Source organism: Littorina saxatilis, linkage group LG17 (assembly GCF_037325665.1).
Source record: "Littorina saxatilis isolate snail1 linkage group LG17, US_GU_Lsax_2.0, whole genome shotgun sequence".
Classification (NCBI taxonomy): domain Eukaryota; kingdom Metazoa; phylum Mollusca; class Gastropoda; order Littorinimorpha; family Littorinidae; genus Littorina; species Littorina saxatilis.
The window spans coordinates 17,553,178-18,117,351 of NC_090261.1; the positions used below are offsets into that span (position 1 = coordinate 17,553,178).

A 564,174-nucleotide genomic window follows, 5' to 3' on the forward strand; every position below is an offset into this window, starting at 1 on the left:
AGCCCAGACGGGGAGGATCCTCGATAGCTCACAGGGTATATAATGTTTTCCGCCGTTTTTTGAAGAATCCTTTCAAATTTGCTATTCCAAAAGTACCATATGACACGACTCGAGTGGCAAAGAACATTCTCTGCAATTCCTGTCTCAGTCCGTGCAGCCGTTTCGGGTCCTATCGTCATCATACAAACATACACACAGACACACAAGAACCAGCTTTAAAAGTTAGATTATGTAGGAACCATGTGAACCAGTGATTTTTTCTTATGTACAACATATACTACAGTATTTCTGCTTTATGAAAAGCAATATTTCAAAAACAAAACTAGAGATTTGAATTTTGACCACTTTTCCCCCTTTCTGTCACCAGTACTGAAGAACAACTCATATACGTAGACATTACCAAACAGACAATGTCGGGCGCTCTGGGGGAATACCTCCAGTAAGCACAGGAAGAGACAGGCTTCCTTTTCGCCCTGATAACTCCCAGGATTGTTGCGACAGCTTATGACAGACCCTCCAGCTGTCAGGCTAGACGTCCACTGGGCGTAACATGAGTAGAATCTCCCTGAGGTAGCTACAGCCTCGTCTGCAACCTCTCTCTTGAGGTGACCCCGAAACACGGCTGTTGACAGGACTGGGCCCCTCCCACCACTTTCTTTGCCAGGGTTCCCCATCATGATGGTGGCTTCATGCATTTTGACTACCAGTATTCAGTGCTGCAAACTGCCTGTAGCGATGCTTCAGCACCGGAAGGACAGCTCCCGCCCCCCATTGCCTGTCTACCACCTCCTGACGGACTGAGGAAGACCTAATGTTTAACGCTCTTGGAACTAGACCAACACTTCACGCCTGACCATATTCAGCAGTGCCCGGCTACACAGAAGTCTGGGAGTGTGAGGAGAATGCCTAGAGCCTCCTAGTTATCTTCATCACCTGGAATGGAGAGCTAATGGTTAGAGGCTACAACCTTCACACCGGGGAGCCGCCCTACCAGTAACAAGATGGCACCTGCAATCTGCATACAGATCACCAGTCAAACAGCGGTGGACAACTGAACAGGGTATAGTAGTCACATCAGTTTCCATGCATACTGCAAGCTCTTGAGGTCTCTAGATGTCTCCTTCGGATACACAGCTACAAGACAGACACTGCGTACCAAGATAAGAGGAATCAAAGTGTCTCAAGACATTTGCCTGAGGAAACGACTCTGAAGATCACTCACACTTGGAGTGGAGCTTGTTCAACAGGGTAACAGGCCCAAGAATCTTGCCATACAAGCGTCGGGCAACACGGGTGAGCATGTTCAGGCTACATCACAAGGCGGGGAGCTGTTGGAGATAACGCAGAGACGGGGGAAGAAGTGCTCTGAGATCGTCAAGTACAGAATGCTTTCATGACCTGGGGACGGACTCAGCGTAACAACTTGTAAGAGTTGCCCTTTCTTCCTGAATGTCATCTGACACCCGCATCAGCCAGGGGATGATGATAGAAATGTCAGATTGTACAGTCGACACTCAACAGAGGATGTCCGACACCTGTAACAGGTCACATCTCGACTGATAATGGTAACAACTCTGGCAGAAGCATCAACAGGAGAGACGACAGTAGACGTCCTAGAGAAGGGATGGGCCGTTTAAGATCACTGGGCAGGTGCCCCTGAGATGATCAGCAGCTTTTGGAAGACAACCTACCCCAGGGTCAGGCAGTCCTTAGGCTACAAAACCTCATGGTTATCATCCTTGGAACAAGTCAAGAACCGCCCTGAGATGGCGCTTCGTGGTCGGCTGGGCGTTAAGCAAACAAACAAACCAAGTCAAGGCAAAACCCTTCAACAGGGACAGCACTCAACCTACGTCATGCTTCAGAGACGGACAGACTTGACTAAAGAGGGAATGTCTCCCGAGGTGACTCCGCCCGTTTTTCCATGGACTTTCCAGGAAGGACACTGAGAGATAGTCTGAGGTCTGGCCAGCCATCCGCACTATGAGATCCATGGGCCAGATTTCATAGATCAAGGAGGACCTCTCAGCCCATGCGGATTGATTAGTGCTGCCAGACATCTTGGACTGGGTAAACCATACGTCCCTCCATCATTGAGTCAAATTTTCCTGGAACAAGAAGAGCTTCCTCTACCTTTAGGGGTATTGGGTACGGCCACAGACACACTTGGATTTGGGAAGGCTCAGCCACCCCTTCCAACCGAACCTTGAATTGGACAAGCTTCGTTTGCCTCTTACAACTGGCGCTCTAAGATCCCTGGACCACAGAGATAAGACCTAGAGGTATTCCTCCCCCGAAAGGCATAATGAGTGCGGCAATACCTTTGACAGTGGGTGAATGTGTCCATCCCATCCATATGTAGACTCTCAGATGCCTGGACTCAAAAGCTAAAGGAGCTGGAGAAAGAGACACAGTGAGATCCTAGCAGGAGCTAGGAATACCACACAAGGCTATCTCCCTCGCTCCCAGTCTACGGTGACACAAGGTTATTGGGTGAGTATAAGTTGTGTCACTCTAAGAGCTTGAGGTAGAGACACAGTGAGATCCTAGCTGGAGCCAGGAATACCACACCAGCCTTTTCTCCCTCGCTCGAAGAGCCTGAGGTAGAGACACAGTGAGATCCTAGCTGGAGCCAGGAATACCACACCAGCCTATCTCACTCACTCCCAGTCTACGGCTACGCGTCGTTTTTGGGCGAGAAACGTGGCAACTCGGGTGCTGACTAAGACCTTTGTCAAGTCAGAACTATGCATCAGACCAAGAGAGTACACCTCCTGCCTCAGGCAGGGGCCTGAAAACAACTCTGCATAGTCACCCTAGAGCTCAGCTCCACAAACAGCTGAAGTGCCCCAGAGCTCACAAAGCTATGCTGGTCAGACAATGCAACACTTGCCGCCCACAGCCTCGCCTACTGAAAATCCAGATATGGACTTGGGTGATCTAGGCAGAAGTACTACTGAGATCACAACATAAGACATCTTTGTGAGTTCAACTACCAGGGGGCAGAACTTTGCATCAGCCCAAGATAGTGCACCTTCGGCCATAGGCCGGAGAACATCACTGCATAGTCATCTAAGAACTTGTGAGCTCTACAGAAATCTGGAGTGTCCCAGAACCCACAAAACCTATGCTGGGCAGACAACCCAGCAGATGCCGCCTACAACCATGTTTACAGAAAACCTAGATCAAGGACCTGGCTGATCAAGCCAGAAAACGGTCCTGCTGAAATCACAAATGGAACCTCTCAGTGAGTTGCATGCCAGGCATGGCACCCTCTTGAGTAAGACAAGAGCGGTCATTCAGCCAATAAGGGCTCAGAGATGCCCATGGTCACTGGGGACCCCCTCACGCTATAAGTGTGGAATTTCTAAGTAAGAAGCAGGTTTTCCCCTTGGGTAAAGGCAATACAGCTGGCTGTCTTTCACTGGCTATTCTAGCACAAATGGTACCTATAACCATTAAGGGTAGGCTTATAGCCCCCACATGCGTTGAGACAGGCACAGGTAAGGTGCAGACAATGACCGTACTGCTGAGCGCACTTGCGCTTACTTCCTGTCACGCAGGAGGAACAGCTAAGTCAGCCTGAATTTACACTGGTATCTGTGCCTACCATCCTCATTAGAGAGGTAAATTCAGAGAGGATATATATATTCATTCATGCGACTGGCACATTTGTTTGCCATGGAAAGTGGTGCCTCAGACCAGAATTCTACAGGATCTCTGGAAACTCTGTCAATCTCCCTTAAATGGAGGATCAGTCGCAGAGACGCACCTTGGTGATAAGTTCAAGGTATTAGAGGAATTGTTATCTCTGACCATTCCTCATCTTTTAGGTCGTTCACCTGATCCGCCTGCAGAACTTTACGTTGCTGGGGAGTTGGGTCGCTCAAGGCGCATAATGGCAAGTCATAACCATAACCCAACATTGATAAAGACAAGTGATCAGAGGAATAGTAACGACCATCGAGTAGAAACCAGCTCTACATTGACAGGTGGGACTTTCTTTCGATTGTCCCTTTCTGGAGCAAGTTGACACAGTGGCAACAATGCAACTTGCCACTCGCCCGACTCAGGATTTCTTGCTTCTCAGTCCGATGATCTATCCTTTTCTTCCCCCGATTTTACAGGGGGGATTCCGGACAAATGGGCTCAGTCGGGTGAGGTGACACTAGATTACCGATCGAAAGTCAACCCTCCAGCCTGTTATCTATTCTCCTATTAGTTAAATTGAGGTGATGTATTCGAAAGAAATATGTATTTTTTACAAGTAAAATGACTATTTCTAAGAATACTCACCTCAATTTAACCAGAGACCCTCCCACCAACCCCGCTATTGACTTAATAGCTTCGAATTGAAACTGGGGATTATGGGCATTGGCACATGCGCAGAGAGGTACTACCGACAAAGGGAGACTACTCCCCTAAATGGTATACCGACGGAAATCTAGAGTTAGCGACCTTGTTTACAGTCTAGTACTGGTAACATAGGACGCTTCTCAGTCTAGCACTCGTAAGTAAGGTAACTCCTATTAGTTAAATTGAGGTGAGTATTCTTAGAAATAGTCATTTTACTTGTAAAAAATACATTTTATTGCTTTTTTCCTTTAGTTCTGTGCAGCAACTTTGTATTCTGTCTTTGCTTGGTTATATCTTGTAAGTTATGTTGAACATTTTATGTGGCTTGATCTGACTTGTAAATCCTAACCCCCACCACACTCTCCAGTCGCTTTTGCAATTTGAAATGTGCTGGTACACTGGCAGCTAGGTTTGTGAGGGTTGTTTGAATGAGGGTTTGAGACTGCACAGAAGGTACAGAATCAAAACGGGCAGGTGCAGAGCTCGACTTACTGAATTCCTGCCAAAACAAAACAAGTTGTTTTACCGTTGTGGTTTGTGTTGCAATGGTTTTGCTTGCCCTTTGATAGAGAAAAATGATGATTGCTTTTCTCTGGAAAATGTTGAGAATGGTTAGTTTTTAAGTTGGACAGCTGTGAATTGAATTTGTGGTGCTTGAAAAGGTGGTTCTAAGGTTGTAAACATGTGTTTTTCTGTTTTAAGTAAAAGTTAACATGCATGTGCTCATTTGGTCACCCATCCTCATGACTGTTTTTGCTCATGGTTACGTTAGAAAAGTGAAGAAGTCTTTAAAATGAATTGACGTCTCACAGGAAAAGCTGCAGAATACTTTTTGTCTTAACTGAACTTATGTTTCAATGAGTAGAAAATGTTGAAAGATGTTTTTCTCAAGCCAATTCTGAGGAAGAGTTCAAGCGATGTGTTTGTGTATTTTGCTAACCTTTGTTTTCTCTTCACTCCTGTCGTAGCAGGTAAAACACTGGTATGAGAGGGAGTGTGTGTGTGTGTGTGGCTGTGGCCATGTGTGTATGTGTGGAAGAGCATGTACATTATCTTTGGTGTCTGTGATTCTTATTACCTTGTGGTAGTTTTTCTGTATGTACTCGTAATACAGAATTTTATTCATCATCTTGGTCATGTATTCTTGCATTATGTGCAGCGATAAGGGCATAGCCAATTTGTGCAGATGTACCTGTTGTTTCCCTATATATTTAAATCTGATGCCAGTATAATTGTTACAACAAGGAGGGCTGAGCTTGTGGCTCCCAACTATTTCAACTTGATGTTTTTTTCCACTGCATTTCTTGATCTGATTATTTTTTAGATTGGTGATAGATTGAGTTCATTGCATGATATTTTGTGTACACTTGTTGGGCATGACTGTTGTCATGTCAAGTTCTCTGTCAACACTAATCTTGTTTGTACAGGATGTTGATTGTAGTGACAGTGAGTCTGTGTTTTATGTAAACTTCCCTTGGATGTGTGGATGTATCATAGTGGAGTATATTGTGACTGTGTAAAGGATTGAGTGGTGATTCTCAATGGTCCAGTGAGTTTATTGTGCAGTTTTACGTTGACCCCAAAACATTGTCAGCAATGCAATAGGTGATATTGTCTGTGATCATGATACACAAGCATCATTTGCATATTTCTTGCTACAAAAAATAATAGTCACCTTATTTTCTTGATTCTTTGGCAAATGTTGTTTCTCTCTGTGATGTGTCAGGCGTTGTGAAGTTTACTGTTGGAGTGGGATCATAATCAAATTTATAGGACTGTTTTTAAAAGCTTTGTTCATGTTGTATTGACTTGTAAAATGTGTCTTGGATATATCTGTTCTTCTTTTTGTACTTTATTGTTCAGCTGTTCATTACTTTTTCTTGAACTGTGCTACCAGATAACTAGAAAACCACTGTGAATATTTTTTGTTAGGCCTTTTACTCCCTAAATCCCAGTACATGAATGATTATGAGAGGAAGCTTTGATTCTTATCAGGAAAAAAAGGTTGCTGCTGATTTCATTTAAAGATGCAGTGCCCAAGTCACAGCATGTAGATCAGCAAAGATTTGTCTTTTTGTCGCAGATTATGATATAAACAGCCAAGAGCTTCCCACAACTATCTCACAGATGCCTACGTAATTCCTTTAGTGTTGCCAGCCAAACAAAACTTTATGTGGATTGTCAATTCGCATCGCCCGCCAAATAGTAATTAAATTACATATACTCTACCAACTCACATATAGCAATTTACCTCAGTTTAGTGCTAGGACGCTTGTACGCATCACCTTGGTAACAAGGGAAGCAACCCTAAAAAAAAACGGCCTTGACCCTTGACCGGGGTCACTTCCCGTGTGCGTACGCATAAAGCGACGCCATGTTATCATTCCTTTCCAAGCGTTTACATGCGGTGGACGTGTGCTGAATACGCTCGAGCTTTTTAGCTCACGGTTCTGCTGTTTACTTAGCAGAGACTGTTCACCTTGGTTCCCGACCACTCTCTCTACCTACGGCTGTTTTGGGTGAGATAATTCCAAATTTTACTGTTGTAATTTGTTCGGTCTGTGCGTCTTTGCCTGAGTTTGTCGTCTTTGTTTTTGTTTTGATAAACAAGTTGACTTACTGGCTGTCATGTCTGACAGCGGCAAGAAGAAGAGCTTGACGAAGCAGGCAGCTGCTGAGCACTCACCTAAGAAAAGTTCTAGAAAGCCTAAATCATCTAGCGTTAAGCTTTTTGATCCTACTTCTTCGAAATCGTTCGACGTACAGATTAATGCACCCCCCTCCTCTTTGCTTCCCCCCGCCACCATGCCTACTCTGTTGGCGGAGAGGGTCTCGGATGTTGCTAGTAGTAACCCCATTGTTTTCTCCTGAGGTTTCTTCTATTTTGTTGACTCTGAGCGCGCAAATCAACGCGCTGTCTGCGGATCTCAAGTCCACGCGGGAGGAGTTTCTCTCTTTACCGCAGGGGGTGGGAGATTCTTCTCTCGCCAGGGTTAAGGTTCCCCCCTCGGCGACTGTGACAAAGGCTGACGTTCACGCTTGTCAGTCTCCCGGCGATGGAGGGGTTCCCTCGCGTGCTGCTTCTTCTGGCCACTCCGGTCAAAAAAGTATTTATGCTTCACCAGTAGCGGGGTTCTCCCGCCAACGTGAAGCGCGTTTACCGGAGAAAGTATCCCCCCCTGGAGAACGGGCAAGGGGAGAAAGTTCCGACCCCCTGCCTATTACCTTCCGTTCTCGCGGTCGGGTAGAGCAGGGAAGGGACCCGGAAACGCGAAGGGATCTGTTGTTGTTGTCCCCTTCCGCATACGAGTTGGCGGCGACACAACAATCTCAGCTTCCGGCCTTCGGGCAGGAAGCCGTCCGTAGGGAGTCACGTCACGGGTATAGCATCCCGCATGTGGCTTCCTTTCCGGTCGATGTTCCGGTTGACGACTGTAGTCAATACGGTGACATTCTTCCGGGTAACACGGATGTGATGGATGGGCAGTCGGATTTTGGTACTTCTCTGCAAGAGGAAGATAGCAATTTCCGGTTACCATCCAAGCTGCCTCACGCTCTTGCGTCTGCGGCTGAAGTGGCTTTTCGCTACTTCGAGGAAGGGGTGGTGTCTACGGCAGGTGTGTCCGTTCCGCCACCTTCGGCTTTGGGAGATTTCCGTTCTCCGGAAGATGATTCTCACTTCTTTCGTTTTCGGGAATCTCCATCTGTTGCTTACGAGATGTCACCGGATGTTTTCAAGCCTTGGCTTTTCTTCCTCTCAGCAACTGACTTCCGCTGTTCAAGCTGGCCGGAAGTTTATGCTTAACAGTCAGTCAGTCAACCTTTTCGACTCGTTTGCACTTCCGCGGGCTACACTTCCGTTACTCTGGAATTAGCTTCGCTCCGGGAAGATGGTTACAATAGGGAAAGAGCTTTTTCCGTGTTCGGAATCTACTCTTTTGTCCTTAGAAGAAACGGGCAGGTATTTGCTACAGCAGGGGAGTGGCCATGGTTACCATCAGCTCCTCCCTCAGTTTTCAGATGTCTGGGGGTACACTTCCTACTCCATTGGAGAGGAAGAGAACTGCGAGGCGGTTAAACGCTCAATTTTGGTTCACATCTGCAGTCGAGATAGGTTGATCGTCCGCGGTAGGCGTCTTTTCTTACGTCACTTTTTCCGCCCTCTGGGACGGAAGCTGTTTTAGCTCACTACCCTCTTCCTGCCATGTGGCAAGGAAGAGACGGAGCTACTGCGGACTCAACTACTTTCTGTTTTCAGCAGGGGGTCGTTTTGCACGTCTACGCTACGTTGCAAACCTCCCCATTTACCGGCACGAGACCTAAAACTGCTGCAGTTTTCCTCCCACTGCCTCCAACGAGGCAAGATACCGGGAAAGCTAGGCAAGCACACATAGGGTCAAGCACCCTCTGGCTTAGGCTACATTGAGAGTATGTACTTCCCAACGACATCTTTAGATGTCGTTGGTACTTCCACTTATGATGTTGCATACCTCTCCATTTCCGCTTTCTCGGATGAAGCTGCGCTGAGTTCCACCAGTATTCGTCAAAGCTGCGCTGAGTTCCACCAGTGTTCGTCAAAGCTGCGCTGAGTTCCACCAGTGTTCGTCAAAGCTGCGCTGAGTTCCACCAGTGTTCGTCAAAGCTGCGCTGAGTTCCACCAGTGTTCATCAAAGCTGCGCTGAGTTCCACCAGTGTTCGTCAAAGCTGCGCTGAGTTCCACCAGTGTTCGTCAAAGCTGCGAAAAACAAGTCAAGCGGTAAACGCAGAACACGTTTTCGGTTTACGGATTCGCGGGCTTTCTTATAGGGTTTTTAACTGTGGTTTTCCATTAGCTCCCCAGAGCATGGCCGACTAACGGACCGGGCACATTCTGCCTCAAAAACCTTTGGTTTACCGAGCCATTGTCCTTTACCTATCAGACGGAACTTTTTTATGCGAAGACTACCCCTTCAGGTAGCACCTTCCGCCTAAAGCGTTCGCTACTCCTTTTCTTGCAACTGGGCCCCTACGTCAGACAGCTTATGGCTAGCCTCAGACGTACAAGCCTCTTTGTTTAAAGATAAACAGCTTCACAGTCGCACATCAGTAACTTTTGCCGGACAACATGAAGGAATCTCAATTCTTCTGAAGTTTCAGCGATTCACAGTTAGTGTTTGGAACAGAACTTAGAACACCACTATGTGGCTATGTTTTTTTCATTTTTTTAATAAATGTCTTCGATGATGCTATTTTGAGCTTTTTATAAAAGTTGAGTCAGCACTGTTACGACCTAATTTTTCAATCAAATTGATTGAAATTTTTGCCATGGTATTGAATTTTAGATCAGAAGCTTAAAAATTAATTAATTGTTTGTTCATTAAAATTGGGATTAAAAGTAAATTTTCGCTAACAGATTTAAAAATTATTAGATTGGATTCGTTATCATCTCTTGAATCCAAAATTATGTACATATCTTGTGTTTAAATTGAAAACAAGCTCTAAATGAAGAAAATGTGTTGTATGCTAGATAGGTTCATTGGGCTTGTGTTACCGAGACAATGTGTCAGCGCTTTCTTGGCCGAGGGGTTTCGGCCAAACTATGGTCTTGGTGACAAAAAATGCAGTGCATCCTGTTTCATTCTTTGAGTTTCACAGATAGACTAAATGTATTAATTTCGCTTTATGTGGTACATTTGTATTTTTTTTATTTTATAAGGTAAACCTTGACTTTCAGGCTATCTGTTTTGTTGCATGGCTTGCTGTTCTTACATTTTGTTCAGTTTTATTTAGGTTCACCGTCTCCTATTGTATGATTTGTATTAATTATCTTCACTGTTGACTTAAATGTTCAGGTTTAAAGCTCTGTCTCTGCTCTTTTACTTACACATTTTTAGTGCATTGGTTGATGGTACATGTAATGAAGTATACCTCTTTTGGTCCCTCAAAACTCTTTGAACGTTCCATCTTGTCTTCATTTGATTATCTGTGCTTTTGATATGACGGAAAAATCAAAACATTTTTAGACTGGGTAGGAATTATGGTGGATTTTTGTTTTAATGGTATGGTTATCTCTTGTATGTGTTATATACCTAAGACTTATAATACTGATTGGACAAGGTTTATGCTGGAAAACTATGATCAAACACAAATGTCTTGATGCAACTAATAGACAATGATTTCACATGTGATCCATGCTTTTGTGAAACCTTCTCTACCTGAAACCAGTTCAGCATTGTTCAGCTCTCCTGGAGAAGAAGCTTTGTGACGACTTTGTACTGAGTGGGTATACCTTATAATAATGGAATCTAAAGCAGTTATCATGAATCTGTTAAATTTGGTTCATACACAATGCACTCCAAACTATTTTTTGATAGTCTCAATCTGAGACGAGTTGCCCAGAGCGGTCTGCCTCGGGTCGCCCGCAAGTGCGCATGACAGAAAGCCGTTTCTTGGGGCAGTGCAGGAAAGCGCTTGCGAAGCACTCAGCGAGCGGCTTTGGGATATGCTCGCCCACCGCGCGCTTCGTATTCCAAGATGGTGGCGGTGTTTACACTGCGATGCCGTGTAGCGTGTTGCGGTCTTCTCGGCGTGGTTTTCGACGTGACCCGAGGGATCCACCGCTTTTCAAGGTTCAGGGACTACCCCAGCTAAATTTCCCATCATAACTACGTTCTGTCTGACAATTTCACTGACCGAATCGTCTGCTAGTTTAAGAAGTACAACTTTTTTTTTATATCTCGCAGCATTCGTGCCTTCTTTGTCGCCATCTTGAAGCGATTTGCCTCCCCGTACGAAACGTTCTTATAAGAAATTGGACCCAATTTCATATAAGATTCTTATAAGAGTCTTGTATGACAATTTCATATATGTGGCTTATAGGTATTTTAAATGCAAATGAGGTAAATTCTTATAAGAAACTTATATGAATCATATATGAACCTATAACCTGAGCTCATATAGGTCTCTTATATGAATCTTATATTCTCTTATAAGAAAGCTATAGGTCTCTTATATGAAATGTTCATATATGAGACTTATAAGAATCTTATATGAAACCTACATCTCCCTTATAGGATTCTTATATGTCTCATATATGATATTTATATGTCTCATACTAGACACACGACCTTGACCTACATTTGTGTTTACAAGGGAAATAACACCTGCTTAACCCAATTTAACTGTCTTGACTTTGAATTATAATGAATCCAACTGCAAAATACCTTTTGGTTCAGTATATATACATATCTTTACTGAAGTTGTGTTTATTTTGAGGGCAAAAACAAACAGATCTCTAAATCACTGGTCACAAGAAGAGGAGTAAGACATGCATTGTCCTCTTCAAATCCAATACTTTGAAACTTGAAATTATGAACAAGAAACAACAAACAAGTTACAGCCACAAATAATTTTCTTGAATATGCACAGCTGTCACAGTTTCTTGTTGCTTGAACCAAAGTAGTGCTGGTAAACATGATTTGATCACCTGATGCAGAACCAGAACTGTAAAGTAAAACAAATAATGGAGGGAAATTCTGGATTTTGAATAAAAACACAAACCTGTCAGTGTCAAGCTGTTGGGTTGGTTGGGCTGCCAGCCACCCACAAACATCAGCATGACATAAACATTCTCTTCACATATTCATACATCAAGTCCAATTATTTCTGTAAGAACTTTGCATTTTAGTCCTGCTCTTTCACTGATTTTCTGCTAAACATCCTCACAGAGCTGTTGTCACAAAGATGGCCGTTCAGTCAGGGGGAGATAATGCTCAAGGCAAACCATCCACTTCCTGTTCATATATGAAACATATATGAAAGCCAGTATTGCCAGTAATTCAGCATTGTCCAATATTTTTTCTAAGTCCTGAATTCTCCTATGCAGAAACTAAGTGATGATTCATATAAGAGTCATATAAGATTCATATAAGAAACATATAAGAGAACTATAGGTTTCTGGAAGTGCAGGTTCTCATATATGATTCATATATGATTCTTATATGAATTGGGGTCTTTTTCATATAAGAGACTTATAAGAAACCTATTCCTACAACTGACATACATAGCTTTTTACTTGTCATATATGAAACTTATATGTTTCTTATAAGAAACTTATAGGTTTCTTATATGTCTCTTATATGTTCATATATGTTCATTTCGTACGGGCCGTTATGAGCCCGTTGCATAGACCAATCCAGAGCGACTTTGCTCTGAGCGGGCCACTGTGATTCTGAGCAACGCATGGCTGAGCTTGGAGAAGAAAGACAGAGCAAGTTTAAAATGGTTTAGTTTCCTACCAGTAGTGTGAACCATGCAAGACCCTGATGAACTGGGGAAGTGGTAGACTGGTGCTGGGTAGGAGAAGGGGGGGGGGGGTGGTGTTGAGGAGTAAAGGGTTTGTTTGTTTGTTTGTTTGCTTAACGCCCAGGAGTAAAGGGAGGGATGGGTGGAATGTGTAAGAAGTGGAGACCAAAGTTTGGATAGGGGTAGGTGATAAGGTAATTAAAAATTAAGAAAGTTATAAACATTTAAATTCCAATCTAAAAAAAACCAAGTCGCTTAAGGCGAAAATACAACATTTAGTCAAGCTGTCGAACTCACAGAATGAAACTGAACGCAATGCAATTTTTCAGCAAGACCGTATACTCGTAGCATCGTCAGTCCACCGCTCGTGGCAAAGGCAATGAAATTGACAAGAAGAGCGGGGTAGTAGTTGCGCTGAGAAGGATAGCACGCTTTTCTGTACCTCTCTTCGTTTTACCTTTTTGAGCGTGTTTTTAATCCAAACATATCATATCTATATGAGTTGTTCTTCAGTACTGGTGACAGAAAGGGGGAAAAGTGGTCAAAATTCAAATCTCTAGTTTTGTTTTTGAAATATAGCTTTTCATCAAGCAGAAATACTGTAGTATCTGATGTACATAAGAAAAAATCACTGGTTCACATGGTTCTTACATAATCTAACTTTTAAAGCTGGTTTTTGTGTGTCTGTGTGTATGTTTGTATGATGACGATAGGACCCGAAACGGCTGCACGGACTGAGACAGGAATTGCAGAGAATGTTCTTTGCCACTCGAGTCGTGTCATAGGGTACTTTTGGAATAGTAAATTTGAAAGGATTCTTTAAAAAACGGCGGAAAACATTATATACCCTGTGAGCTATCGAGGATCCTCCCCATCTGGGCTGTCGAAACACAGTCTTGTTAAAAGACGTTTTCAAAGGATACACTCGAAGCACTTGTGGCGAAGTTATGTTGCCAAATCATCAAAGATCAACATTTCACTACACGGATCGATGCACACAGTCGAAATAGATGTGACTTTCACACGACCGAAGACTACTTACTAGCAGACTAGCAGACAAGATCTAAATATCTAGATCAGTGTAAGAGCAATCCGTTGAAGAACAGTTACTCCGCTTATTCGTCTTCAGTTAAGCTTATTTCCCCTGCCATAAGTTTCCTTGCAGATCTGCAGTCGCGTAGTGAAATGAACTAGTGTCATCGGAAGATTCTTCTCAGTCAATGATCAAAGCACAGTAAGTTCTAAGGAAAACACGACCATTGACTTCATTTATGAGCCCAAAGGTAACAATATCGACAAGAATGTACGCATTTGACATTAAATGAAACATTCATAGACAGTTTCCAACTCACCAGATCTGCCAAAGAGCCGTCATTCGTGAAAAAAACGATGATTTTAATCAGACAGGTATCGGAAACAATCTCTTGGTCACCTGCGTTATTCCTTCCGAGGCGACGGGACGGCGCCACGTTTGTTTGTTTATGGCTGTTTATCGCGAAACAACACAGTTGAAATTTGTGTGTAAAATACCACAAATGTGTGGTGAATCAGTTCGTCATCTGCGTTTCGATGGTAATTCAGTCAGATTGGAGTTACTTTGAATCGAAGGCGAGGGTAACCTGCGTTATTTGTGTGACGGCGTGAACAAATTTGATTGCAATATTTTATACAGAAAGTAAATTTCAATGATTCTGGCTCAGACTTGTAGATCTGTTATGCAGTGTTTTGGTAGTGTATTTGCTTTTCTGCTATGAAGCTCATTTGGAGTGATACGCTGATCGAAGTGGGGTACCCTATGTGGGACACCAGCCGTATGCAGATTACGCCTCAGAACACTCTCGCACTTCACAAAGACAACAATAATTTGCAACATTTCAAGAACTGCATCAGTTTTATTAGATACTATTTAAAAAAAAAACCAGCACAAACACAACTATTATCAACATTGAATGATTTTGTTATTTTCTTTGATTGTGCCGATTCTCCTATCTCTCTGGCATGTACGGGGTGCTTTGTGACCAGTTTCTCCCCAAGACTGTATTGAAAAATGCGTCCGTGTGAGCTGACCCCCACTTGTGACCGGTGGCAAAGAACAACTCATGTATATTTCAATGTTCTATCATGCATCATGTATTCGTATAGGTAATGTTGTAATTAGTAATACTGTATGATTGCGATTGACAATTGTCCTTTTATTGTCTTTATTTTTATGTCTTAGTTTAGCAGGGACAGATTGTAAGACTAGGCGCTGATCGAAGTGGGGTACCCTATGTCAGTATGTGTGACATCAGCCGTATGCACCCCGCAGTGGGGCACTGCGGTTATGAAATTAAAGGCCCCTCCTGTTTTTGGAACCGCAGGAGCTTTCTAGTTTGCTGTTAGGTAGATTTTTGGTTCCTCTTTCCTGTCATGCTCTCTTTTTCTTCATGAATTCTTTTCTTTTTTCTGCCTTCTTGCTCATTCACCTGTATTTTTTCCAAAAATCTCTTCTCTTGCCGCTTGTCTCGCGATTCATGTATAGTTTAATCTGTTAGTGTTCTGATGTAAGTCCAGCAGTAGATAGGTTAAGCCTATTTTAACATACTGGTAATCTTCCAGTAGGTATTAATTTAGTTTTACTAAAGCCTGCTGGGACACAAGTAATGGGTTAGTGCATTTGTAAACAGGAATCGCTTGACAAGTGGCCCCCTTCATCCCCCCCTTCCTCGTCCTGATATGGCTCTGCGTAGTCGGCTGGACGTTAAGCAACAAATAAACAAACAAACAAAAGCCGTATGCAGATTACGCCTCAGAACAATCTCGCATTTCACAAAGACAACAATAATTTGCAACATTTCAAGAACTGCATCAGTTTTATTAGATACTATTTCAACAAAAACAGCACAAACATGACTATTATCAACAACACAGAACGGGAGGTAAGTCTTCAAAGACGCACCAAGTGTGCGTTCCCGTTTTTGGACGCCATTTTTGCTAGCATTTTCACAGTACATGTACATCTTAATATTTCCAGATCTATTGAATGATTTTGGTATTTTCTTTGATTGTGCCGATTCTCCTATCTCTCTGGCGTGTACTGGGTGCTTTGTGACCAGTTTCTCCCCTAGACTGTATTGAACAATGCGTCCGTGTGAGCTGACCCCCACTTGTGACCAGTAGCAAAGAACAACTCATATGTTTTTGGAATCAGGAACCGACAAGGAATAAGATGAAAGTGTTTTTAAATTGATTTCGAAAATTTAATTTTGATCATAATTTTTATATTTTCAGAGCTTGTTTTTAATCCAAATATAACATATTTATATGTTTTTGGAATCAGAAAATGATGAAGAATAAGATGAACGTAAATTTGTATCGTTTTATAATAAAAAGTGTTTTTTTACAATTTTCAGATTTTTAATGACCAAAGTCATTAATTAATTTTTAAGCCACCAAGCTGAAATGCAATACCGAAGTCCGGCCTTCGTCGAAGATTGCTTGGCCAAAATTTCAATCAATTTGATTGAAAAATGAGGGTGTGACAGTGCCGCCTCAACTTTTACAAAAAGCCGGATATGACGTCATCAAAGGTATTTATCGAAAAAAAAGAAAAAAACGTCCGGGGATATCATTCCCAGGAACTCTCATGTAAAATTTCATAAAGATCGGTCTAGTAGTTTGGTCTGAATCGCTCTACACACACACGCACAGACAGACAGACACACACACACATACACCACGACCCTCATCTCGATTCCCCCTCTATGTTAAAACATTTAGTCAAAACTTGACTAAATGTAAAAAGATAAATATTATTGAACATAGAAAAATGATTTTAAGTGGAATTTTTTTTTCTACAAATCTGGATTTTCTTATTATTCATGTGATGAGATTGCTTTAAATTCAATGTTTCTTTTTCTTTGTTTGTGTCTGCATCAGCAATTAAGAGATACAAATTTTGGGAAATGCATAATCATATGTTTTTAGCATAAATGCAGAGCACTACACCATAATCTGAATTACTCTAATAATTGCCATGGTCTTGTTTCTTGTTATTTCTGATTTTCAATTGAATTATGCAAAGGTATCTGCTTTTTGTGGTTATCCTTCAATAACCAGCCAGCAGTACTTTTCTAATGCATTACATGTACATATTTTTAGTGAAAATGTGCAATATTCTGTGCTGATAATGTGTGTCTGTGGGAATTTAAGCAGGCAAAATCTGAGAGAAACACGAATGAGCAATATGGCTAATGAATGATTTTTGTTTGTTCGTTTCTTATGAAATTTTATTTTATCCATGGCTTTTGGAAATGTGAGTGAACGTGAATGAGGGATCTGTTGTGGTGCAAGATATTCCTTATATTGTGATAAAATGAGATGTGTGCAAAAAGTTTTTAAATTGAACATTACATGATCTGTAAATAGCTCATGAAATGTACATAGTGAACAGTAATTATGACAGCTGTTATCTGTCTTAATCATTAAATCATTGGTTATTGAGCGTATGGTTTGTGTTTGAGTCTGTTCTAATCTTTTTTGTGATTGTGGCTTTTAATAATTGTTCAATGTAATAGGTATTAAGAGAAACAACTTTTTTCACACAAACACATTCCCGCAGTGGGGCACTGCGGTTATGAAATTAAAGGCCCCTCCTGTTTTTGGAACCGCAGGAGCTTTCTAGTTTGCTGTTAGGTAGATTTTTGGTTCCTCTTTCCTGTCATGCTCTCTTTTTCTTCATGAATTCTTTTCTTTTTTCTGCCTTCTTGCTCATTCACCTGTATTTTTTTCCAAAAATCTCTTCTCTTGCCGCTTGTCTCGCGATTCATGTATAGTTTAATCTGTTAGTGTTCTGATGTAAGTCCAGCAGTAGATAGGTTAAGCCTATTTTAACATACTGGAAACTGGTAATCTTCCAGTAGGTATTAATTTAGTTTTACTAAAGCCTGCTGGGACACAAGTAATGGGTTAGTGCATTTGTAAACAGGAATCGCTTGACAAGTGGCCCCCTTCATCCCCCCCTTCCTCGTCCTGATATGGCTCTGCGTAGTCGGCTGGACGTTAAGCAACAAATAAACAAACAAACAAACAAACACAAACACATGCACAGGATGCACTCATCGCTAAAGCTACGGTATTTAAAAAAAATAGCTTAATTTATTCAAACAAAAGCAGCAATAAATTAAAATGAAATCATACAGTGAAACATGAGAATGACTTCACTTGGAACTTCATAATATTACATCACATACTGTCTGCATTTACACTAAAATGAGGTTATAGCATGCAGTGAAACTCATTATGAAGCAATTTGCTTCAAAACTTTATTTTGTACTTTAATTAATGAATGCACTGCATTACTGGCATTCATCAAATCAATGGACAAATGTACTTGTATCTATGAAAATATTAGGCTGCAACTGTGAGCAAGATGAACAGTATTGCACAGTTGTTACTGTTAGCCCTGCCGCTGACAAGTGCGTCATGAAACAAAATGCTGTGGAGTGGCAAGTCTACACCAAAAATGACAATAAAATAAGGCCATTCGTCATGTAGTTTGACATCAGAAGGAAGACAGTCTGTTGTTTTTGAGTGCACAGTAGAGAGAAATTGAAAGAAAGCCCACAGCATCAATGTGTGGATTTATAGTGATGGATTTATCTGTAAAAGTTTGAACATTTTAGCTCAGATTTTGCCTTCGGAAAGAAACACAGATACACTTAGTTATTAAAGAAACAAGGGATCAAAATCTACACTAATTGCATAAAAAACTAAACACATACATTTAGCTGTAGAACTTTGTGATGCGGCCAGTTATAATAATACCAAATATATTGCCAGAAAGGTAATTCATTCCCCTACCGTTTGAAACAAAGAGTTATTTTTTGTCAATTAGTTTTTATGCAGTGTTCCGGAGACCTAGGACACCCCCCAAAATCAAATTTGCAAACACTAAAATACACACAAAAATCAAAATGAGCAAGTGACCCCGTTTTTGATCTCAAATTGAAGAACAACTAATTTTCTACCCATACAAATTGATTTGGTTCAGCTGTTGTGCCTAGCGGTGTTGTTTTGTCATTTTGAAGAAGACAGGTGTCAGCCTCGTCAGAAGCCGTAAAAGGCCTGTTTTGGTGTCATTTCTTGTGGGCAATGTGGGTAAAAAGACCGTAGTTTGGTACTGGCTAGTTGTATTGCTTTATTTGACATGAATATTGTCAATTCAATTGTAAAAGAGTGTGTAAAATATCATGGCGTTTTGATGAGTTTTTTTGGACGAACTGTAACTTTTCAGAAAAGTTTGATTCAACTGTAATAACTCTTTTCAGCATAGTTGCAAAAATTCAGCATGTTGCACACTTTACACACAAATGAATATTACAATTAGATTTTTTGTGTATTTTAGTGTCTGCAAATTTGCTTTTGGGAATTTGATTTTGGGGGGTGTCCTAGGTCTCCGGTACACTGCATAAGCACTAATTGATGAAAATAAAACTCTTTGTTTCAAACGGTAGGGGAATAAATAACCTTTCTGGCAATATACTTGGTTTTACTATAACTGGCCGCATCACAAAGTCCTACAGCTAAATGTATGTGCTTAGTTTTTTATGACGATTAGTGTAGAACAAGTGAACAGTAAACGCATAGTTTATCACAGAAAAAGTAATGTTCAACTAAATATACACAGCAATAAAAGTTCAAGTAACAAAAGAAATATTTTAAAATTAGAAGTAGAACTGAAAAACTAAAACCTACCCACTAAACGTTAGAAGATATAAAATGTTACCCCCTCCCCTCTCTCCCCACATGCACACACCCTTCCTCTTTTCATCCAAAGACCATCAGATACTGAATCTATACTTGAAATAGTATGATTCAGGGAATGCAACGATGCAGACACGGCTGTTCCATTATTATTTAGAATCCAGGCTCCTGGCAATATGGCGTTATATACAAAATCATGCCGTCAAATAATAGACTACTTGACACAAAAAATGAAGATCCAGAGTTATGTCGTTTTCATATGGTTGACTCGGGAAGTTACTCACCGCGCAATGTATGAAATTGTGTCATGAAGCTCAAATTCGCGATTTCAGACCGATACAATAACTACAAACCAAGGGTTAAAAGAGGCCGATTTGCATGAAAGTGTGATGAAATGTTTTAGGATGAACGCTCTTTGTAGAGCCATGGTGTAAAACCGGTACAGCAATTTCAAACCGGGTAGACGGAGCCTCAAAAATGATACCCACCCTGGTCTACTCATTTCATCCGTTATCCTCGAAAACATTGGCGCTGTTGAACAGATAATAAAAGAAGATCACTTAATTATATTCATCGCATTAAGTGCTTTGCATTAAAAGCTCTGCATTTGAAAAGATCTTACACAAATATTTAATGGCCCCAAAGCGATTTGCCAGTTGGGTACCACATGTACCTTGTGACGGGAAAAAGAGGGGTAAGGCAGAGTGTTGCCTGACAATACTTGAAAAAATCAGCAATGGCTTGTCCATGGAATATCGTCAGTGGTGACGAAACCTGGGTTAATTAGTTCCAATCTGAAACCAAACAACTGTCGTCTGTTCGGGTGTTTAACCAGGTGACCCAACCCCTACCAAGTTCAAATAACAAGAAGCCCTAAAAAATGTTGTGCATCTTTCGTCGCTAGATCAAGGTATTTAAACACTGTGACCCTTAAGGACAGGCATACAGTCATGTGTGACTGCTGTGTCCACCGCTAATGGTCGGAAATATTCGAGGCTTGGCACAAACACCGTCCAAACACGGGTATTCGAGGGCTTATACTGTAACATGGCAACGCACCTGTGTATACTGCCTTTGCGACTACAGATGTCTTGGCACCAAAGGGAGCACTGCTGCTGGTTGCATCCACCCTATTTTCTTGACATCTCCCCATGCTAGTTCAGCCTGTTCTCGGATTTTAAGAAATAGCCGCGGAAACACGGTTAGAGACCCCTGAAGACTCTGTCCGAGCCTTCACGAGGTATAGCTGATGTCAAGTGGTCCCAGGCCTGAATGAGAACATTTGAGAGGATGGCCAGTTGGGTGTCGGCTGGGGAAGGATTGATATAGAAAATGGCTTGGTTAGATATGTGTTTCCGTTTCTGAGATTCTAAATAATTATGGAACAGCCAACGTACATGCATAAAGAATGGGAGAACGCAACACTGAAACAATACAGTAAGTGTGATTGGAAGTGTGTTAAAGGCACAGTAAGCCTCCCGTAAACCATCACAGATACGGTCAGGCTTTTACACACAGTACAAACACCCTTTCATTTAAACACTCACCGATTGAGAACATCCTAGGTGCCCTCCGTAAAGAGCGAACAATTTTCAAAGAATTTATTTTTGCGTGGTTTATCTTACCCCTGAGCCATCGTGAACCCGTGTGATCCAGTTTCCCTTTTTCACAATGTAGTCGTCAGTTAGTCATTTGAATGCGACTCGATGTCAGCTTATCTACAATAGCACGTTTTTATGGACGAAACAAACGGCTGTGGTTCACAAGAACTCTAGCGATGGCTTTTGACTGTTGAGAGGAACGGCAATATGCCGCATAAACCGTCGTCTGCTACGACTCTTGCGTGACCCTACTTCCGGGCTTTTCTTTTTTCAAACTTTCACAACTTCGAATTGCACTGATCTTGTCTTGATGAAAACACGCTGTCAATTTATTATTTAGATTTTAAAAGTTAGGTCTAGCGCAAAAACGCACCACGGTCCAAAAACTTTCTGATTATACGGATCCAGGGAAGCAACTCATTTTTGACCAGAGTTCAGGATGGGTCCAAAAAGTGTTCGAGACAATCTGCAAAATTAATTCTTTAAAAATTGCTCGCTCTTTACGTAGGGCACCTAGGATGTTCCTGTTTGGTGAGCGTTCAAATGGAAGGGTGTTTGTACTGTGTGTAAAAGCCTGACAGTATCTGTGATGGTTTACGGGAGGCTTACCTGTCCGGGCGTGATTTCCGGGATATTCATAACAGCCATCCAGCACCAAAACGAGGCGCCATTGTTGTAAAGGGCCAAGTCCACGAAAATAAATTCTTTGAAAATTTCTCACGCTCGACAGAAAGCAGCCAGGATGTTCCCGTTCGGTGAGCGTTTAAATGGAAGTATGCTTGTACTGTATGTAGACGCTCGGGGAGCTATGTGATGGTTTACGGGAGGCTTACTGTGCCTTTAAGAAGAGGCCCAAGAAAATGGCATTTCTTATACTGTTAAAAAAAAGAGACCATTATAACCGAACAACATTTTAATTCAAAAATGAATTGTTTTGTTGAAAAGAAACCATTGAACTAAATAGCTGATGGTGTCATGCATCAGCACATCTTGTGCACTTAATGCGCTTAAATACTATAAAAACAAATTGAAGCTGCTGTGGACCCCACCACTGTATCAACGCTATGGTGCCCCTGAACACTGACTGATTAAATTGTTCTCTGTAATGGCAGTGTTCACAATAAGGTGAATAACTGAGGAGAAAAAAAATATAACAAAAACACAAAACATGAGCAGAGGTGGGACGGCCACAGAAGCATGACATGATCAGTTCATAAAACTTTACTTTAGAACAAAACTTGTACTTCCTATTGCACAATATTTCTGCAGCATACCTTTGCAGACTGTCTGAACATGTTTCAGATGATGAACAAAAAGTATAAAATAAGAGCATCTTTCTGGTGAATGACACAAACTGTTCACAATTTATAATGAAGGGCAGTGGAAAATATTCATGTGCAAAAAGCTATCAAAACGCTCATGAAAAATGCCCAACAGGAAGAAAGGTGTGGTTTGGCGGCCATACAATGATGGGGTCACAATGTAAAACTTGATTAGCCTGAAGGTGCATGTAACAAAACAAAACATCAAAGAAAAGGATCAATTAATAAATGATATGAATAATGTTGGTTAACTCTACAATGCAGACTTAATACGTTTAATTTCCTGTCAGCCGACAAGCACAGTGAAAGTGTGGACGGCTTTCTGAATCACACAGTATATGTCATGCCCAGCAGGCGAATTCTATACCCGCTGCCAAGGATGCCACAAAGAAAACATTTTCTTGTAACATGGCCTCTCAAAAGTTGTGAACTTTTGCAACATCTCTCAGGCAGCATCTTGGGAAAGTCTTTCACGTGTCCAGTGTTTGTTCTTGTGGCCAGCTGTACTATCTTGTAATTGCTGTTAAGTTGTAGGTAGTCTTCTGAATGGAGATCACAGCTTGGCATTGACAGTCACAGTCTTTGTGTTCAGGTTGATGCTGACAGCCGGTAGTGGTGGAACTGCTGTGTACGTTCCTGTTACATGGACAACAAAATCACGTCAAGTATTTGTGCAGGTTTCCATGACAAGAGTTTTGATGAGTCTTACTCCTCACTATGTAGCATGTACAACAATGTACAGGATGAAACAAACAAATCCTCATATACACATACAAAAATCTCTATTCTTCCTCACCATCACTAAACACACACACTCTCTCTCTCGTTTATGTGTAAGAGCACTTACCAAGCTGTTCTGTGATAGTTGACAGTTTGGCAACATTGGGATACATGTATGTCACACCATCTCTGAAAACAAGAAGAGCAAACGCTCGATCGAGTCACTTTCGCAGTTCTGAATATTATATGAGGCATCAGATGGACAGGAAGAAATTGCTATTCACAACACAATGAGTCACGTTCACATAAAATTTGAGCCCGGTCACTTTTATAGTTTCCGAGAAAAGCCCAACGTTAAGTTGTGTGTTGCCGAACAGAAAAGGCTAGTTATCTCCCTTGTTTTTCTGATAACGTTCGTAAAAGGCTACAGATGTAAATACTTTGATGTAAAGAATAATCCTACAAAGTTTCAATCACATCCGATGAACTTTGTCAAAGATATAAAATGTCTAATTTTTCCTTTGACGCTGACCTGTGACCTTGAAAAAGGTCAAAGGTCAACGAAACCATCGTTAAAGTGTAGAGGTCATTGGAGGTCACGACTAAACAAAATATGAGCCCGATCGCTTTGATAGTTTCCGAGAAAAGTCCAACGTTAAGGTGGTGTCTACGGACGGCCGGCCGGACAGACTAACACTGACCGATTACATAGAGTCACTTTTTCTCAAGTGACTCAATTAAAGCAACGGTTTAGATGTTAGTTCATGTCAGGGATTTCTCTTATGTTTATGGCAGTAGGGCTTGTAAAATGCACACACACACACACACACACACACACACACACATACACACACACACACACACACACACACACTCCAAGGCAGCTGCCTGTTTACTTTCAGGCGTTTCACCTCCAAGCCGATACCCACCTTTTCTCTTTGCTGATGCCCCCCATGTGGAAGAGGGCATGCAAACAGTTGTTGGCCATATCAAGGGACAGAATCTCAAAATGTCGAATTGTCTCCTCTTGGATCAAGCGTGCAGCTAGCACCTGCATTTCACGGGTCAGGGTTTTCTGGGTACGGGCCAAGGGCTTGGCTGCCACCTGCATGCGGCTAGACAGAAGGAACTGACACATCAGCTGCAAAAGAAAAAATCTGCATCAGTCGCGTGTTTTACTTGTATGTGTGACATAATGTAACAAGAGCTGACAGGACAGAGAAAGATGTAACATTTTAACTTTGCACATCAGCATGGAAGCAGAAGAAAGCTTTTTATCTTAAAGACGCTCTGTTACCAGTGTTTTCATCAGATACCATCCAGAGAGGTTGTACCATTAATGTAAAGCATTACCAAACAAACATATTGTCTGTTTCTTTCAAGACCTATGCTAATGAACTTTCCACTAGGAAAATATAAACAGCATATAATGAAAAGTCATGATGCTATCGGTATTAGGTATTTGACATTTTTTGTGTCTTGGAGGAATCTTTAGAAAGCAAACAGCAACTGCAGTATTCCTGTTATTCCCTTATTCCTGTATTGCTGAGACTTTGATAACAGAAACCACCATCACCTCTTACCACCACACGTACACCTGCTGGTACTCTTCATGCATTCTCCCGCAGTAGCCCTGTGGAAGTGACATTATGTACTGAGTTTGTTTGTTTGTTTGTTTGTTTGTTTGCTTAACGCCCAGCCGACCACGAAGGGCCATATCAGGGCGGTGCTGCTTTTACATATAACGTGCGCCACACACAAGACAGAAGTCGCAGCACAGGCTTCATGTCTCACCCAGTCACATTATTCTGACACCGGACCAACCAGTCCTAGCACTAACCCCATAATGCCAGACGCCAGGCGGAGCAGCCACTAGATTGCCAATTTTAAAGTCTTAGGTATGACCCGGCCGGGGTTCGAACCCACGACCTCCCGATCACGGGGCGGACGCCTTACCACTAGGCCAACCGTGCCGGTCTATTACATACTGAGTAAAGATTCCGAGATTCATACAGAGTTACAACAAACTTTCCATGGGGCTAAATGTGAACACTCACCCAGTAGCCCAGGAGGAAAGGTTCAAACATGTGGCTGAGGAAGGCAGTGGTCTTGTTGGTGGATTTCTTGACCACCACGGCCCCCGCCTCCACCACCACAACCCCGATATGGGCCAGCGTGGCCAGTGTGTGCTCAAAGTCCTGCAATGTCACACTACAGTCATCACACATTTCTTATCTCAATGTCCTGCAACGTCACACTACAGTCATCACACATTTCTTATCTCAATGTCCTGCAATGTCACACTACAGTCATCACGCAATTCTTATCTCAATGTCCTGCAATGTCACACTACAGTCATCACGCAATTCTTATCTCAATAATAATAATAAATAAAGTGTATTTATATTGCGCCTATCCCTTACAAAAAAACAAAAATATTTGGCTCTAAGCGCATTACAACATGTGTAGGGACTTGGTACAATCAAGTCTGACAAATACAATAACACAATATACAGTCGGTCTCTTAGGTAAAACTGGGAAAAGCAGCTTCGACATTTGAACACTGCTACTAGAAGATCCTCTAACAATGCATACTGCTTTACAATATGCATTTATGTATAAATATAGTTAAAGAACATCGAGTTAATAGGAATTAGAAAAGGTTCTTATAATAACACTATCTAGCGAACGACGACGAAGAAGAAGAAGAATAAAACTATCAATGTCGATGTGTAACAAGTCATTCAACGTAAATGGCCAAAGAACAACAACAAAGCAATGATGATAAAACAGTTATACTCAATGGCTAATAACGAGGCAGAACTAAATAGTATCAACACAAGATTAAAACAAAACATATTCCTGGAGACACATTTATACATGTATCAAATAATCAATATACAAAATACAGCCCTCGCACACTCGCACACACATGCCAAGGCACGTGTAGTCGCACTCATACACCGCGACAGCTATCGCGCGCACATACAAGGGAAAAACAGACCCGCACGCCGATTTCAAACACGGAAATAAACAAAGAAACAGGCACATGAAACAGCAACCCGCCCCCAGCCGGCCCAATGTCCTGCAATGTCACACTAGAGTCATCACGCAATTCTTATCTCAATGTCCTGCAACGTCACTGTACAGTCATCACACAATTCTTATCTCAATGTCCTGCAATGTCACACTACAGTCATCACGCAATTCTTATCTCAATGTCCTGCAACGTCACACTACAGTCATCACGCAATTCTTATCTCAATGTCCTGCAATGTCACACTACAGTCATCACGCAATTCTTATCTCAATGTCCTGCAACGTCACACAACAGTCATCACACAATTCTTATCTCAATGTCCTGCAACATCACTGTACAGTCATCACACAATTCTTATCTCAATGTCCTGCAACGTCACTGTACAGTCATCACGCAATTCTTATCTCAAAGTCCTGCAACGTCACACTAGTCATCACACAATTCTTATCTCAATGTCCTGCAACGTCACTGTACAGTCATCACGCAATTCTTATCTCAAAGTCCTGCAACGTCACACTAGTCATCACACAATTCTTATCTCAATGTCCTGCAACGTCACTGGACAGTCATCACACAATTCTTATCTCAATGTCCCGCAATGTGACACTACAGTCATCACAAAATTCTTATCACAAAGTCCTGCAATGGACACTACAGTCATCAGGCAATTCTTATCACAAAGTCCTGCAATGTCACACTACAGTCATCACACAATTCTTATCACAAAGTCCTGCAATGTGACACTACAGTCATCAGGCAATTCTTATCACAAAGTCCTGCAATGTCACACTACAGTCATCACGCAATTCTTATCTCAATGTCCTGCAATGTCACACTACAGTCATCACGCAATTCTTATCTCAATGTCCTGCAATGTCACACTACACTCATCACGCAATTCTTATCTCAATGTCCTGCAACTTCACACTACAGTCATCACGCAATTCTTATCTCAATGTCCTGCAATGTCACCCTACAGTCATCACGCAATTCTTATCTCAATGTCCAGCAATGTCTTTCTTTCTTTCTTTCTTTATTTGGTGTTTAACGTCGTTTTCAACCACGAAGGTTATATCGCGACGACCAGCAATGTCACACTACAGTCATCACACAATTCTTATCTCAATGTCCTGCATTGTCACACTGCAGTCATCACGCAATTCTTATCTCAATGTCCTGCAATGTCACACTACAGTCATCACGCAATTCTTATCTCAATGTCCTGCAATGTCACACTACAGTCATCACGCAATTCTTATCTCAATGTCCTGCAATGTCACACTACAGTCATCACGCAATTCTTATCTCAATGTCCTGCAATGTCACACCACAGTCATCACGCAATTCTTATCTCAATGTCCTGCAATGTCACACTACAGTCATCACGCAATTCTTATCTCAATGTCCTGCAATGTCACACTACAGTCATCACTCAATTCTCATCTCAATGTCCTGCAATGTCACACTACAGTCAACACGCAATTCTTATCTCAATGTCCTGCAATGTCACACTACAGTCATCACGCAATTCTTATCTCAATGTCCTGCAATGTCACACTACAGTCATCACCCAATTCTTATCTCAATGTCCTGCAATGTCACACTACAGTCATCACGCAATTCTTATCTCAATGTCCTGCAATGTCACACTACAGTCATCACGCAATTCTTATCTCAATGTCCTGCAATGTCACACGACAGTCATCACCCAATTCTTATCTCAATGTCCTGCAATGTCACACTACAGTCATCACCCAATTCTTATCTCAATGTCCTGCAATGTCACACTACAGTCATCACCCAATTCTTATCTCAATGTCCTGCAATGTCACACTACAGTCATCACGCAATTCTTATCTCAATGTCCTGCAATGTCACACTACAGTCATCACGCAATTGTTATCTCAATGTCCTACAACGTGACACTTCAGTCATCATGCAATTCTTATCTCAATGTCCTACAACGTGACACTTCAGTCGTCATGCAATTCTTAAGTCCAGTACAGTCCATGTTCGGAAATATTTCTGTCGGGTTTGTATGGGTTGTGAATGAGTAAACAGGGAAACTTTCCCAATGTGACATTATAGGCCAGTCACTACTAAGGGGTGTGTCTAAAACTTGTGGACAAGGAGCACATGTGGAAAGTTTGCCTCAATTAAAGCAAGAGTATTCACTCTGTCACAACCTATACAAACTAGACAGAGTTGGAGTTTGTCTATTCTTATTTAATCCTGACATAGCATATCTATCAGCACCTTACACAAACACTGCACAAGCATACATTTTAAGGCAGTTGAAGGTGCATTAGAAAAGGTACATCATGCAAATCGATGTTTAGCAAGAACACTTGACCTTTTGCAAAATCTCATCATGTTCATTACATTTAGTCAAGTTTTGACTAAAATGTTTTAACATAGACGGGGAATCGAGACGAGGGTGGTGGTGGTGGTGGTGGTGGTGGTGTGTGTGTGTGTGTGTGTGTGTGCGTGTGTGTAGAGCGATTCAGAGAAAACTACTCGACTGATCTTCATGAAATTTCACATGTTAGTTCGTGGATATGATATCCCCGGAATGTTTTTTTTTTTTAAATTTTCGATAAATGTCTTTGATTATGTCATATCCGGCTTTTTGTGAATCAATCAATCAATCAATGAGTCTTATATCGCGCATATTCCGTGGGTACAGTTCTAGGCGCTCTGCAGTGATGCCGTGTGAGATGAAATTTTATACGGCCAGTAGATTGCAGCCATTTCGGCGCATATTTACCTTTCACGGCCTATTATTCCAAGTCACACGGGTATAGGTAGACAATTATTAACTGTGCCTAAGCAATTTTGCCAGGAAAGACCCTTTTGTCAATCGTGGGATCTTTAACGTGCACACCCAATGTAGTGTACACGGGGGGAGGTTCGGACACCGAAGAGAATCTGCACACAAAGTTGACTCTGTGAAATAAATTTCCGCCGAACCTGGGATCGAACTCACGCTGACAGCGGCCAACTGAATACAAATCCAGCGCGCTACCAACTGAGCTATATCCCCGTGAAAGTTGAGGCAGCACTGTCACGCCCTCATTTTTCAATCAAATTGGTTGAAATTTTGGTCAAGTAATCTTCGACGAAGCCCGGACTTTGGTATTGCATTTCGGCTTGGAGGCTTAAAAACTAGTTAATTAGTTTCCTAATTAAAGTTGTCATTAAAATCAACTTTTCACTGACAGATTAAATTAAAAATGATTGCATCGTATTCCTCACTTTCTTCTAAATTCAAAAATATATACATGTCATGTTTACTCTAAAACTGTGCTCAGAATTACAGAAAATAGGTTAAGTAGGCCTAAGTACTGCGTTTGCAAGCTACGCGGAGACGAGCGAGACCTGTCTTGGTCTTTGGCTGTGTTTAGTCGAGACTATCTTAAATATAGTCTTGGCGATGACTGTTTGTTGGTGTTAATCTGTTACTTGACTAAATGTTTTTATATCGCTTCACACGACTATTTTCTTTTAGCCTTGGCTGCATACAGCCAATTTCTCCAAGCACATCAACCTTTGAATGATTCACAGCTGGAAGAAAATAACACAATGTCAGTTGCAAACCTTGCGTGTGTTCCCAGGAATGAAGACGAAATCTCTGCACAGGACATTTTCGAGGAACACATACTTCTGGTATAACAAATCTGCAACAGAATGAAAAACATAATAGGAATGATTTTATATCATGTCATCAGTCATGAACATACCACTCAAGTTGGCACGATTCAACAATGAACAAGAGATCAAACTGATTGAATTATCCTCAAAATGACAATCATTAAGACTTTTCTCAGAATAAAGATAACTGAATGACAATTTTTGTAATATGAATGTGTAAATAATGCCAGAGTACTGCAACCCTTACCCAAGGACAACTCCTCCTCTTTGCAAGAGTTGATAGCCAGGGAGACCATGGCTGGGCGCAGGAAGACATGAATGGCCTGGTTCCTGTACAGCGACAGCATGATGTGCTGTGCAGCGTTCTGCATCACTGCAAACTGCTGTATCTGCTGCTGCTGTGCTGAGCGCCCATGTGCGACGGGAGGAGAAACCTGGAGAAGCGTGACCACATCGTCGCTGCCAACACTGACAATGTTGGGGTGCAGGGCAAGGCTGTGGCGGATAATGGCTTCTGCCGACTCGTTCACTGAAACCGTTTGAAGCCGTTGTGTGAGAAACTGTGAGAAAGCGTAAAGAAAGCTTCTTCTTTATATAGTTTTTAAGAAAGGTTGGTGCATCTGTTAACAAAGCAAAACACATTCACACACACACACACACACACAGTATCTTATCAGGACCTCAGAAGTTTTACACTACCTTTTCAGAAACAAGAAGAGCAAACGCTCGATCGAGTCACTTTCGCAGTTCTGAATATTATATGAGGCATCAGATGGACAGGAAGAAATTGCTATTCACAACACAATGAGTCACGTTCACATAAAATTTGAGCCCGGTCACTTTTATAGTTTCCGAGAAAAGCCCAACGTTAAGTTGTGTGTTGCCGAACAGAAAAGGCTAGTTATCTCCCTTGTTTTTCTGATAACGTTCGTAAAAGGCTACAGATGTAAATACTTTGATGTAAAGAATAATCCTACAAAGTTTCAATCACATCCGATGAACTTTGTCAAAGATATAAAATGTCTAATTTTTCCTTTGACGCTGACCTGTGACCTTGAAAAAGGTCAAAGGTCAACGAAACCATCGTTAAAGTGTAGAGGTCATTGGAGGTCACGACTAAACAAAATATGAGCCCGATCGCTTTGATAGTTTCCGAGAAAAGTCCAACGTTAAGGTGGTGTCTACGGACGGCCGGCCGGACGGCCGGCCGGACAGACTAACACTGACCGATTACATAGAGTCACTTTTTCTCAAGTGACTCAAAAACGGTGAAGTTTTGAAACTTTGATCTTACATGTTATTGTCGGTGTAGTTTGCAAAACACTCAGCAACGTTTCTGTAGATTATAATTTGAAAGTTCTTCCACATCATAAACACTAACAGCTGCTCAGATTCATTATTATTTTCTTAGCTTAAAATAAACTGTGGTTGTGATAAATATAAAATTTCAAAAATAAATTTTGATTTAATTAATATGCTTACCAACTCCCATAGATAGCAATAACTTCGTTTGGTTGCTAAGACATTGAAGCACTCTTACATGGTAACATGGGGAAATAACTCTAAAACAAAAACCGCTTGCCATATAAGGCATGGTCCGTGGTGGTTATCTCCCCTGCCGGTGTACTGCGCATGAGCAGGATGTATACCGGTGACAATCATTCCGTCCTGATCCCCCGAAATCGGCGTATGCTGCCTGAATGGCGGGGTAAAAACGGTCATACACGTACAAATCCACTCGTGCTAAAAACATGAGGGAACGTGGGAGTCTAAGCCCATGAACAAAGAAGAAGAAGAAGAATTCCGTCCTGAAACATATACCCCTTTATACAATTTGCGGGGCAGGCTGGGAGGGAATTCAATATGTGAGTTGGTAAGTATATTAATTAAATCAAAATTTATTTTTGAAATTTTATATTAAATTACATATTCTTACCCAACTCACATAGATAGCAGATTGCTAATTTAGGTGGTGGGAAAATGTACTCACAGTTAACATCTTGCGAGAATCTGACCTGCAGCTACCATAGCTGGCAGGCCAAAAGTTCCATTCTGTCGGGCACTTGATACGTCCCGCAGGTAGAAATTTAAAAAGACATCTTCTGATGTTCAGTAGGCTGCATTCAAAACTTCGTTAAGTCTTCCAGACTTTAAGACAGCCAAGGAAGAGGCCCATGCCCTGACTTCGTGAGTCCGAGCTGACCGTAGAGGAAGGACTGACTGCCCCCCCCCCCCCCCCCTTTCTCTTGCCACCACTTGTAAGCCTGTCTTACCAGAGTGGAAACCCATCTAGCCAAGGTAGACTTCATAACATCTTTTTCTCTCTTTGTATTAATGGAGATAAAAAGTAGTTTTTGTTTTGGTGACCTGATCGGGTTAGTGCGAGACAGGTAAGCTCTCAAGGCTCGCACAGGGCAATTAGCTACATCCGGATCTGATGGAGCTAGTATGTTGCTCAGCGGTTTGATCTGAACTAATGGTGATGGTTTATTTGGCTTCTGGTTTTTCGCTAAGAAATTAGGACAAAATCTTAGGACTACCGAACCATCTTTCTTGAACGAGATGTCTCGAGATGAACCAGACAAAGCATGTATTTCGCTACCCCGTCTCGCGGAAGCCAGCATAGTAAGCATGACTGCTTTCCGAGTGAGATTATCAAGACTAGCTGTATGCAATGGCTCAAAGGCTTGTGATCTTAAAGGGCAGCTGTCGGGTTGTGGCTCTCAAAATCTGTTCCTTAGAATGAGTTATCATGTAACTGAAACTATACTTAAAAGTTACTTGGTGATTTTGACAGCTTGATAACACAAGTCCGAAGACTTTAGACATGCTACAATGTCTTTAATCGAAGAAAGTTTGCATTCTTGGCCGAGTCAATGCAGCCCGCTCGAAAATTACTTCCCTTGGACGCGTGACGTCAGCCGCGGAATCGGCCGGGTTGAACGGTGCTCTCTTTATGCCGTGTAATGGGCGCAATCGGGTTGTCTAGTCAAGCCCTCAAGCATACTTCACGGGTAGGTGAAGAGAAACTTAGGATGGGGTGACTTCTCCCAGGCCAAAATTTCGCAGTAAAAAACGGAGTTCATAACATGTCGTCCGTCCCCCTCCTGCTTTTGTTCCACTTGAACCCTGTTTTTGTTCAACTTATTGGCAGATATTGTCACGCGTCGAGGAACACAAACACACACACACAAACACACTCACACACAGACACACACACACACGTGTTATCACACATATACACAGACACACACACACATACGTGTTATCACACACACACACACACACACACACACACACACACACACACACACACACACACACACACACACACACACACACACACACACACACACACACACACACACACACACACACACGATAACCATCACAAACACAGTTTGACAAATTCATCTTTGATTTTTTGCGGCCGAACCCCCCTCCCCCATTTTTCACACTAGATCCACTGTTTCATCTTTGTCTCCGTCTCTCTTCCCTTTATCTTATCTCGTCTATCTACTTGAGTGAGTAACTGAAGATGTATTATCATCATCTCTTTCCTAGATTTTCCCACCGACAGAGTTGGCTTTTGTCTTGAATTCAGTACCTCACACGTACACGGTAATTGGTGTGACACCTCAAGCGGACCTTCTTCATAAGTGTACAGTGTCTGCTGACAAGGGACACGAGGGTCTGTGGTTGAGCAACTTTATGGTTTAACCGGGTGGACTGGAGGAGTAGCAACAGCATGTGAACCACTTTAGAAATGACTTGTAAAGGTTGCAGTCGGTCAGATCAAAGAAGAGAAAATGTGAACGTGGGTCTTGAGAAGATATTACCATCCTAATACTTTACTTTGTGCAAGAATCAATCACGCGTACAGCATTACAGATGTCCAGCTGTAGTCTATATTGTACTGTAAACTTCACAGCGGCCTTATCGGCTTCCTTGAGTGACGTCACAGCAAGGCTAACGCTGCGGCGTCTTTCTTGTGCTGACAGAGTTGTCGGTCGCGGATTTTGAGTCGTTTCGGCCTGCCAACTGCTTCGTTTTTTTGCGGATTGTGAGAACTAGCAGAAAGTTTCACGCATTTTAATGGTTTCAAACTAATGATGAAAGTGTCTTCTTCTGGACCAAATCAACAGTCTTTAGTTGAATCAACTCGGAAAACTCTTAAACGCGTTTTTGCACGCGACTCCGCGCATTTTTGAGACCAGGCAACCCGACAGCTGCCCTTTAAGTATTCCAAAACAAGAGGCAAATCCCAGGCCGGGACAGAAGATTTGGATTTAGCAAATCGAAGGGATGCTCCTTTAATCACACTGGAAATAACACCCCCAAGTGAAATAGAGTGACCTAGCTGTTTCAGCGTAACTGAAATTGCTGATCGACGAACCTTCAGTGAAGCCGGAGAAAGACCCTGGTCAGCAAGCCAGGATAAGTGGTTTGCCACCTGCATTGAACGGGGAGATGTAGCATTCACTCCGTTAATTTGACACCACTTAGTCCATGCCAACCAATGCGAGGTGTAGACTGAAGAAGTTGAACCTCTATGCGATCCCTGGATCAAATCCAGCGTAGCGGCCGAAGCCCCTGAGCGTCTCAGTGATTCCCGCATAGTTGCCAACCGTGAAGGGAAAGCCACTGTGGGTTTTCATGAGGGATGCCTGATCGAGGTTGGATTAGATCTCCTCTTCTGAGTTCGAGAGGAAACGGGGGCTTGCTTGCCAGCCGTAGGAGATCCGGAAACCAAGGCTGGCTTGGCCAGTTTGGAGCAATCAGTACCAGTGACGGTCTTTCGAGGTCTGCTTTCCTCAACACCCTTCCGAGGAGGGGAATTGGAGGAAAAGCATAGGCGTGTAGACCGCTCCAAGATATCTCGAGAGCATTGATCCTCCATGCTTCGGGATCCGGGAATGGAGAGACAAAGATCGGCAGACGGCGAGAATACCGAGTGGCGAACAGGTCTATCATCGGCTTCTCCACTTGAGCCCAGAGGCGGAGAAGCGCATAATGCATGGACGATCTTGGTAGACCGACTCAACGAGTCCGCCAAGACGTTCAGCTTCCCTGGAAGATACTTTGCTGACAGGATGATCTCGTGGTGGTGACACCACATCAAAATCTCGCATGCTCGATGAGACAAAGCTAGAGAGCGAGATCCCCCCTGCTTGTTCAGGTAAGACACCACTGTGGTGTTGTCTGAGTGTATCAGTACATGTTCTCTCCGTAGGAAGGGAAGAAATTCCATCAAAGCCAGAAAAACTGCTTCTAACTCCAGCAGGTTTATATGCCATGCTGCTTGCACCTGTGTCCACAGACCGAATGTCGTGTGTTCGTCCAGGTGAGCACCCCACCCCTTGAGAGAAGCGTCTGTGAATAGGAGCTTCGAAGGAGGGGAACGAACGATGGGAACGCCCTGTGTGAGCCAAGTTGTGATCAACCATTGCTTGGTCGTGTCGGCAAACCAGTCGTGAAGTGAGACTAACGTCTCCCAGTTCTGTGACTCCGGTTCCCATCTGGCGTTCAGAGCTTCCTGAAAGGGCCGTTTGTGCAGCCTGCCCAAATGTGTCAGAGAGACCATTGACTCCATCTGACCTAAGATGGATGTCAGAGATCTGACTGAGGCCATAGAAAGATCCGCTGTGTCCCTGATCTGACCCTGGATCTTGTCTACTCTCCTTTGCGTGGGTTGAACCGTCCAATTCACTGTGTTGAACACCATTCCCAGATATGTGAAGTTCTGTGAAGGTTTCAACTCCGACTTCTTGTCGTTGATTCTGAACCCTAGTTCCGCTGCCTCCTGCAGTACTAGCTGCGTGTGGCCGAGACAAAGGGATTCGGCCTGATTCAAAATCAGCCAATCGTCCAAGTACGTCCTGAGACGTATACCTTGACCTCTGATCAAAGCGCAAAATTGGCGCACTATCATCGTAAAGATCCAAGGAGCCAAAGAAAGGCCGAAAGGCAGAGCTCTGAACTGAAAGATCCTGTTGCCCCAAACAAACCGAAGCCATTTCCGGTCTGTTTGGTGCATCAGAATGTGGAAGTACGCGTCCGATAGATCTATGGATGTCACCCAATCGGCAGGCCTGAGCGCCTCCCTCACTGAAGTAGGTGTCTCCATGGTAAACCTGATCTTCCTTAGAAAAAGGTTTAACTGAGAAAGATCTAGCACTGGACGCCATCCTTCCGAGGCTTTTGGGACGACAAAAAGACGCCCGTAAAAGCCTGGGGAGGCATGATCTTGAACTTCTTCCACCGCTTGTTTCTGAATAAGCAGTTCGACCTCGGCCTGAATAGCCTCTCTGGCTTCTGTTCTGGCCGGAAATCGAAAAGGAGGAGGGGTTCTGGACAAAGGAGCCCTGTGAGTGCTCCAAAGGAGCCGGAACCCCGATCGGAGCACCCCCGCAATCCAGTGGTTGTTCGTTTTTCTCAACCAAGCTGGTAAGGCCCGAAAGAGGCCTCCCGCCACCGAAAGAGTGGGGGGTGCAGGGGCGCTCGGACCGGGGGAGCATCATTGGGGGTTAGGCTTTCGACCTGACCCCCTCTTCCCGAAAGAAGGAGGTCTGGATTTTGTGTAAGGACGAGAACGATTCTTTCCCCTTGAAGCCGAGCCCGTCTTTGAGTTCTGACCAGCATTGGATGACCCAGAGAAAGATTGAGCGGGAGGTCCACTGCGTTTGGTCCGATGTTTTGCGAAAGCCAACTCTGAGAGTTTGACGAACTGCAAATCCTTGGATTGCTGTGACTGCTTTTGCAGTGCGTTCAGCGCGTCCTGTCAGAGTAGGGAGCCCTCGAGAAAAGGGGAGACCCTAAGAGAGTCCTGAATGCTCTTATCTCTAGACGAGAGCCCATCAAAAGAGCTTCCCGTCGCCAGAGAACAGTCTGCGCGTACAATTTCGCAGACATTGCCATTTGTTCTGAAGAGACCCTCGCTAAGGTTGCAAAGAGCAAAGCCACGTCCTTCGGATCTGCGTCCTGTCTGAACACGAAAGGATCCAATGAGGACGTAACCGCACGCGAGAGAGAGCGAATCAGCGTCTCAGTCAAAGACGCTAATTCCAAGGAAGAGCGGCCGCATTCTTCAACAGCAATGAGATCCTTTTCCTTACAAACGGAAAGTCTCTCTTTGTTGTAACCGTCTTGCCTAATGGTTGCCAAGTCCGACAAAACCGGAAGTGGAGCTGTCGGCAGAGCAAAGGAATTGATCAAATTCCTGCCAGTGTTAGCAAGACGAATCCTCCTGTCGGTTGTCACAGTGTGATGAGCCACTCGTCCAGGAGACGCCAACCAAGGCAAAGCCGAGGCAGGAGCTTCCCCATGTGCTGACAACAAAGGCAGAGGTGGGGCAGAACCATCGTTTGAGAAAACTTTTGCAAGTTGGAAGGCCACCGAAGGAGACTCTAAAAACTTGAAGTTCGCAGATTGTTCATGGGAAGGAGCAAAATCAGCAAAAGCTGATGGTGGAGGAACCGCAGATGAAGATGCTACCGCTACTCCTTCAGGGAAATAGTGCGTAGTAACCTCTGCTGCTAGTGCCAACAAAGATGGCAGCTTAGCCGGAAGTCGAACAGGGGCATCCCCATCTGCTTCAGAAGCTTCTTCTTCCATCTCCTCTTCATCCTGTTCAGTAGCATCCCAATGATCATCTGAAGGATGAGAACCGGAAACCAATGCCGTTGAATCGACATGTGCCGAAACCGGAAAAGGTTGGGAAAAATTCCCTGAAGCCGGAAGTCTGTGAACAGATCCCCCATCCACTTGCCTCATGCCAGCTGAAACACTGGGAGAGGAAGTGGATGCAGCCTGTGTAAGGCCAGCGGAAACCGCCGAAACGGAAGCGGAAGCCGAAGGCTGATGAGTGCCAACTACCAACACCGAAGTGTTAGCGGCAGAAGGCAATACCATCATGCCACCGGAAGCCACAGCCGCAGAAGCGGAAGCGGAACCGGCAGTGGATTGGTAAGCATCAGTATCAACCGGGGTCATAGAATGGCGACCGAAAGATCCTGTTGTCCTTCTACCAGAAGTAGCGGACATATGCTCTTCCCACCCGAACCCGAACCCCGGAAGGGAATAAGGCTGACGTGAGGAATGAACCTTATGGCTGGTATGCAATTCCGCCAGAGCGGAAACCGTTGCCGCAGGTTTGCGTACTTCGCCAAGAACACCTCCTGCCGACGCGGAAGCGCCGAGAGGACCAGGAGGTGCTGTTGTCTGAGAACCAGACAAAAATTTGTCGAAAGGAGAACCTGACGACGATTCCAACACCACTGTTGGTTCTGCGACTACGTCAGTGGACGTAACCGTCGCAGATGGTTCTGAACGAACCCGCGCAAGAGACTTAGGGTTTCCAACTAGTGACGGAAGGGGCAGTGAAGCAGACAAAGCTATCTGCCGTTCCGTCGCTAACATGTCATGCACCTCTGTCTTGAAAGAAGACAAAATAGCCAGTAAATCAGCTTTACTCAAAGCCTGAGGAGCCTGAACTTTCTCCGAAAATGCTTTGTCAGAAGAGGTAGGTTTGGCATCAATGGAAACAAAAAAGGATTCTTGAGTCTCTGGGTTGAGAACGCTAACAACGGACAAGTTCTCACCATGAGAATTTTTCTGAGAACTACGAGTAGTTGTGGCCGTAGCCGCCTTAGCTTTAGTTTTGCCCGCTTTGCCTGATTGAGAACCTGGAGAGCTAACCTGCTTGGCAGAACTCCGAACCTTCTCTTTATCTTTCAGCTTGTCAGCCATTTTGAATGAAAAATGAACTCACAACAACAAGATGCAAAACGCTCAAATACGCTAAGAAAAATTCTCTCAATAAGAAAAATGAAATCTCTCACCAATTCTTGAAGAAGGGAAGAAAGATGAAACAACGTTACCGAGATTCGATGGTCTCCACACAAGTAAAGACCAATGGCTAAAGAAAAGCCAGAGCACTTCAAACACGTCCAGCGCCGTGCGTTGAAGGAAAAGGAATGATTGTCACCGGTATACATCCTGCGGATGCGCAGTACACCGGCAGGGGAGATAACCACCACGGACCATGCCTTATATGGCATGCGGTTTTTGTTTTAGAGTTATCTCCCCATGTTACCATGTAAGAGTGCTTCAATGTCTTAGCAACCAAATGAAGTTATTGCTATCTATGTGAGTTGGGTAAGAATATGTAATTTAATCAACGGTGACAGACTCCTTGGTGGCCTTTTCTATCTTACCATGGAGACACCTGTCTCCCCACCTTCACAACTCGTGTCTCTCTGCCTCTCTTTCCCTAACGCCGTTCCTGTACATCTTCTCACCAGGCCAGTCAATGTAAGCACCCAAGTTGGACGCCAGACGCTTGACCCAGTCCACTTCGTGCACCAGTGATCGCACCGTCACACCCTGCTGACTCTGCATGAGCACTGCTGCCACCATGGACCAGGGGGAGATAACCATGTTGTGTTGATGCACCAGCACCATGTGGTAGCCAAGTGTTCGAATCAGCGACTGCTCTTCTTGTGTCAGACTGACGATGTATCTTAAAAAATGACAGGACATGACCAAACTGTTGATTATATGACTTTAGGACATGGAGTCAAACTTGTTACGATTCAAGCTGTCTGTCAGTTCCAAAATACCTATCGATAAAGTGAAGAGTGAAGGAATCAGAGACAAAATCATGTTGTGCTGACTTACAATGATTGTTCTGCTGTTTAGATACACATCACTATCTGATCCGAAGACTAAGTGTAAATCAAACCATCACTTCTAACGTTCTAACCGCTTTCTGCTCTATATCCTCGGTTTATAAAAGTTTTAAGTATTTTATCAGAAGATCAATACCAATTTTTAAAGAAAAAAGTCTTTTTCTTTTGTTTATGTTTACTCATTCGTGTTGTATCGGACTTCCTAATCCGACAGCTGTGTTTTGCGTTGCCGGCACCTCGGATGTTACGATCCGACGTATGTAACGAATTTTTAGTGGTGTGAACGGCCCCGCTAACCAAGGGAAACAACCCCCGCAGTAAACTTCTGCCTGTCTACAGTGGTACCATTCACTGTAAACAGTTCCTTTCCTTCAATTGTTGGGAAGAATTTTTGATTTTTTTTACGGTGTGCGACCCACGTGTTTTGACTTTTCCAAGATGGCGGATCGTTCTGCTACAAGGCGTATTAACTTGAAAAGAGTGCTAGAACTTGTTATTCAGGACGGTTCTGATCTTGACCTTAGTGATGATGATAGTGGAGATGATATTTTAGATTCTGGTGATGAGTTTGTGCCAATGGACGATGATTTGGGTGATAATTCGGACAATGAAAGTGTCGATCATGACATTGTGTATGATGAACCCATGACATAAAAATTCTTTTTGTTTTTTTTGCTTCAAAGAGGTAGTTTGACTGGATGTGAAGACAACAAAAGGTATGTTCTTTCAAATGTTTCATATATTTTCTAAAAGAGCAAGTTTGAAACTTTGCAAAAATGTAAGGTACGTAGGTAAGGTTATCTTGTGTTGTTGATTTTTATTTTATTTTTTCAAATGGGTCAAAATCGTGCGCCGGGAGGGAACACGAGGGACAATTTAGACGCGCCCTGAATGAGTTAAACATAGCCTAGTGCATGCAAAAGAAGAAGATACCAGAAATATGAATTCATTTGTGATCCCCCTCAGCTCTGAATACTGAGGTTCATGAAGTAAATATGTGTTTAATTACCTCACAATGCATGCTCTCACATTGGAGGCCCAAGGAATCTGAACACAATCAAAAGAAAACATTGTGCAATGCTCAAGAACGTTGTTACCTTGGAGCTAAACTGTGCATACTCCTGTCAACCTTGCCATCAGAAAACTTGCGGATGGACACTGGCTCTCCGAAGGTGATGTGGATGTTGCCAAAATCTTCCTCCAGGATCTTTCGGGCCTTCAGTAAACCCTGCACACACAGGTTTCTACCCTTTATAAATATACTGCTTGCGGAAGACAGAAAATAGTCAATGTCTGAGAAGAAAGAAAGACAATAGCAAAGGATGAATGTAAGTAATTCTGGATGGGTTCTGAAATAGTTTTTGATGCAATTGTGTAACTTAGCGCCACATTCAAAATTAACCAGCTAAAAGTTCACATCTCTTTGATCATTTAATAACTGTTCAAATTAAGATGCAGTGTCACTTTTGCGGAACTACCACTGCATACATTTTCTCAGTCAGCCTTGCACTCAGCAACTCAGTGTCCAATACACAAAAAAGTCTGAACAAAGCTAGTACCCTTTTTACATTTAGTCAAGTTTTGTTCTTCTTTCACTGCAAAGTGCAAAAACTAGTGATCAAAAGAAAACGGCTCCACGTACGGATGTGGATTCCTTGGGTTTGGGGACCCCTAGCAGCTCGTAGGCGTAGAGCGACTCCTCCAGTACACGGTCATAGCTGATGCTGACAGGTATCACCATGATGTCAGACACCTGCGACTTGAAGTACGGTTCCAGAGCTGCAGACAGCATGCCTGGGAGAAAAGAAAATAAAGTGTCCAAGTGTGTTAAGGCCTAAAAAAAAAATAGGTGTGGTTACGGTAACCCGACCTACCCTATTTTTAGGGGCCGATCCTATAACTTTTTATTACATTTGTCAACAAAAAAAAAAAAAAAAAAAAAAACGAGTGCAAAAAACGCAAAGAAAGCGAAAGCGCCCGTGTCGCACACTTATTTCCCTGTCAAGTAGGTTTAATTTGTACACATTAGAAAAAAAAGTAAAAAAAAAAAAAAAAGGGATTGCCTACCTACCTACCCTATTTTTGTTGGCTATGTTACCGTAACCACACCTATTATTTTTTTTGGCCTAATTAAAAAACAACTATCGTTGCTATTCCTGCGTAGGCAATATATACTGTTCACGTAATATAAACGTCCGCTTGAGTTTGCAATCTTGTTGTTTTTCCGTTTATTATTGTATCATATTTTAATTGAATAAAATCTTGTTTAAACCAACTATATAGTAAACTGTGCCATGAAAATGTCTGTAAATTTTTACAAAGTTGTTCACTATTGCTGTCTGTTTACTTTGCTTGGCATTTACATATCAACATAAGATTCTGAGACAATTATATTATTTAGCAAAGCTTGATCATCTTACTACCAAACTCTGGTGTTCTTTCTTCTTCAGGATATAATGCAAAACTGTACTCACAAATGAATGCACTGATTCATGAATTAAAAAAGTTAGCTATCTTTAAAAATTCAAACACACAGATGGACTAAATATTTTGAAATCCCTTTTGCGATTTGTTTGTCTATTTTTATTTATTTTCACATAGACTCCTAATGAAGACTTCTGGCCTCATTTGTTTTTCTGTCACCCCCATCAACAATTGACATTGTTCCTCTCACAATTTTGTGCCTGTACACAGCCTTATCAGCTGGCCTTAGATCTCACACAAGTTCTTAAATACAGTTAAACCTGTCTAAATGACCACCCAAGTGTTCTAGACAGGTTGATAATACAAAGAATAAATATGTTGGGGTGGTCGTTATTAAGATATGGTTGCAGGTCAGGTTCGCTTGTATACATTATAATACAATAAGCGATTTCTTACCAAATTTTGGTGTGTAGGATTTGCTGGTTCTGGACCTGGTGCCTTCAACGTAGAATTCAATAGGTGTGTCTCCATTACAGATTTGTGTCTGTACGTACTCAGTGAACACAGCCCAGTACAGTGAGTCCTCACCAAAACTTCGTCGAATGTAGAACGCACCGCAATTCCTAAGCAGCCAGCCAAAGAATTTCATGCCCATAAAATCTGTAAAACAAAAGGCATTTGCCAATACCAGTTCAGTATTTTCAATAGATCATATTTCAGTAAGAGGGTCATTCTCAGAGTACTGTCCCAGGTGTACAACCATCATTTTCCATCAAATCAACTACATGCTGTATCTGTATTGTGTCTCAAGGAATAGATTTATATGTTTTCAACCCAAATTTGACTACTTTTTCATTGCAAATTTGTTTGACATTTTAGTTTGCTAAAAATCGGCTGATTGAAAGCCGCCATTATGTGACATTCCTCTCTTGACGTAAAACAGACGTTTATCTCCAGTAAACTAAGAGTGAAGAGTGCAAACAAAGTGTACAGGTGCAACGAGATTATGTGCTTGTTTATGACCACAACATCTGTTTAAAAAATGTTTCCGTTGTTTACGCAGTAATTTGACAGGGCCCAAAATGCTGTTCGGTCGAGGCATCGTGTCACGAATTATCCGGCACAGATAACCACTCATGGGCACACAATAACAATGTGTTGGATCTACCTTGCAGGGACACTTTATTTGTAAACATTACTGCTACACATCGACGGGCGCAGTGACGTGGTGGTAAGACGTCGGCCTCCTAATCGGGAGGCCGTGAGTTCGAATCCCGGTTGCTGCCGCCTGGTGGGTTAAGAGTGGAGATTTTTCCGATCTCCCAGGTCAACTTATGTGCAGACCTGCCAGTGACTTAACCCCCTTCGTGTGTACACGCAAGCACAAGACCAAGTGCGCACGAAAAATATCCTGTGATCCATGTCAGAGTTCAGTGGGTTATGGAAACACGAAAATACCCAGCATGCCTACTCAACGAAAGCGGAGTGAAGCTGACTATGCTCTCAGAGTATAGTTTGGGGAACCCAAATGGACAAACGAGCTCACACGTAACCAATTCTGGAACGCTGAAGAATAAGCACAGCTACACAAACACAATTTTTGTTACTAAATATATAGTTTTGTTTGCCGGTAATTGCAACATGAATTTCAGAGGTGGTCTTGGTGTCACACATTTTGGCCTCGACCGAACAAGGCGTTTTTGCATTTAATTAAATAATGAACAATACTTTTAAAAAACTACTTGAACACAATTTCAACCTGTCATGAGCCTGGAACCAGAAATGCTCTTAACAGTAGAAATGGTTGGTTATTGAGCGCGAGACTTCCGTGTCTGTCAAATTGTCAATGCCTCGACCGAACATGGTTTTGGACGGTTACGTACTTTGCCGCTCCATATAAGGGAAACCAACAAGTTTCTATGAGGTTTTTGTCCACTTATAGTTTTATCACACCCTATTATATTGCACATGAAGTTTTCAACGATTTTCTTTGAACTTTATTTTTTAATGACTATGTGGGAATGTCACGCTTTTGGACCATGACTCTGAGAATGACCCAAGACACAAGTTTCCAATTTGAGATATTGAGTAATCTTGTTTTTGTTATACCTAAGTATAAATATACTCTAAGAACATAAACAGTAGTACAGTGGAATTTATTTATCAGACGCCCGGTTATGGTAGCGTTTCAGTTACAATGAGCCAAATGCAATACCTGAGCTTCCACTAATCTGTAACTTTAAGCTTGCTTATTGTGTAACATCTTTCCTGAGCTCCTTCAGCACTAAAAATAAACCCACAAAGCACCCTGGGCACTCTTAAATTCTCCAAAACCTGTCTGAGAAATTGCACAAAACCTCATTCAAAGTAATCTTACCCATGGCAGCAGCTATAACAGGCAGAGGCAGGTCATAGTGATAGAAGACATAGGACATAAGCAGGAAATCCATGTAACTGCGGTGTGTAGGCATGATGAGGACCGGGTAGTCTTGAATCAGCGACCGTACCTGCACAAAAAGCGACTGATGAGTCAACTAGGATCACTAAAAGTGAAAGATCACAAGATGGGATTAACCCCTTCACTGCCCACCTCGTACTGGGTATGTGGTCCATTTTCAGTTTGTCATACGCCCATAAACGTATTAGGTACATGGCATTTACATCAGCGAAATTTGTAAAAACTAAATGGGAGGTAATATTGAAAACTGGTCCAACTACTTGTAGGGTTACTAAGCACAGTTCTTTCCCTTTGTCCATTCGGATAAGTTAGTACCACGTGGAGAAAACTTTCTGAGAAGTGTCGAACCATTTCTAGTATTCAAAATGGCGGCCGAAAGTCGGAGGTCAACTCGTAGACCTGTTTTCAAGCAATAGTGTTCTGGAAGCTCTACAAGAAGTGATTTATGGATTTACCACACAGAAGAACACTTTTATGGGCTGTAATGTGAGTACCTGATGTTTGACACCAGGTTTAGCAGTGTTTTGTGTGGTTTTACATGGTGCAATGTGTGAGTTTAACTTTTTCGCGACGCGCCGCCCGAATACAAGCGTTCACTGATCATGCCGTTGTCAGCACGCCGCCAGAATCCGTGCGTAAGGTGCGTGAGTCGCTTCGCCTCACACCGCCTTAATAGTAGCGTTGGAAGTGGAAAATACCACGCTGGGGATTTTCCATACGAAAACCCACGTCATAGGTTCAGAGGTCGGCTGCATTACCATACGCGACAAATAACTCCCAGAACAGTTGATTTCATTGGTTAGTTTGGATACTACAGGTCATTGACGGGACCAACCCATGCCTTAGTTTCATATTTAGGATTCCAAAATGTCGCGAGTTGTCAGTGTTGTTGCGAAGCGAAGCGGCGTGCAGAAGGAAGGTAGTGACTGTGTGTGCATGAAACAGTGGTGTTGTGATAGATGGATAAGTGAGTGATGAGGGTGAATGAGCTATTAGCCAAATCAAGAGCTCGAGGTGTCAATGCTACTTTGGCCAAAACCCAATGCAAGCGGACGGACGCGATTCTGGTGCCGGGAATGTTCCGGCTGTGGCCACATGGCTGTGGCGCTTTGTGTTGATCCGTGCTTCGAAGTGTGGCACACAAAGAAGGATGTTCTCCGTGCATAAACCGAGTTCTAAACAAGTCATTTATACAAAAACTGTAAATACTGTGACAGCAAGTGTTTCTTTTCTTCTATGGATAAAACCCAACGCAATGGGACTCGATTCTGGTGCCTGGAATGTGGTGTGGCGTTTTGCGTTGAGCTGTGCTCTGTGGCACTGTAAATACTGTGACAGCAAGTGTTTCTTTTCTTCTACATGGATATATTCATCATAGTCATCACCCAGTCATCTCATTGTATCATTCAGGTTAGTAAATTCTTTTTTGAGTATTCACTAACAACATTTTGTGCATATTTTCAAACATGTCTGTAGTATTTATGTGGTGCCTCTGGACTTTTTTTTATTTAAATTGTTGACATTTTCAATAGCATACCACACAAACACAACAAGCCTTTTGACAAATACAAAGTACATTTCTGAAACAATGAAAGATCTTTCTTTAATTGTGTGCAAAAAGTAAGTCTCCACATGTACTAGTTTTTTTACAATATTTTTTTCAAAATACAATATTTTTTTCAAAATTTTCAAATTTTGGTTGTCAGCAGGCTATTTATTGACATTTTCAATAGCATACCACACAAACACAACAAGCCTTTTGACAAATACAAAGTACATTTCTGAAACAATGAAAAATCTTTCTTTAATTGTGTGCAAAAAGTAAATCCCCACATGTACTAGTTTTTTTACAATATTTTTTTCAAAATACAATATTTTTTTCAAAATGTCCCAATTTTGGTTGTCAGCAGGCTATTTATATGCTTTGGCGCATGCGTTCTGAGTGTATAGTCATGTCATAGGGTGGACGTGTTGAAAGAGTTAAGTCCGGAAACTGTCATTTTTTGACAAAAATGGTCATTATATCCATTTTTACTATAACAATCACAAACAAAGTCAAATGATCCTGTTATCACATAATAGCCAAGGGTAAAAGCAAAACACATGCCAAAGATCTAGGAGATATGTATCTTAATAAATGATCGAGCAGTGAACAGATTAGTGAACCTACCGAAGAAAGCAAAACTTTCCCCTGGCGCACAGCAATACCAAAATGCTGTTATACTGTGGCAGTGAAGGGGTTAAAATCAAGTGATATTCACAGTGCAAATGCCGAAAAAGACAGAATTCTGCTTGAGGCATGGCACTCTTATTATTACAACTCAGGTGAATAGTTATGGGCTTACTTTAATGAACATCACCACAAAAATATACAAATAACAAATCAACGTTGCAATCATTAAATAAAATGTCATGGAAAAGCTGACACAGTGACAGGGCTGGTGAAGACAACGAGAACTCCTCTGACCTTCTCGACGCCCTCCTCGTTGACGTAGATACGCTGGTAAAGCTGCTTGAGGACCTTCATGAGGAAATAGGCAAAGCCACGGACGGCCCCCAGTCGCAGGTTGTGAGCCATCTCGTCCACAATGGAAGCTGCCTGAGTAAGCACTTCTGTCCTGGGGAGCTGTGTCTCCACACATACCTGACATCAAACAACACAACTTATTTATTTAAACTTTAAGGAGAAGATTTTTATTGTATAGCACTAGGAGAGAGAGAGAGAGAGAGAGAGAGAGAGAGAGAGAGAGAGAGAGAGAGAGAGAGAGAGAGAGAGAGAGAGAGAGAGAGAGAGAGAGAGAGAGAGAGACAATGACAATGACAAATCTTTATTTTTCGAGGGTGACAAGAATAAGCATAGATATGCTTTTTTTCATCTGGCCCTCACCCTAAAGAGGGACTAAACTATTTTACTATAACTATGACTAGGGGAGAGAAAAAAAAAATTTAAAAAAAATTAAAATTAATGGTAGAACATATAAGTTTATGTACATGAAGCGCATTATGTAGAAGCATTGTAGATCATAAGGTAGTGATCAAAATTGGGTGTAAAGCAATGAAGATAAACGGAAAGTAACCCAACATTAGCTCGGCAAAACAATGTATTACAGAGCCAAATCTTCGTGATTTTGTCACAATAAACCATAATAGGGCCTTTTACACCAAGGCTATTCTAGGCGACCTTGACCTTGGCCCGCTGTGCCTCGGGCAAAGTCAGCCACTTTTGCGCGTTGTTTGAATGGTGGAGCTGTACGATGGTGCACAAACATTGCTGTTATGGCATGTGTGGAAGTGATTTAAGACACCGTGAGAGATCACACATGGTCGGTGTTGGATGGGTACCGTTTTCCAAACCCTCTAGAGATTTAGAAAAGTGCCGAAAATGGATTAAACTATGTGGAAGAACGATCGAGAGGTTCAACATCGAAAAAGTCAACAAAGACACCTACATTTGCACAAAACACTTCGTCGGGGGGCACTTGAAAATGACATGCTGTTTTTCTTCATAAGTATAAATGGAACAAAAAAGATTGTACCATGCTTTGACTTTATGTGCTGAGAGAGGAAGAAATGGTTTTAATGTAGCTTTTTCATATCCCCATAAACCAAAGTGTGATACTGCAGCTAGTTAGCAAAACAATTTCATTGAAAAACTAGACAGCAAGTGACACATAGTCTACAAACCAATGAACACGAAGGCATTTAAGAAACAGGATCATTCTTTTAATCTTGTCTAAAATTTTGAACATGAATCTCACTGCAAAAACACAATCTAACAGAAGTGGCAGAAAAACAAAACTACTTCAGCATACAAATGGCCCAAAGAATATGGTCTGAAATCAGACAAAAAGCATGACAGCTCGGTGCTTGCAGTTGCATACAACAAGAACACAAAAATGAAAAAAAATGGTCAAACTGAACTATGTGTCGTTCAAAGGAAAAATGGTTTGCCTCAAGGAAAAAGACTTGAGAGACATCACATAACTGTACAAGCTCACAAGAACTATTGGTTGTAATCATGAGTACGACTAGACTGAAATGATAAATAATGTGCATCACAGTACTATTCAAGCACTAAAAAGTGCCTCCCACTAGCTTGTCACCAAATAAACAAAGTAGGTTGTAACAAAATTGCAGATTAATAAAAAAAAATAGTTCAATCAATAGTATATGTGACTTGTCACACCTGACATTAAACTAGTGATTTCCATCACTATCCTTTTCAGGCATTAAAAATAGTTCAAAGCACCTAGCCCCACATAGAAGTAAGAGGCTCATTCACAAGCTAGTTAAAAGCTTTTCATTCTTTTGTTTTTCTCAAAAGAAAATTCCTAGTATGACAACAGTATTCACAGCAGGCAGTTTTAAATCACGCAAGGGCATTCTCCAGGTGTGTTCACGAAATACATTGTAATTTTAAACAGAGACAATTTTCAGTTCACGCGTGAAGATGATTTTACTGACCAAGTTTCTCCCCATATATTTCATAACCCTGCAGGTGAAAATGGGAATACCAGCACAGAATGATTGTCAGTGAAAATTTAATACCAACACTTCAAACTACATCACTCATCATAAAACAGAAACTGTGACTCCAGAGTGGATTTAAATGAAAATCAAAAAGTGGAAAAACTCATACTCTGATAATTGACATTGTTGTCCAAGTGTTTCAAACTACATCACTCATCATAACTTGAACAGAAGCTGTGACTTGGATTTAAATGAAAATCAAAACGCGGAAAAACTCATACTCTGATAATTGTTGTCCAAGTATTTCAAACTACATCACTCATCATAAAACAGAAGCTGTGACTTGGATTTAAATGAAAATCAAAACGCGGAAAAACTCATACTCTGATGATTGTTGTCCAAGTGTTTCAAACTACATCACTCATCATAAAACAGAAGCTGTGACTTGGATTTAAATGAAAATCAAAACGCGGAAAAACTCATACTCTAATAATTGTTGTCTAAGTGTTTGTGTGGTTAAAAAAAACCAAATGTACCTGATCATGAATGAAATCAGAGCAACCCATATGTTCATTAACCATTCACTGCCACTGGTCCATACGTATACTCTTCAGTTTCAAAAAGGAGATGGGTATTGAAGAGGCAGTGCTACTGTTAGTGATTCAAAGTGCCATACATCCCATCCTAGTGCTGTGAAATGGGGATATATTCAATATTTCATGGAAGCTAACTAATATTTGCATGTATGCATGCAAACATACTGTGACAGTACTAATACAGTAAAAGCATTATTGAGGGTGAACAGCCAGCTTTGCTTGGTTTCAGTGAGGAGTAACAATACTAACAATAACAATATGAATAATAACATGCCTATGTTGTGAAATGTAAGTACTTGCCACCCCCCCCCCCCCCCCGGACACTGGCAAAATCCCAGCAGAATGTCCCCATCTTCGCTGACGATTATGCACAGTTTATATATATATGAGGAAGTGTGCAGGTAGGTTGTCTGCCTCTGTGTCGGTTTTACCTCCGCGGTGTAGACGAAAAACTTTTCCACTTCTGCACATGTATGTATCTCAAGTTGAGCACATGGCCATAAAAAAGGCGATATATCTTCAAAGGATTTGTAAGCTTTCGCCTTCTTCTGGTCGAAATCGTTCTTTTTCTCAATCAGATAGTTCAGGATGTCAACAACACCGATCCTGGGTGCGTTTGATGGGTCACTTTTTTCTTCGGATGTAAAAGGATCGCGTGGTGGAAATCCGATCTGTCGAAGTTTTTCGGAAAGTTTTTCTTGCACGTCCTGTCTTGTAAAATCCGGATCGATCGGTAGTTCCAACTGCTGTGCAGTTTTCACAAGTTGCAGCAGACCATCTCGTCTGTATCCAGTAACAGTATCGACAGCGAGTTTGCCCGTATCCAAGGGGAGTAACTCGAAATGACTCAGCGCGCGGTCAGCTGTAAAAGGCCCTATTCCGATAATGAACAACTGTATACAAAGAGAACATACCAATCAAGTGTATTTGTTCATAGAGTTCATTAAATGGAGAGAATATTTGGTTCTAAAAGAATCCGTATTGGTGGATTGCCGCAGGGCGTCCGGAAGAGCGTTCCAGAGGCTGCTTCCTGAATAAACAAGACTTGATTTAAATAGGTCTAACCTAGGAAGAGGAGTGTTTAGTTTTATAAAGTGGTGCGAATTCTTCAAAGAGAACTTTGAACAAATGGTTTCGGGTGCATTTTCTGTCATAATTTTATGCATCATTATTCTTTTGTTATAATTCATTCTTGACTTTAGAGGTAGGACCCCTATGTTGATGTAGTCTGAGTCGGACCCCTATGTTGATGTAGTCTGAGTCGGTGAGAGTAGTCTGTTTGAGTAATACTACTTTTAGCGCTCTTTTGTGAGAGAGAGAGAGAGAGAGAGAGAGAGAGAGAGAGAGAGAGAGAGAGAGAGAGAGAGAGAAAGTGAATAAATTCAATAATCATCATGCTAGATGCTACTATAAATACTACTACTGGACTAATTAATTTAAAGGATTAGAGCACATAAAACAAAAAAATGAAGCCATTTTGGAAAATGCAAGAACGTACACTGATTAATTATAAATCCTAAGTGTGCTTTTGTTTTATCAGAACTAGTCCCGAACTGACCTGCTCAACAGCATACTGCACTCTGTCACTTTTCAGAACGTGTTCTTTGACTTGTTGTGGTGTGCGCTTCTTGTTCAGCCTGAAACTGGGAACATCGCGTGTGCGACTACAGTACCTCAGGTCACTGTTATGCCGTCTGTCTTCCAGAATGTCCTCAAAATTATCCTTGTGCTTGGACGATACAAGTTTTGGATCATCTGAAGAAAGAATCACATAATTATGTTATTGTTACAATACAAAGCTTTAAAAGAGTGTGGTACTATAATGTTGATCTCATGGATGTATTATATCATGAGTTGCCTTTTAACTCTCAGACACTGGACACTGTGTGTGAATGAGTGATCAAGACATTTTTTTGCAGTAGAGTTGCACTTGCAGTAACTTGAGTAAAGGTACAAAGCACAATAATAGTCAAAGCTAAGCATGGGGCGGGGATGTAGCTCAGTCGGTAGCGCGCTGGATTTGTATCCAGTTGGCCGCTGTCAGCGTGAGTTCGTCCCCACGTTCGGCGAGAGATTTATTTCTCAGAGTCAACTTTGTGTGCAGACTCTCCTCGGTGTCCGAACACCCCCGTGTGTACACGCAAGCACAAGACCCTGTAATCCATTCGGTGGGTTATAGAAACACGAAAATACCCAGCATGCTTCCTCCGAAAACGGCGTATGGCGGGGTAAAAAACGGTCATACACGTAAAATTCCACTCGTGCAAAAAAAAACCCCACGAGTGTACGTGGGAGTTTCAGCCCACGAACGCAGAAGAAGAAGAGCTAAGCATACATGAACACTTTAAAATCTGTAAGAGTAATGTACTGATTGATATCATGTTGATCTAATCTTCTTGTGCATGAACCTTTGTAAAACCATGATCACTGATGATTGAAGGATCGAACTCAGCCTTAGGCCATTCATACGCATAGGAGTAGATCTATATCATTATGAGTATCACAAATAAAGTTATTACCCTTCGTGATCCAAGCATTTCTTGACTGTTCAGACATTCTCTTGAGTCCAGCTCTTTGTCCCCAAGAAACGACACAGACTTCAAATTGTCATCAACGTGTTTACGTGTGATAACAAACACAAACAGCCTTGGAGTTTGATGCAGAGTTTCATTGGTCAGCCGGCATCACCAGTCGAAGAGCTCTTTTGACAATGAAAAGGGGTTTAGTATGCTGAAAGACCTTCCCTAACTTTATTTACAAAGAACGATATAAAACCTATGAATTTTACATCTTCATTTTCTCTGTATTACATCCCATAGTTAAAAAAAAAACCACAGAAAGCACAAAGTGTAGAGAATGTTCCTTTACTTACTGTACGTGTCTTTACTTTTGCAACATTAAAACTGTTAACATTTTGTTATGACGTCATCGTTATATGTGCAGATGGGTTTAGTTTCGTTTTCTTCCTGTCAAAGAGCGAGTTTTAGCGTCAACTAAGGTGACTCGAGTCGAACCGGAGGTCGCAAAAACTCGGTCCGTTACGACTGGAGTGACGTCACCGGTTAACCAACTTTCAACCTTGCTTCCTGCGTAGGGTCTCTCCAGTTCCAAGATGGCTGCCAAGGCGAGGTGAGAAACTTCTGCAAATATTTTTTGACAAAGTTACGGATTGTGAGAAGACATTTGTTGTAAATCACTTAGCCTTTCAAAAATTAAGGATACTGGGTTGGATACTGTCTTGGTTTTAATGCATTTTATTTTAGCAGTGATGTTTATTTTGGGAAGAAATGAGGTCAACAGGAGTTTGGGTGCGATTTCGGCTCAAATGTACTTTAGCGCCCTGAACTTTTACCCGGCTGTTTTGCGCTCGATTTTCACGCTCACTTCTTCATTGACGTTCGAATCAATAGTTCGATGTTTTGGCATTACATTCACATCAACAATAAAACAGTACTGCTTGTTCATCATCGTCGTCCATCAACTCTCCACAACAGTAAATCCGTAACGCGCTTGTCGCCATCTTGTTGCAAGGGACGCGACTGGACACAACCCAACAGCGTTTCCGCGAAGAAAAAAACCAGACATGCGCAGTGACCCTACTGTAGCTCAACCCTGTCCCTCGCGAAAACTCGCTCAAGGATTACACGATGGTTGCGGTAGCGCGGCGTATGACAAGCTCAGTGTTGATACTGCTGGTGCTTGCAGTGCTGGCAAAGAAAGATGTAACTGAGCATACTGCACTATGTGGGGTTTAATCTGCCTGAGTTTTATTGCCAAGGTTATATGTTCTCAGTTCCTTGGCTGAAAGAAAACTTGTTTTTGCGGCCCCAAATTTCAACTTTGGGACAAGTTTAGCAATAGATATAGGCAACCATGTTTTACTTTCAGAGATGCTGTGCCCACAACAGTCCCCTCATTCCCACCCCTAACCCCCACTTCAACTGCAGATTGCAGTTGTAGCTCAAAGTTATATACTGAAAGTTTCAGAATGCTTAGATTCAAGAAAACAGCTAATGTGATATGCACGAAAAAGGTGTTCATTAATTAGTAGATAAAAATTTAAAAAAGACCTACAAAGTTCCGCCTGACAGTGCAGTATGAAATTTGTTACAATTAAGATATGTATAGCCTCTTGCATTGTGTATTTGAGCAGCAGTTTCTCCCTCAAAATAGTTCAGAAGATTTATGAACATTTCTTGTTTGAATTGTTTGCAATGGAAACAAGAAAATTGGTTGATTAAAATCAACATGGCCGAAGCAATGTTTTCATAAAAGAAGCGGACCTATTGTACGGGCACATGTTGAATTTGGGTTACATGTGTTGCAGAGTATTTGAAAATCCGTAGGCATAAAAACATGCAAAGAAGAGTGATAGGTTCCTGTTGGGAATATAGTCAAGTGGATAAATTGATTACTTATGTTTCACACTAGTTTTGCTGTTTCAGCAGTCCCTCTCATGAACGGACACCCTTGGGCCAGTGCAAACCTGTCCGTACATTGCAGGTGGCCGGTCACGGGAGAGCCCCCCCCCCCCCCCCCATTACACACACTCAGGCACACTGACGGACTCGAGTGAGTCTTTGCTACTGGTGAACAAGCTCTACTTGTCCTAAAACAATAAGGTCAAACTACTACAACTTAAAACTGAAAGGAAAAAAACTGTCCTGTAAAAATGACGTTAAATCAACGGTGTCAGAAAAAGAGAGATAAAAGAAATCCTCAAATTCCTGAGGATACAGGCACCCCATGAAAGCAGCCACGAACATACTCACAGAGGCACACATGCTTGTGCAGATACTTTGCAAAAATATGAATTGAAAACCTGCATATGTGGTAATTTCTTTTTTTGTGTGTGGCTTTATTGAATACTTCAGGCAGTGACTTTTCCCTGTCCAGTTTTCTCTTTTGTCTCTCTTACCCCTGCAAGGCAGAGTACACATTTTCTAAAAGGAAGACTACTCCTCTTCAATTATATCCAGAGATCTTCCAGCTGTCTCCACCATAAGCCAAGTGGTCGAGTTTTATACCCCCTTTCCACACAACCGTTCTAGGTCCCGTTCCCGTACCGACCAAGGAACGGTGCGGGCACAGGAGGGATCGGGACAGAACCGCAATGAACGTAACTGATCGTTAACGGAACTGCTTTGAATGGTAGCGTCGGTAGGGACGGCTGAGTTTGGGCTGCATGTTCAAATTTTTAGCCGTTCCCCTCCCGATCAGAATGAATGGTAATGGAACCTCAACCCATCGGTAACGGAACGCTTGGATCGCTAAAGGAACTTAAAACAACGGTAACGCAACGACCAAGGACGGCTGCCACTATGGTCAGACGCTGCTGACAGATGCAAAAAAACGGCCGTTTGCGCAGCGTTCCATTGTTGTGGCAGCAGTCCTTGGTTGGTACGGGAACAGGACAAAGAACGGTTGTGTGGAATGGGGGTATAACTTTTGACACCGACAAACTGAAGAATGAACAGATCTATGAGGTAACTGTCTCAATGGTCCAGGCTCAGGAAACAAAGAGTATATGGCCTGGGGCGATTGTAGCTTCCCTTCTTCGTGTCCGATAGACAAGGACAATAAATAGTAGAGCATATAGTGCAATTTCATGTTGGCATCTTCTCCACTGAAAGCTATAACCCAAAGACTGAAGACCGAAGTGCTTACCCCACTTCTGACCCGAATCACCCCCCTCCTGCTGGGTACACCGTGCACTCAAGTTAACCTCTGCATTGACCTGTGTGCCAGGAGTCGGATGAGAGAGAGAGAGAGAGAGAGAGAGAGACACACACACCCTTAGACAGGGACAGACATAGAAAGACAGAAGCAGAGAGACTCGGAGGGAGAAAAAGACAAAGCCATACATACAGAGAGAGAGAGAGAGAGAGAAAAAAAAACTGTAACTGATCTCGTGAGAACGATAACAAACGAGACATGTCACCTCTCCGAATGCATTCCAATAGATGACCGCTCCTGCGGCCATCAATCATTTGAATCGGATGGGGAAGTGCTGATCAGCATTTAATTTGGTGAGTCTGTATTTATGTTTCAGTCAAAACCTGATGATGTTCTGGCTGCAGAAAAGGAGCGTCTGGAGAAGAGTGGATTGCAGTGTTCCCAGAAACAACTGAAGAATGTCCATGCCCTGAGATTAAAGAAGCCAAGTGTATGGTGCTTTGATGCAAAGAAATAACAAATTAATGTGACAGAGTGGTTATATAATGCCTTTTGTAATTATTGTGATGTCAAATGAAATGTTATTATTGAAGATTGATTGTTTTGCAGTATTACAATTCACACACACACACACACAAACACACACACACACACACACACACACACACACTCACTCACTCACAGATTGTTAGTCAAGTTAAGTAACTCTTGTAGTTTTGATAGTCCTAGCTCTCGGGCAAGAAAGTATTTTTAGGTTTTTGATATATATTTACTTGTTTGACTGGTTTGCTGCACAAACCAGGCATATAGCTGTGAACCTTTTTGTGTAACCCATGAATCTGGTGTTGCATGCTTTTTCGTTATTTTATTAAGTTTGAGCTGTTCTCTGAACCAAGTTTTACCTGTCTGAGTTAGAATCTTCACTTTCTAGACACGGGACTCCAAGCAGAGCAGTTTGGTTAAAACAGAACGTACGTTGGATTTGTGAACATTTAATTAATGTATCAGATGCACCTTTATCACATTGACAAGGGTTTCGCTTCCACATCCATGCCGGTATACGCTGAATAAACCTAAGAAATTAGCTCCTGTGTCTGCGACTCTTTATTTTCAACTGAACCAATGAACGATAAATACCCTAAAGTTCAGTAAGGTTACATTAACATTATAAAAGACACCTGGGTGCTAAATACAATCTAGGCCTTACTACATGTATCAGTATCAGGGCCAGTGTTGGTAGAGCACTGGACTTGTGATCGAAAGGTCGCTGCATGGTTCGAATCCGGGCCGGGACGGACACGGGTCAACTTTATGTGCAGACCCAGAGACGGTATCCATCTCCCACCCCCGTGTCACCACAATGGCACGTTAAAGATCTTGGTCATTCTACCATAAGTGCAGATGGCTGATACCACCTAAACACGCATACATCAAAAGCCGTGAGGGCGTAAAAACTCGAATCGTATAAACCAATTCATGTCCAATATAGGCAATTAAGACCTGACGGACAATAAGCCCCTTAAAATTTTCGTCAGTGTTGCATGAAACACGTGTAGTCATTCTTGTCATTGATTTATGGGTTGTTAAGCTAACACAAAGAATGGTATGAGAAGTCATATATTGGAGAGATGGGAGCAGAATGAATAATAAATGAATGCATACATGTGGGATTTTTTAACATCAAGTGGCCTATTGTAACATTCTCAAACTGTTGAAGCTTTTGCAAGCTTTTAAGCTCTTCGTCACTGTATAAATCATCAGCATCATTGTTTAAAAATGTCACCAGTTTCATTATGTTTCTGAAATATTCTTCTTACCATTTTATGTTTTCAATGATTTCAGGATGATACTACAATAATCTGCCTCATCAAATATTTACAAGACAATGCAAAAGATGCATTCATGTGGTCAGCCCTTGGTTCAGCATTTGACAAGAGAGGGAAGAAGTTTTCCAGCCAAGCAAGCGCCTGCTTCAAGCAAGCAGCAAAAATCTCTGGAAAATTTCCAGCTTTCATCAAAGACTGGCAGTACATGGGACCATTTGTCATTGGCAAGACAGAATTTGATGGTGACCCATTGGAAGCCTTTGGTGGTATTGTTAATATTTCTCAGTATCGCCTGGATGACTTGATAACCTACCCTTCAGAACTTGTGCCCAATGGCAAGGTCAAGTGGACCAAGGTCAAACAGGGGTCAGAGAACAAGGCGGTGAGGGTGGCACCAAATATCAACTGGAATGATCTGGTCAGCTCGCTTGGCTCTCTGGGAATCACAGAGTGGCAAGGATGGGTGGTGGGGGAGATGGCAGTTAACCAGGATGACATGACACTTCTAGTTCAGTGCCTGGGTGTCTCCACAGTTTTCATGGATGAAAAACCTATCACAGGAGACTTCTACCATCGAGAGCAGTTCCAGTTTTCTGTTTGCTTGACAAGAGGCGTTCATCAAGTGAGGATCAAGCTGCGAGCTAAAGTGCAGGCGGTATTTCAGTGTTCATTTAAAGCGCCCCCGAAGGAAGGTTTCCAGATTCTGGAACCAAGCTTCAAACCAGATTTGTATGATGGATATATTTTCAGCCAATACCTGAGTATCCCCATAGCTAATTACAAGTCAGACAAGTGGCTGAAAGTAAGTAAGGTCTTCCTCTCTGGTCAGTCGTCTGGTAAGACCATAGAGACGGAAATCATCAAAAATGATTATTCTGTAGCCCCTGGGCAAACACGAACTGTCATTGTCAAAGTGTCAAGCTCCAATCCTCAAGTCAGTGAGCAATGTGAAGACATTGATATAACTCTTAACTTTAAGACATCAGAGGGCCAAGCCAGCTTACCCCTAACACTGAGGTGTCGCAAAAAGAGGGAGTCGTTTTTATTCACCTTCATGGACCATGATGGCTCAGTTCAACATGCTGCAGCTATTGAACCTATTGGGACATGTTCAGGAAAGACGTGTCCTACCCTGTTGACACTTCATGGTACCACTGTGCCACCACAGAACCAGGCTGACAGCTACAAGCGTATGGTGGGGGGAGAGTTCCAGTTTGGCGTTCAGGGCATGTGGCTTGTGGCACCGACAAGGTATGAAGTGGTACACTTACTTTTCTGTCTCTGTGTAGTTCTTCTTAAATTGACGCTGCCAAAAGCTGAGTTTGAACCTGCAGATGTACCTATGGAGAGGGTCTGTTTATAATGAACTTTGAACGTTTTCACTAGAAAATCAAAGCAAGTAGGTTCCATTGAGATGATAGACTGTATGGATGGGAAAATCTTTTAAGATTACATATCTTATTCCAACTCACATATAGCATTAACTTCAGTTTAAGTGCTAAGACGCTGAACTACGCTTCACCCTAACTAACCCTAACCCCCTGGTAGGGAGAAGTAACCCTAAAAAAAAGAAGACGCCCTGACTAGGGTCATGACCTCTCCTATCCGTCAGGGTCAGCTCCACTTGTAGGCACTGCGCATGCGTAGCGCGGCCATCTTTGAATATCATTCCTCACTTCAGTGACGCAAGTAGCGGACGTGTTTCTCTTAAGCTACGCTTGGGCTTCTTTTAGCCCACTGCCTGGTCACCCAACACGTGTCTCTGCTCTTAGCCTGCGTTTTTGGTGAGACCGTTCAAATATTTCTATTGAATTCGTTTTTTGCAAGTCACAGGTTAGTCTTGATGCACTCAGTGTAAAACCTCAGACTTTTGTTTGTTTGTTTGTTTGCTTAACGCCCAGCCGACCACGAAGGGCCATATCAGGGCGGTGCTGCGTTGACATATAACGTGCGCCACACACAAGACAGAAGTCGCAGCACAGGCTTCATGTCTCACCCAGTCACATTATTCTGACACCGGACCAACCAGTCCTAGCACTAACCCCATAATGCCAGACGCCAGGCGGAGCAGCCACTAGATTGCCAATTTTAAAGTCTTAGGTATGACCCGGCCGGGGTTCGAACCCACGACCTCCCGATCACGGGGCGGACGCCTTACCACTAGGCCAACCGTGCCGGTAACCTCAGACTAACTCAGCCATGGCTGATAGTGACAAGAAGAAGACCGGCGTCAAACAGACAGCTGCTGAGTCTCCCTCAAAGAAAACGCAAAAGAAAACCAAAGCTTCCAAAACTGTTGTTAAAGATTTCAATACATCTACCCAAACTGCGTTCGATGTTGAGATCGCAAACTCTAAGAGTCCAGACATGCCTTTGCTAAAAGAAGATAAGAACAAGCCCACACCTATCAAACCTAGCAAACCTAGCGATAAGGAGGAATTACCTGCTTTGTTTGCCTCGTTTAGTTTGCAAATGAGATGCATGTTTGCAGCGGAATTGCAGGCAGCATGTGCCGATTTGCTCTCCCTCCCATCGGAAGTTGGGGACGTCCATTCCCGCTCGAGGTTTAAGGTTCCTTTTTCCGCCACTATCACGTCCGCCGACGTGCACGCAGGGGAAGCGGCTTCCAGTGACGACGGATGTCACTATTCGTAAGCTACGGCCACTTCCGGCTCGGGGAGCCTTCTCAAAGGTACCGTAACCAAATCACATAGACCGGAGCGAGTACCTCTCACTGGGTTTCCCGGGACCGAGCGAAAGTTTGATGCATCTGAGTACCGAGCTCCGTCAGATCGTTGACACGGGAATGTGTTTGATTGTTGATTGAAAGGGCGACACGCATGTGCACTCCGGGTCAATTCAGCTTCCGGTGAATGCACAGTAGTCCCCACTTCCGCCCTTGAGGCAGGAAGACGTCATAAGTAGCAAGGTTCTCTGGCGAACGTGAATCACATAGACCGGAGCGAGTACCTCTCACCGGAATGCCTGGTCGAGAGCGAAAGTTTGAGGCATCTGAGTACCACGCACCGCTTAGACGGACGGGCACGTCGGATCGTTGACATGGGAATGTGTTTCATCGTTGATTGAAAGGGCGACACGCATGTGCACTCCGGGTCAATTCAGCTTCCGGTGAATGCACAGTAGTCCCCACTTCCGCCCTTGAGGCAGGAAGACGTCATAAGTAGCAAGGTTCTCTGGCGAACGTGAATCACATAGACCGGAGCGAGTACCTCTCACCGGAATGCCTGGTCGAGAGCGAAAGTTTGAGGCATCTGAGTACCACGCACCGCTTAGACGGACGGGCACGTCGGATCGTTGACATGGGAATGTGTTTCATCGTTGATCGAAAGGGACACACGCATGTGCACTCCGGGTCAATTCAGTTTCTGGTGAATGCACAGCAGTCCCCACTTCTGCCCTTGAGGCAGGAAGACGTCATAGGATAGGCATCTCACGGAAGTTCAACTTCCGGTTCGCAGATGCCTGGTCTTCTGGTTGACACTGTCCTTGACTCAGCGAGTTACTGCAACAGTGCGCTTCCGGTCGACACTTATGTGCATGACGTAGAATCGGAATACGGAGATGCTCATTCCGCCACGGATGACGACTCCAGTTTCCCGTTACCATGCAGCCAAGCTGACTCACGCTATAGCAGCGGCTGCTGATGTGACGTCAAGGTATTTCGCAGAAGGGGTGGTTTTTGCAGCAAGTTTTACTGCGCCACCCCCTTCAGCGGTTGACGACTTCCGGCCAACACAAGCGGAAACACAAACTTTTAAGTTTCGTGAATTACCGTCAGTGGCCTACGAGATGTTAAAATTTTGTTTGGCTAAAAGCTCCACTCAGGGAAGCAGCATGCCTACTACCGGCACGGTTGGCCAAGTGGTAAGGCGTCCGCCCCGTGATCGGGAGGTAGTGGGTTCAAACCCCGGCCGGGTCATACCTAAGACTTTAAAATTGGCAATCTAGTGGCTGCTCCGCCTGGCGTCTGGCATTATGGGGTTAGTGCTAGGACTGGTTGTTCCGGTGTCAGAATAATGTGACTGGGTGAGACATGAAGCCTGTGCTGCGACTTCTGTCTTGTGTGTGGCGCACGTTATATGTCAAAGCAGCACCGCCCTGATATGCCTCTTCGTGGTCGGCTGGGCGTTAAACAAACAAACAACAACAAAAAAAGCATGCCTACTAGAACAGTGCCGCTACTTCTAGCGCACGGTCAGGTCCCTGACTCAGCGAAGCTGTGGCTGGCCTCAGACCAGCAAGCTTCGACTTTCAGCCATACTGCACATCGTAAGCTCATCATGAGCTCTACGCCTCGCAATCTTATCGTAAATCACTGTCAGCGGCCTACAAAAGGCCAAAAGTTTGGACTAAAACTCCCTCAAGGAAAACAGGACGCCGAATCCGCATACAGTGATATTCTCTCCGTTACAGATGACGGCTCCAACTTTGGGTTGCCATACAAACTAAATCAGTCTGTAGCTTCAACCGATCTCACTGCCGCAGAGTTGGACACCGGTTCATTTCCAGAGGACAACCACGCCGAGCAATTAGAAGCAGCCAAGCTAAAGGTGGTATGCCACAGAAGGGGACTCTTCGAACTGGAAGAAGGAATCCTCCTCCTCCGCTGAACGGAAATCCGACATCGCCGAAGCGGCAACCAAAGAGGAAGCCGAAACCGCCGATGCACCTTCCGGAAAATAAAGGGAAAACTTTCGCCACAGCGTCAAGAACAACCTGAGCTATACCGGAAATCCCGAAAAAGTCTCTTCACTAGCCACCGACTGAAGACAGAGTGGACGAGCGAAAGACAATGCCGAAGTCACATCCACCAGAGGCAGAAACAATGCACGGGATAACCGGAAACCGGAAACCCGCGTACCAGGACATCATCCTAACTTATATCCTGACTGGTGAGAGTCAGGCAAAGCCAAATGAACGTCCAAAGACAACGGAACTGAATGGACAGAAGCCATCCCACCCGAAGGGTGACGAGACGACTGCCCCGGCCGAGGAGACCAGACCGCCCGAAGGCCGACCTCTGTTCCTTCCTCACAGACAACCGTCTGAAAGAAAAGGAACAGAATATCCGGACGAAGCCGGAAATGCAACCGACGAAGTCGCACCATGCGAAAACGAGGGCTGCTTAGACTGAGGCCGGAAGCCAAAAAGCCCGGAGGCCCGTCTCCGGTCAACCCCAGCACTGACACAAAGTGACCATGTGGTGAGGGACCTATGATTCCTGTAAGGAAAGTAACGGGATGTAACCTCCGCCGCAGCTTCAAGAAAAGACTTGAGCCTTGACGGAAATCCCGACCGTGTCTCTTCGCTGACCACCGACTGAACTTCAGAGTGGACCATTGAAGGACAAAGACCAAAGTCATAAACACCAGCGGTGGGAGGAAGCACGGAATAACCGGAAACCGGAAACCCGTAACACCGGAAAACGACCTCACTCATCCCTTGACCAAGAGGAAAAGGGTAAGCAGACCAACCATCCGACCACCGGACCTGGATAAGCGGACGTCACAACACCCTCCGGGTGAAGCAATGACTGCCCCGGCTGAGGCGCAGAGTGCCGAAAGCCGACTGCTATTGCTCCCTCTCTGACATCCATACAGAAGTGACAGTAAGAGAAACAGCATATCCGGCCGAAGCCGGAAAACGCAGCCGCCGAAACCCCAGAATGCGGAAACAACGACTGCGTAGACTGAGGCCGGAAGCCATAAAGCCAGGAGGCCAGTCTGCGGTCCATCCCATCACCAACGTCGGAGCGTACAAGTGTAGGAGGACCTATTGCCAGACACTGTTGCTTCCTCCTTGATATTCAAACGGAATTGCCAGGAAGAAGAACGGCGAATCCGGCCGAAGCCGGATAGCAGCCGCCGAAACCGTTACAACGGAAACGAAGACTGCATAGACTGAGGCCGGAAGCCATAAAGCCCGGAGGCCAGTCTGCGGTCCATTCATACACTAGCGCCAAAGCGAACGTGTGTAGGTGGACCTATGCTTCCAGTCGAAACCGAAAACGCAGCCGCCGAAACCGCCACAGCGGAAACGAAGACTGCATAGACTGAGGCCGGAAGCTTGGAGATTCTCCCTCTATGACATGGGAAAACTCCAACTTCCGGATACCAACCAAATTTCGTGCACATTTGGCTGTGGCAGTGGAAGTCACTTCCAGATGTTTTGAAGGAGAGGTGGCCGCTTCCGGCTTTGCCGTGCCCCACCTACCCCTCCGCAGTTGATGATTTCAAACCAACTCAAGCTGACGCGCCGAACTTCCGGTTTCGGGAGTAACCGTCAGTGACGTACGAGACGTCGCGGGTGCTGACTAAGCCTACACCCTCCAGCGACAATCCTCATAAACCAGTTCCTCTCCTTATTGCTCATGATCAGGCACCTTCTTCCGCGAAGACTGGGATGGCTTCTGACCAGCAAGCTTCCATTTTCGTTCACTCAGTACATTGTAGAGCTCAATTGAACTCCACTCCGAGGAACATCATCGACACTTGTGCTTTGCTGAGTGCCTCTCTTCCGGTTACACCGGAACTGGCCACACCACACTGTGCACAGATGGCACAAGAGAGAGCCGCACCCTGCTCTGAGGCGACACTCTTATTCTCAGAGAAAGCAGGTAGTTACTCACTTAACCTACGCTAAGAAACCCAAGAGTAGAAAGACTTAGAGTTCGCCAAGTTTACCCAACGAGCTTTTAAGAAGCTACGGGGTAAACATTACGGCCCTTCCGCTCCCCCCATGTACATCAGGGAGATAAATTCAGAATGGAAACACCAGCAACAGTCAGGGATGCACTCAGACTAGTGGACTGGCCCGGGTAACATCCATAGATCTGACAGATGCGTATTTCCACGGCCTGATCCATTCTTCAGACAAGAGATGGCTATACGTTCTTTGGGGAGACGATTATCAGTCAGAGTCTTTCTATTCGGCCTTTCGTTAGCACCATGGATTGTAACATGGTAGTTCGCCAGCTGCACTCACTGGTCAGGCAACAAGGCATATACCCCGGAGCTTACTTGGATGATTGGCTAATCCTCCAACAGTAAAAAGAGCTCTGCCGTCTCCATACCCAGATCGTACTTCAATCGAACGATCTAGGTTTCTACTGACTTCAACATGCAAAATCGGAACTCATACCGTTCCAGGCTTTCACTTACTTGGGGATCAGGTTCAATACTCTATCTTAGACAGAGGAGGCCACGTTGAAAACACCGTTCTCGCCCGTTCACCAAGGTTTAGCAACATCGGACCCGGTTAGTACTTGGAGGGGTGACCTCCTGAGAACACCGGGCACGGTTGGTGAAACAGAGCATAACAAGCAACCAAGGTTCAATCCTCCTGGTTTTCACCTTTTGCCTACGCAGCTAGGCGGAGCATACGCTATTCCTCTACCGACTACGGCGTATACTTGCCATTTTATCATCCTCAGCCTGTTAGGCTTCAGCTTTTCACCCACTACTGTCCACGGGGGCAGAAATAGGTGAAACTCGACAGACACATATAGCGTACCGATTTTCAATACCCTTACGAGCTAATACTTAACGGTCAAGTCTTACGCTTTCTCGAGTAAATTTTACGGATGCTCGATTGATAAAGCCTTGCGGCTTAAACCGAAGTTTTTTATAAATCGATTAGGTTCGTCTCAGAACACAGCAAATCTCGTGGTAACTAGTCACCGGAGGTGAGTCACGTGGTCGGTCTAATGGCGGCCCGAATACGTTGTACACGGGAAGATCAGACTTAAAGCCATATGTGCTCGATGACTATACACGCTAATTGCTTTACCAACAGGTGGAGACATGCTAAATTAAGTTCCCTGCAAAATATTGTGGTCTAGGACCCCTTCAATGTTGAGATATGTTAATTTTCATTTTGATCTGGATCGTCCTATTTATAGATTTGCCAACAGAGGTAGCGTTGACGCAAGGGAAATAACTCCGCGTCTTTGTTTACATCCAAAGTTTGTGAGACTCTAAAACAAGCTGTAATGCATGTATATGGTCCGCGCATGGCGATATAATTATCGTCATTACATGGTCTTATGGTGCGTTTGACATCGATTATGGGCAAACTACACTTTGTAAACACGGGAGCGCGTACATATGCCTTTAAGCATTAAATGTAATGTTTTAGTCGCGCTAGTATACTGGTCACGTTGTGCGACGGATTAAGAACAAACAAGCCTCTGCATACGGCTTCATCCTAAGAACAAACAATGATTCTTCGAAGCAAGGTATGACAATAACTTGACTCTGACACAACTAACAGATACTACACACATCTGCAATCAAAGTTCAGTTTATCAATAGACCTATCAGTCGTCATTGTTTCAGAAAAAAGTTTGTCTCAGTGTCCTTTTACAGCTGAACTCACAACATCATTCAATACGTCAAAAAAACGACGTATATTTTTCAGGTAGAGAACGGCCGAAATTATCTTGCACATCATCTTGGCATTGAGAAAAGCACACACAAAGCCCGGAGAACTCACCAAGTTCAACATCGTTTCAGGGCCGGCCCCAGGGGGGGGTTCCAGGGGTTCCGGAACCCCACCCCTGGAAAAAGCATGTACCTTGCTTTGAGTGTGTTTTTTTTTTTTTACTAGTTTTAGCACCAAAACAATGCTGCTCTTAACCCTCAAAACAAGGCCCAGAATGCACCAGATTGCACAGATTTTAACCGTTTTTCAAAAATTTTCCGGGGGAGCATGCCCCCGGACCCCCCATAGTTCGCGCGCCTGCTTTCGCCACTTCGCTGATTTGCCCCCCCCAAAAAGGAGGAACCCCCCCCCCTTACAACTCATTTGGTCCGGCCCTGCGTTTTAATGCATGATATAAATGTGAATCAGCTTTAATTACTTCTCTTGTGTGTAAAATGGGTATACAAAAAACCAATGCCACAAACTCTTGAAAAACTCTGACACAGCACATACAAGTAATCGAAAACAGCACAAAATGACACACTGCACTAGTAGAAACAAAGAGCAATTAATTTTCGCGGGCTGTCAGCGGGAAGCTGGAATGACAGCGGGGGGGGGGGGGGGGGGGGGGGGGTTGGTAGGTGAGGTCAAAGTGGCTCTTATAATTGGGTCAGAGGTTGTCAGTGGGGGGGTTGGTAGGTGAGGTCAAAGTGGCTCTTATAATTGGGTCAGAGGTTGTCAGCGCTCCATTGCTAGCCCAAACTAAAAGTGCGTTTTTGTAGAGAGGCTTGGCTGCCGTGCAGGGGGGGGGGGGGGGTGGGGTTGGTAGGTGAGGTCAAAGTGGCTCTTATAATTGGGTCAGAGGTTGTCAGTGGGGGGGTTGGTAGGTGAGGTCAAAGTGGCTCTTATAATTGGGTCAGAGGTTGTCAGCGCTCCATTGCTAGCCTAAACTAAAAGTGCGTTTTTGTAGAGAGGCTTGGCTGCCGTGCAGTGCCTACAAGGGCAGGTGACCCTGACGGATAGGAGAGGTAATGACTCTAGTCAGGGTGTCTTCTTTTTTTAAGGGTTACTTCCCCCTACCAGCACTTAGCACTTAAACTGAAGTCAATGCTATATATGTGAGTTAGGTAAGTATATTAATCAAATGAAAATGTATTACTAAAATTTTTGATTAAATTACATATTCTTACGTCAACTCACATATATAGCAATAAACTTCCGTTAAATTACATATTAAATTACATATTCTTACGCAACTCACATAGATAGCAATAACTTCGTTTGGTTGCTAAGACATTGAAGCACTCTTACATGGTAACATGGGGAGATAACTCTAAAACAAAAACCACCTGCCATATAAGGCATGATCCGTGGTAGTTATCTCCCCTACCGGTGCCCGCGCATGCGCAGGCCGTATACCGGTAATACTCATTCCTTTTTCTTCAACGCACGGAGCAAGACGTGCTGTAGTACTCTGGCTTTGATCTAAAGCTATTGGTCTTCACGGCGGTGACTGACCATCGAATCTTGGTAACGCTGTTGTTGTTTCATCTCTACTTCAAGTATTGGGTGAGAGCTTTCATTTTTATTACCGAGACGCGTTTGTTTTAACTTTTGGGGCGTGTTGCAACTTGTATTTTGGTTCAGTTTTGTCATACAAAATGGCGGACGAACCTTAAGATAAAGAGAGTGAGTGAAAACTCGGAGTTCGACCAGTCAGGCTTGCTCTCCCAGTTCTCAGTCAGGCAATGCGACCAATATAAAGTTAAGGTAGCTACTACCACTGCGTCTCGTACTCAGAAAATTTTCACTGAGCGATAACGTTTCTGTTTACGTTTTCAACCTGGCGAATGATGAATTGTGTTACGGTTTCGTTTGACAAACCTACCTCGTCTGTTGCGGCTTCTTTCAAGAAAGTTCAAGCGCCTAGCGCTGTTTTAGCTTTGACTAAAGCCGATTTGCTGGCGATATTTTCGTCTTTTTAGACAGAGGTGCATGTTTTGATCTCGTCGGATAGGGCAAATAGCCTCGCGTGCTGCTCTGCCCCTTCCTTCGGGTGTTGTAAATGTTCATTCGCTTGTGCGGGTTCGTTTCGAACCGACTGCGACGGTCACGTCCGCTGGCGTGGTCGCAGATCCAACGACGGTGTTGGATATGTCGGACTCATTTTTTAGACAAGTTTTTGTCTGAGTCTGGGACATCAGCACCTTTGGGTGTTCTTGGCGAAGTACGCAAACCTTTGACGTCAGTTTCCGTTTCGGCGGAATTGCACACTGACCGTAAGGGTTTTTCCACAAACCAACCTGGCTCCGTTTTCACGGTCCTGGGCATGGGATGTGAAGGGCATGTGTCTGCTGGTTCCGCCCCCGCAATTCCAGTCGGGGCGGCTGCTGGCAGACAGGTTACAGGATCTTCCGGTTCCAATTTATTGGGGCTGGTCGATGCTCATGCTATACAGTCCTCCGCTGGTTCCGCTCCCTCCGTTGGCGTCGGGGCGGCTTCCGGTGGCAGGAGAGGTTTGACTTCCGCTGTTAGCAGCTTCGCTGTTGGCGGAAGTCATTCAGTCCTCTGCTGGTTCCGCTCCCTCCGTTGGCGTCGGGGCGGCTTCCGGTGGCAGGAGAGGTTTGACTTCCGCCGTTAGCAGCTTCGCTGTTGGCGGAAGTCATTCATCAGCCTGTGTCTGCTGGTTCCGCTCCCTCCGTTAAAGTCGGGGCGGCTTCCGGTGGCAGGAGAGGTTTGACTTCCGCTGTTAGCAGCTTCGCTGTTGGCGGAAGTCATTCATCAGCCTGTGGCTTCCGGTTCCGCTGTTGCGGCTCCCGCTAGCCTTTCTCAGGCTACATCCGCTTCCTTTCCCAGCCTTTCAGCTGGCATTGGGCAGCGGATGGTGGTCACATCCACGGATTTCCGGTTTCCGGAAATTTTTTTCCACAACCGTTTCCGGTTTCGGCGCAAGTTGCCTTACCGGATGCCGGTTCCGCTGGACATCCCTCAGATGATCGTTATGATGCTTCTGTTGGGGATGAACAGCATATGGAGGAAGAAGCATCAGATGCAGATGAGGAAGCTTCTCCCCGACTTCCGGCAAAGCTACATCATTTGTTGGCTTTGGCAGCAGATGTTACTGCACACTGCTTCACGGAAGGGGTGTTTGCGGCAACCACTTCCGCTGCTCCTCCTCCATCAGCTTTTGCTGATTTCGTTTCTTATCAGAAACGGTCTGAGAACTTCAAGTTTTTAGAGTCACCTGATGTGGCTTATCAACTTGCTAAAGTTTGTCTGAGCGATGTTCCTCTTTTCGGCGGCTATCGCTTCCGGTAGCAGGATGGTTTTGCCTTCCGCCGTTAACACTTTGGTGTTGGCAGTCGGCAATTATCAGTCTTTGGCTTTCGGTTCCGCTTTTGCGGCTTCCTCTGCCTTTCCACGGGCTGCATCCACTTCCTCTCCCAGCTTTGTGGCTGGCACATGGCAGGTGGATGGTACATCCGTTCGCGGAGTTCTGGCTTCCGGAAATTTGTTTTCCCCAACCTTTCCGGTTTCGGCAGATGTTGCCTTGCTGGGATTGGTTTCCGGTTCTCATCCTTTCAACGTTCGTTGGGATATTACTGAACAGGAAGCTGCCATCGTTTTGGCACTAGCAGCAGAGGTTAATATGCACTGTTTCCCTGAGGGGTTAGCAGTAGCATAGTCATCTGCGTTACTTCACCATCAGCTTTGGCTGATTTTGCTCCTTCTCAGGAACAATCTGTGAACTTTAAGTTTTAGAGTCTTTCGTGGCTTTTCAACTTATAAAAGTTTTCTCACACGATGTTTTGCCCCACTTCTGCCTTTTACGGCATCATATGGGGAAGGCTCCTGCTTCAGGTTTGCTGTGGCTTGCGTCACATTCAGCTGATTTGAGCCTTATTTCAGGAAATTTTCGAACTTTAAGTTCTTAGATCCTCCCTCGGGGGCATTTGAACTTGTGGAAGTTTTTTCAAATGATTCTCCTTTGCCTCCACTTCCTTGTGGGCAGCGAGGCGGCGTTGTTTTCGCTTGCGTCACCCGCGCAAGTAACGCATCACTCGCTGAGCGCTATCTGTAGGCCTCGGTTACACCAAGCCTAAGAACTTAGCGTATTCTTTTCCTCTTAATACGGAACCGCTCCCGGCTACACCGGGCTTGACGGTCATTCATCTTTATGTTCATAGCAAGGAGAAACTGTCTTTTTTCAAGATCATGATCTCCTGGCTGTGAAAGATTGTGGCCACACTTCTTTCTATTATCGTCTTTGAACAAGTCTTTGATTTGTTCTTTCCCTTGTGCGGTTACGTACTCACGGGATGCCTTTGTGTCTGTTGGGACACATTTACAAAGGATTTAACTTTGCTGTTTACCGGAAAGAAGTCCTCGGCCGACAGTATTGTTCTGTCGGTGAGACGTTATTCTCTTCCTTGCTTGAGGGTTCTCTTCGAATCCTCTTCTGTGCACGCAGACTCTTCTCTAACAAAGAGAACTCACAGCAAAATAAAAGCCCACGGCAGGCCTGGCTTTTCTTATCTATAAGAGCACTAATCTGGCTGTTCTCAGCTTTGCCCTTTACCTTCTCAGCATGGCGTTTTGCCAAATACCCATCACTTTATCCCCTCGGGGCGATTCAGAGGTCGGGTTTGTTTATCTTCTTCCCGGCATGGCGCTTTGCCAAATACCCACCGCAATTTAGCGTCGGGTTCAGTGGGCAAACAATAGCATGTTGTTATTCTTACTATTGACAGTTCTGTCAACTGGAGTCTTAGTGCTTGTCATCGCTCTGCTTTCAGCCTTTGTGTTCTACCACAGCAGCTGGAAGGGGATTAGGTCCTTTCTTGGGTCACTTGCAAAGATCGTGCCGATGTTTTCTCCCTCCTTTGGTACACAAAATAGATCGTAAGTGGCTACTTTTTATGTTGATTCTAAGCAATCAAACAAAGAGCTGGATCGTGTTAGTGTCTTTTCTCGACTGGTTCTCAGACACAACCAATCTTTGGATTCTCACACCATTGCTCATGCAAGGCTTTTCCATTGATTCCCTCTCCATCAGCGAAGCAGTTCTTCTGTTTCTTGTGGAATTGTTTCCCCTTGTCAGGGGAGAACATGCGTTAATTCAATCAGGCAACACCTCAGTGGCCTTTTTTATCTTAATAAGCAAAAGGGGGGAGGGACATCTCGCTTCCCATCGCTGCCACATCGAGCATGCGAGATTTTGATGTGGTGTTACCACCACGAGATCTTATTAGCAGCGAAGTACCTTTCTGAGAGGTTTTTGTCTTGGCAGACTCTCAAAGTCAGTCGAACAAGTATGTCCACACGGACTGGGCTCTTTTTCTTTACGCGCTTCTACTCCTTCTGGTGAATTTGTAGACGCCGCTGATAGAAGTTTTTTGCCTCTCGGTACTATCTCCTTCTGCTAAATGTTCGTCTCACCGTTCCCGGATATACTCTCGATTTTACTCGGAGCGGCCTGTCGGTCGCACATTATGGGCCCATTTTTCATTGGTTGCCAGCCCTTAAGGCCCTTAAAGCTGGCAAGAGGGCGCTGTTTTTTACACTCGATCCACACGGGTGTCTACCGTACGGGAATCATGGAGACGCTCAGGGGCTTCTGCCTCAACTCTGGATTTGGTCTAGAGATCCCATTAGGGTTCAGCGGCTTAGTTTCCATGTCACTTTGACTGGCTTGGAACAAATGGCGTATTATTAACGGAAAGAACTCCATTTCTCTCCGTTCATTGCAGGTGGCGAACCACTTATTCTGGTTTTCTGAATTTTCCCCACGTCTCTGTTTTAAGACGTTACGCGATATCAGTTGCACTGAAACAGCTAGGTCGCAAAGAGTTTTCACTTGGGCTCGTTTTAGCCATCGTGACTAAAGGAGCCTCCCTTTGGTTGGCTGAAAACAAATCTCCAGTCCCGACTTGGGATTTGCTCCTAGTTTCGAGCTTTTGAGATCGGATTGTTTAATCCTTGACAAAATTAGCCTTATTAATCTAAACACGAGAAGCGGTCATTCTTACTCTACTAGCTTCTGAGAGAAGCGGGAGTATAGGTGCATTTTCTATCTGGTTTTGCTATAGTCATCTCTTTGGAGAAAGACTGATCTATAGCGCTTAGGTTTGATTCAAATTTCTGGCAAATAATCAGAAACCTGAGGAACCAGCTCTGATAATACAATTCAATCCACGTGCAATAGTTTGGCTCTGTTAGAGCCATATTAGCCTATTGAACATTTCGAGTTTTAAATATATTTCTAACTCGCACTGATCGGTTTAGTTCATCAGAACAAAGGCTTTTGTTTATTTCCATCAACTCTTGTAGAGGCAATGACTTAGTGAAGTCAACCTTAGCTAGATGGTCTGCCACATTGATTAGGCATGCCTACAGTGGTGGCAAGAAAAGGGGGGGGGGCAGTCAGTCCTCCCTCTTCAGGCAGCTCGGACTCTAGAAGTCAGAGTGTGAGCCTCTTCTTTACCTGTTCTCAAGGCTTAGAGACTTACATAAGTCTTGAATGCAGCTCATTGAACGTGCAAGAACGTAGTCATGAGTTTCTATCTGCGGGATATTTTAAGTACCCGCTATTTTAGTACACATCTACTAGACATCAGAAGATGCCTTTGTTTATGTTTTCCTACGGGACGTTTCTGGTTCCTGGAAGTACAGAACTTTCGGTCTGCTAGCTATTTTAGCGGCAGACCAGATACTGGCAAGATGTTAATTGTGAGTAAATTTACCCACCACCTAGATTAGCAATCTGCTATCTATGTGAGTTGCGTAAGAATATGTAATTTAATATAAAATTTCAAAAGTAAATTTTCATTTAATTAATATACTTACCAACTCACATATCGAATTCCCTCCCAGCCATCCCCGCAATTTGTATAAAGGGATATGGGTTTCAGAACGGAATGAGTATTACCGGTATACGGCCTGCGCATGCGCGGGCACCGGTAGGGGAGATAACTACCACGGATCATGCCTTATATGGCAGGTGGTTTTTGTTTTAGAGTTATCTCCCCATGTTACCATGTAAGAGTGCTTCAATGTCTTAGCAACCAAACGAAGTTATTGCTATCTATGTGAGTTGGTAAGTATATTAATTAAATGAAAATTTACTTTTGAAATTTTATATTCTTACTCCGAGTCACATATTTAGCATTGACGCAGTCGAGATGCTAGGTTGACTGAAAAAACGCTATCCCGTCTATAGTATAAGGGAAGCAACCCAAGCAAAAAAGTAGCAAGCTTGCTACCCTGGGTTGCCTCCCGTAGCGTGCATCACGCCACAGATCTCGTACCCAATACGAGACACCCTCATTCGACTCCTTTCAGCCAGAGAGACAGGTCGTGCTTTGATTTCGCTCCTAGGCCGGTTTGCTGTCTGCCTGACACCCACCGTCCTCGGCTCCCCGTCTGCTCCTAGCTGTTTCTAGCTGGTGAGATTGTTCCTTGCATTGTTGTTGTTTGCATTGTTCATTCTGCTGAGAATTTTTCGTCCGCCGGACTTATGAATTTTGCTCAGTAGTTTGTTGTTGTGGCCGCCATTTTGGTCGCCATTTTTCGCTAGCACGTGGTGTTTTTTGCTGGTTAGTTTAGGTCCGTGCTACGGACTTTGAGCGTTTTACCAGTAGCATTTGTTAGCTACGTTAGTGGCTTGTACGTTAGTGCTAGTTTATTCTGCTGAAGTTTTGCGTCCTAGAGACTTGTTTACGTTCAGTAGTTTGTTTTTCTCGCATGACAGCATGTCGGATAGTGAGAAAAGTGGGCGGTGAAGGCCGAGGGTATGGGCAAGGGCCCTGGTTAACCTCAGTCCTCGGCTTCCACCTCTTCTTCTAAGAACCCCTTGGTTCATGTTTCTGATCCGAGGACTACTCTGTCTTTTCTGTGCCTTTTTCGGCGCCGGAGGAGACTTCGTCTGGCTCTCGGGCGGCGGGTTCGGCCGCTACCGCGTCCGTTTCTTACCCTATACCTGCGCGGGAGGCTGGCGCTTTTGTTGCTAGCCTTTTGTCTTCTTTGATTCCAGAGATTCGGACTATTGTCCGTGCAGAAATGTCGCGTGGGGAGCCTGTGACCAGCTCTGCCTCCCTCCCGGGGGTGTGCGACCCTCGGTCGCTGGTCTTGTTCCTGGCGTTTCCAGATCGCCTGCCCAGCCTGCTGGCTCCCGTGATGTCTCTGGATTCCTTTCACCGGGAGGCGTTTCTCTTCTTGGCCGGCACTCGGTGGCTTCCGCTTGCGGGAGTGCACCTGAGCAGGTCCCTTCGGGGATGCGGTCAATGCAAGGTATGTGCTCGCAGCAGCCGTCTTCGGCAGCTGCACTTCCGGTTCCCGGAAGTAGTGGTTCACTGGTTGCGGACAGACCATGGTCCCCTCCGGTTCGAGCTGCGCTTTACGTAAGCAGTCGTTCGCGGCAGCTTCTCTTCCGGCTCCGGCCGGAAGTGGTGGTTCACTGGTTGCGGACAGACCATGGTCCCCTCCGGTTCGAGCTGCGCTTTACGTAAGCAGTCGTTCGCGGCAGCTTCTCTTCCGGCTCCGGCCGGAAGTGGTGGTTCACTGGTTGCGGACAGACCATGGTCCCTTCCGGTTCGAGCCTTGCCCTGCTACAGCAGCCGTTTCCGGCAGCTGCGCTTCCTGCCTGGGCGGGAAATGTAGGTCAAACGGGTCGTGCACAGTCATCTGTCACTTCCGGTTCCGGCCTAGGGCTTCCGGGTTGTAGCTTGCAGACTCCTCAGCACCAGCTATGGCATAGTTCTGCTGTTGCGTCTGCACTTCCGGCTTTTCCGGTTCGGTTCCCGCTGCTTCCGTTGTGTCGCCGGTGAATTTCGAATACGGTGGTTCTCCTGGGCATTCAGGCTTTTTGCCTCTGTTGGGACAGCAGCAGCCACCCACTTCGGTGGTGGCCGCCAGCGCCTCTCTTCAGCTGCCTTCGGTTGTTGGTGACTCTCATCTTCCTCTCAGTCAGGGGGCGAGTTTCATTGATGGCCAACAGGATGGGCGTTCGGCTTACGGCCTTCCCTCGCAGCGTCATTTGTCGGGTTCCTTTGGCTATGAGCCGTCCCCTTCAGGTGGTGTTTCGGACTTCGGGTCCGTGGACGAGGAGCAGCTGCCTTCGGCGGCTCCGGCCAGCTTCCGAATTTACGTCAGCAGTCGTTCGCGGCAGCCGCTTCCAGCTTAGGCCGGAAGTAGAGGTTCACCGGCTAGTGCACAGACTACTGTCACTTCTGGTTCGAGTCTTGTCCTATGACAGCAGTCGCCCGCGACAGCTGTTCTTCCGGTTCCGGCCGGAAGTGTAGGTTCACTGGTTAGTGCACAGGCTACTGTCACGTCCGGTTCGAGCCTTGCCTTACGTCGGCAGTCGTACGCGACAGCTGCACTTCCGGTTCACGGAAGTAGTGCCTCGTTGGAAAGTGGACAAATAATGATCCCATCCGGCTTGAGCTGCGCTATACGTAAGCAGTCGTCCGCGACAGCTTCTCTTCCGGCTCCGGCTGGAAATGTTAGTTCATCGGTGTGTGGGCAGCCCATGGCCCTTTCCGGTTTGAGCTTTGCCCTTTGCACGGCAGCCATTTCCGGCAGCTTCGCTTCCGGCCTTGGCAGGAAAGCAGGTCAAGCGGGTAGTGCACAGGTTACTGTCACTTCCGGTTCTGGCCTACGGCCTACCCTTGGGTTCCGAGCTTCAGCTCGTAGGTGGCTCAGCACCAGCTTTGGCATAGCGCTGCTGTTGCTGCCGCACTTCCGGCTCCTCCCGGATTTTCCGGTTCAGTTCCCGCTGCTTCCGTTTGGTCGCCGGTGAATTTCGAACAAGGCTTGCCCTATGGGCATACAGGCTTCTTGCCTCTGTTGGGACAGCAGCATCCACACACTCCGGTGGTGGCCGCTAGCTCCTCTCTCCCACTTTCCTTGGTTTTTGATTCCTCTCATCCTCCTCTCAGTTAGGGAATGAGCACAATCGATTGCCAACAGGAAGGACTTCAGGTTGGCAAAGAGGAAGCAGCTACTTCTGGTTTGAAGAATCGCCCTTAGTAGCTTTTCTCCTTTTTGCCTTTTCGCCAAGCCCCCCTCTTCGACAGGGGGTTGCCTCCGGCGTCGGTTTCGTTGCTGGTTCCTCAGGGTTCAGCTTCGGAGCTGGCATCGGAATACCTTGCCGCTCCTGCGCAGGCTTCCTCCTTCGTGCCCTTAGCGGATCAGAGGAAGTTGCCTTGGCCAAGGTCGTCTCGAAGCCTCCTGTTGGCCTTTCCCCGTCCGCGTGCACCGTTTCCGGTCACGCCGGAACTTCTTTCGCTTCTTACGAAGCCGTTGAGGAAGGATTCGGTTCTGCCGTTCTATGGGCAGAATCTCCTATTCTCTGAGGAAGGGGGCTGACAACTTTTGGAACTCAGTTCCATTTCCGAGACTCTCCTGCGGGCGCTTTCTCGCGCTCTGGCAGATTCCTTGGCGCCCTTTACCCTTAGTAAAGAGCAGGACGCGGAGGAAGTGTCTCACTCCTCTCCACACTTACAAGGGTGAACGAGGCACAGATGAGGCTGTCCTCTCTGCACTATTTCCATGCGGTCTCGTGCAGAAGGGACTTGTTTCTTGCCCACTCCCGGTTTTCTGAGGAGTCGACAAGGAACATTCTCAGATCGTCATCCTTGGTGGACGGTCTCTCTCCGGCAGCCTGGCCTCTCATGCCAGAAGCAGGGGATTGAGACCAACAGAGAACAGCGGTTCCCTTCTTTTGAGCTTCAATCTGAAAGCAGCAAAAGCAGGCCGCTCCTAAGCAGGCTATACCTAAGCGGACTCAGCCTAAGCGGCCTAAGTCCTCAGCTCAGGTGAGATTGTTTCTTTCACAGCCGTCATAGGTACGCTGGGTTTTTGAAACAACAGCTGGCCTTAGGGCTTCGGGGTTTTAGCCTCGGCTGGAGCAACAGCCATTTCATCCGTTGGCGGTGGTGGTTGTTGCTTTCCTTGTGCTTGTGGCTTCGGGCTCCGACATTCTTTCTCTTTCCCAGCGTATGGGTGCTGAGAGGTCGATTTCCGTTTAAAGGGGGGTTTCTGCCTTTGGGCTTCCCCGTTTTCTCTTTGCCACGAGCTTCTGGACTTGGTCCAGGTTTGTCTTTTGCCGAGTCTGACTTTGTCTTTCTCTAGCGATCAGATGCGTTCTGGTGTTTCGTCCAAACTTAAGGTTCACTTGAGTTGGCCTCGGAAGTAACATTCAGATTTTCCTGAGGGTGCATTGTCTGGGCAATGCATGTTTGAGAAGTCATTCTTGGCTTGTCACTTTTTCTCAGGTTTTTTGGCTACTCCTCCCCTTTTTGGGCAGAGGTCTAGCTAATGTTCCAGTTTTCTCGGTGCTGGCCTCTAGGCCAGCATCTTTTTCGGCGGCCGAAACTTTTGGTTTCTTACTGTGCCTGTGTACTTTGGGTACTTTGGTGCAATGGCCGGCCTACGGGCAGCAAGGCTCTCGTCCTTAGCCTGTGTTATAGTCTCCTGCCTGTCGTGTTGCGACTTTGGCAATTTGGTTCTTGTGACTGCGGATTTCGTCTCTTCCTCTTCTCCATCATGCTTGCATGATGTGAGTTGGGACGATTTCTGCTGGGTTGGGCTTCCGGCCTGGTCACCCCTTTTTCACTTGCAACTATGACTATTACTTTTTTCTCCTGAGAACTCTGGTCTCGGGAGTCTGACGGCTGGTTCGCTTCACGGTTTTCCGTCTTTCTTACCAGCCTCGTTCTTTCTGTTTCGGGTTTTTTGATTCATTTTCAATTACCTACAAGCAGTCTGCTCTGCGAACACGCTGGCTTTTGTCATTTTGTTTCCGGTCTCCGGTCACATTATGATTTGGCCACTGCGGGTCCGCATTTCCGGTGCTTACGCACTACCTTAGGTCGCTTCGTCCTCTTTTTTACCCCTCTCTCTGCTTTCGCAGGGATGGGCAGGGGACGACTGGTGACCGTCTCCCTTGAGTTTTGCTCATTGAGTTGGACTCTGGTACTTGGTACTCAGGCGTCTCTCTCTTTTCGGTTTGGAGTTTGGTCACTCTTCTGGAGCTGACTGTTCTCTCAAGGGCCTTTTGGGCCTCACTCCATCCCAAAGTTTTCTTACTTTGGCATGTTTGCCTTATGGTCTCCGTGAGGGTCGGTCCTTTTCAGGGCTTAGCCGGCAACCTTACGCACGGATCTTTTCCAGGCCATTAGCATTTCCTTCCAATTTAAGGGGGGGGGGGGGGGGGGCAGCTTGTCCTTCCCTCTACTTGGTCGGGTTTATCCAAGACTGGGGTCCTTTTCCGGACTGTTTTACGGTTCAGAAGATTGGAAGAAGTGCTGGGCACAGCTTACTGGCTCTCTGATGTTGTCTTTCGCATTTCTTGCCTGAGAGACATCTCGGCTGTCAATCAGGGTGGTTCTCGGTCCGTTTCTGTCCTTTGGCAGTGGGCCAGTTCCTGGCAAGGGTTTAGAGTGAGTCAGTGGTTTCTTTCTCACGGGATCCTTTCCTGACTTTTGGCAGTGGGCCAGTTTCTTGGCAAGGGATTTTCTTTCCCTCCGCCTTGTCATAGCTTTATGCTATCTTTCCCTCGGCTCGGCCCGAGCTCATTTCCAGGGCCTGGGCCTCCTCCTTGGCCTTTTTGGCCTATGAGGTTTGGATGATGTCCTGCGCACAGCTTCTGGCGCTAGGATTTTGTCTTATCAGGTTCTGCAGACATTGCTGCCCTCTGTCAGGATGGGTCTCGGCCCATTCCTTCCTTGGCGGCAGCTGGCTTTTGTCTCTCCAGAACTTTAGAGTGAGTTTGAACTTTTTGATCTTACCCACCACCTTGTTGGAGTTATCTGCTAAATATGTGACTCGGAGTAAGAATATGTAATTTAATCGAAAATTTTTAATTAAATTTTCATTTGATTAATATACTTACCCGAGTCACATAGGTAATTCCCTCCCACCTTCCCCGCTTTTAGTTTCTTTGTATTCTAGAAGTCGAATGAGGGTGTCTCGTATTGGGTACGAGATCTGTGGCGTGATGCACGCTACGGGAGGCAACCCAGGGTAGCAAGCTTGCTACTTTTTTGCTTGGGTTGCTTCCCTTATACTATAGACGGGATAGCGTTTTTTCAGTCAACCTAGCATCTCGACTGCGTCAATGCTAAATATGTGACTCGGGTAAGTATATTAATCAAATGAAAATTTAATTAAAAATTTTCGATTTGTTGATTAGACATTGAAACAGTACTGAACCTAGTAACAGGGAAGGTAACCCACCAAACAAAACAATTGCCCAAGGGCATAGTATGTGGCTAGTTACCTCCCCTACCGGTACCTCAGCCAATCACAGGCTTGTACCGAATGACCTTCATTCTCTTCTTTCAACACATTGAGTGAGGACGTCTCTGACAGTACTCCAGTTTTTTCAAGTGTTTGGTCTTCGTGGAAGGCCAGTGAACCTGCCTCGCGGCATTCTCTACTGCTTATGGGTGAGAGCGTTCTGTTTTTTACCTTTCAGTATAAATTTTAGCGTTTCTCTCTTGTCCAAATTTTTTTTCTACAGCCGTGGTCGTCTACTTTCGTTTTCGTTCACCATGGCTGATAAAGAGAAAGATAAGGTAAAACCGCGTAGCTCTACCAAGGTGGTGGACAGCGTAGCTCTACCAAGGTGGTGGACAGCGCGGTATCACCGGACAAGAAGGCAAAAGCGCAGTCCAAGAAGGGCAGTTCGCATTCACAGAGTGATAAAACTAGAGCTGTTACCGTTTTGTCAGAGAAGCCTAAGATTGTTAGCATTGTCAATCCAGATACCAATCAGACTTTGCTCGTTCCCATTGAACAACCGGGCACTTCGTGTGCCGATCCTCCTGTGAGTAGTATCGCATCGCAAGCTGACCAGACTTTGTCTAGAGATGAATTGATTTCCATTTTGTCTTCTTTTAAGTCGGAAGTCCATGAGTTTTTAGCTTTTGAACGTGTAACGGCAAGTGCTAAAACTGTATTCCCGCCTGGGGTGGGAGATGTTTCGTCTTTGGCGAGTGTTCATGTTTTGCCTTCTGCTACAGTCACGTCCGCTGACGTGGTAGCAGAAAATGTGACCATAGGAGATTCGTCTTCCCGCATGTCGGTTGACGATTTCCTGTCAGGTTCTCGGACAACTGCCACCTCGTCCGGTCCTTACGACACTCAGGTGTCTGTGGATGGGGTTGGTACGGGTTTATCGGGTGTGCGGGCTCCGGCCTATCTCGATAATATCCGCCAGCCTACGGTTTTGGCTTCCGCTTCGGCGGAACTGCACGCCAACCGTACAGTTTTTTCCCCGATTACTCGTTCGTCTGTGGCACCGACCACAACGGGGGGTAGTTGGGAAGAGCGTACGTTCGTTACTCCCGGTTCCGCCTCGGCAGTTCCGGGACATAGTAACAGAACAGCAGGGCATTCTGATCGCCACCTAGATGGTGTCCATCCTTTTGTCCCTGTCGCTTTCCGCTCTGCCGCCAAAGCTCCTTCCGCCTCGGGGCGTGGGGTTGTCGGTGACCAGAGCACAGCGTCTTCCGTTTTACACGCTTCGGCGAGTATGGGGGACGCTGGCCAGCATTCAACCTTCCGTTCCACATCAGTTGCTTCCGTTAGTAGCGGTTCAGCTAGCCACACGACTGCTAGTCGATTTCCTGTGGCTGGTTCTGTGAACCAAGCGTTTCCGGCTTCGACTGATTTTGCTTCAGCGGACGGTTATGCTGGTTCTGTACCGGATGCCTTTTCGGCAGAACAAGTTTCTGATGATGACATGGCAGACTCTGATCCCGGGGAGGACGATGAGTTTCCGCATTCCGACTAAGTTGACAGATCTTCTGTACTTAGCCGCGGAAGTCACATCCCGGTATTTCGAGGAAGGGGTGTCAGAGGTTTCTACTTCTAATGCTCCTCCCTCTTCAGCGTTTGTTGATTTCACGCCGGTGCGTGAGCGATCTTCAAGATTTCGGTTTCGAGAATTGCCTTCAATCTCTTTTGAGATGGCAAGGGTCTTTGGCACAGAGGCTGCTGCCTCACTGCCTTTACTCTCTGCTTACGGTCCTGCCCCGGTCTCAGCTCAACCTTGGTTAGCTACTCCGGGCAGGGTTCTCAACGCATCTGGCATGTCTTTGCACAAAGTTTGTTTGCCGCAAAAACCTCGGAATCTGATTGATTCGTTTGCTTTGCCAAAGACTACCCTTCCGGTGACTCCGGATTTGGCTGGTCTGCGGCAAGATGGTTATTCTAAAGAAAGACCGTCTGTGTGCACTGAGAAGCATATTTTGATGATCGAGGAGTGTGGTCGACAGTCTTTAGAGCTGTCTTCGCTCTCTGAGACCCTGATTCGGTCTCTTTCTCGATCGGTGACCTCCTCTTTTGAGCCCTTCACATTCAGGGACGATGCAGATAAGAAGGACGTGGCTTGTCTTTTCGCTGCACTCGCTAAGGTGTCTTCCGAACAAATGGCCTTGTCGGCCAGGCTGTACGCTCAAACCGTCTCTTGGCGACGGGAGGCGTTGCTGTCGGATTCGAGACTTAAGGACAGATCGTTGATCGATTCCCTTCGAGTTTCACCGTTCACAGAGGATGCCCTTTTGGGGCAAGAGTCTTTGGAGGCTCTGCGCAAGCAAGACCAACAGACGAAGGACTTGCATTTTGTCCAGTTGTCTGAGATGGCGTTCAAACAGCATTCAAAACGTGGCGGTAGTTCCGCACCTACGTTTGCTGCATCGAACAGGGGCAAGCAGAACTCGAAACCCGGACAGCGGTCTCGGGGTGGTGGCAAGTCTCGCCCATACCCCAAGTCAAAGCCTTCCTTTGGCAAGAAGGGGTCCGGCAACAAGCCTAACCCCCAATGAGACGCCCCCGACTTGATCATCCCTGCGGCTCCCATCCTTTCGATGGCGGGCGGGCCTCTCCAGGGCCCTTCCAGAATGGTTGTCTCGGACGAACAACCAATGGATTGCTGGGGTGATCCAGTCGGGGTTTCGGCTCCCCTGGCAAGGGGACAAAGCTCCTTTGACTCGGAAACCGGCCGGTTTCCAATTTCCGGCAAGACCGGAGGCCGAGGCTGCTATTCAAGCAGAAGTGCTTCTTCTTTTAAAGAAGGAAGCGATCGTAGAGGTTCGAGACTCCACTTCTCCGGGAGACTCTTTGTAGTCCCAAAGACGTCGGGGGGGTGGCGTCTGTTCTTAGACCTCTCTCCTCTCAATTTGTATTTGAGGAAGATTCGGTTCTCTATGGAAACGCCAATGTCGGTCAGGGAGTCCCTACGTCCTTCAGACTGGGTGACTTCCATAGATCTCACAGACGCGTATTTCCATATTTTAATCCACCAAGCAGACCAGAAGTGGCTACGGTTTGTTTGGGGGGACAGGGTGTTTTAGTTCCGGGCTCTGCCGTTCGGTCTCTCCTTGGCACCCTGGATATTCACCATGATCATTCGTCAGTTTTGCGGGATAGTCAGAGGACAGGGTGTCCGTTTACGGACCTATCTCGACGATTGGTTAATTCTAAACCAATCTGGGGAAGTTTGTCTTCTCCATTCTCAGCTCGTTCTCCGTCAGGCGGTTCAGCTGGGGTTTTTGATCAATCACGCAAAATCAGAACTGGTCCCCTCGCAGACTTTCCTTTATCTTGGGATGTTCTTCGACACCCAGGAATGGACTGTACGCCCCTCTCTGCGGAGGATAAACAAGCTGCAGGAGCTTCTGCTCTCTCTGATTGACAGACGGTCCGTCCCTGTCAGGGTCTTGGCTTCAGTCTTAGGGCAAATGGAATCGATGGCCACGCTCATCCCGTTGGGACGCGTTCACAAACGCTCATTCCAAGCCGCACTGAAAGAGTCATGGGACCCAGCGGTTCAGGGCTGGCAGGTGTCGGTTCCAATCTCGGATTGGTTTCGGTCCACCACTCAGCAGTGGCTGCAAACACCCTGGCTGACTCAGGGTGTGCCGATTGTTTTTCAGATGCTTTTCAGACGCTTCCCTCGAGGGATGGGGGGCGCATCTGTCCAGTCACACGGCCTCAGGCCAGTGGTCCCCGGACCAAGCTCTCTGGCATATCAACTTGCTGGAGCTGGAGGCGGTTTTTCACGGTCTCTCGACCTTACTACCCCTTCTCAGCGGCAAACAGGTTCTGATACATACCGACAACACTACTGTGGCGGCATATATCAAGAAGCAGGGCGGGTCTCGTTCCCCCTCGCTGTCAACCAGAACGTGTCAAATCCTGATTTGGTGTTCGGAACACAACATCAACATTTCAGCGATTTATCTGCCAGGGAGATTGAATGTTCTAGCGGATTCTCTAAGCAGGGCGAAGAAAGTTCTCCATTCAGAATGGACGATCTCTCATCACGCTCTTCTGCGCGTTTGGGCACAGACGGAGAAGCCGCTCATAGATCTCTTCGCTACTCGCTTCTCGAGGAGACTGCCGATATTTGTGTCGCCCTTCCCAGACCCAGAAGCCTGGAAGGTGGATGCGTTGTCAGTGTCCTGGATAGGACTCAACGCGTACGCATTTCCTCCGATCCCTCTGATCAGCAAGGTGCTGAGAAAAGCGGAGCTAGAGAGGCCCTCTCTCATTCTAGTGGCCCCTCTGTGGCCATCCCAACATTGGTTCCCGGATCTCTTGCGGTTAGCCAGCGGTCCGCCCATTCCGCTCAATCTCGTTCACGGCGAGCTTCTGCAACCAAGGACAGGCGTTCCTCACGACAACCCTCAGTGGCTCTCCCTACACGGGTGGCTACTGTCAGGCAGTCTTTGAAGCGTTCTGGTGCGTCTGATGCAACACTGAGTCTCGTTCAGAAAGCGCACAGGAAGTCCACTTCTTCGGTGTATGCCTCACACTGGTTGGCATGGGTCAAATGGTGCGAGTCCAACAGGGTGAACCCCGTTGCGCCAAGATCGATGCACGTGGCAAACCATCTTTCGTGGCTCTCTGCACAGGGCCGTTCCCCTTCTTCTCTGAAGGTCAGGCGATCTGCTATTTCAGCGACGTTGAAGCAACTTGGTCACACGATCTCCCTCGGAGGGGTCATTTCTACTGTGATTAAGGGTGCCACGCTGGATGCTATTAAGTCTAAAACAGTTATTCCATCTTGGGATCTCTTGTTGGTTTTAGAATTTTTGAGATCACCAATCTTTGAGCCTCTGTCGGAGGCCAGCTTGCCGAACTTGACACGTAAGGCAGTTATGTTAACACTACTGGCGTCTGGCAGACGCGGAAGTGAAGTACATGCACTCTCCGGGTTATCTAGAGATATTTCGTTCGAACAGGATGATTCCGTCTCTCTCCGGTTCGCGCCGAGTTTCTTAGCTAAGAATCAGAAACCGGATCAGCCGTCTCCGATTATACATATTATGTCTCTGAGTCAAATCTTGGCCCCAGGAGACCCTGATTTTGCCAATTGTCCGGTTCGAGTTTTACACGCTTATCTTGAGCGCACAGCTCGCATTAGAGCTCCGGAACAAAAATTACTTTTCATTTCCATTAACACCATGAGAAGTAAAGATATTGCTCGTTCGACGTTGGCTTGTTGGTCTTCCACACTGATCACACAAGCGTACCAGTGGTGGGAGAGAGAAAGGGGGGGGGGCAGTCAGTCCTTCCCTTAGCTTTGGCAAGGACTCACGAGGCGCGCGCCTGGGCGGCTTCTATGGCGGTCCTGCGCTCTGGCAGGATCTCAGAAGTCCTGCGTGCAGCCTATTGGGCGTCTGAGGACGTCTTTTTAAATTTTTACCTGAGGGACATTGCGGCAGTCCGTCTGGACGGCAGCCGTGCCCTTCCAGCTATGGTGGCTGCTGGTCAAATACTGGCTCATTCTTAGAGTGAGTATCCCACCTCCTTTATAAGCAATCTGCTATATATGTGAGTTGACGTAAGAATATGTAATTTAATTGAAAATTTTAAGAGTAAATTTTCATTTAATAAATATACTTACTCAACTCACATACCAAATACCCTCCCAGCCGTCCCCGCAAACTTTTATGTTTATAAGGGTATGTTTCAAGGGAGAATGAAGGTCATTTGGTACAAGCCTGTGATTGGCTGAGGTACCGGTAGGGGAGGTAACTAGCCACATACAATGCCCTTGGGCAATTGTTTTGTTTGGTGGGTTACCTTCCAGTGTTACTAGGTTCGGTACTGTTTCAATGTCTAATCAACAAACAGAAGTTTATTGCTATATATGTGAGTTGAGTAAGTATATTTATTAAATGAAAATTTACTCTTCGATTTTTGTTGTTAAGAGCAGCTGTAATAGAACTGATATTAAGATTTTTAAGGACATGAATTTTCATGAGCATTCCTGATTGTGATTATGAAAGCAAATGCTGACTCTGTTCTTGCAGACACGGAGCACACAACTGGGAAGGTCCTGGTGCCCTGACAGCAATGACAGCTCTAGACGCCTTGGTCAGCCTGACACATGACCATCAGTGGATTGCACATGCAACTGACTCCCAGCATGTTTTGTTTGAAGGTACAGATGGCATAAGTGAGAGAGAAAAAGAGTGTGAGAGGGAGAGTTTGTATGTACGTGTGCGAGCATGTGCATGCGTGTTTGTTTGTCTGTGTTTACTGTTATGACCAACCAGAAAAAATAACGACCAAAAATAACAACAAAATAGAAACAAAACAGAAAAAAAAACTTGCTAACAACATACAGTATATATCAATCCATCGATCAGTTGTTTTTGTTTTTTTGTTTTTTTCTCTTTTCTTTTTTGACCTCAGTTGCATGCAAGGCTGCTTCAACCCATCTTTTTTGCCTCTTTCGTTTTTTTTTTTTTTTTTTTTTCTTTCTTTCTTTTTGGGCGGTGAGCCCTTCATTGGGTTTTTTTTTATTTTTTTTCAATGAAATTTTACTTTTGTTTTCTTTTACATTACAGGTTACATTTCCATTACATTACTTTTTAATTCAACAACAATCTAACTAAGGACAATGGGGATAAACCTTTCGTAGCGCAAGTTCTTTTTTATTTTTTATTTTTTTTTTTAACATTAATGCTCACCTTCTTCGACACAGACAGTGGGAGTTAAAACCAGCCTGACACGTCCTTGGCTTGGGTGGCTTTGAGTTGAATAACAAGCCACAGTGGTCGTTTTGTGGCGCAGTTAGACACATTCGAATGACGCCGTAGACCAAAACTCAAGTTGACGTGCATTTTTTTTTAATTTTTGTTTTACATTTTTTTTTTTTCTTTCTTTTTTTTTTTTTCTTAATTAGATTTTATTCAATTAATAAAACACAAGATAACAAACATGGTAACTGTATTTTCTGTTTGCACACATACTCTCTCATTTACATGCGGTTCAGAAAAACTTTTACATTATACAAAAGGACTAAAAATAGTCATTATTATGTGAAAAAAATATACGTGTCAACATGTGTAGCATCAAAATGATCATATGTCATCATATATTGATCTTTTTAAAAACAATATTCGCATCATAATGTATGGCTGTCTTTACCTTATATCAAAGAAAATAAAAAATAATTTGTTATTAATTAATAAAACTTCAGACTAACGAAATCTCAAAACAACATGATTTCCAAAAATAATTTCCTGTGTTAATCGTGAATCGGTTTTTTAAAAAATGCTTACGCACATCTTTGCGATTAAAATAATGTGATTAATCTTCTTCATATTTTTGCTGTTACTTTTTATACCAAAAAGCACATCTGTAACATTCAACCTAATTCTTTCGCCAATGTTTACTAAAATGTACATTTCAATATATTTCCAAAACCTGAGCACTGTTGGGCATTCAAAGAAAAAATGCTCTAATACATCAAGTTCATCCTTACAATATGTACAGTTTTTATCAGCCTTCACTTTCATTTTACACAATAAAATATTAGTTGGATAAATGTTTTGCAATATTTTCCAATGCAGTACACGTAATCGAATTTCACTTGTGACAGTGGCTGCTAAGTTCCAATTCTTTTCGTCAATTTCAAATCCTAATTTTCTTCTCCAAAATCCTTCTGAACAGGCTGTATTGTTTTCCTTCCAGAATCTTTCGAATTTCTTTTACTGATTTAACTTTTTTTCCACAAAAGGTCGGAATGTCACAGACTGAACAATGTACATCGTTTATATCGACATTTCTTAAAAGGAGATGAACAGCTTTTTGAACAACATTGTACTCAAGCAATCTATTTGCAGTGTAGCCAGTTCTTTCACACACTTCTTCATAGGAAGCAAAACGTCCATTCTCACACACATCGCTCACATACATTATACCACTTTTAATCCAATCCGCAAAAAAGAGTGGGTTTCCTTGACAAATTATATCTTTGTTGTTCCACAACAAACCCGAAACAGAATTACCATTATTATCGATCAGTTAAAAAGAGAGCGAGCATAAGGTGAGAGTGTACCTCAATAAATGGGTGAAATGCTTAGCTGTAGAGTGACAACCCCCTCTCCCCTTCCCATCTTTTAATCTTCTGTTTTTCTGAAATTTTACACATTCTGACCTCTGCTGTCTGTCAACATTCAGTTAATCTACACCTTTTTCAAATGCAGTCGTCTTTTAAAGTTGTTTCACTTCACTGATACCATTCTTGAATAATCTATATAAGATTTTTGCTTCACTTTCAGCCTTGGTGAAGTCCTACTCATTTGTACCCCTCTAACTGTGCAGGTCACTCCATGGGAGGTCACGGAGCGTGGCACCTGGCAACCCATTTTCCTGACCGAGCTATTGGTCTGGGTGCCCTGGCTGGCTGGATCAAGAAGGAGGAATATGGGGACAGCAACCTCTTCTTTGTGTCAGTTTCCTGAAACCATGCACTTTTTTATGGAATGAGATCCTACCTTAGTGTGAAAGTGAAACCCTCCTTTTGAGCCCTCCAAATGTATGTAAAAATGTATTTTTTACAAGTAAAATGACTATTTCTAAGAATACTCACCTCAATTTAACTAATAGGAGTTACCTTACTTACGAGTGCTAGACTGAGAAGCGTCCTATGTTACCAGTACTAGACTGTAAACAAGGTCGCTAACTCTAGATTTCCGTCGGTATACCATTTAGGGGAGTAGTCTCCCCTTGTCGGTAGTACCTCTCTGCGCATGTGCCAATGCCCATAATCCCCAGTTTCAATTCGAAGCTATTGAGTCAATAGCGGGGTTGGTGGGAGGGTCTCTGGTTAAATTGAGGTGAGTATTCTCAGAAATAGTCATTTTACTTGTAAAAAATACATATTTCTTTCGAATACATCACCTCAATTTAACTAATAGGAGAATAGATAACAGGCTGGAGGGTTGACTTTCGATCGGTAAATCTAGTGTCACCTCACCCGACTCAGCCCATTTGTCCGGAATCCCCCCTGTAAAAACGGGGGAAGAAAAGGATAGATCATCGGACTGAGAAGCAAGAAATCCTGAGTCGGGCGAGTGGCAAGTTGCATTGTTGCCACTGTGTCAACTTGCTCCAGAAAGGGACAATCGAAAGAAAGTCCCACCTGTCAATGTAGAGCTGGTTTCTACTCGATGGTCGTTACTATTCCTCTGATCACTTTGTCTTTATCAATGTTGGGTTATGGTTATGACTTGCCATTATGCGCCTTGAGCGACCCAACTCCCCAGCAACGTAAAGTTCTGCAGGCGGATCAGGTGAACGACCTAAAAGATGAGGAATGGTCAGAGATAACAATTCCTCTAATACCTTGAACTTATCACCAAGGTGCGTCTCTGCGACTTAACCTCCATTTAAGGGAGATTGACAGAGTTTCCAGAGATCCTGTAGAATTCTGGTCTGAGGCACCACTTTCCATGGCAAACAATTGTGCCAGTCGCATGAATGAATATATATATCCTCTCTGAATTTACCTCTCTAATGAGGATGGTAGGCACAGATACCAGTGTAAATTCAGGCTGACTTAGCTGTCCCTCCTGCGTGACAGGAAGTAAGCGCAAGTGCGCTCAGCAGTACGGTCACTGTCTGCACCTTTCCTGTGCCTGTCTCAACGCATGTGGGGGCTATAAGTCTACCCTTAATGGTTATAGGTACCATTTGTCCTAGAATAGCCAGTGAAAGACAGCCAGCTGTATTGCCTTTACCCAAGGGGAAAACCTGCTTCTTACTTTGAAATTTCACACTTATGGCGTGAGGGGGTCCCCAGTGACCATGGGCATCTCTGAGCCCTTATTGGCTGAATGACCGCTCTCCTCTTACTCAAGAGGGTGCCATGCCTAGCATGCAACTCACTGAGAGGTCCCATTTGTGATTTCAGCAGGACCGTCTTCTGGCTTGATCAGCCAGGTCCTTGATCTAGGTTTTCTGTAAAACATGGTTGTAGGTGTCAACTGCTGGGTTGTCTGCCCAGTATAGGTTTTGTGGGTTCTGGGACACTCCAGATTTCTGTAGAGCTCACAAGTTCTTGGACGACTATGCAGTGATGTTCTCAGGCCTATGGCCGGAGGTGCACTATCTTGGGCTGATGCATAGTTCTACCCCCTGGTAGTTGAACTCGCAAAGAGGTCTATGTTGTGATCTCAGTAGTACTTCTGCCTAGATCACCCAAGTCTATATCTGGATTTTTAGTAGGCGTGGCTGTGGGCGGCAAGTGTTGCGTTGTCTGACCAGCATAGCTTTGTGAGCTCTGGGGCACTTCAGCTGTTTGTGGAGTTGAGCTCTAGGGTGACTATGCAGAGTTGTTCTCAGGCCCCTGCCTGAGGCAGGAGGTGTACTCTCTTGGTCTGATGCATAGTTCTGACTTGACAAAGGTCTTAGTCAGCACCCGAGTTGCCATGTTTCTCACCCAAAAACAACACATAGCCGTAGACTGCATGAGAGCGAGTGAGATAAGCTGGTGTGGTATTCCTGGCTCCAGGTATGATCTCACTGTGTCTCTACCTCAAGCTCTCAGAGCGAGGGAGAAAAAGGCTGGTGTGGTATTCCTGGCTCCAGCTAGGATCTCACTGTGTCTCTACCTCAAGCTCTTATAGTGACACAACTTATACTCACCCAATAACCTTGTGTCACCGTAGACTGGGAGCGAGGGAGATAGCCTTGTGTGGTATTCCTGGCTCCTGCTAGGATCTCACTGTGTCTCTACCTCCAGCTCCTTTTGCTCTTGAGTCCAGGCATCTGAGAGTCTACATATGGATGGGATGGACACTTTCACCCACTGTCAAAGGTATTGCCTCACTCATTATGCCTTTAGGTGGAGGAATACCTCTAGGTCTTATCTCTGTGGTCCAGGGATCTTAGAGCGCCAGTTGTGAGAGGCAAACGGAGCTTGTCCAATCCAAGGGTCGAGTGGAAGGGGTGGCTGAGCCTTCCCAATCCCAGAGTGTCTGTGGCCGTACCCAATACCCATATAGGCAGAGGAAGCTCTTCTTGTTCCAGGAAACTTAGACTCAATGATGGAGGGACGTATGGTTTTACCCAGTCCATGATGTCTGGCAGCACTAATTAATCCGCATCTTTCTTTCTTTCTTTAGTGTTTAACGTCGTTTTCAACCACGAAGGTTATATCGCGACGGATTAATCCGCATGGGCTGAGAGGTCCTCCTTGATCTTTGAAATATGGCCCATGGATCTCATAGTGCGGAAGGCTGGCCAAATCTCAGACAATCTCCCAGTGTCCTTCCTGGATAGTCCGTAGAAAACGGGCGGAGTCACCTCGGGAGACCTTCCCTCTTTAGTCAAGTCTGTCCGTCTCTGAAGCATGACGTAGGTTGAGTGCTGTCCCTGTTGAAGGGTTTAGCCATGACTTGGTCCAAGGATGATCTCCATGAGGTTTTGTAGCCTAAGGACTGCCTGACCCTGGGGTAGGTCGTCATTCAAAAGCTGCTGATCATCTCAGGGGCACCTGCCCAATGATCTTAAACGGGTGCCGGACATCTTCTGTGGAGTGTGGACTGTACAATCTGGCATTTCTATCATCATCCCCTGGCTGAGGCGGGTGTCAGATGGCATTCGGGAAGAAGGGGCCCCTCTTACAAGTTGTTACGCTGGGTCCGTCCATAGGTCATGAAAGCATTCTGCACTTGACGTTCTCAGAGCACTTCTTCCCCCGTCCCTGCGTTATCTCCAACAGCTCCCCGCCTTGTGATGTAGCCAGACCATGCTCACTCGTGTTGCCCGACGCTGGCATGGCAAGATTTTTGGGGCCTGTTACCCTGTTGAACAAGCTCCACTCCAAGTGTGAGTGATCTTCAGAGTAGTTTCCTCAGGCAAATGTCTCGTGACACTTTGATTCCTCTTATCTTGGTCCGCCGTGTCCGTCTTGTGGCTGTGTATCCGAAGGAGACATCTAGAGACCCGGAGAGCTTGCAGTATGCATGGAAACTGATGTGACTACCATACCTGTCCACCGCTGTTTAACTGGTGATCTGTATGCAGATTGCAGGTGCCATCTTGTTACTGGTAGGGCGGCTCCCCGCTGTGAAGGTTGTAGCCTCTAACCATTGGCTCTCCATTCCAGTTGATGAAGATAACTAGGAGGCTCTATGCATTCTCCTCACACTCCCAGACTTCTGTGTAGCCGGGCACTGCTGAATATGGTCAGGCGTGAAGTGTTGGTCTAGTTCCAAGAGCGTTAAGCATTATGTCTTCCTCAGTCCGTCAGGAGGTGGTAGACAGGCCAAAGGGGGCGGGAGCTTCTGGTGCTGATGCATCGCTATAGGGAGTTTGTAGCACTGAACACTGGTAGTCAATATGTTTGAAGCCACCATCATGATGGGGATCCCTGGCAAAGATAGTGGTGGGAGGGGCCCAGTCCTGTCAACAGCCGTGTTGTCAACAGTCGTGTTTTGGGGTCACCTCAAGGGAGAGGTTGCAGACGAGGCTGTAGCCCCTTCAGGGAGATTCTACTCATGTTTCGCCCAGTGGACGTCTTGCCTGACAGCTGGAGGGTCTGTCATAAGCTGTCGCAATGATCCTGGGAGTTATCAGGGCAAAAAGGAAGTCTGTCCTGTGCCTTCTGGAGGAAATCCCCCAGAGCGCCCGACATTGTCTGTTTGGTAATGTCTACGTATATATAAATACATGTCAAAATGACTTAACTCCCCCTCATACCGATAACGGCATGGTTGTGCCAAGAGTTTATCCAGTACCTTTCTCATGAGAGTAGCCGCTCCGCCTAGGAGGCAGAGTTAATTGTGTGTTGTAACAACATCCGTTTAGCAAATATGGTATATTTTCCATAATATGGAATGATAAACATTGTATCCCTTGTATGAACCTGACTAGAGCCAGTGTTATTTATGGGCGGCCTCTTATTGTCAGGTCCTGTTGTCTACTTCTGAGAACCTAGTCGTAGGATTAGGTGATAACAGTAGAGATGTGGCCTTGTTAAAGGTCAAAGGCTTAGGTTTTGCCTACGAACCAGGAATAAGTAGAGGCAAGAAAACATTATAGGAAGCTCACCTGTCAGTATTATTCAGAGCCTTGCTCGATCTTGCATGTTGTGAAAACTCAGCTGAGTGTAATACTCATGTGTTAACAACCAAGTTTATTCATGCCCCTAAGGCATGGTTTCAACTGTATATTATTCATAACATGCCCTTCAAAGTGTAATGTACATTAATTGTTGTGCACTGGAACAGAACAGAAGTATATATGTGCAGTCTGTTCTATTTGAATTTGAAGAATTGTCTCCTGGCACTGTGGTATCAACAGATTTTAGCTGAGTGTAAATCTCAAAGTGTAAACACTTGAGTTTATCCATACGTTTAATCAAGCTTTTACCACTCAGATAGCTGATTTAAACACTCTCCATGAAAATGGAATTTGTAAGATCATAATGTGTATGTATGCACGTATACAAGTTAATCAAGTTAAAGTTGGTAAGAAAGAATTCTTTATCCAATTTGAAGAAGTACCACCACGTGGTCTCTGCTGAGTCCACCATGATCATGTGATAAAAATACCAAAACCATAGTCTGCCAACCGCAGAAAAACATCGTTTCCCAGAAACATAGGAGAGAGAATTACTTGCCTTTCTCTGAGAGTAAAGGCAGAAACATAGGAGAGAGAATTACTTGCCTTTCTCTGAGAGTAAAGGAAGTTCCCTCCGTAATACTCCCGGAGGCGCATATCTCAATCTCAGTGTTTGCTTTTCTTTCCAAGCGGGCGAGGTTTGTTGTTGTTATTCTTCGATACAACCTCTTTCAGTTCTATCAGCGTTCAAGCGTACTGCGTTCCGTAGCTACGCTGCCCGCGAAAGTCATAGCAGTTTGTAATGACCGAGGTATTCATACGCTGTATGTAACCTTCGCGGGCACTCGGTACTTTGTACGCGGTATCCCATAAGCTTAAACATTCGGATCGGAAATGCTCGCGCTTCCGGTTGGGATAACGCACATGGCAAACCTCGCTGTTGTCGATATAAATGCCGTTAAAACGCAAAAAACGTCCGGGTAATTGCAAAGTTGAAGGTCTTGTTCGTATTCCTACATTGATATGTAGGATGACCTGCCGTTGCTTTCTATTGAAAGCCGCAAGGTGAGTTATTGTTCACGGAGTTCTATTGTGCCAGTGGAACCGGCCAACCGCTGTAAATATCTGTTCGACATTCGTAACGTCTGAGTGAAGAATAATTGTCGCTCAATTGCATGTTCACTAGTTTTAAAAGACTAGTAACGGAGCCTGTTAGGCTCTGTGTCTCAACAAGGTATCATAGAAGTACCTTCTACTTATGACTAACTCAGTAACTTTGTTACATTCGTTTCACTTTCATTTTTACGGTTCGTTACGTTGTTCAATGTGATGAATGTATACGGGCGTAGTAATCACCCTTAAAAAAGGAAAGCCCAAACCGTGATTGAAGGTGAATGTTGAAGTTCCTGTGAAGAAAGTCTTCTTAGACGGGAAAGGTCTAAATACACGTCTAGCTCCCCGTAGCAAGAAATTGAAACTGGGGATTATGGGCATTGGCACATGCGCAGAGAGGTACTACCGACAAGGGGAGACTACTCCCCTAAATGGTATACCGACGGAAATCTAGAGTTAGCGACCTTGTTTACAGTCTAGTACTGGTAACATAGGACGCTTCTCAGTCTAGCACTCGTAAGTAAGGTAACTCCTATTAGTTAAATTGAGGTGATGTATTCGAAAGAAATATCAAGCCTTAGAATTTGGGATCAGTCTTAAAATGGAGTTAAGTTTACAGAGGTTATTACAGCAGTCCCTGCAATGTACGGCCCCCGGCGTGAGCGGCCACCTGACATGTACGGACACATTTGCTCGGCACGGAGTGTTTTCCTTCTATATTTGCCCCCCCTTAAACAGCCACCTGCAAAACGTGGACGCGGACACAAATTTTTGGTCCCAACAGCAGGTCATACCTGCAATGTACGGACAGACCATCGTCAGATTTCACCACACCAAAATCGATAACAGAGCAGTCCGGCTCTTGGTACAAAGGTCACAGCTGCAAAGGCGTGATGACAGTCTCTGTTAACTTGGGTGCATGTGTAGGAGGGTGGTAGTTTTGGTCAGGAGTGGAGTACACGCACTTTCTTGCTTTCAAATGCGAAGATGCCAACATGAAACTGCACTAAGCTTATGCTCTTTATTCTTGTCTGTTGGATGTAAACAACAGAAGCCACAGTCGATAAAGGCCCTCCGAGAAAAAAAGTGAAAAATCGGCCACAGTTCTCAGCATCGCGTGTCTGTGTGTAACCTCTTTCATTGACACGATACTCTTGTTTCCCCTCAGCCTTGACCAGTGAGTCGGTTACCTAATCTGTGAACCCTTCAGTTGTCTTGCTTTGCCAAAAGTTAGACACAGTCAACTAGTGGTTTTGCTCTGAGTGAACAGTGCAGCTGGCCTCAATTAGCTGACACCTCTCGACTCGCACACACACGCGCGCCGCATGCCTGCAATCACGTTCGCACTCAATACAACACACACACTCACACACACACACACACACACACACACACACACACACACACACATATGCGCACACACACACAGACATACGCACGCACACACACATACACATGCAGACACATGCACACACACACACACACACACACACACACACACACACACACACACACACACACACACACACAACAACAACCTCATCATCATCATCATCATCATCGTCGACATCATTATCATCAACAAAATATATAGAGGTTAGTGATAGCAATGCATTGTTGCTAGAAACAGCTTCAGAATGTAACTGTTCGTGACATCAGATATTTGCGAAGCTGCGCTTTGAAGTGTTTAATAGTGCTGGACCCCTTGAGACCCGGGGGGGGGGGGGGGGGGGGGGGGGGGAGGGGTAGCTGGCTAAACTCGGTGGGGTGTCTAGTGTCACTGCATGTCAGCAGGAAGAGCAATGGAGAGAAATAGAGAGGTGTACACAATTTCCAAGCATCAGTTGTCACGACTTTGGGTAGGCAGTGAGGGAGAGTGAGAGCGGTGTTGTGTACAGTGCATGTATTTCCAACTGAAAAGTGAAAAGTCACTGCCACAAGATCGGCATGCAGTCAATAAAGCCAGACAAGAAGAATGATTATGACATGCGGCTCTATATGCTGGTTGTTATTCAAACTGGTTTTCAACGCTTATTCTCGCAAAGCATCTGCACACGTGCCTCTGTGCTGTGTTTGTGTGGCTGCTTTCGTATGATGTCACCGCATGGTGAGTGCGTTCACTGCCTTGAGGATTTATTTTATCTCTTTTCAACACCATTCATACAAATCATTTTTTACAAAACGTTTAAAAAATATTAGGAGTTGGATGTTATCGTTTAGTAGCCACAAGAAGTGGTTAGCATAGACTCAATCATGTTGTTTATGTGTGTCTCTGTGCGAGTATGGGGGAGGGGGTGGTGTGGTCACCCCTCCTGTGACCGGCCACCTGCAATGTACGGACAGGTTTGCTATGGCCCAAGGGTGTTCGTTCATGAGAGGGACTGCTGTAACACCAAATCTGGGAAACTAGGTGTGTTAAAAATGTAGGGGGTGGAGGTAGGGATTGGGAAGGGAGGGGCGGTCTAAAAAGGGGGTTCCTTTGTATTGCAACAAAGCCATATTTGGATGAATGTGACAGTACAAATGATGTACCAAATAATGGATATTTGCACTTTGTTTGATACGCAAGAGAACGAGCAAGTACCAGTGGAATCCATGTTTTTTAGTGAATAAATATAACGCATAGAGAGGGAGATATGATTATCAAAAATGTTTTGTATCCTACAGACATGACGTAGCGACAAGTCACACGGATGCTTCAGTTAAGGCTGTGATGGAGGCATGTATTGGTGAAAATGATGCAGATAGACACGTCTCAAATCTCTGGGTAAGCCTACCAGTGTGTTGTTTGCCATTTTACAACTAGGTTCAAATATGTGTTTACAGTTTTGTGCACAATATGAATCGGTCTTCTGATGCATAGCCCATGGACAACTTTTATCTCCTTGTGGTGCAGGGTTCACACTTAGATGTGCAGTTGAACTGGATTGGCTGAAATTGAGGTTTGTTTGTGATTTCAACCAGTCCGACCTCAGCTGGCTCGCACCTGGTGAGTAACTTTTCTCAAACACATCTGCCCAGGTATATATGAGAAACAAAGGATGTCACTTTTGCCGGGGCGACATTAAAAAACCCCACAGTATTGGCTTTGCCGGTGTCATGAACTGAAACCTCTGCTGAACAATCCTTCTCATTGCGGTCAATGCGCATGCGCCAATCTTGGACTTAAAAAATGCGATCCTTTGACCGAACGAACCATGGGTTAGGGTAAGGGTTTGGGTTAGGTTGTTCACGACCTGATTAATCTCCCCATGTTAGCGCATGCGCATTAACCGCAATGAGAAGGATTGTTCAGGTAGAGTTTTCAGTTCGTGACACCGGGGCGACTTGAAACATAGTCATGGTTTTGCCCGTCGGCTTTGCCGGGGCGACTTGAAACATAGTCATGGTTTTGCCCGTTGGCTTTGCCGGTGCGACTTGAAACATAGTCATGGTTTTGCTTGTCGGCTTTGCCGGGGCGACTTGAAACATAGTCATGGTTTTACCCGTCGGCTTTGCCGGGGCGACTTGAAACATAGTCAAGGTTTTGCTTGTCGACTTTGCCGGGGCGACTTGAAATATAATCATGGTTTTGCTTGTCGGCTTTGCCGGGGCGACTTGAAACATAGTCATGGTTTTGCCCGTCGGCTTTGCCGGGGCGACTTGAAACATAGTCATGATTTGCCCGTCGGCTTTGCCGGGGCGACTTGAAACATAGTCATGATTTTGCTTGTCGGCTTTGCCGGGGCGACTTGAAACATAGTCATGGTTTTGCTTGTCGGCTTTGCCGGGGCGACTTGAAACATAGTCATGGTTTTGCTTGTCGGCTTTGCCGGGGCGACTTGAAACATAGTCATGGTTTTGCTTGTCGGCTTTGCCGGGGCGACTTGAAACATAGTCATGGTTTTGCTTGTCGGCTTTGCCGGGGCGACTTAAAACATAGTCATGGTTTTGCCCGTCGGCTTTGCCGGGGCGACTTAAAACATAGTCATGGTTTTGCTTGTCGGCTTTGCCGGGGTGACTTGAAACATAGTCATGGTTTTGCTTGTCGGCTTTGCTGGGGCGACTTGAAACATAGTCATGGTTTTGCTTGTCGGCTTTGCCGGGGCGACTTGAAACATAGTCATGGTTTTGCCCGTCGGCTTTGCTGGGGCGACTTGAAACATAGTCATGGTTTTGCCCGTCGGCTTTGCCGGGGCGACTTGAAACATAGTCATGATTTTTCCCGTCGGCTTTGCCGGGGCAACTTGAAACATAGTCATGGTTTTGCCCGTCGGCTTTGCCGGGGCGATTTGAAACATAGTCATGGTTTTGCCCGTCGGCTTTGCCGGGGCGACTTGAAACATAGTCATGGTTTTGCCCGTCGGCTTTGCCGGGGCGACTTGAAACATAGTCATGGTTTTGCTTGTCGGCTTTGCCGGGGCGACTTGAAACATAGTCATGGTTTTGCCCGTCGGCTTTGCCGGGGCAACTTGAAACATAGTCATGGTTTTGCTTGTCGGCTTTGCCGGGGCGACCTGAAACATAGTCATTGTTTTGCTTGTCGGCTTTGCCGGGGCGACTTGAAACATAGTCAAGGTTTTGCTAGTCGGCTTTGCCGGGGCAACTTGAAACATAGTCATGGTTTTGCTTGTCGGCTTTGCCGGGGCGACTTGAAACACAGTCATGGTTTTGCCCGTCGGGTATACGCACACCTTTTGTGTTGAGATATTTTATTGACTAAATCCATGCAGTGTCGGCAATCACCTTTTGTCACATCGTCTTCACTATCAGTCAGTGTTTTATATGAATGGCTGGCTGAATGCCAGCATATCAGACCGATTGACTAAGTGATTCGCTGTTGACTTGTAACTGGACATTGAACATTTAGCAACCGACTAATCACAGTTTCTTTAGCTGATTTTAATGTGTGTTTTGTGATTCATTGATTGATTATTATGAACTTTAAGGAATCTGAAAGGTTCTTGAAAACAAATGATTGGTTCCAACGCATGTATTATGAACTAGAATGAATACCCGCTTCGCCGGGTACCTGGCTTCACCGGAAAGAAGTAGAGTCGAATGATACCCGGCTTCGCCGGGAAGAAGTAGAGCCGAATACCCGCCGGGTACCCGGCTTCGCCGGGAAGAAGTAGAGGAATACCCAGCTTCGCCGGGATGAAAGCGTTGTGGACAGTGACCTTCTAAAAATAGTAACAGGAATATCCGGCTTCGCCGGGATGAAAGCGTTGTGGACAGTGACCTTCTAAAAATAGTAACGGGAATATGGATTGACGCCACACGAAGGAAGGGAGATAAACGCAAAACACTGAAGAAGATAAGGAAGAGTTACTGGGAATGGATCTGGGAAGATGAACAGAAAAACCAAAATCCGTTCAGCGAGCACGTGTTGAAAATTCTCATCGACCAGGTTGTGTCCGGGGTCTACCTGAATATGCCCACCAAATTTGAAGCAGATCCATCGAGAACTTTAGCCGTGCATCGCGAACACACACACACACACACACACACACACACACACACACACACACACACACACACACACAGACACAAGCCGTATATCTATATATATATATACGACTTATGTCTGTGTGTGTGTGTGTGTGTCCGCGATGCACGCCCAAGGTTCTCGATGGATCTGTTTCAAATTTGGTGCCCATATTCAGGTACACCCCGGACACAACCTGCTCGATGAGATATTTCAACACGTGCTCTCAGTGCGCAGCGCTGAACCGATTTTGGTTTTTCTCTGGATCCATTCCCAGTAACTCTTCCTTATCTTCTCCAGTGTTTTCAGCGTTTATCTCCCTTCCTTCGTGTGGCGTCAATCCATATTCCCGTTTCTATTTTTAGAAGGTCACTGTCGACAACGCTCAATCCATATTCCCGTTATACTATTTTTACTCTTCTCCAGTGTTTTGCGCGTTTATCTCCCTTCCTTCGTGCGGTGCGCCGGCAAAGCCGGTGTACACCCGGCAAAGCCGGGTCCCCGGCGCAGCCGGGTATTCGGCTCGACTTCTTCCCGGCGAAACCGTACCCAGCGAAGCGGGTATTCATCTAGTATATGGCCAAGAATCTGTCAAGGAGTCCAAAAAGTGTTACAATTTTTAGACTTTTTTAAACCTCCTTAAATTTACATGAATAAACATCTCGGTATTCCTGTCCTTCAATTGCAGCATTTTATTTTCCAGTCAAGTGTTCGGTTTATCAAATATTTGCAGATAAAGCACAAATGACTGTATGTTACATTTACACCATAACATAATTTCAAGGTGCTGTCATTTTCTTAGGTTCAGCTTTAGGCAACTGTTTAACTATCCAATGGCTTGATGGCTGAATATAGAGTTGATCTGTACTAAAGCAACACTTGAAAAAAGTTTCTGCTGTCTCGATATAAGCAAAATCATTTATCGGTTAGTTACTTTACACCAAAGCCCAGAATCAAAGTTACAATTCAACATTTACCTATTTACACTGTTTTTAAAACAATGAAATTCTCTATGGAAGTGCAGAAAAGGTTCCAGTAAATTTTCATGTCATTTGTTTTGCAAACCTTAACCTCAATCATCAGGTTATTATTTAATTTGAAAAAAGCACGGTCAGCGGTGTAGAAATTATTATCAAATCACCCTCTTTAAATATTTTTACACTATTTTGGTCTGCAGTTTTTGAGTCACTTGAGAAAAAGTGACTCTATGTAATCGGTCAGTGTTAGTCTGTCCGGCCGGCCGTCCGGCCGGCCGTCCGTAGACACCACCTTAACGTTGGACTTTTCTCGGAAACTATCAAAGCGATCGGGCTCATATTTTGTTTAGTCGTGACCTCCAATGACCTCTACACTTTAACGATGGTTTCGTTGACCTTTGACCTTTTTCAAGGTCACAGGTCAGCGTCAAAGGAAAAATTAGACATTTTATATCTTTGACAAAGTTCATCGGATGTGATTGAAACTTTGTAGGATTATTCTTTACATCAAAGTATTTACATCTGTAGCCTTTTACGAACGTTATCAGAAAAACAAGGGAGATAACTAGCCTTTTCTGTTCGGCAACACACAACTTAACGTTGGGCTTTTCTCGGAAACTATAAAAGTGACCGGGCTCAAATTTTATGTGAACGTGACTCATTGTGTTGTGAATAGCAATTTCTTCCTGTCCATCTGATGCCTCATATAATATTCAGAACTGCGAAAGTGACTCGATCGAGCGTTTGCTCTTCTTGTTTTAGTTACAAACAAGAAATCATAACAAATCCTTTTCACGATAGAATAGTCAGGTTGGTACTCCACTACGGTACCAAATGTTAATTTTACCCATGATCTGTACGTTACTTTACACCAAACAGCAAGTACAAGGTACTGAATTTACATTTAATGGGCTATGCTCACATCAGTTAAACAGTATTTCTAACTTGTTTGTTCTAAGCTACCTGTCTCAAGTCAAAATAAAGGGTTAAATTAATGGTTGTGCCTTTTTGGTTGTGTGTATCTTTACACAAAAGGATGGTGTAAAGTAACATACAGAAGGCTCCGAAGATCTGCAGGTCCATTTGAAGGGTAATTTATCTTTTATTTAGCTCATAAACCCTCAACAGACTGTTATGTGCTGTTTTTAGCATTATTATGTGCTGCATATGGTCTCAGTAAAAAAACAAGGTGATGTATGTTACATTTGCACCAAAATGTCCCAACAGTGGTCCTTCTGAGGTAAATTTTGTCATTCAGTGTGCTTGTTTTCATGTTGAAACAAAGGTTTGGTCTTGCTGGTTGTTCTTAAGCACTGATAAGTTATCTTCTGTCTCTAAAACAAATTCATTGTCATTTTCAAGTATTCTCAGTATGTACGTTACATTTACACCCTTGTCAGAAGGCCTCACTTAAGTCTCTCTACAAGCCAACAGGTGCAAGCACTAGGAATCCTGTGACCATAGTTTAACTACCAGGTGTCTGAGGTATAAGAAAACACACACTTTTGTGTATTATGGCATTATTTAGACTGTGACAAAACTTGTTTGGGCAAGTAGATACAATTTCATTTACACCAAACGCATATTTTTAACTTAGAAGTACAATTAAATTACATCAAACACAACTTTTTCGCTCAATTTAAAAAAAAATACAATCATCCTACCTAATGACTTTCCTCTGCAATGATTTTTAAGTAAGTTTGACCAGAAACATTTTTTTAAGATAGTTTCCCTTTTTTCATGATTATTTACACCAAATGTAACGTACTGACCAGCTAAAAAAGAACGTTCAAAATCCAAAACCTATGTTCAGATCAAACTTTCATTAATCTAACATATGTTTCTCCATCCATTTCTGGACCTATTAAAAATTAGATTGAGATGATACCCTTATCAGTAACTTGGTTATTCAATGCCCAATGTACCATGCGTTTCGCGTAACGCCTTGTGTGCCCAAAAAAGTGCTTTTTTTCTTGAACAAAGTCAATTTTCTCAGCATCCAGACGACTGACAGACATAAATTTGGTATGGATAGAATCTGCATGAGGAATACTTCATAACTGTATTGTTTATATTGTAGTCATTTAAAAACAGAATAAAATACAAAGTAATAAAAGTATCCAGAACAGGATTTTTGCATTTGGACACCTTGACAGATTCCTGACCATATATATATATATATATAGAAGAAGCAAATAGCCGATGAACTCCTGTTTAGTACAGACTAGAAGGGTCATCTCAGTTTGAATCCTTGAAGATCATTACCTGTAAAATAAGTTAATATGAAATTAACCAGAGATGACCATCTAGTAGAAGTTTTCCCTTTTTTGTTGCCCTCAGAAAATTCCCGTGCTGTGTCGTATTGGAGGAAGTGATCGTACCGTCCACCCATACTTCACACGTCGCATGTACCGTTTGTTGAAAGAGGAGGGGAATCAGGTGACCTTGACGGAGCTGGAGGGCAGAGAGCACTGGTGGTGGGACACGTGGTAAGGCTGCGACAAGATGTATAGGGACTGACGAGTTTAGGCTTTACCAACCTAACATTCTAATAACAGAAAACAGAGATATAAAGAAATAAATGTCAAAATATTGAGGAATAGGGAGAGGAAAACATTCCGTGTCAACTTTTTTAAATGATACGTGGATACGTGGTTGCATAAATCTCCTTACTCCAGAATCATATCACAAGGATATGGTTTCATATTTGGTAGCTTAAGGTGTTACGTGTGTGTTCAAGTTGCGGTTCTTGCAAATGTTTATACTCACTGAGTTACTTGCCTTGATTGCGACGGCGTATACGCACGGTCCAGTGTGCATTCGACAGGGGGTGCCGAATATGTACTGCTAGAACTAAGATACTTCTTGATTTCAGTAAATAGTTTCATTACATGTCAACTAGTTTGTTTTTTAAATGATTTTTTTTAAGCGAACGACGAAGAAGAAGAAGAAGAAATGATTTTTTAGAGATCGCCAAATGGTATTGTGTGAATAACATCATTCGGTTGATTGTACGCACGGCGCCGTGCTTCTAGTAGCTCTCAGTCCATTCCTTCTTTCCAGTGTGGAAACAGACGTGTTTCTGGCAAAAGAATCGGCGTTTTCAACTCGCCATATCTTCATATTCATTCGGACTAGAACAACGAAAGTATGACTTTCTTGTAAAAAAAATCCCGAGCCTTGCGACTGTGGTAGTCATTTTGTTACGCGAAGCGGCCTTTGGCAGGTACGACAGTTTTAGTCATCCAAGTAAACGCACGTGGACGATTTTTTCAATGGCGTTTTGAAGTCTGTGAATGTTGTGATTACAAATCATTTCGGGGCACCCCTCAGTCTATACGTACAGACAAACAAATTGCATGGAACGAAAGTTGAGAGGCTGGACTGTAAGTTGTTGTTTTGACTTCTACAAATCTCGCAGGTCTTTTATGCAAAACAGACTCAAAATTGCATTTTTCACACAAGTGTAGATGACGAGACTATCGAAGGAATAGAATACACTTACCCAAAGATATAATAGACAGCTACTGTCTATTTATATCTATGTCTTACCCTAGCCCACATGTTAGAATAAAGAACATGCTTTGCTCTTTTGAATGATGTATGATTTGGCACTGTACACAGGATTTTAGACCTGCCCCCGAAGTGATTTTTTTCCATAAACCCGTCAAAAAGGTCACTCTGTTTTGGCCGTAAAAAGCGCCCAAATGCAGTCAATTTATAACCTGTGTCGTGTGTTCGAAGGAGTACATCTCAGCGATGCCATTGCCTTGCAACCTCAAAGAAATATATTTTAATAATCCGCTAAATGAACGATGTTTTAGTGTGAAATAAAAGCCGGAGATTTGCTTCGTTTCTTTGCTGCGACACAAAACCAAAACCAACAAGTCTGCGGTGACATTATGACGGTTCGTTTTCGACATTGCAGTGAAGTTGCGCGGATCTTCGACGATTCCCGTTCGGTTTAATGTGGATGGAGCTTTGATTGAATGTAACTGCTTTGAAAAGATAGAACATGAGTTCTTGGGATCGATGTTTTTCAGTAAACTTCTTCGTATCCTTGACTTTACTTTTGACTTGAATAGATCCAGATCGGCTGGGGCTGTTGATCGCCTACACAGATCTATATGAAGTTGACTCGACACGGCAAACCGCCGAATCCGTGCCCTCTCGTCGGTCCTACCCCCAAATCCCTTACCAGCCTCAGACCCCATCTCACCGTGGCCAATCTAACCTCACTGGCGCACAATGTGTGATTATCCCTTCCTCATGTGTGTGTGTGTGTGTGTGTGTGTGTGTGTGTGTGTGTGTGTGTGTGTGTGTGTGTGTTGTTAAAAAATGTTGTGTGAGTGCGTTGCCGGGTCAGGTCGTCATTAATGAAGATTCCGCCAGCTGGCCCTGACACAGCCTCTGCCGCCGAACGGGGACGTGAAGGGGAGAATCCAAGGCTCGTTGCGGTCTTCTTCTTTAACAGCCTGCGTGCTGCCATCAGCGATCTCTTATGACGATAAGACGTAAACTTGACCAGAATCGCTCGCTCTTGCTGGTCGGGCCTACCGACCCGATGGGACCGGTCGATCATCACGGATGCCCTTCAGGGGCGGATCAGTTCATTTTATGGGGGGGGGTTTCCAAAAGTATATTGTAAAGATATGGGTGTGAAGGCGCAAAGCGCCGAGCCGACGGCGCAAAGCGCCGAGCCGACGGCGCAAAGCGCCTAGCTTGCTAGGGGGGTCGGGGGGCATGCCCCCCCGGAACATTTTGAAAAAAAGGAAGCAAAATGGTGCAATCTGGTGCATTCTGAGGATGATCATTACCAGTTTCAGGCAGCAGATTTTGTCACTGATTAATACCCCAAAAATTTAAACTCAACCCAAAAAAACACACAAAAATATTTTTATTTTTTGGCTGGGGGGGGGGGGGGGGGGTTTCCGGAAACCCCTGAAACACCCCCCTCGTCCGCCCCTGCCCTTTGATCAGTCTTGGTCTCGGACACTTCGCGACCTCGATTAACACTTGAATTCAAAATTCACCCCCCTTACAAACTAACTGATCCGCCCTTGTGTGTGTGTGTGTGTGTGTGTGTGTGTGTGTGGGTGTGCGTGTGTGGGTGTGTCTTGTGTGTGTGTGTCTTGTGTGTGTCTCCGTGTGTGTGTGTCTTGTATGTATGTGTGTCTTGTGTGTGTATGTGTCTGTGTGTCTTGTGTGTCTTGTGTGTGTCTGGGTGTGTGTTGTGCAATTCAGAAACATCTACTGGACAGATCTTCATGAAACTTTGCACACAAATGTTCCGACCTCCAACACTCTTCAAAGCCATATATGGAACACAAGTCCAGTGCTCTACCAACTGACCTACTGTGTGTGTGTGTGTGTGTGTGTGTGTGCGTGCGTGCGTGCGTGTGTGTGTGTGTGTGTCTGTATCTGTCTCTGTCTCTGTCTGTGTGTGTGTCCGTGTGCGTGTGTTTCTGTGTCTGTGTGTGCGTGTGTTTGTGTGCGTGTGTGTGGTGTGCGATTCAGAGAAATTTACTGAACAGATCTTCATGAAACTTTGCACACAAATGCTCGGATTCAAACCTATGGATCAAAAGTCCAGTGCTCTACAACATGACCTACTGGGCTCCAAAATGAATTTGTACAGGGTGACACGAAAAAAACAGATCCCACCAAAAGTTTAATATTTTCTGAAATAATCAGCCGATTCTTTTATTTTTTCAGGTGAGCCAAGCTGAAATGATGTTCTAACAGCCCACCAAGTTTGAGCTTCAAGATGTCATGGACAACGGAGCATAAGACATTTATAGTCGAGGCCTATTTTCGGTCGAATTCTATCCACGCTGCTCAACTGGAATTCAAAAGACAGTTTGGACGTAGAGACTTTCCTGTTAAATCAGTTATCTATGGATGGAGGGATAAGTTCAGAGACCATGGGACTGTCAATAACCTCAATAGTAAAAACCCTAACAGGGGATCCCACTCTGGTCGACCTAAATCAGCAAGGACACCGAGGAATATTGATTCAGTCAGAGAGTCTGTTGTGCGCAGCCCGAGCAAATCTGTTCGCCGGCGAAAATAGGCCTCGACTATAAATGTCTTATGCTCCGTTGTCCATGACATCTTGAAGCTCAAACTTGGTGGGCTGTTAGAACATCATTTCAGCTTGGCTCACCTGAAAAAATAAAAGAATCGGCTGATTATTTCAGAAAATATTAAACTTTTGGTGGGATCTGTTTTTTTCGTGTCACCCTGTATATCATTTTTGTCAGTCAAGATGTGGGGTGGTGCGGGGATATTTGTGGAGTAAGCAATAAGGAAACACCTTATGGTTTTCTTAGGTATTGTAACGGTGTAAAGTGAAGTTAGCTGTGTTCAAATTTGAATATGATCTGTCGAGCAAAGTTTGTGTTTTTACGTTTTTACCACTAAATGAGTGATAATTGTATGTGTACGCCCTCGCCAATCCTCGATAATTTTCGGCATGCACATTGATAAGTACCGTATTATAATAAAGTGATACTCTCCACTCTTTTATCTACACAAAGTAATGTTTTACTTATCTTTTCTAAAGATAAAAATGTCAGTTAGGATAACGTTACGAATTACAGTGTTTTCTGTAAGGTCATATTTGTCCACCCGGTACCCCCCAAAACAAAATTCTTATGAGAAAATGAATAAGAAAACAACGTTTTTGTTTGTCTGCAGTTGTGGACATATAGCTTAGAGAAACATGTGCTCAAAATGTGTAATGGATTTCACGAGCGATTTGTTTTCTTGGGTTGAGGAGGGGGGGGGGGGTATGCCCCTTGATCAGTCTCTGGCGCTCTGCGACCTCGATATACACTCTTGAATTCCAAAAACACCCCCCTTACAAACTAACTGATCTACCCTGGTGTATATATATATATATATGTGTGTGTGTGTGGTGTGCGATTCATAGACATTTACTGGACAGATCTTCATGAAACTTTGCACACAAATGTTCCGACCCCCAACCCTTCACCCTGATTCAAACTCATGTATCAGAAGTCCAGTGCTCTACCAACTGATCTACAGCGCTCCCAAATTATTTCTTTTTATCATTTTTGTCAGTCAAGATATGGGGGTGGGGTTGGTGCGGGAATAATTGTGAAGCAGACAATAAGGCAACAACTTATTTTGTTTACAGGTATTGTATCTGTATACAGTGAACTTAGCTGTGTTCAAGTTTAGTTATGTTCTGTCGAGCGAATTTTTTTAAAATACGTTTTTACTACTAAAGGAGTGATAATTTTATATGTACGCCCTCGAGAAACCTCGATCCTTTTCTGAAAATGCACGTTGATAAGTACCGTTTTATGATAAAGTTATACTCTCCATTCATTTATCTACACAAACTCATGTTTCATTTATCATTTGTAGAGCTAAATATGTCAGTTAGGATCATGTTAAGAATTGCAGTGTTTTTCGCAAAATCGTACTTGACAACCCCCAGTAAAAAAATTCTAAAAAAAAGGTTAATAAGGCAACCACCTTTTTTCTTTGCACAGATGTGTCCATATTGCATTGAGGAACATGTGCAAAAAATGTGTAATGTTTCTGTCGAGCGATTTGAACACACAAGTAACCCCTTAAGGCAATGAGCAACACTAGAATGATCAAAATGAAACATGGAAAATACATGGAGTAACTTAGTTTTCTGGGTAGTTATTGAAGTGATTTACATAAAGAAATGAAAAAATTGCGAAAACTAAAGGACATAGATTGCCGTCGCTATGGAAACTGGCATACACAGCGCCATATTGGATTTCTAGGAAACGGTTTTACAGCAACATCATACATCAGAAATGCTTAATATTTGGCACAAAGATACACAAGACTTTTATCTACAATCATATAGAATGATATTTTGACAAAAGACTACAGTTGAATTTAAATTAATTTTTGAAATAAAGATGAATGAATATACAGTTAGAAATTCATTAATCCTTATTTGAAAAATTAATTTAAATTCAACTGTAGTCTTTAGTCAAAATATCGTTCTATATGATTGCAGATACAAGCCATGTGTATCCTTGTGCCAAATATTATGCATGTCTGATGTATGATGTTGCTGTAAAACCGTTTCCTAGAAATCCAATATGGCGGCTGTTTCCATAGCAACGGCAGTCTGTATCCATTAGTATTTACATTTTTTCCATTTATTTGTATAAGTCTCTTCAATAACTACCCAGAAAACAAGGTTATTCCATGTATTCTCCAAGTTTAATTTTACTGCCGCTCATTATATGCCTTAAAACTGAACTGCCAATCTACTTATTTTCAACGTACCAAACTGTGCAGTCTCTGTCAGTTTCTCTTGTAAGGAACTCAAGTGATTACGTCTCTGTTCATTGCAGATTTGTTTGTTTTTGTGACACAGGGAAACAAACGATGGAGGAGTAGTGAATGACAAACAGATGCGTGGTTTTGCAGCAGACTGCCTTGCTGCACACAATTCGAGAAAGTCTACAGGCACTTGCTCTACAGAAGGTTGTCAAGACGACGATGAGGCTGAGAGTGATGTTTGGAAAGGGCAGGTAGCGGATGAAACAGGGGTAGCAGAGCTTGTGACGGTCAACCCAGCGTTTGGTGAAGGACTGAGAGGAGTTCAGATACTTCAGCAAACTGTCCCCTTCAGAACCAGTAAAATTAAGGTGTGTTGCCAACAGTACAGTAGCACATGTCATTAGAGGACAAAGCAAAGATTCCCTTTGTTGCAGATGTTCTTTTAGCCGAGGCATCATTTGTTTAACCTTCACCGTGCTTCCACGACCCAGAGCCTCACAAAGGTGTCTGCATGCATCTTTAAAACTACAGTAGTCGCCGCTTATAAAAAACACCTTGGGACCGAACAAAAGTGTTTTTAATAAGCGGCGTTTTTAATAAACGGCTGCGTATTGAACATGTGTTGAACATGTCCATCAGTAACGAAAGGTAAGATGACCGACGCACGCATACAAGCTAAACTGATTACATCGTACAACCGTTTTGAAATTTACCAAAAGCATTTTAATGACAAATAAAAACGATTCAGAATATGTACATGTATCGCACATCACAGTTTGCCGAGGCATTGTTCTATGGTCATCTGATCCATGGGCTGTTTGCGCAAAAAGTCACGGATCTCCCCTCCCATAGTGTCAGGGATCTCCCCTCCCGTAGTGTCAGGGATCTCCCCTCCCATAGTGTCAAATTTGGCAGCGTGTTCAAACCCCCTCCTCTCAAGTCCCATTGTGAGGACTTGCAGCGCTCGTCTCATCTGAGAATTGGTAGGGGTGGGGACTTCTTCTTCTTCATCGTCGTCCTCTTCCTCGTTGGGGCCATCGCCGTCGTCAGCAGCAGCACCCACAGCTTTGATGACGGAGATGATCTCCTGGAGAGCAGCTTCACTCTGCCGACACACCCAAAATTTCAGCGCCCTCCCTCATACTTCTTGCATTCAGCTTTCGGTAGCGATCAAGCAAGTCAACTTTGTCTTTGGATGTCAGATCCATTCTTTTTCTTTTCTTTGAAGCTAAAGCTGAAGTTGAAGCCATTTTCAGTTTCACTGCTTATCCAGTGAGAAGAAAGACCAGACAGTGTTGAATTGTCATCTGACGGTTTACTGACAAGGGTGTGAGTTGTCATCTGACGGTTTACAAGGGTGTGATCACTGTTCACACAAACGCTGAAGTGTCTTGAGTTGTCATCTAACGGTTTACTGACAAGAATTCATGACTAGAAGGCGACTACTAACTCTCTGAGCAGAGAGAAAATGAACAAAAAGTGTTTTTATTAAACAGCCCCTGTTTTTAATAACCGGCCCCTGTTTTTAATAACCGGCGGAATTTTACATAGGTTATAAGTGGTAAATCCGGACCGGACCAGACTGTATTTAAAAAAACGGCTGTTTTTATTGAGTCACTTGAGAAAAAGTGACTCTATGTAATCGGTCAGTGTTAGTCTGTCCGTCCGGCCGGCCGTCCGGCCGGCCGTCCGGCCGGCCGTCCGTAGACACCACCTTAACGTTGGACTTTTCTCGGAAACTATCAAAGCGATCGGGCTCATATTTTGTTTAGTCGTGACCTCCAATGACCTCTACACTTTAACGATGGTTTCGTTGACCTTTGACCTTTTTCAAGGTCACAGGTCAGCGTCAAAGGAAAAATTAGACATTTTATATCTTTTCTCGGAAACTATCAAAGCGATCGGGCTCATATTTTGTTTAGTCGTGACCTCCAATGACCTCTACACTTTAACGATGGTTTCGTTGACCTTTGACCTTTTTCAAGGTCACAGGTCAGCGTCAAAGGAAAAATTAGACATTTTATATCTTTGACAAAGTTCATCGGATGTGATTGAAACTTTGTAGGATTATTCTTTACATCAAAGTATTTACATCTGTAGCCTTTTACGAACGTTATCAGAAAAACAAGGGAGATAACTAGCCTTTTCTGTTCGGCAACACACAACTTAACGTTGGGCTTTTCTCGGAAACTATAAAAGTGACCGGGCTCAAATTTTATGTGAACGTGACTCATTGTGTTGTGAATAGCAATTTCTTCCTGTCCATCTGATGCCTCATATAATATTCAGAACTGCGAAAGTGACTCGATCGAGCGTTTGCTCTTCTTGTTAACCGCGTTTTTTATAAGCGGCAACCACTGTATTACCAGTTTTGGATTGAGACTTCATGTAATCCTCAAACACCATAGCACCTTCCTATCCACCAATTTTTAAAGGATTATCTCTGTAAACAAACAAATAAACAATGACGTCATTTCAACTGCACAGTCCGGATGTTGTGGGTCGTAGACGACCCATATGGAATTACAGAAGGTACTTTACAGTGTTTATAACTATTCGGATGATGTGGGTTGTGTACAACCCATACTCTTCAAAGAGGCGGTAAAGAATATATCCCTATTCGGATGGCGTGGGTTGTGTACGACCCATACTTTTTACGTTGAATCCTTCTTTAGAAAGTATGGGTCGTACACGACCCACATCATCCGGACTGTGTAGTCGAGAAGGTTAAAAGAAGAAAGAGACAGAAAAATATATTTTTTATTTGGAGATGTCCTCTTGTGGAGTAGTTCCTTGTACAACGGGCATGACTATATTTCAAAATACATGTGTATAGTTGCACATTTGCTGCTGTAATGACTCGGTTATTGTTCAGGAAATTTTTCTGTCTTTATAATGCTTACAAACGTGTATTAAATTACATATTCTTACTCCAATTCTCATAAATGCATTGACTTCAATCTCACATGCTAGATGTCGAAAAACTACTCAAATTACCTGCCCTTGCAAGGGTGGTAACCAAGCTAAAAACAGATGCCATAGCCGTTGCTATGCCCTGTCCCACCTGGTTACCCATAACCCACTGCGCACCACGTGAGCGCCGGCATCCGGAATAATCATTCTCGATTTTCGACGACACACGTCAGACGTGCGGAATTCGTCTGCTCACTTGGCTTTCCCTAGTCTTTGTGACTTTATGGGCTTGGGGGGGCCTTTACCTGTTCGCCTTTCTTTTGGTGAGACCTGCCCTTTTTATTGAATTGAATTGTTGTTTGTTAGCTGCTTGTTTACAGCCGCTTCAGAAATTTACTTTTCTGGTGGACTTCGATTTCGGCCATTTACAAGATGGCCGATAGCAAGCAGTAACTTAGGGCTAGGCAGGAAGTGAATAAGGCTGTTAGCCCTTTTTTTTAGAAACCTCTGTGCGGGTCGTCGACCCTTCGAGTAGTACTGCTTTTGTAGTAGCTGTTCGTGCGGATAAGGTTTTGTTTTTTCTTCCCAGCCCTCCTCTCCTCTTAAGAAGAACCAGTCAGTGTCTTCCACTTTCGGGGGACTTAACGATGAAATATGTGTTTATTTCTCAGCTGTTTCAGGCACGATCGGCCCGCCCACTGTGGCGGCGTACTCCTTGGCAGCTTCGCATCGTGGTCTGGTGCAAATGGCCAGTTCGGTTCAGCCCTTTTTTGCCTCTGGTGGCTCTGGGTTGTTCGCGAGCACCCTCTCCTTTCTCAGCACTGGGATGCTCCCACCTGCCTCTGACCACTCTGATTACCTCCGGTATTTCTCAGTGTGTTGGGGGGGGGGGGGGGGGGGGGGGGTGGGGGGGTGTTCCTGCTTCGCACCGTGGTCTGGTGCAAATGGCCAGTTCGGTTCAACCCTTTCTGCCTCTGGTAGTACTGGGTTGTTCACGAGCACTCTCTCCGTTGGGAGAGGGGGCCTGCTCCCCACCTGTCTTTGCCCGCTCTCCTTGCTTTTAGCACAGCTGAGTCGGGCATGCAGCCCCCTTACCGTTTGGAAGGGGGAGTGGGGGGGCACGGTAAGTCACAGCCTGGGCTGGTTCCCACTCTGCCTCAATGGGGGCAGGGGGATGTGTCAGTGGCCCACCCTTTCCCACCCTCAGGGCAGGATCGGGTGGGGGCTGTGACGGCGGCCCACCCTTTCCCGCCCCCTGGGCGGGATCGGGTGGGCGCTGTTGGACTGTCTTCTCAGTCTATGCCTCTATTGTCCTTGCCCGGCAACCGCGGTGGGGCTACTGTACGTCAGCAGGGGGACGGGTGGGGGTCGGTCGTTAACGGTTGCGTCTCTCCCCCCGTCTCTCCCCCCTCAAGGGGGTTTACTGCTGTGACGAGCCACCCCCCTCCCCATCTGGGGTGTGGCGTGGCTCAAGCCAGTCAGCACAGTGGGGGTGCCACGTACGGCCTTTCCACGCTACGTTACATACTCCTCCTCTGCCCCATTTGGGGCAGGTGGCTGTGTTAGCTGCCCGCACTCGTTGTCGCGGGTTGGTTCAAACTGGTCAGACCGGTTTTGGCGGCTGGGGCCAGTCTCTCGCACAGAGGTCGGGGAACAATGAGCTTGGCTCTCCTTTGTTCTCGGCAGGGTATCTCGCACAGCGGTCGGGGAACAATGAGCTTTGCTCTGCTTTGTTCTCGGCAGGGTGCTGTGCCGGCTGCCTACCCCTCTACCCCCTCTTACTCTCCAGTCTCCCATTCTTTGTGTTCTGACACAATGGATTGTGGGGACTCGGACTACAGTATCTCCTTGCCAGTGGTCATTGTCCTCAGCCAGCATCCGTCACCCCCCCCCCCCCCCTCCTCGGGGTGGGTGAGCGATGGGGCTACAGGACGTCAGCAGGTGGACGAGTGGGGGACGGCCATTTACGGTTGCGTCTCACATTCAGTCTTTCCCCCCTCCAGGGGTTACTGCTGTGACGAACCACCCCCCTCCCCACTCGGGGAGCGGCGTGGCTCAAACCAGGCAGACTGGTTCTCAGCACTGGGACGCTTCTCTCGCACAGCGGGTTTCGCCTTGCCAGTGGTCATTGTCCTCAGCCAGCATCCGTCACCCCCCCCCCCCCCCCCCCATCCCCCCACCCCCCCATCCCCCTCGGGGTGGGTGAGCGGTGAGGCTACAGGACGTCAGAAGGTGGACGAGTGGGGTTCGGCCGTTTAAGGTTGCGTCTCTCATTCAGTCTTCCCCCCCCTTCCAGGGGTTACTGCTGTGTCGAACCACCCCACTCGGAGCGTGGCGTGGCTCAAACCAGGCAAACTGGTTCTCAGCACTGGGATGCTTCTCTCGCACAGCGGGTGGGGTACTGCTGGCCGGGCTTGGCTTTGTCTCGTACCCCCACTCTCCCTCCTTCTCGGCAGGGCGCTGTGCCAACTACCAACCCCTCTCCCCCCTGACGTCAGGTGGGCGGTTTGGGTTGGCAGGCAGAGACTGATCGCGCTTTTCACTCTCACTCTTGGCGGTGTTATCAGCAGGAGTTTTAGTGCGCTGCCTCCCCCGTCTCCCCTCCTTTTGTGTTTTGGCACAACGGCTGGTTGGGATTCGGACTCCTTGGTTGAGGAGGAAGAGTGTGTAGCGCTGCCTACTGCTTTTAGGCTTGCTATGCAAAAAGCGGCTGCTGTGGCAGCTTACTTTTTCCCGGATGGGGTGGCGGATTCAGAGCAGGGTGTCTCTCTTCCTTCCTCTTCCGCGGATGACTTTGGGTTTACGCGGGCTTACTCGCAATCGTTTCGATTTGCCGAGTCTCCGGTGATTGCCTACCACATGTCGCAGCTCTTGGCTTGACCCGCACCTCAGGGTAGTGGTCTTCAGCCTACATCTTTCCCGCTGCTTCATGCGCATGGTCCTGCTCCTCCTGCTAGCCAGTGGCTGGTTTCTGGGTTTCAGGCTGCTTCGTTCTCACTTTTAGTGTGGAAGAAGATAGGTTGGAGTGTCAAGTCTCAGGATCTGATCCAGACATTTTCGTTGCCAAGGGCTGGTTTTCCCGCGCCGCCGGAACTAGTCTCCTGGCTTCACAAATAGACCACAGGGAACGTGGGGTTTCGTGATGTTACTCCTCCCTCTCCTCTCTGGAAGAGGTGGGACGGCATGGTCTAGAGTTATCTGCTTTTGCTGAGACTCTCCTCTGTGCTCTCATACGAGCCATCTTATCCTCCCTGGACTCTTTTTGGTTTAGGGGGGATGCCTCGGATAGGGCCGTAGCCATGCTGCTGGCAGCTCCGGCTAGGGTCTTCACCGAGCAGATGAGTTCGTCAGTGATGTTCTATGCCCACACTGTCTTCACCAGGTGTGATCTCCTTCTTTTACAAGGGGTTTGATTTCACACCGGTTACAGGAAGCAAGGGTCAGGCTTTTTTCGGGGTTTTGTTAAAACCTACTCAGAAGCCTCAGTCTTGCCCTTCCTTCATGGACAAGTAGCAACGCATTGATGCGCTCCCGGTCACAAAGTGGGTGTTTCGTTCAGTGTCTCCTCCCTCTCCGGAGGAGGTGGGACGGCATGGTCTAGAGGTATCAGCTTTGGCTGAGATTTTCCTCTGTGCTCTCACACGAGCCTTCCTTATGCGTTCCTGCAGACAGGAAGTGGCTCCGTTTCTGGAGAGTTATTCGTCTCTGGACGACCTCGGGGACTGGTTGATCTTTTATCAGAGTCAATCAGCTTGCCAGCTGCACTTTCAGCACTGCCAGACTGGCACAAGAGCAGACCTCTGCGAGGTCCTTAGCCTTGATCTTCGGTCAGACGGAATCGATGGCTATGCTGGCCCTCTAGTCTTTCCTCAAGTCTCTTTGGGACTCAGCCTCCCAGGTCTGGGACAAGAGGGACCTCCTCCAGGGTGGCCGGTTCCTCCACGCGAGTAGGTGGCTGGAATCCAATTGGATCGCTCAGGGCGTTTTTCCTAGCTTTGTTCCCCCCCGGACTTAGACTGCTTCATGGATGCGTCTCTGTCTGGATGGGAGCCTACATTGGCATTTACAGTCTTGAGGCTGTGGATGTAGACTCAACTCCTTGGGCATCTCAATTGCCTGGAGTTAGGAGCAGTAGCTCTCAGTCTACTAGCCTTTCTTTTTGGCTATATACAAGCATGTCCGGTTGCATACGGACAATACTTCTGTTGCTTCCTAGGTGAACTAGCAGGGAGGAGCAAGTTCTCACTCCCTGTCAGACAGAGTTTACGGGATTCTGATTTGGTTTCTTTCACACTAAATCAATTTCTCAGGGGAATATCTCCCCGGCCGGCTCTATAATCTGGCCGACTCGCTCAGCAGGACCTCTCAGGGCTTGCACATGGGTTGGGCCATCTGCATACAGGGCTGGAGGTTGTGCTGTTTGTGTTACAGATCGTGGGTTTTGACTCTGGTCTTGGTGCATGAAGCACATAGGTCCTCCACTTTCTCTGTGTATGCCCCTCATTGGCCTCCTTGGCCAATTGGCGTATAGAGCGGGGATGCAACTCCTTAGCGCCCCTCTCTCAATCCAGGTGGTTAATCACCTCTGTTTCTTTTTGGCTTTGGGCAGCTTGGCCTCTTCTTGGAGGTTCCGGCGTCTCGGCTATCTCAGCTACTTTGGAACAAATAGGCCTCTCTTCTGATGTTCATGGCGCTTTTGTGGGCATGATCAAAGGACCTTGTTTTAAGAGGTTTAGAGGCGTCCCCTTGTTTAACGCGTAGGACTTTGTTCTTCTTACTCTGGGCCTCAGCCCCGAAGGGCAGTGAGGCACATGCGTTGTTGGGGTTTACTGGAGGAGGTAGCCTTGGAGCTTATAGTTCCGTTTTTTCACGGGTTTTTCGGCCAGATTTCCTTGAATCAGAAACCTGGTCAATCTCCTCTGGTGTTTAATTCCCTCCTCTCGGGAGGATTCTTGCTCCGGGCGTTTTGGATTTTCTAACTGTCTGGTTAGAGTTATAAAATCCTTTTTTGTTTTGCACTCAGTCAATTGGAACTAAGAGCCAAAAGCTCATGTTCTTATCTCTTTACACTATAGGTGAAAGAGGCTTCTCTTAATTGACTCTCACAAGAGGTGTTGCTACTTTCATAGGACAGTCCTATGAGTGGTGGCTTATTGAACACAAAGGGGGGGGGGCGTTTCAGTCCTCCCTCTGTTCCTTTACAGGTGTTCAGGAGTTCAGAGCCTGGGGTTCTTCTCTCGCTGGTGGTGTTCCTCTCGCCTATGCGAAGTTTTGCCAACAGCTCTTTGGAGGTCTGATGACGTGTTCATTAATTTTTTACCTCCTGGACATCTCCTGCTCTTAACTTGATGGGGCCATTGCCTTGCCCTCGTTAGTTTCTGCAGTACAGGTTCTCTCAGGGACATAAGTAAGTTCCCTCCGCCTTTAGGAGCAATCTGCATTTATGAGAATTGGAGTAAGAATATGTAATTTAATGGAAAATTTCAATAGTAAATTTTCATTTGATTAATATACTTACCCAATTCTCATAGTTAATACCCTCCCATCCATCCCTGCTACTTAATTTCCTAAGGGTTTTTGAGAAGTCTCGAATGATTATTCCGGATGCCGGCGCTCACGTGGTGCGCGGTGGGTTATGGGTAACCAGGTGGGACAGGGCATAGCAACGGCTATGGCGTCTGTTTTTAGCTTGGTTACCACCCTTGCAAGGGCAGGTAATTTGAGTAGTTTTTCGACATCTAGCATGTGAGATTGAAGTCAATGCATTTATGAGAATTGGGTAAGTATATTAATCAAATGAAAATTTACTATTGAAATTTTCCATTTATTAATGCCTCATTGCTTGAAAAATGTAATTTGGAAACGTCACAATGAATACACCTAGAAATCTTCACGTGAGTCAGTTGTGTATATATGGTAAATCTAATACCAGTGCCTCATGGTTTCAACAGATCAATGTGACAGCTGAATCAACTACCCTGACCACAAGCAATGTCCAGAGGTTCAGGGCGACTGAGTCGTCAAACAGACCGATCCACTGGCCACACAAGATCATCACTGTAAGCAGATTTTTTCCCATGATTTTATTAACTAGTCATGTGTATTTCACTGATAAGTGACCTCATGTAATATCATATTGATGATCATTGTTTGTGATTTTGCCTGAATTATGCCTGATTTGTTTAATTTAGACAGGTTGATAATGAACATACTGTCTTATTTTAGCATGGTTTTGTTCTTCAGATTGACAGGAAATACAGTCTAACAGAGGAAGATTCTGAATCTATTTTCAAGTCAAATACAGCTGACTTCTGTAAGAAAGCCGGTATGTATGTGTGTGTGTGTTTGTCTGTCCGTGTGTGTAATAAGATGACCTTGACTCTGTCTGTCCTGCCTAATTGCTCATATACAAAAGTTAGCAGTTATCGTCAATTTTCTACTATTGAAACTGAAGCTGTCTTCTCCTATTTTATCAGGCAAGTGGGGAGTTTGCACTGATGATGTTCACCAGGAAACACAGCGTGGTCCTCATACCCTGGGACCAGCACGGCGTGTTGCTGAAAAACACTTTCTTATTGTTGTAGGTGAGTGACCTTCACCCGCTATCGTATCGTTAACTATTAGTTATTAACCTTATGCAGAGGAAAGATAGAAATCCTTGATACTGCACGTCCTATGCCACAACATTTGAGGAACTAAGATATTATCAACAAGAAACGATCCGAACCCCATGTACACACTTCTAAAATTCTGTGTTTTGCTGAGGACTTTTTCTTAATACCAGGATACGATTTTTGATGGGTGGTGATGTGTGACTGTTAATAACTGTAAATGTCAGTAGTCATGGTGCGTAGTTCTCTGGTGAGATTGTCAGTACTGAAATCCCGCTACCATCACATTTGAGGGTACCATGACAGTAAACAGTGTTGGTCTAGTCTCTTGATAAATATTCTTTTGTTTCAGGGTTCAATTTTGTTTTTAGTCACAAACTCTCATTCTATCTTCAGTTTTGTGTTTTTCTACCTTGAAGTGGGTTTTCTGAGTGCAACCTTTGGGTCCTCATGCAGTTCTCAGACATCTGCTTCCAGGGTTGGAGATGCTGTCTCTCAAAGTGATATTCTTTTCTTTTCAATTTATTTTCTTTCGTCAGGCACACGAGGCGAACAACATGCAACAGAAAGAATGCTGTCCTATGCAGTCTATATTGCAAACCTGTTCTTCTTGACATCAGACACACTGGCTACTGTCGTGAAAGACGTTGATATCTCAGCACAGCAAATTGGTCAGTAAGAGGTGTTTATGGTTGAGTTTATAACTCATATGTAGGAGATATGCATTGAAAAGTATGGACTAGAAGGGGGAGGGGGGATACAGGGAGTATCTGTTGTGTCCAGTGTTCAGCTAACCTGTTACTATAAAGGGGCATTACTGAACTGACAAGTGTTGGTATTTTTTGTTTGTAAGAAAAAAGCAACAAGGAAAATTAGAACACAACCATTTTTCTTTTGTTGAGTAGAAGCAGATGTGGTGTCCTGAATGTCACGGTGTTTCTGAAGCATCTAGACTGTGTCTGTGGTATGTGTAGTTTTGCGGATACATGAGACAGTTTATTGTGGGACTGCAAGTATCTGCTAGCTATAGTAGTTAATTCTTTTTCCCCCAAAGAAAATATGATTAAAAATATAGGTTAATGAAAGGAACATGCAGTAAAATACAATACATGTACACAACAATCACATTTATTGCTGGTAAATCTCCCACAGCTGCAAATCTAAACTCTGCAAAATAAATGTGAATGTTTTGTGTTGTGTTTTATTGTGAATGTTTTGTATCCTATTTTATTAAACATTCCTTTCATTAACCCATCTACTTTTGTTTTTTGTTTGTTTTAATTTTGATACCTTGGCAGTTTCGCTTTTTTCTCTCTCCAGAAAACATGAACTTGATACTGGTGGGAGGATCTGGCTTCAACAAACACACGCATGCTTTTCTGTCCTATTTACCAGTCGAGGTGGATGGTAAGAGCATATTATCCTCTGTGTGTGTGTATGTATGTGTGTGTGTGTGTGTGTGTGCGGGGATATAGCTCAGTTGGTAGCGCGCTGGATTTGTATTCAGTTGGCCGCTGTCAGCGTGAGTTCGATCCCAGGTTCGGCGGAAATTTATTTCACAGAGTCAACTTTGTGTGCAGACTCTCTTCGGTGTCCGAACCCTCCCCCCGTGTACACTACATTGGGTGTGCACGTTAAAGATCCCACGATTGACAAAAGGGTCTTTCCTGGCAAAATTGCTTAGGCACAGTTAATAATTGTCTACCTATACCCGTGTGACTTGGAATAATAGGCCGTGAAAGGTAAATATGCGCCGAAATGGCTGCAATCTACTGGCCGTATAAAATTTCATCTCACACGGCATCACTGCAGAGCGCCTAGAACTGTACCCACGGAATATGCGCGATATAAGCCTCATTGATTGATTGTGTGTGTGTGTGTAAATATTCCTGCTTTTAGGATGTAAATAAACTCTTTTAAGATATCATTCATGTTTTGCTATATCTCTTTGGAACCTTTGACATATTTATACATTTGCTACTTTTCTTCAATTTGTGCTTTTTCAGACAGCGCAGTGAGATTAGGTGATTGCAGCTTTGGTGACACAAGGATGGGTCTAATGACTTTAGCGCCAAATGGTGCGAGTCATCTAGCCCTGATTTTGATGGGAACAACTCTTGATGGCTTGGCAGACATTGTCTCTCTTGCCACTCCTACCATTCCACCCATGGCACGATCACCAGTAAGTTGATAGACAGCTAAATGTTTTTCATCCTCACAATGAGTTTGTGTGTTATATCTTACATTGGTCACTTTGGGATATTGTTTACCTGTTGTTGTTGTTTTACAAAGGAAGCAAAGACATACTGTTTACAAACTTTCACATGCTGAGTAAAAAATGCAAGAACAAGTTTGTGCATCCTTGTTTGCGTACTTACCAATAAAACAAATCAACCAGCCAACCGATGAGTCAACTAACCAATTGACAACAAAAAAGCTCTTGTGATTAAGAGCTACACCTTGATAATATATGAAGGCATAAAAGTATACACCAGCACCCGTATGCATAAGTAAGAAGTGAGAAATCCTGGAGGTGTAATCCTTGAGAGTGGGAACTTCTGAAGCTCAGTTACAAGCTACTCGCTATGCACGGGCTAAATTTAATGCTGTAGTAGTGGCTTCGAGAGTTAACTGAGGTCAAGGTCGAGGTAATTTGGGGAATCCCAACTAGTGTGCTGGCGTTTGTAAACGGTAAGCATGGCGACCAGAAGAAACAAATCTCGTCAGGACGAAAATAGTTTGCTAAGAGTAAAAGTTTGGGTTACTGGTAAAGTTGAAAAGGCAGAACATTATTTTGGGGTATCAAGATATATAAGGTGTAGTCAACAGAAGATACATTTTGCGATTTTTATAATATTAATAGAGAAAATGCTTGTCAGAACTTTTATAAAAAAACAAATTGTTGTGCATCAGTGTTTGTAATTTATGGTTTTTTTTCTTGATAATTGGGTAGAGGATGTATGTTTATGTAAAGTGAAAAGTCAAGATTGGATTTTTTTAAAGCATTGAAAGAAGGTTGCTTTCCGCCAGAAAAAAAGAAATGAACACAAAGGCTAAATCTGGAGAAAGGTTTAAGCAGCCTGCATGCAATTGAGGCCTAAAAAATACAATACAATGAATAAATAGAAAGAATACAAAATTTCCGGCGAGTTTTGAACTCCAGAGTATCGGAATGACAGTCTAAATAAAATGAATGTATTACCACTACATTACGGTATTCATTTGGAGGAGTGACGATGAAAAGATGTATTTATGAGTTATTCAGCAGTGATGATAGTCCGAAAGCTCACCCGCTTTGCCGATTGACTTGAGCATGTTGGCTTGTTCAGTAACTGACCAAATTGTTGGTTCTTGAGCCACTCTGTTTCAAACATTTCACCCTAATAAAACAAGAATGTCACACTGCATGTCTGTGGTGCAAGGTAAGCGACCGTATCAGTGTAGCCAAGTTACGACAGCTGCTCGATTGATGCATTTGACGTCTTGTGTCCGAGCTCATTGGGGAATTAACTGCTTTTAAAACCAGAATGTCCTGCAATCGTAGTCTGCGTTGGAGGTTTCTGATAGATGGGCAAGGACCCTAAAATGTGATATCGTCGTAGGTGTAAACGACGACCTCGAAAACCGAATAAATGCCCTGCCATTGTGCACGGAGAAACTTTTGGAAGTAGCGTGTGTACTTCTCAATGTCGCTGAAGTAAATTTACCCTCAGTTACTTCCTCGTTTGCTTCCAAAGTAAGCCCTTTTTCCAAGCCATGCAAGCGAAAGTGATGGAAGTACTTCCAAGGTCGCTCAAAACTTTGGAAGTAGTCGCGAACTTCCCCCATAAGCATATTGCCCCAGGATATTCTACATGATTTTTGTTACTTTCGTCAGAAGGTTCTGCAATTTGTGACTGTATTGCTTCCCTTACAGTTTTCCAACTTGCTGCCCGACTTTGTCATCACTGGGGAGGACTATCGGCGCCGAGGTCCTGGAGGGTTTCTGTGTGCCGGCTTCTGGGGCAACCACTGGGAGCTGAGACAGGACTTGATCTCATGTGCCTGTGGCACTGTGTGATTTGCATGAGTGTGTATATGTGCTATGTGCTTGGGGATGTCTGTATGCCACCTTCTGGGTAGAGTTCCATCATTATGTGTGTGTTTGTGTGTGCTGACAGGAATGCCCAAATGTACCAGCGCAGCAAAGGTGTACTGGTATTACCATACCATTAAAATCTCATACTGGTATTACCAGTACATTGGTATTTTTGTGGAACTCTTGTTCAGGGAAGGATATGGGTCTGTGTATGTGGTTTCTTGGGGGATGTGGGGGGGGGGGGGGGGGGTTACTGTATGCAATCAGAGACCGTAGAGTACACAGAGATGACACAATAGTGCAAACAAATGAGACCATTAGCCCTGTGGTGCCACCACGCGGAAGGTTGGAGGCTGCCTCCTTTTGCTTCGCGCGTTGTAGCGACAAAGAACATGGCCAGTCCCCCCAAAAGACATGGAAGAGCAATTGGTGTGCTGCCTATAATTGCTCACATTCCAAAGAATTTCGGATGTTTAGATTTCCTAAAGAAATGAACAGGTGAAGATCTTTTTAAATTTTCCCCCCATTTTCCTTTCGTTTAGTTTTGAAAAATGAAAGCGGTAAGACATCAAACAGAGACCGTTGCGTACATACATTAATGTACACGCTACAAAATCTGAAAACAATCCAACCATGCATTTTATAATAGTTTCACATGTACAAGATTTATTTCTCCTCTTCTTTGTCTCATTTCTGCATGCCAAGTCGGTGGACTGTCTGATAAAATGTCGGTCGAAGCGCTTACATTACATTCATTTTAGATCACAGATCTGGGCCTAACCAGGGTCCGTATGCATGAGGAGGAAGTCAGCAACACTGGAAGTAGAGGCCTCTTTCGGAAGTGGGAACTCCCGAAGTTTAACTTTCCAACTGTTCACTATGCATGAACGCCGGAGTGGTGACTTCGAGAGTATTCGGTCAAGGTCGCGAAAATTGGGGGAATCCTAACTAATACGCATGCGTTTGTTAACGGTAAGCTTGCCACAGGAAGAAACAAATCTCATCGCGAGTTCAAAAAGGCGAACGTTGAGCGCGCTGTAGTACTAACAGCGTTATTGCTGTTGTTTTTTTGAATGGTTAAACGAAAGGGTCGGTTCAAACCTGTGATGATTGTCTTGGAATCGAATGACTGTCTATGTCAAATGACTTTGTTGGCTTGAATGTTAGGAGAAGAGTAAATGATTATGTTGAACTTTTTTTTTATTTATTTTTTTTTATCTCAGCTGCTTGCTTCAACCTTTTTTTAATTTTTTTTTTTAATCTTTTTTTCTTTTATTTTTTTCTGCTTTTTATTTAAATTTTTCTACTTTAAATGTACCTATATCGTTAACAATAATATTTCTAAATGTATTTTAAACACGCCCAAAAAACTTCCTTTATGGTAATTTTTAATAATCATATTATATTTACAAATCACTTTATCCTCAATGGATTTTCAAGTGAACATAATTTTGGGGCACAAAAAAAAAAATCAGTATAATCAATTTCGTTCTCACATTAAGTACAACAATTACTGTATGTTGAACTTGTGTTTAATAATTTTATATCGGTAAAACTCTTTGTTGGACAAACATAGATTGGTTATTGGGAAACTTTGGGTTACTGGTAAAGTTTAAAAGGAAGAACATTATGCAGTAGACCGTAAATAACTAAGTTTAGTGACTCAGTTGTTCCTTATTTATTGGGGAAATGTCTGTCAAGAAGTTTAGAAAAGACAATACTGTTCATCGGTGTTTTAATTTGTTTTCCCTCGTTAATTTTTGATTACGATGGCGATGCATGGTTATGTACAGTTAAAAGTCAAGATTCGATTTTTTTTGAAAGCATAGGACAGTTTCTTTACGCGTTTAAAAAAAAATTAACACAGAGGCAAAAACCGGTTGTTGCAGTCTGAATGCAATTGAGGTCTATTAAGAAAAAGGTTAATTAAAAAAAAAAATTTTGTGTAGCATTTGAACCCAGAGCGTCGGATTGCAATTCCGAATCCGTAACCACTGCACTATGCTACTCGTCTAGAAAAAAACACTATGCAAAGATGTGTTATCAGTTATTCAGTCGTGGTAGTTTGAAAGCTCACCACCTTCGCCGAATGACTCTAGCACGTTTTTTTCGGTCAGTAAATGATCGTACTGTCGGTTTTGAGCCCCGCTGTTTCAGTCAAGCTTTTCACCTAAATTAAACAAGAATGTCACAGTTCGTGTCTATGGTGCAAGGTAGCCGACCGTCTCATTGTAGCCAAGTTACGACAGTTGCTCGATTGACGCATTTCACGTCTTCAATAGTGTGTCCGAGCTCATTTCCCAATGAGCTGCCTTTAGAACCGGAATGTCATGCAATTGTAGCATGCGTTGGAGTGGTTTTTTTAGATGGGAAAGGACCTTTAAGATGCGATATCGTCGTATAAATGATGAAATTAACTTTGAAAGTGGGAACTTCGGAAGCAAAGTTGCCATCTACTCGGTATGCACGAGCTAACTTGAACGCCGAAGTAGTGGCTTCGAGAGTCCTGAGGTCAAGGTCGAGGAAATTGTGGGAATCCCAATTAGTGCGCATGCGTTTGTAAACGGTAGGCTTGGCGACCAGAAGAAACAAATCTCATCGCGAGTTCGTAAATGGGCGAACGTTGATCGCGCTGTAGCTTTTACTATAGTTGTTGTTTTTGACTGGTTGAATGAAATGGTCTGTTCAAAGCTGTGATGATTGTCTTGAGATTGAATGACTGTCTGTAATAATAATTTTGTTGACCAGAATGTTGGGAAGAATAAAACGTTTTTTGTTTATGTGGTAGCGAAGTGGGGGCGGGGATATAGCTCAGTTGGTAGCGCGCTGGATTTGTATTCAGTTGGCCGCTGTCAGCGTGAGTTCGATCCCAGGTTCGGCGGAAATTTATTTCAGAGTCAACTTTGTGTGCAGACTCTCTTCGGTGTCCGAACCCTCCCCCCGTGTACACTACATTGGGTGTGCACGTTAAAGATCCCACGATTGACAAAAGGGTCTTTCCTGGCAAAATTGCTTAGGCACAGTTAATAATTGTCTACCTATACCCGTGTGACTTGGAATAATAGGCCGCGAAAGGTAAATATGCGCCGAAATGGCTGCAATCTACTGGCCGTATAAAATTTCATCTCACACGGCATCACTGCAGAGCGCCTAGAACTGTACCCACGGAATATGCGCGATATAAGCCTCATTGATTGATTGATTGAAGTCGGTTATGTTAAAGGCAGAACTCAAGTTTTTTGGGGAATCAAGATATAAGGTGTAGTGAAAAGAAGATAAGTTCAGTAACTTTCATATTAATTGGGAAAATGTGTGTCCAAATTTTTACAAAAGATAAATTGTTGTACTTAGGTGTTAGTAAATTATGTTTGTCCTCGTTAATTGTGAACAGGATGTATGTTTATGTAAAGTTGAAAGTCAAGATTGGATTTGTTTATCATACGCGCGTGTGTGCATGTGTGTTAGACGAACACTTTATTATCTCAATTTCGAGAAACTCGGGTGTGGTGAATCACAACAAACAACATAAAACGTAAGAAAAGAAAAGAAAATATCGAGGCGCAAATAATCAGCTCATAATAGTGTGTGTGGGGGGGGGGTGCACACACACACACCGTCGAACACACACACACACGCACGTGCACACAAACGCACAATTATACCCGCACGCACGCACGCACAGGCACTCGCACAAATACATACAAACACTTTCACACACGCACGCACGCACACACACACACACACCCCCTTCCCCCCACACACCCCCTTCCCCCCACACACACACACATGTGCGCGCGTGCACTGCAAACGAAGGAATGAATGAACAGACGCACACCTACGCACGCACGCACGCACACACACACACACGCACACTCTCACACAAACACACACTCACACATGCACACAAAGACGCCCATTTACATAGAAACACCCCCCCCCCCCCCTATAAGCGGGGATGAAATTTAAGAGTGGTGGCCAGTGTCAGTGACCCAGAACGAACAAAAGTCAAAGCTGGCAACTCGGGTTTGTATTCAGGGAAATTTACACGAAATGCACGCACGAGATACGACTTTTCTTTCTATTTTCTCTCTTTGGGACTTTCATTTGCGTTAGATCGGTTTTATATGAAAAACCGAAGAAAAGCCCTGCTATTTAGCACTGAGAAACTTTGGAAGCAGCGTGTTTACTCCTGGGTTTCGCTGTAGTACAATTACCCTCACTTACTTCCTCGCTTGCTTCAAAAGTAAGCACTTTTTCCGTCCCATGCATGCGAAATTGAAGATGTACTTCCGATGTCGCTCAAAACGTAGGAAGTTGTCGCAAACTACCATCAATTACTTCCTCGCTTTGCTTCGAAGTAAGCCCTTCTTCCGGCCCATGCATACGAAAGTGAGGCAAGTTCTTCCGATGTCACTCAAAACTTCGGGAGTTTTCGCGAACTTCCCCCATAAGCATACGGGCACAGAATGTTACAGCTATCTGCTCAAGAGCATAACTTTAATTAGCCTTTTCTCCTTCGAAAAAATGTGTAAACCACAACACTTGCATGAAGTGAGTCGCTCTCTGGTATGGAATACTAAACAACTATTCTTTCGCTTCGGGAAGGAAGCACCTTGACACTCTTTGTAGTTTCTACCCGACTGATTCACTGAGTAGTTGGTTGTTTATCTGTGTGTCGCTGCTTCTCTTTCTATTTCTGTCCGTATGTCTGTTTTTCCTTTTCTGTGGTGTGCAAGTGTTTGTGTGTGTATGTGTGTTGGTGTGTATATGTTCATGTGTGTTTTTTGACTCGAGGAGAGAGAGAGGTGAGAAATGAATTCGTTTTTGTGTGTGTGTTTTTTTTAACAAGAAAGTAGCAATAAGAACTTAAAAAATAAAAGTCAGCTTGACTGCCAATTTAAGGTTCAAGGTGCTGGGAAGACACCATATTGATTAATTGCCTTACTTCCCGATTTAACCGGGAACTATTTTGTGAAAGCGATTTATTCCTGATACATTTTCTCAGGCTGAACTATGCATTCAGAATGTGTTGGTATCTGACTAAAACTAAATTTTTAAAAGTAACAAAATCTACTTCGTTAAAAGACACTGACTTGAAATGTATTTGCATTACTACAGCGGTGTGCCAATATTTTTTAACCTATTTTAATTTAATCATTTTTTTTTTCTGGGCTTTTCCCCAGGATTTTCACTATCGAACACATTTTCAATCCAGTAAATGTTTGTAGCACTGTCAGCCCGACAGAACTGACAGTATGCTGTCAAAACCGTGATAAAAACATATAGCCGACAGCAGTACGCGAGTGAGTTTCCAACTGCCGGCGGGGAGTAACTCTTCCTGCACGTTAATCGGCCGGTCTCAGTACTCTACCTTAACACAAAGTCTTATGCGTCATCTCTGTGTACTCTACAGTCTCTGAGGTGAGGGTTTGCTTTCTCCTGCTTGTGGCACATTCAGACTGGCGCCGGTGTGTGTTGTTGATGTCTCTTCTTGTGCAGTGTATCAAGCTTGTCTGACATTTTGGTGACTCGTACTGTTTGATATTACTCCATTTAAATAAACCTTGAATGTTAAGTTTGATCCACAAACCAATGCAGTCATTACAACATATATATTCAAAAGAATAAAAATCAAGTTTCAGTGCACATCCGAATACATGTTGGCTAATTGCACCGAGGTCTCATGTAACTTAACCATGTTTCAACTTGAAATAACTGAATCTGCAACAGGACCTGAAATTATCAACCATCTTTTCTGTATATTTTGAGGGTAAAAACCCAGATACTGTTGCTGCACACAAACACACAGGGTGTATATTTCAGTATTTGTTTTAAACATGACGGTATTGCTGGTTTTTAGTGATTGCATTATGTGTATGTGTTTGCCCATATTCATGTGTGTTTTGTATGTATTTATGAGATTCAAATGTGTTGCCACTTACTGACAACATTGAAGTTAGATTTGTTATCATTTTTATCATTCTCGGAATGTAATGTGTTACTCGTTATTGTAAGAGTCAAACGAGGGTGAGAGGGTTTTATTTGAATGTCTTAACAAATGGAGTTGTTTAAAATATCTTTCAAAGCTTATTTGAATTTAATGTTTGTTTGTTGTTTTAGCCAAATATATCTGTGTAAAATGTGTAAATCAATATAGAGCACTAATCTGTCAGAAGATCTGTAAGCCTACCTAATTTGCAAATTTACTCACACATATACACCTGTATTGTAAAACAAATATGAATGTATATTTAACACAAAAGATTTACTTTTAAAACATCTGTATTGCACAATCCTGGATACTAACATTAGTATAGCAGTCGTATATAAACAAACTACATGTATCACAACAGCAGGTATGTTCCTTCTATTGCACTCACAAGATACCTCTAAATGACTTGAAAGGATATAAAAAGTTAAGTTAACTCAAGAAGCAAGTATGGGGAAGACATATGTACAGCTAGCAGGGCTACGTAGAACATTTTGTTGTGTTAAAATACAAGATTCTTATACAATAAATCCAAAGAAAATAGCAGTAACGAAAAAAAAAAAAAAAAAAACCAACAACCAGAAAACATGAAAAACATCTATTACACCACCTTAAAAGTCAACAAAGGTACAAATGAAACTGGGTTGTGGAAGGGTTGCTTTTCCTTGGCAACACTGAGGCAAGCTTAACATAACATTGTAGGCCAATCAAGCAAACAACTGACATCCCAATGAAAATGAGCTTCGATCTGTGCTTTCTGCACTGTCCACTGAGTACAAAGCTCTTTTCATTCGAAGGTATGCACATCGGAGCTGACCATCTGCATTGCCGATGTGATTGCGTCCCTAAATGCACAGATCGGGCAACCACTTGTGGAGAGGTCGCTCTCTTGTGCTTGACCTACAACCCTACTATAGTTCTAAGCACCTTGCAATACTGCAAAATGACAATAATACTTACTAAACCTATTTTCTTTCATTCTGAGCAAATTTTTAGAGTAAACATGACATATCTATATATTTTTGAATTCAGGCTCTGGAACGCCGAAGAAGAAGAAGAAGAATTCAGGAAAAAATGAGAAATACAATGCAATCATTTTTTAATCTGTTTCTGAAAATTCGATTTTAATGACAACTTTAATGAGCAAACTGATTATTAATTTTTAAGCCTCCAAGCTGAAATGCAATACCAAAGTCCGGGTTTTATCGAAGATTACTTGACCAAAATTTCAACCAATTAGGTTTAAAAATGAGAGTGTGACAGTGCCGCCTCAACTTTCACGAAAAGTCGGATATGACGTCATCAAAGACATTTATCAACAACAAAAAACAACGTCTGGGGATGCTATCCTCAGGATCTCTCATGTCAAGTTTCATGAAGATCCATCGAGTAGTTTTCTCTGAATTGCTCTACACACACACACACACACACACAACGACCCTCATCTCAATTCCCCCCTCTACGTTAAAACATTTAGTCAAAACTTGACTAGATGTAAAAGGTGGTGCAGCACCGTGGGAGGGGGGGGGTGGTGTGGCAGCCCAGATATCATGAATAACATTGTCTTTTGACAATTGACATCCTTGCCATGTTAAAACTTAACACTTTAGGCAAAGTACATCACAAAATCAGCATTTGCTTTTGGGGTTCCTGGTCCAGTCAAATTCAACACAGTAATATAAAATCATCCTTAAATTGATTAAAACACAAATACATATTTCAATGGATAGAAGTTCCACTCAACTGTGAGTTGAGGTTGACTACATGCTTCAGTGAATAAGGCTCAGCCACATACAAAAACACAGTTGAAATTGTTGTCTTCATGTCACAATGTTGTACAGTGGTACCTCTCTTTACGACCCCGCTCTTTTACGGGTCCCTCAATAATACGACCGACTTTTATCTGACGGATTTTTTCTCCTTCTTTGTCTTAGTATTTCTCACCTCCGTATTACGTCCCCCTCTCTGATACGACATACGACCGTCCATATGTGGACTTATAATGATTTTCCCAAAATTATCATGGGTTTGGTTTACTCTAACTATATCTCCAGTCGAGTCAGTGTGCGATACGGACGCTCAAAACTTGCGGAAATCCTTTTTGTGTACAACATGACTTCGGCACGCAAACAGCTGAAGTCACGGGTTTTCGTTTCTATATCAGGTCATTACTTTATTATGACTCTAGATAAAGCTCGTTTGCAAGATCTCTGCTTCATTTCGCACAGACCTGTGCAGTAACTCTTACCTGACAACACGCAAAGTTACAGACTACAGAAACGTCATGAAAGTAATCCGCACATCGAACCAAAACCGAAAGTTGTGGTGACGTCATGAAATTTTGCGATGTACGTCAGCGAAGCACGTGCAAGTGTTTTTGTCAAGCTAAAAATGGCCGACGCCAGAACATAGTTTCGAAATCTGGAACTTTTTTTTGCTTTCCCCGATCCGTGACCAGAGTGACGCGAAATACAACCGCGCGTTTGGTTGAATCAATAAATTCTCCTCAGAATCCCGTCAGTGAAGTTTGAAGACGAGTAGTGGAGTGTCCTAAATTATTCAACTCTCTGGACAGTCCAAAGTGCAATGATGTTCCTTGAAGGAGCGAGCGTTTCATCGTGAAAACTGACACTTTTCGCTACAATTTTACATCAGTTTCAACACACTGCCGCCGTTCTTTACGTTCGGTACCTTGCGTTTGGGACACTGTGTCTTTGTTTTTAACCAAATCCTTGCTGGGTATCGTATGACTGTGATTAGTAACTGGTAATGTTATCGACATCGTCAATGATGTGCATGCTTTGGGACCGAATGCTTTTGTTCGACCTCAGTGTGTTTATTAAAAACCTTAACTCTTGAATAGTTACGGGGCAAGCAAACTTTGCGTGGGTAATTAATTGAATAGAAAACTGGTTACCATACTTTGTGGGCGGCATCAATCAAAACGCCCATGTCATTCAATCCGGATCAGTGACGGACCGGACATGAACATAAACCAACTCCTCCATATTACGACCCCTCCATATAACGACCGAATTTCGGTAACATTTTCAAAGTCGTTATATAGAGGTACACTTGTACTTAGTTTTTGTTTGTTTGTTGTTAATACTTTTTTTTGTTATTAAATCTTAAACTTTTGTGTTTTTGTATGTGGCTCCATACTCCTCCAAAAATTAACTTGTAAAATACTGTGGTGTACATGACATTTTTAGCACAGCCATAAAGTTAGTAGTTTATAATATAAGTCAAATGTTTGATTCAAAGATGTGTTCATTCACGTGTTAATGCAGAAAAAAACCCGGGACAGGAAAACATCACAGTACCCCATCCATCACAGAGTGAGAAAAGGAGAACATACTACGCATTAATTTTATAATGTTCACATCACACCGGTGCAGTTTGGTTTTCTCTCAAATACAGTAATACTAGATAACAAATTCTTTGTCTGGATTTCTCAGCTCCAAATTAAGAAGGAAAATACTACATTTAACAAGTAAAATCATGTTATCACAGAGGTAACAAAAACACATGTGACTTTAATTAAATTAACAGCGGTCCAATCAAAAGAACAACACACCACAAAGATAATCTTTAATCCAGACATAAACAATTAAAAGCCGTAAGCGACAACACAGTGGGTTGAAAGGGGTGGGGGTCTGTCTTGAAAAGATAACTGGTACCATACTAAGTTTCTCATGAACATTTTCACATTTCAAAACTTTAAATTCTCATTGTTTTTATTGTAGGGTGTATGTGAAAGAAAGAGGGACCTTCTGGCATAAGAAGTATGATTTGGGAGCTGGTATATTTCAGGTATCATAGTCATTTGTGAACGTGGTAATTAATTATTGTGCTGAATAACATAAATGCATTGCAAGCAATAGAGAAAGATAAACAGAATCTTTGCATTCGGATAGACAGGTGAAATTTGTTTTTATCAGACGATGTCAACCTCATACAAAAAAAGCACTATATGTCTTGACTTAACAGACTTGTGAATGTGGTGGGCAAGACGACAATGGAGAAAAACAACCCTCCAAACTTGTATCTGCTTACTGCAAACCTAAATGCAGTACATGAATGCTCCGAAGCTCCATGAAGCCAGAAGATGAGCGGGAAAGTGACTAGGGATTTAGACAACATAAATCTGCGTGGCAGCGGAGGACTGCACCTCAATCTGTCCCAGTTTGAACTGGATGCGTTTGAGCCAGGTGAGAAGGATGTAGGAGTTGAAGGAGGTGTGGTCCTTGGTGGGGTGGGGAGGTTCCCAGTTCAGCACGGCCTGCATCCTCACATGGAGATGACCCGGCAGCTGAACAATACAAGTCAGCCAGCACGTTAAAACTAATCCATGAACTTAATATTAAGCCATGCACTTAGAAGTAATGCATTTAGTTTCTCACTTTGCTGAAGCTATCAAGTTTGTCAGACTAACGTTACTTAAAGCCTGCCTTATGAATTAGTTATCACAGACTTAAATTTATTGTGCTGTACAACGTAAAATTTGGGGTATAGTACAAATTGCCTGGTGTCAGAAATCAAAAACATTTTTAGTTTGCAGGTATCAAAATGTACTCATTCACCTTTTGATTTGTTTTGTTTGCATAAGACCACCTGCAATTGTTACCTGAGCATGATACGAGTACAAGATGGATGTCCACATAGGAAATAGCTGCAACAAAAAGAAAGTAAAAAATGAGAACATCTGAAATTGTTTTTTTGTCAATTTTACTTTCTAAAGCTGGAATTACGTCCAAACATACAATGAAACCTAACATTCTTTACATTTAAGAAGAAGGACGTAAATTCTCTTGAACATTCAAGAAGTGTGCTTTTTTGAGTTTACAAAGTCTTTGAATAAAATCGCACATTGTTCATGTGAGACCAAAAGTGGCACAATATCTTTTTGGCAAGAAAATATTACAACATACACGCACACATTTTGAAAGCTTAGAGCTTCTGCAGGTATAAGTCCCTTTGACATCATCATGCACATTTTTGTTACCACTCAAAATGTGTTTCCCCTGATGATGGTATACTTGGTGGCAAAGAGCTCAATGATGTGCGTACCTTGGCCAGGACGGACGAGTTGCACTCTTGCAGGGCCTCCATGAGACTGAGGAAGTGCAGGTTGACCATCTCCGCCAGCTGTGTGCAACCAAACTCACCATTAGTACACAATCAAATAACACATTGTTTATGTTTATATGTCAAGCTACTATTTCTACCATTTCACTTGCACAAGTCATGAAGGCAGCATTTCCATTAGCTTTGGTCTATGGTTGCTTCTAGCTGCTGCATTTGACTTGAAGCTGAGCTCACCATGTATATTGGACATGTATTTACACATTTTGATTTGCACAGGCCTACACACCAGTAGAAAATCAGATCTCTACAATCACAAGACAAGTGTTTCAATCTCTAAGCTGTATTTTTAAACTACCGTACTTTCCGGGTCATAAGGCGCGACTTTTTTCCTCGAGTTCGACCCCTGCGTCTTGTATAACGAAGCGTCTAATCCGTGTATGAAATACGAAAAAAATCAAAGAGACCGCCTGAGTACCAGTCAAACAACTTGTGATAATGCATGTTTCAGCTACTAGGTACTGCCCTGGCCAAGTTTCCTCGAGCTCTCAAGCCACCCAGCTATCACAATGCCTGCCTTTGATCTGGCCGCACACACAGAGCACACATAATTATTTCCACTCTGTTAAACTCGGTCACTGACCGGTCACTGACCCGGTGCAGGAAGTATTTCCTCTCTCAGATATGACAGGGGAACCACCTCTCATGGCAAAAACTGGGTCATTGACCCCTGGGAAGAAGGTCGTGTCTATAAACAAGGCCACCCAGCTATCACAATGTCTTTGATCTCGCCGCACACACAGAGTTCGACTCTGTTAAACTCGGTCACTGACCCCGAAGCAGGAAGTGTTTCCTCTCTCAGATATGACAGGAACCACCTCTCATGGCAAAAACTGGGTCATTGACCCCTGGGAAGAAGGTGTGTCTATAAACAATGGACCTGGCTTTGATCTCGCCGGCTTATTTTCATTCTTCGACTACCGGTATACTTTTTCAATTTTGGTGCGCCCTATCGGCCCCCTGCGTCCAATGGGTGACTGGATTACAATTTTTTTTAAAAAGAAGGGGGTGCGTCTTAGATAACGAAGCGCCTTGTCACCCGGAAAGTACGGTACATTGTACTTATTTTCAAAATTTAGGTCATCTTGCTTTACATGCCCCCCCCCCCCCCCCCAAACAAAACAAAAAATAAAAATGACAGTCTCTATTGTTCCTCATAATTTGTGTTCAAACTTTAAAAGGAATTAACAATGCATACATATCTCAGTTCTTGCGGTAACTCAGACTAAAGTCAGTATCCTTAAATCATATGTTATACTCCTGTCTAGCATGAATAATTTTAAAAATCAAACACAAATCCTTATTTTGTCCAAAGATCACCTGTATTGGCAATAAATAATATCTGTTTCTGTGTTGGCTCATTGGCCATTAATAATATCTATTTTTGTGTCGGCACAGAACACAAATTCTTCCTTTAAAGCTGTGGTCTATTTATGACTTTCCGGGGCTACGAGGTTGAAAAATAGGGAAACAATCATGTACAGAATTCTGTACAGCAAACGCTACCCGAAACCCCACCTATACGGCGTGTATGACCTTGAGAGCTTCAGTCAACGCTTGAATTTTGCAGGGATAACATCCGGTTTGCTCTCTCAAGACTGATCATATTTTATCTTCAAGAGACAGATCAAAGGGAAAAAATAAACGCCCCGGCGAAGATTTGAACTCTCGACCTCGAGACTTCGTGTCATGTCCTAACCACTAGGCTACTGCGCCAATCGAGAAAAAGAAGGAAAAACATTGATATGAACTCATGTTATGTTATTCTTGAAGCAGCATGATTTATATCTCTATCCGCCCATTGTTCAGAAGTGAATACATGTATAAATATTTCTTAGTTGTCTGTTTTCAACTGCACAGAGTTTTAGAGAGATTCAATTACTGTTCTTGTCATTTTTCTTGCATGTTGTAAATAGAGATATCGCAGCTATTTGCATGGCGCGAATGTCGTGTAGCATGACGGTGTAAACATGTACTGCGATTCCGTGAAACATGTTTGCAAATAAAGGCAAATTTTAATAGCAATTTTTACGTTTTTGCAACGCATGAATGGTAATTCAAGCGCAGAATAATATAAAATTATCCATTTTTTTTATCTTTGAAAACACTGGTGGTTAAGACATCTGCCCCGACATTTCAAGGCCCTGAGGCCTTGAGTTCGAATCCCTGCCAAGTCGTTTATTTTTTCTGCTCGATCCTTCTCGACAAATATGCTCAAGTCTGAGAGAGCAAACCGGATGTTACCACTGCAAAATTCAAGCCTTGACTGAAGCTCTCAAGGTCATACACGCCGTATAGATGGGGTTTCGGGTAGCGTTTGCTGTACAGAATTCTGTACATGATTTTATCCTTATTTTTCAACCTCGTAGCCCTGGAAAGTCATGAATAGACCACAGCTTTTAAGTGCACGTTTTCACATGAGGAAGAGAGTAGAGAGGACAGACAGGTCAACACTGGACTGTGAACATAAGCAGATGGAACAAAAGGTCACACTTTCACACTGAAATGGACAATCTGACTGAAACTGAAAACAATTGATGAACAATAAACCACACAGACAACCTTGAAAGGAGTCCACTTTTTTTCAGCTCTGATGAACACACCACAGAGAACATGATGGACATACTACAGACCAGATCTAAACTTCTAACAGAACTGCTCCATCAGAAAGAAAATGTTACAACTAAGCAACAGCTGTCCTAATGTGCTGAGCACATAGCACAAGTACAGCAAAAAGTATCACTAGGAAAAGAGAGAAGGTAGGAATGAGGAATGAGTTCAAACCAAAGAACAATGGGAACAGAGCACCCTCTTAACAGAGCAACAGAACTACAGCTTAAGTAAAGTACCTGAAAGATAGAGATGGGGAAATAGGGATGGGGTGGAGAAAATGGCAACAATAGAATTGGTTCTATAAACTATTTGAAGCAAAACTAAAAAGGATCAACACAGAGTATAGAAAACCATGGATGATTCACAAATAGTACAAATGGTGATAAAAAATTCCAAGAAATACTGTATCAAATATATGCATGGAAAAGAAAGAAATAAAGGGAGGCACCCGCTATTGCCGCGGCCCGTTATTGCCGCAACCCGCTATTGCCGCAACCCGTTATTGCCGCAACCCGCTATTGCCGCAACCCGTTATTGCCGCAACCCGCTATTGCCGCGGAACTTTGTTTGTTCTTTTTACATTTAGTCAAGTTTTGACTAAATGTTTTAACATAGAGGGGGAATCGAGACGAGGGTCGTGGTGTGTGTGTGCGCTGTATCACCATTTTCACCTCTTTTATGGTATCTATGACCATCACAAATCAGCTTTCCCTCCTCTGTCACCCGCGCAAATGGAAGTCTGTCTGTCATTGGCATGATAGCCTACCACGTCATCGGACAAAACCTGTAGAAATGACGTTGAGCATGGAACAAACCCTCACAGTTCTGGCGTGTGTTGACAAAACCGAGTAAGTCCACTGAAGCGTTTTATTTTATTCTCTGACAAGAATTTTGAAACTATCATTATATGAAAATTAGGAACCCCTTAGACTAACTTTGTTTTGCCAAAACATTCATGCATACTTAAAAAGTTGTTTTTGGTTGTGGACTTACTTGTTCATAATTATCTGCTTATTTAAGGACTCTAAAAAGTAGAAATGAACACAAAAGATGCGCATTGATTTGGTTTTTTTGATGAACGAAAAATATCTTCTTTTTTTTTGTTCGGTTTTGTCAGCACACGGCTGTTACGCGTGATTGTTCTGAAAAGTGACTATTACATGATTGTTCTGAAACTCTACTATTTATTTCATCGTAAACATGTAAGCCCTCATACGTGATTGTTCTGAAAGCTTACTAATTTACATGATTGTTCTGAAACTCTACTAAAGGTAAACTTGCTTCACCCGTGAAATGTTGTCAGATATGGAACAAAATGTATACCCCAGCCCAACGAAGTTGGAGGGGGGTATACTGGATTCACTTTGTCCATCTGTCTGTGTGTATGTCTGTATGTATATAAATAGAACAATATTTTGATACAATGATACTAAATCTTAAGTAAAATTGATATTTATACCCCCTCCCAATGAATACAAACTCAACAAGTAATACGTTTCATACATTGAACATGTCTTCTTTATTGTTCTCAACTCAAAATTCAAATTAAATCTCCAAAGACAAAACTTATTTATAATCTTCAAAAATGTAATTATTCTTCTTGAGTATTCCCAACTCAAAATTCTAATTACAGGTTTAAAGGGACACATAGAAACTTTTGATTTTCCCTCTTTGCCATGCTTAGGGGTGCAAGAACTTTATAGCCCAGACTCCCCACACATCTCTCAACCCCGGACATCTCCTCACGTCTCTCATCCCCTCTCCACTTGAATTTTTAGTTCATAAAAAAAAAGTTTCATTTGTAAAAATTATTTGTTGTGCCTTTCGTCTTTAACGGGGCAAAAAGTAGCTTCCATTTTCCCTCTTTGCCAAGCCTTTCGATCCATTTTGGTGACCTCGCCACCTAAGCATGGCAAAGAGGAAAATTCAAAAGTTTTTATGTGTCCCTTTGAACCTGTAACTTGAATTTTTAGTTGGGAATACTCAAGAAGAATCATTACATTTTTGAAGATTATATATAATTTTTGTCTTTGAACATTTAATTTCAATTTTGAGTTTAGAACAATAAAGAAGACATGTTGAATGTATGAAACGTATTAATTGTTGAGTTTGTATTCATTGGGCGGGGGTTCATTGTATCAAAATAGTGTTCCATTTACATACAGACATACACACAGACAGACGGACAAAGTGAATTCAGTATAGGCTACCCCCTCCAACTTCATTTGGCTGGGGTATAAATATCAATATCACTTAAGATTTAGTATCATTGTATCAAAATATTGTTCCATATATACATACAGACATACACACAGACAGATGGACAAAGTGAATCCAGTATACCCCCCTCCAACTTCGTTGGGCAGGGGTATACATATTGTTCCATATCTGACAACATTTCACGGGTGAAGCAAGTTTACCTTTAGTAGAGTTTCAGAACAATCATGTAAATTAGTAAGCTTTCAGAACAAACACGTATGAGGGCTTACATGATTACGATGAAATAAATAGTAGACTTTCAGAACAATCATGTAATAGTCACTTTTCAGAACAATCACGCGTAACACACGGCAGAGTTACCAACTCTGTTGTTTGATGGCATCTAACTGGCGCAAATTTTTTTTTAACAAAACCGGAATCAGGGGATCTTTCTTGCGGGAAAGTTCCGCGGCAATAGCGGGTTGCGGCAATAACGGGTTGCGGCAATAGCGGGTTGCGGCAATAGCGGGCCGCGGCAACAACGAAATAAAGACTAAAATAGAAGATCTAAAGCCAGCTAAACCAAGAACTACCACAACATTCACACCCATGAAAAAATTGTTTATATTCATCAAGGAAAGCTTATCTATCCGAAGTGCAATGTCTGACAGTGGAAACACTCCTAAACATGGAACAACTTGCATGCCCAAAAGTCTAGAAGCGGAAAAGACACCACTAAGAGACAATTAGTTGTTAACACCAAAAGACAGACCAAACCTCTAAAGTGGGCTTGTCCTGAGGTTAGTGATATCAGGGGAAGAAAGTAAAATGTTTAAAGAAATTGAAAAAACAGAAGGGATACATTACACCAATTTCTGTTTATCATTCTTCTAGAACCCTTGATTTGGAGAAATACAGCCTCTGTGTGAGCTTTCAACAGACAAGTATTACTCCAAAGAATGTTCACAGCGCATAAGCTGTAGACCGTTAACACCAAATGTCTTAAAGTCCTGATCAGTTTGGAGCCACTTTCTTTAGGGCAGCATTTATACATGCATGGGCTTTAATGTTAGTCCAGCAGACTTCCACTAACTCGCGGTCTTTGGGGTCCAAAGATTTTTGATTGCGATATATATATCTGATTTGCGATGCAGTTTGGGGTCCAATTAAAGGGAAGAAACCGCGTTCTCTTCTGAGTCAGAGAAAAACGCGGTTATTTCCCTTGTTGGTCACAAAAAGGCTTTGAGCGTCACGTTGGCGTGTGTGCATTTGCCGTGTGAGTGTGCGTGTATGTGCGTGCGTGTGTGTGTGCGCGCATGCGCACGCACGCCTGGCATGTGGTTGTGCTACAATGTTCATGTGTGCAAGTGTGACGCTGCTGTTGGCAACTAAGTTCTCAAAAGATTAACTGCAATGCCAATGACACGTTTTCTTTTATCAGCAGATGACGATTTCTTTTCTTTTTTCTCCGACTCATACGTCGTCACAAACTTACTAGTTAATCAGACACAGACAGACACAGACGTACACTGTACGCGTATAGCGACTCACTGCTGCGCACACACACACACTAACTGACAATGAACAGAACGCAAGCCATGGTGAATTACCACATTATTTTATTTCGTTTGGAAACGCGCACTTGTTACTTTATCAACACGCACGCACGCACACACACACACACACACTGTCTCTGACACACAGACACTTTATCACACACAATCTTTTCTGCGCTTACGTGCCCGTTGTATGGTTGGTTGGGATCATGGGAGGTTGGGGGGGGGGGGGGGACATCGTAGCTCTAGCTTTCTCTCGTTTGCAATCGTGTAATGAATACATGTTGGGTTTAGCGCTGGTCTTATATTGACAACATACTATTTGACACCACCGATAGTTAGCTAGATCAGAATGATTGGTGGATCAAAATCATTGGTTGACGTTTACGTTTTTAGATGTGTCAGTTACATGGATAAGCTTTTTTTGTTATGGTTTGCTTTGTGTGAGTCTGAGTTGACACGCAAAACGTTTTGTCTTTGGCAGAAAGCATGTAGATTTCTTCTTTGATTGTTTGCTTTTTCTGCCACCTGCTATAACGCAAGAAGCTGAAGCACTTCATGGCGCCTGTAGAAAATCCGGGGCGTCTAGCTGAGATCGCGATTAGCGGGACTCGAGTGTTAAATTGCATGCCTGACTAGATTGCAGAAGACAAGCGCAGTTTAAGCACTTGATTGGCGCCTGTGGCCACCCGGACCGTCTAGCAGAGATCGCAATTAGCTGGACTTGAGTGTTCAACTTTCTTTCTTTATTTGGTGTTTAACGTCGTTTTCAACCACGAAGGTTATATCGCGACGGGAGTGTTCAACTGCACGCCTGACTGGCCATACTGACTGGTCAGACATTTAACCTCTATAGGCACGTGGCCAATTTGACGATAACGATCGTGGCATGAAAGTTCTTGACTGAGTGGGGCACGTGCGCGTGAAAGGTTTGTTTTTCTTTTGTTCGCAGGTCTCGATCAACCCGTAATGTACACAACCTGATGGAGAGACTGAGGGAGAGAAAGAGAGAGAGACTGATAAGATGAAATGTGACCGGATCTGACAAAATGGTAGATAACCCGATTTTTGGAAAATTTTAGATATGCATATCATCTGAAAGCTTAGAAAACAAGCTTTCATGTGATGTTTGAATGAAAAGGATACTCCCAAAAATGAAGACTCAGGAGCAGTTTGAAATACGGGTATTAATGGCGGCCATTTTGAGGAAAATGGATTAAAGTTTGGACACATTCAACAGCGAAGAGTCCCTAGCAACCATGCTTAAATTTCGTTCTAATGGAATAAAATGTGTACAGAGTACACTAAACAACAGTGTTATGCTTGTTTCCATGGTGATTTTGCATCACTGTAGGATTTGTGAGATTTTTAAAGTACAGTTGATAGTGTGATTCGAGAAACTAGGTCTCACCAAAATAGTAGTCAAAATTATCCATGCTCTTCCATAAAATACATTATGCTTTTAAGCCATATGCAACTTAAACCTTCTCTCAAATAATTCATTGTCTTAGTTTGTAAAGCATAAGCTTGATATTTTAAGTATTAGGCCCTATTATTAAAGTTCATTTTTACGAACCGAAACAATAAGTCACAGAGTACTGATAATAAGAAGAACATTTATATAGCGCAAAATCAAAAACTTTCGTTAAAAAGGCTTGCTCTAAGCGCTTGACATCTAAACTAAAACGTCATTCACACTCTTTACAATGATGTACAAGAACTTCATGTCACACTCTTTCATTCAGTATAGCACCATTCACACAGTTGTTATTCTGTACAAGACAATAAGTTAGTCTAACATTTAGAATGTTCATAAGATGAAAACAAGAGAAAACCAGACTGATTAAAAACAACTGCTTAGTGCTAACAAAGCATGAATCTTAATGATAACGTAATACATGTTTAACTGTTAAGACCATAAAAAAACCTATATGCTAAAATAACTTCGAACTGATCTGACTTGGGTTTTATTTGTGGTTACTTGAGTGAACTTAAATATGAACGATACATCAATCTCATTAAAACATGAATATTTCAAACGAATCAGAATGGTTGAAGTCGATTGTCCTCCATACAATAAATATACAATTTAATTGAAGATAAAACTAAGGAAAAAGTAGTGCAAGCAAAATTTTCCCACTGAAAACCGAAACAGAAAAGAGAGAGAGAGAGAGAGAGAGAGAGAGAGAGAGAGAGAGAGAGAGGGAGAGAGAGAGAGAGGGGGGGGGGGTGCAGCTTTGAGTCTAGAAGGCAACAGCTGTAACTGTCAGAGAACCAGGTGAACAGACGAATGTACTGGCAAATACTTTGAACAGAGGTAAGTTTATAATCTAATAATTTTTGTATCAGCATTTTGCTTTGCTATTCCTTACCGTTATCCTTCAACTACACACAACAGGTTTGAAAGCAAAGAGTCTCAATAATCCTGATTCACAAGTCAATCCAAATAATAAACACAATGAACTTCATGATTGCACAGATCTGAAGTCAAGCCAGTTCCATTATTTAAAATGTCACTCCAGTGATCCTTAAACTTGAAAACATTTACTGCCACAAAGTCCCGGTAGCATCACAGTGTGTAGCCAATGTAGTGTACACAAAAATGTACTACAATATAAACCATATACTATGAGTAGATAGAAAGCAGGTTAGTTGGGGGGGGGGGTGGACACATCACATCCCTCTTTTCCTCGCGCACAAACTCACGAATCTGGGGGAACAGGTATGTTTGTCGCTCACGCGAGAGTCCGGGGGTGGGCAGAATCAGTGGCATGTCTGCCAAGGCTCAGAAAGCTTCCCGGCTGACCAGCAGGTTCCGCTGCTCCTCAACTTCAGCCAGAGACATCTTCACAAAGACACAGTCAGGGTGCTGGTGTGACATTCTGAAGTGGGCAAACTTCAGCATGCCAGGCAGGCGCTTGAACGCTGGCTTGAGGAAGGTCTGCCAGTCGTACGTGTTGACAAGAGTAGAGCCATCCTCCCTGCCGACTAGCTGTGGAATGTTAACGTGGCTCACTGCTGTGCTCTCTCGCACGACCTCGCACAAGTCATCGAGGCTGTCGGCAGGACACCTCGGATCGCCGGAAACTTCTTTAGCAGGCCAAAGGCCCAGTCGGGGGCAAACTTTGTATGCCCGGCTGGCATGAAGTGTACATTGATCTCTGTGTGAAGGCCTTTCATGACGCGCCAGATCAGGTACCACATTACAAAGTTATGTTTGTTCTGCCCTGAACAGTTGTCACAATGCAGACTGAGCACTTGCTCTCCTAGTCCGTATTTCTCGAAGAAGAAGTGGAAGTAGCTGATTACAGCAGTGGACCCTTTACTGCAGTTGACGCTTTTGTCGACAAGAAAGTTGACTTGTTGAGGGATGGCCTCACAGTTGACACAGAAGATGGCACATTTCCTCGGCACCAGGAAATACATTGGGCCCGGTTGTGCAGCGTTACTTGGAAGATGCACCTGCTGCGCAAAATCAAAGCTATAATGAACAGCAATGGGGCGTGAGTTTGGGGCAGTCTCCGTGAGAGCGGTCAATCCAATCCCCTGGACAGCCGTCTTGCACTGGGCTATTTCATCCTTGTAGAATTGACGCTCTGCAACCACTATACTCAAGTGTCGCTGTTGCTACAGCATAAGTTCACCCTTCTCTTCGTCGGTCAGGTTTGCACCGCGAAATATCTTGGTGTTGTTGCTTTGGCACCTCCAACACAAATCCGTCATTGGTCTGCATAACTTGAGGGTGTCCTGGAACAAATTAATATCAATCATCACATAACACGATCACTCACTTTCCTTTGCTAATAGTTGGTCAATAATAGGTGTGACTTGTAATAATTCTATCTTTGATATGTTATGACTAAAATTAATTGAATCTAGTTTTGAAGAAATACAAAAAATGTAGAAAAAAACGAATAACACACGTACACATTGAATGCACAGTGCCCTGCAGTGTCATTACAAATAAATCTGTAATTATTATTTATTTTTGAACACAAGCATACATAGCCAGCAGACGCCCAATCAGTACTAAAATTAGTGATACATAATACACAACTTACATTATGTTAAGGCAAAAAAAAAAAAGGTCTGTTTACGGTAACATAGGCCAAAAAAATAGGGTCGGTAGGTCGGGATTATTATTTTTTTTTTCTTCCAAAAAACCATATTTTTACGTTATTTTGCACACAAAAAAAAAAAAAAATTTTTTTTTTTTTTCCAAATGCCAAAAAAAGTCTGGGGTTGCGCGAAAAAAATAGGGTCGGTCGGGTTACCGTTAACAGACTATTTTTTTTTTGGTCTAAGGTAAACACAGAATCAGCAAACAAGAACAAAATAGCAACGCTGCAAAGACCAATCATGACATACATACACAAAATATTGGTTCACCCCGTCCCATGTATAGTCACATGCACCACACACCACATGCACACACACACACACACACACACACACACACACACACACACACACATAATTATACACATGGCCAAACATTCACACACATGCACAGGCACACACACGGGAAAACACACGCTGCCTTCAGCACACACACACACACACAGGCTACCAGTAAGTTCGTCACACGGTAGATTCGTCACCTATGACGAAGTTACCGGCAGGGGTGGGCGGGTGTTTATGCTAAAGAGCTTATGCTTTCAGATGTTTGATTTGTGGGAGAGATTCAAGATTCACATTTTTTAGAGAGAGAGAGAGAGAGGGAGAGAGAGAGAGGGAGAGAGAGAGAGAGTGTGTATGTGTGTGTGAGAGAGACTGAGAGAGAGAGAGGGAGAGAGAGAGAGTGTGTGTGTGTGTGTGTGTGTGTGAGAGAGAGAGATCGAGAGAGAGACTGAGAGAGAGAGGGAGAGAGAGAGTGTGTGTGTGTGTGAGAGAGAGAGAGACTGAGATAGAGAGAGGGAGAGAGAGAGAGAGAGTGTGTGTGTGTGTGTGAGAGAGAGAGGGGGAGAGAGAGAGAGAGAGAGAGAGAGAGACACGGACGTACATACACCCACATCCATGACACGCACGCACACACACGACACACACGTACACACGCACTGACAAACACTCACACACTGACCATCGCACATACACACACACACTAAAACACACTGACATGACACACACACACACGCACGTACACACGCATAAACACTCACACACTCACTAACACACACACGACTTCAACCTCACTGTCAAGGAGGCAGAGAAACTCGGACTACTGTGGCGAAGTTACCGGGACCGGTGACGAATCTACCGTGTGACGAACTTACTGGTAGCCCACACACACACACACACACACACACACACACACACACACATTCTTTGAAAATGAGAAGCACATCCGGCATACAATCATGTGCAGTCATTCAAAACATGGAGGAAAACAACACCTGAAGAAATGATAGAAAAGGGGTAAGGAGTAAGAGCTTACCTTGATCTGTTTACAGTTACATGAAAACTGCCTCAGCATTTGTAGCAACTCTGGTGGCGGTACACCATTACAGTCGTCCATTTGCTCGTCGCCTGGTCCACTGATGCGAACAATGGGTTCCTCGATTTCTTCTCCGACATCGTCAAATTCCGATTCGGCCAGAAAAAAAATTGTCAGGCAGCTGGTTTTCAGTTCGACGTCGTTCGTCATCGTCGCTCTCACTGTCACAATCGCTTGACTCGCTATCGCCTTCTGGACGCTCACTACACTGATTCCCGTCAGAGAGAAAGTAATCGTCAATCAACGACTTCAATTCTTCTCCTTCCGCATCGAAAATGTTTCCTGCTTTGCAAGAATTCAGCAGAAACGCTAATCTTTTCTCCATGTTCGCAGTCAATCGCAACCATAGAATGATAGATCTATGATCGCAACATACGAACACAAGCGATAGAGAGGCATTACTTCCCTTTAAGACCGCTTCGACCAATCACGAGTGCTGTTTCAGCCGAGAACGGACATTGTTACCAAGGAAGTTTTTGAAAGTGACTTCTGATTGGTAGAAGCCTCTTTCTTGTGTACGCCCAAAGAATTGCGTGTTAAACCAGAGATACTGTAGCAGATCTCTGGTTAAACTTCATGGTTAGCCAACATGATTTAACCTAGAAGCTGGTTTAAAAATAGACACAGTGACCTTTCGAACGCTATACGACATGATGGGGTTCTGTAAAGGATTATGCTGTCATTCTTGTTGAAAAGTCGGTCAATTATAGCGTCCTTTGTCTTTATTTAGAGCATGGTAGGTTGATTAAATATCGATTTGGAGGCATTTATAAGCCACTGACATCCAAAAACAGGCAAATATGTGTGTAGAAGTGTCAAAACTATCCCCAAATGCCAACAACCCAATTCTCCCATAATTGACCTACATTGGTATATTCAATGTATCTCAAAAGAGGTTCCCGCGGCTTATCTACCATTTTGTCAGATCCGGTCACAAATGACAATTTATTGCATGATGAAAGGCCATCGGACCCAGAGAGAGATAGTGTGGTTATGATAGAAATTTTTTTCATGATCTGTACTATTTTTTGGCCTTTACGTGACTAAGGTCGGTCCTGTTTTTTTCGGGGTCCAAGAGGTCTCCGCGATATAGCCGAATTCGCGATTTAGTGGACCGCGAGTTAGTGGAAGTCTGCTGTATGTTCAAATCCTGTTAATGAACACTTTAACCTTTGCCGGATGCCGCTTTTGACTACACACTCCCGACGATGCGGGTTTGTCTGAACCCATACATTTGAAAGAGGGTTTTTACCGTTTATTCCTCTAACGACGATGCGGGTTTGTCTGAACCCATACATTTGAAAGAGGGTTTTTACCGTTTATTTCTCTAACGACGGGGTGGGTTCAGGGAAACCCACAGCGCTACTTCAGTGGTTGCATCGAGTTTCTCCCTTCACGGACCTCTTGCAGGGGAGGGAGAGGGGGAGGGAGAGGATCCGGGAGGGAGAGGGCCCGGGAGGGAGAGACTGAGAGAGACTGAGAGACTAACAAAGAGAGAGAGAGAGAGAGAGAGAGAGAGAGAGACTAAGAAAGAGAGAGAGAGAGACTAAGAAAGAGAGAGAGACTAAGAAAGAGAGAGAGAGACTAAGAAAGAGAGAGAGAGAGAGACTAAGAAAGAGAGAGAGAGAGAGACTAAGAAAGATAGAGAGAGAGACAAATAAAGAGAGAGAGATAGACAAATAAAGAGAGAGAGAGAGACTAAGAAAGAGAGAGAGAGAGACTAAGAAAGAGAGAGAGATAGACTAAGAAAGAGAGAGAGAGACTAAGAAAGAGAGAGAGAGAGACTAAGAAAGAGAGAGAGGGAGACTAAGAAAGAGAGAGAGACTAAGAAAGAGAGAGAGAGAGACAAAGAAAGAGAGAGAGAGACTAAGAAAGAGAGAGAGAGAGACTAAGAAAGAGAGAGAGAGAGAGACTAAGAAAGAGAGAGAGAGAGACTAAGAAAGAGAGAGAGAGAGACTAAAAAAGAGAGAGAGAGACTAAGAAAGAGAGAGAGAGAGACTAAGAAAGAGAGAGAGACTAAGAAAGAGAGAGAGAGAGAGACTAAGAAAGAGAGAGAGAGACTAAGAAAGAGAGAGAGAGAGAGAGACTAAGAAAGAGAGAGAGAGAGAGAGAGACTAAGAAAGAGAGAGAGAGACTAAAAAAGAGAGAGAGACTAAGAAAGAGAGAGAGAGAGACTAAGAGAGAGAAAGAGAGACTAAGAAAGAGAGAGAGACTGAGAGAGAGAGAGAGAGAGACTAAGAAAGAGAGAGAGAGACTAAGAAAAAGACAGAGAGAGACTAAGAAAGAGAGAGAGAGAGACTAAGAAAGAGAGAGAGAGACTAAGAAAGAGAGAGAGAGAGACTAAGAAAGAGAGAGAGACTAAGAAAGAGAGAGAGAGAGACTAAGAAAGAGAGAGAAAGAGAGAATAAGAAAGAGAGAGAGAGAGAGAGACTAAGAAAGAGAGAGAGAGAGACTAAGAAAGAGAGAGAGAGAGACTAAGAAAGAGCTAGAGAGAGAGAGAGAGACTAAGAAAGAGAGAGAGAGACTAAGAAAGAGAGAGAGAGACTAAGAAAGAGAGAGACTAAAAAAGAGAGAGAGAGACTAAGAAAGAGAGAGAGAGAGACTAAGAAAGAGAGAGAGAAAGAGAGACTAAGAAAGAGAGAGAGACTAAGAGAGAGAGAGAGACTAAGAAAGAGAGAGAGAGAGAGACTAAGAGAGAGAGAGAGACTAAGAAAGAGAGAGAGAGACTAAAAAAGAGAGAGAGAGAGACTAAGAAAGAGAGAGAGAGACTAAGAAAGAGAGAGAGCGAGAGACTAAGAAAGAGAGAGAGACTAAGAGAGAGAGAGACTAAGAAAGAGAGAGAGAGAGACTAAGAAAGAGAGAGAGAGAGACTAAGAAAGAGAGACAGAGAGAGAGACTAAGAGAGAGAGACAGAGAGAGAGACTAAGAGAGAGAGAGAGAGACAGAGAGAGAGACAGACAGAGAGAGAGAGAGACAGACAGAGAGAGAGAGAGACAGAGACAGACAGTCAGATAGACAGACAGTCAGATAGACGGATAGACAGACAGACAGACAGACAGAGCAACTGACAACAGACATACAGACAGAGAGATACGGACAGACAAACAGAGAGACAGACAGTCTCTTGGAGACAAACAGGCAGACAGACACTGTTCCGCCGCTTTGGTAATTATGGGTGTAGCAGAACCCGCGCCGTCGGCAGAGGGATAGTTACAATCACTACTACTCTTTAAAAGTATGGGTATGTGTGAACCCGCGCCATCGGTAGTGTTTATGTAAATTATCATAATCAATTAATTCTGATGTTTTGTCATGTACACACTAAAAATTTGCAGACAGAGAGCAAATTAGGTGTGTGAGAGATACTTAAAATTTCAAAACGATACCTTTAATGGTTCCAGAGTTACAATGATTTTAGTGTGTCTCTGGGTACAGGTGAACCCAGGAAGCACGGCAAAGGTTAATACTGAAACCTACTGTTGCAAACAAGTGAAAAGGTATATGACCACAAATACATGTACAGCTTTCTGTAGAAGTAGTAACTGTCCTACACAAAGAAATCTAACCCGAGATGTGAGAGTATATGTGTGCATGTGTATTTGTATATTGGAAAAACAGGACAGGTAAAAGGCTACAACAAAACACAATAATAGTCTTACTGTTGTCTCTGTCGGCTGAAATACATGTGTGTAAAATGAACTAAAATAGAAATTATTACAAATCTGAAAGTACAACACCTCTGTACATACTAAAATAATAAAATACATCAATATTATAATTCCCTTTCCAAAATGAAAATGGTATACAATTTGTATATATATGTTTACAAGGGAATGACGTTAGTATAGGGGCAAGCTACTTCTAGCATGAATTGAAAGAAAGAAGTCGAAGCATGTGAAGAGCATTTTATGCAGGCCAGGAAGTAAGCAGCAGCCTGTACTTACAACTTTAGAGTGTGAGAGCAGCTGCAGAATACCGGGAGTGACTCTGGCCCAGAAGTCCATGATCATGGCCATGTCTGTCTGGTGCTGTTCACTGCTGGGAGCGTGCATGGCCGCCGCAGATTCACAGTACATCGTCCACAGCTGAAACAGTCACAGGCATTAGGATGATCAACGCTTCTGACCAATACAAGCGCAGCTCAAAGCAATGCTTAATTTTATCACAATTAACACACACAACTAATCTGACAGCAAAACACAATCCTCACTCAGAATAAAAGGAAGTTACATCATCTGCTGATTCTCAACAGAAAACGACGCTTACTTTGAGAAAAAGAACACACATAAAAATGAGTCCAGCATAAATAGAAAGAATGCTCTTTTTTTCAAAACATATATTATAAACACATGGTCCTTGCAATCTCAATTAACTCTTACCAGTTCGGGGGTTTTAGGGCATATTTTACAGTGCTGTTGGTGCCTACTTGCCGAGTGGCTATCTGGGGGTCATATTCTAAATGAAATATAGAAAGTTATATATCAAATGATAGGAAAATGAATAAGCTTTTCATATTTGCAAAGAGAATTGTGCTATCTTTAAAGGTAAAAAATGTTATGGGGGTGACAACATGATTTTTGTTGAAATTTGTACGTCCATTTTTTGGAACACGTGACAAACACAAAGAAGACATTTTTTTTGTGTTCAGTTTATTTTAGATATGCTGCTAACTAGTCTGTTTTGGCATTCATTTTACATAACATAGCAAAGTTTTATTGAGTTTTGCTGATAAACAAAAAAATTATTGTCACCTGAATACCCCCACCCAAATTTCAAAGTTGGACGTTTCATGACATACGCATGCCTAAGGCACAAAAAAAAAAGTCTGTTTACGGTATCCCGACCGACCCTATTTTTTCCCGCGACCCTAGACTGTTTTTTGGTATTTGGGAGAAAAACAAAAACAAAAAAATTTTTTTAAAAAAGAAAAAAAAAGGTCTTTTTTTATTTGGCAAAATAACTTAAAAATATGTTTTTTGGGGGGAAAACAAAAACAAAAAACAAAAAAAGTCCCGACCTACCGACCCTATTTTATTGGCCTATGTTACCGTTAACAGACTTTTTTTAAATTTTTTTGCCTAATAATGCATTCCTATAACTAACTTATAGCAAAAACCCAGCTTGTTTTTGTCATAAAGTGTGTCTAACATATGAGTTTATCCACTGTCCGACCCATCCAATGTAAAATAACACTTTTTTTTCTCGATAATTAGATAATTGGTCAGTGGAAAACTACAGGGGGGGGGGGGGGGGGGGGGGGGGGCATCGTAAGCTTGCTTACGATGGGTAAGGGAGCGAACTGGTAAGAGTTAACATTGCCCGGTGAAAACAATAATCTTTACTTAAACTTTAAAAAAAGAAGAAACATGTCAGTACATTACATGCATGTGAAAACAATGCCTGTGTTGCTTTGTTACAAGTTTGGAACCAATATGTAGAATGCTATATTGCATCCTATGCATTCTGCAACTTTTCTGCCAAACAAAATTGATTCTAATTTCTTATTGAGAAACATTACGCCTTAGACTGCGCTTTGTTCCCAAGAATAATATTTAGAACCTTTTTTTGGCTCACCTGGCACAAGATGAAGGCATGGAACAAGGAAGACATGTGCAACACTGATGCCTGCAAAAGAAAACATGATGCTGCAGATGTATTTGGCACCACGGAGAAAGTTCGTTTTAACATAATGTAAACTTTTCATATGCATGCTCAACTGTTTATATCTGTTTGGCTCTGTGTGTATCTGTGTATTTCAGATCTACAATTCATACTGTATTGTCCATAAAAAAGAGAGACTTTGATCGTGCAGTCAGTCGAACGCAGAAGAAGAAGAAGTCCATAAAATAAATCATTGTTTTGTGTATGTGTGTGTTTGGGATTTGAGTGGTGGGAAGAATAAACAGGCGGAAGCAATAGGACTTGCTTGTATTCTTGAAAACAGCAATTTGCATGTAAAAATCACTCACATTAGACTGCTCAGCAAAGCCAGTCATAATGACCATGATGTGATCAGAGATGTGAGCGCTGGCTTCAAGCGGCACTGGCAAACAGCTGATCTGAGCCACGCCTTCCGTCACAGCCGTGTGGGTCAGGGAACCGATCAGCAGCCACGACAGTAGGCGGATGTGGCCGATGCAGTCGATGAACTCTTTGGGACTGCATGTGGACAATGACAAAAACAAATACTGTACGCCTCAAGGTCAACACTACAAATCATTGGCTGAAACAACAAAGACTGCCAGCGCATTATGACAAACAAGATACGCTTTGAAGTCTACACACAAAAACTGTTAGTTAAACCACTGGTCTACAGACACCCAACTTAAGTCTATGCACACATTATTGTTTAATAACACATTGAGAGGAAACAGATTTTCTATACAGCACGTCTACACTGACAAATTGACAGCTTCAAAAGTGAGTCGTCTTTATTTTGGCTGAGTTTTGAATCCTCACACCACCTTGGTTTTAGCTGGACAATGACTGCAAGACAAGACAGGGACTGACCCTTGCTGCATGGTGGAGGGTGGGTGGTAGAGCCAGGGCAGGTATCGGGTGATGGCCCGGTGGTCACGGCCGTTGCCCCGCGCTATCTCCAGGGCGATGTACTGTGCGATGCCAGACTTGAGCTGGCTGCCTAGAGTGTCTTCATTCAAGCAGCTGCTTCCACCCTTCGTGTTGCTCTGAAAGATTAAACTGCTCTGTGTATCAATGCCATCTACTGAAATTACACAAGTCAACAGATACTGATAATATACAGAGAAACAGCAACAACGTAAACCTTTTTTTCCTGCTTTGAATAAAATCACACTACTTTTGTTTTCAATGGCATCAACCTTTCTCATACAAATTGAAGGACACCATGTCTCTATTGCACACTTCTTTGAGTGCTTCTTCTTCTTCAGCATTCGACAACATTCTTTTAGTGCATTTTTCAGTTTCGATTATATGTTATTTGCATTTTTGACCAACATATGACATTTTTGTCCGACTCGTATGTCACATGGCTCAAAGAATGAAACTTGAACGTTCAATTGATACATTTATTCTTATTCTTTTTTCATATATTTGCCTGCCATGATCCCTGGGAATAAAGGTTGATTCACAAATGAATCTTCTTATTATTAAACTTCCTACAATATGGAATTAACCTCTCATAAATTCAGGCAAGCTCCATTTACTAACACAATGTATGACTGCCTTAATATTGTTGTTTTTCCACACTTTAAAACATCTGCATTATGTCAAAAAGTTCTGTTGGTTTGTACCTTGACCTTGGTAAGTGTGTGGAGGTCCCCGATGAAGTCCATGCAGTCGGTGAGGTGTTGTCGCATGCACTCGGCAGCGCAGGTGCTCATCAGTGTCTGTGACTGGGCCAGGTAGAGCGCAGTGGCCTCAGACAGGGAGTTGGACAGGCACAGCGTGCCCCCAGCATCCAGTACCACAAACTGTAACACCAGGCACAAAGTACTCACTACGCCACCAATAGGGGATACGTACTTTACCCAGAATCCAGAGTGGTTCAGACTAAACACTGAGTGATCATGTGCCCTTCAGAGAAGCTGACACATTGCTCTGTAGAGCACGATAAACAGAAAATCTGATATACTGTCCATTGTTCAAAACAGAATCAGATACAGTGAAGTCCGGATGTAGTGATAGCCCTCGGGACCAAATTTTTGTATCACTACATCCGGACTATCATTACACCAGGACGTCCGGTTATAGTGATATTTTTGTAGGTTTTATCACTACATCTGGACGTCCGGTTATAGTGATAGTTTTGTACGTTTTATCACTACATCCGGACGTCCGGTTATAGTTCTATTTTTGTAGGTTTTATTACTACATCCGGCCAATCGCTTGTAGTTGTAGTGATATCTTCAAAGCTTTTATTGCTACATGCGGCGGCACATTTGGTAAACTAGCCTCAAGGCAGTAACAAGGTGATTTTGGAACCACTATTGATTTCGTTTTGTGACGTTTCTTCTGTCGTCTTTGTCAGGCTTGCAAATGTCCTGTGTTAACCTACCCCCGTCCTGGCAGTTCAACAGCCGGTGTGTGTGTGTGTGTGTGTGTGTGTGTGTGTGTGTGTGTGTGTGTGTGTGTGTGTGTGCATGCGTGCGTGCATGTGTGTGTGTGTGTTTTAGAGAGAGAGAGAGAGAAGGGCCACTTAGAAATAAGGGTTAAATGAAAAATTGTCAGATCAATTTTCCGCTTCAGGGTAAGCACAGTGCGTGGCTGGCTTTTGCTCGCCATTTTGGTAAAGGGAGATTACTCTCGAACATTATCACTACAGCCGGACTTTAGCTTCCCCGGGACTAAAAAATAGTATCACTACAAGCGGACTATCACTATATCCGGACTGAAAAATATCACTACAACCGGACTAAGTTAACAAAGAACATGAACAACTGGGACCGGGACCCAGAAATTCTATTACTACAGCCGGACTATCACTATATGGGTCTATCACTACAACCGGACTTCACTGTACATCCTCTAAAGGACATCATCTGTAACTTCCAAAATGAAACCATTCTATGAATCACACACGAGCCTACTAGTACTACTGAGCGGGTTCCCCTGCTATGAATGGGCGGTTCTGGCGAGGTTATGCCCCCTCTTTCTTTTGGCTGGTAACTGGTGCCACCTCACGGCAAGATCACACGAGAAAGGAAAAAAAATTTGCATTGGTCCCAAATAGCATATCGGTTTGGTAACAGTTCATGTGTAAGTCGTGCATTTTATACGGTAAACAGACAATGGTCGGTTGTGGTGAGGTTATGCCCCTTCTTTCTTTCGGCTGGTAACTGGCGCAACCTCGCGGCAAGATCACAGGAGTTGTCTCGCATTATCACCCCAGAAGCGCTCATTATGCAATGGTCCAGTGATATACACAGAAGATTAAAACAAAGAGCTCACAGACTTAAACTGAAAATAAGTTCCAGTACTATTTAAGTTTTATGTTTGTACCATAAAATTCAAGTCGCATTCCTGTCTAAAACTGAGTATAAGCTAAGACCTTGAAGCTTTAACCCGCAAACCAGTGCATGTGCAGTGAACGTTAAATTTGTCCCTTGGAACAGATGACTACAGAAGATTTAGGAAAGATCCTGTACCTGCACCATCATGAGAAGGTTGTCGTCAGGCACCAAACTCTTGAAGCGCATGACGTTCACCAGCTCATAGATGACTGTTCTGGTCAGGATCAACTTGTCTCGTTCCTATGCAGCACAGAAGCAGGCCAGATGATAAAGTGTTGAAGCAGACAGTGAAGTTTGGCTCTGGTTTTCTACCCCCCCCCCCCCCTCCCCCCATCCAAGCGAGGCAGACATTTTAGGCAGATGATTTGACGAATGCTGTTAGGATAAGACCAAGAGATAATATTTCTCTGCTGTTCTTGAAGAAAAAGAAAAAAGAAGTTAATTTTGGTTTCATATAATTATTTCTAGGACAACAAAAACACAAACAAAGTGACAGCAAAATACATTCCCATGTTGCTGCATTAATGTCTTCTTTCTGCTTTTCATCTCAGAAAGAATTGGTGCCTCATCTTCTGCATCCTTAAAGCCTACGGCGAATGTGCATTCTCTGTTTCTGCCCCTCCCATCTGGAACAACATCCCACAAACTGTTTGTCGTTCAGATTCACCCACTTCTTTCAAAACTGCCCTCAAAACCTCTCTTCCAACACCTCTAGCCATTCTTTCTTCTGGAACCACCAGTTGTTGTTTTTGTGTGAAAGTGTTTGGAAGCTTTTGTACTTAAATTTGTATTTATATAGGATGTAAGTCAGTTCTGTGAAGCTTTGTGTCATATGTATATCTGTAAAAATGTATATTTTAGGTGAGAGTTTTTAAGAATAGTCTTTATAGTATTGTTATTTACTGGCTGTATTTTAGTGTGTGTGTGTGTGTGTGTGTGTGTGTGTGTGTGTGTGTGCGTGCGTGCGTGTGTGTGTGTGTGTGCGTGCGTGTGTGTGTGCAAGCTGTTGCTATTGTACATCGCCGTGAGCTCTGATTAGAAGGGGCGATTAATAAGAGTTCCTTATTATTATTATTATTATTAGTGAACAGTTTACTTGTGTGAATGAAGAGAGCGACTTACCCTGGTAAAGGCCTTGTTGCAGAGGGAACAGATGTCTCAGAGAGCGACTTACCCTGGTCATGGCCCTGTTGCAGTGGAACAGATGTCACAGAGAGCGACTTACCCTGGTCAAGGCCCTGTTGCAGTGGGAACACATGTCACAGAGAGCGACTTACCCTGGTGAAGGCCCTGTTGCAGTGGGAACAGATGTCACAGAGAGCGATCGACTTACCCTGGTGACGGCCCTGTTGCAGTGGAACAGATGTCTCAGAGAGCGACTTACCCTGGTGACGGCCCTGTTGCAGAGGGAACACATGTCACAGAATGCGACTTACCCTGGTGAAGGCCCTGTTGCAGAGGGAACACATGTCACAGAAAGCGACTTACCCTGGTGAAGGCCCTGTTGCAGAGGGAACACATGTCACAGAAAGCGACTTACCCTGGTGAAGGCCCTGTTGCAGAGGGAACACATGTCACAGAAAGCGACTTACCCTGGTGAAGGCCCTGTTGCAGAGGGAACACATGTCACAGAAAGCGACTTACCCTGGTGACGGCCCTGTTGCAGAGGGAACACATGTCACAGAAAGCGACTTACCCTGGTGACGGCCCTGTTGCAGAGGGAACACATGTCACAGAAAGCGACTTACCCTGGTGACGGCCCTGTTGCAGAGGGAACACATGTCACAGAAAGCGACTTACCCTGGTGACGGCCCTGTTGCAGAGGGAACACATGTCACAGAAAGCGACTTACCCTGGTGAAGGCCCTGTTGCAGAGGGAACACATGTCACAGAAAGCGACTTACCCTGGTGACGGCCCTGTTGCAGAGGGAACACATGTCACAGAAAGCGACTTACCCTGATGACGGCCCTGTTGCAGAGGGAACACATGTCACAGAAAGCGACTTACCCTGGTGAAGGCCCTGTTGCAGAGAGAACACATGTCACAGAAAGCGACTTACCCTGGTGACGGCCCTGTTGCAGAGGGAACACATGTCACAGAAAGCGACTTACCCTTGTGACGGCCCTGTTGCAGAGGGAACACATGTCACAGAAAGCGACTTACCCTGGTGACGGCCCTGTTGCAGAGGGAACACTGTTACGAAGCGGTTTACTCGTATTTTTGTTAATGTGTATTGTTGTAAATAGAATAGACTATAGCGATGGTCAGACATTGGAAAGGGCTATAGGCTGCATACCGTCGCGTTGACCGCAGTTGAACCTTTGTGTAACTGACAAGGTTTTTCACGTGCAAGTAATGCAGGCGACAGCTCACTGGCAATGTCATAGCAAGAACGACTTTGTAAAATCAGTCGCCGTCAAGGAGCCAAGCTCGACTCATGTTTTTCGTAACACGTTAGCAGACGGGCTCCAGTTTTAGGTATCTGACTGAAGAAGGATGAAGACTGACGAACTTTCCCTATCAGTCTACGTGATATCTTCCATTTTCATATTCATGCCAGGCCGGCGACTGTACTAAATGTTGGCTTTACACTCTTTTGAGTGTTTCCAACTGGAGGGTTTCATCGACGGAGGCTGAACTGAACCAGTCAACTGCAGCTTGGTGTACATGACCATGGCATGGAGAGCTGGCAGGGTTCTACAGTTAGCCGCCGAGACGAACTGGAAGGATCAAGGACTACGTCAAGCAATGGTCGCGGTGTCGTGAGGACTGGTGCATCCTTGTCAGTCGTCTGAAGGACTTACAGCCATACCAACATCTTGAGGGCCGAAAGATGGCAGTAGGGTAACGTACAGTAGAATACCTATTCGTCTTACCTGTTAAGCTGCTTTGTTTGAGCCAAAAGGTGTCTGCGTCTTGGACTGTAGAGTTTCTTGCGGTGTTGTCGGCCTAGAGTACTGGTCGAAGCCCGGAAATGATTTTGTGATGTAAAAAGCTTTGTAAACTAATAATAATTAGTCTTGGCAGTGTCAAGATCCATTTAACACCAGGTTTTTGCGTGTGTGAGTGCGTGTGCGCTTGTGCCTTGTAAGCTACGGTAGCGGACAACTATTCAGATTACATTCAAGTCTGTAAACAAATACTGAATTTATAGAGTTGTGTAGAGGCATTTATGATTGTCTAAAAACCGGGCTATACCACTCCATAACAAACACATGTCACAGAAAGCGACTTACCCTGGAAAAGGCCCTGTTGCAGAGAGAACAGATGTCAATCAGCTGCTGCAGCTTGAGGGTGCAGTTCTGTATGGCAAAACTCAGTACCTTGGAAAACGGCTCAAGAATACCCTGCAACACATTGAGCTTGTGTGTCAATTTCATTCTTGTACAAAAGCACCACACAGTTTCAGAGAACTGTTGCAAGGTACAAGGCTGGAAACAAAAATGAGCAGATTATGGAACAAGAGACAGCAGGTGAGAAGGACCAGAACAAGATTGTAATAACATGTACTCACAAGATACAAACATGAACAGTGAAACAATAAACTGAACCAGTTTTGACCCAGAACAGTGGAAGTGGAGTGTAGTTTCTCACAAGAACATTTGAGGGAAGGGGGGGAGGGGGGGGCAATTTTTTTTCTCAGGGAAGACTGTCACTTGCCCTGGAAATAGCGGATCTTAGGAAAATTCTCCAGCCTGGTTTTCTCCAACTTTCCTCGAGTGGCAGAATCTGGGCAGTGAGGAGAGCGTTGCCTTACCCTGACGTGAGTGATGACGAAGACTTTGAGAAGCATGATGATGGTGAGGACAGGCTCCATGGTACAGGGGTTGGACAGTGCTACCACTTACCCTGACGTTAGTGATGACGTAGACTTTGAGCAGAGTGGTGATGATGGTGAGGACAGGCTCCATGGTACAGGGGTTTGGCAGCACGGTGGGTAGGCGGCGGAAGAAGATGTCAAACTGGGTGAGGATGTTGGTCCACAAAGGCACGGAGCTCTCCAATGACACGCAGCTCAGATAGGTGGACAGGTTGGCTAGCGTGATGGTGATGGTGTCCTGAGACAGGTTCTTGCGCTCATTCAGACCCTGCAGTCAGCACAATATCATTGTCAAAAATTACATCTCTACACATACTGTTGTTTAATGTTTTAAGATCTCCAAAAATCTGAAGAAATCGAGTCTTAAAAAGGACGAAGTCTTAAAATGGAGGTAAATTTACAGAGATTGTGAAAGATTGTCTGAGAAAGTAGGGTTTTAAATTGGGGGGGGGGGGGGGGGCCAGTAATGTTTGGAGGGTCTTAATAGGAAGGTTCCACAGTACATCATTATTCACCCAGAATGTGCAGTTGAGTCTTTGTTTGCTGCATTCCCCATTGTACTCCTAAACCAGAAAGACAATCTGAACAAACTGCATGTTGACAGAGTTAGGCAGAGAAGGAAGTTATATAATCGAAAATTTTTAAGTAAATTTTCATTTGATTAATATACTTACCCGAATCACATAAAAGCATTGACGCAGTCTATGATGCTTAGGTCTGAAAAGGCTACCCGTCTTAAAAAAGTTTTAAAGGGAAGCAACCCAACCACAAAAGGAAAACATAGCCATGGTAATGACCATATACCCAGGGAGTTACCTCCCGTACAGGTGTATGTGACGTCACCACCACTGCTATACCACGTGGTACCATCATTCGGCTTTAGATAAACTAAACACCATATGCGGGGTTGGCGGGCGGGAATACACTATGTGATTCGGGTAAGTATACTGTTCAAAAAAAGAAACGCATAGCTTGTAATATTTGGTTAATTTAGTTATATGGCTACAAGGATATCCACCAAACTGCAGAAAATGTTTATCTGGTCGTCGACCTTTCGTCCATTGCCACAAGTGAGCTCTGCACGTGACGCATGCGTTATCAGTGGCTACAATGTCAAAATTGCTCATTTGGCATGACCACTCGTCATGCTTCAGTGTAATCTCGTGAAACTCGGGGAATATTGAGCTCTCACCATGTCTTCCAAAACCCATAAAAGCGGATTGTTCGCCACAAAGAAATCAGACGACAATTCAGCGACGAAAGATGGCCCGATTGAGCAGAGAAGACCGCCAAATTGCATTGGGTCGTTTACAAGCAGGCCAAAGTCAAAGTGCAATCGCCAGGCACTTCCACGTGTCCCAGAGCACCATCAGTAGACTGTGGGTCAGGTTTCAAGCCACTGGCTCCGTTGCTGACTTGCCACGAGCGGGAAGACCAAGGGCGACAACTGCTGCTCACGACCGCTTCATACGGCTCTGCCACCTCCGGAATCGTTTCCTGTCGGCCTCATCTTCTGTCCAGGCTCTCCCCGGGCCACACCGATTATCGGACCAGACCGTGCGGAACCGCCTGCATGAAGCTGGTTTGAGAGCTCGCAGACCTCACAGAGGAGCTGTCCTCACCCGCCGCCATCGCCAGAACCGAGTGCAGTGGGGCAACCAGCACCTTCGCTGGACCGTCCGGAATCACTGGAGACACGTGTGGTTCAGCGACGAGTCCTACTTCCTGCTCCAGCGACATGATGGTCGGAGGAGGGTCTACCGGAGAGTAAACGAACGTTACGCGCCCAACTGTGTGGATGAGGCACCCGTTCATGGTGGTGGAGGCGTCATGGTGTGGGGGGCGATCAATACCGCTGGAAGGAGCACCCTGGTGCACGTCCAAGGGCGCATAACTGCCCAGCGATACGTGGAGGAAATTCTGCGCCCACACGCCCTTCCTCTTCTGGCTGACCAGGATGCCATATTCCAGCAGGACAACGCTCGCCCGCACACAGCACGACTCACCACCCAGTTCCTCACCGACCACCATGTCCAGGTGCTTCCCTGGCCATCCATGTCGCCAGACATGAACCCGATAGAACACCTCTGGGATGAATTGGACAGACGTGTGCGCAGGCGAGAAGAAGCGCCGGCAAATCACCGCGATCTATTGCAGGCACTTCAGGAGGAGTGGGACACCATCCCACAGCAAGATATCCGGCATCTGATCCAGTCCATGCCCAGAAGGTGCCGGGCAGTTGTTGCTGCTCAAGGCAGTCACACCCCCTACTGACTTGACAGCCTCGGCACCCAATCGTATTGATTGACTGATTGATTTGAAGATGCAAATGAACTGTGTGTGCATTCAACTGTGTCCATACCAAATTTCAAACAAATAATCTAAATATTGGATTTTCTGTTAATTTTTTCGAAAAATAAAACAAATTTGGCAAGTAGCAACTATGCGTTTCTTTTTTTGAACAGTATATATTAATCAAATGAAAATTTACTTAAAAATTTTCGATTAAATTACATATTCTTACTCCGAATCACATAAAAGCAGATAGCTTCAACAAGGCGGTGGGAATGAAAAAATCTAACTCACCTCAAACCCTGACCAGGAACTGGCCACCTGCGATCATAGCAGGAAGCGTCCTCGAACCATCTTGCCGCAAGGCAGAAACGTCTCTGAGGTAGTAATTCAGGAAGACATCCTCAGAGCGCCAATAAGCAGTGCGTAGCACCTCGTCCAGTTTACGAGAGCGAAGGACAGCCAACGAGGACGCCCACGCCCTGGTTTCATGGGCTCGGGCAGAGTCCAGGGGAAAGGCAGGCAGAGCCCCCCCCCTTTGACAGGTTCCACTCGTAAGCTTGCTTAATCAGTGTTGACACCCACCGAGCCATAGTCGTCTTTGCAATATCCTTATTTCTCACAGTGTTTATGGAGATAAATAGGAGCTTTTGGAATTTTGACCTGAGCGGTAGTGACCGGGCAAGGTAGATGTCAAGGGCTCGCACGGGACAATTGACGGAATCCGGGTCTCCAGGAGCCAGAATACAAGTCAACGGCTTAACGCGAACCAGAGGAGAGGCCTGGTCTGGGGCCTGGTTCTTAGCCAGGAAGTCTGGCCGAAAACGCAACGTAATGGAGCCATCGGGCTCATGTGAAATGTCCTCCGGACTTCCCGAGAGGGCATGGATCTCGCTACCTCTGCGCGCAGATGCTACTAGCAGAAGAAAGAGAGTTTTGCGTGTCAGGTTTGCGAAACTAGCGTTGAGCAAAGGTTCAAACTCTGCGGAACATAGAAACTCCAGGACCAGAAAAAGATCCCATTTCGGCATGTGAGTGCGCGAAGAAATCTCTTTAAGGGCAGCACCCTTAATCACCCTCGAAATGACGCCGCTAACGTCAATAGAGCGGCCAATCTGCCGTAGGGTGACAGCAATGGCAGATCTCCGAACTCTCAAGGCAGAAGCAGAAGCTCCCTGAGAAGAGAGAGAAGCAAGGTGGTTTGCCACGTGCATAGAACGAGGTGCTAGCGCGTTCAAACCACGGCCATGACACCAGGAAGCCCAGGCCTTCCAATGTGACGCGTACACAGACGAGGTGGAAGCTCTATGAGAGCGTTCCACCAAGTCCAGCGTCTGTTCAGAAGCACCGGAACGCCTCAGAGAGGACCGTACAACCTCCACACGTGAAGTCTCAGAACTGAGGGATCCTCGTGTGGTATGCCGGTTCGAGGCTGCACCAACTCTCCTCTTACGAGAGAGAGGAGAATTGGCGGACCGTGGGCGATCCTCAGAAGGTCCGGGAACCAAGCCTGTGAGGGCCACAGAGGAGCGACCAACAGAAGTTCCGGACCTTCCATTTCCGCCTTCCGAATTACTCGGCCGAGTAACTGGAATGGGGGAAAGGCGTAGGCCTGTAGCCCTGTCCATGGAAATGCCAACGCATCCGTCTGCCAAGCCTCGGGATCCGGGAATGGCGAGACGAAGATCGGCAGCCTCTTCGAGAAACGGGTGGCAAAGAGATCCACCTGAGGCTTTGGGACGAGGGCCCAGAGACGAAGCAGTGCCCCGTGAGTGATCGTCCACTCTGATTGAAGCACTTTGCCGGAGCGACTGAGCGCATCCGCCAAAGTGTTCAAGCTCCCCGGCAGGTACCTGGCTGTGAGAGTGATCTGGTGTTGCCAGCACCAGACCAGAATCTCGCAGGTTCTGCTCGAGAGAGACGGGGACCGCGACCCCCCCTGCTTGTTCAGATAAGCTGCCACAGTCGTGTTGTCTGTAAACAGACGAACATGCTTGGCGTGAAGGGAGGGCCGAAACTCCGCTAGAGCCAGGGCCACGGCCTCGAGCTCTAGCAAGTTTATGTGCCACTGGCTCTGCTCTGCCGACCACAGGCCCGACGCAGTCTGTCGGTCTGTGTGCGCTCCCCACCCCAGCAAAGACGCGTCCGTGAAAAGGTCCGTGTCTGGTGGGGGCAACACGATCGGCACGCCCCTGCAGACCCAAGCCGTGTCTAACCACGGAAGGGTCGCTGACTGAAACCATCCCTGGAGAGGGACGAGGACGTTCCAGTCCACATTGGTAGAGTCCACGTACGGTTTCAGAGCAAGCTGAAAAGGCCGCTTGTGAACTCTGCCCAGAGGCACCAAGAGAGCCATGGACTCCATCTGTCCCAAGATGGAGGCCAGCATCCGGAGGGAAGCCCGCAGGAGAGGCAAAGTGGAGTGAATCTGGGCTTGAAGCTTGTCCACCCGTCTCTGAGAGGGTTGGACAGTCCAAGCGACCGTGCAGAAAGACATACCCAGATAAGTGAACGTCTGCGACGGGACCAGCTCCGACTTTGATCGGTTGACCGAAAAACCCAACAAGTGGGCTTGACGCAGAACCGACTGAGTATGACTCGAGCAACCTGTCTGGGTTTGGTTCATGATGAGCCAATCGTCCAGATATGCTCTGAGTCGGATACCCTGTGACCTTACCAGTGCGCATAGCTGCCTCACCACCATGGTGAAGACCCACGGTGCGAGGGACAGCCCGAAGGGAAGTGCGCGGAACTGATAGACCTGATCGTCCCACCGGAAACGAAGCCATTTCCGGTCGGACGGATGCATGAGGATGTGGAAGTATGCATCTGTCAGATCTATGGAGGTCACCCAGTCTCCTGGACGGAGTGAGTCTCTGACCGAAGCCGGCGTCTCCATCTTGAACCGTATCGTTCTCAAGAAAGTATTGAGATACGACAGGTCCAGGACGGGGCGCCACCCTCCTGAGGCTTTGGGAACGGCAAAGAGCCGCCCGTAAAACCCCAGAGAGCTGTGGTCTACGACTCTCTCCACTGCGCCCTTCTGTAACAGTGTGACAATTTCCGCCTGAAGGACGGACCTTGCCTCCTGAGAGGAGGGGGGCTTGCAGGCCGGCGGACGCCGGGAAAGAGGAGCCTTTCTGTCCTGCCAGAGCAGGCGAAAGCCCGATCCCACCACTCCCAGAATCCATTGACTGTGCACGGAACCCAGCCAATGAGAAAGAGCCCGGGAGGGGCCCCCCGCCATCACCAGAGTGGAGGGCGGAGGGGGGGTGGGACCGGGAACACTTCATTGGGAGTGAGGCTTGCTGGTAGAGCCGCCTCGCCCCCTGCCGGACGCTGACCTCTTTCTCGAACCCTTAGAAGAGGGTTGAGAAGAAGGCTTAGTCTGCTTCGTGCTAGCTGGCTTAGACGACCCAGAAGCCTGAGAGGGCTTGAACTGAGACGTCTTGGCCTGCTTGAAAGCCTGAAGGGAGTAGTCCGAAAACTGCTGGTCCCTGTTGGTCTGGATCTCTGATCTTCGTGCATCGAAGACCAGCTGACCGAACAGTGGACCGTCCACGACAGGGGAAGCTCTGAGTGTGTCGAGCGTCGTTTGTTCTGAGAACTGCGAATGCGCTAGGAAAAGATCCCGACGACACGAAACAGAATGCACGTACTGCAGAGCCGAGAGGCGCATCAGCTCCTCATTCACCCTGGCCAGGGCGGAGAGAAGCGTTGAAACGTCATCAGCGTCTTGCTCCTGACTGAGAACGAACGGATCGAGGGTCTCGGTGAGAGCACGAGAAAGAGATCTGATAAGAGTCTCCGAAATGGAGGACAATTCCAGAAGTTGGCGATTGATCTCTTCGGAAGCCAAAAGAGTTTGATCGGACAACACAGTGCCCGAGGTACTCTTGATTGGCTTGGCCAAGAGGTGTAGCAAGTCCGGCGTCACCGTCAACGGTGTACGCGGAAGAGCAAACGATGCCAGCAGATTGCGAGACAACTTCGGCAAAGCGAACTTCTTGTGACCCGAAGGTACAAACGAAGATGCTTGGGCTGCTGAAGCAAGGTACGCACGAGCCTCTTCCGGAAACGGGCCGTGCGGCACGAGTAACGGAACAGGAGTGCTTGGCAAACCACTTCCGGCAGGAGGTGGACGAGCAAAAACTTGCGAAAGCTGGTATGCTATAGAGGGGGATTCCGCGAACCGGAAACGGGCATCTCCCCCCCTTGCATAACGGAAGTCCGCCATCGTTGAAGGAGCAGCGGAAACGGAGTCAACCTTGGCTGAAGCGCCTTCCGGAAAATACCGGGAAGTTACCTCAGCCGCAGCTTCCAAAGCAAGCTTAAGCTGAGCCGGAAACCCCGAGCGTGATTGCTCGCTGGCTACTGACTGCGTGTCAGAATAGCTGTGAGCCACGTCGTGACCGAAGTCAACTGAATCCGCGGTAGGCTGATGAACGGGAAAACCCGAAACAGGAAATCCGTCCACACTAGCACCCTCCTGTCTGGTATCCATACCTGAAGGCAGGAACGAAAGCGATGAGGGCGTGCCAGAAACCACAGGACCGGGAAGGGGTGACGACCCAACACCTTGGTGAAAGGAAACACTCCCTGTCCGTCCGTAGGGCGGAAGCTGATCCGCACACGCAGACATCCGCGAAGGAGTGTCCGGTGAGAGAAAGGCTAATCCAGACTGAGCCGGAAACACACCCGACGTAAACGCACCTTGATGCGGAAACGCAAGGCATGAAGACTGGGGCCGGAAGCCCTGTTGCCCTGAGGCCAGTCCACGGTCGACTCCAGCCACCACCTCTGAGTGTGAGTGTGAAGGAGGACCTTCGTTTCCGGGAAAACCCGGAAACGCGACTTCCGAAGGAAACCGCCTTTGCTCAGAGTCGAACGCACACGCACTGTGTACTGGACGAAACTGAACAGGAAGCAGGGAGTGACCCTGGCCAAGTGAGCTCCGTCCCGGCAGGGACAGTCCGGTGGCTTCACGGGAGCCGGTGGACAAGCTCGACATACCTGGTAAGCTTCCGGAGGAAGCAGAAGGAGCATAGGAAGTTCCAGCATCACCGGATGCAGCCGCAACCGGAAAGGACACAGACGCCAAAGAGCGAGAATCGCTCACCGCCGGCGGATGTACCAGGCTTTCGGCAGGAGTAGCACGTTTCAATTCGTCACGCACTAAGTTGCGGATTTCTGGAACCAGCGAACTCAATAATGAAGTCACAAGCGAAGCTTGCCCATCCGAAGAAACGGAGGACGAGCAAGCAGACGACGTAACACTAGTAGTAGCACGACACCCAACCACGGCGTGGTCGGCGGGTGAAGAAATGGGAACAGACATGATAACATTCTTCTCTTTGTCCGTAAGTACAGCTAACAAGGGAGGTTTAGGAACTGTAGAGGACGATTTAGGCTTTATTTTGCATTGACATCTCCTTTTCCCCCGTTTACTAGCGCTCTCTGACATGTTGACCAAAATACAAATGGCGGCCAACAATAACAACACACGTTACTGACGAAATTCACAAGTCCAACAGGACAGAAAATTATCAATAACGAACCAAATTTTCTTACTACAAGCAAGATAATGGAAAGGTCTCACCAACTACACGGTAGAAGATGAATAGACGGGTAGGTGGTCGGTGGGTGTCGAACAGAAACTCCACAAACTCACAGAGCCTTCAAAAACACGACCTGTCATCAGTAGTCTGAAAAAGCCGAATGATGGTACCACGTGGTATAGCAGTGGTGGTGACGTCACATACACCTGTACGGGAGGTAACTCCCTGGGTATATGGTCATTACCATGGCTATGTTTTCCTTTTGTGGTTGGGTTGCTTCCCTTTAAAACTTTTTTAAGACGGGTAGCCTTTTCAGACCTAAGCATCATAGACTGCGTCAATGCTTTTATTTTATTCGGAGTAAGAATATGTAATTTAATTTGGCTCGAAGGTTGGAATAGTAGTATCTCAGAGTAAGAATACTGTCAATTTGACGGACTAAGTGTTTTTAACCTACTGTCGTGCAATGCTGATGCTGTTGCCTGTGGTCAAATCACAACTATTGACGCAAGTTTTAACCATTGAACTTACTTACCTACTGGTCACCGCCATGACACCTGAAAACACACTCACCTCCAGCAGGTGAAGGAGTGGAGCATGGGAGGGCAGTTCATTGAAGTCCATCAATGCAGACGCCATTGTCTTGAAAAAATTTGGATCTGCACACAAACAAGAACTTGTTCACTGTACTGAACTTGGGCCAAAATGCTTGTTTACAACAATCAAATATTCAAATAAATTAAAACAATAGGAAGATAATAATGCACAGATATATATGATACCTCAAGCTGGATAATTTAATCAAAACAAACCAACCAAGCAACCAACAAATGAGACATCAAAACAACCACCCAAGCAATCAAGCCACCATCCAAGCAGCCAGAAGACTCACCATCCAGGTTGCTCTGAAAGAGCATGGGGAAGATGGCGTTGGGAGCCATCTGGTGCAGCACACAGCGCAGGAACTGTCGTGCAATGCTGATGCTGTTGCCTGGGATGATCACGTTGCTGCAAAACATTCAGTCCAATTAACTCTTTACTGCAAAACAGTCAGGCCTATTAACTCTTTGCTGCAAAATACTCAGGCCAGTTAACTCTTTGCTGCAAAATACTCAGGCCAGTTAACTCTTTGCTGCAAAACATTCAGGCAAGTTAACTCTTTGCTGCAAAACACTCAGTCCAGTTAACTCTGCTGCAAAACACTCAGGTCAGTTTCCTATTTGCTGCAAAATACTCCGGCCAATTAACTCTTCTGTCTTCACTGCAAAACACTCTGGCCAATTAACACTTTGCTGCAAAACACTCAGGCCAGTTACCTCTTTGCTGCAAAACACTCAGGCCAATTAACTCTTCACTGGAAAACAACCGGGCCAGTTATACTCCGTCACGGCGGAGGGCTGACCGTGCACCCAAAAGCGGACTCAACCAAATGGGTATTTTGTGAAAGCTTGGGGCCTGCCAAACATAAAAATCGATGTTAACAAGAAATATTCAAGGGCGCACTTTCTCTTTTTAGTCAAAATTCAACTATACCCTGAAGAGTGATGCACGAGCATTTCAGACGCTTGCCTCTGAAAAAAGAAGTTCTCAGCCAAATTACGAACTCAAACTGGTACGTTTTACATATAAATGTGTTAGTTGGTATCTTTTGATTATCACAAAACAATTTGCGACTGCTTTGGCCGAGGATGCTGGTGACAGTATCATTATTATGAACCCTACCCTAAATCCAGGAAAGACGTCGTCCAAAATGTAGGTAAGTTTTGATCAAAAATAAATTCACACAAGACTAGTAATGTTGTTTGGCTTCAATGGATATATTTTCGTCAAGTATGATGTCTTTACATAATATCTGTAAAATATGAATGGATTTGAACCATATACTATGTCACTATGACCTTCCAATCTTCCTAAACCCCAGCCCAGTAAAGCGTGCGAGACGTTTCCTAAAAAAATGTCGCTTTGTGGTGCGAGTTCAGTGTGACATGATTAGTTTCCAGAACCCCATTTCTGACTTTCAAAGTTTATCTACATACATTTAGCAATGCACGAGCAAAATATGACAACTTAATTGTGCCTTTTGGTTTAATGCTATGGTAAACAATCCTAGTGATAGTGTTTACAGCTTGAAACAAAACATAACAGAGGGGAGTAGTCTTCCTCAATCTGGTTCAGAGCATAATGTATTTCTATTTTCAGAGGTAGCATTGTTTCTGATAAGAGCTAGAGCCAATATAATGATGCTGAATATTTGAAAAATGAACTTTGTGACTCATCTGAGTAGCAGAAGAGCCTTCGTGATCGTCAGCGTAAGGCTGGCTGTCTTCAAGGCAATTCCTAGATGAACAACTTAACACTGCGTTCGATTATTCGCCCGTTTCTTAAGCTAGAGCTTTGAAACTTTACACGCGTCTAGGGCTACATGAACGCTTTACAATACATACAATATAGTTGACTCTCGCGTTATTTAAAGGTCACAACAAGGTCATTACCAGGCAAAAACGAGGGAAAACCGAGGGAAAGTACCATTTTCTGCAACTGTTTGTTAGAAAAAGCTTTCAAATTCAATTATTTTTGGGGGATTAACGCATCTCTAGACATGACAATCATCCGATTATCAGACATCAATTGTGGAGGTCACGACAAGGTCATTACCAGGCAAAAACGAGGGAAAACCGAGGGAAAATACCATTTTCTGCAACTTGTGTGAAAGTAAAAGCTTTCAAACTCCATCTTCTTTTGGTATTGGCGCATCTCTAGGCATGACAATCATCTGATTAACAGTCCTCAATTTTCAAGGTCACAACCAGGTCTTTACCAGATAGAACCGAGAGAAAACCGAGGGAAAATACCATTTTCTATAACTTTTTTTTAAGTAAGAGCTTATAAACTCCATCTTCTTCTGGAATTAGCGCTGATTTCTATGACCCTGAAGTCCGAGGAAAGTTTTCTTGGCCCATGCCTAGTTTGAAGGTCATGACAAGGTCAAGTTTACACGTTTTCTATTTGTGTTCGGCTATTTTCTAAGCTAAAGCTGTTGAGGCAGATTCATGACATCTTCCTTCGCCCACAGGGGCTCTAGGGGGGTGGGCGGGGCTGGATGTAATGGGGGTAGAAGAGAAGGGGAGAGAGAAGAAAAAGTCAATGTTAAGGTGTTCATCTACCGATAGCCTTGCGGTCTATAAGCCTGACTCTGAGGATCATACCGGCTGTCCTGGCACTCAGACGAGTCATAAAGTTGATATATTTTCCGTCGTTTTACCCAGTAATGACCTTGTTGTGTGACCGTTAAATATTACGAGAGTCAACAATATTTGTTTCATGTCTTATAATGCCCTAGACGTGTGTAAAATCCCATCCTTGTCATGACCTTCAAACATTGTATGGGCCAAGAAAACTTTCCAAAGACTTCAGGGTCATTGAAATCAGCGCTAATCCTAGAAGAAGATGGAGTTTATAAGCTCTTACTTACAAAAAAGTTGCAGAAAATGGTATTTTCCCTCGGTTTTCCATCGGTTTGATCTGGTAATGACCTCGTTGTGACCTTGAAAATTGAGGACTGTTAATCAGATGATTGTCATGTCTAGAGATGCGCCAATACCAGAAGAAGATGGAGTTTGAAAGCATTTACTTACACACAAGTTGCAGAAAATGGTATTTTCCCTCGGTTTTCCCCGGTAATGACCTTGTCGTGACCTCCACAATTCATGACTGTTAATCAGATGATTGTCATGTCTAGAGATGCGCTAATCCCAGGAAACAATTGAATTTGAAAGTTCATTCTTACAAACAGTTGCAGAAAATGGTACTTTCCCTCGATTTTTCTTCGGTTTTACCTGGTGATGACCTTGTTGTGTGACCTTTAAATATTACGAGAGTCAACAATATTTGCGTTATGTCTCATAAATCCCAAGACGTGTGTAAAGTTGTAATTAAGCTTTAGCTTCGAAAATAGCTGACGTCCAGAAAGTATTTTATTTGACCGTAAAAGATATTCCCAAATGGAAAACGTGAAAATTTGACCTTGTCATGACCTTCAAAGTAGGCATGGGTCAAGAAAACTTTCCTCGGACTTCAGGGTAATTGAAATCAGCGCTAATCCCAGAAGAAGATGGAGTTTATAAGCTCTTACTTACAAAAAAGTTATAGAAAATGGTATTTTCCCTCGGTTTTCCCTCGTTTTTACGCGGTAATGACCTTGTCGTGACCTCCACAATTGATGTCTGATAATCGGATGATTGTCATGTCTAGAGATGCGTTAATCCCAGGAAACAATTGAATTTGAAATCTTTTTCTTGCAAACAGTTGCAGAAAATGGTACTTTCCCTCGGTTTTCCCTCGTTTTTGCCTGGTAATGACCTTGTTGTGACCTTTAAATAACGCGAGAGTCAACTATATTTTACGTATTGTAAAGCGTACATGTAGCCCTAGACGCGTGTAAAGTCTCAAAGCTCTAGCTTAAGAAACGGGCGAATAATCGAACGCAGTGTTAAGTTGTTCATCTAGGAATTGCCTTGAAGACAGCCAGCCTTACGCTGACGATCACGAAGGCTCTCTTGCTACTCAGATGAGTCACAAAGTTCATTTTTCAAATATTCAGCATCATTATATTGGCTCTAGCTCTTATCAGAAATAATGCTACCTCTGAAAAAAAAAATACATTATGCTCTGAACCAGATTGAGGAAGACTATTCCCATCTGTTATGTTTTGTTTCAAGCTGTAAACACTATCACTAGCAATTTTACCATAGCATTAAACCAAAAGGCACCATTAGGTTGTCATATTTTGCTCGTGCATTGCTAAATGTATGTAGATAAACTTTGAAAGTCAGAAATGGGGTTCTGGAAACTAATCATGTCACACTGAACTCGCACCACAAAGCGACATTTTTTCAGGAAACGTCTCGCACGCTTTACTGGGCTGGGGGTTCGGAAGATTGGAAGGTCATGATGACATAGTATATGGTTCAAATCCATTCATATTATACAGATATTATGTAAAGACATCATACTTGACGAAAATATATCCATTGAAGCCAAACAACATTACTAGTCTTGTGTGAATTTATTTTTAATCAAAACTTACCTACATTTTGAACGACGTCTTTCCTGGATTTAGGGTAGGGTTCATAATAATGATACTGTCACCAGCATCCTCGGCCAAAGCAGTCGCAAATTGTTTTGTGATAATCAAAAGATACCAACTAACACATTTATATGTAAAACGTACCAGTTTGAGTTCGTAATTTGGCTGAGAACTTCTTTTTTCAGAGGCAAGCGTCTGAAATGCTCGTGCATCACTCTTCAGGGTATAGTTGAATTTTGACTGAGAAGAGAAAGTGCGCCCTTGAATATTTCTTGTTAACATCGATTTTTATGTTTGGCAGGTCCCAAGCTTTCAAAAAATACCCATTTGGTAGAGTCCGCTTTTGGGTGCACGGTCAGCCCTCCGCCGTGACGGAGTATTACCTCTTTGCTGCAAAACACTCAGGCCAATTAACTCTTCACTGTAAAACACTCTGGCCAATTAACTTTTTGCTACAAAACACTCAGGCCAATTAACTCTTCACTGGCAAACACTCAGGCCAATTAACTTTTTGCTACAAAACACTCAGGCCAATTAATACTTTGCTGCAAAACACTCAGGCCAATTAACTCTTTGCTGCAAAACTCTCAGGCCAGGTAACTCTTTGCTACAAAACACTCAGGCCAACTAACTCTTTGCTGAAAAACACTCAGGCCAATTAACTCTTTGCTGCAAAACATTCAGGCAAGTTAACTCTTTGCTGCAAAACTCTCAGGCCAGTTAACTCTTTGCTGCAAAACACTCAGGCCAGGTAACTCTTTGCTGCAAAACACTCAGGCCAGTTAACTCTTTGCTGCAAAACTCTCAGGCCAGGTAAGTCTTTGCTGCAAAACTCTCTCTCAGGCTAACTAACACTTTGCTGCAAAACACTCAGGCCAATTAACTCTTTGCTGCAAAACACTCAGGCCAGGTAACTCTAAACTGCAAAACACTCAGGCCAAGACCTCATATCTTCCATGTGACATATTTCCGTCCAAGTGATGCATGCACAAAAAAATTGTAAGTGGTACTGTAAGCATTTTTTTTTCTGGCGCTCCCTTGAAACAAATGAAGATACGAGTTTTTTCTCAAGAACGTTTTCTCATTTTAAAAGCAGCTGGAGATTCGAGGGGGTCCTGATTTGGCCTATTATGGTCCGCTGGACCCGAAAAGCAACAGCTAACTAACTAACTGGAGATTCGAGCTTTTCTCACCACATGGGCCAAACAATAAGGGAGCTACCTACTTTTTTAGCTCCAAAACCTCAAAAATTGAGATACGAGATTTGTGAATTACAGCGACGATATGTAGTATTAAATACAGAGTGGTGTACATACCTTTCAGCTTGCCAAGAATACTGATTGCTGGAGGCAATTCTGAAAAACAAACTCTTAAATATATTAATCAGTTAAAAAAAACATGTTTTATGCTTTTGTTCAACATAATTTTTTTACATATGAGGCAGGCCTAAAGCTAAATTTCTGTTTGGTAAAGACAGGCAATAATGTTCTTGTTCTTGTTTTCATAACAAAGAGTACAATACTTCGCTACTCTGACAAATCCAGCAAGGTATGAGACACCTTGCAGCAAAGTACCTAGTTTTTAAAACGCAGAGCGCAAAGTTTACAAATCTGCTCCGGTCACTCAATCAACAGAATGTTCAGATGGTCTCACAGATCTACAGGTAAAGATAACTTGAAAGGCAGTGAAACTGAGCATCACACACTTCATGTTTATCATTGTTCTCTCTCTCTCACTCTCTCTGTATTGACCTGCATAAGACCAGTCTTGCTTTTTCGGGTACTTCAGTTTGGAATTCACTTCCATCATCCTTTAAGCACTTAAAGTCATTAAAAAGTTTTAAAAAATGTGTTAAAATCCACTTAATGTCTGAGTAGTTTAACGCCTTTTGATTTACCACACTTAGTATTACGTCAAAGATATGCTGTGCAATGTATATTCTGAACATATTTTTGTTGTACTATTGCTACATGTTCGATTGCTACCAGCTTGTATTTATAATTACCTGCATAGTATGCATTTGATTTTATGAATAACCACATATGTATGCTCTTTATGCCTCATCTTCATCATCATCATCATTATCATCATCACCATTGTCATCATCATCGTCATCTTTTTATCACTGCTGAAGTTTTCCGACCTTTTGTTGGTTAACTTTTTAACTTTTTAATTTTAATTTTTTAATTATATAATTGTGTGTCTATGCGTCCCAAGGACAGATTGTAAGAAAAGGCGTAGCCTTAAATCTTAATCCTTGTTAAATAAAGTTCAATTCAATTCTCTCACACACACTTCTTAGTGTCTTCTTAGTGATAGGTAGCCAACATCAGCATGGTGATGAATCTGCTAATTAACTCTTTGCTGCAAAACACTCAGGCCAGGTAACTCTAAACTGCAAAACACTCAGGCCAAGACCTCATATCTTCCATGTGACATATTTCCGTCCAAGTGATGCATGCACAAAAAAATTGTAAAGGATGATGGAAGTGAATTCCAAACTGAAGTACCCGAAAAAGCAAGACTGGTCTTATGCAGGTCAATACAGAGAGAGTGAGAGAGAGAGAACAATGATAAACATGAAGTGTGTGATGCTCAGTTTCACTGCCTTTCAAGTTATCTTTACCTGTAGATCTGTGAGACCATCTGAACATTCTGTTGATTGAGTGACCGGAGCAGATTTGTAAACTTTGCGCTCTGCGTTTTAAAAACTAGGTACTTTGCTGCAAGGTGTCTCATACCTTGCTGGATTTGTCAGAGTAGCGAAGTATTGTACTCTTTGTTATGAAAACAAGAACAAGAACATTATTGCCTGTCTTTACCAAACAGACACACACACAAAGGCACAGACAGACAGACAGACAGACAGACAGACAGAGATATGTGTGAAGTGACTGGCACCTGGAGACACACTGCAGCATGTTGAGCAGCATGGGGGTGGCAAGGGTGGGTTCCCTGTGGATGAAGGTGGCCAACACGGTGATGCACAGCCCGATGGTCTCATCGTCGTACTGCTCCAGCACCAAGTTGCACTCGCTGCATCGCTCCACCATCACGTTCTCTCCATACCGAGCGTTGGACTGCGCCTTTTTAGCCCCGCTCCACTGGGCTTTGGCCAGCAGCTCTGCACGTCTTGACCGTCGACTGCAAACATCAACATGCATTTCTTTCTTACAGCAACATGCAACCACAAGACTGGCGAAATACATCCAGTTCAAACCACAGCTGAACAAAATCTGATTTTGCTTTTTGGTTTTTTTAAAATTACAAATTCAGACTCAATGTTGTCAACAACTTTGGGGGCAGCCATCAGTATATCTGTATCTGTAATCGAGTCAAATGAATTAGCCTCTTTCCAAAGTTATCACCTTTCATGGTGCAGAAAATTATAATACAGACTGGTACCTGTGATGAGATGACAACCTGGTGTCCCTACAAATGTCCCCACAGTGTATATATAGGTTACACACTCCGAGTTCTGATCATCTTGCATATTTTCCCGAGGGTCGATTTTCAGGTATTACCGAGCCTTTGGCGAGGTAATACCTGAAAATCGACCAGAGGGAAAATATGCAAGATATTCAGGACGAGGTGTGTAAGCTATTTATCCCATTACTCCGACGTTTTCATTAAAAACACTTACTTTTTCCACTAAAACCTGCCCGTGCCTGTTTTCAGCTTGCCAAAATCCTCCGCAGTCGAAATTCATGTCAATGAATTCATGCGCAAAGCTAGCCAGCATAATGGACGGCGTCATTCGACTTGTAAGTTGTATGTGGACATTCAGTCATTCATATAGCTTATAAAAAGGTCTGCTATCTGCTTTTACATTTTGAAAGTCATTTTAAAATATCCCTGTGTATATTTGACATCGGCTTTCGTTATACTCAATTCGGCATACCGGGTTTATATTTTTACCAGAATTGCGCACGATAATGGCAGCGCAACAAATTCAGTTCGGGCCGTGCTGGTTTGATCGTTGACCCAAGTCAGTTCGCATGCAGTGTTACTGTTTGTCAGTCGGGGATAGACATGTTGGTTGTCATCACGCTGTTCTGTTTCGGTTTTCACACGTGGATCACTTACATATTCAGTCGCCGGGTTTAGGTGAGCTAAAGCTTCAATACTTCGCCTGTTGTAGACGTTTAGCAATAAAGCTTCGAAGTTGTATGTCGGCACTGAGAGTCAGTCGCGGTACACTCGCTTTCTACTTTGTCCCGGTCTTGAGTTTGAACACCTAAGGTTGGCAACATCTAACACCTCACATCCTCTTCTCTTCCCCATATATCTTAACTGTATCTCCAACTTCTTTTCGTCTTCTTCTTTTCATTTTGATGCCACTCCCTCATTTCACTCATTTGTCGCTGAACCCCGCAGTTTACTCGACTCGGATTCACACAAGCCCGTCTAGCAGACGACAGTTCGAACAGTCTTGAACAGCACGGTTGCAAGCAGATTCAGCTATCAATCGAAGCAATACACTTAAAGCCAAAGCAAATAACCAAATGAGAAAACCTAACGTTTGATTTGACTTCATGGTGACTCTTCTGATAATGTTTTTGGCGTTGGAATGGATCTGAACGGGTTCCCAGCTACGACAACTTTTCCAGAGTTATGCACCGCAGGCATGCCTTCGACAATCGATGTCAGTTTCAGATTGAGTTTTCGAACTACCAGGTGACTGGGGTGTTTTGATTGCTCTCTCTCTCTCTCTCTCTCTCTCTCTCTCTCTCTCTCTCTCTCTCTCTCTCTCCTCTCTCTCTCTCTCTCTCTCTCTCTCTCTCTCTCTCTCTCTCTCTCTCTCTCACGGTTCTGTGTAGATGGCTGTCTGTGTAAAAATTAGGGAGTATCGTCCCTTGATCCCACTCGCGATACTCGTTGAACATGCCTTTGACCATGCAGTCGCTTCAGCCAGCGAAATATCTCGACTCCGCTCTTTAAATCCATGCAGAATGTGCGTATCGTATAAAGTATTCTTTATTTTCTCAATATTGACACATGTAGGCCTGTACCTATACGTGATATTGACTTTGACACCATAAAGTATTTCAGTCGTATGTTGAAAAAAGTAGTCCATCTGTAAACTCTGAATATGCAGATGACCTCTATAAATTATTCAATTGTACTCTGAAATCAAAGACAATGACCAATGACAGTTGAGATCGAAACTCGGTTGTGATGGGTAATCCATATGGTTGCGATGGATAATTCAGAATAATCACCTCCTCAGCTAACAGAGACAAAGAGGCAGGTCATGGGATAAGTGTCCTTTCATGACAGGTATATTTAGTTTGTTAACACAGAGAGGGACAACAGAAGGTGTTCCTTAACGGGAGGTGCCCTCTCATTAGAGGGGCCTCACATCACAGGTACCACTGAAGACTAAAAACAAATAAAGTAGCACAATGGCAGTGAATGTGATTACAGAGTGCAACCAACCCTGGTGGTTTTGCAGTGGAGCTACCAGTAGATGTGCCTTCTTCCTGAGTTTTGGTGGCAGTCTCGTACAGGTCTGGGAATCGTCTCTGCAACTCGATAGTGGTCAGGCCTGTCTTACGCTCCTTGCGCTGTCGGAAATGCGGCTTTGGAAGCATGCTAGAGCGACTCTCCGAGGCAATGCCTTCATCTGTAATACAAGCCAAACAATAGATCAGCACTAGCTGCACTTCACTGCCATGTTACAAAAACATGTTCACATTTTTCTCTTGCCTTGCAAAAGATCCATGAGCATGCCATGACATAATTATGAAGGCCTTCACACACCACTGACAGATATTATGAAACTGTAGTAAACAAAATAACTAAACAAACACGCAGCTAAGTCTAAGAAAGGGTGCTGTGAAAAAAAGCCCCACCTCCTACACTTTCACACTAGATAATTTTGGTTAACAAGCACACAAATCCTAAAAAATTGCACTATGCTAATCTACCTTTGCTTTCCTCCTGTGTGGCATCACCTCCCGAATCTGTGGCGCCATGGTGACGATCTGATTCTCCATCTGAAGTCGGTGTCTTTTCACTCTCCTCCGTGCTCTCTCCTTCAGAGGCAGCCTCACGGCTAAGGTCAGAGGTCGTGCCGTCAGCTCGAGCACTCTGGCTTGACGCTTCAGTGGTGCTGCTGGCACCTCGACTGCTACCTGCCTCCGACAGTTTCTGTGACTCCTCCGACAGTTTCTGTGACTTTGTGTCTGTGGAGTCAGTGGCTGACTGTGAAAACTCGTGCAGCTGCTGAACCATTTTCCTCTCCACTGCTGCTGACTTGGGTGATAGTTCTGCAGAAGCCTCTGTAGCCTCCTCTTGAGTCAGGTGCACAGAGGATTCTTCTTTGGGTGACTGCAGTCGCACTGGTCCTTTCTTCTGACAGACAAACCATGACAACCAGTTCTTCCCACATTTACAAAGTCACAAACTATGTAAATTTAAGACAGAAATGTGAACACATTGTCCAATAAAGGATTTTTTCCGGTTTTGCGTTTTCAGGCAAGAGTCACAGGAACCTGTTCCTCTGACAACTTCCACATAAAACATGATAGACACATGATAAAAGGGATAAGCACAGGCAAGTCTGTTTTGAGAAGCAAAGTGATCCAGGCCATTTTGAACTCATTTTGTAACAAAACTGATCTTAGCCTAGTAACCTGTGTTCAACGCATCTGAAATAACATACCTTACAATATACTTTACTACTTCAGCAAATGCCCTTCTTTATAACACACAATAATGCTTGTGCCCATTGGTTTTCCAAGATCACCTCTGTTTTCTTGGAGCCCTTGCGTCCAGATCTGGGATCATCATCAGCAGAGTCAGGCTCAGAGTACTCAATGATTCTACGTGGCTGTCTGCCCTTGGACACACGACGCACACCGTCTTTCTTCGCACCAGGAAGTGTTGGTGTGCACTCTGCATCTGACATCATTCCTTCACTGCTTTCTGCACCATCAGTCTGGCCCTGGAGGAACAAACACATCATTCCTCAATTTTCTTCTTTTCAAAACTAAGTTTTGACAATTTAACACAAGATTTCAGCCTACTCTCAGATATGCACAAACGGTCCATCTAGAGTTGCAGCTGTTAAAACCTACTCTGTCCTCAAAAGATACTTCAAATATGAAGCAGCATTGTACCTCAGTCATCATGAATCTCTATTTTCCTGAAGAATATTGCTGGCACTGAAGCATATCCCACTTTAGAAGAACAGTCTCTTTACCGTCATTATGTCACACTTGAACATCTTCGATCTCAATCCTCTTCATCCGTGATTACTTTCTGATAAACACCCATGTGCAACAGTGTTGCAGCCCACCTTGATGTAGCGCACCGCACTGGCGGAGGGAGGTGACCTGACGTGCACTGTTGCTGTGTCTTCTGCCTCCTGCTTGGAGCTGGAGGGGCTCTGAGGCGGCGTGTCCGTCTCCTGGATGTTCTCAAGGTCGCTGATCGACATTTTGCTCAAGTCCGCTGAGCAGAAAACAAAGAGTGCAGATATTTTATGATGCTGTCATCAGCACGAGAAAGTGCAACACAACTTAATTCATACTGGCTGCATGGACAGCAGAAAACATGTGTGTGTGTGTGTGTGTGTGTGCGTGCGTGTGTTTTGCATATGTCTGTTGTGTCCATGAGTGTTTGTGTACATGCGTGTGTGTGTCCATGTGTGCGCATATGTGCACACGTGTGTGTGTATGCCTGCAAGTGCATCTGTGTGAATGGTAGGCCCACCTTTACTCCTGTGCGGTGTGGGTGTTGGCAGGGGGAAACCATCCTCAGTCTTCCTGCAGCGGTGATGCTGAGCCTCCACTGTGTTGATCACCAGCTGTACCAGCGTCTGGATGATGGCCGACACAGGTGACGTGCTGATCTGGTACTGCAATCACCAAAAACAATGATCATGACTGATGACCGATTCTGACGGCAAGCTGTTCTGATTCTGCAACCACCATCAACACCACATGACTGACAATATTGACAAGCTGATCTGGTACTGCACCCACCATAAACAACCATCACATGACACATGACAGATACTGATACTGCAATTACTTCAAGCCGAGAGCATAACAACACATAACTGAAGTCATGCAGTTACCTGCAGTGAAACATAGGCTGCCAGTTGTATTCCTCTGGTTCTATTGTCACTACAGATTTCGGTTTCGAGTGTAAACACCACAACCACACGGACAGCCGTATGACAGTCTGTGCCTTTTGGATCTATCTACACCACCTGCTACAAAGACGATTGTCCATGTCAAGCAGTGACTACACATGATCTTGTAAAATCACAGATGGCCGATCAGATACTAAGTGAAAGTCTCGTCCTTCTTATTTTTTGTGGGCCAAATCCCCTGCCACCTATAAGTGACGTGGCAGGGTAATTCCTTGATCAACCCCTGTTAATGACAGACCATGCTTCACGGTGTTGCATGTTGAGCCAAGCTGTGCTGACCTTGTAGAGAATGACGAGGAGTGACCTGAGCCATGACAGGCGCGTGTGAGGCTCCAGGTACCACAGCGTGTAGTTGGGAGGCTGGTAGTCGGAGGCATAGCGTTGCGGGGAGGGGCAGTACTGCAGCAACAGCAGAGTGATGGGCAGGATGGTGTTGCCCAGCTTGAAGTTTCTATCAAGGACCTGGCACAGCACCACAGGTTTGGGTAAAATACAAGACTCGCTGAAATAACTTCATTTTGAAAATGCACACATCAAACTAGAAAATGGGATATCACCAAGACACCATGACTACCAAAACTACACATTCTCTATCGCCATCTTGAGGCCACTAAATTGAGCCAAGTTCTTTTTCTGCTGATTGTCTCACTATCATTTGTTTATAGTCACCTGGCTGGCTATAGTGGGAGGGTTACTTTGGGTGGTCACATTAGATATTATGTTTTTTGGAAAGTTCGTTTTATTTGCAGCCACAGTTCGGTAAAACGACAAATGGCTAAACCCAACCACCGAAGAATGAGAAGCGTTTTCGTAACATAACCCATATTCTGCAAAAATGCAGCCATGACGCAGGGGGAAGGTTACAAAAAAACGTCATGTACCGCTTGACTGCATACGGATATAAGCAAATTATACCTTAAACGAAAGCTAAAGATTGTTGCCATCAGACAGCAAGTAAAATGCCTAATTCGTATACACAGTTTTATTTTTAACAACATCTGTATAACATGCGGACGACAAAACAGGAAATGCCATTTTCTTAATCGATATGTATAGCTAACCGAACGCCTGGTTAAAACCGCAATCAGAAACATCTTGAAAATTGTTTATTCTCACAGCTAGAATTATTTAACATCAACAATTGTTAATTTACCGAGGAAAACAACAGTCATATACATTACATAATGGATGATTCTGAATCAACTCCGAAAACCGAACCGAGTCGAAGTGAAAAAGAGTTTACACATACACAGGCTTGAAAAAGGATAATTTGGTTCAATCTGTTAGATTTTTACCCATAACATTAAAGATCACCTCGTTATAAAAGGAAAGTGATCATTGTAAAAGGATTTTGCTATCGCAAAATAATTCAACTTTCCGGTTTTACCACATGACGTCAATAATGTTATCAAATTATTACATAGCGTGCATTTGTCAGAAATTATACTAAGTGTTAGAAGCGATCTTAAAGTGAAAGTAACGTTTAATAAAAGTATGCGCATTTACTTATTGATTGATATACTAGATGATTACCCGCTTCGCCGGGTACCGGCTTCGCCGGGAAGAAGTAGAGCCGAATACCAGGCTGCGCCTGGGACCTGGCTTTGCCGGGTGTACGCCGGCTTTATCAGCGCACGAAGGAAAGGAGATAAACGCGCAAAACACTGGAGACCTTCTAAAAATAGTAACGTGCAGTGACCTTCTAAAAATAGTAACGTAGTAACGGGAATATGGATTGACGCCACACGAAGGAAGGGAGATAAACGCAAAACACTGGAGAAGATAAGGAAGAGTTACTGGGAATGGTGAAATGAACAGAAAAACCAAAATCGGTTCAGCGCTGCGCGCTGAGAGCACGTGTTGAAAATTCTCATCGACCAGGTTGTGTCCGGGGTCTAGCTGAATATGCCCACCAAATTTGAAGCAGATCCATCGAGAACTTTGGCCGTGCATCCCGAACAGACACACAGACACAAGTCGTATATATAGATGACTGAAATAAGGGACATGTAATTGAAACGTACAAAACGACATTTTGTACACTACCTCTCTAAAAAAACGCGACTATGACCGACCGAAATGTATTTGTAAATTAGGTCATTGTTAGCGATGAAAACGGGTTTTCTTTAAAAGATAACACGCTTCAGAACATGTCTGTTTTTCACTCCACCAGTTTCAGTTTTAATAAAATATATGAATAGCTGTCATTTTCAGAAAGCCTTATCTGCAATTCACTTAACCAAATACACCATGAACCCAAAAGGTATTAGAGAGAGACACTTTACAGTGAAATATGTTATGATTCCCCTTATTTCAAAATATATGCATTTCGATTGGCAGACACGATTCTCGTCGTAGGTGCGTGCCCTCTGGTGAGGCAACCGTTATCATTTTTTGCCGTAAGAATTGACATTTTTAACATAAATCATGGACAAAAAAACTCATTCTGCAAAAAGTGCAGGTTTTCTTGGTATAGTCAGTTAAAGCATCTTAAAACTCAAGACATTTTGCAATTACGTGTATGCATTTGAAATGGCAGAAAATATTGAATGAAAGTGATTTTTGACTGATTGAAACCCTACCTCCACTAACAAAATGTGCCCTGAGATTAGGGGTGTTAGTTGAAGATGAATGAATATTGGCTATGCTTTTCCCCTAAAGTATTCAAAACCTAAACATATACATCGACAGGATGCTCTACATTAACACAATTATCTTTTTAAACATATACATTATGCTTAGAACACGATACTTCCGGTTTTTCTAGCAGATGACTTATACATTTAGGGGGTAAACACCTTATCGTAGAAAAAGCTTTATTTTCAAAAAGTGCAAGTAAATATCAAAATTCATGCATAATATTTATATATTGGAGTTAATTTTCCTTCGGAAGTCATTTGTTTCAAGTGGCAGAAAATGTCAATTGGAGAGTTACATGTACGTAAAGCGTATAACTGTTGTCTGTGATTAGTGCATTGTGGACACATTGGCACCATTTGATCCTAAATGCTAAACGATGTCGTGATCATACGACAGTTTCAGGATAATTTACATCGCATCGATTCCTAAATTGATAGTAGCATCTCATTGATAAATTCTATTTCCGGTTGCGTCAGTGCCGTTCTCCTTTTCTTTTTGTAATAAGGTAATAACGAATGAACCACGTGTCACACTGCTATGCTAGTCTTCAAATGAAAATTCCAATTTTAGTCAGTTAAAAGGCATGTATTGCGCGTTACGTAAATTTATACCCCCCCCCCCCCCCCCCCCCCCAGGATTACAATGCAAGTAAACACATATAAAGAAATGGTAACTTTTTACATGGTTACACACACAGTGGTGAACGTAACGTGTGGTTTAACAAAATAACTTGCACAAACAATAGTGAACCTACTATGTTTAAGTCTGTCTGTGTGTCTCTGTTTGTGTGTTTGTCTCTGTCTGTCTGTGTGTTCGTCTGTATCTCTCTCCCTCTGTCTATCAGTCTGTCTCTGTCTGTCTGTCTGTCTCTCTCTGTCTCTCTCTCTGTCTCTCAGTCTCTGTCTTTCTCTGTCTCTCTCTCTGTCTGTCTCTCTCTGTCTCTGTCTCTGTCTCTCTCTCTGCGAGGTAGCTGCACTGAAAGAGAAAAGCAATACAGAAAACACGCAGTGGTGAACGTAACGTGTGGTTTAACAAAATTAATTGCATGTACAATAGTGAACCACTGTTAAAGTCTGTCTGTGTTCGTCTGCCTGTCTCTCCCTCTGTCTGTCTATCAGTCTGTCTGTCTGTCTATGTCTCTGTCTCTGTCTCTCTCTGTCTCTGTCTGTCTGTCTCTCTCTCTCTCTCTCACTCTGCGAGGTAGCGACACTTAAAGAGAAAGCGATACAGAAAGAAATGCATTTCTCTACCAAGAACAAAGTCTGTCTCTCTGTGTGTTTGTGTACGTGTTTTTTTTGGTTGCGTAAGTGTTTCTCTATAAGCATCTCTACGTCTTTGTTTGCGTGCGTAAGTGCGTAAGTGCGTGTTTCTGTGTCGGTTTGTCTTCCTGTGTGTATGTCTGTCATTTTGTCTGTCTGTGTGTTTATTTTTGTGTATGTGTCTTTGTGTGTGCCTGCGTGCGTACATGTGTGTGTTTGTTGTGTGTGTGTGTGTGTGTGTGTGTGTGTGTATGTGTGTGTGTGTGTGTGTGTTTGAGTGTGTGTAACAAAAACCTTTAATTCCGCGACCCAAACGCTCTACAACCAGGCTCCCTACTATCACAGGTTTGAATTGTCTGACTTTTTCTTGACGGTAAAAGAATTATTTTGTGTTGTAACAATGTTTGTCTTACAAGCTGTCCATAACTTTTATTTTCTAGATTAAAAAAAAAAGAAGAAGAAAAAAAGAGTTAATTAATTATAACGTGATAACAAGGCTTCCAATCTATACCTGTATGTCCATGCGAAATATATTGTTTGACAAATGCTCGCTCTCTGTGGAGAGCACTTGGGGTGTTCCCATGCGGTAAGCGTATATACATAAAGAAGGTATAGGTATAACAAATCGAGTTTTGTGCGTCCAACAAATACAACCCTAAAAAAAAAAGAGTAAATATAACAAAGACAGAGAGAAAGGAATATAACGTTTGCCAACAGATTCTACCTTGAACCACCCCGTATATTCAAGGCTATACCGAGCGTACGCTGCCGTACCGCCAAGCGATTGTTGGCTAGGATGTGTTGATGCTGTATGGTTTTCAACGCGCGGAGTAAAAAAAATTTCCCGATTCAGACATTGCGGCGGTGCGCCACCACACAATTTTGACTGCTTCATCTCTTTTTGAATGTTTGCACAATACAGACTGTTTTGAATGTTGATATTTCACATATCAACGCAGGACACATCAATGAACATAATAGTTTGGCTTGTCAGGCTATTTATTGACCTGTCAACCTGTACGGTTTTCCCGTATTGTGTACGGGATTTATCAAAATTTAGGTGTGTACGGCTTACACAGCCTAGCAGTACGGGCAAACCAAATTGTACCGGAAATTCATGTCAATGCTGTGATCTTGACAACAATTACCTTACAAGATGCAAGTGACGATTAACACACATACTCAGGCATGTCAACTGAATCAAAGAGACACAGACACAAGTAAGTGTAGGGTGCGTTTAGGGAACGTTGTCGTGATCTACTGCTTAAATATGGCTTCAGTGACCTTCCCGGTTTCAGATATCTGCATGATCTCTGACAAGTTTTATTTTGAGTTAGATACATGGAGTCCTTTTGAAAATTAGAATGTGGAACAAACTTACTAGTTACTTGTTTCTCTTTTAATTCAATCTATGATTCAACCATCATTTGAGAATTTAACTCCAGAAATGATGAATTGAAAAGCAGTATGAGATTATGCAAATGAGTACTAAAAATAGACCTGACAGTGCCTATGCTATTTTCCAAACCTCCTTCCTTTTCACCAGAGTGAGCCATTTGAAATTAAGTTACCAATTGGAACTTACTGAAAACTGTTTTTTCATTTAAATTGAAGTTTTGAGTCAATAATTATTGATAATTTACATTTACAGGACAAGGGAGGCAACTGTGTTATTTTTATTTATTTTTATTAATTTGTCAGACATTTTTTAAACATGGTTATTTTCCATCCTGAAACTTGTTTAAAATCAAGTTCATTCATGAGAGCGATTCTGGGGGGTAAACAGGCCTGAAGCTGGTTTTTGTATTTAAAAAAAAAAAAAGTTGGTGTGTAAGGGATAATGTTACCTTGAATACAGTTTCTAGTCATATAAATACAGGTTGGCCTTGGAGGGGGTTGACAGGTCTGGGCGTGTAAGATGGGATGAAACTGGGCGAACATGCTTGAGTGAGGACAGATCAACAGCAAATCGGTTCGTATGTTCGTTAACGTGTATATTTCTCGTTGAAAAACAAACATGTACTAAATACAAACCTTACTCATTCCCACAATTATGAATTTAAGCTGTACGTGGTTTCAAAGAGACACATTTTGTTTTGAATGGGGGACACTTTCCGTGAAGTTGGTGACAACGCTTTGTTTACACCTGGCGTGAGCGCGCTATCAGTATAGCCGAATATACGGCGTTGAAACTACTCACAATCAAAAGGTTTAAACCTGCAAATGATATTAAGATGCTCTTTTTAATTTGCCTTACTTATTCTTTTAAATTTAACATGTGTATGTTTCATTTATTGGAACTGTTCAAATGTTTTACACTGAAAACCAAAGCCTATTACTTGCCTCATTAGGATTTTTGTTAGCCTACTGAATTACGTCAAAACTACATGCACAAACAAATAATGACGTCATTTTAAGTGGCACAAACATGTACATGAATGCCTTCCCTTTCGAATGATTTACAGTAATAGAATTTCTGTCAAGCGGTTTAAGTTTTATGTCCGTTTTATGAACCCAACCCTCTAAACGAGAATAGTAACGCCAAAGAAGGAAAACATACACACAAACCAACGTTTTTCTCACTGGTGGTTTGGAATATTACCCCACGACTTTAGATTTAGTGTTGTGGTGTTAAAATCTATCAGAAAAATGTGTTTGCTAACGTGACGCCTAAAAGTAACCAAAACGGTCCTTAGCCGACTGACTATTATGCCTACACTTCAAAGACCAACATAACTGTGAATATTTCATTTTGTCTATGATTAAACATTCAAATAACTAACCTTTCTTGTTGTTTGATTATCAAAACTAAAGTAGAAACAGCAACAACAACACTTGTTTCCTTTTTATGTGAAAAATGAGTTGTGGCTTATAGCTGCTGCTGAACTGTTTTCTCTTTTGAGTAATACTTACAAAAGGAACCCCACTCAGAAATGCGTTGAACACAGCAGATGACCTGGAAAAAATAATGTTATTAATGTTAGAGGGACTGACACATCATTTTCAAAGCAAACATAAAAGATTTTTGTTTGTGATGATGATTCATCCATCCGGGTTTTACATCCTTGAATTTCTGCACCCTCTCCAATTAAACATATAATGAAATAAAAATGTTACATGTATTAGAATAGAGACAGGATAAGATTACAATCTCATGCAAACACAAAAAACAAACGTTCCCATACCTTAACTTGAATGGTGGAACACTGAAGGACTTCTCCGTCTGATTGTATCCCAGCAGAACATTCAAATGGCGTAGCACGATATTCTGCAATAATCAAATTATACACAATCAAAAAACAAGAAAGGTAGGTTGTTGGAATGTTTGTTATTGACAAAACAATACATTTACAGATATTTCGACCCAACGGTCTTTTAAGTGAACAGACAAACAAATATTCACACAAAACTTATCATTTTAATGTTTTTATTTCAAAAGAAAAACATTTCATGCGCTCGGCTTCCTGACGAGTGGACGTTTACTGATTCTATCAAGATAAGTTTTGTGTGAATATTTGTTTGTCTGTTCACTTAAAAGACCGTTGGGCCGAAATGTTTGTGAATGTATTGTTTTGTCAATAACAAACGTTCCAACAACCTACCCTTCTTGTTTTTTGATACTGAATTTTGGAACGTTGGCAGTCTCTTTGTTTTTGGATTTTTTCAAATTATACACAGCTAAGGAATAATGAAAACCACTACAAGATAGTACTTTTTACCTTTGCAGTTTGCTTCAACTAAAAAGTAATAGATTTCTGAAACTCCCAGAGGCGCTCACATATTCGCTTGTTTGCCTATTCCAAGAGAGGCAAGGGAACAGAATGAGACAGACAGGAACCTCATGATATCAACAGTCTTCTCAAATAAGTCTTCTCAAGTAATCAGAATATTTGTTTAACAGGAAACGAAGGCACTCAAAGAAGGAATCAGGTTTTCGTCTAGTTCTAGTCTTTTCTCTTCAGTTCTTTTTGTCTGATTTTTTTTTAACAGGTTCAAGCACATAATGCATGGAACACATTAAACAAACTAACCCCAAAACATTACTTGTTCCAACAACAGGAAAAAAAAGTTACCAACCTGTGATTTAGCATCTTCTTCCTGGGCATGTTCTTCGCTTCCTACCATGAACTGCAATATGAACAAGGTAACAGTGACTCAACAGCTCACAACAGTTGCTCAACAGCTCACAACAGTTGCTCAACCACTCACCTTAGACTCCTCATTTAGTGTCACCACAAAAACTGTCCTTTCAGTAATCTAAAAGCCTGTCTTCATCATCGTTGAAATGGATGATGAGGACTTAATAACTCTCACATAACTGAAAGCAACACTAAAGACGAATCATTTATTTCATATGTCTTTAACTCTATATCGTGCTTTATGCTCGCTTTTGTCTTGTGTTCTCCATTCTTCCTTTGCTTTAATTAGTTGATCCAGTATTTCTCTCACAATCTGTTTTGTCTTCATGGTTAACAAACTCTTCCACACTGAGTGATGTGTTAAAGCTTGTAGATGTGATGTCAAGAGGGTGACCTTGATGAGAAGGGCCACCAGCTGGTACACAACGTCTCTGTCCACACCCTCCAGATCCATGGCTCTCTGCAGCAGTGCGGCAAAGTTGCTCTCTTCATCTGTGAACTCACGCAGTTGACCCCCTGCATCATACACACACTGTTGCACAATAACAAGCAGTAAGCGTCAGACAGAAAATCTTGTGAATGTCTCACTGCATTGGCTGCCACAACTTTCCATATCTGATCATGCTTGTCTTTGTTACAATGAAGGCACCCAACTGTTTATTGTAAGTTGCAGTGTTTTACTAGGGGGGTACTTTGTGGCTATGTGAACAGACCAGTGGACAAAAAGAGGGTCGCTCACAATGAAAAAGCCTTCTCGCCCAGAGATCAGGCATTGCATTTCATGTACAGATGTAAGATGCCTACCCTTACAGAAAAGAAAAGTCGCTGCGACCTCGCTGCGACCTCGTTGCGAGGTCGCAGCGATCTAAACACATCGCAGCAACTAGTCGCAGCTGGTCACGGCTAGCCGCGATGTTGGCGCGAGCCTCGCAACAACATCGCGGCTAGCCGCGACCTTGGCGCGAGCCTCGCGACAACATCGCGGCTAGCTGTGACCCTGGCGCGAGGCTCGCGACAAGAGCGCGGCTAGCTGCGACCATGGTGCGAGGCTCGCGCCAACATCGCGGGTAGCTGCGACCTTGGCGCGAGCCTCGCAACAACATCGCAGGTAGCTGCAACCTTGGCGCGAGCCTCACAACAACATCAAAGTTAGCTGCGACAATTGGCGCGAACCTCGCAACAACATCGCGGGTAGCTGCGACCTTGACGCGAGCCTCGCAGGTAGCTGCGATCTTGGCGTAAGTTTCCGAACAACATCACAGCTAGCCGGGACCTTAATGGAGGCTTTTTCAATATCATATGGAGGGGCCTGCTTATAGAGCGATTATTGTGTCTGACTCTCTGAGTGGCCCTATTTGCAAATATTCTTACCATCTTGGCACAAGAATGAGACATGGTGGCAGCAAATATTATTCAGAAACATAACACTCAGCTTGCTTCATGTTTTAAAAAATATTACAAAGTAAATATTTTCTTTTGTTTTTAAGCAAAAAGTGTATTTTGGCATTAATTCTTCTGTTAAAGGGATGTATAAATCAGCAGCCCGAAATTCTTGTTTGTTTACCAACTGCCAGAGACTTTTATTCTGTAGTTTCACACAAAATGTTGTTGAAGCAAAATTCAAGGCTTAAAGGTCGTCTACATTTCTGCTTTTTTTTCAATAATCTTATGGTTAGATTTCGCTAAAAAGTTATGTCAGATGATGAATGAAGCATGGGGAAATTTTTTTAACAAAATAAAAATAAATGTAAAAAAAGTTTTTATTTTTGAGAAGTACAGTATAACACTTCCAATGTTTTGATTTCCATGTGGAGAGAGCATGTGTTTTAACTATAAATATCGACCAATCAAATTCATGTCACTATGCTGACAGCCACACCCACACAATCACAGCAACAGTTTGACACAGTGTATTAGAGCGCTGTCCACGATGTTTTGTTAAACGCACGAAATGCATGGTATTTGAGAGGACTTTTGCCCTTGGCATTTGCCAAATAAGGATATCGTACTGTTGCTGCCGCAGTTCGTAAGTCGGGCGCCTGTGCCGCGTCACTAAAAACTCACCTGACGCTTTTGGTAGTCCGCCGCACACAAATATAGTTCGTCAGCTTTCATTGATTTTACTTGAAGACTTGCAAGGCTTGGAAGTGTGTTTTTAAGTCGATGACTTGATCATGTCTTAACTTTGTCGCATATACCATGTGGATGCAGAAAACTTGGGGTTACTTGTGATATATGTATTGATGCGCGCACTTCCGAATGCAAGCTAGCTTTTAGCACGTTTTGCTAGTTCAGTTCAACCGGTGCCGTCAAGGAAGACAGACTGATCCTCACTGCTTTCCTCAGATAACAAAAGGGCCAACGAGGTAATGTGATTCTTGTAGAATGTTTTGCTACTTTCCTCATATAACTTTTAAGGCCAACGAAGTATGTAGTCTTGTAGAATATTTTTACTGCTCTCTCAATTGTGGTTGTAACGCCTGCAGGACACGCGAACTAAGTTGCATGATATTTTCGTAATATTTTTACGAGCTCGTTCATGGTATGGGCTTCACGTGATATATGTGCCAGGTCTTCTTGGCTGGACTCTATCTGACACATAACTCAGAGGCATAGTTCGTTTGGTCTGTTTTTAGTGCAAGTATGAGCAACGAAAATTACAGATAGCGATACCTTTTGAGAGAGGCAATGGAGATCATCCTCATGACTTTAAATTACCGTGACATATAGAAGGGATAGTTCCCTTATACTGACATCAGCGATTTGTACTCGGGCTTGATGTTGCATTTGTTGACGATACAGACTTGGAATTTGCATAATGTGTGCCATGTTCTGAGTTAGACTCTTTCTTAGCTTATTCTTTTAGCCATTTCATGCTCAGTCCTTCTTACTATTGTGTGTCAGTTTTTATGAGATGAACTTGAAACTCCATGACATGTGTCATGTTTTGAATTGGACCTTTTTCTGGATTTTATATCAGCTATTTCTTACTTGGTTTTATCATTGTGTTTCAGTTTTACGACACCATGGGTTATGTTCAAAAGGAAGAATAAAGCGATTTACATAACCTTGCGTGCCAGTGTTAACGTTGGAAGGAAGGCAGTGACAGTAAAACTCGGACCTGAGACGAAGGACACCCAATCGACCCAGAGCTTCGACCCTGGCACCGGTCAACTCTACCGTTCCTGGTCAACTTTATTGTTCCTGATCAGCTCTACTGTTCCTGATCAACTCTACTGTTTCTGATCAACTCTACTGTTCCTGATCAACTCTACCGTTCCTGGTCAACTCTACTGCTCCTGGTCAACTCTACTGTTCCTGATCAACTCTACTGTTCCTGATCAACTCTACCGTTCCTGGTCAACTTTATTGTTCCTGATCAGCTCTACTGTTCCAGAAACTCGACCGTTGAATTCGACTGATGCAGACACTTCGATATTTTGGTGTAGACAGTAGTCAATATCAACAGGAGAGTCTTGCACTTAGACGTTCCAGTCGTGAAGCAAAAATGACTGAGAAGGGCAAAGCTTATCAAATGAAACTGCTCACGGATAACTTCAGATCTGATCGAGATAACCTACAGGCGTTTCTGGCAGAGACAGACCATGAACTTCAAAAGGAAGAAGTAGATTGTGAGGATGTGATCGCCAGACGCATGAAGGTGACGTCTCTACTCACCTCCCTAAAAGAAACTGCAGAAAGACTAAAAGAACTTAGTGACACCAGTGAAGAAGACATTGATTCAGCACTTGCTGAAATGACAGACGCGTCAGTTACGACAATGAATAAGATTGTCACTGCCACCAAACACATGTATTCGCACAGTTCCACTCGTTCTCACGCTTCACATTCCTCCAGAAGATCTAAGGCTTCAACTACATCAACTACATCGTCAAGAAGAGTTGCCGCTGCGGCTGAAACTGCTGCACTACGAGTGAAGCTAGAGGCACAGCATATTGAGAACGAGGGGCAGGAAGAACTGGAGCAATTGGAATTTGAAGAAAAGATGCGCAGATTAAACGCCGAAAGAAAAATGGCTAATCTGAAGAGAAAACATGAAGCTCAGAAGGTAGAAACTCAGCTGAAAATGGAAGAGGCGAGACTGTATGCACTTGAACAGACCTCAAGCTCGACGTCAAGCAGATCAAGCTGCAAGTCGACAAGCAGCCGTACCATGCCTGGGAGAACTGATAATAACCCAACGAAACAAAACCTGCGAGCACATGCTTCAGTCTTTACTCCCGAAACTCATGATGAAAATTTGGTAGAAGCACTGGCAAGGGCAATAACTTCAAGTCGCCTTCCCATTCCCGAACCACCGATCTTCACAGGAGACTCCCTGCAGTACCCAGACTGGTCATTCTCTTTTACATCTTTGATTGAGAACAAAAGGGTTCCACCTGAAGAAAGAATACACTTCCTCAAGCGCTATCTGGGAGGCCCCGCCAAGGAAGCTGTCAGTGGGTTCTTTATGCTGCGGAGTAAAGATGCCTATCAGCGAGCCAGAGACATTCTAGAACAAAGATTTGGCAACTCCTATGTCATTTCTGAGGCTTTTCGGTCTAAGCTGGATGCTTGGCCCAAGGTGCACAACAAAGACAAGTCAGGCCTGCGCAATCTGTCTGATTTTCTACTGCAGTGCCAAGCTGCGGCTGCAGAAGTGGAAGACATGAAGTTTCTTGATGACATGCGAGAGATCAAGAAAATCACTGCCAAACTGCCAGACTGGATGGTTCACACATGGAACAGGAAAATTGCAAAAAGCAAACGAGACAAAGGAAGATACCCCAACTTTCAAGAATTCGCAAGTTTTGTCTCTGAAGAATCTGAGATTTTGAATGATCCCATTCTGTCCTCTGAGCCTTCACCAGTACAGCCCCCTGTGAAGCAGCAGATCAGAAAACATGGAGACTCATATACTTCACAAAGAACAGTTCTCAGTACAGGTCAGAATGAAATACATGAACCTAAGCCATCTACAAGCTGTTTGTTCTGCAAGAGACAAAATCATTCTTTGAACGAATGCAGAGACTTCATGAACAAACAGATGGCAGAAAGAAAGGACTACGTAAGAAAAGAAGGCTTATGTTTTGCCTGCCTAAGACAGGGACACATGTCAAAAGAATGTGTGAAGCGAAGTGACTGTAAGAAATGTAAAAGGAAACATCCCACAAGCTTGCATGAGGAGAGACAATATTTTGGAGTTGAGCAGCCAGTGAGGAAAGAACAAAACAACAGAGAAGGGAACGCCACATGCAGGAAGGTCCTGTCTAAGACAAAAAACAGTCTAACGTCAATGGCCGTTCCGGTGTACCTGTCGACCGAGCAGAACCCAGACCATGAACTCTTAGTATATGCACTTCTGGATACCATGTCTGACTCAACCTTTGTTCTCGACTCAGTGGCTGAAGATCTGCAGGCATCATCTGAACCTGCCACTCTGAGACTCACAACAATGACTGACAGTAGCGTCACAATATCCTGTCAAAAATACACCAACCTGAAAGTGAGAGGCTTCAACTCTGAAAAAACAATCTCTCTCCCTGCCATGTATTCTAGAGATCACATACCTCTGGATTATGAACACATTCCGTCACCGGAAACAGCAAGCAAATGGCCTCATTTGAGCAGGTTGAAAGATCGCCTGGCCCCAAGGCAAGACTGCCCCGTTGGAATCTTGATTGGCTACAATTGTCCCAGAGCTCTAGCACCTCTGAACTGTGTTGTTGGAGAGGGAAATCAGCCGTACGCAGTCGAGACAGAACTTGGATGGAGCATTGTTGGAGGCACCACCGCAAACAAAGAAAGATTTGATGCAATAGGGCACTCACACAGAGTCGTCACGCAAGAAGTTCCTCCCTCAATCTGCCGTCCTGAAAAATCTGTGACCTATGTGTACAAAACACAAATTAAGGAGGTCACTGCCACAGACCTTATCAAGCTCATGGAACAAGATTTCAAAGATCAAAGCTCAGACGTAAGGTCAATGTCCCAGGAAGACAAAAAATTCCTAAAGACACTTGAAGAAGGCATTCACCAGAGAGCAGACGGGTATTACGAAATGCCTCTGCCTTTCAAAAATGGGGAACCAAAGCTACCAAACAACAGACAAGCAGCACTGCATCGAGCACTGGCTCTCAAAAGACAGTTCTTCAAGAAACCCAAATACCTCCAGCATTATACAGTCTTCATGAAGGAGATTCTGGACCGCGGAGATGCGGAGAAAATCCCAGATTCTGAAATTGACACTCCTGATCAATGGTACATTCCTCACCATGGCGTGTACCACCCAAAGAAACCAGACAAAGTCAGAGTGGTCTTTGATTGTAGTGCTCGGTATCAAGGAGTCTGCATAAATGATCATCTGCTCCAAGGCCCTGACCAAATCAACTCACTGGTTGGTGTCCTTTGCCGATTCAGAGAAGGACCCATTGCCTTCACCTGCGATGTTGAAAAAATGTATCACCAATTCCGAGTGGAAAAGCATCACCAAGACTACCTTCGCTTCCTGTGGTGGGAGGATAATGACCTCTCAAAGCCCCCAGTTGACTATCGCATGAAGGTTCACCTGTTCGGTGCAACGTCCTCACCTGGATGTGCCAACTTCGCATTGAAGCACCTGGCCAACGATCATCAACATCTTGGAGAGAAGGCTGCTGACTTTCTCAAAAATGACTTCTATGTTGATGATGGTTTGAAGGGAGAATTCTCAGTTGAAGAGGCTAAGGACTTGCTTGAGAAGGCCAGGCTGATTTGTGCAAAGGGCAATCTGCGACTGCACAAGGTAGTGTCGAACAATTCAGAAGTCATGAACAGTGTACCAGAGTCTGAACGAGGAAGTGCTGTCCCTGCCAGTCTGAACACTGATCATCAAGAAAATGCCATTGAAAGAGCCCTGGGCTTGCAGTGGTGCATGAAAGAAGACAATTTCTGCTTCAGGCTCAGTTTGAAAGACAACCCATTGACACGCCGTGGAATTCTGTCCACTGTAGCAGCAGTTTACGACCCATTGGGTCTGATCGCCCCTGTCATCCTGGTCGGGAAGCAAATTCTTCAGTCAATCTGCAAGGAAAACCTCAGTTGGGATCATCCCATTCCGGAAGAAATCCACCCATTATGGGAAAGGTGGAGAACAGACATACAGAGACTGAAGGATGTCAAAATTCCAAGATGCTATCAGCCAGAAAGTTTTGGAACACCCACCAACGTTGAGCTGCACCACTTCTCTGACGCCTCACTGTCAGGATATGGCCAGTGTTCATACCTGCAACTTAAAAACAATGACGGTCAGGTGCACTGCAGCCTGGTCATGGCTAAGGCAAGGGTCGCACCTCTGAAGGCGACGACAGTCCCACGCTTGGAGCTTCAAGGAGCTGTGCTGTCAGTCAACACAGCTAAAGTCTTAGACGCTGAGCTCGGCTATCCCAGCATTACACACCACTACTGGACTGATTCAATGGTAGTTCTGGGATACATCAAGAATGAAACAGCCAGGTACCACATGTACGTTGCAAACAGAGTGGAACAAATTCGCCAATTTTCCCAGCCTCAGCAGTGGAGCTATGTTCCCACTTCTAAAAACCCAGCAGACCATGCCTCTCGTGGGCTCTCTGTAGATGAGATATCAACTTCAAACTGGCTCACTGGTCCTGAGTTTCTGTGGAAAGGGGAGATAACTGCAGAAGACATTGACATTGAGATCTCCCCTCAAGATGTTGAAGTAAACTCAACAACAGTTTTCACAACTCAAAATTCAAAGTTCACAAGCTTTGAAGAGAAAATTGGCAGATTCTCTAGCTACAAGAAGGCAGTCGCGGCAGTCGCCATCATCGTTAAGTGCTGCGCACGCAAACAGAACAAACAGATTTCCGCCTTGGAAGCAAACCAGATAGCAAAAAGAAATCTCATTCGAGTCATCCAGAGGGAAGCGTTTGGGGGAGCTTGCGAACTCAAGTCAAAATCAAACCCCCTCAGAGACCTTGACCCGTTCCTCGATGATGACAGCCTCCTACGGGTGGGAGGCAGGCTCAGAAAGACTTCAGAATTGTATGGCGTGAAACACCCATTAATCCTCCCCAAGAACAGCCATCTGTCACGTCTCATCGCCGTGCATCATCACGAAAAAACGGCTCACCAAGGTCGAAGTCTGACATTGAACGACATCCGCTCAAGCGGATACTGGATCATCGGATGCAGAAGGGTGACCTCGTCACTCATAAACCAGTGTGTGACCTGCATCAGGCATCGTGGAAAGGCCAGAGGTCAAAGGATGGCAGACCTCCCGAAGGAGAGAGTAGAACCCTCCCCCCCATTCACCTACTGTGGACTAGACTGTTTTGGCCCTTTCATTGTAAAGGAAGGGCGTAAGGAAGTGAAGAGATATGGACTCATTATCACGTGCCTGGCTATGAGAGCTGTACACATTGAACTTCTTGATGACCTGACGACAGACTCATTCCTAAATGGATTGAGATGCTTCATCGCACTCAGAGGCAGGGTTCGAATGATACGCTGTGACCAAGGCACAAACTTTGTGGGTGCCAAGCATGAACTCAAGGAAAACCTCCGTAAGCTGGACCATGAAATGATCAAATCTAGCCTGCTAGACCGGGACTGCGAGTTTGAGTTAAACCCGCCATCGTCAAGTCATATGGGTGGTGTCTGGGAGAGGCAAATTCGCAACATTCGTAATGTCCTCACTGGCATCCTGGATCACTCAGCCTCTCGCCTAGATACAACGTCTCTTAGAACATTCATGTATGAGGCGATGGCTATCGTCAACAGCAGGCCCTTGACCACTGAAAACCTGGAAAGAGCAGATGGCCCTCTGCCCCTGACACCGAATCATATCCTGACCATGAAATCTGGCATCATCATGCCCCCACCACCAGGAGGGTTTGAGAAGGAAGATCTCTACTTGAAAAAGAGATGGAGACGAGTGCAGTTCCTGGCTGACCTGTTCTGGACCAGATGGAGAAGAGAATACCTGCAAACTCTGCAGACAAGGAACACCTGGCAAAAGGCGCAGCGGAATATCTGTGTTGGTGACATTGTCCTACTGCAAGATGATGGGATCTGTAGGGCGGACTGGAAAGTTGCCAAGGTTGTAGAAACTTTCCCAAGTGACGATGGGCTTGTCAGAAAGGTCCGACTGCTCATGGCGACATCTGAGCTCAACAACCATGGCCAACCCCTGCACAAAAGGACTTACTTGGACAGACCTGCTCACAAGCTAGTCGTTCTTCTTGCTAGAGATACGTTGACGGTAGATTAGCTCCCTTTGTGGAGGTGACCTGGACCTACCTTAACAAACCTGTTCACAAGCTTGTCGTTCGTTTTGGAACGAGTTGACAGTAGATTAACACACTGTGTGGGTGTAATCAGCACTAGTGTTTTCTAAGCTGAACATGTGTTATCAGTAGAAGACTGAGAACAGTGAAACTTCATATAAGTGATTATTAACCTTTTAATCGTGATTTTATTTTAAAATTAGCACATGTTTTTAAAGGCTGAACATGTGTCAGCAGAAGACTGTAAACAGTGAAGCTTCACAGAAGTCATTCATAACCTTTTAATCTTGATTTTGAAATCATCATGGATGATTTGGGTGGGAGTGTTGCTGCCGCAGTTCGTAAGTCGGGCGCCTGTGCCGCGTCACTAAAAACTCACCTGACGCTTTTGGTAGTCCGCCGCACACAAATATAGTTCGTCAGCTTTCATTGATTTTACTTGAAGACTTGCAAGGCTTGGAAGTGTGTTTTTAAGTCGATGACTTGATCATGTCTTAACTTTGTCGCATATACCATGTGGATGCAGAAAACATCTTTTTTGGGGTTACTTGTGATATATGTATTGATGCGCGCACTTCCGAATGCAAGCTAGCTTTTAGCACGTTTTGCTAGTTCAGTTCAACCGGTGCCGTCAAGGAAGACAGACTGATCCTCACTGCTTTCCTCAGATAACAAAAGGGCCAACGAGGTAATGTGATTCTTGTAGAATGTTTTGCTACTTTCCTCATATAACTTTTAAGGCCAACGAAGTATGTAGTCTTGTAGAATATTTTTACTGCTCTCTCAATTGTGGTTGTAACGCCTGCAGGACACGCGAACTAAGTTGCATGATATTTTCGTAATATTTTTACGAGCTCGTTCATGGTATGGGCTTCACGTGATATATGTGCCAGGTCTTCTTGGCTGGACTCTATCTGACACATAACTCAGAGGCATAGTTCGTTTGGTCTGTTTTTAGTGCAAGTATGAGCAACGAAAATTACAGATAGCGATACCTTTTGAGAGAGGCAATGGAGATCATCCTCATGACTTTAAATTACCGTGACATATAGAAGGGATAGTTCCCTTATACTGACATCAGCGATTTGTACTCGGGCTTGATGTTGCATTTGTTGACGATACAGACTTGGAATTTGCATAATGTGTGCCATGTTCTGAGTTAGACTCTTTCTTAGCTTATTCTTTTAGCCATTTCATGCTCAGTCCTTCTTACTATTGTGTGTCAGTTTTTATGAGATGAACTTGAAACTCCATGACATGTGTCATGTTTTGAATTGGACCTTTTTCTGGATTTTATATCAGCTATTTCTTACTTGGTTTTATCATTGTGTTTCAGTTTTACGACACCATGGGTTATGTTCAAAAGGAAGAATAAAGCGATTTACATAACCTTGCGTGCCAGTGTTAACGTTGGAAGGAAGGCAGTGACACGTACTACGCTGCATTACTTTCATGAATTTTCAATCGGCTACCCTGGCTTCGTCCTTCCTGATCGAAGGGGAGTATTTTTGATATTTGTAGGGAATAGCTAGACTTAGTATTTGATGCCGATTTCTGTATAAAAATGTAGACAAACACCTTTAAACTCGAGTATTATATTTTCACAAAGATGGTCGCAACCGTTTATATGGCATGTTGCATTTCCATTTAAAAATCAGGTAAAGTGTTATCTTGTGCTTCTTTAAAATTTGGGAGCTAGAAAGTACCATGGTGATGTGTTGCTAACTGCATTTAGCTTAGGGAGTTTACTATTGCCCATTAAACTCAAAGTGTACAACCAGCCTATATTATAAAGACTTAACAGAAATGATCAGATTCAGAGCATACATGACAGCACACGAATGGAAGCACTACATATAGCTTGCACACCAACAAACAAGAGAAATTTTAACTGGCAGTGTGACGATCAAACAATTCCATTAAAAAATATAGCTGGAACCCTAGCTGTTTTGCGCTTGGAGTATTCTCAAACAAATTTGGCATATATATATTTTCAGGAAAAAAAAGGTGTACTCCATACATTTGACCGTTGCAACATTAAAAAGTTTACCAAAACATTTAAACCAAATGCTTCTTTCAATGTGTAATGACAAAAGCGGTTACCATTGATCAAATGCAGAGTTGTAAAGTTGTTATAATCATTAAACCATACTGATCGTATTTTTAGACAAACAAGCATACATAGATGATAGTCTAATACGGCAATAATTATGTGTTCCCAGGTCTTGATCACAGGCGGAACTTAGGTATCGTCCACTGGTCTTTCTGTGATCTTATAGGTACCCCAAACCTTCTTTGTATCACTTAGCTCCTAGCCGCAATCGGGATTTTTTCCACCCCATTTCAAAGGACCAGACCATGCTGTTTTAAAGGTTATTAGAACCACTAACCGATGACTGAAGGTTAGAGAAATGCACCTGAAGATGCCAAAAATGTGAAGAAATTCACCGAATAAAATAAAAAATGTATACCACATCAAAATACATACCATTTTCGTTAGTTAATTTGTGTTTACTATGTGATTTTGTATGAATATTTTATTGAAGTACCGTTCAGCCTCACACAGCCTCCGCGCGCTGTGATGCGCAACATTTTTCAGTTCGGTCGTCGTACTTTACGCTCTCTTGCTCCGCGTCAAAGAAACTACAATGGGTGTTTTAAAAGAGCAGAGCTAGCTCTATAATTTCGTATATTTTGAGAACTGGAAAACAAAGTGACCAAAAATTGCGGTTGAAGTTTTCAAAATCAAACTACCGACAACTTTATCACACTGCCAAATGAAATACACCATTCGATTCAGCTCGAATTTTTCTTTAAACAAGCAAAAAATGAAGTCAGTCCGACATGTGTCCTCCGAGCAAGACGCCCAAAACGAGGCTCGAATAGCTTTGCCTGCAGTTTTGAAAATGGCGCCCGGTGGCTCAAGCCGCGATTACCGACTCAACAAATTCGACCCAAGCATTCTTTTCGTCCGGCACATCGATTCAAGATGTTCTGTTCGGTAAGTTTAGACATATTAAAGTATTGATTGAATGTTTTTAATGGCGGATGTACGAAATGACAGAAGGTATTTTGTACTGAATTTGACGAAGTGGTTCGACTTCGATGGCCTGTCTGTGTTTCAAGCGGAAGGGTTGTGTTACGAACCGCTTTCGTTTTTTTCTCTAACCCAATAGAATCTAATGACGAAAATAATCATTGACAATGTATCTAAAGATATAAAAAAAAAACTATTTCTGGTGCATCTACGAAATGAAAACATTGCATATTGTTCAAAAAGTGATTTTATTCTGGTCACGCAACTTCTTCTTTTCTTGCACCAGCTGAGTGGAAACCAAAAGTAGAATTCACCAGCTGACTCGGAGAACGTTTTGCGGACTCGCAATGTTTCGCACATGTATGTCGACTTATTTCGTGTGAGAAAACAGATATTACAGATATATTTTTTATAAAATACTGGTAGCTGCTTTTTCATTTATTGAAAATGAAATAACTGACTTTTCTTCTTTGAGTTTGAATGGTGTTTTTCTTTCTGCAGAAGTAGTGTTTGATGTTATTGTTATAACTTACTTTTTGTTCTTTTCTCCAGATGACACACATGCACCAACAACTTGCTAACTATTTTCTTGCCTCTGGCCGTGGCAGACCTCCAAATCCACCGGGGCTGACAAACAAGGTTTTGCTGCAGTTACAGAGGCAAAGTGGCAAGCCCTCTTCAGTGGTAAGTACTCGGTTGATCACAACTCTTTTTTGTCTTATAGATATGCTTATGTATTTATAAACAGGCTAGCAATCCTTTGCGTCTTTTCTTTATCCACTAAAATTAATTACAAAATAATAATAGACATTGATAATTTGTATTTATTTCTTTGGCTGTCCCTTTTACTATACTGCAGCATAGTTCATGCACTGGTATATTATCTTTTGGAACACAGACTGATATTTACTTTTTTTCAGGTCCACTCCTGGTTTGAGAAGCTCTTCCCAGAAGTTACCTTTCCTGTGGATCGGATTGGTGGTGTCATTGATCGCACGGAGAAGCAATTCAAGGAGCACCTCAGTGGGGAGACAGGAACAACAGCATTTCTTCAGGTTGTCAGAGATCTTGATTCAGAGATGAGATTCCCAAATTTTGACATAAGAGGGTAAAGGAAGTTTGGGGTCCAGGGGCAACGCCCCTTGTGGGAGTCAGGGGGCTGAAGCTGATGCGTTTTTAGCATTTACATAACAAAAAATTGCTCAGAAATGAGTCTTAGCAGCAGAATATTTTGATTAGAACTTTGGGCATTGTTCATGCATTTCTAGAATGAATCTCACAAATAAACAACAACAGTCACTGAAAATAACATCACACTCACAGACTGACAAACACAAGTGTGCACACAAGGACAAATATGTGGTCAAATGGTCTTTCAACACGCTCTTGCCTCTCTATTTGTAGCCCAGTACTTTATTACACCACGTGCATTGTGCCTTCCCCGAACATTCAACTTTTGAACCGAATCTCCGAGACGGATGGACAGTTTTTGTCCCTTCACTTCGGTAGTTATAATTTCGTCTTTCCACGCCCAAACCCATTTGTTCTTTAGCCCTTTATCAATCTCAGAAGCTAAAGCATGTTCTGTTTCTGCCAACAATCGCATTGACGACGCCATCTTGCTTCCGCGATGAAGACACTGATGATGAGGAGAAACTTGTTCCCAAATGGACAGTTCGTACACGGGTCTAAAGTTCATTTCGTAGATTTTTGGTTTTGAGCTTGGCGGAGATTTTTTTGTCGGAGGTATTGTCGGTCCGGACAATCAAAAACCGGTCTAGTCTTTTGGGAGATTCAGTCATTGGCAGGTCAGATTTTTGATAATCAACCTCTACCCCCCCCCCCCCCCCCCCCTTTTTTTTCTCAAGGGATCTGGACGATTTAGGAAAACGGTCCTGGGGATCAACTTTTGAGCAGAATTCCGCGAAAAAGCGGAAGAATCTCATCTCTGTTGATTTTGTTTCTGATGCACTCAGCCACCTTGGGGAGAACTTCTTGGAGAGTGCATACACTACTTGGTAGGTATGCAACATATTATGTACTGGTTAGCCTGTAATGTACTGTCTTGATTTCATTTTCGAAATATAGTTTTTCATAATAACTATATCGCTGATATTCAGTACCAAACTTTTTTTTATTTAGCTCTACACTTTTACTTTTAGGGTGTATTGCAATTAACTTTGGAAAAAAGGTTAAGCAGCTGTTTATGTTTAAACAAAAAATTACTCACGAGACCTTTAGCTAAACCCATGTGACATTGGTAAAAAAACCAGCATGAGCGATTGCTAGTGCTGGCGATCTTGTATTTCGGCAACAAATTGTGAACTCTGATGAACTTGTTCGTCCTGATCGCAGGATACAGCTTGCTCTATTTAATCTGAATTTATGCCAAATGAGCTTTTATTAAATAATTTGAATTTAAACCAATTGTTTGTTTTACATTTGAGAATATGCGTCTGCATGTGTTGAACTGCTTCTGTCTCTAGTCAATTTAGAATGTATGTAGCACAATGGCCTGTCAGTGCGAAAGGATTTGCATGCACCCACAAGCTGGTTGCAGCATTTTTCTGGGAGGGTTTAGGTATATTTTAACTGGGACTTTAAACCATCTAAACAATGTTCAGGGTTTGGTAAAGCATTTCCTCCTGCATAACTGCAGTAAGTTATCACTCATCACTAGGTTGCAGCTCACTTGCTGTGAAATTTGAAGGTCGTTGCTTGATGATTTCATGGACATCGCAGTAAACCGTGACAACTGCACAGGTAGCTGCAGCTGGCTCAAGGAAAGCTTGTACGTGGTAAGAATTTGGAGGACAGGCCAGGGATATCCCGGCTCACCCTGGTCGTTGCTAGCTATAGCTGTGACATGGTCGCGGATATATAGCTGTGACTACCACATATAGGTCCGGGTAATCGCGGCTAGCTGCGAGGTAATCGCGGCTAGCTGCGACTACATCACAGCTAGCTGCGACTAGATCACAGCTAGCTGCGACTAGATCACGGCAAGCCGCAGCATGATCCCAGGAACATCGCGGCTAGCTGTGACCTGGTCGCGGCTAGCTGTGACCTGGTCGCAGCTAGCTGTGACCTGGTCGCGGCTAGCTGTGACCTGGTCGCGGCAAGCTCACAGTAAGGGGTCCAGGACATCGCGGCTAGCTGTTGCTAGGTCGCGGCAAGCTCGCAGGGAACATCGCAGCTAGCCGCGACCTCATCACATCAAGCTCGCGGGTGGGATCTCCATATAAGGATATATAACTACATCGCAGCTAGCTGCGACTTAGTCGCAGCAAACTTAATTTGCATGGTAAATTACGGCCTCGCAGCGAGGCTCGCTGCGACCTCGCTGCGAGGCTCGCCACAGGGCCTTTTTTTCTGTAAGGGTAAAACATGTAAGATGCCTAAAGCATGCTTGTCTGTTACTGACTAAAACGTACATATCATATGCATATCTTTTGCTGCTTATGTCTGGTCAGGGCTGCATGCAGCCCACATTAAATTAACTTCTGAAACTGTCTGCACTCTCTTTTTCCAAAAGAGAGACCAGTGTCTGCAGTTGCAGTTATGAAAGGAGACACACTGCACTCATGAAATCCAGCTCATTACCTTATGTCAGATTAGTCTTCAAAAGGGGGTACCCACCGGGAAACATGGAAGATCCAAAAGAGCCCAGGTTAAGCTTCGCGGTCATGCGGCGAGTCAGGTTGAACTGAGGGGCTGACCACTGGCGCACGCACGACTTGTCCTTCTCAACTAAGCACAAATGCAGATAAACTTAACACAGAACACAATGAATGGAAAACGAAAATAAGGTTGCCTGAACTTAAAACCTGCAACCTTGTCTTCACTGCTAAACAGTGATGTCCATGCAGTCACATATCTGAAGACATTTTTTAAATCAAGTCTGCATGTAATATTATGTTCACACCATGCAGCACTCACTCGGTCACTAACTTATCAGAATAAATATCGTCTTTATCTTCTTCTGCGTTCATGGGCTAGAATAAATATAATTTAAAAGATAATGTTAAAACCATCAGTTTCTATTTTTGATGTTCTTCTCTGTTGGAATCCACTAAAAAAGTAAAAACAGCATGTTATATTATGCATGACAAATCATGGCAAAAGTACCAGCTTTATCCACACAGAGACAAATTCAGAAGCAAAACACTTTTCATGTCTACACTAAGAACGTAATTCTTAAAACTAGTTTAAACATTTACTATTGGTAAGGTAATATAGCTCACAGTGAATACATGTGACAGTTATATGGAGCAAAGGTAAACAGATTGTCCATGACTACACGTGACTCAGCAAAATACTTGTCACATTGAACACCAACAGCTCAGTGCATACACTATACCAGCATCTAAAATGACTTTTTTTTCTTGTTTACAGACACAACACCCTATACAGAACCACTCACAAGCTACATGTGTAGCTAGACACACACAATAAAATAATAGTCACATACTGTCTTAAGTCTCTTTCTCCATTTCCTTCCCCACACTCTCTCCTATAAGACTATGAGACAATGCAAATCTTCCAACGGAGAGAAAATTTCAACTCAAGTGTATCAAGGCAGTTTTGAAGGAAACAACCAAAAGGTAAACTGCATTCTGATTAGCAATTTGTTGAAGAAGACAGAGCAAAGATTTACAACAGAACAAAATAAACTCCACATTGAAAGAATTGGGTTGGAAGTGTGTAAGAAAGTTTGATAATGGCCCTTTCTCTGATCCAATTCATAACAGGAAGAGCAAATGCTCATACAACTCACCTTCGTTGTAAGTAATTTCAATCAGACAAAAGTTATCTGCTACTCTTGCTCCATGAACGTTTAAGAACATAAAAATGTCAATCTCATTGACTCTAATTTGATCCCACTGCGACCTTGACATTTGATCAGGATCAACAAAACTTATGTCCATAGACTTTATCACACCATGGAAGTCTGTAAAGTTTCAAAGATCTAGCATCAAGAATGAAGAAAAAGTTTACCCCACTGTGACCTTGAAAACTGTCAAAGGTCAACCAGATTTGAGTCATGTCTGGGGGTCATCAAACTTTGGTATGTTAAGTTTCAATTTACCTTTAGCTTTAAAAATTGAGGACTGGGTGGCCGAGTGGTAACGCACTTGCGCTCGGAAGCGAGAGGTTGCGAGTTCGACCCTGGGTCAGGGCGTTAGCAATTTTCTCCCCCCTTTCCTAACCTAGGTGGTGGGTTCAAGTGCTAGTCTTTCGGATGAGACGAAAAACCGAGTTCCCTTCATGTACACTACATTGGGGTATGCACGTTAAAGATCCCACGATTGACAAAAGGGTCTTTCCTGGCAAAATTGTATAGGCATAGATAAAAATGTCCACCAAAATACCCGTGTGACTTGGAATAATAGGCCGTGAAAAGTAGGATATGCGCCGAAATGGCTGCGATCTGTTGGCCGATGTGAATGCGTGATGTATTGTCTAAAAAATTCCATCTCACACGGCATAAATAAATCCCTGCACCTTGAATATGTGCCCGATATAAATTGCATAAAATAAAAATAAAAAATAAAAAAATAAATCCCTGCGCTTAGAACTGTACCCACGGAATACGCGTGATATAAGCCTCATATTGATTGATTAATTGAAAAATGTTCAATTCTATGGCCAACACTTAACACTTTCGCGACGGGAGGTGACTAAAGTAGTAACAGCGCTGACACGCCCACGGACGGGAAGTGACTATTTTAGTAACAGACATACAAGGTACACGACTCGTGATTGCTTCCCGGTTTTTGAAGCTTGCAATAAATTGAGTTGTTTCCCTTGATACACGTGACTTGCTCTCCGCCATTTGCAAATTAGAGAAGATTTGAGTGGTTTTTTCGAACAAAAAAAATGAATCGAAGGCGAGCCTTGTCACGGGAGGAGATTCTCCGGATGTTGGATCTTGAGGATCCTGTAGATCATGATTCCGACGTGTTGTTTTCGCCTCAAGAAAGCGATAATAGCAGTGATATTGAGGAAGAAACAGTCCTGTTGTTGCTAGTATGAGTCGGCAAACTACACGTGGTAGGGTGGTACTGCATGGATGTTCGAATTGTGTGGTTGCAAGGGGGGCGTGGCGGCACTGATAACAATGGATGACTGGAGCCTCCTAAACCTTTTGGAAATGTTCATAGGTGTACAGTTGGGACTTTGTTGTGAAAATGTGACTTATATTCAATATGGATTACCTAGACATCATTTGGTGAGTGTCACAGCTTTGTTTCATTTGAGTCAGGATGCTGTGAGTGAATGCGGGATTTGCTTGTTTTTTTCTTTGTACTGTCTCCTTATTTCTGTGTAGAATTTTAACAATATTTCAGCTAATTCATAGGTTTTACACCTTGTTTGGTTATAAAATTATTTATAATACTTTCTGTTAAAAAATAACTTTTAAACAAGAAGGGCAAAGCCCATACGACTCACATGCTTGACCTTGACCTTTACATGACCTTGACCTTCAGGGTCAAGGTCAAATAACTAAACCTAGCAATGACATCATACACTAAGAACTGCTTTACACATTTTTCCTACCAAAATACATGTGACCTTGACCCAAGGTCAAGGTCATCCAAGGTCATGCAACACAAAGCTGTTAATTCAAGACATAGGAAGTACAATGGTGCTTATTGGCCCTTTCTACCATGAGATATGGTCACTTTTAGTGGTTCACTACCTTATTTTGGTCACATTTCATAAGGGTCAAAGTGACCTTGACCTTGATCATATGTGACCAAATGTGTCTCATGATGAAAGCATAACATGTGCCCCACATAATTTTTAAGTTTGAAACAGTTATCTTCCATAGTTCAGGGTCAAGGTCACTTCAAAATATGTATACAATCCAACTTTGAAGAGCTCCTGTGACCTTGACCTTGAAGCAAGGTAAACCAAACTGGTATCAAAAGATGGGGCTTACTTTGCCCTATATATCATATATAGGTGAGGTATTCAATCTCAAAAACTTCAGAGAAAATGGGAAAAATGGGAAAAATAGCTGTTTTTTAGACAACATTTATGGCCCCTGCGACCTTGACCTTGAAGCAAGGTCAAGATGCTATGTATGTTTTTGGGGGCCTTGTCATCATACACCATCTTGCCAAATTTGGTACTGATAGACTGAATAGTGTCCAAGAAATATCCAACGTTAAAGTTTTCCGGACGGACGGACGGACGGACGGACGGACGACTCGGGTGAGTACATAGACTCACTTTTGCTTCGCATGTGAGTCAAAAAGCAGTGGAAAAGAAAACACACACAAAAAAACATTAAAAAACACAAATTATCCCCCTTTCACCCCCCCCCCTTTGCTAAAACAAATCGCGTGACAAACTTATAAATAGCACGACTGAACTGGGCATCCATTTTTTAATTAGTACACAAAATTTGGTGGTGATTGGACTTAATTCAAGCTTGCTAGACAGATTTCTGTACAGTCACTGTTTTTTGGGAAGTTTCTTGGTGGCAAGCCTGGGCAGGAAGGACGTTAACGCCGTGGCAATGCTAGTCACAATAGTGTTAACTCCGCTGTGACCCTCAAATTTGATGTCCGAAGGTCATGACACCCAAGAAGTGTGTAAAGTTTCAAAGTTTTAGCTTATAAACATTCAAGAATTCAATTTTTGTCATTGTCATGACTCAAACCTGACCCTGCTGTGACCATGAAATTTTACAAGGGTCAACCAGATTTGGGTCCTTTCTAGAGGTCATCAAATTCTAGAACTCACAGTGTAAAAGTTTGAATGGTCTTTCTTCAAAAACATCCGAGAAAACCTCAAGACTAAGGTTTTTGTTCACAGCTGTCTTTACCAAAGACAACTGCTCATTACTAGGACTCACTGATTACCAAAAGGGAATAAAAGTCTGGTAAAGACACTAAGTTGCAATCTATATGGTTAAAAAGATCAGTTAATTTCTGTGTGTGCATGTACATCAAACACATTCCTAACAAATCTGATGTGTGTGTGTAGGTCTTTATGTCTTTTCCAGAGAACCACTTTGGGAAAACACAAAATCAAATCACAACATACCAACAACACATTTAATAAATGAATAGATACAAAAGATTCCACTCAGAAAGAAAAATAAATCAAGCCGTGCAAAAGGCAGTCTTTCCCAGAAATAGATGAGGCAGAAGAGAAGAACTGGAACACTTCGAAGAAAAAAAAAAAACTTTAAAAGAGAAAGAGACAAATATAGTCAATAGAAAACCACTGACAAACAAACAAAACAAACATTAATCAAGCCGTTGATGAATCAAATAACAGTTAACACCATTAGAGGTTCGAAAAGTGTTGGGTTTTTTTTTTCATTAAGGATTTGGATGATTGATCTGAATCAGCCAATCACATAAATCATTCCAGAACTGGTGAAAGCAAAGAAAAAAGAGAGAAAATAAAGCAATGCTTGGCACTGGGCGAAGAGCTGTAAACAAAGGAAGTATCTCATTCCAAGTTGCCATTGTAAACACTGTGGTTATAAACCAATGCACATTGTTACACCACAGAGTGATAGGATGGCAACCAGTGTGCAGTTACTGAGTTAGGATTTTGTTATTTCTGTTTGCATACAACATCACACATGACTTACACAAAAACCTATGAATAAAGGCCAGAGATTGTTTTCTGGGATTTGGCATTGAAGATTTTCTTGGAAATCTTTCATCTGAAAGGAAACAAGAGAAATCAAGTACAAAAATAAGCAGCATGCCCAAAACTTAGGATAAGATTTCAATTGAATATGGGAAAATTAAAAAAATACAAAGGGGCAAACTACGAAAGAAAAGCCATCAAAACCAAAACAGACAAAAACTCTAAATCCTTATTAAGGTTAAACAAAAGAGACAGATAAAATAAATGATGTGGGCAGATAATGCAAAAGTAAAATACGTAAAAGATGCTAAAAACAAAATAAATCAAGAAAAATCATGCACACAACATTGATTTTCTTTTAAATTGTGCATAATTATATTAAAAATAAAATTTAATTACAACTTACAAGGTGTAAATCTGGAGTCAAAGTTGTCTTTGCTGTGGTTTTTTAACTGACTTCAGTCAGCAGCTGCATCTTCAGGGTGATTAGCTAAGGAATTTTAGGTTGACTGTACTGTCCCACAGGTAAACATTTAAACCAAGACCTGCTTTATCCTGATACACCTGTAATTTTGGATTAAATTACATATCTTAACCCGACTCACATATAGCAGATTGCTAATGTAGGTGGCGGGTAACTTACTCTATGATCTGGGAAGAACCTGCCCTGCGGCCACCATAGCCGGTAAGGAGCTGGTCCCATCTTGTCGCGTACTTGAAATGTCGCGCAAATAAAAGTTTATAAAAACGTCTTCAGACGTCCAATAAGCTGAATCAAGTACTTCAGACAGTCTCCCTGACTTGAGTACGGCCAAAGATGAGGCCCAGGCTCTCGCCTCATGAGTCCGTGCAGACGACAGAGGGAGAACAGACTGCCCCCCCCCCCCCCTTTATTTATGCCACCAGTCATATGCTTGTCTAATGAGTGTAGACATCTACCTAGCTAAAGTAACCCGTGACAGGACTCTGCTCCGGGCTGTATTGAGTGAGATGAAAAGGAGTTTTTGCTCTTTAGCTCTTAACGGAGCAGTCCTAGACAAATAGCTGCTGAGTGTTCTAACTGGACAATTTGCCATGTCAGGGTCTCCTGATGCTAGGATGGTAGATAAAGGCAGAATCCTGATTAAGGGAGAAGGATGGTGAGGCTTTTGATTTTTGCTAAGAAATCAGGCCTAAAACGAAGTGTGATAGAACCGTCACTTTCGATTGAGGTATCTTTGGGAAGGCCCGAGAGAGCATGTACCTCACTGCTCCGTCTAGCTGTGGAAAGTAAAGTGAGCAGCAGAGCTTTACGTGTCAGATTATAAAGACTTGCCAAGTGTAAGGGTTCGAAATCAGGAGATCTCAAAAACTCCAGAACTAAAAACAGATCCCAGGCTGGGACTGGTGTCTTTGCCCTGACAAAATCCAATGCAGCGCCCCTTAACACTATTGTGACTAGCATTGCCACGGCGTTAACGTCCTGCCTGCCCAAACTTGCCACCAAGAAACTTCCCAAAAAACAGTAACTGTAAAGAAATCTGTCTAGAAAGCTTGAATTAAGTCCAATCACCACCAAATTTTGTGTACTAATTAAAAAATGAATGCCCAGTTCAGTCGTGCTATTTATAAGTTTGTCACGCGATTTGTTTTAGCAAAGGGGGGGTTAAAGGGGGATAATTTGTGTTTTTTAACGTTTTTTTGTGTGTTTTCTTTTCCACTGCTTTTTTAAAAGTTATTTTTTAACAGAAAGTATTATAAATAATTTTATAACCAAACAAGGTGTAAAACCTATGAATTAGCTGAAATATTGTTAAAATTCTACACAGAAATAAGGAGACAGTACAAAGAAAAAAACAAGCAAATCCCGCATTCACTCACACTGTCACAGCATCCTGACTCAAATGAAACAAAACTGTGACACTCACCAAATGATGTCTAGGTAATCCATATTGAATATAAGTCACATTTTCACAACAAAGTCCCAACTGTACACCTATGAACATTTCCAAAAGGATTAGGCTCCAGCCATCCATTGTTATCAGTGCTGCCACGCCCCCCTTGCAACTACACATTCGAAGATTCATGCAGTACCACCCTAACACGTGTAGTTTGCCGACTCATACTAGCAGCAACAACGGGACTGTTTCTTCCTCAATATCACTGCTATTATCGCTTTCTTGAGGCGAAAACAACACGTCGGAATCATGATCTACAGGGTCCTCAAGATCCAACATCCGGAGAATCTCCTCCCGTGACAAGGCTCGCCTTCGATTCATTTTTTTTCTCGAAAAAACCGTACAAACCAGGCTAATTTTACATATGGCGGAAGGGCACACCAAGTGTGTCAAGGGAAACAACTCAATTTACTGCAAGCTTCAAAAACCGGGAAGCAATCACGAGTCGTGTACCTTGTATGTCTAATACTAAAATAGTCACTTCCCGTCCGTGGGCGTTGCAGCGCTATTACTAATATAGTCACCTCCCGTCGCGAAAGTGTTAACACGCTTGCAATAACTCCACCAAGAGAAATTGTGTGACCCAATTGTTTTAAAGTGGAAGAAATCGCCGATCTCCTGACCTTAAGAGATGATGGGGACCTGCCTTGGGAGGCTAACCATGACAAATGATTAGCCACCTGCATTGACCGAGGAGATGTAGCGTTTACCCCATTATCTGTACATCATGTTACCCATGCAGACCAGTGTGAGGTGTAAACAGAGCTTGTAGACTGTCTGTGAGCCTTCTGAACCAATTCGAGGGTACCGTCCGAAGCACCTGAGTGACGCAAAGACTTCCTCACAGTCTCCAGCCTGTAGTATTGATCTTCCATGCTTCGGGGTCCGGGAACGGGAAGACGAACATCGGCAGAAGGCGATAGTACCGAGTGGCAAATAATTCTATCAGCGGCTTCTCCAAATTCGCCCGAAGGCGTAGAAGCGCGTGGTGAGATAGAGTCCATTCTGTGTGGACATTCTTGGCCTACCGACTTAGAGAGTCGGCCAAGTCATAGAGGCTCCCAGGAAGGTACTTCGCTGCTAATAAGATTGAATCAACGCATGTTCTCCTCTGACAAAGGGAAAGAATTCCACAAGAGACATAAAACTGCTTCGATGGTGGAGGGAGAACCAATGGGAACGCCTTGCATGAGCAAAGGTGTGAGAATCCATTATTTGATCGTGTCTGAGAACCAGTCGAGAAAAGACACTAGCATGTTCCAGCCCTTTGTTTGTTTGCTTAACGCCCAGCCGACCACAAAGGGCCATATCAGGGCGATGCTGCTTTAGACATTCAACGTGTTACAGCCCTGCAATTCCAGTTTCCACCTGGAGTTCAGGACTTCCAGAAAGGGCCGCTTGTACAGTCTCCCCAAAAGGGATCAAAGCGTCCATGGATTCCATTTGACTTGGAATCGAAGTCAGAGCCCTGACTGAGGCTCTGAATTAAATAAAATGTTGCCACTTCCGATCTGTTTTGTGTATCAAAATGTGGAAGTAAACATTCGTTCGATCCATGGAAGTGACCCAATAGGAAGGCCCCAGTGCCTCCCTCAATAAAATGGGAGTCCTAATCCCCACCAGCTGCTGTGTAGTGGTAAAACACAAAGGCGGGAAGAAGGGTGATGCAGAGCACTAAAACTCCAGTTGATATAACTGCCAAGAGTGTGAGTGAAAGCGTGCTTTTGTCTGCCCACCGACCCCCACCGCTAACCTGCCCCGAGGGGGGAGAGGGGTGGGTATTTGGCACAGCGCCCAAGGAGAGAGCATGGAGATAAAAAGCCAAAGCCGAGACCGATTAGCCTTTCTTTCTTTCTTTCTTTCTTTATTTGGTGTTTAACGTCGTTTTCAACCAAGAAGGTTATATCACGACGGACCGGCTAGCCTAGTGCTTTTCTTTTGATAACAAGACAAAGCCGAGGCCTCCCGTGCGCTTTCCTTTGCTGTGAGCTTCTCCTTGTTAGAGAAGAGTCCGCGTTTGCATAGAGGCGGAAACGAAAAGAGAAACTTCAAACAAGGAAGAGATTAAAGTCTCGCCAACAGAACCATACTGTCGGCCGAGGCCTTCTCCCAGGCGAACAGCAAAGCTACATCCTTTGTATAATATATGCGTCCCGACAGAACACAAAGGTATCCAGTGAAGACGTAACCGCACAAGGGAGAGAACGAATCAAAGTCTTGATCAAAGACGATAATTATAAAGAAGTGCGGCCACAATCTTCCACAGCCAGGAGATCCTTGTTCTTGCAAACAGACAGTTTCTCCTTGCTATAAACATCCAGATGGATGTTCGTCAAGTCCGGTGTAACCGGGAGCGGTTCCGTAGTTAGAACAAAAGAATAACCTAAGTTCTTAAGCTTGGTGTTAACCGAGGCCTACGGATAGCGCTCAGCGAGTGATGCGCTACTTGCGCGAGTGACGCAAGCTAAGGCAACACCGCAGCAGGTGCTTCGCCGAGCGCTGCCCACAAAGGAAGTGGTGGCAGAGGAGAATCATTTGATAATACTTCCACAAGTTAAAATGCCACCGAGGGAGGATCAAAGAACTTAAAGTTCGAAGATTTTCCTGAGAAGGCTCAAATCAGCAAAGCTGAAGGTGGAGCCGGAACCCAATGAGGACGTAACCGCACGAGAGAGAGAGCGAATAAGCTTCTCAGTCAAAAACGATAACTCCAAAAAAGAGCGGCTGCATTCTTCCACAGCAATGAGATCCTTTTCCTAACAAACGGAAAGTTTCTCCTTGCTATAACCATATTGCCGAATGCTTGCCAAGTCCGGTGTAACCGGAAGTGGTACCATAGGCAGGGCAAAGGAAGTGATCAAGCTCTTAGAATTGGCAGTAAGCCGAAGCTTCTGGTTAGTTCTCACTAAGAAATGAGCTACTAGTCCAAGTGACGCAAGCCACGGCAAAGCCGAAGCAGGAGCTTCCCCATGTGTTGCCAGCAAAAGCAGAGGTGGGGCAGAAACGTGCCGCGACAGACATTTGCTCGGCTGAAACCTTAGCCAAAGAGGACAGCAGTATGGGAACGTCTTTAACGCTCGTGTCGTTTCGGAATTCGAAAGGGTCCAAGGACAACGCGATTGAACGCGAAAGGGATCGAAGAAGTGTCTCTGAGAGAGACGCAAGTTCCAGCGAATATCTTCCCGTCTCCTCCAAACCAAGCAGCGCGCCCTCTGAGTAGGCGCATGTTTTTATCTAAACGATAGCCATCCTCCCTAAGATTGGCCAGCTCCGGAGTGACCGGAAGCGGTGCACTCGGCAGAGCGTGAGTCCCAATAAGACTGTGATGCCGACGGGAGAGAGCAAACTTGCGGGAATGAACCGAAGCGCTCATATGACGTAGTTGGTCTGAGGCAAGCCATGGCTGAGCAGCAACAGGCGCATGACCGTGTGCCGCTAGTAGAGGCACAGTGTCTACAGGCAAGCTGTTCTCTGAGCCCGAAGTTCTAGCCAGAACCTTGGAAAGTTCGTAAGCCACGGAAGGAGATTCGTTGAAACGAAATTCCTGAGTTTCCGTTAGTGCTGGGCGGAAATCACCCACCGCTGAGGGTGGTGGTGCCGCAGTCAGCTTGTCGTAGCTGTCACACCTTCAGCAAAGTACTTGGCAGCTACCTGAGCCGCAGTAACCAAAGCTGGCTTAAGTTTGAGTGACAACCTGAAAACGACTTACTCCTCAGTGACTGAGTGAGACTCGTCGAACTCAGATTCTGCTGAGGCTGGACACTGAAAGTCATTATGACTAGCTGCGTCGCTAAATTGTTCCTCCAAGGGCGAGGCTTTCTGCAAAACGGAAGAACCGTGCGAAGCCTGTCCAAAAGCAGCTTCCTGCCCAGAGGGCGGAAGTTGAGAACTGTATACATTCACCGGAGACATGCGAGTCTGCCCGTGAGTATATCCGTCTCGTTGTCCGGTGTCGACACCCCGTGAGTTCCGCTTACTTTGAGCGATAGCCTCCGGGAGAGTCAAACTTTCACTCCCCAGCCTCGGCGGGGGAGCTACTAGTTCCGGCCCAACTTGTTGTCTGGTGTTGACCCCCCGTGAGTTCCACTTACTAAGAGCGATAGCCTCCGGGAGAGTCAAACTTTCACTCCCCAGCCTCGGCGGGGGAGCTACTAGTTCCGGCCCAACTTGAACACTTTCACCAGAAAACCTGGTTACCGGTGAACATGACAAACCTGTAGAGCGTGAAACCGCTCCGCATATGAAGGAAGCCTCCTCCTCTGCGTGCACGTCAGCCGAAGTGACTGTGCATGAAGGCGGAACCTTGATGCGTGACAACGAAGCCACGTCGCCCACTCCCGCCGGGAGCGAGCGCAACTCTTGACGAGTGGCCTGCAAATCCACAGCAAGCTGCTGTTGTTGCACAAACATATTACTCATTTGGGACGAAAACATCTCAAAAAAGGAAGAAAAATCCTCTCCAACACAAGTTTTATCTTTCCCACTGCGTTTCTTGACCTTGGCTGAAGTAGCCTTACTTTTAACCTCCTTCAGCACCGGCATGGTTGGACTCAAAGGGTCCGAAATCTTAACAGACATTGTTGTTTGGTAACATGGGTCAAGAACAGAAACGATAGTGCCTTTGCCTTTTTCTTAATGCGTACCTTAAAAGGTGAAACGTCAGCAGCTACCTGTCTAGTCTGTGGTTTCTTTTTCTCCTTGTCAGCCATTGCTGAGAAAACAGTCTGAGTTATGGTAAACAACAATCAGACCGAAAAACGGAGAAAGGAACAAACGAAAGCAAAAAAATTAGAACGAGCTCACCCAAACTGGTGCATGAGAAGCAGGGACCTGTAAACGGGGTGAAAACACTGTCTAGAAGACAGTAGGCTGAAAGCCTGTAGCGTAGTGTAAAAACACGTCCGAGCGTCTCGGAGGCTGAAGTGGGAGTTATCACAAACTGAACTGACTGAACATTGCGAGTTTACGGTGTAGGGGAAGTAACTGCGTAAATTCTAGTCTTGTTGGGGTTGTTTTCTGTTATTGGGATCGTTCCCGGTCGTTTGAGTAGATTCCGGTATTATGATCCTAGTATAAAAAGGCGACTACCTTGTTGTCCGAGAAAAGCGCTGCTCGGTCAAGTTCTACTGGAGTTTCCTGTCATTACTTACTGCTAGTTGGTTTAGCTTGTTTGTGTTTTTGGTCTAGTTTGTCTATTGTTGATAATAGTCTGATCTTGTGGTTACTTTCTCTTGGATTTTTTTGGGGGGATCAAGAGTTGACTGTCGTTTTTGCTGCAGTGGAGTTTTGATCATGTCTACGTCCGAGGGTCGAGTTACAAGGTTGAAGTCTTCTGTAGCTCAGATTATTCGTCAGTCTCTACATGAGTCTTTTGGATCCGCCAATGACTCGACTGAATCAGTCGTGGTTACTACGTCTCCAACTCCTACTGTTACCACTATTTCCGTGACTACTTCAGGGGCTACGATGACTTCTCCTGTTGTCGGAGGTCACCCGTACGGAGCCACCTTCCCTGTTTATTCCAGTACACCTAGTCAGGCAGGGTTGGATTCCATGACCGCCGAGATTAGGAGCATGGGGATTGCATGCGGATTGTCTGGACCTCAGCTAGCTTCTTTTGTTGTTCAAGAAAAATCGCGGAGGGAGGAGACACTCAGGACAGAGAAAATGAGAAGAGAAGAGAGGCAAGAACAGTTGAGAAGGGAAGAGAGACAAGAACGATTGACGAAGAGAGCGAACCGGTGACGACGACGTCCGCGGACATTCCGCTCATCCCGTTGGTGGCTGAAGAGACCATCACTGACGTCAACCTGGATCCTAGTTGCCCTGACATCCATGTTGGGATCAAGGAGATTCTGCAGACAGCTGAGGATGTAGTGACCGACTTACCTTTGCGTACCAAGATGTTGCACTATGAAGTTGGCTCACGACGTGCCAATTAGGACTCGACAATATCCACTTCCTTTTACCACAAGGGAGACTGTCGCCAAAGAGGTGGACGCAATGCTGAAACTTGGAGTGATTGAACCGTCGAAGTCACCATACAGCTCTCCCATTGTGATCGTAGACAAGAAAGATGGGAAGAAACGGTTCTGCATTGACTATCGACGTTTGAACAAGATCGTGGAGTTCGACGCAGAGCCGATGCCTGACATGGAATACCTCTTTGCGAAACTCGGGAAAGCCAAATACTTGTCCAAGCTTGACCTGTCGAAGGGATATTGGCTGAGGAAGACAAACCAACGACGGCGTTCACCACACCGCAAGGGTGCTTCCAGTGGACGGTTATGCCTTTCGGTCTCAAGACAGCTGGAGCTATCTTCTCTAGGATGATGAGAACACTGCTTCAACCGTTGAAGATGGCTGAAATCGACAACTTCATGGACGATGTTTTGATCGCTACAGACACGAAACAGAGGCATTTGCAATGTCTCCGCGCATTGTTTGACCGACTGAGGGAAGTGAGCTTGTCTGCAAGACCCTCCAAGTGTTACCTTGGTTTTAGACAGCTGGAATACCTTGGGCATGTTATTGGGCGAGGCGTCATCCAACCAGAAGTGGGCAAGGTGAACAAGATCAGAGATTCACCAAAACCAACCACGAAGAAGCAGATCCGATCGTTCCTCGGGTTAGTGGGTTTCTACCGCAAATTCATACCCAAGTTCTCAGATCTTGCACTGCCACTCACCAACGCCACGAAGAAACAGCAGCCCAACAAAGTGATTTGGACACCTGAGATGCAGGAAGCTTTTGACGCACTCAAGGAACGGATCTCGTCTGAGCCAGTGTGCGTCTTGCCCAACTTCTCGATACCATTTGTCTTGAGGACTGATGCTTCTGACGAGGGTTTGGGGGCTGTCTTACTTCAAGACCAAGGAGAAGGACTGCAGATTGTGTCATGTGCCAGCAAGAAGCTGCTTCCAGCTGAACGGAACTATTCCACGATCGAGAGAGAATGTCTTGCGATAGTGTGGGCAGTGAAGAAGTACAGTCCATACCTCTATGGACAATCGTTCACGGTGCAGTCTGATCATCAACCTTTGGAACATCTGGATGGACTGAAGGCCACCAACAAGCGCCTGATGCGATGGGCGCTGGCCCTGCAACCCTACGACATTCTTGTCGAGTCAATTCCTGGAAAGGAAAATGTGGGTGCAGACTACTTGAGTCGAATAGTCGTATAGGGAATCGTTCGGCTGTCAGTTGTACATAGTGACTAAGTATGTCTTGTACTCAAACGGTGTTTTCGACTTAGGTGGGGGCTGTGTCACAAACTGAACTGACTGAACATTGCGAGTTTACGGTGTAGGGGAAGTAACTGCGTAAATTCTAGTCTTGTTGGGGTTGTTTTCTGTTATTGGGATCGTTCCCGGTCGTTTGAGTAGATTCCGGTATTATGATCCTAGTATAAAAAGGCGACACACATGCTTGTTCGGGCTCTTTCCCTCTGACCAAATCAGTGGACGCTCGATTGTGTCTCTGATGGCCTACCACTGTCAGTCTTGTTTGACTGCGTGGGGTTTCGCTTGACGTGTTCCGTGAAACGTAGGGCTGAGTGTCGAATTTTCCTCGGGCAGCAAGGTTAGTTGTTCTTTACCTGTGACTTTGTCTGGAGTGGTTGAGTTTTGCGCATGAATGTTGCGTTCAGTTGTTTTTCTCATTTGTGTTTAATTTTTGTCGTTGGGATATGGGGAGAAATATTCTTGTGACCACGTGCGCGAGAGAATGCATGCTAGTGCAGTAATCTTCTCTATAGCACTGTATAATATTTTTCAACGCTATCTATCCTCTCACCACGAGTGGAGTAGTTTTGTTGTCGGTTTTTTGGGCCGGTCAAACACAAGTTCCACGTGGTGCTGCGATGTTGGTTGCCCCAGAAGGGAGTAACATGATTAGTCGCGACTTTAACTCCTTGGAATTTATGATGTAGGAGGGGTATTATATCTCGTTTCAATGTTGTTTAACGTACGATTTTTGACCAGACGTGTAATTGTCCGCACATGGTTGCGAGCCGCCATTTTGATTTTGCGTGAATTTTTCTTGGAGGTAAAACTCGCAGTCCTGTCATTTTGTTCATTAAAACTTTTGCTTGGCACGGAAGACGAATTCTGTTTCGGTAGTGTTCTCATGAAAACGTACGCTAACAGTTGGAGTAAATTCTGTTACTGTGACTCAGGAAAATTCCTGTATGGTTTGACTTGTCTTGGAAACTAAACCATTTGAGAATAACACGGTTGTTTCCCATGCATCAAACCGAGTATGGTTTTGAACAAAATCAGGACTGGGAGTTTTGATAATGGTGTTTGTAATTTTTTGCAAGATGATTGTTGTGGGTTTAAAAATCCTGACTTTGTTGTTTTTTGGTTGACAAAGGGATTGTCAACCAAGTGAACTTGTAGGTACTTGTCTATCTAGATTATGGTGTTATGAATTTCAGGCTAGTAGCTTAACTTAGCCTTCATTCATTTCCAGTGCCCGTTATTGAGTTTTGCTGGGAGAGATGGTTACCAGGCTTCAGGGCTGCGACCGCTGAGTTGGTGTACTGAGTGCGGTAACGCCTGGGACAGCGTGTTGTCTTCAGTTGGGGTCAGAAGCACGGTGGTGGTTGTTCGACACTACTTCCGCCAAGCTTCCTGCCCGGTCTTACTTCACGCAGTCTGGTGTTGTGTCCTGGCTGGTATATCTTTTGCCTAGCTGAAACTTTATCTTTGTATCCAGCAAAATTAGTACTTCTCATTTAGTAGCTGGTTTGCTTCACCTTTGTGCCTGGTGTGTGTAATCGCAAGAATTGATCTTGCCAAGACTAAACAAGAACAGTGTACACCAACCGAATAGTCGTCATCGCCTTCACTTAGTGTGAAACTGTGCGGAACTATGGACTGTCGATAATTACAGTCAGTGTGATTGATTAAGTTACGCCGAATCAAGAAAGACTGAACATTCATGGTTTCTTTTCTTGTAGTCATCTTGTTTATGACTTGTTGGTTTATGTGATTGCCATGTTTGCTTGAAATTTTGCTGATTGCATATTCAGTCTATTCTTGTATTGCAGGTGGCGAAGCAGTCTATTGGAAGAGACTTGGCGTCTGTACTTGTTTGCATTACTGACATACTTGGGGGTACTTAGATTTTTCTGGGATTGTTTTCAAGATTGTTATATTTTTTGTTGTTGTTCCAGAATTGTTTTTTTTTCTCCTGATTCTGGACTTCAGTATTTTGTGTGTGTGTGTTTTGTTGTATATGTGATTTGCTTATTAGTGATGTGTAGTATTGTTTGTGGGATGATTGTACAGTAAAGTTGAGTGATTGTGAAACTGTCTTGTGCTTCAGGGGTAGTGTATATGCGAGAGATTGTTGGTTGAAAAGGGATCTCTATCCCACTCCCACATAGGGGAGTTACAGGAGTGAGCTTTCACAACATGGCGGCGGTGGAGTCACGCGTGATAGGTCACGTGACGGTATGACCTTGACTCTTGTCTAACATGGGTTATAGGTCAAGGCCGTTCTTTTTTAGGGGGTTACTTCCTCTTTGAGGTGAAGCGTAGTTCAGTGTCTTAGCACTTAAACTGAAGTTAATGCATTATGTGAGTCGGGTTAAGATATGTAATTTAATCATGCCTTTATACCCTGAATGCTCAGCCTGAGTATGCACAGGCGTGCTATGTGAATGTACCTGTGTGCACAACATGTGAGGCAACTCTTTTTTGTCTTAGCTGAGATGACAAGTCAACTCTTACTAACCCTAGCTGTATCACTCTTTGTATCATCCTCTTTTGAGAAAAGCAGTGAATACCAACTGTACTTAAAAGTTTAAAAGTACTTACTGTCTAAATGATTACAGTAACTCCTGTTCACTTTTGTGAACAAAAACAATCCACAACATTATTAGATATTGTGCTTGCATGTTCAAATAAATAATCAGGATTTGCATGCATATAATGTGAAATGTAATTCATGCCAAAGATTCAAGCTGGGATTTCAGCAGGTTTGGACCAGAGAAAGATAAGCAATAGATGATGTTCGGAAATAACTCTGAAGGCATTTGTGTGGGTTGTGAAAGAGTAAATACTCTTGCTTTCATTGAGTCAAATCTTCCCAAGTGACATTAAAGAGGGGTGTGGACAAGGAGAATGTGTGAAAAGTTTGCCTTTTAAAAGTATTCACTCTTTCACATGCCATACAAACCTGACAGTTATTTCCGGAGTTTGTCTATTAGGAGAGAGTCATTTCCCAGTGTTGCTGTAAAATTCAATCAGGTCCAGTCATACTAAAAAAAACAGTAATTGCTGGCTCTCCTCTTTTACAAAAATCAAAACACTATATTTCCACAGCATCTAAACTTCATTATACAATTCCAGCTTTGACATAACATATTTCTTTCTCTGGTACCTACATTATTTATCATCACTCTGTAAATGGTGTACTATAGTGCAGTGAATGAACAAAATTGAATGAAGTCTCAAATGTGTGTTAAAATTAGACTTTCCTTTTAAAAACCAGATACAAGAACACTAAACTTTCAAAACACAGGAAATGAAGGTCATTGCTGTTGAACTATTATGGATGAGAACAAAATGTTATAAGGGTTGAGCAAACATGCCACAATTATTTTTATTCTGAGATACTATTTGAAGACAGAACACTATTCCCTGCTACATAATTCCTTTAAAAAGTATGAAAAGACACAACGGATAACTGTAAGAAAGTAGAGTGCTAATGAGTGTCAGGCTGTCAGTGTGTCCTCAAAACTCCTACCCTCCTCCCTTCTCTCTTCATCAAGCAACACTGTCTAGCTCCTATCCTAAAAAAACACATTTATGGACGCAATTTAATAAGACTGCGAGTGAATATTGTTTCAGAAATGCAGTAATACTAGTAAAAACAATGCCAATACTGACTGAAAAATGGATGCACAATAAACCACTGAAAATGAAAATCACAAAACTTCACAAATGTCAACTGGGAATGGGAGCAATGTCAGATGCAACTTGTACAACTGACTCAAGTGGGAGGCAAGCATTCCTACCTTTGGGAGGCATCACCCCCTTGGTGATGAGATGTAAAGGAACAGACACTGCTCGGCGGTAAGGTGGCTTGCCTTTCAAGCTCTGGCTGACAGAACGGATGCTGTCAGTGCGAGCCAGAGCAAGTCGAGCCCTGTTCAGCTTCTTCAGGAAATGGTCACTGTGTCTGTCACTGCTGGTCAGATCTGCAAGGAAAAAAAAGCAATAATAATGATGATATTAATAATCATAATAATAATAATGACAGCTTATATAGCGTGAATCACAGATTCCTGTGTTCTTTGCCCTTTACATATTAACAATGAATAAGAACACACTATTTCAACATTAAATACATATGAATTCTAGAAAAAAGAATAGAACAATAAACTTACACAACATCCACTTTGTGACAATACCATCTGGTACACAAACGCACAGTAAAGAATCCTGTACAATCTGCATTGAAAAAAGGGTTTGTTTACACTAAAGATAAGTCAAGTTCTAAGTGAATTTGATTATGTTGCAAAACAGCTGCAGGTAAATTGTTCATATTAAACTTAAGATTGTTCGGGGATATCCTAATTAACTCTTTGACTACTGATTTAAGGAAACTTGACGGGTCGTCAATCGTCAGAGTCTTCTGTTTTATGATTCGAGTTACGAAGTGCTTGACGAAAGAGTGTCAATTGACCACGAAAGAACAAATCGCTCAGATGAGTTACATCAAGCCCCCCCCTCTGCCGCTCTTTTCCCATCTCCTTAACACTAATGCCTGATCATCTGATGTTGCGGGGAAAAATCTCAGGAAAGTGTGATATCGCACATCAGTGTTCAAAGGGCCATAAAACAGACACTACTCTCATGTACAAAAGAAAGAAGCAGGCCTGGGAATGAGTAAAAATGGTTTGGGCGTACTGACGGGAAAATGTTGCGTTTTAAGCATTTTTAAGGGCACACGGAGGCTCTTTTCTTACACAATTAGACAAGGACTTCGTCGTATTTACAACGAAAGGTGTATCATTCCCAGGCCTGAAGAAGGGAAACGATTAAGATATCAAGGAACTGAGTGGAGAAAACGTGAATAGGTCGCGGAATCAGTTTGTTCCGCCTTCCCTGTTACTCTTCTTTACAATCTTTGCTCACACTGAGTCAAAAACTTCTTTTGGTGGTGGGGGGGGGGGGGGGGGGGGACACTGAAACAGATGACAAAATTCTATTGTGTAACGATTTCCTGGTAGATAAAACACATTTAAAACGATGAAAAAATTTTGAGAAGAAAAAACACCAACAACTTTAGTTGTTCACGGAATTGACAATCAATTTTCAGAAGGAAGAACACCAATCGATGACGAACACGCCAGTTTTTATCAGTTCATTACATTTAGTCAAGTTTTAACTATTTCATGGCCCCCTACCCTCAGACTAGCACTTGGAGCTCTACTACACTGGGAGCGGGTACCAACTTTCAGGGCCTCAGTCTTATCGTCGTTCAGTTTCAGTTTGTTGCATAGCATCCAATCTTTTACTTTCTCTACACACTGCTCAAGCTTGTCCGTGAGAATACTGTCTTTTTCTGGTATTTCAGAACCTCTGAGCTGCGTATCGTCAGCAAACTTGTGGTAATCATAGCTTTGTTCCTCCATGATGCTTGACATTGGTTGAGTGTATAGACTAAATAAAACAGGCCCCAACACTGATCCTTGTGGAACACCGTACTGAAGGAGCGCAGGCTTCGATTTCCTGCCGTCAATGACAACTGACTGGAATCTATCTTCCATGTACGACTCGAACCATTTCAATGCAGTTGCAGTGATTCCAAAAGTATCCTCTAATCTTTTCAGCAGAATCTTGTGGTCAATTGTATCAAACGCAGCTGACAAATCCAGTAAGGAAAGGACTGACACTTTACCGTTATCTGCATCATCAAGCAAATCACTGGTGACATCAAGTAGAGCAGTTTCCGTTCCGTGGTATCTACGATAAGCAGATTGGTGTTCCTCTAGCAGATCATTGCTCTCTAAGTGGTTGCGTAGTTGACTCAAAACAACCTTCTCCCAGGATTTTGGCCAGGAATGGAAGGTTTGAGACTGGCCTGTAGTTCTTCAGGACATTCTGATCCAGCCCTGTATCTAGCTAGTATCTCAATCTGATGATTGAAAGTAACCAAGCTGCAATATTTTCACATAATTATTGAACAGTGACAAGCATTTTGGGAAACCCACGTGTACAGCTGAATTCTGATTGGCCAAGGAAACTGAGACCCAAAGCGTTCTGATTGGCCAAAGCACTCACCGTCTAAAAATTGATACAGGTCTGCGAGCACAGCTGACTACACATCTGTCCAAGCGGTCTGAGGCTGGAAAATAAACCAGGCCAGGCAGTTTGAGCCGTGACTCTAATAGCGGCCCTTGAGGGTTCGGTCTGCATTAAATCAGTAGTCAAAGAGTTAAGAACTTCTTGTTGACTGGCACTGTGGGATATAAGCATACATTAGTGGGACTGGGTGGCCGAGTGGTAACGCACTTGCGCTCGGAAGCGAGAGGTTGCGAGTTCGACCCTGGGTCAGGGCGTTAGCAATTTTCTCCCTCCTTTCCTAACGTAGGTGGTGGGTTCAAGTGCTAGTCTTTTGGATGAGACGAAAAACCGAGGTCCCTTCGTGTACACTACATTGGGGTGTGCACGTTAAAGATCCCACGATTGACAAAAGGGTCTTTCCTGGCAAAATTGTATAGGCATAGATAAAAAATGTCCACCAAAATACCCGTGTGACTTGGAATAATAGGCCGTGAAAAGTAGGATATGCGCCGAAATGGCTGCGATCTGCTGGTCGATGTGAATGCATGATGTATTGTGTAAAAAATTCCATCTCACACGGCATAAATACATCCCTGCGCCTTGAGTCCGAGTCTGGAGATACGCGCGCGATATAAGACTTCATATAACATTAGCAGCTGTTCTTCATCATTTCACATGTACCTGTTGGACAGGCAATGTCACCAGAACTTTCCAGGTCCACCTGAGCCTCCAGGGAGAGAGTGTCAAAGCGGTTCAGAAAGAACTCCCAGCTCAAGATTCGAACCTTGGTCAGCACAAATGATAAGAGCTGGATGCGGTGCAGTATCAGACAGCGGTCTTGAATGACAGTGTCAAACTGGAACTCCAGGCAGTGGATCAGGCACTGCAATAGAACACATATGTGACACACACAATTTGTTGTTGTAACTGGCTTTCATCTAAGAAACTCACAAGCAAAGAAAAAGAACAGAAAAGGACAGAAATCCAGCCTGTGCAGCTCTATGGTCATTCTCTCTGTTCTGAAATTAGCATGCACGCACGCACACACGCACACATTGTTTCTCTCTCAAGAGACAGTCATACACACAAATAAACACAACCTGACTCACAAGTAAATTCAGAAATTCATTCACCAACCCACACACCATCATTATCACCACCACCACCACCACCATAACCAGCAGCGCAGTATCTTGTGATTAATCAACAGCTCTTCCAGCATAGATATATTATTCCGTCACGGCGGAGGGCTGACCGTGCACCCAAAAGCGGACTCAACCAAATGGGTATTTTTTGAAAGCTTGGGGCCTGCCGAACATAAAAATCGATGTTAACAAGAAATATTCAAGGGCGCACTTTCTCTTTTCAGTCAAAATTCAACTATACCCTGAAGAGTGATGCACGAGCATTTCAGACGCTTGCCTCTGAAAAAAGAAGTTCTCAGCCAAATTACGAACTCAAACTGGTACGTTTTACATATAAATGTGTTAGTTGGTATCTTTTGATTATCACAAAACAATTTGCGACTGCTTTGGCCGAGGATGCTGGTGACAGTATCATTATTATGAACCCTACCCTAAATCCAGGAAAGACGTCGTCCAAAATGTAGGTAAGTTTTGATTAAAAATAAATTCACACAAGACTAGTATAGTTGTTTGGCTTCAATGGATATATTTTCGTCAAGTATGATGTCTTTACATAATATCTGTAAAATATGAATGGATTTGAACCATATACTATGTCACTATGACCTTCCAATCTTCCTAACCCCCAGCCCAGTAAAGCGTGCGAGACGTTTCCTGAACAAATGTCGCTTTGTGGTGCGAGTTCAGTGTGACACGATTAGTTTCCAGAACCCCATTTCTGACTTTCAAAGTTTATCTACATACATTTAGCAATGCACGAGCAAAATATGACAACTTAATGGTGCCTTTTGGTTTAATGCTATGGTAAAAAATCCTAGTGATAGTGTTTACAGCTTGAAACAAAACATAACAGAGGGGAGTAGTCTTCCTCAATCTGGTTCAGAGCATAATGTATTTCTATTTTCAGAGGTAAGAGCTAAAGCCAATATAATGATGCTGAATATTTGAAAAATGAACTTTGTGACTCACCTGAGTAGCAGAAGAGCCTTCGTGATCGTCAGCCTAAGGCTGGCTGTCTTCAAGGCAATTCCTAGATGAACAACTTAACACTGCGTTCGATTATTCGCCCGTTTCTTAAGATAGAGCTTTGAGACTTTACACGCGTCTTGGGCTACATGAACGCTTTACAATACATACAATATAGTTGACTCTCGCGTTATTTAAAGGTCACAACAAGGTCATTACCAGGCAAAAACGAGGGAAAACCGACGGAAAGTACCATTTTCTGCAACTGTTTGTTAGAAAAAGCTTTCAAATTCAATTATTTTTGGGGGATTAACGCATCTCTAGACATGACAATCATCCGATTATCAGACATCAATTGTGGAGGTCACGACAAGGTCATTACCAGGCAAAAACGAGGGAAAACCGAGGGAAAATACCATTTTCTGCAACTTGTGTGAAAGTAAAAGCTTTCAAACTCCATCTTCTTCTGGTATTGGTGCATCTCTAGGCATGACAATCATCTGATTAACAGTCCTCAATTTTCAAGGTCACAACCAGGTCATTACCAGATAGAACCGAGAGAAAACCGAGAAAAAATACCATTTTCTATAACTTTTTTGTAAGTAAGAGCTTATAAACTCCATCTTCTTCTGGGATTAGCGCTGATTTCTATGACCCTGAAGTCCGAGGAAAGTTTTCTTGGCCCATGCCTAGTTTGAAGGTCATGACAAGGTCAAGTTTACACGTTTTCTATTTGTGTTCGGCTATTTTCTAAGCTAAAGCTGTTGAGGCAGATTCATGACATCTTCCTTCGCCCCCAAGGGCTCTAGGGGGGTGGGCGGGGCTGGATGTAATAGGGGTAGAAGAGAAGGGGAGAGAGAAGAAACAGTCAATGTTAAGGTGTTCATCTACCGATAGCCTTGCGGTCTGCAAGCCTGACTCTGAGGATCACACCGGCTGTCCTGGCACTCAGACGAGTCATAAAGTTGATATATTTTCCGTCGTTTTACCCAGTAATGACCTTGTTGTGTGACCTTTAAATATTACGAGAGTCAACAATATTTGTTTCATGTCTTATAATGCCCTAGACGTGTGTAAAATCCCATCCTTGTCATGACCTTCAAACATTGCATGGGTCAAGAAAACTTTCCAAAGACTTCAGGGTCATTGAAATTAGCGCTAATCCTAGAAGAAGATGGAGTTTATAAGCTCTTACAGCAGTCCCTGCAATGTACGGCCCCCGGCGTGAGCGGACACCTGACATGTACGGACACATTTGCTCGGCACGGAGTGTTTTCCTTCTATATTTGCCCCCCCTTAAACGGACACCTGCAAAACGTGGACGCGGACACTCATTTTCGGTCCCAACAGCAGGTCATACCTCCAATGTACGGACAGACCATCGTCACATTTTCACCACAACAAAATCGATAACAGAGCAGTCCGGCTCTTGGTACAAAGATCACAGCCGCAATGGTGTGATGACAGTCACTGATAACTTGAGTGCACGTGTACCCATCGTGTGTCTGTGTGTAACCTCTTTCATTGACAAGATACTCTTGTTTCCCCACAGCCTTGACAAGTGAGTCGGTTGCCTAATCTATGAACCCTTCAGTTGTCTTGCTTTGTCAAAAGTTACGACACAGTCAACTGGTTTTGCTCTGAGTGAACAGTGCAGCTGGCCTCTCTGGCCACAGCCCCCAACAGTACATGGCTGGGAGTGAGAGAGAGAAAGGGGGGGGGGGGTGGAGGGTTAGCTGGCTAAACTCTGTGGGGTGTCCGGTGTCACCGCATGTCAGCAGGAAGAGCATTGGAGAGAAATAGAGAGGTGTACTCTTCCACACAATTTCCAAGCATCAGTTGTCACGGCTTGGGGTAGGCATTAGTGAGGGAGAGTGGGAGCTGTGTTATGTACAGTGTATTTCCGACTGAAGAGTGAAAAGTCACTGCCATGCCACATGATCGGCATGCAGTCAATAAATTACTTGATTATGACATGCAGCTCTATCTGCTGCTATTTATTCAAACTGGTTTTCAAGCTTATTCTTGCTGTGCTGTGTTTGTGTGGCTGCTTTCGTATGTCAGTGCATGGTGAGTGTGTTCACTGCCTTGAGGATTTATTTTATCTCTTCTTTTCAACACTTTTCATACAAATCCTTTTTACAGAACGTTTAAAGAAGTATTAGGAGTTTATTGTTATTGTTTAGAAGCCACAAGAAGTGATTAGCATAGACTCAATCCTGTTGTTTGTGTGTCTCTGTGTGAGTGTATGGGGGAGGGGGTGGTGTGGTCACCCCTCCCGTGACCGGACACCTGCAATGTACGGACAGTTTTGCTATGGCCCAAGGGTGTCCGTTCATGAGAGGGACTGCTCTACTTACAAAAAAGTTGCAGAAAATGGTATTTTCCCTCGGTTTTCCATCGGTTTTATCTGGTAATGACCTTGTTGTGACCTTGAAAATTGAGGACTGTTAATCAGATGATTGTCATGTCTAGAGATGCGCCAATACCAGAAGAAGAAAAAGTTTGAAAGCATTTACTTACACACAAGTTGCGGAAAATGGTATTTTCCCTCGGTTTTCCCCGGTAATGACCTTGTCGTGACCTCCACAATTCATGACTGTTAATCAGATGATTGTCATGTCTAGAGATGCGCTAATCCCAGGAAACAATTGAATTTGAAAGTTCATTCTTACAAACAGTTGCAGAAAATGGTACTTTCCCTCGGTTTTTCTTCGGTTTTACCTGGTGATGACCTTGTTGTGTGACCTTTAAATATTACGAGAGTCAACAATATTTGCGTTATGTCTCATAAATCCCAAGACGTGTGTAAAGTTGTAATTAAGCTTTAGCTTCGAAAATAGCTGACGTCCAGAAAGTATTTTATTTGACCGTAAAAGATATTCCCAAATAGAAAACGTGTAAATTTGACCTTGTCATGACCTTCAAAGTAGGCATGGGTCAAGAAAACTTTCCTCGGACTTCAGGGTCATTGAAATCAGCGCTAATTCCAGAAGAAGATGGAGTTTATAAGCTCTTACTTACAAAAAAGTTATAGAAAATGGTATTTTCCCTCGGTTTTCTCTCGGTTCTATCTGGTAATGACCTTGTTGTGACCTTGAAAATTGAGGACTGTTAATCAGATGATTGTCATGCCTAGAGATGCGCCAATACCAGAAGAAGATGGAGTTTGAAAGCGTTTACTTACACACAAGTTGCAGAAAATGGTATTTTCCCTCGGGTTTCCCTCGTTTTTACCCGGTAATGACCTTGTCGTGACCTCCACAATTGATGTCTGATAATCGGATGATTGTCATGTCTAGAGATGCGTTAATCCCAGGAAACAATTGAATTTGAAATCTTTTTCTTGCAAACAGTTGCAGAAAATGGTACTTTCCGTCGGTTTTCCCTCGTTTTTGCCTGGTAATGACCTTGTTGTGACCTTTAAATAACGCGAGAGTCAACTATATTTTACGTATTGTAAAGCGTACATGTAGCCCTAGACGCGTGTAAAGTCTCAAAGCTCTAGCTTAAGAAACGGGCGAATAATCGAACGCAGTGTTAAGTTGTTCATCTAGGAATTGCCTTGAAGACAGCCAGCCTTACGCTGACGATCACGAAGGCTCTCTTGCAACTCAGATGAGTCACAAAGTTCATTTTTCAAATATTCAGCATCATTATATTGGCTCTAGCTCTTACCAGAAATAATGCTACCTCTGAAAATAGAAATACATTATGCTCTGAACCAGATTGAGGAAGACTATTCCCATCTGTTATGTTTTGTTTCAAGCTGTAAACACTATCACTAGCAATTTTACCATAGCATTAAACCAAAAGGCACCATTAAGTTGTTATATTTTGCTCGTGCATTGCTAAATGTATGTAGATAAACTTTGAAAGTCAGAAATGGGGTTCTGGAAACTAATCATGTCACACTGAACTCGCACCACAAAGCGACATTTTTTCAGGAAACGTCTCGCACGCTTTACTGGGCTGGGGGTTAGGAAGATTGGAAGGTCATAATGACATAGTATATGGTTCAAATCCATTCATATTATACAGATATTATGTAAAGACATCATACTTGACGAAAATATATCCATTGAAGCCAAACAACAATACTAGTCTTGTGTGAATTTATTTTTAATCAAAACTTACCTACATTTTGGACGACGTCTTTCCTGGATTTAGGGTAGGGTTCATAATAATGATACTGTCACCAGCATCCTCGGCCAAAGCAGTCGCAAATTGTTTTGTAATAATCAAAAGATACCAACTAACACATTTATATGTAAAACGTACCAGTTTGAGTTCGTAATTTGGCTGAGAACTTCTTTTTTCAGAGGCAAGCGTCTGAAATGCTCGTGCATCACTCTTCAGGGTATAGTTGAATTTTGACTGAGAAGAGAAAGTGCGCCCTTGAATATTTCTTGTTAACATCGATTTTTATGTTTGGCAGGTCCCAAGCTTTCAAAAAATACCCATTTGGTAGAGTCCGCTTTTGGGTGCACGGTCAGCCCTCCGCCGTGACGGAGTATATAGAGAACTAAGACACTGCCAGTATTGAAGTTGGTGATTTAAGAGAGGTGTAAGCACGATACCTTGAGCCCTCCTGGCCTGATGGTCTCCAGGAACATGATGGTTCTCTGGGCGACGGCAGAGTTGATGTCCTCCACAGAACCCACCATGTGACAGAAGCAGTGTGCCAGCGACGTCAGGATCACCTGGTTGTTGCGAATCGTCTCTGGCTCCAAGCATCTTGCCAGCACTGTCACTTTCTCAACTATTGACAAGTAAATAAATCAGTACACAAATAAATACACAAATAATATAATACGTATCAATTGAACATTGGATTTCCCTTCTTTAACTCTTATTAGTTCACGGTATTTCATGCTGAAAACAATGAAATAAGGGTATGGCCAAAAAATCATAAGTTTTATGCTCAGTACTTCACGTAATTATCACTTGCTGCATATCAAATTAAAGCACTTGAAATGTTCTTGCTAACAGTAAAAAGGAATTAAAAGAAAAAACAGAATGTAACGAAGTTTTGGTGGATGAAAGCAACCCGGTTTGCTTAACCTTTAGCACGCCAGCGGCGATTTTCGTCGCCCAGCCATTTCCCCCCCTTTGCCAACCAGCGGCGATTTTCGTCGACCAGCCATTTCCCCCCCTTTGCCAGCCAGCGGCGATTTTCGTCGCCCAGCCATTTCCCCCCCTTTGCCAGCCAGCGGCGATTTTCGTCGCCCAGCCATTTCCCCCCCTTTGCCAGCCAGCGGCGATGTTTGTCGCCCAGCCATTTCCCCCCCTTTGCCAGCCAGCGGCGATTTTCGTCGCCCAGCCATTTCCCCCCCTTTGCCAGCCAGCAGCGATTTTTGTCGCCCAGCCATTTCCCCCCCTTTGCCAGCCAGTGGCAATTTTCATCGCCCAGCCATTTCTCCCCCTTTGCCAGCCAGCGGTGATTTTCGTCGCCCAGCCATTTCCCCCCCTTTGCCAGCCAGCGGCGATTTTCGTTGCCCAGCCATTTCCCCCCTTTGCCAGCCAGCGGCGATTTTCGTCGCCCAGCCATTCCCCCCCCCCCCCCCCCTTTGCCAGCCAGCGGCGATTTTCGTCGCCCAGCCATTTCCCCCCCCTTTGCCAGCCAGCGGCGATTTGCGTCGTCAGCACAAGGCTTGTTCGTATGACCAACTTCTCGTTCGTATTTGCATACGAGAATAACGGTATTTTGAACGGCACTTTAGCCAAAGCGAGGCTCAATTCCTTCCGTTATCTCGTCGTGTCGTCTGCGCTGCATTTGAGTCGGTTTCGTCAAAGTTTTCTCCTTTGTTTTTGCATCGATAAAGTACTTTAGCGCTTCGACAAGCAGGATGGAGGATGATGAGTTTGAAACTTTCTTTTGAGTTGTTTCTTGACAACAAATCGTATGCTGAATTGGAACGAATTACTGAGGAAGATCTTCGCAATGAACTGTGTATCGCAGTGAAAAATATGACAGTTCGTCATGTGACAGTGACGGTTACGAAACGAAATTTACGAAAGTGCAGATGGATACAAACAGTGGCTGGTCCAGTTTAGTTTGTTTGTTTATTTGTTGCTTAACGTCCAGCCGACTACGCAGAGCCATATCAGGACGAGGAAGGGGGGGATGAAGGGGGCCACTTGTCAAGCGATTCCTGTTTACAAATGCACTAACCCATTACTTGTGTCCCAGCAGGCTTTAGTAAAACTAAATTAATACCTACTGGAAGATTACCAGTTTCCAGTATGTTAAAATAGGCTTAACCTATCTACTGCTGGACTTACATCAGAACACTAACAGATTAAACTATACATGAATCGCGAGACAAGCGGCAAGAGAAGAGATTTTTGGAAAAAATACAGGTGAATGAGCAAGAAGGCAGAAAAAAGAAAAGAATTCACGAAGAAAAAGAGAGCATGACAGGAAAGAGGAACCAAAAATCTACCTAACAGCAAACTAGAAAGCTCCTGCGGTTCCAAAAACAGGAGGGGCCTTTAATTTCATAACCGCAGTGCCCCACTGCGGGTGTCCAGTTTAGTGAAATGACAGGACCAGCAAACATTACCGATAATCTGACTGCGTAGCAAATGCTTGACTTGCTTGTCGAAGAGACACTGCGTAGAAACTGACTCAAATTCAGCGCAAAGCAAGCCAGTGACAAGACGTAAAAAGTTTGCGTGTTCGGAAATGGCGACCTGTGGATCTAGTGGAGATCAAAGCTTTTCTCTGCTTGTTCTTGCTAACCGAACTATCAAAAAAATCGTCCCATGACATGCACTGGTCCACAAATATATTTATTTAGATACCAGGATCAGGAAGTTGGACCAGACATAGACTGGTTAGTTTCACAAAATTCCACGGACTAGCCAACCCAACCACTTTTCATTTTGTATTTGTATTTATGCTAAGAAAATAAATGATGCATGCAAACAACAAATGTTAAATATAGTTCCATCACAACCACAACGTTTCATGCTTATTAGTGCATTTTCAAAGAAGTTGTAAGTGTTGAAAGTTAGTGGGTGTTATTCTTACGCTAGGTAAGCAAAATAATGTGGCTACAGGGGAAGTAATGCTGGCTGGAATCTGGAGTGCTAAAGGTTAATCTCATGCCAAAACCAGCACACCCATGACAATCGTCATTCTTTCTTTTTTTTTCTTTATTTGGTGTTTAATGTCGTTTTCAACCACGAAGGGTTATATCGCGATGGGGAAAGGGGGAAGATGGGATAGAGCCACTTGTCAATTGTTTCTTGTTCACAAAAGCACTAATCAAAAATTTGCTCCAGGGGCTTGCAACGTAGTACAATATATTACCTTACTGGGAGAATGCAAGTTTCCAGTACAAAGGACTTAACATTTCTTACATACTGCTTGACTAAAATCTTTACAAAAATTGACTATATTCTATACAAGAAACACTTAACAAGGGTAAAAGGAGAAACAGAATCCGTTAGTCGCCTCTTACGACATGCTGGGGAGCATCGAGTAAATTCTTTCTCGTCCCAACCAATATGGGACTCCCCCTAGCCTGCGGGGGGTGACAATCGTCATGAATAACTTTTTTTCCAGTTTCATTTCTTTAATAATCTGTTGATATTGTTTTAATAATTATTTAATTTTTTACATAAAATCCAAATTTCATTTTGTTTCCTAATACAAATGATTCGTCCAGTCGATCTTGAATAAACATACCAATACGTCAAAAAGTAGGTTTTCTGAGCTCAAAGAGTAATAGTTTGGTTTGAAAAATCTCTAAATACACCTAATTACAAACAAAAAAATAACTTTCATGATAGAACATGTACTGTTCTTGCAACTTAAGTAAACAAGAAGGGCAAAGCCCATACGACTCACATGCTTTACACATTTTTCCTACCAAAATACATGTGACCTTGACCCAAGGTCAAGGTCATCCAAGGTCATGCAACACAAAGCTGTTAATTCAAGACATAGGAAGTACAATGGTGCTTATTGGCTCTTTCTACCATGAGATATGGTCACTTTTAGTGGTTCTCTACCTTATTTTGGTCACATTTCATAAGGGTCAAAGTGACCTTGACCTTGATCATATGTGACCAAATGTGTCTCATGATGAAAGCATAACATGTGCCCCACATAATTTTTAAGTTTGAAACAGTTATCTTCCATAGTTCAGGGTCAAGGTCACTTCAAAATATGTATACAATCCAACTTTGAAGAGCTCCTGTGACCTTGACCTTGAAGCAAGGTAAACCAAACTGGTATCAAAAGATGGGGCTTACTTTGCCCTATATATCATATATAGGTGAGGTATTCAATCTCAAAAACTTCAGAGAAAATGGGAAAAATGGGAAAAATAGCTGTTTTTTAGGCAACATTTATGGCCCCTGCGACCTTGACCTTGAAGCAAGGTCAAGATGCTATGTATGTTTTTTGGGGCCTTGTCATCATACACCATCTTGCCAAATTTGGTACTGATAGACTGAATAGTGTCCAAGAAATATCCAACGTTAAAGTTTTCCGGACGGACGGACGGACGGACGGACGACTCGGGTGAGTACATAGACTCACTTTTGCTTCGCATGTGAGTCAAAAAGGGAGTCAGGTTTGCCAATATAATTTTTTTTTGCATTTTAGTATCTGGTGTTAAAAGTGATTTTTTTTGTTTCATAAGTGTTGGGTCAAAAATTGTTGCACAATTAAAGAACTCAGTCCATCTCCTGAGAAAATGAAAAAACATTTTTTGGGGGATCACCGGTTGCCTTGGTAGCAATCCAAGATGGCCACCAAACTGCCACTTTTTAAAACCCTAAAGCTTTTACAAAACCGTAAGGAATTTTGTTTTGGTGCTTGTTATTTATACATTAGCACAATACCCAACTTTTGTTAGAGGCTTTTTTTGAAATCTACAGTCATTCAAAAGATATCAGTGATAAAAATGAGTGACCTTGAATTTTATGAAAAACCGCCCCCAAAAATGGTATAACTTCTCACGAAAAAAAAAATTCAACAAAACGCTCTAACAAAATCTGCGAAATAACGCACTCGAGATGTATGCAAAGTTTCAACAACGCAAGTTTATTAGAAAAAAAGCCTTAGGCTTTTGAAGTGACAAAAAAGTAGTTTTGAGAAAATACACAAAACGTGAAGAAAATGTATTTTTTGTACACAAACGTTTATGAAACATGTAACAAAACAACACTAACAAAACAACAGGTATTGCTCAGTTCCACAAGAAAAACGGAAACAAAATTCAACAAAATTTTTAAAAAAAACAGCCAGTGTTCTGCAAGCACCAAGGAACCTGTTCGAAGGTCACATTCTCATCCGTTATGTGCACGCTGCGTAAAGTATGCCCATCCATAATTCCCAACTTGTTACCAGTGAAGCCTCTTATCTTGGACCTCTTTTGGACTTGCTTTGAATAATCAGGGAGTCATATGGCAGTGTCCTTTACTTTCTATACTACAATATTTGGGTTGACTTCTGTGAATTGCCTTGCAATGCCATGGGTACTTTGGAAGCTCCTCTCCAGCTTCCACCTCTGCATCTGTAGAGACAACATAAATTCAAAATTAATATGTCTATGACAAACTCAAATACTGCTATTCACATTTTCCCAACAATGACCCCCTCCCCCCCCCCCCCCCCCCACACACACACACACACATTTGAAAAAAGATATTGTAATGTGATACATGTAACACGATATTTGGGCGCATGCACATTTCAGTGCTGATAGTCAAGCAGTGAACAAAAAGATGTTGACAAATCATGTGAATGGTGCGAAGGCAGTGCAGGTCTGGTTTACAGCTATTGCACATATACTGTTCAAAAAAAGAAACGCATAGTTGCTACTTGCCAAATTTGTTTTATTTTTCGAAAAAATTAACAGAAAATCCAATATTTAGATTATTTGTTTGAAATTTGGTATGGACACAGTTGAATGCACACACAGTTCATTTGCATCTTCAAATCAATCAGTCAATCAATACGATTGGGTGCCGAGGCTGTCAAGTCAGTAGGGGGTGTGACTGCCTTGAGCAGCAACAACTGCCCGGCACCTTCTGGGCATGGACTGGATCAGATGCCGGATATCTTGCTGTGGGATGGTGTCCCACTCCTCCTGAAGTGCCTGCAATAGATCGCGGTGATTTGCCGGCGCTTCTTCTCGCCTGCGCACACGTCTGTCCAATTCATCCCAGAGGTGTTCTATCGGGTTCATGTCTGGCGACATGGATGGCCAGGGAAGCACCTGGACATGGTGGTCGGTGAGGAACTGGGTGGTGAGTCGTGCTGTGTGCGGGCGAGCGTTGTCCTGCTGGAATATGGCATCCTGGTCAGCCAGAAGAGGAAGGGCGTGTGGGCGCAGAATTTCCTCCACGTATCGCTGGGCAGTTATGCGCCCTTGGACGTGCACCAGGGTGCTCCTTCCAGCGGTATTGATCGCCCCCCACACCATGACGCCTCCACCACCATGAACGGGTGCCTCATCCACACAGTTGGGCGCGTAACGTTCGTTTACTCTCCGGTAGACCCTCCTCCGACCATCATGTCGCTGGAGCAGGAAGTAGGACTCGTCGCTGAACCACACGTGTCTCCAGTGATTCCGGACGGTCCAGCGAAGGTGCTGGTTGCCCCACTGCACTCGGTTCTGGCGATGGCGGCAGGTGAGGACAGCTCCTCTGTGAGGTCTGCGAGCTCTCAAACCAGCTTCATGCAGGCGGTTCCGCACGGTCTGGTCCGATAATCGGTGTGGCCCGGGGAGAGCCTGGACAGAAGATGAGGCCGACAGGAAACGATTCCGGAGGTGGCGGAGCTGTATGAAGCGGTCGTGAGCAGCAGTTGTCGCCCTTGATCTTCCCGCTCGTGGCAAGTCAGCAACGGAGCCAGTGGTTTGAAACCTGACCCACAGTCTACTGATGGTGCTCTGGGACACGTGGAAGTGCCTGGCGATTGCACTTTGACTTTGGCCTGCTTGTAAACGACCCAAAGCAATTTGGCGGTCTTCTCTGCTCAATCGGGCCATCTTTCGTCGCTGAATTGTCGTCTGATTTCTTTGTGGCGAACAATCCGCTTTTATGGGTTTTGGAAGACATGGTGAGAGCTCAATATTCCCCGAGTTTCACGAGATTACACTGAAGCATGACGAGTGGTCATGCCAAATGAGCAATTTTGACATTGTAGCCACTGATAACGCATGCGTCACGTGCAGAGCTCACTTGTGGCAATGGACGAAAGGTCGACGACCAGATAAACATTTTCTGCAGTTTGGTGGATATCCTTGTAGCCATATAACTAAATTAACCAAATATTACAAGCTATGCGTTTCTTTTTTTGAACAGTATACATTGCATGCAGAAACCATATGGTCTGCATGGGAAGTATGACCACAAGCAATGTTCACTCACTGAGCCATGTGAATGCATGTTTGTTTGAGCCACAAGAAAACTGTGATCACAGGAGGAAGCTAGGCCTATGTATAATATGCTCGAGAAAATAAATGAGGAAAGAACAGATGTTTTGCTCCAACCCTGACAAACCTTGTGACAACCAAGCTTCACAGTAGCAGCACATAACAGACTTTGCATCCTATTCAGTTTCTTTGCATCAGGGTGTTGTTACTTAGATTCTGTTCTTCAGCATATAACGGTCACACACACACACACACACACACACACACACACACACACACACACACACACACACACACACACAGCCAGAGCCGCACACACAACCAAACAAATGTATAAACTTCTACATGTTTGTCAAAAGAAAAAAAAATTACCTACCTACTACCATCTTGCTTATCAGCTGCTTGGAATCTTCCCTGCTCTGCTTGGGCTAGTATTCAACTGCACCAGATTTCCCAGGAGATGCATGGTGTTGCACCATGGCTGAACAAAGTCATTTTTGTATTGATTGTTCTTTTTCTAAGCAGTTTATTTGCTTTTTTCCAGAGAAAAGATATAGGGTCTGCCTTCTCGTCGCCATAAATGGCGAACTCCGTGTTGTCCTTATTGCCGTACGCATTCCGCTCAGCAACTCTAAAATAAGTCGTGGCTCAAAACACTCATGGCAACGTGCTTCAAACGTACACCACCGATGGTGATTTCTTGCTCCATCCCAGCTGTTGCAAGGGCAGCAGCATAGTTTCCAGCCAATTTTCATTCTGGACGAAGAAGAATGCACAAACTTGATCTTCCGATTCGTTCGTAGCAATAGCAGACGACACTATCGACTCGCATTTTCTTTTTAAACTTCCGTCACGCCAGCCTCTGCAACTGATCTGATTTTACTCGATAATCATCTCCTTTGCGTGTCAAGCACTGAAATCGGGGCAAAACGTGTATTTAACTGAAGTTTCCACAAAGATATCCCAGGAAAATCGCAGCTGTAGATATTTCACATCGCCTTTGGCAAGATCTGGCGGAAATGAAGAATATTGCATTCTGGGAAGGCCGAATCGAACCGAACAAGACCGAGCATAAACGAAGTTTAATATCCGCGATTCGATTGGTCAGCAGCAAAAATTGCTCATACGGAATTTCCCAGAATCTTCATCGGTTCTCTTCGGCTCATTGGAATGTCTTCTAGTTGCTGTTACAAACGGCGCGAAATCCGTAAACGGAAATTCCTGTTGTCCGCGGTATGAACTGATCGTAGCAAAGAAAAGACAACTCATTCCAGTCATGCTAACGTGACCACCGTTGACGATGTGTTTGACTCGCAGTCACCTCTCTAACATACGCATTTTTTTGCTGTTTTGTGTTTGTTCAATACACAATTGCAAACGAGTTGTTCTTTGCTACTGGTCACAAGTGGGGGTCAGCTCACACGGACGCATTTTTTCAATACAGTCTAGGGGAGAAACTGGTCACAAAGCACCCAGTACATGCCAGAGAGATAGGAGAATCGGCACAATCAAAGAAAATACCAAAATCATTCAATAGATATGGAAATATTAAGATTTACTGTGAAAATGCTAGCAAAAATGGCGTCCAAAAATGGGAACGCACACTTGGTGCGTCTTTGAAGACTTACCTCCCGTTCTGTGTTGTTGATAATAGTCATGTTTGTGCTGTTTTTGTTGAAATAGTATCTAATAAAACTGATGCAGTTCTTGAAATGTTGCAAATTATTGTTGTCTTTGTGAAATGCGAGAGTGTTCTGAGGCGTAATCTGCATCCGGCTGATGTCCCACATAGGGTACCCCACTTCGATCAGCGTATCACTCCAAATGAGCTTCATAGCAGAAAAGCAGATACACTACCAAAACACTGCATAACAGATCTACAAGTCTGAGCCAGAATCATTGAAATTTACTTTCTGTATAAAATATTGCAATCAAATTTGTTCACGCCGTCACACAAATAACGCAGGTTACCCTCGCCTTCGATTCAAAGTAACTCCAATCTGACTGAATTACCATCGAAACGCAGATGACGAACTGATTCACCACACATTTGTGGTATTTTACACACAAATTTCAACTGTGTTGTTTCGCGATAAACAGCCATAAACAAACAAATGTGGCGCCGTCACGTCGCCTCGGAAGGAATAACGCAGGTGACCAAGACTTGTTTCCGATACCTGTCTGATTAAAATCATCGTTTTTTTCACGAATGACGGCTCTTTGGCAGATCTGGTGAGTTGGAAACTGTCTATGAATGTTTCATTTAATGTCAAATGCGTACATTCTTGTCGATATTGTTACCTTTGGGCTCATAAATTAAGTCAATCGTCGTGTTGTCCGAAAGTGACTTTTGTCAGCATAGAACTTACTGTGCTTTGATCATTGACTGAGAAGAATCTTCCGATGACACTAGTTCATTTCACTACGCGACTGCAGATCTGCAAGGAAACTTATGGCAGGGGAAATAAGCTTAACTGAAGACGAATAAGCGGAGTAACTGTTCTTCAACGGATTGCTCTCACTGATCTAAATATTTAGATCTTGTCGTCTGCGTAGTCTTCGGTCGTGTGAAAGTCACATCTATTTCGACTGTGTGCATCGATCCGTGTAGTGAAATGTTGATCTTTGATGATTTGGCAACATAACTTCGCTAAATGTGCTTCGAGTGTATCTCCCCGTTAACCGCATTTGAAAACGTCTTTTAACAAGACCATGTTTCGACAGCCCAGACGGGGAGGATCCTCGATAGCTCACAGGGTATATAATGTTTTCCGCCGTTTTTTTGAAGAATCCTTTCAAATTTGCCATTCCAAAAGTACCCTATGACACGACTCGAGTGGCAAAGAACATTCTCTGCAATTCCTGTCTCAGTCCGTGCAGCCGTTTCGGGTCCTATCGTTAGCATCTATCTATATATATATATACGACTTGTGTCTGTCTGTCTGTCTGTCTGTCTGTCTGTCTGTCTGTCTGTCTGTGTGTGTGTGTATGTGTGTATTCGCCATGCACGGCCAAAGTTCTCGATGGATCTGCTTCAAATTTGGTGGGCTTATTCAGAGAGACCCCGGACACAACCTCATCGATGAGATATTTCAACACGACACTGCTCTCAGCGCGCAGCGCTGAACCGATTTTGGTTCCACCTCAGCTACCCGGGCCCCCATACCGACACACCAAAGCCGCTAGACCACATCACAACGCCAAAGTTCTCGGTGGATCTTTTTCAAATTTGGACACCGTATTCAGCTACACCCCGGACACAATATCATCGATGAGATATTTCAACACGTGCTCTCAGCGCGCAGCGCTGAACCGATTTTGGTTTTTCTGTTCATTTCACCATTCCCAGTAACTCTTCCTTATCTTCTCCAGTGTTTTGCGTTTATCTCCCTTCCTTCGTGTGGCTTCAATCCATATTCCCGTTTCAGTCTACGTTACTATTTTTAGAATGTCACTGCGCTGTCCAGAACGCTTCCCTTGCACCCGTAAGTTGTTCTTACTGTCAAAGTGAAAAGGTCGAATCAATTTATAGCCACGCGAAAAATACACTGTCACCTATCTCTATATATTTATAGATATAGATATACATACATATACGGCTTCTCTGTGTGTGTGTGTGTGTGTGTGTGTGTTTGTGTGTGTGTGTAAGCAACACCTGTGGATTATAGAGTTCTGTTTGTGATGGGGTCTAGCGGCTTTTGTCTGTCTGTATGTTCTGGCATTTGAGAAGCCACAACAGATAATATAGGGCTAAGAAATAAGCTCTAAAATTCTCAATCCCGTTTGACAGGACTTCGCCTTCAAAGGTGATTGTGGTGAACCGCCACGCTGTCTGTCTCTGTCTCGCGATTCACCCCGTTTATCTCCCTTCCTTCGCGTGGCTTCAATCCATATTCCCGTTTCTACGTTACTATTTTTAGAATGTCACTGCGCTGTCCAGAACGCTTCCCTTGCACCCGTAAGTTGTTCTTACTGTCAAAGTGAAAAGGTCGAATCAATTTAAAGCCACGCGAAAAATACACTGTCACCTATCTCTATATATTTATAGATATACATATATATATACGGCTTCTCTGTGTGTGTGTGTGTGTTTGTGTGTGTGTGTGTAAGCAACACCTGTGGATTATAGAGTTCTGTTTGTGATGGGGTCTAGCGGCTATTGTCTGTCTGTATGTTCTGGCATTTGAGAAGCCACAACAGATAATATAGGGCTAAGAAATAAGCTCTAAAATTCTCAATCCCGTTTGACAGGACTTCGCCTTCAAAGGTGATTGTGGTGAACCGCCACGCTGTCTGTCTCTGTCTCGCGATTCACCCCGGCAAAGCCGGGTATTCCTCTGGTACAAACATACACACAGACACACAAGAACCAGCTTTAAAAGTTAGATTATGTAGGAACCATGTGAACCAGTGATTTTTTCTTATGTACAACAGATACTACAGTATTTCTGCTTTATGAAAAGCAATATTTCAAAAACAAAACTAGAGATTTGAATTTTGACCACTTTTCCCCCTTTCTGTCACCAGTACTGAAGAACAACTCATACACATACATTGTTCATTTAGCCGTTTTGACCGTTTATGATTAATTCTGATCTAAAATCAGTATATCAGAGTAACCAGAAGAGGTTCAAAATCCAGAATCAGAAAGAAAACGGAGATGACCAGGGAACAAAAAAATCACATTTTTCACTGTGGTGTCTGCCCTTAACACTACATCATTAAAAATACAGCTGTTTGTTGCATACGGTAGGGAAATAAAATGCCTTTGTAACACCTTTATTTAAGTGCAAACAGCCTTTTTGCACAGATCTACACCCACACGCATATGCCTAGTTGTTATTTTCAGAAATGAACCCTACTATAACAACAATCTGCTGATAACGATGTTGGTGTCACGCCAGTACAAGTTTGAACTTTTTCCATTTGAGGGAACACATGCACTCACCACCAGACTGAAGTCTCACTTGTTACAGTTTAGATTTAAAGGTGATCTAACACTAATACTGCTTGTAAATTGGGTGCTGCAGGGGTTGGCCCTAGATCTAAATGTACGTAGCTTCCGGATCTGAAAAGAGCACAGAGCAAACACCAAATGAGTGGTTATGTTCTGACAAATTCTTTATAAAGTTAAGACAGCAGGGGCGGATCAGTTGCTTTGTAAGGGGGGGTGCACTTTGAATCGAAAGTGAATGTGATGGGCGCGAAGCGCCCGAATTTGCTAGGGGGGTCCGTGGGCATGCCGCCCCGGAAAATTATTTGGCCCAAAGGAGCAAAATGGTGCCATCTGGTGCCATTTGAACTTAGAAATGGTCATAGAATCAGAAAAAAAAGGGGACGGGGATGTAGCTCAGTTGGTAGCGCGCTGGATTTGTATCCAGTTGGCCGCTGTCAGCGTGAGTTCGTCCCCACGTTCGGCGAGAGATTTATTTCTCAGAGTCAACTTTGTGTGCAGACTCTCCTCGGTGTCCGAACACCCCCGTGTGTACACGCAAGCACAAGACCAAGTGCGCACGAAAAAGATCCTGTAATCCATGTCAGAGTTCGGTGGGTTATAGAAACACGAAAATACCCAGCATGCTTCCTCCGAAAGCGGCGTATGGCTGCCTAAATGGCGGGGTAAAAACGGTCATACACGTAAAAGCCGTGGGAGTTTCAGCCCATGAACAAACAAACAGAAAAAAAAAGAAGATCACTAAAGACTTGATTTTTTTTTTTTTTTTTTTGCTGGAGGGGGGGTGCACCTGCACCCTGTGCACCCCCCCCTCGTCCGCCCCTGGACAGCAATGCTGAATGCTTACAGTATAATTTGTTTCGATACTCAGTACCTCTGGATTGTGTGCACCTACAGACTCAAGCACAGACTGTGACACAGTGATTCCACGAAAGCCGGCATCATGATGTAACAAACAACGATTTAGTGAAAATTACAACTTAAAACCATGATGAAATAAAGTATGTTATCGCTATGATTAAAGAAGAAACAGTTGCAATGCTCTTTTAATAAAAATAAACCAACAGATCACTGCTGGAGTCAAAAGAATCGGGTACTGCCAATCTAAAAATAGAAACGGGAATATTTGCTGTCTTGAAGCAGTGACTATTTGCTGCCAATTTTCTTTGTTGCTTAAGTTTTTAGTGCCAATATATGCTCAAAACTAAAAACATTATCACCATCTGAGTACAGCTACTTAACCTCAGACCGGCACGGTTGGCCTAGTGGTAAGGCGTCCGCCCCGTGATCGAGAGGTCGTGGGTTCGAACCCCGGCCGGGTCATACCTAAGACTTTAAAATTGGCAATCTAGTGGCTGCTCCGCCTGGCGTCTGGCATTATGGGGTTAGTGCTAGGACTGGTTGGTCCGGTGTCAGAATAATGTGACTGGGTGAGACATGAAGCCTGTGCTGCGACTTCTGTCTTGTGTGTGGCGCACGTTATATGTCAAAGCAGCACCGCCCTGATATGGCCCTTCGTGGTCGGCTGGGCGTTAAGCAAACAAACAAACAAAATACTTAACCTCAGGCTCAAATAAACTCGCTGTGCTGAAATATCAGCTTGCAAATAATCCTGACTGTCAATCGCGAAAGTTTGCTACAATGGCGACCAGAGCACAGGCGCACCAAAAATATATCAGGAAAACCATGGTCATAGCAAGCAAAGTATTGATCTTTTTAAAATTCTGTCAACATGCAACAATAATTTAATCAATAAACTGTTTGTGTTGTTATTTTGAGTGCATAAAAGGGCTTGTCCTTAGAATAAAGTAAATGGGAATTTCTGTAGCGAGTCATCCAAAGATATCTTCGAATAGTCAAGGGAGTGAACTGGTAAGAGTTAAGCAATATGATGTCACATTTCGACTCAAACTTGTTATTAGGTGTAATTACAAGCACATGATCTTACAAGCCCCCAACCACAATTACCTTCACTCAACACGCAGTGATACATGTGTCCTTTGACCGTCTCTACAAATAGACTTAAACTAGACAAATAGACAACTGGACTTAAAATACAATATGGGATTCTGGGACTACTTTTCAAAGGCATTTATGCACTAAATTCGATTTTCAATACACGACTTAAAACCTTTGGAATGAATTAAAATGAATAAATTCAAGACTAACGAGTTGAAAAAATTAAAAAAGGTAAAAAGTTGAGAATATCAAATTTCATAAATAAATTTTGATTTAATTAATATACTTACCAACTCACATATATAGCAATAACTTCGTTTGGTTGCTAAGACATTGAAGCACTCTTACATGGTAACATGGGGAGATAACTCTAAAACAAAAACCACATGCCATATAAGGCACGGTCCGTGGTGGTTATCTCCCCTACCGGTGCCCTGCGCATGCGCAGGCTGTATACCGGTAATACTCATTCCGTTCTGAAACACATACCCCTTCATACAATTTGCGGGGCAGGTTGGGAGGGAATTTGATATGTGAGTTGGTAAGTATATTAATTAAATCAAAATTTATTTATGAAATTTGATATTAAATTACATATTCTTACTCAACTCACATATATAGCAGATTGCTAATCTAGGTGGTGGGTAAATTTACTCACAGTTAACATCTTGTAAGTATCTGGCCTGCAGCTACAATAGCTGGCAGACCGAAAGTACTGAACTGCCGGGCACCAGATACGACCCGTAGGTAAACATATTAAAAGGCATCTTCTGATGTCTAGTAGATGTGTACTATAATAGCGGGTACTTAAAATATCCCGCAGATAGAAACTCATGACTACGTTCTTGCACGTTCAATGAGCTGCATTTATGACTTATGTAAGTCTCTCAGACTTGAGAACAGGTAAAGAAGAGGCCCACACTCTGACTTCTTGAGTCTGTGCTGCCTGAAGAGGGAGGACTGACTGCCCCCGCCCCCCTTTTCTTGCCACCACTGTAGGCATGCCTAACCAATGTGGCAGACCATCTAGCTAAGGTTGACTTCAAAAAGTCATTGCCTCTACAAGAGTTGATGGAAATAAACAAAAAGCCTTTGTTCTGATGATCTAAACGGATCAGTGCGAGTTAGAAATATATCTAAAACTCGAAATGTTCAATAGGCTAATATGGCTCTAACAGAGCCAAAATATTGCAAGTGGATTGAATTGTATTATCGGAGCTGGTTCCTCAGGTTTCTGATTATTTGCCAGAAATTTGAATTAAATCTAAGCGCTATAGATCAGTCTTTCTCCAAAGAGATGTCTATAGCAAAACCAGATAGAAAATGCACCTACTCCCACTTCTCTCAGAAGCTACTAGAGTAAGTATGACCGCTTCTCGTGTTTAGATTAGTAAGGCTAATTTTGTCAAGGATTAAACAATCCGATCTCAAAAGCTCCAAAACTAGGAGCAAATCCCAAGTCGGGACTGGAGATTTGTTTTCAGCCAACCAAAGGGAGGCTCCCTTAGTCACAATGGCTATAAAGAGCCCGAGTGAAAAAATTTTGCGACCTAGCTGCTTCAGTGCAACTGATATCGCGTAACGTCTTAAAACAGAGACGTGGGGGAAAATTCAGAAAGCCAGAATAGGTGGTTCGCCACCTGCAATGAACGGAGAGAAATGGAGTTCTTTCCGTTAATATTACGCCATTTGTTCCAAGCCAGTCAATGTGACATGGAAACTAAGACGCTGAACCCTTATGGGATCTCTAGACCAAATCCAGAGTTGAGGCAGAAGCCCCTGAGCGTCTCAATGATTCCCGTACAGTAGACACCCGTGTGGATCGAGTGTAAAAAACAGCGCCCTCTTGCCAGCTTTAAGGGCCTTAAGGGCTGGCAACCAATGAAAATGGGCCCATAATGTGCGACCGACAGGCCGCTCAAAGTAAAATCGAGAGTATTATCCGGGAACGGGGAGACGAACATTTAGCAGAAGGTGATAGTACCGAGAGGCAAAAAAACTTCTATCAGCGGCTTCTCCAAATTCACCAGAAGGAGTAGAAGCGCGTAGTGAGATAGAGTCCAAACCGTGTGGACATACTTGCCCGACTGACTTAGAGAGTCTGCCAAGTCATAGAGCCTCTCAGAAAGGTACTTCACTGCTAATAAGATCTCGTGGTGATAACACCACATTAAAATCTCGCATGCTCGATGTGGCAACGATAAGGAGCGAGATGCCCCCCTTGCTTATTGAGAAAAAGGCCACTGTGGTGTTGTACGTCTGATTGAAACAGCACATGTTCTCGCCTGACAAGGGGAAAGAATTCCACAAGAGACAGAAGAACTGCTTCGCTGGTGGAGAGAGAATCAATGGGAACGCCTTGCCTGAGCAAAGGTGTGAGAATCCAATGATTGGTTGTGTCTGTGAACCAGACGAGAAACGACACTAACATGATCCAGCTCTTTGTTTGATTGCTTAGAATCGAAATAAAATGTAGCCACTTACGATCTCTTTTGTGTATCCAAAGGTGGGAGTAAACATCGGCACGATCTTTGTAAGTGATCCAAGAAAGGACCTCAATAAAGTGGTAGTCCTAATCCCCCTCTAGCCGCTGTGGTAAAACACAAAGGCAGAAAGCAGCGTGAAGCCAAGCACTAAGACTCCAGTTGACATAACTGTCAATAGTATGAATGAAAACGTGCTATTGATTGTCCACTGAACCCGACCGCTAAGGCGCCCCGAGGGGATAAAGTGGTGGGTAGTTGGCAACGTGCCATGTCCGGAAGATAAAAGCCAAGCTGAGAAAGGACAGCTTAGCGCTTTTCCTTGATAAGACAGGCCGAGGGCTTTTCTTTGCTGTGAGCTTCTCTTTGTTAGAGAAGAGACCGCGTGCAAAGAAGAAGATTCGAAGAGAACCCTCGAGCAAGGAAGAGATTTAAGTCTCACCGACAAAACAATACATTCGGCCGAGCCCTTTTCTCAGGTGAACAGCAAAGCTAAATCCTTTATATATGTGTCCCGACCGAACACAAAGGCATCCCGTGAGTACGTAACCGCACAAGGGAAAGAACGAATCAAAGTCTTGATCAAAGACGATAATAGAAAGAAGCGCGGCCACAATCTTCTACAGCCAGGAGATAATTGTTCTTACAAACAGACAGTTTCTCCTTACTATAAACATTAAGATGTATGATCGTCAAGTCCGGTGCAACCGGGAGCGGTTCCGTTGTAAGAAGAAAAGAACCAACAAAGTTCTTAGGCTTGGTGAAACCGAGGCCTACGGATAGCGCTCAGCGCGTGATGCGTTACTTGCGCGAGTGACGCAAGCGAAAGCGACACCGCCTCGTTGTCCACAAAGGAAGTTGTGACAAAGGAGAACCATTTGGAAAAAACTTCCAAAATTTCAAATGCCCCCGAGGGAGGATCTAAGAACTTAAAGTTCGAAAATTTCCTGAAATAAGGTTCAAACCAGCTGAATGTGACGCAAGCCACAGCAAACCTGAAGCAGGAGCCTCCCCATAAGATGCCGGCAAAGGCAGAAGTGGGGTAAAAGATCGTTTGAGAAAACTTTCATAAGTTGAAAAACCACCAAAGCAGACTCTAAAACTTAAAGTTCGCAGATTGTTCCTGAGAAGGAGCAAAATCAGCCAAAGCTGATGGTGAAGTAACGGCAGATGACTATGCTACTGCTAACCCCTCAGGGAAACAGTGCGTATTAATCTCTGCTGCTAGTGCCAAAACGATGGCAGCTTCCTGTTCAGTAGTATCCCAACGATCGTTGAAAGGACGAGAACCGGAAACCAATCCCGGCAAGGCAACATCTGCCGAAACCGGAAAAGGTTGGGGAAAACAAATTTCCGGAAGCCAGAACTCCGCGAACGGATGTACCATCCACCTCCCTTGTGCCAGCCACAAAGCTGGGGGAGGAAGCGGATGCAGCCCGTGGAAAGGCAGAGGAAGCCGCAAAAGCGGAACCGGAAGCCAAAGACTGATGATTGCCGACTGCCAACACCAAAGTGTTAACGGCGGAAGGCAAAACCATCCTGCTACCGGAAGCGACAGCCGCCGAAGCCATCTTGCCTAATGGCAAGGCAAAGGAAGAAATCAAAGGTCTGCCAGTGCTAGCGAGACGAAGCTTCCGGTTGGTGGTCGCAGAATGATGAGCCACACGACCAGGAGCAGCAAGCCAGGGCTGAGCCTCTGCAGGAGCGTCCCCATGAGCCGATAACAGCGGAAGAGGAACATCGCTCTGATAAACTTTTGCAAGCTGATAAGCCACAGCAGGTGACTCTAAAAACTTGAAGTTCTCAGCCCGTTCCTGAGAAGAAGCGAAATCAGCAAAAGCTGATGGAGGAGGAGCAGCTGAAGAGGTTGCCGCAGACACCCCTTCCGAGAGGTAGTGTGCAGAAACCTCCGCTGCCAAAGCCAACAAAAGATGTAGCTTCGCCGGAAGTCGGCGAGGAGCTTCCTCATCTGCATCTGACGCTTCTTCTTCCATATCCTGCTCATCCCCAACAGAAGCATCATAACGATCATCTGAAGGATGTCCAGCAGAACCGAAATCCGATGAGGCAACTTGAGCCGAAACCGGAAGTGGTTGTGAAAAAATTTCCGGAAACCGGAACTCCGTGGAGGGGACCACCATCCGTCGGCCCAATGCCAGCTGTAAGGCTGGGAAAGGAAGCGGATGTAGCCTGAGAAACGCCAGCGGAAGCCGCAAAAGCGGAACCGGAAGCCACAGGCTGATGAATGCCTCCTGCCGACAGCGAAGTGCTACCAGCGGAAGGCAAACCCCTCCTACCACCGGAAGCCGCCCCGACCGAAACGGGGGGAGCGGAACCAGCAGAGGACTGTATAGCATGAGCATCGACCAGCCCCAATAAATTGGAACCGGAAGATCCTGTAACCTGTCTACCGGAAGCCGCCCCGACCGAAACGGGGGGAGCGGAACCAGCAGACACATGCCCTTCACATCCCACGCCCGGGGCCGCAATGGAGCCGGGTTGGTTTGTGGAAAAACCCTTACTGCCGGTGTGCAATTCCGCCGAAATGGAAACCGACGTCAAAGGTTTGCGTACTTCGCCAAGAACACCCGAAGGTGCTGATGTCCTAGACTCAGACAAGAACTTGTCGAAAGATGAGTCCGACATTTCCAACACCGTCGTTGGACCTGCGACCACGCCAGCGGACGTGACCGTCGCAGTAGGTTCGGAGCGAACCCGCGCAAGCGAATGAACATTTGCAACACCCGAGGGAAGAGGCAGAGCAGCACACGAGGCTATTTGCCCTTTCCGACGAGATCAAAACATGCCCTCTGTCTTAAAAGACGATAAGATCGCCAGCAAATCGGCTTTAGTCAAAGCTAAAACAGCGCTAGGCGCTTAAACTTTCTGGAAGAAGCCGCAACAGACGAGGTAGGTTCGTCAATCGAAACCGAACACAATTCATCATTCGCCGGGTTGAAAACGTAAACAGAAACGTTATCGCTCAGTGAAAATTTTCTGAGTACGAGACGCAGTGGTAGTAGCCACCTTAACTTTAGATTTGGTCGCATTGCCTGACTGAGAACTGGGAGAGCAAGCCTGACTGGTCGAACTCCGAGTTTTCTCTCTCTCCTTATCTTAAGGTTTGTCCGCCATTTTGTATGACAAAACTGAACCAAAACACAAGTTGCAACACGCTCCAAAAGTTAAATCAAACGCGTCTCGGTAATAAAAATGAAAGCTCTCACCCAATACTTGAAGTAGAGATGAAACAACAACAGCGTTACCAAGATTCGATGGTCAGTCACCGCCGTGAAGACCAATAGCTTAAGATCAAAGCCAGAGTACTACAGCACGTCTTGCTCCGTGCGTTGAAGAAAAAGGAATGAGTATTACCGGTATACAGCCTGCGCATGCGCAGGGCACCGGTAGGGGAGATAACCACCACGGACCGTGCCTTATATGGCATGTGGTTTTTGTTTTAGAGTTATCTCCCCATGTTACCATGTAAGAGTGCTTCAATGTCTTAGCAACCAAACGAAGTTATTGCTATATATGTGAGTTGAGTAAGAATATGTAATTTAAAACAAAGTTACACAAATTCTTGCTGGTTACGCGAATCGAACCCGTGACCGCCGGGTCAGTGGGCAAACGCTCTGCCAGCGAGCCAACCCGGTACACAGTTGTCCGGGGTGAAAATAGAAAATTGAACTTCAAACATGCATTATATGGTCTGGGTGGCCGAGTGGTAACACACTTGCGCTCGGAAGCGAGAGGTTGCGTGTTCGACCCTGGGTCAGGCCGCAATTTTCTCCCCCCTTTCCTAACCTAGGTGGTGGGTTAAGTGCTAGTCTTTCGGATGAGACGAAAAACCGAGGCCCCTTCGTGTACACTACATTGGGGTGTGCACGTTAAAGATCCCACGATTGACAAAAGGGTCTTTCCTGGCAAAATTGTATAGGCATAGATAAAAATGTCCACCAAATACCCGTTTGACTTGGAATAAAGGCCGTGAAAGGTGAATGCTCGCCTAATAGGCTACTGAGCTTTACTGGCCGATGTGAATGCGTTATATATTGTGTGTAAAAAATGTCTGTTTGTCTGTCTGTCTGTAAAAAATTCCATTTCAAACGGCAGAAATTAATATGTAAGCGCCTAGGGCTATATCTAGATTAGGCGCATAAAAAAAATGATCACAATAATAATAATAATAATACGTGAGTTCTTGAGCATGTGTCAACTCATCGGTTTCCGAATTTATCCGTTCGTATTTGTGTATTGTATGTTCTGCGTATTGTACATTCAAGGTAAGTGAAGTTGATAACTAACCCTATAGTCGGTCAAATCACCTTCACCTTTGTATGAGTTTGGAAAGCAATCTCAAGTAGCGTTAATTTCAGGCGTGACCGACATTATGTTATAATTTCTGGCTCCGAAATGAATCGACCAATTGTCGAAAAGGCGCCGACATCATTGTATGAAACGATTTCCCTACCCAGACTATTTGAGACTTGGAAGATTTAGTTTAGGACGACGATGCTCTGTGGCCGGTTTAGTATATAAAGGGAAGCAAGCGGTTAAAAACGGGCATCGACAGAGTCAATGAAGGGTGATACCAACTTGTAGATAATATATCTGTGGTGTAATCTATGTAAACAGATTTTGAAGCATTTCTGCTCAGAAGGATCACAAGGAAAAAAACATAGTTCTTGTCTAAAGGGTTTACAAGGTTCAAAGCTAAGACCAACCTGCCCCGAAGCGAACCTTCCAGTCGTCATGGGAGAAGTCATTCTCCACAAGATGCCAGAGGACCGAGGCGCCGGTGGCGAGTGTCATGCAGTGCAGCAGCAAGGGCACCACCAGCGTGGCCAGGTGAGAGTGTTCTGTCTGCAGCAGCTTCCACAGGCTGTGGACACAATGCAACAACCACACTCAATCTGCACTGCTGGTGGAAAGGTGAGAGTGTTCTGTCTGAAGCAGCTTCCACAGGCTGTGGACACATTATGCAACAATCACACTCAATCTGCACTGCTGGTGGAATTCTCAGGTGAGAGTGTTCTGTCTGTAGCAGCTTCCAAAGGCTGTGCACATAATGCAACAAACACACTCAATCTGCACTTCTGGTGTAAAGGCACAGAGACAATGACACAGAGAGAGAGAGAGAGAGAGAGAGAGAGAGAGAGAGAGAGAGAGAGAGAGAGAGAGAGAGAGAGAGAGAGAGAGAAAGAGAGAAATAGAGACAGAGAGAGACAGAGACATAGATAGAGACAGAGAGACAGAGACAGAGAGAGAGAGAGTCCAAATATTAAAGACAAAATCATATAGCAAATATTCCAGCTGTGTGTCAGAATAATTCAGGAACAATATTTTTGCTTCAGTCTCCCCAAGCTACCTTTCATAAACCTTTCAACAACGGCCCCCAAACCAATCAGCTGAACAAATGCATAGGCAGACAAACAGACTTACAGATAAAAACAACGCCTAAAAAACAAAATCTGCATATCTCCACACTTTTAAGCACATGTAAGACACTGAATTACAGCTGCAATATTTTCCAACTCATCCCCATCCTAACAAGAGATGTAAAAGCCACTGACCTTGGTAAGAAGGACTTGCGTAGAGCGTAAGTGATGTAGTCTTTGTACTGGTTGATAGTGTAATTTAGACTCTCGCCATGAAGTATCAGCATTTTCAGCGACGACAGCAAGGCAAACAAAGCGTCTGTGTCTGTCACCTCAGATAGTGACTGTTGACCATACACATATTAACATCAGATTACATAATGAAAAAAAGCTGTCAGAGCTTTTTCTGTTTATTACTTTGGCAGATGACTGTGAGTAAGAAAACAACAACAACGAAATAGAAGAGAAAAAAAGCGCCCCCAAAAAAATGCATGTCACCATGAAATACGCATGACACTGGCCTGCTATGTATTTTTGTTATGAAAGTTTCCAACAGGGAAGAGACAAAGTCATTGAATTTAAGTTTTAACTGGCTCTTGAATCACTTCACTACCTCATAATCATAGATTCCTCTAACACTCTGTGTTTTCCTCTCCCACGCCCACAACAATCACCTGTGTCAGAGCGTCATACAGCTGCAGGTACACTGGAAACGTGGATACATGAAAATCCTGTTCCTTCTCTTCGCTACTTGGAGAAGTCTCTCCCCCTGCTGCAAACAATCAGAAACAAGTAATTCATTGACTCCTCTCTGCTGACACAACCCCCTCCAATCCCATCCCTATTCTCTTTGATAAATTTACACTGGTACTGAAAGTAGTACTGGTACAATTATAAAATATTTATGGCATACTGGTATTTTGTGCAGGTATACCAACACACTACACGCCAACCTACAACTAACACACTCAAAACTCCAGCCCCCTCCAGTTATTAATCATTTACTGTTGCTGTAATATGTAGAACATGCATACAACAGGAAAAGAAAAGTAGAACCACAATGAAACATAATGAAAGTCATATCAGACACACACTCTCCATCCAGCTTGACAGAAACATCCACAAGTGCTGGTACACAAGTCTGGACACCATGCCGACAGATCCACAAACCAGTTGTTATATCAGATACATGTACAAACACTACAAGTCATGGCAAAGAACAGGCAAAAATCGTGGCTTTTCTACTTGCCGCTGCTGAAGTGAAGAAAACGTCTCTTCGAATTGTGACAAAACTTGACATAATGTAATCCCTAAAACACTCTCCACCCTAAAGGCATGCACAAAAACTCACTAGGAGACTCAGAAATGGTGTGTTGATACTGCTGCTTGACCTCATCAGCCCTGGGCAGGTCTTTTGCTGGCAGCTTCAGCGGGTCCCGGGGGCACACATGCTCCATGAGCTGTGAGGCCAGCTGGTGCCAGAGCGCAATGTTCTGGCAAAACATGCAGTTGACCTTCTTGGTCTCATTCTCACAGGAGTGCTGCCCATCCCAGGGCTTGCGGATCATGTGCGTCAGCAAGGCCATCACCTGACGGCTCGTTTCATTGTAGATGCCCAGGTGACGAGGTGACTCCTGCAGTTCCATCTACACCAAACAAACACACTTTCAAGCAACTTCATTTCCTGGCAGGTCAGTAACCATGCCAGTTATGTACATCTCCACTTAATTTAACCTCCTCTCTAAAATGTCATCATTTAAAAATGGTCACTTGCATCATGAATCAGAATCGACCTTATTTTTGTTAATCTTACTGTTTATGATTACTTGACTTATATTAAGTACAACCTGTTTTTTTGTTTTTCAGAATGACACTACAATGCTTCATTTTGTCAGCGCGCATGCACTATTCCTGCGCCATTGTTGAAAGTGACACATGGCATTCCCAAGCGTGAAACGTAGGAAAACTAGATTGACTGAAAATTATGCCCAGGCAGCACCCCCGGGGGTTAGAGGATCCAGAAGGGCAACGCCCCCCAGCTTAAAACGATTTTTGGTATTTTAAAGGTGGTTTAGTGGCCTCCTGACCACTAAGTTTTTTAAGTTTTGAAAAAATGAAGCATTGCATTATCGATTTACTGATTTAGCAGACAAGACTGAAAACGACTAATAGTTTTGTAATTGTTATCCCCGTAGCAGTCACCTAGACTTGGGCAAGTTGTGAGATGAAGGTCCCCACCTGTTTGAGCAGAATGTCCAGCATGATGATGAAGCACGGCAGCACCAGCTCTGTCTCCCTGTCATACAGGTCATAGGGGTCAGAGACGTGGGGCAGTTTCTGTGGACTCATGGGCGACACAGACTCTCCCCCCTGCAGGGATGCACGCAGAAAGGCAGGCTGGGGCTGAGCCTGCAGGTCAGCCGCGTCCTCTGTGTCCGACTGGATGCTCTCCACGCCCACCTTGAAGACACGCAGCAGCAGGTGCATGGGGATGATGATGTCCAGGCTGGAGAGAATCTGTTACAATACAGATCACAGTGATACAGCTGTCCATTCTCAGGCCACAACACAAAGTGAGCAAGCATATTTCCAGCTCGAAAACACTGCAAAAGGACCAAACATACCAATGTAATTTCACACACATGACAAACAAGTTATGATGAAAGTATGTTCATGACAAAGGAACCATTGATTTACAAAATCAAGCCAAGAAACAAACAAGAAGGGCAAAGCCATACGACTCACATGCTTGACCTTGACCTTTACATGACCTTGACCTTTAGGGTCAAGGTCAAGTAACTAAACCTAGCAATGACATCATACACTAAGAACTGCTTTACACATTTTTCCTACCAAAATACATGTGACCTTGACCCAAGGTCAAGGTCATCCAAGGTCATGCAACACAAAGCTGTTAATTCAAGACAAAGGAAGTACAATGGTGCTTATTGGCTCTTTCTACCATGAGATATGGTCACTTTTAGTGGTTCACTACCTTATTTTGGTCACATTTCATAAGGGTCAAAGTGACCTTGACCATGATCATATGTGACCAAATGTGTCTCATGATGAAAGCATAACATGTGCCCCACATAATTTTTAAGTTTGAAACAGTTATCTTCCATAGTGCAGGGTCAAGGTCACTTCAAAATATGTATACAATCCAACTTTGAAGAGCTCCTGTGACCTTGACCTTGAAGCAAGGTAAACCAAACTGGTATCAAAAGATGGGGCTTACTTTGCCCTATATATCATATATAGGTGAGGTATTAAATCTCAAAAACTTCAGAGAAAATGCGAAAATGTGAAAAATGGTCGTTTTTAAGACAACAATTACGGCCCCTGTGACCTTGAACTTGAAGTGAGGTCAAGTTGCCGCACATGTTTTTTGAGATCTTGTAACCATACACCATCAGGCCACATCAGGTGTTGATAGACTTAATAGTGTCCAAGAAAATCCAACGTTAAAGTTTTCCGGACGGACGGACGGACGCCGGGACGGACGGACGGACGGACGGACGACTCGGGTGAGTACATAGACTCACTTTTGCTTCGCATGTGAGTCAAAAAAGACCAAAGAGACTTCAGCATTCCATAAAATCCAGGGCTGCTTTGCCACTTAGACTGAAAATATTGGTCTTTAATTCAGCCAATGTGGGTTTGAGTGAGAACATCATTTTGATCTCATCTTTGAAGAGGTGTGTTTATTACAGAACTAATAACCACCATTGTCATCATTTTCACGAGTTTTCATTCACAAACACCTGGGAAATAAATCTCATGTTCCCCATGAAATAACTCGAGGTGGTGAATGGGTTTGAGCTTTCAGGTGAAACGTGGATTGTCAAAGTAAAAGCCAATCAGGCTGATTGTTTGATGTATGGAACCATCGCGGCTTTGGATTTGTGTTGCCGAGGACAACGATTGTAAGCATTCACTCTCAAAGATCCAACCAATGTTGATAATTACCGCGGCGACTCATGGTCAATTTGCAACTTGTCTCTGTAATCGCAAAATCCACAACGAAAAGTCATAAACACTGAAAAGAAAAGAAATATGCTCAACACTTACTGAACTCACAGGTTATGATCGCAGCTCTGTACATTTTCAGACTGGAAGAAAAGCGTCAACAAGCTACGTTTGACGTCACATACAAGTTTGACGTGTTATCTCGTGCTACTGTGACAATGCTTTGTGGCCCGGAGTTGGATTCTAAAAATTCGTCTCCCTGTGGGTTATTGTGCATTTTGTTGCACAACCAAAATGATGACAAAAACGATGTTTGGTGGCTTGTTGTCAGACCAGCATTTTGTTGTTGGTCCTCGGGGAGCATATCGCCTTTTGTCTCATATTTATCAACCGCGGCCTTCGGCCTTGGTCGATAAAGATGAAACAAAAGACGATATGGTCCCCTTGGACCAACAAAAAAGCTGGTCTGTCAACAAGCCACCAAACATCTTATATTGTCATCATTTTCTTTTCACAAGTTTTAATTCACAAGCAGCTGGGAAATAAATCTCATGTTTCCATTGCAATAAATCCCCGGTTCCCATAGTTGCAGGAAGCGGGTTACATGGATTATCAAAAGCAAACCCAATCGAAACGCACTGGGATTATTCGGCTCTTTTCATTGGCGTTTCCCCAGACCTGGACAGGCAGACGACACTGCTTCGCAAAGTTCTAAAAACAAACTGGTAAAGGGCAATTCCAAAAAAAAATGCTCACCTAAGCCTGAAATTCAAAATGGAATTGACGGCTTTTTCACCGTACATATGCCATGAGAGATGTTTATAGTTACTCATACTATTCATCGTTTGCCTCTTATTCACTCCCCTTGCATGCCACCATTTTGTTTTTGATGCCATTTGGGAACGCGCCGTGTGAAGTCAATTTATGACAACTTTTGAGAATGTCATCGCGTGTGCTAGTTTTCATTGTTTTGGTTTCGAAAATTAGTCAGAGTTGCTAGAGAAGCCTTAAACTATCGTTTGATCTGTTTTTCAAATATTTAATGATAATACCTTTTGAGATATATTCGAAACATTTTCCACCCCAAAATGGTGCCACGTCAGTGACGTTTTGGGTATAAAAACTTTTTGCGGCGATGAACCGATCGGTTGATTTATTTCTTTTTTTGAGTTTTCTTAGCTTTTCAATGGAGGAGTCCAACCATGTGATTTGTGTTTGTTTGTCCCCATTTTGTTGTGCACAAAGTGCGTCACTGACTGACGTGGCACTGTTTTGTAACGTCTGTGGCACTTTGGTTCAATGTGTACTTGTTACTGGTAGATTTTAACAAATTTCTTTGTGATATTCTTTTATTTTCTAACTCAGGTAAACACAGTTGTTACTGGAGAAAGCTGAGCACAAAAAGGAGAGCATTTGGCCTTTATTTTAATTTTGTAGTGCAATTAAAGCGAGTGATTTGTAGGAGGTATGATCCCAAAAAAATTATCAAAACGCTTTTATAACTGTTTCAGGTAACTGATCATCTTAAGTAATATATTATTGGAATGGCCAAACATTTAACTGGTTAACCTTTCAGAGATGATGTCATTAGGTTGCTACGTCATTTATGACGAGGAATCAAACTAGGTCACTTTTGAGTTATGCTTCAGAACGGGGTCTTTTGTCAAGCACCATGAACAACCCCACTTCTGTGCAAGAGTGTAGATAGGTAATGACACAAAGGAAATTTGTACAGAGGTGAAGAAAGTTACATAAATCAAAGCTGTTTCATATTCTACAATCTTAAATATTTATTTATTTATTTCATTTTGGTGTTTGGGTGTTATTTTTTATTCTTATATTCTACAATCTGACAAAATAAAACGGATATCAAAACTGGGGAAAAAAGGAACAACTCTAAATAGCCGAAAAGACTTCCGGGAACTCTTCAAACAAGACGAATGTAGCTGCTGTATCAAAACTTACAAAACTAAGATTAAACGTACACGTACATACGAGTATAAAGTGCCTGACTTCAACTTTCATATAGAACAGTTCGCAGAATTCTACACAATGACCTTCAGTTTCAAAAGTTGGCCGCAAAATGGATGCCTTATAAGCTGGCAGGGAAACGGAAGAAGCAACAGGTTCCTGTTGCACGCGATCCGCTCAACCGTTTTGAACGAAGTAGACCCAAACTTGTGATGAATGTAGTCACTGATAATGAGACTTTGGTTTCCTTCTATATGATTGCAAGAAAACACAAAACAAAGCGCGATTGGACCACAATGACGTGACGCACCAAATTTGTATGCAAGGTTTTCAAAGCAGAAACAGTGCTATTCGCTGTATTTTGCGATCACCAAGGTCCTGTTGCTGTCGATTTGTTTGTTTGTTTATTTGTTGCTTAACGTCCAGCCGACTACGCAGAGCCATATCAGGACGAGGAAGGGGGGGATGAAGGGGGCCACTTGTCAAGCGATTCCTGTTTACAAATGCACTAACCCATTACTTGTGTCCCAGCAGGCTTTAGTAAAACTAAATTAATACCTACTGGAAGATTACCAGTTTCCAGTATGTTAAAATAGGCTTAACCTATCTACTGCTGGACTTACATCAGAACACTAACAGATTAAACTATACATGAATCGCAAGACAAGCGGCAAGAGAAGAGATTTTTGGAAAAAATACAGGTGAATGAGCAAGAAGGCAGAAAAAAGAAAAGAATTCATGAAGAAAAAGAGAGCATGACAGGAAAGAGGAACCAAAAATCTACCTAACAGCAAACTAGAAAGCTCCTGCGGTTCCAAAAACAGGAGGGGCCTTTAATTTCATAACCGCAGTGCCCCACTGCGGGAGTTGCTGTCGATATTCTGTCTGCAAACAGAACTGTCACTGTCACATACTATGCAGAAACCTTATTACTCAAACTTACTCACGAGTTCAGCAGTCAACGACTATAAACTGCGAAACTCAGACTAACCCTTCTTTTCCATGGCAATGCCAGTCTCCACAAAATAAGGGCCGTAACTCCATTCCTTAAAGTCTAAATAATCCCATCTTTGCCTCACACACTCTACAGACCTGATTTTACTCCTTGTGATTGCTGGTTATTCCCTCTATGAAGACAAGGCTTTGTGTCAAGACATTTTATTGTTTCCAAGACATCAAAAAAGGTGACAAATCTGAGCTTAAACCCAACCCCAAATAAGGCCATCTTAAGGCGTCTACTTTGCTCAGGCACTTGTGACTTTGCATCGATGTAGGAGGAGAGTATTTCTAATGGCTACAGTAATTTAAGCTAGATACGCCAAACAGTCTCTGCGAAAATCACATTTGATCATTTTGTTTGGATCATACCTCGTAGCACTAATTCTCATGCAACAATGTTGGAGTTTAGTTTAGTACAGATTTACAATTAACGTGATATTCTCGACTAACACCCCCAAAAAATAAAGTGGAATAGTGTGTTGCACATTTAGGATCTTGTCAAATGTACATACTCATTTGTTTTACGTGAGTGTATAATGGTTGTTAAATTGCCGGGAAGAAAGACAGCCAAGAACGTCAAAATAATGACTGCTCAATACAAAACTGTTTTAATGACGTTTTCGAGCTAGAATCAGGAGCCATTTAAAGGTACTGAACTTGTCAAATCCAGGTGCACGGAGCCCCTGGGGCTTTTAGTCATACCTCAGGCAGCTATCCGTTAGAAGAACTACCAAGTTTCATTGACTTGCACCCAAAGAGTCAAGAACTGCGATTTTTTTACGAATTAATTTCGTATTTGGACCCGGCTGGTCTTGACCTATTTTTAGATCTAAATTTAGATCAGGTAGATCACCACATCATGCACAAAAAGACACGTCACTAGCAAACTATGTCAGACGTCATCATGAGTTTGTGTAAAACAAAATGGAGGCCGGAATCACTCAGTTGAATCGAACTCCGACCAAACACCACGTAATAACTACAGCAGTCCCTGCAATGTACGGCCCCCGGCGTGAGCGGACACCTGACATGTACGGACACATTTGCTCGGCACGGAGTGTTTTCCTTCTATATTTGCCCCCCCTTAAACGGACACCTGCAAAACGTGGACGCGGACACTCATTTTCGGTCCCAACAGCAGGTCATACCTCCAATGTACGGACAGACCATCGTCAAATTTTCACCACAACAAAATCGATAACAGAGCAGTCCGGCTCTTGGTACGAAGATCACAGCCGCAATGGCGTGATGACAGTCACTGATAACTTGAGTGCACATGTACCCATCAGGAGGTGGGGTAGTTTTGGTCAGGAGTGAAGAGTACATGCGAAGATGCCAACATGAAACTGCACTGAGCTCTTTATTCTTGTCTGTTGGACGTAAACAACAGAAACCACAGTCGATGAAGGTCCTGAGCGAAAGTGAGTGAAAAACCGGCCACAGTTCTCAGCATCGTGTGTCTGTGTGTAACCTCTTTCATTGACAAGATACTCTTGTTTCCCCTCAGCCTTGACCAGTGAGTCGGTTGCCTAATCTATGAACCCTTCAGTTGTCTTGCCTTGTCAAAAGTTACGACACAGTCAACTGGTTTTGCTCTGAGTGAACAGTGCAGCTGGCCTCAATTAGCTGACACCTCTCTGGCCACAGCCCCCAACAGTACATGGCTGGAGGGAGTGAGAGAGAGGAAGTGGGGGTGGAGGGGGGGGGGGTGGAGGGTTAGCTGGCTAAACTCTGTGGGGTGTCCGGTGTCACTGCATGTCAGCAGGAAGAGCATTGTAGAGAAATAGAGAGGTGTACTCTTCCACAAAATTTCCAAGCATCAGTTGTCACGGCTTGGGGTAGGCATTAGTGAGGGAGAGTGGGAGCTGTGTTATGTACAGTGTATTTCCGACTGAAGAGTGAAAAGTCACTGCCATGCCACATGATCGGCATGCAGTCAATAAAGCCAGACAAGAAAAAAATAAATTACATGATTATGACATGCAGCTCTATCTGCTACTATTTATTCAAACTGGTTTTCAAGCTTATTCTTGCAAAGCATCTGCACACGCTCCTCTGTACTGTGTTTGTGTGGCTGCTTTCGTATGTCAGCGCATGGTGAGTGTGTTCACTGCCTTGAGGATTTATTTTATCTCTTCTTTTCAACACTTTTCAAACAAATCCTTTTTACAAAACGTTTAAAGAACTATTAGGAGTTTATTGTTATTGTTTAGTTGCCACAAGAAGTGATTAGCATAGACTCAATCCTGTTGTTTGTGTGTCTCTGTGCGAGTCGAGTGTATGGCCCGGGGGAGGGGGTGGTGTGGTCACCCCTCCCGTGACCGGACACCTGCAATGTACGGACAGTTTTGCTAGGGCCCAAGGGTGTCCGTTCATGAGAGGGACTGCTGTAGGTTAATTTATGCACTCGCGTGAACAAGAAACTCAGGCATGGGAATTGTCCGCCGAAAGGCAAATTTCCGCCGAATTTTTTTTTTGTTCCGCCGAAAAAGCAAAAGTGTCCGCCGAAACAATAAATGGGGGAGGCAAAAATGGTTCTAAAAACTGAATATAATGGCAAACTTGGAGTTAAGATGACACCAAATTACACCAGTTGGGTTCTTTGGAGAAAAAAAATTTGCCCAAAATGCCCCCAAACCCCCCTAGCAGGGCCGTCGACTTTGCTATTACTTACAAATGTTCAGCCTTTTTTACTTTTTTCAATTCCCATGCCTGAAACTGTCGAGCTTCACAGATGTCGTTGTTGGGTAGTTTTGGGTTTGTTTTACTACCATAGGAGGATTTTTGAACTGTAAATGCACTCAGCTGCAACAAAAACGCAAAACAAAGGCTGTGAGCTGCACTGTGCCTTTATCTTTCTGATGATGTGTACCTGTTCGCCCGCCACGTTTGAATGCAATATTTTTTCAAATCAAGGCGTTGTCTGAAGTGTATAAGAAAACAAAAGAGTGACCTTGACCGGTGACCTTGAGAAGTGACCTTGACCCGGAATAAATTAAATATGTTTGCTGGAGGTGTTTGTTTCTTTAATGTGTATCAATATATGTAGAAAATGTCCAATTCAAATCATTAGTTCACAAGTTATTTAGATGGGCAATCATGGTGTCGGTAGACCAACGGGCGGACCAACGGACAGACGGACGGAGAGACAAAGAGCCGTATTGTGGCCGAGAAGATACAGATTTAAAAACTACCTATATTTTTACACCAAAAAAATATTACTATTGAATATTGAATTCGCACCTGCCACGTCAGTGACACTACATATTAACCCCTTCACTGCCACAGTATAACAGCATTTTGGTATTGGTGTGCGCCAGGGCAAATTTCGCTTTCTTCGGTAGGTTCACTAATCTGTTCATTGCTCAATCATTTATTGAGATATCTCTTAGATCTTTGGCATGTGGTTTGCTTACACCCTTGGCTATTATGTGATAACATGATCATTGGACTTTGTTTGTGATTGTCATTGAAAAAATCGATATAATGACCATTTTTGGCAAAAATCGAAAATTTTTAAGTAAATTTTCAAGTAAATTTTCATTTGATTAATATACTTACCCGAATCACATATAAGCATTGACGCAGTCAGAGATGCTAAGGTCCTGAAAATCGCTACCCGTCTAACAGTCAAAGGGAAGCAACCCCACAAACAAAAAAGTGTAAGTGGAAGCGTAGCTAGGGACGCTAGCCGTGGGGGTTACCTCCCCTTGGAGTGACCTACGTCACTACCGCTTCCCGAGCACATGATAGAACTCATACGACTTATAGAATACTTAGAAACTATAATGCGGGGAAGGTGGGAGGGAATTACCTATGTGATTCGGGTAAGTATATTAATCAAATGAAAATTTACTTAAAAATTTTCGATTAAATTACATATTCTTACTCCGAACCACATATAAGCAGATAACTCCAACAAGGTGGTGGGAACATAAAATATCTCTGAAGAGGACTTGCCCGCTTCTGCTTGCCGCAGGCCGGGCGTAGGAAGAAGAATGTCCTGTTAGTCCCAACGATGTTTCACAAAAATGATGAAACGTAGTCTGTCTTCAAAGAAACCGTTCATAGAACATCATAGCATCCTCCTGAGCAGAGGACTGCTAAAGTCGATGCCCGAGATCTAGAATAGTGACCTCTGGCAGGTGCTGGAGGAAGGGCTGACTGCCCCCCCCCCCCCTTGTTTATAACCACTCATGGATTTGCCTAATGATGGTAAAAACCACCCAGATAAGGTCAGCTTATAAAAAGTCCTTATCTCCTCAAGTCTAGTTGAGACCTGAAAGAAACTGACCCTAAGCTTCGTGAGTTACGCCTTCCGGGCAACCCGAAATAGCGTCCATCTCACTGACTCTGTCTTAACCCTGACTGGCCGAAAGAGTGAAACTCCTTGCAAACAGCTAAAACCAGGAAGACAGTCCTAACTCTAAAAAGAGCTGAGAAAGTTCCGAAAACAACGAAGGCAAACGAGTAGTAGAAAAACGAACAACGCCTGTGCGTCTCACCTTCGGAACGAACAAAGAGAGCTCCGACTGACCGAGAGCAACACCCTCCTGGGAGTGTAGCGCTGACATGGTCAGAGCTTGAGTAAGCCACAGCAGCGTAGTCTCCGAGCAGGAGACGTTAATCGTTCGTAATGAAACAGGGGCAAGAAGCCTTCTCCCCTGTTAACTGACGAGAGGCACGGCAAAAATACCTGAACCATTCTGGCATTTTCTAGACTCCTCACAAAGAAGAATCAAAGGAAATGACTTAAAACCGAAATCCAAGGAAATAAATTCCAGTTTCGACAAAAATGAGCCCTCTTCTCAAAAAAGAACCAAGATTCGCTAAGCAGCAAACCCCTGCTCCCAAAATTGCTGCCAAGCGTGATGACCGCGCCAGGAGGAGCAAAACTTAGAGCCGCAGCTCCCTAAAGGGAGCCGCGAAAGAGGACGCTCTGAAAGCAGTACAACCGGCTGGTTAAATGCGTATCAGAAAACACTGCCCTAGGTGAAAGCAGAAGTCACCCATCCTAGGACTAACCGAGCTCGAAAATTGTTTACCTTCCGTGATCTTACAAGACCGCCACCCTGAGAAATCCAGCTAGTCAAGAGTTGACCAGTTCTGAATTTAAATGGACCTGAATCCGTCCTGAGAGGGTGAATCCCAAAGCGGCTTAAACGCTAGCGGGAAAGGTCTGAACGTAAAATTCACTAGCAAGAAGCTATGAATGTAAACCACCTTGGCAGGAAGCAAGAGTCCTGGTGAGCGCTTGCTGTAGTGCCAAACATGGAAACGATCAGTGCCGAAGGATGTCCACTCAGAACTGAGTAAGACGAACTCTCCAGGTGACCGCAAGAGCGAGAGAGGCGTAGCCAATCTCCTCACTATGAACGAGAGTGACTCCCGAGTATATGATACCAGAGTCCTTCTCAGAGAGAGAAAGAGTCAAGAACGGGCACAAGCGTTCCTGAAGTTCGTTAAACCTTCAGAAACGCTCACATCCCTATGCAACGAGGCTGTGAGAAGCAGCCTGTTCCAAATCGGTTAGCCAAAGTAGGCTACGGTTGGTGCATGACCTGCTCCGAGTGTCTACCCCAGCATGACTGAGAGTGTAACGCAGTACAGCTCCTACGATAGAGTCCGAGTCTAACAAAGACAAGGACTCATTGAACTCATGGGTAGTTAAAGAACAACGCCTATGAATGAACATGGCTTGATCTTGAATGTCGATACCCTTCGAGTAAGCATGACCAGAGTGCCGTAACCGGCAGACCAGCTGTCCACAGACTGACTTTCACTACTTCTTGCTGAGACGGAAGAAGTTAAAGGAAAGTCAGAACAAATTCCTTGTGAGGACATAAAGAAGGAGTGCACCCAGTGGCCGACAGCTGTCGTGAATGACCCTCTTGCTACTTAGATTAGGGAGTGTGTAAATCTGCATTCTAACCAAAGTAGAATGCTGACCAGACTCATAGCAATCCTGAGTAGCGGCAGGAACCAACAAATAATGGGACGAAAAAATTTCCCCAAAAACGTTGTTTCTGCTAAACAGAAATCACGGTGGCCAAAGCCTATTGTGATTGGTGTTCATAAACAAAATGGCTGTGCGTCAGCCGCGGCTGAAAGCCATGATGCCTGAAGGCCAGCCGTTGTTTCAAACACCGCGAAGAACACCAGTAATCGGCAATGAAAGGAACAAAAGTTTCGTCTGCAGATTCAAGTGCTGGGCTAAGAGCCACAGCAAAGGAACCAGAGCACTAGCTAACCCTCTGCCGGAAGGAGAGGGCTAGCCAAAACCTGAGAGCAGTGGTAAGACATAGAGGGTGACCCCTCAATCCGGAAATAGGAGTACTCCTCCTTCAAAACCGGAAGTCATCCATTCCAACGAGGCAACCGAAGCGGAAGCCTCCGAGGACAGAACATCCTCAGAAAAATATCTGGAAGTTACTTACGCCGCCAACCCAAGTACAGCCTTAAGCTAGGACGCAAAACCAGAACGTGTCCGCTCACCATCGAAAGACCAAGCCAGACATGGAGAGGACGGACAAAGACCGTAGTCAAAGTTGCTTGTGGCAAAAGGTGACTGGGATAACCGGAAAACGGAAACCCAGCCCAACGGAAATCGTCCTGCCTCATCTCGTGCCTAGACTGAGGATGACGGTAGGAAATGTCGAAGTCCGAAGCCACAAGCCAAAGAGAGTGCAGCAGCCAACACCGCGGACAGGTGGAATGACTGATGCACATACAGAGGCTGAGGGTCCGACGCGGCAAGCCGTAGTTGCCTGTGAAAGAAAGCTGAGAGAGGAACCGGAAACCGGAAACCCTCCCTGCTGGTAATCGCGCCTCCTCACCACCTGCCTAAGAGGGAGGTGAGAGGAAGCAGCCTCGAAAACCAAAAGCACAGGAACGTAGGAGCCAGCAGCCCCCACCTCAGAAGGGTGGAGGGGCCGCTGGAACACATGAGGCTGGAAGCCTGCGAGCCCGTAGGCTAGTCCATGGTCCGCGCGCACCGACGTCCAAGAAGAAGCATCGGGAACCGGACCGGAAAATCCGGGCAGAGCCGGAAGTGCAACCGAAGCCACAGCGCTCTGCCGAAGCTGGTGTTGCAGGGACTGCGGGCGGAAGCCCGAAGGCCCGTAGGCCAGCCCTAGATCCGAACCGGATGGGACTGTAACAAGTCCACTAGCCGGTGAACCCACACGTCCGGTGAAAACCAGAAGCGCAGCTGTCAAAAACGACCGCTGACGTAAGGCTAGGCTCGAGCCGGATGGGACTATGACATGTCCGCTACCCAGTGAGCCTACACTTCTGGTAAAAACCAGACGCGCAGCTGTCGAAAACGACTGCTGACGTAAGACTAGGCTCAAGCCGGATGGGACAATGACAGGTCCGCCAACCGGTGAGCCCACACTTCCGTTAAAACCAGAAGCGCAGCTGTCGTAAACGACTGCTGACGTAAGGCTAGACTCGAGCCGGATGGGACTATGACGTGTCCGCTAACCAGTGAGCCTACACTTCTGGTAAAAACCAGACGCGCAGCTGTCGAAAACGACTGCTGACGTAAGACTAGGCTCGAGCCGGATGGGACAATGACATGTCCGCTAACCGGTGAGCCTACACTTCCGGTAAAACCGGAAGCGCAGCTGTCGAAAACGACTGCTGACGTAAGGCTAGGCTCAAGCCGGAAGGGACTATGGCGGGTCCGCTAACGGATGAGCCTACACTTCCGGTAAAACCGGAAGCGCAGCTGTCGAAAACGACTGCTGACGTAAGGCTAGGCTCAAGCCGGAAGGGATTATGACGGGTCCGCTAACGGTTGAGCCTATGCTTCCGGGAAAACCCGGAAGTGCAGCCGCCGAAAACGACGGCTGCACCTGCCTCACTCCCGGGAACTGGTTACCACCAGGAGGAGGGGCAGACGTACCTGGCAGGTAGTGACCCTGCGGTGACCGTATCCCCGTAGGGACATGCAAACCTGCACTCCCGCAAGCGAGAGACAGAGAATGCCGGTCAAGAAGAGAACCGTTATCCAAAAGGGAATGTCCTGCAGCATCACGAGTGCTAGCGGACCGGTTCGAAGATCCAGGAGAGGAAGGCGGCGGAGGTGAACCAGGGAAAAAAAACCACTGGAACACGTAGCTGCGGGAACCCGAATTGAAGCCAAGGAATGCGTGCCCCCCACCTCCGGGTGGGTAACGGAGTTGGACGCTGGAAACACGCTACGTCTCCTCACGCACGAGGCTGCGGATTGCTGAAAGCAAAAAGCTAAGCAAGGACGACACCAAACGAGCTAGGCTCTGGTGCCGAGGCAGAAGGCAAAATCGAAGCATATAACCACTAGGCTACGAGCTAGAACGCATATCTTCAGGCGCCGAAAAGGGCACAGAAAACATCGTATTATGCGCCTGATCCGAAACTACAACAACCACAGGCTTGGAAGAAGTTGCGGAAGACTTAGGTATAAAAAGCCCTTGCCCTAGCCTACTGGCTTAACGCTACGTATCTTTTCACTGTCAGCCGAGCTGACCGAAAAACATGTAAACAAACTACTGAAAAATTATGTCAGCAAAAGACGTAAATCAGCAGAAAGTAACAACTAACACTAGTCAAAATAACTACCCAAAGGTAGCTAAACAACACCTACTGAGAACAATGGAAGTCCAAACCAGACTGACAAACTCAGTAGAAAGACAACATGTGCTAGTACAAAATGGCTACCAAAATGGCGGCCAAAGAACAACAGACTACCGAAAATCAAAGTCCAACAGGACAGAAGAAATTCTGTAGCACGAACAACATAAAAAAATGCTAGTCAAAAGACTAACTGGAAAGATCTCACCAGCTATGAAGCAGCCAGCGAGTAGACGGGTGAAAAACGAGACCGATGGGAGCCAGGCAAACACCAAGCAGACAGCCACGAGAGCGATAGAAAAAGCGACCTTCTCCTCTGAGTGAAAATAGTCGTATGCGTTCTATCACGTGCTCGGGAAGCGGTAGTGACGTAGGTCACTCCAAGGGGAGGTAACCCCCACGGCTAGCGTCCCTAGCTACGCTTCCACTTACACTTTTTTGTTTGTGGGGTTGCTTCCCTTTGACTGTTAGACGGGTAGCGATTTTCAGGACCTTAGCATCTCTGACTGCGTCAATGCTTATATGTGATTCGGAGTAAGAATATGTAATTTAATTACAGTTTCCAAACTTTCACACACACACACTGCAGCAGGTAAAACCGCAGAAAACACAGCTAAAACTCAGGTGTCAAACATCAGGTACTCACATTACAGCCCATAACAGTATTCTTCTGTGTGGTAATCCATAAATCACTTCTTGTAGAGCTTCCAGAACACTGTATTATTTGAAAACAGGTCTACGAGTTGATGTCCGACTTTCGGCCGCCATTTTGAATCTAATAGATCGGAAAAAAATTCTAAAAAAGTTTTCACCACGTGGTACTAACTTATCTGAACGGTCAATGGGAAAGAACTGTGTTTAACCCCTTCACTGCCCACCCCGTATGTAATACGTGGTCATTTTTGGTTTGTCGTACGCCCATAACCGTATCTCATACGTGGGATTTGTGTCACCAACATTTCAGGACATTTCTGAAAACTAAATGGGAGGTAACCACTGTCCAAGTACTTGTAGGGGTTCTAAACACAGTTCTTTCCCATAGACCGTTCGGATAAGTTACTAAAGTTGCTACCACGTTCTACCACGTGTTGAAAACTGTGTTAGCATTCTCGCCATTCACAATGGCGGCTGAAAGTCGGACCTCAACTCGTAGACCTGTTTTCAAGCGATACAGTGTTCTGGAAGCTCTACAAGAAGTGATTTATGGATTACCACACAGAAGAATACTTTTATGGGCTGTAATGTGAGTACCTGATGTTTGACACCAGTTTTAGCAGTGTTTTGTGTGGTTTTACATGCTGCAATGTGTGTCACTGTGTGTGTAAGTCCGGAAACTGTAATTTTTGACGAAAATGGTCATTATATCAATTTTTACTATAACAATCACAAACAAAGTCCAATGATCATGTCATCCTATAATAGCCAAGGGTATAAGCAAAACACATGCCAAAGATCTAAGAGATATCTCAATAAATGATCGAGCAGTGAACAGATTAGTGAACCTACCGAAGAAAGCGAAATTTTGCCCTGGCACACAGCAATACCAAAATGCTGTTATACTGTGGCAGTGAAGGGGTTAAACCCCTACAAGAAGTTGGACAGTGGTTACCTGCCATTTAGTTTTCACAAATGTCCTGAAAAGTGCTGATGTAAATGCCACGTACCTAGTACGTGTATGGGCGTATGACAAACCAAACATGACCACGTACCTAGTACGTGCTGGGCAGTGAAGGGGTTAACCGCTTGTGGGAAGGATACATTTGATATTTGCATTTTTTTTCATATTTCAGTAAGTATGATATGTCTTGACTATGATCTACCAAAAATCACATGATTTAGTTGGCTAAACTCATAGAATTTTTGAATTTCGCTTAGTGAGTGAAATGAAGGTGAGCATTTTTGCCACGTCAGTGACGTTTTTTCAAAAGCAAGTTAAGTACCCTTAGCTATTTTTACCTTAACATTTTTCACCTTGTCTGTCATGTTTGGGGAAATCTCTGCACAAATTTGAGTTAATAAAAGCATCATGAATATTGCTTTTATGGCAAATAATGTCTGATTTTTTGTGCGAATGCCACGTCAGTGACGCTGGAATTGCCCTAAACAGAAAAGTAAACAAAAAACAAAACTACTTCATGAAAGGTAATTAAATCATACTTTATCGCAAACAAATGAAACCTAGAAAGTCATGGAGTGCGTGTATCTCTGTTTCGATTACCGGCAAAGACGTTCGGAGAAACACGAACGTCAAATCCAAGTCAAACCAATTGACCCCTGACACACATTTTGACTCGTGCACAAGACGTTGTATCGATAAACTTAAGCGCAAATAAAAAATAATAATACAAAAGCAAGAACATAGCAACAAGAAGTTTAGACATCTGACAAAGCCGACCAAGCAGAATGACAAGTCTAATGAAAAACAGAGAGGCAATGAGAAACAAGATCGCGATTAACTTTCCTTCACGGCACGACGCAAATCTTCTGCACGATGCAAAGCTTCTGTGACCTTTGACCCAACGTGGCTTCAACAAATCATCCTTTCTAATTATCACTGAAAACCGAGAGGGTGGGGGGTGGAATACTGAGAGGGGCAGGGTGGGAGGGCGATGAAAATATAATGGAGAGACACGTGTATTAATAAGATTAAACCGATTCTGCAATAACACAAACAAGAACAACAAGTCGCGAAAGGCGAAAATACAACATTTAGTCAAGCTCAGTCGAACTCACAGAATGAAACTGAACGCATTGCATTTTTTCCGCAAGACCGTACACTGGTAGCATCGTCTGTCCACCGCTCCTGGCAAAAGCAGTGAAATTAACAATCCAGAAAAGCGCGGTAGCGGTTGTGCTGAGGAGGATAGCACGCTTTTCTATATCTCTATTCTTTTTAACTTTCTGAACGTGTTTTTAATCCAAACATATCATATCTATATGTTTTTGGAATCAGGAACGGACAAGGAATAAGATGAAATTGTTTTTAAATCGATTTTGGACATTTAATTTTAATCATAATTTTTATATTTTTAATTTTCAGAGCTTGTTTTTAATCCGAATATAACATATTTATATGTTTTTGGAATCAGAAAATGATGAAGAATAAGATAAATGTAGTTTTGGATCGTTTTATAAAAAAAATAATTTTAATTACAATTTTCAAATTTTTAATGATCAAAGTCATTAATTAATTTTTAAGCCACCAAGCTGAAATGCAATACCGAAGTCCGGCCTTTGTCGAAGATTGCTTTACAAAAATTTCAATCAATTTGATTAAAAAATGAGGGTGTGACAGTGCCGCCTCAACTTTTACAAAAAGCCGGATATGACGTCATCAAAGACATTTATCGAAAAAATGAAAAAAACGTCCGGGGATATCATTCCCAGGAACTCTCATGTAAAATTTCATAAAGATCGGTCCAGTAGTTTGGTCTGAATCGCTCTACACACACACACGCACAGACAGACAGACAGACAGACACACACACACACACCATGACCCTCGTCTCGATTCCCCCCTCTATGTTAAAACATTTAGTCATAACTTGACTAAATCTAAAAAACAACAGTGACCTATGACACCATGCAATGAATATTTAATCAATAATATGATCGTCTGCGTTGCAGGTGTAAATTGTGATCTGCAAGGGTTGGGGTGGGGAAGGGGGGAGAGTTTGATCATTGATGTGTGTGTGTTTGTGTTCGTGGATTTTGAGGGAGGGAGAGGGTTTGGGTGGGGGGTGGGTGGTTGTCAGGTTTGGGTGTGGGTATGAAACAAACAAAACAATACCCACACCACACAAAATCTTGGGGGCAAAAAACACTCGCATCTGTCCGCACAATATTATAAACACCAGCAACAGGAAAGAAAGGTAACAATAGAAAAAGACTCATCTTTGCTTCCTGCTATTCCTTGCCCCTGACTCGATTGTCGCACGATGATCAACAGATATGTTGTGAGATGTCAACGCTGACCGTGCAAGCAAATCACCTCGTTTGAAATAAGACAATCCATTCGCTCGAATGCAAAATGTAGGCACTCTCGTCTCAAAGACGTTTACAGCTGGCTTCACACACAATTCTGTACTCAGAGCCTACAGAACTTCGCATCCACAAACCTGACATACTTGTCTCAACATTTTATAGACTCAAATCACAAAAAGTTGCTTTCACACACCAGCTTTGACTGTAACAACGTGCTGGGGCCCCCAAACATGTATGATAATAACAGAACTTGCGTTTCAAAGCAAAGCTCCCTGTGTTGATTTTGCACTTTATTTTTGCACTACCAAAATGATGACAAAAACGATGTTTAGTGGTTTGTTGTCAGACCAGCTTTTTTGTCGGTCCTCGGGGGGCATATTGACTTTTGTTTCATATTTATTGACCGCGGCCTTCGGCCTAGGTCAAAACCAAAAGACGATATGCTCCCCCTTGGACCGACAAAAAAGCTGGTATGTCCCATCAAACATCTTATAATATTCTTTGCCAGCATGCAGAAAACTGTGTCAGTGCCATGTCTGTCATTTTAGCATTTTGTGGCAGATTTAATTAAGACCAGGAGCTGCCCTGGGAGGTTGTGCGGAATATTTCTTTTGACTTAACCGTGTTTAGGATGCCAAAAGAATAAGTTCTTTTCCCCCCCTGAATACCCCAGTGCAGTCAACAAGCTCTCACTATAAAAACGCTCATGTTTTTTCAATTAACGTAGCCCACACCATAGTTAACAGGTTCAACACTTCTTTAATGCATAAAATCTCTAATATTATTTAGCATGACGTCACTCTTATTCTTTCACTCACTCATCTTTCTTTCCTGGTCTGTCATTGGTCCGTACTGTCTCTTCGTAAAGTGTAGCACGAGAGTTGTGCTGATAGTGTAATAATCATGTTGTGCTACCGTCTCGTCAAAATCGATCATGGAAAAAGGGAAAACTACAGAATCCCTACAAAGATCACTGAATAGCGTGCGATCTGATTACCAATCATAGACAAGGGAAACTGTAAAATTTATTTCAAGGACCGCTGAATAACATGCGATCCCATACTAATTTAATAATGAAAAACAAGAAAGATTTCTGAATTCCTTATGATAGAAAGATGAAATTTTGATGGATTACTACAAAAAGAAAGACGTCACTTAATTTATGCAGCATTGTTTTCCAATAAAAGTCAGTAACCGCTTATGCCTTTAAATTGCTTTCAATGTCAAGAAACCAAGTATTTTAACAATTTATCATGTTAAATCAATTTCAAGACAATTACCGTACTTTCCGGGTCATAAGGCGCGACTTTTTTCCTCGAGTTTGACCCCTGCGTCTTGTATAACGAAGCGCCTAATCCGTGTGTGAAATACGAAAAAAATCAAAGAGACCGCCTGAGTACCAGTCAAACAACTTGTGATAATGCATGTTTCAGCTACTAGGTACTACCCTGGCCAAGTTTCCTCTCAAGACATCAAAGAGACCGCCCCATAGGTTAAACTCGGTCACTGACCCCGGTGCAGGAAGTGTTTCCTCTCTCAGATCTATGACAGGGGAACCACCTCTCATAGCAAAAACTGGGTCATTGACCCCTGGGAAGAAGGTCAGTGTCTAAACAAGGCAACCCAGCTATCACAATGGACCTGCCTTTGATCTCGCCGCACACACAGAGCACACATATTTCCACTCTGTATTCTTCCTTTGATGTGCGGCTTATTTTCATTCTTCGACCGTTTGTTACCGGTATACTTTTTTAATTTTGGTACGCCCTATCGGCCCCCTGCGCCCAATGGGTGACTGGATTACAATTTTGTTTAAAAAGAGGGGGGTGCGCCTTATGCGCTGTAGCGCCTTGTAACCCGGAAAGTACGGTAGCAAAATTTATCGCTGACGCGGTCAGAAAAGTCACTTCTGCTCACGGCGTCAGTCCAGCGCTGTCATCGCAACAATTATTGAACTAAAGTCGCTAGGCTATGACATCACGTAGTCGTAATAGAGGTCGTTCTTTCTCTCAATGGCATTAAACATTCGCTCCATTCAGGAACAATCACATATAGAAAGAAAATACACACACATCGTTCAGGAAGGTAAAGCAACAAGCATAATAAATTAACGAAGTAATTTAACTGTAATCTTTAGAGTTATTGTTTTGGGGAGGGTAGTAGGGCTATTCCCTCACAATTGTAAAACAAGCATGACCGAGTCATAAGCTAAACACTGCCTTGACCAATAGCTTCTCTTTACCTCTGTTTGATCTTTTCATAAATTTTGGATCGTTTTATAAAAAAATCGTTTTAATTACAATTTTTAGAGTTTTAATGACCAAAGTCATTAATTAATTATTAAGCCTCCAAGCTGAAATGCAATACGAAAGTCCGGCTTTTGTCGAAGATTACTTGGCCTAAATTTCAATCAATTTTATTGAAAATGAGGGTGTGACAGTGCCGCCTCAACTTTTACAAAAAGCCGGATATGACGTCATCAGACATTTATCAAAAAAATGTAAAAAACGTCTGGGGATATCATGCCCAGGAACTCTCATGTAAAATTTGAAGTAATTTAACTGTAATCTTTAGAGTTATTGTTTTGGGGAGGGTAGTAGGGCTATTCCCTCACAATTGTAAAACAAGCATGACCGAGTCATAAGCTAAACACTGCCTTGACCAATAGCTTCTCTTTACCTCTGTTTGATCTTTTCATAGAAATCTCAGATTGGTTTCAAATATTTTTCTTGTGCATGCATGCAAGTGTGTATGTGTCTGTGTTTAACAGTGCAACTGTGAGTCAAGACGTACATTCTGCGGAATGTGTGTTTGCATATATCTGTTTACAGAAGCACGCCTCTGACTGCAGCATTATTAACATGACACGTGTAACAGCTTCAGAGCAAAAGGAAAGACGTGTAATAAGAACAGGTTGCACGGAAAACAAACATATCAGAAGGTGATTGTACCTGCAGCCACTGCAGTGCCTGTTCCTGGACGCAAGCGTTGTGATCATCAAAGCGATCAGACACAAAGTTGTACATTCTGTCCAGAGTGAAGGGCAGGGGACACATGTCTATGTCAAACGCTTTGCTGAAGAAAAAACCAAAAAATGAAAGAATTCAAATACTAAAATATCTTTGCTTTGGAAAACACACATGCGCAAGGATAAAAGACAACAGCCAGCCACACACAGGCACACAAGTTATCTAAATCAGATCATTATCTCTTCTTGACATAGCCAGTTTTATTCACACATTTATCAAATTTCACAACTAAATAAGATCCAAACAAATGATTTGGTGCTGTTACTAGAAATGGCTATGAACTGGAATAAATGAAACCAAAAACCAAAATAAACTGATTAAAGTTTGAAGTGAATGTAATGATTCAAACCTGAGAAGCACTTTGAGCTCAGCCAGATCTGGTTCTGGCACTTCAGTTCTGATGGATTCCAACCAGTATGGCATAACATAATCCCAGATCTGCAAGACTCAAACAAGTTCAGTCCCATTATTCCCCAATCACTAGTACTTACAGAAATGACTTCTCTATTTACAGAGGAGACAAACACAGAGAGACAGAGGCAGACAGACAGAAATAGAATGAGTGTTTGGAAAGGGAGGGGGGGGTGTCATTGGAGATGCTAGGGAAGTACACAAGATGCAAAACAAGCTCCCAATGCTTACCTCAAAGGTAATGATGTTGTAAGGAACCAGACAGAAGAAGCAGTTCAAGCCTTCCTTGATCTGAGTCGTGCGAGTGCACAGGGTGTCCCTGGACAAACATAATGAACAGGTGATGGATCTCACGGACCAATGCCAAACTCACATGAACAGCAATAGAGAGAAATTCAAGTTTTATGCCCTCACGGCAAAGCCATTAGGGGCATGTTCCTGGGTTTTAACCCGACTTTAGATGAGATACACAAGTGTATGCGTGTTTAGGTGGTATCAGCCATCTGCACTTATGGCAGAATGACCAAGGTCTTTAACGTGCCAGTGTGGTGGGAGATGGATACCGTCTCTGGGTCTGCACATAAAGTTGACCCGTGTCTGTCCCGGCCCGGATTCGAACCAGCGACCTTTCGATCACAAGTCCAGTGCTCTACCACCTGAGCTACCGGGCCCCTGAACAGCAATAATCAAATCAAATTATCTTTGTATCTCAAACATGAGAAATTGCACTGACTGACTGATTACACACTCAAACATACTGCTTAAGAATTCCAAAAATGAGACAAAATTGACCCTATCAACCTCTTCATGAGTATGCAATCGCTGCTTTTAACTGTCTTCACAACACACAGACTGAGATCAGTAACACAGACTTCCACTTGACATCTGATCTCTAGGTGTAAGAGGGTCAAGACAATAGGAATGAAGACAGACAGGCCAACAGCCCTCACCAGAATCCTCCCACCCGGGAGTACTCCACAGGATGCGGCAACAAGCAGGCCACAATCACTTCAAAGTGTGTCTTCATCACTGCCTGCAGCCAGTTGTAGACATACTGAAACAAAAGAGAATACAGTAGAACCTCCTAAAAACGACCCCTCCTAAAAACGACCCCCTACCGTTTGCCGACCGATTTTCTGGGCACGGATGCCTTTTACACTGTAACTAACAACTGAATGGCGACGCCTTCCTTTTTCAGATGACCGATGGGTGGGACTGAAAAATGTCATGAATCCTCAACCTCAACCGAACAACAACACACACACACACACACACAAAAAAAAACAAGTCGCGTACGGCGAAACTACTACATTTAGTCAAGCTGTGGAACTCACAGAATAAAACTGAACGCACTGCATTTTTTCACAGTAACCGTAGTGGGCCGCTCGTGCAAAAGGCAGTGAAATTGACGAGCCAGTTTAGCGCAGTACTGGTTGCTGCTGTGCTGCATAGCACGCTTTTTTGTACCTCTCTTCGTTTTAACTTTCTGAGCGTGTTTTTAATCCAAACATATCATATCTATATGTTTTTGGAATCAGGAACCGACATTAGAATAAGATGAAATTGTTTTTAAATCGATTTCGGAAATTCAATTTTGATCATAATTTTTATATATTTAATTTTCAGAGCTTGTTTTTAATCCGAATATAACATATTTATATGTTTTTGGAATCAGAAAATGATGAAGAATAAGATCAACGTAATTTTGGATCGTTTTATAAAAAAATCGTTTTAATTACAATTTTTAGAGTTTTAATGACCAAAGTCATTAATTAATTATTAAGCCTCCAAGCTGAAATGCAATACGAAAGTCCGGCTTTTGTCGAAGATTACTTGGCCTAAATTTCAATCAATTTTATTGAAAATGAGGGTGTAACAGTGCCGCCTCAACTTTTACAAAAAGCCGGATATGACGTCATCAGACATTTATCGAAAAAATGTAAAAAACGTCTGGGGATATCATGCCCAGGAACTCTCATGTAAAATTTCATAAAGATCTGTCCAGTAGTTTACTCTGAATCGCTCCACACACACACACACAAACACAGACACACATACACCACGACCCTCGTCTCGATTCCCCCTCTATGTTAAAACATTTAGTCAAAACTTGACTAAATGTAAAAAGACCAAAAAAAAGGCCATAATTGAATCCTGATTTCCGGCATATACCGGAAGAATCCCACCCATGGACCAACAACAGGGTCCATAACAACTGAGCAGACTGGGAGTGGGAATAACCCACATTCAATCAAATTCAAAGACCAGGGCTGAGGTGCACGAAGCAAAAGTGGGTGACAACCAATGGGAGGCTCCCGTTTGGACCAGCTAGCTAGCAGCCCCACTCAAAGAAGTTGGCACCCAAAAAAATGGCGACCGCCTTTTTCGAAATGACATTTTCGGAGATTTTACAAAAACAACGCCCAAACGAAAAGGTAGAATGGTGCCTTCCGTTCGATTTCAAGTCATGCTTTTCACATTTCCAAGGAAGATAACCGCTGAGAGTGCAGAAACGCCGCTGTTCGACTTTGAAATCTCGAATCGCAGACGACCTTCGCTTTCACAGTACAATCATAGCAGGTGAGGCAGTGTTACTCATTTCGATCAGCTCGTTTTCGTATTTTTTGTGCATTACGATCATGTAGAATTATTGGAATCAAAGCAGGAATGACTAAGGCATGCAAATGTGTTGATTTTGTCGAAAGCTGTACAGTAGTTAGCTAGATTCTTTCTGTTGAGTTTTTTTGTATGACTGAATTTCGTCTTCAAAATCTTACCACTTCTGTGATTTTCATTGTTTGTTTAGCTCATCGGCAGGAAAATCGTCAGGCAAAATATCAATCTGTTGAATGATAATGTTAAGATAAGGGATGTTCAAACATGTATCTGCTTGCAAACACAAGCGCAAGGCCAGATCTGTCTGCTTCATTGACTGCCAGATTTTCATTGAATCTTCAAACTGACTCGTTTGCAGACTCTCAAATTAGATCCAGTGTTTGTATTCTTAGATTCATGATTGACCATTCAGGCTGTTTACGATGATGACGTTGTGTTTGTTTATGCTGATGCAATCTGCAGATCAAAGGGGACTGACGTGTTTGTTTATGCTGATGCAATCTGCAGATCAAAGGGGACTGACCGCAGGCTGACCCAGTGATCAATACAACTTGTGTTTACCACTCAACATTTCCTTCCACCTATAACTCAAGGGCAAAAATAAAGGTACATGCTTGTGGATTCATTATGCAATTCATGTCTGTGAAGATCAACATAGTTGTGAGCTTATTAATATCAGCACCATCCTCACCCCATAACACTCTCATGTCCAACTAGCACTGTAACCAACCTTCAACCCTGCCCCCACCCCCCTATCCTTGCCCCCTCTCTGCATAATTATGTTCAATTTTTCAGAATGACCTTGTTATCACTCCAGCGTCTGACCATGGAGTCTACAGGCCATAGTCTCAGATGTGATGGGATCAAGAGGATGCCACAATGATCGAGGTAACTTTGCAAATACTCAAACAGATCTAAATGCAGAAGGTGATCCACAAACATGTTTGCTTAAACATTACAAGGTTACACCCAGAACAACAGCTGGCCTTAGTTGCTTATTAACTGCAAGCAACAAAGACCCTCTCCCCCTCCCCTCTTCCACCTGCAACATATATTTTCATATCCATATCCAACTTTTCCATTGCCTCTTATGTTGTATAACTGTTGATATTTACACATTAACATGCTTCCAGTTGAAACTTCGAGGTCTTCATCAGGGATTGACGCCCGACAAAAGCTAATTGAAGCCTGACGGAGCGAAGCGACGGAGGGCTTCAATTAGACTTTGGGAGGGCGTCAATCCACGATGAAGACCGAGAAGTTTCAAATGGAAGCATGTTAATGTTATTGTAATTCAATCTGACGACGATCTCTTTCCTGCTTTCATGCGGTTGTAAACAGACAGAATTGGTTCTGTTCTGTTCACACACTACTTTCAGTCCACCTACCTGCAAGGGTCAAGTCCCAAGAAATATGTCTCTGTATTCCTATCGTATCACTCTGCTCCTGTTTTGTTTTCTTTCACACACATTTTCCCTTCTTTTTTGACGGGTTTCTGGACAGCAAACTCAAAAACAAATTCTTTTCATCACAAAAGCGATCTTTGGAATTGACTGACGTAGTCCGGAAGAATTCATGCATCAACTTACGTCACGTATTCGACGTCATCACTTCGCATACCTTGTGGTCTCGGTATTTCGTTGGCCTTCATATTTCCTACTTTTAAAATGACCCTCAAAGCTAACCGAGACTAGTCAGGCGGTATCAATGTGCCTCGCCAGCAGGTTGTTAATGGATTTTTTAGCGAGTGGCTATCAACAATTAGTCACCGGTAATTTTTAATGAGTTGGGGCATTCTGACCAATCACAGGATCTGTTTCATTAAAACGCAAACTTGATTGAATTACAATTAACAGTAACAAGTTTTTGTTTCCAATCAATGGCTCTGCATTTACCCTGTACACACACACACACACACACACACACACACACACACACACACACACACACACAAATATATTCACTATCTCTCTCTCCCTGTTTTAAATTCAGTCATTTGAATCACTAACACTTAACTGGGGTTCAGTTACTGAATCTGTGATAGTGTTATTTGGAGTAAGATTATTGACTTTTTTGCTGCGCCTGTTCTTCTTACCGCTTTTCCTATCCACATAATTCGTTTTGTCCATTAAAATGCTGGTTTTTGTTTTAATCACTACAGTATGTGTCCATATAGTTTACGCCTGAGATGTGATGGGACCAAAAGATTTCCAGAATGAAAAAGGTAACTTTTTTTTTTTACCTGATCTTTTTCATGCAGAAGTTGGTTCACATTATACATTGCAGTGTTGTTGTCTTCCAAATACATTAAACATTGTACCAGTCATTACATTTAAATGACAATGCTGACAAATATCAAACCTCCCCCGGTTCCCCAACTAGCCTTCTCACATCCCCCCCCCCCCCCCCCACCTCATTAGATCACGAACACCACACTAATAAAATCATATATCGTCAGTGTTCAAAACAAACCTCGTAACCACCATTTTTCTGATTTTCGTTTTTTTGCATCATTGAAATCGTAATTTTTTTACCTACCTTCTGAAACAAAAATCAAATAAATATGTTGCCTAATTAGTTAATTAAGCTGCTGTAAACGAACCTCATAACTCAAAACCGTTTGCGCGGGCTTTCAACTTTACCACTTAAGGGATCTTACGAGGTTTTCTCGGAAAACGGTGGTAATTTACAAACCTCGTATTAGCTTTTACGAGGTTTTCGTGAACTGTTTTGGTGGGAAATTGATCAAAACATCCGGGTTACGAGGTTTACGTCTACACGAAAGCAGCCTGGTCTTGAGAGAAACTGAATGGGACAGAGGTAAGTGCTCCACTTTCCTTGCTGAAAATACGAAGACAAGTCGTTTAACTTGGCTTTTCCATTCCTAATTGAGCAATGTTAATCGTGCGTGATTGAATATGACGTAGATGATATTATAAAAGAGAGAAAATGTTTCTTCGAAGCAAATTCGGATCCAATGCACTGCTGCCTCTCTCTCTCTCTCTCTCTCTCTCTCTCTCTCTCTCTCTCTCTCTCTCTCTCTTGACACACACACACACACGTCGCCACGCACACGCGAACGAACACGCCGCACACGGGCATTCGTGGCAGCGTTTTATTTACGATATTTCATTGTTTGTTTGTGACGTCTTATAACACTCATTTTCCTTGTGGAATACTGAATTTATTCTTTTTTTTAATTTACAGTTTCAGAAAATGGCAAACATCACTCCGCCATCGAGCAGTGATGAAAACAACCCTTGGATCTGCGTCGTGTGTGGAAAAATGGCCAAAGACAGTGACAAACTTGACATTGACTTTGTTCTGAGGCGTGATCGAGTTATGTTTGACACAGATGACACACCATGGGTATACTGTATCCGCTGTCACAAGTATTTTCATGTGAGATGTGTTGACTTCGACACAGTCGAGATTGTTATATTCACTGGCCATCACTACGTCTGTGCAATCTGCAGAGAGTAAGAAGGTTAAACATGAATTGTTCAATTCAAGGAACCGTCATTAGGAGCTTTCAAATACTGGAAGGACTTTCAGAAGACAATCTTATCTGCAATGAAACTCTTGAAGACGGCGTAGAGTTATTGTCTCCTGTCTTGCCTACCCATGAGGATGCGTCAGCCCCTGATTCTGTTCAGGACCTGCTATTGTCTCCTGATTTTATTCAGGACCTGCTATTGTCCCCCATCCCTTCTTTTTCATATCAAAGCGGGTCACCGTCCCCCATCCCACCTGAATTTGTTCAGGCTGTTTCTCACCAGGACACGCCTTGTCGTACGCTGTCAGATCATGAACACAGTCAGACTGCCGAAGAGGACTCCCAAGACACTCTAAATGATGATAAGGTCACTGACAGCGGCGACTCCTACCACCCTCTTGACGACGAAAATGAATCCACAGATTCATATGAAATACCAACTCAACTTGCGAGCCCTGTGGAAGAAATGTCACCGCTACCGCCACCATCTCCAACGCCTCTCGTTTCTTCAGTTAACAAGGGCAAGAAGAGACGGAAGGCCTCGGATGGCATGGCCAGTGAAAATAAGGAACTCAGATTGAAAGGACAAGCGTATATTGGAAGAACTACAGACCACAAGGGAAAGCAAAGTTTCACGCGTCAGAAAAAACAAAGACAACAAGGGCCACCATGTATTTCGGACTTCTGCCGCAGATCACAGCAAAGACACTGCAATGAGATTTCTGATGAGGAAAGGTCCGAGATCTTCTCAATGTTCTGGAAAGAACTGGATTGGGGTCAAAGGAAAACATATGTGTCTTCGATGGTGAACTATGTTCAGGTCAAGAGGCGACGAGGAATAGGTCGAAGGGAAGGATCGTTTGAGTACCACCTGAAAGTTCGGGGAGAGAGACTGCAAGTCTGCAAAACAACTTTCTTGGAGACGCTTGCATTGAAAGAATGGAGTGTACGGAGCTGGGTCCTGCAAACAAACAGGCCTCTTGAGACTCAAGAGCCCAGCCCACCGCCTTCGGTCAAAACAACACAAAACAAAACAAACGAAAAGAGTGCTGTAGCCAGGATGTTCATCGAACAGCTCTCTAAAGTACCGTCACACTACTGCCGTAAAGACTCCAACAAACTGTATTTGGAAACAATCATCCAATCCAAGACTCACCTGTACAAACTCTTCAGAGAGTTCTGTGACAAAAATGGACAACAGCGAGTATCAAGAGCGACACTAATGAGGGAGCTGAAGGCGATGAACATAGCTATTTTTAAACCACGGAAGGACCAGTGCAACCTGTGTTTGTCCTATAAGTATGGCCAGGTTTCGAAAGAGGAGTACGACACGCATATCAAGCGTAAGGTGGAAGCTCAGACAGAAAAGAAGTTGGACAAAAGAATAGCTGAGGATGACAGTGACACTTTGGTCATCACAGCAGACCTGCAGGTAGTGCTTCTCTCCCCAAGGTTGTTTGCAAATGCAAACTACTATAAAAGTAAACTTTGCTGCCACAATTACACCCTGTATGATTTGGCGACACGAGATGTTGTGTGTTATTACTGGCATGAAGGCAACGGTGAAGTGAACAGCAGTAACTTTGCGTCCTGCTTATTAGATTTTCTCCAGAATGTTCAAGGCAGTCGTGAGACCCCTCTGCGTACGATCATCATCTATTCAGATGGTTGTGGTTATCAAAACAGGAATGTTACACTCTCTAACTGTCTTCTACACTTTGCCATCCGTACAGGGATTGAAGTGGTACAGAAGTACCTCGAAAAAGGTCATACATGGATGGAGGTTGATTCAGTTCACAGTGCCATTGAAAGAAAGCTGAGGGATCGTCAGATCTACTGGCCCCCTGAGTACGTGGAGGTAATAAGCTCGGCCAGGCAGAACGCGCCGTACAAAGTAAAAAGTCTTGACTTCACCTTTTTTAAAGACTTTTCAAAGGTTCTACGTCAGATCGATCCGCCCAGGGAATGGAGTGGGTGATCCACACGTCACTGACATCAGGGCACTCCGTTACAGCCCATGTGGCACCATCAGCTACAAGCTGATGTTGTCTGACGGTTGGCAAGTCTTGCCCCGCAGACCGGCCAAAGTTGCTGAGGACGTGGTGATCCCGAACCTCTACCAGCAACCTCGACGCATCAAGAAGAAGAAGTGGCAAGACTTGCAGGAGCTGAAGCTGGTGCTGCCCACAGAGTACCATTCATTCTACGAAGGACTTCAGCATGAGTGACTTTTTCTCAGGGAAACCAGCGTTGGTTCAAGTTTGTGTTTGTTCAAACACTTGCCACACCAGTGAGATGTGTCCCTTGTTCAGCAACCTCAGACTTTAAAATCGTTCATCTGTCAATATAGCCGAGATTTTGTTGTCGTTTGTTTTATTTCATTTCCCACATGTTGCAGGTACGACAACATGTTCAAACTCCAGTCTATACAGAAGTAACATAGATTGTCGTTTATTTGTGTCATGCTTCATTGGTGGATACAGCGCAGAACCTTAATTGTTATCTTAGGTTCGGATAACAAAACGATTTTTGTCGAATGACATTTTTTTAATGCAGTCTGCATAATTTAATTGACTTTAATATGTGCCCACATTATATTTTTGTTCAGTTTTTGATGTGCAATTGAACGGCTACAAAAAGAAGCCAAATTCATAATGATTTAATTGAAATATAATGTGTTTTTTAACTTGCTTTTATTGACTTTTCTTCTAATTTCTGTTACCCCCCTCCCCCATCTGTGTGTGTGTGTGTGTGCGTGCGTGCGTGTATATGTGTGTGTGAGTGTATGTGTGCGTGTGTGTGTGTGTGTGCAAAAGTGGAAAAGTTTACGCCTTATTAACAAAGAAAACATGTATTCTAACCTGAACGTTTACCCTGAAAACCACGCATCTCCACAGTTTTTGGACACCGTTTTGTGAGAAAAGCTCGTATCAGCATTCATTGGAGCGTGACGGCTTTATCTGACCATAAATTCTCAATTTCTTACCAGAAACGCATTTCTGGCACTACACAGATTTATCCCGTATAAATAAAATGTTGGAATTTGAGTTTGTGATTTTTTAAAACAGTTTTTTTCGTTTTTCTCAAAACAGCAAAAATGACGATGCGAGGTTTGTTTTGAACACCGACGATATACTGTTGCTGCTGCTAAATGTTGTTGTGACTTGTTCTTCCTCTGTGTATATTTTTTTGTGTTTCCACAGAATGCAGTTCTTCCATGCGCCTCAACGTCTATAGATCTATGGAGTCTACAACATTGTCTGAGATGTGATTTGAGCCACAGCATGTCAGAATGATCAAGGTAATTTTTTAAACACATATAGCTGATCAAACTGAAGAATTCAAACACACAGTTTCAGTGGGTTTTTTAATGCATAAAACATTGCAACAGTCAGGGGCTTTCTCCCAATAAAGATTGTGAGGTTTTCTTTGCAAGTTGTTTCGCTATGCAGAGTGTGATGTTTTTGTTTGTTTGCTGTACTAAATGAAGATGCACAGATAAAAGAAAGTCTTGCATGTAGAGGAAGGAATATGCTTTTGGTTTTTGACAAGACAAATTTTACTCATTAGAGCTTAAGTATAAATTCCTTACATTTTGAACCAAAATGTCAGACATCACAGATCTCTCAAATTAAAAAAAAAATGAGGGCATCATTCTGACTTGAACATATACCACACATTTGATAGCCTGGTTAATGTTCTGTGTATAGTGAAAACATTTCGCTTTATGAATTTCACATGTTGACACCAGTGCCTAGTAGGAAATGAATTGCACATCCTCCAATCTCCACCAAAAGAAGTCAGATGTATGTGCCCATGTTAAAATAAAGTTTTATTTTTTCCATGTAAAAACCTAGACAAACATGACAATGTGGTGTCTGATATACTGGGTAATATGATGAGGAACGTACCTTTAAAGGCCCAGTCCTTATTGTGAAAGCAGTTCTGCTCAGCTGGAATTTGGTGAATTTGTTTTTTTTTTACAAGTTTTTTGTTAATGAAGTGAATTTGCAAAAAATTTAAAAATAACAATTTGTTGTGTACACAAAGCATTTACTGATTCAGGCTGTTGAATGTTGTCATGTGTCTTGGGAAAGGGGAAGTCTTATTCTACGTAAAAGCATCGCCAGGTTTGGGTTGAGCCAAATCGTTTGCATAGAAAGGACTGTGCCTTTTAAGGACGCATGGATTTTTCATCTATTCAATTGCAGGATAACAACACAACACCGAATAGTTTCTAAGCTATTATTTCTTTTCTTTTCTCGAGTCCCACGAAGTTCCCAATGCTAGGGCATACTTTTGTATAGAAGCTGTTCGTGGAAATGTCATGTAAGTTTTTACACTGGCATGGCGAACATGAATTTTTCAGACTGGCTAAAATGAAAGAAGTATGCATTCTTGTGTTTTGTTTCTGCAAGCGGTATCATTTTCCTAATGTTATCTGATTTTAATCTCTTACAGTTTTTATCGCTAGGATATGTACAATGGGCTAATTAAACATATACGCCAGCCCACATTTCAGAACAGGATATGAACAAGGTATGTAGCGCTGTTTGCATCATTCGTTTAAATTCAAAAATCAGACTAATTTGCCTTCTTTGGCATTATGCATAAGATATTCATTTTTTTTTTTGCAATGCTGACTGTAATTCTGTGTATGTGTGTGTGTGTATGTGTGTGTGTGTGTGTTTACTGATATTATTGTAATTTATTAATCGGCTGAAGGCGACACAGTTTCCAACTCCCCAGTGAGACTTCTTGAGTCAGTTGCATGCATGATAGCTAACTGAGGTGTCTGCAAGAAAGTAAGGGTATTTCGTATACTTCATACTTGGTGTACATTAATTTCAGCTTCGGCATGACTAGTCCCGAAAGATGCTATTTTGTAGGTGAAATGGTCTGACTTGGTTGTCTTTCGAAAAAGAATCCAAATTCGGGGATGGACTCAACAGTTCGAGGTTTAAAATGGAGCGGTAGACTAACGAACCCGATTTAATTCTTCAAGATTGATATTTTTGGGGTTATTTGAAGGACAACCTTAGACAATCAGTGACTTGAGTACAGCCATTACAGGCAGGAGGAGGGCATCCCCATAGAGGATTGCGTTCCTGTCATCGGTTAATTTTGCGCAAGGTTGACTCTACCATGAAGGGGTCATTTTTCCAGTCAATCGTGTTCGGCCAATATCTTCATGGTTGTTGTGCATGAATTTCACTTTGTTCATCACCATTCCACGAAGTTTCCTGTTTGTAGGTTTCATGGTTCGATTTTTTAGCTTCTTTCAAAAGTGTTCCAAAGTACCCCTCCATTTAACATGTAAACTCACAACTTTGTTGACCTTCGTCATGCATAAGCTGTAGTTAATAAACACCAAATGATAACTAATTCGGTCAACGGATGTAGAAATTATAAAAACAAAATTGGGTTGAATTTTGTGTGTGTCACCATCTATGTTTGTATTTTTGCAGGCAGGCAGGGGTGGAGTTGTGATGATGCGGCGCCGGTTGACTGAAGACACACGAACCAGCATTCTTCGGAAGTGTTTGGATCACAAATCAACATTATTTCACATTGAATGGCGGCAGATATTTATGTATATATTCTCAGCTTAGACGTGTGCTTTGAATTCGGATGTTTAAGAACAAGAGACAAACTTGAATAAAGCCTTACGAAGTACATGATTGTAACTGGAGCAAAAGTGTGTGTGTGTGTGTGTGTGTGTGTGTGTGTGTGTGTGTGTGTGTGTGTGTGTGTGTGTGTGTGTGTGTGAAGTGCAACAGTTAACAATGACGATGAGACAGAATGCTAAAGCACAGATCCTTTTATTTAACAATCTATATCGTCCTCCTTTTTTTTTTAAATGTTGCTGTGTTGACGAACGTTCTCCGAGCAAACGTCTATCTAATGTTTTTGTCATCACATTGAAAGAATTTCTTCTGAGTATAATGAAGCTGAATTAAAAGAAAAAAAAGACCCATTGCTCAAAACATTAAGAAACAGGAGGATTTTGGTTCGGTCGTAGACCTAAAAGCATTACCGAGGGATTCATTCGAGGCCAGTGTATCAGTGCAAATCGAAAATCTGTGAAACCTCAGATATAACTTTATAAAACAAACAGAATTTTGATAAAAATAACCAAAATTCACAGTAGTTTTGGGTTTTTTTTTGCATCTCCCTCTTCACCCAACCCCAACCCTAATTGATGTGCCCGAAAAGCGCTCAAAAACAGACACACGTTAGTTTTTCACCTCAGTGCACTGCTTATCCACATTTACAAATATTGTATCATTAATTTTGGTCACTGCCCGGGGCGTCCCTTTTCTGATAATTATAGTCAAGTTTTCTTTTATTTCCCTTGGATTCCCGATGGCTCCACGGTAGACACCATGATCAGCGCATGCGCACTAAGGCCACTGAAGTCACTTTCCCGAATCTATTTATAACCTCCGACCCAGTAGGGTAAATGACCGAGACGGCTTCGTGCACCGCGACCAAGTGGGAGGGAGAGACCCAAGTCGGTTCGCCCCCAAGAAGGTGACAACTCTCACCAAGTTACCACCCAATGGTTGTCACCCGCTTCGATCTTCGTGCACCTCAGCCCAGGAGTCTATTCACAACAGGTGGGAAGGCGGAGAAAGCTGTGACATAAAACATTTAAAAAACAGTTGCCTCCCCTGTGATGAAACTAGACCCTCAGATTCCCAAAAAAGACCCCAACTTTTTATGACCGATTTTTCTGGACATTTTAGTGGGAGGTTTTACTATAGTTAAATCTCTGTCTGAAAGATATGTTTTACAATATTACAAGAAAGAACTAAAAATTGGTCAAGCACTCACCTCTGGCTTGAGTTTTTCCAAAGCATTTCCAACATTGTCTGGGCAAAAGACAGAAAGAAAAATGTCACAAACCTTTGTGTTGCTTTTAAAACAATCAGTATGTCACGCTCGCCATTAAAATAAAAGTTCTCATCTCATTTCACAGCAGCCTAAGCAAAGATTCATAGGTCCTGATGCATTCCAAAAATGTTTAACAAAAAGGATAAATCTGAAAGGATAAAATCTGTGGTTTTGCATTTCTACTGGGAAAATGGTTGCTGCATAAATTATGAAGGCTTGACTCAATCTGACTGCTTGCATCAATTTGCTCGCGGTACAAGCACACAGAATTATTGATGGTTATTCTGTGATAGCAATGCTAAGTCATGAGTGAGGACAGCGAGTTTTGATAAGCACTGAGCAGCAAATGCTGTCAATTACAAATGCAGTACAATTTCCAATTTGTTTTCAAAAATCATGTGTACATTACTGGTTAAAGTGGTGTACTAAACATATCAAAGCAGGAATCTTCTGTGATGTCTACAAAAAGAAACTAAATAAAGACGCTTGTACACACCATCTGGTAAGTAGGCTGTGGCATCAAACCATTGGAAAAGCATTCCTAACAGACGACCTAGAACTTCCTGAAAATAAACAACACTGCAATAAATAAACAGTCCACTTCTTGATAGTAAATTAATATAGGGACACATTCTTGTCTTGGTAAAGGTATGTATGGACAATTTCTTTTGTATCTGTATCACAGGAATAAAAAAAAAATCAATAGAAATATTGTGAATGCCAAGTAGTTCTATGATAGGGGAAATATATCCCTTCTTACACATTATGATTATTTATACATAACCAGCTCTCTTGGTGCAACCATAAAAACTTATCCAAGATTTTTGCAAGTGTTTTAAGCATTCTCGATTGGTTTACTCTGATGAACAAATCATACCAATCAAAGTGACCCAAGGAGGTTTACCAAATCACATGAAAAGGTTAAAGCCCCACTCCGCCTCCTGTAAACCATCCGTTTCTGGTCACAGACACTGTCAGGCTTTTTACACACAGTACAAACACCTTTTCGTTTAAAAACTTACCGCTAGAGAACACCCTAGGTGCCGCCCTCCATAAAGAGCGAGCATTACTAAGAATTTATTGTTGCATGGCCAGACGGATTCCCATCCATTTAAAACAGAAGCCTCGTTATGTTTTAACATCTAAAAAATAAAATGACAGCTTTATAGACAAACTTTGTAAAACACCAAAGAATTCTTTTAACATTAAAACAAAGTCAGTGCAGTTCGAAGTTTTAAAAGTTTTAAAGTAGGGATGTAAATCAAGCAAACTGGGTGAACGAGTTGAATGGGTCGACTGGTGCATGCAGCGTGGGCTTCCGAAACCGATACAACTTTAGCTTTTTTTAAATGATGGTCATCTGAGATTTCAACCATTTGATACTGTTAGTTGCTGTGTCTGTGTAGATTGAGTATTGCGCGCATAAACACGTACTTCCGCGAAAGGGATATTATCAAATGAGCTGCATTTTCTGATAACCGCTAGTTTCTTTGAAGTCGCCGCTACTCGGTTTGTGTCGCCACCAGACATTTGTTGTACTGTTGATTCAGAGGGTAACACAATAACATGCTATTGCAGACACTTTCTTTACTTTACAGTGGAGTCCAGCTATAACGAACCTGGGTATAACGAAATCCCGCTTTTAACGAACTGCCATTGATTTCCCGGCAGACAGCCTTCTATTTCTTACTTGTTACTTTCCGACTACAACGAACCTTTTGAACTCATTTGCATAACGAACCCCTCTTATAACAAACACGTTTTCATCGCCCCAGAGCCGTTTTGTCTCTAAAAATCACAAGGCTACAACGAACTGATGTCAATAATTGTCTCCAAAGACAAAAATACACAAACACAAGTAAAAGTATACGGGTAACAAACGGTCGAAGAATGAAAATAAGCCGCACATCAAAGGAAAAATACAGAGTGAAAATATGTGTGCTCTGTGTGTGCCGTGAGATCAAAGGCAGGTCCATTGTGATGCCTTGTTTATTGTCACTGACCTTCTTCCCAGGGGTCAATGACCCAGATTTAGCTATGAGAGGTGGTTCCCCTGTCATATCTGAGAGAGGAAACACTTCCTGCACCGGGGTCAGTGACCGAGTTTAACCTATGGGGCGGTCTCTTTGATGTCTTGAGAGGAAACATGGCCAGGGTAGTACCTAGTAGCTGAAACATGCATTATCACAAGTTGTTTGACTGGTACTCAGGCGGTCTCTTTGATTTGTTTCGTACACTCGAGAAAAAAAGTCGCGTCTTATGACCCGGAAAATACGGTACATGCTTTTACACGACTTTTTAAATTTTATCTCTAAAATTACAGTAAAGTGAACATTTGAACTATGCCTCTCTATGGATTATATTATGAAGCTGTTGAAAACATGCAGAGATTGTACTCTCCAAGGAAAGATCGATGGGACGATCATTTGAAGGTGAGTGGGAAAACTTGTCTTGAGGCCATTTAGGGTTGAAAACTCTACAGCGAATTACTGATATAACGAACTAAAATGTATCTCCCTTGAGATTCGTTGTACCCGGACTCCACTGTATTTGGTGTTTAACGTCGTTTTCAACCGTTCAAGGTTATATCGCGACGGGGAAAGGGGGGAGATGGGATAGAGCCACTTGTTAATTGTTTCTTGTTCACAAAAGCACTAATCAAAAAATTGCTCCAGGGGCTTGCAACGTAGTACAATATATGACCTTACTGGGAGAATGCAAGTTTCCAGTACAAAGGACTTAACATTTCTTACATACTGCTTGACTAAAATCTTTACAAACATTGACTATATTCTATACAAGAAACACTTAACAAGGGTAAAAGGAGAAACAGAATCCGTTAGTCGCCTCTTACGACATGCTGGGGAGCATCGGGTAAATTCTTCCCCCTAACCCGCGGGCGGTTATTGCAGACACGGAGTCGCATTGAACCACAAACTGACCACTAAATTCATCATGTATGTAAAAACAAGAAAAGCAAATGCTTACACACCATTTGCCTTCATTACCCCCGCCCCTCCCTGAACCACCTTGGAAGACTCCCTCCCTTTTAAGACATTTTCAAGACCCTGTTTAATAAGATATTCTGTTCATAACCTCTGTAAGTTTACCCTCATTTTAAGACCTGATTTTCTTGGGGTTTTGTAGGTCTTCAAAGGAGGATTCCACTACCTATGACCCCCCCCCCCCCCCCCAAAAAAAAAAAGCAGCTGTTCCAGCTTCATAAAATTATGTTCAAGAGAACTTTCAAGTCCGACTGACCTGTATCAATCCATGTAGTCCTTATGGCAGGGAAATAACCCCTTGAAAAATACCTCGGAAAATGTTTTAATGGTTTTGGGTAGTTTAATTCCTGAAGTTTACAAATCCGCAGGATGACATCTTTAAATCCTTGAGCAAATTGAGAAAAAATTAATGATGGGAAAATTAGCAAATGTTGATTTTTTTTGTTTAGACACAAATTAAAAGGCATTCCATAGAAAAAAGGGCTGGAATGGCGTCATAACTTCATGACGTCGGGGAAAACGTAATGAGTAATATGACGACACGTACAGTATGGCCTGTGGTGTTGTCCGTGTCCGTACTTGAGCTCCTCTTCCAAGACCAAAAAAAAAGGCATTTAACGTGTTTCATTCTGCTCAATGAAAACAATTTGCACATGAGTGTGTATGGAATTACATACAGGCTAAGAAGATGTGAAACCTATGTTATTCATGGACTTGCGATTAGTGCGTATGGTGTTCCAAAGCACAGGTTTCACTGTCCAAGATAAAACTTGTAAGTATTGATCTTACAAAAATGGCGGGCGATGATCAAAGAACATCGTGAGAGACTAGTTTTCTCCGATTTGATTGTTTACAAGACTATAGACCTATTTTAGATGGAAGCGTATGCCATCTGGTGACAGCTTTTTATTAACCAGTGTGTTCGTAGGAGTGCTTGATTTCTCTGCAGAAGATTAATGCGTGAAAATCGGTGAAGTCTTTCAGCAAAGGTCGCAGTTTGTAAGCGAGTGCTACAGGTGCAAAATCTCAAACATCTTGTCACGTGAAAGATATGAAACCTGGCTAGCTAAAACCTCCCAGCACCAGTCCACATAAATCAAACACTACCGCCCACATCAGCCCATTGCTGAACGTCCATCTGAAAAGGGCTGTATTGCAATTCTACGGGGATCTTCCAAATCTTGATCCAGTTGACTTCGGGTGGTTCTAGGATGGGCAGAAAACCGCCTAGAGTAGAACCTACACCAACTGAAGTCATGAGTGTGGCTGTGGAGGAAATTTGCCATGTCAAACAGCATGCTGTGGTTGCGCAGTCGGTCAATGTGTGTGTGCCATCTTATGTCGATGCCTACTCCTTGGAAAATGCAAAAATCCGCACTGGTCATCGATCATAGTCATCCGCACTGGTCATGTGCACCGGTCATTTTCACTGGTCATCTGCACCGGTCATCCACACTGGTCATCCTTTGCGGTCATCTGCGCTGGTCATCCTTTGTAATCATCCGCTCTGGTCATCTGCACTGGTCATCCGCTCTGGTCATCCTTTTGCGATCATCCACATCGGTCATCCGCACAGGTCATCCTTCATGATCATCTGCACTGGTCATCCGCATTGGTCATCTTTCATGATCATCTGCACAGGTCATCCTTCATGATCATCTGCACTGGTCATCCGCGCGGGTCATCCTTCATGATCATCTGCACTGGTCATCCTTCATGATCATCTGCACTGGTCATCCGCACTGATCATCATTCATGATCATCTGCACTGGTCATCCTTCATGATCATCTGCACTGGTCATCCTTCATGATCATCTGCACTGGTCATCCTACATGATCATCTGCACTGGTCATCCTTCAGGATCATCTGCACTGGTCATCTGCACAGGTCATCCGCACTGATCATCCTTCATGATCATCTGCACTGGTCATCCGCACTGGTCATCCTTCATGATCATCTGCACTGGTCATCCTTCATGATCATCTGCACTGGTCATCCGCACTGGTCATCCTTCATGATCATCTGCACTGGTCATCATTCCCGTCGCGATATAACCTTCGTGGTTGAAAACGACGTTAAACACCAGACTGGTCATCCGCACTGGTCATCCTTCATGATCATCTGCACTGGTCATCATTCCCGTCGCGATATAACCTTCGTGGTTGAAAACGACGTTAAACACCAGACTGGTCAGCCGCACTGGTCATCCTTCATGATCATCTGCACTGGTCATCATTCCCGTCGCGATATAACCTTCGTGGTTGAAAACGACGTTAAACACCAAATAAAGACAAATAAAGAAAGAAAGAACTGGTCATCCTTCATGATCATCTGCACTGGTCATCTGCACTGGTCATCCTTTATGATCATCTGCACTGGTCATCCTTCATGGTCATCTGCACTGGTCATCCTTCATGGTCATCTGCACAGGTCATCTGCACTGGTCATCCGCACTGGCAATTTTCACCGGTCACCCGTACTGGTAATCTCCATGACATCCTGCTTAGTCATCTGGCGTGGTCATTTATTGGTCATCAGGCATAGTCATCCGGCTTTGTACTCTACATGTCATCTGGAGTGGTAAACTACACGACAACCTGTGTGGTCATCGGCGTGGTGAAGTGCATACTAACCAGTATCCCTGGTTCGTCGCCATGACCTTTACGTTATGAGATAGTGGCCTTTCGTATGTGAGACATGGTACATCAGGTTTAGCCTCTTGACGCCTAATACACCTCCTCGGGGCGTCACCAACTGACACAACACTGTGTATATGGTGTCAAAAGTGATTTCATATGCCGAATCGCTTGGCGCTATGACACCTTTCGTCTGATGTATAAATTCCTGGCCTGACTAGATCTTAAAAAAAGAGCACAAGATAACTTTCAGTTATTCCGGGTATTATAGCCACTTTCCCAGGATTAAGTTATTAACTGCTTGCTCACCGACCAAGTCACTCACTGATCCCGGAACCCGCCAGGGTGGTAGGGTCACTTCAACGACGAGCGCTACATAAGCTGTCTCCACCTCTGGCGGCTGTGAGCAATTTTTTGGAAGTTGTAAAACATTTCCCAATCCACTCTGAACGGTTATCTGTCCCTCTGTTCTTGTGTCTTCTCTATCTTCTCTTCCCGCGCACCGCACCATGTAAGATGGTCTTGGAGTCGAGCCGCCTGTTCTTGTTACATGGCCATACAATCTCAGCTTCGTCTTCTTGACAGTGATCTTTGTAGTGATCCACGTGCTAAGTGATGGTTTTGCGGACATTAAAACATGTGACCTTGACATTGTTTGACCTTGAAAACGTGTGACCTTCAGTGTTGGTGAACGTAGTTATTCATGGCAAGTTTTAAGAAGATGAACACATTCGTGATTCTATCTTCAAAAATAGTATAATCCTTTATCATTTGGAATGAACATTTGACATTCATATGACCTTGAAATGTGATGAAGATCAAGCAAAGTGCAACAGTAATCAAAGCCCACAACACATATAAGCTTAAACCATTAGCTGTAACTAAAAAAAATATATTGCTAAAACTAACTATATCATCCTGCTCTGTTAACCAGTTTTATTACCAATTCAGTGCCCCATATGGCTTTTTGACCAATCAGGACGAATTCTAGGTGACCCTCTAAATGTTATAACGTTCAGGCAGGGACCCTTTTTGTTTATCACGCTAAAAATTAACAAGACAAAGTAATAATGTAATTCAACAATATCAGCGTGATTTATTCTAAAGAATGACACTTCAAATGCTGTCAGGTAATACTCTCTTTATCTAAAAAATACCGAAAAGCGAGTTTTGTCGGTGGGTGCGTAATGGAACAGCAAGGCACCGCCCATCGTCTGAGTGTGCAATGCCGACCGCTCACTTGAAATCTAAATGATCAAAGTTCGGAAAAATCAAGTGAAATTGCGCCACTCGCTTTCATTTCCCATCCGTCTGGAATCGGTTCTAAATCTGTCGCTCTCTGTTCAACGAGAAAAAGCGAAGCAACCGAAACGCATGTTCAACATGGTTTACCTTGTGAGATTGTTGTGTGTCAAAGGCATTTGACCTGTGAATATTCATCACGTCAGGTGTGTTACTCTGATTGGCTGACTCAGGTCACGAGAATTCTTTGACTGATAGGCATAATCAGGTAGAAGCGCTCAAGTTCCCATTGCGGCTGTTCTGTCTAATTCGCGGGGTTGCTTCGAAATTTCTTTTGGTCGAATTAAACGGTAATAAAACCGTTATCTATATATATATATACGACTAGTGTCTGTGTTTCTGTGTGTCTGTGCGCGATGCACGGCCAAAGTTCTCGGTCGATCTTTTTCAAATTTGGAGACCGTATTCAGCTACACCCCGGACACAACCTCATCGATGAGATATTTCAACACGTGCTCTCAGCGCGCAGCGCTGAACCGATTTTGGTTTTTCTGTAGATCCACTATATCCATTCCCAGTAACTCTTCCTTATCTTCTCCAGTGTTTTGTTTTGCGCGTTTATCTCCCTTCCTTCGTGTGGCGTCAATCCATACTCCCGTTACTAGGTTACTATTTTTAGAAGGTCACTGCACGTTACTATTTTTAGATCTCCCTTCCTTCGTGTGGCGTCAATCAATATTCCCGTTACTACGTTACTATTTTAAGAAGGTCACTGCACGTTACTATTTTTAGATCTCCCTTCCTTCGCAGCCTGGTATTCGGCTCTACTTGAAGCGGGTAATCATCTAGTTTCTAATATGCTGACTGTTAGCAAATGATAACAGACATGTCTCACAAACGATATCAGCCTTCGCCAAAAAGGCTCATGCTTGATATCTTTTTTCTCGACATGTCTTGTTATCATTTGCTAACAGTCAGCATACAGCAGTCCCTCTCATGAACGGACACCCTTGGGCCATAGCAAAACTGTCCGTACATTGCAGGTGTCCGGTCACGGGAGGGGTGACCACACCACCCCCTCCGCCATACATTCACACAGAGACACACAAACAACAGGATTGAATCTATGCTAATCACTTCTTGTGGCTACTAAACAATAACAATAAACTCCTAATACTTCTTTAAACGTTCTGTAAAAATGATTTGTATGAAAAGTGTTGAAAAGAAGAGATAAAATAAATCCTCAAGGCAGTGAACACACTCACCATGCACTGACATACGAAAGCAGCCACACAAACACAGCACAGAGGAGCGTGTGCAGATGCTTTGAAAGAATAAGCTTGAAAACCAGTTTGAAGAAATAGCAGCAGATAGAGCTGCATGTCATTGTCATGTAATTTATTTTCTTCTTGTCTGGCTTTATTGACTGCATGCCGATCATGTGGCATGGCAGTGACTTTTCACTCTTCAGTCGGAAATACACAGTACATAACACAGCTCCCACTCTCCCTCACTAATGCCTACCCCAAGCCGTGACAACTGATGCTTGGAAATTGTGTGGAAGAGTACACCTCTCTATTTCTCTCCAATGCTCTTCCTGCTGACATGTAGTGACACCGGACACCCCACAGAGTTTAGCCAGCTACCCCTCCCACCCCCCCTCCCTCTCTCTCACTCCCTCCAGCCATGTACTGTTTGGGGCTGTGGCCAGAGAGGCCAGCTGCACTGTTCACTCAGAGCAAAACCAGTTGACTGTGTCGTAACTTTTGACAAAGCAAGACAACTGAAGGGTTCACAGATTAGGCAACCGACTCACTGGTCAAGGCTGAGGGGAAACAAGAGTATCTTGTCAATGAAAGAGGTTACACACAGACACACGATGCTGAGAACTGTGGCCGTTTTTCACTCTCTTTCGCTCAGGACCTTCATCAACTGTACATGTGGTTTCTGTTGTTTACGTCCTACAGACAAGAATAATGAGCACAGTGCAGTTTCATGTTGGCATCTTCGCATGTACTCCACTCCTGACCAAAACTACCCCCCCTCTCTCCTGATGGGTACACGTGCACTCAAGTTATCAGTGACTGTCATCACGCCATTGCGGCTGTGATCTTTGTACCAAGAGCCGGACTGCTCTGTTATCGACTTTGTTGTGGTGAACATTTGACGATGGTCTGTCCGTACATTGGAGGTATGACCTGCTGTTGGGACCGAAAATGAGTGTCCGCGTCCACGTTTTGCAGGTGTCCGTTTAAGGGGGGACAAATATAGAAGGAAAACACTCCGTGCCGAGCAAATGTGTCCGTACATGTCAGGTGTCCGCTCACGCCGGGGGCCGTACATTGCAGGGACTGCTGTATTAGAAATAACTCATATTAACGGTCCCTCAACAGACCAGCCGTTCGGGTTATAGTGTCTGTTAATTATGTAACTGTTGTTATGCCGGAAAACATAAATAAATACAGTTCTGCTATTTTATAGCATGCAGTTTCGACTATTTTGCAGTCTGGAATCCATCTTGTCCGCCATCTTGAATATATCAAAATGCTCAAGGATGACATTATGTCATCCGTCGGATCTGTAATCTACAGGCATCGCAGAGTTCAAAACATTCAAAACATTCTCCGAGGTATTTTTGGAGGGGTCGAGGTCAAAATCGGGAAATGACAACCGGACTAATGTGGTTATTCAACCCTAAGAATATTTCACATATTCAAACTTGCATAACCCCCAAACTCCTTCTCACCACGTGCCTGACATACTCAACATCCACCAAATTTTGAAAAAAGAGATTTTCTTTTTTTAACAAGAATCATAATAATTACTAACTTTCTTGACCAAATTGAGTTTTGGCTGGCCCAGACAAAATATGTGTACTCAGACACTTGCCTTCATTTCTGAAACAATGACATCATAACATGATGTCATCACCAATAGTCTAGCCAAGACTTAAGAAAACCCAGACACTATTAGCTGTGACCAAATTAAACAATATGACATCATAGCTTGATGACCTTAAGACTTATTTTTTTGATAGCTCAGTGGATATTTCAGGGGTGAAAATCTTCTCCAGCAAACATTTTCATGCTATGACTGAAATTTGATAAAAAGAAGCCAAATTTTGAGGTTTTTGCTCCCAAAATAACTAAGAAAATATCAACGTAAAGTTTTTACGAAGATGACCCTGCTGTGACCCCAAAATGTGATGGGGGTACACTAAACTAGGGTCATGTTGGCAGATTATCAAACCCTTGAAGTGTTCAAAGTTTCAAAGCTCTAGCTTCAAAAACGCCTGAAATAACGCCAATGTTAAGTTGTTATCAATCACAAACTTGTACAGATCATCAAATACTTTCAAGTTGAGTATCAGTTATGTAAAGAATGGCTATTCGTACACATGCGCATCTCACATATCCCTCCGTTCCTGTAACCTGCAATCATGGAACTCTACACAAACTTCAACTTGGTAAGTACTCGTTTATGTGTTCAATCAAACATGACCCTATAGAAGTGTGCAAGGTTTCAAAGCTCTAGCTTCAAAAACATCCGAGATAACCTCAACGTTAAGTTTTTATGAAACGCACATGACCCTGCTGTGACTACAAAATGTGATGAGGGTCAACCAAACTGGGGTCACTTCGTGCGATCATCAAACCCTAAAAGTGTGCGAAGATTCAGAGGTGCAGCTTGAAAAGCATTTCAGATAACCTCAACATTTTGTTTTTTGTCCATGTACAGACAGAAACATATGAATCCTAATACTCGCCAATTACTCAGGTGAGTCAAAAAAGGAAAGTGGGTCACACGGGGCCACGACGGCTCGGGGGTTGAATAAACCACGAGAACTGGTGTGTGGATTACGCATGCTAAATAGCAATTCAAGCGAACTGTCATTCTGTGCTGTTAAATGCTATTGCAAGTGTGTTCCATAAGGTTAGAATTGCTTATTTTGTGAAAGAGTCCATCATTCTGTAAACCTCGTGTGAGGCGGAGTGGGGCTTTAAAATGGATCACTGCATCATCAGGGATATCTTCAGGGGTATTTAAGTGTTACTCATTTTCAAATTCTCAAAGACAAAAAGTTGTATTCAATCATTTACAATCATGCAAAAAAAAAAGACTTTCATGCAAGAAGTAAAACAAGAAAATTGTAAAAATAAACATGATTTACAAGAAATAAGAAAAAGGTTATACTGTAGATAGCAAGCGAACACATGAAATAGAACAGACCATCACCAACTGCTATGTGACATGCAAAAAATCATCTGAAAGAAGAGTTTGCAGAGTTGCTGCTGACTTTATTCTTTGTGCTTTACATATCAAAGTGCAAATTAGCAGGGAAAAAAAATGCTCATCACTTCTGTTTTCAAAAGAAATTAATTGCTAAAATTGAAACAGCAATATGCAGTGGAAATAACATTCTTGGCCTCTTGAATGGTGCACCCATAAAGTCTGTGAGTTAGATAAACTGACTGCAGTGAAGCACTTACAGTTACTCTACTCTTCCCAAACAGCTGATCTGAATGTTGTTGAGCACAGCAATTCCAAACATCTTTCCTGTTTGAAAACCTTGGACAACAAAATCATTCAAAACATTACAAAAGACACTGGGCAGAATGACAAACAAAATCATGCCAATGAAGTAAGGAATATTATCCGCCAAACATCTCAGACAAAAGGTAAATACACAGAGAAAATGCAAACAACCTGGAAGCAGGGTTTCTGCAGCCTTTTCTCTTCTGAATCACCGAACTTTTCTCACAGTTTGCCTAAGTATTATGTCTCTTTTCTTTCTGTCTTAACCTATAAACTGGCCCTACAGTTTTTTCAACTTGTTTTTAAAACTGTGGAAACCCAGACACAGGTGAAACATTTACTTCAGCCTACCATCACCATGCATTAAGGGGATACATGTACATTCACATTTGGAAGGACATGAAACTAAAAGTTATGTTTCTATGAGTCTTTCACACACCAACACCTAACTCAACAAAACAAAACCTAGAAGAAACCAGGTCGCACAACATCAAGTCTGGGATCAAATCACCCGGTGGTTACAACATAATTTCACTCATTATGACTTCAGGCTCTTATTAATGAAAGTACAATGTTCATTAGTCATTACATAAATATTAATCATCAACACATGATGAGGTTATATCTAAGCAACTCAAGGGGAATATTCATCACCCAGACTAGCAAGAAGTTAATATGGTAACAACATTTTCTGTTTACTTAAACACAAAGGCCCCCCCCCCCCTCCCAATGTAATTAGCAATGAGGCACATGACAACACTTCCATATCATCTTGGAGTTTTCTTCATAGCAAAGCTTTAATAACAACAATGCAACCTGACAGATGAAACTGACACAGTAACAGACAATGTTGGCAAATAACTTTGTCAGGATTATCAAGCAGTGTTGCAGAGTAGTGCCCTAAACACTGAGGCCAACTAGTCAAAGGGAAGCCAAGCTACATGTTACTGACAGGCTTAGACCTGCAATAGCGGCAAACAACAAACTCTGGTGTGTATGTTATGCAGTGTGTGCTTGATATAATACCCTTTGCTTCCAAAAATATGCATATTTGAGCCACGAGTAACTGCCGATGCATGCATTATTTTTCAAAACTCAAATGCGCGTGACCCCAGGCAAAACACAGTGCCAACAAATCATGACCTCCGATGTGTATTTATTTGAAAAAAAGGGGTATCATATATTGAACGAAGCACTGCAAAACATACACACAAGAGTTAAGCTATTTGTCGCGATGGCAGGTCTAAGCCGATCAGCGGTGTTGTCTGTTGGCCTCGTTTTGACTAGCTTGCCTCAGTGTTTGGCACACCACTTGAAAATCCGGACAGAGTTATTTCTGGAAAATGTCTTCTCAAATGACATCAATTCTACAAGATATTAATGTGTCTGCATTGACATCCTTGACAAATATACTGGCATCACCCATCTTTTGACTTTTGCAACAAGCTTTTTGTTTGAATTTGTATCTATACACAGCAGTCCCTGCAATGTACGGCCCCCGGCATGAGCTGCCACCTGACATGTACGGACACATTTGCTCGGCACGGAGTGTTTTTCTTGTATAATTGCCTCCCCTTAAACGGCCACCTGCAAAACGTGGACGCCGACACTAATTTTCGGTCCCAACAGCAGATCATACCTGCGATGTACGGACAGACCATCGTCAAATTTTCACCACAACACAATCGAAAACAGAGCAGTCCCGCTCTTGGTACAAAGGTCACAGCCGCAAAGGCGTGATGACAGTCTCTGTTAACTTGAGTGCATGTGTACCCATCAGGAGGGGGGTAGTTTTGGTCAAATGCGAAGATGCCAACATGAAACTGCACTGAGCTATTTTTTCTTGTTTTTTGGTTGTAAACAACAGAAGCTACATTCGCCGAAGGCCCTCAGAGAAAGGGAGTGAAAATTCGGCCTCAGTTCTGAGCATCAGTCGCGTGTCTGTGTGTAACCTCTTTCATTGACAAGATTAACAAAGCCATTCTTTTTTCCCCTCAGCCTTGACCACTGAGCCCTTCCGTTTTCTTCATCCCCATCCTATTATCAGTGTCAAAAGTTAGACACGGTCAATGGGTTTTGCTCTGAGTTAGTGCAAGTGGCCTCAATTAGCTGACAGTGACACCCCTCTGCCCACAGTCTCACAGAGGGAGCATGGCTGGGGGGGGAGGGGGGGTAGCTGGCTGGACTCATGCAGTGGGGTGCTGGTGTCAGCTGAAAGAGCGCTGGAGGTAATGAAGAGGTGTACTCTTCCAAAGTTCAGTTGTCACGGCTTCGGGTAAGGAAAGTGCTGTTGTGTACAGGGATGGGATTTCCCAAATGAAGAGTGAAAAGTCACTGCCTTATAAGATCGGCATGCATTAAATAAAGCCAGACAAGAAGAAAATAATTATGTCATGCAGCTCTATATGCTGGTTTTTATTCAAACTGGTTTTCAATGCTTATTCTCGCAAAGCATCTGCACAAACATGCATGTCTCTGTGCGGTGTTTGTGTGGCTGCTTTCATAAGATGTCACCGCCTTGAGGATTTTGTCATCTCTTCTTTTAACACCATTCATAAAAATTATTTTTAAAGGACGTTTAACAAAATATCAGGAGTCTGATGTTATCGTTTAGAGCCGCTAGCATGGACTCAATCAGTTTGTTTCTGAGTCTGTGTGAGTGTATGGGGCAGGGGGGCCGGCCACCTGCAATGTACGGACAGGTTTGCTATGGCCCAAGGGTGTCCGTTCATGAGACTGCTGTAGTTTGTAAGTTAGTGCTGTGAAGCTTTGTGTCATATGTATATCTATAAATGTATGTTTTAGGTGAGAGTTTTTAAGGATAGTCTTTATAGTATTGTTATCTACTGTATTTTAGTGTGTGTGAGTGTGTGCGTGAGTTTGTGTGTGTGTATGTGTGTGTGTGTGCGCTGTTGCTATTGTACATCGCCATGAGCTCTGATGAGAAGGGGCAATTAATAAGTGTTCATTATTATCATTATTATTATTTATCCCCTTGTTATATGAAATAAAAACAGGTGAACAAGGCACAAGAACATCAAATATGCACATCAAGGCATGGGACATGGACGCTATCATCATTCGAAAATCAAGGTGTACAAAGTAACAGCTTACGATGGGAATATCTTCTCGAGGGTGACACAACTCAACCAGCAACCAAATGCCATAGCGGCTAAGCAGCTTCCTCTCCCCAGCATCCTCCACATTGAAGAGTTCCTCTTCCTCTGCCGTCTGCCGATGCTCCTCTCCCATCTCCACCATACGCTTTGTCCCCAGAGGAGAGGCTTCCTTCAACAGACTGGACACAATATATGTTATCAACCAAAACTGTTGTTCACAATGGCAAGCATTCAGGTGTTTTTCACTGCTTTAAGGGGGGACAGGGTAGGCAAGCACTTTTTTTTTTTTCTTTTTGAAACAGCTTGCTGCTTGTTTGATTTTTGCAAGCAGAATAACCTAATTAAGGGAAACCATTTTAAATTTTGAGTGTAAAGCAATTTTTGGGGGTTTTATTCACCAAAATGTGAGAAAAACGTTATAAAATGTGCTTTTTTTAAAATGTTGCAGTTTGTGAACCAGTGCATGTTTTGATCCAATTTTTCTTCTTTGCAGCAATATGTGTGTGTTTAATAATTCTGTGTATCGAAAAGCATTTCTAAGCAATATATTATTTTAATTTAGCATTTTCAGTTACCGGTTCAGTTCTGATAAGAAAAATACATGAGATCCTAACTGTCAGACTGATAAAAACCCAACCAATGCACTGAACTCTTATTCCATACACAGAACTGATGCTGTACAACTCATAAACAACATATACAACAAGAAGAGCAAACGCTCGATCGAGTCACTTTCGCAGTTCTGAATATTATATGAGGCATCAGATGGACAGGAAGAAATTGCTATTCACAACACAATGCATACCTGAAGCATACCTGTGACCTTGAAAAAGGTCAAAGGTCACCAAAGCAGACGTCAAAGTGTAGAGGTCACTGGGAGTCACGTTCACATAAAATTTGAGCCCGGTCACTTTTATAGTTTCCGAGAAAAGCCCAACGTTAAGTTGTGTGTTGCCGAACAGAAAAGGCTAGTTATCTCCCTTGTTTTTCTGATAACGTTCGTAAAAGGCTACAGATGTAAATACTTTGATGTAAAGAATAATCCTACAAAGTTTCAATCACATCCGATGAACTTTGTCAAAGATATAAAATGTCTAATTTTTCCTTTGACGCTGACCTGTGACCTTGAAAAAGGTCAAAGGTCAACGAAACCATCGTTAAAGTGTAGAGGTCATTGGAGGTCACGACTAAACAAAATATGAGCCCGATCGCTTTGATAGTTTCCGAGAAAAGTCCAACGTTAAGGTGGTGTCTACGGACGGCCGGCCGGCCGGACGGCCGGCCGGCCGGCCGGCCGGACAGACTAACACTGACCGATTACATAGAGTCACTTTTTCTCAAGTGACTCAAAAACTGAACAAATCCATCAAGCCTTTCAAAAGTTGCAACATTTTAATTGTAGCGTTTTGTCTGAAAATTACATTCAGAGAAAACAGCATTTTAAAGATTTGAACCAGTACATAAAAAAACAAGTAGCACAGTGCACCCTGAATTCATATGTTTTTATCAGAATGACCACTTTACTATGTAGGGAAAAGGATTTGACAATCAAATTATCAGGATTTTTTTTATATACATCATATGAAAACAACCATCTTTGTTTGTACCGATATGAAAACATGAATCAGAACCAAACTGTCAGACTCATAAAAACCCAACCAATGCACTTAACTCTTATTCCATACACAAAACTGACGCTTTACAAATCATAAACAACATAAACAAAAATGAAACAAATCCATCAAGCCATTCAAAAGTTGCAACATTTTAATTACAGATGTTTGTCTGAAAATTACATTCAGAGAAAACAGCATTTGAAAGATTCCAACCAGTACCTCAAACTAGTAGCACAGTGCAGCCTGAATTGATATGTTTTTATAAGAATAACCACTTTACTATGATGGGGAAATGATTTGACGATCAAATTATCCGGACTTTTTTTAAAAAATCATTTGAAAACTCATCTATGTTAGTGCAGATATGAATCAAAACGAAACTGTCGGACTCATAAAAACACAAGGAATCCACTGTATTCTTATTCCATGCACAGAAATGGTGCTTCACAAATCATAAACAACATATACAAAATTGGAACAAATCCATCTAGCCATTCAAAAGTTACAACATTTTAATTACCACATTTTGTCTCAAATTACATGTAGAGAAAACAGCATGTAAAAGAGTCTCACTAGTACCCCGGTAAACTAGTACCACAGTAGAGCTTGAATTAATGGGGTGTTTTTTTTTAACCAGAATAACACTTTAACTATGAAGGGGAAATGATTTGATAATCAAATTATCAGATTTTTTTTATTTAAAAAAAAATCATATGAAAACATTAAAAAAGTCAATTATCTGTGTTTGTGCTGATATGAAAATATTGATCAGAACCAAACTGTCAGACTCATAAAAACCCAACGGATGCACTGATTTCTTATTCCATTGCATAGAAATGATGCTTCACAAATCATCAACAACATTACATAATTATATATACACAAATGGAACAAAGCTATCAAGCCATTCAAAAGTTGCAACATTTTAATTACAGTATTTCTGTGCTCAATCCTAACACTGCAGCAAATTTCTGTAAAGCTGAATGTCCCTTTCCATGTACCAACATGGTCATACGCGGATTATTTTAAATGCAACTTTACCACCCGAAGCGTTGCAAACACCGGGAGAAGAGTAAACAACTGCAGACTTGAATGGACACTCATATGCACTCCAGATGCAGGGCCTGTGCAAATCCTTGGGCTGATGCATCACCTTCTTTCATAATCAGACTGCTATCAGACAAGCATTCAGTACAGGATATAGACCTTTCAGCAATAGATTGAGCTGATCAATGTTGACAAAAGCCCAACACATGTCAGCGGAGTGACGTTGCACAGTACCAGTATCCATATCTGCTTGTGATGGGTCAGAAGATGGCAAAGTATCTGTATCTTCTTATGGTTGGTCAGAAGATGGCAAAGCTGATGTTTCTGCTGTGGAAGAGGGTAGTTCCGGTTTAGCAAACTTTTCCATCAGGTCAATCTTTCTCCTTGCTGCCACCACAGGAGGACTGGCTCTCCCCTTGCTCCAACCTAATAAATACACAAACACTGATTTAATATTTGATACAACTGTCCATGGTTTTTGTTTGTAATAAGCTGCAAATTTTAAGACTCAATATAAACGTCAACAAGTGCTTGTACTTTATTTTGCAAATGACCATGTTACATGGGGTGTACCTCAACTTTTTGGCTAGGCCGGTAAATCAGAAATCCCAATCAGCCCCCAACCACTGAACCAGGCGGGTCTTCTTACAACCACCTCAGCGGCTCGTACCCACATATGTCGGTTGACGAACACACACACACACACACACACAAAAGACATTCATTAATTTAACAGTGACTCATACTCATTACATGTGGATTTGCACTACTTATTAATACCCAAACACACACAACTTAATGACAAAAAAGTGTACGTTTTAATATATATAATGATAAATAATTGAAAATAAAAGCAGCCACGAAAAAGCAAAAGAAATCAAAGTATTCTCACCCTGTCACACACTAAACCTCACAGAAGGTTATCCCATATATACATACCGGCCCCTATCACAAAATTTACATGTCAAGTTTACTATGGGATTTGAGTAACCACACAATCACATACACACAGGAACTAATACTGAAACTAGCTGAATTATTTTCTTTCTTTCTTTCTTTCTTTTCATATTTTTCTTTTAAAATTAATTTATTTCATCACACTTGCTATGTATTTGCTTGTTTCTTGTCTGTTGTCTGTTTTGTGTGTGTGTGTGTGTGTGTGTGTGTGTGTGTGTGTGTGTGTGTGTGTGTGTGTGTGTGTGTGTGTGTGTGTGTGTGTGTGTGTGTTCTGTGTGTGTGTATACATTTTCAGATTTCCTAAACCTAGCACTGTTTGCAGGTGATCTTTATGCTTTTGATTCATGAGTTGCATCCCCAGTCCTTTAGTTTAACTCTTTTTTTTCTTTGGTGAAGTAAATTGGATCTATTTTTTTATTCCTTAGTTAATGGAAAAGATTTGACAACAATATTGCTGTCAATGATAGGTTGGTCAGCCATGCTGGTGTAAACCAATCCTTTAGAATTAGAGAACGCTCTCTAGTAGGGTACTTATTTTCCTACGGTCAATGACCAGAAACAGAAACTGTGTCAGTCGTACATCGCTCAGATGCTGCTTCTCAGTTTGACCCCAGACATTAGAGAATAATGATGACATGTTACACCATAGTAAGCTCTCAAGGACTGGCCAGCGAAGAACAATAAAATAGGGGTTGTGAAGACGATATCACAGAGATGATCGAGGGAGGGAGGGGGGGGGGGGGGTGCGGCGGCGGCATGGTCAGTAAATTGGATCAAGAAACCCACAAAATACTTCAGACACAAACTGTTTATCATTTACCTGCAAACCCTAACACATTCTTACAACAACAACAACATAACAATGTGCAATAAATCACGTTGTCAAACAAACAAGATCGAAAAGAGAAAGAAGCAAAACCCACCTCGTCGAGTCAAGAATCTTAGAATGTCGTCTGCTTCAATACGATCATGTTGGTTCATTTCGGAGTGTTGTTACTTCCTTCTACTGTTCGCTGCTGCTGGTTCATCTTTCTCTGATGTTTCTTGCCACTATGCCGAACATTTCCAATGTTAGGGTTGTTCTCCGCAGCTCAAAACTTTGAAAAATGCTGCTGAATCGGTGAAAAAGTCATGGATTTGTTGACACCGGGGGACTGATAAGTTGTCTACTGCGCTTGCGCCAAATGCCTTTGACCTACATATATTTGCATATATTAATTCCGGGGTTTCGGTTGGAACGGATTCTCTCTCTTTGTGCCTATGTCAACGGAAATTCCCCAACGGTGATGACGTCATCTTGAAGAACGGAAATTTCCACACAGTTTGAACAGCGAAGGGTCATGTCATGTGCGCACATTTACCAGCACGGAGTATCCAAAGTAGACCATTTTTTCGATAAAACACAGACAAAAACAACAAAACATCGGTTTGAAAATGGTTTTATTTACATGAATACATGTCTAAAATGACAAAAGCAGATTATTGAATGCATTCCAGGATGTTCAAAGGTGTGAAAAATGCAACAACCCAAAAAAGGTGTATGAGACCAAAAATAACTCATTTTGCCTGCCCGGTCTCCCCTTAAAGATATATACAAATGGAAAATTTCAATAGTAAAACTTCATTTGATTAATATACTTACCCAATTCTCATAAATGCATTGACTTCAATCTCACATGCTAGATGTCGAAAAACTATTCAAATTACCAGCCCTTGCAAGGGTGGTAACCAAGCTAAAATCAGACGCCATGGCCGTTGCTATGACCTGTCCCACCTGGTTACCCATAACCCACCACGCACCACGTGAGCGCCGACATCCGGAATAATCATTCGAGACTTCTCAAAAACCCTTAGGAAATTAAGTAGCGGGGATGAGAATTGGGTAAGTATATTAATCAAATGAAAATTTACTATTGAAATTTTCCATTAAATTACATATTCTTACCCCAATTCTCATAAATGCAGATTGCTCCTAAAGGCGGAGGGAACTTACTTATGTCCCTGAGAGAACCTGTCCTGCAGAAACTAACGAGGGCAAGGAAATGGCCCCATCAAGTCAAGAGCAGGAGTCCAGGAGGTAAAAAATTAATGAACACGTCATCAGACCTCCAATGAGCTGTTGGCAAAACTTCGCATAGGCGACAGGAACACCACCAGCGAGAGAAGAACCCCAGGCTCTGGACTCCTGAACACCTGTAAAGGAACAGAGGGAGGACTGAACGCCCTGCCCCCCCCCCCCCCCCCCCCCCCCCTGTGTTCAATAGGCCACCACTCATAGGACTGTCCTATGAAAGTAGCAACACCTCTTGTGAGCGTCAATTAAAAGAAGCCTCTTTCACCTATAGTGTAAAGAGATAAGAACATGAGCTTTTGGCTCTTAGTTCCAATTGACTGAGTGCAAGTTAAAAAGGATTTTAAAACTCTAACCAGACAGTTAGAAAATCCAAATCGCCCGGAGCGAGAATCCTCCCGAGAGGAGGGAATTAAACACCAGAGGAGATTGACCAGGTTTCTGATTCAAGGAAATCTGGCCGAAAAGCCGTGAAAAAACGGAACTATTATGTTCCAAGGCTACATCCTACGGTAAACCCCAATAACGCATGGGTCTCACTGCCCTTCGGGGCTGAGGCCCAGAGTAAGAAGAACAAAGTCCTACGCGTTATACAAGGGTACGCCTCTAAACCTCTTAAAACAAGGTCCTTTGATCATGCACGCAAAAGCGCCATGAACATCAGAAGAGAGGCCTATTTGTTTCAAAGTAGCTGAGATAGCCGAGACGCCGGAACCTCCAAGAAGAGGCCAATCTGCCCAGAGCCAATAAGAAACAGAGGTGATTAACCACCTGGATTGAGAGAGGGGCGCTAAGGAGTTGCACCCCCGCTCTATACACCAACTGGCCAAGGAGGCCAATGAGGGCCATACACAGAGAAAGTGGAGGACCTATGTGCTTCATGCATCGAGACCAGAGTCAAAACCCCCGATCTGTAACACAAACAACACAACCTCCAGCCCTGTATGCAGATGGCCCAACCCGTGTGCAAGCCCTGAGAGGTCCTGCTGAGCGAGTCGGCCAGATTATAGAGCCGGCCGGGGAGATATTCCCCTGAGATATTGATTTAGTGTGAAAGGAACCAAATCAGAATCCCGTAAACTCTGTCTGACAGGGAGCGAGAACTTGCTCCCCCCTGCTAGTCCACATAGGAAGCAACAGAAGTATTGTCCGTATGCAACCGGACATGCCTGTATATAGCCAAAGAGAAAGGCTAGTAGACTGAGAGCTACTGCTCCTAACTCCATGCAATTGAGATGCCCAAGGAGTTGAGTCTACATCCACAGCCCCAAGACTGTGATTGCCAATGTAGGCTCCCATCCGGACAGAGACGCATCCATGAAGCGGTCTAAATCCGAGGGGGAACAAAGCTAGGGAAAACGCCCTGAGCGATCCAATTGGATTCCAGCCACATACTCGCGTGGAGGAACCCACCCTGGAGGAGGACCCTCTTGTCCCAGACCTGTGAGCCCGAGTCCCAAAGAGACTTGAGGAAAGACTAAAGGGCCAGCGTAGCCATCGATTCCGTCTGACCGAGGATCAAGGCTAAGGACCTCGCAGAGGTCTGCTCTCGTGCCAGCCTGGCAGTGATAAGAGCCTAAAGCCTCTCTATTCTCTCCTGTGAAGGACGAACCTTCCAAGAGACAGTGTCGAACGGCATGCCCGGGTAAAAAACCTGGGATGGGGACAGCTCGGATTTTGCCTGGTTTACTGAGAACGCCAAGCAAAGAACCTGGTTCAACACCATCTGAAAGTCCAGCTGATAAAAGATCAACCAGTCACCGAGGTCGTCCAGAGACGAATAGCTCTCCGTCTGATCAGAACACCGACTGAATGCCCACCATGGTAACAACTCATGGCCAGCAACAGCCTAAAGGGCAGAGCCCTGAACTGAAAAAACCTGGTGACCCCAGCAGAAACGGAGCCACTTCCTGTCTGCAGGACGCATAAGGAAGGCTCGTGTGAGAGCACAGAGGAAAATCTCAGCCAAAGCTGATAACTCTAGACCATGCCGTCCCACCTCCTCCGGAGAGGAGAGCGAGGAGTCACTGAAAGAAACACCCACTTTGTGACCGGGAGCGCATCAATGCGCTGCTACTTGTCTATGAAAGAAGGGCAAGACTGAGGCTTCTGAGTAGGTTTTAACAAAACCCCGAAAAAAGCCTGTCCCTTGCTTCCTGTAACCGGTGTGAAATCAAACCCCTTGTAAAAGAAGGAGATCACACCTGGTGAAGACAGTGTGGGCATAGAACATCACTGACAAACTCATCTGCTCGGTGATGACCCGACCCTAGCCAGAGCTGCCAGCAGCATGGCTACGACCCTATCCGAGGCATCCTCCCCAAACCGAAATGAGTCCAGGGAGGTTAAGATGGCTCGTATGAGAGCACAGAGGAGAATCTCAGCAAAAGCAGATAACTCTAGACCATGCCGTCACACCTCCTCCAGAGAGGAGAGGGAGGAGTAACATCACGAAACCCCACGTTCCCTGTGGTCTATTTGTGAAGCCAAGAGACTAGTTCCGGCGGAGCGGGAAAACCAGCCCTTGGCAACGAAAATGTCTGGATCAGATCCTGAGATTTGACATTCCAACCTATCTTCTTCCGCACTAAAAGTGAGAACGAAGCAGCCTGAAACCCAGAAGCCAGCCACTGGCTAGCAGAAGGAGAAGCAGGACCATGCGCTTGAAGCAACGGGAAAGGTGTAGGCTGAAGACCACTACCCTGAGGTGCGGGTCAAGCCAAGAGCTGTGACATGTGGTAGGCAATCACCGGAGACTCGGCAAATCGAAACGATTGTGAGTAAGCCCGCGTAGACCCAAAGTCATCCGCGGAAGAGGGAGCAAGAGAGACAGCCTGCTCTGAATCCGCCACCCCATCCGGGATAAAGTAAGCTGCCACAGCAGCCGCTTTTTGCATAGCGAGCCTACAAGCAGTAGGCAGCGCTACACTCTCCCTCCTCCACCGAGGAGTCCGAACACAAAGAATGGGAGACTGGAGAGTTAAGAGCATGTTCTGTCTCCGCCTGCCACCGCCACCGCTCACCTACCCCAAGGGGGTAGAGGAGTAGGCAGCCGGCACAGAGACTGGCCCCAGCCGCCAAAACCGGTCTGACCAGTTTGAGCCAACCCGCGACGAGTGCGGGCAGCTAACACAGCCCCCTGCCCCAAATGGAGCAGAGGAGGAGTATGTAACGTAGCCTGGAAAGGCCGTAAGTCCCACCCCAGCTGTGCTGACTGGCTTGAGCCACGCAGCGCCCCAGATGGGGAGGGGGGTGGCTCGTCACAGCAGTAAACCCCCAGAGGGGGGAGAGACGGGGTGAGAGACGCAACCTTAAAAGGCCGACCCCCACCCGTCCACCTGCTGACGTCCTGTAGCCCCCACCCCTCCCCCACCCCGAGAGGGGGGGGGGGGGAAGGTTGCTGGCTGAGGACAATTACCGCTGGTAAGGCGGTAACGCTCAAGACTGCGAAGGCAGTCTGACAGCCCCCACCCTGTCCAGCCCAGAGGGTGGAAAAGAATGTGGGCCGCTGACACAGTCCCCTGCCCCAAATGTGACAGAGGAGGGGTATGTAACGTAGCCTGGAAAGGCCGAACGTCCCACCCCAGCTGTGAATGAGCGAAAGAAATGCCAGGAGGGCAGGAGCCCGCAGACTGGCTGTGCTCAGGTTGTAACCCCTCCCCTAAAGGGAGGGATGTGGGGCTGTCAGCAAACTGATCCTCCCAACGCGAACCCGTAAGAGCACACTTACCGTACCCCCCCAATCCCCCCCCCGCCCCCCCGTATGTGGGGGGGGGGGGGGGGCTGCATGACCGACTCAGCCTACGCTAAAAGCAAGGCGAGCGGTCAGAGGCAGGCAGGGAGCAAGCCCCCCTCCGAAAGGAGAGAGTGCTCGTGAACAACCCAGTACTACCAGAGGCAGAAAGGGCTGAACCGAACTGGCCATTTGCCCCAGACCACGGTGCGAAGCAGCAAGCCCCCCCAAAAGGAGGGGCTGCGTAACACACTGAGAAAACCAGAGGTAGTCAGAGTGGTCAGAGGCAGGTAGGGAGCAGGCCCCCCCTCCTGAAAGGAGAGGGTGCTCGTGAACAACCCAGTGCCACCAGAGGCAGAAAGGGCTGAATCGAACTGGCCATTTGCACCAGACCACGGCGCGAAGCTGAAGTAGTAGGGCTGCCAAGGAGTACGCCAGCAGACGTCGCCTAGGCAAAAGGGCCCCCTCCAGCCAGCAAGGAAGTGTCCGCCACAGAGGGCGGGAGACGGGAATCGCCGATCGTGCCTGAAACTACTGAGAAATAAAAACACATATTTCATCGTTAAGCCCACCGAAAGTGGAAGACACTGACTGGTTCTCCTTATGAGGAGATGCGGGCTGGGGAGAAAAAACGAAACCTTATCCGCCTGAATAGCTACTACAAAAGAAGTACTACTCAAAGGGTCGTCGACCCGCACGGAGGTTCCTAAATAGGGCTATAAGCCTTCTCCCCTTCCTGCCTCGCTCTAAGTTACTGCTTGGTATCGGCCATCTTGGAAAAGCTAAATGGCCGAAAACCATCGCCGACCAGAAACGTAAATTTCCGACGTGGCTGTAAAATCAAGCAGCTAACACAAACAATTCAATTCAATAAAAAGGGCAGATCTCACCAAATGAATGGCGAACAGGTAAAGGGCCCCACAAGCCTGGATAGTCTAAAAGACAAGGGCTAGTGAAGTCCAAGTGAGCGTCGAATTCCGCACATCCTACGTGCGTCGTCGAAAGTCGAGAATGATTATTCCGGATGCCGGCGCTCACGTGGTGCGCGGTGGGTTATGGGTAACCAGGTGGGACAGGTCATAGCAACGGCTATGGCGTCTGTTTTTAGCTTGGTTACCACTCTTGCAAGGGCAGGTAATTTGAGTAGTTTTTCGACATCTAGAATGTGAGATTGAAGTCAATGCATTTATGAGAATTGGGGTAAGAATATGTAATTTAATGAGTCTAGCAAGATTACTATGGTTTGCTCAGTTAAACAGACTTTCTTTTCACATTGTTTCAGATTGCTTGGAACACTATTTAATTCAGATGTGGGGCTTGGCATAAAATTATCACATAGCAAGACCAACTCTTACTTTCTGCTGTGAGAGCATAAGAACAAAAGAGAGCAGTGTCTGAATGCACTTTTGACATGAATCAACAATTATGATCATGATTCTGTGGCATATTTGAATGACTTGACAATCTCAATGACCAAATAGTTATTCTATAGTTAAAAATCTCAGAAAGCGGTTCATAGAAAACCATGAAAGTGCTAAGCCTAAGGGTATTATAATATAAAATTTCAAAAATAAATTTTGATTTAATTAATATACTTACCAACTCACATATATAGCAATAACTTCGTTTGGTTGCTAAGACATACTCTTACATGGTAACATGGGGAGATAACTCTAAAACATAAACCATATGCCATATAAGGCATGGTCCGTGGTGGTTATCTCCCCTACCGGTGCCCTGCGCATGCGCAGGATGTATACCGGTGATACTCATTCCGTTCTGAAACATATACCCCTTCATACAATTTGCGGGGCAGGTTGGGCGGGAATTCGATATGTGAGTTGGTAAGTATATTAATTAAATCAAAATTTATTTTTGAAATTTTATATTAAATTACATATTCTTACTCAACTCACATATATAGCAGATTGCTAATCTAGGTGGTGGGTAAATTTACTCACAGTTAACATCTTGTAAGTATCTGGCCTGCAGCTACAATAGCTGGCAGACCGAAAGTACTGAACTGCCGGGCACCAGATACGACCCGTAGGTAAACATATTAAAAGGCATCTTCTGATGTCTAGTAGATGTGTACTATAATAGCGGGTACTTAAAATATCCTGCAGATAGAAACTCATGACTACGTTCTTGCACGTTCAATGAGCTGCATTTATGACTTATGTAAGTCTCTCAGACTTGAGAACAGGTAAAGAAGAGGCCCACACTCTGCCTTCTTGAGTCTGTGCTGCCTGAAGAGGGAGGACTGACTGCCCCCCCCCCTTTTCTTGCCACCACTGTAGGTATGCCTAATCAATGTGGCAGACCATCTAGCTAAGGTTGACTTCACTAAGTCATTGCCTCTACAAGAGTTGATGGAAATAAACAAAAGCCTTTGTTCTGATGATCTAAACGGATCAGTGCGAGTTAGAAATATATTTAAAACTCGAAATGTTCAATAGGCTAATATGGCTCTAACAGAGCCAAAATATTGCAAGTGGATTGAATTGTATTAGCGGAGCTGGTTCCTCAGGTTTCTGATTATTTGCCAGAAATTTGAATTAAACCTAAGCGCTATAGATCAGTCTTTCTCCAAAGAGATGTCTATAGCAAAACCAGATAGAAAATGCACCTACTCCCACTTCTCTCAGAAGCTACTAGAGTAAGTATGACCGCTTCTCGTGTTTAGATTAGTAAGGCTAATTTTGTCAAGGATTAAACAATCCGATCTCATAAGCTCCAAAACTAGGAGCAAATCCCAAGTCGGGACTGGAGATTTGTTTTCAGCCAACCAAAGGGAGGCTCCCTTAGTCACGATGGCTATAAAGAGCCCAAGTGAAAAAATTTTGCGACCTAGCTGTTTCAGTGCAACTGATATCGCGTAACGTCTTAAAACAGAGACGTGGGGAAAAATTCAGAAAGCCAGAATAGGTGGATCGCCACCTGCAATGAACGGAGAGAAACGCCAGCGGAAGCCGCAAAAGCGGAACCGGAAGCCACAGGCTGATGAATGCCTCCTGCCGACAGCGAAGTGCTACCAGCAGAAGGCAAACCCCTCCTACCACCGGAAGCCGCCCCGACCGAAACGGGGGGAGCGGAACCAGCAGAGGACTGTATAGCATGAGCATCGACCAGCCCCAATAAATTGGAACCGGAAGATCCTGTAACCTGTCTACCGGAAGCCGCCCCGACCGAAACGGGGGGAGCGGAACCAGCAGACACATGCCCTTCACATCCCACGCCCGGGGCCGCAATGGAGCCAGGTTGGTTTGTGGAAAAAACCCTTACTGCCGGTGTGCAATTCCGCCGAAACGGAAACCGACGTCAAAGGTTTGCGTACTTCGCCAAGAACACCCGAAGGTGCTGATGTCCTAGACTCAGACAAAAACTTGTCGAAAGATGAGTCCGACATATCCAACACCGTCGTTGGATCTGCGACCACGCCAGCGGACGTGACCGTCGCAGTCGGTTCAGAGCGAACCCGCGCAAGCGAATGAACATTTACAACACCCGAAGGAAGAGGCAGAGCAGTACGCGAGGCTATTTGCCCTTTCCGACGAGATCAAAACATGCACCTCTGTCTTAAAAGACGATAAGATCGCCAGCAAATCGGCTTTAGTCAAAGCTAAAACAGCGCTAGGCGCTTAAACTTTCTGGAAGAAGCCGCAACAGACGAGGTAGGTTTGTCAATCGAAACCGAACACAATTCATCATTCGCGGGGTTGAAAACGTAAACAGAAACGTTATCGCTCAGTGAAAATTTTCTGAGTACGAGACGCAGTGGAAGTAGCCACCTTAACTTTAGATTTGGTCGCATTGCCTGACTGAGAACTGGGAGAGCAAGCCTGACTGGTCGAACTCCGAGTTTTCTCTCTCTCCTTATCTTAAGAGTTAAGGTTTGTCCGCCATTTTGTATGACAAAACTGAACCAAAACACAAGTTGCAACACGCTCCAAAAGTTAAATCAAACGCGTCTCGGTAATAAAAATGAAAGCTCTCACCCAATACTTGAAGTAGAGATGAAACAACAACAGCGTTACCAAGATTCGATGGTCAGTCACCGCCGTGAAGACCAACAGCTTTAGATCAAAGCCAGAGTACTACAGCACGTCTTGCTCCGTGCGTTGAAGAAAAAGGAATGAGTATCACCGGTATACATCCTGCGCATGCGCAGGGCACCGGTAGGGGAGATAACCACCACGGACCATGCCTTATATGGTTTTTGTTTTAGAGTTATCTCCCCATGTTACCATGTAAGAGTGCTTCAATGTCTTAGCAACCAAACGAAGTTATTGCTATATATGTGAGTTGAGTAAGAATATGTAATTTAATGCTAACTTTTACCATGTTCCTCTTCTCCATAAACGTGCTGATCACTCAGTTATACAGTTGAATATTGATCAAGATTCCGGTGTAGACTTGGAGAGATTGGAAGGGAGAGCAAAAGCAAACATTACCTGACAATGGCGTCCATTAGATATCTCATCACCTCCGGCACACAGCTCCAAATGTCAGGGATGCTCATGTGGTAGACATGCTGCTGAAATTCCAGCTGACTGTGACGTTGCTCATGGCACGCCAGACAGTACCGGATTGGACGGTTGCCATTGAAGCTCGCACACTCGATGGAGAAGCAGGTGCAAACAGTGATGCTGTCCTCTGAACGGCAGTTCTGGGTGAGAAAAAAGGCTTGTCATCACACAGCTGTCTGGTTTGTCTCAGGTTAGCTGTATTGAGCAAGTGTCAATTTCAGTCAATGTATCAATGTTTCAACCCAGTAAAACATCTTTTTTTATGCTGTACAACTGAACATTTCCCTTGAGAATTGAACTTGTATAGAAGTATAGTCTAGCCTATCTATAACGACCACCTAAAGGGGGGCTCACACACAGGTGGAGCAAGTTCAAGTTCAAGTTCAAGTTTATTAGTCCATAACCCATGGGGGCATTTTGAACAATAAATACAATCAATACAATCATGATATATGCTAATATAATAAATAAATAAAAAATAAAAAAAAAATAAAAAAAAAATAAAAAATAAAAAAAATAAAAAATTATGAAAAACTGTTACAAATTCTATTAGTAAAGTCCAAAATATTCTTTAGCAATTTCTTTTTCTTAGTAGCAAACAACTTTTTAAATTTAAGTGCATTAGGTTTTTTCCAATAGTAAGGTGGTAACAACTCAGCTCTTTCTTCTTTGAAAAAATCACAGACAAATAAATAATGGAATTCATCACCTATGTCATGCGATACACATTTGGTGCAAGTTCTTTCTGACCTCGGGATGTTAAGATAACGTTCTTTCTGTACAGGCAAATTGTTGTTTAATGTTCTAAACTTCATCATTGAAACACATTGCTGATATGGCAGGGTTGTGACGTAGTCTTCACATGCAAAAATATCTTTGAACATTCGATAATTCCAAAACATATTTTTTGTTCCAATTTCTGTAAACCATTTATGGATATACTGGTCATATAAGCTTCTTTTTACTTTCTTTTTAAACCATGTGCTTGAGTATTGAATATTTTCTTGAGAAGTCCAAAGGCCAGAGAGACCAATTTCATTTAAGGTTTTTTCAATGAAACATAAGTACTTGGATTCAATCATTTTGTTGATATACAATTTATAAGTAAAGCAATACACAATACTTGAAAATTTATTTTTATGAATAGGACTAATCAGTTTATACCAATAGCAAAGCATTCTACATTTCATATTAACATCTAGTGGATATCTTCCAAGTTCACCAAATATCATAGCATTTGGAGTTGATTTTTTTAGTTTGAAAACAATTTTATAAAAACACAATTGAAGTTTAGTAGCAAGTTCACAGGAACCAAAACCCCATACTTCACATCCATACAATAAAATTGGAGTAATCATTTTATCGAACAGGTCAACTTGTATGTCCACAGGTAGTGACAATTGTCTACATGTGCGCAAAAGAACATACATTGCCCTTGAGGCACGATCATATAGATTCTTCTGTGCGACTGAAAATGTATTATTATAATTAATCTTAAGGCCCAAGTACATTACATCAAACACTACTTCGATTAAATTGCCATTGTACGTAAACAGTGGTTTATTTCTAATTTTACCTCTGGAAAAAACTATAACTTTCGTTTTGTTTACATTAATATTTAGACGCCATTTTAAACAGTATTCGTGCATTTTGTTTAAACATTCTTGCAGGTTTTTTTCAGACTCTGAGCAGATCACAGTATCATCCGCATACAGTAATAAAAACATTTGAAACAAAGCATTTACATTCGTATCATCCATTCCAGCCACAATAGCCTCTCTTGACATAGATTGTAAACCATTACTGTTTTCCAACAGAAAAGGCTTTAGATCATTTAAAAATAGAGCAAAAAACAACGGTGACAAGTTTTCCCCTTGTCTAACTCCACACAAACTGGGAAAATATCCAGAACACTCACTATTAACTTTAACACAAGACTTGGCATTTTCATACAAATTTCTTACAGTTTTTAAAAACTTCCCATTAACATCAGAACTAACTAATTTCTCCCATAAAAATGCACGGCGAACTTTATCAAACGCTTTTTCATAGTCTACAAATGCACAAAACAGTCGCTTCTTTTTGTTGAGAAAAAAATGTAATATACAATGCAAGGTAAAAACATGGTCTAGTGTTGAAAAACCTGTGCGGAAACCTGTTTGTTCTTGACCTAATTTGTTATTACTCTCCAAAAAGTTTGATAACCTATCATTTAAAATTGCACTGAAAAGTTTTCCGAAGCAGCTGAGTATAGTAATTCCTCTATAATTTGTGGGGTCAGCTTGAGAGCCTTTATTTTTGTACAATGGAATAATTTCACCTACGGCCCATTGTGTTGGAACCTTTCCTGACTGCAAAACAACATTAAACAACAATACATAAATATCAATCATTCGATCATGTGACGCTTTTAAATACTCATTAATTATTTTATCCTGACCGCATGCCTTATTGTTTTTTTAGCTTGTCTATACATTTGATAACTTCCTCCTTTGTAAAAGGCGCATTAAGAAATTCATTACTTGCTTCATTTAAATGTTCATTACTATCATCCATTTCATTTTCATCACACTCTTGTAGTTTAGTGAAATGTTCGAAAAACTCAGAACAAGTTGGATAGTTAGTTTTGGAATTATTCTTTTTATTTTTATTTAGAAGATTCCAGTATGCTTTTGGGTCAGAACTTCTTAACTTTCTCAAAGTTTTAACGAACTCATTATGATACGACTTGCATTCCTTTTTTATTGTCTTTTTGTATTCTTTAAAAGCACTCTTTTTTTCATCTTCATTGAACACATTTTTAAACCGTCTTGCTTTGTTTTTCGCATGTAAAAATATTTTTCTTTTCTCTTTGCAAATTGCACTAAACCATGGTTGTTGTAGTTTAAATTTCTTTGAACGTGGCTTTTTCATAAATTTTTGTTTTTTAATTACACCGATTTTCTCAGCAGAACAATTTAAAATATCACAAATCTTATTAGTAACACTATCAACGTCATCTGTTGTCGTACTCTCACTTGTAGCTAGCATATTTTGTAATTTAGTTTCAACAGTATAAATATCATCCTCATCCAGATTAACTACAAAAGCTAACTTGGTCCCATTGTTATTGTCCCATTTTGGTTTTGTGTACTTGTTATCCTTTTCTCTACCTTTAGACAGCAAATCTTCATTTTTGTTTTTTTTCACAACTTCTGCTAGGCAATCATTAGCGTGTACTTCATTATGTTTTAATAAATGCAAAACAACAGGACAGTGTACATCAGAATACATTTCACAAAATTCCAACACAGAAAAATAATTAACTTTCGAGAACAAATCTTTTGACAGGATGCAATAATCAACAACGCTCTTATCCTTACATGTGCATTTACCAACCCCTGTATCATCGCCAACTCTACCATTAGCAATAACTAGGCCAGTCATTTTACAAAAATCAATCAATTTAAAACCAAGGTTATTAGTATTATTATCCTGTGAGGCCCGCTCACCTATTAGAGTACCAACCTCATCAGAGTCAAACAAGTCATTATCAACAAAACCTTCTGAATGCTGATCATCTTCATGCAACATTTCACTCAGATGACCAGTATGGAGCAAGGGTGGAGCAAGCGGAGCAAGGGGAGCAGAGGCGGAGAGATGACGCTACGTCCGGTGAAGGAGTGGAGAAAGTGGTGTAGAGCAGGAATAGGACACGTTTCTATTTTTTGGCTCCGGTGTAGCGGAGCAGTCAATCAGCGCACTCATCACTTTCTCCGGAAATAGTAGTGTGACACTAGGTGGCATCCCAAATAATGACTTTCTTTCTTTCTTTATTTGGTGTTTAACGTCGTTTTCAACCACGAAGGGTATATCGCGACGGGGAAAGGGGGAGATGTGATAGAGCCACTTGTCAATGGTTTCTTGTTCACAAAAGCACTACAGTAGAACCCCCTATTTACGACTTTGGAAAAACCTTGAAAATTAGGTCGTAAAAAGGGGGGGTCTTAAAATGGGGGTTTGAGTTTTTGGCCCGGGCGGTCATGAATTTGGTTGCAGTGTACGTACTGTTATGTACTGTCATGTTTACACACAAACACACAGTTGCAGTTTACTGTCATATCAACACACACACACACACACACACCCAAACACATTACAGCAGAACAACTTTAACTCAAATTTCAAAGAAAATTTACTCATGGCGTAATGCTCGCTCCCCGCTGAGTGAAGCACATTTGACATTGTGGCGCAACCAGTAAAATCCGAATGTCCTAACTCGATAGAAAGCATAACGACTTTTCTCCCGAATTATCTTTCCGCTCACATGAATGTTTCTTCGCCTTGCATCGCTAAACTTGTCCCATACACGATCGTTGAGGTTTTAGCACAGGCACCTCTCTTTGCGTACTTTCGCTTCACTGTCCTTCTCGCCATCTCGATAACACTGAGTCCTTATCATTGACGATACACAGGATTTGCTTGCGTCTTCCCGACTCCTAAGGAAGTCGCCGCGGATTGCCATTTCGCTCGATTAACGATTACTTTATTAGCTCTCTACTCAAGAGTCGGCGCTTTTCTCTTTCTTTCGCGAATCTTCGTTTGTCAACAAGTCGTCGTGACAAGATAGCGTACAGAGGAAAACCGGATGTATTAGGATCTCGCGCGTGCGAGATTTCGTTTTTTTTTCTTTCTCACGGTACTTGCACGAGAGCCGCCATGTTGTGTTTTCGTCTGCTCGACTGAAAATGCGCGAAAGTCTTAATTCATCCCCAAAAGCTCAGTCGTAAGTCGCGTTTTGGGGTGAGTCGTTCACTGGGGGTTCATTATATAGTAGAACGCATCCGTGGTAGAAAAATCAGTCGTAAAAAGGGGGTGGTCGTAAACCGGGGGGTCGTTAAGGGGGAGTACTACTGTAATCAAAAATTTGCTCCAGGGGCTTGCAACGTAGTACAATATATTACCTTACTGGGAGAATGCAAGTTTCCAGTACAAAGGACTTAACATTTCTTACATACTGCTTGACTAAAATCTTTACAAAAATTGACTATATTCTATACAAGAAACACTTAACAAGGGTAAAAGGAGAAACAGAATCCGTTAGTCGCCTCTTACGACATGCTGGGGAGCATCGGGTAAATTCTTCCCCCTAACCCGCGGGGGGACCAAATAATGACGGCCTCCTTTTTCGAAAGAACTTTTTCAGGGATTTTACACAGAATGCCAAAACGGAAAGATAGAATGTGGTTTCCGTTAGATTTCAAGTCACGCTTTTCACTTTTCCAAGGAAGCCAACAGCTGAGTGTGAAGAAACGCTGCTGTTCAACTTCGAAATCTCCAGTCGCAGACGACCTTCGCTTTCGCAGTATAGTCAATGCAGGTGCAATGTTACTCATTTCGATCAGCTCGTTTTCGTATATGTTTTTGCATTAAGATCATGTACAATGATTGGAATCAAAGGAGGAATGACTTCGGTATGCAAATGCATTGGTTTGGCCAAAATCAATACAGCAGTAATTAAGCTAGGTTCTTTCTCGTCAGTTTGTTTTTTGCGACTGAAGTTTGTCTTCTGAATGTACCACTTGCTTGATTTTGATTGTTTGTTCAGCTCCTCGGCACAAAATTCATCATGCAAGATATCAATTTGTTGAATGATAACGGGATAAGTGAAGTTCTAACATTTATCTGCTTGCAAAAACAATCGCAGGGACAGATCTATCTGCTTCATTGACTGACAGATTGTCATTGAATTTCCAACGTAAAATGACTCGTTTGCACACTCTCTAATTAGATCCATCGAGTGTTTGTGTTCTTAGATTCATTGGCTATGCAGGCTTTTTACGATCATAACATTGTTTGGGTTTGTGCTGTTGCAATCTGCAGATCAGATGAGATTGACCGCAGGGTGACGCAGTGATCAATGCAACTTGTGTTCGACAATCAATATTGCCTTCTACCAAACTCAAGGGGAAAACAAAAGGTACATGCTTGTGAATTCATATTATGTAATGTCTGTCTTCTTCTTCTTCTTCTGCGTTCGTGGGCTGAAACTCCCACGTACACTTGTGTTTTTCCACAAGTGGAATTTTACGTGAATGACCGTTTTTACCCCGCCATTAAGGCAGCCATACGCCGCTTTCGGAGGAAGCATGCTGGGTATTTTCGTGTTTCTATAACCCACCGAACTCTGACATGGATTACAGGATCTTTTCCGTGCACACTTGGTCTTGTGCTTGCGTGTACACACGAAGGGGGATAAGCCACTAGCAGGTCTGCACATAAGTTGACCTGGGAGATCGGAAAAATCTCCACACTTAACCCACCAGGCGGCCACGGCCGGGATTCGAACCCTCAACCTTCTGATTAAGAGGCTGACGTCTTACCACCCCGCCACAGCGCCCGTCTATGTAATGTCTGTGAAGATTAACACCATTTTTAGCTCTAGTCTGAGTGATCATGCTTATTAATATCCAATTACATACGATACATACTCCGCCCCAGCACCACCCTCACCCCATAGCACTGCTATTCAGATACTACAGTCCAACAACCAACCCTCTAAAAGCCCCCTCCCCCACTCTCGGTGCAACATCTGTTGCTATCTGCACCTTTGTGTGGTAATGGGGAACTCGTGCTCAAATAGTTTCAGAACTGTTGATATTATAAGAGTTTTATTTACCAATGGTTCTAGCTCCTCTCCCTCCTTCATATTACACCGACACTCTCTATGCCCACCCCCCACCCCTTCCCCCATCCCTTCCCTCTTCAGACACGTGACGTCTACTAAAGTCTCAGACGTGATAGGATCAAGAGGATGCCACAATGATCCGGGTAACTTTGCAAATAATCATACTGATATAACAGAAGAAAGTTATTCCACAGTCATTTCTGCTTATACATTACAGTGTTACACTCTGCACAACAGGAATGTGTGCTTATAATCTACAAACAACGAAGACCCTCCAGCCCCCCTCCCCCCTCCTCACCTGCAACATATACAGGTTCATGTCCAACTTTCCCAGTGGCTCTTAATCTTATGCCTATGACTGTTGATATTGAAGAGTAGAAAGTGTTTAGTTTTCAATGACTGCATTTCCCCTCACACACACACACACACACACACACACACGCACAGACACACACACACACACACACGCACATGCACATAGCTGTTGTCTCCTTCTCAATCTCTCTGTGTCTCTCTGTTTAATTAACATATTTGGATCACTAACTCTTCACTGAGATTCAGTGTTATGTGGAGTAAGATTAGTGAATGTTGCTGCTGATTCTGTTGTTCTTACTGTTCCTCCTTCCTGCATAATGTTTTTTCTCCTTAAACAGTTTTTAATTTTTTTTTTATTACTACAGTACGTCAATGGAGTGTACATCAGAGATGTGATGGGACCAAAAGCATTCCAGAATGAAACAGGTAACTTTTTAAACTGGTCTTCATTTGGTTTATTGAGAAGTTGGTTCACATGATACATTTCAGAGTCGTCTTTTTATATTCGTTAAATATTGCACCAGTCACAACATCTATAGATGACCATGCTGATTAGTTTCAAACTGTGTACAAAGCCAGTTATCCCCACCCGTACTTCCCCCAGTTCCCGAACTACCCTTCTACAGCCCCCACCCTTCCCATCTCCCCAAACTCATTAGATCACTGACATGACACTGATCTTTATTTTATGATTAAATGATCTTTGAGTAAAATCATATAGACTGTTGGTGCTGCTAATGTTGTTGTGACTATTCTTCCTCTGTGTATTCTTTCTTAATCTTTTCCTCAGATTGCAGTTCTCCCATGCACCACATCGTCTATCAATGGAGTCTACAACATTGTCTGAGATGTGATTTGAGTACGAGAATGTCAAAATGATGAAGGTAACCTTTTAAACACATATAGCTGAACAAACTGCTGAATTCAAATATACAATTACAGTCAACTTCCTTGTAAACGCCCAGTATCGAGCAAACGCCCACCCCCTACTTTGGGTCAACAAATTCAGTATAGAGTATATAGGGTATAGTACCTTGTAATCACCCACCCCCACATCCAAAGGTGTAAAAAAACACCCCACAGCTTCCTTTTTGTTTTTAATCCTCTTCACAAAATACAGAGATATTGGCCGAGTGAATAATGACAAGAGGCTGCAATGCAGACATACCGCTGAGTTCATACATTTGCCACTGCAGTCTTTGGATAGCATGTCAAAAGTGGACAAATATTTGAGAGACTCATCGAAGGTTTACGAGGTCGACCTTGGGGGATTTAAAGAGATCAAGTAAACTGACCTGTGTGGGTTTTTATTTTTTATAAAACGTTGCTGTGTTTGACACATACATTTCCCCCCTCCCCCCTCTTTGATCAGGAAAACGGAACTGAATGCAGTTATTATGTTTCATTGTGCAAGTTTATGACTTTTGTCCCGACACAAGTGCTGCTGCTCGTAACGCTAGATATGCGAAGCAGATCTTCAGTCATAATTTTCTTTTGCGATATGAGCATTTGTTCTAAAACTATGACACACAGGAATTGCTTTGTTTAGGTTTCCATGTTCCATTCGGGCGAAGCACTTGCACACACACGAACGAGTGTGTCACAGAGTGAGAAACATGAGGGTATAGACATGTTTTGCACAGAAACAAATCCTACTATCATTCTCATAACCAGTGATCAAATACCACGATTTCTCACGAGCCCCCTACTTTTGAGCAAAATTAGTACATACGGGGGATTGGCGAATACAAGGTAGTTTACGGTACAGGTGTTTTTTTCATGCAAACAAAATTTTAACACTAAAAGTCAGGGTATTTATCTCCATACAGATTGTGAGGTTAAATTGCAGAGAGTTATTATGCAATGTGTGACTTGCATCGAGTTGTGTCGCTATGCAGAGTGTGACTTTTCTTGTTTAATTGCCGTACTAATGGAAGATACTCAGATTAAAGAAAGTCTTACATTGGGAGGTAGGAATGTGCTTTTGGTTTGTGACAAGACAAACTTTCCTTATAAGAGCTTAAAGATACATTCCATGACGTTTGAACCAAAATGTCTGAGGTATCATAGATCTCTCTAACTAAACAAAATGAGGGTAACCTTCTACTGGAACGCATACCAAAAGTATGATAGCCTGGTAGTGTTCTGTGCATAGTGGGAGTCTTTGGCTTAATGAATTTCACATGTTAACACCAGTGTCTGTTAGGTAATGAATCACACATCCTCCACTCTTCACTGAAATAAGTCAGAAGTATGTGCCCATGTTAAAGATGGTCTTATTTTACCCATATATACCTAGACAAACATGTGGTGTCTGTAATATGAGGAGTAACATACCTTTAGAGGCTCAGTCCTTATTTTGAAAGCAGTTCTGTTCAGCTGGAATAAAATTATCTTAAATTTGTTTCTTAATTAAATAAAAAATAAAAAAAATTGTTGTGCATGCAAAGCAGTCCGGCTGTTTTTGTTGTTGTATGTGTCAAAGGGCAGAGACGATCTTATTTTACGTAACAGCTTTTCCAGGTCAGAGTGAGCACAATCGTTTACATGGGGAGGACTGTGCCTACGTGGGTTTGCATTATTCAAATGCAGGAAACCAACAGCACACTGAATAGTTTCTGAGCTATTACAGTATATTTTTCCCTTTCTCTGGTCTCAGAAATATAACAAATGCCAGGGCATACAGTCGTAATCGTATGTGAATTTTCAAACAGATTAGCATAAAACAAAGTCTATGTGTTCTTGTGTTCTGCGAGCTGTATAATTTCCTCGTGCTATCTGATTTTGTTATCTTGCAGGTGTGTTTTCTTTACGCAAGCTTTTCTACGTACAATGGGAAAATTAAAGACATACACCAGCCCACAGTGCAGAACAGAATATGAACAAGGTAATTTGTAGCGTTGGATGCGATAATCAGATTAAGTTGCCTTCTTCTGCATTATGCATATGCAATATTCATCTTTAGTGCGCGCGGGCGTGTGTGTGTGTGTGTGTGTGTGTTTATTGGTTGAAGACGACACAGGTTGGTGCCCCCTCCCTCATTTGTTTATCTGTGTGCGAGACTTGGTGAGTCAGTTGCATAGGCAGGATAGCTAGCTGAGTTGCCTGCAAGACCGTTAACGGCATTTCGCACTTTATATTTGCTGTACATTAATTTCAGCTTAGGTATGACCAATACCAAAAGTTGCAATGTTGTAGGTGAAATGGTCTGTCTTTTGGGCTCTTTCCAAAAAGAATCCGAATTCGGGGATAGACTCAACCGTTTGAGGTTTTATATGGAGCTGTACACTAATTAACCCGATTTAAGCATTAAAGAATTTAAGATTGTTAGTTTTAGAGAGTATAAACTATGTAATTTAAACGAACATTTCAATAATAAATTTTCATTTGATTAATATACTTACCCAATTCTCATAGTTTATACCCTCCCATCCTTCCCCGCTACTTAATTTCCTATGGCGTCTCTTTTTTTAGCTTGGTTACCACCCTTTCAAGGGCAGGTAATTTGAGTAGTTTTTCGACATCTAGCATATGAGATCTTAGTCAATGCATCCCTCAGACAACCAGTGACACCGTTAATGACACATGAAGCAATAAGGTAACTATCAGATAACACTTGTATACACAAAATCCACTCGGACAAGATAAACAAAATCTTACGATCTTGTTAACTCATTGGAGACGTAATGTTTTAATCCTTTTTTGTGTTGAAAATGTGCTAAAAAAAGATTACAGCTAGATCAAAACTCAAAAGTGTTCCAAATTACCCCTCCATTTGACCTGTGAAATCGCCACTGTGTTGACCTTTGTCATGCATAAGATATAGTTAATAATCACCAAATAATAACTAACTAGGTCACAGAAAACAAGTCGCGTAAGGCGAAAATACAACATTTAGTCAAGCTGTCGAACTCACAGAATGAAACTGAACGCAATGCAATTTTTCAGCAAGACCGTATACTCGTAGCATCGTCAGTCCACCGCTCGTGGCAAAGGCAGTGAAATTGACAAGAAGAGCGGGGTAGTAGTTGCGCTGAGAAGGATAGCACGCTTTTCTGTACCTCTCTTCGTTTTAACTTTCTGAGCGTGTTTTTAATCCAAACATATCATATCTATATTTTTTTGGAATCAGGAACCGACAAGGAATAAGATGAAAGTGTTTTTAAATTGATTTCGAAAATTTAATTTTGATCATAATTTTTATATTTTTAATTTTCAGAGCTTGTTTTTAATCCAAATATAACATATTTATATGTTTTTGGAATCAGAAAATGATGAAGAATAAGATGAACGTAAATTTGGATCGTTTTATAAAAATTTTTTTTTTTTTTACAATTTTCAGATTTTTAATGACCAAAGTCATTAATCAAAAATTTTAGTAATAAATTTTCATTTGATTAATATACTTACCCAACTCACATATAGCAATTAACCCTAGTTCAGTGCTGGTTACGCTGTACGCGTCCCCTTGGTAACCAAGGGAGACCACTCTAAAAAAGAGAGTGCCCTATCCCGTAATGCCAGACTAACCACCAGTTTGACTTCCGTATGCGCGCGCATACACCGCCATCTTATCATTCCAAAACGAAGCCCAACTCACTTCTTTTTTAGACCCCATACCCCCACAGCGGGGAGGCGGGAGGGAATAAACGATGTGAGTTGGGTAAGTATACTGTTCAAAAAAAGAAACGCATAGTTGCTACTTGCCAAATTTGTTTTATTTTTCGAAAAAATTAACAGAAAATCCAATATTTAGATTATTTGTTTGAAATTTGGTATGGACACAGTTGAATGCACACACAGTTCATTTGCATCTTCAAATCAATCAGTCAATCAATACGACTGGGTGCCGAGGCTGTCAAGTCAGTAGGGGGTGTGACTGCCTTGAGCAGCAACAACTGCCCGGCACCTTCTGGGCATGGACTGGATCAGATGCCGGATATCTTGCTGTGGGATGGTGTCCCACTCCTCCTGAAGTGCCTGCAATAGATCGCGGTGATTTGCTGGCGCTTCTTCTCGCCTGCGCACACGTCTGTCCAATTCATCCCAGAGGTGTTCTATCGGGTTCATGTCTGGCGACATGGATGGCCAGGGAAGCACCTGGACATGGTGGTCGGTGAGGAACTGGGTGGTGAGTCATGCTGTGTGCGGGCGAGCGTTGTCCTGCTGGAATATGGCATCCTGGTCAGCCAGAAGAGGAAGGGCGTGTGGGCGCAGAATTTCCTCCACGTATCGCTGGGCAGTTATGCGCCCTTGGACGTGCACCAGGGTGCTCCTTCCAGCGGTATTGATCGCCCCCCACACCATGACGCCTCCACCACCAAGAACGGGTGCCTCATCCACACAGTTGGGCGCGTAACGTTCGTTTACTCTCCGGTAGACCCTCCTCCGACCATCGGAGCAGGAAGTAGGACTCGTCGCTGAACCACACGTGTCTCCAGTGATTCCGGACGGTCCAGCGAAGGTGCTGGTTGCCCCACTGCACTCGGTTCTGGCGATGGCGGCGGGTGAGGACAGCTCCTCTGTGAGGTCTGCGAGCTCTCAAACCAGCTTCATGCAGGCGGTTCCGCACGGTCTGGTCCGATAATCGGTGTGGCCCGGGGAGAGCCTGGACAGAAGATGAGGCCGACAGGAAACGATTCCGGAGGTGGCGGAGCCGTATGAAGCGGTCGTGAGCAGCAGTTGTCGCCCTTGGTCTTCCCGCTCGTGGCAAGTCAGCAACGGAGCCAGTGGCTTGAAACCTGACCCACAGTCTACTGATGGTGCTCTGGGACACGTGGAAATGCCTGGCGATTGCACTTTGACTTTGGCCTGCTTGTAAACGACCCAAAGCAATTTGGCGGTCTTCTCTGCTCAATCGGGCCATCTTTCGTCGCTGAATTGTCGTCTGATTTCTTTGTGGCGAACAATCCGCTTTTATGGGTTTTGGAAGACATGGTGAGAGCTCAATATTCCCCGAGTTTCACGAGATTACACTGAAGCATGACGAGTGGTCATGCCAAATGAGCAATTTTGACATTGTAGCCACTGATAACGCATGCGTCACGTGCAGAGCTCACTTGTGGCAATGGACGAAAGGTCGACGACCAGATAAACATTTTCTGCAGTTTGGTGGATATCCTTGTAGCCATATAACTAAATTAACCAAATATTACAAGCTATGCGTTTCTTTTTTTGAACAGTATATATTAATCAAATGAAAATTTATTACTAAAATTTTTGATTAAATTACATATCTTACCCAACTCACATATAGCAGATTGCTATCATAGGAGGAGGGTACTCGCCAGATCAATCCACAAGAAACTGCCCTGCAGCCACCAAAGAGGGCAAAGCAGAGTGGGAATCTAGTGGAATTATGATATTAGGACCTGTCCCGCGGCTACCATAACAGATAGCGCGGAACTGCCGTCCTGTCTCAAGACACCTCTGAGGAAGAAGTTTCTAAAAAACCACCTCAGACCGCCAGTAAGCCTACTCCAGTCTTCAGCCTAAAGGACCCGACAGGAGGACTGTCAAAGAGGAGGCCCATGCCCTTGCCTCATACGTCTCAGCTACAGAGAGAGGCAAAACTGCCCTAACATCCCCAGACTGTGTTTATCAGCAGGTAAACACCTGTCTGATCAACCTGGAGAATCTCTTGGTTCAAATTAATTTCACAATATCCTTACACCTTGCTGTGTTAAGTGATATCATAAAAGATTCTGGCCTCCTGAACCAAGCTAACATCTTGCAAGTATCTAGCCTGCAGCTACAATGGCTGGCAGACCGAAAGATCTGAACTGCCGGGCACCAGATACGTCCCGTAGGTAAACATCTTAAAAGGCATTTCCTGATGTCTAGTAGACGTGTACTATAATAGCGGGTACCTAAAATATCCCGCAGTTAGAAACTCATGACTACGTTCTCGCACGTTCAATGAGCTGCATTAATGACTTATGTAAGTCTCTCAGACTTGAGAACAGGTAAAGAAGAGGCCCACACTCTGACTTCTTGAGTCCGTGCTGCCTGAAGAAGGAGGACTGATTGCCCCCCCCCCCTTTTCTTGCCACCACTGTAGGCATGCCTAATCAACGTGGCAGACCATCTAGCTAAGGCTGACTTCACTAAGTCAATGCCTCCACGAGAGTTGATGGAAATAAACAAAAACCCTTGTTCTGATGATCTAAACGAATCAGAGCGAGTTAGAAAAATATTCAACTTGAAATGTTCAAAAGGCTAATAGGGCTCTAGCAGAGCCGAAATAAAGCAAAGAGGATTGAATTGTATTATCAGAGCTGGTTCCTCAGGTTTCTGATTATTTGTCCGAAATTCGAATAAAACCTAAGCACTATAGATCAGTCTTTCTCCAAAGAAATGTCTATAGCAAAACCAGATAGAAAAACGAACTTACTCCCACTTCTCTCAGAAGCTACCAGAGTAAGTATGACCGCTTCCCGTGTTTAGATTAGTAAGGCTAATTTTGCCAGGGATTAAACAATCCGATCTCAAAAGCTCCAAAACTAGGAGCCAATCCCGAGTCGGGACTGGAGATCTGCTTTCGGCCAACCAAAAGGGAGGCTCCCCTAGTCACGCTGGCTACAAAGAGCCCACGAGAAAAAAATTTCCGACCTAGCCGGTTCAGTGCAACTGATATCGCGTAACGTCTCAAAACAGAGACATGGGAGAAAATTCGGAAAGCCAAAATAGGAGGTTCGCCACCTGCAATGAACGGAGAGAAGTGGAGTTCTTTCCGTTAATATTACGTCCTTTGTTCCAAGCCAGTCAATGTGATATGAAAACTAAGACGCTGACCCCTATGGGATCTCTAGACCAAATCCGGAGTTGAGGCAGAAGCCCCTGAGCGTCTCCATGACTCCCGAACAGTAGACACCCGTGTGGCTCAAGTGTAAACAACGGCGCCCTCTTGCCAGCCCTAAAGGCCTTAAGGGCTGGCAACCAAGGAGAATGGGCCCATAGTGTGCGACCCACAGGCCGCTCACAGTAAAATCGAGAGTATTATCCGGGAACGGGGAGACGAACATTTAGCAGAAGGTGATAGTACCGAGAGGCAAAAAACTTCTATCAGCGGCTTCTCCAAAACCACCAGAAGGAGTAGAAGCGCATAGAGAGATAGAGTCCAATCCGTGTGGACCTACTCGGCCGACTGACTTAGAGAGTCTGCCAAGTCATAGAGCCTCTCAGGAAGGTACTTCACTGCTAATAAGAACTCGTGGTGGTAACACCACAACAAAATCTCGCATGCTCGATGTGGCCACGATAAGGAGCGAGATGCCCCCCCTTGCTTATTGAGAAACAAGGCCACTGTGGTGTTGTCTGACTGAAACAACACATGTTCTCCCCTGACAAGGGGAAAGAATTCCACAAGAGACAGAAGAACTGCTTCGCTGGTGGAGAGAGAACCAAAGGGAACACCTTGCATGAGCAATGGTGTGAGAATCCAATGATTGGTTATGTCTGTGAACCAGTAGAGAAAAGACACTAACATGAACCAGCTCTTTGTTTGATTGCTTAGAAACGAAACAAAATGTAGCCACTTCCAATCTATTTTGTGTCTCCAAAGGTGGAAGTAAACATCAGCACGATCTTCGTAAAAGACCCAAGGAAGGACCTCAATAAAGTGGTAGTCCTAATCCCCCTCCGGCCGCTGTGGTAAAACACGAAGGCAGAAAGAAGGGTGAATCCAAGCACTCAGACTCCAGTTGACATAACTGTCAATAGTATGAATGAAAACGTGCTATTGTTTGCCCACTGAACCCGACCGCTAAGAAGCCCCGAGGGGATAAAATGGTGGGTATTTGGCAACGCGACAAGCCGGGAAGAAGCTAACAGCCGAAGCTGAGAACAGCCAGCTTAGCGCTTTTCCTTGATAAGACAGACCGAGGGCTTTTCTTTGCTGTGAGCTTCCCTTTGATAGGGAAGAGTCCACTTGCAAAGAAGAGGAAACGAAAGAGAACCCTCGAGCAAGGGAGAGATTAAAGACTCCCAACAGAATTATACTGTCGGCCGAGGCCTTCTCCCAGGCGAACAGCAAAGCTAAATCCTTTATAAATGTGTCCCGACAGACCACAAAGGAATCCCGTGAGTACGTAACCGCACAAGGGAAAGAACGAATCGAAGTCTTGTTCAAAGACGATAATCGAAAGAAGTGCGGCCACAATCTTCTACAGCCAGGGGAAAATTGTTCTTACAAACAGACAGTTTCCCCTTGCTATAAACATCCCAAAAAGGACGCCCGTCAACCCCAGGATAGCCGGGGGTAGTTCCGTAGGCAGAACAAAGGAAAACCTTAAGTTCTTAGGCTTGGCGCTAACCGAGCCTACGAATCACGCCCAGCGAGTGATGCGCTACTTGAGCGGGTGACGCAAGCTAAAGCCACACCGCAACAGGTGCTCAGCCAAGAGCTGCTCCGAAGGAAGAAGCGAGGAAGGCGACTCGTATGAGAAACCTTCCGCAATTCCACCCGCCGCCGATGAAGGACCTAAGAACTAGACGTTCAAAGACTTCCCTTCGAAGGCTCAAATCAGCTAAAGAAGACGCAAACCGCGGCAATCAGAGCCTCCCCAAAAGATGCCAGCAAAGGCAGAGGTGGGGCCAAAACATCGTTAGAGTACGCAGATTGTTCCTGAGGAGGAGCAAACACGCCAAAAAAGATGGAGAAGAAAAGGCATATGACGATGCTATAGCTAACCCTTTCGGGAAAGTAGCGTGTAGCAACCCCCGCTGCCAGAGCCAAAAAGACGGCAGCTTAGCCGGAAGGCAAAAAGAGGTAACACCCTCTGCCACCGAAGCTTCATCTTCTATACCCTCATCATCCCGTTCAGTAGTATCCCAACGAACTTCGAAAGGATGAGAACCGGCAACCAATCCCGACAGGGCAACACATGCCAAGAAGAGGGAAAGGCTGGGAAAAACCCCTGAAGCTGGAACTTCGTGAACGGATTCTCCATCCACTTGCCTCATCCCAGCTGAAAGACTGGAAGAGGAAGTGAACGCAGCCTGTGTAACAGCAGAGGAACCGCAGTAACGGAACCGAAAGCCGAAGGCTGACGAGAGCCGACTACCAAACACCACAGTGTTAACGGCAGAAGCCACAGCCGCAAAAGCGGAAGCGGAACCGGCCGTGGATTGATGCCGTTTCAGTTGCAAGCACCACTGCACTTGAACTTAGACGGCAACCGGAACCCGACGCCATCCGCCAAAGCGGAAGCACCATCGTCCAGACAGCCTTCATGCACCTCAGCGCAATCCGGAAGTTGACCCCCTGCTTGACTGCCATAGTCAAACAGAGAGCCATCTTTACTGTCTTCTTCCTGCCCCCAGGGCGGAAGCGGAAGCCGCACAGACTGACCAATGTCCAACGACACGGCAGAAAGCATCGACCTTCCGTACGCTCTACAGTGTCCCTACCCCCCCCTGACCGGCCGCTTAGCGGCGATGGCCAGACGGGGTATCAGAACTTTCACCCGTGAGCGCGATGCCCGTGGCTACTTTTGACTGTAGACGCGCTACACTTTCCCCGGAGAACCCGGGTACTCGTGTAGCAGACATACCTTGTGACAGCAAACCACCAGGAGACGGAACACCCAACGAAAGTGGGATAATCTCATCCCCATCCTGAACAGCGTGAACATCCGCTCTAGTCACCGTAGCGGAAGGGCCCGCCACAATCTTGGCCAAAGATGACGGTCCTGTCACCCCGGGAGGGAGTGCACGGAGTTCAGCTCGCGTAGACGAAATTTCTTCCGCCAGTGAAGATACCTGTGAACTAAGTGCAAGCAAAAGAGAAGCCACACCCGCGGCCGCCAGACCAGAAACAGCAGGAGCAGAAACCGCTTTAGCCGGCTTAACAACATGAGCGACCTTATCCAAAGGCTTCGCCGGCAAAATGGCCGCCGGCAAAATGGCGGCAGAAGGCATGTCCAGCAAAACATCAATACATTTGCCTGAGTCAGGTTCTAACACGGTTTGTTTAGATTTTCTAGGCGTCTTTTTCAGAGGGGAGGACTCAGCAGCCACCTGCTTAGAACTCTGCCTCTTCTTAACGTTATCAGCCATAGCAAGTAAGACTTTGTCAAAAAAAATTTTCGGAAAATTTCACAAGTCAAAAATGGCCAACAACGCCTTTACGACAAGTACGAAACAAAGAACGATCTCACCTCAATACAGTAGCAAGGTAAGACGACGAAAGAATACCAAGGAGAAGAAACCCAGTCCCACAGACCAAGCAACATCGGCTGAACAACAGCCAGAGCGTACGTAAATGCGACCAGCCAGTCTGACGCTGAGTTTTGGAATGATAAGATGGCGGTGTATGCGCGCGCATACGGAAGTCAGACTGGTGGTTAGTCTGGCATTATGGGATAGGGCACTCTCTTTTTTAGAGTGGTCTCCCTTGGTTACCAAGGGGACGCGTACAGCGTAACCAGCACTGAACTAGGGTTAATTGCTATATGTGAGTTGGGTAAGATATGTAATTTAATTAATTTTTAAGCCACCAATCTGAAATGCAATACCGAAGTCCGGCCTTCGTCGAAGATTGCTTGGCCAAAATTTCAATCAATTTGATTGAAAAATGAGGGTGTGACAGTGCCGCCTCAACTTTTACAAAAAGCCGGATATGACGTCATCAAAGGTATTTATCGAAAAAAAGAAAAAAACGTCCGGGGATATCATTCCCAGGAACTCTCATGTAAAATGTCATAAAGATCGGTCCAGTAGTTTGGTCTGAATCGCTCTACACACACACATGCACAGACAGACAGACACACACACACACACACACACACACACTGTGTTGTTCGTCCGTCGATTCGACGAGGACCACTCTAGTCATCCGGGGGTTGCTGGGGCTGGCTATTTCTGTGTGTGCGTAGATGGCTGACAAGGCCGATCCTGGCACGGAAGGTTCGGACACAAAAGGGACAAGGGACGAGTGGGACGTCTCCAGGAGGGTTGATGGCACGGGCTTTTCGGGTCTGTCTCATCAATTCAGCGGCGGTGGTTCTGCTGGCCTCGCACATCTTGGCGCCTTTGTGGATGGAGGAGCGCCAGGTGGCACGATCCAGTGCAGATTTCTCCCACGTGTCAGGGTTGATGGAAAACGCTTTCAGTGAGGCTTTGAGAGTGTCTTTGAAGCGTTTCTTCTGTCCTCCGTGGGACCGCTGGCCCTGTTGCAGCTCGCCATAGAACAGTCTTTTGGGCAGTCTTTCGTATGGCATACGGGCTACGTGCCCAGCCCAGCGAAGCTGGGACTGCATCAGGATGGTAGTGATGCTGGGGAGATCTGCTCTGGCTAGCACTTCTGTATCTGGGACTTTGTCCTGCCACTTTATGCCCAGGATCTTTCTGAGACTTGTTGTGTGGAAATGATTCAGTTTCCTGGCATGTCGTTGGTACACTGTCCATGTCTCGCAAGCGTAGAGCAGCGTTGGGAGCACCACTGCCCTGTACACTTTCAGCTTGGTCTGGGTGGTGATGCCTCTTCTGTTCCAGACATTTGGGTACAGTCTGCCAAAAGTGGAGCTGGCTCTCGCTATTCTGACGTTCACTTCGTCGTCGATGGTGACATTTTGCGACAGTGTGCTGCCCAGGTAGGTGAAGCGGTTCACCGTGTTGAGTCTCTGGCCATTGACTGTGATGTCAGGCTCGACATAAGGTTTTCCAGGCGCTGGCTGATGGAGGACTTCAGTCTTCTTAGTGCTGATCGTCAGACCAAAGTTTGAGCAAGCGCTGGAGAACATGTCAACGCTGCATTGCATATCAGCTTCTGAGACAGCGTTGAGGGCACAGTCATCAGCAAACAGGAAGTCTCTAATGATATCCTTCGTGACCTTGGTTTTTGGTTGGAGCCTCCGGAGGTTGAACAGTTTACCATCTGTGCGGTACCTCAGGGCGATCCCGATATCTCCGTCTCGGAAGGCGTCTGTCAGCATGGCCGAAAACATGAGGCTGAACAGTGTCGGCGCCAGGACACAGCCTTGTTTGACCCCATTTGTGACTGGAAACGGGTCAGACGTCTCTCCGCTGTCTTGGACTCTGGCCTGCATGCCCTCGTGGAACTGCTGTACCAAGGCGATGAATTTCCTTGGGCATCCGTACTTGGCCATGATATTCCACAGACCCTCTCTGCTGACGGTGTCGAAGGCCTTGGTCAGGTCGACATAGGTTGAGAACAGGTCAGAGTTCTGCTCCTGGCATTTCTCAGACACACACACACACACACACACACACACACACACACACACACACACACACATACACCACGACCCTCGTCTCGATTCCCCCTCTATGTTAAAACATTTAGTCAAAACTTGACTAAATGTAAAAAAACTAAAAAAAGTCAACAGATCAAGAAGTATTAAGCATTTTTGTGGGCTGCATTTGTTTCATTTGTGTCACCCTTTATGTTTATACTTTTGCAGGCTGGTGTGGGGTTATGTTATGTTAGCTGTTGCTTTTTGGGTCCAGCGGACCATAATAGGCCAAATCAGGACCCCACAAGTTAATCATTACACTTTTTTAGATTAAAACAATTCTAATACATAAAATCCGTAACGTCACCCGAAGGCAACAAAAAAGTCAAAGCAAAACCCTATATGTTAAATAAATTATTTTTTTTTAAATTCAAATCTTAAAATAAAGACCAGACTCCTTTAAAAACCCAAAAAGAGCTGTAGAGCTGACCTCTGTAAAAATACTTTTCAAGCTCGAGATGCCAAAATACTTTTCTCGTTGATCATACAGATCAGCACACTCGGTGATAAAATGACTCACAGTAAAACCGGTATCACAGGCGTGGCACCATGGTGCCTCTTCTCTTTTAAGCAGATGAACATGAGTTAGATAAGTGTGACCAGTATGTAACCTGGCCAAAACACTTTCTTCTTTTCTATTTGAAGCCACTAAAGGAAGTGGCTTTAACAGGTCAGGAAGAGTTTTATACAATTTGTTTTCCGTGCAGGTAGACCAACGGTCTTGCCAGAGTTTTAAGCTGTAACAAAGGGTCTTCCAACGTAAGTCAGTAAAAGGAACAGACTGCTCAGGGAGACGAGGAACCGCCAAATCTAGAGCATCCTTTGCTGCCTTGTCAGCAACCTCGTTGCCGTATATGCCCATATGACTGGGCGCCCACATAAAATTGATAATCTTGCCTTCAGAAATAAGTTTAGTGTGAAGGTCGTGAATGTCGACTAAAAAAGGATGAGTAAACTTTCTGGTGGATATCGCTTCAAGAGCTGAAAGCGAATCAGATACAATCAAAAAAGACTGATGTCTGGATTGATAAATTAAATTTAATGCCAAGATGATGGCCCTAAGTTCCGCCGAATACACCGACGAACCATTAGGGAGCCGGAGTTGAAGTGGTTGATGTAATTTCTTGTTAGAAACTGCTGCTGCAGCAGCTGAATCGTCTTTGAGAGAGCCGTCAGTAAAAATAAATTCATACTCTGTGTACTTTGAGCACTGCTCAAGAAACAGCTGTCTAAAGACAGAGTCCGAGGTTTCATTCTTCTTGAAAGAAGTTAGGGAAAAATTGACGGTTGGGTTTTCTAACTGCCAGGGTGGAGTGTTTGTTGTCAAAGGATCGTCACATACAGAATCAATATCTATAACGGCCCTTTCACATTCAGAAAGCATACGTATGCCGAAAGTTGGTATTTCAGTAGGTTTGGCTAAAAATGTGTCCTTCAGAATAGGATTAATAACACATTCATGAGCAGGGTTTTCGGGATTTGCCTTTAGCTTAAGGTAATAGTTCTTGGAAAGCCGAAGTCTGCAGATCTCCAGAGGAGGTTCTCGCGACTCGGCATACAAACTATCCACTGGTGTTGTGCGAAAAGCACCCAAACAAACTCTCAGACCCTGATGGTGGATGGGATCTAAGGCCTTGAGGACATTTCTCTTTGCAGAACCATAAACAATACAACCGTAGTCCAGCTGTGGACGGACAAGAGATCCTCCACCCCCGTCAGACGTAACAATGTTGCTCTGTCAGCCCCCCAATCCATGTGACTTATAACTTTGAGAACGTTGAGACCCTTTTGACATCTGGTTCTTAAATATTTGATGTGGGGTAAAAAAGAAAGGTTGATGTCAAAAATCAGGCCAAGAAATTTGACTTGTTTAGAAACTTTAATCTTATGGTTGTTTATAAAAAAGAGAAGGCTGAAGAACTTGATGTTTTTTCCTGTGGAAATGAATACATTCTGTTTTAGCCAGGGAAAACTTGAACCCGTTCTCTTGAACCAATTTTTGAATGTTGGAAATACACAGCTGAACCTGCCGTTCAACCCCAGCTTGTGTTCTTCCCTTGGCAGAAATTTGAAAGTCATCAACAAAAAGAGATTTGTCGATGCCAGACTGGACGTGTTTAACGATGTTATTGATTTTAATGTTAAAAAGTAACGGTGATAAAATACTCCCTTGAGGAACTCCCATCTCCTGTTCAAAAGAATCGGAGAAAGTAGAACCTACTCGGAGTTTAAACTCCCTTTCGGTAAGAAAATTTGAAATAAAAATGGGAAGATTCCCATCAAACCCTAAGGTTTTAAGATCTGATAAAATACCATGCTTCCATGTTGTGTCATACGCCTTTTCCAAATCGAACAAGACGGACACAACGTGCTCTCCGCTTAACAGAGCGTTACGAACAAATGATTCAAAACGAATCAAATGATCAGTTGTACTTTTATGTTTTCGGAAACCGCATTGGACTATGTCCAAAGCGTTGATCCTTTCCAAGTGCCACAGCAACCTCTCATGCACCAGTCTCTCCATCGTTTTGCAAAGACAGCTGGTTAAGGCTATTGGCCGATAATTATTAGGATCCGAATGATCCTTTCCAGGCTTCGGAATGGGAATAATTATGGCCTTTCAGGAGGAAAAGTTCCAGTAGACCAGATATGATTAAAAATAGTTAAAAGAACTGTCAGGACGTTTTCAGGGAGATGACCCAAAAGTTGATAATGGATATCATCCGGCCCTGAAGCGGAGTCATTGGATTTTAAAATGGCATCCTTAAACTCGTACATCAAGAAAGGGGAATTGTAATCTTCCAAATTGGCAGAATCAAAGGAAACGGGTGTAGCTTCAGATTTATCTTTAACTTTTTGAAACTCTTCAGAATAATGTTCCGAAGAAGAGTTCTGATTTATTGTTGAAGCCAAGATATTCGCCACGTTTTTCTTGTTGGTTATTACTCGACCATGTTGTTTGAGGCATTGGACAACCTCTTTACGATTTTTACCTTTAATCTTACGGATAATCTGCCATACCTTCTTGCTTGAAGTATTGAAATTAAGTTTAGAACAGAAATTGCGCCAAGAGGCTTTCTTACTCTTTTTGTAAATAAAACGGCTTTGAGCTCGAAGTTTTTGGTGAGCGATCTTATTGGCTGACGTAGGGTATTGATACATATGCCGTTGAGCTCGTTTACGCTCCTGATTGACAGCTTGGCACTCTTCGTTAAACCAAGGTGTTTTTTGACCTTTGGGTTTAGAGGAAGATTTGGGTATGCTGTCTTTTGCGCATTGCATCAAAAGGGTGGAAAAGGTTAAAGCCGGGTCTTCAGAATTTAGAACTTCTGGGGTTATTTGTCCTGAAGTGGAAAGACGAAATAAATCCCAGTTAGCTTTGGAAAATTTCCAGTGTGGAAGGGCTTCCTCGCCCTGATCCTCTTCAAAACTGACAAAACAGGGAAAATGGTCACTTCCACACAGATCCGAATGGACAGACCATTTCAAATCAAGAAACAAAGATGGATGACAGATAGCTAAGTCCAAATGAGATTCTTCTCCGGATTGCGTTAAAAAAGTACCCTCTCCGGAATTTAACAGACACAAATCTAAGTTATCGATGACATTTTCGATAATCTTTCCTTGAATGTTGGAAGATTCGCTCCCCCAACGTCGGGAATGGCCGTTAAAATCACCTACCAAAAGAAACGGGGTTGGTAATTGATATATTAAGTTTTCTAGATCATTTTCAGTGACCGTAGTAGATGGCGATAAATACAAGGAACATACAGTTAAAGTTCTGTTACAAGAAATGCGAGCCGCAATTGCCTCAAGATTGGTGTCCAATTGGACCTGATTAAAAAGAAAATCAGAACGGATACAAAATGTACTACCGCGGCCTGATGACCGCAATAAGCAGCTGTACCCAGGCAGTGATATATTTTTGTTAGGGCCTATAAGCGTTTCTTGTAAACAGATTGCAAAAGGGTTATTTTTCAAGAGGAGATGAAGTTCCTCTTGATTTGCATTATAACCTCTGATATTCCATTGTAAAATTGTAGCCATTAAAAAGGCTTAGTATTTTAAAAACAAATAAAACTTTAATCCATGCCCGATCCTCCACCCCCGTCAGACGCAGGGTAGAACCGGTTTGCTTCGTCCATTTCCGATTCCTCACCCTCGTCAGACAAGGGGGAGAAACGGTTCGTCAAAGCAGAGAGTGATGTATCTCCCTTTCTCACTCGGGTAGGCAAGTTAGGCCTGACCTTGGCCTTGGAGGGAGATCTCGAGGCTCTACCCTCAGAGTTTGATCTTGACGGCTGGGAGGAAAGATCCGATCTGCCGATCGAACCCGTCCGCCCAACCCCCGAAGACCCGGCCGAATGAGTGGAGGATTTTTTTTCCTCCATTTGGTTTGGGCTTTAGCGGCTTTGTTCACGGCCGCCTGCGTGACGTCAGTGGCTGCCAAAATCACAGCTGTTTCTTCCTCAGAGGCGCCAGTCGTAACTGACGTCTGGTCCTTTTTAGTCTCAGCAACCGTAGCCGCCTTCTCAACGTTATCGGCAGCAACAGCCGCCTTTACTCCGCACTGGTTAAAGGGCAGCTGTCGGGTTGCCTCGCCTCAAAAATGCGCGGAGTCGTGTGCAAACACGCATTTAAGAGTTTTCCGAGTTGATTCAACTAAAGACTGTTGATTTGGTCCAGAAGAAGATACTTTTATCATTAGTTTGAAACCATGAAAATGAGTGAAACTTTCTGCTAGTTCTCACAATCCGCAAGAAAACGAAGCAGTTGGCAGGCCGAAACGACTCAAAATCCGCGACCGACAACTCTGTCAGCACAAGAAGAGACGCCGCAGCGTTAGCCTGGCAGTGACGTCATCCGAGGAACCCGATAAGGCCGCTGCGAAGTTTACAGTACAATGCAGAGTACAGCTGGGCATCTGTAATGCTGTACGCGTGATTGATTCTTGCACAAAGTAAAGTATTAGGCTGGTGGTATCTTCTCATGACCCATGTTCCCATCTTCTCTTCTTTGATCTGATCAACTGCAACCTTCACAAGTTATTTCTAAAGTGGTTCACATGCTGTTGCTACTCCACCAGTTCACCCGGTTAAACCATAAAGTTGCTCAACCACAGACCCTCGTGTCCCTGGTCAGCAGACACTTTACACTGAAGAAGGTCCGCTTGAGGTGTCACGCCAATTACCGTGTACGTGTGAGGTACTGAATTCAAGACAAAAACCAACTCTGTCGATGGGAAAATCTAGGAAAGAGATAATGACAATACCTCTTCAGTTACTCACTCAAGTAGGTAGACGAGATAAGATAAAAGGAAGAGAGACGAAGACAAAGATGAAACAGTGGGTCTAGTGTGGAAAATCGGGGAGGGGGGTTCGGCCGCAAAAAAATCAAAGATGAATTTGTCAAACTGTGATTGTGATGGTTATCGTGTGTGTGTGTGTGTGTGTGTGTGTGTGTGTGTGTGTGTGTGTGTGTGTGTGTGTGTGATAACACGTATGTGTGTGTGTGTGTGTGTGTGTGTGTGTGTGTGTGTGTGATAACACGTATGTGTGTGTGTGTGATAACACGTATGTGTGTGTGTGTGTGTGTGTGTATGTGTGTGATTACACGTGTGTGTGTGTGGTGTGTGTGTGTGTGTGTGTGTGTGTTTGTGTTTGTGGGTGCATGTGTGTGTCTGTGTGTGAGTGTTTTTGTGTGTGTGTGTGTGTGTGTTTGTGTCCCTCGACGCGTGACATTATATGCCAATAAGTTGAACAAAAACAGGGTTCAAGTGGGAACACCTGAACAAAAGCAGGAGGGGGACGGAAGACACTTTATAAACTCCGTTATTTACTGCGAAATTTTGGCCTGGGAGAAGACACCCCATCCTAAGTTTCTCTTCACCTACCCGTGAAGTATGCTTTAGGGCTTGACTAGACAACCCGATTGTGCTCACTACACGGTATAAAGAGAGCGCCGTTCAACCCGGCCGATTCCTCGGCTGACGTCACGCGTCCAAGGGAAGTAATTTTCGAGCGGGCTGCATTGACTCAGCCAAGAATGCAAACTTTCTTCGATTAAAGACATTGTAGCATGTCTAAAATCTTGGGACTTGTGTTATCAAGCTGTTAAAATCACCAAGTAACTTTTAAGTATAGTTTCAGTTACATGAGAACTCCTTCTGATGAACAGATTTTGAGAGCCACAACCCAACAGCTGCCCTTTAAGATTGGCAACGACATTCTCAAGACGATCGATCTTTTTAATGAGATTGTCCAAGACTGCAGTCACTTTAGTGAGAAAGCCCTCGAGAGACGAAGGTGTAGTCGGCGTCGCAGACGGAGTACTAACAGCCCTGGCGTACGTGGACGCCGAGGGCTGCGCCATCTGGGACATGACCTTCTCCTTCGCCTCACCGAAAGAGCATCTCTCCGTTGTTCTCATTTTTTGAATGGCTTCCTCCGTTTTCCACTGGGGACATTCTTTTGAAGCTGAGGAATGTTTACCCCCACAGTTGTGACACTGTTTGGGTCCCTCGCATTCACCCTCATGTTTTTCCTTTGTACAATCTCTGCACATTTCCTTCCCGGCCCTTGCAGTTTTTGCTACCGTGGCCAAAACGTTGGCAACGATAACAACGCAGAGGGGAAGGGATAATAATATTAATAATAATAATAAATGAGCATTTATATAGCGCAACATCATAACTTTACAATTATGCTCTTTGCGCTTGACACATTTAAAATTAAAACACAGTTATACAAGCATTTACATCTACATTCATAGTCAGCAACGCTTAATTAAAAGCATACACCATCAAACATACATTACAAAAGATTCTTCCACTAACTAAATAATAAAAACATGAATAAAATAGGTAGTGAAAACAAGGAAATACCAGCTGAATACCCTTAATCAAACAGAACATGTTATCAACAATACTGAAAAACAGCCCTAGATGTTTATATACATTATCACATTATCACTAAAACAACAAATACACTACATGTAGCCTACTGATGGACTGAGAAAACAAAATCAGGGGTTGTATTTCTTGAAGAGGTGCGTTTTAAGTGCTCGTTTGAATGCTTGGGGTGTCTGAGAGTGGCGGATGTGAAAGGGGAGAGAATTCCATTGTGTGGGTGCGCAGAAAGTAAAAGTGCGTTGTCCGTATGTTTTGGTTTTGGTGTGTGGTATGGTGAGGATGCGACAGTCAGAAGAGGCACGGAGTTGTCTTGCCGGAGAATAGACGGTGAGGAGTTCAGAGGAGTAAGCAGGAGACGAGCCAGAAAAGAAGTTAAAGCAGAGGGTGGACAGTTTGTAGTCAATGCGGGCTTGAATAGGTAACCAGTGCAGTGTGTGAAGAAGTGGTGTTGCGTGATCTCGTTTTCGTGCTTTCAGAATGAGGCGTGCTGCCGAGTTTTGGACTTTTTGTAGTTTATGCAGGAGGTACAGAGGACAGCCAGAGAGAAGAGAGTTGCAGTAGTCAAGTTTAGAAAGAACAAAGGCACAGACAAGAGTGTTAGTTGTTTGAGAGGAGAGTGTGTGGCGAATGGTGCTGATCTTACGAAGCTCAAAATAAGCTGCTCTACAGACTAAAGATATATGTTTGTTAAGGGTCATGTCAGATGAAAGGGTGAATCCAAGGTTTCTAGCTGATGGTGAGAAAAGAATGTCGGTGTTGCCTATTTGAACAGAAACAGGTTGGGGAGAGGGAAATGTAGTGTTCTTCTTTTTGCACAGTAAGACTTCAGTCTTATCATCATTCAGCTTAAGTTTGTTATCGACCATCCAAGATTTAACATCAGTGATGCATGTCTGAATGGTCTGGATGGCGGAATGTGTCTCTGCAGGGGGACTGGGTTTATACAGCTGGGTGTCATCAGCAAAAGACTAATTTAAAACAGAATGGTTTTGAATCAGTGTGGATAGGGGCTTAGTGTACATGATGAAAAGGATGTACAGGGAAACCGGAATAATTTCAAAAAGAACAACAATTCTTTTGGGAGCAACGGCTGTGCAGAAAGTTAGAAAGAGAGTGTTTGTTTCCACTCTCTTTCCTTCTTTATCCGTTCTGGATACTCTGTGTATGTCGACAACGCCTTGTGACGCCAACCCATCCTTCAACTCCGCACAGCTCATACCTTGGAAGTGGTATGAGCGTGCCACACCCCGAGAGGTGTTCAGGTATGAGTGGCTAGTCACGGAAATCATAAACGAGTTCGATCCAACGGTCAGGGCAGAACCATGTCGGGACAAAAGAAGACCCGATACCTTCCTGGTGGGGCAATCCACCAAGAAACTACCATCCTTCTGACCTTTCACTGACTGAACTGATGAGGAAACCCCCTGGAACCACTTTTCCAAAACAAAAGGCGAAATCTTTTGAGTGCCATTTTGAAACTGAACTACGAGGTATCGGGGCCATGCACCCTGCACCCCTGCAGCAGCAGCAGTAGTTCTAGATTCATTCTCGCTGTCAGAATCTCTATCTTTCCTTTCCTTGTTTAACAAAGACATAACACGTAAGCTCAATGAGGTGGGAAATACACAGTCACCCTTGTGAGAGCCCCCGTGACAAGGGAAGGGCCTAAAACTGTCATTTGGCGTCGACCCAAACTGAAACCAAACGCATGTGCTTACGACTGAATACTAAGGTGTCAGCCATTCATCCCCTGGTCACACATGACAAACTCGGGATTCACCATACTTTGGAAAATAAGTGAAGAATTTTATGTGTGAGAAAAGGAAAGTAAAAGGACTTTGGGATCGAGGCAGAAATAGAGAAGAAACAAGAAAAAGATCCTAATTAGGTTCACGGCATCGAGAGTGATGCGACCTTCTCTCAGAAGTTAGTAGAGAAGGCTCCCCCATCCACCACCCGGGGGACGCGCCTCTATGCCAATTAGGGGGCGCGAGGTGGTTTGGAGTTCTGATGTTGCCAGGGCGATGGAAGACACATACATAAGACATATAAACAAGCTTCCCTGTGAAGTGTTTTGATCACAAATCACCATTATTTCACACATTTATGCATATCTATTCTCAGCTCAGACTTGTGCTTTGAAATTGGATGTTTAAGAACTAGCTAAAACCCTGAATAAAGTCTTCGCAGTACATATATGTGGTTGTGTTGTGTTGTGTTGTGTTGTGTTGTGTTGTGTTGTGTTGTGTTGTGTTGTGTTGTGTTGTGTTGTGTTGTGTTGTGTTGTGTTGTGTTGTGTTGTGTTGTGTTGTGTTGTGTTGTGGTGTGGTGTGGTGTGGTGTTGTGTTGTGTTGTGTCAGGGATGTTGCTACAAATTCATACCTATAGGACAAAATGTCCTGAGTTCTTCAGCATCAATAGGACATTTGACCGCTTTCAGAAAGTGTAATAGGACATGAATTTGCGCCAAACAGCTTATAACACATTCCATGGAATTGTTCGAAAGTCATGCGCCCACACACACACGCACACACACACACACACACACACCCAAGCGCGCGCGCTGTAGAACACACACATAATATTATAGTAAATACATCAACACAGTGTGCGTATAATGTTATATTTGTTTAGTTTCAAAGAAACCACAAAAAACTTAGAAACCAACATGAACAACTTCAGAGCTCTTACTTTGATTACAAACTGCATGATTTGGATAAAAGTTGAAAAACAAAATGATCGGTAATTGATCTAATGCTGATCTTTTGCAGGCTTTAGTTTTTTTTTTCAGCGGCATAATTCAGTGCTTCGTCTCTATCGAAAACAAAAGCAGACGACAAATTTAGTCAGTTGGAGTTGTCTCCCGTACTCCTGTAGCATGCACTGATCTAAAAATAATCCACTATTTTTAGATCAGTGCGCTGCACCGAGAACGGCGCATACCGCAAAACGGTTCGGGAATTCCCGTCAAAAGAAAAGATCCACACGCGGCACTGGCAATTTCAGTGGTCTTTTAGAAGATTTGTATCTTGAAATGAAAATTAACGAATATCGCGCTGTCCGCCGGAATGGAGTACATATCGGACAATGACCACGCTCAGGCTAAAACGATAGGACATCTGACCGACATGCGGCAATGTGAATCGGACATTTGGGGATTTTCATCGTTATATGTCCGATGTCCGACGCCTAACGACATCCCTGTTGTGTTGTGTTGTGTTGTGTTGTGTTGTGTTGTGTTGTGTTGTGTTGTGTTGTGTTGTGTTGTGTTGTGTTGCGCTGTGTTGTGTTGTGCTGTGCTGTGTGTGTGTGAAAACAACATTCAACAAGAGGCGAAGCCTTCAAGGCTCCCGTAAGAAATCGACAAACAGTAACACAAACTCATTCACTCCGTCACACATACACACACACAGTAAGCATAGGTGACACGGTGCAAGAGTGGGAGACACTAGATCTAGATCTGTCTGTCTGTAGCCTACTTGCGGGGACACGACTGCCAGATCGACACTGCGCTTTCGACAGCGCTTCCTAGCGCACACACTGGAAACACGCTGTGCAGATCAACCTGTAGGAAATCTCCTTTGGTATCTTCTTTATCTATTTTTCTGGGGCTACGAAACCGAACAATGTAAAATCGTCTTCCCCGAATCGGCGAACTGCAGCTGGGTGAGAACTGTATCTATACCACAATCCTTCACGCGATCTGACTTAACCTTGACCCCTGACCTGGTCTACATACCACACACGACATAAACCAGTCACCTGTTTTTACCCCCCCAAAACCTCCCACCACCCGTTTTCTTTGGATACACACTTTATCTACATACGTGCCGACGAAATGTTGATCATTGCTTCAATACTTTGAAGCTGTTGCTTGGATAATAACCAGGTAAAATTAGTATTTCGGTGTTCAGTCAAATGTTAAAGTTTCTATCACACACATACACACACACACATACACACGCACAGACAGACAAAAGTTAGCATCGCATAGGCTACACTTACGTGAGCCAATGAAACAAACTAAAACTAAATCTAAATCAAAGCCATATTGCGCGTAACATAAAGCAACAGTCTAACCGTCTGCAAGGGAGATTGTTAGTAGTAGATCTAAAAGAAAAGAATGGATTCCATGGAAGCTAGTGTAACTATGCACATTGAACATCTTTGAAGCTTCGGATATAACTCGATGAAACAAAAAAGAACCACAACTTAAAACATGTCCCAACAGTTGTTATTCCACCTCTCTCTTCACCCGACCCCCACACTCACATATTTTGTGTCTGAAAAGCTCTCAAACGCACTGGCACACACACTGACTTATACAGAGTCCATTTAGAAAAATGTTCAGTAATTGCGATAAAAGACAAGACTTTTGTCTCCTTTGGTAAACATCACGGTGTTTTTTCCCGCCACTGCTTATCCACATGTAAAAATATTTCCCATAAGACAGCGCGAGTGGAGAAACTACGTCATATCATAGGGGAATCCCCTACCGGAGCAGGATCGGAGCAGAACCGGAGCGTGTGTGTGAGAGGGCAGGTGGAGAGCGCAGACAATTTTCTTGCTCCGCTCCACCCTTGCTCCGCCTGTGTGTGAGCCCCCCTTAAGGAACTGACCAAAAGATGGTCTTTATAGATATGCGGTCGAATTACATGGGGAAAAAACATGTCAGGATCCTTTGGGGCAGTTGTTGTGGGCAGGTGATCATTATTGACAGGTGGTTACTAGAGCAGGTTCGACTGTAGTAGTTATCAAAACAAGTCCCCTGAAGCGAAATTAATACATTCAGTCAATCTGTCAAACTCACTTTCTTTCTTTCTTTCTTTCTTTATTTGGTGTTTAACGTCGTTTTCAACCGTTCAAGGTTATATCGCGACGGGGAAAGGGGGGGGGGGGGGGGGGGGAGGGGGATGGGATAGAGCCACTTGTTAATTGTTTCTTGTTCACAAATGCACTAATCAAAAAATTGCTCCAGGGGCTTGCAACGTAGAACAATATATGACCTTACTGGGAGAATGCAAGTTTCCAGTACACAGGACTTAACATTTCTTACATACTGCTTGACTAAAATCTTAACAAACATTGACTATATTCTATACAAGAAACACTTAATGTCAAACTCACAGAATGATACTGAATGCAATGCATTTCAGGAAGACCATGCTTCGAGACTGAAAGCGCTGACACACTATGATTCATGTGGAAAACATAGCCAATCGCTTGAAATGACAAGCCAGTAAAGCGCAGTAGCGTACAGCGCTTAATACAAAAGCACGCTGTTCTGTATTCTTTTTAACTTTCTGAGCTTCTTTTAAATCCAAATACACATATCTATATGTTTTGGGAATCAGGAAATGATGATGATTGCTTGAACAAATTACGTCACTACAGTGCAGCCTCAACTTTTGCAAAAAGTCAGATATGTCATCAAAAACATTTATCAAAGAAATGAGAGAAAAAAACGTACGGGGGGATATCATCTGGCAGAATTTTGATGAACAGATCTGACCGGTAGTTTTCCTGAAATTGCTGTACATATACACACATACACACACCACTACCCTCGTCTCGATTCCCCGTCTATAAATTGACTAAATGTAAAAAAGAAAGAAAAAAACCCACAAGATTGGCAGTAAAAGCAGTAGCAATTTTCTGTGCAGTAACTATGTCATTTCATACAAAAATCCTTCCTCTCACCTTGTTTTCACAGGTAGTAGAGACATGAGGCATGGGCAGCAGGAGGTCCACCATGTACTCGCCATGGTCACGACGGAGGTAGTCCGCACAGTCACTACAGATATACAGCGGGGGTGGCATGTCGCCAGAGTGAATGGCCAGAGCTGGATTCAGGCACATCTGACCAAATAAAAACAAAAAATCATCACCACTGTGTTAACCCTTTCTGTATTTCCAGAGGAAAAAGCATCTTATTCATTAGATGGGGATGTGTAAAAAAGGTAAGTAGTACTAGTGGTCAAGCAAGGACAACCTTTGAGCTCAGTAAGGAAAATGGTCCCCAGCTGATGATTGATCTCACCTTGACAGCCTGACAATTGCCGGAGTTGATGCATCCTTTACGCTGACACAGGATAGGGGGCCAAGCTGAAACAAATATTTCATACCAAACACAAGTTATGTATGTCATCCCGCAATTGCTAAATCATCAGTACTCACTGCTTTATACTTTCTTACACCCAGCAAAGAATGTGAGACATGGTGCCCTCAGAGTCAGAAACAGCAAGTTTGATTTATTTCAATTTGAATAGTACAGTGGTCCCTGAAATGAGAGTTTTCTCTAGGGACCAGCCAAAAGTGTCCCTTCATTAAAGGTATCCTTTCATGACAGAGGTACTCCATTTAGGTTAATAGATCAATTAATCAGATGAAATTTATCATTTGGATAATATATGTGTTCGCTTGTCTGAAGGGTTTCATGTTGTGCAAGTCTCCTTAGATGTAGCTTATATTCATAATGTTCACTTTGTCAGTGACAGAAAGTCTTACCTGTGAATTCCATTCCTTTGAAGCAGTTGAAAATAAAGAAAATTACATTTGACACTTATATAGAACTAGAACTAAGAGCAAACACTTGATGGACTCTCCTTCACAGAGGTAGGTTCCAGTTTTTAATTTAAAAAAAACCTGTTATAGAATATCCTTTAAGTCCTAGCAGTGAGCTTGAACTCAGATGGAAATTAACCAAACTTTCTAAACAAAGTATGACTTGTGCCCAGTTAAAAGGGATCAGCTTCTAACATTTACAAAAAACCCTGACATTTCCCATTTCGGGGTCAGGACAAGCAAGCTATGACCTCAGACATTTTTGAGGATCAACCACACTTTCATGATGACATTGTCTGGAAGGTATCAAACCCTAGAAGTTTAAGAAGTTAACAAGGTCTGAATTCAAAAACATTCAAGTAAATGATAATTTTCTCTTTTTGGGGGTTACCATAAAGTAACCTTGCTGTGACCTTGAAATGTGACGAGGGTAAACCAGACTTTAAAAATGGCTGAAGGTCATCCAACACTGGAAGTGTGTGAAGTTTCAAAGCTCTAGCTCCTAAAACACAGAAGAAACCCTCAAAGTTAAGTCTTTCATGGCCGGCCATATAGATGAACACTGTTGATTCCTTTGAATCACTGGTTAATCAGGTGAGCCAAATTCTTACTTAACACAGATGAAGTAATTATAAAAGAATGACAGATAGAAACCCTTCAGTTGTGCTACAGTATCACTTTGAGTCTTTAGTTTTGAACAGTTTACACAAAACAGTCGAACAAATTCCCACAAAAACGTTACATCTGATTGAATATTAGCATTACGTTAACTGGTTAGCAAAGACAAGGTTTTAAGCACTCATTTCAGTGCATCATTTTGTTCTTTGAACTTACCAAATTTTAACCCAAAGTTTCCTTTTCCTTCCATTGTTTCCTTAAAACAATTATCACCGAAACACTTTTTCCTTTTTTACACAAAAGTTGTTTAGACAAACTGACCACAGTATTTGTAGTGTATGCCCCTGCGGTCGCTAAGTGCTGGGTTCAGCTGTGGCCAGTAGTAGAACAAGAGGTGGGCGGCTGGAGCTTTGGCTGCAGGAGGGCCATACGCAATGATGCTCAAAATGTCCTGAAAATTATAGAGCTGGCGTAACTTTCATAACAAAGAAGTGCTCTTCATACTCTCTTTAGTACCTGCAACAAGCTTGTGACCAATACCAGGCAGAATAAAGCAATCCACATACACACACACATCTCTCTCTCTCTCTCTCTCTCTCTCTCTCATACACTCACACAGAGCTTCAAGAGTGCTTTTTGAGTAAACCAATGTTCAATGCTAGTTGTTAACATACTCCAAAGAAACAGCCTAGAAAATTGTATGCATTAAGGCCAGACAGGCTAGCAAATTTTAGATCAAAATCGTTATGAACTGTGTTGAATTACTTAAAGGGGTTTGAATGTGCCTGGGCTGAAATACAGAAAAAATGTCTTGTTACACGTTTAACGGTCTTGGTAACCATGGAAACGATTCAAAACGGCCACCAAAACAAAAAAACAAAAATCTTATAACTCAAAAACGGTTTCAGATAAATCAATTCTGTTTTTTGCATTTTGTTAGTAAACTATATATCTATATTTTTACGTTTTGACTCGTTGTTATCTTGTACCAAAGTATTTTTATGATTTAAAAAAAAAATCTTTTTTTTCATAATTGTTTTTTAGATTGACAGAAAACAAAAAGTATTAGTCATAATTGCACATCCAAATGTAAATATGAGGGGAAATATGTTAAAAAACACACTGCAGACTTTCAAGGCTCTAGCTTTATTCCTTGCAAACCCTTAGGGTTTTGAGTGTGTCACAACAATACAAAACGCATAACAGAGAAAAAAGGCAAAGAAGTGAAGAACAGTTTCTTATTTCAGATTTGTGTCTCCATTAGGATAGATACTACTGGAGAGTGATTGGTATGGACCTAACAGTTCACCCACAGCACATCAGTAATCCCATCCTACTGTAACATGTCCTGCTGCTTCAAATATGATGTATACCTGTGGGTCATTCCATAAAGCTGTGTACCAAAAGTGTGACATGCATCGTGAAAATTGAAAGTGTATGAATAGCTTGTTTTTATGGTTTATGTGACAGATATAGACATATGCCACGGTGCCATGCTAAACAAAAGATAAGTTTATGCTTTTTTTGGGTACGAGGGGTGGTCGGAAAGGTGTGTAACATCACACATGTTTTACCTTACATGTTGTCCAAACACACGAGACAGATAACAAAAAGCCATAGTATAATAGTAACAAGCTTTATTTGCTTCCCATTCTGATTTTCTTCGATTAATCGTTTTCCGAAAGAAAAAAACTAGTCGATCGAGTGTGTTCAAATCTTGATGAAAACTCAACAGTTTTTTTTTACCTTAACTCTTACAACTGGAACAGGACTAGGCTACAAAGAATAGCCTAAGACTTGAAAAAGAGACACTGAGCACGTATATCACAAAATAAAACAATAAAATGTCGAACGTTTGGAAAAATATTCACTTTTAGAGCGAAGAGTCGCGAAAGGTTGCCTATGTAACATTCGTCCCTCATTGGTAACGACTCATAAAATGCTCCACGCCTGCTGCGTTCAAAAAGTTGACAGAATTTTTTTCATGGAAAAACCTTTCAGCGATGTTGAAGAACATTACATGCAAAAGAAACACCAAGTTTCATGCGCTGCTAAGTGACAAATGTAATTTTTAACGATCCAGCGTAACAAGAAAAAATATAAACGAAGCTTAGTGGCGACCCGCGAAAGGCAAAATCACATTCAAATCGAATCGAATTGACAAGGCGCACATTCTTACGCATTCACTACACATCAGTAGTGCCTGATAAAATACCGAGTCGCATATATTCGTGTTTACGTAGTTCACGGTTGGTTTTATAAACCAAATGTTACGTAGAAATTATTAAACAACCCGAATTTTAAACCAAATGTTATGTAGGAAATCGTTATTTAACATTCCAAATGCACACTGTAAACATGAGTAGGGGAAAACAGCTAAGTGCATATATGTAACATTAGCACAAAACACAACGAAGATGTATATCGGGGGGGGGGGGGGGGGGGGGGGGGGAGGGTTCATGGTTGCATTTCATTAGCAGCCACACGGATACTTAAAAACAAGATGTAGGCTAAGCATGTCACAATAAAAACGCAATTTTTGACGTCATTTTCTGTGTTTGCTTTTATACAAAACACTAACCAACCTAACAATCTTCTTGATTTTATTATCATTATCTCTTTGGTCAATTTGCAGTGTAATTATATCATTTGAGAAGCAAGAGAAACATTCCTAAATCTAACTCTAAAGTCATGACCCTCTCCTGGTACACAGCTTTGTAGAACAACTCCTGTACGAAATACAGTCCCCAAAAGACACTGATGTGATTTATGAAGAAAAAATTTCCTTTCTTCCAGTCACTGAACACACACAATCCCGATCACTGTTGTCCCTGGTCATCCTGATGTAGTGTAATCTTCAATGTTCTCCCTCAGCCCGAACATTCAGACGACGCTGTCCCGCATACTCCTTTTCGGCGCCGACGGGCATTGACAGCAGAAGCAGCGTCAGCATGCGCGGACCCAGCTTCCACTTCAGCAGCTAGAAACACATAAATACATCCCATAAATACATGTACATATATCGACAGGTTCAAACCAAAAGCGGGGGCACAACAATTACTCTTCATTTCAAACCTAAGTAGGGTTTACACACTTTTATAACTTAGAGAGAAATTCTACTACTACTACAAGTATTAATACTAATACTGGTTACATAACAAAGATAGCAGAACAATGGTGACTGCGCGTGAGAGAGCGAAAAATAAAAAGACCCCAAAATAACTTTACTCACATGTTTAACAAATGTAACAAACTTTCGACCATTCTAGAGTTTTCCTCAGGCACAAAACACAGAACAAAGAATAAGACAGACGACAGAACAGAAAGATCTTTACATTACAGTATTGTTTGGTCTTTTTATTATAAAGATACTTCTACTTTTCTCTGTAAAAGTTTGTTTACATAGCTTAGTTCTTACATGAAATAAACAATGAAGTAATTAAACTCTCAACCAGTGAATATTTTTTCATCTTTTACAAAAAATTATTTTCCACAGTGAGCATTAAATTACATATTCTTACTCCGAATCACATAAAGCATTGTCACAGACTCACATGCTAGGTACTGAAAACGCTAACCCATCAAAAACATTTAAGGGAAGCAACCCACTCCAAAAAAGGCTGAAATAGCCATGGTAATGGGCAGGTTCCCCGGGAGTTACCTCCCCTATGGCTATTTCCCATCAGCCACCACATGGCCCATCATTCGTCTTTTCGGCAGCGTGGTGTGAGGGTGCTCTGAATTTTCGCTAGACAGCGGCTGACTTGTGTGAGCTTTCGCCTACCAGCCACGTTAACCTGTCGTTCTCCCGTGCGGGCGCCAGCCTTGGTGAGCCCGTTCTTGTTTGTTTCCAACTTTCCTTGTGTTGTTGTTGCTGATATTTCGTCCCTAGGACATAGTTATCAGTGACTGTTGGTGTTGCCGCCATTTGCATTTCGTCAGCTTGCTGTCGTTTTCTTTGTTTGGCATGTAACCGGCGCTTGCTTCTGTAATTTGTTTTGCAAGCTTGGTTTTCTTGTTGCTAACGTTCGTTTCGTTTACGGAATTTTCAGTCCGCTTCTATACTGTTCAAAAAAAGAAACGCATAGCTTGTAATATTTGGTTAATTTAGTTATATGGCTACAAGGATATCCACCAAACTGCAGAAAATGTTTATCTGGTCGTCGACCTTTCGTCCATTGCCACAAGTGAGCTCTGCACGTGACGCATGCGTTATCAGTGGCTACAATGTCAAAATTGCTCATTTGGCATGACCACTCGTCATGCTTCAGTGTAATCTCGTGAAACTCGGGGAATATTGAGCTCTCACCATGTCTTCCAAAACCCATAAAAGCGGATTGTTCGCCACAAAGAAATCAGACGACAATTCAGCGACGAAAGATGGCCCGATTGAGCAGAGAAGACCGCCAAATTGCATTGGGTCGTTTACAAGCAGGCCAAAGTCAAAGTGCAATCGCCAGGCACTTCCACGTGTCCCAGAGCACCATCAGTAGACTGTGGGTCAGGTTTCAAGCCACTGGCTCCGTTGCTGACTTGCCACGAGCGGGAAGACCAAGGGCGACAACTGCTGCTCACGACCGCTTCATACGGTTCCGCCACCTCCGGAATCGTTTCCTGTCGGCCTCATCTTCTGTCCAGGCTCTCCCCGGGCCACACCGATTATCGGACCAGACCGTGCGGAACCGCCTGCATGAAGCTGGTTTGAGAGCTCGCAGACCTCACAGAGGAGCTGTCCTCACCCGCCGCCATCGCCAGAACCGAGTGCAGTGGGGCAACCAGCACCTTCGCTGGACCGTCCGGAATCACTGGAGACACGTGTGGTTCAGCGACGAGTCCTACTTCCTGCTCCAGCGACATGATGGTCGGAGGAGGGTCTACCGGAGAGTAAACGAACGTTACGCGCCCAACTGTGTGGATGAGGCACCCGTTCATGGTGGTGGAGGCGTCATGGTGTGGGGGGCGATCAATACCGCTGGAAGGAGCACCCTGGTGCACGTCCAAGGGCGCATAACTGCCCAGCGATACGTGGAGGAAATTCTGCGCCCACACGCCCTTCCTCTTCTGGCTGACCAGGATGCCATATTCCAGCAGGACAACGCTCGCCCGCACACAGCACGACTCACCACCCAGTTCCTCACCGACCACCATGTCCAGGTGCTTCCCTGGCCATCCATGTCGCCAGACATGAACCCGATAGAACACCTCTGGGATGAATTGGACAGACGTGTGCGCAGGCGAGAAGAAGCGCCGGCAAATCACCGCGATCTATTGCAGGCACTTCAGGAGGAGTGGGACACCATCCCACAGCAAGATATCCGGCATCTGATCCAGTCCATGCCCAGAAGGTGCCGGGCAGTTGTTGCTGCTCAAGGCAGTCACACCCCCTACTGACTTGACAGCCTCGGCACCCAATCGTATTGATTGACTGATTGATTTGAAGATGCAAATGAACTGTTTGTGCATTCAACTGTGTCCATACCAAATTTCAAACAAATAATCTAAATATTGGATTTTCTGTTAATTTTTTCGAAAAATAAAACAAATTTGGCAAGTAGCAACTATGCGTTTCTTTTTTTGAACAGTATACTTACGTTGTTTGCATTATTTTCGACTTACGTTTGTGCTTTTTGTCAAGTCATTATGGCTGACTCTGACAGACGTAAGGGCAAGGGCGACGTGAAGGGCAAGATTAAGCCCAAGTCGTTTTCTTCTAAGCCGGTAGTACTGGTTACGGATGCGGCACGCAATACTGTACTTTCGGTTACGATTTCACCTCCGAGTGAGGCTACGGAGGCTCGTCCTTCTTCTTCTGTTGTTTCTGCGCCTTCCCCTTTGTCGGCGCCGGAACAGGGGGCACTTGTGTCCTCTTTAATTAAGTCGTTAGTTCCAGAGATCCGGTCTTTGGTTCAACAGGAAATGCAGCGTTCGTCGGCTTCCGGCAGTGCTGCGGTGCCTCCTTCCATGGGGGGTGTACAGTCCCTCTCTTCACTGGTGGCTTCCGGTGTCAGTGGACATCCAAGTAAGTCGACTTGGTCCCACAGCCCTCGTGAGGCGTCGGGACACTCCCTGCTGGGAGACAAGTCAATTGGGCAGAGTCACCCTCTGCATTCTCCTGGTGACTCGTCCTCCCGTTTCGGCTTGGACGTTGGTAGCCAGTCTGTGCTTTATGCTGATGTCCGTCCCCGCCAGAATGTCCGGGACTTTGACTCTCAGCAGCAGCTTCCGTTTACGGTCACCGCATTTCCGGCTTCGGCCGGAAGCACAGTTCCTGTCCTCACTTCCCGCTCAGCCGGTCGTGAGGGTATGGATTACATACAGGCTGGCCTCAGGGCCTTGCGGCCCCCGGCCACAGCCTGCTCCGGTTTCGGCCGGATACGCTGCCCCTCTTCCGAGTACATCAGCTTGGATCCCGGAGAGGGAACAACAGCGTTCAGCGGTGGCACATGCTGTGCATCAGCTGGGGCGGTCGTCTTCGTTCCCTGACGGGATGTCGACTTCCGCTCACCCACTTCCGGACGTTTCCGATGCGTTTTCGGCTTTCCCTTTGCCTGCTGGCCGCGGGGTGAGCCAAGAACAATTTCGGCGTCACGACTTTCCGGTTTCCGGACAGGTTGCGGACGTTTCGGCTTCGGTTGTGGGTGATTTCGATCCTCCGTTTGACCAGTCTGAGGTCCAGTCTCTGGTTAGCGAGGATCCTCGTACGGGATTTCCGTCTCGGCTTCGGACTATTCTGAGTTCCGCGGCGGAAGTTACATCCCGCTACTTTCCTGAGGGGGCTTCGGCTTCCGGAGTTTCGGCTTCCGTTCCCCCCTCAGCGATGGCCGACTTCCTTCCCGGGAGGGAGGACACTTCCTCCTTCCGGTTTGTGGAGTCACCGGCAGTGGCCTACCGCCTTTCTCAGGTGCTTGCGAAGTCTTCGCGCCAGAGTGGTGGTTTGCCTCCCGTGCCTGTTCCGCTTCTGGTTCCGTTTGGGCCGGTTCCGGAGCAGGCACAGTCTTGGGTTGCTTCGGGGGCTCAACCCTCTTCCGGTGTCACTTCAGGTCATCAGAAGTTTGTTTTGCCTTCGAACAACCGGAACCTGATAGCGTCTTTTTCGCTTCCCCGGTCTTCGTTACCGTTGACGAGGGATCTGCTGCCCCTTTTGTCAAAACAGGTCAAGGGTGATTCTGTTTTGTCAGTAAAAGAGTCGACGCTAGTCAGTTTGGAGGAGATTGCACGCCAGCTTTTGGAGCTTGCGTCTATCTCCGACACTCTGGTTCGCACTCTGTCTCGGTCTCTGACCGATTCTCTCGTTCCGTTCACCCTTAGCGAGGAGCAGAACGCGGACGACATTTCTGTTCTTCTCGCTGCTCTCGCGAAGGTGAACGAGGAACAGACGCGGCTCTCCTCCCTGCAATATGCACACGCGGTGATGAGCAGGAGGGATCTGTTTCTGGACCACTCTCACTTTTCGGACCAGGCTACCCGGGATGCCCTTCGGGTATCCCCGGTTGTAGAGGGGTCTCTGTTCGGCCAAATGAAGGCTCAGTCTTCGTCTCAACCCAAGCCTGGGTCCAAGAGACCTGCACAGCAGTCGTCTCGAGGTGGAAAGAAACGGACTGCATCGGGAAGGGGGCGTGGCGGCTCTGGTAGCAAGCCTCACCCCCAATGAAGTGCTCCCGGTCTCACCCCCCTTCCGCCCTCCACACCAGTGATGGCGGGAGGCCCCTCCCGAGCACTCTCCAATTGGATGGTCTCTGTAGACAGCCAATGGATAGTGGGTGTGGTGAGATCGGGCTTCCGTCTGCTATGGCGGGAAGAGAAGGCACCTCTTTCCCGGCGGCCGCCGCCCTTCAAACCCCCCTCCTCGCAGGAAGCAAGGTCCGTTCTTCAGACGGAAATTGTCTCCCTGGTGCAGAAGGGCGCGGTAGAGAGGGTCCTGGACCAAAGCTCTCTGGGATTTTACGGGCGTCTTTTCGCCGTTCCCAAGGCTTCAGGGGCCTGGCGTCCGGTCTTGGACTTATCTCTTCTCAACACGTTCTTGAGAGAGATCAAGTTCAAGATGGAGACGCCAGCCACGGTCAGGGACTCTTTCCGCCCAGGAGATTGGGCGACCTCTATAGACCTGACGGATGCATATTTTCACATTATTATGCATCCGTCCGACCGGAAGTGGCTTCGTTTCCGGTGGGGAGATCAGGTCTACCAGTTCCGCGCACTCCCTTTCGGGCTGTCTCTTGCACCGTGGATTTTTACCATGGTGGTGAGACAATTTTGCGCCCTGGTGAGGTCGCAGGGTATCAGACTGCGGGCTTATCTGGACGATTGGCTCATCCTGAACCAATCCCAGATAGGCTGTGCGCAGCATACCCAATCGGTTCTTCGAGAGGCCTCCTTGCTGGGGTTCTCGATCAACCGATCAAAGTCGGAGTTGATCCCGTCTCGGACATTCACCTATCTGGGGATGTCTTTCGACACGGTGGCTTGGACTGTCCAACCTTCCCAGAGCAGGGTGGACAAGCTCCAAGCGCAGATCCGCTCCACTTTGCCTCTCCTGCAGGCCTCCCTCCGGTCTCTGGCCTCCATCTTGGGGCAGATGGAGTCTATGGCTCTTTTGGTTCCTCTGGGCAGGGTCCACAAACGGCCTTTGCAGGCAGCACTGAAACCGTTTGTGGACTCATCTCAGGTGGACTGGAACGCCCTTGTCCCTCTTCAGGGATGGTTCCAGTCCGCGACCCTTCCGTGGCTGGACACGGACTGGGTCTGCCAAGGAGTGCCGATTGCTTTGCCACCCCCAGATCTGGATCTCTTCACGGATGCTTCCCTACGGGGGTGGGGAGCGCACACGGATCTACACACGGTGTCAGGTCTGTGGTCGGCAGAACAGAGCCAGTGGCACATCAACTTGCTGGAGCTAGAAGCAGTTGCTCTAGCTCTAGTCGAGTTTCTGCCCTCCCTGCAGGCCAAGCATGTTCGTCTGTTTACAGACAACACGACTGTGGCCGCTTATCTCAACAAGCAGGGAGGCTCGCGGTCCCCGTCTCTCTCGGACAGGGCCTGCGAGATTCTGAAGTGGTGTGCTCTGCACCACATCATTATCTCGGCCAGGTTCCTTCCAGGGAGGCTGAACACTCTGGCGGACGCTCTCAGCCGGTCCGACAGGGTGCTTCAGTCAGAGTGGACCATCACTCACGGGGCACTGCTGCGCCTTTGGGCCCAGGTCCAAAAGCCTCTCGTGGATCTGTTTGCCACCAGGTTCTCGAAGAGGCTTCCGGTGTTCGTCTCGCCATTCCCGGATCCCCAGGCTTGGCGAGTGAACGCTCTGGACATCTCCTGGACGGGCCTGGAGGCGTACGCCTTCCCGCCTTTCCAATTACTCAGCCGAGTAATTCGAAAGGCGGAACTGGAGGGGCCGACTCTTCTCCTGGTCGCCCCTCTCTGGCCGTCGCAGGTCTGGTTCCCAGACCTGCTTCGGCTCTCCCAAGGGCCTCCCATTCCTCTCTCCCTCGGGAGAGGGGAACTCGTGCAGCCCCGAACAGGTGTTCCACACGAGGAGCCCAGTCTTCTGAAGCTTCACGTGTGGAGGTTGTTCGGGACTCACTGAGGCGCTCTGGGGCTTCTTCTCTGACGCTGGACCTGGTGGGCCGTTCACATTGGGCTTCCACTGCGTCCGTTTATGCCTCTCACTGGAGGTCCTGGGCCGCCTGGTGTTCTGCTAGGGGGGTTAGTGCGGTTGCGCCTTGCTCTATGCAGGTCGCCAACCATCTCTCCTTTCTCTTCTCGCAGGGCGCGTCTGTTTCCTCTTTGAGGGTCCGGCGCTCTGCGATTTCCGCTACACTCAAACAGATTGGTCGGTCGATCAATGTAGGGGGAGTGATAGCGGCCGTGATTAAGGGTGCTTCTCTTAAGCAGGTTAGGTCCAGATTGGCCACCCCTAAGTGGGATCTGTTCCTGGTGTTAGCTTTTTTACGTTCTACGGAATTTGAGCCTTTGAGAGAGGCTAGTCTTCACAACCTTACTCGGAAGACTCTGTTTTTGCTTCTGTTGGCTACGGCCCGGCGGGGTAGCGAGGTCCACGCTCTGTCGGGTCTGCCTGGTGATATCTCGTTCGAATCGGATGGTTCAGTGTCTTTACACTTCCGGCCCGATTGTTTGGCTAAAAATCAGTCTCCGGGGCAGGCCTCTCCGTTAGTCCGAGTGAAAGCTCTTTCCAACGTGCTGGCTCCGAATGATCCTGATTTGGTCAATTGTCCGGTTAGGGCCCTGCGGTTGTACTTAACCCGCACTCAGGCTGTACGTTCTAGTACTCAGAAACTGTTATTTCTTTCCATTCTTACCGCACGGGAGAAAGACATTTCTAAGGTCACGCTGGCACGGTGGGTGACTTCGCTCATACGACAAGCTTATGTCTGGAGTCACACGAACGGGGGGGGGGGGGGGGGGGGGGGGGGGAGGGGGCGCTGCCTGCCTTTCCCCTGGACTCTGCTCGAGCCCACGAGACTAGGGCTTGGGCGTCGTCGCTTGCTGTGCTACGCTCCAAACGTCTGGACGAGGTCTTGTCCACTGCTTATTGGCGTTCCGAAGATATATTTATTAACTATTATCTTCGGGACGTCTCTGCTCTTCGCCAGGACGGCTCACGCGGGCTTCCTGCCCTTGTGGCAGCCGGCCAGGTTCTGGCTAGAATGTGATGGTGAGTTTGATTTATTTTCTTGCCCACCGCCATGTTGATGTTATCTGCTTTATGTGATCCAGAGTAAGAATATGTAATTTAATGGAAAATTTCTTAGTAAATTTTCATTTGATTAATATACTTACCCGAATCACATAGTGAATTCCCTCCTGCCTTCCCCGCTTATGGTTTTAGTTTCTTTAAAGCCGTATGATGGGCCATGTGGTGGCTGATGGGAAATAGCCATAGGGGAGGTAACTCCCGGGGAACCTGCCCATTACCATGACAGTGATATGTCTGGAAGTGATTCCTTGAGTGATAGTGTGGATTTACTTAGTAGTAAAAATAATGTTCTTTCCTGTTTATCGCTGAACGTATGTGGAGTTATATCAAAATTGAAATTTCCTGATTTTGTAGAATTCATTGTGAAATATGATGTAATTTGTCTTAGTGAAAGCAAGTTAGATGACGTAGACAAGGTTGACGTGCCAGGTTATGTAGCATTCTATAAAAATAGAGGTAAATTTAGAAGAAAATCAGGAGGTATCTTAGTTCTTATACGTGAATGCTTCGCAGATAGTATCACTGTTTTTGAAGAAAGAAAGCTTTCTCATAAGATAACGGAAGACGTAAAGATGTGGTATAGATTTTTGGATATTGAACTGTGTGAGAATGCCCTATTTTTTAAGTTGGGAAAGAAAGTGCTTGGTCGTGACACACTCTTTTGCGCTGTATATATTCCTCCTGAAGGCTCGCCTTATCTAAATAAAGATGTCTATAGTGAACTAGAGGAAGCATACATAAACTTTGGTGTGGAAAACGACTATGTTTGTTTTTTAGGGGATTTCAACTCTCGCACTGGGAATTTGAATGAAATTTTGTCCGATGATGATAAGTATGCAGAAGGTGTTGTTAGATAATGGCTTTGATATCACGGATATTGGTGAGCGTGTTTCACAAGATAATAGAACAAACAACTTTGGATTTAATTTAATTGACTTCTGTAGGACAACTGGTTTAATAATTGCTAACGGTAGAGCTGGTGATGATGCTAACCTTGGCAGATGTACTTGTAAAGATAAAAGTGTTGTTGACTATTGTATTCTGTCAAGCAATTTATTTGTTAAAGTTGAAACTTTTGCTGTTTTGGATTTTTGTGAAATGTACTCGGACGTTCATTGCCCGCTCGCCCTATCTTTCTTTAGGCGCGATGAGTCTGATAGAAACGATGAAAGTATTGATTGCGTGAATGACATGAGAAATCCAAATGAGAACTTAGAGCATATCGAAAATAACGTTGAATACACAAAACCAAATTGGAATGAAGGGAGTAAGTTAGCTTTCACAACCGCTTTAGAGGAAACTGATATTAGTGATATTGATATTCTATTAACAAACATGTTGAGCTCTGTTATTAATGTGTCTGCAGAGGACATTGATAATGTAACTACTAATATATGTGACATTCTAAAGCGTTCTGCGGAAAAAATTGGAGTAATTAAGAAAAAGAATAAGATAAAACAAGTAAATAGTAAGAAACGAAAACCACACCAGCCTTGGTTCAATACAGTTTGTAAAGAAAAAAGGAAAATATTTGTACGTGCAAAAAACAAAGTTAAGCGTTTTAGAAATATTTTTTCTGAGCATGAAAAGAAGAATGCCTTTAAGGACTATAAAACAACAATAAAAAAAGAATGTAAGTTGTATCATAAAGAATTTGTGAAGAAACTAAGAAAAATGAAAACTTGCGATCCAAAGGCGTATTGGAATGAGCTAAATAAGAATAAGAATAATAACAAAAGTACTAAGTTTCCTTCTTGCTCAGCATTTTTAGAACACTTTACAAAGTTACAGGAATGTGACGAAGATGATGTGGATGAAGAAAGAGATCTGTTTGGTGATAACAGTTTAAATAATGAAGTTCTGAATGCACCCATTACAAAAGAGGAATTTATAAAATGTGTAAAAAAATTGAAAAACAACAAAGCGTGTGGTCAAGATAAAGTTATTAATGAGTATTTGAAAGCCTTTAACGAGGGGATGACTGATATTGTTGTTAAGTTGTTTAATGTTGTGTTACAGTCTGGTAATGTTCCTACTCAGTGGTCCATTGGCGAAATTATCCCGCTGTATAAAAATAAGGGTTCCCAAACAGACCCAACTAATTATAGAGGAATAACAATACTTAGCTGCTTTGGTAAACTATTCACTGCGATTTTAAATACCAGATTATCGACTTTCTTGGAACTTAATGATAAGTTAGGTCAAGAACAGACAGGATTTCGTGCTGGTTTTTCAACATTAGATCATATCTTTACTTTGCATTGTGTTATAACATTTTTTCTCCAAAAGAAAAAGCGTTTGTATTGTGCATTTGTCGACTATGAGAAAGCGTTCGATAAAGTTCGGCGAGCACTTTTATGGGAGAAATTAGTTAGCTTTGATGTTAATGGAAATTTTTTGAAAACTGTTAAAAATATGTATGATAAAGCAAAATCATGTATTAAAGTTAAAGGTGAATGTTCTGGTTATTTTCCTAGCATTTGTGGGGTCAGACAAGGAGAAAATTTGTCTCCCTTGTTTTTTGCTTTGTTTTTAAATGACCTAAAGCCGTATTTAGGGGAAACTAGTGATGGATTGACTTCTCTCTCTAGAGAAGCTGTTTCTCTTGGTATGGATGATGCTGATGTGAATGTAATGTTTCAACTGTTTGTATTATTGTACGCTGATGACACTGTGATTTGTGCTGAGTCTGAAACGAAATTGCAAGAATGCTTAGATAAAATGCATGCATACTGCTTGAAATGGAAACTGAATATTAATGTTAAAAAAACGAAAGTCATTGTTTTTTCAAGGGGTAAAATAAGAATTATACCTAAATTTACGTATGATGATAAGCCAATTGAGGTAGTCCTTGATGTGATGTACTTAGGGTTACAGATTAATTATAATAATAAATTTTCGGTAGCACAAAAAAATTTGTATGACCGTGCGTCAAGGGCTATGTTTGCTCTTCTTCGCACATGTAGACAACTCTCATTGCCCGTGGATATACAGATTGATCTATTTGACAAAATGATTGTTCCGATTTTACTATATGGCTGTGAAATTTGGGGTTCAGGTTCTTGCGATTTAGCTACGAAGCTTCAGTTGCGTTTTTATAAGATAGTTTTCAAACTAAGAAAATCCACCCCTAATGCAATGGTTTTTGGCGAACTTGGAAAATATCCCTTAGATGTCAATATGAAATGTAGAATGCTCTGTTATTGGTATAAACTAATTGACCCAGTTAACAAAAACAAATTTTCAAGTGTTGCTTACAGATTTACCTATAGACTATATTCGCAAAAGATGTTTACCTCTGATTATCTGTCATGCATAGAAAAAACGTTAAGTGATATAGGTCTTTCTGGGCTTTGGATACAACAAGAATTTGTTTCTCAATATACATCTACTTGGTTTAAAGAAAAAGTAAAGCGGTGTTTATATGACCAGTATATTCACAATTGGTTCTCAGAAATGGATACAAAAGACATTTTTTGTAATTATAGAATGTTTAAAGATAGTTTTGTGTGTGAAGACTACATTAAATCCTTGACGTTCCAAAAAGTCGTTACACTCATGAAATTTAGAACTACAAATAACAACCTGCCAGTACAGAAAGAAAGATACCTTAATATACCTAGAGCGAATCGCATTTGCAGAAAATGTACATCAGAAGATATAGGAGATGAGTATCATTATTTGTTTGTTTGTGACTTTTTCAATGAAAAAAGAGCAGAACTTATTCCACCATTCTACTGGAAAAAACCAAATTCACTTAGATACAAAAAACTGTTTGTATCAAGAAATACGAAATTGTTGACGAAACTCTTGGAATTTATAAAATTAATTAGTAGCAATTTTTCATAGTGCTGGGATTTGTTAACCGTATTTTCGTTTTGTGTCCCCCATTGCCAGGAATCAATGTGTGTGTGTGTGTTTGCATTTTCTGTACTATAATATTTTGTGTTCACTGTTTGTGTACTTTTGTTTTCCAAATATTTATTTCATTTTTTCTTTTCTTATCCTCTATTTTTGTTTTTTTTTTGTTTTTTTGGATCACTTGGTACTTTGTGCATTTTTGAATTTGCGAATATTGTTTTATATAATGCCCCTGGGTAATGAACAATAAAAACTTGACTTGACTTGACTTGCTATTTCAGCCTTTTTTGGAGTGGGTTGCTTCCCTTAAATGTTTTTGATGGGTTAGCGTTTTCAGTACCTAGCATGTGAGTCTGTGACAATGCTTTATGTGATTCGGGTAAGTATATTAATCAAATGAAAATTTACTAAGAAATTTTCCAAATAAGTTGGATAAAGAGAGAGTACAGCAAGACACCAACCTGTCACTTTCTTGTCATGTCGCTGGTAGGTTTTCAGATGCATGGCTGGTATTCCCACCACTGCACTGAAAGTCTCTAGAACAGCGTAGCTCCCTCCCACCTCGTGACTGAACAGTACCATCATTGGATTTACTTCAAAAGCAATGTTTTTGCTATCACTGTCCTGCATTCGAGGTGATGACATCTCCTTTTTCTCATAATCGCCACAACCATCGCACGTCAGTAGCAGCTGAGAGGCGAAGCCAGCGTTTTCTCCTTCACTCACAGTTATCGAGAGACCAGTCTCCTTGCATACGGGACATGTAAGATCAGTCGGTAGTCGAGTAAGCTGTAACACATGCGTTCGTCGGCAAGATCTTCGTCAGCATTCATAGCCTCATGTTTTCTTCGAAACGCACACTTCGACTGCGGGTCGCTGCATTTCGACAGTCCCCTATTCGAACATGAAACAACTCGCTCGACTTGCTTCGTCTTTTTGACCGCTGCTGCTTTTACCGCTTGCAGTCTCCTCTTCCCTCCCTTTGCTCTTGGCATTTTACAGTCAGTCTGATACAAAATTCACTATCAGAACACAAAAATAGCGATGGCAAACAACTTTTTCTACGCTCACTCGATGTTCACCTTTTGCTTTTTTGTGTTTGTTGACATCATCGACAAGAGGAAACCGCATTGCATTGTGGGAACGAAACTGTTGCATTGTGGGTAGGAATGCCATTCATACAAAAGCATGCCGGTTTTCTGATTGGTTAATCTTCAAGTCGTAGTAGGCTTCTCCCTTATTTGGAATATTTCGTATCGTCGTCTGCGTTGGAAAAACCGCGCAAAGCCGTTTATGGCAGTTTCCGGCAGTGACGTCAGTTCGTTGAAACGGTTTGGGAAACTTCGGGCTTTTCTTTCGTCTGCTACGCGAGGCGATTCCTCGAGCGAATTGTGGTGTTGTAAAGTGTCAAAAAAAGGTTATTTTAGCAAATATTGCACAAAATAAATGCCAACAAGCTTCGGTACACATTTGTATTGGCTAAATTCATACATTTGGCACCAGTTTTAGAGCAAAATAGTGTTAGGAGCTGTTAGAAGGGGTGTTCATGAGTCAAAATCAGGCATAATCGCATCATCACAAAAATCATGATTTTAGTGAAAATTCAGGTGCCCTGTCTCCCCTTAAGCTACAAGTAAATAAGATTAACAGAAATCATCAAAACCATATACATGCAGCTATGTGAATACTTACATTGATAATATTTTTCTTCATGCTCATGAAACATTCAAGGATCTGAGAGTGAAACGCTGCAACAAAACAAAGGAGAAACATCAAAAGACATCACTCCTCACATATTTCTTTTGAGACAAAAGTCTCTTTAATCGAAAATTTCAATAATAAATTTTCATTTGATTAATATACTTACCCAATTCTCATAAATGCATTGACCTCAATCTCACATGCTAGATGTCAAAAAACTACTCAAATTACCTGCCCTTGAAAGGGTGGTAACCAAGCTAAAAACAGACGCAATAGCCGTTGCTATGCCCTGAACCCACTTGGTTACCCATAACCCACCGCGCACCACGTGAGCGCCGGCATCCGGAATAATCATTCGAGACTTCTCAAAATCCCGTAGGAAATTAAGTAGCGGGGATGGATGGGAGAGTATTAACTATGAGAATTGGGTAAGTATATTAATCAAATGAAAATTTATTATTGAAATTTTTAATTAAATTACATATTCTTACCGCAATTCTCATAAATGCAGATTGCTCCTAAAGGAGGAGGGACTTAATTATGTCCCTGAAAGAACCTGTCCTGCCGAAACTAACGAGGGCAAAGAAAAGGCCTCGACAAGTTGATGTCCAAGAGGTAAAATTTAATGGACACGTCCTTAGACCTCCCAAGAGAAAAAGGCAAAACTTCACCTAAGCGACTGGAATGCCAGACAGAGAGAGAAGAACCCCCCCCCCCCCCCTTAGCTCTGGACTCCTGAAACCCCTGTAAAGGAAAGCAGGAGGACTGAAAGCCCCCCCCCCCTTTTGTTCAATAGGCCACCACTCATAGGACTGTCCTATGAAAGTAGTAACACCTCTTGTGAAAGTCAATTCAGAGAAGTCTCTTTCACCTAAAGTGTAAAGAGATAAGAACATGAGCTTTTGGCTCTTAGTTCAAATTGCTTAGCACAAGCTAGAAAGGATTTTAAAGCTCTAACCAGACAGTTAGAAAATCCAAATCGTCCGGAGCGAGAATCCTCCTGAGAGGAGGGAGTTAAATACCAGAGGAGATTGACCAGGTTTCTGAACCAAAGAAACCTGGCCGAAAAGCCGTGAAAAAACGGAATTGTTATGTTCCAAGGCTATCCTCTCCGGTAACCTCAATGGTACATGGGTCTCACTGACCTTCAGGGCTGAGCCCAGAGTAAGAGGAACAAAGTCCTACGCTTTAAGTCTAGCAAACGAGCCAAGAGTAAGGACTCAAAATGCCAAAGAACGCAACCATTCGAAAACTAGAGCAAATCCCAAAGAGGGGTAAGCCTCCAAACCTCTTAAGACAAGGTCCTTTGATCATGCACCCAAAAGCGCCATGACCAACGATAGAGAGGCCTATCTGTTTCAGAGTAGCTGCGATAAGAAACAGAGGTGATTAACCACCTGGATTGAGAGAGGGGCGCTAAGGAGTTGCACCCCTGCTCTAAACACGAATTGGCCAAGAAGGCCAATAAGAGGCATCACAGAGAAAGTGGAGGACCTATGTACTTCATGCCCCCAGATCAGAGTCATAACCCACGATCTGCAACACAAACAGCACCAACTCCAGCCCTGCATGCAGAGGGCCCAGCCCGTGTGCAAGTCCTGAGAGGTCCTGCTGAGCGAGTCGGCCAGATTATTGAGCCGGCCGGGGAGATATTTACTTGAGATAATGATTTGGTGTGACAGGCACCCAATCGGAATCCCATAAGCTCTGTCTGCCAGGGAGAGAGAACTTGCTCCTACCTGCTCATCCACAAAGACAGCAACAGAAGTATTGTCCATATGCAAACGAACATGGTGCATATATAGCCAAAGAGAAAGGCTAGTAGACTGAGAGCCACTGCTCCTAACTCCCGGCAATTGAAATGCCAAAGGAGTTGCATCTACAAAAACAGCCCCAAGCTGTGATTGCCCATGTGGGCTCCCCATCAGGACAGAGACGCATCCCTGACGTGGTCTAAGTCCAGAGGGGGCAAAGCTAGGATAAAGCCCTGGAGGGAACCGCCTGGCCATCGAATCCATGTGACAGAGGATCGAGGCTAAAGCCTCGCAGACGTCTGCGGTCATGCCAGTCTGGCAGTGCTAAGAGCCTAAAGCCTCCCTATTCTCTCCTGTGAAGGAAGAACCTTCCAAGAGAAAGTGTCAAACGACATGCCCAGGGAGAAGAACTCTGGGCTGGGGACGCATAAGGCAGGCTCGTGTGAGAGCACAGGGGAAAACATCAGCAACAGCTGATCATTCCAGACCATGCCGCTCCCCTCCTTCAGAGAGGAGAGGTAGGAGTCACTGAAACAAAACCCCACTGAAAGAAGAGTAAGACTGAGGCTTCCGAGTAGGTTACAGTAAAACCTGCATCTAGCGGACCCTTATTTCGGCGGACACCTTAGCATAACGGACAATTCAAGTGAGGACGGATGTATTTTACACTCAAAAACACCTTAAAAGAGCGAACACCACAAAGGCGCGGACGCGGACACCCTTTTTTGGTCCCGATTGGGTTCGTTACTTGTCAACAACGGACAAACCCTTGAAGCAGACAGCTTTTAGCAGACGCTGGTCCGCCATCTTGGTTCTGCAAATACAATCTCGCTGGCGATGTGAACGCGCGAGAAGCTTATTTTGTAAGCCAATGACAGCACTTGAAAGAAGTTGATTTTTGTATGGTGCACGCTCATTGGTCGATGCCGTGAACTCAGAAACAAAAACACGGGTTTCTACTTTCTGTATGTACTGTGATGCATCTTCGTCTCATCCTTCGTCTTCGTCTCATCATGCCAAAACGAAAAATTTTGACTTTAGAAGAGAGAGTCGATGTCATAAAGAAATTGGACAAGGGGCTGTCCGTTCGAAAAGTTGCTGATGAGCTGAATTGCGGAAAAACTCAAATTTCCAACATAAAAGCTGACCGAACACAAATTCTCAGTCAGTGGGAATCCGGTGCCAGATCGACGGCAACATGTGTTAAGAGAAGAAAAACAACACCTATGATGAGTTGAACGAAGAACTCTTCGAGTGGTTTTCAACAGCTCGATCAAAGAATCTTCCCGTGAATGGCCCATTGCTTCAGGTCGTAAGAAACCGATTGCATCTCTCTCTCTCTCTCTCTCTCTCTCTCTCTCTCTCTCTCTCTCTCTCTCTCTCTCTCTCTCTCTCTCTCTCTCTCTCTCTCTCCGCAAACCCCAGTGATAAACTTACTGATTGTGGTTTTGTACATACATGTTGCAGACTATCCTTGAACTTTTTCTCTTTGTCTTTCTTTCTTTCTTTCTTTATTTGGTGTTTAACGTCGTTTTCAACCACGAAGGTTATATCGCGACGGAGAAAGGGGGGGAGATGGGATAGAGCCACTTGTTAATTGTTTCTTGTTCACAAAAGCACTAATCAAACAAGAAGGGCAAAGCCCATACGACTCACATGCTTTACACATTTTTCCTACCAAAATACATGTGACCTTGACCCAAGGTCAAGGTCATGCAACACAAAGCTGTTAATTCAAGACATAGGAAGTACAATGGTGCTTATTGGCTCTTTCTACCGTGAGATATGGTCACTTTTAGTGGTTCACTACCTTATTTTGGTCACATTTCATAAGGGTCAATGTGACCTTGACCTTGATCATATGTGACCAAATGTGTCTCATGATGAAAGCATAACATGTGCCCCACATAATTTTTAAGTTTGAAACAGTTATCTTCCATAGTTCAGGGTCAAGGTCACTTCAAAATATGTATACAATCCAACTTTGAAGAGCTCCTGTGACCTTGACCTTGAAGCAAGGTAAACCAAACTGGTATCAAAAGATGGGGCTTACTTTGCCCTATATATCATATATAGGTGAGGTATTGAATCTCAAAAACTTAAGAGAAAATGTGAAAAATGTGAAAAATAGCTGTTTTTTAGGCAACATTTATGGCCCCTGCGACCTTGACCTTGAAGCAAGGTCAAGATGCTATGTATGTTTTTTGGGGCCTTGTCATCATACACCATCTTGCCAAATTTGGTACTGATAGACTGAATAGTGTCCAAGAAATATCCAACGTTAAAGTTTTCCGGACGGACGGACGGACGGACGTCCGGACGGACGGACGGACGGACGGACGGACGGACGACTCGGGTGAGTACATAGACTCACTTTTGCTTCGCATGTGAGTCAAAAATTGCTCCAGGGGCTTGCAACGTAGTACAATATATGACCTTACTGGGAGAATGCAAGTTTCCAGTACAAAGGACTTAACATTTCTTACATACTGCTTGACTAAAATCTTTACAAACATTGACTATATTCTATACAAGAAACACTTAACAAGGGTAAAAGGAGAAACAGAATCCGTTAGTCGCCTCTTACGACATGCTGGGGAGCATCGGGTAAATTCTTCCCCCTAACCCGCGGTTTTTTTTCTCTTTGTCACTTTCTGCCTGCTACTGGTGTATATGCCTTGCCGTGGCGTAGCAGCTTGCGTGCCCTGATGATCCAAAGAGCTATGCCGGCCGGAGCCTTCATAGTGCTCCTGGCAGGTGTAACCACGCCGGACAGGTCTGAGGTGAATGGGGCCAGACTAAGTATACACCCTGGCCCTCCAGGTTGGGGGTTGTGCGAAGGGCTAACAACTCATCCATGGAAAATCCGGGTGGGATCCCGGCAAATCCTCCCCCCTGTGCTCTCAGGGTAGGACGTACGGGCCATGAGCTAAGGGTGAGGTAACCCCGACAGAAAACCCCGAATGCTGAAGATGGAGGACCCGGGCCGCACGGCGCATTCTAACAAACCACGGGTACACGCGCTTACGCAAATGATGACACAATCAACCAGCACAGATGGAAATGGCGCTCGCCCATTGAGGACCCCCCAGGGTGGAGCAGCGTCGGGTCCCATGCCTCAAAGGGACCCAGCCCCAACTACTGGAGGTCCCTCCCGTCCGTCTTGTCACGCCAGGGGACGCGGGAGGAGAGTGACTGGCACCACCACAACCAGAAAGAAACCCAGTCAGCAGCGACCTTTTCAGGTCATGCACTGGAACGCAGAAAGTATCCTGAACAAGAAGACAGAGTTGGAGCATATCCTGCATGAGAAGAACATCAACATCTGCTGTATTCAGGAGACGCACCTGACACCCCAAAAATCCTTCAAAGTGAGAGGCTACCAGTGCCTTAGGTCCGACAGAACAGACCGAAGCAAAGGAGGAATCCTGACCCTCATCAGGAACAATATCAATGCCTGTTTGATAGAAACGCACATGGAGGACTCCGAATATCAGGTGATTTGAATCCAGACGAAGACAGCAGAATTCCATCTTGTCAACTTCTACTGCCCCAACGATAGACACCTCGCCCTTGACACGATCCCCGCAAAGGCCTCCAACTTCATCGTGGTGGGTGACTTCAACAGTCATTCACAGAGTTGGGGATATGACCACTTGGATCGGAGAGGAGAAGAGGTGGAGAACTGGCAGGATGACAAAGGTCTCATCCTTTTGAACAGTCCCTTTGACTGCCCTACATTCTACTCCAGAAGATGGCACACTACATCAACTCCTGACCTAGCCTTTTGCACGGAAGACATGCACCAGCTAACCAGCAGAGAGGTCGGAGAACAGCTAGGTGCAGACCTGTTTACCCCCTCAAATGAAAATCAGGAATGCAACTGGTACTTTTCCGTAATTTGAGGCATCTTTGAGTAATTTTTTTATCAACCATAAACCAGCTTGAAAACGATGAAACGACACGTTAATTCGCGCGCTACCATGCAAAACAAGTAGCCTCAGTACAAAATTGTTAACCATGTTTAACAGTACACACACAGAAGCTCGATCACACACACCACAAACACACAACACAAGACACCTGATATATATGCAAGTTAACAAAGACAAGTTTACTTTATCTAAAAAAACAAAACAAAAAAAAACAGTATTCAGGGGCGGAGCAAGAGAGTTAGAGGGGGGGGAGTACAACCTGGGGTCCAGGGGTTGGGGGGTCTGGCTGAAGAATTTTAGCTATTTTATTAACAATTTGTGGCTTATCCTTGATTTTAAACATGATAAACTGGTGTCAGCAGCCACTCATTATTTCTTATAAAGTTAGTATTAAATAATGGCAATTTATCTTCATTGATATCTGCTCCCGACAACAACAAAAATTTCACAGACAGAAAATGTTTTAATTTTTTTTTCTCCACAGACTGAATTTTTGTGTTTTTTGTTGCTTTTTTGACAGCAATGGGGGGGGGGGGGGGGGTCCGGAACCCCTGTAACATACCCCCCCACCCACCCCCCCCCTACTCCGCCCTTGGACTATTTACAGTCAAGATGCATGTGAACAAAACCACCTTACATTCTGTCACATCAGACATCCTGCATTAAAACCAGTCATAATAACTCTCTCCAGAAGCTACTTTTAATTTTAGAGGACCGATTCGTTTATTTCATTTAAACATTTTGTTGTAAGTTTTTCGATTCAAAGAACTGTGATCTTTGCTATATTGGAGAAATATTAATGGAGATCAGTTTTAGACTCAGAAAGACTTGAATTTCGGCAACAGCGCAAGTCACTGATGAGCGCGACCATAGACCTACATCAGTATGTCTCTGGCGCGACTGACCGTAGTGAGAGATCGGTTCGCAGGTCTGGGAGATTCTGTGGAAGTAGAGACCTAGGTCAAATAAACTCGATGCGAAGCAGGCTCATGTTTTGCCAAACATAATTTCGTGTTTTGTTTGTTTCCATCATTTGTGTACTGCGTCTAACCTCGGGACACGTGCCGCGACGTGACTCGTATTCTAACTGACTTAGCTTTGTTGTTGCACTGATCTCAAGTCGATCACCAAAATGAATGTGGTTCGCTCTTCTTAAACCTTCACCAGACACAGCCACTTGACTTAATAGTTTTGCCGATATTTCTGTACAACTTTCGCTTTTTTGGTTGGCATTTCGTCCCCACAGAGATCCTATATTACCCTTCGGACCAATGTCAATCTCAAAACCGCGGAATCCGACAAATACCTTGCTGTGCACATGCGCAGAAAAGGCTGTTTCGGTCAGCCTTGAAATCACAGTCCTGGTGACTACCACAATTTCGACTTCGAATTTTCACGCACGGAAAAGGTTCTCTCGACCGCAATTTCCGGAATTTTCGGTAGATTTCCGTAATACCGGAATTTAGACCCCAAATCCGTAATGATTCCGGACAATCCGGGAGGGTAAACAGGTCTGTAGGTGGAAGTGACCATCGGCCAGTCTTTTTGACCCTGGGCATGGAGTCCTGCACTGAAGCTTCCTTCCCACGGTGGAACTACAAAAGAGCGAACTGGTTCCTCTTTAGACACCGCACCAGCGAACTCACCAAAGACATCAGAGTCGAGGGTCGAGACATCAACATGGTGGCGAAGGACTTCAACATGAGCATCCTCAGAGCAGCGCGTGAGTCCATTCCCAGGGGTGCCAGGAGAGACTATAAGCCCTATTGGAGCAATGAATTGCAGGAACTGGATGATGATCTGGCAGACGCCAGAAGGGAAGCAGAAGTCAACCCGTCACAAAACAACAACATCCGCCTCCAGGAAGCCAAAGCCAAATTTCTCAAGAAGAAGCTACAGGCAAGACGGAGAAGCTGGCAAGAGAAAACAAGCTCTCTGAACCTTGAGAAGGATGGCAGAAAGCTCTGGAGGCTTACCAAGCAGTTGAATGATGAGAACACCAGCAGAGGAAAGATCACATTAGAAGAGAACGGGAAGGTGCTAACTGGAAAGCATGCTGCCAACCAATTTGCTGAAAGCTACGCAGCCGAGAGCAACCTCCATGTTAGCCCCGAGAAACAGAGAGAAGCAAGAAGAGAGAAAAGAGAGAGACCTGCCAGACAGTCGACAGTGGACGCCATGAGTCAACCACTCACACTCCACGAGCTGCACTCAGCGCAAGAAGTTGAAGATGCCTTTCAGGAACAGAAGCTGGTCTTCGTCACCTGGATAGATCTTCAGAAGGCCTTTGACAAGGTCTGGAAAGATGGACTCCTTGTAAAACTGCTGAGGAAAGGCGTGTCCAGCAACATGTACCAGTGGATTCGCTCCTACAGTAGTACTCCCCCTTAGCGACCCCCCTGTTTACGACCACCCCCTTTTTACGACCGATTTTGCTACCACGGATGCATTCTACTATATAATGAACCCCCAGTGAACGACTCACCCCAAAACGCGACTTACGACCGAGCTTTTGGGGATGAATTACGACTTTCGCGCATTTGTAGTCGAGCAGACGAAAACAATACATGGCGGCTCTTGCTCCTCAAACTATCGCAAGACGAAAAAAACACTAAATCTCGCGCACGATAGAATCCGCGGCGACTTCCTTAGGAGTCGGGAAGACGCAAATCCTGTGTATCGTCAAGGATAATGACCCAAAACGCGACTTACGACCAAGCTTTTTGGGATGATTTACGACTTTTGCGCATATTTCGAGCAGACGAAAACACAACATGGCGGCTCTCGCTCCTCCAACTATCGCGAGAAGAAATAAATAAAAACGACATCTCGCGCGCGCGAGATCCTGATACATCCGGTTTTCTTCTGCACGCTATCTTGTCACGACGACTGTCTTGTTGACAAACGAAGATTCGCGAAAGAAAAAGAAAAGCGCCGACTCTTGAGTAGAGAGCTAATAAAGTAATCGCGAATCGAGCGAAGTGGCTATCCGCGGCGACTTCCTTGGGAGTCGGGAATACGAAAATCCTGTGTGTCGTCAAGGATAATAAGGACTCGGTGTTATCTAGATAGTGAGAAGGATAGCGAAGCGAAAGTACGCAAAGAGAGGAGCCTGTGCGAAGACCTCAACGATCGTGGTCAAGTTTAGCGATGCAAGGCGACGAATCATTCATATGAGCGGAAAGATGATTCGGGAGAAAAGTCGTTATGCTTTCTATCGAGTTAGGACATTCGGATTTTACTGGTTGCGCCACAATGTCAAATGTGCTTCACTCAGCGGGGAGCGAGCATTACGCCATGAGTAAATTTTCTTTGAAATTTGAGTTAAAGTTGTTCTGCTGTAATGTGTTTGTGTTTGTGTGTGTGTGTGTGTGTGTTTTGATATGACAGTAAACTGCAACTGTGTGTTTGTGTGTAAACATGACAGTTCATACACTGCAACCAAGTTTATGACCGACCGGCCAAAAACTCAAACCCCCCTTTTAAGACCCCCCCTTTTTACGACCTAATTTTCAAGGTTTTTCCAAAGTCGTAAACAGGGGGTTCTACTGTACCTCTATAACCGCAGGGCAAGAGTTAACGTCGACCAGACCAAAAGCAAGAAGTTCCTCCTTCGTCATGGCGTCCCTCAGGGCGGAGTCCTCTCCCCCACACTCTTCCTTCTCTTCGTCGACGATCTGGTGTCCGAGATGCCCAAGGGGATCAAAGCTGCTCTCTACGCAGACGACCTTGTGATCTGGTGCAAGGAGGAGCACGCAAGTACTGCCACGTACAGAATGCAGCAAGCGGCAGATAGGCTGAACGCATGGGCAGAAGATTGGTGCGTCTCCATCAACAAGGAGAAATCCTCCACCACCCTATTCACACTGTCGCCAAAGCAGAAAGCCGGAACCATTAGGGTTGGTGGAACTCCTCTGAGAGAGGATGAAGAAGCAACGTACCTTGGTGTCACCTTTGATAGACGGCAGACCTGGAAACCACACATTGCACAGGCAGAGACGAAGGCCCGGCGCAAGCTAGGCATACTCAGGAAGCTGGCAGGTACCACCTGGGGAGCGAACGAGAAGATACTGAAGACAGTATACCAGGGAACAATCAGACCCCACCTCGAGTACGGCTCCACAGCGTGGTCAACCTCAGCCAAGACAAACCTGCAGACCCTCGACCGTGTGCAAAACCAGGCCCTCCGACTCATCACTGGTGCAATGAAATCCACGCCCATCAAGGAAATGGAGAAGCTTACCACCATCCAACCCCTCTGTCAGAGAAGAGAAGCCAAGACTATGGTACAGGCCGAGAAGCTCAAGTGCCTACCCGACCACCCCATGAAGCACAGACTGAGCAACCTCACCAAGAACCGGCTCAAACGGAGCAGTTTTGTACACGAGAGCAAGAGACTTTCTCGACAGTACAGGGAAGTCCTCCCACGGAACACTCTACCTCTGACTCAAGAAGAAGAGGAAACCCCCAAGGCAACAGAGAAACCAGGCATCCAGATCTGCACCAGTGTTCCACATGTTACCTCAGGAGAAGATCAGAATGACACAGCTCGACAGGCACTCACCTTAGCCCTGATCGACGAACAGTACCCAAAAGAGGCGTGGATCCATGTATACACCGATGGATCAGCAACTAACGCCGTGCTCAATGGAGGTGCTGGCATTCTGATCCAGTCCCCTGGGGGACACACAGCTACATCCAGCGTTGCCACTGGCAAACACTGCACAAACTATAAAGCAGAAACAGAAGCTCTCATGCAGGCCGCCTCCTTGGTTCAGGACTCCGCAGACCCTTGCTACCAAGTTGTCTTCCTCTCGGACGCCCTTTCAGTCCTTCAGGCCCTAGAGAACGACAAACTCCCACAGCTGGCCAAAGCATTACAGATGGTCAGACAAACCAGAAGAGTTGTCCTCCAGTGGATACCAGCACACTGTGGGATACCAGCAAATGAAAGGGCAGATGAGCTGGCGAAAGAAGGAGCCGTGGAAGACCAACCTGAAAACAGTGTCAGCTTTAGTGAGCAGAAGACAATCATCAAGGCATTGATGAGGCCAAGGACAAACAGAGATGACTACCACACATTGTCCAGAGAGCAGCAAGTCAACCTCATCAGGCTGCGTACTGGCCACAACAGGCTCAATGCTCACATGAACCAAAAGTTCAAGCTGGCGCCATCACCAACCTGTGCCTGCGGTCAAGAAGACCAAACAGCGGAACACATCTTACAGCGATGTCCCTTACTAGATGAGGAACGAAAAGAAGTGTGGCCGTCACCAACTCCCTTGCAGACCAAACTATATGGCAGTCGACAGGAGTTGGAGAAAACGACAACATTTATCACCAGTGCTGGACTGATCGTGTAACCTCTGCGAACGCCAAGAAGAAGAAGAAGAAGAAGTCACTTTCTGCATGACTAATGCACAGTTTGGAATTTTTATTAACAATTGTTTTTCTGAACATCAAGTTTTGGTTTTCATTTTTATTACATGTAATGAAAGAAAATGAAAGAACTAAACATGCATAGACACTCTATTTACATTTATATATAAACATGCACACATACATACAATAAAACTACATGTACCACTAACAAACAATCATGTAATTCATTTGGCTGTTGGGGTTTTTTTCCAAAAAAATGTTAGCGCATTCATATTCATAAGAAAGGACACCTTGCTACAAAGGACAGTGGCAAGACTCCCCAAGAGCGTCCTTTGCTCGCAGGTTTTACTGTATAACAAACAACCCGAAAAATGCCCATCCCTTGCTTCCTGTAGCAGGTGTGACATCAAAACCCCTGCAAAAGAGGGATATCACCCAGGTGAAGACAGTGTGGGCACACTGCCAAAACACCCGCTCTCTCTATGGTCTGTTTGTGAAGCAACAAGACTAGTTCAGCTGGAACAGGCAAGCTAGCCCGTGGCAACAAAAAAGTCTGAATTACAGCAGTCCCTCTCATGAACGGACACTCTTGGGCCATAGCAAAACTGTCCGTACATTGCAGGTGTCCGGTCACGGGAGGGGTGACCACACCACCCCCTCCGCCATACATTCACACAGACACACAAACAACAGGATTGAATCTATGCTAATCACTTCTTGTGGCTACTAAACAATAACAATAAACTCCTAATACTTCTTTAAACGTTCTGTAAAAGTGATTTGTATGAAAAGTGTTGAAAAGAAGACATAAAATAAATCCTCAAGGCAGTGAACACACTCACCATGCACTGACATACGAAAGCAGCCACACAAACACAGCACAGAGGAGCGTGTGCAGATGCTTTAAAAGAATAAACTTGAAAACCAGTTTGAAGAAATAGCAGCAGATATATAGCTGCATGTCATAGTCATGTAATTTATTTTCTTCTTGTCTGGCTTTATTGACTGCATGCCGATCATGTGGAATGGCAGTGACTTTTCACTCTTCAGTCGGAAATACACAGTACATAACACAGCTCCCACTCTCCCTCACTAATGCCTACCCCAAGCCGTGACAACTGATGCTTGGAAATTGTGTGGAAGAGTACACCTCTCTATTTCTCTCCAATGCTCTTCCTGCTGACATGTAGTGACACCGGACACCCCACAGAGTTTAGCCAGCTACCCCTCCACCCCCCCCTCCCTCTCTCTCACTCCCTCCAGCCATGTACTGTTTGTGGCTGTGGCCAGAGAGGCCAGCTGCACTGTTCACTCAGAGCAAAACCAGTTGACTGTGTCGTAACTTTTGACAAAGCAAGACAACTGAAGGGTTCACAGATTAGGCAACCGACTCACTGGTCAAGGCTGAGGGGAAACAAGAGTATCTTGTCAATGAAAGAGGTTACACACAGACACACGATGCTGAGAACTGTGGCCGTTTTTCACTCTCTTTCGCTCAGGACCTTCATCGACTGTACATGTGGTTTCTGTTGTTTACGTCCAACAGACAAGAATAAAGAGCACAGTGCAGTTTCATGTTGGCATCTTCGCATGTACTCCACTCCTGACCAAAACTACCCCCCCCCCCCCCCCCCCCCCTGTCTCATGATGGGTACACGTGCGCTCAAGTTATCAGTGATTATCGACTTTGTTGTGGTGAACATTTGACGATGGTCTGTCCGTACATTGGAGGTATGACCTGCTGTTGGGACCGAAAATGAGTGTCCGCGTCCACGTTTTGCAGGTGTCCGTTTAAGGGGGGGCAAATATAGAAGGAAAACACTCCGTGCCGAGCAAATGTGTCCGTACATGTCAGGTGTCCGCTCACGCCGGGGGCCGTACATTGCAGGGACTGCTGTAGATTCAGAAGCTTGACATTCCAACTATCTTCCTCCGCACTAAAAGTGAGAACGAAGTATCCCAAACCTAGAAGCCAGCCACAGGCTAGCAGCCGTAGGAGCGGGACCATGCGCATGAAGCAGCAGAAAAGGTGTAGGCTGGAGACCACTACCCTGAGGTGCGGGTCAAGCCAAAAGCTGCGACATGAGGTAGGCAATCAAAAAGATTGCGAGTCAGCTCGCGTAGACCTAAGGTCATCCTTGGCAGAGAGGGGGAAGAGATATACCAAGCTCTGAATCCTCCACCCCCGCCGGGAAATATTAAGCTGCCCCAACAGCCACCCTTGCATAGCGAGCCTACCAGCAGTAGGCAGCGCTACCACTCTTTCTCCTGCACAACGGAGTCCTAATCCCCCCCCCCTCCCCCCCCCCCACCCGCCGCTATGTCAAAACACTAAGGCGGGGAGACGGGGAAGGAAGCACTAAAACTCCAATTGATATACATGCCAGGAGTGCAAGTGAAAACGAGCTTTGTTTGTCCATCAAACCACACCGCTAACCTGCCCCAAGGGGGGAGAGGGGTGGGTATTTGGTTCAGCGCCCTGCCGAGAAGGAGGGAGAACGGGGATACGAGACAAAACCGAGACCGGTCAGTCAAGCCCGCCCGCTGTGAGCTTTTCTTTGTCAACAGACAAAGCCAAGAGAGGACAGCCGAGCCCGCCCGCTGTGAGCTTTCTCTTTAATTAGAGAAACGTCCGAGTGTAAAGAAGAGGTCTGACAGATCACGCCTACCCATCTCCTCAAGAGAGGGGAGAGCAGAGTCAGCGTCTTTCTTTCTTTCTTTAATTGGTGTTTAACGTCGTTTTCAACAGTTCAAGGTTATATCGCGACGGAAGAGTCAGCGTCGACCTCCCTCTTTCGCTGAGGGATGTTTGGGCAACAAGGCAATTAATTCCAGCGGAATCAGGAACGTCGCCCTTAGAAAAGGAAAAGTCTGAATAAAATTCCTAGACTAGATGCTGGAGCCACCTTCTTCTGCACCAACTGAGACAAGAAGTGGTCTGGGAACTCGAAGCCAGCCCCGGCTAGCAGAGGGAAAGTTGTGACATGAGGTAAGCCACGGCGGGAGACTCCACAAAACTAAAAGATTGTGATTCCACCCGCGAAGGCCGAAAGTCAACAGCAGCAGAAGGGGGTAAAGAAACACCCTGGACTGCATTAACAACCCCCTCCGGAAAATAAGCCGCTGCCACTGAAAGCGCTTATCACATAGCCTGCCTAAACACAGTAGGCAAAGCTACATAGTCCACCTCTTCATCAGATAAAATCTGAGTCGCCACCATCCAATGTGTTACCACACAAAGGAGGAGAGACAGGAGAATCAAAAGCGTGCTCCGACTCCGCTTGCCAAACACCATCACTCCCCTGCCCTAAAGGGGAAGAGAAGAAGAAGCAGGCACAGCACCCTGCCGAGAGGGAGGGTGGCCGGGGCCACCGAACAAAGCCAAGGCAGGCCCATTGTTCGCCGACCCCTGTGCGGTTGACTGGGCCCAGTGAATAAAACTTGTTTGGCTAGACTGAGTCACCCCACTACCCGAGTGGGGAGGGAGGTGGGCAGTCACAGCAGAAACCGACCCCCGAGAGGGGTAAGACAGAGTGAGGAAGGGACCGAAAACGGCCAACCCCACCCGTCTACCTGCTGTAGTCCTGTAGCCCCACCGCTCACCCACCCCGATGGGGGAGGAGGGCGATTGTCAGGCAAGGACAATAAAGGCACAGACTGTGAAGACAGTCCAACAGCGCCCACCCGATCTAGCCCAGAGGGAGGGAAAGGGTGGAACGCTGCTCCAGCCCCCACCCGATCCTGCCCAGCGGGCGGGAAAGGGTGGGACGCTGATACATCCCCCACCCAATCCTGCCCAGTGGGCGGGAAAGGGTGGGCAGACACAGCAGAAAACAGCCCCTGAGAGGGGTAAGACGAGTGAGAGAAGGGAGCGAAAACTGCCGCCCCCACCCGTCCACCTGCTGTAGTCCTGTAGCCCACCGCTCACCCACCCCGATGGGGGAGGAGGGCGATTGTCAGGCCAGGACAATAGAGGCACAGACTGTGAAGACAGTCCAACAGCGCCCACCCGATCCAGCCCAGAGGGAGGGAAAGGGTGGAACGCTGCTCCAGCCCCCACCCGATCCTGCCCGGTGGGCGGGAAAGGGTGGGTCGCTGACACAGCCCCCTGCCCCCATTGAGGCAGAGTGGGAACAAGCCAAGGCCGTGACTTACCATGCCCCACCACTCCCCCTTCCTCACGGTAAGGGGGCTGCATGCCCGACTCAGCTGTGCTAAAAGCAAGGTGAGCGGACAAAAGCAGGCGGGGAGCAGGCCCTCTCTCCCTACGAAGAGAGTGCTCGTGAACAACCCAGTACTACCAGAGGCAGAAAGGGCTGAACCGAACTGGCCATTTGCCCCAGACCACGGTGCGAAGCAGGAACGCCCCCCCCTCTCCCCCCCCTTTGGCGGGGGGCTGCGTAACGCACTGAGAAGTACCGGAGGTAATCAGAGTGGTTAGAGGCAGGAAGGGAGCAGGCCCCCCCTCCTGAAAGGAGAGGGTGCTCGTGAACAGCCCAGAGCCACCAGAGGCAAAAACTGGCTGAACCGAACTGGCCATTTGCACCAGACCACGGTGCAAAGCTGAAGAACGAGAGGGCGGGAACCGCCGATCGTGCCTGAAACAGCTGAGAAATAAAAACACATATATCATCGTTAAGTCCCCCGCAAACGGAGGACACTGACTAATTCTCCATAAGAGGAGATGGGGGCTAGGGAGAAAAAACCGAAACCTTATCCACCCGAATAGCTACCACAAAAGAAGTGCTACTCGAAGGGTCGACGACCCGCATAGAAGTTTCTAAGAAAAGGCTAGCAGCCGATTCACTCACTGCCCCGCACTAAGTTACTGCTTGCTATCGGCCATCTTTGGAAAAGCTAAAAGGCCGAACACCGTAGTCCACTTAGAAAAGTAAATTTCTAAAGCGGCTGTAAACAAGCAGCTAACACAACAAATCAATTCAACAAAAAGGACAGGTCTCACCAAAAGGCGAACAGGTAAAGGCTCCCACGCGCCCGAATCATCACAAAGACGAGGGCTAGGGAAAGCCAAGTGAGCAGTCAAATTCCGCACGTCTTACGTGTGTCGTCGAAAGTCGAGAATGATTATTACTCGCATAGCGATTGGTCAGAACCAATCACATGAGATGCAATGCGCGGGAAACCAGCCAGTTGATGTCGGAACAAGCCAGTGGATAGACGCTTCGGTTTTACTCTCATCAATTTTTTGTGCTAGTGACTGGATTACAGGGGATTGACATTCGTGTTAATTCTGTAAGTTTTCAGAAAAAATTGTGTGTATAATTACAGAGTTATACTTACTCAGGCCCTTTCAGTTGGCCGTTACTCAAGACGTACTGTGCAGTTCAGTTGAGCATCTACAGACCGGTCGAGCTTTCAGACTTGCCGCCATGTATGTTTCTGATGCAGAGGAACTACAATTGTTGGCTGACACTTCAGATGTTAAAGACAAGCCAAAGAAAGTAAAAGACAAGCCAAAGAAAACGAAAGATCCATCCTCCAGTGTTTTGGACAACATGATGGCTTTTATAGAGCGGATGGACACCAAATGGAGTTCGCGTTTTGATGCGTTGGACGATGAAATGGCCTCTTTCCGCTCGAAGCTTGATCAAGCCGCGGCCCCAGAACATGAATTGTCAAGCACGCAGCAAGAGCCTGCACACAAGCGTGCGCGCGTAGAGGCGACCGCGTCGACTTCTAGCACGGCCGACGACTTAGATCGTGAAGAAGGTCAAATTGACCATTTGGATGACGAAGAGGACCGGTTGGTCATGTCTATCAAGTCAAAAACACCGGAAAATGTTATCAATTCCGAAACCAAAAACAAAGTTCTTGAAGACATTGAAAAAGAATACGTGGTGGATGAACCGGTTGGTTCCAAACTGTTTGACGGCTTGGCAAAAGTCGTGAATGGAAGATTTACATCTAAGCTTGCTGACGAAGTTCTAAAGAAACGGTTTGAAACGTACAATCGGCCGGCAAATTGCCCAGACTTGGGTGTGCCAAAGGTAAATCGTGAAGTTTGGGCGCAGATAGATGCCTGTGGGTGCGAGGAAAAGTGACCTGAAGTTGTCACACATGCAGCGTGTCGTGTGCAAAGCAGCGGTAGCAGTTTCGCGCGCTGCAGACTTACTGCTTCAAGAGAAAACGGCATCTCATTCAGATGAGGAATTCCGCCACTGCACGGACGCGATTGGCCTACTGGGGCATGTAAACAAAGAGCTGAGCATGCGCAGAAGGTTTGCTCTGCGACCACATGTGAACAAAAACCTGTCTAGAATCTTCGACGACTCAGTGCCAATAACAGGGTGGCTGTTTGGTGATAATTTCGCCTCCACCTTGAAAGAGGCAAAGGAGACTGAGAAAATGGGAGCGGATGTAGCTCCGGAGAAGAGATCTTTCAGCCATTCAGGGAACTTTCGCTCTTATGACAGCGGACGCAAGGGGGCTTTTTTAGGCCACAGCAGAGGGTTCCACAGTCACAGGCCTCCTTTCAACTCGTACAGGGGCCAAGCGCAGAAGCGACAATTCAGACCCAAAAGCAATCAGAGCTCCTACCACGCTCAAGCTCAAAACCAGTAATACAGGTGAGTGACTATCAGGACAATTTGCCATCGCTTGTTCAATCGTTAGAATCAAAGGTTTTAATTTTCTAAGCAGGCAGGATTCAGAATTTTGCAAAAGCATGGTGTGAGATAACTTCAGATTCAGACATTCTGAGTACTGTGACAGGTGCTAAGATTCAATTTGATTGTCCCTTGGACACGTTGTCAAGTCTTTGTTCACATTCAGGACCAAAGTTAAATGCACAGGATAGTCAGACTGTTGATGCAGAAATTACAAATTTGTTGAAGAAGAAGGTTATTTCACCATGCACTCATGCACCAGGGGAAGTTCTCTCCCCTGTGTTTACCAGGAAAAAGAAGGATGGTTCAAACAGAATGATATTGAATCTGAAGAGATTGAACACGCAGGTCACTTACCATCATTTCAAGATGGAAACTTTGAGGGTGGCATTATCTCTGATCAGCAAAGACTGCTTCATGGCCTCAGTTGACCTGAAAGACGCGTACTATACTGTACCCATTCGTTCAGACTACCGCAAACTGCTCAGATTTGCGTGGATGGGGCAGGTCTATGAATATAATGCTCTTCCAAATGGCCTGGCATTGGCACCTAGACTGTTCACGAAGCTCCTCAAGCCGGTGTTTGCCAGTCTAAGACAGAAAGGCCACATATCATCCTCTTTCCTAGACGATTCTTTGCTCTTGGGAAATTCAGCACAAGAGTGTGCAGCAAATGTTCTTGACACAGTGTCTATGTTTCAGAAACTAGGGTTTGTCGTGCACCCCAAAAAATCAGAATTTCAGCCTTCCAAGCAGTTACAATACTTGGGTGTAATTATTAACTCAGAGTGTATGTCTGTCAGACTAACACAAGAAAGAGCTGATAGTTTGAAAGATTGCTGTGCAGTGTTGTTGCGTAAACAAAACGTCAAGATCAGGGATGTAGCGCAGGTCATCGGGAAGATGGTGGCAAGTTTTGTGGCAGTAAAATATGGGGCACTGCATTACCGCCACATAGAAAAAGAAACAAGAAGAGCAAACGCTCGATCGAGTCACTTTCGCAGTTCTGAATATTATATGAGGCATCAGATGGACAGGAAGAAATTGCTATTCACAACACAATGAGTCACGTTCACATAAAATTTGAGCCCGGTCACTTTTATAGTTTCCGAGAAAAGCCCAACGTTAAGTTGTGTGTTGCCGAACAGAAAAGGCTAGTTATCTCCCTTGTTTTTCAGATAACGTTCGTAAAAGGCTACAGATGTAAATACTTTGATGTAAAGAATAATCCTACAAAGTTTCAATCACATCCGATGAACTTTGTCAAAGATATAAAATGTCTAATTTTTCCTTTGACGCTGACCTGTGACCTTGAAAAAGGTCAAAGGTCAACGAAACCATCGTTAAAGTGTAGAGGTCATTGGAGGTCACGACTAAACAAAATATGAGCCCGATCGCTTTGATAGTTTCCGAGAAAAGTTTGTCAAAGATATAAAATGTCTAATTTTTCCTTTGACGCTGACCTGTGACCTTGAAAAAGGTCAAAGGTCAACGAAACCATCGTTAAAGTGTAGAGGTCATTGGAGGTCACGACTAAACAAAATATGAGCCCGATCGCTTTGATAGTTTCCGAGAAAAGTCCAACGTTAAGGTGGTGTCTACGGACGGCCGGCCGGTCGGACGGCCGGCCGGACAGACTAACACTGACCGATTACATAGAGTCACTTTTTCTCAAGTGACTCAAAAACCAGGGCATTGAAAGAGAACAGAGGTGATTTTGATCAGAAAATGGAACTGTCACCTTACAGTAACAAGAAGGGCAAAGCCCATACGACTCACATGCTTGACCTTGACCTTTACATGACCTTGACCTTCAGCTAAACCTAGCAATGACATCATACACTAAGAACTGCTTTACACATTTTTCCTACCAAAATACATGTGACCTTGACCCAAGGTCAAGGTCATGCAACACAAAGCTGTTAATTCAAGACATAGGGAAGTACAATGGTGCTTATTGGCTCTTTCTACCATGAGATATGGTCACTTTTAGTGGTTCACTACCTTATTTTGGTCACATTTCATAAGGGTCAAAGTGACCTTGACCTTGATCATATGTGACCAAATGTGTCTCATGATGAAAGCATAACATGTGCCCCACATAATTTTTAAGTTTGAAACAGTTATCTTCCATAGTTCAGGGTCAAGGTCACTTCAAAATATGTATACAATCCAACTTTGAAGAGCTCCTGTGACCTTGACCTTGAAGCAAGGTAAACCAAACTGGTATCAAAAGATGGGGCTTACTTTGCCCTATATATCATATATAGGTGAGGTATTAAATCTCAAAAACTTCAGAGAAAATGGGAAAAATGTGAAAAATAGCTGTTTTTTAGACAACATTTATGGCCCCTGCGACCTTGACCTTGAAGCAAGGTCAAGATGCTATGTATGTTTTTTTGGGCCTTGTCATCATACACCATCTTGCCAAATTTGGTACTGATAGACTGAATAGTGTCCAAGAAATATCCAACGTTAAAGTTTTCCGTCCGGACGTCCGTCCGTCCGGACGGACGGGGGGGACGGACGGACGGACGACTCGGGTGAGTACATAGACTCACTTTTGCTTCGCATGTGAGTCAAAAAGGAACTGTCTTGGTGGGTGGATAATGTGATTCATGCTTTCAATGACATTTTACCCAGTGAGCCTGACATTGTGATCACATCTGACGCCAGTCTGACTGGCTGGGGATGTCAGTGTGAAGGGGTACCTTCAGGGGGCCAGTGGCTGCCTACTGAATCACAGGCTCACATCAATGTTCTGGAACTGAAAGCAGCATTGTTGGCATTACAGTGTTTCAAAGGGAAAATACAGAACAAACACGTGAGGTTAATGCTGGATAATACAACTGCTGTGTTTTGTATCCAAAACATGGGGACAAGTCATTCAGATGACTGTAATAAAGTAACCTTTGACATTTGGTCCTGGTGCATTCAGAATGATGTCTGGATCAGTGCAGCTCATATTCCAGGAAAGGAGAATGTGGTTGCAGATCGTGAATCACGGCACATCAATATGGATGCTGAATGGAAGCTGGATAGTACTGCGCTGCAATCAGAATTGTGTACACTAGGTGTGTGCCCTAAAATTGATCTTTTTGCTTCCAGACTGAACACCCAGATGGCGAGGTATGTGGCGTATAGGCCTGACCCGGCTGCGGTAGCCATTGATGCTTTTAGCATGTCTTGGAACGGAATTGTATTTTATGCGTTTCCACCTTTGTGTGATCCCAGCAGTGCTGCAGAAAATACAGAGAGACGAGGCTGTGGGCGTGCTGGTGGTGCCGGACTGGCCTACGCAGGTGTGGTACCCTTTGATCCAGAGACTGCTGATTGCTCCTCCAGTGCGATTATCCTGCAGGACCAGACTACTACATCTTCCCAGTCAACCAGGGGCAGTTCACTCCTTGATTCTTCAGAAGAGACTAAATCTGCTAGTTTGCAGTGTTTGCGGAAGACATACCAGCAACAAGGAATGAACAGTGATGCTGTGGATTTGTTGATGAACTCATGGAGGCCTAATACAAAAGCATATAACACTTACATCAAGAAGTGGCATACATTTACAGTGGAAAACAGTGTGGTGTGCCCATCACATGTAGACTTGGCCAATTTCTTGGCTGAACTGTACAAAGCCGGAGCCAGCTATAGTACTGTAAATTTGGCACGTAGCGCAGTATCTGCGTTTCTCAGTGATAATAATTCTGATTATCATTCTGTGGGTAGTCATCCAGTTGTATGCCGGGTTGTAAAAGGAGTGTTTGAGAATAGGCCTTCACTGCCAAAATACCAAGAGGCTTGGGATGTTGACACTGTTGTTGAATATTTGGAAACTTGGGCGGAAGTGGAGAAACTGAATTTAAAGCATCTTACTTTGAGACTCGTCATGCTTTTGGCTTTGGTATCGGGACAGCGGGGTCAAACCCTCCATACTTTACAAGTGAATGATGTAAAAGTGATGAAGGACAAATGCACTTTTGTTTACAGCTCAGTACTAAAACAGTCTAAACCAGGCAAGCATGTACAACCTTTAGTTGTGTCTAGTTTTGTGAACAAGAAATTATGCATTGTAGAGCATGTAAAGGAATACTTGAAAAGAACACAGTCCCTGAGGGAAGGGAGAGAACTTTTCATTGCATATGTGAAGCCACATAAACACATCTCCCGTGACACTATTTCCAGGTGGATCAAGATTGTTCTTGAATTATCAGGCATTGATATCACTAAGTTTGCTGCTCATAGCACCAGAACTGCAGTTGCATCTGCCGCTTTCAGCAGAGATGTGCCTCTGGAATCTATTATGAATGCTGCTGGTTGGGCAAGAAAGAGCACTTTCAGCAAATTTTATTGCAAACCTGTAGTGTCTCAGAAGAGTGTGAGCCAATCTGTTTTGGACAATTTTGTAACCAAAGTTGAATACATTTTGAATCAGTATTGCTGATTAACTTTGTGTTTATGCTCTTGACCTCCTCTCTGAATTCTCATGTGATTGGTTCTGACCAATCGCTATGCGAGTAATAATTAATAAATTAAACGAGACTACCTAGGTGAAGTTTAATTTGAATTATTAGGAGTATAGTGATGGGAAGGAGCAATCACATGCCCTCCCATCATGGCTCCTTTTGGTTCCATGATACCCACCCATGGTAGTCTCGTGTTTCAGGAGGTCAATCGCGTCTAAATACTGGCTGGTTTCCCGCGCATTGCATCTCATGTGATTGCTCCTTCCCATCACTATACTCCTAATAATTCAAATTAAACTTCACCTAGGTAGTCTCGTTTAATTTATTAATTATTCCGGATGCCGGCGCTCACGTGGTGCGCGGTGGGTTATGGGTAACCAAGTGGGTTCAGGGCATAGCAACGGCTATGGCATCTGTTTTTAGCTTGGTTACCACCCTTTCAAGGGCAGGTAATTTGAGTAGTTTTTCGACATCTAGCATGTGAGATTGAGGTCAATGCATTTATGAGAATTGCGGTAAGAATATGTAATTTAATGGGCGGTTCTGGTGAGGTTATGCCCCTTCTTTCTTTCGGCTGGTTTAGGCGGAACCTTGCGGCAAGATCACACACGAAAGGAAAAAAACATGCATTGGTCCCAAATAGCATATGTCGCTTTGGTAACAGTTCGTGTGTAAGTCGTGCAATTTAAACGGTAAAAAGACAATGGTAACAGGCGGAACCTCGCGGCAAGATCACAGGAGTTGTCTCGCGTTATCACCCCAGAAACGCTCATTCAAAACTTTCTTCACCAGAGTGTTACAATTTTTTTGCATCAAACCTCAGCAGAAACGGAGAGCACTGCACTGATGCAAGTGCCCACACAAAGAAAACACTCATTCTCAGAACATAACACAAGTTTAATTAATTAATTAATTAATAAACAGACAGCATAAAACTGACACCAGCCTAGCTCACCTCCATTCTCTGTGTGCTGAAACACCATTGTTATGATGGCAGCAGCAGACTCACTCGCATAGGTGGGCTCAGCACAACCGTCATAACCTAAAAGAAGCACCAACAATGTCAAAAGAAACACAATTCAAACATAACGCTTTTCTCAATCTAATGGTTTGATCTTATTCCTGTTGTCACAAGTGATTTTTTTTATCTTTGCATTTGACTATTCTCCCTCTTTATTTCTTTTGATGCCCAAAGAAACAAATGGAAACACAGTAGACAACGTGCACTATCTTTACTCTAGGACTAGGAGTATGGCTTGTTACACTCTTTCTGGTAATATCACTCTATCTGTATGTAAACGAGTACATAAAGCACAAGAATAAACTTTGGAGGCAAAGTCAGTCAAAAAGCAGAGGTTTTAAAGCTAAATTAATAGCCCAATCAAAATTGATATGTGGATGCAAAGGTTCGCAAGAGTAAACGAGAAGACAACAGCAGCCAGACCCCATCACAGTTCTCTACAGTTGACAGGTGTCTATCCGGCGACGTACAAGAAACGTCAAGCTACTGTAAATAGCCCATGCTGAAGGCCAGCACTCAACACTGTCAGTGCAGAGTAGCTGATGTGAAAGGGAGACTACTGCGTCACCTTGTAACACTTAAAACATCTGCGAAAATGTAGTCTTAAATTGGTGGGAGTCTTAAATGAGGCAATTTATAGAGAACATGTGAACACAACAAAAAGAAAACAAGGTCTTTAAAAGTGAAAGTCAAATCAGGGGAACTTATTTCGGGGGTTCCACTGTTCATACTTCTCAGTGTCTATAGCAGCTTCATGCCTGTACAGCACAAATAACTTTTGTTCAAACATCTTCCTTGTCACCCTATCCCTCAGTTAATTGGGCTGCTTAAAATACGGCAACATTATTCAACATACTGAAAAAAACATGTCTCAGGTAAAGTCAAAATACGGCAAACTACACTAGGAGAACTCACCGAGTGTCATGGGCAACAAAGAACTGCAGAGCAGGTCGATGGTGTCTTTGTGCAATGTTGGTGGAAAGATAGCAAGGGTAGAAGCCACTGTGTATGGCAGAGAATCCAGAAGATCATGTTCCAAGAAGGGAACTAAACAACCCAGGACATTCAGCACTGCTTCCCCAAGATCTGTGACAATAAAAACATGTGTGATGTAGGAAAAGGAAAGTAGGAAAATTAAGCTGAAATGAAACTGTAAACAAAGCCTTCACAGCATTGGGCATATGAAACTACTTGTCTTTGTGTGATCAGAAGGCGGAAGAGGAGTACCAGACTTTTGGGACTATAAGGCGCTTCGCTTCGTTGTATAGGGGGTAACCCCCACTTTTAAGGTAAAATAAAGAAAAATCGAAAATTTTAAGAGTAAATTTTCATTTAATAAATATACTTACTCAACTCACATATGTACACAGGCATGAAAAGGAGTCTAAAACCGTGACATGCTCAGGAAAACTTTTAGCCTAAAAAGGAGACACACAAAGAAAGGCTAGACAAATCCAGTCACACTTATAAGCTCATAAACACACTATCAGTTCAAAAAAAGTTTATTTTTAACAAACTAGTAAATTTAAATCCCGGCATATGTACATAACTTGTCACAACGTCACAAACTTTATTTAACCTTACAAGTGCTCTATGACAGAAAATAAACATAACCCAAGCAAAACAAGAAGAGCAAACGCTCGATCGAGTCACTTTCGCAGTTCTGAATATTATATGAGGCATCAGATGGACAGGAAGAAATTGCTATTCACAACACAATGAGTCACGTTCACATAAAATTTGAGCCCGGTCACTTTTATAGTTTCCGAGAAAAGCCCAACGTTAAGTTGTGTGTTGCCGAACAGAAAAGGCTAGTTATCTCCCTTGTTTTTCTGATAACGTTCGTAAAAGGCTACAGATGTAAATACTTTGATGTAAAGAATAATCCTACAAAGTTTCAATCACATCCGATGAACTTTGTCAAAGATATAAAATGTCTAATTTTTCCTTTGACGCTGACCTGTGACCTTGAAAAAGGTCAAAGGTCAACGAAACCATCGTTAAAGTGTAGAGGTCATTGGAGGTCACGACTAAACAAAATATGAGCCCGATCGCTTTGATAGTTTCCGAGAAAAGTCCAACGTTAAGGTGGTGTCTACGGACGGCCGGCCGGCCGGCCGGCCGGCCGGCCGGACAGACTAACACTGACCGATTACATAGAGTCACTTTTTCTCAAGTGACTCAAAAAACACATTAAATGACTTTAAATATCAAAACAACACCAAAAACAAAAATCTAACATTATTACACCCGACTAGAGCATTGTGTACATAACCGTCACATCATATCACAAAAATGCAACAAAAAAGGTGACAAAAGACGATTTCTGACCCCTCAGTACAAAACCCATGTAAAAGAGATAGACACCAGACAGCCACAGCAAGGAGAAATGTAACCACAGAGGATGAAAGGAATAACATCCTTTTTCACTTCATCCGTAAATAATTGCTAAAAAAATCGAGATTAAAACAACAATTAAACCAAACGAAATGAAACCAACATCAAATATAGTTAGAAATGCTTACAACTATGAAGTTAAAGTGGCAAACAAGCAAAATCCGGTTATAGGGGCTAGACAATTAAAACAAAACAGCAGCAGTCAAACTTTGTTCATAACATCACAGCGTGACATAACCAAAACAGATACATTAAAACAAGAACATTCTGACCCAACAGGCAAACAAATGTATGGACATCTCCAAATAAATGAGAAGAACCCTTAAGAAGTAAAAGTTGTGGATGAAACCACCATAAATCCACTATACAGCAAAAGAAACCTATGTGTACATAACGGCACGCAAAGTCAGAGGATGAAAGTGCCCATATCAGCTAAAAATGGTGCCACAATAACTGCAATCAACAAATCTGAGAAAGAAATTAGTAGCAAAGGGACACAGTTACCATTTTAAATCAAAAAACAAGATAACACATGTAGCAGATAAGAGATAAGAGGGAAAAATACATATGTACATAACGCCACACTGTGACAGCTACGATTCTAAGTGATGTATCTTAAACAGATGCACACCTACAAAGGCAGAAATTATAAAAAAAAAACAAATGACACACAGAAGGTACAAATAAAAAAGCAACTAGCAGCCCTGGAACATAAATTCAGATCATCATCAGAAAATGCAAGAACAAGAAGGGCAAAGCCCATACGACTCACATGCTTGACCTTCTGCTTTACACATTTTTCCTACCAAAATACATGTGACCTTGACCCAAGGTCAAGGTCATCCAAGGTCATGCAACACAAAGCTGTTAATTCAAGACATAGGAAGTACAATGGTGCTTATTGGCCCTTTCTACCATGAGATATGGTCACTTTTAGTGGTTCACTACCTTATTTTGGTCACATTTCATAAGGGTCAAAGTGACCTTGACCTTGATCATATGGGACCAAATGTGTCTCATGATGAAAGCATAACATGTGCCCCACATAATTTTTAAGTTTGAAACAGTTATCTTCCATAGTTCAGGGTCAAGGTCACTTCAAAATATGTATACAATCCAACTTTGAAGAGCTCCTGTGACCTTGACCTTGAAGCAAGGTAAACCAAACTGGTATCAAAAGATGGGGCTTACTTTGCCCTATATATCATATATAGGTGAGGCATTCAATCTCAAAAACTTCAGAGAAAATGTGAAAAATGTGAAAAATAGCTGTTTTTTAGACAACATTTATGGCCCCTGCGACCTTGACCTTGAAGCAAGGTCAAGATGCTATGTATGTTTTTTGGGGCCTTGTCATCATACACCATCTTGCCAAATTTGGTACTGATAGACTGAATAGTGTCCAAGAAATATCCAACGTTAAAGTTTTCCGGCCGGCCGGCCGGCCGGACGGACGGACGGACGGACGACTCGGGTGAGTACATAGACTCACTTTTGCTTCGCATGTGAGTCAAAAATGAGAATGTGTACATAACATTACAACAGGAGATTATCTTTCATGCATTGAGTGCTGGTGAGTACTGCTCACTTAGATTTTGTCAGTTGGGAAATGATCACTGTTTCTCAACAGACATAGGAACAAGAATACATGAAAAAGTCTAAGTGTAATATGATTGTGAAATAAGTTATCAATTCTGAAGATGGTTAAAACAGGATGTGTAAATAAAAAAATTTAAGCTCACAAAAAAAGTCTGGTCTCAGCCATAAGTCTCATGTAGGCTATGCCTCCAGAAAGATTTAGCAGCAAACATGTAAATAAAAGCCCAGTGTTCAAGGGAAATCATGTAGTCGTCCTCCTTGAAGACTCGCAGGATGTTGCACACGGGTATAAAAAAAACCTGTACATGTTGGAGCTCATTTTCTCTTCCCAAAGCCCAATTCTCCCCCCAGGAAGACCTCCAAGGCTCCCTCAGCAGTAGCTTTTGTGATCTGAAAGAAAAAACGATTTGCAATTATAGATGCATGTAGTTTCTGAAATGCTCGCTATAATGTTTGGATTTTACACTATCTGCTATCATCACAGCAAAACGATATGACGTGACGTTATGAACATTTTCAGGGTCATAAAAACAGCTGAATGCAGTCATCTACTGCTCAGCTTTTAATTCTTTTAGCAAAAAAGAACAAGATTTGATCGTAGTAAAGAACTCTCTACTGCACAGCCTTCAGAACAAGATTTCAATAACGTGTACATAATGTCACACGTCAGCCAGACAAGCTATCTCAAACTAAAGGAGTGTGACGTTATGAACACGCAGTCATGGAAGAAAACACGAATCCCACAGAGAAAAGTCTGAATCTCATAACCCGGTCATTTACAAAGAACAACAAAAAAATGAACCACAAGTCTGAAAGAACAAAAATCAAAGAAAATCATTGATAAAAATGTTAAATATTCCGTGCCTAGCCCGAAGACAGTAATCTCATGATGTGACGTTATGAACATCGCACCGTACTTTCTCAACCGATTTCCTAGCCCGTCAGAAAGTCCCTTTCAACGCAGAAACAAAAGAAATCAAAATTGTAATGTTTTCCACCTATTTGTACAAAGATTCTATTTGTATTAGCTTAACCATGCATCGTACGTTATCCATCACGACAACAGCTTCGTATCTGAACAATCAAAATAAAATTTCTTCATTGTGCGTCAGATCGGAGACTTCGTTTAGCGCGGGATATTTTCGACTTGCACTCAACCATCGTTACAAACAAACTAAACACGTCTCAAACAGCAATATGACTTACAAAATTGATAAAACTTACCATCATTGTGTACATAACAATTGTATATAGGTGTACAAATATTAAAATATTGTGCTATAGGTGCAGTGGGGGGAGGTGTGTGCTGTGCGGGGGGCACTTGCAGGAGACGAGGACATTCCACAGTGTTGTTAATAGAGGTACACACAATATCAGAACTTTCATGTCCTGTGACACAACCAACTTGGTTTACCTAATTGACTGTGGCAAATGCAAAAAATGTCAGTATGTCGGCGAAACTGGACAGACACTTAAAAAACGTTTCTATGGCCACAGGCACAACATCAAACACTACAAAGATCATGCAGGACACACGGACAGTACATCAAAATATACACGAGAAGATACAATGGTCGCTAAACATTTTAATCTCCCTGGACATACACTAGCAGACATGCAATGCACAGCCATAGAAAAAATCCATGCAGAAGACATTGCTTTGAGAAAAAGAAGAGAAAGGTTCTGGAGACATCAGCTGCAGACCAATTTCCCTGACGGACTTAATGTGTTTGACTAATTGACTGTTGCTGCCCTCTGTATTTGTTATTGCGAGGCTGTTCGCGGATATAATGTTTGGATATTTTTCTATAATTATCCCTTTGTTGTTCGCAGCAGAGTAACGTCTTTTGACGCTATCAACAAGATAAACAGTGTCCTATGGCTATAAACTTATCAGCCTTGTAACATGTTAGCTCCCTGGATCGCATTCAACACCTGGAAGTATGTGTGTGTGTGCGTGTGGGAGTGAGTGTGCTCAAGTGTATGTGCTTGCAAACATATGAAGTTTTACCTTTACTGCTTACTTTAGAGAGAGAGAGAGAGAGAGAGAGAGAGAGAACAATAGCAAATTTGCACGTGTTTTATCTATTTTTAGAATGACGTCATTGGTATTCTTACGTAATTTCCTTTCTGTTTTTACGTCATCGTTTGTTTTGATTCCATTACTGAAGAAGGAGTTTTTACTCCGAAATATTTATTTCATTTTGGTGTTTGGGTGTTATTTTTTATTCTTATACATAACACATTTCAAAGAAATCACGACAAAACACTTACCTCCTGTGTTCTCTTATTTCTCGTTCGTTTCAAACGCAGACTTCACACATGCTGGAGAACAGTAAACAAAGTTTGTTCACACCCCTTGTAGAAACGAGTCCATGCGCGGAAGAAAATATAGTACATAACTAACGCGTCACGACGCATCATGCAGTTGGCCGAAAAACCTTTCCCGTACCGCTGTTTATCATTGGATTCGTGTTTTAAACTCATTTTCACACAGAAGAATGATTTTTCATCGAAAATCAACAAAAACTTTGTTGTTCTGAAAGTTGAGAATGAATGTCGGCTCATTAATACACTCGGCCGGAAAATCACGACAGAGAACGACGTACATTCTAGCCTATGGTAATCTTCCGGTAAGCTTCGACTCGGCAAACTTCGGGGCACTTCAAACTTTGCAAGTGAAAGACCGACCATTTCAGAATAGAATCTCCGTATTTTTTCTATATTTTGGACAGTGATCTGACAGTATGCGAAAGTTTGCCGAGCACACTGTACTAGGTGTCACAGAATTGCAAGAGATCACCGTCAATAATCACCAACAAAACATCGATTATATTCCGTACACGTGAACCACACGCTACAGAGTCATGTCCGAGCCGAGAAAAATACCTTCTTCGTCAATGTTGTTTGTTTGCTTAACGCCCAGCCGACCACGAAGGGCCATATCAGGGCGGTGCTGCTTTGACATTTAACGTGCGCCACACACAAGACAGAAGTCGCAGCACAGGCTTCATGTCTCACCCAGTCACAAAATATTCTGACACCGGACCAACCAGTCCTAGCACTAACCCCATAATGCCGGACGCCAGGCGGAGCAGCCACTAGATTGCCAATTTTAAAGTCTTAGGTATGACCCGGCCGGGGTTCGAACCCACGACCTCCCGATCACGGGGCGGACGCCTTACCACTAGGCCAAGCGTGCCGGTCTTTCTTCGTCAATGCTCTTCATGTTCACGATTTTAAATAAAAAAGAAGCATCAACAAGAGACTTTTTCCGGAGGTTGTATCACTTTTTCTGACTTGACGCCATTTTGTGCCTATGACCATATATATATAGCAATAAACTTCCGTTTGTTGATTAGACATTGAAACAGTACTGAACCTAGTAACAGGGAAGGTAACCCACCAAACAAAAACAAATGCCCAGGGCATAGTCTGTGGCTAGTTACCTCCCCTACCGGTACCTCAGCCAATCACAGGCTTGTACCGATGACCTTCATTCTCCCTTGAAACACATAACCCTTATAAACATAAAAGTTTGCGGGGACGGCTGGGAGGGTATTTGGTATGTGAGTTGAGTAAGTATATTTATTAAATGAAAATTTACTCTTAAAATTTTCGATTAAATTACATATTCTTACGTCAACTCACATATATAGCAGATTGCTTATAAAGGAGGTGGGATACTCACTCTAAGAACGAGCCAGTATTTGACCAGCAGCCACCATGGCTGGAAGGGCTCAGCTGCCGTCCAGACGGACTGCCGCAATGTCCCTCAGGTAAAAGTTTAAAAAGACGTCTTCAGACGCCCAATAGGCTGCACGCAGGACTTCTGAGATCCTGCCAGAGCGCAGGACCGCCATAGAAGACGCCCAGGCGCGCGCCTCGTGAGTCCTTGCCGAAGCTAAGGGAAGGACTGACTGTCCCCCCCTTTCTCTCTCCCACCACTGGTACGCTTGTGTGATCAGTGTGGAAGACCAACGAGCCAACGTCGAACGAGCAATATCTTTACTTCTCGTGGTATTAATAGAAATGAAAAGTAATTTTTGTTCCGGAGCTCTAATGCGAGCTGTGCGCGCAAGATAAGCGTGGAGAACTCGAACCGGACAATTGGCAAAATCGGGGTCTCCGGGGGCCAAGATTTGACTCAGTGACATAATATGTATAATCGGAGACGGCTGATCCGGTTTCTGATTCTTTGCTAAGAAACTCGGCGCGAACCGTAGAGAGACGGAATCATCCTGTTCGAACGAAATATCTCTAGATAACCCGGAGAGCGCATGTACTTCACTACCGCGTCTGCCAGACACCAGTAGTGTTAACATAACTGCCTTACGTGTCAAGACCGCCCTGATATGGCCCTTCGTGGTCGGCTGGGCGTTAAGCAAACAAAAAAAACCAAAAAAATACGTGTCAAGTTCGACAAGCTGGCCTCTGACAGAGGCTCCAAGATTGGTGATCTCAAAAACTCTAAAACCAACAAGAGATCCCAAGATGGGATAACTGTTGTAGACTTAATTGCCTCCAGCGTGGCACCCTTAATCACACTAGAAATGACCCCGCCGAGGGAGATCGTGTGACCAAGTTGCTTCAACGTCGCTGAAATAGCAGATCGCCTGACCTTTCTGCCCCTTCTCAGCGGCAAACAGGTTCTGATACATACCGACAACACTACTGTGGGGTTCAGCCTGTTGGACTCGCACCATTTGACCCATGCCAACCAGGTTGATATGCCAGAGAGCTTGGTCCGGAGACCACTGGCCTGAGGCCAGTGCAGAGAGCCATGAGAGATGGTTTGCCACGTGCATCGATCTTGGCGCAACGGGGTTCAGCCTGTTGGACTCGCACCATTTGACCCATGCCAACCAGTGTGAAGCATACACCGAAGACGTGGACTTCCTGTGAGCCTTCTGAACCATGCTAAGTGTTGCGTCAGACGCACCAGAGCGCTTTAAAGATTCCCGGACAGTAGCCATCCGTGAAGGCAGAGCCACTGAGGGTTGGCGTGAGGAACGCTTGTCCTTGGTTGCAGAAGTTCGCCGTGAATGAGATTGAGCGGAATGGGCGGACCGCTGGCTAACCGCAAGAGGTCCGGGAACCAATGTTGGGATGGCCACAGAGGGGCCACTAGAATGAGCGAGGGCCTCTCTAACTCCGCTTTTCTCAGCACCTTGTTGATCAAAGGGATCGGAGGAAATGCGTACGCGTTGAGTCCTATCCAGGACACTGACAACGCATCCACTTTCCAGGCCTTTGGGTCTGGGAAGGGCGACACAAACATCGGCAGTCTCCTCGAGAAGCGAGTAGCGAAGAGATCGATGAGAGGCTTCTCTGTCTGCGCCCAAAGGCGCAGAAGAGCGTGATGAGCGATCGTCCATTCTGAATGGAGAACTTTCTTTGCCCTGCTTAGAGAATCCGCTAGAACATTCAACCTTCCTGGCAGATAAATCGCTGAAATGCTGATGTTGTGTTCCGAACACCAAATCAGGATTTGACACGTTCTGTTCGACAGCGAGGGGGACCGAGATCCGCCCTGCTTGTTGATATATGCTGCCACAGTAGTGTTGTCGGTATGTATCAGAACCTGTTTGCCGCTGAGAAGGGGCAGAAAGGTCGAGAGACCGAGGAAAACCGCCTCCAGCTCCAGCAGGTTGATATGCCAGAGAGCTTGGTCCGGAGACCACTGGCCTGAGGCCATGTGACTGGACAGATGCGCCCCCCATCCCTCGAGGGAAGCGTCTGAGAAGAGCGATACTTCCGGAGACGGTGGAACAATCGGTACACCCTGAGTCAGCCAGGGTGTTTGCAGCCACTGTTGAGTGGTGGTCCGAAACCAATCCGAAATCGGCACCGACACCTGCCAGCCCTGAACCGCTGGGTCCCATGACTCTTTCAGTGCGGCTTGGAATGGGCGTTTGTGAACGCGTCCCAACGGGATGAGCGTGGCCATATATTCCATTTGCCCCAAAACTGAAGCCAAGACCCTGACAGGGGCGGACCGTCTGTCGATCAGAGAGAGCAGGAGCTCCTGCAGCTTGTTTATCCTCCGCAGAGAGGGGCGTACAGTCCATTCCTGGGTGTCGAAGAACATCCCGAGATAAAGGAAAGTCTGCGAGGGGACCAGTTCTGATTTTGCGTGATTGATCGAAAACCCCAGTCTCAATCTGGCGGAGAACGAGCTGAGAATGGAGAAGACAAACTTCCCGAGATTGGTTTAGAATTAACCAGTCGTCGAGATAGGTCCGTAACTGGACACCCTGTCTTCTGATTATCCCGCAAAACTGACGAATGATCATGGTGAATATCCACAGGGCCAAGGAGAGACCGAACGGAAGGGCCCTGAACTGAAACACCTTGTCCCCCCAAACAAACAGTAGCCTCTTCTGGTCTGCTTGGTGGATTAAAATATGGAAATACGCGTCTGTGAGATCTATGGAAGTCACCCAGTCTGAACGACGTAGGGACTCCCTGACAGACATTGGCGTTTCCATAGAGAACAGAATTTTCCTCAAGTACAAATTGAGAGGAGAGAGGTCCAAGACTGGACGCCACCCCCCCCCCGACGCCTTTGGGACTACAAAGAGTCTCCCGTAGAACCTCGGAGAAGTGGAGTCTCGAACCTCTACGATAGCTTCCTTCCTTAAGAGAAGAAGCACTTCTGCTTGAATAGCAGCCTCGGCCTCTGGTCTTGCTGGAAATTGGAAACCAGCCGGTTTCCGAGTCAAAGGAGCTTTGTCCCCTTGCCAGGGGAGCCGAAACCCCGACTGAATCACCCCCGCAATCCATTGGTTGTTCGTCCGTGACAACCATTCTGGAAAGGCCCTGGAGAGGCCGCCCGCCATCGAAAGGATGGGAGCCGCAGGGATGATCAAGTCGGGGGCGTCTCATAGGGGGTTAGGCTTGTTGCCGGACCCCTTCTTGCCAAAGGAAGGCTTTGACTTGGGGTATGGGCGAGACCTGCCACCGCCCCGAGACCGCTGTCCGGGTTTCGAGTTCTGCTTGCCCCTGTTCGATGCAGCAAACGTAGGTACGGAACCACCGCCACGTTTTGAATGCTGTTTGAACGCCATCTCAGACAACTGGACAAAATGCAAGTCCTTCGTCTGTTGGTCTTGCTTGCGCAGAGCCTCCAAAGACTCTTGCCCCAAAAGGGCACCCTCCATGAAAGGTGAAACTCGAAGGGACTCGACCAACGATTTGTCCTTAAGTCTCGAATCCGACAGCAGTGCTTCCCGTCGCCAAGCGACAGTTTGAGCGTACAGCCTGGCCGACAAGGCCATTTGTTCGGAAGACACCTTAGCGAGTGCAGCGAAAAGACAAGCAACGTCCTTCTTATCCGCATCGTCTCTGAATGTGAAGGGCTCAAAAGAGGAGGTCACCGACCGAGAGAGAGATCGAATCAGGGTCTCAGAGAGCGAAGACAGCTCTAAAGACTGTCGACCACACTCCTCGATCATCAAAATATGCTTCTCAGCGCACACAGATGGTTTTTCTTTAGAATAACCATCTTGCCGTAGACCGGCCAAGTCCGGAGTCACCGGAAGGGTAGTCTTTGGCAGAGAAAACGAATCAAGAAGATTCCGAGATTTCTGCGGCAAACAAACTTTGCGCAAAGACATGCCAGATGCGTTGAGAGCCCTGCCCGGAATAGCTAACCAAGGTTGAGCTGAGACTGGGGCAGGACCGTATGCAGAGAGTAAAGGCAGTGAGGAGCAGCCTCTGTGCCAAAGATCCTTGCCATCTCAAAAGAGATTGAAGGCGATTCTCAAAAACGAAATCTTGAAGATCGTTCACGCACCGGTGTGAAATCAGCAAAAGCTGAAGAGGGAGGAGCATTGGAAGCAGATACTTCTGACACCCCTTCCTCAAAATACCGGGATGTGACTTCAGCGGCTAAGTACAGAAGATCTGTCAACCTAGTCGGAATGCGGAAACTAGACTCATCGTCCTCCCCGGGATCAGAGTCTGCCATGTCATCATCAGAAAGCTGATCTGCCGCAAAGGCATCCGGTACAGAACCGGCATCACCGTCCGCTGAAGCAAAATCAGTCGAAGCCGGAAACGCTTGGTTCACAAAACCAGCCACAGAAAGTCGACCAGCAGTCGTGTGGCTAGCTAAACCGCTACCAGCGGAAGCAGCTGTTGCCTGAAACCCCCGACCGGAAACCACTGGTGTGGAACGGAAGGATGAATGCTGGCTAGCATCCCCCATACTCGCCGAAGCCTGTAAACCGGAAGACGCTGTGCTCTGGTCACCGACAACCCCACGCCCCGAGGCGGAAGGAGCTGTGGCGGCAGAGCGGAAAGCGACAGGAACAAAAGGATGAACACCAATTTGGTGGCGATCAGAATGCCCTGCTGTTCTGTTACTATGTCCCGGAACTGCCGAGGCGGAACCGGGAGTAACGAACGTACGCTCTTCCCAACTACCCCCCGTTGTGGTCTGTGCCACAGACGAACGAGCAATCGGGGAAAAAACCGTACGGCTGGCGTGCAGTTCCGCCGGAGCGGAAGCCAAAACCGTAGGCTGGCGGATATTATCGAGATAGGCCGAAGCCCGCACGCCCGATAAACCCGCCCCAACCCCATCCTCAAACACCTGAGTGTCGTAAGGACCGGACGGGGTTGCAGTTGTCCGAGAACCGGACAGGAAATCGTCAACCGACATGCGACGTGACCGAAGCAGAAGGCAAAAATCGAACTCCCGACAAAGACGAAACATCTCCCACCCCTGGCGGAAGTACAGCTTTAGCACTTGACGTTATACGTTCGAACGCTAACAACTCATGGACTTCTGACTTAAAAGAAGACAAAATGGAAATTAATTCTCCTTTAGTTAAAGTCTGGTCAGCCTGCGATGTGGTGCTACTTGCAGGAGGAACGGCACACGGAGTGCCCGGTTGTTCAATGGGAACAAGCAAAGTCTGATTGGTATCTGGATTGACAATGCTAACAATCTTAGGCTTCTCTGAATTAGCGGTAAAAGCCCTAGTTTTCTCACTCTGAGAATGCGAACTGCCCTTCTTGGACCGCGCTTTTGCCTTCTTGTCCGGTGATACCGCGCTGACTACCACCTTGGTAGAGCTACGCGGTTTACCCTTATCTTTCTCGTTATCAGCCATGGTGAACGAAAACGAAAGTAGACGAACACGGCTGCAGAGAAATTTTGACAAGAGAGACATGCTAAAAATTCTAAAGAAAGGTAAACAAGAAGGGCAAAGCCCATACGACTCACATGCTTGACCTTGACATGACCTTGACCTTCAGGGTCAAGGTCAAATAACTAAACCTAGCAATGACATCATACACTAAGAACTGCTTTACACATTTTTCCTACCAAAATACATGTGACCTTGACCCAAGGTCAAGGTCATCCAAGGTCATGCAACACAAAGCTGTTAATTCAAGACATAGGAAGTACAATGGTGCTTATTGGCCCTTTCTACCATGAGATATGGTCACTTTTAGTGGTTCACTACCTTATTTTGGTCACATTTCATAAGGGTCAAAGTGACCTTGACCTTGATCATATGTGACCAAATGTGTCTCATGATGAAAGCATAACATGTGCCCCACATAATTTTTAAGTTTGAAACAGTTATCTTCCATAGTTCAGGGTCAAGGTCACTTCAAAATATGTATACAATCCAACTTTGAAGAGCTCCTGTGACCTTGACCTTGAAGCAAGGTAAACCAAACTGGTATCAAAAGATGGGGCTTACTTTGCCCTATATATCATATATAGGTGAGGTATTCAATCTCAAAAACTTCAGAGAAAATGGGAAAAATGGGAAAAATAGCTGTTTTTTAGACAACATTTATGGCCCCTGCGACCTTGACCTTGAAGCAAGGTCAAGATGCTATGTATGTTTTTTGGGGCCTTGTCATCATACACCATCTTGCCAAATTTGGTACTGATAGACTGAATAGTGTCCAAGAAATATCCAACGTTAAAGTTTTCCGGACGGACGGACGGACGGACGGACGACTCGGGTGAGTACATAGACTCACTTTTGCTTCGCATGTGAGTCAAAAACAGAACGCTCTCACCCATAAGCAGTAGAGAATGCCGCGAGGGAGGTTAACTGGCCTTCCACGAAGACCAAAACACTTGAAAAAACTGGAGTACTGTCAAAGACGTCCTCACTCAACGTGTTGAAAGTAGAGAATGAAGGTCATCGGTACAAGCCTGTGATTGGCTGAGGTACCGGTAGGGGAGGTAACTAGCCACAGACTATGCCTTTGGGCATTTGTTTTTGTTTGGTGGGTTACCTTCCCTGTTACGAGGTTCAGTACTGTTTCAATGTCTTATCAACAAACGGAAGTTTATTGCTATAATTATATGTGAGTTGACGTAAGAATATGTAATTTAATCCACACATTAGGCGCTTCCGGTGTATTGGCCGCACATCAAAGGAAGAATACAGAGTGGAAATATTATTGCTCTTGATGTGCGGTGAAATCAAAGGCAGGTGCATTGTACTAGCTGGTTGGCCTGGAGACCTCCGGTCAATGACCTTGTCAGCTGAGACCAGCTATCTGCCCCAGTTTACAGACATTGATCTTCTAACCTGGGTTCAATGACCAAGTTTTATCTATGACTATGAGGCCTCCTTTGATGTCTGAGAGGAAACTCTGCCAGGGTGATAATAGCAGAAACATGCATATCACAAGAGAGAGAGTGTAATGTTTCTTTGTATAGCGATGTGGGTACAGTGTACTCTTCTTTAGCCATGCATAAGGCGATACCGGTCACTTCCTGTCACTGTCAGAGTTTTTATTCTGAACTGGGCTGCACAGCTACAAGATAGAACTACTAGTTGTTTTTTTCCAATAATGTTACAGTCACTGTTGTTCTAGTTGCAACAATTCAATAATTCATACACTATTTAATAATAAAGATCAGTCTGTACAACATTGTCAATGTGAATTGTTACAGTAATTAACCTGTCCGGGGCCAGAAATATTTGCATACAAAGCATTATCTGTATCTACCTGAATTGACAACTTACAGCGTGCCCTTGAGAAATATCCAATGTTAAAGTTTTCCGGACGTCCGGACGGACGGACGACGACTCGGGTGAGTACATAGACTCACTTTTGCTTCGCATGTGAGTCAAAAAACCCACACACATAGTTTATTCTTTGTTTTTCTTCTTCTGTTGTTGTTTATTGAATGGGTTGTTGCCTGTTAAAGCATTTACTTACCCAGCATGTCAGCTGTCATCCTAAGGCAGTGAAAGGGTTAAGCTTAATCATATACAAACACACATTTTGATTTTTAGTGTTACTCTCAGTCTCAATACAAACCTAGCTGTCCAATCTGCATCATGGGGACAAGGTCAATTATGCTGAGCACAGCCTGGTAGAGACCTGAGTAATTCAAATTTGGAAAGACTGACAGGCGCACACTGTCTCTCTGCCTTGGTCCATAGCTCTCAGCCGGGATATTTGGCACATCTTTCAAGACACTGCAATAAAGTAGAAAATACTGACATAAAAAAAGTCATATTTTCTTCAACTACATTAGGAATGAAACTCGACAATAAAGGTGTGTCAGGGGTAGGGGGTAAAAGTCTCTTACATCACCCCCCCCCCCCCAAAAAAAAAAAATGACAGTAAAGGTAACCTTTCAGGAGTGGTTAAAAGGGAACAGTTTTAGCGGCACTTGACCGCATGGTGCCGCTGTTTCAGTGTTTGTTCTGTATGTCGCACTAATTGCCATACCCCGTTTCGACCCGCCAAAGTCATGTGACGATTTTAAACTTGCGGGACCTACCTCTCGACGCTACAGTCGCTAACGGCATGATGCCGCCAGGTAAGATTTTGATGTTTGGATGGCTGTGTCCGCATCTGGTCTGATGCAATTGGTCGCCTCACTGACCGTGCTTATCTTGTCTAGTAGGAAGCGTCGAGTGGCGGTGATTTCCTTTGATAAGGGTGTTTGTGCGCATGCGAACAGGGCAAGAAGCGAGGTAACAACCTCATTATCTAAAGGGGATCAATAATGGTCTCATGTACAGTCCCCGGCGAAAGAAACGCAACTCATTCGCGCCCAGTGTTGCGAGTGATTTTTCGTCATTTTCAAATTGTCGTAAAATATGAACCAGATAAGATAAATAAAAAATAAAAAAGGATTGTAGAGGATATTTTACTGGCTCTACAATAAATGCAAAGTATTTAATCGTTTTTATTTTTTACTTGTTCATAAACTGTGTTCTATAAGCAAGTCGTGATTGCAGGCAAACGTGTCTCTTCAACATGCTACAAAAATCGTAAAAATGCATATTTTCTAACAAGGTAAAGACAATTTTGGAGGAAATTCATTTTTGAACAACACCATTTAATTAGAATTATTCGCCAAAGCGTTTTAAGACTCCAAAAAATGAGCAAAGATCACTTAGATGTGTGTGTGTGTGTTTATGTGTGTGTGTGCATGTGCGTGTGTGTGTGTGCCTATGTGTGTGTGTGTGTGTGTGTGTGTGACTACGTGTGTGTGTGCCTACGTGTGTGTGAGTTGTGGTTGTGCCTTCAGGCGGGCGGGTCGGCGTGTGCATGTGTGTCTGCACGTCTGTCCGTGTATGTGTGTGCGTGCGTGCATGAGTGTTCTTTGTCTCCGTGTCCGTTGTTTTAAATGTGAGAAATATAACTTCGGAGAAATAGTGACAGACAAACAGTTTGGGACAGCAATCATCAAAGTGACAGTTGGCGTCCATTTTAGCACTGCGTAGCACTCTTGCACATCGCGACTTTGTTCGTGCGTCTGTCTGTTTGTTTATCTGTATGTATGGATGTGTGTGTCTGTGTGTGTGTATTTATATGCGTGTGTGTATTTGTGTGCACGTGTGTAAATATGTGTTAAGGGAGGGGGGACGTATGCGTTTGGCTTCATAATACTTTCATACGAATCAGTATCGCTAATCAATCGATGTTAAACAAATGGTTTTTTTTAAACTCGCACTTTTTGATTGCGTAGACCAGACATTTGGCCACAAAATATGTTTTTTTAAAGAAATCATCTCGTCGATTCCGTGCGAATGAGCTTTTGCCAAACAACCCTTTTTAACACTATCTAAGTGATCTTTGCTCATTTTTATATTTAGTCATAAACGCTTTGACGAATACAGTAGAACCCCCTGTTTACGACTTTGGAAAAACCTTGAAAATTAGGTCGTAAAAAGGGGGGGTCTTAAAAGGGGGGTTTGAGTTTTTGGCCGGTCGGTCATGAACTTGGTTGCAGTGTATGAACTGTCATGTTTACACACAAACACACAGTTGCAGTTTACTGTCATATCAAAACACACACACACACACACACACACACACAAACACAAACACATTACAGCAGAACAACTTGAACTCAAATTTCAAAGAAAATTTACTCATGGCGTAATGCTCGCTCCCCGCTGAGTGAAGCACATTTGACATTGTGGCGCAACCAGTAAAATCCGAATGTCCTAACTCGATAGAAAGCATAACGACTTTTCTCCCGAATCATCTTTCCGCTCATATGAATGATTCGTCGCCTTGCATCGCTAAACTTGACCACGATCGTTGAGGTCTTCGTACAGGCTCCTCTCTTTGCGTATTTTCGCTTCGCTATCCTTCTCACTATCTAGATAACACTGAGTCCTTATTATCCTTGACGACACACAGGATTTTCGTATTCCCGACTCCCAAGGAAGTCGCCGCGGATAGCCACTTCGCTCGATTCGCGATTACTTTATTAGCTCTCTACTCAAGAGTCGGCGCTTTTCTTTTTCTTTCGCGAATCTTCGTTTGTCAACAAGACAGTCGTCGTGACAAGATAGCGTGCAGAAGAAAACCGGATGTATCAGGATCTCGCGCGTGCGAGATGTCGTTTTTATTTATTTCTTCTCGCGATAGTTGGAGGAGCGAGAGCCGCCATGTTGTGTTTTCGTCTGCTCGAAATATGCGCAAAAGTCGTAAATCATCCCAAAAAGCTCGGTCGTAAGTCGCGTTTTGGGTCATTATCCTTGACGATACACAGGATTTGCGTCTTCCCGACTCCTAAGGAAGTCGCCGCGGATTCTATCGTGCGCGAGATTTAGTGTTTTTTTCGTCTCGCGATAGTTCGAGGAGCAAGAGCCGCCATGTATTGTTTTCGTCTGCTCGACTACAAATGCGCGAAAGTCGTAATTCATCCCCAAAAGCTCGGTCGTAAGTCGCGTTTTGGGGTGAGTCGTTCACTGGGGGTTCATTATATAGTAGAATGCATCCGTGGTAGCAAAATCGGTCGTAAAAAGGGGGTGGTCGTAAACAGGGGGGTCGCTAAGGGGGAGTACTACTGTAATCAAAAATTTCAATTCTAAATTTTCATTTAATTAATATACTTACTCAACTCACATAAATGGCATTAACTTCAGTTCATTGCTTAGATATTGAAGTAGTACTCGACCCTGGTAAAGGGGGAAGTAACTCCCAAAGAAAACAAAGTCCGTAGTGAAGGACAGGAGTCACCTCCCCTACCGGTAACCCGCGCATGCGCGGGCCCTACTACCGGCCGTCATTCTCCCACGGAAACACACACCTGTAACACATAAAATGTTAGCGGGGATGGATGGGAGGGTATAAACGATGTGAGTTGAGTAAGTATATTAAGTAAATGAAAATTTAGATTTGAAATTTTCGATTCAATAACATATTCTTACCTCAACTCACATAAATGGCAGATTGCACATAAAGGCGGTGGGATACTCACATTATTCTCTAGGAAGTATCTGGCCTGCGGCAACCATTGCTGGGAGGCGGCTAGTACCGTCCGGGCGAGTGCTGGCAATGTCCCGAAGGTAGTAGCTGAGGAAGACGTCTTGAGATGTCCAGTATGCATCTTTGAGGACGTCCGCCATCCTTCCAGACTTGAGGACAGCTAAGGAAGTTGCCCACGCTCGAGCCTCATGAGTTCGAGGTGATCGAAGAGGGAGGACTGACTGCCCCCCCCCCCCCCCCCCCCCCCCCGTGTGTCTGCCACCACTGATAAGCATGCCTTATAAGCGTGGAAGACCATCTGGTAAGCGTGGTTTTGCAATGTCTTTACTTCGAGATGTAATAAGCGAAATAAACAGCAACTTCTGAGTAGATGCTCGGATCGGCGCAACAAGTAAGCTTTAAGCGCGCGTACCGGACAGTTAGAAAGAACCGGATCCCAGGGGCCAAAATGTCCAGGAGAGGCCGAAGGGGAATAACCGGTGAAAGCTGGTCCGGTTTTAGAGTTTTGGCGAGAAAATCGGGACGGAAACGCAGTGAAACCGAGCCGTCTCTTCCAAATGCGATATCCCGGTCTAGGCCTGAGAGGCCGTGGATCTCGCTACCCCTCCGCGAGCAGTATGAGCATGAGAGTTTTGCGCGTAAGGTCAGAGAGACTAGCGTCTTGTAATGGTTCGAAAGCACTAGAACGAAGGAATTCGAGTACTAGAAGAACGTCCCAAGCCGGGACAGAAGTTCTCTCCGTTGTAGAACTGAGGGCCGCGCCCTTTAGCACACTCGCGATAACTCCCCCAAAGGAGATGGAGCGTCCGAGTTGCTTAAGCGTCACAGAGATGGCTGAGCAGCGAACTCGCAAAGTAGAAGCAGCGCGCCCCTGAGCGGAAAGCCATGCTAGATGGTGTGCGACCTGCATTGATCGCGGGGCGACCGGGACAACATTGTTAATCGCACACCATCGAGTCCAAGACAGCCAGTGCGACGAATAACCAGAGGAGGTGGAACGCCTGTGAGCCTTCTGGACTAAGACCAAAGTGAGGTCAGAGGCGCCTGAGCGCCCCAGGGATCTCCGTACAATCTCCAGGCGTGAAGATCCAGGAACTCGGGGCGATCGTGCAGGATCCCCGTCCTGGGCTGGAGAAGCTCCCCTCGCCGGAGGCCGAGCGGGATTGGCAGGCCGCTGGCGAGCCGCAGGAGGTCCGGGAACCAATGCTGACTGGGCCTGCGCGGTGCCACGAGAAGAAGACGAGGCCGCTCTAAGTCGGCTTTTCGCAGGACCCTTCCGATGAGCGGAATGGGAGGGAAAGCGTAAGCCTCTAGCCCTGCCCAGCTGATCGACATCGCGTCGATCTTCCAAACTTCCGGGTCCGGAAACGGAGATACAAAGATCGGGAGGCGACGTGAAAATCTCGTGGCAAAGAGATTGACCATCGGACGCTCTCTTGCGCCCACAGATGAAGGAGCGCCTGATGGGTGATGGTCCACTCCGTGTGGAGGATCTGAGAGGACCGGCTGAGGGCGTCGGCCAAGACGTTCAGTCAGCTGGGTAGATAGTGAGCCGAGATCAGGACCTGATGGCGGGCGCACCAAGAAAGGATCTCGCATGCTCGGCTGGACAACAGTTGAGACCGAGAGCCTCCCTGCTTGTTGAGGTAAGCAGCGACCGTCGTGTTGTCGGTATGAATCAACGCATGGGTGCCCTGGAGGGCGGAGAGAAATGTTGAAGACCCAGAAAGAGCGCCCCGAGCTCGAGGCGATTGATGTGCCATAACCGCTGCTCTGGAGACCACCGACAGGAAGTCGTGTGCGTGTCCAAGTGAGCCCCCCCAGCCCTTCCGTGACGCGTCCGAAAAGAGATGCGTGGAAGGGGGAGGTAGCGCTATGGGCACTCCCTGCAGAAGTCAGTGAGTGTTCATCCACTGACGCGTGGTCTGCTGAAACCAGACCCCGAGCGGAACTGAGACGTCCCAACCTTGTGACGTCGGATTCCAGACTGAACTGAGCGCCGCCACTGAAGCCCTAACAGGGAAGACAGGAGCGCCTCCTCTATAGCCTGCTTCCGCAGCAAGAGAAGAATTTCCGCCTGTATTGTCTCCCGAGCGTCGGAGCTGGCCGGAAACCAGAAGTTGGCCGGAGCTCTGGACAAAGGGGCTTTGCCCTCCTGCCAAGGAAGGCGGAACCCCGATCGAATCACCCCCATGATCCATAGGCTGCTTGTCCGAGACAGCCAAGCTGGAAGGGCCCGGGAGAGGCCGCCTGCTACCAAAAGGGTAGAGGCTTGGGGGGTGACTGGATCGGGGATGACTCATTGGGGGTTGGGCTTGCGCCCAGACCCCCGCTTCCCAAAGGAAGGTTTACGCTGGTAAGGGCGGGACCGTGACCCACCCCTACCTGCTTGAGACGACTTCTGCCCAGAAGACTCGCCTGGAGCTGGTGCAGAACTCCGTGGCTTGTTACTGTGCTGTTTAAGAGCGAGCTCCGTCAGTTGCACCACATGCTGGTCACGAGTTTCCTCAAATTGTTGCCGAAGGGCATCCAAAGAGCGTGACCCCAGCAACGCACCCTCTGAAAAGGGAGAGACCCTCAACGAGTCTATGGTGGCTTTATCCGTCAGGCGTGAGCCGTTAAGAAAAGCCTCGCGCCTCCAGAACACCACCTGTGAGTAGAGCCGAGCAGCGAGAGTCATCTGACTGTCAGTGACCTTCGCGAGAGCCGCCAGGAGCATGGCAGCGTCGGCCTCAATGGCATCATCCCGAAACCTAAAAGGTTCGATGGATGAAGAGATGGCTCTCGTGAGAGACCGGATGAGCGTTTCCGCTAAGGAGGTCAATTCAAGAGAAGAACGCCCGCTCTCCTCCAGCCCGAGTAGACTCTGTTCCGTACAAACGGAAGTTCTATCACGGCTATAACCATCCTGCCGCAAGCGAGCCAGTTCCGGCGTCACCGGAAGTGGAGCTGTGGGTAGCGAAAAGGAGGAGAGAAGAGAATGAGGCCTGCTAGGCAGCCGCGATCTTCTTGAGTTGGCTGGGAGGCCGCCACCTGCCTGAGCCGAAGAGGGCGTGTCCCTATGAGCAGCCAAAAGAGGGAAGGGTGTGTTAGCATCAGCCAACACCTGTGCCATCACAAACGGAACAGAAGGAGATTCAATGAAACGGAACCTCGCCTTCGTGTCCCCCGCGCCCGCAAAGTCCGCCAAAGCAGAAGGAGGGGGTGCGACAACAGTGGAGTCGGCGGAGACACCCTCAGGGAAGTACCGTGAGGTTATCTCCGCGGCCAACTCCAGTGTAGGGCCCAGTTTATTGGGAATCCGTAAAGGGGAAACGGATTCGGAACGATCCTCATCCCCTTCCTGTTCCTCCCCAAAACCTTCCTGATCCCCATCGAAAGGAGGGTCCAGCCAACCGGAAACCCACCCATCGACGGAAGAGGAAGCGGCTAAAGCCGGTTGAACAGTAGACGGAAGCGCCGAAAACTGTCCACCAACAGCACCGCCGACAACCGGAAACGCCGAGGCGGAACCGGAAGTCGGGGTCGGATGTCGATGCGTAACCAGGGACGGGATAGCAGGGACACTGCCACCGGAACCGCTAGCACGCTGTCCTCCACCGGAAGTGCCTGCCACAGCACAACCGGAAGTCGAGGACGACAACCCGCGGGTAGTCCCGACCGGAAGCCCCGAGGGGAAACCAGAGGAGCCTACCCCCTGCGAGCTCGAAATAGGAACGGCAGCAGCCGGACCAAGAGCTACAGGTCGATGACCGCCGACAGAATCTTGCAGGCCAGAGCTGGACAAGCAAGATGCTGCTGCCTGCCCCCCAGAGGCCGGGACAGCCGAAGCTGATCCCAGGGAGGCAAGCTGGCGCGCTTCGCCGCTCCCTAGCGCACCCGCCGCATGATGGACGGTGTACTGCCGAGGAGGAGCCGTCTGCGAACCCGGAGGAGACGCGAGAGCGAAACCAGGGAACGCAGGCAAGTGTGAGCCCCCAAAAAGATGGGGACTCCCACAAACGCCACCCAACGCCGAAGCGCTAGAACCGGGTGGCGCTAAGGACGCGAACCCCCCTGGAAAGGCAGGGGGATCCGCTACAGAACCGGAAAAATCCGGTCCAAGATCAGCCGAAGTGATCGTAGCTGAAGGACGCAGTCTAGAAAGTGAAGCCACCCCCCCCACGCCAGGCGGGAGGGGAGCGACCGGCCTTTCCGCAGAGTGCAAAGCAACCAAATCATGCTTCAAAGTAGCAAACATTGCCAAGATTTCCTCCCGAGACACGGACTCGCTAGGCCGAGACGCCTGCGAGCGCGAGGGAGGTGAACTAGTGCGTTCCTGCGTAGGAAAAATCGGTGACGGTGACGTGGAGTCAATCGAAACTCATTCTGACTTTTTAGTCGCCGGGTCAGTAACCAGAACTGCAGACTTAGCCTGTGACGAAGTTACCGAGGCACGAGTCTTCAATTTAGTCTTAGACTTGTCCTTATCTTTCTCTTTCCCCGGAGAAGAGAGCAGAGAAACAAGCTTGCCCTTGCATTTAGAGCTTTTGTCCGCCATTTGCAATTTCAGACACGCGCACTTGGAGACAAATTACAATCGAAAAATTGCTCAAACAAATGCAACGCGTAGCGAAAAGAAGTGAAACGATCTTACCAAAGGTAAACAAAGCAAAGACCAGGGTCAAATGGCCTTCCACTAAAGGCCAAGGCAAAAAGATGCCAGAGTACCACAACACGTCTGTGCTCGAGTGTTGAAGTGGGTGGAATGACGGCCGGTAGTAGGGCCCGCGCATGCGCGGGTTACCGGTAGGGGAGGTGACTCCTGTCCTTCACTACGGACTTTGTTTTCTTTGGGAGTTACTTCCCCCTTTACCAGGGTCGAGTACTACTTCAATATCTAAGCAATGAACTGAAGTTAATGCCATTTATGTGAGTTGAGGTAAGAATATGTTATTGAATTCTAATTAAATGGAGTTGTTGAGAAATGAATTTCCTCCAAAACTGTCTTTACCTTGTTAAAAAATATGCTTTTTTACGATTTTTGTAGCATGTTGAAGAGACACTTTTACCTGCAATCACGACTCGCTTGACCCTTACCCTGTATAACACAATTTATGAACAAGTAAAAGATAAAAACGATTAAATACTATGCATTTGTCGTAGAGCCAGTAAAATATCCTCTACGAATCTGTTTTTCTTCTTGATTTACCTTATCTGGTTCATATGTTACGACATTTTTTTTAATATTTTTTATTTTTTATGTTTTCCTTATACCTGTTCCTTGTTCCGGTGTGCTCTCACGCCGCCCCGTCCCTGCACTCACTGCTCCATCCCCATGTGAATTTCGTTCCGCTGCCAGACTTGTCGATTTTACAGACGCTCCAGGGAGGGATGTCGGGCCGTTGCGGTAGGCTACCCTCGGAAGATGACACTGCACTTCTGCTGAGTCACTTCGACGGTGTTCAGTAGTGGGTCTGTCCCGAGCTAACGGACGCAGCCGACTACCTACTATGCCCCCTACTAACGACATTGACTGCTAAGTCACGGAGCCAGACTGAGTGAGGGTCCCCTCCAGAGAGCAGACCGCCACCACGTCCCTCTGTCGACCCCCCAGAACGTCAGACGTTGAAGACTGACAGCAGAAGTACTATTTAGGGAAGGATGAAACAGGAACACTGAGACCAAGGTCACCATGAGAGCTCCGGGCATGAAGGGCCACAAGAGCAAGGACAATTTATAATTTTGGATGATTAATGAGATGAGGATGATTATAATGATGATGCTATGGATTTCCAATTTGGTTTGAGACTACGTGACAGGGCAGCACTCTACGCTTACTGTCATAATATATCCTGGTGTCAACCAGGCCCGAGAACTGCAGCACCTGCGGTGTTGGTCAGGTAAACAGAACCTGAGCACCCTCAAAGTCGCATTCGTTAAGTGTGATTCCAGCCTTCCCATAGGAACCATAGCACTTCCACTCTGGGTAGGAGCCAACCGTAGCCCGAAAAACCCACATGACCCCGATGGGATTCGAAACCACGACCTCCCGGCCCACAGCCCAATGCGCTAACCACTGCGCTACGGGGGCCGTTTTTTTACGACAATTTAAAAATGACAAAAAATCACTTTAGCGTTTGAAAAAATTGAGTTGCGTTTCTTTCGCCGGGGACTGTATGCCAGTTAAAATTGGAAGTTACACCGCAGTAGCTAAAAATGTGTTTGCCGCTGACACCCCTTGAAATGTCTCACTACTTGTGAATAAAACTCCTGATGTGTGCACACTTTGTAATTTTCAATAATTCACAAAAAGTCCCAAGGCCCGAAAGCAAATGAAAAGAAAACATTATTGAATTTATTCCCTTACCAAAAAAAACACCACAGCACCTTATTATTTTGTGTGAAAACACCAGTTTTCTTCTGTGAGTGAACAATATAGTTCCTTCCAGTTCCAGCACTTACCTGAGCAGTGTCTGTGAGAAGTACTTCAATGTGTTTGCTACATCTGTGCCAGTCGGCTGTGGAGTCAGGTTGTTGATGATGCGATAGTGGTAGTCTTTTAAATTTCGAATTTTGGAAGTGACTGAAAAAAAACAAACAAACAGCTATTTGTTAGTCACTATGATAGTGATTCAATTCTCTTTTTCTTTTTGTAATTATAGAAAAACTGTTTTGTTTAACCTTCCTGAAACCATGTAGATGACTAGATCTATGGACAAACAAAATCAAAATGGAAAAAAAAAAGAAAAAAAAGTGGACTGTGTACCGTACTTTCCGGGTCATAAGGCGCGACTTTTTTCCTCGAGTTCGACCCCTGCGTCTTGTATAACGAAGCGCCTAATCCGTGTATGAAATACGAAAAAAATCAAAGAGACCGCTTGAGTACCAGTCAAACAACTTGTGATAATGCATGTTTCAGCTACTAGGTACTGCCCTGCCTTTGATCTGGCCGCACACACAGATTTCCACTCTGTTAAACTCGGTCACTGACCCCGGTGCAGGAAGTGTTTCCTCTCTCAAATATGACAGGGGAACCACCTCTCATGGCAAAAACTGGGTCATTGACCCCTGGGAAGAAGGTCGTGTCTATAAACAAGGCCACCCAGCTATCACAATGCCTTTGATCTGGCCGCACACACAGAGCACACATATTTTCACTCAGTTAAAGTCGGTCACTGACCGGTCACTGACCCCGGTGCAGGAAGTGTTTCCTCTCTCAGATATGACAGGGGAACCACCTCTCATGGCAAAAACTGGGTCATTTTGGTGCGCCCTATCGGCCCCCTGCGTCCAATGGGTGACTGGATTACAATTTTTTTTAAAAAGAAGGGGGTGCGTCTTGTATAACGAAGCGCCTTGTCACCCGGAAAATAGGTAATTCAAAAGCTGTTCTAAAGGTTGTTCAAAAAGAGAAAGAAACAAGTCGCGTAAGGCGAAAATACAATATTTAGTCAAGTAGCTGTCGAACTCACAGAATGAAACTGAACGCAACGCAACGCAGCAAGACCGTATACTCGTAGCATCGTCACTCCACCGCCCGTGGCAAAGGCAGTGCCCGTGGAATTGACAAGAAGAGCGGGGTATTCGTTGCGCTAAGAAGGATAGCACGCTTTTCTGTACCTCTCTTCGTTTTAACTTTCTGAGCGTGTTTTTAATCCAAACATATCATATCTATATATTTTTGGAATCAGGAACCGACAAGGAATAAGATGAAAGTGTTTTTGAATTGATTTCGAAAAAAAAAATTTGATAATAATTTTTATATATTTAATTTTCAGAGCTTGTTTTTAATCCGAATATAACATATTTATATGTTTTTGGAATCAGCAAATGATGGAGAATAAGATAAACGTAAATTTGGATCGTTTTATAAATTTTTATTTTTTTTTACAATTTTCAGATTTTTAATGACCAAAGTCATTAATTAATTTTTAAGCCACCAAGCTGAAATGCAATACCGAACCCCGGGCTTCGTCGAAGATTACTTGACCAAAATTTCAACCAATTTGGTTGAAAAATGAGGGCGTGACAGTGCCGCCTCAACTTTCACGAAAAGCCGGATATGACGTCATGAAAGACATTTATCAAAAAAATGAAAAAAACGTTCGGGGATTTCATACCCAGGAACTCTCATGTCAAATTTCATAAAGATCGGTCCAGTAGTTTAGTCTGAATCGCTCTACACACACACACACACACACAGACAGACGCACATACACCACGACCCTCGTTTCGATTCCCCCTCGATGTTAAAATATTTAGTCAAAACTTGACTAAATATAAAAAGAAAAGCTATACTGTCTTCTTGAAGTTCTTCTAATAGTTACAAGCTGTAGTATTTTGTTTAGCATTTCCAAGTAAATTTACAAAATAGAGGAAACTTTATCATAGATCTATGGTCTTTCCAAAAATCAGGGGTGGGACTCTCTTGTGATGAAAAAAGAGGAAATCCCTTTTTCTAGGGGGGTTCGGGGGCATGCTCCCCCGATTTTTTTTAAGTGGTACATTAAAATCTGTGCAATCTGGTGCATTCTGAGACTAAAATTCAACTCTTTTGGATCAGGTAAAAAAGACATTCTCCTCACTCCCCCCCCCCCCCCAAAAAAAAAAACCCACCCAAAACTTTCACACAACAATGGTAACATTGTAATGGTGCATATTTACGTAATGTACCATGTATCCATAATCCAATACTGGCAATAGTATGATCCAAGTGACGCCCCAATGCATTGAAGTTCAAAATTACTATTACTAGTATTAGTTATCATGAGTTTTCAGTCAGCACAATTTAACTCTCAAGCCTCCAGTGTTCTGTTCCATCTTCACTTCTCTCCATATCATTCAGTCAACAAGTTATAGATACTGTGATGAAATGGGACGCGGAAAAATAGATTATTCCAGCGGAATTCGTAAGTTGTGTCGGCAGAAATCCGCGGAAAAGTCCCACCCCTGAAAAATGCAGATGAAACACACCAACCTCGCTACTTCGGAGCTATTTTTAGCGTTCCCAGTCACTAACTATTTTTCGATCAAATGCTTACGTAAAACCATAACGTCAAAATATGTCCAAATTTGCATTTGTAACAATGTTCATAACCGGCACGGTTGGCCTAGTGGTAAGGCGTCCGCCCCGTGATCGGGAGGTCGTGGGTTCGAACCCCGGCCGGGTCATACCTAAGACTTTAAAATTGGCAATCTAGTGGCTGCTCCGCCTGGCGTCTGGCATTATGGGGTTAGTGCTAGGACTGGTTGGTCCGGTGTCAGAATAATGTGACTGGGTGAGACATGAAGCCTGTGCTACGACTTCTGTCTTGTGTGTGGCGCACGTTATAATGTCAAAGCAGCACCGCCCTGATATGGCCCTTCGTGGTCGGCTGGGCGTCAAGCAAACAAACAAACAAACCAATGTTCATCAAATGATGTTAAAAACAACAAAACCACTGTAATTGGGAAAATGTCTTATTTTGCCGAATAACAATGGGTTCTTTTATCAGTGGTGTGCAAATCCACTAACCCGTGACCCGGGGGGAGTTAAAAATTGGCCGGGTTAGCTGAGGTCTTTGAGTAGCATTCCCGTGGGTTAGCTAAAAATTTCACAAACAAAACTCAAGATAGAGCATCAAATGCCAACTCCTTACTAAAATGAATGGCCAAATTACATTTCCCCTTGTTTTTCATAATGAAAACAAAGCCCAAACCGAAGCCCAAACAGTAAGTACTGTTTCTAAGGCGCTTTTTCTGAAGTGTTGATCGTGTTCAAAAATGTCGTCTGCTTCAACGATGTGAGTTACATCCCTTAGTTTAGTTTTACATTTTGACCAATGAGAAAGCGCTCCCTAATTTGTTTCGGGCCACTGAAAAACAACCATGGCGTTGTTTAGGTTCGGGTTTTCTACTTCAAAAGCGGAAAGCAAAAGTGTTGAGATAAAGACTAAACAAGCGACGGACAAAGAGTACGATAGTCACAAACGTAAGAGGACGTTTCTTTCTAGTTGGTGTGATGAGTTCCCATGGCTACAGTTTGATGAGAGCACAGGAATCATGACGTGCAAGTGTTGCAAAAACTTTCCAAGTTTCGCGAATTCCAAGTCCGAGTTTGTTACGGGTTGTACAACTTATCACAAAGGAACTCTCAACTCTCATGATGGCAGCGTTGCTCATCGGCGATGCCTGATTAAGCATCAACGTGAGAAGGATAATGTGAAAATCCCCGAGAAACCCATCACATGTTTGAAGTTTCATTGTTATTGACTTACTTCTTTGTTCTTAGTTCGGACAGACTGGTCGTCGGCAGATGCTACCTTTCAGTGACTTATAATCCAATGTTTCTGTTTGTGAAACTTCAAAGACAAAATAAGAAAAGTTGGAGTGGGTTACCTATTTTTTTCCCGGGTGAGCTGGAAATGCGATTCTACTAACCCGTGGGTAAGTTGTTTATTTTTAAATTTGCACACCCCTGTTTTATACGTTAAATCCGGAAAGTCATATCTAGCATCATACAGAATTGTTCATAAACCTACAAATACACTAAAGACTTTTGCAAAAACTATAGTCTGTTTCAATGACTGTCAGCAATTTTCAACATTATAAATCAAGATAACTAGACACATTGAAAGAAATTAGGTGCACTAAACAGTTTTCCTGATCACGAATCATTGTGTGAAACTTTCTTTACAACTTACGTATTTTTCTAGAAAAGGGTGTGTCCCCTGTTTTGAGCGAACACTGTTTGCGTGGTGCACTACCTCTGTTTTTGAGAAAAAAAACGAAAAAAATACACAGCGGCCATAATTCCTCTTTATTTGAATGAATGTCAGCTTCAAAATGATTGTTTTAGACTGCAGATTAAAAAAAATCAATGCATGAAGAATCTGAAAAAACAGTTGGTTAGGCCTAGGCCTATACAAGGTTGTCGTCACCAAGACTGAGACTGGTCTTTTTTGCACAGAATCAAATGACGACATTTATAACAAATGACGTCATTATCAAGATTGGTACATGACGTATTATTGTGCATAATTTCTTTGTGATCCGTTGTGTTTTCGTAAAGATACAGTGTATTTAGTCATGTAAGCAAGAGACACTGGCCTAAAAAATGGCGGCAAAAAGCACATTTTCAGAGAAGGATTTTCGATCCTACATCAAAATAAGAACGGCACTTGGTAAAACGGCCGGTGACATACTTGAAGAGCTGAGAACTGTAAGCCCAGGCACAGCACCATCTCGCGCGACAGTTTTTCGGTGGGCAAAACATTTCTCAACAGGGAAAACGTCTGTGGAAGATGCAAGGGGAAAAGTGAAGAAACCACCTGTAACCGACAATAAAATGGTGTCCCATGTGCAACGGTTAGTTGATGAAGATCCCCGAGTGAGCAGTCATTTTATCGCCGAAACACTGGACATTTCGTCGTCGTCTGTCTTGAGAATTTTAAAACACAAACTTGGATACACAAAGGTGTGCGCGCGATAGGTACCACATTTCCTCACTGAAGAGAACAAGAGGTGTAGGGTTACGTTTGCCCAACGGCTACCCAAGATATACGACGGATGTGATCAAAAACGCTTGGATGAGATCGTGACTGGAGAGGAAACTTGGGTGTACTTCTTTGAGCCAAAAAGAAAAGCTCAAAACAAAGCATGGATAAAAAAAGGTGCCAATGCCCCTCGGATCGTGCGAAAAAGTCGCTCCGGCAAGAAGGTTTTATATACAATATTTTATAACACAAAGGGCGTCATTTTTCAAAAACCACGCGAAAAAGGCAGAAGCATCACTGGGGTGTACTACAAGGAAAAAGTTCTTGCTGGCATCGTTCGTTACTACAAGAGAGCCAGACCAACTACAGGATTGAAAGGGATCAAATTACTTCATGATAACGCACCTGCTCACAAATCCAAGGTGGTGAAAGAGTACCTGGAGGAAGAAAACTTTGAAACTTTGCCAAATCCTCCCTACTCTCCTGATCTTGCACCCTGTGACTTTTTTTTGTTTCCTCATCTGAAAAGACAATTGGCTGGGCGTCGATTTGACAGTCGATCAGCCCTCGGATCGGCTGTTTTCCAGTGTCTGAACCAGGTGCCAAAAAACGACTTCAAACGGTCATTTCTTGACTGGGTCCAACGACTTAAAGGGCAGCTGTCGGGTTGCCTCGCTTCAAAAATGCGCGGAGTCGTGTGCAAACACGCGTTTAAGAGTTTTCCGAGTTGATTCAACTAAAGACTGTTGATTTGGTCCAGAAGAAGATACTTTTATCATTAGTTTGAAACCATGAAAATGAGTGAAACTTTCTGCTAGTTCTCACAATCCGCAAGAAAACGAAGCAGTTGGCAGGCCGAAACGACTCAAAATCCGCGACCGACAACTCTGTCAGCACAAGAAGAGACGCCGCAGCGTTAGCCTGGCAGTGACGTCATCCGAGGAACCCGATAAGGCCGCTGCGAAGTTTACAGTACAATGCAGAGTACAGCTGGGCATCTGTAATGCTGTACGCGTGATTGATTCTTGCACAAAGTAAAGTATTAGGCTGGTGGTATCTTCTCATGACCCATGTTCCCATCTTCTCTTCTTTGATCTGATCAACTGCAACCTTCACAAGTTATTTCTAAAGTGGTTCACATGCTGTTGCTACTCCACCAGTTCACCCGGTTAAACCATAAAGTTGCTCAACCACAGACCCTCGTGTCCCTGGTCAGCAGACACTTTACACTGAAGAAGGTCCGCTTGAGGTGTCACGCCAATTACCGTGTACGTGTGAGGTACTGAATTCAAGACAAAAACCAACTCTGTCGGTGGGAAAATCTAGGAAAGAGATAATGACAATACCTCTTCAGTTACTCACTCAAGTAGGTAGACGAGATAAGATAAAAGGAAGAGAGACGAAGACAAAGATGAAACAGTGTCAGTGGGTCTAGTGTGGAAAATCGGGGAGGGGGGGTTCGGCCGCAAAAAAATCAAAGATGAATTTGTCAAACTGTGATTGTGATGGTTATCGTGTGTGTGTGTGTGTGTGTGTGTGTGTGTGTGTGTGTGTGTGTGTGTGTGTGTGTGTGTGTGTGTGTGATAACACGTATGTGTGTGTGTGTGTGTGTGTGTGTGTGTGTGTGTGATAACACGTATGTGTGTGTGTGTGTGATAACACGTATGTGTGTGTGTGTGTGTGTGTGTGTATGTGTGTGTGTGTGTATGTGTGTGTGTGTGTGTGTATGGTGTGTGTGTGTGTGTGTGCGTGTGTTTGTGGGTGCATGTGTGTGTCTGTGTGTGAGTGTGTTTGTGTGTGTGTGTGTGTGTTTGTGTCCCTCGACGCGTGACATTATATGCCAATAAGTTGAACAAAAACAGGGTTCAAGTGGGAACACCTGAACAAAAGCAGGAGGGGGACGGAAGACACTTTATAAACTCCGTTATTTACTGCGAAATTTTGGCCTGGGAGAAGACACCCCATCCTAAGTTTCTCTTCACCTACCCGTGAAGTATGCTTTAGGGCTTGACTAGACAACCCGATTGTGCTCACTACACGGTATAAAGAGAGCGCCGTTCAACCCGGCCGATTCCTCGGCTGACGTCACGCGTCCAAGGGAAGTAATTTTCGAGCGGGCTGCATGCATTGACTCAGCCAAGAATGCAAACTTTCTTCGATTAAAGACATTAATTGTAGCATGTCTAAAATCTTGGGACTTGTGTTATCAAGCTGTTAAAATCACCAAGTAACTTTTAAGTATAGTTTCAGTTACATGAGAATTAACTCCTTCTGATGAACAGATTTTGAGAGCCACAACCCAACAGCTGCCCTTTAAACTGTGTGTAGCCGCTAAGGGAGAATACTTCGAGGGTTTGAAATAAAAAACAACTGCATCATCTAAAGATTTCCCGGTTTTTGAGACCAGTCTCAGTCTTGGTGACGACAACCTTGTACCTACTACTGTACTGGACATGCAAATAGAGCTGTTGGAATATCAATCCTCTTGAAGTTTTGAACACAAATTGAATAAAAGATTAAAACCCAAATAAAATTGCAACCAATTAAATATATATTTTAAAAATAAGCAATGGCTCGAGCGTTCAACAACAGAAAAATTCGCAATCTTACAAGTTGCTGCTCTTGTGGCCATTTTCGCGTTGGTTTGCAGCTGGCAACAGCAACAGAGACGATGCTGTACCAGAGCACTTGCTGCTTAGACTACTGCCTTTTTTTTTTTTTAAGAGCATCAGCTTCTTTCACAGTTGGCATAAACGATCAGCCCAGTCATGGAGGTTGACAGCCTGAAAGCAAATACGTTGCGTATGTCAGTGTTCCATCTCCCATTGGCATTTTCTTGGAAAGGGTCGATCAGCTTCTGGAGTCTGACCATGGTACCAGACGATGCTGGATGCTAATGAGGACGGTCTGTACAAGAATTCTCGCTATGCCAGTATGACTACGATCCAACAGGCACACTCCATTCAGCACAACTGTGAGACCTCTATCAGAGTAAATGGCAAAAACATTTTTGAATACATGCTTCTCTCTCCCCCTGTCTCTGTATTTTCTCTGTATATTTATTCTCAAACATTAAAAAAAAAAAAAAGCAAAACGCGGTGCATCCTTTCCGAGCCAGTATCGTCCTCATACCAGTATGGTTTTCATCTACCCCGTACTGGAAGATTTCAGAACAACATTAAAAAAATTGTTTTCACAAAATATCCTGATTACAATCCTGTTACAATCGAAATGTAAATGTCGATAATGCTGTAAGAAGTTCCTGATCACGGCTCTGCAAACCTATTATATCACACATTAAATGGGCATAGGGAGAGAAAAAAAGACAAACTGCAAACGAGTCACCTCCCATGTTATTGAGCATGGCTCACAAATAGATACGCAAAACTTCATTTTTTTCTCCCATACACTAGTGACATCTGAGAAATAAATAGCTAAACCTGATTTTATTTGTTCAGTTTGCAAAAATATCTTTACATCATTACTCACTAGTATTTATTAATATATGAAAAAACTGTTTTTATCTGACACGGGAGGCGTGTAAGACGAACTATACCAAATTGCTCCGGTGGGAGAGAACCGCTCAGTTAGCAGCCGCGCTCCTCGCACTTGCTGGCGTCCAAGTCAGCTCAACCGAGCACGCTGTCTGCTGCAACATCAGGATGAGTGCTGCAGGAAAAATGTACTTTGTCTGCGTCGAAGTTCTCCCGAGCAAGGAGGGAATCGACCTCCCTCGATTTTTGCAAAAGATAAATGGTCTTCTGGAAGATTATTCGACTGCTACTCACGTTATTTACAAATTCAAGGTATGGGGACTGCCGGTATTCCTCGTCCCCTCAGTGTTTCCTCCCTCGTGCACTGGCCTGACTAGGCTTCCGGCGATTTCAGTGCTCAGGTTTTTGTGTGTGTATGTTGTTGTAAGACTGAGGTTTTTCGAAAGGTGGAACAAGAATTATTCCACTGCAGTTATCTGGGAATGGATTCCAAAATTCTGAATTATGCTTTGCTTTCTTTTTGGGGGTTGGAATGTAATGCACAGCAGACCCTCATAGTCAGTATAAACTGCAACTGTGCAAGTTCTAATTTATTTATTCAGTATTATTTCAATTTGTTTTAAAGATTTTTTTCTTTTCTGTTATACATTTTTCTCACTGTTGTTTTATTTGCAAATACATATGTTTTTGATTCATTTGATTGAATGAATTCTTATGTTATATTTTGTACGTTTTTAGAATTTTAGTTTTTACCACAGATAGATAATTTTATATTGCTATTTATTTGTTTCATGATTTTGTATCTGTATTTTTAATGTTTTAATATTTTTCATTATTATTTCCATATAGGTTACAGGAGAATCAAAAGTTTTAGCGGGTAAGATTTTTCTTCCAGTTTCACTTGTAATCATACCATGAAGACAATGCAAGTGATGACCCTAATGCATTAGCAAGTCACTTTGTCACACAAAACTGTTATAGAAACAGTTGAAAGTTTTCATAAGCCTTCCTTTACAGCAGTCATTGTCATCTATATATGACTATCTGGGGCGCTACGAGTTTGAAAAGATAGGGCTGAAAATCATGTACTGAATTCTGTATAGCGAACGCGGCCTGAAACCCCACCTATAATGCGTGTATGACCATGACAGCTTCATTCAATGTTGCTGTGGTAACTTCCGGTTTGCTCTCGTCTCAGGGCTGAGCATACTTATTTTCAAGAGAGATTGAGGGGAAAAAATAAACGCCTGGGCAGAGATTCGAACTCAAGACTTTGAGATTTCGAGATGTCTTAACTGCTAGGCAGTGTTGACAAAGAAGAAAAATGGACAAATTATATCATTCTAATTTCTACGCTTGAATTACCATTCATGCGTTGCAAAAACATTCTCATGTCACATGGAATCGCAGCACATGTTTACACCTCCGTGCGATGGCAGCGATATAGATCTCTATTAACAACATACAAGAAAGATTAGAAGTACTGTGTGATGGGGTGGAAGGAGGAAGAAGTTACGTGATTTGAAGAAGTAGGTAGGTGAAATTGTCACGTACTGACCTAGTACTAGTAGTAGAAGACCCAGAAGTAAGGAGTACACCATGTGGTTGCCTCTTTAGTGTCTTGTACTGAGCTGAGTTTTCAAATAGAAACTAAGGCAAAAAAGGTGGGGTTTTAGGCCGCGTTCGCTGTACAGAATGCTGTGCATGATTCTTAGCCCTATTATTTCAAACACCCTGCCCCGGATAGTCATAGAGAGACCTCAGCTTTAAGAGATCTACTAAAACAGGTAATATCTTAGCCTTAAGTCTGACATTGTTGCAAAGCAGTGGACCCCGTTTCTTTGACGCGAGATATGGCGAGTGGGGTGAGGTAGTAGCATTTTTTAGGCAAGTATCGCCGCTAGGATTTGGCGAGAGTAGGCAATCATGCATGCCTTGGAGATGCTCGATACGGGAGAAAGAACAGTGGGAGAAAGAACAGTGGCCGCATAGCTACCAATCTGATTAGCTGTTCATGGCTGTGTACCAGCAATTACAGATGACCTTTTGGATATCAACCAGTGGTGTTTAATTCTTGCTTAGCTTGCCATCAAACCGTTTTATATACACTCTCGCTGTGTTGCAACTCCAAGCTGCTCGCTGTGTTGCAACTCTAGGCTGAAAGAAACGGCGGACAGCATGGTCTCAGCTTTCTCTGTGGCCAAAGGAAAAGGAGGAAATCTCTGAGTAGTGTCTCCATTATGCTCGTTCAGTGAGTGAGTCAAGCTATATGTGCACATCCTAGATACTGGGTCACAACTATGGGACATGGACACCAGAAAAAAAAGCATGACTAAATGGAGTAAAAAACACTTTTTCACGTACAACAGACTGTCCTTCAAATTAATTCATCAATGAGAAGGCCTTATGTTTAAGCATTATTCTAGAAACGGCATGTATATGCGTGTAGTACGTTTGATGTCGTGGGTTACATGGTTTCCACTTTGGGCTTTTATCTCCAACAAAAGGAATTTTATTTTACTGATTGCTTATGGCATGTAGACAATATTAATATATAACTGCTTTGTGCAGAAAAGTTTAAAATTATTGGTAAGTATAAGGTGGCCAGATATGAGACTAAAGTGGAAACCGTAACCCACGCAATTTCCAGGGACAAAAGTTTCATTTGTCAGTCATAGCAAGCCATTTGCATTCATGTTACCCCTTTCTGTTTTGAGATGAGATAGATACTTTTTAGCAAGTAAAAAATTTTGGTAGTGTGCTCACTGATAGTAAGTATGCAGAGAGAATATTGGCGTGAGTTACATGGAAACCATAACACATAATGTTAAGAAATCAAGCTACACAAAAGATCAGTTAATCAAGAATCCCTAAAATTAAATACAGTGAGTAACAATAAGTAAGGCAATGTTGCTTTAGGCGCATATTTTGTGTGTTTTTGTGCTTGTCTCATACTAAAACATTGAGCGAAGCTTGTGTGCGTTTCACAGGAAACGATCTGACCTTGCTTTCGCTGTAAACTTCCGGTTCTTCGTAGCGCACAACAGGAATAACATCATTTAGTAAAACCCAATAAAAGTGAAACAAAGCACTCAGTTCTTTCAAAAAGCATATAAAAGAGAATGCAAAATAGTTTTTAACATGCTCTTAAAACAGTTGTTAAATAAGTGCATTGTCCGATCGTCGATCGTATGTTACAGAAGAAACGAACATTTCAAAATGGCGCCACTTGTGAGCATGCTTGTGGCTTGAAATATGCATTGTATCTTGCTTTATTCTTATAAATATTGGAAACAGTAACAATGACTACGTATCAAAATCATTAGGGAAGACTTCAGTTACCATCAAACAGTTGGGAAGGCCTACTGTGATTCGAAATCGGCGTTCGAACAGTGAGGATACGATGACATCGAGCGTGCGTTTCATTCCAAAAACCGGAAACCGACGCGTGTTTGTAGCAAAATTCTCAGTTAGTATTCACGTGACCCGTGTCAAAACGTCATCAGTGGAAATTTCCACTGGGCTGTTTTGGTCCAACGCACGACTTTCACGGGACAACCGAGACTACATGTTAACGCTGGCTGCGTTGTCGTGCGTTACTGAAAAAAACGAAAGAGGAGTAGGTTACCAACATCTGTGATTAAAAGCTCAGATGAAAGGGTTTCATAACGCCGTGTTGTGTTATGAAAAGAAAATGTCTTTGAAATGATTAAATCCTAAAAGTGAACTATTTGAAGGGTTCCCGTGTAGGGGGGATCATACTTCGTACTGACGTCGAAACTGGAAACCAATGTAACGCACGATAACGCGTTTTCTTCACCGATCAAACTCCCAGAAGAAGAAAAATGGATGTAATTCTTGAGTGTGTATGTCGAGAATAATCCTTCAGCTGACCCATAAACATCACAATAAAATTCACAGAGCTTTGTTCTCCATTATGTACAGCTGCAACACAGACTGGTGTATTTTTGTCCCAGTTTTAGGTGCTGTTTTGGGGGCATTTTGGCTAAAAATTAAATCGTTTAAAACCCACAGCAATGTTTGGAAACCCAAACTTGGTTGTTACAGTAAGTCAAATCCATCCCCTTTGACATCAAAGCATCCCCTTTGTCATCCATTGCTCAGAGATATTGTGACAGTCATTCAAAGTTGACAACCCATAGTATTTCCCAGTATCTAGGACGTGCACATATATTATATTTCAATCTGTGGGTTTACCATCAGGCATAGAGGGAGATGGGTTTGAGGGAAAACCCCAACAGTTCCTGCCTTTGTATGCAATCAATAAACCAACTGGTTGCAAAAAGTTAAATGGTTCAAAAGACTTGTTGGTAAGATGTTAATAGGCAACTTACCCTATCAGCCAGCACCGCGAAGTCGCGTGATAAATCTTCGTTACCTTGCGAGATCTGCCTTAAAATGCGGGCATGTTGATCGCCTGTGGCTTTGGTCAGAGTAGCGAAAATGAAGTGGTTGATGAGGTGGCCCCATTTACGCATCCAGATACTGTCAAAATGTTGATTCACATTTAATACGAAGTATAAACATCAATAGGTATGAATTGAAAATAAAATTAACGTGAACGTGTATATCTTATCGTTTTGTTCGGTTTACAGAGAGACTGAGAACACCAGCGCTTGTGAAGCGATGCCTGGCTGAATTCTCTTCGACGTCCAAATTACGTGTCATCCCGTTACTCCGTTGTCTGTTCAATAACTGTATCAGATGCGCTTTCTTGTATCCTGAATATTGTATTTTTCTTTCTTTGAGGTAATTTTGCAACTTTGGTACTTGCAATGATGAATCGCATGAAAATTCTGCTGTTCGGTAGCCATTGTAGCGTATGGAAGGAACAATAACTCTTGAGACCAAAAAGTTTGCCCGCAGGGAAGTGAACCTTCCTTATCTCTCGTACTAGAGAGCGTTCCAAGTGGGGTATTGTGCAAGTTGGCTATTGTCAAAACAGGATTTCGCAAACGGATCTATTCTTTTGTCTACTGCTGGTACTGGTAGGTGAGAGTTCTACGATGGACCATGCTGTCCCCCGTTTCTCGCTATGCAACTTGCAAGACTGCAAGCATGATCGTCTTTTATTTAAACTCGGCATGGAATGCAAAAAGCTTTGTTTGGGCATGGCTGATGTTGACTCGGAGAGTAAACAAGTAAATCGCAGGAAAATTGTCAATGACAACATTCTTTTACTTTTGGTCATCAGTGGCTAAATCGAGTTGATTAAACGGATGGTTCTTGTAGTTGTAGGCCATAAAATATGGCAATTAACAGTACATTTGATCCCAGATTTGAAAAGAAAGTTTTCAAACTTCCACTCAGCAGGCGTTATGCTAAAACAAAATATGGGTTTAAATCAAGGAAGCGTAAAGTAAAAGTTTTCACGAGAAAGGGTGGCCCTGGAAAGTTTTCAAGCTAATTTTTTGTCATTTCCCATACTCGCATGTTGCAGTGTCTGCTGCAGGATAGGATGAACAGGTGGGTAGATATTTACAGCCCCCTTTGTTGGTGTAACTGTAAGATATGTATTATTAAATTCACTATTATGATTTCAGATTTCAGGGATGGGGCTGAAAAAAAGGGAATAGGAGCTGGCAAGCTCAAAATAATCTGATGCAGTATAATGAAAATATAATTATTTGTGCTCCAACAAGTTTCCGTCATTTTCCATGACCAACAGAGATGCAGAAATATGTTCACCCGCGGCGAGTACAAATTCTGCGAGGCGCTAGGCTGGTAAAACTTGGGAATCACTTGCCCATTGTGTGAGTGGCAGTTTTAACAACTTCTTAAGTGTCAGTTTCAAGTTTTCAACCGTTGACTATTTGCTTTGTAAATCTTCAAGGAACAGGAGGAATGATTTTAGTGTCAGTATTGTGATTGTAAAGTGTGTCTCTGCTGCCAATAATCAAAAAACAGATTGACTGCTGACGTTTCAAAATTCAGAATCAAATAACAAGAATGGTAAGTTATTGAAACGTTTAATTTATGGCATACAAAACGTTACATTATTTTACAGTACTTCGACCCAGTGCCAGTTGTTTTATAAATAAACAGACAGACGAACACTTATTATACTATATTGACCTTATTGTAAACTTGTCAACAAAACTCGCTTGCAAGATGCTGGCGCGGCGAGGACTGGGTCGACGTTCTGTAAATGTAACGTTATTTTTTTGGTCAAAAACGTTCCATTAACGTGTTTCCGACACTCCCGTTGCTAGTGATTGGCCCCTCCATGTTTGGCAGTGGTTTTGCACGAAAAAGTCACACTCCCACAACACATACAAACCCGACAGTTATTTTCAGAATTCGTCTATTGACATTGGTATGCAGAGAAATACTTTCTTTTTTAATTTTAAGCTAAATCAGGCAAATAATTTGAGCAGCAATTATATCATCTATTATGAGGATTATGCTTCTTTTTCTTTGATGGATTTATACTTACAGGGTTCGTACAGGTCATGGAAAACCTGGAAAGTCATGGAATTTGATTTTTAATTTTTCAGGCCTGGAAAGTCATGGAATTTCAATTCAAGTCATGGAAAGTCATGGAATTTAACAAAAATAAGAAGAAAAAAAATTTACCTTGAGCACGCCAGCGGCTATTTTTGTTGCCCAGCCATTCCTCCCTTCCCCCCCCCCCCCTCCCCCCCCCCCCCCCTTTGCCAGCCAGCAGCGATTTGCGTCGCCAGCACAAGGCTTGTTCGTATGACCAACTTCTCGTTCGTATTTGCATACGAGAATAACGGTAGTTTTAACGGCACTTGAGCCAAAGCGAGGCTCACTTCCTTCCGTTATCTCGTCGTGTCGTCTGCGCTGCGGTATTGTCGAAGTTTTCTGCTTTTGTTTTTGCATCGATAAAGTACTTTAGCGCTTCGACAAGCAAGATGGAGGATGATGAGTTTGAAACTTTCTTTCGAGTTGACAGTTGTTTCTTGACAACAAAAAGTATGCGGAATTGGAACGAATTACCAAGGAAGATCTTCGCAATGAACTATGTATCGCGGTGAAAAAAATGACAGTTCGTCAAGTCACAGTGACGGTTACGAAACGCAATTTACGAAAGTGCAGATGGATACAAACAGTGGCTGGTCCAGTCACAGGCGCTAGGCGGAAGGTATCGTTCACTGGACCACTACTTTCATGAAAGTAGTGGTCCAGTGAACGATACCTTCCGCCTGTGGTCCAGTTTAGTGAAATGACAGGACCAGCAAACATTATCGATAATCTGACTGCGTAGCAAATGCTTGACTTGCTTGTCGTAGAAACTGATTCAAATTCAGTGCAAAGCAAGCCAGTGTCAAAACTGGCAGTGACAAGACGTAAAAAGTTTGCGTGTTCGGAAATGGCGACCTGTGGATCTGGTCATGGAAAATGTTATTGAGGCTCATGAAAAGTCATGGAATTTTGTTTCTAAAAACCAGTGGGGACCCTGTACTTATGTCATCACTGCATTGTCATTATTTTATATAGAATAATAGATTTATATAATTTATTCTCTTACCGTATCAATCTTTAACTTTTATTCTATTTCTTGCGGATGTTGGTTTCATGATTTGTTAACATTCTGTTCATACACGTATATATTTATTTTCTTTATTTAATTTTTTATGTGTGAAACTAAAAGCTGGTTCTTTCATATATTTTATAACCACAAGTAATTGTGCAATTTTTCAATTTCATTATTCTGTCTTGTGATTGTTATGATAATGTGATCAATGAGCATTTAATTTACATGTTACATTCTGTCCGCTCTTGGTTGGTGTTTTTAGTCAGCAGATTGTCTTGATTCCAAAGATCTGTTAACTTTTGGTTGGAGTTGTGTACCGGTGCGAATTTTTATTTTGGTTTTATTTTGGCTTTCTTGTGTACTGTACTGCCAACATTCTAGCATGACTGTCTGCCTTATGCTTAAGTACTGCCTAAGTTTTTGTGCCCCAAAACTAGGAATATGCAGCCCCTAGATACTGGTAGATCTCTGCCCAAGAAAGTCTGCTGTTCTGCTTAAAAGTGACATACATCATCACATGTATTTCTTCTACAGTCAGTTTGGAAAGTAGAGTATTTGAAATAACACCTGTTCAGCAGTTCAATATGATGAGTCTTTGGTAGGAGAAGGGCCAGTTAGAATATAAATTTAATTCTTAAAGAAGTATGAGCTGCGCATACTAGCTTATAAGTCATTGGTCATTCACTTTGAGGGTGCTTAGGTTCTGTTTACCTGACCAACACCGCAGGAGCAGCAGTTCTCGGGCCTGGTTAATGCCAGGATATATATATTATGAAAGTAAGCGAAGAGTGCTGCTCTGTCACATAGTCTCAAACCAAATTGGAAATCCATAGCATCATCATTAAGGGCCTGCGCAGAGTCAGCGGCGCTGCATGCTGCAATAGTGTTTATGACGAGTACTTGGCCTGGTTTTTTTTTCACGCAACGTGTAGTGGGATGGGAAAAAAAAGAAATCGGTGACGCCGCTGTGCTGTCGAAGACTACAATCATTCCTATTTTTGACGCAAGCAGTGTCATTGCAGCGGGCAACCAACCAATCAGACGCGATGATTTCAAGGGGGACAATCTGCTCTTTTGGCAAAGAGGAATTCGTGTCTCTTTATGTCAAATTTTGTCAACGCTTGTAGACAGCCATTTATCAATAAATGCTTCCCAGGTGTTGCGTGTGTGTTCATGTCATGCATAGTCAGGCCATCGTTACGTTATTAAACACAGTCATTTTAGTACAAATAGCAGATACTGGTCACCAAAGATTTCAATCGCTGTGAGATCGCATCGATGCGTTCAACTTTATATCTCTTCAATTGTTAATTTTCTTCAGTTGTCTCGTTGGTGTAATGGATACGACGTTGCACTTCGAACCCAGAGGTCCGTGTTTCGAATTCAGCAAGTTCAGATTTTTTTTTTCTGATATTTTTTGTATAACTTTGAACAGTACAAAACAATTTTGACACATGCTATGGATATGAATCAATAATAATGTGACACATTTATTCTTTATTTGCTTTTAATTTCTCTACACCTACCCCACAGAACAACTTATACATTTTAAACAAACACTACAAGGACAATTATTTAAATTGTCACCAAGAGTAGAAAGGTTACTGTTTTCGAAAATTGCAATAACTTTTTTTAACGAAAACAAATCCAAATTATGTCAAAATGCTTGGTGGTAATGTTCAATTTAACTTTTAAAAAAAAGAAAAAAGTTTGTATAGCGCACTTTAAGGGAAAGACCTTGGAAATTTTAATGTCAACTTGGAATTAAGCTCCCTTGTTTTTTGTTGCTACATTATCAATGACACCCGTGGCATTGACACTGTGTGTGTGAATGCAGGCACGCGTAGCACGCACGCATCATTACCTCTATACTCTGCAGTGCGTCGTCTGTCCTGCTGAAGTTACATAGGTGAGCGCCGAGCCTTGTATTGTTATAATCATCCTCATCTCATTAATCATCCAAAATTATAAATTGTCCTGGCTCTTGTGGCCCTTCATGCCCGGAGCTCTCATGGTGACCCTGGTCTCACTGTTCCTGTTCCTTTCTTCCCTGAAAAATAGTTTTGCTGTCAGTCTTCAACGTGTGACGTTTTGGGGAGTCGACGGAGGGACGTAGTGGAGGTCTGCTCTCTGGAGGGGGACGCTCACTCTGTCCGGCTCCGCGACTTAAGTCAATGTTGTTAGTAGGGGGCATAGTAGGTAATGTCTATCCTAAGTTTGAAAACGTAATATCATACAGGCAGATAAAGGAACCGGCATACTGTAACCTGAACAACATGCTTCATGGCTGTTACCTTCATACATTTGGTACACGAACTGTCCCAGCTTGGTGAGACTGGGTCTCGCATCTCCAAAAGGGTGTATTGAGCCAGGACAGAATTCCTTGCAATGAAAATTGAAGATTAGTCATTATATCTTGGAAGTAAAAGACAGCAGTCTATAATATATTGTTAATTCCAGCGAAGCTGTAATCGACCTGAGAAATTTTCATACCGATAATACATGATAAAGAAGGATTCTTCGTGACTGAGTAAGTGCTGCAGTTGGGTAGGGAAGTTCACCAAAAATTGGGAACATACTAACTAAAATACAGTGGGTGCAATAGGCGCCCCCATTTTTTTAGCAAACGCCACCCAAGGCCGCTTTGGCCGGGTAGAAATTCCGTAGTTTCCAAGTCTATGGATAAAGCTCGCGTAAGAAGATTACGTCACGGTCGAAAGTCTTTGATGTCAATTAATGCATCATGACGTCATGCCTCCCTGCAGTCTTTCTCTCTCGCGCGGTGTGTGTGTTCATTTTGTGCACATGTGTTACTGTTTGTGTGTGTGTGTGTGTAAGAGAGAGAGAGAGAGTGTGGTTATGTGTGTGTGTGGAAGAGTGTGTTTGTGTGTGTGTCCGTCTGTCTGTGCGTATGAGTGTGTGTACGAGATTTGTGTGAGTCACTGTGTGTGTGTGTGCGTGCGGGCATATGTCTGTCTGTAAGAGAGAGTGCGTGAGTGTGTTTGTGAGTTTATGTGTGTGTGTTTGTAAAGGTGTGTGTGTCCGTCTGTATATATGAGTGTGTGTATGAAGTTTGTGTGAGTGAGTGAGAGAGAGTGTGTGTGTCCGTCTGTGCGTATGAGTGTGTGTTTTGCATGTATGAGATGTGTGTGAGTCAATGAGTATGTGTGTGTGTGACTTGGGGTGTGTACACGTGTGTGAGAGTGGGTATGTGTGTGTGTGTGTGTTTGTTTGTGAAGGTGTGTATGTCCGTCTGTATGAGTGTGTTTTTTGTATGTATGAGATGTGTGTGAGTCAATGAGTGTGTGTGTGACTTGGGGTGTGTACACGTGTGTGTGAGAGAGAGAGAGTGGGTATGTGTGTTTGTTTGTGAAGGTGTGTATGTCCGTCTATGTGTGTATGAAGTTTGTGTGAGAGAGTGAATGTGTGTGTGACTTGGGGTGTGTTTGAGGGAGAGAGAGAGAGAGCGGATTTGTCCTTCGCCGGGGGTATGCAGTGCCTTGGCATTGCACTTCTACTTAATTAATTATTATTGATCATGCTTTTTTAAGCACAAAGGAAATAAAAGCACAATAAACAATCTGATTATGAAGTTTGAAACTCTTAGTCTGAAGCTGTTTCAACGATGAGTTAATACAAAAGATATTAATTTTTCCCCATGGTTTGCAGCTCAGAGTTCGGTCTCGATCCCATGTTTTATTTTTTATCAACAATGTTAAAATCTTTGTGATGAATGACACTGCATTGATAATTTTGTCAGTAATGTCCCAAACATTTTCGGATTGTGCTATTCTCCGGCAGATTTGCAGGTACATGTACTTCAAATGAGTTGGAATGGCTTGAAACGGTTTATATGTACCACAGATTTGCTTAAAGTAATTCAGTGATTCACTCATTTGTTCAATTGAGTCAGCCATGCATGTATATGAGCCTGTGACAAAAGGTCGTTGACAATCAGGACTGAAAGTGACAATTTCCAAAATGGATTTAAAGTGTTCAGTTTGTGCATGTTTTAAGTTGTGTCCTTTGGCTATCTGGAAACATGTGTTAAAAGATACTTTGAGCAACACTTGACATGATTTTATCAGTTGTTAGTCGAATAATTTGAGATTGTTGGTTGTGACACAAGTCAAACTAGTTCACAAAAAATAATGGCAAAAACATCTCCAAAGGCAAAGTTGAAAACAACAGTTAAAACTTACTGAAACAAAGGTACATAACTATCCCTTTTAAAATTCATCCAAGATTGTCGAAATATATTGTGTTTATATGATGTAATAATATGTCCACTGTGACAACCAACACTCACACATCTTGATTATTTCCACTCGCATGAAATAGAACACCAAAACTGACCTCAGGATTTTTTTTATACAGCGGAGTCCGGGTACAACGAATCTCAAGGGAGATACATTTTAGTTCGTTATATCAGTAATTCGCTGTAGAGTTTTCAACCCTAAATGGCCTCAAGACAAGTTTTCCCACTCACCTTCAAATGATCGTCCCATCGATCTTTCCTTGGAGAGTACAATCTCTGCATGCTTCATAATATAATCCATAGAGAGGCATAGTTCAAATGTTCACTTTACTGTAATTTTAGAAGTAAAATTTAAAAAGTTGTGTAAAAGCATGTACGGTATTTTCCGGGTCATAAGGCGGGACTTTTTTTCCTGGAGTGTATCAAAATAGAAAAAAATCAAAGAGACCGCCTGAGTACCAGTCAAACAACTTGTGATAATGCATGTTTCAGCTGAGACATCAAAGAGACCGCCCCATAGATTAAACTGTCACTGACCCCGGTGCAGGAAGTGTTTCCTCTCTCATATGACAGGGGAACCACCTCTCATAGCTAAAACTGGGTCATTGACCCCTGGGAAGAAGGTCAGTGTCTATAAAAAATGCTCGCGCTGGACCCGAGTACTCTTCAGACATTCACACACACACACACACTCTCTCTCTCTCTCCCTCCCTCTCTCTCTCTTTCTTTCTTACACACACACACACCACACACACACACGAGTACAGACTCATGCACACACACACACACACACACACACACACAAACAGTAACACTAACCCATGTGCACAAAATGAACACACACACACCGCGCGAGAGAAAAAGACTACAGGGAGGCATTGACGTCAAAGACTTTCGACCGTGACGTAATTACGTCACTATTCTTGGTTTACGGTACCATTCCGCGGCTTTGCTACGAGTATGCCATAGTCTTGGTTGGCCGAGACCTTGCACCGTTCGTTGTAGCCTTGTGACTTTTAGAGACAAAACTGCTCTGGGGGGATGAAAACGTGTTTGTTATAAGAGGGGTTCGTTATGCAAATGAGTTCAAAAGGTTCGTTGTAGCCCGAAAGTAACAAGTAAGAAATAGAAGGCTGTCTGCCGGGAAATCAATGGCAGTTCGTTAAAAGCGGGATTTCGTTATACCCAGGTTCGTTATAGCTGGACTCCACTGTATGTCAAATACCTTTCTTTCCTTCAATCACCACACAAAATAATTGTCATAACATGACAGCATGAACATGGGTACACATTTGTGCTGTTGGTTGTCGGTAAACAGGAATGGACATATTCTGATAAATGAAATGTGCAAGATTTGGATATAAAACATCAGATATATCTCTGTAGCAGCAAACACACATGGCAATGTTGTTTTCCTAGAATTAAAGAATAAAAAGGAACGTGTCTTTTGATATTAGTTACAAAAACATCATTTCCGCTGTTGGTTGTCACCACCCTGCAATGGACATACTTTTAAATGTGAACATTTACAATGTAAAAAAGAAAAGAAAGTTTCTTTCAAATATATATTTTGATCGACACCCATTGCCTTTTTGTATCATTTCAAGTTTGTTATAAATGTTTATCTGCTGTGTAACAGTAAGGGAATTTTTAATGAGCCAAACACATGCAACCGTCAACACAATTTATTGTAATTGGTGTTAAGCGCTTTGGGGTCATTGACATTGTGCATTAGGCGCAGTATAATTGTAAAATATTATTATTATAGACGTCTCCGTCAGTGTCACTGTTTTCGATTGGTATTTAACAGAAGCTCTGAAAAGTGTCTAATCTATGATTAATAGTCAAAGCAGTAGTTGGTTGTGACGATTCTGTCGGTCGTGGTGTTATTAACAAACTAGAATCAAACGGACATTCTACAGTCTCTTACCTTCACGTGTTCGTGTGGCCATTTTTGGAACTGAAAGCGAGGCTCTCCTTACATCCGGCATGTTCCGGTTTATGCAAAAGCTAAGATTGGACCAACTACGCATTGTGTAGTGGAAAAATCGGTGAATCTTTGGTCGTGACGTTCGGGCCACGGCGCACATTTTTTCAAAATACCGGTGATGTTCAACCTTTCCAATATGCAGTATATAGTTTTATCGTTATTACTGTTGTTTATAAAGGAAAACATGTTTAAACTTGTCCAGGAAGCGATCAGGTGAAAACAAAAAAAGATAAATGGGAAACACGTCGGTGGGACATACGCGAGTCACAATCGACTGACTGATTCTTTTGGGTCAAAATCATCCGAATTTACAACAGCTTAACCATAAAGTTGACTGAGGTGTATTTTTCAAACCTCAGTTGTGTGGTTACTTGCTAAAAATTAGTGCTTATGATTTTGGATGATTTAGGTGAACACACCGGACACGTTCTCAGGAGGGAAACAAAGAATATATTCATACTTTTTTTTTTTTTTTAAATAACATCCAGATTTACAGACATCAACATGTTGTCATATGTATCTCTCATGGGTATATTCAAAACAACAAACGAACACAAAAATAGTAAAGCTTTTGTGAAAAAAATTCTTTGCAAATGCACAAGGGTATACCGAACGACCTTTTGTCACAGGCTCATATATTTATTTATTTGATCTGAGTGATCCACCAGACTTTCATTTTATCCCCGAGTACGCTAGTACAAGGGCTCAGCAGCCTTGAAGTGTGTGTCTGTGTGTCTTTCTCCACTTAACAGCTTATTGCTGGGAAACTACTGGGCGCAGTTCGTTCAAAAGTTGATACACTAACTTGATAATAGGTCCGATTGATCGTATTAAAACTTCATGATGTTACCTGGGACCTAAATGCGAAATAAACCACAAAAACAACTTGGCCGTAGGAGGAGTTCACACCGGCGGGGCAACACGCAGCCATTGACCTGATAGAACAGCCGAACGCGTCACACAAAAATAGTAATGACAAAGTTACACGCAAAGCGAAAGAGACTCTGACGTCATTTACTTTTGTTCGGAATTTTCCGTCTGTTCCTAGCTTGTCAGTGAAGACCTGACGTGAGTAAGCTTACCCAAAACGTCTTTGTTCTCTATTCTCATTGCAGCTGTGAAATAATCAGTCTTGTGTCTCGGTCGTGTAGGTACAGAGTTTGCTTCTGCAATCATTGTGTTCGTGTTGATGACGGCTTCATAAGACAAAATAATAAGCGAATCTATCGCGAGGAAGACGTATATGTACAAATCACCGAACACAACCCATTTTTTGTGAGCATTTTTCTGAAGAATAAACTGCATGTGGTTAATTTCATCCGTTTAATGCTTGTCGAAACATATCTGATCACAGATGAGGTCGCAGTTTGTAGGTTGAATCTATGAATCGGCCAGAGATAGATCTGCATTTCTGGTCAGAAACCAACATTCACACCACAGACATTCCAAACATTTGGGCAGGGATATAGCTCAGTTGGTAGCGCGCTGGATTTGTATTCAGTTGGCCGCTGTCAGCGTGAGTTCGATCCCAGGTTCGGCGGAAATTTATTTCAGAGTCAAATTTGTGTGCAGACTCTCTTCGGTGTCCGAACTCCCCCCCGTGTACACTACATTGGGTGTGCACGTTAAAGATCCCACGATTGACAAAAGGGTCTTTCCTGGCAAAAATTGCTTAGGCACAGTTAATAATTGTCTACCTATACCCGTGTGACTTGGAATAATAGGCCGTGAAAGGTAAATATGCGCCGAAATGGCTGCAATTACTGGCCGTATAAAATTTCATCTCACACGGCATCACTGCAGAGCGCCTAGAACTGTACCCACGGAATATGCGCGATATAAGCCTCATTGATTGATTGATTGATTGAAACATTTATATTTATTGAGCGAGCCAGTCTGAAGAGTACTCAGGTCCAGCGCGAGCGTTTTTTATATTTTGTAATAGAGCCAGCCAAAACCGTCTAAGAGTGATGTGTGTGACCAGTACCATTAATTGGACTACTTGTAGTTGCAGTCTAATTAAAAGCGTAGAGTTGTTCTTTGTTGTCATTCTGTATTGTCCACTCTCTCAGACTTATTAACAACTGTATGGTCTGAGTGGTTTACTCATGGGTTCCTGTGAGAGTATGTTGTAATAGTGTTAAAGCAACCATCATTTCCTCCCTGCATTTTGCACAGATTCGCCTTTTGGAAACGGACTTTTAAAGAATGATCATTCCTCTGACTTTATCAACCAAGTTTTTTTTCTTTCATGTTGTCAACAGTTGTCCAAGTGAGCAACATTCTTGGATTTGAGCGGACCATTGGTGGACTGTGGCGCTTGGGAAATGTTTCCGTTACAAGTGTCCCCATCGTTGGCTATGAAAGCTTCGCACAGAACCTGGGAGTCGACGCGTCCATCATCTCCAACCCACCGCGCCCGCTTCCTAAGGAGAACCTTTATTACTGGTCATTTGACTTCGGTTATACAGGTGGTTATCTTTTTTCTCCTTTCCATTTGATACAAAATGAGTTACTTCCCTTCGGGTCTCATTTATCCCTGACAGGATGCCTTTGTTTTCCTTCTCTGGAGAGGAAATCGATTTATTTACATATTTAGAGCTTTTCGTAATGTGTTATTGATATAAGCAGATTCGCGATCGTCGATAATGATTTTTCATGGTGTTGTGTAATTTTTGAATTTCAAAGGAATTGATATGTAAGACAGTTTTAACCCAATGCCCCCTGAACCGCCCGGCATGGCCCGCCGGAAGTGCCCTGTGAAATCCCTGAAACGCCCGGCATGGCCCGCTAAACACTAGGTCACCTACTTTCACTTTCGCTTTGAGCCTTACCCATAAGGCCTTGCGACCGGATGTGATTAATGCACTTCCTTCCGGCTGCTTCATTCTAGCGTTTGCAGAGTTTGAATCGATGCGATAGCGTGTTAGCTGTGAATTTTCAAAGTTTGAGATTTTTTTGTCTGACAAAATGGTGTTGAACGAAGGTTTGGAAGTATGGTGTTCGATCATGGGGAACTCAGATGACGATTCTGACACGCCTTTCGAAGGTTTTCTACTTGAAGAGGTGAAAGGGGATGAGTCTGACATCGATCTGGGTGTTGTTATTCGACAACAGGACTTTCGGGAGAATTTTTCTGGGAGTTTTCAACATATATTGGTGTAAATGAGGACTGAAGGCTGACACGTTGGACGTTTTTGAAGAACACTTGCTGGATTTTTTTTTTTTAAACAACATTTATTACATCGGAAGTGGACAGAACATACTTGCATATGAAACTATAGTGTATTCTCGGGTTATTCTGCCATCTTCTATATAAATGTGAGTACTCTATGATTTTATATGAATTGTTTTGTTTTGTATGTGTGCATGTTGTGCGGAGTAGTTTCCCTTTGCTCAGGATTAAGAAGGCTGCCTGCCATTTTGTTGTCAGGGGGCATTGGGTTAAGCGAGCTATCTTTCGCGGGTGTATTTACTGTGCAAACAACTCTAAATATGGCAAAAGTGTCACGTGATAATCAACTTTGGCTACGAAGCAGACGACACTTTTTCCGTAACTAGTTGGGAGTGATGCAACAATATCACGGTCTCCTTCCCACAGCAGTCTCAAAATTTCGACTTGTTGTGACCTTAGAACGATGTCTTTATCATAACTGTGAAGAACAGAACGGAGATCACTGTCGAAGTCGGCCATTCAACAATCACGTTCGTCTTTCGTCTGTTATCAGAAACGTTAGCGAAAAACATATGGGAGATAACTCTGTTTTTTTGTTTTGATAGATTTCCCTTTAATGCGCGTAGTAATTATTCATCCTGTCAGAGAGACCACTGAGCGATAGCGTGGACCGATGATTATCAGAATGGGGTTGGATTTCTTCCGTCCTAGGAACTTTTTTTTTTATACTTTTTTTTGTTAATCCCTGGCAGCTGTTGTTAAGCCGCCATTAGTATTATGGGGCTTACTGGATTTGCTCTGTCTGTTTGTTTGTTTGAGGCGGGCGGTCGGTGTTTGTCGGGTAAGACTTGTATCTCTGGGTCAATCAAGCTCAAATTTCGTGAAATTGTTAGGAATAGAGTTAGACGGGTGTATGCAAAAAATTACATTCCTAACAATAGTCAAACGGAAGATATTAGCTTTTAACGCTTTTACAAACCGAGCCAGGGAACGAAACCCACTGACAGACTTATACGTTTGCGGGAATTCCCGCACCCAGAACTCCGAGTTACTTCCCTTCTATCACTGACAGCATGCGTTGGATTAGAACTCCGGACAAAAACAAGTGTTGACCTTAACGGGGTCAAGAAGCCCGCCCTTGGTAATAATTATGAGGTGGGACATGGATTTTTGATCGAGACTTCATGTAAATCTCAAACACCATAGATCCTTCATAACGACCGATTTTTGAAGAATTATTCCATAAATAAACAAATAAATAGTGACGTCATTTGAACTACACAGTCTATATGTGGTGGGTTGTGGACGACCCACTTTTGAATTAAAGAAGGCATTTTACCTTGTTTATTTCTATTTGGATGGCGTGGGTTGTGTAGAAGGATACTTTTTATGTTTAATATTTCTTTAGAAAGTATGGGCCGTTCATGAGTAATATCATTGGTACTCTGAAGGTTAAGTGACGCAAAAGTGTGTACGTCATTAAATCACATATTCTTACTCCAACTCACATACATGGTCACAGGCATGAAAAGGAGTCTAAAACTGTGACATGCTCAGAAAAACTTTTAGCCTAAAAAGGAGACACGCAAAGAAAGGCAAGACAAATCCAGTCACACTTATAAGCTCATAAACACACTATAAGTTCAAAAAGTAGTTTATTTTTAACAAACTAGTAAATTTAAATCCCGGCATATGTTCATAACTTGTCACAACGTCACAAACTTTATTAAATTACATATTCTTTACCCAATTCTCATAAATGCATTGACCTTGATCTCGCATGCTAGATGTTGAAAAACTACTCAAATTACCTGCCCTTGTAGGGTGGTAACCAAGCTATAAAAAAGAAGCCATTGCCGTTGCTATGGCCTGACCCAGCCTGGTTACCCACAATACCCCGCGCGCCACGTGGGCGGCAGCATCCTGAAGAATCATTCTCGACTTTCGACTACTCACGGTCGGAGGTGTTTGGATTTACTACCGTACTTTCCGGGTTACAAGGCGCTACAGCGCATAAGGCGCACCCCCTTCTTTTTAAACAAAATTGTAATCCAGTCACCCATTGGGCGCAGGGGGCCGATAGGGCGCACCAAAATTAAAAAAGTATACCGGTAACAAACGGTCGAAGAATGAAAATAAGCCGCACATCAAAGGAAGAATACAGAGTGGAAATATGTGTGCTCTGTGTGTGCGGGGAGATCAAAGGCAGGTCCATTGTGATAGCTGGGTTGCCTTGTTTAGACACTGACCTTCTTCCCAGGGGTCAATGACCCAGTTTTTGCTATGAGAGGTGTTTCCCCTGTCATAGATCTGAGAGAGGAAACACTTCCTGCACCGGGGTCAGTGACCGAGTTTAACCTATGGGGCGGTCTCTTTGATGTCTTGAGAGGAAACTTGGCCAGGGTAGTACCTAGTAGCTGAAACATGCATTATCACAAGTTGTTTGACTGGTACTCAGGCGGTCTCTTTGATTTTTTTCGTATTTCATACACGGATTAGGCGCTTCGTTATACAAGACGCAGGGGTCAAACTCGAGGAAAAAAGTCGCGCCTTATGACCCGGAAAGTACGGTACTCTCGCGGCCTTCTCTTACTGGCCTGTCTGTTGGACTAGCTGGTTTCTTGGGGGCCTTACCTGTTCGCCATTCTTTTGGTGAGTTCTGCCCTTTTTATTGAGGATTCTTGCTCCGGGCGATTTGGAATTTCAAACTGTCTGGTTAGAGATTTTAAATCCTTTTTAGCTTGAGCTCAGTCAATTGGAACTAAGAGCTTAAAGCTCATGTTCTTTTCTCTTTACACTATAGGTGAAAGAGGTTTCTCTTAGTTGACGCTCACAGGAGGGTTGCTACTTTCATAGGACAGTCCTATGAGTGGTGGCCTATTGAACACAAGGGGGGGGCGTTCAGTCCTCCCTCTGTTCCTTTTCAGGTGTTCAGTAGTCCAGAGCCTGTGGTTCTTCTCTTTCTGGTGGTGTTCCTGTCGCCTATGCGAAGTTTTGCCAACAGCTCTTCGGAGGTCTGATGACTTGTTCATCAATTTTTTACCTCTTGGACATCTCCTGCTCTTGACTTGACGAGGCCTTTTCTTTGCCCTCGTTAGTTTCTGCAGGACAGGTTCTTTTTGGGACATAATTAAGTCCCTCCTCCTTTAGGAGCAATCTCCATTTATGAGAATTGGGTAAAGAATATGTAATTTAATCGAAAATTTCAATGATAAATTTTCATTTGATTAATATACTTACCCAATTCTCATAGTTAATACCCTCCCATCCATCCCCGCTACTTAATTTTCTGGTTTTTTTGAGAGTCTCGAATGATTCTTCAGGATGCTGCCGCCCACGTGGCGCGCGGGGTATTGTGGGTAACTAGGCTGGGTCAGGCCATAGCAACGGCTATGGCTTCTTTTTTAGCTTGGTTACCACCCTACAAGGGCAGGTAATTTGAGTAGTTTTTCGACATCTAGCATGTGAGATCAAGGTCAATGCATTTATGAGAAATGGGTAAGTATATTAATCAAATGAAAATCTATCATTGAAATTTTCGATTTAACCTTTCAAGTGCACTATGACAGAAAATAAACTTAACCCAAGCAAAAAACCCACATTAAATCGCATATTCTTACTCCAACTCACATAAATAGCATTAAATTACATATCTTTACCCAACTCACATATAGCAATTAACCCTAGTTCAGTGCTGGTAACGCTGTACGCGTCCCCTTGGTAACAAGGGAGACTACTCTAAAAAAGAGTGATCCATACCGATACTGGTATCCCTGACCGACCAATACCGGGTCCGTCTTCCGTATGCGCGCGCATATGCCGCCATTTGTATCATTCCTTCCTCAGCGTTCACTGGAGTTGGTCGCTGTTTTTGTACGCTCCGGCTGCTTTCAGCCTTTGTCCTTGGTCTTTTGACTTTGGGCTCTTCCCCTTGGTATCTTCGCTTCGTTGTTGACTTCGCCTATCCTGTGGGGTGAGGTCTTTCCTTGTTTTATTGAATTTTGGCGTCAATTTGGTCGCATTCGGACTAATTTTTTCTTTTCCAAAAAAATGTTTGTGAGTCTTTTGCAATGGCCGATAGTGCCAAGAAGAAGCATGCTCTAAAACAGATAGCTGCTGAGTCTTCTCCTCCTAAGAAAAGACCTAGGAAAACCAAACATGCCGGACAAGCCGTTGTTTCTGTACTAGAGCCTTCGTCCAAGAAATGTATTGACGTGTTAGTCGATTTGCCGGCGTCCTCTATTTTACCGCCTAGGTTATCGGACAAGGTGGGTCAGGTAGACAAGACAGTTTTGGATACTAGCGTACCCGTTAGTTCGGGGTTAGCTGCTTCCGATGTGGCGTCTTTGCTTTTGTCGCTTAGTTCACGGGTGACTTCGCTGGCGGCGGAAATTTCTTCCACTAGGGCTGAGCTGCGTGCTCTCCCTTCCGGCGTTGCCGACGCTGCTTCGCTGGCCAAGGTTCGTCCTTCCTCTTCAGCTTCCGCCACAGTCACGCGGGGGGAAGTCCATGCTTCGCAGGTCTCTGAAGATTTCCACGTACTTCCGCCGGTGTACCCTTCGTCTGACTGTTCTTGAGGTATGTCTGCTCCACGAGTAACCGGGTTTTCCGGCCAAAGCGGAGCGCTTGCTCAGGAGAGATTACCCCCCACCATTGGTGGGGGCGAAAGTTCTGATCCTTGGGCTGACCACTCTCGCTCAGGCGTTCGGTTGGCTCAGGGTAGGGACCCTGAGAAGCGAAAGGAAGGCTTGTTTCTCCCCGCATTATCGACAGATATTGGCCCGGGGGTGCAGCTTCCTCTTCCGCCCGGTGGGCAGGAAGTTGTCAGTAAAGCTGACTCCCTGATTGACTTTGACGGTCATTCCAGGGGTCAACTTCCGGATTGCGATTCCGAGCATGATGGGGAAAGGTGCTGATGAAGGTGCTTCCGCTTGCCTCTTAAGCTGGCTAGCGCGGTGGCGCTTGCAGCCGAAACGGCATCCAAGTACTTTGCGGAAGGTGTAGTTGAGAAGAGAACGCAGTTCGCTCCACCACCTTCCGCTCTGAGCGATTTCCGGTTATTTATCGTTTTTTTTAATTTGTAAGCATAATTTTCAATTCAATACAATAAAACTATATAGTTTTAGATAAAGGACGCAATAGGGAATACACCAATATGACTTTTCTGTTTCAAATATTAGTTTTTACAAAATTAAAAAAATTGCATATTTTGAACGAACATTTTAATAACAAAAATTTAAGGTACCAAGCTGAAATGCAATCCCATAATCCGGCCTAGATCTAAGATTGTGTGATAAGAATTTCGATCAAATTGATGAAAAACTGTTAACTGTGAAAGTTCTGCCTCAACTTTTTGACAAACGGGAAAATATGACGTCATCAAACAACGGAGAAACCTTCCATGAGAAAATCCCCTCAAAAATATCCATATCAAATTTAATGAAGATCCACTCAGTAGTTTCTGAGATATGATCTGCAGTGTCAGTCTAAACAATCTCACGCCCATAACACTGTGAAAGGAAACTCATTTGGACGTGTTCTGCCGATACTATAATGTTTTTCTTTCTTAAAACACACCATAATAGTAGCCATTCTCAATGTCTATGCTAAAAATGACTGGTCTGTGTTAATAATGATTTTGCTACAGTGTGAGAACAAAAAGTCTAAAAAATCTGACGCCCATAACGCTGTGACACGAAACTCATTTGGTCGTGTTCTGCCGATACTACAATGTTTTTCTTTCTTAAAACACACTATAATAGTTGCTCTTCCCAATGTCAAGGCTAAAAATGACGGGTCTGAGTTGTCAATGGTGTTTTGCGAGAATGCCATCTATCTCTTTGTCGCAAAGACCGTGTGACACGAAAGTTCTGAGCGGAAGACAGATCTGCTGAGTGCAATTACGTTTCAGAAGATAGTTGGTTAAAACAGTGTATCGCTCAGACACACACAGGAACACTATAACTTTATTATTCAGGCCTCATTTGCTTTCCTTTGTCATATATGAAAGTACTGACCTTGGTTTAAAAAAGTGACCTGCCGCTGTGCAACAAATTGGTCGCCGTTTTCCGCCGTATTTTGTGAATAAAACGTATTTACTACCCACACATACAAAACGATTCTGTTGGTTCTGTTTATTTCCTTTTTGTTTGTTTCATACTTAGCAGTTTAGTATGCTTTGTTTTCTTCTCAATTCAATGGATGGCTATAAAATAAGCATTAAATTACATATTCTTACTCCGAGTCACATATTAGCATTGACGCAGTCGAGATGCTAGGTTAACTGAAAAACGCTATCCCGTCTATAGTCTAAGGGAAGCAACCCAAACTAAAAAGTAGCAAGCTTGCTACCCTGGGTTGCCTCCCGTAGCGTGTCACGCCACAGATCTCGTACCCAGTACGAGACACCCTCATTCGACATCTTTCAGCCAGAGAGACAGGTCGTGCTTGATTTCGCTCCTAGGCTGTTGTTTGCTGTTTGCTTGGCACCCACCAGCCTCGGCTCCCCGTCTGCTCATAGCTGTTTCTAGCGGTGAGATTGTTCCATTTTGTTGTTGTTTGCATTGCCATTCTACTGAGAATTTTCTCGTCCGCGGACTTGTGAATTTTGCTCGGTAGTTTGTGGCTGTGGCCGCCATTTTGGTCGCCATTTTTCGCTTACACGTGGTGTTTTTTGCTGGTTAGTTTGGGTCCGTGCTCGGACTTTTAGCATCGACCAGAAGCACTATTACCTGCTTGTAACCTGTACTTTGTGCTAGTTTATTCTGCTGAAGTTTTACGTCCTAGAGACTTGTGTATTTTCAGTAGTTTGTTTTTCTCGCGTGACAGCATGTCTGATAGTGAGAAAAAGCGAGCGGCTAAGGCCGAGAGTAAGGGCAAAGGCCCTGGCAAACCTAAGTCCTCGGCTTCTACTTCTTCGGCTAGGAACCCCACGGTTCACGTTTCTGACCCGAAGACTAACTTCGTTTTTTCGGTGCCCATTTCGGCGCCGGAGGAAACTTCGTCTGGCTCGCGGGCGGCGGGCATTACCGCTACCACGTCCGTTTCGACCCCGGTACCTGTGCCGGAGGCTGGCACTCTTGTGGCTAGCCTTTTGTCCTCTTTGCTTCCAGAAATTCGGACGCTCGTGCGTACAGAGATGGCGCGGACGGACCCTGTTTCCAGCTCTGCCTCCCTCCCGGGGGTGTGCGACCCTCGGTCGTTGGCTTCCTGTTTTCCTGTTGTTTCCGGATCACCTGTCCAGCCTGCTGGCGTCGGCGTTGGTGCTGGAGGCCGTGAACAGGGAGGCGTTTCTCTTCTCGGCCGGCGCTCGGTGGCTACCGCTTGCGGGAGTGCACCTGAGCAGGTCCCTTTTGGGATACGGTCGTCACAAGGTATGTGCTCGCAGCAGCCGTCCGCGGCAGCTGCACTTCCAGTTCCTGGAAGTAGTGGTTCACTGGACAGCGGACAGACCATGGTCCCTGCCGGTTTGAGCTACGAATTACGTAAGCAGCCGTCCGCGGCAGCTTCCCTTCCGGCTCCGGCCGGAAGTAGTGGTTCACTGGAAAGCGGACAGACCATGGTCCCATCCGGTTCGAGCCACGAACTACGTAAGCAGTCGTTTACGGCAGCTTCTCTTCCGGCTCAGGCCGGAAGTGTTGGTTCACTGGTATGCGGACAGACCATGGTCCCTTCCGGTTCGAGCTTTGCCCAGTTTCAGCAGCCGTTTCCGGCAGCTGCCCTTCCTGCCTGGGCGGGAAGTGTGGGTCCAGTTGGTCGTGCACAGTCCTCTGTCACTTCCGGTTCCGGCCCAGGGCTTCCGGGTTGTAGCTGGCAGACTCCACAGCCATGGCATAGCTATGCCGTTGCGTCTGCTCTTCCGGCTCCTCCCGGTTCTTCCGGTTCGGTTCACGCTGCGTCCGTTGGGATGCCGGCGGAGTTCGAATTCGGTCGTTCTCCTGGGCATTCGGGCTTTCTGCCTCTGTTGGGTCAGCAGCAGCCACCCACTCCGGTGGTGTCTGCTAGCTCCTCCCTTCAGCTGCCTTCGGTTGCTGGCGTTTCTCACCCTCCTCTTAGCCAGGGTGTGAGTTTCGTCGATGACCAACAGGAGGGGCGTTTGGCTTCCGGCCTGTCCTCGCAGCGTCACTTGTCGGGTTCCTTGGGCTATGAGCCATCCCCTTCATGTGGCGGTTCGGACCTTGGGTCTGTGGACGAGGAGCAGCTGCCTTTGGCGGCTCCGGCCAGCTTCAGGGTAGCGCTAGAAGCGGCCGCGGAAGTCACTTCGCGTTATTTCCCGGAAGGGGCTTCGTCTTCGGCCACGCCTTCGGCGGCGGGTCCGTCGGCGATGGCAGACTTCCGGTGGGCGAAGGAGGACAGCTACTTCCGGTTTGAAGAATCACCGTCAGTAGCTTTCCAGCTTTCTCGTTTGTTCGCCAAGCCCGCTCCTGCCGGCAGCGGGTTGCCTCCAGCAGCAGTTCCGCTTCTGGTGCCGTACGGCACAGCTCCGGAGCATGCTTTGCCTTACCTGGCTGCTGCAACACAGGCAGACTTCTTCGTGCCCTCGGCGGCTCAAAGGAAGTTGCCTTGGCCTAAGGCTTCACGGAACCTTCTTTCGTCCTTTGCTCTGCCGCGTGCACCGCTTCCGGTCACGCCGGCATTGCTACCTCTTTTGACGAAGCCTTTGAAGAAGGAGTCCGTTCTCCCTCTTTCGGAGCAGTCTCTCATGTCCTCTGAGGAGGTGGGAAGGCAGCTCTTGGAACTCAGTTCCATTTCGGAGACTATCCTGCGGGCTCTTTCACGTGCTCTTACAGAGTCTTTGACTCCCTTTACCTTGAGTAAGGAGCAAGATTCGGAGGACGTATCCACACTCCTCTCCACGCTGGCAAGGGTGAACGAGGAGCAAATGAGATTGTCCTCTCTGCAGTACGTACATTTTGTCTCGTGCAGAAGGGACTTGTTTCTCGCCCACTCCCAGTTCTCTGAGGAGTCGACGAGAAACACTCTCAGATCGTCGCCCTTGGTGGATGGTGCTCTCTTCGGCAACCTGGCCGCCGATGCCAGGAAGCAGGAGATTGACACCAACAGAGAACAGCAGTTCTCTTCTTTTGCGCTGCAGTCCCTGAAGCAGCCCAAGCAGGCTGTTCCTCAGCAGGCTCAGCACAAACAGGCTAAGACCTCTGCTCAGGCACATCCTGCTTCCCGGAAAAGATCTATTACCTCTTCCCGCGGGTCGGGTAAGAGATCTTTTTCGAGGAGGGGTAGGGGCGCTTCCAGTGGAAAGCCCCACCCCCAATGAAGCGTTCCCGGCTTCACGCCCCCCCCGCCCTCCACCTTGGTGATGGCGGGGGGCCTTGCTCGGGCACTCCCACATTGGCTGGCCGCCATACGCAGCCGATGGTTAGTGGGTGTTGTGAAGTCGGGATTCCGCTTGCTTTGGCTGGGGGACAAGGCCCCCCTTACCAGGTGTCCTCCAGCCTTCAAGCCCCCCTTCTCACAGGAGGCAAGGGCCGTCCTCCAGTCGGAGGTTGCCTCACTGATAGAGAAGGGCGCGGTGGAAGCGGTCTCGGACCACAGCTCCCCGGGGTTTTATGGACGGCTTTTCGCGGTCCCCAAAGCTTCGGGAGCTTGGCGTCCTGTCTTGGATCTTTCGTTTCTCAACAAGTTTTTGAGAACGATTCGATTCAAGATGGAGACTCCTGCCTCGGTTCGGGACGCTCTCCGCCCAGGAGACTGGGTGACCTCGATAGACTTGACGGATGCGTACTTCCATATTCTGGTGCATCCCGCCGACCGGAAATGGCTTCGTTTCCGGTGGGCCAGTCAAGTCTACCAGTTCCGCGCACTGCCTTTTGGGCTGTCCCTTGCCCCATGGATCTTTACCATGGTGGTGAGGCAGCTCTGCGCGCTGGTGAGGTCACAGGGAGTGCGGCTGCGAGCATACCTCGACGACTGGCTCATCATGGGCCAGAGCGAGGCTCTCTGCAGGCAGCACACTCTCTTGGTTCTCCGGGAGGCCAGCTTGCTGGGATTCTCGGTCAACCAGACGAAGTCAGAGCTCGTGCCGTCTCAGTCATTCACTTACCTGGGGATGACGTTCAATACGGTCACCTGGACTGTCCAACCTTCGCAGAAGCGGGTGGACAAGCTCCAGGCTCTCATCCGCTCTACTTCGCTTCTCCTGAGAGCTTCCCTTCGGACTTTGGCCTCCATCCTGGGGCAGATGGAGTCCATGGCCCTTCTGGTTCCACTAGGGAGAGTTCACAAACGCCCGCTTCAGCACGCGCTGAAGCCGTTGGTGGACTCTCCTTGTGTGGATTGGAACACTCTGGTTCCCCTTGGGGATTGGTTCCAGGCTGCAACCCTCCCGTGGCTGGACTCGGGATGGGTATGCAGGGGGGTTCCCATTGTTTCCCCCCCTCCCAACATGGACCTGTTCACAGACGCGTCCTTGCTGGGTTGGGGGGCTCACACGGACCGGCTCACGGCCTCCGGACTGTGTTGTCTGCGGAACAGAGCACATGGCACATCAACTCGCTGGAGTTGGAGGCCGTGTTCCTTGCTCTGGTCGCGTTCCTCCCTTCCCTGGCAGCCAAGCGCGTGCGTCTGTTCACAGACAATACGACAGTGGCTGCCTACGTGAACAAGCAGGGAGGTTCGCGGTCCCCCACTCTCTCCCGCAGAACGTGCGAGATCCTCTCCTGGTGCTCCCAGCGGGAGATCTCTCTCTCAGCGCGTTACCTGCCAGGGAGCCTCAACACACTGGCGGACGCGCTCAGCCGCTCCGACAGGGTGTTGCAGGCGGAATGGACCATCACGCATGGTGCCCTTCTCCGCCTTTGGGCTGTGGCCCCGAAGCCTGTGGTGGATCTCTTCGCCACCAGATTCTCCAGGCGCCTTCCGGTGTTTGTCTCCCCCTTCCCCGATCCGGAAGCGTGGGCGACCAACGCCTTGGACATCCCCTGGACAGGGCTGGAGGCTTACGCCTTCCCGCCCCTCCAGCTACTCAGCCAAGTCCTCAGGAAGGCGGAATTGGAGAGGCCGTCCCTGCTTCTGGTCACCCCTCTGTGGCCGTCTCAGCCCTGGTTTCCGGACCTTCTGAGACTCGCACACGGCCCTCCAATTCCTCTGGCTCTGGTACCAGGCGAACTCGTTCAGCCTCGCACCGGAGTTCCTCACGGGCACCCGCAGTCTCTCAATCTTCACGCGTGGAGACTGTGAGGTCCGCTCTGAGGCGGTCTGGGGCTTCCGACCGCACTTTGGAGTTGGTGCAGCGCTCACATAGGGCCTCTACCTCCTCAGTGTATTCGTCGCATTGGCGTGCCTGGGTCACCTGGTGTCAGGCTCATGGGCTGAACCCGGTGGCTCCTCGTACGATGCACGTAGCCAACCACTTAGCGGATTTGTCTTCCCAGGGGGCTTCTTCCTCCTCTTTGAAGGTGCGCAGGTCGGCGATTGCCTCGACTCTTAAACAGATCGGTCATACCATCAATGTTAGCGGAGTTGTCGCTGGGGTTATTAAGGGCGCGTCTTTGCAGGACGTTAAGCGCTCTTCTCTGCCCAAGTGGGATCTTTTCCTTGTCCTCGAGTTCTTGCGCTCGGCGGACTTCGAGCCTCTAGAGGGCTCTAGCCTCGCGAACCTTACTCGTAAGGCTCTGTTCTTGCTACTTCTGGCCTCGGCCCGCAGAGGTAGCGAGATACACGCTCTTTCAGGCAGTCCGCAGGACATTGGCCGAGAGCGTGACGGCTCCTTGTCTTTGCATTTCCGGGAGGCCTTTCTGGCCAAAAATCAGACACCGGATCAGCCTTCTCCCTGTGTCCTTGTGAGGCCCCTGTCTCATATTGTGGCGCAAGATGACCCAGACATGGTCAATTGCCCGGTTAGGGCCCTGGAGGCATATTTAACCCGGACTCAGCCCATCAGGTCGAGCTCCCAGAAGCTCCTCTTTATTTCCTTGAATACGTCCATGGACAGAGATATCACGAGGACTACCTTGGCCAGGTGGGTGTCGGCTCTCATAAAACAAGCTTATGTGTGGAGTCTGGCACAAAAGGGGGGGGCTCAGCCTGCCTTTCCTCTCGAGTCGGCTAGAATGCACGAGTCCCGGGCATGGGCATCGTCATTGGCTGTTTTGAGGTCCCGAAGACTCGACGACGTCCTGCGCACAGCATACTGGCGTTCAGACGACGTCTTTATCTCGTTCTACTTGAGAGACATCGCCGCGGTATGCCGTGATGGCTCAAGGACCCTCCCCGCACTGGTGGCAGCGGGGCAATGCCTCTCCAGATCATAACAGTGAGTTTGAAATTTTTTACTTCTTACCCACCACCTTGTTGGAGTTATCTGCTAATATGTGACTCGGAGTAAGAATATGTAATTTAATCGAAAATTTTTAATTAAATTTTCATTTGATTAATATACTTACCCGAGTCACATAGGTAATTCCCTCCCACCTTCCCCGCTTGTAGTTTCTTTGGATTCTAGAAGTCGAATGAGGGTGTCTCGTACTGGGTACGAGATCTGTGGCGTGACACGCTACGGGAGGCAACCCAGGGTAGCAAGCTTGCTACTTTTTAGTTTGGGTTGCTTCCCTTAGACTATAGACGGGATAGCGTTTTTCAGTTAACCTAGCATCTCGACTGCGTCAATGCTAATATGTGACTCGGGTAAGTATATTAATCAAATGAAAATTTAATTAAAAATTTTCGATTTAAATGTGAAGATGTTAATATTACCCATGGTCTGAGCCGTTCACACAAGCAATCTGGTGATGAAAATAGCTTCTAAATTTCTAAAGTCAGTTTCTGGAAGATCACTATGGGTATTGGTCATTGCTATTATTCTTGTTGTTGTTGGTGTTCGTCCTTTGTTGTCGAAGGTGATCATGGCTCAGGATAGGCTTGTGTGTTTGGTACGGTGAGCCAGAAGATGTCGGATCAGGCATGCATGTCAAAGCTAAGACACCTGTTGCTGTTGTGTTGTTTTTGTTGTTGTCTATCCTTAATTGTAAAAGATGACCATGGATCAGAAGTAGATCAGTGTGGTCTAGCTGGCGAGTCCAAAGGTGTCCGATGAAGCCCCATGGGTTAGGAATCTGGTTCGTTGTTGTTGTTGTTTTGTTGTTGTTGTTGTTTGTCATTCGCTGTCACGCTGACCAAGGCTCACGATCGGCTTGTGTGTTTGGTCGGTTGTGTCCGGAGGTGGATGACGTGGCCTATCTAGGGTCGGAATCCTCTGCCACATGTAGAGCATGCACACATGTGACATGGCCAGGTACCACACTTGAGGTACTGGTTGTGCGAAAAAATGCATCCCTGGCTTTACGAACGAGTGAGCACTTTCTCCCTGCATCAGCAGTTTTTAGCGGTCTAGCCATCAGTATGAATCAGACTGCGTCAGTTGGATCTGTAGTTGGGCAAGCAGCTTCTCGGAGTCGAATATTGAACCCCGAAAACTGAAAGCATCACTTATCCACGGACTCGTCAACACTGTCTGTACGTCTAGCAGTCGACAGGATATTCCCCAGCACAACCTCGATGTTCACCGGAAGCGGCGACGAAAAAAATAATCCCGGAAATAATACAAAAATACATGAGTCACTTGATACAAATAGATGAATCAAAAACAATCCCAAGCAGATTGAGTCTCTTGTCTCTCCGAAGCACTGCCACAGTTGTCAGATATAGCATTCTAATAGAAATCTGTTTGGCGTAGAATTAATAATCAAAATGGCGGTCCCAATGACGGTTCGCGAATTTTCAAGTAAATAATTTTTTCACTTATTTATCATTACTTTTATGCATTCGCGCCTATCCGCTCAGGTAGCCAGAAGTATGAAAGTCCCGAGTTTCCTTTTCAGTAAATGTCCTCTATTATTCGTGATCATGCGTTATTCACCTCGCATTTGAGAAACTGCTCTCATCGAACATTATGACCTCAGAAAAAAACGAAAACAGTCTTTCAAGATCAAAACACAGTAGATACTGACTTTCTTTTTACACATCGGGCATCAGAGTTTTGTACTGTCTGTTTAGATAAAGATGAATTTACTTCGCTTCGAACATTTTGGTACCGGTAGCTCATAATTTATGAACGTTAATTCCGTTACAGCAGCAGTGCAGTTTTTGAAGTAATGTATGTCTGCAGGTTCGCTTCAGATCTAGGAAGACAGGGGGGAAAAATGGTTGAAAACAGATCTGTTTTGTGGCTGTACTTTGTCTTTGAATTTTGAGTTTTAATTGGGTTAGGCTCCCCCTTAAGGATTTACTGAAATGTACCGCTTCAAAAACTGCCTTTTATGCCTTCTGAGAGGATTAACACCCACACCGTTAAGCATGCCATAGCGTCTATGTTGGACAAGATATGTGAAAAAAAACGGACTGTTTTAAATGCATATTTGATGCAGATGTTCTGTCTAATGACATGCAGAACATGTTTTGTTTCAGTTTTTCTGATTTGTTGTTGATATTAACGCGGGCACCTTGATTTTGCGAATTTGATTTTGGGGGATGTCTGTGTTGTAGGTGCCACTGTATAGACACTATGTCATGTAAACTCAATCTGTTTTCTGAATAAGGTAGGGATATGAATGGCCTTTTTAGTCATATAATTGGTTTTACAATCAACAGCCTCGTCAGAAAGTTCTGACCTGAAACGCATCTGCCTATTTTTTTCATGACAGGTAGTATGAAACATCCTTAGATTGTGATTGTTCAATGTGTCTTGACTGTTTTGACTAATTATTTCAGGAAAAACTTTAGAGGAATTCTTGTCAACATGGAAGCGGGAAGCAGAGTTTGTGATGGCAGCTAGAACAAATGATGGTTTTCCTGTGGAGCTCTTCAAGGTGGTCTCTGAAAGAAAGGTAAATTCAATAAAGTAACAAAAAAGTTGATGTTAGGCTCTTTATGTTTCTGAATGAGAAATATTTGTTGGTTATGAGCATCTGAATAGTATAGTAATGATCATTGCACTGAGGTGATATCCCGCAGTGGGGCACTGCGGTTATGAAATTAAAGGCCCCTCCTGTTTTTGGAACCGCAGGAGCTTTCTAGTTTGCTGTTAGGTAGATTTTTGGTTCCTCTTTCCTGTCATGCTCTCTTTTTCTTCGTGAATTCTTTTCTTTTTTCTGCCTTCTTGCTCATTCACCCGTATTTTTTCCAAAAATCTCTTCTCTTGCCGCTTGTCTCGCGATTCATGTATAGTTTAATCTGTTAGTGTTCTGATGTAAGTCCAGCAGTAGATAGGTTAAGCCTATTTTAACATACTGGAAACTGGTAATCTTCCAGTAGGTATTAATTTAGTTTTACTAAAGCCTGCTGGGACACAAGTAATGGGTTAGTGCATTTGTAAACAGGAATCGCTTGACAAGTGGCCCCCTTCATCCCCCCCTTCCTCGTCCTGATATGGCTCTGCGTAGTCGGCTGGACGTTAAGCAACAAATAAACAAACAAACAAACTGAGGTGATAAGAGATGCAGTGGAACTCCCCCTTAGCAAACCCCCCCCCCCCCCCCCTTTTACGACACACCCTTTTTATTGCGACCGATGGTTATACCACAGACCTCTTTCTTCATAAAAGTAACCCCCATTAGACGACGAGGTGAAGCAAATACCATGCTGCTGATTGGCTTTAACCTGCCATGAGGACGAACAACTAACTCAGATGTGTATGATACCCTTTTCTTTCGAAAATATGCGCATCAGAGCCACGCTTCTTTGCTGGTTTCTTGCTGATCACTGGAAGTGTTTGCTAAACATGTGTGTTTTACTAAACTCAGATGAACTCAAGCCAAACCCATGTGACCTCAATCAAAACACGTTGTGAGCAATCACTACGGGCCAGTGATCTATGCTGCAACAAATCGTGAACTTGGAGGAACTGGTGAACTCTTATTTTCAAAAGAAAGGGGTATCATATTGAGTGCATGCCACATAACATACACCAGCGTTATTTGTTCATCCTGATCGCAGGTTAAGGGCAGGCACTGGTGTTAAAAGTGATTTTTTTTGTTTCATAACTCTTGGGTCAACAAGTGTTTTAGAATTTAAGTACTCAGTCTATCTCCTGAGAAAATGGAAAAAAAAAAAAAATTGGACCATCGGTTGCCATGGTAGCAATCCAAGATGGCCGCCAAACTGCCCCTTTTTAAAACCCTAAGGCTTTTTTAAAACTGCATGAAATTTTGTTTTGATGCTTGTTATTTATACTTTAGGACAATACCGAAAAACTGATAAAGGCATTTTTTGATATCTCAAGTCATATAAAAAATATCAGTGATGAAAGTGAATGATGTTGAACTTCATGAAAAAACGCCACCAAAAATGGTATAACTTCTCAAGAAATTTTTTTTTTAACAAATCACTATCAGTTTCTGCAAAATAACACACTCAAGATGTATGCAAAGTTTCAACAAATTAACTTTATTAGAAAAAAAGCCTTAGGCTTTTAAAGTGTCAAAAATGATATTTTGAGAAAACGGACAAAACGTGTTAAAAATTGAGTTTTTGCTCAAAAATTTTTAGAAACATGTAACCAGACAACATAGACTTCAAAATCAAGTTTTTGAGAATACTGTAGAACAAAAAGAAACTGCATTCAACAAAATATTAACAAGATATCGGCCAATGTTTCAAGGTCATTGTGGTAAAAAATCATCAGCAACATGCATTCTGCCTTCAGGATGCCCATTTATGATTAGCTAATGAGCTTGGCACTTGCCACAATGTTCTTGTTAGGCTATCCCAGGGCCGTAGACCTGACCTTCTTGTGCGTGTTCCGCTCTGACGGCTAGACGACGCTGACGGGCGTAGTCCCTGCGCTGGTGCCTGGCACGTGCAGTGACAGCAGCATCAGCCTTGCGAATCCTGTGTTGGTCCCTGTTGCCCAGTGACTCAAGGGTTGACAGTGTGAGATCAACATACAGTTTGTTCATTACATGAGTGATCTCAAAGGCCCCCTCGTTGAAGACCGCCACTGCCCTTGCCGTCGCGCCGTCGACCCGCCCTTTGCCCATGAAGACTGTCTTGGGGCACCTTAGCCACACCAGGTTGTTGAGGGACTCGTTGGTGTTCTGAGTCCCCCCATGCTGCATCCTCTTCAGAAGGGCCTCGTCTGACATTCTCCTGAAGACAGGCACCATCTTCTCTGCCACTCCAGGTGCCAAGAAGGTGTGGGAGGGGATGTCGCTGTGCGATCGGGGCTCTGTGCCAGCGATGAGGGCCTTCTGGTAGAAACACCAGGTGTCAGGAGAAGTAGGACACCTGTGGTGATAAGGCCTCTCATCAGTGGACATGCAGTGGAAGAGGGTGGACCACACCGATGACCGCATCCTGTCGATGTTGTCCAGGTTGTTGACGATGGCCCCCCTGTAGTAATTTTGAAGGCTGTCACATTTTCCCTCCGTGAGGCGCCCCACGCCCTTGCCACCCAGTCGTTCATCTTTCGCCAGCTTTCTGAGGGCAGTACCCATGGTTCACGCAGTCCAACTTCTCGACCTGCACACCTGGGTACGGGTCTAGCTCCACCACAGCTTTAAAGGCAGACGAGTCCCCGTCACAGAGCATCTCGGTGTAGCGAAAGTTGTGCAACCTGACTGATCTACCCCACAACACCTTGGCGGCTTCCTGCTCCATAGCTTTGCTTGAAGAATGATGGTTTCTGCAACATTTTTGACTCACATGCGTAGCAAAAGTGAGTCTATGTACTCACCCGAGTCGTCCGTCCGTCCGTCCGTCCGGAAAACTAACTTTGGATATTTCTTGGACACTATTCAGTCTATCAGTACCAAATTTGGCAAGATGGTGTATGATGACAAGGCCCCAAAAAACATACATAGCATCTTGACCTTGCTTCAAGGTCAAGGTCGCAGGGGCCATAAATGTTGCCTAAAAAACAGCTATTTTTCACATTTTTCACATTTTCTCTGAAGTTTTTGAGATTCAATACCTCACCTATATATGATATATAGGGCAAAGTAAGCCCCATCTTTTGATACCAGTTTGGTTTACCTTGCTTCAAGGTCAAGGTCACAGGAGCTCTTCAAAGTTGGATTGTATACATATTTTGAAGTGACCTTGACCCTGAACTATGGAAGATAACTGTTTCAAACTTAAAAATTATGTGGGGCACATGTTATGCTTTCATCATGAGACACATTTGGTCACATATGATCAAGGTCAAGGTCACTTTGACCCTTATGAAATGTGACCAAAATAAGGTAGTGAACCACTAAAAGTGACCATATCTCATGGTAGAAAGAGCCAATAAGCACCATTGTACTTCCTATGTCTTGAATTAACAGCTTTGTGTTGCATGACCTTGGATGACCTTGACCTTGGATCAAGGTCACATGTATTTTGGTAGGAAAAATGTGTAAAGCATGTGAGTCGTATGGGCTTTGCCCTTCTTGTTTAGCATGGGTTGCACGCCAGGCTTCCATCTCTTGAGCTGGAAGGTTCTTGGCCTCCTGAATTCTGCAGGCATGGCAGTATTTGGACAGCACATGGAAGTCCACAACCAAACCTGTCAAGACATCGATGGCAACCCCAACTCCGTAGAGAGATGTGAAGCCCCTCTTCTGCCATGTGCCATCAAAGGAGACACTGATGTCAATGGTCCTCGTCTCCCCTCGGTTCATCGCCTCCTGCAGGTCTGCGTCGACTTCTGCGTAGGCCTTGCGGATGTCGTTGGCACTTTGGTAAAGAGCCTCTTCCCCAGCTACCACCTCAGCTTCTGTAAAAAATAAAAATAAAGATACATTATAAATTGGTCTTTTTATCATGGAAATATTCACATAGATTACCACCACCCCCCTCCCCCAACAGTCTTGAACACAAAATCTGTTCTTGTTGTGGGCATGTGTGTGCGCATGTCTGGGTGCATTTGTGTGTACAGTGGAGTCCAGCTATAACGAACCTGGGTATAACGAAATCCCGCTTTTAACGAACTGCCATTGATTTCCCGGCAGACAGCCTTCTATTTCTTACTTGTTACTTTCCGACTACAACGAACCTTTTGAACTCATTTGCATAACGAACCCCTCTTATAACAAACACGTTTTCATCGCCCCAGAGCCGTTTTGTCTCTAAAAGTCACAAGGCTACAACGAACTGATGTCAATAATTGTCTCCAAAGACAAAAATACACAAACACAAGTGCACATCGCGTGATGAGCGAACTCTGAACAAACCGCGGGAGGTGCACGGAACAGCCACAGCCACTGTGTTTTCACTATTCCAATCAGCTGCTAAGCTATGACTGTGCTCAGTACACACCAGTACACATCGGGCACAAACACGTTTTCATCGCCCCAGAGCCGCTTTGTCTCTAAAAGTCACAAGGCTACAACGATCTGCGTGTGCGGCGAGATCACAGGGCAGCTGGGTGGCCTTGTTTATAGACACTCAGCGACCTTCTTCCCAGGGGTCATTGACCTAGTTTTAGCTATGAGAGGTGGTTCTCCTTTCATATATGGCTGGGGGAAGGGAGGGAGAGAGAGAGAGGGGGGTAGCTGGCTAAACTCAGTGGGGTGTCTGGTGTCACTGTCAGCAGGAAGATCATTGGAGAGAAATAGAGAGGTGCACTCTTCCACACAGTTTCCAAGCATAAGTTGTCACGGCTTTAGGGTAGGCAGCGAGGGAGAGTGAGAGCGGTGTTGTGTTTAGTGTATTTCCGACTGAAGAGTGAAAAGTCACTGCCACAAGATCGGCATGCAGTCAATAAAGCCAGACAAAAAGAAAATAAATAACTTGATTATGACATGCAGCTCTATGCCCAGAACTGGTTTTCAAGGTTATTCTCGCAAAGCATCTGCACATGTGCCTCTGTGCTGTGTTTGTGTGGCTGCTTTCGTATGTCAGTGCATGGTGAGTGCGGTCACTGCCTTGAGGATTTATTTTATCTCTTCTTTTCAACACCATTCATACAAATCATTTTTTACAGAACGTTTAAAGAAATATTAGGAGTTTGTTGTTATTGTTTAGGAGCCACAAGAAGTGGTCAGCATAAACTCAATCCTTCACCCCTCTCGTGAGGTTGAAAACTCTACAGCGAATTACTGATATAACGAACTAAAATGCATCTCCCTTGAGATTCGTTGTACCCGGACTCCACTGTATATACATGTGTGGACAGTTTAATAGTAAACAGTTGAATGTTCATTGGAAGGGGAGTAACTTCGAGCTTGTACATAACATGTATAAAACATGTAGTCATTTACTGCTACCGTGCATTCTTTAAAAAACAAGTGGTATGATGCACACAACAGCAATGACAATTTTCACTTTTCACTTGGCAGAGTGAATGCTTGTGTGTTTGTTCCACAATGATATGAATTAGAGAGAGTTGCACCAGTGACAAAAGAAAAACAACAAACAAACAAACAAAACATCACCCAGCGGGGACTATTAATAATTATGTTATGTACCCAACCAACCCCAACAAAAGAATGGGAATTACTGAATATCTACCACACAGCAAGATTCCAGTACATTTACAACTTCCTTCTCTGAATCTGATTTCTAATGTTATTCAGTCACCTTGAAACATAATATTGCTGTTTTTGTTATTTGTGTAAATCACACACACACATACGTACAGTATGGTCTCTCTCTGTCAATTGTATGAGTGTGTGTGTGTTAGTATGTGTGTGTGTGTTGGGGGGGTAACAATGTAAGCCTAGATTGCTTATGTGCTTTGGTTTTAGTTGTTTTATCTCAGTTATCTGTATACATGTTTGTATGCTTGTTTAATTTGTGCTAGTTTGTTTTAGAATTAATTTGTAAAGCACCTGGAGTCAATTGATGGGACTCCTGCTATAGAAAAGTTATTTATTATTATTGACTCACATGCGAAGCAAAAGTGAGTCTATGTAGCTGATCATATCTGGAACAAACTCCCTTTGTCTCTATGTCTCAGTCCATCTCTGCCTTCTTTCAAAGCAAATCTCAAGACTCACCTCTTCAGAGAAGCATTCTATGATGATGTAGTTGTCGCGACCCTGTGAATGTGCACTTTTCGGATGAACAATGTTTACTGTGTGTGTGTGTGTGTGTGTGTGTGTGTGTGTGTGTGTGTGTGTGTGTGGGTGTGTGTGTGTGTGTGTGTGTGTGTGTGTGCATCATAATTGTTGTGTATACTGAGAGTTCGTTCCTGTAAGAGCCTCTGGATTTTTGTAACATTTATGTTTTGTTTTTGGTTTTTGAGTCACTTGAGAAAAAGTGACTCTATGTAATCGGTCAGTGTTAGTCTGTCCGGCCGGCCGGCCGTCCGGCCGGCCGTCCGTAGACACCACCTTAACGTTGGACTTTTCTCGGAAACTATCAAAGCGATCGGGCTCATATTTTGTTTAGTCGTGACCTCCAATGACCTCTACACTTTAACGATGGTTTCGTTGACCTTTGACCTTTTTCAAGGTCACAGGTCAGCGTCAAAGGAAAAATTAGACATTTTATATCTTTTCTCGGAAACTATCAAAGCGATCGGGCTCATATTTTGTTTAGTCGTGACCTCCAATGACCTCTACACTTTAACGATGGTTTCGTTGACCTTTGACCTTTTTCAAGGTCACAGGTCAGCGTCAAAGGAAAAATTAGACATTTTATATCTTTGACAAAGTTCATCGGATGTGATTGAAACTTTGTAGGATTATTCTTTACATCAAAGTATTTACATCTGTAGCCTTTTACGAACGTTATCAGAAAAACAAGGGAGATAACTAGCCTTTTCTGTTCGGCAACACACAACTTAACGTTGGGCTTTTCTCGGAAACTATAAAAGTGACCGGGCTCAAATTTTATGTGAACGTGACTCATTGTGTTGTGAATAGCAATTTCTTCCTGTCCATCTGATGCCTCATATAATATTCAGAACTGCGAAAGTGACTCGATCGAGCGTTTGCTCTTCTTGTTGTTGTAAAGTGTTTATGATTGTGTTCTATTCCGTCAATGGCGTCATTCCGGTAATGATGTTGTTATTGCTTTTGTAAAGCGCTTTGTGTGTTCGAAAGCGCTATAGAAATCACCATTATTATTATTTTACTCACCCGAGTCGTCCGTCCGTCCGGACGTCCGTCCGTCCGGAAAACTTTAACGTTGGATATTTCTTGGACACTATTCAGTCTATCAGTACCAAATTTGGCAAGATGTATGATGACAAGGCCCCAAAAAACATACATAGCATCTTGACCTTGCTTCAAGGTCAAGGTCGCAGGGGCCATAAATGTTGCCTAAAAAACAGCTATTTTTCCCATTTTTCCCATTTTCTCTGAAGTTTTTGAGATTCAATACCTCACCTATATATGATATATAGGGCAAAGTAAGCCCCATCTTTTGATACCAGTTTGGTTTACCTTGCTTCAAGGTCAAGGTCACAGGAGCTCTTCAAAGTTGGATTGTATACATATTTTGAAGTGACCTTGACCCTGAACTATGGAAGATAACTGTTTCAAACTTAAAAATTATGTGGGGCATATGTTATGCTTTCATCATGAGACACATTTGGTCACATATGATCAAGGTCAAGGTCACTTTGACCCTTATGAAATGTGACCAAAATAAGGTAGTGAACCACTAAAAGTGACCATATCTCATGGTAGAAAGAGCCAATAAGCACCATTGTACTTCCTATGTCTTGAATTAACAGCTTTGTGTTGCATGACCTTGGATGACCTTGACCTTGGGTCAAGGTCACATGTATTTTGGTAGGAAAAATGTGTAAAGCATGTGAGTCGTATGGGCTTTGCCCTTCTTGTTATGTTTAACCACTACCAGCAACAACTGCTACTAAGTTCATTCACTACCAGCAGCAGCAACAACAGCAACAACCACTACTACACTACTACAAAAACCATGTACAAAGTTTTCTAAACATGAAAAAATACATACCAGTCACCCGCTTATCCGCTGCTTGAAAGCTCTGCAAAACTGGGGCTGGCATCCCCATAACCGCTCCAAACTTTTGAAGAGATGCATGGCTGGCTCCTATTTCATGGCTGAATAGTGCCATTTTGGTGTTGACATCGAACGGTTTATTTTTCTGTTCCGCGTAGTTTTCTCTTGGAGAGGACATGTCCATCTTTTCATAGCCACACCCGGAGCACCGAAGCTTTATCTTGTTGGCAAACCCCTTGTTCTCTTTATCACCGTCCGCGTTTCTCTCCAGAATACTGACATCAAGTCCTGGTTCCAGGCAGTCGGGGCACAGCGCTTCACACACCAGCATCGGCAGTTGATGAACACTGACGATGGTGTATTGTTGCTCCATTCCGTCAGCTGCAGGGATATTTGCACTGGCCGCATCAATTTTTCTCCTTGATGAAGAAATTTGAAGTGAAGCATGTTCTTCAACTTCAACTTCGTCTTCGATCGCGCTTGTAGTAGACGAACAAACTGCGCCGTCGAGTCGCACTTTCTTTTCTGCCTTTTCAATACGAGCATTCGCAGTTACTGCAAATCTCCCCAGTGTCTTTTTTCTTGGCATGTTTAACGTTGAAAATGTGGCAAAGCTGATGAAAAATTGAAGTTTCCAGAAAACGAGAAATGCAGTCGTGAATATTTCGCGCTGTTTCGATTCTCAGCAGACGACAGAGCTGAAAAGATCAAGCTTCGCTCTTGAGGCAAGGGCTTTGCAGAAGAAACATCAGACAGAGATGCCAGAGCTAGTGGAGCCACCATCTTTCTCCCTTGATGCCCCACCCTGGGAAGACAGACAAGGAAACCTGGACATACAGACCAGTGTCCCCTACCTCACAACAACGGACGAGCAGAGCAATGCGACGAAAAAAGCCCTGACTCTTGCCATGCTTGAAGAAAGGTACCCCCAAGAAGCATGGATACGGGTGTATACCGATGGGTCAGCCACAGAGGCCATCAAAAATGGAGGATCGGGGGTGTATGTCCAGTACCCCAGTGGAGAGAGGCAAGCAGAGGCTATACCAACAGGCCTCCACTGTACAAACTACAGAGCTGAGGTACAAGCACTGATCCATGCAGCATACACCATCAACGACAGAGTCAACCATGACAACCAGGTGGTCTTCCTGACTGACGCTCTGTCAGTACTACAAGCAATGACCAGTAGCAAACTGCCTCAGCTGGAACACGCTCTACACAACATCAAGAGCCTGAGGACAGTACTGCAATGGATCCCCTCCCACTGTGGTGTACAAGGAAACGAAGAGGCGGACAGGATGGCAAAGCTGGGTGCAGAAGATGAGCAAGAGAACAACCCTGTGAGCCTGACAGAGTTGAAGACCATCATTAAGTCTCTGCACAGGACGCCCCAGCCACAGGACAGCTACCACCTGCTATCCAGACCACAGCAGGTGGTCATCTTCCGCCTGAGAACGGAACACAACAGACTTAACCAGCATCTCCACGGGAAGCTGCATGTTGTGCCCTCCCCCATGTGTTCTTGTGGAGAAGCAGAGCAGGACACGGCCCACATCCTACGAGACTGCAGGAACCACCAGGTGCTGAGAGAGGAAATCTGGCCATTGCCGGAGTCCCTGCACAACAAACTGTACGGGCCAGTGGCTGCGCTGCAGAAGACCACTAATTATATCTCAAGATCTGGACTCCAAGTGTGATCGGCGATCGAAAAGAAGAAAAGAAGAAGAGCAGACGACAGACACATTGCATTGTGGGAAGGCCGAATTTTGCCTAAGTGTACCGGGAATATCCGGAATTTGTCATTTGTAATACAATTGGTCAATAGTAAAATCTATTTATACGAACTGTTCCGAACCAGTCATCGGCTTTCTTCGGCCCGATACGAACACTCCCGAACTTATCATCGGCTTACTTCGGCCCGCAGGAATGTCTTCCAGTTCGTTCGCAAACGGCAGAAAAAAACGTCATCGGATATTCCCGCTGGTCGCGTCACAGCTGATTTGCATAACAGGAAAGACAACTCTTTCCAGTCATGCAAACATGACCGCTGTTCAAAGAACTCAAAGAGCATTATCAACTCGCCAACAGACAACATTTGCTTGTTTGCGTTTTTAAAATCCAGAATTGCATACACAGACATTGTGTACTTTGCCGTTTAGACCGTTTATTAATATTTCTGATGTAAGATATATGCACCAGTGTGACCAGAAGAGGTTCAACATCCAAAATCAGAAAGAACAAGTCGCGTAAGGCGAAAATACAATATTTAGTCAAGTAGCTGTCGAACTCACAGAATGAAACTGAACGCAATGCCATTTTTCAGCAAGACCGTATACTCGTAGCATCGTCAGTCCACCGCTCATGGCAAAGGCAGTGAAATTGACAAGAAGAGCGGGGTAGTAGTTGCGCTAAGAAGGATAGCACGCTTTTCTGTACCTCTCTTTGTTTTAACTTTCTGAGCGTGTTTTTAATCCAAACATATCATATCTATATGTTTTTGGAATCAGGAACCGACAAGGAATAAGATGAAAGTGTTTTTAAATTGATTTGGACAATTTAATTTTGATAATAATTTTTATATATTTAATTTTCAGAGCTTGTTTTTAATCCGAATATAACATATTTATATGTTTTTGGAATCAGCAAATGATGGAGAATAAGATAAACGTAAATTTGGATCGTTTTATAAATTTTTATTTTTTTTTACAATTTTCAGATTTTTAATGACCAAAGTCATTAATTAATTTTTAAGCCACCAAGCTGAAATGCAATACCGAACCCCGGGCTTCGTCGAAGATTACTTGACCAAAATTTCAACCAATTTGGTTGAAAAATGAGAGCGTGACAGTGCCGCCTCAACTTTCACGAAAAGCCGGATATGACGTCATCAAAGACATTTATCAAAAAAATGAAAAAAACGTATGGGGATATCAATCCCAGGAACTCTCATGTCAAATTTCATAAAGATCGGTCCAGTAGTTTGGTCTGAATCGCTCTACACGCACGCACGCACGCACACACACACACACACACATACACACACACATACACCACGACCCTCGTTTCGATTCCCCCTCGATGTTAAAATATTTAGTCAAAACTTGACTAAATATAAAAACAAAATGACCAGAGAACAAAAAAATCACTTTTTTCACTGTGGTGTCTGCCCTGTCAATTGGCAGCGTGGTACTTTCTTCGCCTTGTTTTGAAAAGCTTGACTCTGTAAAAGGAGCTCTTACTCTACCAGACCGCTTAAAATCCTGACAGCTATTTCTGAACATTATTTATTTTACAATTTCCGCTGGGATGGCAACTAGTGAGAAAATTCCTGAAGGTCAAAAAAGAAAAGTGCTGGGGCATCAGCAAAAGAATTTATTTAAAGAAAATATTCAATTGTTTTTTTTAAGTCTGCATGTGAACTGTAGAGGTAAAACTAAGACTATGTTCTGCATCTCAACAGGTGCACTGTTTCCTGCAAGTGGCTGACCCTGCCCAGTTGGACCAGTTATCTTTCCAGCTGCCCATTATGCGAGAGAATGGACACAATGTGGACCTTCAGTGTCGAGCTGTTCAGTACCTGCCCGAATACTGTACACGCATCTTCAATGAATCGTTATAAGGTGCCATAACACTGGCTGTTGTTCCGGAGTCTGGACAGCTTTGAAGTGTGTTCCATAAGTGTTCATTGGTGGGCAGAGACCTGTCACAAAATGACTGGGGGAGATGTGCACAGCATTTGTGTGTGCTCTTAAAAGTGTTCAGCATTAGCTTGTCACAGTTCCCACTTAAATGATAAGTGAAATGGGTGAGCTGTAGGTATTTGAAAGTGTTAGAAAGGGGTGCTTATGATGCTTTCATTGCACATGATGCTTTGTTTTTTATGTGGCAAGTGATTTTAGCAGGGGTCAGGGGTTATAAGTAACAAAGAAACACAGAATTGCTGGAATGCAGATGGAGGAAAGGGCTTGGTGGTTAATGAAAAGGGAAGGGGTCTGCTGTCAGCAAGTATGTCTTATATTACAATGATTTTACTGAACCGGTAAGATGATTTCTGTTCAGCAAATGTGTTACTTTGGGCGTATGTGAAAGCAGAGTACATAATTTGCAATTATTAACTGTTTATTTGTTGATGTTATCATGTGTTTGAAAAATGTTGGTGACAAAAAGGGGGGAAGCAGCTCTTGGTTGGCAAAACACACAAACAGGTAAGCTGTGTTATTGCATCAGTGCTGTTAATTTTAAACAGTATTTGTTTCCTAGCAGAATTTTTTTTTTATCAGGTAAGCCAACCTTCTGCATACTTTTTCCTTTGTAAACTGTGTGTGATTTTGCAGTTATTTGCATGTCATGGATTATTCAGAATTGAGTCAAAATATTGAACATTGGACGGACTAGCACAATAGTCATTTACACCCTTTACAATGTTCAAGTGATTTAGTGAATAACATGGCATGAATATCTGCTGTAGCTTGTTTTTATTGAGGAAAAGTTCTTTTGTTTAACTTTGATGGTCGGTTTGTGTTTTTCTCATTTCCCCATGTTCTTTACTCTACTCCTTTTTTTGCTGTCTTTTCTTCTTTTTCTGGACATAATTCATCCTGCATGGCTGAATTGCACATAAACTGTTGTATGTCTGTTTAACATAAATGTTTGATGGATTTTGGCTTACTAAAAGTAAAAACTGGCCAGTTTTTTTTCTCCTTGTTTTTCTTTGATTTCATTACATTTTGTTAGAAATCTGAGTATTCTGTAAGTCTATAGTCATCTATGAATCAACTTCAGAAAGTTAACGCAAGTCATTGTGATTTTGTTTGTAGAAAGAATATTCAATAAATATGTTTACAATACCCTGTGCCACTCTTTGTTTCTGTTCCTTCTTACTGATTGTTTTAACGTTGAATCATTCATGGCTGAAATGTGAATTTGTAATAAATCTGTTTACAGGTTAGCATGAAATGATAGGATGCTGTCCAAGGTTCTGGGACATACCCTGAACAAGATTTTATGCTTTTTGAAAGAGATTAAGATTTTTAACAAGATTTAAAGTATCAACTGTAAAAGAATTTTAGTTTTAAGGAACCGTCCACCTTTTATTATTACTACAATTTTAATTTCAATAAGAATTTTCAGGTTTTTAACGACCAAAATCATTAATTAATTTTGAAGCTTCCAAGCTGAAATGCAATCCCATAGTTTGGGCTTTGTAGAAGATTGCTTGAGCAAAATTTCATTCAATTTGATCGAAAAATGAGCCTCAGCTGTCACAAAAAGCCGGATAAGACGTCATCAAAGACATTAGAAAAAAAACTACTTCTAGTTATATCATTTGCAGGAACTCTCATGAAAAGTTTCATGGTCCAGTAGTTTTTTCTGAAACGCTCTACACATACACACACACACACACACACACACACACATCATCACCCTCGTCTCGATTCCCTGTCTGTTAAAACATCTAGTAGACGGGCGCAATGGCTTGGTGGTAAGACGCCGGCCTCCAAAGCGGAAGGTCGTGGGTTCGAATCTCGGCCATGCCTGGTGGGTTAAGGAGGAGATTTTTCCAATCTCCCAGGTGAACTTATGTGCAGACTTGCTAGTGCCTTATGTGCCTTGTGTACACACAAGACCAAGTGCGCACGGAAAAGATCCTGTAATCCATGTGGGCTATAGAAACACAAAAATACCCAGCATGCTTCCTCCGAAAGCGGCGTATGGCTGCCTAAATGGCAGGGTAAAAACGGTCATACACGTGAAATTCCACTCGTGAAAAAACCCACGAGTGTACGTGGGAGTTTCAGCCCAACGAACGCAGAAGAAGAAGAAGAAAAAACATTTAGTCAAAACTTGATTAAATGTAAGAAGAAACTTTTCTTTAATTGTAAGCACATTTTCAGAGTAAACATGACATAATTAGTTATTTATATAATTTTGGAATCAAGAAATGATATTGGGAATACAACTGATGCAATCACTTTTGGATCTATTACTAAGATTTTTATGAGAGTTTTAATGTCAAAACTCGTTAATTGTTAAGCTTCCAAGCTGAAATGCAATCCCATAGTCCCGGACTTGGGCAAAGATTACTTGACCAAAATTTCAAATATTTGGGTTGAAAAATTCTCAACTTTCACTAAACACCTGGATATGACGTCATCAAAGATATTTTTATTTTTTATTAAAAAACCCACGTCTTTCAATATCACACAAGCGCGCTGCCCACACGACTTACCACAACATTTTTCCCCAAGCAAGTGACGAAAATGAGGCTGTATGAACGGAAACATCCGGTGGATGAACGGAATCAGTTGACACACCGTGAATGTGCATAGTTACACTAGCCTCCATGGAATCCATTCTTTGCTTTTAGATCTACTACTGAAAAAAAATCACCCTTGCAGATGGTTAGACTCGCTGTTTCTTTATGTTTAGCGCAACATGTCTGATTTAGATTTTTCTTTTTTTTTGTGGTTTGATTTAGCTTCATTCTACTCAGAAAAAATGTTTTAAACATGATTAACTAAATATTACTTTATGAATGTTTGCTAATAGAAACGTACGTTTGTCAACACAGCAACATGTTTTTAAAAAGGACGATATAGAACACTCAGTAGGTTGAGGGGGGGTTTCCCAATTGTATTAGGGGTTCATTAGTTGAGGGTGCTAGGGAGGTCCGGACATTTTGAAAAGTATCTGTGCTATAGCTTTCTATCTCATCCTCATTTTTGAATGTTGTTCTTCACACACACACACACACCAAAGCAAAATCACACACACACACACAAACATATGAACTCGTTCTGCGCAATAGTGTATAACTAGAGATGGCCTACGTGCTTGCTCAATATCTCGTGCAACACGACGGTCAGATTGACCTGATCTAGTTCACTGGAGGGGTAAAGACCACAGCACCATTCTGATCATCATCGGTCCATGCCGTATCGCCGGGACCCGAAGGGAAGTAACTCATTTTACCTGAGTTCAGTCCCCTGTTTCTTACAGGTGAGATTGGCGAGTGGGGCGAGGAAGTACCGTTTCTTGGGAACATCTCGCCGCGAGTGACGCTAGCCGACGCTAGGTAGCTTTGGGCTTGCTCGCTTGGCAAGAAAACATGGCGGCCCTCGCAGCTACCCATCCGATTGGCTGTCCATGGTTTTTTTACCGACCAGTGCAGACGACCTTTTCGGAATCAACCAATGTTGTTTAATTCTTGCGTACTTACTTACTTACTGCCTTTCACGCCTGGTGGCGTGTAGGGCAGCGACAATTCTTGCGTAGCTAGCCATTAAACCGTTTCATAGACAATCTCGCCTCCTTGCTTCGCGAGCGGCTAGCCAAAAGAATATCTCGCCTGAAAGAAACACGCGACTGGATGCCACAGCGCAGGCTCTTTCTGGTGGCAAAGTTGTTGATGGCCGCTCGTTGATGATCTACTCTAATGGGTTGGGAGAGGTGACATGACTCGTTTGTTACCGTTCTCACGAGATCAGTTACTTTTTGATGGCCGCTGCCATAGGAAGGTGACATTAGTTGAACACGTGACCTATCGCCACTGGCGGCTTCCATTTTGTTGAAACCAACTGGCGGCTTCCATTTTATTCAAACCAACTTTGTCATCTGTGCTGTTCCGGAATTGAGCTGCGCTTTTTTTTAATTCAAACAGTAGCCTATCATGTCACTGTTGTCCCATTTGCGCTGTTTCGGAAATGAGCTGCACCTCGTCTGTCTGTTTATAGCAACACACACTGTCTGTCACGTACACTCCATGCAAGTCTCTTATGGAACGACAGATAGGCCATGTCCCCGCGGACATATAACTTAAATAGTTAGTGATCTGTGGGACAGATTAATCCAGGTCTGGGGTGAACAAACCCATATCAGCATTTTAACGTTAAGCAAATAAACGCATATCACAATAAGTCACGTTTGTCTCGGAAACTAAAAGATTATTTGTTGTCGGTGTGTCACCCAATGAGGGGAAAACTGTGTATGAGGGACAACGTCTTGCCTTCAAAGGCCGCGATAGGGGGTAAACAAACACCAGTCTGTTCATTCGTTATGTTTTAACTCCTCGAAGTCGACCTCTCTATTCACTTCCAAATCTCGTCATCTCAAAACAATTTGCGTGAAGCGATATTACCACATTTAGTCAACCCTTCGAACTGACATACTGAAATTGACCGCACAGCTGTGTCACCGGCATTCATGCCTTGCGGTCTTGCTGACACGTTCACACAACAGAGATAGTTCAGAAAGTGACAAGCCAGTATAGCGCATTAGCGTACAGCACTTCACAGTAAAACGCACGTTTTGATATTCTTTCTAATTTTCAGACCTTGCTTTTAATCCCAACATAACATATCTATGTATGTTTTTGGAATCACGATACCCGTGTGACTTGGAATAATAGGCCGTGAAAAGTAGGATATGCGCCGAAATGGCTGTGATCTGCTGGTCGATGTGAATGCGTGATGTATTGTGTAAAAAAATTCCATCTCACACGGCATAAATAGATCCCTGCGCCTTGAGTCCGAGTCTGGAGATACGCGCGCGATATAAGACTTCATATAACAAATAACCAAAAAGAATTAGATGAAATTGTTTTTAAAATACTGAACCGATCTTCATGAAACTTTACATGAGATTTCCTTGGTATGAAGATCGGTCCAGTAGTTTACTCTGTATCGCTCTACACACACACGCACTGACACACACACCACGACCCTCGTCTCCATTCCCTGTCTATGTTAACACATGTAATCTAAAATTGACTAAAAGTTGTTTTTTTAAATAAGACAACACAGACTGACAACAACAAGAACAAACAACCAGAGGCTCTGCACACGTGTTTTTCTTGAGAGAGCACGACTGCAGTAACCAGTCGCGCTGTCTGCTTTACGAGGAGCGGATGACCGGCTGAACCAGCGACAGCTTTGACACAGCAATGGTATGTTTTTACATTTAGTCAAGTTTTGACTAAATGTTTTAACATAGAGGGGGAATCGAGACGAGGGTCGTGGTGTATGTGTGTGTGTGTCTGTCTGTCTGTGCGTGTGTGTGTGTAGAGCGATTCAGACCAAACTACTGGACCGATCTTTATGAAATTTGACAGAGTTCCTGGCAATGATATCCCCGGACGTTTTTTTCATTTTTTCGATAAATACCTTTGATGACGTCATATCCGGCTTTTTGTAAAAGTTGAGGCGGCACTGTCACACCCTCATTTTTCAATCAAATTGGTTGAAATTTTGGCCAAGCAATCTTCGACAAAGGCCGGACTTCGGTATTGCATTTCAGCTTGGTGGCTTAAAAATTAATTTATGACTTTGGTCATTAAAAATCTGAAAATTGTAAAAAAAAAAAAATTTTTATAAAACGATCCAAATTTACGTTCATCTTATTCTTCATCATTTTCTGATTCCAAAAACATATAAATATGTTATATTTGGATTAAAAACAAGCTCTGAAAATTAAAAATATAAAAACTATGATCAAAATTAAATTTTCGAAATCAATTTAAAAACACTTTCATCTTATTCCTTGTCGGTTCCTGATTCCAAAAACATATAGATATGATATGTTTGGATTAAAAACACGCTCAGAAAGTTAAAACGAAGAGAGGTACAGAAAAGCGTGCTATCCTTCTCAGCGCAACTACTACCCCGCTCTTCTTGTCAATTTCACTGCCTTTGCAACGAGCGGTGGACTTACGATGCTACGAGTATACGGTCTTGCTGAAAAATTGCATTGCGTTCAGTTTCATTCTGTGAGTTCGACAGCTTGACTAAATGTTGTATTTTCGCCTTACGCGACTTGTTTCTCTCTCTGTCTCTGACGTGAGACATACATGTATATATGGAGCATATGTTTGTGATTTGTACTCACAATGTAAAGATCGCGGACAGTTTTCTGTGAGTCAAATCATTGTGACATTGATTAGCATGGCAACTTGATTTTCTTAATTGACAAACACATCATTGAATTCACAAACGCATTTTATCTCTGTGTGTACGGTATATATACATGTACTATTTGTTATTAGCGAATACACCTGCCATTTTACGAAAGGGAGAAAGTTGGTTTTTTTATGTGTGTGTGTGTGTGTGTGGGTTCGCTGATCGGCATGCACAAATGCCGAAAACGACCAAACATGAGCAAATACGTTCAAACGGCACTTCGAGTCCGTTTCACTGAATGCATGAATACGGTCAAACGAGATTCAGTCAAACAAGTAGACCAGAGTCAGCCAGGCGGCATATTGCGTAATACACCTGCAGCCGGCTACCCGAGCTAGCCCCGCACCCAAGGGGTCGGTCTACTTCAAAGAGATTACGGAACTTGCTTCACAGCATAACTGGACATTAAATTACATATTCTTACTCCGAGTCACATATTAGCATTGACGCAGTCGAGATGCTAGGTAGACTGAAAAAACGCTATCCCGTCTATAGTATAAGGGAAGCAACCCAAGCAAAAAAGTAGCAAGCTTGCTACCCTGGGTTGCCTCCCGTAGCGTGCATCACGCCACAGATCTCGTACCCAATACGAGACACCCTCATTCGACATCTTTCAGCCAGAGAGACAGGTCGTGCTTGATTTCGCTCCTAGGCTGTTGTTTGCTGTCTGCTTGACACCCACCAGCCTCGGCTCCCCGTCTGCTCATAGCTGTTTCTAGCGGTGAGATTGTTCCATTTTGTTGTTGTTTGCTTTGCCATTCTGCTGAGAATTTTCTCGTCCGCGGACTTGTGAATTTTGCTCGGTAGTTTGTTGCTGTGGCCGCCATTTTGGTCGCCATTTTTCGCTTACACGTGGTGTTTTTTGCTGGTTAGTTTGGGTCCGTGCTCGGACTTTTAGCGTCGACCAGTAGCACTATTACCTGCTTGTAACTTGTACTTTGTGCTAGTTTATTCTGCTGAAGTTTTAACGTCCTAGAGACTTGTGTATTTTCAGTAGTTTGTTTTCTCGCGTGACAGCATGTCTGATAGTGAGAAAAAGCGAGCGGCTAAGGCCGAGAGTAAGGGCAAAGGCCCTGGCAAACCTAAGTCCTCGGCTTCTACTTCTTCGGCTAGGAACCCCACGGTTCACGTTTCTGACCCGAAGACTAACTTCGTTTTTTCGGTGCCCATTTCGGCGCCGGAGGAAACTTCGTCTGGCTCGCGGGCGGCGGGCATTACCGCTACCACGTCCGTTTCAAACCCGGCGCCTGTGCCGGAGGCTGGCACTCTTGTGGCTAGCCTTTTGTCCTCTTTGCTTCCAGAAATTGAGATGGCGCGGACGGACCCTGTTTCCAGCTCTGCCTCCCTCCCGGGGGTGTGCGACCCTCGGTCGTTGGCTTCCTGTGTTCCTGTTGTTTCCGGATCACCTGTCCAGCCTGCTGGCTTCGGCGTTGGTGCTGGAGGCGGTGAACAGGGAGGCGTTTCTCTTCTCGGCCGGCGCTCGGTGGCTACCGCTTGCGGGAGTGCACCTGAGCAGGTCCCTTTTGGGATACGGTCGTCACAAGGTATGTGCTCGCAGCAGCCGTCCGCGGCAGCTGCACTTCCGGCTCCGGCCGGAAGTAGTGGTTCACTGGACAGCGGACAGACCATGGTCCCTGCCGGTTTGAGCTACGAATTACGTAAGCAGCCGTCCGCGGCAGCTTCCCTTCCGGCTCCGGCCGGAAGTAGTGGTTCACTGGACAGCGGACAGACCATGGTCCCTGCCGGTTTGAGCTACGAATTACGTAAGCAGCCGTCCGCGGCAGCTTCGCTTCCGGCTCCGGCCGGAAGTGTTGGTTCACTGGTTTGCGGACAGCCCATGGTCCCTTCCGGTTCGAGCCTTGCCCTGCTACAGCAGCCGTTTCCGGCAGCTGCTCTTCCTGCCTGGGCAGGAAATGTAGGTCAAACGGGTCGTGCACAGTCATCTGTCACTTCCGGTTCCGGCCTAGGGCTTCCGGGTTGTGGCTTGCAGACTCCTCAGCACCAGCTATGGCATAGTTCTGCTGTTGCGTCTGCACTCCCTGCTCCTCCCGGCTTTTCCGGTTCGGTTCCCGCTGCTTCCGTTGTGTCGCCGGTGAATTTCGAATACGGTGGTTCTCCTGGGCATACAGGCTTTTTGCCTCTGTTGGGACAGCAGCAGCCACCCACTTCGGTGGTGGCCGCTAGCTCCTCTCTTCAGCTGCCTTCGGTCGTTGGTGACTCTCATCTTCCTCTTAGTCAGGGGTGCGAGTTTCATCGATGGCCAACAGGATGGGCGTTCGGCTTACGGCCTTCCCTCGCAGCGTCATTTGTCGGGTTCTTTTGGCTATGAGCCGTCCCCTTCAGGTGGCGTTTCGGACTTCGGGTCCGTGTACGAGGAGCAGCTGCCTTCGGCGGCTCTGGCCAGCTTCCGAATTTACGTCAGCAGTCGTTCGCGGCAGCCGCTTCCAGCTCCGGCCGGAAGTAGAGGTTCACTTGCTAGTGCACAGACTACTGTCACGTCTGGCTCGAGCCTTGTCCTATGACAGCGGTCGCCCGCGACAGCTGTTCTTCCGGTTCCGACCGGAAGTGTAGGTTCACTGGTTAGTGCACAGGCTACTGTCACGTCCGGTTCGAGCCTTGCCTTACGTCGGCAGTCGTACGCGACAGCGGCACTTCCGGTTCACGGAAGTAGTGCCTCGTTGGAAGGTGGACAAATAATGATCCCATCCGGCTTGAGCTGCGCTATACGTAAGCAGTCGTCCGCGACAGCTTCTCTTCCGGCTCCGGCTGGAAATGTTAGTTCATCGGGATGTGGGCAGCCCATGGCCCTTTCCGGTTTGAGCTTTGCCCTTTGCACGGCAGCCATTTCCGGCAGCTTCGCTTCCGGCCTTGGCAGGAGGGTAGGTCAAGCGGGTAGTGCACAGGTTACTGTCACTTCCGGTTCTGGCCTACGGCCTACCTTTGGGTTCCGAGCTTCAGCTCGTAGGTGGCTCAGCACCAGCTTTGGCATAGCGCTGCTGTTGCTGCCGCACTTCCGGCTCCTCCCGGATTTTCCGGTTCAGTTCCCGCTGCTTCCGTTTGGTCGCCGGTGAATTTCGAACAAGGCTTGCCCTATGGGCATACAGGCTTCTTGCCTCTGTTGGGACAGCAGCATCCACACACTCCGGTGGTGGCCGCGAGCTCCTCTCTCCCACTTTCCTTGGTTTTGATTCCTCTCATCCTCCTCTCAGTTAGGGAATGAGCACAATCGATTGCCAACAGGAAGGACTTCGGTCGGCAAAGAGGAAGCAGCTACTTCTGGTTTGAAGAATCGCCCTTAGTAGCTTTTCGCCTTTTTGCCTTTTCGCCGAGCCCCCCTCTTGGACAGGGGGTGGCCTCCGGCGTCGGTTTGCGTTGCTGGTTCCTCAGGGTTCAGCTTCGGAGCTGGCATCGGAATGCCTTGCCGCTCCTGCGCAGGCTTCCTCCTTCGTGCCCTTAGCGGACCAGAGGAAGTTGCCTTGGCCAAGGTCGTCTCGTAGCTGCCTGTTGGCCTTTCCCCGTCCGCGCGCACCGTTTTTCGGTCACGCCGGAACTTCTTTCGCTTCTTACGAAGCCGTTGAGGAAGGATTCGGTTCTGCCGTTCTATGGGCAGAATCTCCTATTCTCTGAGGAAGGGGGCTGACAACTTTTGGAACTCAGTTCCATTTCCGAGACTCTCCTGCGGGCGCTTTCTCGCGCTCTGGCAGATTCCTTGGCGCCCTTTCCCCTTAGTAAAGGGCAGGACGCGGAGGAAGTGTCTCACTCCTCTCCACACTTACAAGGGTGAACGAGGCACAGATGAGGCGGTCCTCTCTGCGCTATTTCCATGCGGTCTCGTGCGGAAGGGACTTGTTTCTTGCCCACTCCCGGTTTTCTGAGGAGTCGACAAGGAACATTCTCAGTTCGTCATCCTTGGTGGACGGTCTCTCTCCGGCAGCCTGGCCTCTCATGCCAGAAGCAGGGGATTGAGACCAACAGAGAACACGGTTCCCTTCTTTTGAGCTTCAATTTGAAAGCAGCAAAAGCAGGCCGCTCCTAAGCAGGCTATACCTAGCGGACTCAGCCTAAGCGGCCTACGTCCTCAGCTCAGGTGAGATTGTTTCTTTCACAGCCGTCATAGGACGCTGGGTTTTTGAAACAACAGCCGGCCTTAGGGCTTCGGGGTTTTAGCCTCGGCGGGAGCAACAGCCATTTCATCCGTTGGAGGTGGTGGTTGTTGTTTTCCTTGTGCTTGTGGCTTCGGGCTTCGACATTCTTTCTCTTTCCCAGCGTATGGGTGCTGAGAGGTCGATTTCCGTTTAAAGGGGGGTTTCTGCCTTTGGGCTTCCCCGTTTTCTCTTGCCACCAGCTTCTGGACTTGGTCCAGGTTTGTCTTTCGCCGAGTCTGACTTTGTCTTTCTCTAGCGATCAGACGCGTTCTGGTGTTTCGTCCAAACTTAAGGTTCACTTGAGTTGGCCTCGGAAGTAACATTCAGATTTTCCTGAGGGTGCATTGTCTGGGCAACGCATGTTTGAGAAGTCATTCTTGGCTTGTCACTTTTTCTCAGGTTTTTTTGGCTACTCCTCCCCTTTGTGGGCAGAGGTCTAGCTAATGTTCCAGTTTTCTCGGTGCTGGCCTCTAGGCCAGCATCTTTTTCGGCGGCCGAAACTTTTGGTTTCTTACTGTGCCTGTGTACTTTGAGTACTTTGGCGCAATGGCCGGCCTACGGGCAGCAAGGCTCTCGGCCTTAGCCTGTGTTATAGTCTCCTGCCTGTCGTGTTGCGACTTTGGCAATTGGTTCTTGTGACTGCGGATTTCGTCTCTTCCTCTTCTCCATCATGCTTGCATGATGTGAGTTGGGACGATTTCTGCCGGGTTGGGCTTCCGGCCTGGTCACCCCTTCTTCACTTGCAACTATGACTATTACTGAGAACTCTGGTCTCGGGAGGCTGACGGCTGGTTCGCTTCACGGTTTTCCGTCTTTCTTACCAGCTTCGTCCTTTCTGTTTCGGGTTTTTTGATTCATTTTCAATTACCTACAAGCAGTCTGCTCTGAGATCACGCTGGCTTTCGTCATTTTGTTTCCGGTCTCCGGTCACATTAGGATTTGGCCACTGCGGGTCCGCATTTGCGGTGCTTAGGCACTACCTTAGGTCGCTTCGTCCCCCTTTTTTTTTTTTTTTTTTACCCCTCTCTCTGCTTGCGCAGGGAGGGGCAAGGGACGACTGGTGACCGTCTCCCTTGAGTTTTGCTCATTGAGGTGGACCCTGGTACTTGATACTCAGGCGTCTCTCTCTTTCCGGTTTGGAGTTTGGTCACTCTTCCGGAGCTGACTGTTCTCTCAACGGCCTTTGGGCCTCACTCCATCCCAAAGTTTTCTCACTTTGGCATGTTTGCCTTATGGTCTCCGTGAGGGTCGGTCCTTTTCAGGGCTTAGCCGGCAACCTTACGCACGGATCTTTTCCAGGCCATTAGCATTTCCTTCCATTTAAGGGGGGGGGGGGGGCAGCTTGTCCTTCCCTCTACTTGGTCGGGTTTATCCAAGACTGGGGTCCTTTTCCGGACTGTTTTACGGTTCAGAAAATTGGAAGAAGTGCTGGGCACAGCTTACTGGCTCTCTGAGGTTGTCTTTCGCATTCTTGCCTGAGAGACATCTCGGCTGTCAATCAGGGTGGTTCTCGGTCCGATTCTGTCCTTTGGCAGTGGGCCAGTTCCTGGCAAGGGTTTAGAGTGAGTCAGTGGTTGCTTTCTCACGGGATCCTTTCCTGACTTTTGGCAGTGGGCCAGTTTCTCGGCAAGGGATTTTCTTGCCTTCCGCCTTGTCATAGCTTATGCTATCTTTCCCTCGGCTCGGCCTGAGCTCTTTTCCAGGGCCTTGGCCTTTTTTGCCTATGGGGTTTGGATGATGTCCTGCGCACAGCTTCTGGCGCTAGGATTTTGTCTTATCAGGTTCTGCAGACATTGCTGCCCTCTGTCAGGATGGGTCTCGGCCTGTTCCTTCCTTGGCGGCAGCTGGCTTTTGTCTCTCCAGAACTTTAGAGTGAGTTTGAACTTTTTGATCTTACCCACCACCTTGTTGGAGTTATCTGCTAATATGTGACTCGGAGTAAGAATATGTAATTTAATCGAAAATTTTTAATTAAATTTTCATTTGATTAATATACTTACCCGAGTCACATAGGTAATTCCCTCCCACCTTCCCCGCTTTTAGTTTCTTTGTATTCTAGAAGTCGAATGAGGGTGTCTCGTATTGGGTACGAGATCTGTGGCGTGATGCACGCTACGGGAGGCAACCCAGGGTAGCAAGCTTGCTACTTTTTTGCTTGGGTTGCTTCCCTTATACTATAGACGGGATAGCGTTTTTTCAGTCTACCTAGCATCTCGACTGCGTCAATGCTAATATGTGACTCGGGTAAGTATATTAATCAAATGAAAATTTAATTAAAAATTTTCGAGTTAACAGTTATTAACTGGGTGTTACAGGGATTCCGGGCCCCCCAACCTGCCCCCCCCCCCCCCCCCGGGCCCCCCTCCCCCCCCCCCCCCTGCGGCCCCCCGGCTGTAAAAAAAAAAGATTTAATACTAAGTTTAAAAGAAATAATGATTGGCTGCTGACACCAGTTGATCATGTTCAAAATGAAGGATAATCCACATTGTTTATAAAATAGCTAAAATTCTTCAGCTTCAGGGGGGCTTTGTCCCCCAGACCCCCCCCCCCCCCCACCGGACCCCCCCGGCCCCTGGACCCCCCCCCCCCCCCCACCCTGAAGAATAATAAATTGACACGAAACACAAATCGATCGGCAACATAAACTACAGACACTAGACTGGACAGTAACAATCGAGTTAGAACTGTTTTACTCTTATTTACCAAAACGAAATGCAAATTAAGATTCCAAGCTCTGTTCTTCTTCTCTTCAACACTGACAAAACTTACACTGGTGACCGGCTGGTGACAAATTCACCCTGTCACATGTTATTGGCTGTTTATTCCTTTAAGTTGTATGCAACAACACCGCGTTGGTGCCTGTTCTTATGTCGGAAAGACCCATAACATTTTTTTGTCAGATTACTATGATTAACACGTGTCTCTCACTGACACTGGTGCCTCTTCTCATAAGGGAAGGGAAGTAATCTAGCAGATACTTTGTTGGGCGCATTGTAAGAATCCGGGGCAGAGTTGGAATCTCGCGGGACTTCGTCACGCCTCAGTAGATTTCCAACTTAGCGCGTCATTTCCGGAAACGCACTGGCTCGTTCTAGAAATGGTCCTCCTTTCGATCTGTCTCTCGCCCTTGACCATGACGGGTGACCACAGAGAAGAGGTGGACAGTTTTATCGTGGAACTTACGCAGAAAAATACAACCGTGCGCTCACCCAGAAGAAATATGACAACATTGTGCTGTTTCTAAAAACAAAACGTACGGACCACATTGAAGATGGGAAGTCTTCGAAGTTCAAGTGGTGGGTGCGTGAAAAGAAGTTTCAGCTCGTGAACTTTCCAGTCGTGCTGTTCAGTTTGACCCCAGTTTACAAGTACTGCTTCTGCTGAGCATCAAGAAGTGATTAATGTATTTTTGCTGTCTGTCTTATGGATTCAATTGTGCAAGGCATTTTATGATTTTTAAGTTGTGCTGTAGGCTACAGTTTGACGCCAGTTTACAAGTAGTGCTTCTGCTGAGCATCAAGATGTGATTAATGTATTTTTGCTGTCTGTCTTATGGATTCTTGTGCAAAGTTTAAACAGAGGCATTTTATGATTTTTAAGTTGTGCTGTACAGTTTGACGTCAGTTTTCAAGTAGTGCTTTTGCTGTGTGATTATTTTGATGTGATTAATTTGTGCCGTCTGTTTATTTTTTTTGTGTGGGTGTGCCAAGTTTTTACAGAGGTGTTCTCCTGTGAATGTGAGTTTTAAGCAGTGCTGTACAGTTTGATCCCAGTTCACAAGTAGTGCTTCTGCTGAGCATCAAGATGTGATTCATTTATTTTTGCTATTTCTTAATTGTGTGTGTGTGTGTTAAACAGACATGTTCTACTGTGGCATTTAGATGTGCTGTACAGTTTGATTGCAGTTTACAAGTAGTGCTTCTTATATGGTTTCTTGTGCAAAGTTTAAACGGATGTGTTTTGTAATTTTTAAGTATTTTTTGTGCCGTCTGTTGCCGTCTGTTTATTTTTGTGTGTGGGTGTGCCAAGTTTTTACAGATATGTTCTCCTGTGAATGTGAGTTTTAAGTAGTGCTGTACAGTTAGACCCCAGTTCACAAGTAGTGCTTCTGCTGATCATTGATGCGATTCATTTGTTTGTGCTATTTCTTAATTGTGTGTGTGTGTGTTAAACAGACATGTTCTACTGTGGCATTTAGATGTGCTGTACAGTTTGATTGCAGTTTACAAGTAGTGCTTCTGCTGTGAGATCATTGTGATGTGATTAATTTATTAGTGCTGTCTATTTGTTGGGTCAGTGTGCCAATTTCAAAGTGTGTCTTCTGTGACATTATAGTGCTGTACAGTTTGACCCCAATTTTCTAGTTGCTTCTGCTTTGTGATCATAATGATGTCACTAATTTTTTTTTTCTTGTAATTTTCTTGATGTATAGTTTTTTGTGTGCAAACAAGTATCTTCTGTAACTTTTGAGATTTGCGTTACCGTTTGACCCCAGTTACCAAGGTTTGCCTCTGCTGTGTGATAATTGTGGTGTTATAAGTTACGTTTTGCAGTCTGTTGTGATTTCTTTGCCATCGATCCATTTTCATGCAAACAGCACAAACTAAGCAGTAACGTACTTTGTTTTAATCAATAAGGCAACTGAGGCGGTTACAAAAACTTGTATGGAAGCTTTGTGCACTTATAAAATATTTTTTTACCCTTGAACATTTCTTCTGAATTCCATCTTCTAATTTGTGTATCTCTGTATTTGTGAACAACAAACTTGCCTAATGATGTTTTCCTTTCCATTTTGTGTGTATAAAACTAAATGAAATGGTGTGTGTGTGTTCATTGGTGCTCATACATTTTATGTGTTTTTTGTGGGAGAACTAAAGATTTGATTTGCATCACTGATTTCTTTGTGTTGGTGTTCCTGTGAGACTGTGGGGTCAAAGACAAGCATTTGACCTGGGGTGTGAGTGTGTGTGTGCATTGCTCCTCAAGCATCATGATGTATGAATTGTCTTTTCTTTTCTCAATATGATATATATAATTTCATGTGGCTTTCCTACTAAGACAGAGAAGATGTTTTAATTCCTGTTATTAGTAGTATGATTCAGAGTGAATCAAATGAAATATAATGCATGTGGGACGTACAAAAAAAATCTATATACATGTAAAAAAATTTTGTAATCATGTGAGGTGTTAAAAACGTGCATAAATCCCTTCAATTAACAAGATTTTTGGGTTTGAGTACCTAAACCAACCTTGTTATTTTTTCAGTTTTAAAGCCAGGCGAGGCTTCTTAATCCCCACCTTAAATGCTAAAATTCGTTTTTGGCTGCGTGCTGCCCCTGCAATCCGCCAAGGCCTAGGCGGCCCTTGGACCCCGGCAGTAAAAAAAAAAGTTCTGTCGCAGGCAAATTTCAGACTCCCACCCATGTAGTGTAAAGCCATTAATCACAGTCATAAGTTTGTTTTCATATTCTGTTTGTTTATAAATTCAGTTCATTGATCTCTGTTTTGGTCTTTGCTTTGTTGCTTTGGTTGAAAAAAATGACCTTCTCTCCTTCTGAGAAAGCTACCTCTCTTGTGTGGTGTGTGAATTTAATTAAACAAATCATGAAATGTTGTATGCATTGGCAGTGCTTCCTTCTGTTTGTTTATCAAAGAGCAAAAGGCATTATTCAAAGAAAAGTCATACTCAACTTATATACATTAAGTTAGTTATGCAATCAAGCACACAAAACGTAGCACTTATATATAACATAGCACAGTTGTTCCAAAGAAATATAAGAGCATCCCTTGTACCCAAAAAAAGAAAACACACACACACACCTTGCTTAGCATCATAATGATTGGGATAGGCTGAGACACTGTGTACATTGAAACTGGAGATGTATTCAAATATACCATATTACCAGGTTTTTCACACACACACATATGCACACAAGCACACAAGTGCTAATTTTTGCATTAACTGACTTTAATCCTTTCAAATTCTTACACCCTCTGTAAGAAAATTATGGTACCTCCTGTTGATCTTGTGCCACCAGGACAAGTTGTTCACAACCGTTACTTAAACTGTTTCTAATGATGAAAAAAGTGTTGAACACAAAAATATGTCATTTTGTTCTCAGTACAGTCTACTTCGTTTATAACGTCGCCGGATATAACGTCACCCCGTTATATCGTCACCGAAACACCGGTCCCGGCTCAATTCCTTCTTTCCAAGACTATTTTAACCTCGGATATAACGTCACCGGATATAACGTCACCCAGTTATAACGTCACTCATCCATGTCGGTTATAACGTCATATCAATCCCCATATGCAGCAGTTTGCATGGTGAACGACTGTCAAGGCATGTTCATTTACCCTACACGTGTCACAAGTTTTGTGTGTTAACGGTATTCAAGTTTTTCCGTTTTCCCGTTGTTGGAGACCCAAGGAAAACTAGGTTCAAGGCATAATCATTATTGCTGCATGCGTTTTGTGAGTTCCTGTTCGAGGTTTTTAATCAAAAGAATAATGTTTTATTTCATTTCGTTTTGTGAGTTCCTGTTCTATGTTTTTAGTCAGTAATGAAAAATGTTTCATTTCATTTCGCTTTGTGAGTTCCTTACTTAGGTTCCTCAGTGTTCTAGGTTTTTAATTAAAAGAAAAATGTTCCATTTCATTCGTGTTGTGAGTTCCTGTCTTTGTTTTTAACTAAAAAAAATTGTTTTAAAAAGTTTCATATCGAACATACATGGTTACTCCTGCGCGAGCGCGTGCGAATGGATCTGTCTACTTCTGTCCTTCAATCACGCATATAAAAAAAACCTCGATTATTGAAATGACGGTAGGAGAAGGTCGAGAGGATGAGAACAGACTACGACGTTTGTTTGTTTTTTGGTCCGTAGAATACAGACTACAACTGCCCTCGACGAGGAGGCTGAGCGTCACTTTCAATTGGGCGTTGTCGACAGGCTGAGTAGGTCGCTCAGGCTAAATTGTAAAGGTAAACATTAAGTGCAGTGAACCGACAAATTGAGAAAAGTGATACTGCACTCTTAAAGCACTATTTTGACTCAACTTGGAAAGCCATGGACGTTATATCAAGTGACGTTGTTACTCATATGGCGATAACTTCTTCTTGAGGAGCCAAATTCACTATTATAAACAAAGTGGTCTGTTACTCTTATCGGGGCCTGGAATCTTTTCGCGGCATGCGTCTTGGACAACCCGATAGCGGCAAGCCCCCACCCCCCACCGACCGGACCGTCGGCGCGCTGTGTCTGTTACACTAGGCCTTGGCAGAAACAAGATGGGTTAAAATCTAACAGGCCCCTGATCTTAAGACTTTTTTTAATTGAAATAAAATCGAATTCATTAATATTATGTTGTCTGTGCGCTCGTCTTTACTCATACACTCACAGGTTTCGTACCAGTGTAACACCCCCCCCCCCCCCCCAGCTTAAAACTCTTTGTTTGGCGACTTACTACTGCAGAACTTAGAACTTAACCCTCTAGAACCTGCTCATGCTAGCAGCGTTTCTAAACTTGTTTTTTGTGATGTTTGGTAATTCATTATCTCCAGGCAAATATATGCACTTTTATACAGCCGCGAAGTGTGTTACGAAGTAGTGTGTGTTGCGTGTGCCTATGCACACTAGCTTGGCTGAGGAGGGTGGAAAGCCATGCAGCTCAGAATCAGATACCGATCAAAGTCACTGTGAAACCTGCGATGAGACCCTCTTTAAAACACATCTCCATAATCCTGTAACTACAATATTCCTACAAAACGCAAAAGGGTTACTGGGTTGGTTGTTTCCAGAAATTAATTTTAACCTCAAAGAGCAACAGTTTGCTAATCATTGTACGCATCACGTTGGTCTGCAATTTAGACTGCTTTGTGATCTTCGCAGGTTTCACTGTCTGAATGAAGTTGGCGGCAACGAGTGAATTTGTTTGCCTCAAAGCGAATGTCCGATACCGGTCGTTGTCGTAAAGAAATAGTCTCAGTAAATTTGCAAAAAATACACTATCCTCGTTTTCTAAGCCATTTTTCTCAAAGGTTTGGTAAACCGAGGCTTTTTTGTTTTCAAACGCTTATGATTCCGTCAGAAACATCGAACACGCTTTAAATGTTGCAACAACAACATCATAATCCAAACGCAGGTAAAATACTCTCTAACTATACTGAATTTGTGTTTGTAGTGCTGTAGTACAAGTTCCTTCAGTTTTACACTACATTTTTAGCTTGAAGGGATTGTAGTATGTTATATTTTGCAATATGAATAATTGTACATATCAATATAATGAAAAAACAAGCAAATCGAGTCCAAACTTTTAGGTTTCCAACCTGGCAACTGAATAACAAGATGGCGTACATTTTGTCGTCTGCTTCCCCCTACCCTTCATAAATGTAGAAAAAGTCCCCGAGTTTCCCCCTTCTTCTTGCCTTGGCTGCAATGTTTACGCGGCTGGGATTTATCACCGCGCGGCTCGCTGACAAGATAAAATAAACAAGCTCCCCCACTGGAATTGGGAACTAGTGGCCATATGTACCAGAACGATTGTGCGTAAAGGTGGGCAGCCACTTTGCTGTTGACGAGAAACTTCTTCGTTAATAAAAATAATATAAGTCAAATAGACATTAATTACGTATAAGGACCCATGAAGTTCTCGTCATTTTTACATTTAGTCAAGTTTTGACTAAATGTTTTAACGTAGAGGGGGGAATCGAGACGAGGGTCGTGGTGTATGTGTGTCTGTGTGTGTGTGTGTGTGTGTGAGTAGAGCGATTCAGACTAAACTACTGGACTGATCTTTATGAAATTTGACATGAGAGTTTCTGGGTATGATATCCCCAGACGTTTTTTTTTCATTTTTTTGATAAATGTCTTTGATGACGTCATCCGGTTTTTCGTGAAAGTTGAGGCGGCACTGTCACGCTCTCATTTTTCAACCAAATTGGTTGAAATTTTGGTCAAATAATCTTCGACAAAGCCCGGACTTCGGTATTGCATTTCAGCTTGGTGGCTTAAAAATTAATGACCTTGGTCATTAAAAATCTGAAAATTGTAATAAAAAAAATTATAAAACGATCCAAATTTACGTTCATCTTATTCTCCATCATTTTCTGATTCAAAAAACATATAAATATGTTATATTTGGATTAAAAACAAGCTCTGAAAATTAAAAATAGAAAAATTATTATCAAAATTAAATTTTCGAAATCAATTGAAAAACACTTTTATCTTATTCTTTGTCGGTTCCTGATTCCAAAAACATAGATATGATATGTTTGGATTAAAAACACGCTCAGAAAGTTAAAACGAAGAGAGGTACAGAAAAGCGTGCTATCCTTCTCAGCGCAACTACTACCCCGCTCTTCTTGTCAATTTCACTGCCTTTGCCATGAGCGGTGGACTGACGATGCTACGAGTCTTGCTGAAAAATTGCATTGCGTTCGGTTTCATTCTGTGAGTTCGACAGCTACTTGACTAAATGTTGTATTTTCGCCTTACGCGACTTGTTATTTCTTCGGACATCAAGGACAGCCATGTGTGTGTGTGTCCTTAAAGCTAATAACGTCGGACACTATAATTAAAGACTGAGATTGTCGATGGAACCAGACGGAGCTTGACACTCCAACACTAGCAGCCTGTCTCAGAATCAACATGCAGCCTACAACACTGTACGTTGATACTGTTGCCGAATTTCGGGGAAAATGTTGTGTATACAATTTTGTATTCATGGTATAGCCAGGTTTTGGAAATACGCAAAGAAGAGAATAGTCCACAATTCTATATATGAGGAAGTGAATTAAAGATTATTGTAATAAGTTAGTTTAAAACTTACAACAATATGTTGTTGTAATTTTTAAACAACACTAATGCATGCACTTTCCATTTCTGCACAGTTTTATTAAAACAGTCAGTACTTTAGAAAGGGACATAACTCTTGGACTCCGGATATAACATCACCCGCGCGTAGAAGTGACGTTATAACCGATGAACCGGATACAGCGTCACCGCGTATAACGTCGCTCAAAAACATCCCCCGAGGGGTGACGTAATATCCGGAGTCGACTGTATTTACACATTCTCAAGCAAGTAATAAAAAAATTGTTCTGCCCTTCTGCCCATATAGCTGTTGAATATAATCTTTCTCTCATAGAACACACTTGGGACATGCATCTTCAATTTCTGTGACACTGGGTGTTCCCAATGACACAAGAATGGCCGGTCACAATGAGTTAACAGTCAATAATGCTAACAATAAACCTGTTTAGATGCAGGCGGCATATCATAATGAATTTGATACTGAATGCTGTTGGTGGCTTTTGTATCGACAATAAAATATAAAGAACGCAAAAGTTTACGGAATACACAGAAATTATCAAGCGAGTTTGTTAATGGATTTTACTTTACAATAATATAACATACTCACTTTTAGATAAAACAAAAGAATTAAGTGCAAATACAATTTCCACTCAGCAAGTTACATTTTTGTGCAAATTAAATGTTGGTCCCTTGACTGCTACTTATACAGTTACCAAATACCTACCCTGAACCCAACTATATACATGCATAGATGTTTGGCATGATGATGATGGGGTGTGTGTGTGGAGGGGGGATGCATAAATATACCCTCACACATACCCAAACCAACTACTGTTTCAACTTTAACACAGTACATTGAAGAAGAAGACAATCAAGCTCAGATACAACCAGGTTAGGTAAACCATTGTGGCAATATTGTGTGTGAAAACAGTGTTGAAACATAAAAAGGCAAGAACAAAATTTCCCAGGGCCAATAGGTAGAAGCGTTGCTGAATCAATGTACTACACCGGAAGGAAAGTGTGTAACATAACGCCGGAATTAATGCTTTCCTCGTGGTCGAGCTACATTAATTGATATTGAATTGTTATACTCAAAATGTGACTCATTTTTTTCTATAAACATGATCATTATAAATAAAAGGAGCTGGCAAATGCAAGAAAAGACACATCCCAAAGGGTAGATGTGTATTCAAAATGTAGAGAAAAAGGAACATACATTTAAAAAGTACTTGTAAGTTGTAACTGCTATATATATATACTAGCGGAAAAAAGTTAAGGACGGTTCACACACGCAATCACAGCAAAAGAACGAATGAACATATCGTACGGAAATTTGGAACACGTTTACTTCAGTCAATGTGCAACGCAACTGCAAAATTTGGGTTTATTTCATCGAGCCGATTCGGTTATTCATGTCCACAAACAGCAGAGGGGTCACAAATAAACATAAGTCTTTCATGAGGTCAATAATGGGTGTGTCTGCCACATTTGCGCTCAAGTTCACCACACCTTGACCGCATAGAGTTCATAAGCTTCGTGAAAAAGGCCTGTGGAATGGCCTGCCACTCCTGTTGGAGCATCTGCAGCAGCTGCTGCAGGTTTCTGGGAGGCTGGTGGTTGGCCCTCACCTGCCTGTCCAGTTCGTCCCATACATGCTCTATGGGGTTCATGTCTGGCGAACAGGCAGGGAAATCCATCCTGACGACCCCGGTTTGCTGGATGTAGTCGTTGACAAGCCTGGCCCTGTGAGGAGTAGCATTGTCATCCTGAAACACGGCGTTTGGGCCAATCTGCTGCAGGGTCGGCAAGACAATAGGGGCGAGAATTTCGTCCCTGTAGCGTTGACCAGTGAGATTCCCGACCACATGGTACAGGGGGGTGCGTTGATGAAGGCTGAAGCCCCCCCAAACCATGACAGAGCCCCCGCGGAAGGCCACCCTCTCATGCACTGTGTCGTCTTCATAACGCTCGCCCTCACGCCTCCAGACCTTGCGCCGGCCGTCAGAATGGTACAGGTTGAACCTGGACTCGTCACTGAATAGGACCTGAGCCCAGTCCCGGCGCGTCCATCTCAAGTGGCGGCGACTCCAGGCCAGACGAGCCCGGCGATGAGCCTGTGTCAGCAGGGGACGCACAGCAGGACGACGACTCCGCAGCCGGGCGTCATGCAGGCGGTTGCTGATGGTCCTCTCACTAACGTTGATGTTAGTGGCCTCCCGTAACTGCCCTCTGATGACCTTGCAGGTGGTGGCCCGGTGCTGCAGCGCCTGCCGTTGGATGAAACGATCTTCCCTAGGAGTAGTCTTTTTGGGGCGACCCGACCTGGGCCTCTCCTCGACATTGTTTGTCGTCTGGAACCGTTGATTCAGCCTTACAATGACTGAATGCGATACCCCAAGTTGCCTGGCCACTTCGCACTTGGATACGCCGCCGTGGAGCCAGGCAATTACTCTTCCTCGGTTGAATGTTGTCAGCTTCCGTCTGGCAGGCATGGTGAGGAGATGGCAGCTCGCAGAAAATCGGCGGCTTATAAAGCCGAGTTCGTGATCACAATTCACACTCGAAGGATTGTCCTTGCATGTGCACAACAATTTTGCCATGTTACCTGTAGTATTCTCGGATACAGGCAAATATAGACACCCCCCGCGGGTTAGGGGGAAGAATTTACCCGATGCTCCCCATCATGTCGTAAGAGCTGGCGACTAACGGATTCTGTTTCTCCTTATACCCTTGTTAAGTGTTTCTTGTATAGAATATAGTCGATGTTTGTAAAGATTTTAGTCAAGCAGTATGTAAGAAATGTTAAGTCCTTTGTACTGGAAACTTGCATTCTCCCAGTAAGGTCATATATTGTACTACGTTGCAAGCCCCTGGAGCAAATTTTTGATTAGCGCTTTTGTGAACAAGAAACAATTAACAAGTGGCTCTATCCCATCTTCCCCCCCCCCCCCCCCCCCCCCTTTCCCCGTCGCGATATAACCTTCGTGGTTGAAAACGACGTTAAACACCAAATAAATAAATAGACACAAGGCGTGTGTAGTTACAACGTGCTTTATTGAAGACCAGAACGAGGCCAACCTGCCAGAGTGATGTCCCTTGGACTGTACATGTATAAGGTCATGGACACGTCGTCTGCTAAGACTGACGGTACGATATTACCACACCTCCCTTCCAAGTTATTGTTCCAGTAATAATAACTTTAAAACAATCTTAATTATAATAATCTGAATACTGTTTAAATGACAGATGATTGTCCATTTCTGTATCAGTCCAAGTGTTAGCGATACTGTATTTAATAAATCATTTGCACAAGCATGCTTTGGTAAATTAGCACCAATGACGAATTAATACTGCAATGTTAATATCTTTGACTAGAAACTAAGACATACAGTTCTTTGTTTAGTTCAGAAGGGACACAGTCTGTTACTGGATTTCATGAATTTTCCACACCGTTGATGACTTGAGAAATTCCATTTTGAATAATACTGCTGGTTTCAGTCTGTTACTGGATTTCATGAATTTTCCACACTGTTGATGACATGAGAAATTCCATTTTGAATAATACTGTTGGTTAAGTGAAATAGATTCATAAATCTATTTTATGCATACTAGTTTTACTACAAAGTGTCATACAAAGGCAGTTACAAAATTACATTCGTGATGTAATTTAGTGCATGCGTTTGTGGAAATACATTGACACTGACATACAAAGGCAGTTGCAAAATTACATTCTTGATGTAATTTAGTGCGTGCGTTTGTAGAAATACACTGACATGTGTTCTTCCACGAAACTAAATAGAAGAACCGTGACTATGAATTCCTACACAGCACAACAGAAGCCGAAAGCTTTCTAATTCTTCTTCGAAAACGAAATAGAAGAATTTTCTACACATCGCTTCACAGATCAAGCCTGTTAGGCTTAACCACGAGCCTGCCGGATCTGGTACACGGTGCTGACCCTGGGTTTGGTGTGAGTGAAGGCTGTGGTAGTGATGACCGTAGCACTGCAGGGGATGTTGGCTGTGCATCTGGTGTTGACTGTTGTGGTGTTTGTGACGCCTTTGGTGTTGATAGCTGGTTGTTGCCATCTGCTGGGGTAGACACCATAGCAGATCTGTTGCGCCGGATGGTGCCCTTCTCCGTACGGATGATGTAGGATCGAGGACTGGTGGCTTTGGCAACCACCTCTCCAGATCGCTTCATGTCGCGGATCCAGACGGAGTCGCCGGGTTGAAGCGATGGCAGATCTTTTGCTGCATGTCTCCTGTCGAAGGTTTGTCGCTGTTTTTCCTTGCTAGCCGTTTCTTTTGCCTTGACAGAGTCATGGTCAGGGGTTTGGGGTTTGAGGGTATTGGGGAGTACCGGGACAAGAGTCTTGAGTTTTCGGCCCATGAGCAGTTCACTGGGAGAAAGGCCATTCTGGAGGGGTGTTGACCTGTACATGAGAAGAGCAAGGTATGGGTCTTTGTTCTTATTCTTGAAGAGGAGTTTTACTGTCTGCACAGCTCTCTCAGCTTCACCATTGCTCTGTGGATATTTCGGGGAGCTGGTCACGTGGGTGAACCCATATGAAGCTGCGAAGCTTGTGAACTCATTGCTCGAAAACTGGGGTCCGTTGTCAGAGACTACGACATCTGGTATTCCATGGACCGCAAACACACTCTTGATTTGGTTGATTGTCTCTGCACTGGACTCAGATTTCAGCAGTTTTGTCTCCACCCATCTCGAGTAGTAGTCCACGATACTGAGGTAGACTTTACCATGGAGTGTGAGGAAATCCATCCCCACTCTTTCCCAAGGACGTTCCGGGAATGATGATGGGAGGAGGGGCTCCTTTTTCTCTGGTCGGTGGATGGCACACGTGGTACACTTGTTCACCATTTCCTCCACCTCTGACGCGATGTATGGCCACCAGACTGATGTTCTGGCTAGGGCTCGGCATTTGGTAATCCCCAGGTGACCTTCGTGGAGGCGACCGAGGATGTCGAGCCTGAGGCATCTTGGGATGACGAGACGATCGTCGAAGAGGAGGAGGTCGTCTATGATGGTCAGATGTTCTCTGTTGAGCCAGTACTGCTTGAAGAGAGGGTTCTCAGGCATGTACACTGGCCACCCGATTGTACAATACTCCCGGACTTGATGCAGTTCCTCGTCTGCTTTTTGTGAGTCGCGGATTTCTTGTAGTTTTCGTGTTGTGGCCGGTAGGATGCTGACCGTCTGTCTGGCCAAGGCTGCGACGTTCTCGATAAGATCCAGGTCTGAGTCATCAGGATCAGCGACGGGCGCTCTGGATAGAGCATCAGCTGTAATTTGATCCTTGCCTGAGACATGTACTACCTTGGGGTTGTACCTCATGAGACGAAGCCTGAAGCGTTGGATGCGGGGTGGCATTTTATGCAGCTCTTTTGTCCCAAAGAGGGGGACAAGCGGCTTGTGGTCGGTCTCCAGGGTGAAGTTCAGTCCCATGACGTAGTCATTGAACCTTTCACATGCCCACGTTGCTGCCAGTGCCTCTTTCTCAATGACCAACATGTATTCTCTTTATTTATATAGCGCCTTATCCGAAGTTCAAAGCGCTTTATGCCGTGTGAGATGGAATTTTTTACACAATATATCACGCATTCACATCGACCAGCAAACCTCAAGCCTGTTAGGCGAATGTTCACCTTTCGCGGCCTTTATTCCAAGTCACACGGGTATTTGATGGACATTTTTATCTATGCCTATACAATTTTGCCAGGAAAGACCCTTTTGTCAATCGTGGGATCTTTAACGTGCACACCCCAATATAGTGTACACGAAGGGACCTCGGTTTTTCGTCTCATCCGAAAGACTAGCACTTGAACCCACCATCTAGGTTAGGAAAGGGGGGAGAAAATAGCGGCCCGACCCAGGGTCGAACACGCAACCTCTCGATTCCGAGCGCAAGTGCGTTACCACTCGGCCACCCAGACCGCATAGTTCTTCTCTGCGTCGCTGAGGGAACGAGAGATAAAACACCCGTCATGTTGTATCTGAAGGAGGACCGCCCCGATGCCTGTAGCTGAAGCGTCGGCGGCGATGATGGTCTCTCTCCGGGGATCGTAGTGAGCAAGGACTGCCCGTGAGATAAGGAGGTCCTTGACTTTCTGGAAGGCTGTCTGCTGTGGTTGGTCCCACACCCAGACTGCGTCTTTGTGGAGAAGATGGCGCAGAGGAGCGTTGGTCTCAGCCAGGCTGGGAATGAACTTGGCCAGCTGGTTGACCATGCCCATGAAGCGCTGCAGCTCTGTGACAGTGGTCGGAGCTGGGAAGTTTTTCACTGCCTCTATCTTCTTCGGGTCTGCATGTATCCCATTGGCGTCAATGATGTGGCCCAGGAACTTTATGGATGTCTTGGAGAACTCACACTTCTCGTTCAGTGTGAGGCCAGCTTCTTGAAGACGTGTGAGGACAGCTCTGACGCGCTGATCATGGATAGCTTGGTCAGCAGCGTGGATGAGGATGTCATCCATGTGACAGATCACTCCGTCAAGGTCGAGCAGAATCTCTGACATGATCCGCTGGAAAATTTCAGGCGCAGAGCTGATGCCAAAGGGTAGCCTGTTAAAACAGTACCGTCCAAAGGGTGTGATGAATGTAGTCAGTAGCTTGGATTCCTGGCAGAGAGGAATTTGCCAAAATCCACTCTTGGCATCCAGCTTTGTGAAGATCTTACTCTGGCCTAGTTTGGCAAGGCTCTCGTCGACTGTGGACATTGGATGGACCTCACGCTGTACCGCTCTGTTCAGCTGTGTTAGGTCAACACATATCCTCACTGCCCCGCTTGGTTTTGGGACGACGACCATGCCCGAGCACCAGCTTGTTGGCTCTGTCACTGGGGAGATAACGCCTTGTTCCACCATTGAGAGCAGTTCGTGTTTCACTTTGGGCACAAGGGGGTGAGCAATCTTTCTTGGGGTGTAGAGGCAGACTGGTCTTGCATCTTCCCTCAGTGAAATCTGGTAGCTCTTGTTTATGGAGCCCAGGCCCTTGAACAGAGATGGGAATTCTTGCTTGGCTTCTGAATCGCTAACTGCGTCAACGCGTGAAACTATTCCTAGTTCAACGCATGCCCTTTTGCTGAGGAGAGAGCAAGGTTGATTCTTTAGGATATAGAGTTTCTCCTGTATTTGGTGGTCATGGTATTTTAGGGTGACGTCGAGGGTACCAACTGGAGACAGCTTGGTGCCTCCCGGTCCACGCAGTGTTTTCTTTGGCTGCTGGAGTTGCCTACCTTGTAGCCAATCTTCAGTGTCGCTGACTACAGAGACAGAGGCGCCTGTGTCAAGCTTGAAGCGAGTCGATCGGCCGTCGACTTTGATGTCAGCACTCCAGTACTCTTCCCAGCCCTGGTCCACTGATCCAAGGAAATGGCTGGTTTCTTCTTCTTCAGACTCGGAGTCACTGTTGTCGCTTAGCTGGTTGACAGGCCTGCCTTTCTTGAACTTGAACTTGAACTTGAACTTGAACTTGAACTTGAAGTTTACTATGAGGTAGGCTGTGTAGCCTTTACATAGGTCCTATTACTAGACTGTAGCATGCGTGGCGGGCTATTCTACAATCTAAACGAGGCAGGTAGGGTTGTACATAGAAGTACTGTGGCGCCAGAAATTGTCTATCCTGGTCTTAAAGCTGTTGACTGATGGCGCTGTTACTGCCTCTTCAGGCAAACTGTTCCAGGTGTTCACTACTCGCTGGGAGAAGTAATTGCTTCGTACGTTCAGTCTACAGTGGTCTTTGCCGAATTTCAGAGAGTGGCCTCTAGTGTCTCTACTGCTGATGGGCTCAAAGTGGGGTCTGTCCGCTTCGTACATGCCGTGCACATACTTGAAGGCATCTATCATGTCGCCCCGCAGGCGACGGTGTTCCAGGCTTGGAAGTTTCAGAGCTTTCAGCCTCTCACAGTAGGGCTCGTCTTTCAGACCTGGAATGAGTTTGGTCGCTCTGCGTTGCACGTTCTCCACTTCAGCACATAGCGTCTTGTGGTGTGGCTGCCACACTGAGTGCCTGTATTCCAGCTTGGGTCGGACCAGACTCTTGTATAGTTGGATGAACATTTCCTCCGTCAGGTAGTCAAAAGTTCTCCTGATGACGCCCACGATCTGGTTGGCCTTTCCAGAGACTGTGCTGACGTGTTCTTTGAAGCTCAGTCTGTTGTCGACGTGCACACCCAAGTCTTTCTCCACCTCACTCTCCTGTAGCTCAATGTTGACATCCACCCCTCCCCTCTTCCCCTTCATAAAGTACTTTTCCTCGGACTTCTTGTTGCCGAGCTTCAAGGCGTGGCACTTCTCTGGGTGGAAGCGGAGCAGCCAGTTGTCCGACCACTGTTGTAGACTGTCCAGGTCATGCTGTAGTGCCTCTGGCCCCCCCTCTGTGTCGCTGCGAGTGTAGACCTTCGTATCGTCGGCAAATAGGCGGATAGGACAGGAACACACCTCCGGCAGGTCGTTGATGTAGATGACGAAGAGTAGAGGCCCGCAAACGCTGCCTTGCGGCACGCCGCTAGTGACTTTAGCTTGCTGTGAGGATGCTCCGTTGACCACTACGCACTGGGTTCTGTCCGTGAGGAATGACTCCACCCATCCTAGGACCTTTCCTTGGATTCCGTGGGCCGTAACTTTCGACAGCAGACGTTTGTGAGGCACCGAATCGAACGCTTTCATAAAATCAGTGTAAATGATGTCCACACTCCCGCCAGCGTCAAGAACCTCAGTCCAGGCATCCAACACATCCAGGAGTTGAGTCACGCATGACCGGCCTGCGACGAAACCGTGCTGCTCTTTGTGGATAAGGTTATTCTCTGCCAGGTGCTGCATGACTCTCTCCCTCACTAGACCCTCCATCACTTTGCACAGGATACAGGTCAGGCTCACCGGTCTGTAGTTGCCTGGGGTCAGGCGACTGCCTTTCTTAAAGATGGGAGTCACCGTAGCTCGTTTCCAGTCGCCTGGTACTTGTTCGGCTGCCAGAGAGCGACGGAAGAGTTCCGCTACACACTGTTTCATAGTGTCCACGTTTGGTACAGGCCCGGCAAGTAGCTTTCTTCGCAGGGCAGCTCTCACGAGAGTGTCGTTCCTTGCCGCAGTACCCACACTTATCGTGCTTGTATGTCGACTGGGAGCTGTTACTTCTGTAGCTGTTTTTCTGCTTTGTTTCTGGGTGTGACTTGTGTTGCCTGTGCTTCACGAAGTCCACCCCTGCTTTGCTGTCCCTGATGAGGGGCTGACATTCCTTTCTTGCCTCTGCCTGTCTGCTGTGCTGTATGGCTTCCGCAAGTGTCAGGTTTGCCATGCTCTGCAGTTTCTCTGATAGATCATCATCCGTCACTCCCACCACGATCCTGTCTCGGATAAGTTCTTCCCTAAGAGTGCCGTACTCGCACTCCTCCGCGATCCTGTGTAGCTCCTGGATGAAAGAGTCTACCGTTTCGCCGGTCTTTGGGGTTAGTTTGTTGAACTTGGCCCTCTCCACAACGATGTTTTTTCGGGACCCAAAGTAGTCATCTAGGGCCCCCTTTACCTCGTCGTATGTAGCAGTGGCTTCGACAATAGGTAGGGTTGTCAATATGTCGTCAGCTACCTCCCCCATTGCATACAAAAAGGTGCTGACCTGCTCATTGTTTGGCTTTGTTGACAGCCCAGACCCTGTTCTGTATCTGTCAAATCGCTGGCGCCATTTTGGCCACGATGCGGGCGTGCCGTCGAACGTTTTCGGCAGTGGAAGTGCTGTGTGGCGCTGACCCCTTTCAGCTGCCGGAGCCTGTCTTCCATCTTCGTTTTGCATGTTTGTGGGTCGATGAGACCCGCTGCCACCATGTAGTATTCTCGGATACAGGCAAATATAGACACAAGGCGTGTGTAGTCACAACGTGCTTTATTGAAGACCAGAACGAGGCCAACCTGCCAGAGTGATGTCCCTTCTTCTTCTTCTTTCTTGATGTGGACTGGGTTCATCCGAACGTCTGTAGTCCAGCGGCGGAGTACTGAGTAATTGGTTACTGGTGGTGGGTGACCCAATAACTCCGAGAAGATGGTTAAAAGTATAAAACTATTTACACGAAGAGCTGCAGGGTTACTGTGTCAGCGAGGCAAGTCCGTGGGTACGACCCAGACCAGCTTGGAAGGACTCCAGTGAAGGAGCAACTGTGGTCTTAGGGTCGAGCTTGTTCCACTGACGCAGTGTTCGGGGGAAAAAGGAGTTGAAGAGAACAGGATGGGATGCCCTCTCCTGGAACAGTCTCTGGGCTCCTCTGGTGCGGCTGTCGCCAGAGGTGTAGAACTCGGCCTTGTTGATGTCGACTATGCCGTTGTTGATCTTGTAGAGCATAGTGAGGCGGTTGGCGAGTCTTCTGTCGGCGAGTGGTTCCCATTGGAGGGTCTTCAGCATGCTGGTCACACAGCCTGGGGTCCGATCGCTGTAGTTGTTGTGGACGTAACGGGCTGCTCTGCGTTGGACTTTTTCAAGCTCCGTGACGTCTTTCTGAGAGATCGGGTCCCAGACTGGCGAGGCGTAGTCAAGGACCGGTCTGACCATGGCCTTGTACGTAGCAGCTCTGACGGTGGTGGTGCACTCCCGGAAGTTCCGCCGCAAGAAGCCCACAGTTCTGTTGCCCTTGTTGACAGTCGCTTGCACGTGGCTGCTCCAGGACAGGTCATCGGAGATTAAGACCCCTAGGTACTTGCTGGATGGTGTTGTTTCCAGAGTCTGTCCGGCATGGGGGAGGCTGTAGGAAGTTGGCAGGATGGGCTTCTTCTTGTTCGGGGCAATGCGGATGACGGTGCACTTGCTGGGGTTGAACTCCATCTGCCATGTTGATTCCCACTGTTCGAGGCTGGATAGGTCCTGTTGGAGCTGCATGTACTGATAAGGTCATGGACACGTCGTCTGCTAAGACTGACGGTACGATATTGCCTTATTCTACCCGTGCGCACGCCAAACAACAGCCTACTTTTTGGCGATTTTGCTATTTTAGTCACGTGCTGCAGCTCTGCGCCCGGGAGTCCCATGCAGTTTTCCTGCTAACACAGCATAACCTACCCATTGGTGTGTAGCATGCGACAGCCATTTGATTTTGCTGACGAAAGAACAGGGTGTTTTAAACAAATGAAAGTCAGCGGGGAAATCAGTGGCCCGTCCCTAACTTTTTTCCGCTAGTATATAAGTTAATCAGATACACACAAAGGAACAGTACATACATGCTGGACACAAAAAACTTTCATAAACATGTATAAATGTTCAAATTTTGTGAAGGGCAAAGCAGGCTGCCGAGCTAAGGACATTCATATTATACTTGTGTGTTTCATTTCTCTGTATCTCTTTTTCTCACACACATGCACATACGCACGCACACCGTGACACATACACACGGCATATATACACACACCCACACTGACACTGACACACACACCAGGGTGTGCACACCAGGGTGTGCACACATACACACACACACACACACACTGACACACACACCAGGGTGTGCACACCAGGGTGTGCACACATACACACACACACACACTGACACACACACCAGGGTGTGCACACATACACACACACACAATTACAAACACACCACACTGTGACACACTCCACAGACCTATAGGTCCCTGCATATACAGATACGTCTCAGTCTCACTCTGTGTTTTTTTTTTCTTGAGATATTAAATATTAACTTAGCGTCAAATTTGTATAATCTATCAAACCTTGAGTTATAGTTATAACAAGCTTACAACAATTCACATTCACCGCAGTTTTTTGTGATGTTGTTATACGCGCATGAGTGTTGTCAACGTTACTTAAATTGTAAGGGTAAACTTCACTAGCACCAGTTAAAATGGCAAACTGAAACGCTCGTTTGTTGAGAACGACGTCAAAAAGATCTCAGCCGGCCAGGTCAGTGTTTATTTTTCCAAGGTTCGTAAGTAAGAAAAATAGCAGTTGGTATGATTTTGTCTGATGCATCTGTTTTATTACAACCAACTATTGATATTTTAAACATACGCTGATCATTGTAGTCCATCAATTATCATTTAATCATCGAATTCTAAGAAAGAGCAAAATTCTCACTGCGCGCGGTTCATTTCCAGAATCGCGTAGCGCGAAGTTGGAATTCCAACAATGGCGGCCATAGTTGGAATTCCAACAAAGCGCAGGTCATTTCCGGAAAAGCGCCGCTGACTAGATGGGACGCAACATACTTGATACAAGAGTTATCCACATTCATCATGGCGTCGTGGTTATTTTCTCTCCTCGTTTTGGCCGTTCTTGGCGAACATTTTCCGGTTGGTTTCGCTTCAAAGTCAGATCCATTGATCAAAGTCACAGATGACAACTGGAAAATGGTTCTAGAAGGAGAATGGATGGTAGAATTGTAAGTAAATGCAGATAATTGGATAGGTTCTCTACTACTCATTGACGCGGACGCAAGCTACGCGAAACTGAAAGTATTAATATGCAGTACTCAGCCAGTTTCACGATGTGTGTGAGATTCTAAAATAAGTGGTGATTTGTGTGTATGGAGTGGTAGTTTTGACACTTTTCAGATCGAATGTGACTTGAAACAGATTTTACACTTTCACTCTTGGGATACTTGCTTTTGAACAGGAAGTGTTTTCCATCGATATAACCGGCACTCTCCATAAGCTACCTCTGTTTTTTTAGGTCCGATGAGTCGTTCATAAAGACTTAAAAAAAACACTGGTAATATTGAACTTTAGTGTGTTATATTCATAGCTCGTAATAGACCTTTTCGGTATCTGAGCAGCTCTCGCGAGACACGTTCTTTGTTATGCGTTGAACGTCGCGAGAACTTCGAACCTCGGCTTTTGCAGCTCGTACGAGATTGCTGTACCACATGCTTTGCTATGCTCTAAAGTTTGCGAGAGCTTACGAGAGCTTGGAATACCGATAGGGTCTATTCAGAGGCATTTAAGCCTCCAAATTTGTAGAACCTGCACTTGTAATCATAACAAGTCATTTTAGATCCTTTTATTTAAAGTCACGGAATGAACCCTGATGAACTGCGCGAATGAATTTTGTTTACATGTGTCAAAGAAGGAATTATTTGTATTGGTGGACAGGGGAGGCAACTCTATCGTGTAAATGATGTCCCTTGGTTGACAACATATATATACCATTTTCACTGCATTTTTGTCAAACAAACAATCACATTTATTAATTACACTTAAATTTGGAGCTCAATCCCTCAATTAATTTCACAACAAATATTCTTTGGTTTGATTACAGGGACTTGTATTAAAAATTAGTAAAGAATGCCACTGGATTCTGAGCTATGAATTTAACACACTAAAGTTCAAGATTACCAAAACACTTTTTAGTTTTATTCAACAGAGTGGCTTGGGAACTGGTGAGACGGTTATGGATCCCCCAGGAATCTCACAAAATAGACATTCCTAGTTTTCCCTACCCTGGCAGGTAGCCGTTCATAGCTCAGTAAGCGAACTGTGCTAGTGTTTGTGAGGTCGTAGGTTCGAGACCTGCCAATCGCTGGTTATTTGTAAAAGAAAAAAGTTTAAAAAAGAATTTAACTTCTTTTTTGCACTCTTAACTCTTTCTTTTATTTTGCTCTATTCTTCTTTATCCCAAAGCATTTCGGTGATCAAACTGAGTCTATGGCAACAACAAAGCTCACAAGTCACTGATTGAGTGATTCGGCATTGATCACTGAATTCGTCTGCGAACCAAGCAACGTGAATCACAGTGGTCCCGAGGCTAGAAGCAGCATTAGTTAACAAAATGCAGTATATAAATCATTAACATGGAAACACACAAAAAACAAAGTACAGGTTTCAGTTATGGCAAAACATAAATCTGCTTCGCATCGAGTTTCTTCGAATTTATGTCTCCGCCTCGACAGAATCTCTTTCACCTGCGAACGGCATCTCTCGCTACGGTTGTGCCGCTTATTAGCGACAGTGATCACGCTGTTGCCAAAATACAAGTTTTTCTGAGTCTGAAACTGATCAGCATTAATCTTTCTCCAAACAAAAGCACAGACCACAGTTCTTTTAATTGAACTTTAGAAGAAAATCTTTATGAACGACCCATCGGACTTTGAAAAATAAAGGTAGCTTGAATAGATTGTGGGTCCACAAGCCTGGGCGCTCCGTAACCGACTTGCCAGATCTCCAGCCACGGCATTGTTAAAAAGAATTGTGATCTTTTTTTTTTAGAAAGATTTTTGGAGATCAGTTTTAGATTCAGAAAAACTTGTATCTCGGCAACAGCACGATCATGAGCGACTCAGTCACCAAAGCAAGAAATGCATGCTACTCGCAGGTATTCGCTCTGTCGAAATAACTCGATGCGAAGCAGACTTATGTTTAATCATAAGACATAACTGTTTAATCATAAAAAAATTGTTTTGTTTGTGGCCATGTTGAAGATTTATGTACTGCATTTTGTTGATAAATGCTGCTTTTAGGATCGGGACTTGTGATTCATGCTGCTTGGTTCGCGGACGCATTCAATAATGGCTGACTCGGAATCAGTGAATGTGAGCTTAGTTGTGGCGATCTTTGATCTTCCCGGTAAAAACCGGGCCGGCCACCTAAACGCTTTGGAATAAAGAAGAAAAGAGCAAAATAAAAGAAAGGTTAGTTAAAGAAGGTTAAAAGATTTAACTCTAACCAGTCCACTCCCTTGACCATCCTAAGAAGTAAAATATCTTAGGATGACTCGTTACGGAAATTCCCATGGACGTAATTCTACAGGGTTGGAGTTAGGGTTATAGTGTCCGCTTGTTTCCACACACCCCTCGCTAGTGATTGGCCCCTCCAATGTTTGGCAGAGGTTTTATGTTAGGGTTATAGTGTCCGCTTGTTTCCACACACCCCTCGCTAGTGATGTGCCCCTCCAATGTTTGGCAGAGGTTTTATGTTAGGGTTATAGTGTCCGCTTGTTTTCACACACCCCTCGCTAGTGATGTGCCCCTCCAATGTTTGGCAGAGGTTTTATGTTAGGGTTATAGTGTCCGCTTGTTTCCACACACACCTCGCTAGTGATTGGCCCCTCCAATGTTTGGCAGAAGTTTTAAGTTAGGGTTATAGTGTCCACTTGTTTCCACACACCCCTCGCTAGTGATGTGCCCCTCCAATGTTTGGCAGAGGTTTTATGTTATAATAATAATAATAATAATAATAACGGGCATTTATAAAGCGCCTTATCAGAAGTTCAAAGCGCGTGACAACAATACATGTATACAAAAATCATACAATCACTGTCAGATTCAAACAACACATCATGCACATCTCACATCCCCAGACTCTATATACTAAGGAACTATCCGTAGTGTTGTTGGAACAAGTGAGTTTTCAAATTGGACTTAAAAGATGAAATGGATGGAGAGTGACGTAATTGAAAGGGGAGTGAATTCCATAACTGAGGTCCATAATACGAAAACGTGCGGAAGCCATGAGCCTTGCGTTTAAAGCGACCTTGACAGAGAAGTCGAGCATCATCAGAAGAACGAAGGGTGCGAGAGGGAGTGTAGAGAGAGACCAGTTCAGAAAGATAGGCAGGTGCCGATTCAGAGATGATATTGTAGCAGAAGCAGGCAGCTTTATACCTAATACGTTCAGATACAGGAAGCCAGTGAAGTTCTTTCATGAGAGGAGTGCAGGGTTGTCGATGCTGTGCTCTGAAAATGAGACGTGCAGCAGAGTGTTGTACTTTTTGCAACGGTTGGAGAGTGGAGTCAGGGCAGCCTATGAGAAGGGAGTTGCAGTAATCTAATCTGGACAGAATGCAGGATGTAACGAGAGTTTTAGTGGCATCAACAGTGAGAAATTTTCTTATGGAACCTATTCTTCTGATCTCAAAGTAACATGTCTGACAGACTTTTTTGATGTGTTGTTTCATTGAGAGGTGGGAGTCCATGATGAACCCAAGATTCCTAGCACTATCAGAGAGAGAAATGTCACTAGAACCTACTGTGATGGAGGCTGGAAGGGAAGTGGTCGAAGAGGAAGCTCCAGAGAAAAGAAGAAATTCAGTCTTGTCATCATTTAACTTGAGCATATTGTTTGTCATCCATGATTTAATGTCTGAAGTGCAGTTTTGGAGAGTGTGCGTCACCGCTTGGATTTCTGTAGGCTTGCATGCTTGTTGGAGTTGTGTGTCGTCTGCAAAGAGGTAGTGATTGACTGCGTGTTGCTTGATGACGGCAGAGAGAGGAGTGGTGTATAGTACAAATAAAACTGGGCCTAGAACTGATCCCTGGGGAACGCCGAAACAGAGAGGAGATGGAGGAGATGAGAGATTATTGACAGACACATACTGACTACGGCCCTGTAGATATGAACTAAACCAGTGAAGAGCGGTAGAGTGAATGCCAAAAACAGATTCGAGACGAGAGAGCAGAACAGAGTGATCGATCGTATCGAACGCAGCTGAGTTATCCAAGAAAAGCAGAACTGATAGGTCATCATTATCCAGAGCAGAAAGAATGTCATTCACAACACGAAGCAAAACAGTCTCGGTGCTGTAGCCAGCCCTATACGCTGACTGAAGAGGGTTGCAGAGGTTGTTGGTTTCAAGGTGGGAGAGAAGCTGACTAAGTGATGTGCCCCTCCAATGTTTGGCAGAGGTTTTATGTTAGGGTTATAGTGTCCGCTTGTTTCCACACACCCCTCGCTAGTGCTTGGCCCCTCCAATGTTTGGCAGAGGTTTTATGTTAGTGTTATAGTGTCCGCTTGTTTCCACACACCCCTCGCTAGTGCTTGGCCCCTCCAATGTTTGGCAGAGGTTTTATGTTAGGGATAGTGTCCGCTTGTTTCCACACACCCCTCGCTAGTGATTGGCCCCTCCAATGTTTGGCAGAGGTTTTATGTTAGGGTTATAGTGTCCGCTTGTTTCCACACACCCCTCGCTAGTGATTGGCCCCTCCAATGTTTGGCAGAGGTTTTATGTTAGGGTTATAGTGTGCGCTTGTTTTCACACACCCCTCGCTAGTGATTGGCCCCTCCAATGTTTGGCAGAGGTTTTATGTTAGGGTTATAGTGTCCGCTTGTTTCCACACACCCCTCCCTAGTGATTGGCCCCTCTAATGTTTGGCAGAGGTTTTATGTTAGGGTTATAGTGTGCGCTTGTTTCCACACACCCCTCGCTAGTGATTGGCCCCTCCAATGTTTGGCAGAGGTTTTATGTTAGGGTTATAGTGTCCGCTTGTTTCCACACACCCCTCGCTAGTGATTGGCCCCTCCAATGTTTGGCAGAGGTTTTATGTTAGGGTTGTAGTGTCCGCTTGTTTCCACACACCCCTCGCTAGTGATGTGCCCCTCCAATGTTTGGCAGAGGTTTTATGTTAGGGTTATTGTGTCCGCTTGTTTCCACACACCCCTCGCTAGTGATTGGCCCCTCCAATGTTTGGCAGAGGTTTTATTAGAAAAAGGTCACTCTTCCACAACCCATACAAACCTGACGGAGTTATTTCACAAAATCGTCTGTGAAGGAGGGGCTGTATCAGTGTATTACCTTGCTGAATCTTGACTTTGAAATTAAAGTGTCAGTTTAGAGGAACGATATATTGTTTTTAAACTGAAGGTGATGCGATGGTATTTAGGACTGGACAAGGATGGAGAGGAAAGGGGAAGGAATGGAGATAGCGGATGTGGGCGGGACCTAGAAGTAAGGAGGGAGGGGGGAGGGTGTTGTAGTGGAGGTTTTGGCGCCAAACGTTCTGGCAAGTGAGTGCCAGAGGATAATACGCTCTTGCATTAGTGGCAAAGCAGCAGCAGCAGCAGCATTGAAGTGAGCGCGTCAGCAAGTGAACATTATTTGTGAGATCATGTCCGACATAGAAGAATGGTGTAAGGAGTCAAACCTTCCTTCAGCGGTGATCACCGTCCTCGTCAAAGAGGGGTTCGATTCGTTGGCAGCCCTCAAATGTGTCGAGCCGGAGGATTTGGAATCTCTGAGTGCCAACATAAAAAGGGGGCATCTTGCCCTGCTTCGGGCAGGGATTAAAACCCTGCAAGCAAAAGATGGGGGAGGCCCCATGAGCAACGACACCGCCAGAGGTGCCAGTGGTTTGGCGGAATTGCTGGGGCGCCTGACAGGACCGGGGGGCAACGAGGTGTGCCTGCAGTACAACAAGGGGTCATGCGCCTATGGTCCACGTTGTATCTACGAGCACGCGTGCAGCAGCTGCGGCAAGGACCATCCCACAACCCAGCACTCAGTGAACCCTGGCAGCCACCCCCTGATATAGGATCCAGCACAGCAAATTGCCTCTACGGCCAAGGTAGGCCCCACCCACTCTAGTCCTTATGCAGCACAGAACCCTGACAATCGTAACTTTCTCTGTGGTAGTTCTTCCATTAGCGCAAAACTTCATATTTGGCAAAATGAGCTTGTAGATGATAGCGATAAGACTTTTTCTTTTTTGTTGGATGGCATAGAACACAGGTTTCGCATTATTGAAAGAGGCAGTGTAGTAACACCAGTAGAACATAAGAACCACAGATCAGCGATACAGCATAAAGTAGCAGTAGAGCAGGAACTTGTAGATCAGATAAACAAAGGAAACTACGTTATTGCTTCAAAGAAGCCTACCATAGTTAGTGCCTTGGCAGCTATACCAAAAAACGATAAAGAAATTAGACTCATCCACGATGACAGCAGACCTTATGGACAAGCAATGAACGATTACTCAATACCGGAAAGTGTTACATTTCAAACATTAGGAGATGCCTGTAAATTAGCAAAGAGCGGATATTGGTGCGCTAAAGTTGATCTTCAAGCAGCATACAGATCTGTGTGTATCCACCCAGAGAACTATCAGGTAACTGGACTCAAATGGTCTTTTGGTGATGACAAAACACCTACTTATCTTTTTGACAGCAGACTGCCGTTTGGCAGTAACGTAGGTCCCGCTCATTTCCATAGGATTTCACAGGCTGTGAGACGGTGTATGATTAGACGAGGAATGAGTGGAGTAGTGACCTATATTGATGATTTTTTGTTAGCAACAGAAACAAAAGAAGAGTGTGAAAAAATGCTTTTTACTTTGATTCGATTACTCAGAGAATTAGGGTTTAACATCAGTTGGAAGAAAGTGGTGGGGCCTACCCAGCGCATCACCTTCCTGGGGGTGGACATTGACACCCAGGCCTGCATACTGTCGTTGGGCAACGACAAGATACAACAGCTACGACAGAAGCTACAGCAGTTTCAGCGGAAACAACGCGCAACCAAGCAGCAGCTACAGAGCCTCGCAGGCTCTCTCAACTGGGCGTCATGTGTGGTTCGGGGAGGCAGAATTTTTCTCCGTCGCATACTTGACGCACAAAAACCTTTGCAGCAGCAAAAGCACAAAACTAGACTTACAAAAACCTTTCATGAAGACTTGCAATGGTGGTTGTCTTTTCTTACAGTGTTCAATGGTACCGTGTATTTTTATCAACATGCCACGCAGCATGTGTTTGTCGATGCGTGCAATACAGCATCAGGAGCCTTTTACCAAAGTGACTGGGTTTATACTTGTTTTGAAAATGACATTCCCGCAGCAAAAAACCTGCACATAAATTTCAAGGAAATCATTGCAGTTGTGAAAGCAGTTGAACGCTGGTCGCACTTGTGGGCAGGGAAAAGCGTGGTTTTCCACACTGATAGTACTGTTGCTAAAGGTGTCATAAACAAAGGACAATCGACGAACACTTACGTTAATTGTCTCTTACGAAAAATGGGAATGTGCTAAGATAAACTGTAATATTTCTGCGGTGCATGTGGCAGGATCAGTTAATATTATGGCTGACAGTATATCACGCCTCCACGAAGGGAAGTTGGACCAATTAGTGGACTTGTTATCATGGTACCACCACGGATGCAGACCCGCAATCTTTTGGGAAGATCATATGTCAAGTGCGACGCTTGCCTTTCTTGGTGGCAGGTGCGGCTACGGCTAGTCTGGGTGCGGAACTGAAGAGAGGTGGCAGGTTATCGCGCCCTGAACTTTGCGGACAGTACCAAAAAGACTTATCAGACTCACTTAAATTCCTACCTACAATTCTGTGACTCTATGAACATTCTTCCGGTGCCAGCGTCAGAGCAAACTGTGGCACAGTATGCTGCGTTCCTTGCGAGGCGCATCAAGCCAGCGTCAGTGAAACAGTACCTCAACGTAATTCGCATTCTTCATTTGGAATGTGGCAAACAGCACCCATATATAGAGACTCTTGGTATGTCAAAACCACCTTGAAGGGAATTGACAAATGCATGGGGTGTCCACCTATGAGAAAGACGCCGATTACTCCTGAAGTGCTACTATCTATTCGCAAAGAACTAAACTTTTTGCATGTTGAAGACTGTGTGTTTTGGGCGGCTTGCTTGGTTCTTTTCTTTGGACTGTTGAGAAAGTCAAACTTCTTTCAAGACGATGGCACTTTTGACCCGACAAAACAGCTGACTAGAGACAGCTTCCTTATGACCGAACATGACTGTGTTACAATTGTGGTGACTTGGAGTAAAATGATCCAACGCAAAGAAAAAACACTAGCTATCAGATTACCTGTGTTATTGGATCATCCTCTGTGGAGGGGGGTGCGTCTCAGAGCGGAAGTTTAATGACTTGCTTTCTTTGTGTGATGAATTTTTTTTTTATGCAGTATAAAGTTCTATAACTTTCACTGTAAGTTGCTTTACAATTTAACACCCAATACTTGCGTCTCATTTATATATCATTATATATCCCATGACCTCCCTTCTTTGTCTCTGTAAATGTACTCCAGGTATATTTCTTGTATTTCCATTGTTCTCTTGTTACATCTATGATGTAACTATTGCACTCTTATAACACATAAAATAGTGGATAAATAAGGGTGCACAAAATACATCATAGCATTAGCTGGCTCTACTTTCTGTCGTCCTTGACATTCCAAAGTGCACATGTACCTGTCGACCGGATGTGCAACGGGTTACCACGCTTTTGAGAACTTGCACGAGAGTCGTTCAGTGCTATTGCTGAGTTTTAGTCTCAGCTTGCCGAGACTATCATCACAGCGTCATAGACTTCATGACGTCTGTCGTCCATGGCATCATATTATGGGGACGTAATCTGTTATTCGCTGTTCTATTTCTCTCTTGTGATCAACATGACAAGCCGTATGTGTTTGAGTGTGTGTGCTCGTGTTCTCAACTAAAACAGAAGTCAAACTAGCAATCGTTAAAAACCCAGTCAGTCCGACCAGCACTGGCCACTGCTATGTTCAGGCTATGCTCATGTGAAGTTACAGCGTGCCCGGTACACACGCCCTTATCGGTACATCATCGTCTACGATTGTTCTCTGGACAAGCTGTTGAATGCATTTTTCGAGTATTTCTAGCTCTTCTGCGGTGCAGTAGGCCCTATAGACGATGAAGGTGTCCACGATCTCAGGAGATGCGTGTGTAACCACTGGGTATTCAGTCAAATCCGTGCAAGAGGCTTTCAATTGACGGGGACAATAAAGCCACCATTATGCACCGACTTGACATAGATCAACAGACGTGCCTCTAGAATAAGGTATGTGCAGAGGTGCCTCATCTGAACAGACAACTAAAGCTTGATGTTTCTGTCACACTTTGTCTTTTAGATCTTCATGGGATATACAGGTTACAACACAAGTGGTTTTTTATATGGCTTGTATTTCAGTCAAGACCCAGCGGATGAATATCAAGGGACTCACGAGCCTCTGGCGAGTGAGTCCCTTTGATATTCCCGCTGGGTCTTGACTGAAATACAAGCCATATAAAAAACCACTCGTGTTTTAACCTCTATATATGCGTATGGATGAGTGAGTGAAAGCTGATTACATTGTTTAGCCAGTATGTGTTCTGTTACAAAAATATTGTTTAATCTGACTCTCCAATGCTGAGATAGTGTCACATTGAAAGGCAAGTTACACTTCAAGATGTGGAAATAATAAAGCCCTGTATCTTCAAAGCAGATAGAGGTACTGAATTAGTCTCTTTTGCTCTGTTGTTATGCACAGTTTTTTTCTTTCAAAAACGCTTCAGACAACATTGCACGCTTTGAATTTTTAGCAGCAATTCCCACATATTGTCACCATTAGCAAAGAATGACTGATAACTCCGCATAACTCTGACTTACTCTTGTTTCACATGTCGTATACATTTTAAAGCGCTTTGTTTCTCATTATATGACCACAGATCTGTTTTGATCCAAGTGTTGTTTTTCAGCATGGCCCCCTGGTGTCCAGCGTGTCGCTCATTCCAGTCAACATGGCAGAGTCTCGCTGAGTGGAGCAAAGACCTGGACATCAATGTTGGGCTTGTAGATGTCACAGAGAATCCAGGTCAGTTTTGACAGTAACCATATGGCTGACATTGCATGGCAACTAAACAAACATACATGCTGGAGATATTTTGACTGGTTGTCACGCACACATGCATAAAACACGCACGCAGTCTGTCATCCACGACTCAATAACAATCTTGCTCTTTCAAACTACAAAACACAAGTTGACACGAACAGTAGATTAATAACGTTTCTTACAAAAATCAAATATACTTAGATCAACATAAATACACACACAACTCACTAACTAACCATAGGTTTTTGAGTCAGAATGTGCACCAGTTAGTTGGCCATGTTCTTTAGGTTTACCGAACCACTGTCCTTAACCTCTCAGACGGAACATTTCCGGCGAAGCCTACCCCTTACGGTAGCGGCATTCTGTCAGCGACTATCGCCGGGCAACACAAAGGACTCGCATAATTTGCATAGTTTCAGCGATTCACTTTAAGAGGTTACGGAAAGAACTAAGGACACCATTATGTGGCGACCCTTATGTTTGGCACAGAAGCTTTTAGCATTGGGGATCTTTTCCCTATACGCAAAAGATAGTGAACACTTATGTTTTTGGCAATAATAGATAGAAACACATACCTTGTGGTTCAGTGATTCAACTTCGGCATTACACCCCTCAGGGTCCTTTTCTCCCGCGAGTTAACAAGCTACACTCTTACTGTAGTCTTCACAGCGGCGGCCCCTGGATTTTTTCACAACTTTGCAATGTGCTAGGAGGTCTCTCCTACATTGTAGAATAGTACTCAGTTGTACGCCCTGTCAAAATCTCAAGCCTTCTCGGCTAAGCCATCGAAGTGACGTCACACTCGTCACAGTATGGTATAGGCTCTTCCGCGCCTACCCCTCTTTTCCTCTGGATTAAGCTCAAAGAAGGCTGAATCACGGAACTCCAGTTTCAGGGATTCAGCTTCGGATACATACTCAGATCTCTCTGCACGTTTTTCTTGTGACAATATAGGCTGAGTCAATTCCGCACAAAGGCAGAAAGAGGGTACAACTTACCTTTACCCTCATCGGGTATCCAACTTCAGGTTTCCAGCACATGAATTACCAGTTAACGAAACCTTGGCAAAATAGAGGCCTCCTTTATCCCTAAGCCAGTTCTCTTACCTTGAAGATATCTTCTCAAGGTTTCAGAACTAGCTCCACGTAATGCCTCTAGCCATACAGTCATCGGGAAACTGAAAACTCATAAGACGCTCACGCACCCCTCCCTCGGGATGGGGATCGATAGAAGCATGGTCTGAGAGCGGATCAGGTTACTGATACCCGCACGTGCCTTTCCCAATTGCGGGCTGGATTAACACAGAACTAGCAGGCAATCAGGTTTTCAATACTCCCGACTTTTCACCCCTGCTTTTGCAACAGGGAAAGTATACCCGCCTCATTGCAGCCACGGCATAGACTTTCTCGTTTTTACAGCAAAAGGCCGCAACACGGTCTTGTTCCAACCACCAAGGTTAAGCAGCATCGGGCCTGGTTACTACCGGGATGGGTGACCGTTTTGAACACGGGCCTGTCCGGCAATCTTTTTAACTTTCAAGCTGCGGCCTTACGGCTTCAGCTATTGTACTGTCGTTTACTCAAACACAACTTCAGCAGTACTTCGCTCCTGCGAGGGCTACATGTCCGGTTAACAGGAGTTCGCCCTCTTTCTTTCAAGCCACCGCGTAGGGACATGGGTATATAGTTCTCACTGATACCACTCCTGTAGCCATTGAGGACAACGGTTGTCTTCTCTGGAGCTTGTTTTCCTCTCAGAACTTCATCCTTTTCTTTGAAAACGACCAGTGACATTCTGTCACACTCTCGCAAACGGGGCCTTCCTCCTCACTCATTAGTCTTTTGAGATTAGGCGGAAAGGAAAAGAGGGGGGGGGGCGTGTTTGTAACTTGGACAGTTCTCCCAGTCCAGGCTGAGCGAGATAGAACATGGACCTACTTCTAGGCCTTACCTGAATTAGGCAATGCTTCTCCCTAATCTTGTCAGTGTGACTTTCTTAGCTCGCATTAAAAGATGACAGGTCTCTTTTCACAGAGAGACCATATGCTAGATACGGTTCAATACCAAAAGGTCACAGCAAGACAAATCCGAGTCTTTTGGTACCGGAGTTTCTACGCTCCACAGATTTCGAACCGCTACAGTCCGCTAGCCTTCATAAACCTTACGCGCGAAACGATCTCCCTTTTACTCCTAGCTACAGCACGCACACGCACTCTTCGGCTTAACGGGAGACGTAGTTTTCAATAGAGACGCTCTATCTCACTCCATTTCCGGCCAGACTTCTTAGCCAAGAATCACAGAAGCCAGGACAATCATCTCCGATGGTCTTAGTTTTTCCTCTTTATAGAATTCTCGCCGCAGGCGACCCATTCTTATGAATCTGACCAGTTAGGTCACTATGCTCCTTCCTGTCTCATACAAGGGGTTTAAGATCACAAGCAAAAGCTACTCTTATCGTCTTTGAACACAAAGGTAGATAAGGACATATCTAAGTTGGTGCTAATATCGGGAAGATTATCTGAAGTCCTTGACTCCGCCTACTGGAGATCGGAGGACGTTCTCTATCAACCTCTACCTGCGCGACATTTCCAGCGCGCAACAGGACGGTTCCAATGCGCTACCAGCAATGGTAGCAGCAGGGCAAATTATTGCCTAGCCATAGAGTGAGCATCCCACCACCTACATTAGCAATCTGCTATATGTGAGTTGGGATAAGATATGTAATTTAATCGAAAATTTCAGTAATAAATTTTCATTTGATTTATATACTTACCCAACTCACATCGTTAATTCCCTCCCGCTTACCCCGCTACTAGGATTTTCTAAAAAAAAAAAGAAGAAGGGGTTTTTCTCCGCTTCCAAGGGAATGATTCAAGATGGCGGCACAAGTAGGAAGGCAGCCTCGGTCTGGCCTATGTCCTGTTTATAGGTCAGGGTCGTTCTTTTTTTAGAATTGCCTCCCTTGTTACCAAGGTGATTCGTAGTACAGCGTCCTAGCACTAAACTGAAGTAAATTGCTATATGTGAGTTGGATAAGTATATTAATCAAATGAAAATTTATTACTGAAATTTTCGATTGTGTCATTTTTTGGTTAAAATCGATCAGATGCTCCAGAAAATATGTTCATGCAAAATGAAAAACTGGTGTAATTTTAGTTTACAAAAATGTAATTTGTCATGTAATTATGCTATTTACAGCCATATCGGAAAGACACGTTCCAATATTTCAAATAGAAACACATCATCACAACAAACGTAAACCTGGGGTTAATTAATACCACTTCGAAATAGGTCTTGTTGTTGTGATTGACCGGTCAGAAACCCCATTCAATTACCCAACCCTCGTTTATCTGAAATCTTGGCATGTCATCATACCAACATTCTGTATCACAAAGTCTGTCTGAATGATTCATCTAATTTTTTCACACTTGTTTCAACACATTCTGAAATTATTACGGACAAAAGGTCGATTTTGGGGTCAATCGCTGTCAGGTGTCATTAAGGGCAGACCGGGTAGGCAAAATGAGTTATTTTTGGTCTCATACACCTTTTTGGGGTTGTTGCATTTTTCACACCTTTGAACATCCTGGAATGCATTCAATAATCTGCTTTTGTCATTTTAGACATGTATTCATGTAAATAAAACCATTTTCAAACCGATGTTTTGTTGTTTTTGTCTGTGTTTTATCAAAAAAATCGAAAAAATTGTCAACTTTGGATACTCCGTGCTGGTAAATGTGCGCACATGACATGACCCTTCGCTGTTCAAACTGTGTGGAAATTTCCGTTCTTCAAGATGACGTCATCACCGTTGGGGAATTTCCGTTGACATAGGCACAAAGAGAGAGAATCCGTTCCAACCGAAACCCCGGAATTAATATATGCAAATATATGTAGGTCAAAGGCATTTGGCGCAAGCGCAGTAGACAACTTATCAGTCCCCCGGTGTCAACAAATCCATGACGTTTTCACCGATTCAGCAGCATTTTTCAAAGTTTTGAGCTGCGGAGAACAACCCTAACATTGGAAATGTTCGGCATAGTGGCAAGAAATATCAGAGAAAGATGAACCAGCAGCAGCGAACAGTAGAAGGAAGTAACAACACTCCGAAATGAACCAACATTATCGTATTGAAGCAGACGACATTCTAAGATTCTTGACTCGACGAGGTTGGTTTTTGCTTTTTTCTCTTTTCGATCTTGTTTGTTTGACAACGTGATTTATTGCACATTGTTATGTTGTTGTTGTTGTAAGAATGTGTTAGGGTTTGCAGGTAAATGATAAACAGTTTGTGTCTGAAGTATTTTGCGTGTTTCTTGATCCAATTTACTGACCATGCCGCCGCCGCATACCCCCCCCCCCCCCTCCCTCCCTCCCTCGATCATCTCTGTGATATCGTCTTCACAACCCCTATTTTATTGTTCTTCGCTGGCCAGTCCTTGAGAGCTTACTATGGTGTAACATGTCATCATTATTCTTTGTCTGGGGTCAAACTGAGAAGCAGCATCTGAGCGATGTACGACTGACACAGTTTCTGTTTCTGGTCATTGACCGTAGAAAAATAAGTACCCTACTAGAGAGCGTTCTCTAATTCTAAAGGATTGGTTTACACCAGCATGGCTGACCAACCTATCATTGACAGCAATATTGTTGTCAAATCTTTTCCATTAACTAAGGAATAAAAAAATAGATCCAATTTACTTCACCAAAGAAAAAAAAAGAGTTAAACTAAAGGACTGGGGATGCAACTCATGAATCAAAAGCATAAAGATCACCTGCAAACAGTGCTAGGTTTAGGAAATCTGAAAATGTATACACACACACAGAACACACACACACACACACAAAACAGACAACAGACAAGAAACAAGCAAATACATAGCAAGTGTGATGAAATAAATTAATTTTAAAAGAAAAATATGAAAAGAAAGAAAGAAAGAAAGAAAATAATTCAGCTAGTTTCAGTATTAGTTCCTGTGTGTATGTGATTGTGTGGTTACTCAAATTCCATAGTAAACTTGACATGTAAATTTTGTGATAGGGGCCAATTAATGAATGTCTTTTGTGTGTGTGTGTGTGTGTTCGTCAACCGACATATGTGGGTACGAGCCGCTGAGGTGGTTGTAAGAAAACCCGCCTGGTTCAGTGGTTGGGGGCTGATTGGGATTTCTGATTTACCGGCCTAGCCAAAAAGTTGAGGTACACCCCATGTAACATGGTCATTTGCAAAATAAAGTACAAGCACTTGTTGACGTTTATATTGAGTCATAAATTTTGCAGCTTATTACAAACAAAAACCATGGACAGTTGTATCAAATATTAAATCAGTGTTTGTGTATTTATTAGGTTGGAGCAAGGGGAGAGCCAGTCCTCCTGTGGTGGCAGCGAGGAGAAAGATTGACCTGATGGAAAAGTTTGCTAAACCGGAACTAGCCTCTTCCACAGCAGAAACATCAGCTTTGCCATCTTCTGACCAACCATAAGAAGATACAGATACTTTGCCATCTTCTGACCCATCACAAGCAGATATGGATACTGGTACTGTGCTACGTCACTCCGCTGACATGTGTTGGGCTTTTGTCAACATTGATCAGCTCAATCTATTGCTGAAAGGTCTATATCCTGTACTGAATGCTTGTCTGATAGCAGTCTGATTATGAAAGCCCAAGGATTTGCACAGGCCCTGCATCTGGAGTGCATATGAGTGTCCATTCAAGTCTGCAGTTGTTTACTCTTCTCCCGGTGTTTGCAACGCTTCGGGTGGTAAAGTTGCATTTTAAATAATCCGCGTATGACCATGTTGGTACATGGAAAGGGACATTCAGCTTTACTGAAATTTGCTGCAGTGTTAGGATTGAGCACAGAAATACTGTAATTAAAATGTTGCAACTTTTGAATGGCTTGATAGCTTTGTTCCATTTGTGTATATATATAATTATGTAATGTTGTTGATGATTTGTGAAGCATCATTTCTATGCAATGGAATAAGAAATCAGTGCATCCGTTGGGTTTTTATGAGTCTGACAGTTTGGTTCTGATCAATATTTTCATATCAGCACAAACACAGATAATTGACTTTTTTAATGTTTTCATATGATTTTTTTTTAAATCAAAAAAATCTGATAATTTGATTATCAAATCATTTCCCCTTCATAGTTAAAGTGTTATTCTGGTTAAAAAAAAACCACCCCATTAATTCAAGCTCTACTGTGGTACTAGTTTACCGGGGTACTAGTGAGACTCTTTTACATGCTGTTTTCTCTACATGTAATTTGAGACAAAATGTGGTAATTAAAATGTTGTAACTTTTGAATGGCAAGATGGATTTGTTCCAATTTTGTATATGTTGTTTATGATTTGTGAAGCACCATTTCTGTGCATGGAATAAGAATACAGTGGATTCCTTGTGTTTTTATGAGTCCGACAGTTTCGTTTTGATTCATATCTGCACTAACATAGATGAGTTTTCAAATGATTTTTTTTTAAAAGTCTGGATAATTTGATCGTCAAATCATTTCCCCATCATAGTAAAGTGGTTATTCTTATAAAAACATATCAATTCAGGCTGCACTGTGCTACTAGTTTGAGGTACTGGTTGGAATCTTTCAAATGCTGTTTTCTCTGAATGTAATTTTCAGACAAACATCTGTAATTAAAATGTTGCAACTTTTGAATGGCTTGATGGATTTGTTTCATTTTTGACTCACATGCGAAGCAAAAGTGAGTCTATGTACTCACCCGAGTCGTCCGTCCGTCCGGACGTCCGTCCGTCCGGAAAACTTTAACGTTGGATATTTCTTGGACACTATTCAGTCTATCAGTACCAAATTTGGCAAGATGGTGTATGATGACAAGGCCCCAAAAAACATACATAGCATCTTGACCTTGCTTCAAGGTCAAGGTCGCAGGGGCCATAAATGTTGCCTAAAAAACAGCTATTTTTCACATTTTTCCCATTTTCTCTGAAGTTTTTGAGATTCAATACCTCACCTATATATGATATATAGGGCAAAATAAGCCCCATCTTTTGATACCAGTTTGGTTTACCTTGCTTCAAGGTCAAGGTCACAGGAGCTCTTCAAAGTTGGATTGTATACATATTTTGAAGTGACCTTGACCCTGAACTATGGAAGATAACTGTTTCAAACTTAAAAATTATGTGGGGCACATGTTATGTTTTCATCATGAGACACATTTGGTCACATATGATCAAGGTCAAGGTCACTTTGACCCTTATAAAATGTGACCAAAATAAGGTAGTGAACCACTAAAAGTGACCATATCTCATGGTAGAAAGAGCCAATAAGCACCATTGTACTTCCTATGTCTTGAATTAACAGCTTTGTGTTGCATGACCTTGGATGACCTTGACCTTGGGTCAAGGTCACATGTATTTTGGTAGGAAAAATGTGTAAAGCATGTGAGTCGTATGGGCTTTGCCCTTCTTGTTGTTTATGTTGTTTATGATTTGTAAAGCGTCAGTTTTGTGTATGGAATAAGAGTTAAGTGCATTGGTTGGGTTTTTATGAGTCTGACAGTTTGGTTCTGATTCATGTTTTCATATCGGTACAAACAAAGATGGTTGTTTTCATATGATGTATATAAAAAAAATCCTGATAATGTGATTGTCAAATCCTTTTCCCTACATAGTAAAGTGGTCATTCTGATAAAAACATATGAATTCAGGGTGCACTGTGCTACTGGTTTTTTTATGTACTGGTTCAAATCTTTAAAATGCTGTTTTCTCTGAATGTAATTTTCAGACAAAACGCTACAATTAAAATGTTGCAACTTTTGAAAGGCTTGATGGATTTGTTCAGTTTTTGAGTCACTTGAGAAAAAGTGACTATGTAATCGGTCAGTGTTAGTCTGTCCGGCCGGCCGGCCGTCCGGCCGGCCGTCCGTAGACACCACCTTAACGTTGGACTTTTCTCGGAAACTATCAAAGCGATCGGGCTCATATTTTGTTTAGTCGTGACCTCCAATGACCTCTACACTTTAACGATGGTTTCGTTGACCTTTGACCTTTTTCAAGGTCACAGGTCAGCGTCAAAGGAAAAATTAGACATTTTATATCTTTGACAAAGTTCATCGGATGTGATTGAAACTTTGTAGGATTATTCTTTACATCAAAGTATTTACATCTGTAGCCTTTTACGAACGTTATCAGAAAAACAAGGGAGATAACTAGCCTTTTCTGTTCGGCAACACACAACTTAACGTTGGGCTTTTCTCGGAAACTATAAAAGTGACCGGGCTCAAATTTTATGTGAACGTGACTCATTGTGTTGTGAATAGCAATTTCTTCCTGTCCATCTGATGCCTCATATAATATTCAGAACTGCGAAAGTGACTCGATCGAGCGTTTGCTCTTCTTGTTGTATATGTTGTTTATGAGTTGTACAGCATCAGTTCTGTGTATGGAATAAGAGTTCAGTGCATTGGTTGGGTTTTTATGAGTCTGACAGTTAGGATTTCATGTATTTTTCTTATCAGAACTGAACCGGTAACTGAAAATGCTAAATTAAAATAATATATTGCTTAGAAATGCTTTTCGATACACAGAATTATTAAACACACACATATTGCTGCAAAGAAGAAAAATTGGATCAAAACATGCACTGGTTCACAAACTGCAACATTTTAAAAAAAGCACATTTTATAACGTTTTTCTCACATTTTGGTGAATAAAACCCCCAAAAATTGCTTTTCACTCAAAATTTAAAATGGTTTCCCTTAATTAGGTTATTCTGCTTGCAAAAATCAAACAAGCAGCAAGCTGTTTCAAAAAGAAAAAAAAAAGTGCTTGCCTACCCTGTTCCCCCTTAACACTTTCGCGACGGGAGGTGACTATATTAGTAATAGCGCTGCAACGCCCACGGACGGGAAGTGACTATTTTAGTATTAGACATTCAAGGTACACGACTCGTGATTGCTTCCCGGTTTTTGAAGCTTGCAGTAAATTGAGTTGTTTCCCTTGACACACTTGGTGTGCCCTTCCGCCATATGTAAAATTAGTCTGGTTTGTGCGGTTTTTTCGAGAAAAAAAATGAATCGAAGGCGAGCCTTGTCACGGGAGGAGATTCTCCGGATGTTGGATCTTGAGGACCCTGTAGATCATGATTCCGACGTGTTGTTTTCGCCTCAAGAAAGCGATAATAGCAGTGATATTGAGGAAGAAACAGTCCCGTTGTTGCTGCTAGTATGAGTCGGCAAACTACACGTGTTAGGGTGGTACTGCATGAATCTTCGAATGTGTAGTTGCAAGGGGGGCGTGGCAGCACTGATAACAATGGATGGCTGGAGCCTAATCCTTTTGGAAATGTTCATAGGTGTACAGTTGGGACTTTGTTGTGAAAATGTGACTTATATTCAATATGGATACAGTAATTACCTAGACATCATTTGGTGAGTGTCACAGTTTTGTTTCATTTGAGTCAGGATGCTGTGAGTGAATGCGGGATTTGCTTGTTTTTTTCTTTGTACTGTCTCCTTATTTCTGTGTAGAATTTTAACAATATTTCAGCTAATTCATAGGTTTTACACCTTGTTTGGTTATAAAATTATTTATAATACTTTCTGTTAAAAAATAACTTTTAAAAAAGCAGTGGAAAAGAAAACACACACAAAAAAACGTTAAAAAACACAAATTATCCCCCTTTCACCCCCCCTTTGCTAAAGCAAATCGCGTGACAAACTTATAAATAGCACGACTGAACTGGGCATCCATTTTTTAATTAGTACACAAAATTTGGTGGTGATTGGACTTAATTCAAGCTTGCTAGACAGATTTCTTTACAGTTACTGTTTTTTGGGAAGTTTCTTGGTGGCAAGCTTGGGCAGGCAGGACGTTAACGCCGTGGCAATGCTAGTCACAATAGTGTTAAGGCCAGACAGGCTAGCAAATTTTAGATCAAAATCGTTATGAACTCTGTTGAATTACTTAAAGGGGTTTGAATGTGCCTGGGCTGAAATACAGAAAAAATGTCTTGTTACACGTTTAACGGTCTTGGTAACCATGGAAACGATTCAAAATGGCCACCAAAACAAAAAAACAAAAATCTTATAACTCAAAAACGGTTTCAGATAAATCAATTCTGTTTTTTGCATTTTGTTAGTAAATTATATATCTATATTTTTACGTTTTGATTCGTTGTTATCTTGTACAGAAATATTTTTATGATTAGAAAAAACAATCTTTTTTTTTCTTTAGATTGACAGAAAACAAAAAGTATTAGTCATAAGTGCACATCCAACCGTAAATATGAGGGAAAATATGTTAAAAAACACACTGCAGACTTTCAAGGCTCTAGCTTTATTCCTTGCAAACCCTTAGGGTTTTGAGTGTATCACAACAATACAAAACGCAAAACAGAGAAAACAGGCAAAGAAGTGAAGAACAGTTTCTTATTTCAGATTTGTGTCTCCATTAGACTAGATACTACTGGAGAGTGATTGGTAGGGACCTAACAGTTCACCCACAGCACATTAGTAATCCCATCCTACTTTAACATGTCCTGCTGCTTCAAATATGATGTATACCTGTGGGTCATTCCATAAAGCTGTGTACCAAAAGTGTGACATGCATCGTGAAAATTGAAAGTGTATGGATAGCTTGTTTTTATGGTTTATGTGACAGATATAGACATATGCCACGGTGCCATGCTAAACAAAAGATAAGTTTATGCTTTTTTTGGATACGAGGGGTGGTCGGAAAGGTGTGTAACATCACACATGTTTTACCTTACATGTTGTCCAAACACACGAGACAGATAACAAAAAGCCACAGTATAATAGTAACAAGCTTTATTTGCTTCCCATTCTGATTTTCTTCGATTAATTGTTTTCCGAAAGAAAAAAACTAGTCGATCGAGTGTGTTTAAATCTTGATGAAAACTCAACAGGTTTTTTTTACCTTAACTCTTACAACTGGAACAGGACTAGGCTACAAAGAATAGTCTAAGACTTGAAAAAGAGACACTGAGCACGTATATCACAAAATAAAACAATAAAATGTCGAACGTTTTTAAAAAATATTCACTTTTAGAGCGAAGAGTCGCAAAAGGTTGCTTACGTAACATTCGTCCCTCATTGGTAACGACTCATAAAACGCTCCACTCCTGCTGCGTTCAAAAAGTCGACAGAATTTTTTTCATGGAAAAACCTTTCAGCGATGTTGAAGAACATTACATGCAAAAGAAACACCAAGTTTCATGCGCCGCTAAGTGACAAATGTAATTTTTAACGATCCAGCGTAACAAGAAAAAATATAAATGAAGCTTAGTGGCGACCCGCAAAAGGCAAAATCACATTCAAATCGAATCGAATTGACAAGGCGCACATTTTTACGCATTCACTACACATCAGTAGTGCCTGATAATATACCGAGTCACATATTCGTGTTCACGTAGTTCACGGTTGGTTTTATAAACCAAATGTTACGTAGGAATTATTAACCCTTAGGCTGGTTGTCGCGACATATGTCGCGCTACTTTACGTATACTGTCACCTGGTTGTCACGACATATGTCGCGCTACTGGCTCAGTCTGTTTGGTCGGTTCCGATTACCTCTCATGAATGCGAAAACCAATATGACAGTTTTTTGTTATTTTTCTCTCTGTTAATTCACCACTGGCTATGTAACATGTGTTACAGAATTGCACCAGTGTAAGGGTTAAACAACCCAAATTTTAAACCAAATGTTATGTAGGAAATCGTTATTTAACATTCCAAATGCACACTGTAAACATGAGTAGGGGGAAACAGCTAAGTGCATATATTTAACACTAGCACAAAACACAACAAAGATGTATATCGGGGGGGGGGGGGGGGTAGGTGTTCATGGTCGCATTTCATTAGCAGCCACACGGATACTTGAAAACAAGATGTAGGCTAAGCATGTCACAATAAAAACGCAATTTTTGACGTCATTTTCTGTGTTTGCTTTTATACAAAACACTAACCAATCTAACGATTTTCTTGATTTTATTATCGTTATCTCTTTGGTCAATTTGCAGTGTGTTGATATCCTTATAATTATATCATTCGAGAAGCAAGAGAAACATCCTAAATCTAACTCTAAAGTCATGACCCTCTCGTGGTACACAGCTTTGTAGAACAACTCCTGTGCGAAATACAGTCACCAAAAGACACTGATGTGATTTATGAAGAGAAAATGTCCTTTCTTCCAGTCACTGAACACACACAATCCCGATCACTGTTGTCCCTGGTCATCCTGATGTAGTGTAATGTTCAATGTTCTCCCCCTCCATACACATTGCCATCTCGTGCTTCCTCAGCCCGAACATTCAGACGACGCTGTCCCGCATACTCCTTTTCGGCGCCGACGGGCATTGACAGCAGAAGCAGCGTCAGCATGGCGGACCCAGCTTCCACTTCAGCAGCTAGAAACACATAAATACATCCCATAAATACATGTACATATATCGACAGGTTCAAACTAAAAGCGGGGGCACAACAATTACCGTACTTTCCGGGTCATAAGGCGCGACTTTTTTCCTCGAGTTTGACCCCTGCGTCTTGTATAACGAAGCGCCTAATCCGTGTATGAAATACGAAAAAATCAAAGAGACCGCTTGAGTACCAGTCAAACAACTTGTGATAATGCATGTTTCAGCTACTAGGTACTGCCCTGCCTTTGATCTGGCCGCACACACAGATTTCCACTCTGTTAAACTCGGTCACTGACCGGTCACTGACCCCGATGCAGGAAGTGTTTCCTCTCTCAGATATGACAGGGGAACCACCTCTCATGGCAAGGTCGTGTCTTTTAACAAGGCCACCCAGTTATCACAATGCCTTTGATCTGGCCGCACACACAGAGCACACATATTTTCACTCAGTTAAAGTCATCGGCCCCCCTGCGTCCAATGGGTGACTGGATTACAATTTTTTTTTAAAAGAAGGGGGTGCGTCTTAGATAACGAAGCGCCTTGTCACCCGCTTGCAGTCTCCTCTTCCCTCCCTTTGCTCTTGGCATTTTACAGTCAGTCTGATACAAAATTCACTATCAGAACACTAAAATAGCGATGGCAAACAACTTTTTCTACGCTCACTCGATGTTCAACTTTTGCTTTTTTGTGTTTGTTGACATCATCGACAAGAGGAAACCGCATTGCATTGTGGGAACGAAACTGTTGCATTGTGGGTAGGAATGCCATTCATACAAAAGCATGCCGGTTTTCTGATTGGTTAATCTTCAAGTCGTAGTAGCCCGTACGAAATGAATCACAGTATTGCAGCTTATTTGTTACAATACAAGTTACAACTTACAGTTAGTGAGTTACATTCCTTTTTTGTGTGGTCCAGGCCTTAAAGTTAAAAAGACCAGTAGACCTATACTAAAATTTGCAGAAAAAAATGCTGTTCAAACATTTTTCTAAAAACACATTTGCAGCCTACTGTGGAATGAAACAGCTAATGCTTCATAGTAATCACAATATTACTATTATTACTGACGATAAAAAGTTTACCTCCTCTGTATGAGTGTATTACATCGATGGATTAAAAACCTTTCTTTCTCTTTCTTTTGGAATAGTCTGCACATCCAATCCTTGCAGTAAATTGGACTCTACTTCACACAAAAGCTCTGCAAAACCCTTCAAGCCAACTTGAAGTAAAACTATTTTAAAGACAGTATTTTGTGTAGAACCATTCGAAAATACTGGCTAAGTCAAAGTGCAAATTCTAAAGTAAATCTAACTCCGAGTTACTGACAAAAAGTGACAATGCATTGGACAAGGAATAATTCCCGAATTCTTCCATCTGTACAAAAAAAACATGACTCTAAGCAAATAAGTTTACCTTCATTCCTCATTAACTTCAAAGAAAACGATGGAACTCACCAATTTTTGACTGAATCCAGTCAGCAAATCATCTCAACCGCCGATAGTCCATCAGCTGAATTAACTCCTGACACACATAATGCTGTAATTTCTTCTCAGTGCTGGTCTCCAAATGCATCTTCTACTCCTTGAAACTTCTCTATTTTCAAAAAAATCATTTGACTGAAAATAAGTGTGGTATTTCTGCAGATAATGTGTCATTAACTGCTACTGGCCTTCCTATCTTGCTCTGTATTCAGAAGTCCCCGGATGTAAAGGAAAATAACTGCAATATTGCTCTTTTAATTGCATACATGATTGCCTCCCCTAAAAGGATATTACATTCAGAACAAAAAATGAAGACAAAATATATGTCACAGTGGAAATGAGAATCCAGTGAGATTCCGAATCGCACTAGTGGAGATTGGAATTCCAGTTTGCACTAGGGCAAACTAGAATTCTCATCTCCACTGGATATTTGTTAGTGAAGATTGGAATTCCAGTTTGCCCTAGTGCAAACGGGAATCCAGTTTCAGGGGAGATGGGAATTCCAGTTTTCACTAGGGGAAATAGGAATTGGGGGAAATAATGTGTTCAAAGGTTAATAATTGTTGTTAAAACCATTTCATCTTGAGTTATTCATGACTTTAAGGCTTACTCATTGCAGGTATTGAAATGCAGAAATAAAAAAAAATATTATTGAATTGATATAATCGAACAACACAGAGTAATTGCGCACAATACGTTTTTTATTTTATTTATCAATATCATTAAATCATATCACAAAGTTAAAAGTTTATATAAGATGAAGCATGAGAGAGGAGAGAGAGAGAGAGAGAGAGAGAGAGAGAGAGAGAGAGAGAGAGAGAGAGAGAGAGAGAGAGAGAGATGGCCTCGGCCATCAGAGCCGACAGTTTTATTGTATTGTATTGTAAAACCACGACTACTGAACGACTGTCTAACGAAACGGTGCAATTGCCGAAAACCAAACATAGACTGCTGTACAAAATGTCACCCAGAAAGCACATTTTGCAAGAACTGTTGATGGATTTTCAGTCAAATGAAAACAAGAAACAAGTCGCGTAAGGCGAAAATACATCATTCAGTCAAGTAGCTGTCGAACTCACAGAATGAAACTGAACGCAATGCAATTTTTCAGCAAGACCATATACTCGTAGCATCGTCAGTCCACCGCTCATGGCAAAGGCAGTGAAATTGACAAGAAGAGCGGGGTAGTAGTTGCGCTGAGAAGGATAGCACGCTTTTCTGTGTTTTTAATCCAAACATATCATATCTATATGTTTTTGGAATCAGGAACCGACAAGGAATAAGATGAAAGTGTTTTTAAATTGATTTCGAAAATTTAATTTTGATAATAATTTTTATGTTTAATCTTCAGAGCTTGTTTTTAATCCGAATATAACATATTTATATGTTTTTGGAATCAGAAAATGATGGAGAATAAGATAAACGTAAATTTGGATCGTTTTATAAAAAAATATTTATTTTACAATTTTTAGATTTTTAATGACCAAAGTCATTAATTAATTTTTAAGCCACCACGCTGAAATACAATACCGAAGTCCGGGCTTCGTCGAAGACTACTTGACCAAAATTTCAACCAATTTGGTTAAAAAATGAGAAAAGCCGGATATGACGTCATCAAAGACATTTATCAAAAAAATGAAAACAAGAAGAGCAAACGCTCGATCGAGTCACTTTCGCAGTTCTGAATATTATATGAGGCATCAGATGGACAGGAAGAAATTGCTATTCACAACACAATGAGTCACGTTCACATAAAATTTGAGCCCGGTCACTTTTATAGTTTCCGAGAAAAGCCCAACGTTAAGTTGTGTGTTGCCGAACAGAAAAGGCTAGTTATCTCCCTTGTTTTTCTGATAACGTTCGTAAAAGGCTACAGATGTAAATACTTTGATGTAAAGAATAATCCTACAAAGTTTCAATCACATCCGATGAACTTTGTCAAAGATATAAAATGTCTAATTTTTCCTTTGACGCTGACCTGTGACCTTGAAAAAGGTCAAAGGTCAACGAAACCATCGTTAAAGTGTAGAGGTCATTGGAGGTCACGACTAAACAAAATATGAGCCCGATCGCTTTGATAGTTTCCGAGATACTTTGTCAAAGATATAAAATGTCTAATTTTTCCTTTGACGCTGACCTGTGACCTTGAAAAAGGTCAAAGGTCAACGAAACCATCGTTAAAGTGTAGAGGTCATTGGAGGTCACGACTAAACAAAATATGAGCCCGATCGCTTTGATAGTTTCCGAGAAAAGTCCAACGTTAAGGTGGTGTCTACGGACGGCCGGCCGGACAGACTAACACTGACCGATTACATAGAGTCACTTTTTCTCAAGTGACTCAAAAACGTATGGGGATATCATACCCAGGAACTCTCATGTCAAATTTCATAAAGATCGGTCCAGTAGTTTAGTCTGAATCGCTCTACACACACACACGCGCACAGACACACACACACATCACGACCCTCGTCTCGATTCCCCCTTCTACGTTAAGGCAAAGGGAGCCACTAAAATCTAAATTTGTATTTACTTCTACCATAGGCTAATGTTATATGCTTATGAAGTGGTAAGGCATATACGATTTCAAAACGGATAACGTTTTCAGTACCGTCACTGTCCGTTACCATGGAAACGGCAATCTCCAACTGCCAAAATGGGTTGCTAGGAACACGTTTTTTAGCTTCCCCTTAAATCATAGGAATGTGATTTTTTATATGTAGGATGTAGGAGTCCATAGTTGTGGAATGACAACAGGGATTTTTTCTAGGATGAATAGTTCTGATAAAATATTTTTTTTAGATGAATTATCATGTTTTTCAGCACAATTTTAGTAAATATGACCCGCCTGAACAGTTATTTATTAATTTAAAGAAAATTCCTGTTGTCATTCCACAGGTTGTCCTCTGATAAGCATGTCCCTTAAGTTTCATTGCATTCTGAACAGCTGGATTGAAGAAAAACAGTTTCCTAGAAAGCAGGTCATGCAAAAACGCTGAACAGAGAAACAAGGCCGAGAACATTTCAAAGCTCTTTCATTCACCCCAAATCAATGTTAACATAGTTCAGGTATTTTTCACAGACACCTGGTAACTACAGGCTTACCTAAAACTGCCCAGCAGCATATGCTGCACCCCCTTATAGTCTGATGAGCTCATCCTGTCTTTTGAGTTTAGCTGCACGCACAGTGTCGCGTCTCTTGTTTAGCTGATCTTTCTTGAACCTGAGGCTGCCAAGAACCCTTTTTACACTCCTAGCCTTGTTTAGTCTTTTCATGTTACAGCCTGTTGTAAAGCCGTAGAACTGTGCAGTGTTGAGAGCAGCCGCTGGTTCAAAATTGAATTCCCTAGCCCCTGTGACGACTGCAATCCGTACGCGATTTTTGCATGCAAATTTGTCCTTGCATGGGGCAGCGAACCCAAACGCTGCTGTGGAGACACTCATTAGAGTTTTGGGTTTTTCCTGACACACATCTCTGAAGCAGTTGATCTTTCGTCAGTCTCTGGTAAACTGGTTCTAGAGGAGGATTCAGCTTCTTGAAGTTGAGAGGTGTATGGACGAGTTTTGCGTGTGGTCCTGGGGGCTGGTAGAAGGACCATGACGCGGCACCATGGGGGCACAAGTCATGCTGTGGCTTGTCATCTGTTGAGAAGCCGTGACGCAGAGATGCCATCACTGCCCGTTTCATGTCTGCAACTGTCTTACCCCCCCCCCCCCCCTAATTGCCCGATTATAATATATCGTCAACTTCCTGATTGTATTCAGAGTCAGCTGATCATACCCTCGCCCTCCCAAAGTGATTCCTTTTTTGCGGCAGTCTGTCACAAGGTTGCGAAGCGCTGTTACAAGACGCTTGGAAACGTGATTGATGTACTCTTCTTTTTCGATGGTTACTTGATCTCCATAAGGCTTTATTTTGGAAAGTTCTTGGAAGGTTTTTGTGTCACCGTCTGACGGGATAACTGTGTATCGCAGATTGTGCTGCGACACTGACCTGCCCCACAGAACCCGAGCCGCCTCGACTTCCATGATGCCACTGGAACCTAAAAATAAATCCACCGTTTCAGTCAAAGTCAGCCACTGAATAACAAACACACAAACACACACAAACACACACACACACACACACAAAAGGCAATCAGCCACATATCTACCAACATAGACGCTATTATTGCTTTTGTTCAGTACATGTATTACTATGCATGGATTAGTACCCAAACACACACACACACATGCATGCACACATGCACGCACACACACACACACACAAACACACACACACACACAAGGCAATCAGCCACAGATCTACCAACATAGACGCTATCATTGTTTTTGTTCAGTACATGTATTACTATGCATGGATTAGTACCCAAACACACACAAATACACAAACACGCACAGACAGACACACACACACACACACACACACACACACACGTACACTTCACATAGACAGCGCACACAAAACACTGACACACATTTTCACAAACACTTACAGATCTATGTAAAATTCAAACACAACACACTATCATCCCATTTCAACAAACGTCTTCACAAACGCACCATACACACATACTGTTTAGATCTACGCACTCACCTGCAAAATTCTTATCACAGATGTCCAGTTGTTTTACCAGCCAGGCAGCATACTCCAGGGGTTTCTCCTGGAGAAGTTTGTTTCCAGTTGTCTGGCAAACGTATGACAGTAGTTGCACATAACATGAGCGTCAAAGCAAATTCCAGTCAGCACGTCTAGACTACAGCACACCCTATTCCAATGTGGGACGAGTGCCCCCTGGTCAGCCATGATCCGTCGTAGCTTACACTGATATCAAGAACATCATCATCAGACAGTGTCATTCCATTGTGCGTTGCGTGTATCTGTCTGACCTGACGGACAGCCTCACTGAATACTTTCTCCTCCAGTAGATCTACATCAAGTCGTTGATCGAGTTTATCAGCTTTCTTCTGGAAGGTTTTGTGATCCATGCCTACCAAATCTAAACTTTCACAAAATTTGTTAAATTGTTGAGCACCTAGCCCACATATCAAGGAGTCTGGACGAATAAACGGCTTGCCTGATGAGACCATAATCCGTTTGACCGCTTTCTTTGGAAGCAAGGTATCCAGCGGTACCTGGAACAACTTCCTCACATGCGCGTACACTGCAAGGCCGTGTCTCTGTTTTGAGTCTGGGCATGGTGACAGCGTTGGCTGTTTACATTGCGGACAACAAAGTTCGTTTACAAGTCAATACCATCAAAGGTTTCCAAATCAACAAGACATCTCCTTGTTTGGGAAGCCTCTGGACCTGTCGCTTTTGAGCAGTGGCTGCTGTGTAGGCCTATGTGTTCGTCTTGAATTGTTTTCGCGTCAAACCGCCAAGAACACACTCTCAGTCCTGACGCAGAATTTGATCTGCATGCCACAGCGGTCGATCCAGATTTTGTGCGCTTGGTCACCGATTGTGTTTTAGTTGTTCTCTTGTCTCTGCAACTCTTCAGTTGTTGTCTTCTCGTACACTTGCCTTTATGATGTGTTTTTCGGAGCGTTGATCTTTTCACACGTGCCATTTTTCTAAGCAAACTCAGTCGAAAACTAAACGCGGTGAGCAGACGACTTTTAAAACGCGAAAAGCCACGCGAGCCTATCTGACCAATCGTGGCCAGGTATTTACGTCATACCCCCGTATATGGAAAGTGTCTGTGGTTTGCTTGTTTAAAAAATAGGGGGGTTTCCCCAGGAGAATCCATATTTAACCGAAAATAACCGCCGAATGACACAGGGGAGAGAACTGCTGTTCAAACGGTATACGACGTTCCCGCGTTGGGCGAGCAGAAATGTCTGTTGTCAAGGGTTGAAAATCGGAATTTTTATCGGAAGAGTGAATGAAAAGACAGAAAAATTCGCCGGGTTGGTGCAATGAAATATGTTTTTAGAGACTTTGATGAATTTGTACAGTGTAATCATATGCATTTCATGAAAGTAGACAGATTGAAAGGTGCAAAACTGCTAACAACTCAAAATGGCTGTTTAAGTCCCATCACTCTAAATTTCAGTGGCGCACTTCGCCTTAAAACATTTAGTCAAAACTTGACTAAATGTAAAAAAAGGCATGTTTGTGTGTGTGCGTGAGTGTATGCATGTGTGGGAGTGTGTGTGAAGGCATGTAGCATAGATAGGCCTACCTTTCATGCTTCATCTTTCATAAACTTTTAACTGTGTGATATGATTTAATGATATTGATAATAAAACCTTATTACTCTGTGTTGTTCGATTATATCAATTCAAATTAAAAAAAATTAAATTAAAAATTTCTGCATTTCAATACCTGAAATGAGTAAGCCTTAAAGTCATGAGTGACTCAAGATGAAATGGTTTTAACAACAATTATAAACCTTTGAACACATTATTTCCCCCAATTCCTATTTCCCCTAGTGAAAACTGGAATTCCCATCTCCACTGAAACTGAATTCCCGTTTGCACTAGGGCAAACTGGAATTCCAATCTTCACTAGCAAATATCCAGTGGAGATGAGAATTCTAGTTTGCCCTAGTGCAAACTGGAATTCCAATCTCCACTAGTGCGATTCGGAATCTCACTGGATTCTCATTTCCACTGTGACATATATATGTATGCAACATTTACGATTTTATCCCTTTACCTTGAGTAGTTAATTTGAATTTTTATGTTATGGTTGTTCAAATAAGGATTAAGGTTATTCATTCTGTTCATACTAAAATACTATATTGTTTTTCATTTTGCATTGATTTATTTGAGAAAATGTTCTGAAATATGGAGTGTGGTTTTTTGACTCACATGCGAAGCAAAAGTGAGTCTATGTACTCACCCAAGTCGTCCGTCCGTCCGTCCGTCCGTCCGTCCGGACGTCCGTCCGTCCGGCCGTCCGGAAAACTTTAACGTTGGATATTTCTTGGACACTATTCAGTCTATCAGTACCAAATTTGGCAAGATGGTGTATGATGACAAGGCCCCAAAAAACATACATAGCATCTTGACCTTGCTTCAAGGTCAAGGTCGCAGGGGCCATAAATGTTGCCTAAAAAACAGCTATTGTTCACATTTTCCCCATTTTCTCTGAAGTTTTTGAGATTGAATACCTCACCTATATATGATATATAGAGCAAAGTAAGCCCCATCTTTTGATACCAGTTTGGTTTACCTTGCTTCAAGGTCAAGGTCACAGGAGCTCTTCAAAGTTGGATTGTATACATATTTTGAAGTGACCTTGACCCTGAACTATGGAAGATAACTGTTTCAAACTTAAAAATTATGTGGGGCACATGTTATGCTTTCATCATGAGACACATTTGGTCACATATGATCAAGGTCAAGGTCACTTTGACCCTTATGAAATGTGACCAAAATAAGGTAGTGAACCACTAAAAGTGACCATATCTCATGGTAGAAAGAGCCAATAAGCACCATTGTACTTCCTATGTCTTGAATGAACAGCTTTGTGTTGCATGACCTTGGATGACCTTGACCTTGGGTCAAGGTCACATTGTATTTTGGTAGGAAAAATGTCTAAAGCAGTTCTTAGTGTATGATGTCATTACTAGGTTTAGTTATTTGACCTTGACCCTGAAGGTCAAGGTCATGTAAAGGTCAAGGTCAAGCATGTGAGTCGTATGGGCTTTGCCCTTCTTGTTTTAAAATTATATCTGATTTTATTAATTTATTTCCTAATATTTTATTTAAAGAAAGCATTCATAAGATAATTTACTTAGTGACATAAATAAAATAAAAATAAAAATTAGGAATTAGGATGAGTGTTCTTAACCTTTACCTATTTATTGCATATATACTAAACAATTGAGGACTAAAGTAGGTAAGGTATTTAAAGGCATTACTGAAATGAAAAATACTATTTTTTTTTTTTTTTTATAAAGAGAGAATCTCTTCATTTGTGAGGCCTCATATCCCAAAAGAAAGCTGATTCCCACAATGATCATACAAGGAAATTTTACTTGTATGTGAGTTTTTGTTGTTGTCTTGTAGTCTTTTTGTTTGATTGTGTAACAGCAGACAGTCATAGAAAGTCTCTGGTAACTGTGAACCATCAACCAAATTTGAAAAACTTTGTGGTACGGCTTTTCATTTAACTTTTGTACAGAATATTTATTATACATTAGAGAGAGAGGGAGACACAGACAGACAGACAGACAGACAGACAGACAGACAGACAGACAGACAGAGCAGTAAATAACGATTGTACACAAACTCCCATATGCAGATACATTTACCTTTAACTAAATAGGCTCTGAATGAAAATGTTGACTTTTTCTTTTCATTATATAATTATTGGTTTACAAGATTTCAAAGTTTGATTTTTGTTTTTAATTTTTTTTATCTTCCAAATCAGTGGATTCATATTTCCCTCCTGTTCATTTTGAAGCGTGAGATGGTATATTTCTTTCCAAGGATGTTGGAACAACAAATTAAAAGAATTTTTGATATTGCTTCTGGACTTAGAAAAATTTGCAGGTTGACAGCCAGTGGAAGGCGCCCTATTTTTTCTAAGTCCACATCGACTCCCAAAATGTTTAAGTACAATTTCCCTATAATTTCCTTATACTTTCTTATAGCAACTTATAACACTGTCAATTCCTTACAAATTCCTTATACCAGACTTATAAGAAATGGTAGAAACTTATCAGCAAAACTTATAGCAAAACTTATTCTTATAATGCCATATACAAAACTTATAAGAAATTTATAAGAACTTATAAGAAACTTATAAGTTTATTATAAGTTCTTATACATTTCTTATAAGTTTCTTATAAGTTCCTATAAGTTTTCTATAAGTTCATTTCGTACGGGATTACTCGGTTTTTTCAGCACATGGCAGAGTTGCTTTTAGTTTCACCTCAGTTACCTCACTAAGCAGTTATCCTCTTTTTAAGTTAAGTTTTGAGAGTGCAGTAGACACAAAGTCTAAGTCAACTGGGGTTTCCAGGAAACTGTGGCAGTCTCCACCTTCGTGAACTATGATTTCTGTTTTCTTCAGAAGCCGTGACAACACCGCTGGCATTACTCGCATGTATCCGCACAGATTTTATTTATAACTGATAAAAACAATATGAATCAGGATTTGAGATTCCATGATTCGCATGGACGAGGCGGAGAATCGGCGATGTCTTCAGTCGCTCGACAGGGCTGTGAACAAGCTTCGGCCATCACGGCTCAGGGTGACTGGGTTGCACAAACGGCTTTGTTTACGTTTTTCTCCCGTCAAGTGCTCGGCGTACAAATAACGTTTAGGCAAGAACTATACCGCATTAATTAGTCGAATACTTCTTCTTTCTGATGATATCCTTTTGAGATCGATTGTACATCGCAAAACTTCCAAAAAATTATGTCAGATATTTCATTTGCTTTGCACGTTTTCTCGCCAACGTCCGATCCCGCTTAATGTTACATGTAAATGAAGCTGAGAAACAAAGCTTTTAATTGGTTATCATTTCTAGGTCAACCAATGAAACAACGCGAAGCACTCTGAGATTGTGTGAGCATACTGTCAGGCCTGACAATGCCACAGAGCGTGACGCAATGGCATCCGGTGGTCACGGGGCCCTCGGTTTGAGAGTTGTTATCTGTTCTAGCGCAACAAATTCAAACAACCATCACCACAGAAACCAAGATAAGACTTCAAACTTTTGTTTCATTCAGTGTTTTATTACATGCGGTACGTAATTACACCAGAAATCATTTGTGAACCTTTAGCAAAACGGGATAACTCCGGCTTTGGGACAACTCGGGAAAGAGGCTTTGGACTACCTAATCATAGAGATGACTGTTATCGTTTGTCTATTGCTTGCTCCATTGCTATTTAAAAAGAAAAAATAGAGAAGACAAAGGAGAAGCAATTCCAACATTTCATTTAAAAAAAAGTGAAACTGAAAGCCTCAGGTTTTCAGTAGTTTGACATTAGACTGGTTAATTAATTGTACAGTGTGAGTGTTAGTGTTAGCGGTTATCGGTACTTTTTTTATGTGGTGACGTCAGCGTTTTGTGCGCAGTTCAAAGGTTAGGGGTCAAAGTTTACGTTTGCTCCCTTTGATCTGCTAACGAGCGGTGGTTAAATCGACAGAAATAACGAGCCCTGAATGTTATGTGAAAACTCAGCGAACGCATGTTTATTCATACATTTCTTTATAACCAGTATGTTACTGAACAACTTAATGCTACAAATGTCAGTTTCATGTGTGATTTATTCCAGGTTTGATGCACTAAATTCTCAGCCAAAGAAATGAATCGGAATGAGTGAATCTGGAGAAAGAGAAAGATGCACGCAAACACTTCTCTTCCAGCGAATTCACTTTCTGAAGATTCTGTACACGTTGAACGTTCTGCATGCGCCTATTCAACAATTGAGTGGTTAAAATGTATTACAGAAACATTAAGATGTATCAATACAAACAACATTGCAATAATCGTTTCTTTTGTTCTTGTTTTCGGCTGTGTCGTCTGCTCCGTGTATGACTTTTCTTCTTTTTCCAACTGAAGAGTCCAGACACGGGACGCTACTCTTTCGAATTATTGCAACAGTTGTCTTCCCTCCCATCACGTTAACGAAAGTGAAACTAAACGCACGGGCCAAGACGCCGTTGTCGGTTTCGTTATGGTAAGCGGAATGCGTAATGATACATAGGTTTTCCTTAAGTTCACCACTACTACTACCACTAAAACTGTACACTTAATCTCTCTATTGGTTCTTCGCCAATGTGGTTGAGCATTTTGAAAATACCCTTAAAGTGTGTCTAAACCCTGCAAGTACAGGTTTGAGTGTGTGTAGAGGGGTTCCAGTTACGACATTTTTCTGCACTTTAACCGCTCTGCGCTCAGCCGTTCGCCAACTGGCATGTGTACTAAATTTGCTCATCCGGACTTTGCCGAGAAAACCCGAGAACTCCCGACGCGCCAGCCAAGTGCCTGTGACGTAGACATGGGAAGAGAGCACAATGGACGACAGTCAGTCGTGGCGCACAAAACGTGGTGAACCACAATCGTGTTGTACCATATATGTTTGAACCTCGGGCACGAGAAAATGAAAGGAACGTGGAGGAAAATCATCTTTCTGACAACAGCAGCATGATTAATCGCCTTGGGAACACAGACTGGTGAGTAACGAAGTCACGTTTTATTTTGGGTACAAGCAACCGAGAAAAGGACATTCTGACAGGATGTGTCAAGCTTGGAGTCTAGATCTAGATCTAAACTGTGACATGAGTACCGTTTGTGTGGGTGTTTGTATCCTTAGCAAATTATGACTTTATTCAGTTATTCTGCAGAAAAGACAAATGCTGGAGAAAAACCGTTCTTTTCTGCAGTATTTCTGCATAATGTCATCTTTCGCCGAAGCAGCGGTTTTTTCTGCAGCAAAACATTTCACTGAAATCAAGAGTGCTGCAGTAAAACGGTGCTGTTGTTTTACTGCAGAAAACCTGTTTAAATTTTTTCTGCAGCATTTTGTACTGGCTCTTGGCGGATTATGACATTATTCAGTTATTCTGGAGAAAACCCGAAATGCTGGAGAAAAACTGTCTTTTCTGCAGCATTTCTGCATAATGTCATCTTTCGCCGAAGCAACGTTTTTTTACTGCAGTAAAACAGTTTTTCTGAAGCATAATGTTTACTTGGTTTTCTGCAGCATTATTGCGATTAACTTTTTCTTCAGAATAGTCTGTGACAGTTTTTCTGGAGAAAAACGAACGACCTTGTAAAGTAGCGTTTGTATTCGTCGCCCCCTGGGATAGTATAATAGTTTGTAACTATTGGTCATTCTGGATGAGTCCATCTCTCGACAGAGGGGGGCTCGCGTGCTCCAACATTATAATGAGCCAGTAGAAAATGCTGCAGAAAAAGTGTAAACAGGTTTTCTGCAGTAAAACAACAGCACCGTTTTACTGCAGCATTCTTGATTTCAATTTTACTGCAGTAAAATGTTTTGCTCCAGAAAAACCCGTTGCTTCGGCAAAAGATGACATTATGCAGAAATGCTGCAGAAAAGACAGTTTTTCTCCAGCATTTCTGTTTTCTGCAGAATAACTGAATAATGCCAAAATGCTGAAGAAAAAGTGTAAAACAGTTTTTCTGCAGTAAAACAACATCGCCGTTTTACTGCAGCATTCTTGATTTCAATTTTACTGCAGTAAAACTGTTTTACTGCAGAAAAAAACGTTGCTCTCGCGAAAGATGACATTATGCAGAAATGCTGCAGAAACAAACAGTTTTTCTCCAGCATTTCTGTTTTTCTGCAGAATAACTGAATAAAGTCATAATCCGCTAAGGATATGTTTGTGCACTAGGCTATGCTAACTTGGTTTTTGACTCACATGCGAAGCAAAAGTGAGTCTATGTACTCACCCGAGTCGTCCGTCCGTCCGTCCGTCCGGAAAACTTTAACGTTGGATATTTCTTGACACTATTCAGTCTATCAGTACCAAATTTGGCAAGATGGTGTATGATGACAATGCCCCAAAAAACATACATAGCATCTTGACCTTGCTTCAAGGTCAAGGTCGCAGGGGCCATAAATGTTGTCTAAAAAACAGCTATTTTTCACATTTTTCCCATTTTCTCTGAAGTTTTTGAGATTCAATACCTCACCTATATATGATATATAGGGCAAAGTAAGCCCCATCTTTTGATACCAGTTTGGTTTACCTTGCTTCAAGGTCAAGGTCACAGGAGCTCTTCAAAGTTGGATTGTATACATATTTTGAAGTGACCTTGACCCTTAACTATGGAAGATAACTGTTTCAAACTTAAAAAGTATGTGGGGCACATGTTATGCTTTCATCATGAGACACATTTGGTCACATATGATCAAGGTCAAGGTCACTTTGACCCTTATGAAATGTGACCAAAATAAGGTAGTGAACCACTAAAAGTGACCATATCTCATGGTAGAAAGAGCCAATAAGCACCATTGTACTTCCTATGTCTTGAATTAACAGCTTTGTGTTGCATGACCTTGGATGACCTTGACCTTGGGTCAAGGTCACATGTATTTTGGTAGGAAAAATGTGTAAAGCAGTTCTTAGTGTATGATGTCATTGCTAGGTTTAGTTATTTGACCTTGACCCTGAAGGTCAAGGTCATGTCAAGGTCAAGCATGTGAGTCGTATGGGCTTTGCCCTTCTTGTTCAGTTTGTCTCCAGAGCTAGTGTCTATTTTGGACATGACCTGGTTATATGCAAAAAATTCACTAGGCCTCCAGAATAAACATTTTATAGAAGCAAACTCACGAAGATCGACACGCACGAGCTTTTGACGAAGGCGAATCTGGTAGTCCCTAGTGTTTACATTTTGAGTTGGCAAGTTACATTTTTAGAACTAATGTTATTATTTCTTTCTGATGAAATCTAAGAATACTTCCAACATGTGTGCATTCGCAACACTCGGCGGAAGGATAGAAACGAGTGAAGATTGTTTGTGATACTTTCAGGTCTGAATGTGCCAACTGTGTCACAGTCTGTGTGGAGATGGAGAAAGTGGAGGAATGCAACTGCTGCACAGAGTCTACTAAAATTATGAAGAAGCTGAACTGTCCCAGGCAGGTATGTATTACTTTTTACTTGGCATTAGTTAAATTACATTTTTTTCAATGAAAAGAGCAAAGGAAAAATGTGACTATTTTGCAACATAGATGCAGAGGTTATTCATTACTATAAATAGTCTGTAAAGCCTTAACTTCATAATGTCTGTTAGAAGTTTAGTTCTTAATAATAATAATAATAATAATAAATAACTTTTCTATAGCGCGAGTCCCATCAATTGGCTCCAGGCGCTTTACAAATTCATTATAGAATAAACTAGCACAAATCAACAAGCAAACAAAGCATACATTTAACTGAGACATAACACCAAGAACCCAAGCACTAAGCAAAAACTTAGCGTACAATGTTAAAAGTACACACACACGCACACACACACACACACACACACACACACACACGCATGCACGCACGCGCACACACAAAGATACCATTGACAAATAGACCATAAAGCACATACAGGGTAGAGAGTTCCAAAACAGAATAGAGTTGTGGAGAGTCTACTCAGGCTAAGCAAAGGCTTTACGAAACAGGTATGTTTTGAGTTGTGTTTTGAAGGAGGAAAGGCTGCTGGAGTCACGGATAGAACTTGGAAGCGAGTTCCAGACGGTCGGAATCTGGTACCTAAAGGTTCTTTCACCAAAGGTCTTGGTCCTGGTTTTGGGGATGCGAAGGAGTTTTTCAGAGGAGGATCTGAGAGAACGGGATGGCTCGTAGATACTGAGGGAATGGGACAAATAGGGGGGAAGTGTTTTCTCAAAACAGCGGTACCCTAACAGAGCCAGCTTGTACTCGATTCTATACTTCATAGGAAGCCAGTGAAGGGTGGTAAGTAGGGGAGTGACATGGTCTTTCTTAGACTTCTGCAGAATGAGCCTTGCAGCACTGTTCTGGACTCTCTGTAAGCGATCAAGTTCTTCAGTGGGGAGGCCGGCAAGCAATGAGTTGCAGTAGTCAAGTCGACTCAGGATCAGAGAGGAGACAAGTTGAACAGTGGCTTGGAGTGTCAGGAATGATCTGACAGAGGAAATCTTGCGCAACTCAAAAAAGGCACATTTACAAACAAAACTAATGTGTTTTTGCATTGTCAGAGCAGAGTCCAGGTACACGCCTAGGTCCTTAACAGCGGTTTGGGAGACAATCTGAGTGTCGCCTATTGTCAGGGAAGTACAGTCAATCTGATTTAAAGCATGCCTTGAGCCTGACAGCATCACCTCAGTTTTTGAGTCATTCAGCTTGAGTTTATTGTCTATCATCCAGTCTTTAACTGACTCAATGCAGCGCTCAGTGTTTTTAACCACTTTTGGAAAATCACTGGGGGGAGCAGAATCCTCTATTTGGGTGTCGTCGGCATACTTGTGGTGTTCGCAGCCATGCCTCGAGATGACGTCAGATAGGTCCTGTGTGTATAGTGTAAACAGAACCGGGCCTAGAACAGAGCCCTGAGGTACTCCGTGCTTCAGGGGAACAGGGGATGATTCTTTTTGACCTATTTGTACTCTTTGAAAGCGTTCGGAGAGATATGACACGAACCACTGGAAGGCTTTGTCGGCAATTCCAAACGTGAACTGTAGTCTCTTTAGGAGGACGTCGTGGTCGATGGTGTCAAATGCCGCCGAAAGGTCCAAGAGTGCGAGCACAGACACTTCCTTGTTGTCAGCACTGGTCAGCAGCTTACACTAATTTCATAGTTAACCATAAGTAATAACAAAACTGTTATGTTTGCAGACCTCCCGAAAAAAATTGGTATTACATGCATCACGCAGCTCCCATCATTTGAAAGCGTCTGCCTAAACACGGATATGCTGGAGACGGCATATTACCAGTACCGGGAGGAGCATGGGTTTTTACAGGCTACTCTTAAGGAGTAAGTGACACACCTATCTTTCTTTACCAAGCATGTGCTTGTCACATCATCGTGATGTGTTGGCAGATACTTTTAGGTCTGTTCCACATGACAAATGTACCCCGTACACCCATCCATTCACACACCTGAAGAAGGTGACAGAAGATTTTTTTTAATTTGCAGGTTTAACTCTTAATGTCCTATACCGCGCCGTTCCGCTTGTCGCTGACGATCCTGATCCGCTTGAAACCGCGCGCGTACCTGTAGCTAAGGCTAAAGGGGAATAACCCGGAAATACAGCTCTTCACGAAGAAAACCGCGAGTGGTGCTCGTTTGTCAACAACCGCTGACAGTTGGTGATTTTTGTTTCAGTTTTTTTTTTACCCTTTCTATTTTTCCTGACCGATTTTAGTTGAGTTTTTTGCGAGAGAATGTTTGGATCAAAATGGCTGACTTGGATTGTTCATCTTCATTATCTTCATCATCTTTTCATGGATTCGATCGCGCTGACATTCGGAACTTCGGCAACCCTGCTGATGTGTTAGGCCTAGCAGATTCAGGTCAAAGTGACATTTCTGTGTCAAGTGTGCACACTGCCGATTTATCTGACTTTTCATCCGGAATTTCGGACATTCCATTGAGTAGCAGCGACGATGACATTGACATCTGTGAACCCTTCAGTTGTGTTGCTTTGTCAAAAGTTAGACACAGTCAACTAGTTTTGCTCTGAGTGAACAGTGCAGCTGGCCTCAATTAGCCGGTGACACCTCTCTGGCCACAGCACCAAACAGTACATGGCTGGGGAGAGAGAGAGAGAGAGGGGGGGGGGGGGGGTGGGGGGTAGCTGGCTAAACTCAGTGGGGTGTCCGGTGTCACTGAAGTCAGCAGGAAGAGCATTGGAGAGAAATAGAGAGGTGTACTCTTCCAAACAATTTCCAAAGATCAGTTGTAGGGCTTAGGGTGAGTGAGAGCGGTTTGCACAAACCGACTGAAGAGTGAAAAGTCACTGCCACAAGATCGGCATGCAGTCAATAAAGCCAGACAAGAAGAATGATTATGACATGCGGCTCCATCTGCTGTTTTTTTTTTTATTCAAACTGGTTTTCAACGCTTATTCTCACAAAGCATCTGCACACCTGCCTCTGCCTCTGTGCTGTGTTTGTGTGGCTGCTTTCGTATGATGTCAGTGCATGGTGAGTGCGTTCACTGCCTTGTCACCACTTCCCCACCTTTTTCAGAGTGTTTTCTTGGAGTTGGATAATTCTCCTTACTCCTCGCCCCCTCCTTACTCCTCGCCCCCTCCTAACTTCAGTTCATACTTTATTGCGTGCCGACTGACCAGTCGGTGTGGCGTCCGTGTAGAGAAGAAGGGAATAAGGTTACACAATGCGCTAGTGTGAGACGCCAAGTTTCGTGTTTCGAGTTGCTGTAGTAAATATAGAGTAAACTTTGTCTTTGGGACTGACTTTCTGTTGTGTGCTATCCGTCTTTCGACTTACGTAAGAGAAATCCCATTTCGAGCTCAGGGTACTTTGTATACATAGATAAAGAGGGATAATTCCGGACCAGAATTTCTTTGTGTGCTAAGCGAATTTTTGACTTAACCGTTTGTGAGTTAGCTGGATTTGCCTGTAGCTTTGAAGGTGATGCTGATCAATGAGTGATTGTGTACATTGCGAGAGAAAGTCAATGCGAACTGTCTCACTTGAGGATATTTTTTCTCAGAAACTGTTCTCAAAAAGTTCTCCCCCATGTTTACATAAACACTGTTGTGGTTGTGTGTGTGTGTGTGTGTTGGTGTTTTTTTTATTTTTTATTTTTTTAATGTGACAGTTGATATTTGAAATGCTGATTTATTTTCTTATCTTTATTTTATTTCCCTTTTGTAACTGGACAAGTTGGCGGAACAAACAAAAAAAACAACTAAATAAACGTTGAGTTAAAATGTTAAACTGGTGTGGGCTACCCCGTCCTTATGTGCATTGTCCAAAGTTCTCACTCGTCTCACTCTGGTGTTGTAAAAATTCTCTCTTGTCTAACTATCTTTTGCATGAAATTTTATCTTTGTTCGTCTTCACTTTTCTAAATGTTGTGTGTAATAAACAGATTGCAAAGGAAATTGCAACTGGCAAGCACAACAAAAACCTGGAGAATTCGCAAACTTTGGAGCATTTTCGTAATCAACATCTGACGCCCGCTTGCGCCTAAAATCCTGACAAAATTTTAAAAGCAAATAACAAAGCGTCCATGCGAAAAGGCTTACAATATATGTGACAGTTGAAAGAAGTCAGTAGAAGTGCAGGTTTACATAAACACTGTTGTGTGTGTGTGTGTGTGTGTGTGGTTTTTTGACTCACATGCGAAGCAAAAGTGAGTCTATGTACTCACCCGAGTCGTCCGTCCGTCCGTCCGGACGTCCGTCCGGAAAACTTTAACGTTGGATATTTCTTGGACACTATTCAGTCTATCAGTACCAAATTTGGCAAGATGGTGTATGATGACAAGGCCCCAAAAAACATACATAGCATCTTGACCTTGCTTCAAGGTCAAGGTCGCAGGGGCCATAAATGTTGCCTAAAAAACAGCTATTTTTCACATTTTTCCCATTTTCTCTGAAGTTTTTGAGATTGAATACCTCACCTATATATGACATATAGGGCAAAGTAAGCCCCATCTTTTGATACCAGTTTGGTTTACCTTGCTTCAAGGTCAAGGTCACAGGAGCTCTTCAAAGTTGGATTGTATACATATTTTGAAGTGACCTTGACCCTGAACTATGGAAGATAACTGTTTCAAACTTAAAAATTATGTGGGGCACATGTTATGCTTTCATCATGAGACACATTCGGTCACATATGATCAAGGTCAAGGTCACTTTGACCCTTATGAAATGTGACCAAAATAAGGTAGTGAACCACTAAAAGTGACCATATCTCATGGTAGAAAGAGCCAATAAGCACCATTGTACTTCCTATGTCTTGAATTAACAGCTTTGTGTTGCATGACCTTGGATGACCTTGACCTTGGGTCAAGGTCACATGTATTTTGGTAGGAAAAATGTGTAAAGCATGTGAGTCGTATGGGCTTTGCCCTTCTTGTTTTTATGAATGTGACAGTTGATATTTGACAGTTGATATTTGACAGTTAAAACAAGTCAGTAGAAGTGCAGGTTTACACATAAACACTGTTGTGTGTGTGTGTGTGTGTTTTTTTGTTTTTTTTTGTTTTTGTTTTTTAATGTGACAGTTGATATGTGACAGTTGAAACAAGTGAGAAAAAAAAGTGCATAAACACTGTCGTGTGTGTGTGTGTGTGTGTGTGTTTTTTTTTTTTTTTAAATTTTTTTTTTTATGAATGTGACAGTTGATATTTGACAGTTGATATTTGACAGTTAAAACAAGTCAGTTAAAACAAGTCAGTAGAAGTGCAGGTTTACACATAAACACTGTTGTGTGTGTGTGTGTGTGGTGTGTGTTTGTTTTTTTTTTGTTTTTTTTTTTGAATGTGACAGTTGATATGTGACAGTTGAAACAAGTGGAAAAAAAAAAGTGCATAAACACTGTCGTGTGTGTGCGTGTGTGTGTTTTTTTTTTTTATTATTTTTTTTTTTTTTTTTTTTTTAGGGTGACAGTTGACATGTGACAGTTGATATGTGACAGTTGAAACAAGTGAGTAAAAGTGCAGGTTTACATAAACAATGGAATGTTCTGTTTGTTTGTCATGAATACAAAGAATGAAACACCTGGGTTTGGTTTTGATTCTATTTTTAAACTGTCACCTGTAATTAATACACTTAACGGCTTTTTACAACTAAGGTTAATCTTCAAAAATGTCTAAACTTCCAATTAACATAATCAGCATTCATATTTGAACATCTAAAAAAAAATTGGATTAAAACCATTCACAAACAAAAAAGAAATGATTTATTTACTGAACCACCTCTGTTTCACACAATTTAGTCAGAAAATAACAGGATCAGGGAAGAGAAAGCTTCAAAGTCTTATAGGACACTTAGAGTTAAAGCAATCCTTGTTTTTCATGTCTTAAAAATTTTTTCTTCTCACAAAGTTGAAAGTTGGTCCATTAAAAAAAAAAACCATTAAATTAAAAGATAAGACATACAAGTGCACACATAGTATTTCCTCTTGTCGATCACGCGTCTATATTGTGATGTGTTTGACATGGTATGATGCATATAATATATATACAAACCAGTAAATATTATTTTGTTATCCTCGGATCTCTCCACACTGAAGTCCAGAAGTGAATAATAGATTCATAGTTTATACACTTTGTGTGAAACAAGATCAACATAATGCTGGAAAGAAACACATTTTGGAAAGTACATTTTAAATATAATTAACTAGGTAAAATGAAAGATTTACATGGATCTTGTCATACTGTCACACACACACACACACACACACACACACACACACACACACACACACACACACACACACACACACACACACACACCCATCCATCCAGCCATGAAACAAGCCATTCTATCAATTCACGAAAAATAAGTGTTCTTCCCCCCACTTTCCACACCTTTTGTAGGAACACCCTGTCGGTCTATGCAACACACACTTATGTCACAGATTTTGTGATTATTTTTCAGGAAGTACCGCTACATAGGATTCTGACAGCTTGTGAGGTGGTGCCATGGTGTGCTCGGGAGGAAAATCAGGATACCTTTACCTTCATGTGGAGTACCTTCAGATATGCATTTCCGTCTGATGTACTACAGAGGTTTTGAGTGGTCTGAGCTTGAATGAAAATGGTAACATGAAAATGTATTTATAATCTAATGCATCACTTATGAAATAAAAGAGTAAAATCTGTAATTCCTTGCAAGTGCATTTTGTTCAGTATTGTCGTTGGTGTCAACATCAGCGGGGAAAAGTGGGATCAGTTTGGTTATCTTGTACTGTATGGTGCTGCAGCTTCTTATCGGTATTGGGGGGGGGGGGGGGGTGGTGATATGCAGCGGCACAAAAGTCAGGTTTGTCACAAAATTCCTCTGGGAAGGAAGCTTCAAAGGCACCTGGATCCTTTGTCAGCTTCTCAAACAGACGTTGAAGCAATCTTGACACGTGACCTGTAAATGTAACAGTGGATAGCTCAGGATGAGATAGTCGTGAAAAGGCATTATTAGCACGGAACCAAGTACAGCTTTTATGCTTGCAGAAATGCATTTTAGGAAGAATGCAGCAGTTCTAGCGAATACCCAACTGAACAAAATCTGTTAATCCTTTAAATGTAATATTTCTCTCTCTGTCTTTTCCCTCTTCAGTTGTGTGTGTGAGTGTGTGTTTGGGTAAATTGCCAGAATTCTGGAGTATAAGAAAAGAAGAGGATTTTTATTTTTGTGTGTGTGTGCTAAAAACCAGCAGTCAGTAATTACCCTGCATGTAACTTACCATAAGCTCGTGGCCGGCCCTTTGCACTTCCTCACACTGTACTCTCCTTTCTTTCCTTTTAGGAATGTGATGGACAACGTCGGATTTCCTTCCTCATCAAGCGCATCACCCCTGTCCCCATTTTCATTGTAATGCAGAGTGGCAATAAGGAACAGCCTGAAAACAGGATACAAATTTAAATGCACTGAATTAATGACTCTCAGTCATAATTCCACGCTTTACTAAATATTAGGCAGATACCTCATTCAAAATCACTCTGCACCCCCCCCCCCCCCTCCATGTGTATTTATTGTATAATTCTCATTGATAGATCTTATCCCAAAAAAAGCATAACTGAATGTGTAAATTGTAATATTGTTTGTTCATCTATTAGTTGCCTCCCTTCAAATTTATTTTTGAACAATTCCGAGAATACAATTTTAACTATAACTCAATGTCATACATAAAACAAGGAAGATAAATTGTGTAGAGATCTCAATTCTTTATTATCAAATTTTTTGTGTAAAGGATATCACTATGCAATGTCATTAACAATTGCATCAAAATTATCTCCCTTGATCTCTCTTGCACAAGACATTTGTTTCAACTACATATACAGTACATGTATTTGTTTGTTACATTTGGGAGATTTTACAGGAATGAATCTAACAATCAATGACCTAGATATTTCTACATTGTAAAAAAAATCTGCTGGAGGTATGATGTGTGTTCATATGTGTTTTGAGTGTGATTGTGTGTGTGTGTATATGTGAATGTGACTGTTTGCGTGTGAGTGTGTGTGTGTGTGTGTCCGTCCGTCTATGTGTCAATCTGGATCAAAGTGTATGTGCATGTCTATGCGTATGTGTGGTGTATGTGTCTGTCCGTCTGTCTCTGTGATTCTGGATCAAAGAAAGTGTATATGCATGTCTATGGGTGTGGTTGTGTGTGTCTGTTTGTGTGTGTGTGTGTGTCTTTCTGTGTGTATCTCTTGTTATTATTTTATTGGCAAGACAGAGAGAGAAATTAGAATTTTTGAGTCTCAGTCTCCCTCCTACACATATTCACACGGACACACATACCTTACATAAACGATGGAGATGCAACGCACTACGTCTGCCGTTAAATTTAATCATGCACCGCCAACAGAAACATAACGATCACTTGCCTTCATCACTTTTCTTTTCCGTCGACTTTGAGTCTTTCTCCGGTTCGACACTTCTTCGTCAGCCGTCTCAACTGTCTTTTATGCAGCATTAAAATTCTTCTTTACATTGATAAACGTTAGTGGGATCCCTGACGGGACAGAATCCTCCAACAACCTCCGACTCGGACGATAACCGAGTTCGGATTCGAACAAGGGAGCTGTGAACTGTTCTGCAAATGCATCATCTGCAAAATGGTGTCCACTCGATGGTCTTTTGGTTGTGAATAAACTGTTTCCACAAAGTCAATCCAAGCTTTCCTTCTGTGAAAGACTTGAGGGAACCCGTGAGTAAGCTTACTTATTCCCGGCATGTTTGCATGGATAGTATTGCAACCGTAAACGACGCAGAAACGATCTACTCATGCTGACTCGTGTTTGCAGAAAGTTAGATCTAGATCCATGGAGAGGGCGCTGCTTCCGCTCCCACTCCCATTCCCATCTCTACGTCATCTGCCGACGTTTCTATTTTTAGCATCATCGTCTTGTTTCAGCTGAAGGCTGGCAGGTGCGAGCTTTTACGGACTTTTCCCACTCGCTGCGTCTGCTCCTCGCATCTTCGGGCCTTTGAAGGGGTGGGAATGGAATGCATCTGGGTGTATGGTTGCGTTGGTAATAAGGGTTTTGGGTTGAAAAATGGGGTTTAGATGCACTTTAAGCTTACCTTGTTAACTTAACTTAGTTCTGAGCAAAGTCGGCGAACTAAAAAAAATGTGTTAGATATATATATCTATATCTATATACGGCTTGTGTCTGTCTGTCTGTCTGTCTGTCTGTCTGTCTGTGTGTTCGCGATGCACGGCCAAAGTTCTCGATGGATCTGCTTCAAATTTGGTGGGCATATTCAGGTAGACCCCGGACACAATCTGGTCGATGAAAATTTTCAACACGTGCTCTCAGCGCACAGCGCTGAACCGATTTTAGTTTTTCTGTACATCCATTCCCAGTAACTCTTCCTTATCTTCTCCAGTGTTTTGCGCATTTATCTCCCTTCCTTCGTGTGGCGTCAATCGCGTATGGTGCGCCGGCAAAGCCGGCGTACACCCGGAAAAGCCGGGTACCCGGCGAATCCGGGTCGGCTCTACTTCTTCCCAGCAAAGCCGGGTATTCATCTAGTATATATATAATAGACCTTTTTCGTATAACTTTTGCCCCCAGCGTTTCGACCAATCAGATTTTAGGGCACGGCAGCCTCTCTCTGATAACCGGAACTAGGGGGCAATAGGTGCCTGGCCTGAAATACCTCTTTCACTTTCGATGCTCGAAGATTACTTTGCCAGAGGATTACTTTGAGAAATTCTGCAAGAAAACGGATTATCTTGTTCAAAATCATGAACAAAAAGTCAAGGACATGCACGAAGGTATGGTTTGAAACGGCTATTGGTGGTATATGGACGAAAGACTTGGTGAACTTCCCCTGCATAAGCGAGGGTGCGTATCGCTAGCGCTACGTGTCATTTGTGCTACGTGTCATTTGTGCTACGTGCCGCTATCGCTACGTTGATTAGTGCTGCAAATAATTTGTCGATGAGTCGCTATCATTCGTTCATTATCACTATGTGTCAACAGCACTACATCTTTTAGCGCGACGTGTCATTATCGCTACGTGTCAATACCACTACTTCCTGACAACTCTCTCTTTCTCATTTTTTCAGTCTCTCGCTCTCACTCGTGGTTTGTGTGTGTATATGTATGTCTGTGTATGTATGTGTGTGCGTGTGTGTGTGTGTGTCTGTCTGTTTCAGTGTGTGTATGTGTGTGTGTGTGCCTGTGTGTGTGTGTGTGTGTGTGTGTGTGTGTATGTGTGTGTGTGACTCTATCTCTCTCTATCTCTCTCTCTTGCTCACTCGCTCACTCACTCTCTCTCTCTCTCTCTCTCTCTCTCTCTCTCTCTCTCTCTCTCTCTCTCTCTCTCTCTCTCTCTCTCTCTGTGGCCTTAATAATAAACCATTCTGAGTTCTGAGTTCTCTCTCTCTCCAGGGCCGGACGAGAGGGGGGGGGGCTTTGGGGGCTTTAGCCCCCCCCCAAAAAAAAAAGAGAGAGAGAGAGAGATGTTAAATTTCTGGTGGTGCTATTTCATTATTTAAATGACTTTTTTGTGCAAGAATAGGATAATTTTTCATGTATAAATGTTAAAATTTCTTCAGCTTATGGGGGCTTTGCCCCCATACCACCACGGGGGCTTCGCCCCCCGCTTCAACATTTTAGCCCCCCCCCAAAAAAAAACGTACTGGTCCGGCCCTGCTCTCTCTCTCTCTCTCTCTCTCTCTCTCTCTCTCTCTCTCTCTCTCTCTCTCTCTCTCTCTCTCTCTCTCTCTCTCTCGCTCTCTCTGAAGGAATATTTTGTTGTTCCTTTCAATTTGCCAGAGATTTGTAATTTTCGGAAGAAAGTCTCTGCATGATTTTCAGTTGTTTCTTTCGGATTTTGATCTTTTTAGAAAAAAAGGGCTTTGTTTTTGACTAATTGTAAGACAGTGTTATTGCATATATTTGTAAATGGAAATATTGACACAAGGTATAACCGAGGATATTGAAACCTTTTCTTTTCTCCCAAATTCTTTTATGAAATGAGAGGGGGAGAGAGAGGGGGGGGATTGACAGACAGAAAAAGCGCGAGAAAGCGGAAGAGAGAGACAGTTAACAGAGAGAGAGGGAGAGAGAGGGATGGAGGGTGCTTTTTATTTTATGGTTGGTTGGTTTTAGTTCTTAATGCACTGTTTTAGACAATAGTTTTCATTCGGTAAAAGCCAAATTCAATTACCGCTCGCTCTCTTTCTCTCTCTCTCTCTCTTCATTACACACACACACACACACACACACACACCGCACACACACACGCACACACACGCACAAACGCATACGTACACACGGTATCGTACACACAAACTCACACACAGAAAAACATCCGTGTATGTATATACGGTATCATGCGAGAGAGAGAGAGAGGTAGAGAGTGGGGAGGGGGAAATCCAAGATTAAGGGTGGGTACGAAGTCAACGTAGTTGGCATCGCTGATAGCCGTGCCATTGCCAGACACGAAGTGACTCAAGCAGACTTTTCAATGGCATGACAAACCCCTGTCGTCGGATTGCTTGCACCCATCGCGTCCTTCGCTGTTACGCCTTCGCACTTGCACCCATCGGAAAGCCATACAATGACAAATTCTGTCCACCGTATTTCTCTTTCTTCATTCCACTGTTGCACTTGCAGTTGCAAACACAACAGTTTGCCTCGTCGTCTCCGCACTTGACTTTGCACCAAGCCTCGTTGTCGATTTTTCCTTTTGCCCCCTAGTTCCGGTAGATCTGACAATAAACTTCACAGCGCATGCGCCAAAATTTAAGTGAAAAAGGTCTATTATGTGTGTGTGTGTGTATGTGGTGATAGCTAGTGTTCTCACAGGTTTGTGTATCATTGTATTGTGTATCTTTCTTGCAGGTCTTAGTGGACGATTCCTTGTCACCTCTCTACCAACAGTCCTTCAGTAAGTATCTTGTTCTGTTTTGATTGGGAGTGGTTATAAATAGGAGCCATTGCTATAGATTGAAACACAAAAAAGCATGTTCAGGATGTTTTCTGTTAAGTTGCCCTGTCCAGTTGTAACTAGTTCCATTATTGAAGGACTTGCGTTGCTTTGGTGATATAATGTGCCTGTGTTTGTGTGTTCAGTATAAAGGATGGTGAGTTCAGGACCTACACTGGGCCTCGCAAAGAGAGTGATCTGCTGAGCTTTGTTGATGACAAGAAATGGAAGGACATAGAACCAGTATCATCATGGACTCATCCAAACTCTTTTCAGTAAGTCCGTCTCTTTAGATTTATGCATTTTTATAATATATATATATATGTGTTTGTTGAACACTTTTTTCCTCTCATTGTTGTCATGGTCTGTGTTTATGTCAACACTATGGCAATGTGCAGCAGTAAAATGGAATTTGGAGAATATATGGAATAACCTGGTTTTCTGGGTAATTATTGAAGTGACATAAAAATAAATGAAAAAATTGTGAATACAGCAGACTTCCACTAACTCGCGGTCTTTGGGGTCCAAAGATTTTTGATAACGATATATCCGATTCGCGATGCAGTTTGGGGTCCAATTAAAGGGAAGAAACCGCGTTCTCTTCTAAGTCAGAGAAAAACGCGGTTATTTCCCTTGTTGGTCACAAAAAGCCTGTGAGCGTGTGTGCGTTTGCCGTGTTAGTGCATGTGTGTGTGTGCGTGCATGTGTGTATGTGCATGCGTGTGTGTGTGTGCGCGTGCGCACGCACGCCTGGCATGTGGTTGTGCTACAATGTTCATGTGTATGTGTTACTGCGTTTCTCGCAAGTGTGACGCTTCTGTTGGCAACTAAGTTCTCAAAAGATTAACTGCGATGACACGTTTTCTTTTATCAGCAGATGACGATTTCTTTTCTTTTTTCTCCGACTCATATGTCGTCACAAACTTACTAGTTAAGGCCAAAAAAAAAAATTGTCTGTTTCTGGTCACCCGACCGACCCTAAATTTCGGCGCCGACCCTAAACTTTTTTTTTCCAAACTCAAATTTTTTTATTTTTTTTTTGGTGGTAAAGGACAGGGTGAGAAAATGAACAACAAAAACGTGTGAAAACGAAAGTCCGCTGACGATTTGTAAATGTGTTGAGTGTCTTGTCTCTATGTATAGTGAATCCAGTCTCTTTGCGCGATTTTTAAAGTTAGTTTTATTGGTCTACATTTGGGGTTTAAAAAAAAATAAAAAAAATAAAAAATAAAAAAAATCCCGACCTACCGACCCTATTTTTTTGAGTCACTTGAGAAAAAGTGACTCTATGTAATCGGTCAGTGTTAGTCTGTCCGGCCGGCCGGCCGTCCGGCCGGCCGTCCGTAGACACCACCTTAACGTTGGACTTTTCTCGGAAACTATCAAAGCGATCGGGCTCATATTTTGTTTAGTCGTGACCTCCAATGACCTCTACACTTTAACGATGGTTTCGTTGACCTTTGACCTTTTTCAAGGTCACAGGTCAGCGTCAAAGGAAAAATTAGACATTTTATATCTTTGACAAAGTTCATCGGATGTGATTGAAACTTTGTAGGATTATTCTTTACATCAAAGTATTTACATCTGTAGCCTTTTACGAACGTTATCAGAAAAACAAGGGAGATAACTAGCCTTTTCTGTTCGGCAACACACAACTTAACGTTGGGCTTTTCTCGGAAACTATAAAAGTGACCGGGCTCAAATTTTATGTGAACGTGACTCATTGTGTTGTGAATAGCAATTTCTTCCTGTCCATCTGATGCCTCATATAATATTCAGAACTGCGAAAGTGACTCGATCGAGCGTTTGCTCTTCTTGTTTAGCCATGTTACCAGAAACAGACAAATTTTTTTTGTTGGCCTAATCAGACACAGACAGACACAGACGTACACTGTACGCGTATAGCGACTCACTGCTGCACACACACACACTAACTGACAATGAACAGAACACAAGCCATGGAGAATTACCACATTATTTTATGTAGAAAATCCGGGGCGTCTAGCTGAGATCGCGATTAGCGGGACTCGAGTGTTAAATTGCATGCCTGACTAGATTGCAGAAGACTGAAGCGCAGTTTAAGCACTTGATTGGCGCCTGTGGCCACCCGGACCGTCTAGCAGAGATCGCAATTAGCTGGACTCGAGTGTTCAACTGGCCATACTGACTGGTCAGACACTTAACCTCTATAGGCACGTGGCCAATTTGACGATACCGATCGTGGCATGAAAGTTCTTGACTGAGTGGGGCACGTGCGCGTGAAAGGTTTGTTTTTCTTTTGTTCGCAGGTCTCGATCAACCCGTAATGTACACAACCTGAAAACACACACACACGTAGAACACTATTTGGAGAGACTGAGGGAGAGAAAGAGAGAGAGACTGATAAGATGAAATGACAATGTACTGCATGATGAAAGGCCATCGGACCCAGAGAGAGATAGTGTAGTTATGATAGAACTTTTTTTTCATGATCTGTACTATTTTTTGGCCTTTATGTTACTAATTTTTTTTTTTTTTTTTTAAAGGTCGGTCCTGTTTTTTTCGGTTTCCGCGATATAGCCGAATTCGCGATTTAGTGGACCGCGAGTTAGTGGAAGTCTGCTGTACTAATCGACATAGACTGCCGTTGCTATGGAAACAGCCGTTATATTGGATTTCTAGGAAACGGTTTTACAGCTATATCATATATCAGAAATTCATAATATTTGGCACAAAGATACACATGTACAATATCTACAATCATATAGAACAATTTTTTGACAAAGAACTTCAGTTGAATTTTAATTATTTTGTGTAATAAGGATTAATGAATTTCTTACCGCATATTCATTACAAAAATTAATTTAAATTCAACTGTAGTCTTTTGTCAAAAAATCGTTCTGTATGATTGTAGATATAATACATGTGTATCCTTGTGCCAAATATTATGAATTTCTGATGTATGTTGTTGCTGTAAAACCGTTTTCTAGAAATCCAATATGGCGCTGTTAATGCCAGTTTCCATAGCAACGGCAGTCTATATCCAATATTAGTATTTACAATTTTTTCATTCATTTTTATAAGTCACTTCAATAACTACCCAGTAAACTAAATTATTCCATGTATTCTCCAAGTTTAATTTTGGTATTAAATTACATATTCTTACTCAACTCACATAGATAGCAATAACTTCGTTTGGTTGCTAAGACATTGAAGCACTCTTACATGGTAACATAACTCTAAAACAAAAACCACATGCCATATAAGGCACGGTCCGTGGTGGTTATCTCCCCTACCGGTGCCCCGCGCATGCGCAGGCTGTATACCGGTAATACTCATTCCTTTTTCTTCAACGCACGGAGCAAGACGTGCTGTAGTACTCTGGCTTTGATCTAAAGCTATTGGTCTTCACGGCGGTGACTGACCATCGAATCTTGGTAACGCTGTTGTTGTTTCATCTCTACTTCAAGTATTGGGTGAGAGCTTTCATTTTTATTACCGAGACGCGTTTGATTTAACTTTTGGAGCGTGTTGCAACTTGTGTTTTGGTTCAGTTTTGTCATACAAAATGGCGGACAAACCTTAAGATAAAGAGAGTGAGTGAAAACTCGGAGTTCGACCAGACAGGCTTGCTCTTCCAGTTCTCAGTCAGGAAATGCGACCAATCTAAAGTTAAGGTGGCTACTACCACTGCGTCTCGTACTCAGAAAATTTTCACTGAGCGATAACGTTTCTGTTTACGTTTTCAACCCGGCGAATGATGAATTGTGTTCGGTTTCGATTGTCAAACCTACCTCGTCTGTTGCGGCTTCTTTCAAGAAAGTTCAAGCGCCTAGCGCTGTTTTAGCTTTGACTAAAGCCGATTGCTGGCGATATTATCGTCTTTTTAGACAGAGGTGCATGTTTTGATCTCGTCGGAAAGGGCAAATAGCCTCGCGTGCTGCTCTGCCTCTTCCCTCGGGTGTTGCAAATGTTCATTCGCTTGCGCGGGTTCGCTCCGAACCTACTGCGACGGTCACGTCCGCTGGCGTGGTCGCAGGTCCAACGACGGTGTTGGAAATGTCGGACTCATCTTTTGACAAATTCTTGTCTGAGTCTAGGACATCAGCACCTCCGGGTGTTCTTGGCGAAGTACGCAAGCCTTTCACGTCGGTTTCCGTTTCGGCGGAATTGCACACCGATCGTAAGGGCGTTTTCCACAATCCAATCCGGCTCTACGGCCCCGGGTATGGGATGTGAAGGGCATGTGTCTGCTGGTTCCGCTCCCTCCGTTTCGGTCGGGGCAGCTTCCGGTAGACAGGTTACAGGATCTTCCGGTTCCAACTTGTTGGGGCTGGTCAATGCTCATGCTATGCAGTCCTCTGCTGGTTCCGCTCCCTCCGTTTCGGTCGGGTCGGCTTCCGGTGGTAGGAGGGGCTTGCCTTCCGCTGGTGGCACTTTGCTGTCGGCAGGAGGCATTCATCAGCCTGTGGCTTCCGGTTCCGCTGTTGCGGCTTCCGGTAGCCTTTCGCAGGCTACATCCGCTTCCTTTCCCAGCCTTTCAGCTGGCATTGGACAGACGGATGGTGGTCCCATCCACGGATTTCCGGTTTCCGGAAATTTTTCACAACCGTTTCCGGTTTCGGCTCAAGTTGCCTCACCGGATGTCGGTTCCGCTGGACATCCCTCAGATGATCGTTATGACGCTTCTGTTGGGGATGAACAGGATATGGAGGAAGAAGCATCAGATGCAGAGGAGGAAGCTCCTCGCCGACTTCCGGCTAAGCTACATCTTTTGTTGGCTTTGGCAGCAGAGGTTACTGCACACTGCTTCTCGGAAGGGGTGTTTGCGGCAACCACTTCCGCTGCTCCTCCTCCATCAGCTTTTGCTGATTTCGCTTCTTCTCAGGAACGGGCTGAGAACTTCAAGTTTTTAGAGTCACCTGATGTGGCTTATCAACTTGCGAAAGTTTATCAGAGCGATGTTCCTCTTCTGTTAACACTTTGGTGTTGGCAGTCGGCAATCATCAGTCTTTGGCTTCCGGTTCCGCTTTTGCGGCTTCCTCTGCCTTTCCACGGGCTGCATCCGCTTCCTCTCCCAGCTTTGTGGCTGGCACAAGGCAGGTGGATGGTACATCCGTTCGCGGAGTTCTGGCTTCCGGAATTTTTTTTTTCCCAACCTTTCCGGTTTCGGCAGATGTTGCCTTGCCGGGATTGGTTTCCGGTTCTCATCCTTTCAACGATCGTTGGGATACTACTGAACAGGAAGCTGCCATCGTTTTGGCACTAGCAGCAGAGGTTAATACGCACTGTTTCCCTGAGGGGTTAGCAGTAGCATAGTCATCTGCCGTTACTTCACCATCAGCTTTGGCTGATTTTGCTCCTTCTCAGGAACAATCTGCGAACTTTAAGTTTTAGAGTCTCCTTTCGTGGCTTTTTCAACTTATAAAAGTTTTCTCACACGATGTTTTGCCCCACCTCTGCCTTTGCCGGCATCATATGGGGAGGTTCCTGCTTCAGGTTTGCTGTGGCTTGCGTCACATTCAGCTGATTTGAGCCTTATTTCAGGAAATTTTCGAACTTTAAGTTCTTAGATCCTCCCTCGGGGGCATTTGAACTTGTGGAAGTTTTATCAAATGATTCTCCTTTGCCACCACTTCCTTGTGGGCAGCGAGGCGGCGTTGTTTTCGCTTGCGTCACCCGCGCAAGTAACGCATCACTCGCTGAACGCTATCCGTAGGCCTCGGTTACACCAAGCCTAAGAACTTAGTTTATTCTTTTCTTCTTACTACGGAACCGCTCCCGGTTACACCGGGCTTGACGATCATACATCTTAATGTTCATAGCAAGGAGAAACTGTCTTTTTTCAAGAACAATGATCTCCTGGCTGTGAAAGATTGTGGCCGCACTTCTTTCTATTATCGTCTTTGAACAAGTCTTTGATTCGTTCTTTCCCTTGTGCAGTTACGTACTGACGGGATGCCTTTGTGTTCTGTTGGGACACATTTACAAAGGATTTAGCTTTACTGTTCACCGGAAAGAAGGCCTCGGCCGACAGTATTGTTCTGTCGGTGAGACTCTATTCTCTTCCTTGCTTGAGGGTTCTCTTCGAATCCTCTTCTGTGCACGCAGACTCTTCTCTAACAAAGAGAAACTCACAGCAAAATAAAAGCCCACGGCAGGCCTGGCTTTTCTTATCTAGAAAAGCACTAAGCTGGCTGTTCTCAGCTTTGGCTTTTACCTTCTCAGCATGGCGTTTTGCCAAATACCCATCACTTTATCCCCTGGGGGCGATTCAGAGGTCGGGTTTGTTTATCTTCTTCCTGGCATGGCGCTTTGCCAAATACCCACCGCAATTTAGCGCCGGGTTCAGTGGGCAAACAATAGCACGTTTTTATTCTTTCTATTGACAGTTCTGTCAACTGGAGTCTTAGTGCTTGTCATCACTCTGCTTTCTGCCTTTGTGTTTTACCACAGCGGCTGGAAGGGGATTAGGACTACCACTTATTGAGGTCCTTTCTTGGGTCACTTACAAAGATCGTGCCGATGTTTACTCCCTCCTTTGGATACACAAAATAGATCGTAAGTGGCTACATTTTATTTTGATTCTAAGCAATCAAACAAAGAGCTGGATCATGTTAGTGTCTTTTCTCGACTGGTTCACAGACACAACCAATCATTGGATTCTCACACCATTGCTCATGCAAGGCTTTTCCATTGATTCTCTCTCCACCAGCGAAGCAGTTCTTCTGTTTCTTGTGGAATTGTTTCCCCTTGTCAGGGGAGAACATGTGTTGATTCAATCAGACAACACCACAGTGGCCTTTTTATCTCAATAAGCAAAAGGGGGGGGGGGGGCATCTCGCTCCTCATCGCTGCCACATCGAGCATGCGAGATTTTGATGTGGTGTTACCACCACGAGATCTTATTAGCAGTGAAGTACCTTTCTGAGAGGTTTTATGACTTGGCAGACTCTCTAAGTCAGTCGGACGAGTATGTCCACACGGATTGGACTCTATCTCACTACGCGCTTCTACTCCTTCTGGTGAATATGGAGAAGCCGCTGATAGAAGTTTTTTGCCTCTCGGTACTATCACCTTCTGCTAAATGTTCGTCTCCCCGTTCCCGGATAATACTCTCGATTTTACTTGGAGCGGCCTGTCGGTCGCACATTATGGGCCCATTTTTCATTGGTTGCCAGCCCTTAAGGCCCTTAAAGCTGGTAAGAGGGCGCTGTTTTTTACACTCGATCCACACGGGTGTCTACTGTACGGGAATCATTGAGACGCTCAGGGGCTTCTGCCTCAACTCTGGATTTGGTCTAGAGATCCCATAAGGGTTCAGCGGCTTAGTTTCCATGTCACATTGACTGGCTTGGAACAAATGGCATAATATTAACGGAAAGAACTCCATTTCTCTCCGTTCTTTGCAGGTGGCGAACCACCTATTCTGGCTTTCTGAATTTTCCCCACGTCTCTGTTTTAAGACGTTACGCGATATCAGTTGCACTGAAACAGCTAGGTCGCAAAATTTTTTCACTTGGGCTCTTAATAGCCATCGTGACTAAAGGAGCCTCCCTTTGGTTGGCTGAAAACCAATCTCCAGTCCCGACTTGGGATTTGCTCCGAGTTGTGGAGCTTTTGAGATCGGATTGTTTAATCCTTGACAAAATTAGCCTTATTAATCTAAACACGAGAAGCGGTCATACTTACTCTAGTAGCTTCTGAGAGAAGTGGGAGTATAGGTGCATTTTCTATCTGGTTTTGCTATAGTCATCTCTTTGGAGAAAGACTGATCTATAGCGCTTAGGTTTAATTCAAATTTCTGGCAAATAATCAGAAACCTGAGGAACCAGCTCCGATAATACAATTCAATCCACTTGCAATAGTTTGGCTCTGTTAGAGCCATATTAGCCTATTGAACATTTCGAGTTTTAAATATATTTCTAACTCGCACTGATCTGTTTAGATCATCAGAACAAAGGCTTTTGTTTATTTCCATCAACTCTTGTAGAGGCAATGACTTAGTGAAGTCAACCTTAGCTAGATGGTCTGCCACTTTGATTAGGCATGCCTACAGTGGTGGCAAGATAAGGGGGGGGGGCAGTCAGTCCTCCCTCTTCAGGCAGCACGGACTCAAGAAGTCAGAGTGTGGGCCTCTTCTTTACCTGTTCTCAAGTCTTAGAGACTTACATAAGTCTGGAATGCAGCTCATTGAACGTGCAAGAACGTAGTCATGAGTTTCTATCTGCGGGATATTTTAAGTACCCGCTATTATAGTACACATCTACTAGACATCAGAAGATGCCTTTTTATATGTTTACCTACGGGACGTATCTGGTTCCCGGCAGTACAGAAATTTCGGTCTGTCAGCTATTGTAGCTACAGGCCAGATACTGGCAAGATGTTAATTGTGAGTAAATTTACCCACCACCTAGATTAGCAATCTGCTATCTATGTGAGTTGAGTAAGAATATGTAATTTAATATCAAATTTCATAAATAAATTTTGATTTAATTAATATACTTACCAACTCACATATCGAATTCCCTCCCAGCCTTCCCCGCAAATTGTATGAAGGGGTATGTGTTTCAGAACGGAATGAGTATTACTGGTATACAGCCTGCGCATGCGCGGGGCACCGGTAGGGGAGATAACCACCACGGACCGTGCCTTATATGGCATGTGGTTTTTGTTTTAGAGTTATCTCCCCATGTTACCATGTAAGAGTGCTTCAATGTCTTAGCAACCAAACAAAGTTATTGCTATCTATGTGAGTTTATTTATGAAATTTGATAATTTTACTGCCGCACATTGCCTTAAAACGTGACAAATTCCAAAGAGATGTCTTTCAGTGGTACTTAGCTAAGACCGTTTCAGACTGTGTTTGTATAGACATTATGTGAAGTAGGTGTAAACTCAACAACATGGGGCTAGCTGTGTTCTTGACACCCCATACAAACAGATGTTATGCATAGGAATTTCACCTTTGTCTGTTTCAGAATGGGAGCTGTGGGATTTTTCTTTAAGGTTGCCATGTTCATCAGGGTAAGTATAGGCTCACCAATTTTTGTAATGTTGTTATTTTTGACATTTAAAAACATTCTCTTTTTAACACACACCTATGACAGATATTCTGTCTCAGAACAGATAATGTCACCAAAAAACACTCCGTTACAAATCACAGTGAAACTCAAAACTTTATTAATGATGCTTTACAGTTGATAACTTGATACAGAGTGATGATACGGTGAAACTGAAAAGAAAACAGAGGACAACGGTAAGTCACTGTCACGCAAGCAAAACGATCACGAGCATCGATAAAAGAAATATAAGGTTCAAAATTCAATGACTAAATGCTTACAACAACTGTGGTAACTACACGAAAATAAGGATCAAAATCACTGGATAAATACTTACAAAAACTGTGGAAACACAACACTGAGAACAATGAAGCCGCTGAGGGCGTAACGAATATATGACGACTGAACAGTGACGTTTATAAATGACGTAAAAACTAGACTGACGATGCGCTGACTTTCTACCACAATCACGCAAAAAGAAACGATATTCACGCGAACATACACAATGAAATGAAAGTACGGTAATGAAATAACTGGGGACAGAACAACAGATTTTTGAAAGTAGTTTCGGAAGATCACATGACATCTGAACAAATACCCGTAATGGTCAGACATTTTACCTGAAGTACTTCTCGTGTGTAGGCATAAGATATTGATAGTTTCAAAGCAATCCACCAGGTCATTGCTGAAATACAGCGCATTTTATTGTAGTATTTTTGATGCAAAAACGTCCCATTTTTGACCGCCCATGCGATCGAGACCTGCATCAGAAGTAATGGCGTAACACAAGAAATACGCAAGATAGCCAAACAAAATGACAAATGCTGTTAGATATAACTCATTTGACTTCCCTGTATGTTGAAGTTGCCGAGTTGTGCCTATTTGACATTTTTTGGGATTTTTTAAGTTGACATTGGAGTTACCTGTATTTGAGCAGCCGCCACGTTACCCCTGTAAATGAAATCTTTGATCAGAAAAGTGTGCCAAATGCCGATAACGGCATAGAAGGTTTAAAGCCACCCTCCGCCTCCCGTAAACCATTTTTTTCTGATCACAGACCTCCTCGAGCTTTTACGTACAGTACAAACATACTTCCATTTAAACGCTTACCGCTGAGAGTGAAAATTTTGTCAAAGAATTTATTTCGTGCCGGTAGTACCATGTCAATCGGATGCTTGGTTATGGTGCTGGACCTAACTTTTAAAATCTAATTAATAAATTGACAGTTTGTGAGACAAACATTGTTCAAACACGAAAGAATTCTTTTATCATCAACACAAAGTCAGTTCAGTTCAAAGTATTAAAAGTTTGAAAGTAGGGAGCCCGGCTGTATGTCAAGCGCGGTGGATGAGTGAGTTGACTGACGAATTTTCCGCAAACCGCTACAGTTTCTTTGAAGACACTGACGTTTTGTGTCACGTTTCACTATATCACAGAAGGTGATTATGAAACGGTTAGTTACATCTAACTACCTAACCACACCACGATCCACTCTCGCAGTCATACAATTAAATAAAAACAACAAAAGTATAAGTTTCAGACGCCTGTTTATGTAATAACTCGCCACCTCCCTCGAGACTTCACTCAAAATATGTTCTTTTTACGTTCAAAACGTAAACACCATGTGTCACTGACAAAAATGCCAGTTAAAGTATATAGGCATGAGACCAAGGGTAGGGCGGATGGTGGCGAGAGAGGTGAAGGGACGGGGAATGTTTACAGTGCCGTGAGCCGGGCTGAGAGCAGTGCCCACCAATGGTTAGCTCAGGCACCGTCGCGGCAGACGCGAATTAGTTATATGCAGGAAAATGCAGTGCGCTATTCTGGCCATCTGGCCAACTGTCGTCCTCATCTCTAAGGCAGACTGATACTAAGAGGTGTAAGTTACACCCGCCTTCAGGCTCAGGCATTTTAAAACGCTCGACTCAAGACTATATAGAAAATTATAGTAACACGCTGATCCCGTGTAAAGTTAAGAAATATATAGCTGATCTGCCAAAAGTGCTAATTTATGCAGGTGTCACAAACCCCACGCTGTCACCACTCGAGTATAATCATAAATATCACAGATGACTAGGTGGTAATAAGGGTGCATAAGACACGGTGCACTTAGCTTTGTTGTGCCACTGAGTGGGCGGCCCGTAATTAGTTCATAGTCTCCACAACTGCTCCGTAGAATGTAGTGCCGTCTGGCGTGGCTACGAAGCAGGGAAAAGTGGAGACATCAGGCGCCTCACTCAGTCGCTGGTTAGCCGGTTAGCTGGTTACAACACCCCACGGACGATCCGGTTACAGCATCCCGCAGATTAACAGCGTCCCGCAGATAGGCAGCAAAAACAGCCAGCAACCGTAGCAGGTAGAAATGAAGAAAGGCTGCAACAAAAAGCCTCGGTGCACTAGACATGTCATGCTACCCCTCACACCCCACCTTTAAACATGTCACCCTGACATATTTCATCGAGCACGTGGGCCTGCACAAACGGACTTTTACAACAACAAATCAGCTATTTTCCTTCCTTCTCTCCATATCTGCAAAAACCATATACAGATTAGTATTTTAGCGTCACAAAGAGCAAATTATGCGCTAACCTGGAAAGAACAACAGAGAGTATTTCAATCCACAAACACAGACTCGTCAACAGCGTTAAATAATGATTTATTACCTCAAAAGCCTATGTAGGTAGCTCTCATTGAAGCGAAAACCGCTTCCTCCTTTGAATGGCCCCTGTTCGTCAACAGCGATATCCCATTCGCCCTCTTGCTGAGTCCTTTATGCGGTGAAATTTCCTCACCGCACAGCGAAGAGAAATTGACGACCCGTTACGTCAGACCGCATGTGAACGGAGAGAAAGTGGTCTCAAACTGAAGTTTCCTGAAGCCCTCCTGTACATATGCAGAGCGGCGCGTTGAATATCAATGCAGAACTCAAAGCGATGAAATCCATCAAACTAGCAGGAAATATAAGACACCGACCGTTCTCCCCAGCGCTGAGTTTCCGAGTGTCCAGTTAACATGTCTCAGACAGACAACCTTGACGAGATCACGTGACTAACCTTGTCACATCCCAAGTTCAGCTATCGCCAATTCTGCCTCGACAGCAGAAATCACCCCCGTGAAATCCGTGCAACACAAAATACCCGTGTTCGTTTTGCGCTGTCAGCAAAACCCACATCCCTTGACAGAAAGCACAGGCGCTTTCTATCGCAATTGACCAAGAGAAGGCACCCCACCGAGTGACACTTTCTTGATCCATGTCACCTAATCGTGACATTTTGTTTCACTATCAGTCATTTGTTGTATTTTAGATACAGAGGTGCACAATAACATGCTTTTGCATACATAGAGCAAGATTGAAAGCGCAAATGACTCAATTGATCATGTATGAAAAAGTGGGTTACTTGGGGCCCCGATGGCTCTGGGGTTGAATAAACCACTCTGTGACAGGCATGGGAATTGTTTTTGTTTTTGTTCCGCCGAAAAAGCAAAAGTGTCTGCCGAAAAAATAAATGGGGGAGGCAAAAATGGTTCTGAAAACTGAATTTAATGGTAAACTTGAAGCTCAGATGACACCAAATTGCACAATTTGGGTTCTTTGGAGACAAATATTACGGGGGGGCATGCCCCCGGACCCCCATAGTAAGGCCAGGCGCTTCGCGCCGTCAACTTTGATATTACTTACAAATGTTCAGCCTGTTTTACTTTTTTCAATTCCCATGGCTGTCTGTGAGTGTGTCCCATAAGGTTAGTAGTGCTGTTTTAGTGAATGATGTCATCGTTCTGTAAACCTCATTTGAGGCGGAGTGGGGATTTAAATGAAATGACTCAAGAATGAGTAGTTTAGATGAGGTACATGAAAATTAAAATGTCGCAAAAATTCTTTTTTGTTTATTACGTTTTATGATAGTTTTGATGTAATGGTATTTTTAATGGCAGAGTTTTTACAACATGATGACGTCTGAATACGGCATTCCAGAGTGGGGGTGTTACATCATATTTGCCATCTTCACTATCATTGTTGGCCTACTTTTGGGACTGGTGAGAAAAACTGATTTGTATTCTTTGGAGATAATGTGCGTGTGTGCACACTCATGATGAACTGATTTACCTGTTATTGGAACTTTTATATCAGCAGTGTTGTTCTCAGGCCTTCGGTCATTGACACATACAGTTTTGATCTGTCGCATTGTTCTGTGTCGACCGTCAGATAGTTTTGACATGTAGGATAATAATTTGTTTGCTGCCAGGACATTTTGACCGCAAAATAATGTCAATCCAAGTCAAGCTGACCTATTGTTTTCTTGTACCAGATTAATGTTTTTCTTTGAAAACAACACGAGAGAAAAATCATGCCTAGGTAATGATGAATCCTGTAGAATTGTATAGTGCATAGCGATTAATTTAAGGATTTAAATTTTTTTGTTTGTTTTGTTCTTGGTGGTTTTGGTTTGAAGAAAGATTGCTGTGTGTTTCAGATATTTGTGCTGTGTTGTGACTGGCTGTTCCCACCCAAGTATGTACCAGCTTATACTATTCCCATCACCAAAAAAGTCCAAGGAGAAGAGGAACGGGTAGGTGGTGCAGAAAATCTGGTTTAAAAGCTGCCTTTATGTAATAAAGCGGCTTATCGATTTCACTCTTTCTGTTTGTTTCTCTGTTAGTTTCTCTGTTTGTTTCTCTGTTTGTTTCTGGTTCTCTGTCTACGGATTAGACTTGTATCTCTGATACTCTGGGGTCAATGAGCTCAAATTTGGTGAGTAGCTTGGAATTGTGGCGCATACGATGTGTGCAAACATTAGGTTCCTAACGGTAGTCAAACGGAAGATATTAGCTTTACATGCCTTTATGCACCCAGCCAGGGGAAAAAAACAAATTAAAGGTTTCACATGAGGATGACGTCGAAGAAATGTGCTACAGCAGTCCCGGCAATGTACCGCCCCCGGCGTGAGCGGCCACCTGACATGTACGAACAGATTTGCTTGGCACAGAGTGTTTTCCTTCTATATTTGACCCCCCCCCCCCCCCCCCCCCCTTAAACGGCCACCTGCAAAACGTGGACACGGACACATTTTGGGTCCGAAGTTTGTTGGCGACTTGTTTTGCTTTGTTGATCATGGCCCCCCCCCATCCCATCCCTATAGGCTCATCACAGTATCAGTGTCAAAAGTTAGACACGGTCAACTGGTTTTGCTCTGAGTGAACAGAGCAGTGCAGGTGGCCTCAAGTAGCTGACAGTGACATGGCTGGGGGAGGGAGAAGAGAGAGGGGGGTAGGCGGTGGTAGCTGGCTACAGGCTCTGTGGGGTGCTGAGGTGTCAGCAGGAAGAGCGCTGGAGATACATGAATAGGTGTACTCTTCCAAGGTTCAGTTGTCAGGGCTAAGCGGTGGTGGTGTAGGTGGTGGTGTTGTGTAGACAAGAAGAAAATAGTTATAACATGCAGCTCTATCTGCTGGTTTATATTCAAACAGGTTTTCAATGCTTATTCTCGCAAAGCATCTGCACACACATGCGTGCCTCGATCTGTGCGGTGTTTGTGTCTGCTTTTGTATGATGTCAGTGCACAGCGAGTGCGTGTACTGCCTTGATGATGTTTTGTTATCTCTTCTTTTAACACCATTCATAAAAATCTTTTTTACAGAACGTTTTATAAACATATTAGGAGTTTGATGTTATCGTTTAGTAGCCACAAGTAGTGGCTAACATAGACTCAATCAGTTTGTTTGTGCGTCTCCGTGTGAATGTATGCTTTTAGCCCAGCATCTTATTTGGCAGCCGAAACTTCTGTTTCTTATGTTTACCTGCGTACTGTGGGTACTTCGGTACAATGGCTGTCTTACGGGCATCACGGCTCTCAGCCTTAGCCTGTGCAATAGTCTCCTGCCTGTCGCGGGCGACTATGGCATTTTCGGTTCCTGTGACTTCGGATTTCGTCTCTTCCTCTCTTCACCCTCATCCTAGCATGAGGTGAGTCAGGACGACTTCCGTTGGGTCGGGTTTCATTACCTACAAGCTGACTGATCTGCGAACACTCTGGCTTTTAGCCATTTTGTTTATGGTCACCAGTCACACCAGGCTTCGACCACTGGTTTTCCGCACTTCCGATGGCTTACGCACGATCGTAAGTCGCTGCTTCCTCGTACTACCTCTCTCTCTGCGTTCGCATAGACTGGTAGAGGATTACTGGCGTCCGTCTCTTTTTTGAGATTTTCTCATCGAGTTGGACTCTGGTACCTTGTACTCAGGTGTCTCTCTCTCTGTCATTGGTGGAGATCGGTCACTCTTCTCTTGAGCTGACTTCTATGTCACAGGCCTTTCGGGCTTCACTCCATCCCAAGGTTTGCATACTTTGGCATGATTGTCTTACGGTCACCGTGAGGGTTCGTCCTTCTCAGCACTGAGTGGACAACCTTATGCACGTATCGTTCCAGGGCATTGGCATTTCCTTCCAATAGAAAGGGGGGGGGGGGGCAGCTTGTCTTTCCCTCGACTCTTCTCGGGTTTATTAATCCAAGGCTTGGGTCTCTTCCCGGGCCGTTTTACGGTCCAGGAGATTGGAAGAAGTGCTGGGCACAGCTTACTGGCTCTCTGAAGTTGTCTTTCGCAACTTTTGCCTGAGAGACATCGCGGCTGTCAATCAGGACGGTTCTCGGGTCCTTTCCTGCCTTGTTGGCTGTGGGCCAGTTCCTGGCAAGGGTTTTGGAGTGAGTTAGATTTTTCTTTCCCACCGGGCCCTTCCTGACTTGTTGGCAGCGGGCCAGTTTATGGCAAGGATTTGAGTGAGTTGGATTTTTCTTTCCCACCGCCTTGTTGTAGCAATCTGCTATTTGTGGTTCGGAGTAAGAATATGTAATTTAATCGAAAATTTTATAAGTAAATTTTCATTTGATTAATATACTTACCCGAATCACATAGTGAATTCCCTCCCGCCAACCCCGCTTATGGTTTTTTAGTTTTCTTTGAAGCCGTATGATATTGACCACGTGTTGAGTAGCGGTAGTGACGTAGCATACACCAATGGGAGGTAACTCCCCGGGTGTATGGTCATTACCATGGCTACATTTACACTTTTTGTGGTGGGGTTGCTTCCCTTTAAAATTGTTTAAGACGGGTAGCCTTT

The 564,174-nt window shown here is 43.8% G+C and overlaps 7 protein-coding genes, 4 long non-coding RNA genes and 1 pseudogene across 15 annotated transcripts in view; 8 read left to right on the forward strand and 4 right to left on the reverse strand.

The window, feature by feature from the left end:
- Positions 1–15,479: 15,479 nt before the first annotated feature.
- Positions 15,480–52,051, reverse strand: LOC138952786 (dihydroxyacetone phosphate acyltransferase-like). The gene is made up of 14 exons (XM_070324525.1): positions 51,874–52,051; positions 50,913–51,109; positions 46,756–46,932; positions 44,208–44,337; positions 42,287–42,490; positions 41,049–41,200; positions 40,504–40,634; positions 39,017–39,237; positions 29,965–30,246; positions 29,664–29,743; positions 25,084–25,224; positions 23,956–24,167; positions 23,154–23,215; positions 15,480–22,942 (listed from the first exon to the last, which is right to left on the reverse strand). The coding sequence occupies exons 1-14, from the start codon at positions 51,908–51,910 to the stop codon at positions 22,860–22,862; spliced, it is 2,109 nt and encodes a 702-aa protein (XP_070180626.1). The 5' UTR covers positions 51,911–52,051; the 3' UTR covers positions 15,480–22,859.
- Positions 52,052–53,013: 962 nt separating this feature from the next.
- Positions 53,014–127,701, forward strand: LOC138952784 (uncharacterized). The gene is made up of 15 exons (XM_070324523.1): positions 53,014–53,076; positions 55,407–55,520; positions 56,873–58,107; positions 84,627–84,757; positions 86,929–87,055; positions 95,455–95,554; positions 101,572–101,720; positions 107,627–107,900; positions 116,397–116,504; positions 116,689–116,770; positions 116,922–117,029; positions 117,596–117,727; positions 118,377–118,463; positions 119,063–119,238; positions 120,973–127,701. The coding sequence occupies exons 1-15, from the start codon at positions 53,023–53,025 to the stop codon at positions 121,114–121,116; spliced, it is 3,021 nt and encodes a 1,006-aa protein (XP_070180624.1). The 5' UTR covers positions 53,014–53,022; the 3' UTR covers positions 121,117–127,701.
- LOC138952778 (protein unc-79 homolog) lies at positions 127,379–422,281 on the reverse strand. 3 transcript variants are annotated; one of them, XM_070324504.1, is made up of 52 exons: positions 421,610–422,281; positions 413,988–414,108; positions 404,124–404,284; positions 389,733–389,903; positions 388,752–388,838; positions 365,628–365,683; positions 349,682–349,811; positions 348,219–348,283; positions 347,879–348,037; positions 314,956–315,170; positions 301,073–301,256; positions 287,035–287,101; positions 286,479–286,516; positions 274,480–274,583; positions 273,761–273,848; positions 273,468–273,556; positions 273,041–273,164; positions 252,789–253,067; positions 251,902–252,196; positions 251,225–251,322; positions 250,746–250,894; positions 249,897–250,054; positions 228,955–229,136; positions 222,945–223,146; positions 219,989–220,171; positions 207,024–207,098; positions 202,046–202,156; positions 186,474–186,595; positions 186,018–186,068; positions 185,126–185,208; positions 184,854–184,896; positions 178,321–178,503; positions 177,597–177,741; positions 177,181–177,335; positions 176,629–176,826; positions 175,808–176,231; positions 175,317–175,503; positions 172,779–173,021; positions 171,194–171,232; positions 165,684–165,799; positions 165,365–165,450; positions 156,970–157,209; positions 156,358–156,468; positions 153,256–153,360; positions 151,402–151,581; positions 150,641–150,816; positions 150,100–150,289; positions 149,705–149,755; positions 148,075–148,215; positions 132,194–132,271; positions 131,751–131,795; positions 127,379–131,435 (listed from the first exon to the last, which is right to left on the reverse strand). In XM_070324504.1, exons 1-52 carry the CDS (start codon positions 421,629–421,631, stop codon positions 131,256–131,258), a joined length of 7,185 nt encoding a protein of 2,394 aa, XP_070180605.1. In that variant the 5' UTR covers positions 421,632–422,281; the 3' UTR covers positions 127,379–131,255. The 3 variants fall into 3 exon arrangements, with proteins under 3 accessions (XP_070180605.1, XP_070180604.1, XP_070180606.1); XM_070324503.1 differs by having other exon boundaries at positions 175,808–176,234; XM_070324505.1 differs by lacking the exon at positions 207,024–207,098 and having other exon boundaries at positions 175,808–176,234.
- On the forward strand, positions 188,303–195,353 carry LOC138952532 (uncharacterized). The gene is made up of 3 exons (XM_070324218.1): positions 188,303–188,445; positions 189,094–191,025; positions 191,482–195,353. The coding sequence occupies exons 2-3, from the start codon at positions 189,501–189,503 to the stop codon at positions 195,351–195,353; spliced, it is 5,397 nt and encodes a 1,798-aa protein (XP_070180319.1). The 5' UTR covers positions 188,303–188,445; positions 189,094–189,500.
- Positions 197,629–200,263, forward strand: LOC138952797 (uncharacterized). Its single transcript, XM_070324539.1, has 3 exons — positions 197,629–198,370; positions 198,959–199,090; positions 199,327–200,263. The coding sequence occupies exons 1-3, from the start codon at positions 198,359–198,361 to the stop codon at positions 199,516–199,518; spliced, it is 336 nt and encodes a 111-aa protein (XP_070180640.1). The 5' UTR covers positions 197,629–198,358; the 3' UTR covers positions 199,519–200,263.
- LOC138952799 (uncharacterized) lies at positions 275,841–285,457 on the forward strand. Of its 2 annotated transcripts, none has more exons than XR_011451419.1 (3): positions 275,841–276,109; positions 282,845–282,942; positions 285,110–285,452. It is a non-coding gene; the product is annotated as an uncharacterized lncRNA (long non-coding RNA). The 2 variants fall into 2 exon arrangements; XR_011451420.1 differs by lacking the exon at positions 275,841–276,109 and adding an exon at positions 278,345–278,369 and having other exon boundaries at positions 285,110–285,457.
- On the forward strand, positions 320,180–322,941 carry LOC138952805 (uncharacterized). The gene is made up of 3 exons (XR_011451426.1): positions 320,180–320,989; positions 322,378–322,438; positions 322,803–322,941. It is a non-coding gene; the product is annotated as an uncharacterized lncRNA (long non-coding RNA).
- Positions 422,282–422,592: 311 nt separating the features above from the next.
- LOC138952794 (uncharacterized) lies at positions 422,593–467,154 on the forward strand. Its single transcript, XM_070324535.1, has 5 exons — positions 422,593–422,805; positions 423,343–423,370; positions 438,528–438,734; positions 454,163–454,278; positions 465,765–467,154. The coding sequence occupies exons 1-5, from the start codon at positions 422,662–422,664 to the stop codon at positions 465,921–465,923; spliced, it is 654 nt and encodes a 217-aa protein (XP_070180636.1). The 5' UTR covers positions 422,593–422,661; the 3' UTR covers positions 465,924–467,154.
- On the reverse strand, positions 454,964–458,897 carry LOC138952533 (uncharacterized; annotated as a pseudogene).
- A 31,274-nt stretch (positions 467,155–498,428) lies between the features above and the next one.
- Positions 498,429–564,174, forward strand: part of LOC138952793 (thioredoxin-related transmembrane protein 1-like) — an 89,174-nt gene continuing 23,428 nt past the window's right edge. The window contains exons 1-7 of one of the 2 annotated variants that reach the window (XM_070324533.1): positions 498,429–498,608; positions 508,436–508,551; positions 547,934–547,979; positions 548,165–548,293; positions 556,979–557,024; positions 560,993–561,094; positions 561,532–561,627. In XM_070324533.1, the coding sequence (XP_070180634.1) occupies positions 498,463–498,608; positions 508,436–508,551; positions 547,934–547,979; positions 548,165–548,293; positions 556,979–557,024; positions 560,993–561,094; positions 561,532–561,627 (681 nt within the window). In that variant the 5' untranslated portion in view covers positions 498,429–498,462. Of the gene's footprint in view, positions 498,609–503,847; positions 504,501–508,435; positions 508,552–547,933; positions 547,980–548,164; positions 548,294–556,978; positions 557,025–560,992; positions 561,095–561,531; positions 561,628–564,174 lie in introns of those variants that run through there. The other variant, XM_070324534.1, reaches the window with a different exon arrangement.
- On the reverse strand, positions 519,360–521,780 carry LOC138952803 (uncharacterized). Its single transcript, XR_011451424.1, has 2 exons — positions 520,249–521,780; positions 519,360–520,026 (listed from the first exon to the last, which is right to left on the reverse strand). It is a non-coding gene; the product is annotated as an uncharacterized lncRNA (long non-coding RNA).
- On the forward strand, positions 535,248–543,157 carry LOC138952801 (uncharacterized). Its single transcript, XR_011451422.1, has 3 exons — positions 535,248–536,043; positions 537,769–537,907; positions 542,511–543,157. It is a non-coding gene; the product is annotated as an uncharacterized lncRNA (long non-coding RNA).

Coding starts and splice junctions, on each gene's coding strand:
- LOC138952778 (XM_070324503.1), bottom strand. CDS start 421,631: ATGGCCACAAGAGCAGCAACTT. Junction 253,068..273,040: donor AGGCACTGCAGTGGCTGCAG/GTACAATCACCT, acceptor GTATTGTAACAG/ATTCTCTCCAGCCTGGACAT. Junction 173,022..175,316: donor TCCACTGCAAAACCACCAGG/GTTGGTTGCACT, acceptor TGATGTTTGCAG/TCGACGGTCAAGACGTGCAG.
- LOC138952532 (XM_070324218.1), top strand. CDS start 189,501: ATGCAGACACTTCGATATTTTGGTGTAGACAGTAGTCAATATCAACAG. Junction 191,026..191,481: donor AAGAACAGTTCTCAGTACAG/GTCAGAATGAAA, acceptor TTCTCGACTCAG/TGGCTGAAGATCTGCAGGCA.
- LOC138952784 (XM_070324523.1), top strand. CDS start 53,023: ATGACAAGCTCAGTGTTGATACTGCTGGTGCTTGCAGTGCTGGCAAAG. Junction 55,521..56,872: donor TGAGATTAAAGAAGCCAAGT/GTATGGTGCTTT, acceptor CAATGATTTCAG/GATGATACTACAATAATCTG. Junction 84,758..86,928: donor CCAGCATGTTTTGTTTGAAG/GTACAGATGGCA, acceptor CTAACTGTGCAG/GTCACTCCATGGGAGGTCAC.
- LOC138952794 (XM_070324535.1), top strand. CDS start 422,662: ATGAGTGCTGCAGGAAAAATGTACTTTGTCTGCGTCGAAGTTCTCCCG. Junction 423,371..438,527: donor AGAATCAAAAGTTTTAGCGG/GTAAGATTTTTC, acceptor TGTTGTCAACAG/TTGTCCAAGTGAGCAACATT. Junction 454,279..465,764: donor AGGTGGTCTCTGAAAGAAAG/GTAAATTCAATA, acceptor GCATCTCAACAG/GTGCACTGTTTCCTGCAAGT.
- LOC138952786 (XM_070324525.1), bottom strand. CDS start 51,910: ATGTCTGAACAGTCAAGAAATGCTTGGATCACGAAGG. Junction 44,338..46,755: donor ACGAGGAGGGCGTCGAGAAG/GTCAGAGGAGTT, acceptor CTTTTTGTGCAG/GTACGGTCGCTGATTCAAGA. Junction 24,168..25,083: donor CTTTCCTCCTGGGCTACTGG/GTGAGTGTTCAC, acceptor TTTCTTTTGCAG/CTGATGTGTCAGTTCCTTCT.
- LOC138952797 (XM_070324539.1), top strand. Junction 199,091..199,326: donor GTGGCAAGCCCTCTTCAGTG/GTAAGTACTCGG, acceptor ACTTTTTTTCAG/GTCCACTCCTGGTTTGAGAA.